The 471831-nt window shown below is 43.1% G+C and overlaps 2 protein-coding genes, 2 long non-coding RNA genes and 1 other non-coding gene across 6 annotated transcripts; 4 read left to right on the top strand and 1 right to left on the bottom strand.

Annotated features, from left to right (window-relative positions):
- Nucleotides 1-21245: 21245 nt before the first annotated feature.
- ACER2 (alkaline ceramidase 2) lies at nt 21246-46997 on the top strand. 2 transcript variants are annotated; one of them, XM_054726731.1, is made up of 6 exons: nt 21246-21511; nt 30495-30609; nt 31357-31498; nt 37974-38111; nt 40543-40680; nt 43023-46997. In XM_054726731.1, the coding sequence occupies exons 1-6, from the start codon at nt 21404-21406 to the stop codon at nt 43207-43209; spliced, it is 828 nt and encodes a 275-aa protein (XP_054582706.1). In that variant the 5' UTR covers nt 21246-21403; the 3' UTR covers nt 43210-46997. The 2 variants fall into 2 exon arrangements, with proteins under 2 accessions (XP_054582706.1, XP_054582707.1); XM_054726732.1 differs by lacking the exon at nt 21246-21511 and adding an exon at nt 21522-22731.
- LOC114232785 (U1 spliceosomal RNA) lies at nt 41963-42122 on the top strand. Its single transcript, XR_003618884.2, has one exon. It is a non-coding gene; the product is annotated as a U1 spliceosomal RNA (small nuclear RNA).
- Nucleotides 46998-84770: 37773 nt separating the features above from the next.
- SLC24A2 (solute carrier family 24 member 2) lies at nt 84771-315291 on the bottom strand. The gene is made up of 11 exons (XM_028150743.2): nt 315184-315291; nt 312183-313268; nt 237008-237121; nt 180342-180450; nt 146783-146833; nt 127115-127213; nt 124611-124729; nt 106452-106595; nt 97836-97925; nt 90797-90963; nt 84771-86656 (listed from the first exon to the last, which is right to left on the bottom strand). The coding sequence occupies exons 2-11, from the start codon at nt 313110-313112 to the stop codon at nt 86407-86409; spliced, it is 2073 nt and encodes a 690-aa protein (XP_028006544.2). The 5' UTR covers nt 313113-313268; nt 315184-315291; the 3' UTR covers nt 84771-86406.
- A 99493-nt stretch (nt 315292-414784) lies between these two features.
- LOC129151687 (uncharacterized) lies at nt 414785-432614 on the top strand. The gene is made up of 3 exons (XR_008558344.1): nt 414785-414867; nt 429596-429657; nt 432598-432614. It is a non-coding gene; the product is annotated as an uncharacterized LOC129151687 (long non-coding RNA).
- A 3-nt stretch (nt 432615-432617) lies between these two features.
- Nucleotides 432618-447760, top strand: LOC114232774 (uncharacterized). The gene is made up of 4 exons (XR_003618873.2): nt 432618-432755; nt 442444-442555; nt 444128-444216; nt 447439-447760. It is a non-coding gene; the product is annotated as an uncharacterized LOC114232774 (long non-coding RNA).
- Nucleotides 447761-471831: the final 24071 nt, after the last annotated feature.

Here is a 471831-nt window from a genome sequence, read left to right as displayed (position 1 = left end):
CTTTACTGATTTCAGAGAGGAAGGAGAGAGAGAGATAGAAACATCAATGATGAAGAGAGAATCATTGATTGGCTGCCTCCTGCATGTCCCCTCAATGGGGGATCAAGTCCAGAACCTGGGCATGTGCCCTTGACTGAAATAAAACCTGGGACCCTTCAGTCCACAGGTTGACGCTCTATCCACTGAGCCAAACCAGCTAGGGCACCATCTTAACCATTTTTAAGTATACAGTTCAGTAGTGCTAAGCATATTCACATTGTTGTGAAACAAATCTCTAGAACTTCTTTTTAACTTTTTTTTCTTTTTAACTCTTTATTGTTGAAGGTATTACATATGTCTCCTTTTCCCCCTATTGACCTCTCCCAGCCCACTCAGAACTTGTTTTTTATCTTGCAAAATTAGACCTCTAGCCATTAAACAACTCCCAGTACCTGGTAACCACCATTTTGCTTTCTCTTTCTTTGAATTTGACTACTTTAGATACTTCCTGCCCAGCCAGCATGGCTCAGTGGTTGAGCATCAACCTATGAACCAGGAGGTCACGGTTTGATTCCTGGTCAGGATGCAAGCCCGGGTTGTGGGCTCGATCCCCAGTGTGGGGCATGCAGGAGGCAGGCAATCAATGATTCTCTCTCATTATTGATGTTTCTATTTCTCTCCTCCTCTCCCTTCCTCTCTGAAATAAATAAAAACATATTTTAAAAAAATAAAAAAGCTGTGGTACATTTACACTGTGGAATACTATGCAACAGTAAAAAAGAAGGATCTCTTTGAGACAGCATGGAGAGACCTGGAGACTATTATGCTAAGTGAACTAAGCCAGTCAGAGAAAGACAAGTATCACATTTTCTCACTCATATGTGGAATCTAGTGAACAAAATAAACTGATGAACAAAACAGATCCAGAAACATAGAAACGTGGAACAGACTGACCAATCTCAGAGGGAAGGTAGGGATGGGTGGGAAGAGATTAACCAAAGAACTTATCTGCATACTAGAGGCCCAGTGCACAACATTCGTGCACTGGAGGGGGAGTCCCTCAGCTCAGCCTGTGCCCTCTCGCAGTCCGGGACCCCAGAGGGGTCCTTAGTGCTGCCGCAGAGGCAGGAGAGGCTCCCGCCACCACCACTGCGCTTGCCAGCCACGAGCCCGGCTTCTGGCTGAGCAGCACTCCCCCTGTGGGAGCGCACTGACCACCAGGGGGCAGCTCCTGCATTGAGCATCTGCCCCCTGGTGGTCAGTGTGCATCATAGAGACCGGTTGTTCCACCGTTAGGTCAATTTGCATATTAACCTTTTATTATATGGGATTATTATATGGGATATGTATAACCCATGGACACAGACAATAGTGTGGTGAACCTGGGGCAGGGTGTGGGTTAGAAGGGGTCAATCGGGGCTGGGAAGGACATCTGTAATACTTTCAACAATAAAGATAAGATTTTTAAAAAAGAAAGCTTTTCACATCTCATCTAATTAATCCTGAAATCTGTTAGGTAAGGATAAAGCATATTTTGTTTAATTTTGGAACTATATAAAATAAACTAAGCATACATAATTTAAAGGGGGGAGTGGCTGCTCTAGTGGACATATACATGATAAGAAAATGAAACAGCCTTATTGCTGATAAGGAGATTTAATGGTCTGGATAGAGGATTAAACCAGCCACAACATTCCCTCAAACCACAGCCTAATGCAGAGCAAGGCAAAACTGTAGTTTTCTGAAGCCTGAGAGAGGCGAGGAAGCTGCAGAAGAAAAGTGAAGCTAGCAGAGGTGGTTCATGAGGTTTAAAGAAAGAGCCAGCTCATAACATAAACGTGCAAGGTGAAACGGCAGGTGCTGATGTAGAAGCTGCAGCAAGCTTCCCAGAAAGTCTCGCTAAGATAATGTTCATGGCTACACTGAACAACAGATTTTCAATGCAGACAAAACAGCCTTATCCTATATAATAGAAGGATAATATACAAATTGATCAAAATGGCAGAATGACTGACCAGGAACGGCCAGTCGCTATGATGTGCACTGACCACCAGGGGGCAGATGTTCAACGCAGGAGCTTCCTGCACCACCACCCCTCCCCTGCCCCCACTCAGTGCGCTTCCACAGGGGGAGCTCTGCTCAGCCACAAGCGGGGCTGACGGCTGCGAGCGCAGTGGTGGTGGCAGGAGCCTCTCCTGCCTCCTCAGCAGTGCTAAGGATGTCCAACTGCAGCTTAGGCCTGCTTCCCATGGACATCCCCCTAGGGCTCCTGGGCTGCTGGAGGGATGTTTGACTGCCAGCTTAGGCTCGATCCCCCAGGGAGTGGGCCTAAGCCGGCAGGTGGACATCCCCTGAGGGGTCCCAGACTGCGAGAGGGAGCAGGCTGGGCTGAGGGAATGCTCCCCCCCCCCCCCCCCCACCCCAGTACATGAATTTTCATGCACTGGCCTCTAGTGTTGCAATAAGATACCATCTAGGACTCTCAAGATGGCAAGACAAATACTGGATGATCTGACTTATATGTGAAGTCTTAAAAAAAAAAATCCAAACTCATAGAAACAGAGATTAGAATAGTAGTTGCCAGAAACTGGGCGTAGGGAAAAGGGGAAGATGTTTTAGACACACTGAGTGTGAAGTGTCTGTGGGATATAAAAGTGGAGACATCCAATAGGCATGTTTGGAGGCTATTGGACACAGTAAAAGAGGTGGGTGTACAGTGGTGGGTGTACAGTAAAAGAGGTGGGTGTACAGTGGTGGGTGTACAGTAAAAGAGGTGGGTGTACAGTGGGGGGAGGGGACCTGTATTTATTTGCTAGGGCTCCCATAACAAAATGCCACAAACTGGGTAGCTAAATAGCAGCAGTTGATTTTCTCACAATTTTGGAACTAGAAGTCTGAGACCAAGATGTTGGCAGGATTGGTTTCTTCTGAGGTCTCGCTTGGCTTATAGATGGCGACCTTGTCTGTGTCCTCACATGGTCTTTCCTCTGTGTGACTCTGTCCTACTCTCCTCTTCTTCTAAGGACATCAGTCATATTGGAGTAAGGCCCATCCTATTCAGCTCATTTTAAAGATCCCATCGCCCAATACAGGCACATTCTGAAGTACTGGGGGTTAGGTTAGGACTTTAATATAAGAATTGGGGATGGGAGGGGCTAGCTGATTTGGCTCAGTGGATAGAGTGTCGGCCTGCAGACTGAAGGGCCCTGGGTTCGATTCCAGTTAAGGGCACATGCCCGAGTTGCGGGCTCAATCCCCAGTAGGGGGTGTGCAAGAGGCAGCTGATCAATGATTCTTATCATTGATGTTTCTATCTCTCTCTCCCTCTCTGGAATCAATAAAAATACATTAAAAAAAAAAAAGAATTTTGGGGGGGGGGGGGGGGGCGGGGAGTATGGGGAATAATTCATCCCATAACGGGTTCCAAAGGTAGAGTCTCTCAACTACAAGGATCTTGACTAAACAGAACACATTTTTGTATTCAATAATATTAAGTTAAAGTAATCCTAGAAGCGATCAGTAAAGGTAAAATAATCCCTAATTCACTGGTAAGTGAATTTTTCAAGTGTGTTTGAGAAAAGGGATGTTTTTCAAAGGGAGGTATAAATACAGAAAGAAAGAAAAGTAGTAAGAGAGGAAATGTGTTTGTGCATTTTAGTAAGCTGTTTCAAATTTGGCTGAAGTCAAGGAAACAAGAAAAAAGATCGTTTTAGACACACACACAAAAACTAAAATTCAAGGGCAATTTCTACTTGTAGGAAGAAACTAATTTTAAAACATGCCACACTGTGTTTGGGAAAGGAAGTTAAATTAAAAAAAAAAAAAACTAGGAAAATTCCTTGGCATTTTTTTCTGTAACTATATTCAAGAGCAAGAATTACAATGGATTTCTTACCCTGGGGGTCAGGGACTAAGGGATGTTTTGGCAGAGTTTTGAAAAATAAGCTCTGGCATACATTTTATGAAATAATTGGTGGTGGGCAGGAAGGAAAGGGGATGACAGAAGAAGTGCAAGAACAAACCTGTTTTTTTAATCAAATCAAGTCACTATTTCAAGGCAATCTTCTTTTTGTCCCATGTAGGAGTAGGAATGCCTGGTCTAAGTGTATATACATTTGTAATTGTGATGGGTAAATACTGCTAAATTGCTCTTCATAAGCAGTTGTTCCAATTTACCCTCCACTAGCAATTTATGAGAGTACCTGCTTCCTTAAGGTCTTGCCAAATGTTATCAAAATTTGGCATTTTATCAGTCTGATAGGTGAAATAAATGTTATATGTATAGCTCTACTCCTGTGGGTTAAGCATCTCTTTATATGTTTTTCTGTTTTTTTTTTATATGTATTTTTATTGATTTCAGAAAAGAAAGGAGAGGGAGAGAGAGATTGAAACATCAATGATGAGAATCATTGATCAGCTGCCTCCTGCACACCCCTACTGGGGATCGAGCCCGCAATCCAGGCATGTGCCCTTGACCAGAATTGAACCTGGGATCCTTCAGTCCCCAGGCCAATGCTCTATCCACTGAGCCAAACCAGCCAGGGCTATTTTTCTGTTTTATCTTTTACCATTTTTGTTGTTGAATTGTTAACACTATATAAAGGAAATTAGTTGTGCCCTGGATGGGAGGTTCAGTTGGTTGAAGTATTGTCTCATACACCAAAAAGGTTGTGGGTTCAATTCCTGGTCAGGGCACATACCTAGGTTTTGGGTCCGATTCCCAGTAAGGGTGCACAGGGGAGGCAACTAATTGATGTTTCTCTCTCTCTTTTTCTCTCTCCCTCCCTCACTCTAAAATCAAACATATCCTTGGGTGAAAATTAACAAAAAAATCTCAGAGTTGTGCAACAATCACACAATCTAATGTAAAAAGGTTTCCATATCCCTCCAAAGAAACCTCATATCCATTAGAAATCATTCCCCATCCCCACTCCCCCAAACTGCTGCACCACCCCAGCCCTAAACAACCACAAACTTACTTTTGTCTCTATAAATTGGTCTATTCTGGATATCCTATATAATAAAAAGCTAATATGCAAATTGACCAAATGGTGGAACAACTGGTCGCTATGACGTGCACTGACTAGGGGGGGGGGCCACTCAGCCAGAAGCTGGGCTCATGGCTGGCAAGCGCAGCGGTGGTGGTGGGAGCCTCTCCTGCCTCCCCAGCAACACTAAGGATGTGCAACAGCCCCCGAGGGCTCCCAGACTGCGAGAGGGTGCAGACCGAGCTGAGGGACCCCCCTCCCCGAGTGCACGAATTTAGTTTTATATAAATGGAATCATATAATATGTGGCTTTGGTAACTTGCTCCTTTCACTTTGTTCCCATTCTTTCTTAAGCCATAATCCATAAGTCAGGATTGTGTCCCGACTTAAACTATCCTTTTAAAAAGGTAATTAACAGCAGTCCTCTTGTTTTTCTTCTTTCCTCACAAGCTGTGCCTTCTTAACTTCCTTGCTAGTTTCTCCTCCTCATCCCTCTAGACATGGGAGTCCCCAGGACGCAGTTCTCCTCCTCTTCTCTTTTCTATCTGCACCCCCTCTCGGCCACTCATCTGGTCCCTTGGTATTGGAGAGACCACTAAAATTCTGCTCCCACAGAATTCTGCTACTAGGAATATGGAATAGACATATTTCCCCTTTTCCTCCTGCTAAGTACAACTAAAAAATTCCAGACATTATATAGAAAACAAGCATCTGAAATGTGGAAAGAAGAAGGCAGGCTGGCGAGAGACCTCAGGACCTCAGTAATGGCATGGTGGTGAGTTCCCTGGGTTTTCTTTTTGCCTCAAACCTCCCAGACTTGGAAATGAAGAAGCCAGCAACTCAAAGTGCCAACAGGCATAGACCAAAAATCTTCAACAATAGCCTGCTTTCTCCAGTCAGAGGACCAGGAAAGGGCCAGCTTAGCAAGACAGGAATTTAAGATAATAACATTTTACTCTAGCTAAACACCACAGGAAAACAAACAGGCAAAAAACTACTGTCCACCTGCACAAATAAAGGTTGAATGTAAACCTAGACTTTCAACCTTATTAGGCTGTAATAATATTTCCCAATAATCCTGCCAGGTGGTGACAGAGAAAGCCAAGTAGCGAGTTGAAGTTTCATCCCAGCTGGCCAGTAATGAGACTCTCCCCACCTTCTCTGTTGTCAGTGGAGACTACATGGAGAACCTGGACTTCCACTCCCACCATCAATAAAGAGGAGTCTCCTCTCACGTGTCAATTTGGCAATCTGGACATCGACCTCCACCTGGCAGAAATAAGGCAGTATCGCCCCCACCTTCCCTACCAAAGCAGTATCAGAGATAGCCAGCTAAAATCAGAAGGTTTCAATAAGACCCAGAGTTGCATAACATAATACTAAAAGGTCAAGGTTTCAATAGAAAATCACTCATCATACCAAGAATGAGAAAGATCTCAAACCGAATGAAAAAAAGAAATAGATGTAAACATGGAGATGACAGACATGTTAAAATTATCTGGCAATAACTAAAGCAACCATGATCAAAAGGCTTCAATGAGCAATTAATATTTACATTGAAAGTAAAAAGTAAAAATACTTAGGTAAGAAATAGAAAGCTTCAGCAAAGTACTACACCCTATAAAGAAGAACTAAATAAAAGTTTTAGAACTGAAAAGTATAACAACAAAAAAAGCTCAGTGGATGGACTCAAAACCAGAAGTTATGTATACAAAGTGTAATATCTAGAGCAACCGCTAGGGGATATATGAACCACTCAGTGAACTGACAGATAAAATAGAAATGACCTACTCTGAACAATGGAGAAAAAAGATTAAAAAAAAAAAAGATCAGAGCCTAAGGGAACTAAGAACTTAAAAAAAAAAAAAAAGACCTAATATTCATGTTATTCATATCATCGAGTCCTGGAAGAAGAATACAAAGAACAGAAGGCTGAAAAAGAGAAGTAATAATGACTGAAAACTCCCCAAATTTAGCAAAAGTTATAAATGTACAAATTCAAGAAGCTAAGCAAACTCCAAATGGGAAGACACAAAATAACTAAACTTCTGAAAACTAATGACAAAGAAAATCTTAAAAGCAGCCAGAGAAAAACAACATTTACTTAGAGAAAACAATTTGAATGACAGTGGATTTCTCATCAGAAGAACCTGGGGAAAAGAAACCAGAAAAACCAAAAGCAGGGAGAACAAACACAAAGCAAAAAATAAAAGAGCATAATTAAACCCTGACATGTCAATAATTACGGTAAATGTAACTTTATTTCAGTTACATATTAACATATTCTATATGTTGATATTTCATCTGAAATGCTTCTTATCGTGCACTGTGCTGAAAAACTTTTCCCAATTCATTGTCCTAAGGAATCACTGAGGGAAGAGCTTTCCTGGCCACTCTGATCACACACATGAAATTCAGGTTCTGATCCCCTTAGGAAAACAAAGGCTTTGTTAGCTAGAGACAGGAGAATGTCCCTTCTGGCCTGACAGGCTCAGGTAGCAATTCTGGCAACCACTGGCACTGGGGTTCTGGCAGTTTCCTGCGTGGTTGGAAGTTGAGAGTGGGATTTAATTTGGTCGAACTCATCATCCAGGAGGAAATCACAAAGACCCAAGGGGCACCCCAGGGGCACCACAAAGAGGGCTGTGGCTCAGAGCCGACCTGGATCCCACTCGCTACTTATTCCTAACTAACTGGCTGGAGAGGTGGGCACTATGTTTGTAGTTAGTTGGTATATGCAAGAGATGCCCAAGTAGTTCTCTAAAACTGTCACTACAAATCCTATCAAAAGGCTTCTTCAAAATGCTCAACATAAAATATACTGGTAGCTTTTTCATGTGAAGAGAAATCTTAAGAGCAGCCAAAAGTCTTATGGTTCTGTCCATTCACATTGTCAAATATTTTTTAGAACTAAATTTCTACAAATTTCCATACTTAAGAGGAGAGTGAAGTTTCACCTAAGTTCTGTATCATTTGTTCCCCACGCTGCACTGCTAATGAGCAATATTAAGGGTCTGTGGCTCTTCTTCGTGTCTACTCTGGAACTTTCCTGGCAACGACTGTCCCCATCTACAGAATACCCAACACGTCAGATACTTGTCTCCATGTTACAATGATTAGAACATTTAATAAAAAAGGATGATGTTCTCACTAGTCCCAATCTTTTTCACTCCAAGGTCTCTGACCTCATACATGGACCTCTCCATTTCAGTGGACAACTTTCTCTCCCACTTTGCTCAGAAGTATGAAGTGCTTTAGTCTTCCCTCATTCTAAAGATGTGTCTAGATTTCATATATACTCTCCTCCTCCCCCTCTTTCTTAGCATACAGTTCTGTTAGGACACTTGGTTTTAAGTCACAGAAACACAACTCAAACTGGCTTATGCAAAAATGTGAGTCTACTATAAAGGTCCTGGGTATCGAGGGAACATCTGCATGTGGCCAGAGGCCTGGGCATAGCTGGAACCAGGGGTTGTTCAGTGGGACTACCTCTTGTCTTTACAGCCCTCTTTGGGGCTGCTTCAATATTCTTGTGCACTGTTGACCAGATCTGCCTGCTCCTCCATCCTTCTGGTAGAACACGTCACCAGTTGTGCCCCTGTTCACATCTCTGTTCCATAAGGCAACCAGATGGAGGTGGAAGAGCTCAAATTCTGATTCCAAATTTTCACTGATGCATTCTGATTAGCCAGCTTGGATCATGGACTAATGAACTCTAGCCACAGAGGTGGGTCACAGTGTATTACTATGGCTGTTCCTATGATAGCCCTCTGAATGGAGTTGGGGGCAAGGGAAAGTGGGAGGTGGGCAGCCCCCATTGAAGAATCAGCAGAAGGTCCCAGAAAAAGGGGATGTTACAACAGACAAAACAATATCTCTACTCCACACCATTCCTTCTCTCCAGGCAAATTGTAAGATCTTGAGTTTTCCATTCCATTTCTCATCTCCTTCAGTATGTTTACCCTTTTTTTTCTTTTATATTTTTAATCTTTCCTCCACCTGAGTGCCTTTCCCTTTGGCTCAAATTTGCTCAATGCTCTCCTCTACTCAAGGAATGTCCGTAACCCTTCTTCCAGTTCCTGCCCACTCGATGTACCTTTCTTCACCAAATAAATTTCATCTGCCCCTTACTCACATTTTACCCCAATCTGACCTCCTCTCTCCTGAATCCCCTGCCTCCATTTCCCCAAGTTGTTTATTAGTCTCTGAAAGGCTGAAGATAAGGCAGAGTGAAGAAAGCATGAGGATTACAGGTCATCATGACGCAGCCCTTCCACTGGGTATGATGTCTCAAACGTACCAGGGCCAACTTCCTCACAGCACATCTCAGGAGCCACAGAGCAGCCAAAAGGGCCCCCTGGATTGTGAGGCATGGCACTGACCAGTCCCTGACCTTTCTAGCTTCCTGGTTCCACCTGAACCCCGGCTGATAGTCATCTTGTTTACCAAGGCCTCCCTTGGTGAAAGGGCATTCTCATGCAGAGCCTGGGAGGGTGCCCTCTCTCACCATTTGCCATTTGCTTCCTGGCCTGTGCCCTCTGGAATGAAGGGGACAGGTAACAAACACACGTTCGACCAGAACTGCTGCTTTAAGTGTACCCCCTCCTAAAGGCTGGGCCCTAGGCACTAGCTGAGCCAACTTACCTTCTGGTGTTCTTGGCTACATGGGTGCGTGTGGGGACACCTTGTTTAATGAAGCCCTTTGCTTCTTTAGTTTTTTTAAAAAAACTTTTAAGCACACACAAAGTAGAAAGACTAATTTAATGTGTCTACCACCCCATTTCAACAGTTATCCATTGAAGTTATTCCATCTATACCACCAAAACAACACTCTCCCTTATTATTCCAAAATAAGTCCCATATATTTTGTCTGTAAATATTTCAGTATGTATCTCTAAACAACAATGCTCCTTTTATGGATTGTTTTTTGTTTTGGTCACATTTATACTTTGCATACAATAAAATTTACCTTTTTAAGGTATACAGGTCTGAGGTTTTATAGGCTCATTAGTCACAGAACCATCAGAATCAGGACATAGAACAGTTCTGTCACTCCTCAAAGTTCTCCCTTCCCCACCTCTAAGTAACTTGACAGCAAATGGCACCAGATGTTAGACCTCGGTCCTTGAGTTTGGCTAAGAGAAGAATTCAGAGCCAAGGAGCTCAAATACAAGCAAACGTTTATGTAGAAAGTCACAGAGAGAGAAGTGAGCCAGCCAGCTAGGCTCATGGACCAAGGAAAGCAAGTTACAGAGGCAAAAGAAGGACCCTTGGAGCTCAGGAGAAAGGAAGCAAAGGGGGAAGGAAAGGAGAGAGGGAGAGGGAGAGGGGGAGGGGGAGGGGGGGAGGGAAAGGGGGAGGGAGAGGGAGGAGGGGAAGGGGGAGAGGGAGGGGGGAGGGGAAGGGGGAGAGGGAGAGGGAGGGGGAGAGAGGGGGAGAGAGAGAGAGAGAGAGAGAGAGAGAGAGAGAGAGAGAGAGAAGAAGGAGGAGGAGGAGGAGGAGGAGGAGGAGGAGGAGGAGGAGGAGGAGGAGGAAGGAGGAAGGAGGGAGGGGAGGGGAGGGGAGGGAAGTCTGAGCCCTTAATCTTAAGGGGTTTTATCAGCTTCTCTACAGGTGGGGATAATAGGGGAGATCTTGGGGGAGGATCTCAATAGAATATTCATCAGCTTTCCAAGGTGTCTCCTCAGGGTTGTGGTCTCTACTGATTGATCCTTAGTCATTACAACTGGTCGAGATGCTACCCAGGTGTCACCCCTCCTGGCCTTGCTGCTTTTCTAGACCTGGGGCTGAGGCACAACTGAGGCCTAGATGCCACCTCTTGTTTGATGAAAACTCTCTCTCTGTGGTCAGTAGACGTGAGGCTTTGTTCCTACGATTATTTGATTTGGGTGAGAACTCAATATATTGGGGGCTTAATGATTAAGGGAGTGGTAGTGCAAAGGGGTTGTATGATGCTATTCTCCAGCCCCCTTGTTCCTCCCCTAAGGGGGTCTACCACAGGACCAGTAACATGCCAGGGGAGGGTCCAAACCGCATGACCAGTGATATGAAAGGTCAGGGGATCTAAACCGCATGACCAGTGATATGCTAGGGGAGGAAAGGTCACTCTGGGAGTGAGGTCCCACCCTACAATACTTGTATTCCCAGTTTTACCTGTTGCTAGGCACCTGGGCTTTCTGCCCTGGTGAACTTCTGTACCTGGCCTATCATTCCAACTCTGCTCATGTCTGTCTAACTGACTACTGTATCATAACCACAGATCTATTTTCTATTATTTAGTTTTACCTTTCCCAGAATATCATAAAAACAGAATCATAAAGTAAGTAGCCTTTTGTAGACTCGTGTTTTTTTAAAAATATATTTTATTGATTTTTTTACAGAGAGGAAGGGAGAGGGATAGAGAGTTAGAAACATCAATGAGAGAGAAACATCGATAGCTGCCTCCTGCACACTCCCCACTGGGGATGTGCCCACAACCAAGCCTTGACCGGAATCGACCCCCCCCCCCCCCCCCCCCCCGTCCACAGGCCGAAGCTCTATCCACTGAGCCAAACAGGCTACGACTGTAGACTTGTGTTTTAAAACAATCATCACACCATCATCAGCATCTCCTCCAATCAACAAAAATTCCCCACTATCATCAAATATCCAATGTTTATATTTCCACAGTTGTCCTGAAAAGTATCTGTTGACACTTTGACTTAAGAGTTAAACAAAGCCTCCACATTGTAATTGGTTGTTATGTCTCTATGGGAAATGTGTAAGTTTCCTCCCCATCTTTTAAGAAATTGACTTGTTACAAAGAGTTTCCCTTATTCTGGATTTATTGATTGCATCTGCATGTTGTCATTTCTTCTGTTCCCTCTAGTCTTGCAACTAAAATATGGCCCTTGGACCAGCATCACCAGCATCACCAGCATCACCTGGGGGCAGTTTGTTAGGAATGCAGACTCTTGGACTCCACACAAGACCTATAGAATCAGAACCTGCATTTTAAACAAGATTCCTAGGAGATTGGCTTCTGTGAATTGGCAATGAGAGCTAAGTTTTTTATCTAGTTTAGGTGCTATGCTTTTTGGCGAGACCTCTTTGTGGGTGGTGTCACATCCCTTATTACTAGTATTTTCTATTTCTCTCTCCTCTCTGATCACTCTTGTCTGCCAGAACTGGTGCCTCCTTGTCACTTAGGTTTCTATAAATGTGGCACGCCCAAAAATCTGCCCTTCACCTGCCTTCATTCTCTTCCCTACTGTGTTTTAGTGAGCTCATTTACCCCCAGTGCCTTCAAGTATCACTTTATTGTTGTGATTCACAAATCTTTCCAATCCTGACCTTGCCTGGATGTCTGGACTTGCCTTTTCAGTTGCTGAGAGAATATATTTTCTTGGATGTTCAGCCTGCCCCTTTAACTCAACAGATCAAAGCCTATTTTCCCATCTATCTTCCCTATTGGGTTAGTAATTTAGCCATTTTCTGATCACTCAGGCTAGACTATTTGAAGTTGCCTTCCATTTTTTTCCACCCTTCCATGTCCTACCTCTAATCAGTAGTTAACCTCTATTAATTCTCCTTCTGTATTTATCAGCCTTCTTTAGGCTATGCTGCAGTAAGAAACAACCCTCCTACCCCCGCCCCCAAATCTCAGTGGTTGACAATCCAAAGTTTTTATTTTTTGCTCATGTTATAAGTTGGCTGGGGGTTGATTGCAGCTCTGCTCTGCTCTATGTGTCTTCATTCCAGGATCCAGTCCCAATTTGAGATATGGCAGAGGGTCAAGAGGAATGGCAGAACTAGGAATCAATTTCAAAGCCTCTGCTCAGTCATAGCACAAATCACCTCCATTCACAATTTCCATTGGTCACAGCCAATGACAAGGTCAAGTCCCATGTCATTGGGGTAGGAAAGTATGTTCAAACATCTGGATTCAAGAGTACAATTTATCACGACTCCTATTTTATACCTCAGTCATATATCTTATTTCAATTTCCTTTACCCCTGACTCTACCCCTCAGCTTAGAATCCACATGTTCTGGGAAGCCTTCCTAATAGCCTCAGACAAGGTCAGATCCAGCAGAAATTGTGGTTAAGTGACATGGAGGCTGCTGGAGTCCCAGGCAGTTCCTCTTAAAGAGCCAGCACATGAACTTACATGGCTTCACTCCCTTTGAGCTCGTGTTGAGCTGTGGCAGTGTTCGGCAAACTGCGGCTCCCGAACCACATGCGGCTCTTTGGCCCCTTGAATGTGGCTCTTCCACAAAATACCACGGCCTGGGCGAGTCTGTTTTGAAGAAGTGGCATTAGAAGAAGTTTAAAAAATTTGGCTCTCAAAAGAAATTTCAATCGTTGTACTGTTGATATTTGGCTCTGTTGACTAACGAGTTTGCTGACAACTGAGCTGTGGCATTGGGCAAACCAGGAAGATATGGGAGAAACTGGATTGTCTGACAATGGGGCAGGAACTCTGGGGCAGCTTTCTCCCTGACTGGGGAGCTTGCAGGAGTCATTGTTCCTGTGCTGGAACCTCCCCTATTGCAGAGTTGACTGGCAGCCATATCTGAGTTTCCATCAGCCTAGCTCACACTGTTCCCTCCACACTGATGATTCCTTGGGATCCCATCCCATCTAATATTCAGCCCCATCCAAACTATATGTAGTGGCTTTTCCATATAAATGGCCTGTCCTGGCTCAGGCTTCAGACTTTCCTAAAATCTCAAACAAGCATCAGCTTGCATCAGCATGCCCCATACCTATCAGTAAGAGGCCAGAGAATTGGCACTAGCACCAGCCTGCCTTGCTCCACAGCTTGGCCTTGCCTGGGATCTTCCAAGCCCAATATAAGTAGCAGCCATTTGCAGATCTCTCTGTAGCTCCTGGCAGGTGGCCTCAGGCAGTGGCTGACTTTGCACCTCCCTGTAGGCCCCAGAGCCAGTGCACTGGGTGGACAGCTTCAGACCATACCAGATTACAACTCTACACATCCACAAGTGACACACCCAAAGAGCAGACTCAGTGAGCAACGAAGTCCCACTGAAGTAAGTCCTGCTCCTAGGGGTATCTCCTGCTTAGCAGCTCTTCCACTGTAGTCACAGCTGGTCCTCACAGCCAACTGGCTTGGAAGCCAGCTCCTCCCAGCGATGCCAACAGCAATCAAGGCTCAACTACAACAAGACTGTGCACACAGCCCACACAGGGGTGCACCTAGAGTACCCAGCTTAGGTGGTTGTGCCCTATAGGACACCTACTACACAAGGCCACTCTACCAATTCCAGAGACAGAGCAGCTATCCTAACACATAGAAACAAACACAGGGAAGCAGCCAAAATGTGGAGACAAAGACACATGTCACAAATGAAAGAATAGAAGAAATCTCCAGGAAAAGAAATAAATGAAATGGAAGCAAGCACACTACTGGATACAGAGTTCAAAACAATGATTATAAGGTGGCTCAAGGATCTTAATGAGATCTTCAATGAGAGCTTTAAGGGACTTAGTGAGAGCTTCAAGGGTCTTAGTTAAAATTTCAAAGACATGAAAAAGGACCAGTCAGAAATTAAGCATGCACTAACTGAAATAAAGAAAAATTTATAGGATTCAACAGTAGAGTAGAGGATTCCGAGAATCAGATCAACGATTTGGAATATGAGGAAGCAAAAAACATCCAACCAGAAGAGCAAAAAGAAAAAAAGAATCCAAAAATATGAAGATAGTGTAAGGAGGCTCTGGGACAACTTCAAGTGTACCAATATTCACATTATGGGGGAGAAGAGAGAGAACAAGATATTAAAAACCTATTTGAAGAAATAATGACAGAAAACTTCCCCTACCTGGTGAAAGAAATAGACTTACAAGTCCAGAAAGCACAGAGTCCAAAACAAGAGGTACCCAAAGAGGGCCACACCAAGACACAACATAATTAAAATGCCAAGGGTTAAAGACAAAGAGAGAATCTTAAAGGCAGCAAGAGAAAAGCAGTTAGTTACCTACAAGGGAGTGCCCATACGACTGTCAGCTGATTTCTCAACAGAAACTTTGCAGACCAGAAGGGAGTGGCAAGAAATATTCAAAGTGATGAATAGCAAGGCCCTACAACCAAGATTACCCAGCAAAGCTGTCATTTAGAATTGAGGGTCAGATAAAGAGCTTCACAGATAAGAAAAAGCTAAAGGAGTTCATCACTGCCAAACCAATATTACATGAAATGTTGAAGGGTATTCTTTAAGAAGAAGAAGAGGAAGAGGAGGAAGAAGAAAAATAAAGATAAAATATGAACAATAAAATGACAATAAATATATATCTATCAACAATTGATTCTAAAAATCAAAATAAACAAGGAATCTAATGAACAAAATAAAGTGATGAATAAAATAGAACCAGAGGCATGGAAACATGGAACAGACTGACGAATCTCAGAGGGAAGGGGAGATTGAGATATGGCAGAGATTAACCAAAGAATTTATACGCATATATGCATTACCTATGGACACAGATAATAGGGTGGTGAAGGCCTGGGGCAGTGCGGGAACCAGGTGGAGGGGAGTAATAGGGGGAAACAGGGGAACATTTGTAATACTCTCAACAATAAAGATTAAAAAAAAAAAGCAGCAAAAAATCTTACCTATAGTTTCTTTTCTTTTCTTTTTTTTAAAAATAAGTGTATAATTTAATATATATATATATTTTATTGATTTTTTACAGAGAGGAAGAGAGAGGGAGTTAGAAACATCGATGAGAGAGAAACATCAATCAGCTGCCTCTTGCACACCCCCTACTGGGGATGTGCCCACAACCAAGGTACATGCCCTTGACCGGAATCAAACCTGGGACCCTTGAGTCCGCAGGCCGACGCTCTATCCACTGAGCCAAACCGGTTTCGGCATTACCTATAGTTTCTGATGTCTGTTTTATTCTCCTGCCATTGAGATTTCCTTCCTAAGGACCTACTCTTTTCATATCATCTATTTGTCTTTTAATTCAGCCTCTACTTCCGCCACTTTTGCAACTGAAACAGAGAATCTGAAGTTTCCTGAATTATTACCCTTTCTCTGACTCCCATCCTTTTGTACATGCTGTTCCTACTGCAGAATTCCCTCTCCTCAGTGCTCTGCCTGGCAAAATCCTATCCATCTGCACATCTCAGTTCTGACACTACCTCCTCTGCTGAGACGCCCTGGGCTCTCGGTGCAGACTTGGGCCCACCCCTTTGCTTCCACATTCTAAGTCTGTACCTCAATTTTAGCAATTACCATGTAGTATTCTCATGGCTGGTGTGCCTCTACTAAACTCAGGTCCATGAAGCCAAGAACAATCCTTTGTCTTTATGTGGAGCCTTGCACAAAGCAGGTGCTCAAAATTTCTTACCCCTTTGCCAGCTACAGTTCTATCAAAGGAACACCTTCTCTATCCAGAAACAGCAGTCAAAATACATGTCAATAAATTCCATGCACTTCAGGCACAGCCTCAGACTTCCAATCAGAATCAACCTACTCTTATTATACACCCAGTCCTAACACTGTTTGTGGTTTTTCCAGCGCAGATGGGAGAAAGGAGAGAGGCCCAGTGACAATAGCAGGAAGTGGCCTGGGAAGGAGCATCAGTAAACAGCCAGCAAGCAGCAAACGTGGCCGCCTTCTTGCAGTGTTGTAATTCTGTTTCCCGGCGAGGCCCTGCTTCCTCCAGCCCTCTCCCACACTTCTAAGCCTGGAGACTCTGTCTTAGGTTAAAAAACAAAAACAAAAACAACCCTTACATCTTGTGTTTCCTTCTTAGCTGATGAGGGGGCCAGTCCCTTAGCCCCTGGTTTCCTGGTGATAAGCCTGATGGAAGGTTGACTTCCTTTATGGCAGCAGCAGTCTTGACTTGGATTTTTTTTTCCCCTCAAGTAAGCAAAGTGTCCAGTCTTCAGGGAATTTCTACCCCACCACACATTGCCTAAAACAAGCTTGAGTGCGGCTCAGAAGTACCCGGGGTGGGCGGGGCAGGGAGGAGGGCTTTTTAAGCCACAGACTGTTGAACTCCAACCCCAGAATTCCTGATTTAATAGGTCTGGGCTATGGACCTCAAATTTTGCATTTTTAACAAGTTCCTAGGTGATGCGAATGCTGCTTCCCCTTGCTCAGTGATGGCGAACCTATGACACACGTGTCAGCACTGACACGCGTAGCCATTTCTGATGACATGCGGCCGCCTTAGCGGATGTTTCATGTTTCAATGAGGATGAAACATTTGCTGCTCCTGAGGATGAAACATTTGCGAAATAATGTTTTTTTCCTCAAAGTGACACACTACCCGAGTTATGCTCAGTTTTTTGGCGAAGTTTGACACACCAAGCTCAAAAGGTCGCCCATCACTGCCCTTGCTCCATTTGCACAGGTGCCTGCATTTTTTTTTCCAAAGGAAGACTTGATAATTTCCAGCGGAACCAGTGGCACTGGATATTTATCATAAGATACAGTATTTACTTAGGCCAAATAAACATTGTTATAAACTCTGTAAAAACAGAAGATGCTGGCATCCCGACTTCCCTGCAAGGTTCTCTGAAACCTGCTCTCTCTCGGATCTGTATCACTGACTCAGATTTAGACCCAAAGCCCCTCAAGCAAACCCACTGTCAGAACTGAGCAGTGCACTGTTCTCTCCTGTCGCCCACCCTCTGCCCCACTCTCCCCAAACTCTGTTTACACCAGATATCACTTAAAAAATGTTTTTAAATTGATTTCAGAAAGGAAGGGAGAGGGAGAGAGAGAAACATCAATGATGAGAATCAATGATTGGCTGCCTCCTGCACGTTCCTCCTGCACGATCGTTTGCCTCCTGCCGACGCTCTATCCACAGAGCCAAACCATCCAGGGCCAGATGCCACATTTTATATTAAAACATTAGCAGTAGTCACCAAGTATATGCATAATTCATGGGCCCAGACAATAGTGTGGTGAAGGCTTAGGGCAGGTGGTGGGGAAGTGCTAGAAGAAGTCAATGGGGGAAGAGAAGGGGCATATGTAATACTTTCAACAATGAAGACTTTAAAGAGAGAGGGAAAAAAACAACCAGTAGTCATCAAGGCATCATACTATTAATATAAATCCATTTAAAAAGTAATTACCTAATGGTAGGTCCTAAAGTTAAATAACTAAGTTTATATGCATTGAAAAAATGTTAACAGTGGAGCCAGTCAAAAGTCGCAGAAAACTTTTAACACAGTTGCCAGACCAACACACCAGTGACTTCGGAGGAATGAAACTTGTGTCCTTGATTCACCAAAGGCCTTTGGCTTGAGCACTCTCTGTGCAGCTGTAATTAGAACCCAGGGGCTCGGTTTGGATTTTTAAACAGAATTGTCATTGACAATAAGACTTCCTGTGCAGGCCCTAGCTGGTTTGGCTCAGTGGATAGAGCGTCGGCCTGCAGACAGAAGGGTCTCAGGTTCGATTCCGGTCAAGGGCACATGCCTGGGTTGCGGGCTCGGTCCCCAGTGAGGGGCGTGCAGGAGGCAGCCCATCAATGGTTCTCTCTCATCATTGATGTTTCTATCTCTCTCCCTTCCTCTCTGAATTCAATAAAAATATATTTTCTTTTAAAAAGAGTTCCTGTGCGGGAAGAAAACTCCCTATCACCCTTTTATCGGGACATGGAGAGAAGGATGAATTCTCTGCAGTGAATTCCATATTTCATTGGTGCTAAATTTCACACTGTTTTGCACTGTAACATCGCTGAAGTCCACACACATCTGACAATGAAAGGCATTTTATAATCGTGGCTGGCCAGATGGAAGTGGAGATGTGCTGTCACTGCCTGAACATGCACAAACTTAGTGGTAATTCCTGGTGGGATGACTTGGCAGCTGTAATCTCCATGTTTCTGTCAGCAAATCATATAAGAACCATCTGGAAAAGAAACAGGCTACCTCTTGTCTAAAACCTTCCATTGGCACCTTCAAGTAAGATCAAGAATGTGCCAGCATCAAAACGTGTACACTAGGGGTCAGTGTCTTGAGAGCTAACAGGGGAGTACTCTTCAGACATCTGCATCAGCGGCACCTGGCAATTAAGGACACCAATGGGCGAGTCGAAAATGATTCAGAAGAATAGAGATTCTGACTGTGAAGGAATGAGAGCAATTCCTTCATGAATTTATTTTGCTTATATTTACCTTTTTATGTTTGCACAAGATGACATGTGATAACAATGAATGTCTATATCTACAAGCTCACATTCAATACATATTTTAATGATTCTAAATGATAAAAAATTAATTACTACAAATAGTTTAATTGGGAGTGTCTTTCTTTTTAACAGAAGCTCCCAACCTTTTTGATCTGAGGACTCAATTTATTTATTGAGGATCATAAAGAACTCTTGTTTGCCCTAACCAGTTTGGCTCAATGGATAGAGCGTCAGCCTGCGGACTGAAGGGTCCCGGGTTCGATTCCGGTCAAGGGCATGTACCTTGGTTGTGGGCACATCCTCAGTGGGGAGTGTGCAGGAGGCAGCTGAGTCGGTGTTTCTCTCTCATTGGTGTTTCTAACTCTATCACTCTACCTTCCTCTCTGTAAAAAAATCAATAATAAAAAAAGAACTATTGTTTATGTGGTACTATCTATCAAAATTTTTGATATGAGAAATTTAAAGAGACTTTGAATACCGTAGAATACACAAGCACACATTCCATTCGCAGTCAGAGAGATGACACACAGTCTCTGTGAAAACTCCAATCAATGTACACAGGTGAGAGAATGAGAGCAAAAAGGGGCAGATGATGTCACAGTGTTAATAGGAAAAAAGTTTTGACCTTGTGATACCCTGCAAGGGGGGACATTATTTGGGGAGCCACTGGCATATAAAATAATGGTGTATTTTACACCATCAGAGTTAATGAATATGGTATATGTCCACCTAAAATATTAGAAGGAGTAAAATCTTGGAGAACTATTGTTGGACAGTTGGTGCAGCACTCTGAGACACTGGGACTTCTGACTTAGGAGAAGGTACCAGTCAGTGTACCTAGTGGAACTGGCTGTCGAGGAGGAGGACTAGAAAGAAGTTGGGGCAAAGATGAAAGGAGTGTGTTTGGTACCCAGCGGAGAGAGCTGGATTTCCTGGAGACTAGCAGGGGAATTCCTGCCAGTGATGGAGATTTGGGGAGACATGCAAATGGCTGTAGAAGATGGACACTGGGTACACAGGGCATTGGAGCACCAGCCAGGTTCCCACTGTACAGGCAGCTGCTGGGATTCAGGGCCCCATCCATGCAGGCTTGCACAAGGAGATCCCGGGGAAAGCCCCCAAGGATTGCCGACCAGGGCCTCTTCTGCCACTTCCCTGACCCGAAATCCTAAAACTGCCTAAGGAAGGAGGAGAGAGAGAGAGAGAGAGAGAGAGGTTGAGATTGGCTTTCCCCAGGAATTGCTGAGACCAGATTAGCTTTGATTTAGAAACTACAGAATAAGTTACAGCTGCAAAGCCAAGTCCTTATGAGCAGGCCTGAGGTCATCCTGACTTTGATTTCTAGCTCTGCCACTTTCTATCTGGAAAGGCATTGCCATAGGGTCCCGCTGGGAGCACCAAATGAGCGACACATGGAAGCTCTTCAAACAGCGCCTGGCACATAGTGAGTGTCATCGTGTCTTGTACCTTGGGTGTCCTGGAGATGCCATACCTGCCCCGCTACATCCTTGGAGGGTTGGGATGGCTGAAGGTTGACCCCCAGGTCTAATGTTAGACTAGATGAAAGCCTAACCCCGAGTCCAGGGGACCGAGGGCAGGAACATATTCGAAACTGCATCAGTGCTCCATCCGGGAGTGGGCGGCAGAGGCCGCGTGGGAGGGCCCTGCAGGCTGCCCCTCCAGCCCACCGGACCCACCGCACCAAGCCAGGCCTTACCTGCTTCGGAGGGACCCAGGGCCTTTCTCAGGTGTGAGCGCGGGGGCCCACGCGCTGAGCAGGGAAATGGGTACAAACTTCCCAAGACTCCGTAGGGGTCGGGACCCTCCACTCCTGAGGGCGGGCCTGGCGCTCTTTGCACAGTTGGGGCTGGGGGTGGGGTGGAGTCTGAGTCGGGAGGTGGGCGCGGGCGGGACCGTCGAGGCCTTTGACAACCCTGCGGGGAGTGAGAACGCCTGGAAGCTTCGGAGGCCGGGCTCCGCCTCCCTACACCCGCTCCCAGCACAGCCCGCCCCCGGAGTGGGCGTGGCCGGCTCGCTGCCCGGGGGCGCCCGCAGGGGGCGGGGCCGGGCGGGGGCGGGGTCTGCGGGCGAGGCCAGGCCCACAGGCGGGGCTGAGCGGAGCGGAGCGCGGGGAGGCCGGCCCGGGGCGCCACATCCGGCGGCTGCCCGTTGTGCATAAAACCGCCGCTGTCGCCGCCGCCGCCGCAGTCGGCGCTCGCAGCCGCTCTGGCTTCCTCTCGGCCGTGGGAGCGGCTGCTCCGATGCTCCGGGGCGGCCATGAGCGCCCCGCACTGGTGGGATCAGCTGCGGGCTGGCAGTTCGGAGGTGGACTGGTGCGAGGACAACTACACCATCGTGCCTGCCATCGCCGAGTTCTACAACACGGTGCGGGGCGCGGGCGCGGGGGCGCCGGGGGCTCGCGGGAGGGGCTGTCCCCGGCGCCGCGGCGCCTGGAACCTGGACGTGGCCGCGCGTGGGTCTGGGGCGTTCTCTCTGCAGGGCCGGAGTCCGCCGACGCCCCCTCCCCGCCCGCTCCCTCCAGGTCTCCATCGGCCCCTCTCTCTCTTCTGTCCCCACCGCGGCGGCTGGGCTCGGCTTCCTCCTCGTGTCATTCCTGCTGACTCTGTTGTGTCGTGTGGTCCCCTCCCGTCCTGGAGCCAGTGCTCCGTGTCAGCCCGTCTCCGAGGGGGGCCGGCTGCGGGCGGGGAACCTGCCGGGACAGCTCCCGTCCGCCGCTGGGATCTCTGGGGCGTGACGCACTTGGGTCGCATTGTGCGTTTTGGCTCCGAACACCTGCCCTGGGGAGTCCCCGGCACCGGGCGGCACGCCGGCAGGTCTCGGGAGCGGGGCCCGCGCCGATCATGCCCACTGGCCCCAACCCGCGTATGCATCGACAGTAGGTCGAGTTACTTTGGGCCGGAACCAAGTTCATTACGACGAGTTCTTATTTCCTTGCCTTGCTTAGCACCCAGTCCTACGCCAGCTCCCATTCAGCCCCCCCAGGCCGGTGCACTCTCTAGTTCTGAAGTCCGGGGAGGGAAAGGGAGACTTGGCAGTGATTGTGCACATGATTTCGGGACTTGCCTAGGTCTCTAGCTACGGCACCTTCCCCCCTGCAGAACCCTGTGTGCGTTTAGTCTTTGCGGGAGGAAAAGCTTTGCACCTGGGAGGGAAAGACCTCTTCTTTTCGCTGTGCCCATGGCTCAGGATTCTTGCGTGGTCATTTGAGTGGTTTATCTTTTCGCTGCTCCAGGAACTCCTAGTTTAAGGTTCATTGAGAAGTTGAGGTGGTTCTTTAGAATTTTCACCGGAGATTTGCTGGAGAGAACGTTGGCATCAGTCAGGTGCTTATTGCCTGGAGGGATCTCTGCTGAGCTGGTCCCTGCCCTCCTAGTCACCGAGGAGCAAACCGAGCTCTTGAGAAGGGAGCTGTCATGCTCTCATTTCTGGCGAGTCGGGGCCACAATTCAGAAGTCTGCGCCCTGGGTCCTCTTATTGCTGAAGCGCACGGCTGCGGCTGCCCTCTCTGCAAACACTCCTGCTGCTTTTATATGGCCAGGGTAGTTCCTCCAGAACACCTCGTCTTCTGCTGTTGGTAGGTACAGGTAGGTACAGGTAGTGGAGGAGGCCACACCTCACCTACCGGACAACCTTTTCCAGCGCATGCTATCCGTGCAGGTGGGCGCCCACACCTCTGTGGAGCAGGGCTGGGTCCTTGCAACAGCGGTGACTCAGGTTCTCCATTTGAAGGTGGAGACTGCTACTAGGGATTTCACCAGAGTTAAAGAAGAAATGACAGCTTGGGGACAGGTTCTCCTACTCTCTGCAAAGTCATTATCGGTAGAATCGGGCCAGCAGAAAGTCAGGCCTGGTTATTTGGCCAAAAAGGGTATAGTTGCACGGAGCCTGCCTTGAAAAGCCCCGGAGTGCTGGATAAAGGGGAGGATTTGTTTGGTCCTCACTTTTAATCTGGTTCCATTGGAGCAGTTATGTGGTGAGTGCCAAAATCTTTTTTAGAAATCAACTGTTGCCCTGACTGGTTTGGCTCAGTGGATAGAGCGTCGGCCTGCAGACTCAAGGGTCCCAGGTTCGATTCCGGTCAAGGGCATGTACCTTGGTTTCGGGCACATCACCAGTAGGGGGTGTGCAGGAGGCAGCTGGTCGATGTTTCTCTCTCATCGATGTTTCTAGCTCTCTATCCCTCTTCCTTCCTCTCTGTAAAAAAAAAAAAAAAAGAAAAACCAACTGTTGACCTTTAGCTGCAGCATCGTGGCTGATTAGCCCAGCTGGTCTGCCAGACAAACCTTATTCTTTGAAATACTTATAAACCACAAAATTTGCTTCAGCAAAGCCCAGAGCCTAAGGTCTCAGAGAAGTGGTTGGTCACCAAACTTTGTTGGTCCAAAGAGTTTAGCAAAAACCATAGCTTCTCTGTTCCCGTGCCCTGGTTATCAGCGGTGCTTATACGTCACTGGACAAACCTCTTACTCCTGTGCTGAGGAAGGCAGTGAGCCTTTACTTGGAGATTAACATCTGATTAAATCCTCACAGTAAGGCAGCAGGTGTAGTTACCAGTTATACAAGAAAATAATAATTATTACTAATTTGGAGAAGAAGTTTAAGGAATTGAAGATGTAAAGTCAGAAGCCTGGGAGAGGGGTCCAGAAGCTTCTTAATAAGTTTGGGGAAGCACATCGCCACTACAACTTCAGTTACGCTGGTTTCCATTAATTGTTTGCTGTGTTGCTGAAGCTCTGCTGGGCCACCCTAGGAAGTGGGTGCTATTTTCTATGCCCATTTCATAAAGGAGGAAACTAGGGCCTAGATCAAGTAAGCAACTTGCTAAGGTCCAAGAAAATGGCAGAGCCCGGCTGGTGTGGCTCAGTGGTTGAGTGTTGACCTATGAACCAGGAGGTCATGGTTTGATTCCTGGTCAAGGCACATGCCTGGGATGTGGGCTCAATTCCCACTGGGGCGAGTGCAGGAGGCAGCTGATCAATGATTCTCTCTCATCATTGATGTTTCTCTCTCCCTTTCTCTCTGAAATCAATAAAAATATACTTTTAAAAATTGGCAGAACTAGAGTTAAAATTTGGTCCATCTAACTCTGCTAAGGCACAACTTGTGAAGATACAAGTGCCATTGTAGCACCTTAGATTTATTTATGTGGCATAATACATCTATTTGTTATTCAGTTGTTCTTTAACTTAAACTCCTGCCTTGGGACCGTTTGATCTATAGGCCAGTCATGATGCTTGATATGAAAAGAAAAGTTTGTTTCAAGTAGTTTATTTTTGGGTTGTTGTTTATTATAACAGTAATACATGATATGGTAAAAAATTCAGAGTATTCATGTTATAAAATGAAAAATACCCTTTCTTCTGTATATTTGTTGTTGTTGTTAATCCTCACCCAAGGATATTTTTCCATTGGTTTTTAGACAGAGTGGAAGGGAGGCAGGAAGGGTCAGAGAGAAAGAGAGACACATTGATTGGTTGCCTCCCACACATGCCCTGACCAGGGCCAGGGATTGAACCTGCAACCCAGGTACTTGCCCTTGACCAGGAATCGAACCTGTGACCCTTTGGTGCACGGGCCGATGCTCTAACCACTGAGAAACACTGGCCAGAGCTCTTCTGTATCTTTTCAGACTTTTTCTAGGCATATAAAAAGCACTTGTAGCCCTCGCTGGTTTGGCTCAGTGTATAGAGCATCAGCCAGTGGACTCAAGGGTCCTGGGTTCGATTCCCGTCAAGGGCACATGCCTGGGTTGTGGGCTCCGTCCCCAGTAGGGGGTGTGCAGGAGGCAACCAATCAATGATTCCTTCTCATCATAGATGTTTCTATCTCTTCCTCTCCCTCCTCTCTGAAATTAATAAAAATACATTTTTAAAAGCACTTGTATTATTTGTGTAAGTCTGTGAAATATGTATGTATATTGCATACACAACCCAATCTAAGTTTTTTTCAACCCAATTGAGGTACTACTACACAAACTCTTCTGCACCTTGGTTTTTTCACTTAGTATGTCCTGGAGATAGTCCTATATTGGCTCTTATTTTTCTTTTTACAATGTCTACACAGTATTTCATTTAATGGATTAGCCATAATTTATTTAACCAGTTAATTCCTTATTGATGGACTTTTTAAGGCAGTTTCTGTTTGTTTTATTGGTTTCTGAACAGTGATGCACTGACTATCCTCAGCCATGCATCTGGATATATTTTTGCAAGGGCTAATCCTAGGTTGGGAATTGCTGTGTCAAAGGGAATATTCACTTTAAAGGCGGATAATTATTGCTAATTTTTTTTTTATTTTCAATTACAGTTGACATACATTATTATATTAGTTTGAGGTGTACACACCCCAGTTATTAGCCATTTATAACTTACTAACTGATCATCCTGATAAATCTAATCTGACACCATACATTAGAATATTACTAGAACATTATTAAATATTAGATATTGCCTATGCTGTATTTTACATCCCCATGACTATTCTGTAACAACCCATTTGAACTTCTTAATCTCTTCACCTTTTTTCACCCACCCCTCCAACCCCCAAACCTCCTCCCATCTTGCCTCAAATCTTATCCTTTTTTTCAGCCAAACACAAATATCTTCTCTAAGAACACAGCCTTTTGCTTGAGCACATTTTGTACTATTTCTTCTATATACAAGTTTTATTAAATTCAGTTTCTTTTTAAAAAAATATATTTTTATTGATTTCAGAAAGGGAGGGAAAGGGAGAGAGATAGAAACATCGATGATGAGAGAGAATTATTGATTGGTTGCCTCCTGCACGTCCCCCACTGGGGATCAAGCCTGCAACCCCACCATGTGCCCTGACTGGGAATTGAACCGTGACCTCCTGGTCCATAGGTCAACACTCAACCTTTGAGTCGCACCAGCCAGGTGAATTCAGTGTTTTGTTTTTTTGTTTGTTTTTAATGTTTTAGGTTTTAAGGCCCCAGCCACACTGAAGAGGAAGGGTCCAGACCTAGCTGCTTTGGAGAAGTGGGGAGGGTGTCTTTTAACCACTGGACTTAGCCTTTGGGGACTCTCTTGCTGGGCAGTGACTCAGGGGGACAGAAGGAAATCAACTGGTGCTGAAAAAAGTCTTGAAGCAAAACATATGCATAAAATCAACCCATGATCTGTTACCTCCCCCAATCAGATAAGGAAAGTTATAGTCCTCTTTATATGGAAAAGCCCACATCCCATTATCTGCAGGGCATAATCATCCATCCATCCATCCATCCATCCATCCATCCATTTACTAGGCAACTACTGTGTGCCTTCACAGAGACCAGACCCACAGCCATCTGGGTGGTGAAGGCCATAATAAAAGTGTGTAAGTCACCCAGGTGTTAGAGCTCTGCATGGGGTTGGTGGACTGTGGAGGGTGGAGTGGGGGGGGGTTTGCAAGAAGACTTCTGTGTAGAGTGACCAACGTGTCCTGGTTTGCCAAGGACAAAAGTGGACTTTCTTGATTTTAAAAGTGAAAGTTCCATGTCCTGAAAACCCTCCTTAGTCCCAGGCAAACCGGGACAGTTGGTCATCTCAGAGGCCGGAGGTGAGCAATGGGATGGATGGTTAGGAATGTGCATACAATGAAGACACACAGGGAATTTTCTTATTCAGGGTGTTGACCCTTATCTGCTTATGAACTTGTTGAGGAAAAACTCAGAGCCTCTTGCTTTGTCAGTGTTTACCCTCTGCTGGGGAAGTGCCCGTTCACATGCATCAGGGTGAGATTGCAGTGTGTTCATGAGATTACTTTGGTGCAAATGTTATGTGGGAATTCATAGAATGAGGAATTTTCTAAGGAAATAATACATTTAAAAAATTTTTGCTTTCCTTTCAATTAAAACAATCTGTTCTGCAGGCATTAAATAATCCAATTCTCCAAAGGATAATCCAACAATAGGCTTTAAAAAATACCTCTTGTCTGAACTATTCTTCAACTTTAGTGACCCCATATGATTTTGAGAGGAAGTTTCATTTCTCAGTAGATATGGAGCCATTGAATCTGTCTTTTAACCACAACTCATTTGCTTTTCCGTATTTCTTTGGGAGTTCCTTCCTCTTTTTGTCTTGGGGAGCGTCTCCTTCTAATTTGATCTTTTCCTTTTCATAGACTGAATTGTTTAAAAGGCCTGGTGGAGGCCAGCAGATGTTGATAGATGGGCTGTGCAGAAGTTAATAATGTGATTTCATATTATTTGGGTGTATCTGTTAAAATGGTGCTTATAAACTGAAATCTCTAATATGTGCATGAAGAAAAAGTGTTTTGAAGTATAATTTTACTGCAGCTATAATAAACGACTCATGCTTTCGTGAGTAATGTGTAAATACATTTAAAAGTGATTCGTGTGTACCTTGTTAGTGGTAATATAAATGGACAGAGCCATTTGGGGCAGCTTGGCAGCAGTTAGCTGCACTTGGCTGATGCAAGGGAGACTGAGAGGACTTGAGGCAATAAAGATATATTGGGGATAAAAAACAAATGTGTTATATTTTCCAACATTGTAGGTGGGGCTGTAAATTGGTGTCCTTCCACTGGGGAATGGCTAAAAAACCCACAGAAAATCAAAAAACCCCTGCCAACTGCAGCACTTTTCGCAAGTGAGGAGATAAATCTATATGAACTAAGATGAAAAGATTTATAAAGCATGTTGTTAAATGAGAAGAGAAAGTTGCAGCCCTGACTGGTGTGGCTCAGTTGGTTGAGCTGTTGTTCCAAGCACCAAAAGGTCGCCCGTTTGATCCCCATCAGAGTAGACCACCTAGAAAAAGGTACCCCATTCTCCAGAATGAGGCAGCCCGCTAGGGATTTCAGCCTGGATTTTAACCAAAGGCAGCAGTGCTGCCCCCATCCCGTCCCCGACAAAGGATCTGATCTGTCTTTCCTTGTGTTATTTCTCTCCCACTCTGTCTTTCTCCTCTTGCTGAAAATGGTGTCACTCCTAATCTCTCTCGTTCACAAAAGGTGATGGAGGCCTATGTTGGCCACTGATGGTGCCAATCCTTATCTGTGCTGCGCCTCGAGTTCTGGGGTTTGCTGATGCATTTTGTATAGTTGTGCACCAATGTGATTTTGTAAGTCTGGAAAAAGCCTTCTCCCTTTCCTGGCCCCTTCAGTTCAGTTCAGGCACTCACCCTCATAGTTCGTGTTTTAAAAGCCCCCATGCCCTTGGCTTTTCAGACTTCATCTGCCCCCTTCCATCTCTGAAAGCACTCTCCTTTAGTCTTTTTGTGTGTACCCCTCCCACCCCATTCCCATTGGGGTTGCTCATTTAGACTTCGCTGTTGTCTTCACCTTCTGCACACTTCCTCTGTGTACATAGTCCTATATGAGGAGCCCCTCACTCCACACTTAGAGATGAAATTTAAAAAGCTGAATATTCCTACCACTTCATACCTTCTAGGATGGCCTTCATAAGGCAAAACAACCCCCAGAAAATAAGTGCTGGTAAGGATATGGAAACATTAGGACCCTTGTACATTGCTTGTAGGAATATTAGATGGTTTAGCCACTGTTGAAAAGATTTTGGTGGTTTCTCAGTAAGTTAAACGTAAAATTACCTTATTGTCACTGGAAAGGGGCCGGGCTGAAATGGGTCTGCCCCAGCACAGTTACTCTGTCCAGTACGGTGGTCCCTGGCCACATGTGGCTACTGAGCACGTGAAGTATGGCTGGTCCTAAAGGAGATGTGTGGTCAGCGTGGAATTCACACTGGGCTTCACAGCCTGGATCTGAACGAAGAGAATGGAAAATATCTTATTAATGATGCTTAAATAGTGATTACATGTTGAAATGATAATATTTTAATATTACATTAGATAGAATATATTTTTAAAAAAGCCAAACGCTGCCCAGACAGCATAGCTCAGCAGTTGAGCATAGACCTAGGAACCAAGAGGTCACTGGTACGATTCCTGGTCAGGGGTTGTGGGCTTGGTCCCCAGTAGGGGGCGTGCAGGAGGGAGCCGATCAATGATTCTCTCTCATTGATGTTTCTTGCTCTCCCTCTCCCTTCCTCTCTGAAATCAATAAAAAAATATATATATATTTTTTTAAAAAGCCAAATGCCTTCCGGAGAGATAACAGAGAGGCTCAAATCCACACTGAAGTCTGAAAGATAAAATGGTATATCATTTTTTTGCCCAGCCGGCATGGCTCAGTGGTTGAACCAGGAGGTCACAATTCAGTTCCCGGTCAGGGCACATGCCTGGGTTTCACACTCAATCCCCATAGGGCAGTGGTTCTCAACCTTTCTGATGCCGCGACCCTTTAATACAGTTCCTCATGTTGTGGTGACCCCCAGCCATAAAACTATTTTCGTTGCTACTTCATAACTGTAATTTTGCTACTGTTAATGCATCGTAATGTAAATATCTGTGTTTTCCGATGGTCTTAGGCTCTACAGCAGCGGTTCTCAGCCTGTGGGTCGCGACAGGTTGAGAACCGCTAGCAGGGTCGCCTAAGACCATCGGAAAACACAGATATTTACATGACGATTCATAACAGTAGCAAAAGTACAGTTATGAAGTAGCAACGAAAATAATTTTATGGCTGGGGGTCACCACAACATGAGGAGCTGTATTAAAGGGTCGCGGCATCAGAAAGGTTGAGAACCACTGCCATAGGGGTGTGCAGAAGGCAGCTGATCAGTAATTCTCTCTCATCATTGATGTTTCTATCTCTCCCTCTCCCTTCCACTCTGAAATCAATAAAAATATATTTAAAAAATAAATAGATAAAATGGTATCATTTTAAAGCTGGGAAAGAACCTACGAATTTGATCTTCACCTGAAAGTAGGTCTTAGAGTGAGAAAGCGACAAGGGTGGCAGGGGAATCTAGGGAGAATCCTGCCTCCTGTGGGCCTGGGAGGAAGGGCTGGCCTTGCGGGCAGAACGTTACTGGGGGTCCAACTTGTCTAGTCCGCCTCACCTTTATTAAACTTTACTTTTACCATTATTTAGTACAGATCTCATGGTAAAAAAAAAAAAATGTATGTGCAAGTAAATTACAATGCTGCTTAGTTCGTCTGAGCGGGAAAAGAACAAGTCCCGGATTCTTTGAATCCAGGGGGAGCCTTGAGCAGCTTTCAGATGGCAGTGTTGTTATTGCTGCTGCTCTGACCAAAGCGGCGGGAAGGAGCCCACTACATGCTTATTCAAGGAGTTTTTACATTTTCCTGGTTGTGGATCTGCAGGAAGAAAAGTATAAGTGCTTAGGCAAGACGCATGGCCACATTGATCTCAGTTTGCAGAGGACGTGCTTGGAACAAGTTGCTTTGTGTTTTTTTTCCCCCCCTTTTACTTAATATTTATCTTTTCATTTTACATTTCCCCCCAGATCAGCAACGTCTTGTTTTTCATTTTACCTCCCATCTGCATGTGCTTGTTCCGCCAGTACGCAACGTGCTTCAACAGTGGCATCTACTTAATATGGACTCTTTTAGTTGTAGTGGGTAAGTGGACCCGTTTGGGAGCATGGGCTGAAAGGGAGGAAATGGAATTCCAACACTTCCTGTCTCCTGTGAACATTATGTTTTATAAACCAAAGTCACTCTGACGTCTTAGCGCACTTTTATGTTGCTTGTTTGAGGCCAAAAGCACTCTTCTGAATATGGGCTTGATAACAAGGTTGGCTGTAATTATCACTTAATTGTATTTGAGAGTTCATTTATGTCACTGCTATTGGTGTTATGCCAATGCAATTTCTGAGAACTTCTGAAGAAAGTCATGTGGAACAATTGAACTCTGATGAGACTGTGGTTTCTAATGGACTAAAGGTAAAAAAAAAAAATAAAAAAAATTCTAGTTGTTTGATCCTTCATTGTTCTGGGAAATACTTGGGTAATTTCCATTTCCTTCCACAGGCAGATTGGGAACTCTTAGTAGGGAGAGAATGTTGACTTCTTTTTACTGCCTGTTCCCATGAAGGCTAGTGGATGAAGAGAGACCATGCTCAACCGTGGAATCATTAAAGTTCTGAAGTGCTGATATTTAGGCCCTCCTTGAAATCCTCTTTCTAGACTTGAAGTCTGCATGCCTAGGTGGTGTGAGTTTCTTCCTTCGGTTTCTTTTTTCAAAGAGAGCGAGCGATCTGGCGATTGCGACAGTGGTTGGTGAAAGGGCTCTCCTTAAGCAGTGTATTGAATTTGTGAGTCTTTTCTTCTTCGGTGACACTTTTTATTGGTTGTAATTGATTCTAGGAATTGGATCCGTCTACTTCCATGCAACTCTGAGTTTCCTGGGTCAGATGCTCGATGAACTTGCAATCCTTTGGGTTCTGATGTGTGCTCTGGCCATGTGGTTCCCTAGAAGGTATCTGCCAAAGATCTTCCGGAATGACAGGTAAGCTTGTGCTAGACACCTGCTAGGTGCAATACCCAATATAATGTAATATATCAAGAAAAATAGCACACGATGAAGCCCAGCCTGCTGACGAGCTCATCATATACCTGTTTAATACCCCCTGATTGTTTAGAGTCTGACAGTATAAATGAACTGACAGATAATAGGATTCTATATGCTTGGAGAAGAATTTCTATAACATTAGGGACAGAAAGTCAAATATCTCCCTTATTTGATGTGAGAAAAAGTGGAAAGATTGGCAGTGGGGGAGAAATTTCTGAATGGCAGTTCAAAGACCCTTGATTTCCTGTTAGACTATTTCCTTTAGTCCAACCTACTCCACCATTTTATAAATTTACAGTAGAATCCACTAAGGAATTGGTTCTTGGAGCCATAATTACTGTAGTTGTCCAAGTACAGTGTTTTTGCTTCTGATGAGACACACACACACACACACACACACACACACACACACACACTCACACACTCCCCTCCAAAGTGGAAACCCAGAATTTGAGGAAAGGATGCATTTTAATATCCATTGTGTTGTGCTTATATGCTTGAGTATTCATCCAGTAAATACTTTTTGAACACTTACTATTTACTATGCATTTTTCTAGGCTTCTAGGCACTGGGATGTAGCAGTAAATTAAACAATAAAACCTCTGCCCTGGATGAGCTTACACTGAGGTTGGGGAGATTGTGAATCAACAAACAAACATAAATATATTAGGGAGAGAGAAGTCTATGATGGAAATAAAGTTGGTTAAGGGGTCGTAGTAACTTTGAGTTTGGTCAGGAATGCCTTCCTGAGGAGCTGTATAAGGGTGTTAATATCTGAGGGGACAGAAGAGAGTCATCCTCATAAAGATAAATGTTCCCAGAACATATTACCCACATGTTTGTCAAGGTATCTATGGATAAATAGTCTAAAAGATAGGGATTCAGTTAAGCTGGTATAAGGACAGGAGCTATGCAGCTATTAACTGTTGTGTATGGACTGAGATGGAGGGGTGTCCATGAAATATAATGGCTGCAAAAACACATTGTAGAACTGTGTGTGCAATATTCTAATTTTAGAATGAATGAAATAGCCTCTTGTTGAGTATATGTCTTTGTACGTGCACAAAAATGCCTGGGAGGATGAGGACAGCCACCACCACTCTTAGGAATTGGGGTGGGGAGAGAGCTTTCATTTTTACCTTTTTAAAAAAATATATATTTTTATTGATTTCAGTGAGGAAGGGAGAGGGAGAGAGAGATAGAAATATCAATGATGAAGCAGACAGAATTGGCTGCCTCCTGCAAGCCCCTCACTGGGGATCGAGCCCGCAACCCAGGCATGTGCCCTGGACTGGAATCGAACTTAGGACCCTTCAGTCTGCAGGCCGATGCTCTCTCCACTGAGCCAAACTGGCTAGGGCTCATTTTTACCTTTAATCTACACTGTTTTCCTTTTTACAAAGAGCACATGTTAATTTTTAATATGAAAATGTATTTTTAAATGAGGCAGGGAGAAAACACTTTAAATGGATTAGCTGTAGAATCTTCATCCTGGGTAGCAGGAATTGAATTAAATAGTGTTATCTCTGAGTATAATCAGGTAGAAAGAGGTCTCCTCAAGAAGGTTACTTATCAAAAAGTGAGAGAGGGAGGTGAGGAAGGAGGGAGGGTGAGAAGGAGAGACGGAGCGGGAGGGTGAGGGAGAGGAAGAGAGACAGAGAAAGAGAGAGAGACCAGCTGTTTACCAGTGGAAAGGTGTTCCCCATCTTACACGAAATAATGAAATCCGGTCTCCATGTGGCTGAGGCCTTGTCCTCAGTGGAGGAAATGCACATTAAACCGCACAGGTTGGTTTAGCTGCCTCTGGTTTCCAGTCTTGCCCCGTCTCCTTGTTCAGCTTCAGGACAATGACTGAGGGTGGTCAGAAAGCCTCGTGAGCGGGAGGGGTGGGGGAGGGACGGAGGCAGTGGCACCAGGCAGGGTCATGAGGTGAGTGTGCAGGCGGACTCTCTGACTGCCTGATACGCACACCATTTCCTCTCGGCTTTTCCTGTTGTCTCCGACGGTGCCCACCAGCCCTCCGTCTTTCCCTGAGCCTGGCGGGTGTCAGGTTGAGAGCTCTGGTACCGTTTTGCTTCTGGATCTCATCTTTCAAGTCCTGGGATCTGAGCGAGAAGTGGAAGACATGGGAACAGGGTTTTGTTTATTTGTTTGTGGCACTCTGGAGGCCTGGGTTGAAATTCCAAGTGACATGTTTTAATGTATTCATAAGAGAGACCCTCTTTCTTTGAAGGCGTGGGATAATGTTGTTATGAGCAGGAGACGAGAAAATGGGGCAATGGCTGTAGTAATTCCCGCTTACCACCTTTAATAATGAAAACATAGCAGGAGGCAGGGAAGTCTGTGACCCTTGGGCCATTTCTCTGTGGAAGCTGTGACCCCTCTCCTCAGTTTGAGCAGAGTCCTTTGGCGGCACTGACCACCATGTATGTATATATCCCTGGCCTTGGAGAGTACCTGGGTTTGAATCCTAGCTTCCCGGTTTATGAACTGTATACACTCTAACTTTCTATTTCCTCATCTATAAAATTAGGTAGTTCTAGGGTTTTTGGGAGATGACTGCAGCACTTCTTAGGTACTAAGAACAGGTGAGCGCTCAATCAGAGTTAGCTCTCATGACTGCCCCTGGCACGGAGAGATTGCTGAGATTGCTGCTGGCATCTCCGAGATATGCATACAAATGGAAGGAGAGAATGGGCATTGAGGATTTTAATGAGCAAAGCAAGAAAAGGTGCCTGTTACAGGAAGTCGCTCACTCTAAGTAAGGATGTCGATTCCACTTCTCTGTCTTCAGTTTCCAGTGATGGGGAGAGCGAGGAGAGCAAACCCCTCCGTTTGCTTCAGGGCCCCGGACAGGTGGCAGCTCCACAGGAAGTGGCAGGCCAGACCAAAGACTTCAGGTCAATACCAGGATTTCTGAAGACTAGGGATTGCGTGGGTTAGCTGCCTGAATGTACCAGATAGTTAGCATTGATCTCTCCTTTTTGTTTGTTTGTTTGTGATCTAGACTTTGCTGGACTGTTTCTAAAAACCTATTCAGAGTAGTTCCTGTGTGAGATTCCTGGAGAGGAGCGAGCATAGAGGCTAAGTGACTGGGTCAGACAGATATGGATTTGAATAACGATCTACCTTTTTTGTAAAGCTCTGATACCTCATTTTGCTCATCTGTAAAGTGGAGATAATAGCAGTATTATCTCATGGGGTTAGAAATGTATGATAAAATCTTACAAAGTGTATTAAGGAGGGAGAGAGAGAGAGAAACATCAATGATGAGACAGAATCACCGATTGGCTGCCTCCTGCATGCCCCTCACTCAGTGCTAGCAGTAATTATGAATGACTAGAACAGCAGGAATTATGTAAATAGGAATAATTGGTGGGTTTAAAAAAAGAAGGATGTTCTTTCTTCTTGCCTAGAATGTTTTTACGAATTGTCAGGACACACACTCCACTATAGATGGTTATTAATAATTTTTAGACATTTTTGTTTTGAGAAAGAAAACAACAACAAAGAAGTATTATAGACTAATTATATCCATTTCTAAAATAATTTATCCTGCTGTGATTTTGAAGAGTTTGCCTCTACAAAGTCTAGGGCTAGACCTCACTTTAGTATAATGCAGTTCATTCTTTGACTCCTGAATAGCAAGGGTGCAGGCTGGGGTCTGCGTGTCCTGCTCTCACGCTGACTAGATGACTTGGGGTCCCCATCTCCGACTCTCTGGGCCTTATCAGTTCCTCACTTACAAAATGCAGGGTGGGCCTTCCAAGACCAAATGTTGTAGTCCTGTGACTGTCAGGGGCTGGTCCTAAATAGGTTGTTTGAACCCTACAGGGTAGTTTAAAGCAGTGGACCTTAACCAGGGACATTTCTGCCTCTTAAGGGGCATCTGGGAAGTTTATAGTGGTCACAATGATGGGATGTTTTCTCATCCATAAATTGCATTTTACTTCAGAGGAGTAAAAGGGCCATTACAAATATTTGATTTTAAAAATGGGCAGAGGGTCTGACAGAGTGAAAACTACTGCTTTAAATGGTAGCTAATGATAATAGTAATAGCTTTGTTATAACCATAATATGATGGTGGTGCCGGGTGGCTAGATTTTGGCTTGGGGAGCACCAGAAGAAGGGGTGCTGAGAGTTCCCTGACCTGTGTTCAGCTGGAACCCACAGCGGGCCGGACAGTTGACAACAGGACCGGCGCCGGCAGTAGTCATCATCGCTCTGAAAAGCCCGTGGGGCCCCTGGCTCCTGGCTATTGCGAGCTCTCTTGTACCGAGGGCCTCCGGTCACTCCGGGTCGGCTGGGCTGCCATGTGATTTCTGTTGCCTTCTGCTGGTTGCAACATCATGCTTTCACAGGATGTCCTGGATGGCTAAGCGGCCTTCCGAAAGCACATTCCTCCACGCCCACCGGACTGACGTGGGAGGTGTCTGCCCTCGTTCAGAAAGCATGTTGTGTCAAGCTTGCTGCCTTTGAACTCTGGCGGTACTGTCTAGAGTCTTCGGTGATTGCAACACCAGCTCAGTCAGATTTTCCCTGGGAGTGTGCTGTTATTAACAACAATAATATTTTAAAGAGCATTTATTCTCAAGCGATGGCAGTGATTGTGGATTTTATGAGCAGACACCATGTACCAGGCACTGTATGGAGTGCTGCAATGCTTGCAGAAACACCCTTAGGCAGGTGTCTTCACTTGCCTATGGAAACCGGAAGCCTGGGGAGAGTCCCGTGATTTGCCAGAGATCCCACAGCCACTGAGTGAGGAGGCCGAGTGTGAGCGCACACGGGTCGCACTGGAACACCCGTGCTGAGCACCCCTGTGGCTCTCTCGAGCCTGTCTGAATCCTAAACCATTGGATACAGGGAGGTGATACCACGTGGGAGTTTTAACTATGTGTTTCCCCGGTCTAAAAAGGCCCAAAGCCGTGGCGTGTGTCACAAACCCTCAACCCGGGGAGAGAGCAGTTGTGGGTCCCCAAGGGTTATGCACACGTTGGGGCTGGGAGAGCAGGCAGCCTTTTACCCAGTAGCTGAAGGATGCCAGCCAAGGTCAGGAGAAAAACACGATTCTCCCGGGGATTTGCTGCCTGGATCCTTTCCCAGACATATTTTCTTCCTCTGGTCGAAGTTCAGGGCTACAATTCCTGTTCATTCCACTCAGAAAGTTGGCAGCTTGATCAATGATTTCCTGCTCCTTGAAGATAAATGGTTTTCCTCTAAGAGATAAATTTGTATTTTTAAGGTTTCAATGAACTTTGATTTTTTATGATGGAATTTCATTTAAATTAGTTTCCTAACTGTGACCTGTTCCAGGGCTCTTGGCCAAAATAAACTGTGCTCATACCAGAAACTTCAGGAATATCACGAGCTCTTACATTTCAGTCATAGATGAGGCCTTAGAGACAATCTAGTTCAGACTTTTCATTTTCTCGATAAGGAAGTGGAGTCCCGAGGAGAGAGGAAGGAGCGTGGTCAGGATCACGTCGCTGATTCTGGCTCTTTCTACTGAAAGCACCTCCACTCAAGAGTGAAAGGAGGCTATCAGTTATTTTTCTAAGTTTTGTCGTGTCAAAAACTTGTCAACACAAAATGCCAATGCATCCTAGACTGTGGATTGTCAGTAAATATAGACACTATTACAATGTTTTAAAGACTTCTACTTTTGTGTGCTAGACACAGGAGGTTTTTTCTTTTTGCGCGCGCACACAATTGATATTTAGAGAGAGGAGAGGAGAGTGAAACATTGATTGGCTGCCCCCTGCACGCCCCCTTACTGGGGATTGAGCCCGACACCTGGGCATGTGCCCTGAACGGGAAACCAACTGGCAACTTTTCCGTGCACGGACGACACCTAACCAACTGAGCCACACTGGCCAGAGTGACGTTTTCCTTTTAAACCAGGAAGATTACAGAACGGGGGTTGATAAACTCTGCTCTGTGGGCCAAATTGGTCCACTGCCTGTCCTTGCAAATCAAGTTCTGTTGGTGCACAGCCCTGCCCGTTCACGCCCTTACTATCCACAGTGGCAGAGTGAAGTAATTGTGTGACCCGCAAAAACTGAAATATTCACTGTCTGACCCTTTCCAGAACCGTTTACCAAATCCTGCTGTAAAACATGTGAAAAGACTAAGAAAACAAGTACCCATATCTCACCCTTAGGGACTGAGGTTGATTCTAATTTTGCCGTTCTCGTGGCTAAGTATTTAGAAAATGTCTGGTTACTCCCGGAGGATAAGTTCCTCGAAGTGAATTGCTGAGCCCGTGAGCGTGAATGGTTCTTAGGCTCTGGGTACGTGGTGCACAAGTTCTTCTCAGCTTCCACTCCCACCAGCAGTGCCTACACTTTGTCCGCCTTTGACAGACAAGACCTCCTTGGCTGATGGATTGGGTTTGCTTTCACCGATCCAGGGGCCGGTTCAAGGCGGTGGTCTGCGTCCTGTCTGCAGTTACAACGTGCCTGGCATTTGTCAAGCCCGCCATCAACAACATCTCGCTGATGACGCTGGGGATTCCTTGCACTGCGCTGCTCATCGCAGAGCTCAAGAGGTGGGTGCGTCCTCCCTGCCCTTGGCTATCCCTGTGACAGGGTCTCACCAGTTCCTGTTCCTTCACTCCCCCCGGTGTGGAGGAGGAGTTGGGCTTTTCGTTAGTTCCTGACTGTTGTTTGAAAGCAGGTTCGATCTCATTTTCTGAAAGAGGGAGCAGCTGTTTTGTGGGTGCAGTAGATCCTAGGGGTCCATAGCTAGCTTAGCGGAAACATCTCCAGGACCTAGTGTGCCCCTAGACCGAGGGGCCTAGAGTGCGTGAACTCTATAGAGAGGAGAATAGGTTTGTTCATATGACAAGAATAAGGGGAAGAGTCCTAAAGAGGCAGTTGCAGTCACACACAGAGGGAAAAAGAAATGAATTTCTGTGTACAAGGTAACATTGACTCCTGGTGTAATACTGTCGACGGCTACTTTCTCTGAGAGCTGGTTTCTTATTTACAAGCTACCAGGAAAGCCTTTGAACTTGGGTAAGCATTTTCCTTTGGGAAGCTGTATGCTCGGTGTTCAGGTTGATAGGGGGAAACATTTTAGCTGAGCTCTTTGTGTACACGACTGTCTTCTTCCAGCCCCCGTGCTCGTGGAAAACGCTGCTGCTTTGTGCACCCACTTTTAGAAATAAACGCATGACTCTCACTGCTGTGGACAGGGGTGTCTGGGCGGAAGTCTTCTCTCTGTCCCCCCTGGTGAACGTCGCTCTGTGGAATGTGTCAGTCGGCTCTCTCAGTCTTTGTTTTGGGAGGAGACATGTACATTTTTATCCTTTGCTCCGCCTCTGGGGGTTGCGTTGATTGTCAGCAATGCCAGGCAGGGTCGTAGGTGGCTGAAGAGGTAGGTAAGCCTGCCAGCTGGCCATGGAGGGACGCTGTCCGCCTTGTCTCATTGGCTTCTTTGAGCAGCCTTCAAGGACCAGGGAATTAAGATACCTATTTCAGAACACTAACAGATCTTTTTTTTTTTTTTTTTTTAATAATATTTTTATTGATTTCAGAGAGGAAAGGAGAGGGAGAGAGAGAGATAGAAACATCAATGATGAGAGAGAATCATTGATTGGCTGCCTCCTGCACGCCCCCCACGGGGGATCGAGCCCGCAACCCGAGCATGTGCCCTTGACCAGAATCGAACCTGGGACCCCTCTGTCCACAGGTCGATGCTCTATCCACTGAGCCAAATCAGCTAGCGCCACTAACAGATCTTGAAACTCTTTGAAAAACACACACAGTTAAATAGCTGATAAAGACATCCGAAATGGATTAGTAATAGTCACTTTTTCTCTTTCTCATTAGCCTCAATCCTAGAGCTTGTTTTTAGTCTTTGCATATTTTCATTGTCCTTTCTGAGCCTTCTCTCAGACCAGGAGGAAATAACATTTATTATGACTTGGGGTCATGATCTGACATTTGCTGAAATTTGGGTGGTGGTGTCACATTACCGAGTGACTCAGCTACATCTAAAATATTGTAAAATAGACTCTTTTTCTGATCGTAGGAGTGAGTTGATTGTTAAGGAAAACTTTGAGAATGCAACAGAGGGTCAAGAAGAGAAGCAACAGTAGACTTCTGCTCAGATTTTTCTATTCTAAACTTGGGTCCTGCTTTTGCACTTAACCTCACATTGGCACTTTGATTCAAGCCCTGCAAAGTGGGGCTATACCCAGTGGAGGTCAGGTTTGGATAAGCCCCAAGTGCAGATAAGCCCGGTGTGCGGCATCTGGCAGGGTCTGCCCTTCGCCAACTGGGGAAGGGACAGTGCGGGCTGCCCTGGACCCCGACTTTGCAGTGCTTCCCTCCCAGCATCCCAGGTGCCAGCCCCGCCCGCCCCAGGGGACTCGCCATGTGACATTCCACCTCTTTCTTGCCACTCAGCACACACACTGCGTCTCCTGCTCTCTGTGCTGGGCTGTTCCGTAAGCCAAACTTTCTGGCGTCAATTAAATTGAGTGTATACGTCTAGTACCAGACCAATTGCCTATATATTTGTTGATATTTGCTTCTGTCAGTTTTCACTTTACCTTTAAAAATGGCAAGGCTAGAAGCCTGTTTATTTTGCCTTGAAGAGTGCAAAATAAATTGTCTCTATAGTTGACTTGAGCTTCTGAAATAGAATGACATTTTCCTGGAGAAGAACAGGTTTCGGTTGGGGGAAAGGTTAGGAGTTCATTTTGGACACGTTAAATGTGGCTCTATCTGAGACATCGGTGGACATGTCTAGAAGGCAGCTGGGTTTGGAGTCTGGAGTCAGGGAGGGGCCTGGGTGAGAGGTGTGGCTCTGGGACCCATCTGTGCACATACGGATCCTAACCACGGCTGGCGGAGTGACGGTATGTGGGGTAGGAATTCCAGTGCCGAGGGGCTGGGGAGATGTGAGGAAGCAGACCAGCGGCCAGGGAGGTGGGCGGAAACCAGGACTGATGGCATCTGGGTCCCGTGCAGGTGTGACAACGTGCGTGTATTTAAGCTGGGCCTCTTCTCCGGCCTCTGGTGGACCCTGGCCCTCTTCTGCTGGATCAGTGACCGAGCCTTCTGTGAGCTGCTGTCGTCCTTCCACTTCCCCTACCTGCACTGCGTGTGGTAAGCCCTGCCAGTGGGGGGGCTGCAGGACCGTCCTTCCACTTCCCCTACCTGCACTGCGTGTGGTAAGCCCTGCCAGTGGGGGGGCTGCAGGACCGGGAGGCTCCGTTCTCCTTCCAGGTGCCCAGGTGTGCCCAGGGAACAGGGGAGCCCAAGTGCTCCCTCCCCTCAGACACTGTCAGACTTTTCAGAAGCAACAGAAACTACTGTCCAAAGCAGAATGGGCTCCAGGAAGCTGGCTCCGCCAGAACAAAAAGACCTAATTGTTTATGCTTCAAGTCTGGGTCTCTGACCTCTAGCTCCATTATTAAAGCATAATGGAGCCTGAAAGCCGAAGCTGTCACTTGAGCTCTGGCTAGATCGCTCGGGTGGGGGAGGTGGGGAAGGCTTGGGACAAACATGGGGACCAGTCCAGGGACGTCCAACCGGGAACCACAATGAGGTAAATATGACCTTTTTCAAGGTGTCGTACATTTTGGTCAACCCAAGTTCCCTTTCGGGTTTGAATGACCAGGTGAATGCTTGGGCCTCACAGGTCATCTAGGGACAGTCTCACCCATTCATTTTACAGGTGGAGACAGAGGCCCAGAGAAGTGAAGCGAATTGTTCACGACACCAGCTGGTTATATAAAACCAGCCGAGGTGTTCGATAAGAGGGACTTGGAGCACCTGTACCTGGGATGCTCCGGAGACACTGTTGGGTAAACATTGAAGCAGGTTGCGAAGTGTGCAGCATCCTTCTCTCAGAAGCTGAGGAGGACGCTGAGTGGCTTCCTAGGAACCACTTCCGCTCCAGACCCAGTCATCTTCCCCTCGCTGTCCTCCAGGACTTGTAATGCGAGCAACAACGGGGACCAAGGGAAACATGTAGGATGTCCCTTGCAAATTGAGAGCCTCCAGGAGGGAATGCCATTGAAGCTTGACTTCTGTCAGGAGATGCCTAAAAACCACATGGTTGGGAAGAATTCGCTTACATTTCCTTGAACATGTGACCTTGTATATATCCACCTTGAGACCCAATCTGCTCCCAGGTTAAGGCTTGGGGACTCCCATTATTGTGTGTTAACTCTAATTGAAAAACCAATTTAAAAAAAAAAGGCTTGGGGACTTCAGAACTCTTTGCAAAAGGCGAAATAAAATAGAACAGCTCAAATTGGGATTCCAGCCTTAGGATCCATTGCCTGATATTTCTTAGGTTCAACCTTGACTCACACTAGTGAGTTTATAAACACTTTACATATTTGTTGAGTTATAATCGACGGATAATAGAACACGCAGATTAATACTTACCTGGCAGGGAGATACTGTGATCACAGAGGTGGTTTTCCCAGGGCGAGGCTTATCCATGGTGCTCGGTGTGCTGACCCCTGTGATTTCCCCAAATGTGGGAAATCGGCTGCATGATACGTGGTAGTGGGGGACTGCCTTCCTGCTCTCCCCTAAAAACCAAAATAAAATGCACAGATGTAAGTGTATGCTTTGATGAGTTTTGATAAGTACATACACCTGTGTAAATATGACCTCATTCAAGATATAGTACATTTTTGTTGACCCAAGCAAGTTCCCTGGGCACACTAACAATGTAAGTAAAATTCGAAGATTATACTGTAATAACTTTGGTTTAAATTTTAATTTGTTTCTAAATTTGGTGTACTTTCTGCTTTGTTTGTCAAAATGGACCATCTTTTTGTCCCAGTTATAAAATGGCTTGCTTTTTAATAGCAAGTTTAAACAATATAGAGGAATATAGAAAGAGAGAAGCTCTCATAATTCCATCTACCAAAGAGAGAACAGTTGTTAATGGCTTGAGGGATATCCTTCTTGAATATATGTATGTCTCCATTATGCTTTTAAAAAACAAAAGTAGCATCATTCTATACATGATGCAAACTGGTCCTTTTTTCTTCCTCACACCACATACTAGGTCATGGACAGCTTTCCTTACCAAGGCCTGTCTGTTATCTTCATTTACTTTGTGTGTCTGATCAGTCTTCACAGTGTGCTGTATAGGTCCACCCTCTTAGCCCCGTTGTAAACCCTGGGGCTCAGTGTTCTGGGTGGGACCCCAAAGACATTTGCATGGTGGTTCCTGTTACCAAGCTGGAATATCAGAACATTCTAAAACAGGCCGTTTGCTCCAGATTTATCATTCTCCTGCTCACCGGGGATTGCTGGCCTCCTTCTCCCCTTGCTAATTAGAAGAGGCCCCGAAGGTCATTGCGCCAGGAAGGGTGGGTCAGGCCAGAAGGGGGTGGGGGTGGTGGTGGAGGGGAGGTACCCCGCAGCAGGCAGCGCAGCCTCTGCCAGGGCAGGTCTCACCTCCCGTCCTGTCTCCCTTCCAGGCACATCCTCATCTGCCTGGCCGCCTACCTGGGCTGTGTGTGCTTTGCCTACTTTGATGCCGCGTCCGAGATCCCTGAGCAAGGCCCGGTCATCAGGTTCTGGCCCAGCGAGAAGTGGGCCTTCATCGGCGTCCCCTACGTGTCCCTCCTGTGCGCCCACAAGAAATCCTCAGTCAAGACCACGTGATGGAGGGCGGGCTTCTCTGCCTCAGGCTTTTGCCAGCAAAGACCCCTGGGGGGTCTCAGAGTTGGGGGTGGGGTCTATTTTCTTAAAAAATGCTGTTCCCTTGGGCTCGTCCTGGTGTGTGTGGACCCCAGGACTCCACTGCTCCCAGAGATGGGAAGTAGGGGGCTGAGGACGCTGCGTCCCTGAGCCATTGGGGGACTCAGTGCCTCCTTCCTGCGGGTCTGCGGGCTCCAGACCCGGCCATTCCTGCTGACAGTCAGATCCTGCCACAGACAACGCCCTCCACCCCCCTCCACCCGTCTGATGGAGGACGCCAGGTTTCCATATGGGAAAACCACACACACACACACACACACACACACACACACACACACACACACACACGGCTGTGGCTAGGGAAGCTAGCTTTCTGCTTGCAGCGCCCAAACACCCGGGTTTCACATGCATTTGTGGATCCTTTCACTTCTACCTCTGCTGAGAGATGGAGACCTGACAGGTGAGGGTAAAGCTAAGGAGAAAACCCCTCTATGCCAAAACAACTCTCCATTTGAAGCCATTCTTGAAGATGACAAAGTGTTTAAATATTGACACTGTTGTCCCCCACCCCAGCCCAGTAGCCTCAGACACACAGAGGAGTCACTGGGTCCCTCCCCAGACCCCTCTTCACTGCCTGACCTCTAACATCACCAAAGGGCTGTGACAACCGTGAGGGTGGGGGTCCGGGCTCAGAACTGGGAGCAACCACGAAGTTTTGGAAATGTGTTCTCTTTGGATGCTTCCTGTATGCTGCCTGGACGTTACCTCAAGAACATCCCCCATCCTTTCTCTGACTTTTGCTGTGGCGATGATCTCCACGCTCTCACTGTGAGGGGCTTCCTGTAGATTCTCTGAGCGTTGGGTCCGTAGCCTCCAGTGCTGGCAGTAACCACGCATCGGCTGCTTGGGCGAAGCTGTTGCCTCCGAGTTTTTCTCCCCTAAAGTGACACTGGCTACAACTAAGTCTCCTCTTCACTGGGGTGGACGGGAGACTGCACACCCCGCTGAAGGTGTGGGGGAGGGATTCGCGACCTCAGGGATACTCATGCTCACTCAGGAGCTTCCTGCTTTGCAACCTTTCCCTGTGAGAGGGCAGGGCAGGCTGTCCTTGTGTGGCCAGGAATCTCGCCACTGTCCCAAGCACCTCCGAGTGGGGCAGCAGCAGTGTGGGGCCTGGCTGGAATTTGCACAGGATCTAAGGCAAAACCCCATGAAAGAACGAAATTTAGAGTTTAAAAATGAATGACTATCTTCTGTGGTTTTCAAATTATTTTAGCAGCAGAACCCTGTTTGCAGTAAGAAATCTTTATGGAACCCCAATGTGTGAAATGGGTTTTATTAGTTTAAATTTACTTTAAGGTTAAACTTATAGCAGTTCTTTAATCTATCAGGCAGTGAAAAGGCAAATTAACAATTTGGTGGTTTTCAAGGTAGGAAAATTTGGTATTGAATGAGTGTACATATTGCTATATTGTAGTGTAAAAATATACTCTAAAAACTGTATTTGAATTAAATATTTCAGGAACCTCTAACCCACCTCTATGCAGCCTAGGTGGTTCATGAAACAGAATTGGAAAACTGCTAAGTCCTTTGGGTTTCAAGTCTAGAATTTCTAAAAGGGGAATGTCAGACTGTCCTCTCTGCAGGTTGGCTTAGCAGGTGGATCCTGGTTTCGCCCATTCTGCACAATAAAAATGCCCCCAAGTGAGGGGGTTGGCGTGTTCTAAGCCCACCTGTCTTAGCGTGGAAGCGTGCATCAGGAGAAGCAGAGAGAGGAGGGTAGGACGTGTTTGTGCGTGGGTGTCTGGAGGGTTCCTTAGTGAGGGGAGCATTGTCAAGGATGGGCCATTTACCCTCATCAGATGCAGGGCTGGTTCCCTGGGGAACACTACCTTCAGCTCCCAAGGCTTCGACCTTCTGGAAGTTTCCGGGTGTCCTTTGGAAATAGGGATAAGCTGGAAGTAAGAAAGTAAGTGCCTCTAGCACAAGAAAGGACTAAGTTCAGATGTCAGGAGGAATGCTTCTGGTATGAAAACAATGCCCTGCTAGGGACTGGTTTTAATGCAATGAGGGCTGAGAAAGAAGTGGGGAGTGGGGTGAGGAGGGCAAAACATAACTCGTTTGAACAATCACTATAGCTTGCCAGCGTGGAATGGAAAATCAAGAGAGTATTTAAGTTAGGTTGATGGTATCATTCATATTTATAGTTACATACATATTTATAATGCCTTGATAGCACTACTTGCTCTTTAAAGAAAATTGGGATACTACAAAATAGTTGAAGTAATCTATTTCTATAGCTCAAGGACAACCATTAATATTTTGGTATATTTCCTTCTAGTCTTTTTTTTTTTCCCCTACTACAGTTGTATGTAGATGTCTTTTAGAGCTGATGGTTTGTCCTGTAGTTTGAATGGAATGTAAGTGTGAGTTGGGTATTTTGCACGAAGAGCAGGCTTTGATGTGCACTTGCGTTGGTGCGATCACTGGATTCTGAGCCTGACTACTGAGTCTTCCCTGCTGATGGAGCCGGGCGTGGAATCATGGACTGGATTCTGCTTCTAGATATGCTTCTGCTCTTGGACAAGTAATAGGAAATAGTTTTAAAATGTGGCTCTAAGGTTTTGATGTTTGCCAGATTAAAGTAAGTGAAGGGCTTATTTCATTAATGAATGTGCAATCAAGAATCTTTCTCTCCACCCCCCTGCCAAGGAGGGAAGTGGAGATTTCACACTTGGGAGTTAGGTCATGGCAGTTGCTCAGCATGGCTATCAGATTTCTGTTCTGGGTAGAATTTGCCCCAAATCGGTATCCAGAAGGAATGGATTTTGCATATTAAAAAGTGTTACCATGTTATTAAGTCAATGATTCTTATTGAATACTGTTTGATTGATTATTGATTTTTAGGAAAAGAAATATTTATCCCCTTGGTGAGTATATTATTATAAAACAAACACTTCAGTGAACATATTTAAGGTGCGTGGGAGCAGATATCTGAATCTCTTTGGTCACATGCTACATTTTTGGGGAACTCTGTGCCTGGCCCTCTGAAGAGTGCCTAAGCTTGAGGGCCATCAAACACAGGCTTTGTAAGACACCATCACCTGTTCTGTTTATTGGGTTTCTCAGGTGTGTAAAGCATCTCACCAGTCCATCATGCTTATATGAGCCAGTGCCGTCTTGGCGGCCCCCGGACTGGATTGGAGCCCGCCCTGGCTCTCCCTCCCTCGGGCTGACACGGGACCGCTGTGAGGGACAGGTGAGGGCTGAAGCTGGCCTAGCCCGAGCCCTGACCAGAGCTCCTTTTCTCCAAATGGACTTGGAACCTTTCATAGCCAGCTCTTTGCCTGGGTGCTGCCATCCTAGCTGGCCAAAGAGAAGTCTCGGGCCAGGTTGGGATTCCCCATGGATTTTATAACATCATTCTCCTATGGACTTTCTATTTCTTGAATGGCCCCTACTATAAGGGACTAATTGTTTGAATTGTATCTTTATATGTTAAGCCAGATTTAAGAGTATTTTATAACCACGGTTTGTAATTAGAACAGATACAGTATTTTCAGATATATTCCTTCTATAGTTTATATTTTATGCAGGGTGTGCCGTGTGAGGTGTGTGCCCACTGGCTGTGGTGGCATGCTTTGGGAGAAATGCAAGGCCTTTTGTAATGGAGCTCCTGCACTTTATGCTCCTTCTGTGAACTCTGACAGCTGTTTCATAATAAAGCTGTGATGGCATTTTCTGTGAGTAAATATGTATGTTTGTAGTTATTTCCACAATGACTTGGAAACGCCTGTGTAAAAAATGCATTAAATGGATTTATAGCAAAGCACATTTGCCCAAATTCATTCATTAAAAAAAATATTTATTTTTATTGATTTCTGAGAGGAAGGGAGAGAGAAAGATAGAAATATCAATGAGAGAGAATCATTGATTGGCTGCCTCCTGCCTGCCTCCTATTGGGGATTGAGCCTGCAACCCGGGCATGTGCCCTGACCAGGATTGCACTGTGATGGCCTGGTTCATAGGTCAACGCTCAACCACAGAGTCACAATTGCCAGGCCCAAATTCATTTGTTAATTTGGATTATCATTGTTATGAAACATACTTAAAATATTAGTGTAATTGTTAGCTTCTGCTCCGAGCTATGAAATCAATACATCTAGACATTTACAATATAAACTACCTAAAAGCAGATTACTTTGATTAAAAGTTCTATAATTATGTCAGGTGGATATAAAATCTCACATACAGGAAATAACTCATCTGTGCTGGATTCCATCCAATCACTGGGAGGAAGATCATATGACATTTCAAAATAGTAAATGACTGTAGCAGGAAAATTCCTTAACCTATTTTTCTTAAAATTTTTGTGTTTTCAATGAAATCATTCAACGGCCATCGTGTTTTAACGGGTGATATGACCACTGGAGAGGAACGACTGGATTAGCGCGACCAGTACATTACAGCGAATCTGTTTTCCTGGCGGGCAAGGGGGCCAGGAGCCTCAGACAGCCCTGTGGAAAGGGCATCTTCTCCCTAGGAAAATGCCCATGCATGTCAGATGTCCCTAGAAGCAATCCACGTTTACAAACAAACAAACCTCCTGCACCACAGGACACTGAGCCAGGATTCCAATCCTCCTGCTGAAATGGTCTGCACAGCTCAGCTTTCTGACCACCCTGAGACCAGCGCTCCCCACACTCCCTCTCTTGTAAGACTTTATATTATGAAGAGCCAATGGGGGGGGGGGGGTGCGCGGGGGCGGGGAGACAAACACGGGCCCTGAACTTACATCCTAAGTGTCCTCAACAAACTGGGAACTTCCATTTTCCACACAGCCTGTCATGGTTTATAGTTCCAGACCCACCTTCAGATGGTATCTGGGCCTGGCATAGCATCTGTGTACTTTTGCATGGCTGAAATTTTCCATAATAAACATTTGTTTGAAGAGTGGCATTTGGGTTTTCATTCTCCGCTCTCTCTGGAGCCGGGCTCGGCCTCACCAGCTTAAGGAGTTATCTTGTCTCAAGTGGGCACTTGCATCTCTGACCACTTCCAGGCCTGGCGACACCCAGCTTATCTGGGAAATATCAACCTCATGTGTGGCTTTTTGTTTGTTCATTTTTGTTTTCTCATTAAAATAAGACTTTCGATTTAAGCTGCTTTTATAATTGAGAGATCATAAACCTGTTTTTAAAATGGAACGAATAACCATAAAGTCAGTCAGTAGAGTTTATTTTTGTATTAGTACTGGTGAAGGGACAGTGGCTGAAGGTAAGGCCAGGAGCATGACTGACAGAAAGTACACATGCCATAATGACATCCGCTAGGCAGGGTGGGGAACATTTTTCTACCAAGGGCCATTTGGATATTTATAACATAATTCGAGGGCCATACAAAATTATCAACTTAAAAATTAGCTGCTATAATTGGTCAGACACTTAATTAACTCACCCCTAATGCCTTGGCAGGGTCAGACCAGACCAGATGATTTCTCCGGCCTTAAACCCCTGGCGGGCCTGACATCCCCCACCCCAGAGATAAGAAAGCAGGAGCCACTGGGTGGGCGAGACCGGCGAGATTCCTGGAATAATATTGCCATCTTGTGGCCTTTTTGAGTATTGGCACACGAGAAGCCCACCTCCATTGCTACTCATCCCAGAACTCAATATTATTGTTTTAAAACTCCCACAAATTATGCAACCTCTTTCTGGGTCCAAATATATTTCCTTAGATTTTTTTTCTTTTTTTGCTTGGATTTTTAAAGAGCATCTCTATGCCTTTATATTCCTCTCCTCTTTCCACACAACCTCATTCTTCATCCCCTATAGGCTTTTTAAAAAAAAATCTGAAAAATATCATAAAACAAATATTTTCCTGCATATAAAACCAACCTAACATAAATGTGATCCAGAGGAGTTTTTTCTTAATCCACTGGAGTTAAATTTAACTTTTGGGATTAATAGTTTCATTTACACAAGTCAAATGCCAGTACAACCCAAGTCTTTAAGATGGAATACAGTTCGAACCAACACTTAGCAAATGCCTGCTTTGTATTCGGTGTGTGCTAGCTGCTGAGGGCTCTGTGATGAGTGTGGAGAAGGAGACCTCTAGCTCTGCTGAGATCTTTGCACAGAGAGGAATGAACAGTGCTGGGAGGCAAGCAGGCGGGAGAGAGCGCGGCTTGGCCAGGCGGGGCTGGGGTTTGAGAATTCCAGCCTTTAACTGATGGACCATGAGCCATCTTATATAATAAAAGGCTAATATGCAAATTTTCCCCTCGACTGGGAGTTTGACCAGGGGCAGGGCCAGCTGGCCAACCTCCCGTGTCTAGCGGGTCAGCCGGTCATCTCCGATTGGGGCATGCTGGACCCACCCATGCACGAATTTGTACACCGGGCCTCTAGTGTTTAATAATATCCAGTTTTAGCTGGTGAAAGAATTAGTATTCTTCCTCAGATTATTGTTATTTTCTTAAAGCAAACCTTACTTGCGTGCCCATCCCATAAGTTACCGTTCACATAAATTGTCCTGTTGACTCCTCATGACTATTTTGTGAGGTGATGATTATTATGATTTGTTTTGGATGATAAAACTGAGGCTCAGAAATGTATTTTGACTTTGATATTAGGTGGAGAATCCAATACTTTCAAGTCTTAAGTTTAGGTCTCTTTTTACAAAGGATTTAATCTTATTTTTAAAATGGCAAAGGACGTCAAGGTTTTCTTATAGGTGAACACCACGCTGGGGTTATCGGATTAAAACTACCCTGTTAATACAAATGAGTTAGATATGGAGCAGCAGTTGGTATGTAGTAGGTGCTCAGTAAGTGGCAGCTAATGATCAAGATAACCTACCACCCAACAGTCCGGGACGACAGTGTTGTCTTGTGGACAGAGTGTCACTCATGAGTGTCAGCCAGATGATTCCCCGGGGATCCTGAGTCTGGGATCTCCTGGAGGTAAATGAAATGTTTCCTGAGTGGCGGAGAGACTGCCACTTGCCCACCCCAAGAGCAGGCCCTTCTTCCTTCGTTAAGGAGAAGCTCTGGCTTCTAGCTGTGAAGACGGCTGCCTGAAATACAAGCCTACTCTTTCCATCCTTTCCCCCCGTCGGTTCTGTTTGAAGAGATAGAGCTTCCAGGAAGCTTCCTGTGATGGTTAATTTTCTGTGTCACCTTGCCTGGGCTCAGGGATGAGCAGGGAGCTGGTAACAGGTTCCTTCTGGCTGTGCCTGTGAGGTGCCACCGGAATAAGTGAGCTTGAGTCCGTGGACAGAGTCAAGAAGACCATCCTGCTCAGGGTGGGTGGGCATCAGCCAATCCCGGGGGCCTGGATAGAACAGAACCGTGGAGGAAGGGCAGGTAGCTCTCTCTGCGTGAGCTCAGACACCATCTTCCTTGTGCTTGGACATTGGGCTCCTGGTTCCCAGACCTTCCATTTGGGCTTAGACTGGAACTACACAGCGGCTTCCAGTTTGTTCACACGAACCAGCCCCTCATAATAAATCACTCTACCTACCCACCTACCCACCTACCTACCTACCTACCCACCCACCTACCCACCTACCTACCCACCCACCTACCCACCTACCTACCCACCCACCTACCCACCTACCTACCTACCTACCCACCCACCTACCTACCTATCTCCTATGGTTCTGTCTCTCTAGAGAACCCTGACTAACATGCGTCCTTTAGAAACAGCTGATGCCTCCCTCTCCTCCTCTTATTTGTTCCCTTCCTCTGTGCTGCTCCTTGGGGTGTGGATGTGGGTCTGGAGCTCTGGTTGCCCTCTGGGCACACGAGGACAAGCAAGCATCACACCTTGGGGGTGGCAGGGGGATGGACTGGAAGGAGCCTGGGTTCCTGAAAGTCCTGTGGAGCTGCCATACCAACCCTGGGCCGCCTGTGTGATAGAGAAAACCTGTTATCTTGTTTGATCAACGGTTCCTTGGCTTTTCTGGCTCATGCAGGTGGACATACCACCCGATCACACCCCTCGCTAGTGCCCGGGAGCCTGGAGGGGCTCAGCACGCTGGTAAGTGACTTGAGTATTCAGTGCTGGGGTCACAGCAGACAAGCAAACCTCACAGCCTGGATGTAGAGGGTGAAGGGGGGCCAGGATGGTGGAGAGAGCACTGGGGCCAGGAGACCTGGGTCACACTGTGCTGGGCAGTTAGTCAGACATGAGCAGAGCAAGGACGATGGGCCAGGCACAGAAGGTCACCAGGGCGGAAAGCCCGGCGCCTAGAAACAATGGCAGGGTGGGACCTCGCCCCAGGTGACTTTTCCTCCCCCAGCATATGCGGTTTGGAACCCCTGACCTTTCCTCCCTAGAGATAACATCTAGGCCTCGGTTGTATTTCAGCTCCAGGCCCAGAAAAACAGCAAAACCAGACCAGCAACCCCATGGCTGACCTCAGGACCAGCTGCATTGGATAATGACCCCTGCCCTGGTGCAGGCCGATCAGTGGAGACACAACATCTGGAAAACTGCCGAATCTTCTATTGAGATCTTCCCCTGGGACCTCCCCTCAAGCCTCCACCCTTAAAACCCTCAGGAGAAGAACCCAGTGCAGGCTCCCTCCCGGGAGCAGGCCCCGCCTTTCCCTTCCTCCCCACCTCCCCCCACCCCAGGCATGTTACCATTACCTTCCTCACTCCCAAGCTCCTGGGGCCCTTCCTTTGCCTCCATAACTCACTCCCTCAGCCCACCTCTTCTATGAATGACTTCTCCCACCTCTGTGATTTTCTAAATAAATGTTCTCTTAGAGTTTGCTTCTTGGCTCTGAAATCTTTCCCGCCCAGAACTCAAGCACCGAGGTTGCTGAACCCAAGTCCAGTCTGACCCCAATCCTGCCGCCTGCAATACTTTCATCTCTTCTCTCTCAGGCTTCATTTTCTTTAATGGAGAGAGGCTGGACTAGCCTTGGACTATTTAGCAGCAGAAATTGTTTTTCTCATAGGAACCACATACAAAACAGATACAAGCAGAACTTCTGACCCATCCGGTCCTGTAGGCTCCATCCCCAGATGGCCAGGGATGAGTTCTGAGGTTTCTCAGGAGCACAGTTTGAAAGGCACAGAACCGACTCCTCCCCCAGGTTGTGTCCGGGGCAGAGGGAGGGCCTGGCCTGGGTCCCTGAGGCCTCCAGGCCTCCAGCTCCAAGGGCTGCTGCTTCCAGTGCAGGAAGCTCAGGAATTCCCAACCAGTGGCCTCAGCTATCTGCCCCCGTTTGCAGTTTTTTAAAATATATATATTTTTATTGATTTCAGAGAGGAAGGGAGCGGGAGAGAGAGATAGAAACATCAATGATGAGAGAGGATCACCAATCAGCTGCCTCCTGCACGCCCCGAGGATCAAGCCCCCAACCCAGCAAGTGCCCTGACTGGGAATTCAACCGTGACCTCCTGGTTCAGAGGTCAATGCTCAACCCCTGAGCCGTGGTGGCCGGGCGTGTGAGATTTTATTTTGCTGGAGCTGCAGATCCCTCCAGCCACCTGAGGCTCTGGGGAAGGGATTACACCACAGATCACGCAATGGGGACCAAGACCCAAGTCCATTATTTGAAAACTGTGCGGCACAGACTGTGCTGTGAAGTAGGAATGCTGAGGGCAGGTGTCTCGAGCCCGTTGTGGTCACTGTGCCCTGCGGTCACGGTGCCCTGTGACCTCGGAGCTCACCGTGTCATGTGAGGACGGATGAGGTCATCCACTCGGGGTCAGTGACCAAGACACACTGTCTCTTCTCCAAAGGTCAACGGTGGGACTTCAGTGTTTCTTTAAAAAAACGGAAGTGGGAAGGAAGCGAGCCCTGTGAACATAGTATGTACTGCTATTGCTGCTGTTATTTCACATGCAAATGCTGGAAAGCTCTCAGTGGTCATGTTTGTTCATCTTCTCCTTAAAAATTGCAAATACCCACATGTGTGCCCAGCCGCCCTTCCAAATCCTTTTCAAGCCTTAGTTGACTGAGTCCTCACAACCCGAGGTGGGTGCCCGTCTGACCATCCATGCGGGCTTCTCAGCGTGTCCCGGGGAGGGCACAGACCCACACACGCTGCTTCCCTTTGAGGAGGGAAGCATGCCAGCCACTGGAGGGGCAAGGCCTTGGGGCCAGGCGCGGGCACAGAATCTCAGCGACAGGTCAAGTGTGAGCGAGCCTTGCAGGGAATTCTCATAACCCCAGTGATGTGGTCTGAAAACTACTAATCCGGAAGCGCGATGGGGAAGAAATGCTCACGGAGCAGTTTCTGACCCCTGACTTCCACTCCCTCCGCCCGGATGCCAGGACGGCACCCCAATTCCTTTCAAAGCCCCCCTCAATGGAAACTCTCTTCTTCTCCTTTCCCCCAGGGTTATCAGCCAGCCAACCACTGGACGGGCTGCTGGCTGTGGAACAGAGGCTGGAGCTCTGCCTTCAACTCGCAGCCCTGGCCGGGCCAGGGAGCCGCTTTGTGAGTCTGGGCCGGTGACGCGGCTTTGTGAGCCACCGAGGGCCGTGTGTGAGGGCGCAGGGTGAACGTTCATGGCGCTCCTCAGAGGGTGACATCTCAAGCTGGTGACAGGTGACCTTGCTGACGTGCATACTCAGAAGTGACTTTGGCCATCGCTCAGCAGCACAGTTTAGTGACTGTCCAACAACACCCTCTGAGTCGTGGGAACACTTCTCTCCTTTCAAACTGCTCATCGCCACACGGAACAGCCTCCCTCTAGGCTCCGGCACTTCTATTCCTGTTGCCCGGCGTGTCTTTCTTCCTCTCTAGATTTTCAACACTCTGTTCACCTATCACCTCCTCCAGGAAGTTCTCCCTGATTACTCCCCTGCTGCCTTTCCAAGGCTGATTTATGTGCCCTTCCTCTGTGTAGCAAGTTCTGTTTTCCCGCATGGGGCACGTCGCACGGTATCTGTCTTTTCCACGGGAAGAGTCTGTGGCTTGTTCATTTCCTCTACCCGTAGGGCTACAGGTCCTTCCTAGCATCTAGCGCCACCGAATAGTTGAACTGGGAGGGCTCTTAACCGTCCCTCGGCAGTACACCTTCATTTCGCAGAGGGAAAAGGAGCCCAGAAAGGTTTCGTGAATATTCCGAAGGCCACTCAGCGGCCTGGTAACAGAATTGAGCCTGGAACTCAGGTCTCCGGACAACACGCACTTTTTCCTACCAGGTGCCGCCAGCCAGCCCAGGGCTGGGATGCTGGCTCCTCCCTGTGCCAGTGCTGGCCCTGAGCACCTTGCTCCACGTCCTGAGGGGGTTTGCACCTGTGGGAGTTGACAGCAACAGTACCTGAGACCCAGCATGGCTGCTGTGGAGCTCGCTGGTCTCTGGTGAGCAGAGAGCTCAGTGCTTGGGACAGGACAGGGATGGGGAGCCCTGGCCCGTGTGTCTCCATTGGTTGGAGCATCGTCCCAGGTACGGAGGGTTGTGGGTTCAATACCTGGTCAGGATGCATACCAGAGGTGATGGGCAATGTTTCTCTCTCACATTGATCTTTCCTGCTCTCCCTCTCCCTCCTCCTTTCTCTAAAATAAAGAAAAACATATCCTTGGGTGAGGATTAAAGAAAGAACAGGGATGGGGATAGGAATTCAAAACGAGGCAACTGCGATTATCGTATGTGGCTGACCTGGATCCATTATACCTACGTGGCACCATTATTTACATTGTGGGTCACCCCTTCCCCGTGGGCCCTATCGCGGAAGGTCCGTGTTGAGCTATGGCTGTATCCTGGCACATAATAAATGCTCAGTAAGTGTTGGTGGAATGAGTGAATGAACGAAGTACCAAGAGGCCCTGGATGGTTGGATCTTGGTGGCCAGTCCAGCGGGCCCTGGGTCAGGACTTCTTTTTTGCCTTGGAACCAGGTTGGTCTATGTCCGGAAAGAGCCTTCCTTCATCCCACGCCAGGGCATCCCAAGCATTTTCACCAAGCATCGTTTCCTTGTTACACACGTGGAGGAAAAGCTGTTTCTCTCGAAGAGAAAGCAGGACGGGAGAGAACGCCTCGTCTTAACCTCCAGCGACAACTGGAAGGCGAAGCACCCACGCCTACGTGGCTCATGTTCCTGGGAGAGGGACACCGTAACCGGCATCTGGGAAAAACCCAGTTCAAGCCAAATTTGTGTCAATCAACTCCTCTGTCAGTCCGTGCGCTCCTGCTAATGAAGTATCTAGCAGGAACACATTTCCGCCCAGTGTCCCGTCTTCTTCTTTCCAAAGAAAACGTGTAAAAGACACCAGTGGGAAATTCCTAGCCTGCAGACCAGCGCTTATCCATCATCATTTCTGTGAGGATGGGAACGTGTGTACTCCGTGCTGTCCCGCCTGACCACCACCAGCCACACGTGGCTGCTGAGCACTTGAAGGGTGGCTGGTACCACCGAAGAAAGGAGGCTTTCCATCTATTTTGATTAGTTTGATTTAAATAGCCACATAGGCTGGCGTGGCTCAGGGGTTGAGCGTCAACCTATGAACCAGGAGGTCATGGTTCGATTCCCGATCAGGGCACATGTCCAGGTTGCTCGATCCCCGGTGGAGGGCGGGCAGGAGGCAGACGATCAGTGATTCTCTCTCATCATTGATGTTTCTTTCTCTCCCTCTCTCTTCCTTGCTGAAATCAATAAAAATATATATATTAAAAAATAGCCACATGTGACTAGTGCCGACCAAGTGGAGTGGACAGTGGTGGACAGTGGACAGTGCAGATAGACGGAGGAGGGACAGGAGGGGGCTTAAACAGGGGTCTGACCCTGAAATTGGCCCTTTCCTGAGGTCCAGAATCAAGGAAAGGCCATGTCTTTCTGTGCTTTTCTTTTTTAAATATATTTTTATTGATTTCACCTCCCTCAAAGAGGAAGGGAGAGGGAAAGAGAGATAGAAACATCAATGGGAGAATCATTGATCGGCTGCCTCCTGCACGCCCCCCACTGGGGACAGAGCCTGCAACCTAGGCATGTGCCCTTGATGGGAATGGAACCTGGGACCCTTCAGTCCGCAGGCCGACGCTCTATCCACTGAGCCAAACCGGCTAGGGCTCTTTCTGTGCTTTTCAACATAGGTGCACCTTGATCAGCTTCAAGTAACAAGTGAAGTCACATTCTTTTTAATATGCAAACCACAAGAGCCTGAGCCCTGTCTTTCTTCTCCCTCCAGGGAAATCTCAGACTTCGGCTGCTGCAGCCGCCTTGGCCACTAGGCGTCGCCAGTGACCTCGCAGCCAACCTCCGGGCAGGAGGCAGGCGCTGGGTCGCAGGCAGACCTGGGGACAAATGTGGGGACTGGGGGTGGATAGCAAGTCGGTTTTCTGAGAGGGTGGAACTCGGACCCACGACCATACTAGAGGCACAGATCAAGGGCTGATGTACGGCAATGTGTGCGGGAAGCAGGATGGAGCGCTGAGACTTCCCTGTACCCCTAGTGTGCTAAGGGAATGGTTTCTCCCTCCGTCCTGCTGAAAGAAGAGGCTTTGGAATACCTGTTCTCTCGCCTGATAGACCTCGGCAGGCGGTCCCCCTCATAACGTTGTTTAATGTAAGTGCTCACCCGCCGTCTGAGTGCTTACTCTTCTCAGTGGTCGCCTGAGAAGCGAGAGGCTCTTGCAGCCCCACAGGTGGACAGACGGACCTGGGCCCTGGGCTGGGCACTGCGACCCAAGTTCCCTGTGAGTCAGGGCAGTGGCTCCGCCCCCCCCCCCCCCCCCCAGCACCTGCACCAGAGAGAAAACAAGACCTGCCAGGCCGTTTTGCAGCTGTTTGATCGTCTCCACTTTGTGAGCTTCGTTTCCTGACAGCACAGTTAGGGGCTCAGATTTTGCTAGCCGATTGAATGCTAGTGTGAGAGTCATTATGGAAGGTGCGGGAGACTGGGGTTTCTCTCCAGGTGAGATTCAATGATACTCAACCCCACCCCAACTTCCTGGAGTCAGAGAGACTAGGTTGGATTGCAGCCTGAACTCCAACCAGCTACTTTACTGAGTATGTCACTTAATTGTGAGCCTGTTTCCTCATATGCAACATGAGGGAATATCCGGTGCCCAGATATTTGGTCAAACATGTAGGGTATTTCTGGGAGTGTATTTAGGATGAAGCAGATAGCCCTCCATAAAGTGGGTGGCGGGACTCCTACAATCAGTTGAAGGCTCAACTAAAACAAAAGACTGGCTCTCCCTCGAGCAAGAGAGAATTCTCCAGCAGATTGCCTTTGAACTTCATCTGCAACATTGGTGCTTCCTGGTTCCAGAGCAGATGGATCTTGCAGTTGAACTGGAACATTGGCTCTCCTGGGTCTCCAGGCTGACAGTCCACCCTGCAGATCTTGGACTTGGGAGCCTCTCTAACCATGTGAGCCAATTCCTTATAATAAATTAATATATTGACACACACACACACCCCTATCTGCAGAACCCTGACTAATACAGATGGCCATGAGGATTAACTGGAATTACAATGTAAAAGTATCTGGTACAGTACTCAGTGCTTCTTAGGTACTCAAAACATGCTATTTTGTTACCTAGCCTTCCAATTTTCTTGGTCAAGCATCAACTAGACATCAAAGAGAAGAAGAACACTTAGAAATTAGGTCTAGAAATTCACCCATCAGTCTGTTAACGTTGCCCACTGGCAATAGACTGCCTGGCTTTTGTCAAATTGTTCCTGTGATGCAGATGTTTCTCAGGACACTTTCCTTCCCCACCTGGCTCCATTTTCTCCAGTCTCAGAACTAGAAGGCACGTGGCTTTCTTTGTTCTCTGTCACTAATTGCTTCTGGGTGGGTGAGAGTGGGAGGAAGGAGACAATTCACTTTCCCCCCCCACAATAGTCTCTATTCAGCCACATGTGCATTTGGAGCCTGAAAGGTGAGGGGGTGGGCTCATTATGCTTCTTCAGATACAGAAGACCTCTTTCAACTGAGAGCTTCTTGCCAACTGATAGGAATTTAAGAATTATTTTTAGCATATTTGAAAACTTTCTTTCCCTATTGCACTTTGGAAATCGAAAGTGCTTTGCTGCTGTTAACTTTTTTTTTTCCTATTTATGATTAACATTATAATAAAAAAAGGCCCACTTACACTATTGCATTCAGGTTGTTTTATTAGTATCATTCTTGCAGCTTAGAGCTTGTTCTATGTATTATTCTTCTACGGCAGCATAACACAATACCATAAACTTAGCATTCAGAACACACCTATTTATTACCTCCCAGCTCTGTAGGTCAAAATCCAGGCCTGGGAGGCTGGCTTCTCTGCTCAGGGTCTCACAAGACTGATACCAAGGTGTCAACCAGGCTACGTTCTCATCTGGGGCTCTGTGTTCCCTTCCAGGTATATTGAGGTTGTTGGTAGAATTTAATTCCTTGTGGTTGAAGGACTGTTTTCTTGCTGGCTGTTAGCTGGGGATGTTCTGAGTTCCTGAAGCCTATCCTCAGACTCTTGCCACCTGGCCCTCTCCATAGGCCCTCATGCTCTCATGCTTTGAATATCTCTATTAGGGAAGGGCTTGATATATATATTTTAAAAATATGTTTTTAAATATTTTATGTTTTAAAATATATTTTATTGATTTTTTACAGAGAGAAAGGGAAAGTTATAGAGAGTTAGAAACATTGGTGAGAGAGAAACATTGATCAGCTGCCTCCTGCACACCCCCCACTGGGGATGTGCCCGCAACCAAGATACATGCCCTTGACCGGAATCGAACCTGGGACCCTCCAGTCCGTAGGCCAACGCTCTATCCACTGAGCCAAACAAGTTAGGGCTGAAGAGTTTTTGTTTTTTTTTAAACAAAACACAAATACAGAAAACCATACCAATGTGACTTAATGAATTATTCCCAGGCAAACAGCTATTGTAACCACCACTAGGTCACCACCATCCCAGAAGCCCATCTAGGTCCCCCATTCCAACCACAGTTCCCTTCCTTTCTCCCCCAACAAGTAATCCATATCCCATTTTTATAACGTTTTTACTTTTTATCCAAATGTGCATTATAAACACTAAGTTTAGTCCTGGACATCTACAAGGCTTTGATATGTCTTTGAAGTCTCTTTCAATGTTTATCTTATAGGTTTTCCCGCCTCTCTCTCTATTTTTCTTTTACCTTGTCTGTGGGGGAACCTGCAGTGTGATTTGCTGACTGCATAGTCCTCAATAGTTCACCACGCTCCTGCAGATTGGTAGTTGGACCTAGAAACTGGCATGGACTCAGGTTCGATATCCTTGGCAAGACTTCAGGAGACACATAATGTCTGGTCGTCTCTCTTTTTATGATGTAAGTGATGTTGGCAGCCACTGATGCTTACTTAATGCCTATCCCTAGTAATTTACTGGGGCTTGCAAAATAGTGGTGTTCTAATTCTGTCATCCCTTTTTCATTTAATAGTTGGAGTGCTTTTATTTATTTATTTAAAAAATGTATTTATTTTTTTAATCCTCACCCAAGGATATTTTTCAATAGATTTTTAGAGAGAGTGGAAGAAAGAGGGAAAGACGGAGAGAAATATTAATGTGAGAGAAACACATCGATTGGTTGCCTCCTGCACAAGCCCTGACCAGGGGAGGATCCTGCAACCAAGGTACGTGCCCTTGACCAGAATTGAACCCGGTACCCTTCGGTCTGCAGGCTGATGCTCTATCCACTGAGCCAAATTGGCTAGGGCAATTGGAGTACTTTTATAAAGAGAAAATTTCCTTCATCTATTATTGGTTATTCAGTGATAAGGATCAATTAGGGGAAGCAGGATAGATTTTTGATTCCACACACCCCTTTATTTAGTGTTTAAGTTTATAAAATTGGTTCCCTGTCATCTTCCAAAAATATGTAATTATGAACTCATGAATTTCAACATATTTGATGGATTTCAAGCCCTTGCGATTATTATCGCTTGTACTCAAATTGTTCCATTTCTGGCCAGTGAGAGTCTCTTCAAGTGGGTTCTTGAATGCTTTTGACATGACCCTAGAAATTGGTAGTTTCCTTGTTATCCAGTAAGACAGGTTCCAGGGTCATCGGGTACATTTCCGACCTGGACCTGGGCTCAGCCAGTACTGGAAGAAGCCCTTCCTTCCTTCTCTCTCTGTGTAGTTATTTATTTTAGTGAGATATTGCATTTCAAGGCCTAATCTAGGGATGATCACAGCTGGTGGCTTGGTCATTGTTTCTAACCTTTTCAGTAGACGGAGCTAGTGGACAGGTTGGACAGTCACGTGAGGGGCTCAGAATGCTCCCTGTCAATGGCTCATAATACCCAAGACCCCTCAGCCCTCGCTGACCTTAAGAGTTTCCCAGAAGTGTTCTCTGAGAGAGGGTGCCAGTTTTGCCATTTGAGCCAAACTCTAGTCTCAGGGACGGTGTTCTACCCACTTAAGTTTCTCATTGCAGCTTTGGGTGAAGGCAGCACACTTCTTCACTCCCTATTCTCGGGTGCCACACAGGGGCTCACGTGGAAGCTGTATCTCCTCCCCAGGGTACAGTCATCCCTCCAAACAGCTTGTGCCCCAGGGGCTCTTTATCCTCTGGTCACATGGTACCAGCTGTGGTACCACACCCTGGTGTCCCCTGACTGACCACATCCACTATGGTGATTGGACACACTGTTTAATGCTGTCCCCGCCTATAGACACCCGGGTTCCACTGGACTGATAATACATCAGTAATATGTATCTTCCTTATCACATTAGCGCAACAAATTTGAGGAGGAAAAGTCATGAAAAACTTGTCTTTCCTACTTCCCTCCTCCCCCTCCCCCGCCTTTGAAACCAGACACTGTGGCTAAAAGAAGCCTGTCCATGCAGAATGTGTTTTCGTTCTTCTGGAGAAGACAGAGCATTATTAAGAGAGCGGCCAGCGGCTTTTTCTGGTGGGAGAATGGGAAGAGTTTGTCGGCAGTCACTCTGGTACCTACCTCAGCTGAACTGCCACCATCTCCCCCTTTATCGCTCACTTTTCCTGGTCCAGGAATGGAGGGCCATCACCCGACCCTGTGCCTCTGGCTCCGGGTAGACACAACAGCCTGGGCCGTCCTCTGTGTTAACACTGCATAAGTCTTAACCCTAAGATTTATGCCAGTCTGACAGTTGATAATCTCTACCTAGACTCATAAACAGGCCTCCCCCACCCCCCATCTCTCTCTTTCACAAATGCACAGCTCACCCAATGTTCCAACAGGGGTGTTTGCACAACAATTTTGTACAGCGGGGCTAATGACAGAGTCTATGGCCAGGGGATGTTGTGACAATTAAATGAGGTAGGGCCTTGGGTCTCAAACTTGGCTGCATATTAGAATTGCTGGAAGAGGTTCAAAAAGCCAGGTCCATCGAATCGGAATTCCTGATTGTGGAAGCCATCAATCAACATTTTAAAAACCTCCCTAGGTAAACCCAGTGTGCAGCCACATTTGAGAGCCAGTGAGATAGTACTTGCTATAAGCACTCAAGGCATGGTAGCTGCTTTTATTATTATAATTAAAAATTGAGTGAGAATCCCCCCAATTTAATAGACTGCTGAAATAGAAGGCTTCAGCAGTCGAATAAGTTGCTTAAAAGTGTAGGACCCAGGTTAATTTCCCCTTAATTTCATTCATCCAGCAATGACTGAGCATTTACTAGGCTCTGTGAGAAATTCTTCCTCCCCATTTGAAAGTAAAAGATTTCATATCATCTTCAAGATGAAATTCAAGTTCTTTAGGTCAGTCTGGCCTCTCCCGTCCCCTTCATGCCCTAGGACCTGCCAGCACCGGCGCCCACATGCTGGGAAGCCCAACCACTCCAAACTCTGCCATCCTCCCAGGCCCTCCTGTGCCTCTGTGCCCTTCTGCACACTCTTCCCTGTACTTAGGACGCCCTTCCCACACTCGCCCTCTCCTGTCCCACCTGGCTTGCCTTAGAGGATGGATTTCTGGACACGGAACCTGAGAACAGATGGGTGCCCAGCACTCGCTGGCAGCCTGCACTCATGCCCTCTGAGGAAGAAGCTGGCCAGTGTCCTATTGGTTTCTGGATTCCTCGAGCACCCTGCAGTGGGTAGTGATGAGTTTTCAAGGTCTTCTCTCCGCAGACAGGCTGGGCAACTCTCTGCTCTCCCTTAGGCCTCCCTCACCTGGCGGAAGACTGATCAGGCGCAGGCTGGCTTCTTTCCTTTGTCCTGCTTGCCCCGTTTGGTTGTGCCCCGACCCCAAGGAGCTGCTCCCCAGGGCCCCTCCCAGGGAGAGAACGTTTCCTTGGAGGATTCCAGAGGATTCCTCCCCATTGTTCCTCCGGACAGCTCAGAGCCCTCTACTTGGAATGGTGAGACCTGGAGGAAGGATTCTCTAGTCCTGTTCTCCACATATAAACACCATTGAGTTTCTTGTGTATCTTGATACAATTTTGTGTGTGCATATACACAGATGGGAGTCCAGTATGCACACTATCCCACACTTTATTCTTTTCACATAATAATATAGCTCAGAGCTTTTTCCATAGCAGCACAACCAGAAATGCTCCATTCCTTTCAATGTCTACATAGCAGTCAACCGAATAAATGTACTATGTTTTAGTCAACCACATTCCCTACCAGTGGCAACTTAGGTTGTTTCTAGTTTTTGTTATAAATAATGCTGCAGTGAACATCCTTTTTAAAAAAATTCTTTTTAATCCTCACCTAGGGATATGTTTTTATTGATGAGCAAGAGGAAAAAAGGGAGAGAGGGAGGAAGGGAGGGAGAGAGGTAGGGAGGTAGGGAGGGAGAGAGGGAGAGAGGGAGAGAGGGAGAAAGAGAGAGGGGGGAGAGAGGGGACAAAGGGAGAAAGAGAGAGAGAGAGAAAGAGAGAGAGAGAGAGAGAGAGAGAGAGAGAGAGAGAGAGAGAGAGAGACATTGATGTGAGAAACATCGATCAATTGCTTCCCGTATGTGCCCTGACTGGGAATTGAACCCGCCACCTTCGGTGTACAGGAGGACGCTCCAACCAACGGAGTCACAACTGCCAGGGCTGCAGTGAATATCCTTGAACACCCTCCTTTGTTTATGTCTAGACTAGATTCCTAGAAGTGTAATTAATAGAGTCAACATCAGGTTTGAGCCTTGATCTGTTCCTGAAGCGCATGCTCTTTGCAAAATGGGTCTCTGGTTACCAAGTGTCCCTCCAGGCTCTTCTAAGACTAGAGGCCACCGAAGGGAGCATGGCCCGTGCACATGTGGTGATGCTCAAGGCCTTGCCATACCCTTCTCTTCCCAGGCAGGCCCTCTTGAGCTGCGCATCATTAAGCTCTTCCAAGAAGATCCAGATTAGTTGTCTTTTCTGTGTCTTCATTTTTTTTTTGAGACATGTACTACTTTGTTACAGGTCAGTGATACTAGTAAAAGAATCCTATCAATAAATGCTAACATAGAAGTGAAGGGTTCCATCCAAACAAAGGTCTGACATCTAAGTGAGTGATGATTTCACAAATAGTGCAAACACAGACAAGTGGTAAAAGAATTAGGTTGAATCATCAATTAGCTAACAATAGCCTGTTGTCACATTGAGCAGTTATATTACCTGAATTCCAGCCTTGTTCATAGCAACAGTTCATGAACAGTAAGTATAGAAGCAAACATGCAGTGAAGACCTTTCTGAAGGTTATGTTTTCATTCTTTAAGATTGCTTTGGGGTTTCTTCATGGATCTTGATGCCCACATGCCACCTGCCTGGGTGCTAGCTGGAGCCTGGAATCTCAACCCTTTAAGTATGGGCTTAGCTCTATTGTAAACAGCGGGTTGGTGACCGCCAGAGTCTGGAGGTGGCATGCAGGCACACTCAGACACCTCACTCTGTTTCTCACAGCCCCCCATTATGTCCCTGAGCAGATGTAGCCAACAATTCTGCCGAAGGGAACACACCACAGGGGGCCTGCCTTTCCGGGTTATTCTGCAGATAGGTTAAAGGAGTGGATTTCCAGAGGACGCAGTTTCAAAAAGCAATTACTTAACGGTTTGAGTTCTATAGAGAATTACAGGCATGTGCCTCAGACTTGAGAGCGGGAGGTACCCAACCTCTCCTGTTACTTAGTAAGGGACTTCACTGCGGTCAGAAAGGCAGAGTGCTGAAATGTTCCTAGTTTTAGAGCTCAAGGAAGAATGATGTTTTATCCCATGGTACTTGGAACAGTGAGAAACTTAAAGGCTAATCATCGCCCAGTCACCTTCACTTGTTCATTTATTCATTTACTTATCCGACATTTCTTTATTGAGTGCCACATGGTGCCTACTGCTGTGCTGGGTGTGGGAGATATAAATGAATAAAACTCAACACAACCCCTCCTTGGATCAATCAGCTCTGGCTACATAACATCCCAACTCAGTGGCTTAAAACAAAACCTATGGACTAGTTTACAATGCTCTGGGCCAGTGGTCGGCAAACTCATTAGTCAACAGAGCCAAATATCAACAGTACAACGATTGAAATGTCTTTTGAGAGCCAGATTTTTTAAACTTAAACTTCTTCTAACGCCACTTCTTCAAAATAGACTCGCCCAGGCCGTGGTATTTTGTGGAAGAGCACACACTCAAGGGGCCAAAGAGCCACATGTGGCTCGCGAGTCGCAGTTTGCCAACCACGGCTCTGGGCCAACAGTCTGGGCTGGGTTCAGCTGGCCAGCTCTTCTGGTCTTGGCTGAACTTAGTATCTGCAGCCAGCTGTTGGGTCATTGGGCTGGCTGGTCTAGAAGGTCCTGAGCTGGGGTCGTTCATCTCTGCTCTACCTGCTCTCTAATCCTCCAGGGGGCTGGCCTGGACTTACTCATGGGGTGGCCAGGCCAATTCAAGAGAACGAATGAGGGGAAGCTGCCCAGCTTCTGGAGGAATAGGCTCTGAACTGACATAATGTCTCTTTAGTTACTTAATTGGTTAAATCAAGTCACAAAATCAGGCCAGGTTCCAGGGAGGGGTCAATACCTCTTAACAGTCATTGCTAAAGAGACCCGGAAACAAGCAGAAAAATAACAGTGGCTAATTCTTGCAAACAGACTAGCTCAGTGCCCTGTAGGAGTTCATAGTCTGGTCAAAGAGAGAGAAAAATGTAATAAGTGCTCTGAAGAAGGTATCACCCTTGTGGCTCAGTGGTTGAGCATTATCTCATGCACCAAGAGGTTGCTGGTTCGATTCCTGGTCAGGGCACATGCCTGGGTTGTGGGCTCCATCCTCAGTAGGAGCATGCAGGAGGCAGCTTATCAATGTTTTTCTCTTTCTCTCTCTCCCTCTCCCTTCCCCTTTCTAAAGAAAAAAAAAAATCAATAAAAGCATATTAAAAAAAGGTGTTACCCCCTACCTTTCTCTTTCTTCCTCCCTCTGTCTCTCTTTATTTCTTAATAACATTTATATATTTTACAGCACAAAAATCTAGGAACTCCAATTAAAATACTTCAATGAGTTGCATGTCTAGTGCAATGCTGACATTGTATATTTCTACTTTTTCATCTGTAAGGCAGTTGGAGTAATGCATAAATATCACAACCACTGAGCTGTTGGTCACATCACATAGCTGATTATTTAATCGCATGTCTGCCTTTAAAATATGTCATCAACCAGGTGGCTCAGTTGATTGGAGCATCGTCCCATACACCCAAAGGTTGCGGGTTTGATTCCTGATCAGGGCACATACCCAGGTTGCAGGTTTGATCCCAGTTCGGAGAGTGTATGGAAGGCAACTGATCTCTCTCTCTCTCTCCCTCTCTCTCCCTCTAAAATCAATAAATATATCCTATGTCATCAATGTTCAAACTGTGCCTAGGCTTTGTTGAAGCACACCGGACATCTGCACACATACACGCATTTATTTCTTCAACTGGAGGCAGAAAATCATCTAGTTAAAATGAATGACGTGAAACCAATTAAAAGTAGAACCACAGCCACGAAATAGGATCTCTTAACCGAGGGGCTTGTTTTTGACTCCATCAGAGAGTAAACCCTGTAAGAGCATGCGTGGGCAATGCCAACACCAGTTGCACCTGTTTAAGTCAGTGTCAAGTGCTTGCTGTGCAAAAACACGCTGTGTGTGATGTGTCTCCCTCCACGAGGCAGGTGAATCTCGGAGGGGAGGAGAGAGCCCTAGGTGCATGGTCCTCAGACTGCTGTCTAAGAACCACACCTGGACGGGGAGGGGAGGGTAATTCTTGTTAAAAATGAACTAATTCTCCCGGGTAATTCTCCCATAGGTGGTCAGGATCAGCCTTTGAGGATCACTGCCTGTATCTTAGAAAGAAGCTTCAGTTCTACAAACAAAGCGTTTGAAAAGGAATCGGACCTTCACCCACCATCTTTCCTTATCAGTCAGAAAGAGTCAACTCTGGCAACCTAATTGTCTCACGTGGACTACACGTACAGAGCACTTGAGATATAAAAAGCAGCAACTGAAAGAAGTAAAATAAATACAAGCAGTAACTGACTAACCAAGGACCAACACGCCTCTCAAAAAATCCAAGCTGCTGCCAGCGGGAGCCATGGCAGCTGTGACTTGTGGATGGGCACATGGTGCTATTGTCCGAGTTCCTCTAGGGTTGTAGATCCACACACATCTGGGGACAAGGAGAACTTGATATTATTTCCTTCATCCTTTTACATTGCTCACCACTGCCCTGATACCTAAAACTTTGAGAATTTCTTCCAATCCTCCCTGCAGCTTTGGGGCTCATCTCAGACCCCGCCTAGTCCCATGGTCATTATCTGCTTCTCCACCTTCCTGCTGGCTTACAGTTTTGCCTGAGGCCCTGGTTTTGCAGAGTACACCAAGAAGGCTTTTCTCCACCTCAGCTGTTGTGGATTTTCTTCTTTCCTCAGAAGGACCCAGAATCTTAGTTCAAAAGGCAAGTGATAAGATCTGGAGTAAAATCCTATAGTGGATCTTATTTGCTGATAAGAGAAGTAAAAATCTTATTCCATTGATCCCTTAATCGAGGGGTGGGGGGAGGGGGGAGGGAACAGTCTTTCATCTGTTCTGGAATCTATTAAACAGCCCCTTGGGCTGGGATTCCCATCTACGTGGGCACTAAATGGCCAAGTGACAGATGCCAGCTATGCTAACCAGGTGACATGCCCTTTAATCTTTTCTTGCATAAGGCTGGCTACTCTGACATCTTGGAAGACTGCTGTGCCCAGCACTAAGTAAAGACTATATCACTGTCATCCCTGCTAATGTCATTGCAAGGGTCAAACTCCATGGTGCAACCATTTGACTATGTCCTCTTAGCATTTGGAAGAACAGTTATTAGGAGAAACAAGACAGGGTGTCTCTGGAGTCTGTCAAGTGAAGGAAAGATTAGCTGCTGAAACGGTCCCATTTGCATTTACTGTCCTCATTCAATCCATTAGCCGGGGCACAGGGCACCTCCCAGCTGCCATCCCTGGCTCTGCTGGCTGCCAACATTTGCAGCAGGCAGGCCTCTTTAACTCTGACTAACGGAATCTGTGGATTCATTGTATTTCCTAAAGTCAGACACTGTGAAGAATCTGTCACCATTTCCATTAAGAAAAGATGAATGAGTAATTATGATTGCTGGCTGTACCAATGCTCTTGTGTGTTTTTCCCCCTGAGGATTATATTGAGTGAACACTTTCACTCTCATGGTGTCTTTGGACAAAACTGTGTGATCCTCCACTGTGCAATAGGTCAGCCACTAACCATGCACGTCTTTTACAATCCTATCTAATAAAGAGGGAATATGCTAATTGACTGCCACACCCTCAAAGATGGTGGTGCCCACAGCCAATAAGGAAGGAATATGCTAATTGACTGCTATACCCTCAAAGATGGCCACACCCACAGCCACAAGATGGCGGTGCCTAGTCCCCTCAGCCCTGCTGGGGCGCCTGCCTCTGGAGTCCCCCAGTCTCCTCAGCTGCCCAGCCGTCCAGGGCCGCCTGAGGTTCAGTAACCAGGGCTGGCCAAGGCTTGTGCTGCTGGCAGTGGCAGCAGCAGAGGTGTGACGAGGCCTCGTCTTCCCCTGATCGCTGGGTCACCTCCCACCCGTGAGGGCTCCCGGACTGTGAAAGGGGGCAGGCTGGGCTGAGGGACCCCCCCCCTCCAGTGCATGAATTTTCATGCACCGGGCCTCTAGTTTTAAATAAAGAAAAAAAAGATTTACTTCCCTGGTCACACCATCCACAATGTAAGTGCCGAAGAGCCACATGTGGCTGGTGGCTACTGATGAAGGCCACTTCCATCAACACCGACTGTTCTTTTAGACAGTGCTGACGTGGCTCAGGAGAATTTAGAGGAAGTGCCGAGTTTGTGAGCCTGGGTTTAAATCTCATTGCTCCTAAGAGCTGATGATTTTGGCGAGTTATTGGGCTTCCTGAAGGGCTCAGTTTCACATCTGTGGATGGGGTAGCGCTCCCGGCCTGACAGGGAGCTGTGAGGATGGAAAGAGGTCTTCTGAGAGTGCCTGGCATCAATGCTCACCCAGCATTATCCTCCTTTCTCCTGCTCCTTCTGCCAAAACAACCCATTTCTCTTTACCCCTAGATCAGTGGTCGGCAAACTCATTAGTCAACAGAGCCAAATATCAACAGTACAACGATTGAAATTTCTTTTGAGAGCCGAAAACCGACTTCTGCGAATGGGCCACGAAGTTTCAATTGCACTGTACGTGCGCGCCCGCACGAGGTATTTTGTGGAAGAGCCACACTCAAGGGGCCAAAGAGCCTCATGTGGCTCGCGAGCCGCGGTTTGCCGACCACTGCCCTAGATCACCTGCATTCGTGGGAACGTGGTCTGAGCTTTGAGTCTGTCAGGGGGTGAGGAGAATCATGCTTCCCTCGGTGGCCGGCTAGAGGAGCCTGTGATGGCCTGAGATTCTGCCTGCCCAGGCCGACGGAGGGGACTTCTGGGGCAGGGACCGGCTCGGGTTCTCCTGCACACACTGCCTTATGCCTCACTCCTCTATGCTTTCAGTCATGGCCTTCAACAAGTCATTGCCTTAACCATCAGCAACATTTGTTACTGAAATAAGAGACCTAAGTTTCAAGTGAACGTTTATAGAGCTCAGAGGTTCCCACATTTAATGAGCATCAGAATCACCCGGAGGGCCTGGTAAACATCGCTGCTCCTCCCTTTCCCCTCCCCCGCCCCCGAGTTCCTGAGAACTTGCACTTGAGTCCCAGGTGTTGTGCAGCCGCACTTGAGTTGTGGAGCTGGGGCACCTTCACCGGCAAAGGTCAAATCGCCTGTATCCTTGGGCCGCACTGAGGCGGCCCATGGGCGTGTTCTTGAGGGTGTGAGTGCTCCTGACGACACAGTAACAATTGTGACTTCATTCTCAAAATTGCAAAAGACGAGTAAACACACCTATTCTGGATCATCTCAAACCCAACTGCAGCATGTGATTTCAGTGCCCGCTCTGGCACTAGTATTCACAGCACATGATCACCAAACGACTGCCAGGACTGGCAACATGTCACGTGTGATGTTGTTTCTCAGCCTGGGTTTGGTGGGCGGCGTGGGACATGCATGCGGGAGTCCAGGAGGCCCTGTGTTGGAGAGCAGTGGCCTGGGCGGCGGCAGGGGCAAGCTCTCGGTGTTTTTCATGGGAGAGGAGTGGTTCTTTAATGGGCCGGACTCTCCCCCCCACTTTGAAGGGGCTTTGGCATGGCTGGGCCTTGCCCATTAAATGCCAGGTGCTGCTCCAGAGCCAGGCAGCAACCCAAACCCCCTGCACACACTTGCCTATTCCCCCGAGGGCGCCCGCACTGCTCCTTCTTAGGCGAGAACCACTGAGAACCCACAGGCCATCAGTTTGCTTTAAGGCAGCTTGGCCTCTGCCCCTGGGGCTGCCCCTGACTCTGCTTCTCCCTTTGGTTACTTCCGGGTTTCCGGAGGGAAACGGAGGCAGCCCGTCTTCCTAGCCTGTCCGTTCCCCACAGAGGACAGCAGCTCTGAGCGCTTCCTGGCCGATTGGACGTGTCCGAGGGGGCAGTCAGCCTGGCCTCGCTCCTCCCTCCCTCCCTGCCACCTTGCCCTTCTTTTTGGCAGCCACCCCTAGAAGAGATAGTCTCAAAGCGCCCCTGCTGCCCTGACAGCTGATGCCCAGGAAGGAGGCCTGGCAGCAGCAGCAGGGGTGTTGGCCGGAGCCCCGCCTGCTCCCGCAGGGAGGGGTGGGGACAGTGTCCCCCTCCGTCCCCCCAGCACAGCCTGGGCACCTGCAGGCTCAGCGAGCTCAGTGACTGCGGCGGAGGCAGCCGCTGGGAGGCCTGTGCCTGCTGCCCGCCTCGCCGGCTCCGAGCCCACATTTCTTCTCTTGCTTCCTTGTCCCCCAAATGCTTCTTCCCAGAAAGAATCGGAGTCAGTGTCTTGTCATTAAATTAGTTCCTGCCAAACTATGGCAGGTGTCAAAGCAGCTGACAGATGATAACCCCCTGCCCCCCCCCCCCCCAACAGGCAAAGAGAATAAAGGACTGGAGGGGAGAGGGTTAGATAAAGCTCAGAGAAGCCAGAGGTTTCTAGGTCGGCAGCTTGGAAACCACCCTCCCCGCGCCCACCCCCCTCGCCCCCAGGCAGAAGCAGGAAGGGGCAGCTCAGAATCACTACTCTCAGGCCTGGTGGGAGGAAGGCTCAGTCATTGAACCCTGCTGCAGAGCAAGAACACGTTCCCTTTTGAGAAAACGCTGCGGCTTGGCCTGCACGTTTCTGGAAGTCCAGTTTTTCTGAGGCGGGTTTCCCTGTCGCTTTCTCTCCTGCGCATGCTCACTCCCTAATGGTGTCTCGCACACAAGTCCTTCCATTTATCGTCTCTCTGTGAAACAGGCAGCACCTGCCAATCACCAGGGACTCCTGACCAGCTCGCTCCTGGAGCTCACAGAGGCCCAACTTCCCCCTGAGCCCCTGGAGGCCACTGCAGGGGTCCCAGGAGTCCATGCAATTTGGACCTGCTGCTGCCCACGGCCAAGGTCCTGGAGTGCACTCTTTGCCCTTGAGGCTAGGACACAAGGTTGGCACATCTTAGGCCCACACCTCAGACGGCAGCTCACCTCAGAAAACACTCATCACCCTGGAGCTAGCATGGGCGCAGGGCAGTCCTGGGGGGAGCGTGCGGGAGCGGGAGGAGGCTCTGGCGCCGCCCCCCAAACCCCCACTGCCTTTTCTCCCCTTAATTTTACTCTCCTGGCCCCCGCCCACCTCAAGCACCCTCCCCCTTCAGTCCCATCAAAACGTTCCCCTGTTCGCATGGGAGGCGCAGACCGCTGATAGGACCCAAGAGCTTTCTCCCAGACACCCTTTCAAGGTAATTGTTCACCACGAGTATGGAAGTCACAGAGAAACAGAACAGCACACAGGCGTACCTCGGAGGTATTGCGGGTTCCGGGCCTGACCACCGTGAAGCAAGTCTCGCAGCAAAGGGAGTCGGAATCCTTTGCTGACGCGGCGGCTCCTGCCCGCGGTCTGTAAAAGCGCACACCTGCGAAGCCCAGCACCTGAGGCTGATAGAACCCGAGCCATCGCCCAGCCTCCGCACCTGTCAACTCACACTGATCCGGCTCCTTCTCGACCCCACCCATCCCTGGGAAATAAATCCAAGACATATTCCTCTTCAGCAGGTGCACAGGGCTTTCGCAAGCCCCAGTGTGACCATGCCACATGCTGGCGAAGAACCTGCAGGGCCACGAGAGAATCCAGGATGCTTGGGGGTGGGGCAAGGCCCCCATCTGGTACTGCCCACCTTGACAGCTTCTCTCCGTCCACTCCCCGGCAGACCGTACCCTGCCAGCCACCCAACGCTGAGCATTGTTTTCGTGGGTCACTCCGTACAGGTGTTTCCTGTTAGACTCCGCATCCTTCAGCCCCAGCTCACGGCTGTCTTTTGTCTGAGGCTTTCCCTGAACCCTCAGACGGGGTTAGTCAGGCCTGGCTCTGGGCTCCAATGGCATGGGGACACCTATTTACAGCGAGTATTTGTCAAACGGGGGTATACTGCCGACTATACGATAGGCACTGTGGGGGGAGGGGTCCAAATCACATTAACCGACTTAACCCACATGAAGCAGCTCTCCTGCGGTTCGGGCTGGGGAAGTCAGACACGGAGAGGTTTAGGTCGCCCAGTTCCTAAGGGGGACTCAAGCCCAGGCAGCCTGGCTGCTTAACCACCCTCTAGGCTGCTTATTCCAGCTCAAGGCCTGCCTTTGTCACACGGGGGTCCTCTCAGACCACCGAGCCTTTGGGAACCGAGGCTGAGCTTGCTCTCCGTGGGCCCTGCTGATGCCTGTGTCTGGCACAGGGCAGGTCCTGAGCACCTGTCGTTGAATACATACAGGGACTCCTCCTGGTCATTTGGAGAAACGGAAAGCCACGGGCTCCTCCTAGAGCCAGTTGTAATTTTCACGGAGATCAGGGCCTTGGCTAAACAGGATTCTCAATCTTTTGTTGTTGTTTTTTGTTAATTCTCATCCAATGATATTCCCCCCCCCCCATTGATTAGAGAGAGAGAGAGAGAGAGAGAGAGATGAGAGAGAGACATCCATTGGTTGCCTCCCACACAGGGCCAGGATTTGAACCTGCAATCCAGGTATGTGCCCTTGACTGGGAATCGAACCTGAGACCCTTTGGTCAGTGGTCCAACACACTATTCACTGAGCCACACCAGCCGGAGTAGGATTCTCACTCTTTTTTCCACCTAACAACTGCTGCGGGTTACGGGCACTCCCTTGCTATTGGGCTCCCACCCGGGAGAGCACACTTCTGAGAGGTTAGAGGGCACCTAGAGGTGGGGTGGGTTTCGCACGTGTGGTTTGAAAAAGCCCTTCCGATGCAGCCTCTTGGTTGAGAATCACTGAGCTGGAGCCCTAGGTTGAAATTCCAGGCAATGGTCTGGATGAACTGGGAGTTTGGGGACACTGGAGACAGGGTCTTCCCCCTCCTTCCAGGCTCTCCTAAAAGCTCTCCCTGAATCAGGCCACTGAGAACCAACAGCATTACTTTCCTTGTGGAAAACATTTTTTCTTCTTCTTTTCCCCTATCTGGTGGATTGCTGCTGAAATTGATTGCACATTTGAGGGAACTCAGAGGGGACAGGAAAGCGCGAATGTTTACAACCTTGCCTGACCTGATTCTATTTCGAGGTCTCGGGTCATTAGCTCCTGGCAGCAGATAGTATGCCTGCCTTCCCACTGCTCGGGACCAAATTTGGGCATAACTCTACTTGTTTTTGTCCCTTAGGTGATTGTTATTATTTACTGAAAATTCTATTACTAAATCCTAGCCGCAAAGACCTCTCTTTTTTTCCCTACACCATTCTCACTAATTAGAAGCTAATTATTCACTGTCTGGTTATAATGTAACTAATGACCCAATTTAAGTCTTTTAAATGAGAAGGTTTATCGCAGTTTGCTAGCGGTAAACCCTCAACCCCGTGACCTTGCGCATCATGACCTTGTGCATCAGGGCTGGATATGCAAAACACCCATGGCAACATGGGAAAACCCCCCAGATGCATTTTGGCTATTGCAGCTAAGACTATACACAAAACAAAAACCAGACCCTAATCTCCGGTTCAACTGCTTAGTGTGACCTCAGAAAAGTAACACTGCCTAAGTATTCCTCAGTTTCCTCATTTATTAGGTTTCTCTTGCATCCCAGCGGGACTGATCAGTAGTGGCTGCCTGGAATGCGAGGCTGAAAAAGTATAGGAAAATGAATGGTGCTGTGATTGATTGTTGCTGTCTGCCATGGGTGAGGGAGCAACAGGGGAATAATTTACCAAGTGTTTGCCAGCTCTGGGTTTTGAAATGCTTTAGGTCTGTCCTAGAAATACACAGGATGTGCTTAATGTGTGAGCTAGCCCATGAGGCAAGATTGACCAAGCAAAAGTTTAATATTTCAGTATGTTATTCAAAGGTATAGATCACCAAAGCCTCCAAAAGATGTGGGAATCCTGGGCGCTTTGGTGCAGCCTAGAATTTGTTATGCTCTGGATGAGCCGGACACCTGGGCTCAAAGGGAGTCAGTCCTTTCTGGTGTGTTGTTACTAACCAGGCTGGGCTTTTAGATCCCCAGGTCACCTGGCACACTGCTGGGTAAGGGTATGTGGGGGACCACGAACAGTGGCATCCCAGGAAGATATGCCTAGTTTTCTCAAGTGTGTAGTGTTAGAATCCTGAGACCAACATTACTATTCTTTTTTTAAAAATTTTTTAAAAAATATATTTTTATTGATTTTTCACAGAGAGGAAGAGAGAGGGATAGAGAGTTAGAAACATCGATGAGAGAGAAACATCGATCAGCTGCCTCTTGCACACCCCCCACTGGGGATGTGCCCGCAACCAAGGTACATGCCCTTGACCGGAATCGAACCTGGGACCTTTCACTCCGCAGGCCGACGCTCTATCCACTGAGCCAAACCGGTTTCGGCAACATTACTATTCTTGTAATCTTTAAGCTTATAAAGTGTTCAGCTATCCCAATAAAGGACCCACTTAAGAGATTTTCTCAGTCTTAGAGAGCTTATATAACTTGTTAAGATCACATAAGGTTGGGAGTAGGGGACTGACATATACTAAAAGCCTACTATGAGCCAGGCACTCTATGGAGGTATTATTCACTTACTCTTTCCAACAACCCATGGTGGGGCAGTAATACTGCAGTATTATTTTATAGACAAGGGACTGCTAATGCACAGTCATTGAGTAACTTGCCCATAGCTGCAGAGAAGAGGTGAATAAGGTCATTCTTCCCAACAGTACTGGACTCTGATAATAGCACACTTTATATCAAGACTTCTGTATGTTTGAAACTATCAATGCATTTGTATTCCAGGATCTTGGTATTTGTGACAACTGGAGAGTGTTTTTAAAAAACCGTTAAGTATACAGATATTTGCAGGCCAATTGCTAACATAAATAGTTGTGTGAATGTTTTTCTTTTGTCGTTCATTTTTATTTTTACAAATTATACCATGATAACATGTAGTAAAAATTACTCAGGTGAAATGTTTTCCTTTAACATTTTGTAAGTCAATCATATCACAATTGATTTTTTTTTGGTTGCTGTTTCAGTAGAGACTTCTCATGATTTTAGTAACATACGACTTTAAGCTGAGACTAAAATCAGAAATAAGTTTAGAAAATGGAATTCGAAAAGATCGGGAGTAGGAAAAAATAAACAAGGCTGATGTGCTCTAGAAACCTAGGTGTTATCACTGCCATAAATCTTCACTGTGGTCAAGCTTAAAAACCAGTCCTCCAAAAAAGATGCAGGCATTTTGGAAAAATACAGCAATTCCAGGGTATTCTATGGCCTTTTCTTTAGCAATATAATATCCAAAGAGTGAAATCTGTTACAGAGCTGTGAATGAAATACTGATGAAAAATTTAAATTTTCATGGTGAAGTTTAGGTCTATAAAATTGTACCAGTCAACACTGGGCTCATTAGAAAGATTCCCAGTAACAACTGTGATTCATAAAAATTTTGATATGAATACAAAAACAAAACTTAAGTGATGAACTGAGTTCCTGTTTTAAAATTCACACAAAAAGTAATGTTTCCATGAAAATGTCAATAAAATAAAGAGAGAAAAATAATCTTCTCTATAGATAATTAATCAAGGATTTTGATCAACCTAATGAATATGGCCTGAAATAAGCATTAATATCATTCTGAGGAAAATGTCGACATTCTCAAACATTGAAAATACCATTAGGGGCAAACTCCAGAGTTTTTGTATCATTGGGTTGAATGCAGGGTCAAAATGTCTTGTACCTTTCCCCTAAATATAAAGTAGTTCATAAATCTATTTCTCTGAGAAGTGAGATTCATTTTGGAAGGGAGATGAGAGGAGTGTGGCTTTCAAACTTTTAAAAAACTTGACTATGTGTCCTCAAATTTGGTTAACAGAAAGGCTCAGGTTTAATTTAAAATTCTGACACTTACTGCATGACCTCAGGCATGTCACTTAACCACTTCGGGCCTCATATTCCTATCTATAAAATGGAAACTAAGAATGGTACTCAACCCCGTGAGTTTTTGTGAAGATTAAATGAAATGATGCATGCAAAACACTTAGCATTAAAGTGTTTGGAACTGTGGTCAGAATAGACAAGAAAACTATAAACAGGATGAAGAATACAATCAAGCACTGAAGAGATTAGTTGCATACTCTGGTGGTATAGAGCATCTGGATATAACCCAGGCGGGGCTACAGAATTCACCTACTCAAACAAGGAGACAACACTTTGAAAGAGATGTCAATAAAAAAAAAAAGTAACTGTCATGATGCCCATTGGATTGCACAAGACTCCAGCTGAAAGGCTTGGGCAGGAGATATATCTGACGTAAAGCTTGAGGGCTACGTGACTTCTTTGGCTCCAGTAGACTCATTTTGGTAGTGTGTAGGGACCACGCGCCATGTTCTGCTGTTGATTCTTTAAATGATAAATAATGATATTGCGACTTAGACTCCATCATCTTATCCTGTCAGAGATGGTAAATCTGCTCATTAGTTGAGTGACTTTTCAAAGCTGAGGAAGACATTATAGAAAGATAGAGATAATGAAGTAAATCAAATTATAGTGTGAATACTTTGATGTGGTTCAGGTATGTTTTATAATCACTGGGATATGCTGTATTTGCAGTTTAAGGTGTTTGAAATAAATCTGGCTTACTGGATAATCTAATTACAATTTGAAATTTATATTAGACTCATAATATTAGTTTTAAAGGCATAGTGACTTTTATTAAGTTTGTAAATGATACTTAAATATCATTTAAGGTAACCTGGTTTACTATATTTTATTTACCAGATTAATAGGACTTGGTTAAGTGCATAGAAAGATTTTATTTTTTGGTTTGTCTGCCAGGCTTTTGGAGTGGTTGAGAGAATTAGGTATGTTAAATGTGTAAAATGTAAGAAGTGCCTGGGAAAATTTAATTCATAATTTGGGTTATTTAGAATTTAATATTTTAAACTTATCAGTGAGTTGAATATAATCAAAGAAGTGGCTGTGAATTCTTATTTTTGCATAAAAGTATTAGATTTATAATAAGACTTCTAAAATGAACTTAAAGGCTTAGGGAACACTAGGCTTTTGAACTTACAATTTCAATATATTTAATGAATTAAAATCCAATTGTTAGAGAAGTCCTTTTAGTGCAGAAGGTTCCCTCAGACATTTAAAAGCTCAAATGACACGAGTAAGCATGCAGGGAATAAATGGTGGCTATAACTAACGGTGACCCCTGTTTGCCCTTTTGTTCCTTTAAATTCTCACAGTGAAGCGTCCATAACTGTGTGTCAATATCTTGAGTTCATGGGAGCCCTGATTAGCTGAAGGCAAGGATTATTAAAAAACATCAACAACAAACAACCCAAAACACACAACAACAACACTTTTTGGAGTCAATTTTATTACTGTTATATTTCACACGGAGGAGACTTAGTTACATAGAGTGATATTCTATGTTGATTACCAGTAGTAGAAGCACAAGAGTGTGGAAAGTGTAACATGAACACAGTGAAGAAACACCCTTTATCAGAGTGAAGACCATGTGACAGAAACACATTATCCCAAACAGCCTATGTACAAATAAATACAGTGCTCAGTCTATGTACAGACATATTCACAAGAATTAACAGACGCAGAATCTCCATACAACTCGTCGTCCCGTGAAAACGGTTCATAATAAACAAAACACACAATGACAAAAATAATTTGGAAGTACATCAAGTGGATTCCTGTAGGGATAAAGATAGGTGCTCAAATGCTTCTTGAAAATGAAGGCAAGCAAGGGAAGCATCAGATGACATCTATCCCTAAAAAGATCCTTTACAAAAATGGCATTCTGAGATTTTTAAAGTCACCTGTCCAAAAAACAGTTTACGCGATCTAGGGCAAATATCTATGTTGGGGTCAATGTTGACGTGTCTGTTTTAAAAATATGCAAAGAACAAATGTAAAGTTTAGCTTTCCTTAGGACTAGCAGCAACTTCATGATGGCAGGAAGGTAGCTTTTGCTCCTATTTTTGATGGCTCTTTGAGAACGCAGATTGCATGGAGTTGGAAGCTGTTGCTTCTAGAGTTTTTTTTTTTTTTTTTTTTATTGATTTCAGATTGAAAGGGAGAGGGAGAGAGAGAAACATCAATGATGAGAGATAATCATTGATCAGCTGCCTCCTGCACGCCCACACTGGGAAACCGTGACCTCCTGATTCATAGGTCAACACTCAACCACTGAGCCACACTCAACACTCAACCACTGAGCCACACTAAAACTCGAGCTAGAAACATCCAGGCTAGCTGCAGGGCACAAATGGACTTGTATGCAGGGTTCAGCAGGGCAGTATGCTGACAGAGGCTCCCTCTTCTAGATGGGAGAGTTTCGTTGGAGAAACCCTTCAGACCACAACACAGTCCTAACAGGAACATCACTGGCGCTGGGTCCAGACACTCTTCCTTCAGGGAGAATGGCCATTTATGCAGAAAATCAAAGGGGTCGTCCAATTTAATATACATACTTATTCTATAGCAGTAATTTAGTTACCCGGTTGTGGTGAATATTTCTAGGCTATTAATTGGCTTTTAGTCATTCTTTTCACGTTCAAATTACATACACAGTCATGGTAAAGTGAAACACCAGAGTTTTTAGTTGTGGGGACACCTTTGTGTACATGTAAGTCTATCACATTAGGCCAGAAATTGTGTATTTTAGAAGAAAGGGGAGAAAAACCTAATGCATCCTGAAGTGTGCAGTTCTCTATGCCCTCCTATGGAAGGTTTTAAAATTAAGAAATTATTGATAAGTTGTGTATCTCTCCTTGCCATTTTTATAAGGGAACTTCTTAGACCCATCCTATATTTATACAAACACGGGAACAAACTTTAAATTTCCCAGGAATATACTTGTTAATTATCCATTTCACTCTCCAGGTGGGTGAACCTTGCTTTACATAACAAATGGATTCCTGAAAAGTAGTACATCTATAATTTTAAAAAAGGAAGATTTTTAATACAGTAACAGAACTTGCTACTTAAAGGATCCGTGTAACAAGCTATTTTGAAAATGAAGAATGCTTTTGTGAAATGAATACTTTCTTTGATCTTCAGAGTTTTGTTAAAGTACACATCTAAAACTTATGTAGATTAGAGTTGTCTAGGACAATAATGTTAAGCAATAAAAAATAGGACTCCAATTTACAACAAACTATACAAAACAGGAATCACTCATGGACTGCTTATTAACTGACTATATTCAGAAGCCCTGAATATATGCATTATTGGTATTTTATGGCTTTAATTAAGACAATTGTCTCTTGTGAAGTACTATAAAGTGCAATATTAAAAAATTAAAAACCCAAAAGGCATCCCATGTCCTTCAGTTTTATCTTGATGAGGATTGAAGATGTGTTTAATTAAATGGCAAGGAATTATCTACCCTTAATTCATGCATGTAATTTCATCCTTAAAATAATTTTATTCAGGGATTCAGACTTCATTCATTCTTTTTGTGTGTATGACATGATTTTAAAAATATCATCTCTTTTGGTTAGTTGAGTTGGAACCCTGTCGGTCCCAAGGCCTTAGTTACCTACAGGTCTATTATGAAGGACTGGGCTGCCCGGTATGTGAGCATGCAGGAGCATGTGCCCATCCTGTTGGTGACTGGCGCCCATTTTCCTGGGCCAGGACCCCCATCAACAACCTTACAATTCCCACCCAACCTACCACACAAGGAAGGAAATGCGCTGCAATACTGAGTGGTAAGAGGAGGTCCAACCATTGCCCCTGTTTCCTATATAAACTGAAAATATAAATTGCTTTTGGGTAAGCCCATGCAGGTCCAGAGTTTCTGAATGATCTCCAGTGGTGCCTCCCCCATTCTGGGTTCCCTGTGAGTGTGGGATTATAACCTTAAAACGAAGCTCAGGAACTTGACCTTCCCAGGGCCTCGAGATAATGCTGCACCCATTGTTCACACTTTTCACAGGAGGATAAATGCCTGTGGGTGTGCTCAGGGCATTTCTGTGACTCTGCTGTCTTGTGACTGTGAATTCTGTTCACAGTTTGGGAGCAATTAGGAGGGATTCTCCCCCCCCCACCCCCTCTGCCAAGTAGTAGTCAGTTATGCAAAGCCTAAGTTGCTGGGGGCAGGAGTCTAGTGTTTTTGAATATTCACATTCAGGAGATGGAGAAATGCTCCTTAAACTGGCCAAGTGCGAGTAAACTGGGGCTGTTGGTGGTGAGAACTTTGAAGGGGACTAAGCACTGGGTCCAACCTGGACTTGAAAACTGGACATGGGGTTAGAATAAACAGACGGAGGTTCCATAAGGCCAAGTGGAGAGTGGCTCATAGTAGGTAAGACACCTATTCAAATGCATTGGGCCAACTGAGAAATAGAGAAAGATACAGGAGTCATAGGGAACCAAGATGAATGGGAGTGAGTAATGAAGTATGATTTCCTGAAAGGTAAGGGCCACAGATGGGTGCATAGAGAGGGAGCAGAAGGTTAGGTTCGAGGCTGTAATTCAGGCGTGGTCAGACATCATATTACGTCATGATTAGTCATAAGGTTCCATAATTTAAGAGCAACATCAAGGATTTAGAAATTAGGCTTAGTAGAGAGGAATTGTAAAAATTATGAAGAAGGTTGGGAAAAATGATGCAAAAATACTAATCTAAAGATAGTTTTGATGAAAATAAAGGGTTACATAGTGGTGACACCTAACTGTGTCAAGGGTAAGTAGAAAGAGTGCCCACCTGCCGTTCTTTTCTGCCAAAAAGAAAATCATAGGTGAAGTCACCGATTTGAAGGGCAAGGTTTCACCTGGAAGGAAACTTTTCTGATGCCGATGGCTGTTAATGTTAGTAGTTGATGGAACTGGGTCACACCAGGCACGTCTGCGCTGGGACCCCTCTCCCACAAGAGGGGATCCTTTAGATTAAGGTAGTAAGTTGGACAAACTCTCTTAACAAAAGCCTTTAGCAAACTCCACGCAAATCCCATGACCCTTTTCCAAACTTCGGTATTTATCTGTTTTCCAGTCTGTCCATCAATCATTGGCGGAAGTGTTTTGGTTCAGATCATCTGATGTTGCAGAGTCTCTCACACATTTGAACACAGTTGTCTATCCAGTCATAACTACAGGGTCATTTTTGTCTCTAAAATGGTGGATTGGTTTGTCCTGCGTAGCGCTTTCTCTCTCTTTTGAAAGACAATTGTTGCTAGTCAGAGTAAAGACGACTGTGAAATTCAGGTGGTTCTGAGCATGACTGATGCCCTGTGCGTGGAAGGGGTGTGAAATGACAGTGCACACATTGTCTGTGTGTGTGGGCAGGGTCTCGGTGGAAAGCTCGTATTACTTCCAGAGCAAACATGAGTGTGCCTGTGACTCCCACAGATGCCTACATTCTCCATCCGCCACAGCCCAGTGAAGTGAAACAAACATTGTGATGATGTAATGATAAGAAATGGGTTTAGTTGGTTGTGAGTGCCCTTTATTGCTTTTCTTGTGTACATTTCAGAGAATATGAAGAAGTGAGATTAAAAGAGAAACACAAAGATCCAGAGGCAAGAAGCTAAAGTTAAAGAGACAGCGAACCAGGGGCTTATTACCTGCCTTCCCCAAGGCCTCCTTGAGAAGGGAAACATTTTAAATCTGGGACTCTTGTAAGTGGTTTAAAAAAGCCTGATTGTTGTAATTATTTTAAACTACCTGGGGGTATATATATCAGTGTGACACCTACTTTCTTGGGAATCCAGTAAAAATAAGTTGATTTCTCCTTTCTTTATTCTTCCCTTCTTCCCCCATTAACTCCCTCTTAATGATAAGCCCTAATTGAAGACAGTATTGCTGGGGAAACTATAAGAGTTGAGGGTGTGTCTTTAAAAATATTAATCCAGTGGTTATGTGAGATCTGGCTTAGCAAGGATGAGCATTAGCTCCTATAATGAGGTTTCAGGAGATAGCTGACTTCTCTAGAAATCATCCTGAGGATATTTTCCCTTTATTTCTTTTGGAACAGGACTGCCGCTTATAATATAGCCACTTAATTAATGGAGTAGCCATCTGTCTAGGTGCAAGGAAGTATGGCATCCTCATAATTTCGTGTGTGTGTGTGTGTGTGTGTGTGTGTGTGTGTGTGTGTTGGTAGATGTAAAGAATAAAGCTTACTGGAGTTTTTTGAAATGCTTGTATGCAGATAGGTCATAGGACCCATGTCAGATATTCCAAGCCAATCATTTCAGCGAAGCACTTAACAGAAGTTCCATCTCCTCCATCTTTCTGCCTGGCCAGCAGCTCTGTCTGCTGTCATTTCCTTGGTCAGCTTTCTGTCAGAGCTCACCTCCTATCTCCCTTTACAGAAGAGTCGGTTTAAGAGCTGTGAGCAATGGTGGGGAGTTTGCCAACTCTCTCCCTGCCCAGGAATGGATGTACTTTAATATTACAAATGTCTCATCAGCGAGGCAGCTGTGTTTTGCTGAAAAGGCTCTAAACCACCTGATTCGTGTCTTCCTTAGAAAGTAAATAATAATGGCCCTTGTCATGTGACACTTGTTAAAAGCCTTACAAAGCGTTTCCCCCGAATATGAAACAGTCCCTGCCTCTTTTTAAAACCATCTGAAAAGGCTTTAGGATATTCTTCCACATCCGCCAAATTGATAAGCGACCCTCCCTCTCTTCCCTGCACAGGGCCTGTGCTTTCCGGATCTGTCATTGCTCGGCTCAGCCCACGGCATGAGCGGAACACCATCTAATCCCCAGCTTCAGTTCTTCAGGAGCTCGTCGGGCTCAGAGGGCAGCTGGACTCAGCGTGGCAATTCCCAGGTGCAATTTAGAAGGTTCTGTTTGGGCATTCTCAGTTTGAGCCAAGTTGCTCTCCTGTCCTGAGGCTGCCTAGGGCGGCGGGGAGGTGACAGCAAGACCTGTGCCCTTCACCGTGGGTAAATGGAACCATTTGGTGCAGCTCCTTTATTTTAGATTGAGCAGTAAGAAGTTGGCTCTTGAATTTTTGGTATTATTTTATACCCTGCTCCAGGGAAGCAAAGAGAGTATCTGCAGTCCAAATTATTTCCCCCCTTGTACTTTTCTGTTGTGTATTTTTGTCTCCCTATCAGCACTAGGGACATGGCTGTAAGGCTGTGAATCTATACTCTCGGGGTGGGAAAGTACATGGGTTGGGAACATATGTATATGACGAGATGTGCATGTGCACAGAACAAACCCTGGGAGGTCAGGAGGAAATGTTCCCTTGAGTTGGTGACCAGCAGGACTCTCTTTCCTTCACTTTGGCAAACTGGTGTTCCCTGCTTTTGAATCCTGAATGTGATTGGGTCAGAGGGTGAGGCTGTAAGTGGTAGTATTGTGTGTACACATATAGATCTGCTGTAAAGATATGTATTTACATATGCATATACACAGGCATGCAGAAGAGGCAGTAGAGATGACCTACTTAGGAAAGACACTTCCTTATGGGAATGACCTTTATGCTTTTAGAGATCTGCTGTATCCCATACACTTCTCTCTGGATTCACCGCAGCCCAACACTTAACCTCACAGGCACATGGTGAGGGGCCCGCAGGGGCAGGGAGATGGAGCCTGGATACCACACTGCAGTGCGCGACACGGGGGTGGGGACTGGGCCTTGAGAGAGGGTCTTCTCAAGTACAGATCCTCGTGAATGAGCACAAGGGTCCCTATGAAAAGGAGCTCCCAGGCAAGCGGAATGCTCCTTGGTTGCTCGGATGAGTCTTCACTGTGAACTGGGAGCTAATGGGAAGAAGCGAGGAGGTGGGGTGGGGGGTTGGGGGAAGTGCCAGAGGAAGAACAGGGCTGCACTGGACCTCCCTCATCCTTTCCGGTTTATAGTCTATCTGTGGTGGAGTCAGAGTCACCTATTCAAACCTTCTTTCAAATAACAAACCAGTCGATAACACACATCCATGCAGTAACCAACTCTGCGCCCCTTCGAGTCACGCACAGGGAAGACAAGCAGAGTTTTTAACTAAAAGTTCACTTATTCTCGTTCACTCTAAGGAACCAGCACAAACTCTTGCCTAAAAACAAAAGGTTGCCCTTGCGGAATGAGATGCGGGTTTCTCTCACACAACCGCAAGCCAGACTCTGCAGCGCTGGGGAGACCCGAGAGCCCGCCTCCTGGGCGGCGCCGGCTTGTTTCCCAGGGGGCCTCCGTTAGAAGTGCTTTTTGCAGGCGGGTGAGGAGCAATGATGGGCACTGGCTGTTACCGCCAGGCTCTGTGCAGGGAGCTGAGGTTTTGTGGAAGGAATACTCAGCTTGATCTGGAACTGCCAGGTCCGCTTCCTCTTTTTCTCAGCGGTGAGTTCTGTCTGCATCCTGTCTCCCTGTGTTAGGAGGTCTGTGCTCACAACTAAATCACAGCCGTGTCAGTGACACAATAGACTGGAGACGAGAACATGAGTGGTAGAGCCCCTGGATGAGGTGTGTGCCAGCTTGGGTGTAGGATGAGTATGGAATAATGAGCCACCCTCAATGGACTTTTTCAACTGATTTTTAGGAAAAGGGTAACTCGGGGAAATGAAAGACTGCGTATTTTCCATCAATTTAGTAGGCCGTATTTTTTCCCTGCTGGTTTTATTTTCTATTCACATAGATCTGAGAAATCACACACGGTGTCAAACAGAACCTGGGGGCACTGCATGAATGGAATGAAACTATCCCATGAATGCTGAGCAAAATCAGGAAATCAACACCTTGGCGGGGCTGGCTGGAGGCCAGTGTGAAGAAGCTGTCGCGTATAGCCTTCTGTGTACTCTGTAAGCTAGAGAGAGTCCCAGGTGGGTCCTGATGGCAGGAGAAACACGGATGGTGCATGAACTTTAAATCCTGGTCTTGGCACCACTCCACAGAGGACTCAGAAACATTCCTCGTGTGCAAATGCCTTCCTAAACATCTCTACGCTGCCTCAACCCAAGCAGTATTGGTCAGAGTCCACTGAGCTCTATTTAAGGAGTAATCATTTCTTCAGACACCGAAGCCCTTTATGATCACACTGGAAGATGCTTTGAAGAACTATGCTTTCCATTCCCATTAGGTGGCAATTCTCACTACGCGCCTCTACTGGATGGAATTTCTTATTGTACTAGCATATCCAGGCTCTTTGGGCAGCATTTGGATTATATGAGAGCCCTTAGCATCAAAATGTGTCTAAATGACAACTGCATCTATACTTGCCTCCCTTCTTTTGATGGCAATGGGACATGCATGGGAACAGCAGAGGTTCATTTTATATAGTCTCGCTGTCCTAGAAAGTGCTAATTTGGCTTGCAATCATAGTTTCTACTCGCATGCTGGGGCATTATATATATATTTAAAACAAACCAAAAACAACAACCCTGGTTACCGTCCCTCTGCCCCCAAACCAGTGTGGACCAAGTCCGGGTTTGACCTCCTTCTGTCCCAGGTAACCCTGTGGGGTGGGCAGAGAGTCTCCCCTGTTTGGCTTGTGGAAATGTTTGGAGGGCTCAACCCAGGACCACGACAGACCCTCTCCACCCAGCCCTCTCTCCCGAAACCTACGTCCCTGAAGCATCCACCTCACCCGGCAGGATCCCAGGAAGTCCAAGGTTAGGCAGAAGGTCACAGCAATGATTCCATTGGTGTACCTCTTGCCCTAAAGAGGTAAAGCTCACACAGAAGGTCGATGCCCCTCTTCAAATAGATATTATAAATATATTAGAGCTATCCCTGAAAAGATGCATGTGTATTTATATATACATACATATATATATATAATTTTATATATATGGTGTTTCTTTGTGTTTGTGTACAGGTGTGTATGACTCTATAGGTGTGGAAGGAGAGGAATAGTACAGGAACAGGCGGTGTGTTCATGTGCATCTATTTATACTCTGAATATCTTATAGGTGTATACGCAGCTCTGTCACTGTTTGCATCATTACCGAGAATGTACCTCCGACCAGCGAGGAGTACCCGTCCGTGGTGAGTGCAGAGAAGCCTCGGATGGACAGTTCTCTCTGCCTCTCGCATGAAGCCGTTTCAGCAGGCAAGGGTGGCAGCAGTCTGTGAAGCGGGCGGGTCCTTATGGGTCCACCCCTCCTCACGTCCACCAAGGAGGGCCACGCCACACGCCCGGGCTGGGTGCCCGCTGCCTCTTCTCCAGACATCAGAGAGTCTAGAACCCAGAGCGGGGGTCCCACCTGGGCTGTTGGTTCAAGATATGGCTTTTCCTCTAGATGGAGATGGGGCACACGAGAATCCGGTCTTCGAGGAGGACGCTGAGCACGAGGAACACGAAGTAGAGGCCGAACATGATGAAGCCCAGCACTTTGTTCATCCGCCACTTGCAGAGGGCGATGGAGAGGATGACGAAGAGCAGCATGATGAAGAGCAGGACGATGGCGCAGAAGAGGCCATTGCTGCTCACGGCCACGGGCCGGAACCTGTGGATCATGGTGTACAGGAGCCAGGGCAGCGGGAGCCTGCGGGCGGGGAGAGGACAGGGTTGGCAGGGAGCAGGCAGACAGGGTGAAGGAGGCAGGTGAGGCAACCTTAGCTTCTTGGAATCTATAGTGGGAAAGGGGTGTGTTGTTAGGCTCACTGTGACTTGGGCATGGCTGGCCTGGAAGTCACAAAGGGAGTCAGGCGAGTTTTAAAAACCGTTATCTATTTCCCCTCCGAATGAGGGAGCGGGGAGAGAATGTGTTCTCCAGTTGGATCCCATCAAAGACATGACTGCGACAGGTGATTTCTGAATTGGTTTTGAAATAATCATCCCTAGTTGAGATGAAAATGTCCCTCTCAGACCTCCAGGGGTGACCTTGAGCATTTGGGTGAGAGGAGGAGAAGACAAATGGAGAAAATATATGGAAATCAGCCGTGAACATGGAGAAGTTATTCTTTTTAAATGGAGAGAGAAATGGCAATGGCTTAGTTAACAACCTGAAAAGCTAGTGAAAATACATGCTGATGGTGGGGCCAATGCCACGTAGCTGCCTGAAGTTTATGTTGGAAAAGATGGGACATCCTTTTCACTAAAAACGACCTTTCTGAGAGATCTGAGGAAGACAGTATCTTACATTCGTGATGTGATTTTAAAAAACTTTATTATGGATTTTTATACCTGTTCTCTCCCTTTGCATTTGACTTAAAATATGACATCTTTTGTTTCCTAACCAGAATGGCGACTCTGAAGACAGCAGAGGAGCTAGCTGCCAGGCGCACCATGAGAGTGGGCCAGGCCCCTCTGGAAGGGACATGGCTGAAAACGGGGGAAAACTGAACCCTGCCACCAGGGGCTGAGCCCTCTGCACAGCCTAGGGCGAAGGGAGATTCCCTTTCGGCCTAGCGCCAGTGATGGCGAACCTATGACACGCGTGTCAGCACTGAAAGGTCCCAGGTTCAATTCTGAGGCGGCCGCATGCCGAGGATGAAACATTTGCTGCTCCTGAGGATGAAACATTTGCGAAATAATGTTTTTTCCTCAAAGTGACACACTACCCGCGTTATGCTCAGTTTTCTGGCGAAGTTTGACACACCAAGCTCAAAAGGTTGCCCATCACTGGGCTCTAGCCTCAGCTGTATGGAAGAGGCGGCACCCTTTCCAAACACAACGCTCTCCAATGGAAAAGCACGGGGCTTGAGAGAAACAATGAGCAAAGGGACCGTGAGTTTACACCCCTGTCTCCTCTGCTGGAGAGAGTGCATGTGAAGGTAGAGCCCATACGTACGTATCTTTGAACTCCCAGCGCCTGGCGCATGCGGGCCCCCATCCAGGAGCCTGTGTTAACCTGGGCCAAGCTGCAGTGATTGATAACTGCCTCGTGGTGATCCTTTACAGGCACTTTGCTCACAAGAACCTGACTGGGAGGCGCTTACTTCAGTGGAGATGTCAGGAGGGGAGGGTTCCACAGGCCACTGCAGGGAATGGGTGCAATTCCAGCTCTCGGCAGGAGGGGGCACCCAGGCACCCTGCCGTCAGCAAAGGGGAGGGGAGTGCTGGTATTGATGATACAAAACCTCTTCTGGGACTTGCCCTGGGCAATTCTGTTTACACACTTCCCATAGCTTGTAAGCCACACACACACACACACACACATACACACACTCAGAGTAGTTCTGGTAAAGAGGTGGTTAGTGGCACCACAAATAGGCAAAAACCCTTTTGGAAAAATGACATTTTTCAGACCTTTGAGATATCAGTTCTATTGTCAGGGATGGAGCATAGTGAATAATTCAAAATGCAGATGTAACTTTATCCAGAAAAATGATAATTTGTGTTATTTTGAGTAGTGAAAAATTGGGTATATCTTAATCTCTAATAATAGGGAACTTGTTAAGTAGTGATGAATTATCAGTGATTTGTATTTATGCTTTATATATATTATCTAAATCCTTTACCGTGAATATATAATAATCTTAAGTAAAAAGAAAATGAAGGTAAGACTATGAACTTTTACACTCAATATATTGCCAAAACTTTGTAAATTGGTATAAACTCTTGGGAAAGACTTTTGGAAAAATATACATCAACAGCCATTAAGATGCTCATAATATTTAACTCATCAATATTTCTTGAAAGAATTTATCCTATTTAAAATGATTAAAAGAGAAGTATTTTTTTTCTGCATAAAACTGTTCATAGAAACACTCAAAATAGCAGGAAATTAGAAAATATAGAAAGGACTTACTAAAGGATAATGGTTAAACTGAAAAGCAACAGCATGGGATATTTTAAAGCCATAAAATGTTAATTATGAGAGCTATGAAGAAGCTTAGAAAAATGGTTGACTTACTAATTTGCTAACAGATGCCTACCCCATGCCAGGCATAAATGCCTTTAAAATGGAAAAAGAAAAGCCCTCTAAGAAGATAAAACTGAATATTCCCTAAGACAACTGTGAAATATTTGGAAGAAAACACACAAAAGCTAATGTTATTCTTGGGTAGTAGGATTAGGGGTGATTTTTCTTTCAACTTTCATTTGTTACTTAATATACAATTTAAGAACTATGAACAAAAAACATTTTGCAATTTCCTAGAATATTTATTTAAAAAAAAAACCTGACAAATATGACTTAGAACACTTGTAATTTTCCCCAGTTTTTAGGATTTTCTTTTTTATACTTTTGAACATTTTGTTTTCCTTTTTACAAGAGATTGGCCAAGAAAACTACTCTAGTGTAGGCAGCGGAGCTGCGAAATATTATTTATATTAGGGATACCCTTCCTTTGAAATATATACCTTTTAAGGCACCTGTTCATCCATCCATCCATCCATCCATCCATCCATCCATCCATCCATCCTGCAAACATTTGTCCAGCTACTACTAAGCATTAGGCAATGTATTAGGCTTTGGTGAGTTTTTGCTCTCAGGGAGTTCAGTTTAGCAGGTAGACTGATGTACATGACCATGACAAGAGTACAGGCCCAAGAGAATCAGAGAAGCCCTCATTTTAGTTGACATTGGAAAGTAAGTTGGAGTTTTCCAGGCAGGGAGGGCTGTTGAGTGACAGGGGCCAGTCAAGAAAGGAAGTATGGCAGGAGAGGGCACCTTTGGAACTTAAAGGTGGTTTAGAGAGTAGCGCTCAAAGCAGGCTTTATGCACAGATAGTGCTACATGTGAAAGGACAGACTCTTCAAATCCCAGCTACCTCTTTTACTATGAACTCTGCACCCTTCAGTTTCCTTATCTGAAAAATGAGGATCATAAAATACCTTATGAATCTCTGTGTGGTTTAAATGAGTAAAAATGTATGTACAATGCACATCGTAGACACTGAATGAAAAATTACTATCATATATATTAGGTAATGGAGAGGTATAAGAGAGACAATATCCAAAAAGTTCAACGAGAGAGCAGATCCATTTAAGTGAGTTTCCAAATTCAAGTGTCCAAAGCCCAGTTCTCCTGGGAATACAGGATAACACCCCATGCTTTACTTTCTCAGGGGGCTGCCATTGAAGGTTATTTATCAGACTAACTTTACTTTTTGACTGTTAATGAAACGGCACCCCTCCCCAGTGTAAGCCACTTTAGAGCTTATTCACATTGAGAATTCCAGTCTGCTTAACTGTAAGAACAGATCTCATCTTCCAACTTTCAAAACACCTAGCACATCTTCACCAGCACAGATAAACAAACGATAATGCGAACCTGCTAGCCCTTTCCAAGGAAGAAGATGAGATATTTTTGCCGGGTCTACTGGTATGTTTGTTCCAGTCTGCTTTAGAATCCAAATCTCACCTGAGATTGGTAGGGACTTTATTTAGAATTAGAATATGAAAAAACATATAGTGAAACTACTAGATCATCTCAGATAAGCCTGACTATTGAATAATCATAACATGTAGCCCATGCAATCACAGAAGTGAAATTTTCTTAAAATACTTCCTACAACATTCACTCCGTGTTTTTGCCTGTCTAGGGATAACTTATTCCTCATTAAAGTTTTCTGAAAATGAAAAATGGAATTGGTGACACTGAATGGTACTCCCAGTCTTTACTTGCTATTGACATTGGTTAGTATTGGGCTCAGAGATCCTGGTCTGGTCATGTCTTCACAGCTTCAAAGACAGCAATGAAGCTGATGTGCATCTTTACAGAACTGTCTCTACTTACCCTACGGTGATGTCAAAAATGTTGCTTCCGACAGAGCTGGATACAGCCATGTCCCCAAGCCCCTTCCGGGCCACTATGACACTGGTGATAAGGTCAGGGATGGAGGTCCCAGCGGCCAAGATGGTCAGACCCATAATCTCTTCACTAATGCCAATTGTCTCTCCAACCTAAAAGTGATGACAGGGACAAACGTGAGAGTTTGTAGTCAAAAAACCACTCAAACCACAAACATTTCAATGCAACACCCTTTTATTTTATTTATTTATTTATTTTCTAAAGTTTTACATATGTCTTCTTTTACCCCAATTGATCCCCCCTCCCGCCATCCCCATCCCGGGCAAGCCCCCACTGCCCCAGTGTCTGTGTCCATCGGTTATGCTCATATGCATGCATACAAGTCCTTTGGAATGCAACACCCTTTTAATGAGTTCCTTCTCTGGGTTATGCTGAGCACTGAAATGATAAAGAGGAATAAGCTACAATCATTGCCATAGAGTTTATATGTTAATGATACCCGAGAGATTGGGAATGTTCACATAAGGTTTAGACAGATAATCTCAAAAAGGCTACACAGGGCAGCCTCTGTATGGTGTTTACTAAGACTGGGCAGAGGAAGCAGAAAATTAGTTTAAAACAAAAAACAACTGGTCAGTGTCTGGCAATGGCTCCAGATTCTGTGGCAGATGTCCTTGGATTTACCATTGAAGGTTAAAGAGTTACACCCAGCATCCCCGTGTTTCCTGAACAGATCCTAGTGTCCATAACCTCCTCCCAAACACTTAAAACTACCATTTTCCACAGGAGACTTGATCCGGGCTGGTTTTGCTTTGATAATACAGAACTGTAAATCAGCAAGGCAGCGATGAAGAAACCGTCGTTTAGGGAATTAGAGGACCTGGTCCAAGGGCTGGCTGTGGCATTCATTAAGCACTTGACCTATTGCTAACTGAATGCACTGTGCCATGTGTTTGACCCTCCCTTTCTTGTCTATAGAGCGGTGCTTCAAGGTGGTGGTGAGGACTAAGTGTAATTTGTGGAAAAGTAAATGGCACACGTTATTGAAAGGCCAGGGGAGCAATTATATTTTCTTTTGGTCTTGTCTTTTACAGACTGATGAGTTTGATCAGGCATCGTTCTAGCCCAAGCATGTCAAACTCACGGCCCGTGGGCTGCATGCGGCCCACAATGAATATTTTTGTGGCCTAGGCAATATAACGGTATGTAAGAAACATTTCAATAAAAATTCTGTAACTTAATTTTTACAATATCCTGTTATACATAATTATTAATAACGAACTACAACATTTGCTAATGACTGATTACTGTAATTGTGTTGCATTCATTTCCCTTACGCGCCTTATGTGCAGGCGCATCATTTCTCTCCACTAATACCAGCAGCGAATAATTTAGCAGCCGATTGCCACGTCATTAATCTTGTACTGACTTGTTTGCTGAGCGCAACAGGAAATATTTCGCTTTTGGAGAACAAGAAAAATAGGTTTATTTGCGTTACGCTTATTAATTTGTGCAGTTATTCAGTGTCTGGTAGTTAATGTTCAAAAAAATTAATTTTTATTAAAATGTTATATTACTTTATGTTAACTTACTCATTTATTTCAGCCCTTTGTATTCAGCAAATAAACCTACGTTTCTATGAAAATTGAAGCTTTTTGTTTTTTGCAGCCCACTTAAACTTAAACCTTGTTTATTTGGCTCGTGTTAGCCTTTGAGTTTGACATGCTTGGTCAAGCCTCACATGGAAGCTCCTCCATTCTCTTGAGCAACTTGTTTGTCTTTTGGGAACTTGAAAAAACTTCATATATCTTCTGAAGTTGGTAAACTGAAAACCTTTAAGATAATGCTTTCAACGTGGTTTCCAACAGCCTACCTGATGATGTCCATAAATTTTGAAAAAAACTGAAAGGGCCGAAGTAGGATGTAAGTTTAAAGGTTTTCAGGAAATAGAATAAACACATTTCTAAATCCCTCTTTTGATTTATAAGTGATAGCTTAGTTCTCACTAGCTTAAAAGCATAGTTGGGAGTTATTTTTATTTTGCTGGTCATGCCTGCTCCAGAGACCGGTGAGTTGCACTAGTCTGCCCTGTCCTCATGGTGCACGGATTCCCAGCTCCCATTAGACAGGAAGCTCCATGCACGCAGGGTTGTGGCTTGATGAATCTGTGTGACTCTAGAAACACTTTCACCGAAGGAGAATTTCTACTTACTAGTAAGCTCATTTTGAGTGAATTTCACTGAAGGGACTGCTGGCTACCCAGAAGCAAGGCGCTGGGTGCATGGATGGGACTGCATCCAGATCACTTTGGGGAGCATCAAAGAAAGTTAGAGCTAAAAAGGACACCAGGAGCCTCTGGGGTGGGGTGGGGGTGGGTGGGGTGGGGGGCGTTCCTTGATTTTTAATAAAAGCAAATGATAGAAGCACTCAGAATCCAAATCCCGTGCTGTTCCTCATCTTCTGTGATGCAGTTCCCGGCCTTGGTTTAAGAAGGATTTACAAGAACATCATACTGGCTAAACGAGACATAGGGTCCTTGTTGACTTTTAGAATTAACTTTTCATACGAGATGCAGTATAGATTTTAACCACAGGTTTTCATCACCCATGAAATCTACTAAGAAAAAGATACACGATGCAAAAACTATATAAAAAGAACAAATATAAAGGGAAATATGCATAAAGCATTTTATGTGAAGGGCACTCCTTTTGGCCAAATAGTAGTCAAATAAGTGAATCAAATAGGATGCATATTTAATTAATTAATTAATTAAATTTATTATTGGTAACACTGTGGGTACCAATATAGTTGAGCACTAAGTAGTATTCTTGCTCTTTTTATAGCTTTTAGAGTTCAAAAGTACAAACAGTAGAATTAGAGCTACACTTCTCAGAACAGAGTCTGCTATTGTGATCAGCTGTGTGGATGTTTTGAAAGAGAAACACATTTCTATGGGAGGAAAGAAAGAGAAACTTCTCATCTATTATTGGAAAGCAAGGCTTCTCTTTATATATCTGGGCCTTTCTGTAATTATTATTGTTCCAGGCATTTGTTTGTGTTTTTCTACAAGAGAATGAAAAGGAAAGAAGATTGTGGAGTAAAGATGAGCATTGAAAAGAAAATGGTGAAAGCCTGTACAATAATGTTTTCTGGGATGGCAAAGAGAAGTAGTTATAAAACAACATATTCCAGCAATTGAAAACCCCCATTTTTCATTATCAGTGCATGAAAGAATAAAAATGAGTATTAGGAAAAGCCATCATTTTAGCCTGGAAATCTGAAGGCTGAGAAGCAGCCCACCTCTGCAGTAATTTTTTGCCAGGTATTGGTAGCAAGTGTCTCTCAATGAATATGGAAAATAATGACTTTGGGGAAAAAAGAACTTCTTCAGGGGACCAGTGATTTTTTTTTTTTTTTTTTTTTTTTTTTTTTTTGTCCCCCCCCCCCCACCTGTCCTGCCCTTCCCAAGCCCCAGGGGACCAGTGATTTTGAGAAGAATAATCTGAAGTCAAATGTCATTAAAATAACTACGATAGTAATAATATAAAATTCCTTGTAGGAATAACTTTGGGTATATCAGCCAATATTTTCAGTAAATGTTGTTAGTGATTCCCTAAATTCCTTTTTTAAAAAAAAATCCTCACCTGAGGATATTTTTTCCATTGATTTTTAGAGAAAATGGAAGGGAGGGGGAGAGAAAGGGGGAGAGGGAGAGAGAGAGGAAGGCAGGGAAGGAGGGAGCGAAGGAGGGGCGGGGGAGAGAGAGAGAAACAGATGTGAGCGATCGATTGCCTCCTGCACGTGCCCCAATCAGGGCCAGGGATCAAACCTGCAACACAGGTACGTGCCCTTGATGAGGACTCGAACCCGAGACCCTTCTGTGTGTGGGCCATTGCTCTAACCACTGCTCAGGGCATAATTCCTTTTCATTCCCAAGAAGAAACTCTATACCTATTATCAGTCTCTCCCCATTTCCCTTTCTCCTTCCCCAAACCAAGGCATCCATTAACCTACTTTCTGTCTCTATAGATTTGACTATTTTTTTACATTTCATATAAATGGAGTCACATAACACATGATCTTTGGTGACTGGCTTTTCTTCACTTAGCATAAAATTTAGAGGTTCATTCACATTGTAACATGTATCAATACTTCATTCCTTTTTACTGTGGAATACTATTCCATCATATAGAAGACCACATTTTACTTATCTATTCATCAGTTGATGGACATCTGGGTTGTTTACAGTTTTGGCTATTATGAATAATACTGCTATGGATATGTGTGTACAAATTTTTGTGTCGATGTTCTCTTTTCTCTTGGGTATACATCAAGAGTGGAATCACGGGATCATATGGTAACTCTATACTTAAAAATTTTGTGGAGCTGCCAAACTGCTTTTTAAGGTGACTGCACTATTTTACATTCTTACCAGCAATATAAAAGGGTTCCAATTTCTACACAGTCTAGTGACTGTGAAGTGGTATCTCGTTGTGGTTTCGATTTGCAGTTCTCTGATGAATAATGATGTTGAGCATCTTTTCTTGTGCTTATTAGCCATTTGCATATCTTCTTTGGTGACATAGCTATTCAAATCTTTCATCCATCTTTAAAATTAGGGTGCCGTACGCTTGCCTTCTTATTATTGAGCTTCAGGGGATTTATATATATCCTGGATACAGTGCTTTATCAGGTATATAGGTTTGAAAATAGGTTCTAATCTAAATTTATTTTGCCATATGGAAATCGAGTTATTCCAGCACCATTTGTTGAGGTATCTTTCCATATATGTTCTTGGAATGTATTTCCTTATTTCAAATTGCTATGTTTTACTTATGTTTAAAAGTATAATAATGTGAAGGCTAATATAATAATGAAACAAAGGATCCAAGTGGACAGTTTGTAATTTATAAGTGAGATTAAAAGCATAAGTTCTGGAGTTTCAGAATCCTGGGTTAGAATCTCAGGTCTGCTATTTACTACCTGTATGATCCTGGGCAATTTTCTTATGAGCTCTAAGCTTAACACTTTTATCTGTAAACTGTGAATAATAATAGTTCCTCCCTCAAAGGATTTGTACTTATGGACAAATTTGTACTTATGGACAGGTCTGTCAAGGATTATTGTTAAGATTATAAGGACAAAGGGATGTGAGTTGCCAGGCACACAGTACACAATCAATAATGGTTACCACTATTTTCTCTTCTTTCGCATCTCATTCTTTCATTCATGTGTTACAACAAACACTTCCTGAGAGTTTATTATTGTGATAGGCATTATGACTGGTCTCTTTCTAAGAGCCAATGGAACTGCCTTATGACCCAGCGATTCCACTTCTGGGTCTATATCCAAAGGAACCCGAAATACTAATTCGAAAGAATATATGTACCCCTATGTTCATTGCAGCATTATTTACAATAGCCAAGATATGGAAGCAACCCAAGAGCCCATCAATAGAAGAGTGGATAAAAAGCTGTAGTACATATATACAATGGAACATTACTTGGACATAAAAAAAAAAAAAGAAATCTTACCATTTGTGACAACATGGATGGACCTAGAGGGTATTATGCTAAGTGAAATGTCAGAAAAAGACAAATACCGTATGATTTCACTTATATATGGAATCTAAAGAACAATATAAATGAGCAAACAAAACAGAAACAGACTCATAGGTACAAAGAACAGACTGATGGTTGCAAGAGGGTTTTGGAGGCCTGGTGAGAAAGGTGAAGGGATTAAGAAGTACAAGTTGGTAGTTACAAAATAGTCATGGGATGTAAAGTACAGCATGGGAATATAGCAAATAATATTGTAATAATTGTGTACAGTGCCAGGTGAGTACTAGAAATATGATGGGGAACACTTTGTGAAGTATATGACTGTCTAACCATTATACTGTATACCTGAAACTAATACAAAATGATATTGAATGTCAGCTGTAATTGAAAAAAAGAAAGGCTGGCCCTAGCCAGTTTAGCTCAGTGGATAGAGCGTTGGCCCACAGACTGAAGGGTCCTGGATTTGATTCTGGTCCAGGGCATGGCCCTGGCCCTGGTCAGGGCATGAGTGAGAGGCAACCAATCAATGTGTCTCTCTCACATCGATGGTTCACTCTCTGTCTCTCCCCCTCCCTTCTACTCTCTCTAAATATCTATGGGTGAGGATTAACAAAAAAAGAAAAAAGAAAAAAAAAAAAGAAGGCTGGTTAACTCCTGAAGAAAAAGTAAGTGCTACCGAGTCAGGCAAAACCTCGACATCCCAATGGAGTATTACACGGCCATAAGAAAGAGTGAAAAAGCGTCACTTACAACAACATGGATGGACCTTGAGAACATTATGGGAAGTGAAATAAGTCAAACAGAGAAAGCTAAGAATGATATGATTTAACTCATATGTGGGATATAAAACTGAAACTTATGTACACAAACAGCAGTGTGGTGGTTGCCAGAGGGAGGGGGGTGGGGGAAGAAAGGGGTCCTAATAAGAGGTGACAGGAGAGGATTTGACTTTGGGTGGTGGGCACATGGTCCTATATACAGATTTTGTAAATTAGTAATCCACACATGTAACCTATATGTTCATGTAGACTAATGTCACTCCAATAAAATAAAATAATAATAATAATAATAGTAATAATAATAAAATCAATGGGTGAGGATTAATAAAAAAAAAAAAAGAAAAAAAGGCAGGTTAACTCCCGAAGAGAAAGTAAGTGCTACCGAGTCAGGCAGAACCTCATCATCCCTCCCAGGCCTGAGCTGGCTTGGTTTCAGGCTGCAGAGGGCAAGCAGCAGCTAGGTTTGCCTTCCTTCCTCCACAGGCCTGAGCGGGGCTTTCTGACTTCACGCTCCAGGGAAAGGCCAGGAGATGCGGGAAAGTGAAGTGGGGTAAATTCCTTTAGTCCTGGAATATTTAACTTGTCTCGTCAGACGCCAATACTGTTGTGACAGTCTCAGAAAGCAAACACACTCATTAACAACTTAGCAACACCAGGCAGATGGTGTCACGGTCAAGGTCTTACCTGGTGTGCCCACCAGACCATTAAGTAAGAGAATATTGCGATCCAGGTGATGGCGCCGAAGAACGTGATGGGGAAAAACTTCCTTGCTGACTGAAAGAGAACCAGGGAGAGGCGAGAGCGTCAGTTCTATCAACAGTCTAAAGCTAAATCCACCGATGCAGCTGGCCGTCTTGGTAGGATTGGCAATCAAAAGGCCCTGACCACCCCCGGTCAAGCTGGGACAGTAAGAGTCTCGGGAATGTGAACTTGGTTAGAGCCAAATCATTGCAAAGCTAGTGCCTGAGATGGAACTCTCCTGAAGAGAATGTCTCCTCCTGCTGCTGGATGCTCAGATGCCCTTCCCAAGGCCTGGTTTCTCCCTCCCTCTCCTGCTCCCTTTTCTTTCTTCTGCTCAAGTTCCTCAGCATCAGTTTCTATTACTTCGACCCATGCATCATCATAATCCACATGCCACAAAACCTATGGGATTAATTACATTTTACAAGAACAGGAAGAATTCAGAAACAGAGTGGCTCATCTTACAGTCCCATGGGTGGTCAGGAAAAGCCACACAGAAAAAGCCATCACTATGGTTTCTACAGATCCCTGATGATGGCCAGTCCGGGACATTGGAACCACTCGTAGGGACAGGAACATACAGATGCCCAACCGTATGGCTCTCCTTGGGGGTGGCGGAGTGGACACTGCTGGGATGTTCTCCATCCTTAATTGTGTCCAATTCTGTCTCTACCGCTGGACTTTGTGCAATCTCAGGCTTACAGTACAAGCACTTAAAACAATGCTTTATTGTTGAAAGTATTGCACAGGTCCCCTTTTCCCCCATTGTCCTCTCCCAGTTTGCCCCTGCCCCCCAGCCTTGGCCTTCACCCCACCCCCATTGTCTGTGTCCATTGGTTATACTTATATGCATACAAATTCTTTGGTTGACCTCTTACCTCCCTCTCCCCCCGCCCACCCTCCCCTGCCTTCCCTCTGAGGTTTGACGGTCTGTTCGATGATTCTGTAAGTACGAGCACTTTTAAAATTTCCTTCAAACATCAGCCGGAATCAGACACTCAAAATGCAGTGTTTCTTACCTGACCCCACCACAGGGAAACCCAGGCTTGCACTGTCATTGGTGGTTTTCTGTGGAGGCCCTTTTTGCAAAATGTTCTAAGAGCCTATCACCTATTATTGCCAAACACTTTTTATTTCAAAGCGTTCCACGTTGAGAAACAATCTATTTTTTGCTTTGATAATGCCATCCAATTTTGTCCAGAGAAATGAATCCCGGAGTTGACTGGGATGAAAGCTATTTCAGCTGTCTGAAGGGCTGACCTTGGGCAATCACGTAGAACACTTTTTGCTATGGCTTCTGAGAAATCCATTAAAAGGAAAAGATAAACTTGTGCACAGCAATCTTTTGAATATCCATAAGATGAACACAGTCTCTATCGCTCCAAACCAGGCTTATGTTCTCTTTACTAATTTCAAGTTTTCAATATGTTTTTATTGTCATTCACATAGGTCTGTTAAATTTCACAATAATCATGTCTCTCTTTGAATGATTGTGGCTTTTTTGGGGTCATTCGTTAGCTGGGCTATCTGACAGACCAGTGGGCTTGATGAAACTGGGGAGACGCAGGCCACAGTGAGTAGCCACAATCTTATTCTCAAATATTGCCCCCCACCTCTACCATCTCTCAAATATTTTGGCCAAAGATTCAGACCCCTTTGGGGATGTGAGCAGTTTAACAGGTTATGGGAAAAAGTAATCAATTTTTCAAAGTGGAGATTGAGATATTCACTTTAAATACATTTTTTATTGTTGATAGTATTACGGATATCTCCCATTCCCTCCCTTCCCACTTATCCCTGTCCTTCTAGCTCCTACCCACCCTCCAGGTCTTCACTACTCAATTGCCCGTGTCTGTGGGCTATGCATAGAAGTATATACGTTCTTTGGTTTATCTCTTCTCCTGTCCCCAACCCCACATCGAGGTATGTCAATCTGTTCCATGCCTCCATGCTTCGGGTCTTATTTTATTGGTCAATTCATTTTGTTCATTAGATTCCACAAATAAGTAAGATCATGTGATATTTGTCTTTCTCAGATTGGCTTATTTCACTTAGTGTAGTATTTTCCAGGTCCATCCATGCTGTCCCAAAGGGTAAGAGATTCCCCCCTCTTTTTCACAGCTGCATAGTATTCCACAGTGTAAATGTCCCACAGCTTTTTTATCCACTCATCTACTGATGGGCACGTGTGCTGTTTCCAAATCTTAGCTATTGTAAATGACGCTGCTATGAACAGAGGGGTGCACAGATCCTTTCCGGTTGGTGTTTTGGGATTTTTAGGATATATTCCCAGAAGTGGGATCATTGGGGATAATTCACTTTAGAAAGCAAATTCCTTTAAAACTGGGAGTTCAGCTGGATCCTGGAGACCAGATTCCCTGAGCCGTGGGATTGCCACTGCTAAGAAATCAAGTTTTCCCTGCAAAGCATTTAGCTGATTCCAGTCCTCATCCCTTTCCTCTGGTCACGGTCACTGTTCCAGGGTCCTAAGTGCGATGAGGGTTTCATCTCCTATGGCCGCGCTCTGTCACAGGGAAGAGAAGGGCGGGGCCACACATGTGGTTGAACAGCAGTCAGTGAGCTTGATTCTGAGCATCCTGTTGAGGGGAATGGAGCATCATCTCCATACTTGATGGAATGGCACGTGTACTGGGTATGCCGGGAGAGTCCTCATTTCATAGATCGCTCCCTTTCCAGCTTAGCTCATTTACTAAGTATGTAGTTATTATTTTAATTTTTGTACCTTTGCATGTCTGTTCATTGATATAACATCACAACTCAGAATCAAATCATTTGAATATATTTCTCATCTAAGAAATATCCCTGAACCATAGAACATTCCCAGTCAAAAGGTAGAAAGTCAGGAATCAGACTAAGGATTTAAAACAATGAAGTTCAAATCAGTACTAGTGAAAACCTCTCTAATTCAAAACTTGATGCTTATGATTCTTAATCAAGAAGCCCATCAGTAATGAATGAGCACCGAGATGTACCTTGATCTAGTGTACTATTTGGGGCTCATTAAAAAAGGGTTAAAAATAACTTTTTTGGGTAACTTTTCAGGTCTTCATCATTAACTAGGGGTAGGTAAACCTGGCACCTACTCTGTACCCAGATCTTGAACGAGACATAAAATTCAAAGCTAGGTCTGTCTGACTATACAGCAGGTGTTCCTAACATCTAGGTTATACCGACGCTTTCCAAAAGAAAAACAGGGCCAGTAACACTCAGAATATACCCAGCCACAGACACATAATCATCACCATCATCATGACACTAGCCTATGCTCTGAAAGCCAGAAAGTATAAAGAGCATCAGGGAAGTGTAGACTAGCATCCCAGCTGTGTGGCCATCTGCCGCACCCAGCCTCCCTGTTGTGCCTGCTTTGGAAGCATCTCCCTTCGAGCGTGAGCAGTTTGGCTTAGCGCTTCCCAACTGTCAAACTACCTTACCATTTCCAGACTCACAGCCCAGGTTATTCCTTCTTCTTTCATTTTTTTCCTGAACGATTCCCCTCATTTGGACTCTATGGCCTCATTCCAGACATCAGTGCCCAGCAGCACCTGGGCAGTTATTTAGTTACTGTCTCCATGGCGGGAAGAAAATAGCCCTTGCAGACAAGGGCTGCCATGTCAATTTATGGTTAGTAATGGGGGCTCATCCTGACATCTGCTGGGATGGGCCTAACGCTAATTAGCAAAAAGCAAATTGTGTCCGTGTGCCGGCCATTTTGTTCCCAATGTAATGGCTTCCTTGTATAATTGACAGCTAATGTTCTCATTAGAAGCTTTTAGTACATCAGAGTGATATTTTCTTGGCTTGCAAAAACATTGCTGAACATTAGCTCATTGCACAAATTAGCCATATCCTTACTAATTTAAACTCAACAAATACTCACTGAGCATCTACTCTGTGGAAGATTCTGGGGCGTACATATTTAACAAAGTTCTCCAAAACAATCCTATTAAAGATTAAAAGTACGGTTTCTAGATTAATAGGACAGGCATTAAAATCCTTGCTGATGCCCGGCCAGTGTGGCTCAGTGGTTGAACGTCAACCCATGAACCTGGAGGTCACCATTCAATTCCCAGTCAAGGCACATGCCCGGTTTGTCAGCTTGATCCCTAGTAGGGGGCGTGCAGGATCAATGTTCTCTGATTGATGTTTCTATCTCTATATCCCTCTCCCTTCCTGTCTCTCTAAAAAAAAAACCAATAAAAAAAAATTCTTGCTCACCAATTACCAGTGATGTGTCCTGAGACAAATTATTTAATCTCTCTAAGCCTCAATTTCTTCATCTGTAAAATGGGGGAATAGCAAGATCTAGTCAGTCTGAGGATCTCATGCACATAAAGTGTCCAGCAAAGTGCCAGGCACACACTAAGTGCACAGATAACAATGGCCATTATTATTTGACAGTATTATCCTCACATTGTTTTTTGTTTTTTTTTTTGTTTTTAAGAGATTAGGAAATTGAAACTCAGGGAGGAGCAAGTGACGGTAGAGACCTGGCCTGGAGTCTTGGCTTTACCTCTTTTTTTTTTTTTTTCCAATTTTTTTTTATTAAGGTATTATATGTGTACATATCTTACCATTACCTCTCATTAGCTGGGTGTGCTTGGACACATCACTAAGCCCTCTGGGTTCAGTGGTCACTTACTCCCTGCTAGAACTGTGCTGGGCACATAGTAGACATAATAAATCTACTTGGTGAATGGATCAATGTGTGATAAAAATAGCAAAAACCTTGCTGGGTTCTCAGGAACCTTCCTAGCTCTGATGAGTCATGTTTTGATATCTCATTGGATGTGTTTCTGATTTATAAGAACACCCATCCTAGGCCATGAAAGGATCTATCTTTTTGGGTCTTTATTTCCTTTCTTATTTTCAATTTTCATCAAAGACATGTTCCTCATTAAGGTTTACATTTCAGTTTTCTTTTTTAACTTTCAAAACAAAGCCATTAATTTACGGAAACTATAAAAGTGAAGCCCAGACTAATTATCGGAGCTGGAAGCGTGTATAATACAACAAACACTGTTGCATCATTTGCATATAAATGAAGTGGAAATAAAAACAAGCAGGAGTGCCATTTACTCTGAAAGTAGATGTATACGTTTAAAAAAAAATCATGTTTTCTTTGTAATTATTGTCAAGGTTTGGATGTTCATCTCCATGGGTAATTCAAAAACTACTGAGGAGGATGGAGGGGCTAGATGGTGATGGAAAACAAAACAAAAAACAAAACAAAACAAAAAACTACACTGAGGAGGCAGAGTTGCCAGGCCCTGAGGAGTAGCAAATGTCTACTAATTAATAATTTTTGACTTGTTCTCCCCTCTTCCTGGGTAATTTTTCAGGAGGCCCTGGGGCAGTACATGAGGAAGTAGCATGCTTCCTTTCATTTGGCATTTCCTACATGTAAAGGGTAACCACGCAGTTCCTCGTCCAAACCTGTACCCACAGTCAACGAGGACTGCCCTGGGCAAACTGGGCTGTGCGGTCGCCTTACACATCGTGCTGATGGCTATCTCTCTATGCTTTCCTTAATCACAGAAGGTCACGGCTGCCCGGGAATCTGGAAGTCTTCTACCCTGTCTTTCGCAGAAGAGAAAACGTGAGGCCTAGCGGTGAGAAGTGACTTTCTCAAGGCTGCTCTGCTCAGGAGTTGCCTGGGTAAACCACCACCATCACCGTGGTAGAATGAGAATGCCATGGCGTCAGCAGACTCGGGGTTGAGTCTGGCTCCTCTGACTGACACAGCTGCGCAGCCTTGCTCTGTAGGTACATGTGGACATGCTTTGTTCCCTCTACTCAGTTTAGCGTTCCTGAAAGGTAGGAACTGTGAATTCTGTGTCTTCATATCTCTTTTAGGGCACAAGTCTGATACTTGGCATGTAATAGGGGCTCAATAAATATTGGCTGAGGAACTCTAAAATCAACCAAATGTTCTGGGGGTCTCATTTCTGCTCGGGAGAGCACGTAGTATACTCAGAAACAGGCAGGACACATCTAGTCCACCCCAGGGATGGCACTTGGGGCTGCAACGAGCCGAAGCCCCACTGGCTAACGTGGCCCAGGCTGCAGGGGAGCGCTCTCACGCTGCCTGTGCAGTGAGTGACCCGCCAATGGCCCTGCAGAGGAGAGGGATATGTACAGCTGCATTTTCTTGCTCTGCGCCCCTGGGAACTGTAGCATCAGCCAGCACAGTTGTGCTGCTCCAGGTAACTATTGCCACAGCACAGTCTTGACTGTTGTCCAGGAGTTGCTGGTTGAGAGCTGGATCTTCTCAAACAGCTTCCTTGTCCCTCCAGCTCAGATGATGCAGAGGATGAGCACCTTGTCAGCCTTTTCTCCAGGAGTCCCACCCGACCCTGAGAGCCCAGAGCCGTCAGCTATTTACATGTTTTTCCCATTCCTGCACTTTTCCCGGTTGTGTGCTGACACCCTCTTATTAGTCAATCACTCTCTCCTCTGGGTTGTTGCCACAGTTAGGCCTGCTGTGGGGATTTACAAAAACATGTCTCTCTCCCTGATTTTCCTCCCTGGGGCTGAGCAAAAGCACTGGGCTAAACGGAGCAATGGAAATACAGAGAGGACGCAAGTGAGCGAGTGGGCGCACACGTGAACACGCCCATCTCGGAAATGCCATGTGATGTGAGCCAGGGAGAAACTGCACACATCCCAGCTGCTGGCGGCGGGTTTCCAGGAGGCCAGGCCTTTGCAGAGAGCAGGTGCTCTGCTCCTGTTGCTTTAACTTTACTAGGAAACTTCTGTCGGGAGTCCTTACATCAGGGGGTCCTTTCCTGGCCTGAACTTTACAAGCCATGGCTCTCCAGCAGGCTGGATTTTTTATCGGTCAGGCTAATGGGGCAGCGTTTTTCTTTGGTCTTTTTCAAGTGAGGAAAGTGGGATCATCATAAGACTCAAGAGTTATGCTAAATTATGTTGGATGTCACCACAGTAGTCTATTCCAAATGCTTTCAGAAATAATGCTCTCAGATGTCCACCTTCTAGCATCCTGAAATATGAGGAGAAGCTCACGCTGTGTGGTCACAGGGGCCTGACAATGAATCTCAGCTCCATCCCCTGGGAAGTGACTAGGCATGAGTTAGTTAATTTCTTTGTACCTAAGTTTCTTTCTACTTATGCCAATTATTTACACACTAGAGGCCCAGTGCACAAAATTTGTGCACGGGTAGTGTCCCTAGGCCTGGCCAGCGATCAGGGCCAATCAGGGCCTTCCTTCCCCCGGCTGCTGGCTACTGGCCTGGGCCTTCCTTCCCCTGGCTGCTGGCTGCTGGCCGGGGCCTTCCTTTGTTCCACGCCACCCCCTGGTGGTCAGCGCACGTCATAGTGAGCAGTCGAACTCCCAGTCGGTCGAACTCCCGAGGGGACAATTTGCATATTAGCCTTTTATAATATAGAATATGTATTTTTCTCATACCAGTTGTTTCCTGAGATTCCACAATATGCTTTATTGAAAATACCTAGGGTAGAAGCTGATACATGATAGATACATACTTTTGTGGAATGAGTATGTGTCTATAAGGCTGTAATAACAAGTAGAGCTTTTCCTTCTTATCTTTCGTGAGTTCCTTTACCCTTTGGGGCAATGGCCGTAGAACCCAGTTTAACAACACTGGGAGGGGGGGTGTTCTTTTGGTTTCATCTACATTCAGATTGCACTTTGCTGATCATAAGATGGTATTATGTTCACAGCACCCAGTGCATTACTAACAGCAGAAAAGAATATTGATTACAGTAATGATAACAATTCAGGAAGGAGATCAGACTTGCAGACATTTGCACTACATGAGTGCATTTCTTTAAATTACTTTTTGAATCAAGTGAGTAATCCATGGACATAAATATTCAACAAAATGTGAGTCCCCTCCTGATCAGGGACAACACTGTGGTGGTGTTAAAACATGTGTGCAAATGCTTTGACACTCTTCCTATCCAGAGTGTCATACGCTCTAGGACCCTGATATGGTTTAGGTAGACCTTTTGTCTCCTCACCTTTAACCAGGACAAACTATGACTGCCTTGACCAGGAACTGAGTCTACGTGGCTTCTGAGACTAGCGCACCGGACACTGTGCAGCTCCTGCCTTGTGCCGCTGGAACACCGACTCTCAAAGCCTGATCGGTATGTAAGACACCGGCCTATCTTGAGGCCACCATGCCTGAGGAAGCCCCAGTCACACAGAAAGGACACGCCGAGGCTTTCCAGTAGACGATTCCGGCTGCGTCCAGCCTTTGAACCGTCTCCGCTCAGTTGGAGAAGCCTCCAGCCATGTCACTCTTCCTAGCTGAGGCCACGGACACGGCAGAGCGGAGGCAAGCCACCCCTAATGTGCCCTATTCAAATTCCTGGAACACATGGTGGTTGTTTCACACGACTAAGTTTTGGGGTGGTTTCTCATGTGGAACCAATAATGCAAACGGTCCAGATAAACTTCAGCTGTTTCCATTTAAGACAAATAGAAGCAGATGAGGCATCCTGTTATATTCTGTGCTTTCAAACAGGGAATCGATTCAAAAATGCTTTACTCACAGGTTTGCGGACGTCGGGCAAGGTAAGCCAGAGAGGAAACACTATGGGGAGGACAATCAGGAACGTGACCTGCTTGCGGGGGTTGGAAGGCCAGGCCAGGCTGAGAGGCTGGTCCTCCTCGTCGTCACCCGTTTCTGTGGTCTGCTGCGGAGAGAGAGAGAAACACCCCAAACTGAATGAGGATCGTGCCCACAGGCCGCAGGAGCCCGGGCACAGAGCAGGGTGGAGGCGCTGTGCGGCTTCAGGAGTTTTCCTGGCTCATGCCAGCAGCCTCCTCCATGCATTTCTTAGGTTTGTAAGAGAGCCCCACCTGCCACAGTCTGAATCCGAGGGACAGACAATACCATGCCCAGCCAGGAGGACTTCAGAGCTTTCTCTTCCCCGCCTGAACACTCTTTAGCGCCTCAGATGGAGCTGGCCATTCACCTGGAGTGGGCTACAGCTATGACCCAGGAGCTTTTCACAAGAAATCGTATCTGCAGAGCAAAAGACCGGCACCCACCTTCTCCTCCTCCTCCCTTCTCCTTGAGGACAAAGCCAAAGGATTCATCATAGAAATCCTTGGGAAGAACATTAAATGTTTTTTTTTTTTTTGTTGTTAATCCTCCTCACCCGAGGACATTTCTCATTGATTTTTAGAGAGAGTGGAAAGGAGGGGGAGAGATACCGAGAGCGAAACATTGATGTGAGAGAGACACATCAATTTGGTTGCCTCTCCATGTGCCTTGACCAGAGCCGGGGATCGAGTCTGCAACCTTAGGTACGTGCCCTTGACCAGAATAGAATCTGGGACCCTTCAGTCCTCGGGCCGACACTCTATCCACTGATCCAAACCAGCTAGGGCTATTAATTTTTTTTTAAAAAAATATTTATTTATTTATTGACAGCACTGATTTTGAGTGGGCAAATAAAAGTAACCACAGCAATAATTCAGTAACAATACTCAACTCTCTTCACTGGCCCATGGATTACTGTGAGGTTGTGAGTTTTAACCAGTTTGATCATCTCATTCAATTCTAAACCATTTTACTTCCAGCCAAAGGCTTATTATGCAAACATGTGTCCCATCCATCCTCGGACACAGGGTTGGGAAGTCAAGCAGGGCATGGAGCCTGGGACTGTCACCTGCACAGGGCCCCAGAGCTGGGAGAACGGCAGACGTTCGGACGTGGCGGCAGGCAGCCAGGGTTTGATCCATCACCTGCTGACGTCAGCAGCTCCTGAAGTCCCAGAGCCAGAACAGACAGACGGCGGATCTGGGGCCTGGCGGGATGACCATTAGCCTGTCAGATGGGCCCCCCGAGCCTCTGAAACAGCCCTGCAGACAGCATCCATCACTTCCATCCCTGCTTGTTTGAAAATGAAAGTGCGGCAGCAGGACCAAGCATCTGATCTAAAAATACCACCAGGAACTTTTCCAGGATGCTTCCTTTGGAGACCATATAAATAACCCGCACAGGCTTCACGCAGCGCCTGCCCGTGGCTCTTCCTTCTAGCGTCGCACACTATTTCCAGCAGCAGCACTGACTCCCCAGCACCCTTCTCCTGAAGAGCTGGCAAGTGGGGCAGGTGCAGGCCGGTGGGACAGGGCAGTGGTCGGCAAACTCATTAGTCAACAGAGCCAAATATCAACAGTACAACGATTGAAATTTCTTTTGAGAGCCAATTTTTTTAAACTTAAACTTCTTCTAACGCCACTTCTTCAAAATAGACTCGCCCATGCCGTGGTATTTTGTGGAAGAGCCACACTCAAGGGGCCAAAGAGCCGCATGTGGCTCGAGAGCCGCGGTTTGCCGGCCACAGGGATAGGGGATAAGGGCTCAACGAGAGGCCAGGCTGCGTGTGAGGCCCGACTCATTGCAGCGTTATGTTTACTTATAATTTAAATCTGAGTGCTGCCAAGAGGATCTGCATTGGTTTACCCAATCCCCCACACTCTCTCTCCAGGAATTAAAGTTAAAAATAATAACAATAATTAAAAAGGAATCTTAAGTCATACTAGACGGGGCTGGTATTAACAGGCTCTTTCTCGTTGGGCATATGTCCTTGGCAGTGGGTAAAATAGTTTATAAACAGCAAATAGGCTGGAATGAAGAGGATTAGGTAATAAGGAAGAATTAGGAAGTTGGCGCAGTTTAATTTGGTTGTCCAGATCCTCACTAAATATGGTCCTCAGGTTTTCCATCCCTTTGCTATGCGATATGTTGGGAGAAATGAAAGATCGAAAATGAATAATCTACGTTCCTACCTTAGGAAACCAGAATAAAAAAGAGCAAATTAAGCCCAAAGTAAGCAAAGGAAAAGATTTTAAAATATTTGAGCAGAAATCAATGAAATTGAAACCAGAAAAATCAATACACTCAACCAAACCAAAAGCTGGTTTCTTTGCTATGCAATGTGATGTGGTCCACTTACTGCTTTCTTTCCTCATCGTGAGGGCTCCCACCCATGAGGGAGGCATGGGCGTGCTGTCCCTGGTTCCCCTTCTGAGCCACCCCCATCTCCTCCCGGGAGATGCAGCAGACAGAGAGCACATCGTCCTCAGTTGAGATCCCAGCCTCTCAAGGTGTCAGCTGGCTACCTGAATAATCTCTGTTAATGAGGCCAGAGAAGATTAAGGAGACAGGTGCATTTTAACTGTTCCCTCCCACATATGATCTCTTTTCTGTTTAACCAAAATAACTGACTTGCCCTGCCCGCCCGATAGATGCCTCAAAATGGGGAGGACCATGGGAGAGGTGAGGCATTGCATCATTCCGAATAGGTCCCCGGTCTCACAGGAGATGGGTGGTTTTATTGTCAGGGGATCTCAGCGCTTCCCTGAAGACTCACCAAGCTGATCGGATGAGTTCACCAGACTCCTCCCCCTTCCAGGGTGGACACTCCGTCTGGTCTACCACTGCCGTCTGCAATCTAGCAACTTCTTCCACACTCTAAGCTAACCTTTTTGTGACAAAACAACATAAGCAACTCTTTATGACTCAGATCATTTTAGTGACACCAACAGATGGTGACATTTCATCAATAGCCCTTCTGCTCATAACCTACGGATTAGCTCCTTTCCCCATCTGCCAAAGCCACCAGGCAGGCAGTGCCACCAGCAAATGGCAGAAAATAATTGTCTGTTTAGAGGCATAAGCTCTAAACATACTACTGTCCAATGCAAACAATTAGCTATGTTGTACAGCTTCCAAAAGTTGCACTTGGGGTGGTTGTTGCTAGGGCAGAAATGGACCAGGAGAGACTGTGTCTTAGGCTGTACAAACAGTGTTCTTCGTGGGGACTTCATAGCCTCATGCAGGACCAGTCCTGCTACAGAGAAGTCCAAGAGCCCAAAACCCTGGGTGGATTCGAGAGGTGTCTAGGGAGCGAGGCTGTCAACACAGTTCAGGGGAAATGCTCCTTGTCTTTTTTCCAAGTGCAGTCTCACTCTGGCTCAATGGGCGACAGCTTGCAAAATGGTTAGAAAGTGAAAAAAAAAAAAAATACCGTTCCAAGTCTGGGGCCCATTTGCCTTTGCCCAAACTGGGGCTGCTGGCATTTCATTAGTCTTAGTCCTGGGGAGAGCCTGCTGAGGTTCAGGCACTGGTTTCCCAACTTTTCCTGGAGTTGGGGCATGCTGGCTTTGACCTTGCAACAACCTACTCTTTAAAAAAAACTATCTATTTTTATTGATTTCAGAGAGAAAGGGAGAGGGAGAGATAGAAACATCCATGATGAAAGAGAATCATTAATCAGCTACCTCTTGCATGCCCCACACTGGGGATCGAGCCTGAAACCCAGGCATGTTCCCTGACTGGGAATGGAACCGTGACCTCCTGGGTCGATGCTCAACCACTGAGCCACACCGGCCGGGTGAAACAACCTAGCCTTACCTCCTGAATTTCTGTGGTGACCACAGAAAACAAAACAATGCAAAGTGACCCAGAAAAAATTCGAACGACTTTTCATAGGAAGGTTTCAAATAGCTTGGTACTTACTGGGGTCTCTGTGGAAACCCTAGAATTGTGCCAAACCAGGGCCAGCAATTACTACGTTAGGGCTCTGCAACCTCTGACAGGGAAAATCCAAGGCTAAAACACACAGCTCTAAGTTCCCACATGGTGGCCTGCTGGCCGCCAGACCCTGAAGGAATCCGAGCAGCATGGCAGCAGGAGATGGCAGAATCCAAATCCTGGCCGCCAGTCTCTGCTTCAGCTGTGGTTCCAGCTGTAGCCACCACCACGGCAGGTAGTCACGGACCGCCTTTAGGTGCAGAGCAGTGTGCTGTGTCCTGGGACTCTTGGTTTCGAGGAGACTTGAATTTGAAAGGGGAGACAGAACAAACAGCTCCAAAAAACATACTTACCCAGTTCCAGGGCGCTGGCAGAAGGGGGAGGGGCTCGTTCTCCAATACCCATTCTGCCTGTAATGGACTGAATTGTGTCTCCCCCCAGTCCCTATGTTGCAGCCCTACTCCCCAGCACCTCAGGATGGACTGTCTTTGGAGGTAGGGCCCCTTTAAAGAGATGATGTTAAAATAAAGCCATTAGGGTGTGTCCTAAGGCAATAGGAATGGTGCCTAATAAGCAGAGGAGATTAGGACACACAGAGACACTTCAAGGATTTGCATGCAGAGAGGAAAGGCCCCGTGAGGACACAGCATGACGGCCACCTGTAAGTCAAGGAGCGAGGCCTCAGAGGAAAACAACCCTGACAGCACCTTGATTTTGGACTTCCAGCCTCCAGAACTATGAGGAAATACATTTCTGTCATTTAAGCCACCCAGGCTGAGTTATTTTCTTATAGCAGCCCTAGCAAATTAATATTCTGCCCATGGACGTTAGTGACAGGAAGCCCACTTTACTTAGGCCTGGAATAAAGACTCCACTTCAGCCTCTTTTGCAACGAGGTGTGGCCATGTGATTAGGCTCAGGTCGACTGGGACGTAATCACAGGTCTCTTGGCAGCTTCCGGGATGCATTCTAAAGGGCGGAGGTGTGTCTGTCATTGCTCCTGCCCAGTTCCTGCGGGTGGAGTGGGGGCATTTCAGTCAGAGGGTGGACAGCCATCCTGGACCAGGAAGTGGAGAAACAATATTCAAGGATCTGGGCCCCTGATGCCCAGCCAGAGCCATTCTGCCCTGGGCTGCTGACACGGCCTCCGCGGACATTCTGTTTAATCAGCCACAGTCATTTTGGGTTTTGGTTGCTCACAATGGAACCTCACCAGGGCTGATCCAGGCTCCTGTGTATGAGGAATCGAGGGAGAAACAGCCTTCGTATCTCAGCACTAGAAAAAGTCATGCTTCTTTGGAGAAACTTGGAAATGAATCTTGGAAATACTGTGAGTCAGGTCAATGACACTATTTTTCTCCTTTGCTTTGCAGTGGGGACTTCACAGCCAAATCTGTAACCCACATCCGGCAGTCACAGCAGTGGTATCCATGCTCACCTCACTCCCATCTTATGCTTGCCCTTTCTTGTACGTCCTCTGCTGAATTCTCTCAAAACGGTTCCTTTTATCCTTTTTCATCAGATGTCTCTTGGCAAGCAGCCTCTAATCTTTGTGAAACAAAGGCGGGGGGGGGGCGGGGGGGGCAGACCTACAACTAAAACGCCTCAGTAATGGAATTTTGGGGATAACTTTAGCAGGAGGCGACGTCATTCTAAGCGACAACTTGCCGGTAAGTGGACAACCACCGCTAGGATTCCCTTATTGATACTGGAGGTTGGTATCTGGAGGTCTGGCCACAGAACATCTACAGATAGGAGAGAGCAGTTCCAGGAGCCAGTCAGCATCTACTGGGAGGCCTCTGAAGCAATCAACTTATTTTAATTTTTTATTTACCTATAAATGGGAGGAGGAGCCCCCGCCTGTCTGTATCCTGCTACCATGAGCCTGTCCAGCTTTTCTGTAGGTGCACCTTCCACTGTTCCTACTGGTGCCTGGCATGGATGGTGTGACCCAGAGTAAATATATAATCTCCAGGGGAGGGGCCTGAGCTGGACTCACCAGTCCAGAGGTTACCTCTACAGCCAGAAAAACATGTCTTAGAAGCAACCCAATTACTTATTCTTGTCTGTGAAGGGCATTGTGCAAGATTTCCATGGGAAGGTGAGCTCGCTTTAATGCAATCTTTTCCATCAGAGAATGAAAATGAAAACCCAGAGGCCTCTGAAAATAGGCCATCTTCAAGTTCAGCTTTCTTCATTGGTAATAACAGCTCCTCTCCAGTCAACAAGGAGCAACCTCAGAGGAGAGCCTGGCCCTGCCTAGATCTTAGCTCAGATGGGGTTGCCCTCAGGCTGGAAGGGACGTTCTCACTTCTCTATCCCTCCACAGAAGGACCACACGCCTCAGCACTTAGGAGAGCCTCGCCTCTTCTCACGGGGGAGCCCCTTCAGTTTGGCATGATGCTGAATAAAGTAAAATGCCAGCACTTAAACAGCCCTGTAAAAATATAATTCACTTACGCTAACGCACGGGGCTATGGTCAAGCTGGGTGAAAGTGAAGGTGAAGGTTTTAAGTGATTTTTATTTCCACTTAAAGAGAATGGTCCTTAACATGTTTGTTGTTGCTATTTCTGTAATTTATATCTGCAGAAAAAAAAATCATTGTATATCTCCATGTTGTTCAAGAAAGATGCCCACACGAATGCCCAAATGCAGCAAAGCTCCCAGAGTCCTGTGCATGCTGGGAATCACCCCCAGGGCCCCAGGGGCTAAGAGTGGAATAGAGAGCCATAAACACATCCGCTGAGCAACACAAGTGAGGTTGGTTAGGTGCACCAAGAATATTAATAATGTCAACACTCCACAAAGTTTTTTAAAAGGCACCAATAAAACACGTGAAATGTCTAGACTATGTGTGAGGCATTCATCTGTATAGACTGGGGGTAGTAACTCAGGCAGTTGAAGGATGCACAGCGCCTGGTAGACACCAGGGGATCAATAAATGTTAGTTATCGTCCCGCCTGCCATTAGTCTCATCTCTCTGACTAACTGGCTGTGTGACCTTAGGCAAATCGGTGGAAATGCTGGACTAGCCGAAGAACATGTACCCCGTGTGGTGTGTAGGCATCTGGTCTTGGTGTATCTCACTGCCTTTTAGGCTCCAGGAGTCGTTAAAAACCAGGCCATGGTGAGGCAGAGCTTCTTTGTCCCTGGACTGCTTTAATGTGGGACGACCCCGGTGTCCAAGAACTTGTCATTCAATTCACTGTATGGACACCGGTAGATCAGGAAAGACAAACTGCCACCACAGACTTCTGCAGAACCTTTAGAATAGGAATTTCAGAGTTGAAGAGCCCTGATTCATTGAGGCCACCCCCTCATTTGACAGATGAGGACCCTGAGATGAAGTGACAAGCCACAGGAAGTTCACAGCGCGAGGCGGGGCCTGAGCGACCTCCCTTCACTCTCAGCCCAAGGCTCTTTCCCCGCTCTACCCTGCCTCCATTCCTCAACCCTAAAATACAGGTATAGACGTGCTTCATGACCAATCACACCAGGCCTCCCAGCTTTATTTGGTAATAAATTTGACCAATTAAACAGAAAATGCTAGCTAGAGCAAATACGAAGCAGTTAATTGACATAATTTTCTTGAGCCTAGGCTAATTCTGGTGGTTTGAGTGGTGCACATTTCATAAAAACGCGGATGGAAACATCTGGTTCTTAGTGGGCCCTTCTGCCAAGTGAGGGCACAGTGAAAATACTGCCGTTTTGAACCAGGAAGCCGGCCGTCACCTGACACGTGCTCGCGGATCTCTCTTGGGAGAAATAAACCTCTGTTGTTTATAAGCTCTGCGGTCTATGGCATTTTTGTTATAACACCCCGGGCAGCTTTGAAGGGGAAACAGAAAGCAGATTTCGGGGTGTGTGGATAGGAGGGGGCATTGTGATGTTCTCTTTCCTCCTCTTTCTCCTTGGGTGATATCTCTATGGTACAAATTAAAAAAAAAAATGAAGTGTGAGTGCTAAGATATCAACGAATGTCTTCAAATATAGAAAAAGAAGAAAGTCTTGTTCTGTAGCATCGCTGTCCAAGAAAAAAAATGCAGGAATTTAGCCCTGGCTTGATGAAGAAAGAGGTGACAGCTGAGTATACCAATGGCCAAAATGAGGAGATGTTATGTGTATTGCATTGCTTGATGTCTCTCCGGACTCCCATAACTGCGGGTAATCCTGCACCAGCTACCTCTCAGATGAACCTCAAGGGGACACTGGAGGAGATGGATCACACCCTTTTCAACAATAAACTTTCCAGAGGCTAACGTTAGCGAGGACTGGAATAGAAGGTGCGTAATTTCCAGACGCCGGCATTCAGTGTTCAAAGGCCAACAGAACCTCAGCCGAAGAAGATGCACCACAAAACAGCATCGTCTTTAAACAAGGACTCTCCGCTTCTCCTCCTACCTCTGTTCTCTTTCGTTATGGAAGCATTAAGAATACTGTTTTTGACAGAGGTGGCGTGTTTTACTTTTCCAATTAGGTTTCCTGGGGAACTGGTGAAACGGTCTATATGCTGGTCTAGCGCGTGTGTGGGAGGTTCCCAGGGAGAGAAGAAACCCTGACAGAGCCTTACCTAATGAGGGGATTGCTGGGGAAGGGATTTACAGACACACACCCACTTCTGCTCCAGATTGTTCTTTTACAACATTATCGCTCTGACAAAATTATCTGAGATAATCCGTAAAGAGCACTTAGAACACCGTTCGGCACACAGTTAACACTCAATAAAGGTTGGTTATTGTTATTAGGTTTAATAAATATTCAGAGAAATAATTTCCCATGAGAAAGTGGTTTGACTAAGTGAATTATGATACTTCCAGCAATACCATCCTATAATTCAATTATTTGATGTGAACGTGGAAACTGTAATAATTTTGTTCCTTCATCTAACCAGTCATACAACATTTACTGAGCATCCACTGACTGTAGTGATGTCAACAATCTAATTTATTTTCCTCCTAGGTCAGATGAATAAATAACATGAAAGGGAAAATTTCGCAGCCCTACCGAGAAAATGCTATTTTATTTCGGGAGGTAGGCTGTAAGTAGACTTTCTATCAGAAACAAAGCTCCCAAACAGATGGTGAGACTCAAAATATTGTGACACCTTGATTCTGTATTTGTGCAGAGTGAAAAGCAACGGCAGAGCGGGAACTCTCAAAGGTAAAATCACCAGAAATGCACAGTCACACTTTGATAGAGTGAGAGGCTCTGAAATGGACAACTATTTGGCAAGTGGAAAGTGCCTCCCAAGACACGTTCCAGAGTGCTTTCCACTTTGTAACCTTAAGCGACACCAGTGCTTTCATACAAAGGAAATCAGCTAAAAAGACAAAAATCCATATGGTCAGTGTATTCATCTGCTTGGGCTACCATAACAAAATACCGTATTTATCTCTTTTAAAGATCTCATTTTTGAATAAACTTTTTGACTTTGAAATAAATCATTGGATTTTTCTTGCTGGAATTTATTTTTAAATGCCTTTCAACCCACTCATTCTTTATTGAGTCTTAAGAAAAATCTCTTCGTTTGTTTTCTTAGTTTCTCAACGTCTTTGCATTTGTATTTTTTACTAATATCCCTCATTCTCTGCACTCTATTCTTATCTCCTATGTTTCTGTCACTTACGTTTTTCTAAGAGATAAGTACAAAATGCATCTCTTTTTGGAAGGGAGCACCATCCGAGACATTTGTCTTGCCTTCCGTGTGGACAAGCTAAACCAACAGGGCTAACATTTAAGCAGCAAACAGAATTAAAAAAAAAAAAGTGATACATTTCTGCTCGCCTCGTCGTAAGAAATAATTCACTCCTCTTCTGTTACTGTCCTATGGTTCGTTTTACATACAGATGGAAAAAAAATCTAACATCAAGAATTTAGCATATTAAACACAAAATGATAAGGTTTCACTAAGTATTGGAAACCTGAAAAAACTTAATTTGCTTCTACGTGACTTTGAATGGAAATCAAGGTCTTGAAATATTCTGCTGTGAGTGATGAAGCTGTCTGGACTTCAGTTTTCCCAGAAGCCCCAAAACCATTTATTATAATGTAAACTGGCATTTGGAGAGTCTGGTGAAATGCAATTGCTTTCCTTCACTTTGCATTTTTCCCAAATAATTCTGAGGTGCAACCTACTGACAAGATAGATTTCTTTCTGTATTGCTGTTGTAAATTGGTTTTCTCATAGTTTTCATGGGCTTCGTAAATCCTGCTGATACAAATCATAAATGATCAGCCAACATAAAAGCAACGGGAGGACCATAAAAAATAATTCAAAAATCATTCTCATCATTTTATTATCCATTGGATTAGAATTACTCACAGGAACAGTAGTATTAATGTCAGTATTTTTCTCAGGGTGGTAATGGAGGTTTTTTCCCCCCCTTTTTATTAATAGTCAGTCAGCCCTTAATGTATCTTAGATGAATGATTAATAGACGTTTTTCAAACGTTCAGAAAGCACAATGACAAATGGTATAATTAACAGTAAGATTCTTAGTGAAGATATAATTCTTTGTCAATATTCAAATTTAGGCAGAAACTCGCGTCGGACCATAGCTATTTATTTTTAAATATGTTCACAAGGCCTTTGAGTGTTATCTCCCCCCAAAATGGAATGCGTGTGCTATGGTTTGGCAGGAATCTCTGTTTTTGTTTATTTTATAGTTAGTGTTGGGTTTTCTCTGATACTAATGAGTTTCTTTTCAAAGGCAATAATAGATCTAACATGGCCTCGACCTTGGGAAATTAAGAGGGATAGAGAGTCTTTGGATATTCTTTTCTTTCACTGTTAGGCCTGGCCTCTCCCCCAACACTGCCCCTGGGCCCTGGTAGTGTCAGATACACAGACACAGCCCCACTTCCCACCAGAGCCTCCATCCCTTAGGGGCCAGAATCTCTTATGTTTCAAGAGATTGGGATATGTGGTCCTTGGCTGTTTTTAAACTTTCAAAATGGTGGACCTGGTTATTACACATTGATCAGTTAGAACAGATACTTGCTCTTTGAATAATAGGAGGGTTTGAGGTTCACAGTCTCTCTGTTAAACCTCACCTCTGGTAGTATCGCAAACATTTCCTAACAAAGAGTGCTATTTTAGAAAGAAAGAATCATATGGATTGTAGGTACCACCTGCTTAGACAATCAGAAATCCCCATCAGAGCTGACGGTTTTGACCAATGCTGATTATGAAGTCTGTAACTTTAAACAACAATCCAGTCCTTGCTAAGGATGCTTTTTTACTACCCCCAGTGATCCAAATTGAACAGAAGAGAGGTATCTTTACTCATTTTTTAGAGAAATCTAAAATCACAATCTCTCCCATCGTCTTTCCCTGCTCATCCTTTACTCAGTCACTAGCGTTCCATCCACCATTTGACCAGCGCTCTGAGCCTTCATGGCAAACACTCCATGGAGGTCGCATGAAGACCAATGCTGGACTGAGGAGAAATAAGCCAGGGATGCGTTCCCGACAGGACACAGGAAGCGCTGAACATGGTAAGGTACTATTTAAGTTGTAAAGTAAGGAAATAAGAAACAGCCTGCATTTTACACATATCTCTGTATCTATCTATTCACCTATCTATCATCTATCATCTATCTATCTATCTATCTATCTATCTATCTATCTATCTATCTATGTTTGTATACATGCACATATCTACTTTTCTCTTTTTCCTAGGAATATGCTTTTCTTGTATAAATCCGTTTGCCCACTGGTGCATTTGAGCAACTCTAAGCAAAGTCAGGACAACTCTGATCTCCCTGAGGACAGGGAGACATTTTAGAGACTAGATGAAATAAAAGCTGCAACATATAAAAAGCCACCTCACAACACAGGAAAATGTAGGACACAATAAAAAAACAAGTTAGATTTTCAGATTTCAGAATCTACGAAATTTGCAAGGCATTTCCCCTTCTACCCTCTCCCTGTGAGTGTGTGCTCAAAGGGCTGGAGGGGGCGGCATCGAGGACCGTGATGCTGCATGGAGGACCGTGACTCGGCATGAAGGACAGTGACACGGCACCGGGGCCGAGACCCAGCAGGGCAGGCAGCCTCATGCAGCAAGCCAGCCACGGGCCATCACCTGGCTCCTGGCTAGACGGGCAGAATTGAAACGTAAGAAAATGCTGGGTTCTTGGGTGGGAGAGAGTATTTCTTTGAACTGCCTTTCAAACCTGGATAAACTCTCAACACTGAAAATTTGAAGGTTGGTCAGTTCTCAGTAGCAGCTCAAATCAGCTCCCTCTACGTTAGAATCAATAATACTGAGCCAGCAGTCAATGGGAATAGATAATGAGCAATAGCCATTTAAGAAATCGCATTATTTTCTTGATTCCACAGAAGATACAGATGAAGCAAAAACCTCCTGCAAAGGGGCTTCCCTGGGAGAGGATATTTTAAAATGCTCTTCGCTGCCGGCAGAAAGTCTGTACGGAAGAAAGCTCTCAGGGATGGGATGAGGTGTCGATGTAAAATTAGTTCACTTGTAAATAGGGTTTTTAAAACAGCACGTTAATTACATGGAACTAGACTCTCAGGAGAATCCCAGCGATGAGCACATCACACCCATTAATAAAGTCGAGGTACACCTCATTATTCATGCATTTTGATAAAAACACAGCTGGGAAAGAAAGAAAACTACACAACAGGAATGCCCTGAGTCATTTCTGGGAAACTGTGGCCTGAGCACTCCAACATCACAGGCTTTTTCTAACCCTGGAGTCGTAGCCCTAATTTACCCTGTCACCCACTCTTCCAGCTCAGGAACCTCAGCATCATCTACAACCTCCTTTTCTTGTTCATGCTCTATGACCGATTTATTATCAAATCTTCTCAGTCCGGCCTCAGAAACAGACCTAAATCTAGCCACTGCCATCCATGCCATAGCCATTGTCACATGGGCCTCCGTAGCCATTTAAAAAACGTTTTCCTAAGTGCTTCTAATAATAGCCAATGCCTATCCAACGCTTACTGTGTGCCAAGAACTGTTAAGAGCATTTCATTCTCACAACGATGATATGAAGTAGGTGCTGTTTTTCATTCCTGTTTCACAGAAAGGAGACGTGGAGAACAGAGAGGTTCAGTAACGTCTCCAGAGTCACACAGCTGGTAAGTAGCAGATCTGGACTTTGAATTCATGTCGTCTGCCCCCAGAGTCTCTGCTCTTAAACCACTAAAGCCTATTGCTCTTTTAATTTAGCCCACTGTTGTTTCTGTTGTCACATTTTTGGGGAATAGGTAATACAGGTAAGTGGTTCAAAACTCAAAAGCTACAGAGGCTGCATACTGAACAGACTCCCTCCCACACCAGTCCCTCATCACCAGGCCCCTGTTGTGGAGGTGGTCAGCATGCCCAGTTTCGTTAGCAGCATCCCAAGCAAGTGCTTATGTCATCTCCCTCTCACACAAATAGAGTATGCTGGATGCAATCTGGCATGTTGCCTTTTTCACTTAACAGCCTATATTGAAGATAATTCCATCAGTACATGAAGAGCATCTTCAGCCTTTTTTTCCTTTTAAAGACTGCAGATGGTCTAAACTAGGGGTGGGCAAACTTTTTCTGTAAAGGTCCAGATAGTAAATATTTTAGGCCTTGTAATCCATATGGTCTCTGTCATATATGCTGCTGCTTTTTTTTTTCTTTTAAAGAAAAACATTTAAAGATGTAAAAACATTCTTATCTCATGGCTTGTATAGGCCACATTTGGCCACGGACCATAGTTTGCTGATCCTTAAACCCACAGGCTTTTACCTGGCTGCCCTGTATCTAGCCTTCTCCCACGCTGGCCTCCTAACCATTCTGAAAGAGCTAGCTTCCCACCCTACAAACCTCATGCTTCCACTGCCCACCTCTCCCAACAGGGGGAGTTCAGACTGCCTGGTGGTGCCTACAGGGCCTTCCCAATCCACGCACTTCTTTTTAAAAAAAAATATATTTTATTGATTTTTTACAGAGAGGAAGGGAGAGTGACAGAGAGTTAGAAACATCGATGAGAGAGAAACATCGATCAGCTGCCTCCTGCACACTCCCCACTGGGGATGTGCCCGCAATCAAGGTACATGCCCTTGACCGGAATCGAACCTGGGACCCTTGAGTCCGCAGGCCGACGCTCTATCCAGTGAGCCAAACCGGTTAGGGCTCCATGCACTTCTTACCACGTCTACTGCACTGGTCTGCGCCATCATCAGCTCAACTCCTGCAGCGCTTTCTTTGCTCTACTCTTGTTACAAAACCTCTTGCCCCCAAATCCAATCCCACTCCACAGCCCCAGGGGTCTTTTCCCACACAGATCACATCTGGGAACCTCCAATGGCTTGTTGCTGCCCTAGAAGGAAGTGACCTTCCTTATCATCGTCTACAAGGTGGGCCAGTTCCGCTTGGCCCTCTTGTCCAAGCTCATTGCCACGCGCCTCACTCCCTCCGCCTGTATATAGCAGCCACGCTGACTTTTCTGTTCCGCAAACAAGCAAGCTCATTTCTGCCTCTGTGGGTGCTGTTCGCTTGGCTGGCTCCTTGGAGTGCAGCCCCGGTTCAAACACCACCTCCTTGGTGTGGCCTTCCCTCATCTCCCAACCTAGGATCTCTCCTCACTCTTCACCTTATAGTTCTGTTGACCTTCTCACCAATCGCTAACCATGAATTACCCTCTTAAAGTTTTACACCTTTGCACATATTGTCCTCTTGGTCACCTCCTCCTTCTCTGAGAGACAAACTCCTACTCACCCATCAATACCCAGCTCAAATGTTACCTCTTCTAGGAAGCTTTTATACTTTCCTCCCAGAGCATTTTGTACAGACACTGGGCCATAATGATTCATCTACCACAAATGTTTACTTATTACACCCTGACTACCCCAAGCATTTTATACATATATTAGTGACCTGGTGCACAGATTTGTGCACAATGAAAGGAAATTAATTAGAAGGTGGCTGGCAGGGTGGGGCTGGACAAGATGGGCCAGACATGCCCTGGAGCCAACCTCCCACGGTCCTTCCCCTGGGGTGGTGCGTGGCTCAAAGGGGGTCTGTGGAGTGAGCAGGGTCCCTTGGCCTGGCCTGCGGGGATGGGGCCAAAACTGGCTCTCCGACATTCCCTGAGGGGTCCCGGAGTGCGAGAGGGCACTCTAAAAATTTGATGTTGTACAGGGTGTGGGACACAAACGCAAGTGTGCAGTAAACCAGATTCGGGGCTGACAGTGCCCCAGTAACAACATAACCCACGGCGGAAGGTGGAATCTCGCAGCCCCGCGAGGAATCGGGCTCCCTCCTCTCTGGTTTTGGGGTGCATCACCTGAGAACCACTGCTGCCAAGTCATTGCAGCTCGGCAGCTCCTGTGTTAGAGTGCCTGCCCCCTGATGGTTAGTGCGCATCATAGCGACCGGTTGGATGAACACTTAGCATATTAGCCTTTTTTATAAATAGATTTATATGGTAAGTATGAACATATAATATAAATAGAAGCACTTAGCTCTGTAACTCTCCTAATAACCCTAACGAGGCAGGTACTAGTATTATCTGTACTTTGCAGATGAGGACTAACGTAAGGTTAGGTAACTTGTCCTGGTGGATCTGGAATTCACTACCAGGTCACTCGGCAGCTAGTTGGCAGTGGCTCTTTGTCCCTGAGCTCTCAGCATGTCAGGGGAAACAGATCTGTCTTATTTCCTTGTGTGAGACCTGGGGACCGTAGCTTTGCTCAGAGAGGGATCAGCTGGGACTCTCTCACTTCCCTGTTGCAAGGTGCTCCCTTGTGGGGGGCACAGATGTCCCTCTGCCAGCCAGATGGAGAGGCACAGCGATCAGGCTGCCCTCCACACACCTGTGACTGTGCCGTCACCAAGGGCAACCAGATGTCCTTGGGGCCTTGCTCCTGCTGCCACATGCTGCTTATCCATGTGGACATAAGCCGCTCTGCCAGCTCACCCCTGAGCTAATGCGGAGGGACCACAGGGCTCTGGGCAGGAGGGTGAGAGCCCAGAGGCAGAGGGAGACAAGGGCAGAAAGAGCTGCTGCTTCCTTATCCTTTCCTTTAGCTATTGATTTTCCCAGCTTCATGAGGCATCACCGACAAATAAATTCTATATATGTAACATGTACGACGTGAAGATTTAAGTATATATGGTGACACGCAGAGCGAAGGAAACAATTATCCAAATGAAAAGGCAACCTATGGAATGGGAGAAAATGTTTGCAAGACGTATATTTTTAAGGGGTGAATATCCAAAATATATAAGGTACCCTTACAACTCAGTAGAAAAAATTAAAAATAAATCCTGGTTAAAAAATAGACAAAGGACTTGAATAGGTATCTTAAATGGAAGACATACAAATGACCAATAGGTATATGACATATGCTCCACATCTTTATACTCTCCTTTATGCAAAGAGACCTTCCTTGCATTAGCATGTTTCCTAAGTGCAGGCCCCCCTCTACCGCAGTGTATCCTGGGATGCAGGGGAAGAGCGTGCTGGGCTGCATCACCACAGCCGGGCTCCTCCGAGGGAAAGGTAAACGTTTCAGCTCAGTGGGAAAGTTCTGTCTAGAGAAGTGGGTCTCAGACGTTAGGGTAGTGCTACTCACAGTGTGGTCCTTGGGCGGGGAGCTCCTTAGAACTGCAGATTTGAATTTTAACACCATCCCCCAGGAAATGCATAAGCATATTAAAGTTTGAGAAACACCCACCTAGGTGCCTGATTAAAATGCGAGCTTGGGACTCCATGTCTTAGAAATTCCGATTCACTTGATCAGGATGAGATCCAGAGATCTAACAGGTACCACCTACTTTTTCTTTCTGCCTGTTTTTTTTTTTTTTTTTTTTTTTTGAGCCACTGCGGTACAGAGGCAGAGCTGCGTGGTGGAAGCAGTGCAGGTGCTATATCTGGACAGTCCTGAGATCAGATCTCGGCTCTGCCACCTATAAGCTAGGTAATCCTGGGTAACTACTTCATCCTGCGGAGCTTCAGCTTTCTCAAATACATCTAACATGGAGACGCTAAATGACTTTAGCTTCGGCTGTGGGCTTTTATTTTTATTTTTTAAAATATATTTTTACTGATTTCAGAGAGGAAGGGAGAGAGAGATAGAAACATCAATGATGAGAGAGAATCACGGATTGGCTGCCTCCTGAACGCCCCCCACTGGGGATCAAGCCCGCAACCTGGGCATGTGCCCTTGACCAGATTTGAGCCTGGGACCTTTCAGTCCACAGGCCGACGCTCTATCCATTGAGCCAAACTAGGGCTAGGGTTCGGCTGTGGGCTTTAAAGGTGAGAACACATATAAAGTGCCCAGCACCAAATCTGTGGCACAGGGTCTACCCACAAGGCCAAACAGCTGTCCCCTGGCTGAACCGCCGGATGGTAGATCGGGGCACACCATACTGATTACTTTCAGCTGCAGGAGCCCAAACAGGGCTCACTGAGGGGTGGTACCTGTGGTTTCTCTGTTACGTAATCCTGACCTTACAGACAGAGAAAGGATCAGACCACAGCAGCTGTCAAGCTTTATCATGCATTATGAATCACCTGGGAAGCAAGTTCAAAAATGCTGCTTCCCAGGGGTCCTGTTTCATCAGGTACAGGGACCTCCATGTTGTTGTTGTTGTTCTTAATCCTCACCTGAGGATATTTTTTCCCATGGATTTTTAGAGAGAGTTTTTGGAAGGGAGGGAGAGAGGGGAAGAGAGAGAGAGAGAGAGAGAGAGAGAGAGAGAGAGAGAGAGAGAGGAACATCAATGTGAGAGACACGCATCGATTGCCTCCCACACATACCCCAAGCGGGGCTGGGGATTGAACCTGCAACCCAGGTACATGCCATGGACCGAGAATCCATCCCGCGACCCTTTGGCGCATGGGCTGAAGCTCTAACCACTGGACACCCCGGAAGGGGCAGGATCTATATTTTTATGATTTGATGCATGAGTCCTCCAAGCTCACCCCGAGAAACCCTGGTTTAGAGAATATGTGTATTTATTCAGTACCTGGACAGGGTCCTGGGCTGGTGCTGGGAAGCACACACAGGAACAAATAGGACCTGGCCTGGGTCCGCCCCGCTGGGAGCTGGGCTCCAGGGAGAATGCGGGCTCCGTGCTGCTCGACTAGGACACCACAAACAAAACAAACCCCAGCGGCCCAGCAAGGCCACAACAAGAAGCCTACCTGGGCCTCCGCAGCTTCAATGCCGTGGGAGAGGTTGCCGTTTTGCACGGGCTCTGAAGCATCCCTGGATGTCGTCATTTCAACCTCCGTGCTGGTGCTGTTGGGGAGCTCGATTTTTTCTGTGACATGATTGGGACACACACAAAGAAAGCAAATGGCGTCAATGGGGTAAGGACCTTACCGGAAAGAACACCTAAAACACTGGCCCAGGGAGACGACTGAGGGTGGTTTCTGGGGGGAGATAAGGCTGGGGTTGCACCGCGCGGCGAAGGTTTGTACCATTCCTCCCCGGGCTTCCTAGCAGACCCAGCCCCCCTGCGCCAGGCCAGCAGTGCAGGCACCAGCCAGGTCCGCCTGCCTTCAGTGGGAGGAGGTTAAAAGCTTCCCAGACCCTCTGGCCGTGCTGGGCAGAGTCTTGGACTTTGGGAGCCCACGGAGCTGTGTGGTTCAGTGTCAGGGTCGCCGGGAGAACCACAATACCCATCAGTATCAGACACGAGAGTGGCAGGCTGCTCACAGAGGATCAAATGCTTGTTTTTCTGGCAACTTCAGAAGAACCAACCATTTCTCTCACTGGTAAAACAGCACACAAAGTAATTTGAGAGTTACACAAAAAATTGTTGGATTTGAAGTGGCCAAATTTTGGAAATCATAGGGAAATGTTTGTTCATTTATGTATTTACTTGTGAAATATAGAGGCATAAATATTTATATACGGAAAGCCACAGAAATTCAAATTTATTTTATCTTCCCATGTTTTTGGTAGTGACAGTGACATGCATGGGACGATCTGCTGGGCGTGGCTACGCCAGTTTATCCCAGAAGCTTGGCCCAGTTATTTACTAGTAAACTAAAAAATACTAAGCATGGCGGAATAGAAAAACTCTGCTTTGGAGTCTATTGGCTGAAGTAATACAACTTTAGGATAGGCCTCCGATGGTCAAACTTGACCCTAGCAACGCAGGGTGCTGGGTACCAAAGTGGAGTTAAGATGCCCAAGGAAAGACATGAACAGATGAGAAGAAACAACCTCTCAGGCACGATACCTAACCCAGTGCGTCTTAGCTGACGCCGTGCTTTTACATGGCAGGCTGGGGTCTCAGCACCAAAGGACGTGTGAAAAAAACTTGGACTCACTTCGAAAAAATTTTGGACATACACTTTGTAACTATTTTTTTTTTTTTTAGTTACAAAGTTGTTCAGAGACCCAGTCTGCACAGGAAGCATCCTTGGAGTTATGTGTCCTACCTTCTCATGAAGGGTTAAACCCAAGTCTAAGGTCAGCCAGTCATTAGGAGAAGGACTGGGACTGAACGCAGGCATCTAAGTCTTGTACTGCAAGCTGCCTCATTCCACAAAAATCAACAAGTGGTGCAGGAAAATAGCTTGTGTAATCGAACTTACATATCAGAAGCAAAACTCAGCCTGTGCAATTAGACTTTTGTGCTGTGGCTTTGCATTTTTAGGCTATAAAAGCAAGATAGGTTAATTCCAAACAATTAGTCCAAGTTCACAGAAGCATAAACAAGCAGAGGGAGAAAAAAAAAGATATAATTCATAATCCCAACCCCAAGAAGTAGCTATCATTCATATTTTAGTGTATGTCCTTCCAGCTTTTTTTTTTTTCTTCTTCATACCCAATAGCATCTTGACTGTTTCTTGGCCAAAGATTTCCCCTGAGCTGTAAGTCAGGTAACAGGAGAGACAGAAATTCTTCTAAGGAGTCACATTATTTTGAATGCAACACTGTTGAATTTTGTCTGCAGATAATTTTAGTATCTTGGGCAATGGCATCATTTATTGCAGAGATCCAGATTAGGTTAAATTTAGTTTGAATTTAGAAATTGGAGAGCTCTATTACAGTTACAGACAGGAGAGGAGGAACATGTTCCAAGTTAAGATAAGATGCCTGAATGTCCTGATCTAGCCACACAGGAGCTCAGAAAAAGTCAGCAGAAAAGACCTGGGCTAGTGGTATTGCTGAATTCCCGAGAAAGGAGTGGCCGAGGCACCTGGCAGGGACCCTGCCACTCGGTTAGGAGTCACCAAGTAAACCAGCTGGCAATCCAGCGGGTGTGCTGTATGCGATGTCATACGTATAAAATTTGGTTACCAGGCTAGAATTTCAGAAGAGGTGCTCTCTCACTTTTTGTTAAATAGCCAATGATGTGTGTGTGTGTGTGTGTGTGTGTCCTCTGTTTGTGGCATCCCTAAAGTGAAGTGATTTTCTAGTCTTCAAGAGAGATGCCTGGTTTAGGAGCTGGCTTTATTTCAGGTTCCTCATAGAATCCTTTTCTTCTTCTTGGAGTTCCCCTAGGGCAGGAGACAGAGTGTCTACCCATGGCCTGTACCCACCAGGGGCCCTGGACTCCGCCCGACACTCAGGACAGGGCTGAGCTGCAGGCGCCTGTGTCAGTGCGGAGTCAGGGGCGCACTGGGTCCTGCTCTCCGCTCCCCTCCACGCACTCCGGGAAGGGCACTGGACCAAGTCTCCCTGCACTCACCCACGTGATTGGCAGCCCCATTCTGCCTCTCGTTCTCATCCACCTGGCACTTCTTCTTGGCAATCTTGTGGAGAATGGAAGCCTTTTCTCTGAACCTCCCTGAAGCAAGAGAAAGTGGTGGGAAGGAAAGAGGATGAGGAGGAAAATGAAGAGAGGCCAGTGGCAGATGGCGAAGCAGTGGCAAAGCAGGCCCGCGGCTTCTTCAGGTACTCCGCATTGTAGCAGCGCCCTCGCCTTCCTGTCCAACCCCAATGCCCGTGGCCTGCGGGAAGGGCTCTTTCTTACCTGTGTGGATGCTTCAGCTCACTTCTCTATTTGAGAATCTCAAGCTGCCAGACCACAGACGAAAGGTTTCACTTGGATCTCTTCTCTCCCTCCCAATTGCTTCCAAAGCACCGATCCTCCCCAAACTCCCCCCCCCCCCCTGCCCCCCGCTGTGAGATCCAAAACAACTCCAAAGACACAGAGTGGCTCTGGGGGCACAGCCACATCTCTGGGATTAAATGCTCATCCCAGAAATGGCGTTGACAATGGGAAGTCATGCCCAGGGATCCTTGGATTTGAATTTGGTTTTCAGATATGTATCATAATGAACACGGCAGGATCTGAACAAGTCAGGAGCAAGCATCGGAGCTTTCCAAATTAGCTGAGTCAGCTGCAGTTAAAGCATCAGGGAGGCAACTGATTCCATTTGGGGGGGGTTTGGGGCGAGGAATGACCAACTGAGCACAGCAAGTGATGTCTGCTGGTGATGAGATGCATAGAGAAAGGTGCTGGAAAACATACCAGTCTCAAAGTAATCATTTTAAACAGCTGTACCACAAGCACAATGCTTCATTTCTTTTCCATTACTGACATAATTAATGGGTAAGTGCATGCAACAAGCAGAGAAAAAAAAAGCATGCAAAAGTGTAGAGATTAGTGAACCATAATACATTTTTCTTTCTTCTCTAAACCTTGATTTCCCTCTGCTGTCCTCCCCCCTCTCCCCCTGAACATTCAAGGTACAAAGGAACCTTATTTTAAACTGATTATTGCTCTCTGGTTTGGTGGTTGGGTTCTTTAGCAGCGTATTAACAGGCGACCTCATTCTACTTTTCCAGTTATACCAACATCTAACCAAACCCAACCGAAGTGTTTCTCTTCGAGAGTCTCCCAGGATGGGGCATGGCAGGTTGGCATCCACCCCTCCCCCCACCGTGGGCAGAAATCATGGGGTGTGGTCGTAGTGGTGACTTGTGTGATTGGTTGGGAGTGACCGGCGCTGTAAAGGAGAGTGAGATCGCTTGCTTCCAGTGATGAAAGTGACACGGGACAGAGCCCTTTCTGCTCACACGCTCCACTAGTCACAACCCTAGAGGCCTTGCTACCACAGAGGCAGCCTCTAGGGTGGAAGCACCTGAGGCTCGGCAGTGAATGTGCTCCAGAGGAGCACTCACAGGAAGCAGGAGGGACAACACTGCGTGGAGAAGAGGCCCGCCCGTGGCTGGGGCTTCGTGAGGCATGAGGAGGATGGATTTGGTGATGGGCATGATGTTGGAGGCTGAAGGTTGGCATTCGGTTCACCATGCTGAAAAGTTTTCTGAACTTAGTTGTTTCTATTTCATCTCCAAGGGAAAACTCTGGGAAGAAAAAATGGAAACCAAAGAAAGCCTGAGGACTAGGCAAAGGGGGAGGTAAAAAGGGAACAAGAAAGGAAAGAAAAAGGAGAGAAAGATAAAGAATTCAAAGAAGGAGGAGGTGGGCTGGGGGCTGTGCTGGAGGTTGCCCAGGAAGCATGGATGCAGGACCCTTTCCTGACTTCAGTCTAAACAGGGGATTTCTTGTAGAAGAAACTCCCAAGGAGTCCTCAGGCCATCTACCGAAAAGTCGGGAAGACAGAGCATCATCAGATGCTCAAACCTCAGAGGGAAGGTAGGAGAGGGAGGGGGGAAGGGGGAGAGATCAACCAAAGGACTTGTATGCATGCACATAAGCCTAACCAATGGACACAGACACCAGGGGGTGAGGGCATGAGTGGGGGTGGGGGAGTCAATGGGGGGATAAGGACACATATGTAATACCTTAATCAATTAAAAAAAGAAAAAAAAAAAGAAAAGAAAAAGAAAAGCTCGGAAGAGAAAAAGGAAGTTCTGAAACATTATAGGAGACGATGCTTCTACTAATAAAACCATTCTGTGGTCTCAGGGTCCTTCTTTGAACTTGGAACAGTCAGCAGCGTTATGACATAAAGATGATCAATAATTGCTATTTAAAACTTATATATATAAAATAATAACAAAGCAAGAAAAGCTTTCAAAAGAGGAAACAAATAAGGCTGTGGAAATAAAACCTGAAATTACCCAATCCAAGTAATGCCCCAAAGTCATGAATCCTGGCAGAGAGGCTGTTGACAGAAACCAGCTATTTGCCATATTGCTTGTGGTTACCGGAACCTTCTCAGCGAGAAATGATTATAAGAGACACCCAAAGCATGGAAGGGGTTGGCCACTCTTTGTGCCAGAAAATGTCACAGCGATTGGCGATGGTCACCATCACGCATGGGATGGTTTCCCCAAATTTTCTAAAGGAGGTTTGGGAGAATAGGGTAGGAAATGATTGCAGAATTGGGATTTCGTAGGTTCTCAAACATTTTCACAGGTCATCTGGGGTTTTCTAGAGTGTCACCACTTTTCCCACGCACTCGATGCTACTGAAAGGTGGAAGGGACGTGCCTGAGGCAAAGCTGCAGAGGCTGCCGGGAGAGCTGGCTTCTCCACCCGCTTCTTCAGCTGCTTAATTCAACCTTTGTCTCCCTGAGCCTCACTGATCACCTTGCTGCATTCTGAGTGCTGACAGTGGCTGCTCCACAGCCGAGCAGGACTGAGCCTAAAAGACCAGTTTCTAAATCAGCAGCAGTTGCAGGTCCAGCTTCAGAATGTAGCATGCAGGGGTGCTCCCTGAGGGTGGTGGGGCAGCGCCTGACAAAGCAAGGTGTGCTCATTCCGGACCAGCAGGCACCCCTGGGGTCACCACAGGGCACCTCTGGAGAGATGTTGTGAGGAAGAGGCTGATAGGACAAGAGTGAGCAGGGGCAGAAGCCATCACAGGACCTGTGATTCTCAAAGGGACCCTTGGGGTCAGAAGGCACACACACCTTTAGGACCTGCTCAGCCTGAAGCCACAAGCTGGGGAGAACATCAAGCAGTGTGTGTGCGTGTGTGTGTGCGTGTGTGCGTGTGCGTGTGTGTGTGTGTGTGTGATGGGGACAGCACAATATTGTGATTGAGTGAATGTGACTTAAAAGCAGGTAGATCTGAGTTTAAGCTTCGCCTCTCTTCCTTGCTCTGCTGGCTAAGTTTTGGTGAGTTCCTGAATATTTCTAAGTTTCAGTTTTCCTATTAAATAGGGCTTCCGATGGCATTGGCTCATGAGTCAAATGCACGGTTTAAGTGAGAACCTGTGTAAGGGGCTTCTCACATGCCTGGCATGGAAAGAAACCTGTAAGTAAAAGGAAGAAGAAAAATGAACTAACACAAAGCTCAGGGGCAAGGGTGACATGGCCTTGAGTTGCTCTAGGAGAATCCTTGGCATCTTCCCTCTCTCAGGCCACACTTGCAGGATTAGGGAATAAGCCACATCCTGACCTGGCAGTGTAAGCATCCTGGGGACCGTGTCGGATTGGGGTTCAGGTTTCAGTGTGTCCTCCAAAGTCAGTTCCAAAACTGATTAGGAAAAGGATCCCTTTATATCTTCCTGAAACTGAGAAGGTCAAGGTGATGGAGCTGGCCTTTGGTGTTTTAAACACTGACACTTTGCAATCTTACAAAGGAAAGATGCGATCAGCTTTTCCCCATCCCCTGTGCAGGCAGAGAACAGGCAAGAAACCACTGCGGCCGCACAATGGATTCGGGTAGGCTCCAAAGAACTTACTGATTTTTACCTTCCAGAGTTTTAACTCCTCTGCGTCTCAGGCTCTGACTTTTAAAGTGGGGATCATAAGCACACCCATCTCAGACAGTTGTTGGAAGGCTCTAAAGCGTTAATACACATCATGGGTTTAGATGGCTGCTGACACAGTAAGTGATCAGGACCTTACTCAGAAAGCGTTATTATTGTGGAAGTGAGTGACAGGACATTCTTCCCATAAGTTACTGAAAATAAAAAGATTGACATTCAAAACTGAATTGACGCTAAGCAGCCTCAGGGGCAGGACACCTAGGTGATAAGGGATTGCTTCAATAAACTATTTTAGGCCCGGATTCCACGTTGGCATAAAGGTTGATGCCCACACAGAGGCAGAGAGGAGAGAGCTAAGGGGCAAGTTAGTTTTGTGCCTGAGGATAAAGAATCCAGACCTTTTTGAGTACTTTCCAAAGTGAGTGAAGGAGTGATTTTAAAAACACGTTTTAAGGCAACCTTAAAAAATATACTTTGTTTCAGTGTAAACCCCGAAAGTGTTGTATTGTTAATGAGCAACAGATATTTGTACACTTAAATTCTCAAAACAGCAAGTTTTGTTTAAATGGTGAGGCACTGCCGTCAAAACCTAGTGGCAATTAAAAAAATTTTAAAATTGATTTCAGAAATGAAGGAAGAGAGAGAGAGAAATATCAATGATGAGAGAGAATCATTGATTGGGTGCCCCCCGCCCCCCCCCCGGGGATGGAGCCTGCAACCTGGGCAGGTGCCCTGACCGGGAACTGGTTCACAGGTCGATGCTCAACCACTGAGCCATGCCACCAGGGCCCTAGTGGCAATTTGAACACAGTTCACTTTGGTCTGCAATTTGCAAAAGAATCCCAGCTGCGTGTGCCCCGGAGAGCAGTGCTCAAGGGGTGGTAGGAAAGTGCCGAGGAAAGGATCCAAACATAAGGGCCTAATGTGAATAAGAACAAATTCTGAGAAACAACCGGAATTGAAATCTTTGACTCAATCACTCTGATGGAAAACAGAAGCCCCAAGCTGCCTCATAAAATAAACGCAGGAGGGCCTGTTCACTCAGAGGAGATGGATTTTGCTTCTGTTCTGCCGATAATTAATTAAACGGGCCCCTGGAAGTTCCTGACGTCGTCCCCACCACGCCTGGGATGGGCAGTGTAACAAAGGCGGCCTCCTCCGGGCTGGCGACCAGATTAGCTCCTGCTGACGCAGAAGCACCCCGGCACCAGCCACACCGGGAGATGGGCCGACAGGGATCTACAGCAGCAAAGGGGGCACCCACAGGCACCGTGATGAGCAGACCTCCGTTTGGGAGAAGAAAAGAAAACAATGAAACAGAAGGGGAAACTGAGCATAGCGTATTTGCATCTATTTTTGTGTTTTCAGTTCTGCCTTTCCTGTCTCTGTCTTTGTAGCTTGAAGAGCAAAAGTGCACCTGAACTTTCCTTCTGTTTGTTCCTGGCCTTTTTTCTTTTTCTTTCTGGAGGCACAGAGGCTAGTCAGGCAAACCTCCCATCATCAACCCGGGAAGCCAGGCAACAGAACTGATGTGGCAACAGCAAACTCGGACCTTGGGGTCATCCTGGGCTCCTCCTCCACACCCCATATGCAATCCATTAGCAAGTCTGTCTCTATTTTAAAATATTTCTGAAGCTGCCCCCTCCCCGCCCCCGCCCCTGCCCAGCATCAGGTCTGGCAGGGATAATTCTGCTAGTCTCCTAGCTCATCTCCCCTCCCCACTTCACCTCTCCATCCCCGGGCTGACCTCATCCCGGCATCCTTAGTAATCAGTCAATCAGATCATGCCACTCATTTCTCTGTGCAAAATCCGGCAGTGGCTCCCCAGGTCAGAGTGAAGGCCAAAGTCTTCACAATGACGTGGAAGATCTACCCAGGGAGACGCATCGAGACCACCCTGCCTCCCTCTCCCCCTCGCCGAGCTCCCCTGCTGTGCTATTTCTGGGAAACGCTGTGCACTGCAGGGCCCTGGCATTTGCTGGTCCCTCTACCTGGAATGTTCTTCCTCCAGAGATCCACTGGGCTCCCTCTCAACTCCTACAAGTCTTTGTTCAAACGTCACCCTCTCCTCGAGGCTTCTCCGAGCAGCCCATTTACACTCGCAGCTTCCCTCTCAGCATTTCCTATCCACATATATCATCATCTAATGGACTGTATCTTTATCACTCTTCATTATTTGTTGCTTCCCGTCAGTAGCCACGCCCCAGGACAGCAGGGTTTCTGTCAGTTTTGTTTACCATCCTATCCCCAGCACCCAGTAGGGCTCAATAAATCCTGTTTGTGGTTTCCAGGCAAACAGATGAGGTGGTAACTCTTTAACATGCTTCTTGTTGGCTAATGACCCAAAGTAAATCCTTTCAGGTCGACCCAAGTCCATGAGTCCAGCGGGGCTGAGAGTCCACAGGACCCCAGGCACTTGCTGGAGGTAAACAGGAGAAAATGGGGTGGACTAGACATTCACATTCCAGAGGCGGTAGTCAGGGGCGCACCATCGTCCCCGTCTGCACATGGCCAGGGCCTCCAAGGTGAGGGCCGAAAGGAGCCTCAGTGTTAGAGGAGGAGGCGCGGTGAGCAGGGCAGGGAGCGGAGCAGGAAGCTGGGCTTGGCTCCTCCTCCTTTAGCAATACGCTCCTCATTGTCAAGGCCTAACTAAGGCCCAACCTGCAGCTTTCTCCACCGATTCCCACACCCCTCCTTCCCAAGTGGAAACCCTTCGTTCTCATGGCACGTTGACTGTACCCCTGGCACAGCCCTTATCTCAGTTTACTGCCCATAGGTCCGAGTTCCCATCCAGAGGGCAGGCTTCTCTGGGGAAGGGACCTTCTCTCTGCCCTCTTTGAGTCCCTAAAGGAGTGTCTTAGAATAATGACTGGCCCAATCACATGCACTCACTGAACTGCAGTGAAGCTCCCTAGGGCAGTGGTCGGCAAACTGCGGCTCGCGAGCCACATGCGGCTCTTTGGCCCCTTGAGTGTGGCTCTTCCACAAAATACCATGGCCTGGGCAAGTCTATTTTGAAGAAGTGGCGTTAGAAGAAGTTTAAGTTTAAAAAATTTGGCTCTCAAAAGAAATTTCAATCGTTGTACTGTTGATATTTGGCTCTGTTGACTAATGAGATTGCCGACCACTGCCCTAGGGAGTCCGAGCTTTCCTTTAAAGTCAGTACAAATGACGAACAAGCTGCCACTCTGCAAATATTAACCAAGCCTGTGCTATGCACCAGGCAGCGTGTGGTGAGTAAGGTGGATCCAGGGGGTGCCCTTGTAGAGTTAACAGCCTAGAGCCAGAGACGGACAGGAGACAAGGACTTAAGATTCATGCTCTGATGGTGGGGCCCTCCCACAGGGAGAACAGTGAAATCAAGACGCTACCTTGCAGCTTGAAGGAATAAACTCCTTTTCCATCCTATAAACTGTCCACATAGGGCAGCAGATTCACCTAATGGAATCTGGTCTGATTTTTATTCTAACGAGCTAAACATTAAAAATAATAATTTCATCCTAAACAATAAACTCCAAGAACACAGAGTTCATTTATTCTTACATCTATTTTTGAAGTGCAACCTCTAAATTATTTTTTCTAATTTTTGTGAAGCATCATGGAAAACCATTTATTATAAGACTACAGCAATATTAATGGAAATGAAACTAGTGCTGGCATGAAGCATTTTATAAACTGTCCTCAGTAAATGGTTTGTGAATGTGCCACCTAATAAAAATGATTAACATAATTTAATTGCAGTTATATTTATAGACATAATCAAAGGACTAGTCCCTGTAATTAATGAGAATATATACATAACTGTATCTCAAGTGGTGCCCAAACACATCATATAATGAAATGAAGCAGCCACATTTCCCTACTAATGATTTTAAAAATAATTTTCCATAATGGCCTTCGGAATCCCGTGTAAAGAACAGATCTGTGGACACGTGAATTGGTTCTAAGGTCTCTCTCAGCAGTCACTTTATCATTGGAAACAGAGTTTTTTCATAAATATTTTGGAAGATTTCCAAAGCTTTTCAAAAGCTGACATCTTAAAGATCAGTATTTTGTCCTTCCTTCCCATTTCTTTCCTCTCCAGGGCCTTTGCCTAATCCATCTTCTATCTTCACTCCTTCCCTTTCCCCTCCGCATAGACTCATGGTCAAGTCTCTCTCAACTTTCTCTTGTCTGCAGATTTCCTGCTGATGCTGCCCTCTCACTGTCCATTCACAGTCAGGCTCTGTCCTATGGTTCATTTTTTTCGCTACTAATCTCTACATCTGGCATTTGTCAGCACAACTCCCCTAAACCTTCCCTCGGCCACCTCTGCGTCCATGTGATTGGAAGTCTCAGTGGCATCTGATATTCCTCACCCCTCTGTTTGAAATCCTCTGTGATTTTCAAGGTCACCCGAGAATGCGCCTTCCATGTCACTATTCCTCCAGGCACCCTCCTTGCTCTCCCTTCCTCATTCCTCACATTCCCTCAAAGCACCTAGTGGACCACTACCTGCACACCGATGATCCCCAAATTCAGATCTCTGGCCCAGGTCCTCTTAGCCAATGAACTTCTGAACATCTATACTGGGAAGTCCCTCTGATGATTGAACTCAACAGGCCTCAAATCCTACCTGTCATCTTTCTTCCTAGGAACTGGCTCTGCTGTTGGGATTTTTATTTTTCAGCCAACACTCACCCGCATCCAATAGTTACCATGTCCCTTTTGACTCTACCTCTGGACACTTTAGATCCAACCTTTCGAGCCTGGATGTGGGTTATAGCCTCTCAGTTGGTCTCCCAGTTTTTAACTGCACTGCAGACATTCCTCCAATGTATCCTTCACAGGCTTGGCATGCCCCACACTTCTTATTTGCTTGTCTTACTCCTTTTAGACTCTGCTTTAGGCATCTTATCTTTCAGGAAGCTTTCCCTCAGTCCCATTTCTGGGCTAGGAGAGCACCCGGGCCTGTTTCTTACAGCGCCCTTATCCCTCGCCTATCATAGAGCCTCAGAGGCATTTTACTGGCCGTCTCCCCAGCTAGTCTGTGGGCCCCTCATGGACAGGGATGCTGTTTTTCATCCATCCATCCATCCATCCATCCATCCATCCATCCATCCATCCTTCCATCCATCCCAGTGCTTCCTTCTTAGGCTGGCCCGTAGAAAGTGTTTATGAACATAACAACATAAACACACAGCAAAGAAGAAAGTGTGTGTGTGTGTGTGTGTGTGTGTGTGTGTGTGTGTGTGTGTGTGTGTGGTGCCTGGAGTGCCTGTTGCGTGAAAAGCTATTCAGTTTACTTTCCCTTCAGGGGCAGAGGGAGAAGGAAGGGCCAGAAGCACGCTGCAGGAGACTCACCAGATCCCCTGCTCGGTTAATGCTGTGACTCAGTTTCCAAAGTCTAACAGTGTCTACAGTTAATGTTTGTCTTTTTTGAGACCCTGATTTTTTTAAAAAAATAGGTAACTTAATCAAGATCAGGCAAAACTGGAATTTTACGAACCAAAAATCCTCCCAGCAGGTGTCAGATGTAGCATACACTGCTTCAGCAACAGGGCCAATTCACTGACCTTACCTGAGGCTGGCACTGCTGGAGAGCTAGTGCTCTTTATCATTTTAGGTCACCTGCTTTGCTATTTTGGGAACTTAATTTTCTGAACAATTCTATCTCATATACACAGATACAAATGGCTCTCACACAGAAATTCTCAAAGGGGTTCGTTTGATCTCAGCTTAGGAGCTCGGAGCCAGGCAGGGGCTGCCAGATAAAAGGTTTGAATGGACGTCTTCCCCTTGTTCCCGTCCCCTGCACCCTGAGGGAAACGAATAAAGACTCACTTCACTAAGGCAGGTCTCAGATCCCAAGATTTGCCAACATCGAGCTCCCATACCACCTACTGGGTGTAAAGATCTCTTCTGAGTCAGTTTGTCCAAGCCCATTTCTTGGGCATGTCTCTGAAAATGCGCTGTGATATTAATCTACTCATTTGGGCAGAGTTTTGATTTGTTCACAGCACCTGGCAAATAGTAGGTGCTCAGTAAATATGTGTTGAATGGTTACGTTGGCTTATATGTAAGAAAAGAAACTTAAAAAAAAACAGCTTTCTTATGATGAGTCTATCTATTACCCAATTGTTTATCGTGATACAAAGTGGAAGGTTTTAGATTTGGCTAACAGTTATTCAGTAGCAGCCATACTTCATGTACATGCATCATCTCCTGTCACCTGGATGTCACATGTCTGAAAATTGTCAGTTAATCTGACTTTCTATATTCCAATTTTTGAATCCTCAACTTTACATTGCAAACAGATGACTGTATATCTCACTTGAAATGTGGGCTTGCGACAGAATTGTGAACACGTGCTGAGAGTTCTTAACTAAATGACTGAAGGCTTAGGCCCCTGACTAAAATGAGATGATTCGGTTCAGTTCAGATTTAATCAGAAGAGAAACTTACCATGCTTAATGGAACATGCCAGCCTCCTGGTAAAACATATCCCCACTTTTTTTAAAAAAGAGAAAGCTTCATGGGGGCGGCAGGGGGGGAGTTATATTATTCTATACTAGTGGCCCATTGCAGGAAGATTCCTGCAATAGGGCTTCCTGCTGCGCTCTCCCCTGCCCCACCTGCTTCCCTTCCTTCTCCCCGCCCTCCCTGCTTCCCTTCCTTCTCCCCGCCCCGCCTGCTTCCCTTCCTTCTCCCCGCCCTGCCTGCTTCCCTTCCTTCTCCCCCGCCCTGCCTGCTTCCCTTCCTTCTCGCCCTGCCTGCTTCCCTTCCTTCTCGCCCTGCCTGCTTCCCTTCCTTCTCCCCCACCCCGCCTGCTTCCCTTCCTTCTCCCTGCCCTGCCTGCTTCCCTTCCTTCTCCCCCGCCCTCCCTGCTTCCCTTCCTTCTCCCCTGCCCCGCCTGCTTCCCTTCCTTCTCCCCGCCCTCCCTGCTTCCCTTCCTTCTCGCCCTGCCTGCTTCCCTTCCTTCTCTCCCGCCCCACCTGCTTCCCTTCCTTCTCCCCGCCCTGCCTGCTTCCCTTCCTTCTCCGCCACCCTGCTTGCTTGCTTGCAGCTTCGCTCCCTTCTGCAGCACTTGGCTTCTTTCTACGCTGTCTTGATATGCAAATTAACCACCATCTTGGTTGGGTTAATTTGCATACTCGCCCTGATTGGCTGGTGGGCATGGCGTGGGCAAAGCGAAAGTGTGGTCAATTTTCATATTACTCTCTTATTAGGTAGGATAATAAAGAGCTAATATGCTAATTAGACCAAACAGCAGAATGACCTTCCGGACCAAGCCGGGGCTGTGAGGGCCGAGCTCCTTGCACTAATTTCGTGCATTGGGCCTCTAGTCAATATATTATAACAGTATTCAAGTATGACTGATGAAGGCAAATTAACATTTTCAGCTCTAGGGGTGTCAGAAATAGACAAAAAGAAGCATCCACAATGTGCCTTCTGCTGCCACTTAACACCTTTTACATATGCAATGTGGCCAACACTGCCTTTATCTGCCAGGTCCAATCTTTCTGCTTTTACTGCTGCCAGTTTAGATCATGAGAATAAGATGCAATGAGTCTGAAAAGCTGGATGTATTCTAAGAAGGAGACTTCCTTGGTCCTGGTTTTCAGGAAGACCGTGGATTTATCCACACAGCTGGTTTGTTCTTTCTGACAGATTTGATGCTGGTTACTAGCTGGTTAGTCTGATTATGCACATTTGACAGGTTGCTGTCTTCCTAAGACCCAGCTCCAGGGAGATACTTTTAAGAATACATCTCTAAAAAAGTAATGTGGTCAATAGCTGGTGAGTTAAATACATACATATATATATATTTATTTTTATAAGGCCCAGCCTTACAAAGAGTATCTGTTCCCAAGAGCCCAGAAAAATGCTCTGGTTATGGAAAGCTGGACTGAATGAGAGAAACCATAAGCCTGGAGTGAATGAAACACGACATGGCGTTGGAAATGGTGTCTGTGCACAACGGGGCTCCGCGCTGGTAATTGGAAGGTGGCAGGTTAACTTGCAGTGCACCGCTCAGACTTTCTGCGGGGAGTGGTCTGGAGGGTAGGAGCGCTCACGCTGTGGTGGGAATTGGATATTCTGTGAAGGAGGAATCGCCTTGTCATCCAATTTAGAGAGGACAAAGACTTCCACCCTAGCTGCACCCTGGCTTTAAATTAACTCTGGTAAAAAGTCAGGTTTCTAAAACAAGTAAATTAGAAGGTAGTTCCATTACAAAGGCTTATCTGCTTTGTAATAAAGCCACTTTGAATCTCTGTTCAAAAGGCTTATTTAAATTTGTTTGAGGGAAGTGTAAGTTGGTACAATACTTTGGAGGGCACTTTGGCAATATCTTTCAAAATTTGAAATGTGTATATCTATTGGTCTGGTATTTCCTCCCCCCGCCCCTTTCCCTCAATACACTGGTGTGTCTAGGAATTTGTTATATATATCATCTACTCAGTAGAGTTTACTATGTGGGTAAAGAAGATGCTCATGTAACATTGTTGTATTAACTAGATAAATAAACAAAAATGGAAACACCCTAAATGTTCATCAACAGGGTATGGATGGAACCTACCATGGCAGAGCCATGCAGCGGAATACTATGCAGCTGCTAAAAGGAATGAGGAGATTCTAAAAGTGCTCATATAGAACACCTCCAAGATATACTGATAAACTATTTGATCCAGTTCATAAACAAACCCTTTATTAATATAGTCATTTTAACAACTAATCCATTAGATAGTTCTTGTGAAATAGACCTTTTAAAAAAAAAAGCTATCTTCCTTTTAGTTACAGCTTCCTGTTTCTCCAAATGCCCGCATCCTATCCCTTCCTCAGTACATCTAGGCCAGTGGTCGGCAAACTCATTAGTCAACAGAGCCAAATATCAACAGTACAACGATTGAAATTTCTTTTGAGAGCCAAATTTTTTAAACTTAAACTTCTTCTAACGCCACTTCTTCAAAATAGACTCGCCCAGGCCGTGGTATTTTGTGGAAGAGCCACACTCAAGGGGCCAAAGAGCCGCATGTGGCTCGCGAGCCGCAGTTTGCCGACCACAGATCTAGGCCATTTTCCTCCCTCCTTTCAAGTACAAGCCAATCACCTCTACCACCTCTGCTCCAGCTGACTTCCTCGTCACTCTTCCTATGTTCCTGAGGCTATGGGAACCCAGTTCACTATTTTCCTTTCCACCATGACTCCTGTCACCATCCTTGGTAATTTTACACGGGTGGGCCCTGCAGCGCTTGGTTCCTCACTGTCCTAAGCTACTCGTTTCCAGCTACCCTTTCCTCCAGCTTACCTTATCCACCCACTCCTGCAGCCAGGCCCCGGACCTCTTCATTAGCAACAAATGCACCACCACCCCAAACTCCTGATGGGAAGCATCTCGCTTTCTGTCCATCACTTTTTATCTGTCTACTACAACAATTCTTCAACCTCACTGGTCAATTAATTGATGCCATCACCTGTTCCCTGCCCTCTTTTGGAACAGTTCTTCTCTTGGCTTCTGGGATGCCCTTTTCTCCTGGATTTCTGCCCACCCCAGTCTCCTTTGCTGGGACTCCTACTTCTTCCCAAACTCTAAATTTTGGAGTATCTAGGGTCAATACTTGGACTCCCCTGCCCTATTCATTAGCTAGGTATTCTTACCCAGTTCTGTAGCATTAAGTAAAACCTATGTTGTGTGACTCACAAATTTATATCCATAGCCCTGACCTCTCTCCCAAGCTCCAGACTCTAGATCCACTTCTTTTCCCACATCTCCATTTGGGTATCTCATAGGTATCTCAAACTTAACACTAGCTCTCAATATCACTCACAGAGCTTGCTCTGTTCTAAGTCTTCCCCATCAACATATAGTTATACAAAAGTGGTATTTCTTTTGTGGAGACATTGCATGCTGCTTATCTATTATATATTCCCTTTTCATTTCCTAATGACATAATACTTAAGTTATTAAGGACAGCAAATAATCCACTGTAACAAACTATATTTTCAAGTTTCCTTGAAATTAGGTGTAGTGGTGGAACTGAGTTTTGGTCAATTTTACTGGGAGGATATAAAAGGAGGGCTCCTTAAAAATAAGTCAAACCAGCTGGGGAAAATCACTTTGGCTCGTCCTCCTTCCAGGAATGCAAATGTGATGGCTGGAGCTATTCCAGCAGCCATCTGGGACCATGAGGTGACCTTGAGGTTGAAAGTCAAATACAAGGATGGTGAAGCAGAAGGATGGAAGGAGCCTGGGTCTTGGGTTATTGTGGAGCTTCTACCTCTGCCATGTATAGCTTGCCTCTGGACCTCTTTTACTTGAGAGAGAAATAAACTTCTATTTGACTTAGCCACTTTTAATCTCTATTTTCTGCTATATATAGTTGAACCTATCCTACCTCATAGATCAGTATATATAACAAAATCTCATCCATTCAAGCACAGATCAAAACATGTGAAAGCCACAGATAACTGTTTTAGGACTACATTTTCAGAGAAAATGTCTTGAGCAATAAAAGCACTATTAAGTGGTATTCCAAACTTCAATTTTTCTTTGAAAAAGTACTGGACTATTTCACTGCAATTAAGAATATCAAATGACTGGCTAGACTAGGTGACTTGAATATGCTTTTGCTTCTTTGAGACAATGGGGGTTTTCAAAACTCAGTCTAATTTAGGACCCCGTGATTCATTTGTGTAAGACTATTAGTTTCTTGGCTTGGTAAAGGGGCTATTAGTGTCCATGAAACAGAAGTGTTAATTTCATTAAGGGAGAGATAATTATAACTTTTGCCTCTGATATTACAACTTTTTATATCTTTTTTTCCTTTTACAAATGAACAAAAATGAACTTTTTAAAATAGTGGAGAAATTATTTTTCTGGAATGGCTTCTGTTAAGTGTCAATAAGTTTAGGATAATGCATTGCAAGCAGCTTTCCCCATACATCACTTCTTTGCAAGATATTAGTCAGGATTTCTGTTTATCTACCTACCTGTATGTTTTTATGAACATTTATCTCTAAAGAACAAACATTAATGGTTCTTTATAATGCCATTGGTGAAAAGATCTTTTCTCCTTTTAATTTATCTTGTTCCAGTGCATAAAAGTTTGTTGTCTTTTCAACTAGCTTTTTATATTTCTATCTAGAGTAATTTTAGTAAGGGAGACAAGTTCAATGTATTGAGAATTGTCCAGAGTGACAATGGTATGACATTTGTGTATCTGCAGATGAGAAGTAAACTATGGGTTATTAACTTTAGGTAAAATTGGAGATTGTTCTTCTAAGAATAGGGAGTATCACCCCATGAGGAGATAGAAGGATGGCTGCTCAATTAGATGGATCTGAGATCAACAAAAGACTATTTCTAGAGTAATTGGTTTGCATCTTTGGAAACATCTTGCTGCAGAAGAAAAATATAGTCATTGGGAAGCGTGACGCTCACTAACCCAGCAAGTCTAATGTCTCATACAGAGCATGTGCTCAGTTACTATTAAGTGAGCACATTAGTATCAGGTGGCTGGTGAGGTAGCTGTCATCTTGGGAAGCAGGACTGAGGCAGTGGAGATGCCTTCTGCTGGGCTTCCCCAGCACCTCGGGTCTGTGCATCTCACTACTCACCTCTCTGCCTGTGTCCCCCATTAGGGTGCGAGTTCTTCAGGGGAAGGGCTGCCTTTAATCTCCACAGGCCCTGCACCCAGTCTAGTGCCTGGGACATACTGTGTTGCCGGACACGGCACTAACCGTGCATTAGGGAATGAATGAATGCGTGGATACAATTCTGATTGGCTTGGGGTGGGAGAGGCGGTTGGGTGTGGCCCAGCGAGCTGCTCCAGTTTAGGTTCTAGAAATGGAGGCAAAGTGCCCTAAAGGGCAAGAACAAATTTTGCAAAAATGTCATGATTTTGTTCAGTGCCTAAGAGTGAGTATACTGTTTTTATTAAAGTGAACTTTTTATGGTGAAGTGTTCAAGTAGGGGTTTATGTTTTATTCAATAGCTCGCTGTTGTCCATTCCATGATGCCCTTAGTTTGTGGTTCAAACCTTTCCCTTCATGTGGTCGAGCTTCAAGCCTTTTTTCCCCACTCCCTATACTACAGCCAATCTAACCTGTCCTCACTCCATCTTGTACAGCTAACCACAGAGGGGCCGGGAGGGCAGGACTGGGTCAACCCAGTCCTGAGTTCAGGTCAGACATCATGACTTACCACCTCTGAGTTCCAGAGCAAATTATACTTTGCTTCTCTGAGTTTTAGTTTCCTTATCTTAATAAACTACTTCTTTGAGCTTTGGTTTTCTCATTTTCAATGAAATCTACCTTGTGGGATCATGATAAGGATTAAATGACATAAAGCCCACAGCACTGCTCCTGGCACGTGGGAGGCACCCAGTAAGGGTGGTTGTGCCCCCATCCTTTTATCCCTCTCTCTGCCTGGAAGGTCAGAACTTACCACTCGTCCTTCCCCAATGAACTCAGATCTACTGATCGTTTGAGGCCCAGTTCAAAGATCACTTTCTCCACGAAATCTTCTCCCCAGCTGAAAGCAATCTTTCCTCCTCCCATAGTGTGCCATCTTCTTCTGAATATCTATGGTATTTACCTATGTAACACTTCCTTCCTGGTGGCTAAGTGACTGCTGTGTTTTAGCTCTTCGCCTGTCTACAAGTCCCATGAAGGCCACCTGTCTACCTTTTAATCTTGTGTTTCCCCAAAGCACCCAGCAGAGTAACTTGCATACAGTAGGTGCTAAAATAATGACCTGCATATGTGCAGAACAGTTTTCTATATTTAGGACCTCATCACTCAATTTCCCTTAGGGTGGGTGGCATATATAATCCTATATAATCCATCTTTCCATTTTATCCACTTTAGTGGGAAAAAACCCTCAGGCCTGATTGCAAGTAGCTGACATCACCCAACATCCAGAGAATTCCCTGAAAATAATTACAAATAATGACTAGTCCCATGGGCATTTACGGTAAAGCTCTGCTCAAGTGGTAGTCACATTCTAAGATTGTGAAAAGAAATGCTTAAACGGGGGGGTATTTCCTGAAGGCTAGCTAGTCCACTGATACCCCAAACATCTTCATCTTTGTTATACTTCCTTCCATTGTACAACATGGAAGTGACATCAATCCCAGTGATTATTATTTGTACTGGCCCAGAGAGGCCCCGGGAGCCTGCAGGAATCCTGCATGGCAGTTGCCAGGTCTGAGGTTACTGAGCTAGTTCGGAGAATGTTAGATGGAATCAGGTGTAAGCCTGGCTTGCCACGGAGGCAGCTGCCAGAGGGTGTGGTTTGAAGTGTTTAGAATCTAGATGGAGACCTCCTGTTCCAAACATCCTTTCTAGGCCTGCCTGAGGGGGACTGCGGTGAGTTCAGAAGACTCATCTTTCAGAGGTTCCCATCCCAGGGGAAAGATAACACCTTCACCGGCATTTCCACAGCAGCCTCACAACAGGCTTCATGGAAGAAGGGGCTCTATAGCCAACGAAGTCTGCGAAATGCTGCAAACTCGGTTCCTTTTGACAACGCATTCTGTGCTGCAGTGCACGGTACCTCCGAGGCTCCGACTCCCCTGGTGAAGAACCTGTTTAACTTAGAAGCTCTCCCACTTACTTAACTATGAAATCAATCTTGCTTTCTTGTTTTTATTCTGGGTTGTTACAAGATTCCTATTGACATCACATGAAAATAGTATTTCATAGAGCACACTTTAAAAATGCTGCCTTCATTACGATCAGTTATCTCTGTGATGGGAATAAATGCTGCCTTCATTACGATCAGTTATCTCTCCCTTCACAGGACACAAAGGGACATGCGTGAAGGGAGAGGAAAGTCAAGAGAAGAATAGGAAGTGTTTAAGGTGACCATTGAGGCCCCGAACACAATGTCACAGTCGTGCCAGGGCCCAGGCCAGGGCCAGTCGTGGCCATCACTGCAGACATTACTTTGACTTGGTTTTCCTGCCTAGAAAGCCCAGCCATTAGCAAGGGCAGTGATCGGACTGGAAGTAGCAGTTTTGCATCTTCATGTGATCTGGGGTAGAGAGGAAGAGAAAGGGGCGTTTGGGCAGCAACCCTTGTTCAAATGGATGTGGAAAGAGGAAAGAAACCAGGTAGGAGAGAAATGGGGCAACTGAGGCAACAGGGAGGCAGAAGCTCTGGCCATGGGAACCTAAGGGTGGAAGGCAAAGGACAGGGGGGAGTAGAAAGTGAAGGGTCGTGACAGGTCAGGTAGGAACTACCAAACCTACCTGCTACCTGAGCCATGAAACCAAGGCTTTGGGCTGGGGAGACGCGGGAGAGCGATCAAATGATAAGGTCCGTGAGTCCCAGCTCTGGCTTCTCAAGCCAATCCCACTAAGAGCCAAAGTGGGCTGAAGACATGGAGTAGAAAGAGCTGGGACAGGTGCCCGCTTTTAAGGTTTTGGGTTGTCTTTCTTGCCTCCCACAGGTAGTTTCTGCTGTTGGGGCCCTCACTGCCCCAAGGGGCTGCATTTCCCCAAGTTGTGGGGAGAGCCCTGGGGTGACTACAAGTGGGCCCAGGCTGAGACTCTAACCCTGCTGCTTTAGGAAACATCACAGTGGTTCTGAAAGCACAGGGGTAGCAGGAAAGGACCGTGGGTAGTGCAGAAGCCAGAGCAGGGAGGGGCTGTGAGGGGGCTTCCGCTTGCTGTCAGATGTTCTGCTTCTGGCATGCAGAGCCACTGGGAAATCTTTGGCAAGCCAAGGCAACTTCGCAATGCTAGAGGCTGAAAACAAGATATGCAACCCATTGGGGAGTATCTCTCACAATGAAGTATAAAAATAGCTGATTCCCCTTCTGGGGGTACCTTCAGATAGCTTGTCAATATCAGTGTAAAAGTCATGTAAAAACCGCAAATGTTTTCATAACTTACACATATTGTTTATTATTGAGTGAGATGAGGGAGAGGGCAATAGGACAACTCCCTTTATAAGAATGCGAACTTTCCAAATTGCTGTTCCATGGTGAACTAAGCCCAGAACAATGACCAACTGGGGCAAAGTTGTGCCCCGGGATAGTGCCTGGAATTCATTAGTAAATGCATTTAAAAATAAATCGCTGTCAGACTGCGTTTGCCCCGGGGAAATGGTTAAAATGATATGCCCGGGCTTGCAGGGGGTGAATCTCAATATGTCCAAGTTTACTGGCTGGAATGGTGACCCTGGTCTCTCAGAGTCATGACTTTGCTGAGTCAGCAGGAACTGTGGGAGCTGAGGACCTGAGCCGACAGCAACCCCGAATCAGAAACAGGTCTGTAGCTGGTTTGGGGTCCAGGAGTGGCTTTAGGTCGCTTATTCCTTTGCATAAATCAGAATATCACCCGAACATAGACCTCTCTCTGAAATGAAGGGCACACAGTCAGAGGAGTGTTGGCTGGGTGTGTTTCTCTACGTTGTCGTGAGCATGTGGAGGAACCAATGCTGACACAAGGGGTGTGTGCCTGTGTTCACGCTGCCGACACCATTTCTCTGAGTGGGTTACACAAGCACAATGGTTTGGATCTTGTGAATGGAACAACATGATTACCCCATGGTATTGCACGTCTCCAATTCCAAATGAGCACGATGGCAAAAACTATACGAAAACGCAGAAAGAATAATAACTCACACAATGTCACGGAAGTCATGCAAAGTGGAAGAAAATGACTTTAAAAAAAAATGGGCAAGCAACAGACACTATAAATAAAAGAAAGCCAATGCATACAATTCTAAAATCATTCTTACCTTCTTCAGTCATTGTGTCATAATATTTTAGTTTTCCATATGATCCAAGTTCTACAACATCACAGTAAAAGACACAAAGATAAGGAACGAGCTGTAATGCAAGAACTTTGTTTTTACACATTCTTAGTTAATCAGATTCAGAGTTACTGTCAAACTCCTCAATCGTAACTATACAGAGATGTGCAAACACGGGTCATGTGGCAGACAGTTCTCACGCCCATCTTCAGAAATCACTGAAAACATACTATTCCACTGCGGGTAGCATGTCTGCATTACAGAACAGGGCACAGTGATTTTCACATCTGATGAAACAAAATACTCGGCAAAGATAACCCCGCACCAGGTCGACCCTAGCCCTATAATTTTTATAGAGGTGTAAAAGTCAGTGAGTCCCAGCTCTGGCTTCTCAAGCCAATCCCACTAAGCGCCAAAGTGGGCTGACACTCCAAGAGAGAGGCTGAATGAGAACAAGGTCCGGGCCCCCTGAGGCCTTGCCGTGGAGCAGCAAGTCCCAGACGTTGATGTCACAGTCCTGCTGCAACAGAACGACTTCCCAGAGATTGAGGAAGGCTAGCCGGGAAAACCAAAAGTGAAAAACCAGGTTCTAAACTTCCCTTTACACTCTCACCTAGCATTTTAGACAGAAAACACTGAATACGAATGGTGCAGCGTACTGGGAGGAGCTGTGAGAAGTGCAGCGTGCTCTGGGAGGAAGAGAGAAGCAAGCGTATTTCCAGGGAAGACCACCTGGCTCAGGCAGGTGACAGAGCCGCCACAGCTCCCAGACCAAGGCATCGCCTGCTGCTGGTGGACTGCAGGCGGCAGGCGATGACCAGCAGCCTCTGTGTGCAGATCCCCAAAGGCCTGGCTGTGATGGAAACCACTGGCAGAAAGCCAGCTGTTCCGCGTCAGCTGGTGGGAGTGGCAGCTTGGGTGGGGGAAGAGATGGGAATGTATCCTTTCTTTTTTCTTTCTTTTTTTTTTTTTTACTTGTTCTAAAGTAGAAACTTTATCTGAAAATTCCAGATTTTTAAAGCAACATTTGTAAGCAGGTTAAAAAAATAAAATTTTTCTTGTTGTGACAACACTCTCCCAATACACTTCAAGCAATTAATTAGACTCAAGAGACATCCCTGTGGTTCTGCAGAAAGCTTCCATGGCTCATTAACTTGGGCAGCCATGGAAAACCCACATATGAATCATCTAATAATGGATGGGTTTTGTGTTTGAGATGAAAGCTCCAGCTTAAAACACAATAATATTCTTCTAGTTTATATTTATATTAGACATTCTTTATATATCCTTTTGCCACATGTCTCAAATTTTACCTAATGCTGTTTTAACACACCAATACGAAATAATGCTTTGGGAAGAAAAATCACCTCATCTTTATGTTTCTACAAAAAGCAGCCTATTCTGGATTTTGTAAGATGCATGATAAAGGATGCAAATGCTTCAATAAAAAATTGAATTTTGTGAAAATAACAAGAAAGTCTTTTAATGATTCTGGGGATTGCCTTCAGTGAAATGTATAATTTTTTGGATTTTAAGAACAGAAGTCTGTTACATGCATGACATTCCACAAGTTTAGAATTGGTAAATGATCTAAATAGCTTCATAAATATTAAACATGCTCATAATGGCTTTACACATTGTGTGTGTGTGTGTGTGTGTGTGTGTGTGTGTGTGTGTGTGTGTGTGGTCTTGCAATAGTGGATGGATTATATCAGCCAACTAATTTTTTAACCTCTACTCCTTCCCTGAGGTAAAACAGCAGAATAAGCAGCTGGCATAATCTATTATTTGTTCAGGAAGCAGAATATGGGCAGCTCTGTGTTTGCAAAATCGGGCATAAAGCATATCCTACAGTGAAGACGCACTGTTGCATTTTATGAACCTTTTTCGATGCAACCTCTCTGTACTCACACACCTGTTTCCAAACTGTCACACATCCACTTGTGGCAGAAATGATTATGCTTTACCTTGTCTCTTGTGGAACCAGGTATAAATAAATACAATTGTATTCTTTAATTATTTTACTTTTATGTCGTCGAAAGTGGAACTGTTTGTGCCTGGCATAGCTCACACATTCTCACTGCTGTGACAATGTCTAGATTGTTTCTGAGTTGCTTCCTTGGATGGTGAATGGGGCAGGGACAAGAACTGAACAGAACATATTAAAATGGGCTAAAAATGGTGGAAGAGAAGGAATAAGAGTAGTGAAAAGCTGAATAACAATAGGCGACATAGCAACGCAAAGCACAGTGAGGAAGGAGGGCAAGGGGACAATACCTGCCCAAGTGAAGGGAGCTGTGTTTGCTGCCCACTGAGGAGAAGGCAGAGAAGAGTGTGAAGAGAACCAGCCTGCTAGAACGGGGGCGGGGGGGGGGGAGGTTCACACCGACAGCAATGGGATGGTGAGACAGTGAACTCATCGCTCCGTGTTTTCAAGGGGACAGGGCAGTATCTCCAAGAGCCCAGACGCTCTCCCCTGAACCAGGGCTTCAGGGGGTGCAGGAAGAGAGGTGTGATAGGCGACTAGGATGAACACAACATGCACATATCTGTCAGAGCACACGGTGCACCTACGGCCCATGGACACCTCATGGAAAGTGGTCTCAGCCACTGTGACCTCCAGTCAGCACACTCCCTGTGGAGAACAACCGAGGCACCTGTAGCATCACTGGATCAGGGTTCAAACTGGTCCTAATCCAAGCTGAGTTTCTTTGGGATAGGAGGAGAGAAGTGAGGGAGTTCAAGAGAGTGCCGTTGAATACTACCTAGCAACGTCTATTGTATCAACTAAGAGGCAGCCAGGATCAGAAGAGGGATGAATCACCAGGCAGTTTCATCCTGGGTACCACATGGTGCCCCTTCTCTATAACATTTCTCTAAGAAGCCCACACAGCCTAAGAAAGCATTCCAGAACCCAGTGGGGTTTGGGATGGGCTGTAAGCTGATCATGAATGCTGCCTATCATGGTGACCACACTTGGCTTCCATGCCATGTGGACAGCCCGGGGCCACAGGCATCCAAGCTCCCAGCTCCCTAGGAAGGGTGGAACCTGTGTCATTCCTCAGTCCACTTCCTTCCAGGTATTGTCAGCAACATCACTACCAGGCTTTAAGATTCTCTGAGTTCTTGTCCATACTTCATAGTTGATGAGTCAAGGGAAGGGTCTTGTCTTTAGTCTCAAAGAATCTGTGAGTAAGAACTAGTTTTTGTGGCTCCTAATTTTCCTTTCTGAATGAGAGCCTGGGCACAGATTCCTCCTTCCAACACTGACTTTCTCAGCTCCACTTCTGAGGTCTATTGCATTCTCAACCTCTTTTCAGCAAATCTCCCAGATAGGAGTAGCAGAAAAATAACTTTTCACATTTCAGGCCTCAAAATTCTGACCAAAAAAACAAAACAAAACAAAAACCCACAGAAAGTCAATAGAAGCATCTATGCTTTCCATTTAAGTAGAATGGAAAGTAGGTGTAGAGAAATCAATGAGAATTAAGTATTTCTTACTTAAGTGGCTGATGGAAAAATATGTAAGTTTTTTAAAAAAAATAAAAGAATTGCTTCATTTTTCATTGGTTTGAACTGAACGTGAATACCTAAAAATTAAGGCTTTCTCAATGCAGACAGTAGTTGCTTGGTAATGACTAATAACTACCAAAGAAGTTTGTATAGCTACTAGATTGTATCACACCCATGGAAGGATTATTTTCAATAGTGAGTGGAAGTTGAAAATATGGACTTTGAAGCCAAGGTGTACTTTTGAACCCCAAGTCTGCTACTTATTAGCTGTGTGACTTTGAGCAAATTGGTTTGACCTTTCTGAGCCTTCAGGTCCTCAGCTATAAAGGGACATAATTGTATGACCCCCAAAAAGTCGTGGTGGAGAGTAGATGAGATAACGACACCCACCAAACAATCAATAAAAGGCAGCTTTTTATTGTAAGCGCCACAAAGAAGAGTAAGGGAGAACCCATGGGCCATGGAGCAGAGCATTTAGACCACTTGGTATGTTACACAGGTTTGATAAAACAAATTCTATACTACTTATAGAGGGTTTTTAAAAATATATTTTATTGATTTTTTCTTTAACAGAGAGGAAGGGAGAGGGATAGAGAGTTAGAAACATCGATGAGAGAGAAACATCGATCAGCTGCCTCTTGCACACCCCCTACTGGGGATGTGCCCGCAACCAAGGTACATGCCCTTGACCGGAATCGAACCTGGGACCCTTGAGTCCGCAGGCCGACGCTCTATCCACTGAGCCAAACCGGTTTTGGCTGAACCTGGGACTCTTGAGTCCGCAGGCCAACGCTCTATCCACTGAGCCAAACGGGTTAGGGCTTCTTATAGAGGTTTTAAGTAGATCACTGTTGTTCAGCAACAAAATATATCTGCCATGTCGGGAAAGATGCTTAAAGGAAATTTCTCCATCAGTCCTGCTCTTCTACTCTCAGATCTATGGGGAATATTAAACCAAGAGCACAACCATGGGAGCAGGATGTGACAAGTGGACTCTTCATGCATCTGACCACCACTTATCCAGCGCTGGACCTTCTCATATTTACACACAAGCCTGTCTCTTGAACCGCATTGTCCATATTTTGGCGGCAGAGACCCTATTCCTCCCTAGGTCCCTCCCAACAGAGCCTAGGACAGTGCTCTCCTCACATTAGGTGCTCCCCTATACTTTTAATGAAGTATACAAATGCACAGTCTCAAATGACAGTGAGGTTTAGGGTGCTTTGGTTTGCTGAACTTCCCTGGACTTAGTCAGGAACACAGACACAGAGTCTGAAGCTTCTTGACTGTTGACACCACATCATCACTATCAAGGTTAAGAGTGCTCCTGAGTGAGACAGACAAGACAGTCAATCCACAGCGTGGCTCCACTGCTGACAAGTTGGGCGGTCCTCTCTGAGCCTCAGTTCTTTCTTTTGTCAAATGGGGACAAGAGCAATACATACCTATTCTTAGGGCATTTTTTTTTTGATGATCAGGTGAGAGCATGTCTATTAAGCACTTTGCATTGGGGTGCCAAAGACATCTTTAATAATTGGTATCCCTCTTCATTTCCTGCCACAGGCCCAACATGAACATCTAACTCAGTCCAGTGTAGTTAAATCCTATCCAAACTCTAATTATTTCCGTGTGTGGGTACTGATGTCAATGTCTATTCTTGACATGTGCAAGTCAACAAACCCCCCTAGACTTCTTCTCTTAAATGCAAGGAAGACTATCAAAAGGAGAACTTCTGATTTAGTGAAAGGCTGCCTGGCTCCTCTAGAACCATGTTTCGCAGTATTTACATTTTAGCCTTAAGGTGATATTTAAATTTGTGTTTCTTTTTATTATCGGGTGAAAGTGTTTGTTTTAATGTTTTGTGAATGGGTAGTATGAGAGTTGAGTACTTGTAATTTCCCATCCCACTTCCTACAAACACGGCATTTATATTTGTAGATCTATACCCTATTTAAGTTTCTTACAGGCTATCTGTATTAAACATTTTTCACTTGTTTCCTCATGTGAAAAATTTTCACCAAATTAAACATGAATTATGAGTTCAATATTTTCTAATGCAGCCCCATTTTCAACTTTTTGTTTGATTTCATGTCAAAAAATGCATGGGCCACCAAAATTAATTGCTTTCCATTAAAAGGCTTTTTTTGTTCATTATCCTTTTATATCAAATGTTCATGCCAAGGCAACTAATTTTTTTTTTTAACTAATAAGAAACATTAAGAGATTGAGGCTAAGTGAGGGAACAACCACAAATCCTCACTTCTTACTCAAGTCAGAAGGAAAGGAATATATTAACCTTCAAATTCAAAAATTTCACTCAAAAAAAGCTTTGAAAGTACTGACTCATTGCAACAGCTCTGCTTAACATTCTGTGGGGGATTGATGTTCATATGTTAAACTTCCCTAAGAGGCTCCTAACTGTGTACACATTTGCCCAGGGACAGCTGTACTCAACATGTGGTAACACATGTATGTCACACTCAAGGTGTCAACAGAGATGATTCTGCCCTACGGAGTTCTTTTCACATCCAGCTCTTCCAAATCTATGCTAATGAGTACTTCTGTTTCTTCTGTGAGATTCAAATCTCTCACTTGGGCTTTTGGAAGCAAGGCGAGAACTTTGCAAAATGAAAATGAAGGGCTGAACTTGTGGTTAATCATGTATCTATCAGCTACTAAGTTTCAAGCAGGATTTATGAACATATACACACAGCTATCTCTTAGAAATTTACCACCTCATTTCCATGCCTTCCAAATCTAGCCCCTTCATGAAACAAGTTTCCTGCAAACCCAGACACAGTGGTTTGTTATTGTCTCCTCCACTCCCCACATGCATTTCCTTGTTTATTTCCATCTGCTGATATCATTCAAGGCCCCAGCCCCAAGGAAATATTGATGCAACATCAGTGGTCAAATCAGGAGTCAGCGTGATCATTAGCATCTGGCCCAGTGCCTAGAACACAGTAGGCATTCTGACAAAGCAGCAATGATCCACAGGGAACAGGTATGCAGAAGAGCAAAGTGGGCTGGGACAACATTAGAGAAGGGTGGTGATTTTGGAAAATTGGACGGTACTGCCTAAAAAAGGAGCCGCAGTCACACAGCTCTACCTTCATGAGCGAATGCAGACACAGTATTGATAGATCTTCTGTAATTATTCAAGGGAAGCCAGATATTTGGATTTTTATGTAAAAAAATCCTTATTTTTAAATGTTGGCAACTAATTCCAAATTAAAAAAACACACACACATGTTGGGTCATATTTGGCTCATCAATTTGTAACCTTTGGTTTAAAACCAGGTTAATTAATCCAATTTTCTTGTAAATATTAACTGAATGAATGAATGAATGAATGAACAAGTGAGACCAGCTAGGCTGTTGGAACTGGGAGGGGTCCTTGCTAGGTAACCTTTCTCCAAGAAGGTCAAGGACTCTGGCTCACCTTCTTGTCACGTTCAAAGCTTATCTGGTGTAGGTACACAATCTGCTCACCTCTGGCTCTGGAAAGGGCTGAGCCTCATCACCTCAGACTCCATGAAGGTGGAGCCCATGTCGGGCTGATGGAGCTGCTATGATCCCATGACTAACTTCCTCCTTAATGCATGTCCTTGCCCAGGTAGTTGTGCCATCAGACAAGTAATTAGAGTGATGTTTGTTTGTTTGTCCTAAATCTTATTTTGGGGAGTAATGAAAGTTGCCTAGTAGGTGTAACTGTTCCCAATTATCTTGAAGGGAAATATCTGGATTATGGAAAATACAGTGGAAGGTTCTGTAAAGTCGGTTAGGATCACAGAGGGAGGTACCATATAATTATATGGGAATTATCATCCTCGAACAGTGAACAATAATGTCTGGTCATTACTGTGGATCATCCAGATGGCTCATAATGAAATGCCCAAGTGAGTCCCCAGATACTCTGACTCTTAGAAACTTGTCACCTAATTTGCAGCCTTGCTCCTCTGTGGCGTTGCTTAGCAATATCAATGGTTACTGATTTCTGTCCTGTGAGGAGCTGACTCAGGCCATATTTCACTGCAATTTACATGCTCTGGATGATCAAGCAAGAAAAATGGAACCTGGGTGTGCTGTTCTGCTGCCTTCCGTTTGAGGTGGGTTGGGGTAGGGGTGGGGGAGAGTCCAGGATAGAGCAAGCAGGTTTCTGTAAAGGACTTTTTAAAGAAAACAAGGAGCAACTAAGCAAGAGAATCAACCCCAAACTGTGGCTAAAAAAAAAAAAAAAAAAAAAAAAATTCCTGGCTTTTATGAGTATCCTTTTAATTATGCGATTACAAACCTCAGTAACAACCTTAAGGTAATTTTAACACTCATGCTTTGTCACAATGTTTTTCCCCCCGAAAGGGGATGGAAGAAGGCAAATGACAGAATAGCATGACAGTACCATCATCTATAGTTTGGAGCCTTACAGACCTTCACTTGACAACTGGACTGCCACTGAGACCATGGGCCAAGTTACTCAGCTTCTTGACACACAGTGCCCACACATATGTAACATGGAAACAATAGTAGTTGCCTTGTAGGGTTGTGGTGAGAATTACAGGTACTTACATAATTGGCACATAATATGCATTGAACATATGGTAGGTATTATTAATGGCTTTAAGGCATCTATTGGTTTTCCTTCAAATAAATCACGGTGTGTCCATAGATAGTGTTCTTCTAATCGTCACAAAACTGGAGTGAACCTGGGTTTAGGAGACCTTATCACCATGACGCTGAATAAGGAGATCTTATAGCACAGCATAAGTTTGGGGGCCAAGAGATGCGAGTTATAATCCAGATTTTACTTACGAGCTGTGTGACTTTGTAGTAAGCTACTCAGCCTTAGTTTCCTCATCTGTAAAATGGGGTTAATTATAGTATTTCCTTACTGTGTTGTTGTAAGGGGCTTTATACAACGCCTGGAACACTGGAAGTCCTCAATATATGTCAGCCATCATTCTATGACTGGGCCATAGCCCAGTGAGTAATGAGTATCCAGGCTAACATAAGTCACAACAAGTAACCACCAGAATTAGAACCTTGTTCTAGCATTCTTTTCATGCGTTTATTGTAGGAGAAACAGGTTAAAGAAGAATGACAAAATAATGACTCATTATGTTATGCCAAAGGAAATCTATGAATGTCATAGTCCAGTGATGGGCAACCTTTTGAGCTTGGTGTGTCAAACTTCGCCAAAAAAACTGAGCATAACTCGGGTAGTGTGTCACTTTGAGGAAAAAACATTATTTCGCAAATGTTTCATCCTCAGGAGCAGCAAATGTTTCATCCTCGGCATGCGGCCGCCTCAGCGGCCGCGTGTCATCAGAAATGGCTACGCGTGTCAGTGCTGACACGCGTGTCATAGGTTCGCCATCACTGTCATAGTCTATTGTATTATCTGATTTCAGGCACACAAAGACTATTGGCATTATTTAAAAGACAGTACAAAACAGGGAAAAAGGTAATATGAAGATCTTTAAGTTTTTATTTTCAAAAGGAAAGCTCAAAGGGGATCCTGTTTGGAAAAGTGATGATGTCTACTGGTTAAGAGAGTGAGTGCTGGGGTCCAACAAATCTGGATTTGAACCTGCTGGACTCCATCTTACTTCCCTTGTGTCCTTGGGAAAATTATCTAACTACTCTAACTTTCAGTGTCCCTGTCTGTAAAATGGTATCATAGAAGAGGTTATAATATAATCAGGTTATAATATGATATAATCATGGGAAAACTGAATGAGTTACTCTATACTGAGTAACCAGATTATTATGATCTCTGAACACATAATAATCTGGCCACTCAGTGTATTTGTATCTCAAATGGGTACCAAAAGTATTCTAGACTTTTGCTGGAGATCAACCACCTATTTGCCCTGAGCTTTCTATCAGCCAGTGCAAAGGGGAAAACTGATCAGGTGCACGATTTATAATACCTTTGATATCAAATAAAGGACGTACTCCAGAGAAGTACACTGAGTGGCCAGATTATTATGCGTTCAGAGATCATAATAATCTGGCCAATCAGTGTATATGAAATGCTCATCACAGTGTCTGGCACAGAGAAGTATTCAATCAATGGTAGTTACTCCAGTTGTCATTATCATTTCCTCCATGGCCATGAACTCAGAGTCCTAGATGAATATACAATAGTTTTTCTGGTATCCTCTTTTTCAGCTGGAGTTTCAAGTGAGAAAATGATATTGAACATGGTGAAAGAATATTGTTTGAATGGCAAAGAACATAGATAGATACCATTCATGTAACATTTGGAATTTATTTCTTATTTCAGAAAATCTGTTCGAGTTCTTCTAATAGCAAGTTTCTAAAACATATTACTAATAATTGTGTGTGTGTGTGTGTGTGTGTGTGTGTGTGTGTGTGTAAGGGTTTAGAAAGTTAACATTTTCACTAAAGGACATCTAACATCTTGGGTCAATTTTCGCATTTCTCTAAGTTGAAAGATTATGTTTACAAAATCAAGCAGAAAATACTTTTTGAGTAAGTCTTATCAAATCTGGGTTGGGGAACACAGCATATTTATTGCTAAGTCTTAAAAATGGCAAAATATTTTATTCTCTTCCCCTGCCCCTTTTAAAAAAAGAACTTAGGAGGTGGTGCATACAGATAGGCCCAAGATCTTTCATAGAAATGTGAGTTTGGTTATAGTACACGTGACTAAGATACACAGGGCTGGGCCTAAAGTAATACTCATCCTAATATATAAAAACCCTGGGTCCGTCATCCACAACGACTGGAGGCTCGGCCAACCATAAGTCAGTCCTGCAGTCAGCCCTGGGTTGCCGTGGCGACCCAGCACTGACTGCCAGGCTGTGGGCGCCTCAGCCGAGGCAACCCATCACTGACTGCCAAGGGGGCTGCGATCAGGCCCGGACAGAGGCCGGGAGAGAAAAGCAGGGTCTGATCACAGCCCCTGTAGCAGTCAGTGCTGGGTCAGTATGGCGGAAGTCAGTCCTGCAGTCAATGAACATAGGGTCAATTAACATTAAGTGAACATAGGGTCAATTAATATCTCTTTGAGAGGAGTTGAGAATATAAAGTACCGTGTAGAGCAATTACTTATATTATTTCACATAAAACTCTTTTCAACTAAGATATTTTCCTTTATTTAAAATGTATCTTTATTGTTGAAAGTATTACAGATGTTCCTTTGTTTCAGTTTTTCCCCCCCCATTGATCTCCTCCACCCTGCACCCGCCCCTTCCAGGCCTTCGCCAGACTATTGTCTGTGTCCATGGGCTATTCCTATCTAATACATAAAAATCTAGAAAGATTTAGAGAAAATAAAAGATATGCCAGGTAAATATTGAACAGAAGAGCTGAAGTTGCTGCATGAATACTGGATACAGGCTTGAAGCCAAAACACAACTCATGAGATAAAGTTAGTCATTGTAACATAACAAAAGGTTCCTTTCACTAAAGAGATAAGATGGTTCCCAATACTTACACACATAATAGAACAGTGTGGGGGTTCAGAATGAGCCTCACCAAGATGTGTCTCAGTGGTATGCAGATTTTTGAGCTAAGGGCAATTTTAGTTTCAGGCCCAAGTGAAAATTCTGCCCCTCCCTTTAACTACCTAAAAAAAATTGAATTAGAGGCCTTGCCCATAATAACACATTATCCTATATAATAAAAGGCTAATATGCAAATGACTGAACAGTAGAACGACTGGTTGCTATGACACGCACTGACCACCAGGGGGCAGATGCTCAATGCAGGAGCTGTCCCCTGGTGGTCAATGTGCTCCCACAGGGGGAATGCTGCTCAGCCAGAAGCTGGGCTCATGGCTGGCTAGCGCAGCAGCAGTGGTGGGAGCCTCTCCCGCCTCCACGGCAGTGCTAAGGATGTCTGGAGCAGGCCTAAGCCATCTGTTGGACATCCCCTGAGGGCTCCCAGACTGCGAGAGGGTGCAGTCCGGGCTGAGGGACCCGCCCCTCCCCCCGAGTGCACAAATTTCATGCACCAGGCCTCTAGTGTTTCTATAAGCCTCACCCACAACCCAACTTGTCAAAAAGCCCTATCAATTCTGCCCCCAAATAGCCTCAATTCTGTCTTTTCTGTAGCATTCCCACTTCCCCACCTTACTCAGAGGCATTGCCGAGGCTTCTGAAATAGTCTCATTTGAACTCGTTTCCTCATCTTTCTTACCACCTACTGTCTCCCAGCACTTGTCACCAAACTTTCACATTGTTACAAGGGTAAGCCTTTCAAAATGCAAACTGAAAATACAGCTCAAAATCCCACGTATACTGTCTTTATGTGTAAGGGATTTTATTAGGTCTGCTACTTGGAAGCCAGTTTTGAGGTTCCCTCCTGCGCACAGCATTCTGGAATGGCCCGGTCCCTGGTGTAAGTCACTTCCTCCGGTTGTGGGTTGTGTGCTCATCAAGTACCTCCACCTGTTTGCTCTCTGCCCTTTCAGGCAAGGGATCAAGAACTCATTTTGTTAATGCGGGCACCCAGCAGAGTTCCTGGCACAGGCAGGTGATTAAGTGCTGCTGGACTGAATTAAAATCTGTATTTAATAGTGCTGTGCTAATCTCTTCAGCTTAGTTGCCTTCCGTACTGAGGCCTATGCTTCCTCCCATTTTAGGGTTCTCATGCTGCAGTCTCGAATATTCTGCCTTCAGTATCCCTGTGGGGAGGGAGCCTGTGAAGGGAACATGGATGCGGCCTCAACTCCTGACATCACCTTCAGTGCTTCTGTGAAGCAGGAGAACTGACATCACCCCAGCGCCACCAGCAGTGATAGCATGGCAGGGCGGTCCGGTCCTAGAACCAGAGGCAGGAACACTGGTGCACAGAACGGATGCCGCTTGCTGGCCAGAGAACTTGGATGTTCTCCCGAATCCCTTCCTGCGGCCTGGCGGGATTTAGTGGCTTCTGCCTGACACAGGGAACCAGTACTAAATTATACCCAGCTGTGGGGTGAGCACAGCTGAGCCTCACCGTCTGCTGCACCGGGCACTTAACAATATCAGAAAGGCATACAGGAAAAGTGTCCTAAGGGGAGGAGGAAAAAGCAATAAAGTGAAAAAAAGAAAAAAAGAAGACCAACAAAAAAACAACCCCAACCTTCCAACCGGGGAAAAAGGGCAAGGGGTGAAGAGAGAAGAATGAGAAAGCAAGAGAATTTGAGAACAGAATGAAACGGAGGGAAAAAAGACTGGAAGACAGAAAGGAAATTAATGCCACTGATGTGGAAGTGATTCAAATGAAAAGCTATCCTCACACTATGTATTATTCTACACTGGAGTGTTGTCCAGGATGTCACTTTATTGAATACATGGGTCCCTACCACAATGGGAACAATCACCCAAACTCACAAAGAACTTAAAGGAGCAAATCGAAAGTAGAGTGAATGTTCACGCAATCCTCTAAATTTCATGGGTTTGAAGTGTAAGTCCATCTACCAGTATTCCCACTTAAATACCATATTGTATAAAGTGGGACTATACAAGTGAGTTTAAAAATCCAGGATGCAAAGATAGGGCAGAAGATTAAGGTATGTTTCACAGAAAGTCCAGAGTGCACCTCAGATTAAATAGCAAATGTCTGCCAGTGAACCAGAGACCTGATGATGTAGGAGGATGCAGGGCCTCATAACCCGCATGTGTACAAATGTTTTGGCAGGATGGAAAAAATTAGTACAGTAACTGCTTTTCTAGATTTTTATCAATATGTTGGGAATAATTTTTTTTTTTTTTTAGTCTGCCCAACTATGGATCCAGATGAAGTTGAGACTTTGGGGAAGGAAATGAGTTGAGTACCATGTCACCTTGATTTCCTTCCTTTGCACAAAGGACGCGAATACTTTTTAAATACAGGAACTATAAGAATACGGCTTCAGGTTAACTTTTGCTCAACTGAAATCCAGATTGCCAAAAAGACAGGTTTAGCAGGATTTAAAAAACTTGGGCACATTGTGAATAGGCCTCTTTTAAAGGAAAAATACAGAAAAGATAATTCACTGATTTACTACTGAACCACTGTAAACTGCCTAAAAATGTAATGGTTTTAAAACCAAAAAACTTGATTTATTTGGCAAACACCTACATAGCACTAATGAGGTGCCAGGACCGGTCCACACTCCACTGATAACTGATGTATCAGCGGGCCCTGGGAAAATGAAAGTGCTTTTTCAGCTTCAATGATCGCCTCCATCCTTTGGTACCTGTGACAGCTGCTTTCTATCTCTGGGAACTCCGAGTCCTCCCTCTGAAGCAGTTCTAACTGCATCTTTGAGCATGTGATAAGTTCAAGACGGAGCTGCAAATTTATGGATGCTCCTTTGTCCTTTTCCATCTTTGTCTATGTTTATACTCAAATGCCATCAAAATCAATTTTTCAGTCACATGTCTTTGTGTCCTTTACTTGAAAACAAACTGGAGGGAGGGAAGGAGAAAGGGAGGAAGGGAGAAAGAGAGAACCCATTCCCACATTCAGAAACATTTATTTTAGTAAAGCCGTTCACATTCTCTTCATGCCCCAAGTGAAATTTATTTACAATGTGTACAACACACAAGACAGATTCAATTTCAACCATCTCTGACGTTCAAATCTGAGCGTAATGCTTTACTATTCCCCAAAGAGAGGAGCTCTTTAACTTGTCCCTGCGTTTGCTCTATGAGAGGCATTAATAGCCTTCTTTCCTCTACCCAGGCATTTAAGCTACTGTCATCTTATTAAAAACACGGCCAGTAGATCGGATTTTCTTCTTCTCCAAGAGAAGATTTTCACTCCTGTTGCCTATTTGCTTACCAGCTGAGGCTGCATGCAACATCTTTCTTGCTAATTTAAACTGATCTATGATTTGGGGTAGAAAGAAAAGGCACAACACTGTCTGTCAGGGACAACTTCTCCATATTTTGAATAAAATAGGCATGAAAATGACTTTCCTCTGGGATCAAATGGCAATTTAAGAAAGCTCATATCGAAGCTGTTTTTAAAAATAGAAGCATCTGAAAGAAATAAAAAGCCTGTGAAGTGGAAAAGAAATGCAGATGATCTCACAAAAATACCTCCACATAGACGGGCAAGGGCTGGATATTTACACGGACAATGAAGCCTTCGGGAGACACAGGAGAAGGAGGCCCATGCCCTACGGGCTCCTGGTGGAAAGTTTTGCCAGGAAAATAGCAGGGATCTTTTTCATAGTCATGGCTTCCTTCCAGGCAAATAACAAGCAGGGTTCTGATCATGCCTAATATAGCATACTATGAAACAAAACTACATTACATGGGAAAAAAAAGAAGCTGGGGAAATAAGTTCTGCTGTTTGGTGAGAAGAAAAGAAACGCCAGCAAGCAAGTGAAAGTTTGATCCTGGTGTCAGCATCAGGTTTACACTCAGTGTACACTGAGTGGCCAGATTATTATGATCTCTGAACGTATAATAATCTGGCCATTCAGTGTATATCCTATATAATAAAAGGCTAATATGCAAATTGTCCCCTTGACCAGGAGTTAGACCAGCAGGCAGGCTGGCCAACTGCCCATGTCCCCTCCCCCTGGCCAGGCTGGCTGGACCCCACCCATGCACGAATTCATGCACTGGGCCTCTAATACACACACACACACACACACACACACACACACACACACACACACACACACTGAGTGGCCATATTATTATGCATTCAGAGATCATAATAATCTGGCCACTCAGTGTATATGCTAAAGAACTGGGAAGATTTAAAAAAAATGGAGACATGTATGGCTCTGTGCAGAGAGGATGGGCGAGTGTGGCTATGGTGAGAGTCCTGTGTGGGCGACTGTGGGTAGATAACATTCAGGCTCCGAAGGCAAACTGAGGGGCTGGTGACTGGGTAAGTAATGTCACTCTCTGAACCCCAGTTTCCTCCGAGGTAAAACAGAGCAATTCCCACAGCCACTGCTGAGAGAGAATTATGAGATGATGATCAGAATTTTATATCAACCATTATTTAGATAGTCTTCTATGTTCTCCAGAAATGATTATTTATTGTTTTGCCATAACATTCTTAAACATTTCCTTTGGGCAAATCCTTGGTACTTCATGGTTTTGTCACATTTGTGAGTGGGGTATTTATTTCTTTTATGTTATTGCTGGTCTAGAGAAAGGTGATTGAACCCGGCACACCGATAAAGGATCTGACATGAGTGAACTCTTTTAAAAAAATTAAATTTATTGGTGAGTGAACTCTTAATAGTTCTAACAGTTAAAAAAGAACGATTTACTCTTCCCTGTGGGAGTTCCTTTATCAGTGGGGTTCTGCTGTTAATAAAAATGTTTTTTTGAAAACCCATGGTCTAGGGTAAGGAAGGATGGTAAAAAATAGATATTTACTACTCATTTGTGAGGCTTTTCCCTTCAAAATGTCCTGAAATTCAGGTCACCGAAGTTGCTTGTTCATATCCCACGGCCTGAGCCAGATTGATAAAGGACCGGCAGAGATAGTATCAGGATGCCAAGTAGCCGCTGAAGAGGGAAATGAGCGAGCAACACTGTCCTTCAGAAAGGCCGGAGCCATGCTCTCAGGACACCCCTGACTGATCTGGATGTAGCAGGAATGTGTTGGATATAAAGTGAAAATAGCAGAGACCAGCTGATAACATGACGTGAATTTACCATGGGAAAATTTCCTCATCTTTATAATAGCAAATAAGACAGTGAGTATGATGTCATTTTCAGACATCTCATTACAGAATTCTGATGTTGTGTCATGAAAAAACAGCCTCGCCCTAGCTGGTTTGGCTCAGTGGATAGAGTGTCGACCTGCGGACTGAAGGGTCCCAGGTTCAATTTCAGTGAAGGGCTTGTACCTTGGTTGAAGGCACATCCCCAGCAGGGGGAATGCAGGAGGGAGCTGATTGATGTTTCTCTCTCATCGATGTTTCTAACTCTCTATCCCTCTCCCTTCCTCTCTGTAAAATAATCAATAAAATATATTTTTAAAAAAATTAAAAAAGAAAAAGAAAAAACAGCCTCAAAGGAATTACAGAACAGGCATGGGGACCTGCTGTTCCAAACCATCTCAAGCCCCGAGTTAAATAATCCTTCAATTACAGGCCCACGAAGCAACTATTATTCCTACTCTTGTGTTTCTTAAGGTATCAGGTTCACTTATTTGTTAAATTTTGCTATTATTAATAAAATTGTTGTTATAATGGAAAAAAATGTAAATCAAAATTTGAAAATCTAAAAGGAAAGAGAAATTACTAGAATTGTAGAGAGAATGCAAGAATCCATAGAAACTGAATGAAGAGCTTCTTTTGCAGTTTCCTTCTTAAACACAGCTTAATGCCAAATTATGTGGTAGGTGCTATTTTACAGGTGTTTGAATTTGTAAAATAAAGAAATGGTTAAAACAACGAACTTCTTAGAATCTTGTAATTTTTTGAATATATAAAATTAGGTCCATGGGATACAACAACAAAAAAATCCAACAGTATATCAAAGGGAAGAAAAGGAAAGGAAAGAAAAGAAGAACAAAAAGTTGGAAAGGAAAGAGTAAGAAGTGAACAGGAGAACTCAAGAAGATGAGAGGCACAGAGCAAACATTTCTCACTGCAGCAGCAGTTTCAGAACTAGAGGGAGATTTATCCAATCATCTAGCAAATATTGGCTGGGCATCTACTTAATTAATGTCAGTGCCTTCCCAGAGGCTGGGGATACTACGGTGGCCACAGCAGACACGATTGTTATTTACCACTATATAGACAACCATCACGGGAATGGGACTTTGTTGGTCACAACCAAAGAGCCTTTGACAGGACATGGGTTAAGACAATCTACATGGCTAGAGACATTCAGTTCTCCAGCAGAAAAAATTATAAAAGCAAGCACTCAATTAATCTATTCCACAAATACTTATTTGGGCCCATATGTTCTGGGCCCTGGAGATAGGTTAGAGCCTGCCCCATGTCGTGCCATGCTGGAGATATAAGGGTGGAGACAGGCAGCAAAAAACAACTAAACCCATTCATGATGATAAGTGTTATGGAGAAATACAGAGCAGGGCAAGGGAAACCCAGAAACGTGTTTTATTATCACTATTTTGGTGTTGCTATTTTCCAAAGGTTGATTGAGTAAGGTCTCTTTGATCAGGTGGCGTTTGAAGGCTGAGTTGAAGGAAGGGAGGGTAGAAGCCATTTGGTTGTCTGGGGGGAGAAGGAACATATGCAAAGACCCTGGGGCAGGAGTGTGTTTGTAGTTTGTGAGAAGGGGCAGCCAGAGAAGTGAAGCAAAGGGAAAGACACAGGAGAGGAGAGTAGGGCTGAGAGAGAGGAGGAAAGGAGGGGGGGAGGGCAGAGTAAAGCAGAGAAGAAGGGAAGAGGGGAGAGGCACAGAGAGGAAGGTGGAGAGGCAGGTCATAGGAGGCCTGAGGGCCAATGTAAATACTAGGCCTTTTCCTGTTGGTGAGATGGTTTTGAGCAGAGATGGGCCATAATTCACTTGTGTTTGGGATTCTCAGATGACAGGTTTTAGTGCACGTCTTTTCTGGGGAGGATTCAGGGGCACTGTGTAAAAGTTGGATCCATGGGCCAGTAGAGAGCCCTTTAAAAGAGAAGAAGAAGGGGCACATCACATCTCTTCTCTGTAAATCAGGAGTCGGAAGAGTCAGGAGGAAGGTTCCTAGGGATGGGAAGATGAAGGGGGACACATCTGACCTGCACTGGCTCTACCATGGAGTTCCACGTTTGCGGAGGCAGAGCGCCCAGTGCTGGCTCCTTTGGAAGTCAGGGGGGTTACTTAGCCCCACTTTGGCCCATGTGATAGAGGCAAAGTCTGCCTCTGGGGACACTAAGCTTTTCCTGATAAAAAAGACCGCTGCACTGTCTTCTCCTTCCAGAATACAGATATGGAAGCGGGAGCAGCTGCCATCCTATGAGGATGAGAATGAGAATGAGAACGAGAAAAACACTCTCTGGATGAAAGAATGAAGAAACAGGAGGCTGGTCCCTAATGACAACTGTTCACTATTGGGCTTCCTGTTAAATAAGAAAAATAATACCCTAAAAAGTGACTGAGGCCAATTTAAAAAGGCCTTCTACTGTATGATTCCAAATATATGACATTCTAGAAAAGGCCAAACTATGGAGATAGTAAAATGATTAGTGGTTTGGAAGGTTGTGGGGGAGAGATGAATAGGCAGAGCACAGAGAATTTTTAGGGCAGAGAAAATGCTCTGTATAACATTACAATGATGGATATAGGATAATTATGCATTTTTCCAAACCCATGGAATGTACGACACCAAGAATGAACCCTAAAATAAACTATGGTCGTTGAGTGATTATGATGTGTCAATGTAGGGTCATCCTTGTTTAAAAATGTACTGTTCTGGTGTGTGATGTACATGGGAGGATATGCATGTGTTGGGGCAGATAGTACATGAGAAATCTCTATACCTTCCTCTCACTGTTGTAAACCTAAAAGTGCTCTAAAAACAAAGTCTTAAAAAATTTATTAAGTTGAACCACTACAATTAAGTTTTATTGCATGAACTGAATGCAATTTTAACTGAAAAATCATTGCCAATAGTCACTGAGAAGTAATTATATACTTTTGGGGTATTATTGTATTGAATACTCACCACAAGCTTCTGATAGTAGAACTATCATTATTCCCTTTTACAGATGAAGAAACTAAGGCTCTAAAAGGCTGAGTAATAGTAATCATGAACTTACACTGGTGGTGCTATCAATCCCATTTTACAAGTGGAAAAACTGAGGCCCAATGAGGTTGAGAAACTTGCTCAAGGTCTCATAGCAAGCGGCTGAGCAAGGCAGTCTGACTCTTGAACCACATGCTGACCACACAGGCTACATGGCCAAACTCTAATGCTATTCTATCTGTCCTGTTCCCATATCAATGTCTCCACTGTCATCACCCAGTCACTGGGCTCTGCCAGAGTTGCAGAGTTGCCTATGGGATTCCTTTTCCTGTGTAGGTTAGTACCCATGACATCCAGGCCAGGTAGGTCAACAGTAATTGCATGTGCTTGAGCAAAGGCCAAGTGATGAGAGCAAGGTGCACGGGGGACTCATGAGCGGGGGTTGCAGTGCTGGGTGCGGGGGAATTGAGGGGAGAGCTAAGGCTACCACAGGTTTTGCTGCAAAGGCTTATGTATGGGAAATTCACATGTTACAGACGGAATGAATGACTGGTTTAGGGATAGGTCCAGGCTCCTGGTATTTATGCTGGTACCTACACCAGGAGAAAAAGGAACACTGAGTTGGACGTGAGGTTACACAAGGCACCAGAGTAACATGAGAACTATAAACCCAGACCTTGAATCAGAAAGATACAGGTTCACATTCTTGGCTCTGCCATTTACTTCTTGTAAATGGGAGGATATGCATGTGTGTGAGGCAAGACACATCCTCTTTATACATCAACATCCTTCTCTGAAAAATGGAGTAGTAGGGCAGAGGAAGAAAAATGGCGACGGAATAGAGTCGGGTTTGGAGTCTGTTCCTGGGGCGGAGTGTAGGAGCAGCAGAGGCTCGCAGAGGGAGTGTATGTGGGCAAGCCAAGGGACAGCTAAACTCCAGGAGAAGGCGGGGGAGTGCTGGGCAGTGTTCCTCTGACCGCGCAGCACCCACAGGGGCTGGGTCCCCTCCTGGAGCTGCGGGCTCGCCGGGCGCCTCGCCATCTTGCAAGGAAAGGAGGATTTTAGGGGAAACCTGACTTTCCGCGACAACTGCAAACACTGAACTGCTGGGAGCACCAGACCACCGGTCCCCTATCAGCACAAACATTTGGATTCAAAGAAACTCTTCACTGCACCACGGAAAGGTCAGATTTTGTCTGAAATAAGCTGCGGTTTCTGATCCCCGCGGTGGGTGAGGGAGGCGCTGGGTGAGGGAAGCGCGGCAGCCGCAGGACCGGCAGGAGCCGGGAGGTCTGTGCCTAGAAAAATCAGCGGCAGTTGGAACTGCCGTGACCCGTGAATGAGGAGGGGGGTCTTCTGAGCTGCTAACAGAAGTGACCTCTTGAAAGCAACTCATTTTAATCTGACGAGGAGGGTCAGACTAAGAATTTTCAAAGGAGTGCAGGCTCCTTAGTCTGGGGCACAGACCCACGGTCCGCACACCTGGGCTCTTTCCGACTCTGATTGCTAAGCCCAATACAGAGGTAAACCCAGGTGGAAACCCTGAAAGACTGCAGGGGGAAGGTGTTTTTTCGGAACCTGGGGCCAGAGCTGCGTGTGACCATCAGAGAGGCAGCTCTGAGGCGCACATCTCCACAAACCTGTAGTGAGTGCCATAGAAGGGGGAAAAAAAAAAAAAAAGAAAAAAGAGCTAGAGAGGCCCAGAAGTCAATTCAGAAACACTGCCACCCAGGGGCTGAAACGCTAATTGTCTCTGGTGTAATCAAAAATAAATACGAGAAATTAAGACAGGGCTGGCTTAAAAAGCAGGACTGGCTTCCAACACTGAGGAGCCCTGGAATGAAGCTGAACTGAAATACCGCCCAGACTGGGAAAAAGGCGTACCAAACAGAATAATAGAGGAAGTGAATGACAGCCGCTACTGCACATTTTAGTCTTCCTATTTTTTAATTTTCAATTCTTTTTTCAATTTTTTAAATTTTTTATTCTCATATTTTTTTATTTTCATTTTTTGCATCTTTTACTTAAGAAACTAATATTTTTTTCTTTTTCCTCACTTGATTTTCACCTTTTTAATTATTACATTTTTATTTTCAATCAGCACTATTATTACTATTATTTTACTTTTTTTTTTTTTTTTTTAATGTCATTTGATTTTCTCTTTCTTTTATTTTTGGATTAGTGTCCTACATTCGATTTGCATCTTTCCCTTACAATCGCTTTACCCTATCTCAAAGCTAACATTATGCCATCACTCTCCTAACCTTTCCCCTTTTGGTCCCAGTTTATCTTAACCCTTTCTGGCTTTAGATTTTCCCTACTTTTTCAGTTTACTCCCTGCTAAAACTTCACCCTACTTATATATCTAATTCCCAACCCCCTGCTCCAAATCCATACAAACCTCTCTCTACGCTACCTTTAAAAAATTATTTTTCTCTCGGGCCTTTTGTTGTTGTTTGCTTGAATGTTGATTAGATTGAATTTTTATGCTTTTTTATGAGATTGTTTAGATTATTCTTTTTGTTGGTTTGGTTGGTTCTTTTCTTTGCTTTGTTTTTGTTTGTTTTTAACTTTTGTTTTCCCTTGCCTCACTTGATATTAGCTGCTGTTGCAGTTTGTATTAATCTCCAGGCTCGTGTTGCTGGAATTTGCTGGGAATAGTGGTTGTTCTAGTGGAGTTTACTCCCCATATATATAGTTTGTTCCCCTTTTCTCTCTTAGTATCATTCTTGTCTCTCTTACTTTTTATTTCTTTTCTTTTTCTTTTCTGTTATTTCTTTTCTTTCTTTCTGCTCTTTTCCCAAGTTCAGATTCACACTCTTTGTTGTTGTTTTTTTCTTCGTTGTTGTTCTTTCTTTTTACTCTCCCTCTTCCACTCCTATTCCCTAATTTGTCTTTCTCTGGTGGTTACCTTTATTGGAGGTTATTAATATCGTGAATACAATTCTGTTCAGTGCCTTGTCAGTTGTGCCTGGTTGTGTTGTATTTTATACCTTTAAATCAACGCCAGAGAGAGAAATCTATATAACCAGGCATCCGGAGAAGAGAGACCATGGGGAGACAAAGAAACAGCCCCCACAGGAAAGAGAAGCAGGCATCACCAGAAAAGGAAGTAAACGATTTAGAGGCAAACAACCTATCAGAGAAAGAATTCAGAGAAATGGTCATAAAGTGGCTGAAAAGGATGGAAGACAAATTCGACAATATGAGTAAGAACCAAGAAGAAATGAAGAAGAACCAAGAAGAAATGAAAAGTGACATCGCTGCTGTAAAGAACTCAATAGAAAGCATCAAGAGTAGACTAGATGAAGCGGAGGACCGCATAAGTGAGCTAGAAGACAAGATGGAAAAAAATACCCAATTACAACAGCTTCTAGAAACAAAAATTAGAAAGATTGAGGAGAGCGTAAGGGAACTTCGGGACAATACAAAACAAAACAACATCAGGATAATAGGGGTGCCAGAAGGAAAGGAAACTGAGCAAGGAATAGAAAACCTGTTTGAAGAAATAATAACAGAAAACTTCCCTGATATAGGGAAGAAAAAACCCACACAAATCCAAGAAGCTCACAGAGTTCCAAGCAAAATGAACCCCAAAAGACCGACGCCAAGGCACATTATAGTTAAGTTGGCAAACACCAACGACAAAGTAAGAATCTTACAAGCGGCCAGAGAGAGACAGACAGTTACATACAAAGGAACCCCCATCAGACTAGCAACTGATTTCTCAACAGAAACTCATCAGGCCAGAAGGGAATGGAATGAAATATACCAAGTCATGCAAAGGAAGGGTCTAAATCCAAGAATACTGTACCCAGCAAGGCTATCAATCAAAATTGAAGGTGAAATCAGGAGCTTCAGAGACAAAAAAGGACTAAGGGAGTTTATCACCACCAAACCAGCAATGAAAGAAATGCTAAAGGGTCTGCTGTAAAAAAAAGAAAGAAATAGGAAGCAAAGAAGGTACACAGGGGTATAGAATAAAAATGGCGTCAAATAAGTACCTATCAATAATAACTTTAAATGTAAATGGATTGAATGCCCCAATCAAAAGACACAGGGTAACAGACTGGATAAGAAAGCAAAACCCAGATATCTGCTGTCTACAGGAAACCCACCTCAAAAAAAAGGATGCATACAGACTGAGAGTAAAGGGATGGAAAAAGGTTTTCCAGGCAAATGGAAATGAAAAAAAAGCTGGGGTTGCAATACTTATATCTGACAAATTAGATCTCAAAGTGAAGGACATAACAAGAGATAATGAAGGCCACTTCATAATACTAAAGGGAGAAATCCAACAAGAAGAAATAACTCTGGTAAACATATATGCACCCAATACAGGAGCACCAAGATACATTAAAAAACTCCTGGAAGATATCAAAGGAGAGATTGACAGTAATACAATCATAGTAGGAGACTTCAATACCCCACTATCACCATTGGACAAATCCTCTAAACAAAAAATCAGCAAAGAAACATCAATCCTAAATGACTCACTAGAACAGATGGAATTAATCGACATCTTCAGAACATTTCACCCCAAAGCCACAGAATATACATTCTTCTCAAGTGCACATGGGTCATTTTCAAAGATAGACCATATGTTAGGACATAGGCAAAGTCTCTCCAAATTCAAGAAGATAGAAATCATATCAAGTATCTTCTCAGATCACAGTGGCATAAAACTGGAAATCAACTACAATAAAAACAACCCAAAGAAATCAAACACTTGGAGACTAAACAGCATGTTATTAAACCATGACTGGGTTACCAAAGACATCAAGGAAGAAATAAAAAACATCATGGCAACAAACGACAATGAAAACACAACAATCCAAAATCTATGGGACACAATGAAAGCAGTCCTGAGAGGGAAGTTCATAGCTCTACAAGCCTACTTCAAAAAACAAGAAACAATGGTAATAAATTACCTAACCCAACAACTCAAAGAGTTAGAGAGAGAGCAACAAGATAAGCCCAGTGTAAGCAGAAGGAAAGAAATAATAAAGATCAGAGCGGAGATAAACGACATAGAGACCAAAGAAACAATACAAAAGATCAACAAAACCAAGAGCTGGTTCTTTGAAAGGATAAACAAGATTGATGGACCTCTAGCCAGGCTCACCAAGAAGCAAAGAGAGAGGACCCAAATAAACAAAATCAGAAATGAAAGAGGTGAAATAACAACAGACCCCGACGAAATACAAAGGATTGTTACAAAATACTACGAACAACTCTATTCCAACAAACTGGACAACCTAGAGGAAATTGACATATTCCTAGAAAAATACAACCTTCCAAAACTCAATCAGGAAGATTCTAAACAGCTCAACATGCCAGTAACTATGGAAGAAATTGAAGCAGTCATCAAAAAGCTTCCGGCAAACAAAAGCCCGGGGCCAGATGGCTTCACAGGAGAGTTTTATCAAACTTTCAAGGAAGAACTAAAACCTATCCTCTTCAGACTATTCCAAAAAATTCAAGAGGAAGGAACACTTCCAAGCTCCTTCTATGAAGCCAGCATCACCCTAATACCAAAACCAGATAAAGACAACTCAATGAAAGAGAATTACAGGCCAATATCCCTCATGAACATTGATGCCAAAATCCTCAACAAAATTCTAGCAAATCGGCTCCAGCAGTACATCAGAAAGATCATACACCATGACCAAGTAGGATTTATTCCAGGAATGCAAGGATGGTACAATATCCGCAAATCAATAAACGTGATACATCACATAAACAAATTGAGAGATAAAAATCACATAGTCATATCAATAGATGCAGAAAAAGCATTTGACAAAATCCAACACCCTTTCTTGATAAAAACTCTCAACAAGGTGGGAATAGAAGGCTCATACCTCAACATAATAAAAGCTATTTATGATAAACCCACAGCAAACATCATACTCAATGGGCAAAAACTAAAACCATTTCCCCTAAGAACAGGAACAAGACAGGGATGCCCACTCTCACCACTTCTATTTGACATAGTACTGGAAGTATTAGCTATCGCAATTAGGCAAGAAGAAGAAATAAGAGGCATCCAAATTGGAAAAGAAGAAGTGAAGCTGTCCTTATTTGCAGATGACATGATATTGTACATAAAAAACCCAAAAGATTCCATCAAAAAACTAACAGACTTAATAAATGAATTCGGCAATGTAGCGGGATACAAAATTAACGCCAAGAAATCTATGGCTTTTCTATACACCAATAATGAACTTACAGAAAGAGAGACTAAAAAAGCAATCCCATTTACCATCGCACCAAAAAAATTAAGATACCTAGGAATAAACTTAACTAAGGAGGTAAAAGACCTATACGCAGAAAACTACAGGACACTGAAAAAAGAGATAGAGGAAGACGTAAACAGATGGAAGAACATACCATGTTCATGGATTGGTAGAATCAACATCATTAAAATGTCCATACTACCCAAAGCAATCTACAGATTCAATGCACTCCCCATCAAAATACCAACAGCATATTTCACAGACCTAGAAAGAACTCTCCAAAAATTCATCTGGAATAAAAAAAGACCCCGACTAGCCTCAGCAATCCTCAGAAAGAAGAATAAAGTAGGTGGGATCTCAATACCAGATTTCAGGCTGTATTACAAAGCCACTGTTCTCAAAACAGCCTGGTACTGGCACAAGAACAGACATATTGATCAATGGAACAGAATAGAGAACCCAGATATCGACCCAAACCACTATGCTCAATTAATATTTGACAAAGGAGGCATGAACATACAATGGAGTCAAGACAGTCTCTTCAATAAATGGTGTTGGGAAAACTGGACAGATACATGCAAAAAAATGAAACTAGATCACCAACTTACACCATACACAAAAATAAACTCAAAATGGATACAGGACTTAAACATAAGACGGGAAACCATAAAAATACTAGAGGAATCCACAGGCAACAAAATCTCAGACATATGCCACAAGAACTTCTTCACTGACACTGCCCCTAGGGCAATGGAAGCTAAAGAGAAAATTAACAAATGGGACTACATCAAAATAAAAAGCTTTTTTACAGCAAAAGAAACCATCAACAAAACAACAAGAAAGCCCACTGCATGGGAAAACATATTTGCAAATGCTATCACTGATAAAGGTTTAATCTCCAACATCTACAGGCAGCTTATGCAACTCAATAAGAGGAAGATAAATGATCCAATAAAAAAATGGGCAACAGACCTAAACAGAATATTTTCAAAAGAAGACAGAAGGAAGGCCAAGAGACACATGAAAACATGTTCAAAGTCACTTATTATCCGAGAGATGCAAATCAAAACAACAATGAGGTACCATCTCACACCTGTCAGAATGGCTATCATCAACAAATCAACAAACAACAAGTGTTGGCGAGGATGCGGAGAAAAAGGAACCCTCGTGCACTGCTGGTGGGAATGCAGACTGGTGCAGCCACTGTGGAGAACAGTATGGAGTTTCCTCAAAAAACTGAAAATGGAACTCCCATTTGACCCAGTAATCCCACTCCTGGGAATATATCCGAAGAAACTAGAAAAACCAATCAGAAAGGATATATGCACCCCTATGTTCATAGCAGCACAATTTACAATAGCTAAGATTTGGAAACAGCCTAGGTGCCCGTCAGCAGATGAGTGGATCGGAAAACTGTGGTACATCTACACAATGGAATACTATGCTGCCATAAAGAAGAAGGAATTCTCATCATTTGCAGCAACCTGGATGGAATTGGAGAACATTATGCTAAGTGAAATAAGCCAGTCAATGAAGGAAAAATACCACATGATCTCACTCATTTAGGGATAGTAAAGAACATTATAAAGTGGTGAACAAAAAGATAGATACAGAGACAGTAAAGCATCAAACAGACTTTCAAAGTACAGGGGGAAAGTTTGGGAAAGGTGGGGGAGTTATGAAATCAAACGAAGGACTTGTATGCATGCATATAAGCATAAACAATGGACGCAAAACTCTGGGGGGGGAGGGCATGTGTGGGTGTGGGGTGGGGGGGGGTAATAGTAAGATATGTACACATATAATACCTCAATAAAAATATTAAAAAAAAAAAAAAAAAAAAAAGAAAAATGGAGTAGTAGGGCTAGTGTAAGGATTAAATGAGAAGGTTTACGCAGAGCACTCAGCACAGTGCCTGGGCTATAAGCTTCTGCAAATGTTACTTGGTGCTATTGTTATGAGACAAATTGATGGTAGAAGCTACTTCTCACGCCCAAAGTGCTACATCCAGTGTCCTTGTTTTAGGTTCATAAAGATGTACACCTGGGTGAATATGATGGCTTGTTTAGAGAAAATGTTAAAATCAATATGGGGCAGTAAATTTATTAGAAAGATCAGTTCTAGATAGCCATGCTGTGATCTCAAAGACTGATGATTCTAGTTCTCCAGGGCTTTCTTATAAAAAGAACAAAATCTTTATTCCAACCATTTACATGAATCTTCAGCAGATTCCTCCTTTTCATGAACAATGTCCTGTTCAGAATCTTGTAGCCCCAGAAAGCCACTGCTCAGCCTTGTTTAGACTAAACCTTCACCTGAGGCAGGGTGACCGTGGCTTTGTCCCTTCCACACAACGTGGTCTGTCCAGAGCACACCAATGAGTATGAGCAGGTGAACCAACCAGCGGTGTGTGTCCCTGAGACAGACTGGGTTATAGTAAAGGTGATTTCAAATTCTATGGTATCTTCCCATGGAGAGGTGGAGTCTCCTCTCCTTCAGTCTGGGTTGGCCTTCATGACTGACGAATGCACTGAAGAGCCATTCTGGGACTTCCCAGGCTAGGTCATTGTAAGCCTTGCAGCTCCCCCTGAGCTCGGAGGGTTTGCTCTTGGAACCCTTAGCTGCCATGTAAGAAGTCCAACCATGTGGAAAGACCCGAGACAACCTGGAGAGTCAGAAGGGAGCAGCTGAGCCCAGCCTTCTAGCTGTGCCTACGAAGGTGCCAGACACATCAGTGAGGCCCTTTGGGACCGTCTAACCTGCCCATCTACTAGCTGATCACACCAAAGGACCTTGATTGATACCACATGGAACAGAAGAATCACCACGCTGATCCCTGCCCAAACTTCTGACCCATGAAATCACGAGCAGTGAACAGTATGGTGGTGGTTTTAAGCCACCAAGTGTTGGGTGCTTTGTTACTTATCAATAGCGAACCGAAACACAAACGCTGCTAGGTCTTGTGACTCAGGCTCAGAGGCCCAAACTACCACCAATTAAAGCTTCTGGCAAGGGCTCAACACTGGGGTAGAGAAGACAAAAACCCCCTGAGGGGCACAGATGAGACTGAGCGAAGTGTCTTTCTCTAGTCCAGGGGTGGGGAACCTTTTTTTCTGCCAAGGGCCATTTGAATATTTATAACATCATTCGTTTAATACAATATAAATTTATGTTGCTATGAAAAAAGCTCCTAGATTTATTGAATTTCGAGTCCTGCCTACGTTGCCTTGGCAGGGCCAGACCGAATGACTTCTTGGGCCTTATGCAGCTCTCAGGCCGGATGTTCCTCACCCCTGCTCTAGTCCATTTGTCCCAGACGATGTTTTCAAATGAAGTTGCAAACTTCCCTCTGAAGAGCACTGACTGTACGCCCCGCGGTGCCAACGCACTACTCAGGTGGGTGGACGCCAGGAACACCGGCGAACTGTCCCTATTGCCACAGGGGAGCTACTGCAGTGCTTATGCCGTCAACGTGGTGATGTAATCAGCAGCCTCTACACTGTTAAAGGAGAGTGACAGTTTGGCACAAGGACATGTGAATTCAAATGATCAGATGCAAACTAAAAGAGAGATGACGATTTCTGAGAGCTGTGGGTTAATTTTTCGGCGGTTCTTGAAATGGAAAATGATTGTGAATTTGGGGGATAAATACCAGAGCAATCTGTTTCCTTGGCTGCGTGCTGTGGAGCAATTTTAAAGCACTGAAGTGCTTTCCATATTTTCTAATCACTCAAGTCCAGAACTGATTACGGCTCTCAGCATCCTCTCGGATTCGCACCATCGGAGCACTCCCCGTCCTTCAGGGAGTGGGTTCACCTTGAAAGTGGGCGCCTGCATCCAGAGGCACATGTGGATAGAGCAGGAGGAAATATTTAACTGCAGCGCGACCCACCACGGCCAGGTGTTTCTTTTTTTTTTTTTTTGTGTTGGCTGTTGTCATTTTTTCTTTTTTTTTTTTTTTTAATTTCTTTATTGATTAAGGTGTCACATATTTGTCCTCATCCCCCCATTCCCATACCACCCCTCTCCCCACGCATGCCCCAATCCCCTGTTGAACTTAACTGTTGGATAGGCTTATATGCATGCATACAGGTCCTTTGGTTGAACTCTCCCCCTCCCCCCACCCTCCCCTACCCTCCCCTATCCTCCCTCTGAGGCCCGATAGTCCGATCGATGCCTCCTTGCTTCTGGTTCTGTTCTTGTTCCTCAGTCTATGTTCATCATTTCCTCTAGATGAACGAGATCATATGTCACTAGATATATACTAATAAGAACTGAATGTGAGACGAGCAATAATATTTATGCTGACAGGCAAATGAATCAATCTGTAGCGAGCTCCCCCCTGGACCAACAGTCAGGTGTTTCAGAAGTCACTGATGGCCCAGCTCCGAGACAACCCGGATTGATTCACTTTCTCGTTTCTCACAGGAACAAAACAACCTCCCTCAGAAGAAAGCAAAACAAAAAAAGGCCCTACCAGAAACTGCACTCCCTCAAACAACAACAAAAACAAAAAAACCCAGAGAAATTTAGATTGTTGAGACCTGTGGGCAAGGTGTCTCTCTCTCACACATACACACACACACACACACACACACACACACACACACACACACACACACGAGTTTTATATGCATAGAACAGTGGTCGGCAAACCGCAGCTCGTGAGCCACATGCGGCTCTTTGGCCCCTTGAGTGTTCTAACGCCACTTCTTCAAAATAGACTCGCCCAGGCCGAAAACCGACTTCTGCGCAGGGGCCATGAAGTTTCAATCGCACTGGACGTGCGCGCTCGCACGTGGTATTTTGTGGAAGAGCCACACTCAAGGGGCCAAAGAGCCACATGTGGCTCGCAAGCCGCGGTTTGCCGACCACTGGCACAGAACATCTCTGGAAAGAATCCCAAGAAACTGGTAGCTGTAGTTTTTTCTGGGGAGTACTGAAGGGCTGAAGAAAACTGGGAGGTTAATGAACGAAAAAGACTTTTTTTTTTTTTTTACCATAGCCTTTTGAATATTTTGATTTTTAAAAAAATCATATGCTGTATTACTTTTCAAAATAATGAAACAGAGTAATTTTAAACCTGTATGTGGTACTTATGGCCTGCTAGGCACTGTGTTCAATGCTTTATGTATATTCACTCCTTTAATACTTATAATAACCTTGTAATTAGACATGACTCTGTATCATACTGATTTTACAGATGAGGAAACTGAAGTACAGAGAAGGTAAGTAACTTGTTCAAGGTCACACAGCTAGTAAATGCAGAGCTGGGATCTGGACCCAAGAGGCTAGCTCTGGAGTCTGTCCTCTTAATTACAACATAAAACTGGCTTGCCAAAAATAAATATTTTCAGTTGCCTGCTTGTAAGAGAGTTGAATTAGATAAAATAGTTCTTTACTTTTCTCATGTGGCCCTCCACAAAGATGGGGTGAAGAAGATAGTGGCTGAAAATAACCAAGATACAATCTTAAACCTGTGGGGGTTTAGAGGGCTTTGAAATTGTGTGATTATAGGTTAAAAGCATGAATTTGCCAAGTTGCTTAATCCTTCTGAGCCTCAGCAGCTATTCTATGCCAGGCGCTCTGCTAAATCTCGGGGACAAGTAGTGAATAAAATAGAGTTCCTGCTCTTGAGAAACTTACTGTATCCTGGCGGGGGGGAGGGGGGGGAGGAGAATAGGCAGTAAACCAATAATCACACAACCATAATGTGAGCAATAAAGAGAAATTAAAGGGTGCATGGAGAGATGAGGATTGGGGGTCCATTTATCCTAGGTGGTCAGGAAGTGTCATTTAGACAGAGTGCTGTAGAATGGGCAGGGGTAAAGTAGGAAAACAGAGGAGGTGGGCGGGGCGGGGTTTAGGGAGGAAAGCATTCTGGGTGCAAAGGCCCTGTGGCTGGAAAGAAGTACGGTACTTTTCTGCGTATAAAAGACGACTTTTTAATGCAGGAAAATCTTCTCAAAAGTCGGGGGTCTTATACGCCAGAAAATACGGTAGGTTAGAAAAATCTCTGACAATGTATATCAGATTGCTTAAAACCCAAATACCATATTTTCCAGCGTATAAGACCCCCGACTTTTGAGAAGATTTTCCTGGGTTAAAAAGTAGTCTTATACACCAGAAAATACGGTACCTGTTTCAGGACAGAAAGGCCTTCCTGCTAAAGCCAGGTGAGTCAAACTGAGTTTGGAGAAAGAGGCAGATCATGTGGACCATGGTAAGTATTTCACAATTTTCCTAAGAGCCATGGAAAGCCACTACAGGTTATAAGGTGGGATGGACATAATTGCATTCACTTCTTTGTTGTTGTTAATTCTCACCCAGGGATATTTTTCCATTGATTTTTTTTTTAGAGGGAACGGAAGGGAGAGGGAGAGACAGAGAGAAAAACATCGATGTGAGAAAGACACATCAATTGGTTGCCTCCCGCACGGGCCACGACCAGGCCTGCAACTGAGGTATGTGCCCTTGACCGGAATCGAACACTTTTTAAGATTACTTGGGCCGCCGTGTGGAAAATATACAAAGAAGAAGGCAATGGAGAAAGAAGAAGACCAGCTAGGAAGCTACTGTAAGAATCCAGGAAAGCAATGGAGATGGCTTGGAATAAAGTGCTGGCAGAGAGAGCAGTAGATAAATTTGAGATGTTTTAATGGTATGATATTTTGTAAAATTAGAATAATAATGTTAGCTATGAACTGTTATTATAAAGCATAATGTAGGTGTGAAAATGCTTTGTCAACTATGAAATGCTAAACAGAGGTCACTGACTTTTACTATAGATGAAGAAACCAAGTACATGCTGGTGGGACTCTAACCTGCCCAAAGCCACACAAGGGCTTAGTGGCTGGGAGGAAGTTGACCTGTGATCCCTTCACTCCCTTCTCTGGGGTGTGCCCAGGAGAAGGAGACGAAGGCTAGTGACCAGGTCTAATTTCCTTGTCAAATGGGCCTCAGGGTAAACAGAGTAATAATATTTAGGATGTGTCTGGCTAGTATATAGAACTCAGGGTCTATGAAGCAGGGCTCCTTGGAGAATATCATGTTAGCTCTACAACTCTCTGGGGTACAAAATGAAAAATTTTTCATCATTGAAAAACTCCACAGTGAATGGTGACCCCTTGGTCCTCCCCTATTATTCTGGAGGAGTGGTATGTGTCAGTGAGGGGAGCTAGGACCTGGGGAGCTGCTCCTGAGGTCCGAGTTTTCTTTACTTCATCTGAATCTCCGATTGCCTGTACCCTGGACATTACTTAGCAAAGCTTCATATTGGGTCCGAGCTCTGATTTATGCGACATTATTTGTCAATCTCATCCCACATGTTTATTCAGTGGCAGAGACCGTTTCCCCAGGTTAGTAGTCCCTGTGTAATAGCAGGCCCAATTATAAAGTCCATGGGCGAAGGGAGAACAGACTTGGTTATATGTGACCCCCTCGCTAGTGGCCTAACTAGGATCTTTATTTGACACATAAGATAGCCACCTACCTGAAAAATTATTTTTTTAGGACAGTTATGCAATTTAAGAAACTTGATGTATCTGCCTTCATTGCGAATGAGTAAAACTGAAAGAACTCAATAGTGGAGTCTTTGGGATGGCTCATATGATTTCCCAATGCGGTGAATCAGGCCTTTTGGGGCTCCAGTGACTAATCCTAAGCACTTACTTTAAAGAGGGCTCCCACCCTCCAATTGCCAAAGAATCATTACAGTATCGACGTGCAGCAGTGAACATGGTTCCCCAAACTACTCTTGGCCCTCCTAAGTCATGAGTTCTCTTCTCACTCTTCTTTTTAAAAGAGGCACAATTTATCTTAGCATACGACTTCATTATGGCACTTAGGAAGGATGAGAAAGGGAACTGTCACTCTAGCAGGAAGGGAGAAAAACCTCTTTGTCTTCTCTGTCTCAGAACAAAGTGTATTTATGCTGGAGGAATCAAAAGACAGAATCAAAAGGCACATGGATGTCCATTTCTACTCCTGGTACAAACATCTCCGATTATGAACGGAGCTGTTGCAGATAAAGCACACTAGAGGACCAGGGCTTCCTCTGGAAGATGCTAAGCATGAGGACACTGGCAGGCTTATGTGACGGAAGCGTCAACATGTTTTATGAAGAGAAGTACGTCCTCTTTCCCCCCAAACAAGCTTCCAAACTAAAGCCGGGTGTTTACCTTCAGCGAGTGGGTCGAGGGTGTGTATCATGAGCTGGAAGATGCTATTCCTCATGAGACTGTTGTGGAGGGAGGCAGAGCTTCCACCTCGCTGGAGACGTGGCTTGGCCTGAACAGAGAAACCAGACAAAGATGCTGTTAGTTCTCAGAAACCAAAGGCAAGTGCATAACAGATAAGATCCTGGTGGTCACTTGTTTCTGTCACATGATCACACACTGTTGACCAAACATTCCCAAGGTACATTTCAAATCCCCCAAAGGAATGGCTTTCTCACAGCCTTTTCTACTAAACAAATTAATTTGCTACAATTTTTAGAGCTTAGTAAATGCTAGTCAATGTGCTATATCCTTCATTCACAAAATGAACTAAATGAACTAGATGCTGTTATTATTCCCTTTAAAATATTTTTAAATTGATTTGAGAGAGAAAGAGAGAGGAGGAGGAGGAGGAGAAGGAGAAGGTGGAGGAGGAGGAGAAGAGAGAGAGAGAGAGAGAGAGAGAGAGAGAGAGAGAGAGAGAGAGAAACATCAATTGATGAAAGAGAATCATTGATCAGCTGCTTTCTGCACACCCCCTACTGGAAATCGAGCCTGCAATCCAGGCATGTGTCTTGACCAGGAATCAAATGGTGACCTCCTGGTTCATAGGTCGATGTTCAACCACTGAGCCACACCAGTCGGGCTATTATTTCCTTTAGACAGATGAGGAAACTTATAGAGAAGTGAAATGAAGTGTCCAATTCACACAGACAGGAAATGGAGGGTAGAGGAATGAATCTCAAGTTTGCTTCACTCAGAATTTGTTACCTGAACCAGTGGGTGATCTCTACAATGTTTGGATTGTGCATCCTATCAGTAAAATGTTTGAGTATGTATATGTATGTGTATGCATCCATTTGTATCTGTATCTATCTATATCCATACCTATATTAAAAAATGAGCATATCTTACCTAATAATAGACAAACATGTAAATTGACTGTACCTCCGCTATGCCCACAGCCAATCCGAGTGAGTATGCAAATTAACCCAACAAAGATGGAGGTTAATTTGCATACGTGGGTGCCCAGCGGCCTCTGTCCAGGAACATCCTCGGCACCCAGGTCACTCCAAGGTAGGCCCCGCATGGGCCCTGAGCAGCCTGGGAAGGGCCTGAGCCAGGGGGCTCCTGGGCAGGGCCGAGCCTGCAATTGGAGCTGAGGGAGCCCCTGCCCAGGCCTAAAGCCTCAGCCAGAGGCAGTGGCTTACAGGGAGCTTAGCCAATGAGCAGTCAGAAAAGGTGTTTCCTATAGTTCACACCAATCGCAGGCTCTGCCCCTGCCCAGGCCTAAGAATATTACCAGTGGCTTACAGGGAGCCCCTGCCCAGGCCTAAAGCCTCAGGCCGAGGCTTTAGGCCTGGGCAGGGGCGGAGCCAGCGATCGGAGGGAGCTGGGGGGCCCAAGCCCCAGGCCCCGAGGCCAGCGATCAGAGGGAGCTAGCGATTGGAGGGAGAGGGAGCCAGTGATCGGAGGGAGAGGGAGCCAGCCATCAGAGGGAGCTGGGGGGCCCCTGCCCAGGCCCCGAGGCTTTAGGCCTGGGCAGGGGCAGAGCCTGCGATTGGTGTGAACTATAGGAAACACCTTTTCTGACTGCTCATTGGCTAAGCTCCCTGTAAGCCACTGGTAATATTCTTAGTAACGTGGGTAATAAGAATCTAAAAAGGTGATCTAGGGTTTTTCCACCACACTCATGGAGGAAAAAACGAAGGTCCGCTGCTGGAGGGCTAAGAAATGTCATATCTTGCCCTAGCCGGTTTGGCTCAGTGGATAATGCCTCGGCCTGCTAACCGCAGGGTCTGGGTCCAATTCTGATCAAGGGCATGTACCTAGGTTGCAGGCTCCTCCCTGGCCGGGGCCCGGGTCAGGGCTCATGCAGGAGGCAACCAATCAAAGTGTTCCACTCACTTTGATGTTTCTCTCTGTCTCTCCCTTTCTCTTCCATATTCTCTAAAAATCAATGGAAACATATCCTCAGGTGAGGATAAAAAAAAAAGAAAGAAAGAAATGTCATATCCTATGAAAGACACATCTTGAAAATGCCTAAAGAAAGTTGTCATTTTTTCATGGTGAAGGGACTGGAGTCCGTGTTGATGAAAACACCTTGGTGGTTGCGGTGACTGGCAGTGGCTGCAGCAGCAGGGTAATGGGGCTGGTGCCTTCCCCTGATCAGCCTGGTCACCTTCCACAAAGGGAGAGGGCCTAAGCCATCAGTAGGACATCCCCTGAGGGCTCCCAGTATGTGAGAGGGGGCAGGCTGGGCTGAGGGACCCTCCCCCACCAGTGCACGAATTTCGTGCACCAGGCCACTAGTATATTATAAAACACTTGAAAAAGTGGAAATTATGAAGAATAATATAGAAAGTAAATGATAGAGGTGTTAATATTTCCCCCTCCTCCCCAAAAGAACATCTCCCACATCTCCTAGGGTTCCTCTTCTATGCCCTGGATCACAGCTTTAGTCCATGAAACCCAATGGTCTGTGTTAAGTGAGATTTAAAGAGAGAGAACCACTTATGAATCTACAGAAAAGCTTCCTAACTTCAAAGGGAGGATTTCTTTTGTATAAACTCCTGCTAGAGTGAACCTTTGGGCAAATAAATGAAACTGGCAGGTAAGAGAGGAACAATGAACCTCTAGAGGTGAGATTACCAACAAACTCTTTTTGAAAATCTCCAAAAACAAACAATCTAAAAAAATATCCAAACAGTGGATTGCAACTGGCTTTTATCCTGATTAGGAACTGTCCTCTCCTTCTTGGATTGATTTTGTGTTGGTTAACACAGGGGACGATGCTCCAGAGGCCTCGCTTCACAGACAGAGATTTAAGAGAGGGCAACACAATGTGCAGAAATGAATTTCTTATTGAACTTTTGATCCAAATTCTTGACATGAGGTTTTTCTGGGGTCTGGTTAAAATAAAGTATGCCTTCCCAATCCTCTATAATGCAGGGTTTTCCAAAATCTTCCATCGTACTCCGGATCCACACAGTGCTTCCAAAGAAAAGTCCCATAAGAGACTCCATGGTCAAATACTTCGGGAAGTGCTATACCCCTAGACCAAAGCACCTTTCGAGTTTTAAGATACACATTAGACCACTAAGTTTTTTTTTTTTTAAAAAAATCAGGTTAACTTGGTAAACTTAGACAGTTTCTGAACTATTGCCCACGGAGCCTTACTCTGAAGAATAATTATTAACAATCACAGTCTGTATGTTTGGAGACAAACATTAAACCTATAGTAAGCTTGAAGTATGGGTAAAATGTCAGTATGCAGTACATAGAAATGTCTGGATTTCTTAGTCTGATTTTATTATAAATGATATTCTACTAGAAATCATGTTCCCAGATCTACAGTGTTTGGAGAAGAATCAGAGGGGATTACTGGTGTCTCAGTGATGAGCCAGATCATGGGCTCCTCAAGGGAAGAGACTGGGTCTATACCGGTAGCCCAACACTGGATCTGGCATATACTGTGGGCTCTCAGTGAGTGTCATACTTGGCGTTGAGCATTAGAGGAGGAAGGATGGAGCGGTATGTATCTTCATTCCTATGCCCTTCTGCCTTAAAAAATCTGAAACATTTTTTAATGCATTGTGTTATTTGATTCAGATGGTTAAGGTTCAAAATATTTTAGAGGCAAGGTTAAGAGATTTGAATAGATTTGAAATGTAATCACTGTTTAATGGCTGAAGACAAAAACTCTGAAGGTCATTTCCTTGTCATGCTTCACACACAAGATGTGATGTGCTAATTGGACAGGAACTGAAACATGTGCTTGTTGTTAATAATCGGTCATGAACACTATGACTACCGTTCTTATTCTGAGAAACTGGCAGAACTCTGCTGTGAAGATCTTCATTAGCAAAGGATTATAGCTATAAAAGAACTGGAAGCATTCTCTTGGGCATTATGCACACACTGGATATATAGATCTCATGCAGTATTTCTTTTTATGGAACCAAAAGAAATTTCCAACCAAAAATTAGGTGCATGCAGATATATAAAGAAAACAGATATCAAGCATTAGATGCCTCCCCGCAATGTCCCCAAATATCAGCTCAACATCCCTTGGAATGTAATGTGGGACTATCTCACTCTTTCAACTCCTATAAAAAAGTTCATGCCAAATGAAAGAGAGAACTCAGACTTTTTGAAACAGTCCCAGACATAATTGGTCAATGAATGTCAGAATTCAGTTGACACTAATTGTAGGCCAGAGCACACACACACACAGCAGCAGATCAAACCACTCAGTATTCCAAGGGAGAGGGTGATTTGTTGAGCACATGAGCCCCTTCTTCACACCCCCACCCCCTTCCACAGGCACATACAGACAGGGCCACTGCTTCCTACCGGGAGAGTCGGTTCATCCTTGTCCCTGACTGTAGATGACTGTGCAAGAGAAAAAGACAAAAACAGAGACAAGTAAACGAACGATGAAGCACATACAGGTTTCACACTTAACAACAATCATCAGTATAGGGAAATATTTGTGGGTTTTTTTTTTCTGCTCCTTTGGGAAGGATTATGCCAACACAAGGGGCTAAGAGTGTATATTTCTAGCGAATATAATGGTTTGTTTAGGCATATGGTGCATGCTCCTGAAAGATCAAAATTGAATGGGCAACCTAACTGCCCAGCAATAGAAGGCAGTGAAGTCAATTAGGGCCCAGCCACAAAGCGGAATACCATGGTCATTAAAACAAATGGAGTGAGTATACATGTATTGACATGAAAAAAAAAGAAAAAGAAATCTAAGCTATATTAAGTAAAAAAAAGTAAAGCTTACTTCTATCTCATTTTGAAAACAAATAATGATACTTTAGTATATGTAAAGAAAAAAAAAAACTCTGCAAGGATTATTCCAAAGTGTTATTGCTGGGAATAAGATTACAAGGAAGTGTCATTTTCCATGTCTCTTGGAGGGAGCCATTCACTGCCCCACGTGTGGTCAACAAGAATAAATAATGCCTGAAGAAGTAAGGTCACTGAATTAGACTAGGCTCATCACACATGGAATTCAGATAATCCATCTTCTTTCCTACCCCTACTACTTAAAGTTGTTCACGCTAAAAGTGGGAATATCTGTCAGGTTGAGGAAAGGTGACTAAAACACAGTAGAATGTGAGGACCTATGCATTTGTTGGGAGAGAAGACAATTCAGATAAGGTGACAATGGAGTTCTACCAACATGCCCCAACTTCATATGAACACTCCTTCTTCAAAAAAACTGGGCACCTTCCTGTGATCTTTCCAGTGATGTGGAGGCAGGTGTCTTGTGAGTTTCCTCATGCTCAGACCACTACTGTGGTCGCTCCACCTCAACTGTGAATGCACACAGCAAGAAAAACCTGGAGCCTTTCCCCCTGCCCTCCCTGACGGTCCTCCCCACTCCAGTCTTTGCTGATCTGCATCTTCAAGAATAATCACACACCTGGAGACCAGCAGACAGGTGCAGAGCTGTTCTAAAAGGCTCTCGGCTCTCTTTTTCAGTCCTACCACACACGTCATACAAAGAACATTAAGTGGCCCCCACATTCCATCTAAAATATACATTTTTGTGTAAAAAAAAATGAAAGGGATTTTTATGCTTTTGCATTTCAAATTATTGGCTACGTGCAATTCATTGAATTTGTGATTGGCATGCTCAAAACCTTGAAAAGTAAGAAAGATGAATTCACAGCTTGTTTTCCCATGTCATTTTTAAGAAGACTAAGTTTAATACTTAAGTTGATAATGAGCATTTTGTAGACATGCAATTAAACATTTAATTACCTTCTAGATACTTTTTTTGGAGTTTATAGTCAATATCAATGTATATTTTTTCTTCTAGCTCCAAGCATTTTTGTAGACCCTTGAAGAATTAGTAACTCCCAGGCACCTACAGAAGTATTCTGACTTGGTGGTAATTTCCGAGCACAGCCCATGAGCATTACTAAATTTGCCATTGCCTCCTGGTTTGGGGCTTTCTCTTGGTGACTTTTCTAACAGCACTCATATAAAAAAAATCCCGATTCTCTAGTTCCCAGGCACATGCTTGGGGAACTGGAGTGGACCTGAAATTGCCCTTTGATTTCCCTCTTTGCTCTCAAAGGCACTGTATGAGCCTGCTTCTGTCTGGCAGGCCCTTTCATTTTTCTCTTCTTCCACATCAGACAGCTCAACAAATGGCCCCACATCACACAGAACCATCCCCCAGGGAAATTATCCAGTGCGGCCAGCTCAGCCTTTAGACACATGTTGAGGTGAACTGTTAGAGCACGCCTTTTCAGTTAGCAAATTTACACCTTGCGGCTAAATGGGAGACAAATAATTATGAGCTGGGAGTGATACCACGGAACACGAAGAAACAGGATGAAAAGGGTGGTGGTCTTTATAAGAGCAAACTATCACCAGCTAAGAGTTTCGTTTCAAAAACATATTTAAAGAAAATATTAGAAAGAAAGAAAAAAAAAATCCAAGCCTGCCTTTTGGTTTGAAAGGACGAAAAAATATCTACCCCATTGACTTCCTTTTTCTCTCACAAGCAAGGAGGGTCATGAGGTACAATAAATGAAAAGAAATGCCTTGTACATAGACGCTACCAAGAAAAATCTGAGTGCAGAGAAAAGTCTGAAAACCTTGACAAAATCTCCCACTGTTTAATGTCAGCAGAAGTTGACATGGTTATTTTTCTTTCATGTGTAATTTGCAGACATGAATACGCATCGGGTTACAACATACATTTAGGTACACAAATGGCAGCTGAGGCCATTAAAACACCCCTCCACTTGCCTTTCATGTAGCCCTGTTGTAAGAGATGAGAAATGTGACATATGCTGGCTCATTTTCAGGGGCTTACCCACATCTACTGATAATTCCTGACCCTCACCTGACTTAGCCTCACTAATTACACGTTGAAGCAGCCCCACAGTCCTGCCAATGGGCTGCTATTATGTTAGGAATTCAATTTTAATGGGGTTTAATTACATTGGAATATAAACTAGTGAAGGTGACAAAGAAACAATTCAACTGTCTGTAGCCTGTACAGTTTCTAACCACTAGATTATTTAGCTAATTATCTGGGTTTGGGTTGGCCTTGGTGCTATGAATTTATTTTCAGGGCCATTGAACATCTGGCAAGTTTAATCTAACCCCTCGGGAGTTACTGAAGACAAGTCTCTTAAAAAACACCAATGTGACTTTAAGGCTTGATCTTGGCATTCTTATTATGCATTTTGCTTTGTAGCCCCCTTAATTTTAAACACACAAACCCAACACATCATACATTTGGAAACCCAATTCACGGTGGTCAGTTCAAAACTGTGCTAGCCATAGGAAAGATCTGTTAAGACTAAAAGGAATATTTAATATATTTTTATTGATTTTTTACAGAGAGGAAGGGAGAGGGATAGAGAGTTAGAAACATTGATGAGGGAGAAACATCCATCAGCTGCCTCCTGAACATTTCCTACTGGGGATGTGCCCGCAACCAAGGTACATGCCCTTGACCGGAATCGAACCTGGGACCTTTCAGTCCTCAGGCTGACGCTCTATCCACTGAGCCAAACCGGTTAGGGCAGGAATATTTAAAAGAATTAATAAAATGCATCCTGAAGGGTCTCAAGTGGGGGCTCTGGTGTGCAACACAGACCTCCTCTTCATCATGAAAGCAGGACATTCACCAGGCCAGGGCATAAGAGAGAGATGTTTTTGCATAAAAAAAAAGAATTGTGTAATTCAGCTCTTTATATAATTTAAACTGTTCTTCTATAATAATGTCCTTCCATAATTACTGCAAATCATTGATTAATTGATCAATAATTATTAACTGATGTTGCCATAAATATCTGTTGTTCTCCCTGGTGGAAACCCCAATTCTATATGTGAATTTTGCTATCTATTTGCTATGTTTTGAAAATGCCTCACCTCTCATGTAATAAAACATACAGCCCATTTAGACAGCATTTTTAATGCCATAAATCATTCACAAATTATTAAATCGTCTCACTTCCTTTGACCCTCGAAAGCCACTGATTGAGAAATAATTTCCTTGACTACTAAGTATAGCTTTGATGTGAATTAGTACAGAGCCTTACCCCTCATACAGGCTTCCTCTCTCACTTCTCACACATACTAGTAAACCATTGAGCAAATACCGCACCATCTAGCTGCATCATAGCCACATGGCCCCTGGTTTACTCTGGCTGGTAATGGTCCACCTGCAAATCACATAATCAAACGGGTCACTGGGAAGATTTCATAGGCCGATACCAGTGTATAAAGTAAGGGGTGGCTTTTCTGGCCAGTGGCTTGGCAGCAGATAGAAACAGACAAGTAGTTTGGCTCAACAGTCAAGTAACAACCATAACCGTCCACTACCATAGCCGCTCACTAAGTCCTGTGAGATGTGTCTAAATTCACTGTGCCAAGGACCCAGGAGCATATAAGGCCTGTAAAAAACAAATTTAAAAGTATAACTATTTTGTCATAATTGTGATCCAAAACATAGATGCCAGTGATTAGAAATATTAATCCATTATTTAATTGACATTCATGTTAATGTCTTAGAATTTAGAAAGGGTGGGTGAGGAATGATTTGAGTCACGGACTTCTATTTCAAAAATTAGCAAGGAAGTATGAAATAATGTCTCCTTTTTCTTTCAATACATTTACCTGTAATAAGCAAAATCATTCGACATCACTCTCCTGGTTAAAGATCAATAGACTTTAAAGCCTATGGGAAGACGAGATAAAAGGCTGAAATCTGGAATCTAAAAGGGAAGAAACTCTAGGACCTCTTAACCAGACACAAAACTCATCTCCCTCTCCTTCTCTTTACTGTGTCTTAACATAATCCATGAAATATTAAGGGGGGTGGGATTAAATAAATTCCTCAAGAAAAACAATACTGAGATTTAAATTCAAATTACATTTACCTTTACCACTGGTTGCTGGGTAATTACCCCAATATCACTGTCCTGGAGGAAAGTAAGGAGCTCAGACATTCATGAGGTGCTGAAGCTGGCAGCCCAGAATGGCTTAAATAGACACATTAGCATGCTTACATCGATACCTAGGCATTTTATTGTTATATTTTGTGGCAACTGTAAATGGGATTGTTTTCTTAGTTTTCCTTTCTGATAGTTCATTATTGATGTATAAAAATGCAACTGATTTCTGGATATTAATTAGTATTTTGTACTAGAGGGGTCCCTTGGCCTGGCCTGTGGGATCAGGCTGAAACCAGCTCTCCGACATTCCCCAAGGGGTCCCCGATTGTGAGAGGGCACAGGCCAGGCCGAGGGACCCCACCAGTGCATGATTGGGGCTGGGGAGGGATGCAGGAGATTGGCCAGCTGGGGAGGGACCGCAGGAGGGCTCCAGGGTGTGTCCAGCCCATCTCGCTAAGTCCCAATTGGCCGGACCCCAGCAGCAAGCTAACCTATTGGTTGGAGTGTCTGCCCCCTGGTGGCCAGTGCACGTCATAGTGACTGGTCGGCCAGTCGACTGTCTGCCCCCTGATGGTCAGTGCACATCATAGCGAGTGGTTGAGCGGCCTTAGTATATCATTAGCATATTATACTTTGATTGATTGAACAGATGACCAGACGACTGGTCACTTAGCATATTAGGCTTTTATTATATAGGATTCTGATACATTACTGAATTCATTTATCTGTTCTAGTAGTTTTTTGGTGGAATTTTAGGATTCTCTATATACAGTATCGTGTCATCTGCAAATAATGACAGTTTTACTTCCCCCTTTCCAATTTGGATGCCTTTTATTTCTTCTTCTTGTCTGACTGCTGTGGCTAGAACTTCCAGTATTATGCAGAATAACAGTGGTGAAAGTGGACATACCTGTCTTGTTCCTCATCTTAAGGGAAACACTATTAGTTTTCCCCCTTTGATCATGATGTTAGCTATGGGTTTGTCATATATGGCCTTTATTACGTTGAGGTATGTTCCCTCTATTCCCACTTTGCTGAGAGTTTTTATCATATATGAATGCTGGATTTTGTCAAATGCTTTTTAAGTAAAAAGTGTGGTAATGGAAGCTCACATTTTGGAAGCAATGCATTTTGATGATTTATTTGAATAATTCCAAGGACCTTGAAATGTAGAAAGAAATTTCAGAATAATAGATATGCCCCTCAATGGAGGGAATGACAGTGGAATTACCTAGAGACAGTTAATAAACAGCATTTTGCCTTCTAAATAGTTTTACAAGAGAAAAAGTAATGTAGGATGAGAAGTGATGCCATATAGTTATTAAGAACATAAAATTCAGGCCCAGACTCCTTGGGTTCATTTTCTTATTTTTGTCACTTATTAGCTATGTGACTTTTCTGACAAGTTACTTAATCTCTCCATGCTTTATTTTTTCTCATGTGTAAAATGGTGATGATAATTGTAACTAATTCAGAGTGTTGTTGTAAAGATCAAAAAAGTTAATACATATAAAGTGCTTAGATGAATGTTTCATACTTAGTAAGCATATGTATTAACTCTATTATCATTACTTTTACTATTAGGAATCACAAGGGAGAATAATGTCAAATTATATGACAAAAGTAGGTTCAAGGTTATGAGCTGGACTAAAGAGAGCACACTGATTTGAATGGGAAGTAGGAACATTCCACTGATTAGGATGGGGAATGGTGATTTGTATAGAACACTAGAGGACAGTCCTAGGTTGGCCACTGAGGGAGGAGGGGATATACAACAGATTACATTTCTTGCCTTGGCTTCTGACGCTGTCCTTGTCCCATGAATCAGCATTGTCAGCATATAGGATTAGAAATGCTAGGTCAGCATTTCATATCTCATATCCCTCAGTGGGCCTGGTTTTGATCAGGAAGCTCTGGAGGCTGGGAGACTCAGAGAAGCTAGAACCTATACCTGAACCCAAAGGATCTCACCCCCCATGGAATTCTGGAGGTTTCTGGTCAACACTTTTCACTTGGTAGGATGTTGCTTGTGAGCAGAAAAAGATCAGGATCAGAAAAGGCCACAGGCTTGGTCTCAAGTTCAGCTTCTGCTAGCTGGCATTGTGGGCTAGGAGTTCTCTGACTCCAGGAAGCCAGGCTGTGCAGGGTGGTTTGTGAATTGTCCAGTGTGAGCACCTGGGTGTGTTGGGTAATTGTTGAAAGTCATGATCTGGATAAATAGTAAAGTATGGTCCGCTCAAAAGTTGGAAAAAAGTTGATCCCATAAGAGGGCAGCTACTCTAACAGATGAGATGAGGCATCTGATGTGATCCCCTCTAAAATTGTTAGGAAATATGATGTGGGAATACTCAGTAAGGCAAGAGGCCAGGGTGACTTCCAGATGCAGAACTGGACTATGACTGATGAGTTTCCATCTATCCAACTACATATAATTAGTGTCTCCAAACTTGATTGATCACATGCCATTATCAAAAACATTCTGAACAAGAAACATATCCATAATAATAAAAGCGTAATATGCTAATTAGACCAGACAGCCAAACGACCTTCTGGATGTCATTCCGGACGAAGCTGTGTTGGCTGAGGCAGAGGCGGTTAGGGGCGATCAGGCAGGCAGGTGAGTGGTTAGGGGCGATCAGGCATGCAGGCAGGCCAGCAGTTAGGAGCCAGCAGTCCTGGATTGTGAGAGGGATGTCTGACTGCCGGTTTAGGATGGGGCCTAAACCGGCAGTCAGACATCCCCTGAGGGGTCCCAGATTGTGAGAGGGTGTAGGCCAGGCTGAGGAATCCCCCCACCATGCATGAATTTCGTGTACCAGGCCTCTAGTGTATATTTAATGCGAAGGTCTATCACCTATCGATCTCTTATTTATCTATCTATCTATCTAGTTTATGTGCTACTCTCAACCATTAAATAAACATGGGCTAATTTCTTCTTTAAAAATAAAAATACATAAAGAATACTAGTATTTTTCCCCCTTATATCTTAAATGATTTCCTAGTACACACCACTGGAGCATCAGCACAGACCTTTAAAAAGTTTTACAGAACGCTGTTTACCAGGGGTCCTCACCCAAAAAGGAAATGGTAATTATGTATGACATGATGAAGGTGTTAGCTAACCCTATGGTGGTAACCATTTTGCAATACAGAAATGTATCAAACCAACACATTGTATAACTCCAACTTACAGGATGCTATATGTAAATTACATCAATAAAGATGGAAAAAAGAAAAAGGAGTTTTAAATGTTTCTCACAGAGTTGGTAAGCTGTATTGGGTGTATACCGCACCCAGTTCTGTTCTCCCAGCTAGCCTCTCAAATAGTGGAAGAGCCTCGAGAACAGCATCCAGCTCGTGCCTCTATGGTCCCTAATGTGGCCACTTAAAATGCAACCAGGTGGCATGGAAGAGAGGCCACTCAGACAGAATGGCGATAGCGCGTTCCTGTGCCAGTAACCAAAGCTCTTTTGATGCTTGCTCCACTGGCTGAATTGACAGTCATGATGATTATTTAGACCCACCCCCTGAGAACCCGTATTTTAATCTTTCTTATGAAATAGGTACACAGAAGACAGGAATCCCCACTTTATAAATGGAGGGAGAGAAGGCAGGAAGTGCCTCCGGCTGTTTCCGTACTCAGGATACTAAGCACCTGGTTAAGTCACTTAATTTAGGAATTAACAACTCAACTTCCACTGGCATCTCTCACCGCCGGAATAGTCCAGATGTTGCTAATATACTTTGTGGTACGGGTTGAGCAATTCTCACAATTGCCAATGAACCATTTTGATATGCCAATCCAATACAATCTGTTAGTGGTGTTCTGGTGTCAGCCACCCAAATTCCCTGTGACCAGTAAAGAACCCCAGATGCATTCACATATTAATTCTGGATTGCCTTACTTTTTTTATTTTTTTAAGAAAAGTGTCTAAGCCTGGCTGGCATAGCTCAGTGGTTGAGCGTTGACTTATGAACCAGGAGATCATGGTTTGATTCCCGGTCAGGGCACATGCCCGGGTTGCAGGCTCAATCCCCAGTGTGGGGCATGCAAGAGGCAGTCAATCAATGATTCTCTCTCATCATTGATGTTTCTATCTCTCCCTTTCTCTACCTCTCTGAAATCAATAAAAATATATTAAATAAAGAAAAATGTCTAAGATGATCTGAAATTTTTTTTAAAAAGTCCAACAAATGTTGGATAAATATTATCAAATAAATATTGTTAAGTGAAGAATGAATTGCCTTTATTCAAATATCTAGTGCCCTTTGCTATATGTTGCTTATAATTCTGTGGTCTGTGGACACACCACAGAATCATTTGCCACAAATAAAGTAGGTTCCAGTAATAATGGATAATATTTATTAAAAGTTCAGTACCTGGTATGTACCAAGTGTTTCACATATAATATTTTATTGAGTTCTCTCAACAGTAGGTATTATAACCATCTCGACCTCCTTTAATACATGAGGACCCTGAGGCTGACGGAGGTTGGACAATTTGTCCAAGGCCTCATAGCCAGTAAGTGGCCGAGCTGGGATAGAAACTCAGACAGCTGGGCCCCAGAGCCTGTTTCATAGGTGGGGAAGCAAGGACGTGGAATTGCCTTGCAGTGGACTGCGTGAAAGAGACTGAAGATGTTAGAACTGCAAACACAGTAAAAACAGTTTGTGTATATTAAGAACTATTTATGAGTTCTGACTTTCATTCGAGGCCACATAATAGTTGCCAAACGAGTGCTGTGAATGAAGAATGACAGATTTCATTTGTGTTCATATGGTACAAAAAGTTGGTCTGGGAATAGAGAAAGCATAGTTATTTTCTTGTCTTTTGTCTCTTCTAGGATTACTATTTAGACTCATCTACAATTGTCACGAATTTTCATTATTATTTTTGTCTCTTGAAGGTCAAGGAGGCACTTTTTATGATCTTCACAATGGCATAGGTTCAAGTAACCCTGCAAACTAGTTTATTCATATAACAAATTGACTTATATTAAGGAGTTTATAGCTCAGCAGTAGTTCGGAAGAGTGGGGCCCTCTGGTGGTCCCATTTATCATGGTGTCATGTGATCCTGGTCTATATTTAGTTTATTGGAAGCACATGTGCACAGTCTTCAATTTATTTCTGTCACTTGAAGGACTAAGGCTGTTTCTTTGTTTCAGGGAGAGAACAACTCAAAACATGAAATAATCACATTTATTGTGTCTGAAGCATCAATAGGAAGGCTGAATAGCAAGTTTTGAATAAAGTCAATTCATCCAGTCACTTAATATTTATTTTATAATATTTACTGGACTCTTTACTATATACCAGGTATTATTTAGGTTCTAGGGATAAATATGTGACCCAAATGGACAAAAATATCTATATTTATAGAGTAACATTCCAGAATGTTATTATCATAAAATGAACTAGACAGAATAGGTAGTATTTAGATCACTTAATATTAAGTACTAATATTAAGAGATTAACCAAAGAATTTATATGCCTATGTGCATAGCCCATGGACAGACAATAGTGGGGGGAAGGCTTGGGGAGGGGGTGAGAGTGGGAGGAGGGAGCGAGAGTGGGGTGGAAGGGGTTAATGGGGGGGAAGGGACATCTATAATACTTTCAACAATAAAGATAAATTAAAAATATTAAGTGATATTAATATTGATATATTAATATTTTTAAGTGATATTAAGATATATTTAGGGATACACTTAAGTGAATTAACTATGGCCTAACCATCAATTTTGTAATTAAGCCTTATGATTAATTTATTAATGCTGGATTTAGTATGCATTCTGGTTTGGGCAGAAGCTAGCAAAGACTATAAAGAACATAACTTCTATAAAGTTATAAATACATATAGGAAAGGGCACTAGATATTTAAAGTACATCTTAAAACTGATAAAATTAAAGATGCAATTTAATATTTGACAATCTTATTGGCAACAAAGTTTCTTGCCAATGTTTCTTTAAAAAAATTTTACAGATTTAAGATTAAGGACAAAAAGAAGTCCTGAACTCCGAGGAGAACAAAAGCCTACAATTTAAATGTAATGTAATATAATGTAACTTTGTGGTTTTGATACATGTATTTTTTTACTTTTATGTTCTAGATAATATTCAACCTCATTAGCAAATCATATTAATTTTCCACCACATTTTAACATGTGATCCTAAACATTTCATTGGCACCATGCCAGCACCTAATTCCTAAAGAACTCTGACACAATTTCCACGCATGCAGAAAAATAGGGATGCCAGACTTGCTGAACTTAAGTTTTGGAACTCTCAGGAAGCAGATGAATATCATGTAAACCCAATTTAAATATTTAATAATTTAAATGAAAATGTAATTAAACTTTCGGAAAATAACACATGTACTGATATATCAAATACATGCATCGAATAATATATCAAATGTACCGAGATTGAGAATCAGTTCCATTCCTTGATCTGCTCTCCTGTTCCCAAGAGAGGCCAGGAGGAAGCCAAGATTGCTCATGCCATGGAGATGGGTTTTAAAAAGGGGACAGAGACCTTTATTTCTAATACTGCCTGGCTACTTCCATATTCCATTTGCACTGTATGTACCCCCATCTGCTCCCCAATTCGTTCTTTTGTATTACTTGTCTCATCTCTTTCCCATTACTGAGCACCCTTTAGAGGACAGAGACCATGCTTTTTTTCATTTTGTATTATTCCATAGTACCTAGCAGAGTGGTGTTAGATGCCCAATAAATGCATGTTTAATAATAAATAAGTGAAATCAGATACAATTCCGTTGTCAGATATATGGTTTGCAAATATTTTCTCCCTAACTGTAATTTGCCCTTTCATCCTCTTAATGGTCTCCTAATGGTCTTTCACGGAGCAAAAGTTTTTAATTTGTAAATTTTTCCTTTGATGCATTGGTTTTTAATAGTACATCTAAGAATTCTTTGCCAATCCTAGGTCCTGAAGATTTTATCCTACGCTTTTTCTAGAAATTTTTAGTTATATGGTTTATACTTAAGCCCATAATCCATTTTGAGTTAATTTTTGTATAATATGTGAGATTTGGTTATGATCTCTTTTTTTTTTTTACAGTGGATGTCCAATTGCTACTATATCCATTTTATTTATTTTAAAAAATATATTTTTATTGATTTCAGGGAGGAAGGGAGAGAGACAGAAACATCAATGATGAGAGAGAATCATTGATCAGTTGCCTCCTGCACGCCCCACACTGGGGAACGAGCCCGCAACCCGGACATGTGCCCTGACTGGGAATTAAACCGTGACCTCCTGGTTCATAGGTTGACACTCAATCACTGAGCCATGCTGGCTGGGCCTCTACTATATCCATTTAAAGTTCAGGAGTGGTAGGTCTACTGAGGTTAACTGACTTGCCCCAAACCATACAGGTAGTAAGTGGAGGCAGTGGGACTGAAATACCACATTCCTCATGACTAGACTTCCCTGGGTCCAATGCACCACTCTCCCTGCATTCCCCAAGTAAACAAAAACACTCTGAATTCACCTTCATGAAGGGCAGAGGAAATTTATTCATATAACTATTTAAGGAAATCATCAGCCTCACTTTGAACAAAATGGACATGACTTTATTTTTAAAATAAACTATATAATTTCCAATGTCTTGCATTCTTATAGTCGTAAAAGACAAAGCGTAAAACAGAAAACTAGAGATGAAGTCGAGATCTGCCATTAAGTGAGGACAGTGCTCTATTTTTGCTGATGAAGGAGTAATGAACTGATGACGTTGGAAGTTTTGGATCTTAAAATAACATTTCTGGTTCCAGACAGTGGCTGTGGTCTCCCAGGGCATATCTTGTCTGTTATCTGTCAATAGCATAACGGAAATTGTGTACTGCTAAAAACAGATGTAGCCTTGCAGTAACAGAAATGAAAGAGATATGCTCTGGGAATCCTAACTGCATCATTGTCAAACGGAGCCAGGAGGTACAATGTGATAGTCGGCACCATGTTCTTGGCTAAATAGTCAACACGATTTTCAGTGTTGGAATTAAAAATCTGCTGCAGAATTAGGAGACAATGACATGCAGAATATCCTGTAAAAAAAGCTTTCTTCCTGGTTACTGCTGGCTCTGAAGCCTTGGCTTAGCCATTTGAGAACTTCTGAAGATGGTTTCTAGACCCATCGTTTTGTCATGGGTCCTACCACACAAGCTTATTGCCCAGAAAGCATCACAGATGCTGATAATAATCATGTAATGTTACATAATGTCATCACTGAAACTTTACTACTTACTAAATTATAGTAGCATTGGACATCTTTGGGCAGGATTCTAATACAATGAAAAATACACTGAACCAATGGGAAAATGATGCTTGCCAATTGGTTGAAGAAATCCAGTCTAAGAGTGAAAGATTGTGCTTAGGTTAAAATTTTCCTCAAAATAATGTGTGTATGCTCATTCTCTAAAATTTTATAATGAAAAATTTTAAACACAGACATTTAAAGAGTAGTACAATGGGTAGTCATATTCCCACCACTTAGATTCAGTAACTGTTAACATTTTCTATATTTGCTTTATCAATATATGTATATATTTATAATTTTTCTAAATCACTTTAATGTAAGATGCAGATATTATGCTATCTTCACCCCTAAACATTCACATGTTATCGTCTAGGGATATGGGCACTCCGCTATCCTATGTAATAAAAGGCTAATATGCAAATTGGCCCTATGGACGGGAGTTCAACAGACCAGGAGTTAGATATGCAATGACCACCAGGGGGCGACACGGAACATGGTGGGTGTTGGTGACACAGCGCTGGCAGCAAGTGGCAGTGGAGGCGCTGCCGGCCCTGATGGGCCCCGATGAGAGCAGGACTGCAGCAGGATGGTGGAGCAGGTAAGTGGGCAGTGCCAGGCCAAGGCAGGTGCGAAGGGAGATCCTGGCCAGGGTAAGGGAGGCCCCAGCTGGAAGCCGGCAGCTGGAAGCCATTAGGGACCCTACCTGTGCACGAGTTTCGTGCACTGGGTTTCTAGAATAATCATAATACTGTGTGTTTATATTTCATATGTAATAGGTGACATGTTGCCTTAACAGATTAATACCTCCCAATGGTGTTTTTAAAAATATGATCAATTATGTTTGTATTTATAATTTTGTCCCCAGGCTGGTTATTAATATGTGCAAAACAAAGTACCTGTTTTATTTGCTAACACCTCCTCTGTTCCCTACCTATCCCATCAACTCATGAGGGCAGAGCAATACAAATCATTTGTTTCATTAAAAAAAAGTTGCTTTAGATGGAAGTACACATTTCCTGACTGCTTTTTGGTATCAGCTTATTGGTAGACAATAGGGACCACACATTTATAAATACTATTTAGTGCTGGAATTTGGGGCCCACATTCTGGATTGGGGAAGGAGCTTGTGAAATATCTGAAATGATGCGTACAATTGCATAAGTATATGAATTTTCAGGAGGAAGAGTACCCATAATTTTCATCAGATTCCCGAAGGTACTATGACCCTAAAAAGGTTAAGAATCACTGATTTAATGCCTTCAAAATGCCTTTTGGAAGCTGAAAGATGTTATTACAAAGGACACAAATGATCAACTATTAACTGACAGAAAGGAGGAATTCCTAAAGGACCATCTCGTCTACCCATCAAAAGCCTGATGCCACCGAAGTGGGTGCAGGCAGAGGCCAGCTGGAGCAGAAGGCGGCACAAAGCATGTTACACACTCTGACACATTCCCAATTAGTTCCAACTCTTCGGGAAAAAGATCTGACTGTCACTGCAGATGGTCCAATTCTACTCAGTGGGCAGAGTGCCAAAGGGCCACTCTGGAGACAGGCTCTCATCACACCCGACTGTCCGTTCCAAGGCTTTGGGAGTCCTTCGGGTGGTCTACACCTGTGTTTGTGCTCACCTTGAAGAAACACAGGACAGGGAAGCAAAAAACAAACAAAAAAAACCCAAAATAAATGAGTGCGAAAAAGGAGAAAAGTCTCCCTTTCACCTGCCATGACCTTTTGGAAATGGGTGCATGTCCTTGTAAATGCCAAAGGGAATAAAACAAGGGGGTGAAGAAGTGCCAGGCACTGTGCTGGGTGTTCTCACATGGCTGTCTCGTGGCGTTAGCAGAAGCATGAGTATCGCCTTTGTTTTGCAGCTGGAAGTGAAGCTCAAAGGGATGAAGCAAGTGGATGGGGTAAGGACAGCTAGTCCTCAGCAGGCAGGGGCTGGGGTTAGAACTTGTCTGCTGAATGCCGTTTCCCATCACTTCTCATTTTATAAATACTCCGTGTGGGAGGATAGGTGTGGAATACACAAATGTAAAAGAACAAAAAATGACGGTGAAGTGAAGTTAGCTGTGTACATTGTGGGGTCTTGCTTGCTGTGCTCTGCTTTGTGCTAGCTTCTGTGGACAAATGCAGGTGAGAGACAAATCAATATCACTTAGCATTTGCACAACTTGATTTAAATGCATTATCTAATTTATTATTTATAGCTCCACAAGCATCATCAATCCCATTTTACTGCTGGAAAAAGTGAGGCTCTGCTGAGGCTCAGAAAATAGCCCAAGGCCACAGATGCAGTACTGGAGAAAGTTGGGGTTCATGCTCAGGACTGTCTGAACCTGTTCCTCTCTGCAGGCTTGAGGTTACAGACCAGGGGGAGCCATAAGTGTGTTAAAACCTGGGACGGCATAGACTCTCAGGGCACTAGACAGCACATAGTTGAAGGAGAAAAGGTGTTTTTTTCTCCTAATCAGACCCCCTTTTCATCTAATACATGCATTCTTTTTAAAAAAAATATATTTTTATTGATTTCAGAGAGGAAGGGAGAGGGATAGAGAGATACCAGTAGAAACATCAATGATGAGAGAGAATCATCGATTGGCTGCCTCCTGCATGGCCCCCTACTGGGGATCAAACCCGCAACCTGGGCATGTGCCCTTGACCGGAATCAAACCCAGAACCTTTCAGTCCGCAGGCCAACGCTCTATCCACCAAACCAAACCAGCTAGGGCAATACATGCATTCTTAAGAAGTTTTGTAGGAAATCAAGTTTTAGTAAATGGAATTTATCTTTATTGCCAATGGATATTCATTAGGCAGATGATTCTAATACATTCTTTTTACCTGTGCCCTCTATCAAATTAGAGATTCACAAGTAAGCATTTTAAACATCCTAAGATATCTAAGGGAATCCCTATTTTGCTTGTTTTGGTAAAGACTTAATTATATTCCAATGAGTTAGATCTTGACATTTATTCCTAACATTAAGTATTAAAAACAAACAGGGTATGAATCAGGAGGCTACAGCCTGGAGTGACACTGCAGAACCGGGTGTTTCAAAGCGCCCTGGCTCTGCCAATGACAAGTACTGTGGCCTCCAGCTAGTTGGAGGCCTCCCTAAGCCTCAATTCCTACACATGTAACATGTAGATGACAGCCATCTCAGAGGGCTGTTTGGTTATCAGATTAAATACGATGGCATATGCAAAATTCCTGGATCCCTAATAAACCATATATGAGAATAAAAAATCTATAACTAGAACAGTTAGATACCTAAACTCAGACGTGGCAGATAGTCAGGTTGAAATTCCTACCCCTGAACAAACATAGTCTCTTTCAGAATCTCTGGCCAAGAACTTAAACTTCATATAACAATGGAGAACTGGGCACGTCAGTCATTAGTCATCCCAGATGAGAATGTAACCTTCAGTTTTTCTAGTTTCTCATCAAACAGTGGCCATTTTTGCATTTGCAAGTGGTTTTACCAACACAAAGATTCTCTTTCATAGTTCATCCCCTCCCCCATATAATCTTATTAAAAACTCACCAGGTAAAGCTACTATGTTATAGGTAATTGAATGGGTTTTCCCACTTTATTAATTGAGGTAGTTTGTTTGCAAATGGCTTCTCCTCCCCCTATCCATGTATCTTTGCAACAGTGACTTTGTAGGGCTCCCCACCCCCACACCTTCCCCTTCATCGGGAGGCAGATGTTATTTCCCTTCCCCTTGATCTGGGCTCATCTTGTGACTTGCTTTGGCCAACAGAATGTGGTAGAAGTCCCCAGCCTAGGCCTCAAGGGGACTTGCATTGCATCTAGTTGTTCCCTCAGAATTCTGCCCAGCCACCATGACAAGGGACAGCATACTACCTACAAGTCATGCCAACCATCGTTTAGTCAGATGCTAGAAGTTACTAGTGCAACTGAGAGCGAGGCAAATGCTTTGGAGACATTTATGCGCATGGAACACACCCAGGTCTTTCTCACCAACGATCCTGTTTGGACTTCCAGTTGTACTGATGACAGCATGGTGCATTAGGGAATTCTTAAACCTCAAATATGGAAACTGAGATAGACACATTTCCTGTAACATAAGAGCTTAACTAAGATGAGAGTCAATAGCTTTTAGGCCCTGCTGAATCCATTTACCCAGTTATTCACAGAGGAAGCAGGCCAACCTTGAAAACATAAGGCACAGAGATGAGAGAAAAGGAGAGAAGCTAAGAGAAAGGAGGTATTTGGAAAGCCTACAAATACTTATTCCGTGAATCAAACCTCAAACCATATGCACTCTTAAAAATGTTTGTTAACAGATTTCTGAGGTCCTTCGTGCTTCAGTATAATATAGATTTATTAGATGAATAAGAAAATTAAAGCTGCCTGGTTCTTTTGGTCGGTAGCCTGGTAAACAAGAAAACCCTTTTCTCTGTGTTTAAGATGTCACAAAATTATTTTCATAGGATATTTCAGTATTAAAAAAGCATCAGGGCATATACAATGTGAACCTGCCTGGGACCTTTCCATAAAAGCTTCATCAGTTTTATCTAAAACGACTCTCCTGCTGTCATTTACCCATGTGCCTCGCTGGGCACTCGCTGCATGAGATCAGATCGATTTGGAAAATAAGTTGAATCTTCACCTTTGGAGATGTTAAAGGTGGGTGCCATTCTCTCTGTACTGCTGGGCAAAACATCTTCGTGAGCTTGGGATTTATTTTAGGTTGCTTTAAACATTTTTAAAGACTTAAACTTGTATTTGTAAGTTTATGTTTTGACCATGAAAACAACACATGGTCACTGAAAACAAACAGGGTATGAGTCAGGAGGAGGAAGCCCTGGAGTGACCCTGCAGAACGGGGTGTTGCAAAGAGCCCTGGTTCTGCCAATGACTAATATTGTGGCCTCCAGCTAGTTGTTGGGGGGGGCTCCCTAAGCCTCAGTTCCTACTCAGTAATATAAGTGATATAAATGCAATATTTCAAAAATCAACATTAACAAAAATTCCATAATTGAGCCCAAAGTTCAAGATTCTAAATAAAGATTTTAAACATTTTGACCCAGCACTCCCATGACCCTTTTTCACACACATCACCCTAATCTCGGCCCTGGTTGCAATAAAACTTTATAAAAACAAGGGGCTGGCCCCTTGCCTGTAGTTTGTCTATTTGATTTTTTTAAAAAAGCTCTTGCATTTAAATATTATTTATCTTGATTATTGAGATTTCGGGTGGCCTCTTAAATTTTGTACCTCACTCACCTCACCCTATGTCTAGCCCTGGGAGTTTGGATTTTATTCTAAGTCCAAATGGTAAGTAAGCCAATGAAGGTTTTCAAGCAAGTGGCTGATGAGATTTGTCTTAAAATGATGGCTTTCAAGCCCTGGCCGGTGTGGCTCAGTGGGTTGGAGGGTCAATCTGTGCACCAAAAGGTTGCTGGTCAGATTCCCGGTTAGGGCAGGTTTCTGGGTTGTGGGTTTGATTCCCCAGTGTGGGTGCATGTGAAAGGCAGCTGATCAATGTTTCTCTCATACATTGATGTTTCTGTATCTCTCTTCCTTCCCCTCTCTCTCTCTCTCAAAAAAAAAAAAATTAAATAAATAATATAAAAAAAGATGACTTTTGTTGCTATGTAAATAGGAGCTCAAATATGGAATGTGGGAGACTAGTCAGGAGGCTGATGCACTCGTCTAGTGATACTATTCTTGTCCAAGTCACCAAGGACCACTATGACACAAAGACAGCGACTACTTCCCTGTCCCCACATCTCACTGGCCATCTCAGCATCTGTCTTACTCCTCTCATTCTCTCAGGGTTTCCTTCTACCTCGCTGACTTCCCTTCAGTCTCAAGGACTCTGTCCTCTTCTGTTCTCCAACAATCCCTTAGCCTTAAATACCACTATCAGACACCTCTAAACCCTCACATCCACCTGGCAATTTGCCATCTCCATTCGATGTCTAGCGGACATGATAGATTTCAAAGGCCGAAGTGCACTTTCATAGATGTTAAGGTGCGGGCGCGTGTGAAAGGCAGCCGAACAATGTTTCCCTCATACATCGATGTTTCTCTCTCTCTCTCTCCCTTCCCCTTTCTCTCTCTCTAAAAAAAATTAAATAAATTATATAACAAATAAAAAGATGGCTTTTGTTGCGATATAGATGGGAGGGGGGTCAAATATGGAATCTAGAAGACTAGTAGGTGCCTTTCTCTCTGTGCTGCTGGGATCAGTCCAATCACAAATTTAGATGTTACAAAACATCTTCATATTTCTTTGGTTTATTTTAGGTTGTTTAAACATTTTTTAACACTTAACATAACACGTATATGTTTGGACTATAAAAGCAACACATGTTCACTGGAAATATTTATTTCTACTTCACGAACCTGTTAATCTTCCATGCACCCTTTAATAGAGGATGGCACTACCATCTACCTTACTGATCAAGCCCCAAAATTAGGAGTCCAGCTTCATTTTTCTCCTCCTCCTCTCTCCTACATCCAATCCACCAGCAAATCCCGTCAATTCTAAAGCAAAAATGTGTCTCCATTTTTTTTCAGTAAAATTAGCACCAACCTCAGTAGGCCTAGAGAGGACATAGCTCCCACATAATCTAGAGTGGAATCTGCCTCAGAGGGAAGGAGCTGGGGGGGAAGGGGGAGAGGACAGAGTCCTTGAGACTGAAGAGTTCCCAGGACAGGTTGCTGGGAGGGAGACTGGCTTGGCTTTTGGGGAGGGGAAGATGCAGGTGGAAGGAAAGGTTCCTCATGCACCTCAACAGAGGCTAGAAGGTGTCCCCGCCTTTGGCCTACCACTCTCTCTCACATCCTGCGCTGGGTCCACACATCAGGATCTGGGACCAGCGGGAGGAACCCTCCAGTGGGCTGAGGTCGATCTTGGAGGGAGCAGGGTGACCTTAGTGACAATGTGTCTAGTCATCACCTGGGAGGTGGCCTGGACAGAGTGGGTTGGTGACAATGCTTAGGGGAGTTCAATATGTACGGCTCAGAAGCCATGGCTGGCATAGTGTTGACACCAGGTGGCAGTGTACTGAGACCACAAGGTCAGTCTTCTAAGCTAAGTGTACACTCGGAGGCAAGCTCGCTAATGCAGAGGCCACCTAACATATAGCTATGCCCAGGAGTCCTGCTCACACAGATCACATGGAATCTGCTGGCTTTGGTGTGCAGTTTGGCTTTGAGGGAGGTATGTGCTTGTGCTGCTATGACTTTTCATGTTTCATGATCATGAGATCCTGGTCTAGAGATGCTATTAATTTTTTTTACAGGTCTGAATGAATTCATAAATCCTCTGGCCACTTACAAAAACTCAGCAGATTTAATTTAGTAATTGCTGATTTTGAATGCTCTTTGCATATCAAATGTAAGCTGTCCTGACCCTGTTAAGATAAAGAACTTGTATCTTAATTCTAAATATTTAACAATTATAAACACTTGCTTTACTTAGGCCTGCATTTTACAAAATTCAATGGACTCTAGAGTATAAAAATACTAGATTTAATATTTCTTTCCTACTGAATTGTCTGTTTGTAGAAATCAAAGGAGCCATTATTCAGGCCAGATGTTACGTTTTTCGTTAATCTTGTTTGTAGGAAGAATCGCCAGCTTATTCTTTGATATGCCCCAGCTACTTCACAATTTGCTATCATTATTAAATTTGAATAACTGGCGGAAATGTCCTTAAAATGGCAGCAAATGGAGCATAGAACCTTTGGGATATATTTCTGTGTATTTGGAGTGTTTGCTACTGATGTGCCAGTAAGTGGGTCTAATCCAGATATGCTCCAGAGGATGGATGAGAGAGCCTTATTGCCATGGATACTGTGCCCCAGAACAACTGCCCCAAACACTCTTCCGTCCTTTGGAAGGGGCAGACTTGTCATGTCTGAGTCTTCTCTCTGTAACATGTATTTGCCAAGAATAACTATGAACATCTGTGTATGCCTTTCCAGTTTGCAAAGCACTTGCAATGCATCACTATCAACGTGTTGCTTAGGACAGCACTTCTCAACTTGTTTTTTTTCTGAAACCCATGAAGGTGACACGTGCGATACTTGCACAGCTGTGGACCAGTGATCTGCTTAGTGCATAGAGTGTAGGATTCACCAGACTGTTACATCTTTGCCTCCTCCCTATTTGTGGAAGCTTATGGGAACTCAATTATTGAGGAGGAAGTAATTGAGATAACCTGAAACTACTCTCATTGGTAAAAGCAAATTTATGAACTTGGGTACGTTCATCATTGTGAATAATAATAAAACTGCCTATGACACACACTGCCTCACACCAGAAGCCACACTAGTCCATCTCAACACTGCAGTTGTGAACTTGGAGGATAGTGAGGAATGGCATCTCCCATCTGGAGCAAAGGTTTATGTAAAGTGAGAAGAAGGTGCAGAGTTGGAAATGCTGATGGCAGAAGTATTGGTATTATGGGTGGTGGGGAGAGGTGGTGCTTAGAATTGTTGATTTCTGCTCTTCTGGAAATAAATAAATAAATAAATAAATAAATAAATAAATAAATGTATGAGGACATTCAGATTCAAATGAATATAGGCGGGAGATTGGATTCTCAAGTAAAAGAGCATTCAGACTAAACTGATATGTTTATAAATGTTTAAGGTGACCGTGACTGCTTATGAGGCCAGGAAAGGTCTATGCACTTAACATAGATTCACGCACTGAATCCTTATAACAGCTTATAAGTTCTATTCCCATCCCCATGTTACAGACTGGAGAAGCTGAGAAAACCGAGGAAGCAGAAAATAAATCACTTGTCCAAAGTGCATTATAATTAGTAAAGGAGTTGAGTTCCAAACCCAGGTATTCTAGGCCCAAGGTCTGTGCTGTTAGTCATCAATTCTGGCTTAAAAAATTTTAAACTGCAATCCTGCTTCCCTCTCTTGCCTGTAGCTCATGCATATTTTTCTATTTTTTTTACATAAGAAATATGCTTGAAACATAAAATGCTCATGTTGATTGTATATTTTTAAAAAAACTAACCATGCCATTTTTCATACTTTGATTAATGAATACTTATAAATATCTGAAAATAGCATTCTTCATCAGGAATATTTGTCACCATTAAGGTTACTTGTCTGCTCTGAAAGTTTTGAAGGTGAATGACTCTATTAGTGTTCTCACTCTCTGATCTCTAAGTCGATAGGTACATTTACCCAAATGGAGTCTTTTTCATGAATTAACCATGAAAATTTCAGAACAAAATTTGAACAGGCATGAAACTAAACAAGGAGAATAAGACACATACAATACATAAAGGTGAGAAAATAACATCCTATGTTATTACATTCTATTTTGTTTAGCTTCTTCAGATCTCCTCACCCCAACCAATGAAAGAAATAATCTTAATATTCAAGCTATATCGGCAAAGACATAGACCAAGGACATAAAAAAACACCTTGCCTGCTTCTCATTACATCAGCTACTGTATTAATATAATTTCTATTCATATTCACTTGTAAAGACCAATATTTCTGGAATTTCTACCATCTTAGGAATATTGGTGGTTAACTGTAAATGGACACTTTTTAAACTTAAATTTTTTCTTCTCCCAATGAGTATGCTGCATTGTTACAATAGATTTTTTCAGACTATTATTTAGCACACTAGAGGCCCAGTGCACGAAGATTTGTGCTACAATGGGCTTTCCTTTCCCTGGCTGCCGGCACCGCCTTTCCACTCCGGCCCAGCCCCTTTCCGCTCAGGCCCCGGAGCTGCCTCTTTCCGCTCTGGCCTCGCCTTCCCACGCTGCCCAGAGGCCCTGAGAAACTGGGGGTGGGGCAGCACACCTATGTCGTCGCCTTGATGACACAAGCGTCCCACCCCCGTCACTCGTCACCTGTGTATGCAAATCAACTGCCATCTTTGTTGGGTTAATTTGCATATCACTCCTGATTGGCTGTTGGCGTAGCGGAGGTATGGTCAATTTACATGTTTGTCTATTATTAGGTAAGATTTTAGTTTGTGAGTTTATGGCTGTAAGAGAAAAATAAGGACATATTTTGTACTTCAGAGTGAATTCTCCACATATAACAATAAACACAGTAACAAAAGAATAAATCTGTTTTTAAAACCTATGGGCAGACAATAGTGTCGTGAAGGAAGGCCTGGGGAGGGGCAGGAGCATGGTGGAGGGGGTCAATGGGGAAAAAAGGGAGACATCTGTAATACTTTCAACAATAAAGATAAGTTAAAAAACAGAACAAAAACATGATGCAAAGAAGGGTGTGGAAGAGGTGGGGCTCAGCACAGAAGGGGGAAAGGATGGGCGTTTTCTGGGTGGGTCCCAATGACACTGGGTCTGGGCTCAAGAGCAGCACAGGATCAGGTGAGGAGGGGCATCTCTAGTGGCCCTGGCATCCAGGCCTCTGGCCAACTCCACACCTCCATGTTGGGTTCCCCACATTAGTTCTGCAGGAAAGAAGACTTTGCTCTAATTGTTCACTATGAAGCACAAATATGAACTTTTCAGTTTGTAAAGGATCTCGGAGGAACTGTCCTTGTCCAGTCAGTGTGGAATCTAATGAACAAAAGAAACTGACGAACAAAATAGAACCAGAGGCGTGGATACATGGAATAGACGGAGAGCTGTCAGAGGGAAAGCGGGAGGGACTGGATGGAAGGTGAGGAGATTAGCCGAAGCACACGGACAGCAGTGTGGTGATGGCTGGAGGGAAGAGGGTTTGGGGGCTGGGAGGAGATGGGCAAAGGAGGAGAAAATAGGAACATCAGTAACAGTGTCAACAGTAAAAATAAAGTAAAATAAATAAACAAATAAAGGCACTGACCCCCTAGAGAAGCAGCTGCGCTTGAAATGCAAAGGGCACTGGACCTGGGTCAGAGGACCCCTTTGGAGTCTCCTTCCCAATCTTCCCACCTGAGTGATCTTGGGAAAGCTCTCAGCCTCTCTGGCCACACCCTCCTCAGCTATAACACTATGAGAATTCTTTCTGGGAATGTGAGGAAGAGGAAATGGGATGATGTAAGTGAAATCACCTTGGAAATGATGTAAAACAATACAATCATTGATAGGCTCAACAGTTCAGCAGGATCTGAGCTTTAGCCAGAAGGCAAGGAATTCTAGCTATTTTGTACAACTAAGAGTCAAACAGATAAGTTCTGGTGCATATACATCTTCTTCTTCTTCTTCTTTTTTTTTTTTTTTAAAATATATTTTATTGATTTTTTACAGAGAGGAAGAGAGAGGGATAGAGAGTTAGAAACATCGATGAGAGAGAAACATCGATCAGCTGCCTCCTGCACACCCCCTACTGGGGATGTGCCCGCAACCAAGGTACATGCCCCTGCCGGAATCGAACCCGGGACCCTTGAGTCCGCAGGCCGACGCTCTATCCACTGAGCCAAACCAGCCTCGGCCATATATATCTTCTTATATGTTTCTTTTCTCACAAAGTAAAACAGAAACCATTTGAATTTCTTGCTTGTTCTCAGACTCCCCTTGAAGATTGGAAGAGAAATTGTGCTTTCACCCAATAGATCGTTTCTCTTCTTTGAAATTGCCCTTGCCACTGATTATCACAAAACACACACCATATCCTTCTCAGCAGCAAGCGAGGGGCTGGGGGCGGGGGATGTCACTCTAGGGCTGACACACTTTCTTTCCTTCAGAAAGGATTCTAACGTGCTGAGTGCTGAATCAAAAACATCAATGATGTCAGGACAGGTTTGCCTTTAAAAGAAAGGTCGCTGCTGGGAGGAATGGATCAGCGTGCGGGGCCTCAAATTGGGTGGGATAAGATGGACAGACACGCAGTTCCACCAGGAAGGTTTTGATAGATAATGACAAGCTCTCCTTTTCAAGGATGTGCTCATCAGACAGGAACAAGATGTAAACACTGTTTCCCGATTTTCTCCCTCTCTCTCTCCCTGATATTTTCTCTTTGAGCATGTCTGCAGTGAACCTAAATTTCTGTGGCTTTTATAGCCTTAAAAATACGGCTGCAAACAATCTTTGCAGACATGCATTTCGCACAATTTCTTCCCCCATCCTCAGACACATATGTGTATACACACATCTGCACACAAAGGTGCATGCATACACACACATACTGAGCAAAAGAAGCTGCTAGTTGTTTAGTTGTATCACTTGTCTAGAATTTTATCTTTGGCCAATTCCTCTGTAGATGACTGTTGAACTTCCTTCCATCCTTTAACTCTCACCTCTTCCATGAAGCCTTCCAAGATAAAATTAATTTCCTTTTCCTTCTTATCATGGGGATTCCTCTATTATAGCAGTATTCACAGTCTTCCTTGATTTAGCAGTTTATTTTTATTTATTTTTCCTCTAATATTGTGAACTCTTCCTCCACAAAAAAATAAGTCACAGTCATCTATATCTCTCTCATAGGACCTAGGGACTTAGTAAAGGTATTTACAGGAGCACTTAGCTGTCAAAACTCTTTCAAGTCATCCTTTTTATCTGAGGGAACTTACAGATGGTCTGTGTTGGCATTTCCTAAATATCTTTTATTGAAAATTTGGCTAAAGAAAACAAGACACAAATAGGTCTCTAAAATGAGAAAAGTAAGGAGCATGTGGGGAGGATAAAAAAGATGTGGATGTTCATGGCTGTGTTTTCATGTGACTATATCCCTGAGATGAGGTGGGGCAAGCACTGCTCAGAACAGCACCTTGATCAAGGATCACCATGGGAGAAACAGGGAAATGGGGCATTAGAGGTACTTTCAAAGTAGGACAATGTAAACATAAACAGAAGAAGAACATTTCTGGATTAAGATGAGAGGAGGAAATAAACAAGATTTATTAGCAGCAGGAAAGAGTGCTTAGGAAATTAATCAGCTGGGTATCATTTATATCTCTATTATTAAACCCACTCCTTTAAGTGAATATAGGTTCTTCCCTCTTTATAAGAATCACTAGAGGCCCGGTGCACGAAATTTGTGCACTGTGTGTGTGTGTGTGTGTGTGTGTGTGTGTGTGTGTGTATGGGGGGGTCCCTCAGCCAGGCCTGTGCCCTCTTACAGTCCAGGAGCCCTTGGGGGATGTGCGACTGAGGGCTTAGGCCTGCTCCTGGAGTGAGCCATCAGTCAGACATCCTTAGCACTGCTGCGGAGGTGGGAGAGGCTCCCACCACCGCCGCTGCGCTCGCCAGCTGTGAGCCCAGCTTCTGGCTGAGAGGCGCTCCCCCTATGGAGCACACTGACCACCAGGGGGAAGCTCCTGCATTGAATGTCTGCCCCTGGTGGTCAGTATGCATCATAGCAACCGATCTGTCTGCTGTTCGGTCAATTTGCATATTAGCCTTTTATTACATAGGATTATAGTTCCTATCAATGGTTGATTTCACAATCAGCATAAAGAAAATGCTTGTGATAAACAAGGTTACTGGGTGTCCCACTTGAATTAAACAACAGCTCTTTACATTCATATAAGCATTGTGAACCCTGAGTTTGAACCTCCTTCCTCCTCTTATTGGTGGTAGAGGCAAGGAGTATTTGTGCAAAGCAAGAAAGAAAGATAAAAGATGAAAAGCCATTTTCCAAGACAGCACTATTACCTAGTTCTCAAAAATAAAAATGGTGCTAACATTAACTGAAGTGTCATAAACTGTACTAGGCAGCAGGCAGTCATTAGTTCATATAAGAGAGACATCAACCCTGTACAGTAGACTCATTATCTTCCTCCTCCAGATGGGCAGCAAGGCTAAACAACTTGCTTTAAGGCCATCCAATTAATAAGTGGTATTGCCACACCTGTCTGATTCTAATAAAGAAGGAAAATCTGCCAAACAAGGATAACACATTTCACAATGTTAGATTTAAAGAATTCAGAGAAGTAGCAGAAGATGAGGTGGGGAAATTGAGAAACAAACAAAAAACAACAACAAAAAAAACCCCAAAGTGTTGGATGCCGCTTATGGAAAGAATTTCAGAACAGAGAAAGAGAAAAAGTGAAGATAAGAAAAATAATCAAATTGGCTAAGACTAGAACCTGCACCAATATAACAGAATGCTACAAAACTAGGAAATTAAACCACTTAAGAAGTGAAAAAAGTTCACCTGGAGGAAGAAAGCCCCAACGAGGAGACAATTTGTAAGAGCATTATTTGGATCAGGGAAAGCATTATCAATTCTGTTGGGCCAAGGAGTACTGGGTAGATACTGATTCAATGGTAAGGAGGGGCATCTAATAAAAAGGGACACTTTTACGATTAAAGGGCTAGGGTTGGTTATTGGCTTTTATATAAAACAATCTATGAAACCGGTTTTACTCAGACTGCCTAGGCCTGCTGATATTCATTCCAAAATAAGAGGGTTTAGTAAATATGACCATTGTCAATTAAAAACAAACTGCCCCCCTCCACACCACCCACCTCCACATCACCCCAGCAATTGTTCAGAAGAAGTGGATGATGGGAAATGGTGAACTCATCTAGGAAAGTTCAAGATCAGGGATCAGTCCGACCCATTTAAATGCTAGAAATGAATCAGTGACAAATATTACCCAACTTGTAAACACTGTAAATATTTAGAGATCTGAAGCTATAGCTAAGTAGTTTTGAGAATCAAGGTACATAAAACTTTGTTTCTTGAAGTTAGGGCTGTAGACATTTTGTATTTGCTTTTATGATAAGCATTGAGATGTATTAAGTTATCTTTGCTTTTGAAGAAGGTAATACTTGTTTGGCTCAGTGGATAGAGCGGCAGCCTGCGGACCGAAGGCTTCTGGGTTCAATTCTGGTCAAGGGCATGTACCTCAGTTGCAGGCTCCTTCCCAGCCCGGACCCTGGTCAGGGCTTGTACAGGAGCCAACCAATCAATGTCTTTCTCACACATCGATATTTCTCTCTGTCTTTCCCTCTTGCTTCTACTCTCTCTAAAAATCAATGGGAAAATATCCTTGGGATATTAAAAAAAAAAAAGAAGGGAAAACTTGTTAATCAGCATCTTGAATTGTGTTGGCTATTTCAAAATCTATAGGAAGATCTGAAATACTAGTGCATTTAAAAAAAAGCACTGATGTTATACCATTCCACTTCTTAAGCCACTAGAACCATATCTTCATTTATGGGCTGGGAAGTTGGTAAGAACAACTGTGTTTGAAATTCAATGTGGGGTTTCTTTTAGCATTTGAAAATCACTTCCAAAAATAGCGTCTAGTACATACTGACATTTGGAGTGAGTACATCTGGATCAAAGACTTCCTCAAATATAGGTTTTCTTTGGTCACAAGAACCAGCATGTTCAAACATCTCCGTACAGTGAAGTATTTCTGAGGTCCAGGCAATCGCCTACTTACCCCCAGTGGCATGTGATTCAGCTAAGAATGTGGACATTGCATAGGAATAAGATTCAATTGCTGGCACAGGAAGAGCTTGTCCAATTAGCACAGTTTGCCAGGTGGCCGTCTTGGATATAGTTCCAAAAAAAGGGTGACACAATATAATGGCATCCACCCAAATTAGGTACCAATTCAGAGCAGTGTGAATCTGCAGTAATCACCTAGTTGCTAATTATTCTGCCCAGAGTGTCAGGTCTGTAGGGAAGTGTCATGGCACAGTGGCTAAAGGGTGCAGGATCTAGAAGCAACTGAAGGAATTTAATTCCTGACTGAGTGTACTGCTCTCAACCTCAGTGCTCATTGGACAAAAGGAAAATCAGGTTCTACCTCATAGGCTACTTTGAGGATTAAAGGAGATAACTCATGTAGAAGGTCTTGACACAGGGTAAGTGCTCAATAAATGTTAGCTGTTATTAGCAGGCTTTTTTTTTTTTTTTGGTAACAAACCCTACAGCTGAAAATTTAAGAAACCAAAGATGTAATGCCTCCAGAAGACAAAAAAATAGTGGTACTAATTGGGTCCCAGGAGACTACTCTGGCGGTAATGAGGATGGATGCTGAAATGATCTAGTCTACCGGTTAAGAGGAACAGAGCCCAAAATAGATTTCTGTAGGGAAAAGTATGAAGTGGTGATCACATAAAAACAAAGAAGAACAACCTGATGAGTGATTATAGCTAACATTTCCAGAGGACTCTCGTACCATAAGCTTGACCAGTGGTTGTGGAGCAGCCCTGGTGATCTGCCTTTCCCCTCATTCTCCCATCCCATGGGACACAGGCTTGGATGTGATAACGAGGGAGCAGCCTTTAGCTATGTAAGGGAGCAGAGAGCAAAGCTAACTGGCCAAATGGGAACTGAAACTGTGACCTTGGCCTCATTAAAATAGTCAGCTATGTCCTTGAGTAGACCAGTTTGTTTTTTTTACAGACAGCCAAGCCATCTGCAGACAAAACAAAACATGGCATGTGTACACACACAAATAAAAATACAAAAACAAGAAACAAAGATTTACAACTAAAATAGAATTTAATTCACAGTGTTTGTTCTTTCTTTTTTTAAACAAAATTGTCTTCTATTTTTTTCTGGTGCCAGTATTAATAGCCAATTCAAGTTGCAAGACTGAAATGGAGAACTCTATACTGTAGCTTACATTTGAAGAGAAATCTTAGCTAAGTGGTCAACTTGCATTGATAGGATGTCTACATGACTCAAAGATAAATTATGTGCTGTTTTTTAAAAATTGAAAACTAAAAAATAAGCACCTTTATAGAATCAAGCTCAGATCTGGACCAACAGTACAGCACAGATCTGAAGCCTTGATTATCTCATTTGCTTTTACAATACGGTATGAAATAAACTTTCTTAGTAATGCTACAACACTCCAACTAGTAGCGATGTCAGCACTAATAGCATCTAATAATAATGATGCCAATATTTACAATAGTACTTACTAGGTGGTACTGTTTTAAGTACCTTACATATAGTGCCTGGTTTAATTCTTGCAACAACCCAGTGGCAAAGGTGCTATTATTATTCCTATTTTATAGACAAAAATATATAGCAGAGAGAAACGAGGGCACTTGTCCAAGGTCATATGGTGAGTAGAGTCTAACCTAGAAGCCATGATCTTAGCACCACTACCCACTGAAAGCAATGAGTGCTGCTGGGAAGAATAAGAGATGACATCAAGGCACTAAGGAACTTACAAGTTTGCCAATGGGAAATCCTCCCTCCTCTCTTGGGCTTCGCTCTCCTTTCCCCTTCTCCTCCCTTCTCCTCCCCTCATTCTCCCTACTCCAGCCTTACCCAGAGTGTTTTGTTATGAGTGCAAGTAAACTATCACTATTTTGTAAATTAGATTTTAAAAAATCTGGAGTTTCTTATCTAACCAGCACCTTTATTTTGCAAATGAGAAGAGGGAGGCATCAAGCTAATGAGCCCTAAAAAATTACTGAGATCACTGAACTGATGACAGTGTGTGTTGGGACATGCCTGCCTTTTCCTAATTCTTACAGGTGTTCCTATGAAGCAATCCAGAGCCCTCAGCTTATTCTTATAACTTAGTTTTCATCTCTGGCCATAGTTATTTCTCAAAGAGTAATCAGGTTTCCTCTCCTTGTAAGTCTTTGTTGCCTTCTCCCATTTGGGCAGTCCTTTGTGAGCAGATGCCAGTGAATCCTTCCTCAAGTAAACTGCTTGATTGCAAGAGATACCCACATTACTTTGTTCCCCCCCTTTTTTTTTCAGTTGCAAAGAACTATTTTTTAAAATTAATTTTCAAAGTCAATTCATGAAGTTATATGTTCTGTATAGGTTAACATAAAAATGCCCCTTAACCCATTGTGGCATAATAGTACTTTGTTCCTTAAGATTACTCTCAAAATATCCTTGTGCCTACAGAGGAATTCCAGATCTTTTGAATCTCTAAATCTAAAGCTAATGAATAGTACCTTATATTTAATATGCATATGATTAGAGGTCATTGATTATTATATTCTCACTTTTATTTGTTTTGATGATAGGGTACTTCCTCTAGTTTCTGGCTTTTTGTTTGGTGAAAGAAAAAAAAGTTGGAATTTGACATTACCATGGTAGGTTGAATAACATCCCCAAGATGTCCATGATCTTTCCAACCTCAGCAATCTATTACCTTATATGGCAAAAGGAATTTTGTGAATGTAATTAAATTAAAAATCTTGACACATGAAGATTATCATGATTATCTGTCAGGTCCAATGTAATCACAAGGGTCCTAATAAGAGGAAGGTAATAGAATTAGCTTAATAACAACAAAAAAAAGGTGTGAATACAGAACCAGAGGTTAGAGTGATGAGTTTTGAAGATGGGCAAAGGGGCCACAGCTAAAAAATGTAGTTCAGCCCCTAGAAACTTAAAAAAGCAAAGAAATGAAGTCTCCTCTAAAGCCTCCAGAAAGAACACACTCCTGCCAACATCCTGATTTTAGACTTCTGACCTTCAGAATTTTAATGTAATAAACATGTGTTGTTTTAAGTCATAAAATTTATGATAATTTGTTACAGCATTTATAGGAATCTAATACAATCACCCTTGTTCAAATCCTTATGCCTGTTCAAAACTAGTGTCCTTGACTTCAGTCTTTCCTCTTTATTACTTATAACACCAGTTTCAATGATTCATTCATCCATTCAAGTCTTTAACTAATATTTACTGAGCCTCTACTATGCAAAAGGCACAGTGAGCAAGATGACCTGCCATGGCCTACTCTTTTCTGCTTTTGTTCATGCCATTATTTCCATCTTTTTTGCCCTGTACCAATATCTGACCAGTAAAATGCAACTAGCACTATGGGGCAGCTCACCTGGCTTTAGTTCAGCTTTGGTTGAAATAATGATTGAAAATTTCTTTAGCTTGGTGAAGGAAAAAGATACACAAGTTCAGGAAGCACAGAGAGTCCCAAATAAGATGAAGCGAAGAGGCCCACACCAAGATATATCATATTAAAATGGCAAAGGTTAAAAACAAAGATAATTTTAAAAGCAGCAAGAGAAATACATTTAGTTACCTACAAGGGAGCTCCCAGTTAAGACTGTCAGTTGATTTATAACAGAAATATTTCAAGCCAGAAGGAATTGGCATGAAATATTCAAAGTGATGAAAAGCAGGACTTACAACTAAGACTATTTACCCAGCAAGGCTATGATTTAAAATTGAAGGAGAAATAAAGAGCTTCCCAGATAAGAAAAAGCTAAACTTCTTTTACCTGGTGAAAGACGTAGACTTGAAAGTCCAGGAAGTGCAGAGAGTCCCAAACAAGAGGAACCCAAAGAGGCCCACACCAAGACACATCATAATTAAAATGCCATGGGTTAAAGACAAAGAGATAATCTTAAAAGTAGCAAGAGAAAAGCAGTTAATTACCTACAGGGAGTACCCATATTACTGTCAGTTGATTTCTCAACAGAAACTTTGCAGGTCAGAAGGGAGTGGCAAGAAATATTCAAAGTGATGAATAATAGCAAGGACCTACAACTAAGATTACTCTACCCAGCAATGCTATCATTTAGAATTAAAGGTCAGATAAAGAGCTTTACAGACAAGAAAAAGCTAAAGGAGTCCATCACTACCAAACCAGTATTGCATGAAATGTTGAAGGGTATTCTTTTAGAAGAGGAAGAAGAAGAAGAAGAAGAAAAAGATTAAAAATATGAACAATAAAAAGGCAATAAATGCAAATCTATCAACAATTGATTCTAAAAATCAACATAAATGAACAAGAAATCTAATGAACAAAATATACCAATGAATAAAATAGAACCAGAGGCTTGGAAACACGGAACAGACTGATGAATCTCAGAGGGAAGAGGGGAGGAGGGGAGGAAGAGATTAACCAAAGAATTTATACTAGTATGCATATATACATTCCCTATGGCCACAGACAATAGGATGGTGAAGGCCTGGGGCAGGGCGGGAACCAGGTGGAAGGGGGCAATGGGTGGAAAAAGGGGGACATCTATAATACTCTCAAGACTAAAATAAATTTATAAATAAATAAATTCCCAACAAACCAAAGTTCTGGACCAGATGGTTTCACAGATGATTTTTACCAAACATTGAAAGAAAAACTAACACCTATCCTTCTTAAACTATTCCAAAAACTCCAAGAAGAGGAAAGACTCCCAAACACATTTTATGAGGCCTGCATTACCAGAATTCCAAAACCTGACAGACATACTGCAAAGAATGAAAACTATAGGCCAATATCCCTGAGGAACATAAATGCTAAAATCCTCAACAGCATATTAGCAAACCGGATACAACAATACATTAAAAAGATCTTACACCATGATCAAGGGGGATTTATTTTGGGGAAGCAAGGTCAGTATAATATTTGCAAATCAATTAATGTGATACACCACATAAACAAAATGAAGGCTAAAAAGCACATGATCGTATCGATAGAAGCAGAAAAAGCATTTGATAAAATATAGCAACCATTTATGATGAAAATTCTCAGCAAAGTGTAAATATAGGTAACATACTTCAATGTAATAAAGGCCATATATGACAAACCCATCGCCAACATCATACTCAATGGACAAAAACTACAAGTGTTTCCCTTAAGACCAGGAATAAGACAGGGATGTCTGCTTTCACCGCTGTTATTCAACACAGTCCTGGAAGTTCTACCCATAGCAATCGGACAAGAAGGAGAAATAAAAGGTATCTAAATTGGAAAGGAGGAAGTAAAACTGTCATTATCTGCAGATGACATGATACTGTATATAGAGAACCCTTAGATTCCACCAAAAAACTACTAAAACAGATAAATGAATTCAGTAAAGTATCAGTAATAAAAAAAAATACTAGGAATAAGTTTAACCAAGGATGTAAAATACCTGTAGTTGGAAAATTATAAGACAGTGAAGAAATTTAAAAATATACAAATAAGTGAAAGCATATACCATGTTCATGGATAAGAAGAATAAAATCATTAAAATGCTCATACTACCCAAAGCAATTTATAGATTCAACACAATTCCTATCAAGACCAATGCTGTATTTAACAGAAAAAATAGTCCAAAAATTTATATAGAACCACGAAAGATTGCAACCACCAGAAGCTGACCTAGGGGGCATTCTACAGATATAAAAGTTAATAGGAAGAGAGGAAGATGTCTTCTGAGACACCTGTAGAAGTGGACAAAATATTTTAAAATATGTTCAAAAAATGGAAAGGTTAAATGGTATCTAATGTGCTCTGCTTCCCAAGCCAGGGAGTGTGTAATGAGTGTTCCTTAGAAAGATTTCCATCAGAAACGGCACTTGAAGTGAACAGGTTTCAGTTATCTGGAAAACACAGTTGTTCATAACTCTTGTTCAGTGATGTGGCTGGATGAAGTCGAGGGCGTCACACATCTGTAACATGACCTCAAGTTACTGCATCAATTAGTGAAGGATTTTCTTCACTACAGATTTACAGAGTTTCCCAGTGATACTAATTCCAGTCATACAAACTTCTTCTAAGAAGCACAGTAAAGACTCTCCAAAGGCTGTTGGCAAGTGGGTCTCAACTCCTTCGGCGATTACAGTTGGGGTGGAAGTGACCTGGAGTGCTGTGCTGAGAACAATTTGAGCTCCTTCACACCTGGCTGGGCTCATTGGGAGAGGCTGGGCTCACTGAGACTGTCCAGTGATGTCTTCTGTGGACATGGGAGGGGGACACAGTGGCTTGAAAACCACATGTTTAACAGTGAATCTGAAGGAGCTATAGTTGATTATGAAAAAAGATCACGGTGGCCACAAGTTCTATCTGCACCTGCAGAGCCTGAATCACTTTCTCCCGCTGGATTTCGGAAGCTGGGTCTGTAATTATGAAAAGTGGGCTCTTTCAGAACGGTTTGTGCAAGGCCTCAGATTGTCAGCTTCAATGCTGTGAACTGGATTGTATTTCTCTCTGAAACTGGGGAATGGATCATTTCCATAGAGAGGGTTTCCATTTAAGTCAAATTGCTATGTAAGATACCATAATGAACAGAATACAGAGTCTTTGCGGTTACCAAGACTACAACCAATATAAAAAAGGAAAATAGAAAAAGTAAAAACTTATACCTGGGAAGTCTATATTGCTTTGTGTGGTTAGTTCTGTTGACCTTACACTGGTCTAATTTTATCCCCTATTTGCTCCTACCACAACCTGTCCAATGTATTTTGGCCTTCAGATCCCTAGGATGATCTTCTCTTGTTTTTGGTCAGTCTAAAAATCTATATTGTGGAGCCTCACTTTCTATCTCAAGTCTCTCTTTTTTTCCCCATTCAACTCTTTTCTTACCACTTGATTCCAAATACCCTCTCTAAAATGCTTTTCCTATCTTCCATCCTCATGTATTGATATGCCTTCAGTCTTTTCCCAGATTCTCGCTTTTTCTGTTTGGAAGATTCCCATATTTTCTTCCCACCTTCAGAGCCCTCAGAGCAGAGTCACAAAGCTCCTATGTTCCTTCTTTTTATCACTGCATTTTCTTTCCACCTCCTTTGCCTCTTCAAATCCCATGTGTAGTTGGGGTCTCTTTGCACTTCCCACCCTCTTCTCCTCCCACTTCTTTGCAACTGTGGTAGTTGAAATGCCTCGGTTTCTCTTTGTTCACCTGCTCCCTCCCCTCAACTTCTTTGGGTGTACTCCATTAGAACTTGTCACCCACCTGGTGAAGCCGAGTCCCTTCCCTGGTGTCCACCATCCGTCCTCTCCCGCCTCCTCAGGGATTGGCATCTCCCCAACACTGATTTATGGGGCCTCTCTGTTTCTGGGGCTACCTTCCACCAGGGTGACTCTCTCTCTCTGGTGCTCCTGTCACTCCTGGACACCTGTCTTTTGTGTGCAAACAGTTTGTTGGCTGGTGGCACTGGGTTTCCTCCCTTTGCAGTGGTTGGAGCCACTGCTGGCTTCAAAGAGTTGCCTCTCTTCTCCAGGATGTAGTCTCAGGTCAATTTCAGAAGGATCTTGAAACAACTACCTATTAAATAGGGCTGTCCTGAGGAGGGAAGAGAGTCAGTGGACAGTCAGAACATGAGGGAAGGACTGCTATGACCTAGAGAGCCGTAATGTCTGTCACGTATTTAGTGCTATGCTCTCGGTGGAAACTCAGCCGGGCAGTCTAGATTCTTTACTATCGTTACTGTTTTCAATCCCGTATCCCCTATAATCCTCTTTGATGTCTTGTATCTTTCCATCCACACTCCCATGTAGGCCACCAGATCTATTCATGTTCTATGTAGACTCTGTGCAGTCCCATTTCTTTGACTTGGCTTAGTCTGTTACTTCCCCTGCTCCCCAGTCTCCAGGTGCCCAAATCCTACTTTTTTCAAGGTTAAGCCCAAATATTAACCCTTCCACAAAATCCTCTCAGATGTCCTACTGCAGAACTATCAGTTTTCTTATCAGTCTTAAATCCTCATTGATTTCTACTTGCAGTGAGAGTTACCTGTGTCTTGCTAGACTGTGAGCTCCTAAAGGTACCAGTCATAGCTCTACCAAAACATTGTACATCAGGCACTCTATTGGCCATACCTCCATTATGGAAATTATCCCAACCTTTGTCCAAGCTGCCTTCTGGCCAATACTGGTCCCAGGTGTTGAACAACATTCATCTGGGTTTATGACTCAAAAAAATCATAGAACATTGTGGGGAAAAAGACTTGTGTGAATATTTGTGTCCATTATACACATGACCCCTATACTGCTCATATTTATCAGGCTCATAAGGTAGTTGCATGGAAGTTGGGTCATTTGAATATAACCAGAACTCATAAAATAATAATTGCTAACATTTGTGATTACTATGTACTGGACACCAAGCTAGCAAGCCTGTGAGGTAGGCACTATTATCCCTAATTTACAGAGAGGTAAACTGAGGCTTGGAGAAGTTAACAGGCTATGCTAATTGCCCCTCCAGTATCCAGTCTTCACCTTGGTCACACAGCTGCATGCTATAGGAGGCCAACCTTTAGGGAATGCATCAATGGGCTTCTGCCCTTGGGCTTCCTCTTGAACTCAATCAACGTGAGGTACCAACAGCAGATCCAGGAGATCAGAGGTTGAGATGAGACAGACAGAGGTCAGAATGTTTATTTCCCCTGCTCCCTCCCTGTCTGGCTGTCCATTGCCAGTGGCTGCAATTCTCTCCCTAAGGCCACAACTATCAGGTAGTCCTTTTCTACAGCCACGGTATCAGAGAGTTCCAGGGACCCTCTGTCCCTTGTACCTTAAGGCAAGAGATGGACCCAGGTGCTTCTTTGAATCTGACTGTTTCCTTGAATCTTAATTGTGTTCCTCCCCAAAAGATATGTTGCAATTCTAACCCCCAGGACCTCTGAATGTGATTTTATTTGGAAGCAGGGTTATTGCGAGTGTCATTCGTTAAGGAGTAGGGTGGTCCCTAATCTAATATGACTGGTGTTCTTATAAGGAGGAGGCCATGTTAAGACAGAGAGGCAGGGAGAATGAAGGCACAGATTAGATTTACACAGCTGCAAGCAAAAGGACACCAGAGATTGCTGGCCACCACCAGAAGCTAGGAAGAGGCAAGGAAGAATTCCTTAGGTTTCATAGGGAACATAGCCTGCTGACACCTTGATTTCAGACTTTCAGGCTCCCAAACTATAGGACAATAGGTTTCTGTTGTTTTAAGCCATTCAGTTTGTGGTACTATATTCTGGCATCCCTAGGAAACCATGATACCTATCTAATACTTTGGAAACAGACACTTCATTAAATTCTCAATTACTTATTTTGGGTGTAAAGCATGTTTTCTGCTGGGACCCTGACTTTCCTAAGGTAAAATACAATGCCTATATTATCTCCCTTTATGCCATTTGGTCTGAACACAGTATTGCGGACTGCTTTCAGTGTTGATGGCATGGCTGATTTTTTGCTATTAGACTAGCTGGGTCTGTGTTAAGTGGCTGAGCTATGATGAAGAGTAAACTGATTTCCTGAAGAGGCACAAATATACCCAGGATGGGACAAGTGGAAGCCAGTTTCCGTAGGGGTTCAGGATTTTCAAATATGCTTATTACTTCTCATGAACACCATCAGAGGACAGCCAGGCAGAGGCTCAGGTCCTGGCCTTCATTACTATCAAAGCCTAAAGCTACAGGACACTATCTCCATTTTTAAGGTGAACAGGCAGGGACTTGTGAGGGGACCAAGTCCCTTTTAAATGCAAATAGGCTGGCTACTCTGCAAGCTGCAATTCTTCCAGATAAAAAAAGAAATAAAAATATCAAACAGATGAAAGGTATAGGTCTGAAAATTTTCCTTTGTCACAGAAGATCTCTCCGACTGTTCTACCCTCCGAACCATCTCAGAGCCTCTGTCTTCATGCATCCTAGTTCCAGCCCCAGGGAAGCAGGTGGAGGAAGCTGCTGTCTGAGTAATTACTGCTCTGCCATTTCTTAAGGATGTCTCTATTTTTAGTAGAAGTGACTCATTCATATAAGCAGGTACACTGGGGGTGGGGGTGGGGGTGGGAGGAGAATGTTCTTAGTGATGACTTTACCCTTACATCTCGGTGTGTTTATATTTATCCTCATGCTTGCATTAATCCTTCTCTTGATGATCAATGCAAGTGAATTTTGCTTTGGGGAACCAATGAAAACACATCAATTCTCCCTTGAAATAATTTAAAATGTTCTCCACCAGAAGTGAGAGAGTCCTAAAAAAATCTCTCCAGCCAGGAGGGGAAGCAAGAAAGGGGAAGCGGCTCCAAGTCTTCCTGAGAAGCTCAGGTGAGGGAGTTACAAAGAAAGGCGAAAGGCATTCTCTTTCAGAATGAGTCATGCTTTACGATGGAGCAGCAGCAAAACCACTTGTTAGGAACTGGAATATTTGGAAACCTTGGGTTCAAAGTACTTCATCTGAAAAAAACTCTTCCTGATTCTTCTTATACAAGGAAAGCTTATACTAGAACCCCCTGCACAGCCAACACCACCATCAAGATAACAAGCTCTGGGCACTTTACACAGAGGGCTCATGAAGTCCTCATGACACTCTTGTGAGACAGGTTTTGTTACTACCCCATTTTATAGGTAAAGGAGTTAAGGCTTAGAGAGGTTTTGTATTTCCTTAAAGGGGAACATACTGAGAAATGGCGACCCCGGGTGTGGGACTCAGGTCTAAGCAGAGACATGCAGTAATTCTGGCCCCCTGGGATGTGGCTAGTACACGAGAGCCCATCAGCTAATGATCCTGCCCAAGAACATTTTGGCAGAACTTTCCATATGGGATTAATTGCCTTCCTCTGCCATGAGAAACTCCATCTATGTGATGCTATGGGTTTGCTAGGCAAGAGAGACAGGGTAAAAATCTTGCCATTATGAGCACTTTGGTTTAAACAACCTCTCTTGTAATTTCTCCTCATTTAATACAACAAAGTAACTTATCCTTGACATATACTTTCATATCCATGTATTTATTATTCAACTGACATTCCCCCTAATGACCAGTCCTACCACATTGCCTCTTATAGTGTATGGATCCCTAAATACCATAGAGATTCCTGTATAAACTACAGATAAAGTACTCAACACAGTATCAAGGCAGGATCTTGTTTTATCATCCTTCGGATGATTAAGGAAAAGTCAGCAATTGTCAAATCATCATGTCCAGGGATATAGTTTTTCTAAGTAGTTTAAACACAAGAATAAAAAAATACCACGTTGGATCAATTCAGCTGAATATTTCTTGTCACAGAGGGCCCTCTCTAGTTGTCTCACAGGATACCATCAGGAGAGATTAGAGCATTTCTTAATTATCCTAAGAGCCTCATGTAGGGATCTGTCACCTGTGCCTTCACCCATATCTTCCTTGAACACATTTCTATTTATAGCGCCAAGAAGTCATTAGGCTGAGAAAGTTCAAATAAAAGGCATGACAAGAATAATCAACTTTTTCACTTTTTTTCCAACATTGTAATGATGAGATAGCATTTTAATGTTCTCTAGGGCAATCCTGGACTACAAAACCATCCAAAATGGAAAATCACGGAACCTCTTTTTGTAATTTTCCATTATTACTGACAGTGATGGACACTTCTTCCTGTTTATTATCCATACTAGAGGCCCAGTGCATGAAAATTCATGCACTGGGGGGATCCCTCAGCCCGGCCTGTGCCCTCTCGCAGTCCAGGACCATTTGGGGTATGTCCCACTGAAGGTGTAGGCCCAATTCCCCAGGGCAGTGGGCTTAAGCCATTAGTTGGGACAACCTTAGCACTGCCGTGGAGGTGGGAGAGGCTCCCACCACCACCGCTGCCCTGGCCAGCCATGAGCCGGCTGAGTGGTGCTCCCCCTGTGGAAGCGCACTGACCATCAGGGAGCAGCTCCTGCATTGAGCATCTGCCCCCTGGTGGTCAGTGCGTGTCATAGCGACTGGTCCCAAGTCATTCTGCTATTAGGGTAAATTTGCATATTACCCTTTTATTATATAAGATGAAGCCTACCAACACATCAGAGTTAGACAACATGTCATTTTATTAAAATACCATTGTCTTTCACCTGCTCCATCCAGACAGTCTATTCATTATTCCCTAAATGCACCTTGCACATTGCACCTTGGTGCCTGCACACCCATCGTTCTCCTGGAAAATCCTTCTCTTTCCTTATGTGCACCTGAGCCCTGCTCATTCCCCACAGCAGGGTTATAGCTCCATGTCCTTTCTGCCGCCCCACACCAAGACCTTCTAATCTCAAGACCAACAGAAATATAATGTGAGCCACACATGTAATTGCAAATTTTCTAGTCGCCACATTAACAAAGTAACAAGAACAGGCATGATGACTTACTTAATCCTGTATCAAACACCAGAAATATGCCAAGAGAGTAGATTTCAGGTGCACTCATCGCACTAGAAAAAGGTTAACTATGAGATATGTTAATTAGCTGATTGTAGCAATCATTTCACGATGCATACATATATAAAATCATCAAGTTGTATGTATTCAATATGTATAATTTTTATCAGAAGATATATAAATAAAATATCAGAAAAACAAAGTAACAAGAAACAGGTAAAATAAGTTTTTTTATTTTATTTTTTATTTATTTATTTTTTATTTTTATTTTTTTTTCAATTTTTTTTTATTAAGGTATTATATGTGTACATATCTTACCATTGCCACCCCCCCCCCCCCTCCCATATATGCCCTCACCCCCCAGAGTTTTGCATCCGTTGGTTATGCTTATATGCATGCATACAAGTGGTAAAATAAGTTTTAATCATATATTTTACCTAACCCAATAAATCCACATTAGTATTATCTGAACATATAATTGATATAAAATTAGTAATGAGATATGAGCAATTGACATTTTTTTTTGTATCAAGGCTTCAAAAACTAGAGTATATTTTATACTTACAGCAGCACATCTCCCTTGGACTAGCCACATTTCCAGGGCTCAGGGCAGCACTAGGCTGTGTGATTCTTGAGGACAAGCTTAGGGACTGGCTTGAGGTAGGAATCAAAGGCTTGTTGTTGAAGTCCTCTCTCCTTGAGTCACACACTCATGTCTGTTCTGTTCGGTTTGAATGGTCACTAGAATCGGTGTTAGTAACCTCTCCTCCACAAGCCCCTCAGCTAATCACAAGCACTCAGCAAAGACCAATGGCTACACTTTGACTCTCCCACAGAGCACACTGAGCCACTGGCAGTCCCTAAGCCTGGAATTCCATTCCACATCTCGTCCTGATACATGCTTACTTCTGCCGGAATGTTCCTTCCACTTCTCCTTTAAAAAGTAACACCTGTTCTCAAAAAGCACCCGTCCCCTGCCACTTCTCAATTAAATTTAATGCCTACTTTCTGAACACTTTTTATCAGGATTTATGTTGCACTCTCACAATTCATTTGCTCATGGTCTCAGTCACTGCTCTATGAATTATTGTGTGTGTGTGTGTGTGTGTGTGTGTGTGTGTGTGTGTGTGTGTGTGTATTACATCTTACTGGTTTTACCCAGACCTAGAAAATCAATGCAGGAACAGTACATAATATCCTATATAATAAAAAGCTAATATGCAAATAGACTGAATGGTAGAATAACTGGAGCCGAACAACCGGTTGCTATGACATGCGCTGACCACCAGGGGGCATGTGTGGAACATGGCGGGCGTTGGCTGTGGCGGGATGGTGGAGCAGGTGAGGGGGGGCACCAGACCAAGGTGGGGCATCAGTCGCTATCATCAGGGTAAGCCTCTGATGGTTACTGAAAATTCTTTGCTCCTGTATGCCACGGTCCCACCTGCCGCTCACACCCGCTGCTGGTGCTGGAGCCACTGCTCACACCCACTGCCAGCGCTGGCCCGCTCGCACCTGATGCTGGCACCGGCCCCAATCACTCCACACCATCAGCGTGTGGGAGCAGCAGAGGATGGGCTGAGACCCGCCTCTGTGCCTACCACAGCCTCTTGGCCCACAGTTCCTTTCAAGGTTCATGAATTCGTGCACTGGGCCCCTAGTGTGTTAAATAAAATGTCAATTTATCTTTATAATTTTGAAAGAAAACAGGCTTCTGACTTAAGATATACTCGGAATTTATCACCTGCAAAGCGATCAATGGCTAAGTGTTCAATATATTGGCCCATACCCTGGGAAGGGGAAGGGGAATGGGAAAGATGGAATCCAACATTCACTGAGCACTTTTTACTTCCTTATGCCATCGCATTTAACCCTCATGACAACCCTGTAAGGGAAATATCATTACCTTCATTTCACAGAGAAATTAACAAGAGGCTCAAAGAGGTCAAGAGACTTGTTCAAGGCCACACAGCTAGTGAGGGCCCGGGGAGAGATGTGAGTCCAGATCCGTCCCCAAAGCTGATATTTGTGCTGGTGCTGCACTCACAACAAAGGTCTAGAGTAAGAGCCTTCTGATGGCTTCACAAAAGGCCTAGCTCAGCTGTGCTCTTTTTACAGATGGTGGAGGAAAGCACAACACACAGCCAGGCATCTCTTCTCTCTCCCTTCCCCCACCAGGATAATCTGCCTCCTCCCTACCTTGTCAAACATAAAGGGTAGTAACAGGAGATGCGTCCTGACCCAGCAACAGAATAGGCTCCCGGGGACACAGGGCTGGCTCAGAACTGCAGGGAAGGCCCCGGGTCTACATTGCACAGGCAGCCAGGCTGTCAGAGGCCAGGGGTCAACGCCAGCTTTTGAGTGCAAAACACAGCTTTCCTATGCACCTCCTGCTTTTCCATTGAGGCTCTTGTCTTCTCTCTTATTAAGCATTTCTGCAGCCCTCTGTCCTGGAGTCTGCCTGGACTTCACCCAGTTGCACATACTAGTAACATGTCTGCCAGGCTGGTCGGTGCTGTCATGGGGAATCCCAGGGCTGCGGAGACCAGCCTCAAGACACTAAAGCTGCTGGCAACACACCTGGCAGTGGGCAGAGCGCTGGGGTGTGGATGTGGATTTGCAAACAGGGGCAGATTTCCCCTCCAACCTCTTGTCTCTCCTTCTAATAAGCAGCTGGACAGATAAAAGCAACAGACTGTCAGGGCTGCTCTCAGAAGCATCTGCCATCCTGAGCACTGTGGCCCCTCCCCTTGAAGGCTTGTGACTGGTAGGGAGGTTGGATGGGTTTCCTCGTTCGGTTTCTCTGCAAGCTTAGCCTCCCCAGGTAAACCAACCTTTTGAGTTTGCAATTTGTATTGTTGTATGAAAGCCCAAGTTTCCTAGCATAAGGAGATTTAACATACAGAAGTCAGAATAAAAACATAAATTAGGGACACTCATTTGCTTTGTTTTACAAGGGATCTGATGCGGGGGTTCTTTAAATGGCATGTTTCCTTGGTACCCTTAGAGATTAGCTTACAGGTAATTTTTAAAGGAAGAAGTCTGGAATAAATATAGCTGCCACTTACTGAGTGGTCTCTCTGAGACAGGTACTGTGATTAAGTACTTTGCATGTGTTGTCTCTATGATTGTTCACACTAACCCCCCAAATTAGATATTGGTATTCCCGTTGTATAAGTGAGAAATCCAAAGTTCAAAGAAGTGCAAAGTCACGGGGGAAACCTGCTATGGTGGACTGAATTGTGTCCCCACAAAAGATACGCTGAAGTCCTAATCCCTGGTACCTGTGAAACGTAACCTTATTTGGAATAGAGACTTTGCAGATGTCACTAGGTGATGATGAGGTCATCCTGGATTAGGGTGGGCCCTAAATCCAGAGACTGGATTCTTATAAGGAGAGAGAGAGATTGTGATGCAGAGGACACACACACAGAAGGCCAGATGGAGACAAAGGCAGGGGTTGGAGTGATGCAGCTGTAAGCCAAGGAATCCAAGGGCTGCTGACATCCATCAGGAGGTAGGAAGAGGCAAGGAAGGATTCTTCCCCAGAGCCTACGGAGGGAGCATGGTCCTGTTGACACCTTGATTTCAGACCTCTAGGCTCCAGAATGTGAGAGAATCAATTCTGTGGTTTTAGGCCACCCAGTTGTGGTACTGTTATGGCAGCCCTAGGAAACCAACACACCTGGGACTCAACCACCAAGTTCTCCGATTTAAAGATACACCATCCTCCTCCCAGAACATGGGGGCTGCCTGGTGTGTGGCTTTTGACACTGCAGGCTCTCGCTCTTGCTGGTATCTGACCCGCCTGCGCTTGAGGAAAGCCAGGGCGAGGCACTGGCAGGGGAATGACATAATCTATCAAAACGTGGGTAACGGGGATTGGAGAGGCACAAGAACAGATGCAGGGATTTTTGTTTAGAAGTGCTGCTATTGTCCAGGATGAAGTGAGGTGGCTCGGACTCATGTGGAGGCTGTGGGGATGAGAAGAAATCAATGACTGCCAACCCACTGGATTTGGGATTAGCACGAGGGGCTGTCATCTGTGAAGCCAGGCTTCTGGCCTGGGTGGTGTCGGTGTCATTGTGAGCAGGAAACGGTCTGCTGTGAGCTATGTAGCCTTGACAGACTCAAACTGCAATGAACTGGCTGCAGAGTTCTCTAAGGTCCTCAGGCAAAAGCAGGCATGAGCCTGATACGGAAACACACCAGCTATGAGATGCTGGGCAAACCATTTAACCTCACAGGCTTGTTTCCTCACCTGTAAAATGTGAGGATAATGGATATGACTTATATGCAAACAACGGTAAGCAAGTGATAAATGGTTAGTTTTTATAAAATATTTTATAATTACTAGAATGCTTTCTCCCCGCAACCCTTCAATGGCACATCTTATGAAGTCCCATTATTTCCAAATCAGGTAGAGGGAACCTTGTTTTGTTTCCTCAATTAAATGTAAAAACAAACAAACAAACAAACAAAACAAAAAACCATGAGGAAACTGCGGTCTACAGTGGTTAAGGACCAGCGTAGGTCCAAGTCTCAAAACAAATGGTTTTTTTAGCTGCATTCATGCAACAATAGAGGATACATCATTTTTAGTGCAGAGATTTAAAATTTTTGATTAAAAAGGGAATGTAAATGAATTAAAGCCCAGCAGTGCAGAGAGTATATATTTATTTCCAGCAATTCATGGGAACAGCATGTACCAGTAATAAAATAAGCACTTGCTCTTCCCTAACAGATTTTTTTTTCCCTTCTAAAGGGCAAAGGAACCCATTCAGTTTTGTTCAATGCAGGACACCTCGTCCTCTCCCCCCGAGGTTACATCACGTGGGCCCTTTCATGGTTTCAGACAGTGAACGGCTCCTAAGTGGGGCTCTGTTCTTTGCCCAGGACACTTTATCTATTAGGGAGTACAGTGTGTCCACCACGACAGGTGCTATTTATGTGCACATTCTCAGAGCTACTCAAACAATAACTTCATTCTTTTCTTAGAATATATAAAATAAAACACTTCGTACAAATTAATAAAGATCAGGTGCTTTTACACTTGTAGAATTGGGATCTGTTCTTTCAGCTGAGATACTAATAAATCTAGATGCCTTTACTAGTGAGAAGTAACTCAACTTCCCTGCTATTTAAAAACAACCTAAATGAGTTATTATATAAAAAGAGAAACTAAAATCTTTTTTTAAAAAAATGTATTTTTATTGATTTCAGAGCGGAAGGGAGAGGGGGAGAGAGAGAGAGAGACGGAAACATCAGTGATGAGAATCATTGATTGGCTGCCTCCTGCTCACCCCCTACTGGGGATCGAGCCTGCAACCCTGGGAATGTGCCCTTGACCCTTTGGTCTGCAGGCTGATGCTGTAACCATTGAGCCAAACCAGCTAGGGCAAGAAACTAAAATCTTAAGAATCATAATGAAGGGAAGAAACTGCTAAGAACAAAAATAAGGACATAGATCTTGCAAAAGCCATTCCTTATCCAACCTGTTTTCTACCCTCTGTATTTTCCTCAAGTGTCTCAAAAGTATTAAAAACTGAAACGCACTGTGATTTATCCTTTCTACTCCTCCACCCAGACCCATTCTTTCCCCCACATTTCCTTTTTTGGTTAATTATTCCAGCATCCAGCAGAGGCCTGGAGTCATGCTGAGAGCCTCATGCTCACTGCCCAGGTCTGAAGAGGCACTGAATTCTGGCGATTCCATCTCCCAGATCATTGTTTCACCTGTTTCCTTTTCCCCATCCCCAAGTTTACCTCTTGGACCAAGTGTTTTTGAACTTCCATAACAGCCTTATCTATAAAATAGAAATAAAAATGCCTTCCTCATAGGGTTGCTGGAAGCCTGAGATATGTTTGCAAGGTGCCTAGCCCATTGGGGACATGGCATCTATACTAATAAGAGAGAAATATGGCAATTGACCATCACTCCATGATGCCCACAGCCAATCAGGAGGGAATATGCAAATTAGCAGGACAAAGATGGCAGCAGCCACAGTGGGTGGGAGGCTTGGGTTGCCCCCGGCGACGGAGGAAGCCAAGCTTCACGGCCGCCTGGGCCGGCCGCTGAAGGAGGGGCCTGTGGGTGGCAGCCACGAAGCCAGCCTAAGTGCACAGGAGGCTTGGGTTGCCCGGGCCTGCCACTGAGGGAGGGGCCTGCAAACGGCCCTCAGCTCCTCACCCAGGCTGGCCATACCACCATCAGGGTGAGGGTCCCTGCTGGGGGGCATAGCCAGCCTGCAAATGTCCCTCAGCCCTTACCCAGGCTGGCCATTCCCCCATGGGGTGAGGGTCCGTGCTAGGGGGCGTGGCCAGCCTGAAAACAGCCCTCAGCCCCTCATGCAGGCTGGCCATACCCCCCCAGCAGGGACCCTCACCCCATGGAGGTGTGGCTGGCCTGCAAACTGCCCCAGCTCCTCGCCCAGGCTGGCACCGTACCCAGTGGGGACTCCCACCCCAATGGGGGCATGGCCGGACTGCAAAGCACCACAGGCCCTTCGCCCAGGCCACCCCACCCCCCAAGGGAACACCCACCCTGATCCGGGACACCCTTCAGGGAAAACCAGCCGGCCCCCACCAGTGCACCAGGCTTCTATCCTATCTAATAAAAGAGTAATATGCAAATTGACCATCACTCCAACACACAGGATGGGTGCCCCCATGTGGTCAAAGATGGCTGCCCCCATGTGGACACAAGATGGCCGCCAGAAGATGGCCAGCAGGGGAGGGCAGTTGGGAGGGATCAGGCCAGCAGGGGAGGGCAGTTGGGAGGGACCAGGCCTTCAGGGAGGGCAGTTGGGGGTGATCAAGCCTGCAGGGGAGGGCAGTTAGGGGTGACCAGGCCGGCAGAGGATGGAAGTTGGGGGTGACCGGGCCTGCAGGGAAGGGCAGTTGGGGGGGACCAGGCCTGAAGGGGAGGGCAGTTAGGGGCCATCAGACTGGCAGGGGAGCAGTTAGGCATCAATCAAGCTAGCAGGGGAGTGGTTAGGGGGTGATCAGGCTGGCAGGCAGGAGCAGTTAGGGGCAATCAGGAAGGCAGGCAGGCAAGCAATTGGGAGCCAGCAGTCCTGGATTGTGAGAGGGATCCAAGATTGGAGAGGGTACAGGCTGGGCTCAGGGACACCCCCCCCCCATGCACGAATTTCATGCACTGTGCCTCTAGTCTATATTAATAAAAGGGTAATATGCTAATTAGATTGGGAGACCTTCCAAGAGACCTTCCGGATGTTCTTCTGAACAAAGCCATGGTGGCGGGGCCGAGGTAGAGGTGGTTAGGGGCCAAGAGGGGATGGCAGTTGTGGGTGATCAGGCTGGTGGGGGGGAGGCCGTTGGGGGTGATCAGGCTGGCAGGGGGGCAGTTGGGGGCAAGCAGGATGGCAGGGGGGGCAGTTGGGAGTGATCAGGCTGGCGGGGGTGGGCAGTTGGGGGTGATCAGGCCGGTGGGGGGGGCAGTTGGGGGCGAATAGGCCAGCAGGCAGAGTGGTTAGGGGCAATCAGGCAGGCAGGCAGGTGATCAGGGGCAATCAGGAGCCAGCAGTCCCAGATTGCGAGAGGGATGTCCGAGGGGTCCCAGATTGGAGAGGGTGCAGGCCGGGCTGAGGGACACCACCCCCCTCTCCCGTGCACGAATTTTGTGCACTGGGCCACTAGTGTCATAATAAATGGTGTCATTCTTATTACCACAGGTTCCTGCAAATGTGAGACACTCCAGATCTATAAGGGCCATCTACCCCCCACCTTTCCTTTCTGACCTCATCTGTCCTTTCTCATGTTTCTTCCACTACACTTCAGGGTCTTGACCCTGATCTTCCTCTCTAGAATGCTTTTTACCCCACATAGCCAATGGATCTCAGCACCTGTTCTGTGCTGAGATACTGTGCACCTATAGCCATCTCACCTGCTAGCATACTATCTAATTTACTCATTTTATATTGTTTACTTTCTGAGCTCCTCCTCTAGAAGGTAATCTCAAGAGGGCAGCAATTATTATTGTTTGACCCAGGTGGAGTCTGGGACACAGTGCAGAAAACCATCCGTGGTCCAGAGGAGAAACTGGTTCTCACTGGGATTTTGGTGTCTCCATTTTTCCTTTGTCCCTGGTTCATATTGCTTAGCTAATGAAAGTTTTGGAGGCAAGACACTCTCTATGTAGCACAACCATTAAAAAAAGGGGGTGGGCAATAATTGAGCCCCTAATATAACAATAGCATGTTTGGCTAGTATCTTTGTTCTCAGCACAAACATCACAAACACATATTGATGATCTACAGATTATTGAGTGGGGAGATTACTTAGTTGTATTCTCCAGAGACTCATTCAGTCAACCTTCTACTGGGAAATAGTACATTATGCTTGCAGAATATTTCAGAGGGAATGACAAATATTAGTTTGCCAAAACAACTCCTTCACGCAACAGAAATAGGCCCTGATTGATGGGTTCTGCTAGGGTGATTTATCATCATTTCTCCTGCCCAATCCGCCAGCTTTATTTTACTGTTGACATTTCTCATGCAGTTCTCTCTGGCACACACTAATTGGAACTGGGACCTTAGATAGGGCCTCTAAAGCTCATTATCCTGCATCATGGATGTGCTTTATGTGAGGTGAGATTCTAATTTTAACAATGCTGACTTGCAGTGATAAATATTTATCCCGAAATGTTTGCTGGGCCCAGAGTAAGCTTCTCAGTGTCTAAAGCAGCACTCATGAAGTGTCATTCAGCGTTCTTCTCCGTACTGGTAGCAGACAGCTGCACACAAAATTTAGGTAGCCCAGTGCAAACACCTGGGCCATTCTGTAAACCCAAACGGGACAGAATGGATTAAATTAAATTGCGAATGAATACTAGAAGGAAGAAAGATACCAGTTTCCTCTAATAGCAACCCTCTCTTTATAGCTGCTATCCTTCCTATAAGTTTTCACTAAAATGCCAAAGGGAAACACACTTTAATATCACACCCCACAAGTGGAACAGCTTCCCCTGTAGACAGGCCTACTTCCATGTCACACCGGCATATTATCTGGTGTGACACGGCCCCAGTGCAGGGAGCAGGACACACACAGCAGAAGTACACACAAATGCACCGTAAGAATGAGCCTGGCATCTTAATTGAGATCAAAGAGATTCATTTAGTTGATCTTAAAATATGTAACTGTTTAAACGAATTTGTACTTATTCTAAGCAAGTGGTGGAAGATACGAAAGGTTTTTGAAAATAGGGCCAAAAGAGAAACCCCAGAAAAAGTAATGGCTTACATCCATTTTCCATTCTTTCTACTTTACACTGAGTGGCCAGATTATTATGCGTTCAGAGATCATAATAATCTGGCCACTCAGTGTATATCCTATATAATAAAAGGCTAATATACAAATTGTCCCCTCGTCCAAAAGTTCTACCAGTAGGCAGGCCGGCCAACCACCCATGTCCCCTGCCCCTAGCAAGGCTGGCTGGACCCCACCCATGAACGAATTCATGCACTGGGCCTCTAATATATATACACTGAGTGGCCAGATTATTATGCGTTCAGAGATCATAATAATCTGGCCACTCAGTGTATATCCGTATTGATTGGCTGTACTGTCTTGGAGTGAAATGGATTAAAAAACAAAACCGAACCAAACCAAAAACAGCTGTTTCTAAAAAAAAAAAAAAATGCAGATGAGCTAAGGTTGCAGTAAAGCAAGGAGCCCACAATGAATATTCAGCTTCACAACCCTCTTTTTTAGTGTAAGGCTGATATAAAATTCTAGTGCAGGGCATTTGCCACAGGGTGGAGAGCAAACCACTTTAAAGAACAATAAATTAACTACTGAGTGTCTACTGTATGCCAGACACCATAGTAAGCACTGCGGTGAAAAACACCGAGAGAAAAGAGTTTACAGGTTAGTGGGAAAGATGGATGGACATGAACCATTACAAAACCGGAGAGTGAGAAACACAGGTGTCCATTCATAGATTGTGACTGGAGCAAAGGGCAAAGTGTGATTGCCTCGGCTCCTGAAATTGAGAGGGTTCCAGGGAGATGGCATGGATGTTGAGCTGTATTTTGAAGGGTGCAGAGGAGCTGAGCTCACTGTTTTTTTGGAAATGGAAGGGTGATGGCCATTTGGTCTGGCCACATACAGCCACTCTGATCAAGTTACCTGCATTACACATTCAGCAGCCAGGGTCCTGCCTGTAAATTGTGCTCTGGATGTTTTGCTAAATCTGCAAGAAATGCTCTTTATTTTTTCATGAAAGATGTGGCCAACCAAAGTTCATTAATTAAAGAATGCTTAATTCATTTTCCCACTTTTATTAATTGGAGGCTTCCAATTAGAGCCTCTGAGTAGCAAGGACCACAACACAGGGAGATGGAAATGTAGCTGAGAGCAAGCAGAACTGGAATTTATATAGACAGGGAAGCTGTCCTGAGGTTAAATGGGGGGCATTTAGGGACATTTTGGGGAAGCACACTTAAGAAAGCTGTTTATAATCTGATGCCTAAGACACCAGGGCAATATGGGCTCCTCACACCTATGTGTTCTCTCCTATTTCCTGGCAGTTCCTTCCTGTGTCTGACTACTCACCATCTCCCCTTGGAGGGTAGTCCTTAGGATTCTATGATTACAAAGAAAAGAAACTTTCTGGCTAATGTGAAGATGGGAATTGATTGGAAAGAAATGGGGGAACTCACTGGATTAAGAGAAAATCAAGACTCATGTTTAGAAACAATAGGCATTGGTTCTTTTGGGGTTCTGGGAAGCAGAAACTGATGGGCAGTCACCCTGCGGGGCCAAATCAGATTCAAGGATTTTTCCTTCAGTTTCTGTGTCATTTACTCAAGTTTCCAAAGCTGAGGAGAGAGACTGAATCAACTGGGTGGTTTGTACTAAAAGAAACGGAGATCTGCCCCAGGGAAATCAGGATGCTGCACCCAAGGGTAGAGGAACCCCTTCCCAGTGGGGTCTCCCTCTGGAACCAGGGTGACATCCTTCGAGCAAACCTCCATTCGGGAAGTCCTGATGATGCCTTTTGGCCAAGATGATCAAAACCAGTTTCTGTGATGATCAGGGAGAGATGGTCCACCTTTCCTCACACAGTGAGTGCAAGTGGCTGGGGGAAGCAGCACTTTACAGACCCATACCGTTACTGAGCACGTCAGCACTAAAAAACCAAGGAAGGTGAAACCCTGGGTCAATCTGACAGGTGGAGGCAACCATACACATTTGGGCTCCAGGGTGCTGACTTGTTGAACATGGGTCCTCCCATTAGGGAAGCCAAATGGTTAGGGGAGCAGGCAATAAGAAACCTGGAAAAAATCCATCCCTGAAGACAACAAGAGGACAGCACTGCAGAGCTGAGTTCTACCCTGGTTCCACATGGACTCTGTCTTGGTAGTCTGGGTGGTTTAACCAGCTCACTGTGCTTTGAGTGTGGGATGAGTAAAATGCGATGGTACTTGCCATCTGTACATAGATTTTACTTAGATTTTATAAGCCATTAGGAAACTGTAGGGATTCATGTGGAAGGTGAAATCCATTAGGGTAGCCATATCAGGCAATGGCTTCTGACTTCCTCACACTGATCACACATTCTTCATTCTGAAACAACTGGTCCAACGTGGCCCAGGCCATGTTTCTCAACTTACCTTGGAGCTTCCAAGGTTTTCATCCCCTGGCTCACTTCCTATTTGGGGTTCCCTTGACCTTTTCACGTGACTTGAAGACTTACCGTATTCTCTGGCTTCGACTGTTGCTCTCTTCTTTGAGTCTGACTCAGGTCCCCACCAGTTGCTACTTTCAGCTGTCTTGCTGAACACCCCAGTTCCAGGACAGTTTTGGAGCCCTGTAATTTGAGTGACAAACGCTCTAGTCAGGAGCCCTGGCCTTGAGAGGACCCGAAAAATGATGAAAAAAGCCCGAGCTACTTAAATGTTAGCCCCGGCAGTGCAGTGGGGAGTCGTCTCTAGGCCCCCACGTATGTCTTCCTGTGTTTATGCATAAACACTCAGTAGTTTCCAATCATTCTTTCTCTTTTTTTTCTATTTCATTAAACTGCCATGCAATATTTGTGTGCATTTTTAAAAAGCTCTGTAAAGACGGTTTTCAGTGATGGGTGAAATGATGCCTATAAATAACTTGCAAATCAATTTGTTCAGCTTGTAGAAATCTTAATGAAGAAAGGTGCTGTTTAATGTGCAAAATAAAAAATTCCATTTTAGTCTAGAGTATGGAACTAATACTCTATGAAAACAGCCTTGAATTTAGAGTGGGGAAAACCCAGGTGTGATCACCCTTGCTTTCTGGTTTACCACCTATGTGGCTTCAGGCACTGTCATATAACTGCTCTGGGACCTCAGTCTCTTTTACTGCATAACAAGGGAATCATGTCCACCTTTTGTTGTATTGTGGCAGAACCAAAATGAGGGAACATACAAAAATGTTGCTGATAAGATGCTGGGTCCCTAAGGCAGGCCGATGCATTTCTGTTAAATCTGAACTTGAAAGATAATCTAAAAGTGATTGCAAATAGAATGGGAGGGAGGGAGAGAAAAAGGGAGGAGAGTTAAGGAAAGAAGGAAGGAAGGAGGAGAGGAAGGGAGGGAAGGAGGAAGAGAGGGAGGGAGGGAAAAGAAAGAGTGCCTTAGAAATCATATTTTTAAAACTCAAATTCTTCCTTTTCCTAACACTGTTTTCTGTATATGAGAAGCATCTGAAAAACAAAACTGACTTTTTAGGAGGAACAGAAAAGACAACTTTAGTGCTTATCAGTCTCTCAATGTACTGTTCTATTTTTGGCCTCTAAATGTACTTCATTGAGAGAACACCATGTTTTTAAACCTCTTCATATTGTAGATATAAAAAAGGTAAGAGTTAAGGTATTTAAAGGCAATGCTTTCATCTATTGATTACTTGTCCTTGGTTTTGGATAGGGCCACCAATGACCAGAAAGGAAATAATCACATTTGTAGTAAAATTGATTAATAAAAAATAAATAAGCTAGTAAATAGTTATGGTTCACTTACTATGGGTCAGATCCTGTGCCACAGGGTTTAATTCAAACATAGACAGATGCATGGATAGATACACAGATGCTTACAATGAGAGATCAACACTTTCATGAATGTCACCTCATTTACTTTCATAAATGCCCTAAGAGTTGATGGTATCTCCATTTTATACACAGAGACATACACTGTAAGAGCGTATGTGGTTAAGTGACCAGGCTAAAAGTCAAATGGCTGACAAGTATGTATTTTTCAGATCTGATAACTGATGGGGAGAGCTTGAAAAATGAGAGGATTTGGTAATTGTCAAGTTTAGTCACTAATCAACCTTCATTCATTTAACAATGTTTTACTGAGCACCTTCTATGTGCTGGGCATTGTGCTAGGAACTTGGGAGACTACATGAAGAATACAAAGTTCTACTTCATACAGCTTATAGCCTAGTGGAGGCAAGAGACAATAAATATAGCAAGTATGATAGTGACATACAATGGCAAGTGCTAAGAAGAAAAATAAAGCAGGTTGAGCCAATAGAATAATTAGAAGGACGAGAAGCAATTACTCCACTGAAGTCACAAAATCCATAAAGCATCTTTTTCCTTACAATTCAGAAAGGAAACTATGTCTTATCTTTTACTACTGGCATATTTTAACTATAGAAAAACTAAACCATGTAATTAAGAGAATAAAAAAGAAGCCCTCACCAGTGTGGCTCGGTTGGACTACCTATATTATTACTAACCTAATATTTTTTAAAAGTAGATTCACTTTTCCTTCACTTAAATACCTCATTGATGGTTCTAGGTAATAAATTTAGAGAAATCATGGGTTTAGTATACGAGTTATATACTTTTAATAGTATATGTCTGCCGGAAGCCAATTCCAGCATGTCCTAATTACAAGAGTTTCATCAAAAGGTTGATGAAACTTGGGACTCAACAAGGGCTGAGTCACATATGTAATCACCTGTTGGAATGGCTGAAAGGCACTTCCCCCAAATATGAATAGGATCATTGTTTGCTGCCAGACAGCTCAGGGTATCTCAGTCTACATGTTATTGCCTCCTGTTGGCCAAACACCTGAACAGCCGTAGGCTATTCCCCAATCTGACAATGCTTGTGTACCCTACCCTTTGAAGTGTATTATCTCTACCTTGCCTTAGGACAAATTGTGTTATAAAAAGCAAGGGTCCTGAGAGAACTTAGAACTTTAGCTCCTTTAGCTGAAGCTCCTCTGACCCCCAATGCCTTTCAAAATTATCTTATGTCTCTGGACTCTTATTTAATCTATGCACAGCCTTTCTCCAGATTGCTGAACCCTTCTTAATGCTGGAACAAGAACCCCGGCATATGTCAAAGTCAGCATATAATCATTAAAAATGTTTGTTGTACCACCTAAAATCTTTTCAAGTGCCACGGTGGTATTTATGCCACTCACTGCAAAATATCAGGATACAGAACAACTACTGGACGTCAAGTCAAAAACCCCACATGTAAGGATAAAAGTTCCTCCCCTGAGAATTACCCAGGGAGCCCGCGCTTAGGGCTGTTTCCACGCCCCCTCCTGTGCCCCTCCCCTCTGCTCAGACCAAAGTCTTAGCTTGACAATCCGAGGGACAGTGGGTTTGCAGGCAACTACTGGAATTAGGAAGCTGAGTAAAACAGTCAACTGTGGGCCTGTTGCAAGAGGTACATGCACTATTATTACCTCCTGGCCCCAGAAAGGAATGAAAAATGACCAAGGAGTTCATTGCATTTTCCCATCTCTAAAAGCAGTGGCTACCTGAGGACAAACTTAGGTCATAAATGAATGGTAATTATGTATACACAATTAAAAGTATAATTTTAAAATTCTTTCCAGGCTTCATGGAAAATTCTATTAATCAGAAACAAGTCACTTATCTCTAAAAAGCCATAGAAGAGTTGAAACCTGAACCTTGAAAATAGACTTTCAAAGGCAGATTTCAAGAATGTGTTTTTTTTTTTCCCATCTGAACTTGACAGACACTAACAATGGCCTGACTAGATTTTCTTTGAGTCATGCTTGAAAAAGTCGGACTGTAATTTAGATGCTATTTGATGGTAAGCTGCAATACTGCCTGAGGAAACTGAAGCCACCATATTGGCTTTTCTTTTTTATTCTTAATCCTCACCAAGGATATGTTTTGATTGCTTTTTAGAGAGAGGAAGGGAGAGGGAGAGAGAAATATCAATGTGAGAGAAACATCAATCAGTTGCCCCCCATTCCCTCCCCGAGCCAGGGATAAAACCTGAAACATCAAAACTTTTATAACAGGTCCCAATAAATGATATGCCATGTCCAGCTATTTTATACTAAATGCTATGTAGGCTACATATTGGGGACAACTATGAATTGCTAAGATGAGAAAATGAGCATATTTTGGGCATTTTGCAGTTGTAGTCCAAAATAGAAATGCTAAGAAATTTAAAAACACGTTTATCAATGTTTTAAGGTCTCATCAGTGAATTAAGTCTCTCAGATAAGTGGCTGTATCAAAGGCTTTTAAAATTGTAATAACTTCTGCAATTATATATGCCATATTTCTTTGGCACTAATTTCTCCTAACTAGACAAATCAGTTGGAAATTGAGAAAAGCATGAGAAGTATGTCATTTTAATTGCATAAGTAAATGATACACGAAAAGTTATGAGTGGATTCGTTTAATTTCCTTAAATTTTAGAAATACTGTATATTTAGAAATGTTGTATACCAAGTAGTGAAACTTTAAAAATATGCATATATAGCAGGTTGAAATAAACATGTTCATTTTTTTAGGGGAAAAAAGGTCTTCAAAGAATACAATTTATGCTTTCCAGTTTTCATTGGCTTCATAAGTACTCACTACATTGTAAGGTATAAAAATATCAAATCACTATATTGTATACCTGAAACTAATATAACTAATAAAATACTGAACACCAACTATACTTAAATTTAAAATTAAAAAATAAATTAGCTTTGGAAGTGGAAACAATAACTCCATTCTTTTGATATGGTTACAAAGTTCATCTGAAAAATAAATTTGTAATCTAATCACAATTTCATACTTGGTGTACTTCTAAAAGTGAAAACTATATCCTTCTTGATTAATAAATACGAAGGCCATGACCAGTAATACAACAAAGCAAAGCATAGAGGAATAAAAATGTTTTAATATGGAAAATTTTTATCAAATTAAATTTACCTGGCTAGTTGTTTAAATTTATTCTAGCAAGTGCATCTAAGGTGAGGATGCTAACACAGATATGTTTGCAAAAATAAAGCAGTAACCAAGAAGAGGACCTCTCAGGTGATCTCCTCCAGCTCTAATTTTCCATTCACCCATCCCTTGATCATTAATGATTTCCTTCCTTCCTTCATTCCTCATAGATAGTTCCTATGGGCCATCCACTCTGCTATACTCTGAGAATAGGCAGAGGACCAAAATGAAATGGACTCAAACCACAGTCCATCAGCACGAAAAGTGGGAGGCAACTATACGCCCGAGTCTCTAATACACATGGAATCGGCCAGCTTCTGTGGAGCAGTAAAGGAGTCCGCCTGGGTGACATGCACTCACGCACATAGAGACCTTTTGTATGGAAGCTGCAGCCTTTCTCTAGCACTTAGTTCACTCAGCATGTGACAACACGTTTCCATTCATTTATAGTTGAAGACATGGAGGCACAGAGAGGTGACCTAACTTGTTGAAAGTCACAGAGCAAGTTAGACATCTTAAAATGGAACCTGTTCTATTGCAATGGTTTAAGCTAATGCACTGAGAATCTGCCAGGCATTTGGCTCAGAGCCTGGAACTGGGAATAAGAAAGATGAATAACACTCCATTCCTGTCTGGAGGTGCTGACACTCTCATGCTGGCAATGGCTTGAGGTAGGAGTTTGGGGAATTATTTTAATATTTGATCATCTTTTACCTCCTGCCGGGTCTCTGAGGACTGTGGCAGAACAGAAACAAACCTGGTACTGTGTGTGGATCAGAACATCTGATCAAGTACACAGGGGGAAGCAAGTTCAACTTGGCTGCCATCTGTAAAACGCAAACTAAAAGACATTTTTTGCAGCTATCAATCTTGCAAAAGTTTTAAAATAACAACACTCCAGGTGGAGAAATTGGCCCTTTCATGTACTGCTTTTGGATATGTAAATTTTATGTTTAGATTCCCAAATTGCAGCATGATGTGTAATAGTTTACAACCAGGAATGATATCTATGTTCAACAGTAAGTGAATGTATAACTAAATTAAGGTTATGTTCATGCAATATTAGGTTATATAAGGCAGTTTTTAAAGATTACTTAATGACCTGGGGAACTATTCACCATCAAATGCTAATGAGAAAATAGAATATTAAGCTATAACCAGCATGAGCCTACTTTTCTAAAAATAAAATATACATATATATCTCTATTACATGCATCAAAATAATACCTGTCATTATTTTGGGGGTGGTGATATTACAGGTGATTTTTATTTTCTTCTTTTCTGTGTTGTCCAAATGTTCATTAAGCTGATTCCATTACTTTAATAATTAAGGGAAAACACAATGTCTTAATTTTTTTCTGATGAGATTGAGTCTCTGAAACTAATTGCCTGCTACCAACTGGTTTCAGGCCCCATGACTCAGCCTCTTCTGGTCTGGACACAACAGACTAGAAAGGCCACGAGACCAGAGCCTCATGATTCAGACCTGCTTCACTGCTTACTGGCTAAATCTCTTTAAGACAAACAGGTCTGAGCCTTCGCAATTTTACCCATAAAATATGCCTCACAGATGAAGTTTAGAGAGGGTAGAAGAAAAATGCTTTGAAAAGTACTATATAAATGTAAGTTATGTCTTACATAGATAAATAAGATAGAATACAGATGCTAGAATCAGACTGAGGCTCAAATCCCAAATGAACACTTCTGAATTTTATCATACCAATCAAATTATGTAACCTCTTTGAACCCTAGCCTCATCGATTACAAAGTGCAGATACTAACACCTTCTTCAGAGCATCAATGGGAACCAAGCACCTGCGCAGTGCTCAGTGTAGGTTAGTTTCCTTCCTTTCTTAGCTCTGCCCTGCCCTTACTATGAAACAAGGATAAAAATACTCCAGCAGCAGCACTTCCTGTTCTCAGTTAAAAGCCTATTTATTTTTGATATGTTTAAGATGTATAAACTCTTTTTTTTGCATTTCTCTACCCTTTATGGTTTGGACCCATAGCTAGCACAAAGTCAGCCTAACTTGGGAACATCAGTGTGAGGATTGTGGACAAATTTTAAGGGAATCATTGGATCCCACAGTCTGCCATACAAAAACTCCGAAGCTTTCGCACTTCCCACTAGGGCAGGCGGAGCAGGCTTTGGTGCACTGAAGTTATTTCCGCTATTAGATCTCCTGAGATTCTGGGTTCATCTAAATATATGTGTGACATTCCGCAAATGTGCAGAACTCAGAGTTTCTCAGGCTCCTGTCAATTGACAATCTCACATCTTAAATGTTTCCTTTAATTAACCTTCTCCATTTTCAAATCAATTTTCTCACTTCCTCGTGGTGTTGCTGCTATTCTAAGAAATGCAGACCTCAGGGATCTATATTTCAAGGATCCAAAGATTCACATGCCAAGCCTGGAACTCTGTAAACAAATAGATACCTAAGCACATCTACTATCCCTCCTGCAGGCCCACATTTAAAAGTTTAAGGATCAAGATTAAAGTATCAGGGGATCCAGCCTCAAGTTTTATTATTTGACCTCTGGGTTCCCTTTTGTAAAGGTCTTTCCTTATGGAAGCATTGGAGATGTTTGAGAAAGGGAGCAACTCACTTCAGGCTCCCCCTGTTCTGGGAAGATTACTCTGTAAGGTGCCGGGAGGTTGATTGGCAGGGTTTGTCCAAAGGGGAGGTGACAGTGGAGGCAGATCAGACAGGAAGAGCAGATGAAGGGCACATTGTGGCAGGTTCTGTTGGTGCCCTGTCCATTTCCCTGAAGTCTTAGTTCTGGCTGACTTCTGACTGCTAGCATCTACCTCCCTCCATCTGACAGCTGAAGAACTGACAGCCCACACCCAGCAGCCCTCAGCCAATGACTCATAGGAGTCAATACATAAACACCCCAGCTCGCTTGCCCTTTGGGTGGAGGAACTCTGAGGTGTGCTTTATTCATTCCCTAATGCTGCTATAAAAAAAGCTTAAAGGCTTAAAGCACATAAATTTATCTAACAGTTCCGGAAGTCAGGACTCCAAAATGGATATTATCGAGGTGTTATTAGAGCCATGTTATTTCTGGAGATTCTAGGAGAGAATCTATTTCCTTGCCTTTCCATCTTCTCGATGCTCCTCCCATTCTTGGCTCTTGGTTCCTTCCTCCATCTTCAAAGTCAGCAGTTTAGCACCTTCAGATCTCTCTCTGACTCTGACCCTGCTGCCTCCCTCTGGAGAGGGTTTACTTTGGGTCCCTTGGATAATCCAGGATGTCTTCCCAACTCAAGACCCTTAATGTAGTCATATCTGTAAAGCTACCACATTTACCAACACATTCACAGGTTCTGTGGATTAGGACATGGCTATTTTGGGGGGAGGGGTTGCCATTATTCAGGCTACCACATGTGTGTTTTACACCATCTCCTAGAGGTCTAAGGAATGAGGCCACTAGGGGAGGATGACAGCCATGGAGAGTCAGAAGGGGATCTGAGTTTGAGGAGGTGATACTGAGTTCTGTTTTAGTAGAGGTGACATTAGGACAACAAAGTGACAATGTTAGTAAAGGAGTAGAATGTCTCCTATGAGTCAAAAGCTTTGAGACAACATGGAAAAGGTTGTGCATAGAACTTTTTTGATAATAACAATCTGTCAATGAAAGAAACAAGAGATCCAAAGGGCATTTGCTATCATTTGAGGTAAGAGAATAACTTCCACTCCAGAGGAGGACTGTAAATCCCAGAAGGGCCTGAAATGTCTAAACATGAGCTCACACTTTCCCTTTCAGAAATGTTTTTCACCTTGTAGTCCTTCTGTACCACAGGCAGGCACTATTCTAAACACATTCTTTAAAAACAAACGCATGAAATTCTTGTTATAAGTATACTAGAGGCCTGGTGCATGAAATTCATGCACTGGGGGAGGGGAGTAAGGGTGTCCCTCAGCCCAGCCTGCACCCTTTCCAATCTGGGACCCCTCGGGGGATGTCTGTCTGCCGGTTTAGGCCTTATCCTACAGTCGGACATCCCTCTCACAATCCGGGACTGCTGGCTCCCAACTGCTAGCCTGCCTGCCAGCCTGATCACCCCCTAACTACTCCCCTGCCAGCCTGATTGATGCCTAACTGCTCCCCTGCCAGCCCGATTACCCCCAACTGCCCTCCCTGACAGCCTGATCGCCCCTAACTGCCCTCCCCTGCTGGCCCGGTTGCCCCTAACTGCCCTCCCCTGCCGACCTGGTCACTCCCAACTGCCCTCCCCTGCCGGCCTGGTCACCTCCAACTTTCCTCCCCTGCCGGCTTGGTTGCCCCTAACTGCCCTCCTCTGCAGGCCTGGTCCCCCCCAACTTCCCTTCCCTGACGGCTTGGTCACCCCTAACTGCCCTCCCATGCAGGTCTGGTCGCCCCCAACTGCCCTCCCCTGCCGGCCTGGTCACCCCCAACTTTCCTCCCCTGCTGGCTTGGTTGCCCCTAACTGCCCTCCCCTGCAGGCCTGGTCCCCCCCCAACTTCCCTCCCCTGCCGGCTTGGTCACCCCTAACTGCCCTCCTGTGCAGGCCTGGTAACCCCCAACTGCCCTCCCTTGCTGGCCTGGTCACCCCTAACTGCCCTCCCCTGTAGGCCTGGTCCCCCCAACTGCCCTCCCCTGCCAGCCTGGTCATCCCCAACTGCCCTCCCCTGCTGGCCTAGTCACCCCTAACTGCCCTCCCCTGTAGGCCTGGTCCCCCCCAACTGCCCTCCCCTGCCAGCCTGGTCGCCCCCAACTGCCCTCCCCTGCTGGCCTAGTCACCCCTAACTGCCCTCCCCTGCTGGCCTGATCGCCCACAATTGCCCACCCCTGCCGGCCATCTTGTGGCGGCCATCTTGTGACCACATGGGGTGTCCATCTTATGTGAGGGTGTGATGGTCAATTTGCATATTACCTATTTATTATATAGTATAAGGCCTGTTATTCTTCCCATTTTATAACTGGACCAAAGATCAGAGACATTAAATAACTACCCAAGATCCTATGGATAATGGTAGAATCAGGATTTGGAACTAAACTGGTTCAATTCCAGGGCCTTAGATTTTAATCACCTCATTCTCCTGCTTTGGTTTTGATTATAAAGAGAAGAGGAATTCAAGAAGTGGTTTACAGAGGAGTGAGTACCCAGCAGCTAGCAACAGCAGCAAGCCACCACCTGAAGAGTAAAGGGAGAAATGATGTTACAAGAGCCTAATAGGAGCTGTAGCCATGCAAGAGGGGCTGCTCACCAGGAGCTGCAGTGATGCCCAACCTCTCTCCTCCCATCTGCCTGCCTTCTGTCATGGGCCCAATTCAACTGGAAGCCAGAAGGCAAAGAGCCCCGATCACTTACTCTACAAGGTTCAACATCCTCAGGGACAGAGAAGAGCAGAAAGTGTACTGAGTGTAGGGGAGAGATGCAAATGGAGAATAAAAAAATACTTTAAAAGAGTGTATTCCATTCATTTTTATCAGGCTTTTAGTCCATAAGCAATTGTAATAGTAATATTTAACAGGACTCAAATATGTAAATATGTTATGGCTTAAAAGGAGCCACTAAGATATTCTGTTCATTAAAAATTGAAATTCTTAAAAAAAAAAAAAAGAGAGAAGTGAATTGGTCAGCATCCTTCTAATCAAAGACTCATTCCTCTTTGCTCTCTTGAAACCAAACACATCAGGCCTCATCTTAATATCATCTAACTTAATTAAATGCCACTATTTAATTTAATCTCACCTAATTTAAAGCAGCTATTGCACAATCCAAGTCTAGAACCGCTGAGTCAAACCATTTAATACCCAGACCAACAAGATGTAGTGTCCCAGAAGCCTGTCCTGGATGGGTATCAATGACAAAATTACAAGACGTCTACAGAGGGAGCACCTTTTGTTTTTCATTTTGGCAATAAATAACCCTATGATCTTAGTCGAATCATTAAGTTCTCTGTGACTGATTGTAAGTCTTTATCTACAGCAGAGGTGGGGAAACCTATTCTCTGCCAAGGGCCATTTGGATATTTATAACATCATTCACGGGCCATACAAAACTATCAACTTAAAAATTAGCCTGCTATATTTGGTCAAGCATTTAATTAACTCACCCCTAATGCCTTGGCAGGGCCAGACCCAATGATTTTGCAGGCCTTATATGGACCATGGGCCAGACATCCCCAGCCCTGATAGAGGTAGAATTAATAATACCTGCCCCCTCTTTGAGAGATGTCATAGCAGTTAATTGAAAAATTTGATGTGACTTTTTTTGTGTGAGTTCTAATACAATAGTAGTAATTATGTTAATTCAGAACATAGTCAACCTTTTGTTTTTCCACAAATGCAGAATTTTGTCAAATCTTTCCAAGCAAAGTATCCTCTGTACAATTGCTACTCCTCAAATACTGTGGGTTTTGTTTTGTTTTCTCAAATACTGTTTTGATAATAAAGGTCTTGTTGCCAAGTAACATACTGTCTATTTGCACCCAGGTGTAACTGGTGTATGTTGAGCCATCCCAGTTACTTTGATCAATTCCCTTACTACCATTATATCTAACTTCTTATAAGAAACAAACTCTCTTCTTTGTGCCCTTTGGATGTGTAAGCTGAAACAATGGGTAGTTGTTTGTCAGGTAAACAGAACGTTGACTTTTTGGTCAGTTTTAAATCACAGTTGTGTGATGTCTCCTAAGAATCTATTACGTCTAGGGCTCTGTTGAAGAACAACCCACACAATAGCTAACATAACAACAGCTCTCCATATATTGCTCTGCAGTTGGAAGGGGGCTTTCCATAGGTAGAAATTGCCCAACCTTCAGTCATTTTTATAACATTAGCATGATATTTTGCCATATTTTCATGACTTATGCTCTATTATTCACCAACCATTTGACTTTAAATTCACTTGCCTTTTTTTTTTTAAACTTAAACATTACTTAAAAGGTGAGCTTGATATTACTCCTATAACTAGAGAACCAACATTGCTGGACATAAATAGAATAAATGCGATAAGAACAAACTAACACTGTTTAATTCCTGTCAGATGCTACTGTCCGGTAAAGGTCCTTGAGCTCCAGGTATGCTCTTTTTTTCTTTTTTGAATGTTAAAATATTTTTGTTGATTTCAGAGAGGAAGGGAGAGGGAAAGAGAGATAGAAACATCAATGATGAGAGATAATCATCGATTGGTTGCCTCTTGCACACCCCCTACTGGGGATCGAGCCTGAAACCTGGGCTGTATCCTGATGAGGAATCGCACTGTGACCTCCAGGTTCATAGGTCCATGCTCAACCACTGAGCCATGTTGGCCAGGCAGATATGCTCTTTCTTGTGAGGGGTAGGTTGCGTGAAAGAATGTGACTTGCATTGATGAGACAGAGTTTAGAGAGACAGATAATCCCTAAATTGAAACTCTTTAGTGAATTACTTAGATGTTGGGGGAGAAATTATGGTTTATAATTTTAATTTGCACAACAACCTTGTTAAGTGATTTGGTAGGTAAGCACCATAGGTATTATTCCCATTTTACAGATGACAAAACTAGGGCTCAGAGAGGTTACATGGCTCGCTCTTTGATTACACAGATGGTAAATGACAGAGCTGGGCCTCAAACACAGGCCTTCTCATTGCAAGTCACGTGTTCCTTCCACCACACCAAATCCCTCTCTGGTGTAAACGGCCATGAGAAGTGCTGCAGAGGACCCGGACGCAGTGCACTGAAGATCCATTCCCTCGAGCAGTGCCAAGTGATACATTTAAATGGCATCAAGAGAAAGTAAATAAGTATGCTTGGAGATATTTGGCCCAGAGGATAACGGTGAAAATATTGAGCAAATAAGCCCACTTTAAGTTGGACAGTTAGGGGAGACTTTTTGGAGTGACTTTAGAACTGCATATTAAGGGTGGGCAAAATGACAGGAAGAGAAGATAGAGGGAAGGCATTTCAAATAATAAGAACAGTGTGATCACAATTACCAAAGCTATCAAAGAAAGCTGTGTCCTGGTTCACTGCCGACAGGGAAATGCAGACGACAGGAGGTGCCACGCCTACATTTTAGTCTTATGTTTCCTGAGGTGGAATTCATTACTGTTTTGGATTCTTTAAAAAGAAATGATTTTCCTTAAAAGGATGTATGCTCCAGCAAAGTACTTACAGGGTATTTTTTCCTAAGGAAGTAATGATGGATGTGTGCTAATATTTATTCAGATGTGCCTCATACTTACAGGAAATTGGAAATAACACTGATGTTTGACAACATGGGGCTTAATTACATAAACTTCGGTGCATTGACCCTGGGGACACGGCAGTCTTCAGAAAGTATGTCAACCTCTGCAACTGAGATATGGTCCATCACCTTCACCTGAGACTTGTTAAAATGCGGTATCTGATTCAGTAGCTCTGGAGCCAGGTCTGAGATTCGGCATTTCTAACAAGTTCCCCAGTGATTCACAGGCGGTAAAGCTGAGAGGCACCCAGGTGGGTGATGAGCGAGCGGCATGGGAAGGTATTTGTAGGCGCACTCTCCCTCTGGCAAGGAGCCCCCACCATTCCCTTTCCCCTCTTCTTCCCCCACTCCTTCCCCCACACAAAAAAGAAGATATTTGCAATTAAATGGCAATTAAACAGGCTGATTTCACAAGCATTTTTTTTTCTGTATGATATTACATTGGTAAAGATTTAAAAATATGTATAAATTCATACATATGAGAGAATGAGAGAGGCAGATATAGAGAGAAAGAGAGAGACAAGACAGTAAGACAGATAACATTATATACCAAAATCCCAAACCGTGGTGGAGTTAAAGGAGATTAACTTTTTCTGTGTTTGCTTACCTGTATTTTCTGCTGTAACCATGACTCTTAAAAAAAAAATAAAAGCAATAAAACTATATTCTTCATTCCTTTTATGCTTTCACTGAGTTCTTTCCAGAAAAATAAACATGAGCCAACAGGCTGAATTGGAAGAAAACAACCCACAGGAATTGAATCAGTGTAATAAGGTTTCAGATGGTGGGAACATCACATTTAAAGAGCATGCATATTCAGGTGATTGGAAACGAAAATAGTTAGGATATGAATTTGGGGTGGAGGGTGGGGGCAGTGGAAAGAACGGAAGTGACACTGGCGAGGTCAGCAGAGCCCAGTCATGAATGGGCCCTGAAAGCCTTGTGTAGAGGAAGCCTAACTTACCCAAAGGGCAATGTGAATTGTCAGGCTCGGTATGGGCTGCTTGGAGTTTTAGGGAGAATGCTCTGGCCACAGCGTGGAGGAAGGCGTGGAAGCAAGACAGGAGGCCTGGAGACCAACTAGAGGCTGCTGCATTAACGCAGGAGAGAGGTAATCCCAGCTGAACTAGGCCAATGTCCGTGCAAACGGATGATTGCAAATGGAGTGAGATTGGTGATAAGCTGAAAGTGGGGGATGATGGGAGAGACACTGAGAATATACGTAATAAATGCTTATTTCCTTCTTGTCCTCTGCACGGAGATCTAAGGTCAGTCACTTCAGGCCACGATTAACTAAGTGGCAGTGAAAAAAGTATTTCTGGACACAAAATACCTGGCTCTCCTTGCAAAGCAACTGTTTCAAATGTGTATAAGAGGCTAGCAGTCCTCAAAGTGAAGTCTAGGGATCCTTGAGGGTCAGTGCATTTCCGTGCAGGGTGTTGTGAGCTCAACACTGTTTTCACAATAATACAAAGACAGTATTTGCCTTTTCTGCTCTCATTCCTTCAAAGCATATTCTGGCATTTTCCAGAGACTACATGTTGATAATGATGCAATTGCTCTGAGGGCTAATGTCATATGCACACGGATTTTTCTTGTGTTTTTTTCCCTCACTTTTAATTTCAAATATGGTAAACAGGGGAAAATATAACTCACATAAACAAAAGCTCTTTAGGGTTCTCAATAATTTCTAAGTGTGTAAAGGCGACCTGACACCACAGAATTTGAAAGCTACTGCCATAAGCACTTAGAGAAGATTTTAAAGGCACCCACTACCAAGATCTCAGCAAAATTGAGTAAGGGTAAACTCTACTGACTGAGGAGCCTAATTGCGATTTGGGTTTTCATCCTTTAAACTGGAGCTATGTTGCTTGTACATCTAACTAAGACATTAAGCGTGGCATCTAACTAAAGAAACCAAAGCACATAACATACAGTGTACTAAGAAGAAATATGAAATCTACATCTGCGATTTGGTAGAGACTTTGTCCTTTAAACTTGTTTTTAAAGTTAGAAAACAGAGTCGCTGAGTAATACTCAGAACTTAGAACAAGATCTCGGGTGTGTGGGCAGGAAAGCAAAGCAGAAGCTGCAGTGTGGGCAGGTGGAAAATTGCACAGTGAGGAGGAAAGATGCGAACTGGACTCAGAACCGGAGCTCCAAAATCATGTTTCCACCCTTGAAAGGACTTTGGGACCATTCTTTGAAATAACTGAGGAAAATGGGCTGGTTAATTAAGCATAAATCTGGCAGTCACCTGCTCATAATCTGAAGAGTCCCTTCATTTCGAAATTAAGCTTGTTCTTTAGATGGTCATTGTTTGGGGGGCTACCATTTGTATCAATGGTTAAAAATATTTTCTCAAAATTCTTCTTATATATTTTATAAAATGAAGTTTGTTTTTTGATTATTTACTTAAAAGGATCTGTCATTTTCCTGGGTAGGATAATATAGGAGAATGAGTTGAATACTAATTGAATATACACCATTTGCCAGAATCCGAGGTTCTTGTCTTGTTTTGAAAATTTATAAATGGCCTGGAAAGCAAACACATAAGTTTTAATGAAATAGGACTCGGAAGACAGCAGAGAAAGAGGACAGGAAAAGCTCTGAGAAATTTAAAGTAGTAACACAACTAGACATAACAGACTTGAGTTTGAGGTCCGATTTTCAACTTCTTAGCTATGGGATGATAGCACATTTAAAAATGGTCACAATTCTTTGCAGCTCCTCCCAGCAAGAGTCCATTTTTCTACCCTGTGAATCAGGACTTGTGTTATGACTTCCCTTCACCAATGCAATGAATTAGAAATGATGTGGGTGTCCCAAACCTGGACTTTGGCTCTTGTTCTGAGATCCTTGCCACCACTACCGTCTGAACTAACCCCGAGCAATCTCCTAGAGATGACAGACATGAAGAGTAGATAATGAGCCACCATGGCGGAGGCTACTCTAGGCCAACCACTCCCAACTAACTCAGCAGTTGACCTGGCAGTCACATGTGTTAAGCCAGCTGAAACCAGAAGAACTGCCATGGTGAGTCCAGCCCAAATTGATGACCCACAGAACTGTAATCTAAATAAATGATTTCTGTTTTGAGCTACTAAGTTTTGGGGTGTTTTCTTATGGGACAAAACCTGATACAGTTACCTGGGCATCTCAGGTGATCTTTCTTGGTTCTAGTTTCCTTATCTCTCACAAATGGAAATAATAAGTGCTCAATTCAAAGGTTCCTTATATCATTAACTAGTGGCCTGGTGCACGAAAATCGTGCACGAAGGAGGGGGGGTTCCTTCAGCCCAGCCTGTACACTCTCCAATCGGGGACCCCTTGGGGTATGTCTGGCTGCTGGTTTAGGTGGGATTGGGCCTAAACCGGAAGTCAGACATCCCTCTCACAATCTGGGACTGCTGGCTCCTAACCGCTCTCCTGCCTGCCTGCCTAATTGCTCCTAACTGCCTCTGCCTGCCTGCCCGATTGCCCCTAACCTCTCTGCCTGCTTGCCTGCCTGCCTGATAGCCTCTAACTGACCTCCCCAGCTGGCCTGATCTTGCCCCAACTGCCCTCCCCTGCTGGCCTGATCTCGCCTCCAATGGCTCTCCCCTGCTGGCCTGATCTCGCCCCCAATGGCCCTCCCCTGCTGGCCTGGTTGCCCCCAACTGCCCTCCCCTGCCAGCCTGATCTTGTCCCAACTGCTCTCTCCTACCAGCCTGATCACCCCTAACTGCTTCTGCCTGCCTGATCACCCCTAACTGCCCTCCCTTGCCAGCCTGATCTCACCCCCAACTTCCCTCCCCTGCTGGCCAATTTGGTTCTGATTGGTCAGTTTCTATGCCAGTCAGTGTCAAAAACTCTGCCTCCTAGGCAGCCATTGGCTCCTTACAGTTCACCCAGATTTGGTTCTGATTTGTCGGTTTCTATGCCAGTCAGCATCTCTGGGCCTATCTCCGGGTCTGATCAGAGAGGTGGGGCTGATCAGCAACCCCCATGGAGGCCCAGAGAGAAACAGAGTCGTGGCTGCTGGCGAAGCTTGGATAGAAAGAGAGAGGCAACGGCTGATCAACAGCTGCCACGGAGGCTGTGGATCAGACCCTGACTCTCTCTTTGGGCCTCTCTCCAGGCCTGATCCGCAGCCCCCTTGGCAGTCAGTGCTGGGTCACCATGCCTGCACCGGCAGCAGTCAGTGCTGCGTCGCCATGGCAACCCAGCACTGACTGTAGGACTGACTTCTGGTGTTCGGTCAAGCCTTTGGTCGGGCGTTACGGACCCTGGGTTTTTATATATTAGGATTACTTGACCACAGTATTTCCCAATAAAACAATGAGGAAAATGCTCTATATCTAAGCTGTCCCAAATGCCAGCCATGTGGCCATTGAGCACTTAAAATGTTGTTAGTACATCTAAAGAACTGACTTTTAAATTTTATTTCATTTTCACTAATTTAAATTCAAATAGTTACATGAGACTAGTAACTACCATTTTGGAGAGCTCCATTCTAAGACTTCAGTGAACTGATGTCAATCATTGGAAAGCCAATGCTAAGATCTCCCAATCACTGTGCAAGATGGGTGTGGAGCACTTACTCTTCAGCTAAACAAGTATGTGAAATCCTTTTCTCCTACAAAGACCCAGAGTCACTTCCCTGGACATCTCCTAGGGCAGTGGTCGGCAAACTCATTAGTCAACAGAGTGGCAAACCGCGGCTCGTGAGCTGCATGTGGCTCGCGAGCCTCAGTTTGCCGACCACTGTCCTAGGGGATTTGTGGAATAGGAGCTTAGCAGAGTGGGAGGCAGCAGTGAAGAATGGAGAAGTAGAGTTCCTGACCATTATCCCACACGACCTGGTCCTAGGCTATCCTTTGAATTATTTTCCTGGGTAAGTACCCCTGTCACTGTGCTCCAGTCACAAGGCCTTCCTCCAATGTGTCAAACATGTTCCCATCTCAGAGCCTCTTGTGTTTTTAGTTCCTTCTTGGCCCGAATGCTATTTCCCTCGATCAGGGTTCCTTAACCTCAGCACCATTAATACTTAGGGCTGGGGAATTCTTTGTTACAGGGGGCTGCCCTATGCATTCTAGGATGTTTAGCAGCATTTCTGGCCTCTACCCACTACAGGCAAATAGCAACTCTCCCACCCCCTGCTCCCACGCTGACCAGGTTGTGACAACCAAAAAGTCCCTCGAGAGGCAAAATCACCCCCAGTTAAGAAGCACTGTCCTAGATATTGGTATGATTCGCTCCCTTACTTAATTTAGGTCTGTACTCAAAAGTCATCTCTAGGGAACCTTTTTCAAAACCAAGTCTAAAACAGATACCTGTCTTGCTCTGTCACCTTTCCCTGTCTTATTTTTTCCTCACAGTATTTACCACTGATTAATATTATATCAGATAGTTCTTTTTTTCTTTCTTCACCTGTTTTGTTCATTGCTGTAACCCTGGCACCTAGTATCTAGACAATTGGTAGATGATTTATAAATATTTGCTGAATAGATGAAGGAAGGAAGTAGGTACCACTGGAAAGCTGGAAGAAGACAGAATGTTCTCATTTGGGGGCAATGGAGACATGTCACCAGAAGAAAGGCTTCAAACCTATTGGCTATTAAAATCTGTATTGGTTGTTATATACAACAATGACAGCCACACTTTTGCTCACCATGTCTAAAAGGATGCTTTAAATGCAGAAATAAAACATTTTAAATGTATTTGTCAGCCACATTTATGAATAGTATGTACTTTTGAGACAAAAACATTAGTCATTTCATATAATCAAGAAACAATGTTCTCACCCATTGTAAACAATGATATCAGCTTGCCATTGAACAAAAAGCATTCTCATAATTAGAAAAGCGCTTGATTAAAGACCTATATTTGTCCTTCAAAACCAAATGTGTTCCTAAGAGGCTTTTATTAGCATTGCTCGTTAGGCCTATCAATTCAGGGCATATTACCCTGACTCCAACCCTAGTAAATTGAGTCATGTTCTGAAGTCCTTATTTAGCATTAAGATTGAATGTTTTTTTCCACCTAAAACTTGTTATATTCTTCCCCAATTCCTTAAGACCTATTAGAATAACTTCTAAGAAAACTTCCAGTTTTCTTCTGGAATGAATTGTGAGCATTGAAGAGAAATTACAAGTGCTAAGAAAACAGCACATTTTTGGAGAAGGGGTACAGATATCTCCTACTTGGAGAACTCTCATTAAAACCTGAATCTAGCCACCTATTAAATGAAGTTCCACACCTGAGCTCCCAGGAATCTCCAGGGAATAACTTGTGAATATATGAAGGAGAACTTTAAAAAATTAAGTAATTTTACTCTCCCATTTTTCAAGTTTTCACTGATTAAAATCTTCCAAAACACACAATTCTTCCCTCTTTTATAACAAAATATCTGTAATACTGAGTGTGTGTGTGCACACATGCGTGTGTGTGTGTGTGTGTGTGTGTGTGTGTGTGTGTTAATGACCTATGGTCATCCTTATGCACAGGGGTCCTTTTGTGAGGCTGTGCATAAACACAAGCAGGAATAGTCTCAGAATTTCAGGATTAGAACCTCTGGTTACTATTGTTATTTTTATCTGCTCCAAGTCCAGACCCTCCCCCCCCAAAAAAAAAAATCCTTTAAAACATACATGTATATGTTCTCAACACTTCCCCTCTCACCCATTAAACCTGGCTTTGTGCTATTCCAGATGTTTGAAGTTGTTTGTAATCTGACATCTGAGTTCTGGATAATGGATGAACTACTGCAGCTCACTTTGCCAAAGACTGTGAGAGTTCCTCCTGAAACGCCAAGTACAGTCACATCACTTGACAAAATACAGAGGCGGAATCAGAAGGTAAGAGCTAATGAATAGCAGCCTGGAGAATGGGCCAAAGGGCTCTAAGCTCTGCAGGATATTTCCTGCAACATTGAACATGCTGTGCTGACTCATTGGTTCTCAAGTTTTCAGAAAAGAAAAGAGGAATGTTAGACCAGAAAGAGACCCACACTAAGGTTCTATGGGAGAAAGGTGCCTCATAAACAGCCCAGTACACTCCAGTTTATCTGAAACTGGTAGAATGAAATGGTTAGGTCAATTTAAGATTTTGATTAAACAGGAATTGGCATATGCAATATATATGAATTCCTAATATTCAAAGGATGAGGATAAAATGCATTTATCAATTAAAAAGATACTGCTAAAATATTTGCTTCATAGGTCATTAAGAACATTGTAACAACAACAACAAAGCCTATTTATTTGATTTATTTTTAGAATTTTAGAAAAATTGAAGTCTATACAAAGTCATCTAAATTTAAAAGTTAAACTAATGAACAATAAAGTCATATAATACCAGTTTACCTGATCTGGGCCCAATATAATGCTTGATATTCTAATTTTTTTAACCTGGTTTTAAAAGTATTTTCTTAGTTGTTCTCTACAGATTTTCTTCTTTTCTTTGACTAATGTTATCTGCAGCCTCTTGCAGTTATTATACTGGATAAGGTTTTCTTTAAAAGGGTCAAAAAATTCATTTTTCAATGACTCAACCACATGAAAATTTTACTCAAAACTTTAGTTACAAAAAGACAATGCATGCATGTGTTAAGATCTAATTGGGTTGGGATTCATGACGACAACGATGACAACTGGATGACGATGCTGTGATAGCATCACCATGTTACTGAGACTGGCATCTGAGTCTCTTACTGCCAGCCAGGCTTAAGGGGACATGTGTCAGGAACACTGAATGCCAAGGACTGAGATGAATCTCATGCATGTTCAAACAGTTGGATCATCAGTTCCCACTGTGGCAATGCCTTCCTATTAGTTCATTAAAAGATGACCCACTTTCACTCCTCTTTAACTTCTGGAGCTTTAAAGTGTGGTGTCAACTTATTTCCCTCATGACTCTCTCTGAATTTATGCCGGTGCCTTGCCTTTTGAAATGTTAGAGCTGGTCGGAGGAAAGTGGGACACGTTTCCCCTGACATGTTTCAAGCTGTATGAGGAAGAAGAACCCATCTGCAACAAGCTGTCAAATGGCATATTGGCAGAAAGCAATCAAGCCTCCCACAAAGGGAGTTCCACCAGTTCCTTTCCACCTGCACTTCATATGTGATCCACATTTCCCTTCTGGGCATGGACTGCTAGGATTTTATTGTTTAAGGAGTTTTCTGAGGCAGTTTGTTATCTTGGTGCTCAGAGTTGCAAGACATTCTTTTCCTTGGTTACCAGCACTGAGCTTCAGGTCAGAAGAGTCTGACTATCCCTCACAATACTCTTGTCATCAAATTATTGGGAGAGGAAGTACATCTGAAAAACCTGTAGATGATTCATTACTCAGTACTAATTTCTTTGGCACTGTTATTCTGTTTCACCTCTAACCTACATTACTTCACACTGTTTTTTGTTTAAATATTTAAAAATATATATTGTTGTTTTTTTTAAAAAAATTGACTTTAGAGAAAGAGGAAGGGAGAGGGAAAGGGAGAGAGAGAGAAACATTGATGTGAGAGAAGAACATCAATCAGTTGCCTCCCGTATGAACCCCAACCTAGGATCAAACCCCAAACCTGGGTATGTGTCCTGACTGGGAATCGAACCAGTGACCTTTTGATGTATGGGACAACGCTCCAACCAAGTGAGCCACACCAGCCAGGGCCATAATTTTTTGTTTAATCTGAGTTCTTTGCAATGATCTCAGATGATGCTCAGTGCTCTCAAGATGCCTTTACATCTTGGTTCCTAGACCTTTTTGTAAAGGGTAAGAGCTGAGGCTGACAACTGGGAGGAATTGGACTTCTTGTGGATTTGCACCTAACCCCCGACCAATGGCAGAAGAGAAAGAATCCAGAAGGTAAGAAACAGAGCAGAGAAAGACAGGAACCAGTCTGGATGGAGTTTAGGGATTTACATAAAGTTTCATTTCTGATTAAGATAAAATCTTGAGTACTTACAAGAACATCAGCAAGTTCACTGATTAAGCAAAATGCATTTCCAACCTAAGCAAACTTCATATAACCACTTCAATGACTCAGAATGTTTTGTCTCATGTTATTATCCTCCTTTCTGAATTATGTTTTTTTGGGTTTTGGTTAGTGCACATAATAGTTGATCATACCTAGAAACCATGTTTAGCAACACAGGCAAGCCACATCATCTTTCAGGGTCTTAGTCTTTATTTGAGATAACTCTAATGTCCCTCCAGATTTTATTGGAGCTCTATGATAAGTTTCACACAAATTCCTATGGTGGCCAGGGAGGTAACAAAAATGGGTAAAGCTGGCTTGAGATAAACCTGCTGAAGCTGTGTTACTAATATCATAATGAACCAATACAAGCAATTTCTGCCTTGCTATATTGTATCTTAAGAACCTCTGAGTGTGCCAACCAAAACTGAGTGAGGCTGATTTAGGGCTTTTGGATCATTAATATGATTCTCTCGGAGAACCTATAATAATAAATGCATAATATGCTAATTAGACCAGACATCCTTCCAGACGAAGCTGGGGCTGCGAGGGAAGCCCGGGTCCTGGGTGCCAGAGGGAAGCAAGTGCCGGCAGCCGGGGGAAGGAAGGCCTACTCTTGCATGAATTTTGTGCATCGGGCCTCTAGTCTACAATAATATACTAGATGCTGCAAAAGGACTTGCATAAGATGGTGCACACAATGAAGGGGGAAGGGCCCCTTTGAAGATGAAAGTGCTCATCTGAGACAGCTTTGTGAGAAAATGCAGGGTAGAATTTCACAGTGAACATGTGAACCATATGAGCCCTGAATTTGTTCTTAACTGGTTCCAAATGCTGCTCAGCTACAAAAGGGCAGAAAGAAAATGGCAGCTGTCCATGGTGCTTAAGAATTCTCCATAAAGCTGACGCTTCTGAGAGTGTGTAGTATGGGGATACTTTAATCTGAAAGTATTTTAAAAAATCATTTGGTATAGCCCAAGAGCACATAATGTATTCTTTTTTCCTTTTTAAATTGAATTTATTGGGGTGACATTGGTTAATAAAATTATACTGAATAGGTCCAAGTATATAATTCTACAATATATCATCTGTATATTGTATTGTGTGTTTCACCCCCAAGTCGTCTCCTTTCATCACCATTTATCCCCCTTTACCCTCTTCCTTCTGACAATCACCACAGTGTTGTCTGTGACCATGAGTCTTTCTTTTTTTCTTTGCTTAATCCCTTCACCCTCCTTACCCAGCCCCTAGCCCCCTCCCCTCTGACAGCTGTCAGTCTGTTCTCTGTATCTACGAGTTGGTTCCTATTTTGTTTGTTAGTTTATTTTGTTCATTAGATTCCACATATAAGTGAAATCACATAGTATTTGCCCTTCTATGACACTTAAATAGAAACTCATGCCCTCAATTTCCTTTCTGTAGTTCTGAAATAATTTGTGTGTGTAGGGTGGTGTGTGTGTGTGTGTGTGTGTGTGTGTGTGTGTGTTATAGTTTTTAAAGGTTCTGCTAGTATCACATATTGCCCTGATGTTAACATTATCCTGACTTGCTTCTCTAGGTTTCCAAAGTACAGTGCTTGATACAAGAGACTATTTAAGACCCAGTAATTTTGCTCTGGAGTGTGTAGTTCTGAACTATAAGAATGCCAATTTTTCTATAAGTTTCAGTTCATAGTAACTATTTTCGTTTACAGATTTAAGAAAAATCACTGCTGTCCCAATGAGATGGGAATTTAAATTCTTCACAACACACACACACACACACACACACACACACACAACACACACACACACAAACACAGAGTAAACTGGAAAACAGCATCTAAATAATCTAATCCAGAATATTTTCCATTCTGAAATCCGACTTTTAAAATACAATTCACCTGGTTTATTTTGAAATCAAAACATCTATTCTTTTATTCATAAAGACACAGATCAAAATGATCTCAGCTAAATTTCAGTTATAGTCAGCCTTTTCCATTATAAATATTCTAAAATGTCTACCCTCTGTTGAGCCTGGCCAGACGGTTTTTGTGCAAATCTGGAATTACTTTTTATTTTGGAGCTAGTGATTTTTATTGATTGGAGTGACAACAATAAAAAGGAGAAAAACATAGAGAAAAAGGGACAAAACTATCTGTTCTTATGAAATAATAAAACATTAAAGTCTTCTTTCTTTCAGAATAAAGGTTTAAAAAGCTTTAATCACAAGATGATGATAAATTTGATGGAATCATGGAAGTTAATAAAGAAATTAAATAATAAATGGAAAGAAATCTTAAAAACCATTAAAATAGGAGGCTCTTTAAGATGTCATTTAGTCTCCATCATTTCAGACACTTATGTATCTTCCACCTTCTTATGACTTTCTAATGAGATAATTCCACAGTCCTCCTAAATAAATCACTCTAACACACAATCGTCTTCATTTGGGAGATATTTCTATCCTATCTAGCCTTAATCTTTGCCACCTAATTCTTATTTCCTTTTGAAAAAAGTCTTACTCACTGCATATTCATGGAGAAAACACTGGCCGTTATTCTTCATATACCTGAAAATAGTCACTGAATTAATAAGGTTTGTTGCTCTTTTTCAGATAAATAGACTTCACTTCTTCAACTTCACTTTGTTCACCTTTCCTCTTAATTTTCTAATATAAGGTTATTTTCCATGATAATTTACCAAATTACTCACATCCCATTGGTTATACAATCCCTTCTAGAGGACAAAGCATTCCAGAAACTACCTGCCAACTGCTATTCTATTTTTTGTACATGCTATTTCCATGACCTTGTTTACATTTCAATGGAAATGACAGAGAACAGTGTTTAAGTAGTTTCATGTATAGTGGGAGGTCGGTGTAAATAGTTTATTTAGGTGAAAAAATTGGATTAAGGCATCCTAAAGCAGGTGAAATAAGACACCATCTTCAAGAATGTTACCTGGGAAAGTTTATGAGATTAGGAATTCTATTGAAGAAATTAAAAACATGACCCCTTACAGAAGTTACTTGGGCTGAGCTGAGAATGCTAGGTTGGACACATATTTTAGTATCACTTTAAAATAAAAAATATTATGACTTGTTACACAGTAACATTCTTAAAAGCCTTGTCTCCTTTGATGCTATTATATCTTCAACAGGAAAGTTGAAAATAGTTGATTAAAATATTCACTTTGTAGTTCTTATGAAATGGTCAAACATTCATCATAAATCCAGACAGTCTTTAAAGAGGTATTTCATCAGAAAGGACCAGTTAATAATATTACCAGATACCCATTAAGTACAAGATATGACTTAGACTCTGCAAAGTTACAAAGGAATAGGCTATTCAAGATACTCTCATCTTAAAGAGCAGAGGAACCAAAAACACAAGTAGCAGAATCAAACAAACAAAGACTAACAAACAACCATACGCACATCTTACTGACTCTGGTTGGGAAGGACACGGTGAAGGAGAAATGTCAAAGAAAGAGTTTCTAGATTATTTGGAGGGGCTAGAACAAAGTGAAGCCAGTATGAGAAGATAGGTTTTGAGTGACGGTATTAAAGGCTATTTTTCGTGTCCTAATAGAATCGAGAAGGTCACCTCTGAAAGTAATGAAATCGTCTCTGCACCGCAGTAAGATTGTTCAATTTTTAATTCAAGGAAAATCCCAAAGCAAATGGCACATAAAAACTGGAGCTTGGTGATAAAATTATCATCAAAATTTAAAAACCTGTCAATCTAAGCAGTGCACATGTATCCATTTTTAGATAAATTATATTGTTTTTAAATGAAAGATGCTGCTTTTATCATGAACATTCCTACAATTTAATTCATATAAATCTCCAAATAGTGTATGGCAATTATTTTAGGTGCTGCTGTCATTTTCTCCCTTTTTCTATTTTAGTTGCGTGAATGAGATGTTTTAATTTATTTCATATTTTTGGTAACAACAAAGAAAAATGAGATGCACCAGAAAAGAACAACCCAACAGAACATCTGTTACTCCTTCCCCATTTAAAAAAATCATATTTAATACAAGTGCTTTACATTCCAAACATTCTATCACCTTCCATTTCACTTACGGTCAAAGTTGTCTCCCCTTAAACTCCGTCTAAGGTCATAAACTGAATCTTTCATCTTCTTATATTGATTTTAATAAATACTCTCTGAAATAAGTGATTTTTTTGCCGTATGACATTAGGATTGATTATAGAACTGGAAGGGACCCTAAAAAATATTAGGGCTATTAACTTTCCTTCCAATATAGCTGAGCCAGATCGAGACAGATCATTTACTGTCCTATTCATGAAATTCTCCTTGAAACTAATTTTAAGAGAATTTCTGTTAATGATTAATAAAAAGAAGTGCAGGGCCAGAGTCAAATTGAGAACAAACTATTAAAGCAAAACTCACAGTTTATAAAGTCTTCTATATATATCATACTTTAATACAGAGATTATCATAAAGAGCTTAATTCAACAACATTTATTGAGAACTTATCAGGTACTGGGTTCTACACAAGGTAAATTTCTCTGATGAAGTATTTTGCCATATTGAGTAACTGCAATTCATAATTTTATATTGGTTAAATGCCTTTAATTTATATGCCTTTAATTTATGAAGTAATCTAACTTATGGTATAATACGATTTGTAGCACATCTATATAAGATTAATATCCAAACATAACTTCTACTTCTGCCACAATCTTATAATTTAATTTGCTATGCAGTGATATTGATACCAAGACAATTACTGTAACTGGGAGAGAACGGTAATTCATTTGAAGAAGAATTTAAGAGCAAGTTTGCCCAGAAGACTTCTTTTTTTGGATAACCCGGAGCCACAAGGTTGGGTGAATCTCATATATGCGGTTAAGTGCGTGGCTGATTGTTGCTCAGTCGGTCTTAGTGAGGAATGCAAGGAGGAAGGGAATGACACTGATGCAGCAGCACTGATCAGATCTGTTTCTCAAGCATGACACGATTTGAACAAGTCATTTCCTGTGAAAAAGGTGATGCCTCCAAAGTTAAACCTACGTTGAAGATTCCACAAATATTTTGCAAAAACACTGCATAATTCGGATCTGAAAAAAGATGAGTTGGGAACAGAATAAAATTTCTAAATGCACTTTGCTTTTTTTGGAGAGGGTAGTTTAGGAGGAGGCCCTGCCAGAAGGTAATATTATTAATACAAGGTCTGATATATTGCTTCCATTTCAGTAAAAACAATGCCAAGTGGCTTCTCAGTAGCATTTATAAATGGAGAACAGCGAGTTTATGCCCAATCTAATTACCTCCATATGCTCTGATTCCAAAAGAGCCGCATTATTAAGTGCAGAAAGGATTCAGTCTTAGTTTAAAAATGGAAATGCAACGTCTGGAGACACATTTGGTTGTCTCAACGGGAGGGTCAGGGGCCCCTAGATCAGACACCAGGGATGGTGCTAAACATCCTACAGTGCCCAGGGCAGTGCCTCCCAACAGAGGAAGGATCCAGCCCCAAATGTCAACAGCACCCGGGAGTACACTAGTTCCTTGCACAATATCCGTCTGAGAAGTGGTTAGGTTCAGATTGTACACTGTAATCACATGTAATCACATACAATTCAATCAGCTGTTTCTTTAGTATTTAAAGAGCTAATGCCAATCCAAACATGCCTCTTCCAGAGTAAATGAATAATTTAGGTAAGGGAATTTGGCTCAACATTTTATTTTTACTCTTTCGGCTTAGGATGGAATGTGTGTAAACTCCGATGAATGTTTTGATAAAATCTCTCAGATTTGGAGGTAAACTGTGTACCAGAGAAGCTATCGTTCCAGGGCTTCATTTTTGTTTTTGATGTGTTTTATGTAAGGCGCACATTTGTTTTTGCCATCTTAAAGGAAATATACACAAGAATATGGTGAGATGGTGTATGAGTAAGGATTGCAGCTTTAAAAAGATACATGAAGGCTACTGTTAGTGTGGTATTTCAGGAGTTAGAGCTTGGGGGCAGTAGCTTCTTGTACTCCTTTTCCGTGTTCGTAGACACAGCACTGGATGGCTGTGGGTCCACAGGTCCGCATTAGATGTCGCACATCTTAGGGCAGCTCTCCCCTTACTCCCGGGATACACAACCACCACCAAAATTCTCTGGGTTAGAGGAATGTCAGGTTTGAAACAAGAGTCCAATTCATGCTACGTCCTGGCCCTTTTATACTCAAACTCACACAGTATTGGGAGAAATAACCTTATTTTCTTAGTGTATGGGCTTCTGCGTAATAAGGAATATTTACAAACACTGTGATCACTTGATTCTTGAAGCCAATCCAGCTCTGGGGAATCCACAGGCTCACTGAGGGGAGGAAGCAGCGTCCAGGCCTGTGTGCGCAGATCAAGGTTTCTTCCTTAGCTTTACAACACCCCCCAAACCGGTCTCCCCAGAGTCACTTCTTGGCAAGACCTTTCATTATTCTGACAGGCATTCCACACTAACCATGGCAAAGGATTATACTTTCTCTCAACAGGCTCCTTGCTGCAATAACAACCTTCTACTCTACAGATGACAATAGAACTTCAAGAGTACCTTACTTCAATACTTTAAACAATAAAGAATTAAAAAAAAAAAAAGAATATCTTACTTCAACCACCAAAGGTAAAAGGAGACGGCAAAATCAGGTTCCATAAACAACAGGGCAATCATTGGTGTATTAGTATGAGCCCGTATTATTCTATCCTGTTTGTTCGTTTTGTTTTGTTTTAGTGTGAAAGCAAATAAAATCGAAAGGTGCCTATTGTTTCCAACCAGAAGGCCCAGCACTGCCACTGCCCTTACAATAGGAAGAGACAGGTACGAAGGCTGTGATTGGAGCGGGGAGACCTCGGCCACCTTCTCCAGATTGAACAGAGTGTGAACTGGGCTTGTGCTCTCTTCGCGATCACCAAATTCCCGTTGGCAAACAGACCATTTGGCACAAAAGATCCTCTAGCTGTCAGGCAGCTGACTCACTTAAAATCATTACAGGACAGAGTGATCCACACATGGTTCACTTAGTTCAATTCATCTGCGGTTCATCAACTGTTCTATAGAATATTTTTGCACCCCGTGGAATTGATCTGTTTACAGACAACCTTTCTTTTAAAGCAAGAACAGGGCGTGTTTTTTTCTGGTTAGCTTTCAAGTTACACAGAGTGCTCTGGATACATCTCGGGCGTTTTCCTCATGTCAGAAAGAGCATATGATGGCAGTACACGGCAGGTCAGCGTTCTGCCAGATGCCTCTGTGAGGTCAACCCTAGACTTCTTACTTGTTCCCATTTCATTCAGGCACCTGAGTAATTTGGGATAAAACTCTTTCACCATCCAGAAAGCAGGGATTGTGTCACCTTATGGATACGGAAAGTAAAAACAGCAATTCTGTGTCTGCAGGAGCTATTGCTCCTGACTTGTTCATATCAGGTAAGTGTGCTTTGATTTAATGCTGTACAGTTCTAACTTAAGTTGATAAAAATAACACGTTTTTAGGTGGATAGAAGCAAAGAAGAGGGAGATCTTTATACAGTGATATTTCTGCCATTCCCCCAGGAAACAAAAAAAGAATGCTTCAATCCAGACTTTGAAAGGTGGCCTTAAATAACTCGCTTTACATGTTTAGCTCATAACCAGCACTTCTTTTTGGCATTAGAATGGGGGGGGGGGGAACATCCAGCCCGCGGACTGTATGAGGCCTGTGAACTCATTGGGTCTGGCCTTGCCAAGGCATTAGGGTGAGTTAATGAAATGTTTGACTAAATAGAGCAGGCTACTTTTTAAGCTGGTATGGCCCACAAATGATGTTATAAGTATCCAAATGGCCTTTGGCAGAATAAAGGTTCCCCACCCTGCGTTAGAGTTTGACTTTATAATTTACCAACCTTTCTTCCTAATTTTTTCTTTTGTTTACAGCACTCTGCATCATCCCAACACTGTATCATCTACTCATTCTGTACCCTATGGGGAGGTAAGCTCCAAGAGGGCAGGGGTTTGGGCCAGTTTTGGTCCTGCAGAAACCTAAGCATGTATAACATGGGCTAGCATGTAGCAGACACTTGTACCTATCTGTCAGAAGAATGAACACCACATATTTCACTCTTTCTTCAACAATTGTTTTAGGTTTTCAGGTAATTTTGACTTTTTCCAGGAGAAATCATTTTTAATCCTTATTGAGGATATTTTTATTGATTTTAGAGAAAGAGGTAGAGAGAGAGTGAGGGAGAGAGAGAGGAAGGGAGGGAGAGGGAGAGAGAGAGAGAGCGAGAGAGAGAGAGAGAGGAAGAGAAACATCAGTATGAGAGAGAAACATTGGTAAGTTACCACCCGTATGTGCCCCAACCAGGGATTGAACCCCGCAACCTTTTGGAGTAAAAGATGGCTACTCCAACCAACTGAGCCATCTGGCCAGAGCTAGAAGAAATCATTTTTGAAAATTAATTTATCCTAAATATTTAAAGGAAGACTATCTGAAAAACAACCCTATTATACTACATCCCTCTGAACAAAGACCTGATCAGTTTTACCTTCATTTGAAAACATGGTCATTTATTATTAAAAGTCAGAAATCATGAACCAAGATCATTCCCCGTTCTTTGTCACTGGGTAAAGGGGCTGCTTCCGGTCTTCCCAGCACACCTCTGGAAGTTCACAAAAGGGAGAGAAAGTGGGTTAAACCTAAGGGCCTGACCAGCCACGAGAGCTCCGTGTCATTAGCCCTTTCCCCAGGAAATAGCAGCAGCTCAGGTAGGTTCAACTGGTCCTCAGGCAAAAATGTGGGGAGCTGGAGCGGGGCCAGGTGGCCTGAGCGTGGAGGCTGGGCCCTCCTCAGTGTGTCAGTCCCAGCTCAGGTCCAAAGAGCACACCCCTCGAGCTCGGGGCATTGAAGGTTTTGGACAGGAGATGGTCTCCCTTGAGTTGTGTTGTGCCACTGGCATTTTTAGTGAATTTGTGACAGAAAAAAGTTTTTGACTCACTCCCAGCTGGATAACGTTTTTTTAAATGCCAAACCGAAAAGAATGATATCTCATAAATTCAGGCAAATGGCCCTTAAGGGGGCTAAGCTGGCTGTCCTTTTAATACACGGAGTATTAGCATTTTCCAGGGCTCCAGGGTGGGCATGCAGTTTTAGCCCAGAAGACTGTTCCTTTCATTAAAGCTCTCTTATTCACTCTGCTTTGTTACAATGAAAAAGCCTTACTCTGTCACATGTAATGATTACAGAAGGTTCTCAGTTCTGGGGCGAGAAAGACAGAGAAGGCAGGCACACTTTCCAAAGGCCACACACTGCTCACCTCAAAGCCAAACCAAACCAAAACAACTGCAACCAACATTTTACATCAAAAATAAATTTAACGGCACAGACTGCTGATTTAGGAAACTCCATGTTTGCACAGAGGCCCAAAGAACTCGAAGCTAGCTGATTTCTTGCACTAACAGGATAAAAGGTGTCTCTGTCTGTTTGGGCTGCTATAACCAAATAACATAGACTGGTTGGCTTATCAACAACAGAAATGCATTTCTCACAGTTCTGGAGGCTGGGAGACTGAGAGTGGGGTGCCAGCCTTGAATCCTCACATGACAGAAGAGACTAAAGGGCTCTGTGGAGTCTCTTTCGTGACAGCACTATTCCCATTCCTGGAGAATCCACCCTCATGACCTAAGCACAGTTTTCAACATAGGAGTTTTAGGGGGACGCAAACATTTAAGTCATAGCAAAGGGCATATTCAATAGCAAAACATTTGTTGCTTTTATTCATCTGAGTTGAGGTTTGGATTCAAAACAAAGCAGTACACAAAAATGAATGAATTTTACTGTATGTAAATGAATAACAATAAAATAATGGATAAAAGCAAAGCACATGAGTTTAGAGTTGGCCATATTTGTCTTACTCACCTCTGCCAACAATCCTAGTGCCTACCACCTTGCCTTCCACACAGTAGACACTCAATAAGTGTTTGCTGCATGAACTGGAAAAGTGAGGATAAAGACTACCATTCCAGCCCTAGCAGGTTTGGCTCAGTGGATAGAGCATCGGCCTGCGGACTAAAGGGTCCCAGGTTCGATTCTGGCCAAGGGCACATGCCCGGGTTGCAGGCTCGATCTCCCCTCAGTAGGGGATGTGCAGGAGGCAGCCAATCAATGATTCTCTCTCATCATTGATGTTTCTATCTCTCTCCCTTCCTCTCTGAAATATATATATACACTAGAGCAGGGGTCCTCAAACTTTTTAAACAGGGGGCCAGTTCACTGTCCCTCAGACCGTTGGAGGGCCGGACTATAGTTTAAAAAAAACTATGAACAAATTCCTATGCACACTGCACATATCTTATTTTGAAGTAAAAAAACAAAACGGCAAAAACACCCGCATGTGGCCCAGGGGCCGTAGTTTGAGGACGCTTGCACTAGAGGCCTGGTGCCTGAAATTCGTGCACAGGGGTGTGTGTTCCTCAGCCCAGCCTGTACCCTCTCCAATCTGGAATCCCTCTCACAATCCAGGAACTGCTGGCTCCCAACTGCTCACCTGCCTGCCTTCCTGATTGCCCCATAACCACTCCCCTGACAGCCTGATTGATGCCTAACTGCTCCCCTGCCAGCCTGTTTGCCCCTAACTGCCCTCCCCTGCAGGCCTGGTCACCCCTAACTGCCCTCCCCTGCAGGCCTGGTCCCTCACAACTGCTCTCCCCTGCAGGCCTGGGTCCCCCCCAACTATCCTTCCCTGTAGGCCCGGACACCCCCAACTTCCCTCCTCTGCTGGCCTGGTCACCCCTAACTGCCCTCCCCTGCAGGCTTGATCGCCCCCAACTGCCCTCCCTTGCAGGCCTGGTCCCTCCCAACTACCCTCCCCTGCTGCCATCTTGTGGCAGCCATCTTGTGTCCACATGGGGGCAGCCATCTTGTGTGTTGGAGTGATGGTCAATTTGCATATTACTCTTTTATTAGATAGGAGATATATATGAAACTACCATTCCAGTCAATGTATGTCCGTTCACCTCACACAAGTCCACAGGTAAGCTTGGTTGATGTTCAGACGGTGTTTTTGCTGGCATATACCATAGTGGCATAGCTATCTCACTTCCTTCGAACCTCTGATCAAAAGTCACCAAAAGGAAAGCTATGCAATACATGGAAAACAATGACAATGTTTCTTTCATTCTACTTGACTGAGAATGAATCTTTGGAAAATTTACCTTGAAGACAATTTGGCAATGTTTATCAACATCTTTACTGTGCATGCTTTTGATGTAGTAATTGCATTTATTCTACAGGTAAATTACATAATTTATCTATCTGCCCAGGTGTATAAAGATAGAAGTGCTAAAATGTTCAATGCTACATATTTGTGATTGTAGAAAACAACCTAAATGTCCAATAATAGGGGAATATTTTTAATAAATGATGTTGCAACCTTACTATGGAATGCTAGGCCATTGTTACATAGAATAAGGTAAATTTATATGTAACAATGTGAAAATATATCCAATTTAAATATTATTATATGAAAAGAGCAAGTTATACAATGTGAGGTCTAGTGTGAGTCATTTTTGTTTAAAACATACACAAGTATATTTATGTGGGTTTTTATACATTTCCTATTGCTTGAATTGCTTAAAATATGGATATATTACTTTTGCATTAAGTTTTACACACATTTAAAATATTATTTGATGCATATCTTCTCTAAGCATACATGAGTGCATTTAAATTCACCTTTAATAGTGTTTCAAACCATTACGCCTACTCCTTTCTACACTTAAAACCCATAACTCTTGGGTTATTTTTTACCAGTGGTAATAAAAGTTTCTGGAATGTGAAAAAAGATACTCATCTTTCAAGCACGCGAACATAATGAAAACTGCCACACTGTTCAGTTCATTTTGCTTTATAATCTATTTGTTTAAATGCTAAATAATACTGACTTGTCTTGAAGTACATCTTTTAAAACAAGGCAGCACCAAACAAACCTGCATACTACACAAGGCAACTGATAAGTCAAGTTTAGCTACTCTTCCTACTTATATGTTGTCTGAATACTGAGCAACTGAATAAAGTGTAGGAAGTGGTCTAGCTGGTGTAAAAGGTATGGATTTTAGAATCAGATCTCAGTGTGAATACTGTCTCTGCCATGAGCTGCCACTATGATTTATTTTCTTTGTGCCTCAGTTTCTCCATCTGTAAAATGTGTTTCTTGTGAGGATTATACACATAGTGTTATGGACTAAATGTTTGTGTCCCCTACCTCCCCAATACATATGTTGAAGCCCGAATTCCCAATGTGGCTGTACAGTAAGTCCTCACTTAACATCACTCATAGGTTCTGCAACTTGTAAGTGAAACAACATATAAAGAAACCAATTTTACCATGGGCTAATTGATATCAATAAAAGTTCTTTTTTTTTTTTTTTTTTTTTTTTAAGATTTAAGTTCTTACAGCATCTCATCAATGTTATAACGAAATCAAACCAAATGAAACGATGTTATTCAAGGACCTGCTATATTTGGAGATAGGGCCTATAAGGAAGTTACTAAGGTTAAAGGAGACACCAAAGACCTCACTTTCTCTCTCTTCCTGCCATGTGAGGACACAGTAAAAAGGCTGCAGCCTGCATGCCAGGGAAGAGCCCTCACTAGAAACTGAATGGACCGAAACCTCGATCTTGGACGTCTAGTCTCCAGAACTCTAAGAAAATAAATGTTTGTTGTTTAAGCCCCCCAGTCTGTGGTATGTTGTTATAGCAGCTAGAGCTGACTAATATCCACAACATGGGTAATACGTCAAATACAGTACCAGGTGCAGAGCCTACACTGAATAAATAATGCCGACAGGTGGTTCTCACTTGCACAGAAACCTGTTAGGGAACGCTTGTGCATATTGGAATTGTGTTCTCACTTTGCATGGCAGCTGCACTAGAAACGTGAAGAGTAGGGACTGCCTGTATGCTTATAATTAATACTAGGGGCTCAGTGCACGAATTCGTGCACCTTGAAAGGACCTGTGGGCCGAGAGGCTGTGGTGGGCACAGGGGCGGGTCTCTGCCCATCATCTCTGTGCCCCCGCCCAGCCCCTCCCGCTACGGCCCCTGGTCCCCTGTCTGCCGGCAGCCCTGCTCCTGCCACCACTCCCACGTGCTGATGACGCCAGCCCCACTCGCACCCACTGATGGCGCGGAGTGACTGGGGCCGGCGCCAGCAGCAGGTGCGAGCGGGGCCGGCACCGTCAGTGGGTGAGAGTGGCCCTCAGGAGCAGGGGGAGGTGGAGAAGCCCTCAGGGGCAATCGGGGCCAGGAGCTGCCACTCACACCCGCTGATGGCGCTGAGTGATCAGGACTGGTGCTGGGCACCGGCAGCGGGTGCGACTGATGGCTCTGGCACCAGCTGTGGGTGCGAGCGGGGCCAGTGCTGGCAGTGGGTGCAAGCAGTGGCTCCGGCTCTGGCTGTGGGTGCGACTGGGGGCGTCACTGGCAGCGGGTGCAAGAGGTGGCTGCCGGACCTGATCGCCCCTCAGGAGCAGGGGAAGGTGGAGAAGCCCAGAGGGGCGATCAGGGCCTGCAGACGCTGCTTGCAACAGCTGATGGCACCGGGCACTGGCAGCGGGTGCGAGCGGGGCTGGCGCCAGCAGCAGGTGCAAGTACCGGCCAGGATAGTGGTGTGTGGGAGCAAAGAATTTTCTGTAACCACCAGAGGCTCGCCCCAATGACAGCGACCGACGCCCCACCTTGGTCTGGTGCCCCCCGCTCACCTGTTCCACATCCCGCTGCAGCTGACGCCTGCCATGTTCTGCGTGTGCCCCCTGGTGGTCAGTGCATGTCATAGCAACAGGTTGTTTGGTTGTTCCACTGTTTGGTCTATTTGCATATTAACCTTTTATTATATAGAACTAGAGGCCCAGTGCATGAAATTTGTGCATGGGGAGGTCCCTCAGCCCAGCCTGCACCCTCTCTAATCCGGGACCCCTTGGGGGATGTCCGACTGGCAGTCGGACATCCCTCTCACAACCTAGGACCGCTGGCTCCTAACTGCTCGCCTGCCTACCTGCCTGCCTGATCTCCCCTAACCCCTCTGCCTGCCTGATTGCTCCTAACCACCTCTGCCTGTCTGCCTGATCACCCCTAACTGTTCCCCTGCCAGCCTGATTGTCCCTAACTGCTCCCCTGCCAGCCTGATTACCCTTAACTGTTCCCTGCCAGCCTGATTGCCCCTAACTGCTCCCCTGCCGGCCTGATCACCCTTAACTGTTCCCTGCCAGCCTGATCGCCCCTAACTGCTCCCCTGCCAGCCTGATCACCCCTAACCACCTATACCTCAGCCCCTGCACCCAGAACCCAGGCTTTCTCCCACTGGCTGGCCGCAGGCACCTGGGACCTGGGCCGGCTTCACCCAGGCCGGATGCAGCCACAGGCACCTGGGACCACGGGTGGCTTCGCCTGGGTCTGGCTTTGTCAGGAAGGACATCCAGAAGATTGTCCGGAAGACGTTGGGTCTAATTAGCAATTACCCTTTTTTTTTTTAGTATAGATATTTATTACAATGATCATTTATTACAATTACATATATGTGTATTTAACATATACTTATAGGAGGATATACAATTGGTAGTAACAAAATTGTTATCAAATGATGATGATGATAAGTCATAAAAAAAGATACAGATTGTTGTCATCACTCCATTCAAATGAAAATTTGATGTAAATGAATACCATAATCACTGGCCACTATGCATATTCAAAGGGAAGAATTCAAGAATTGAAAATTCACCCCTTAGCTGAATTATCTTAGCATTTTATATTTCTTGCCTGAAGAGAAGAAGAATGTTATAGAGAAGGAAACTGACTGCACCTCAACATTGCTTGAGTGATACTTACAAAAAGGATAAACTTGTGCCGGGGGTGTGACCCCTTTACAGAGGTTGCAACCTAAGCTGGACTAGAGAGATGGAAGCCCTGATCTGAGAAATGGGGATAACAGTATCTACTCTGCAGGGTTGTGAGCATTTGAGAACACGGAGGAAAGCATTGAGATAATGTTGGCACACTGCTGGTGCTCAAAAATGATACCGATTTCCATGTTTTCTGTGGATGCCCACTATAAAACTTTAACCTTTTGCACTCGGATGTCGAGTGTGACTCGACACGGTTAGCATCGGTAGCAGCTCGTATGTCGAGCCACACTTGACACGTAGTTTCACCGCGGGGGGAAGGGGGATTTTTGTCTATTTTTCCAGTATCTTTTCTTGTTTTCATTAGCATGAAAGGACAAGTAAAATTTAAATGCCGTCTCAACTGATGCCAAAAAAGAAAAAATGAAAAACCGATAACGCATGTGAAATTTATTAGGAAACTAGTACATGATCTTGTTGGAGAATTCAGAGACGGTACACTAAATTCCAGGGGTAGATTATTATCCACTAACTTAGAGCAACGTTTAGATGGAAAGCTCCATATAATCACACCTCGCCCTAACAAAAAACACAAAGATTGTGTTGTTTGTTCTAACAGAAAAATCAAAGGAGGAAGAAGAGAGACGATTTATATTTGCGAAACATGTGAAGGTAAACCAGGTCTTCATGTGGGTGAATGTTTCAAAAAAAATCACACCATGAAAAATTATAGAGATTAAAATTACTCTTTGAATGTATCAATAATTTGAAATATAAAAAAATCCAAATAAATAAGTTTGTATGAAAAGAAACTCCAGTTTTTTATTCTACTGCTGCGCTTTGTAAAATCTGGGGTATTTAAAAAATTAAATCCCGAGTAGAATAAAGGAATCGAGAAAAAAACAAGCGAGTGCAAAGGGTTAAAGGGTTGCTTGCTGGGTTAAAAAGAAATGTTCTCATCCTGATGAATGTTTGGACATATCCAAAAAAGGACAGGTGCAGATACCTGCCTATTATATTCAGCCCAGTGCCTCACCCCCAGTGACCACCCAGTTATGTCTGCTGCCCCAACAAACATTCCAAGTGGCTTAGCCCCACTGGCTGGCCTTGAAGAGGCAGAGGTGTGGGGTCCGTCTCCACAGTCCAACTAGCTTTCAGAAAACACTCTGAACAGTAGCTTGAACTGAGAGGGCACCTTGAGACCAGCACTTGCGGACACACTGGAAATATTGGCTGTTAAAAAGCCTGGGCACATCGGTCCCTGCAACTGCTTCCGGGCTGGCAGTCTCTGAAGGAGGCCCCAGCAATGCTGGGCGTGCGTCAGGATGGCATCCTAAGGTCACAGCCCGAGGTCGAGCTCTTCCCCACACACGGTGGCCTCTTCCCATGCAATTACTTTGCTTGCAAATGCCAATCGCTTTTCACACACAGAACCTGGTCTCTTCTATTTCAGGGCTGACCACGATGCCGAGGGACGGGCTGCTCGGGGCACTTTTTATTGCAGGCCCAGCTGCCCTCCCATCTGCCTGTCAGGCTGGAGAAAAGGCCAAGAGCTGAAACTGTGAAAATAATACGGCTCTAACTATAAAGAAAAACCCTGACTTTTTCCCAGCTGCCATTCTGTGAGTAAAACCTAGGAATTAACCTGTGACCTTTTTGTTTTTTTGAATTTCAGAAATGGGCAAAAGGCAGAGGGAAGTATCCCTTACACCATCAGGCCCAACTGCTATGAGGGAAGAAAAACAGTGACTGTAAGGTTACATAAGGATGGGACATTTATTTTATTTTTAAAAATTTATCTTTATTGTTGAAAGTATTAGAGATGTCCCGCTCCCCCCGCCCCCCCCCTCTCCCCGCCCCCCGCCCCGCATGACACTCTCCACATCACCACACTATTGTTTTAAAGTCTTAAGATTTGACTGGTGCTTCAAAAATAAGCATACAAAAGGCTGATATGGCTGCTCTCCAGGTGATACCCTCGTCCAAGTCTCCAGGTCTGATGGCCTTTGGTCCCTGAGTCTCAACAATGAGGGAAATAGGGCACCATCAATCCAGGGGCTCTGGATTTAGAATTTTCTTGGACCAGTTCTCAGCATCTTTATGTGTGAATGCCCTTTTGCATCACATCTTTTTTTAAAAAAAATATTTTTTTATTGATTTTAGAGAGGAAGGGAGAGGGAGAGAAATAGAAACATCAATGATGAGAGAGGATGATTGATCGGCTGCCTCCAGCACACACCCCACTGAGGATTGAGCCCACAACCCAGGCATGTGCCCCTGACTGGAATTGAATTGGGGACCCTTCAGTCCACAGGCTGACGCTCTAGCCACTGAGCCAAACCGGTTAAGGGCAAAATCACATCTTAACATTGCTGACCTAAGGGTACCAGTTTCAAAGCTCGATTCCTTTCAGCCCAGGAATGCCTCAGCAGCAGAACAATCACCATTCCTTTTTGTTAAACATTCTCTTCAGCCACCTGGTCCATTACTCCCTTTCATCTTTAGGTGGGTCTTGTTTCCAATGATGATCTATGAAAGAATGGTAGGGAGGATGCTGCTTATCGCACACAGCACGGAGGCTAGCCCAGTACTCAGCACCCAGTACCCAGCACCTAACACTTAGAACAGGTGTTCAGGAAATGTTGAATGAACGAAAAACATGAAGAGAGGAAATCTGCCCACTTAGCCATTTCTGGAGTGGTCCTAGTGTCCCTCCCACGTTTTCTTCATATAAAATCCTCTGCCTTGTGGTTTGCAACCGCTCTCCAGTGCTATATGGGCCCCTGCATTCCTGATTTTTGAGAGTTAGTGCCTATGGTCCCTATTGAGCAACTATGACCAAATATTTATTGGGCCAAGTCCTGATGAGAAGTACCTGCATTCATAAAGATAGCCCTGCCTTTATGAAGCTTACATTCTAATGAAAGAGACAGGAAAAAGACGTATCTTATTTCAGGTTATAAGTCCTTGAAGAAAAAACAAAAGAAAATAAGGAATAGAGAAGAAACGGGTGGGGTGAGGTTATTTTCTTTCTGTTTTAAAATTATTTTGATATGTTTTTACTGATTTCATACAGAGGAAGGGAGAGGGAGAGAGAGATGGGAGAGAGAGATGGAAACATCAATGATGAGAGAGAATCATTGATCGGCTGCCTCCTGCATGCCCTCTACTGGGGATCGAGCCCGCAACCAGGCATGTGCCCTGACTGAGAATTGAACCATGATCTCCTGGTTCATGGGTGGATGCTCAACAACTGAGCCACAGCGACTGGGCTATTATTTTTTTTTAATCTTCACCCGAAGATATATTCTTATTGATTTTAGAGAGAGAAGAAAGGAGAGGGAGAAAGGGAGAGAATGAGAGAAGGAAAGGGGGGGGGGGAGGAGGGGGAGAGAGGGAGAGAGAGAGAGAGAGAGAGAGAGAGAGAGAGAGAGAGAGAGAGAGAGAAAGAAAGATGATGTGAAAGAGAAATACCAATTGGTTGCCTCCCATATGCACCCCGACCATGGATCAAATTTGCAACCTAGGTATGTGCCCTGACCGGGAATGGAACCTGGAGCCGTTTTGGTATATGGGAAGATGCTCCAACCAACTGAGCTACTAAGCCCAGGTGGTGAAGTTATTTTAATTATGATGATACAGGCAAAGCTCTCTGAGGAAGTGAGCAGAGACTGGACAAAATAGATCGAGCTATGCAAACATATCTTTAGAATGAAAATAGTAACACAAAAATGGGAGGAGGTTATGTGCAATTAAAATATTCTAAGTTTCTTACTACACGATATCCAGAAAGTGATAAAAAATACTCATTTATATTGGGTTTCAGTAAGATAAGCATGCGTGATGTAGTTGCTACATTTTTAATAGAATAATAAAATAGATGAAGGAAACAAAATGTAATAACAACTTTAATATGGCTACAACAGCCGTCTTTTGTTTAATTTTTGTGTGGAATTTTCTAACTTTTACTTTGAAGAGTAATATAAATTGTATCTGATTGTAAAATTCCTTAGCTGGGTTATACCACTACTGCACAAAAATGTTGCTAATTTATGCCTAACTTCCTGATCCCCAGAACTACAAAGAAGAACACAAAGAGAAGTAAACAATACTTCTTTATCCAGGAATCTATGCATTCACGCTATCTCAGAGAATAGGTTTGTCAAGTTAGTTAAGCTGCCTTTTTCTCTAAGTGCTTCTGCCACTCCAACCTCCCTCCACTGCCAAGCAGTGTTTGTCTTTAGCACCAACGTGAGCACGGAATCTAGATGCCATCACCTGTGCTTCACAGATAATGCAAGAGATGCGGAGAATACGTTTTCTAGGGGCTTGATCAGTGGTTCCCAGCCTTTTTCTGGCCATGCCCCACCTAAGCATCTCTAAAATCCTGATGTCCCCCCTTATGACATATAGTTCTTATTATTCAAAAAGTGAACTCCTATTCACGTGGAGGAAGCCTAAAAGGCCGTTAATTTGGTCTAAACAAGGTTCCAAAGAACATGGCTTCCATGAAAGAGGACAAGAAAAGAACGAAAAGACAGTTGAAGTACTGAGGAAGAAATCACTAAGAAACTGTTTTTAAAAAATAATAACGATATGAAGTGATATGAAAAAATAGCAAATGAAGTTTCAAAACATATAATAGAGAACTGAAATGCATAAATATGTCATAATATATGTTTATGTACTGTATGCGAGGCCCCTAGAATCATAATAAATGCAAAAAATTCACTGTTAATAACTCAATTCTCAAATTGCCCCCCTTAAAAATCAAATTGCGCTCCCCTGGGAACCGCTAAGCTAGATGGTGTTAGAGTAATAGTGAACCGTCAAGGGTAACAGATTCCAACTGAGAGAGGAGTCCATGCATTTTAAAATAAATTTACTGTGTTTGTGATATGCTGGTGTAAAAGTAGTATTGGTCTTAACCAGTGCAATAAAGCAAGGAAAAAAGAAAAGTATAGCCCTGGCTGGTCTGGCTTAGTGGATAGAGCAACGGCCTGTGGACTGAAGGGTCCCAGGTTCTATTCCCGTCAAGGGCACATGCCCGGGTTGCAGGCCCAGTGTGGGGCATGCAGGAGGCAGCCGATCAAAGATTCTCATCATTGATGTTTCTATCTCTCTCTCCCTCTCCCTTCCTCTCTGAAATCACTAAAAAAATATTTTTTAAGAAAGGTATAAAGATTGGAAAGGAAGAAATAAAGCTGTCCTCATTTCATGAAGGCACTCTAAAGAGCATTAGAACATTTCTTCTTTTAAGAACAATCTGGATGGAATTGGAGAACATCATGCTAAGTGAAATAAGCCAGTCAATGAAAGAAAAATACCACATGATCTCACTCATTTATGGATAATAAAGAAAATTATAAACTGTTGAACAAAAAGATAGATACAGAGACAGTAAAGCATCAAACAGACTGTCAAATTACAGTGGGAAGGTTAGGGAGAGGTGGGGGAGATAAGAGATCAACCGAAGGACTTGTATGCATGCATATAAGCATAACCAATGGACGCAAAACACTGGGGGGTGAGGGCATGTATGGGAGTAGGGGGGGCAATGGTAAGATATGTACACATATAATACCTTAATAAAAAAATGGGGGAAAAAAGAACAAGGCAAACTAAAAAGTGACCTGTGAAAGGAATCAATGAACTTCACCCTCCACCCCCTCTAACACACGTGCCTGTCCTCAGGAAAGCCTCACAGGACGTTGAGTCCGTTGGTTTCTATGGGCCACAAATGCATTTCTAATGGTGAGAAAGCAGCACTGCCTTTGGAATGGATGACAGCTTCCCGGACTATCTCGCTGCATTTCGAGTGGAACAACGAGGACCTTTATCAACAGACAGAAATCCCAACGGGACATGGGTCTTTCCAACGAAAACCAAAGAACTCCTTTGTGTTTCAATGAAAGACAAAAATTTAAATGTCTCCGAATTTTTTCATAAGTCTGAGCAAAACTTGTTATTTTAAAAACAGAGAAAATCTGTGTTTAGTTTCTCTCACAAAACAACAGCACATAAAAAGATCAAAAAGTCAAAATCAGTATTGGGCTAAGAAAGCAGTTAGAGCTAAATTTGATAATTTCACCTCAGGTTATGTCATAGGGTTGTACCGTCCATCACTTCATGGGAAGTTGACCACACATTCATTTGTAATTCACCTTATTAATAAATAATACAACATTTTAATCAGTTGCTTTTTACAGAAACAGTATTTGAAATACAGGCGACACTGATTTTCTACATTTTAAAAACAATGATAACTTCCTATGCTACTCTAAGTTGAACTTTGAAGACTCAAGTGTTTTCCTTTGGCGGTATTTCTCAGACTTTACCATTGTCCCAGAGCAGAACACAGAATGGGTGCGGGTGGGAGCTGTATGTAGCCCAAAGCAGTTGCTATGAAGACATTTTTTGGGAAATTTGTGTTATATCCCACAAAGATAGAGGGACTTTGCAATCCCTAATCTATTCTTGCTGGCATCAGATAAAATGTTCTAAGTAAATGAGTTAACCGCATATGCCTCAGGTAAGGGCAAGAGTCATGGCTTGGCTCCAGCCAACTGCTGTCATGTGGGAATGCTGACCTCAATTTGCCACATATCATTTTTTTAAAAGAGGCAGAAATCTGGATTTCCATCTGAAGTCTGATAACTTTTCAATATTGGCCACTAATTTAAAACACTGCACAACACTGTGAGTTGGTCACCCAAATACTTCATGGGCCCCAACCATAAGTCTCATCTCTTCTTTAAATATTCATTTGACTCTGCTTCCAATTCAAATGCTATGTCACTCTCAAAATTTCCCAAACATCTAGTTTCTAAGAGTTGACTTCTTTTCCACACCCGTGACTCTTTCCTCAGCCAACTTGAATACAATTTCACTCTGAAGGTCACCAGGAAGTATACTCCTGAAGGTCACCAGGAAGCTTCTAGTCACTGAACAATCTGGAATGTTTGTGTGCATGTATATACCTTTATATATTCTAAAACAGTGGTTCTCAAGGTGATCCCAGTAGAAACTATCAGAATCATCCGGGAACCTTCAAGAAATGCAGAATCTCAAGCCCCTCCCAAGACCTGTTAAATCAGAAGCTCTGGGGCTGGATCCAGCACCTATAGGTCAATGAGCCCTTCAGGTGAAGTTTGAGAACCACTGCCCTAAAATATACCTGCCTGTGAGTCCATGAGGGGAAGAAATTCTGCTGGAAGGGAGTTAATTTACCTCATTGTATCTCACCTTACAACTTCAATTTCTCTTCTACATGCTGGGAAAGCCCTTGCATTAACGTAGCACTTTTTATTAAAGGGTTTTCACATCCTATCTAATAAAGAGGGAATATGCAAATTGACCGTCACACTATAACAAAGATGGCTATGCCCACAGTGGAGGCAGGGATTCTGTAACACAAGATGGCTGCACCCACAGTGGAGGCCAAGTTTCCGTAATGATCCTTAATGAGCAATCAGCAGGGACCTGAGGCTGTGTGGCGCTGGGCCGGGGCCGAAGACCTGAGGCTGTGCCCCAAGCCTGGTGGGGCTTGACAGGGGACCTCAGGCCGCGCCTCCTGCCCTGGCACCAGGCTGGGGGACCTCGGGCTGTGCCCCACACCCCGGCTCAGGGCCATGGGACCTCAGGCCGTGCCTCCTGCCTGTTGGGGTTTGACAGGAGACCTCAGGCCACGTCCCCCACCCAGCAGAGCTTGATGGGGGACCTCAGGCCGCCACCCCGCCCTAGCACTGGGCCAGGGGACCTGAGGCCATGCCCCACACCCCGGCTCAGGGCCATGGGACCTCAGGCTGTGCCTCCCGCCTGGTGGGGTTTGACAGGGGACCTCAGGCCGTGCCCCCTGCCCAGCGGGGCTTGACAGAGGACCTCAGGCCTGGGGCACGGGGCTTGATGGAGGTGGGGCCGGCCGGGTCTGGATCTAGCCCAATGGGGGTGGGGCCGGCCATGTCTGGGTCTCACGTGATTTTGAGGTGCACATGGGTAGGCGGGGACTTGACTCTGGTTCCTGTGGTGCGCCCCAGACTCTGACAGGAGGAAGATTTTCATATATATTTTACCAATTTTCTTTAATCTCTGACACTTCTATTATAGAGAAAGGGCAAATAGCAATATTAAAATATTTCCTCTAATTCCCTTTTAATGTGCACGAATTTCATGCACTGGGTCACTAGTATCATATAATTTTGTGATTTGCCTACATGTTAGGCAAAGCAAGCCAAATAAGCATATTATCCCCATTTAGCCATCTCATAAATGTGAAAACTAGCAATAAAAAGTTTTAACCTTCTTAAACTGTAGTTATAAAGTGTCAGAGTTAAGAATATTAGCCTGGTTTCCTAACATAAATCCCAGCCTTTTCTTTTCTTTTTTTTTCAATTTTGTAGAGAAATTTTTATCCATATTAAAAGTATTGGAAGGAAATACACACAAAATATTAAAAATTCCAGCCTTTTCTTTCTTTCTGTGTTTTAGAAATAGCATTTCCTTCTACTTGTAAGAGTCAAGTGTATCAGTTGCAGAAAAGATGGAAAGTACGGAAAAGACTACAGAAAAGTAAAAACATCACCCAAAGTCCCACCATCCATTATAGTGCATTGTCATTTTTATTTTACTTATTAAATTTTTTTCAATATGTTTTTGTTGATTTTTAGAGAGAGAGAAAGGGAGAGGGAGAGAGAGAGAAACATCCATCAGTTGCCTCCCACAAACATCCCTACCGGGGATGGTGCCTGCAACCTGGGTAAGTGCCCTGACCAGAAACCAAATCGGAGACCTGCTGGTGGACAGGACAATGCTCAACCACCTGAGCCACACTTACATGAACTCGCGCATGCCTGTGCAGTGCAATCCCCCCTTCCAATCCCCCCTTCCATTCCGTGTTTTCAGAGCCTGTGGCAACTTTCCAGTGGGACCATCAATGAAAAATTGAAATATTTTATTTATCTTTTGTTCACCAAAGTTATAATTGAACTTCTGTGGAGTCACAGCTGAGCAGTGAGGATTTGGCTGGTTGAACGAAAACGATGATCTTCGTAATTTTTATTGTAAATTTATTTCTCTCACAGTGTTGTGTGAGACACTAGTTTTATTATGTACCCATAGGGTAAGTAGCTCTGAAAGTGGATGCAAAACCTAAACGAAAAAAAATCCGCATTGCTGATTCTTCGAGTAGCCATAACAGACGGGAAATTGCTAATCCTGGTATGAAAATATTCAATACCTTTGTGCTTCTAGGGGTGCCTGAGGCAACTCCAACTGCAGATGATGTGTGTGGGTTCACTCTAACTGTAATGGAATTTAATAATAAAAACACTACTATAACAGAGTAGTGCATCAATAAAATTGATACTGCTTCTGCAATATGCCAAAAATTATAAAATGTACCCAAGGGTATGCAATGGGAAGTTTTTAAGTTTTTATTGACTAAGAAAATAAAGTTTCAAAAAAAAGAAAAAGAAAAAGAAAAGAAAGTTTCCCTGATTCTGGTATGACTCTAAATCCAGTATTCCCTTCCTCACTTCTTTAATTCACATATTTAAAAAGTGAAGGTCAAAAGCCTACAGCAGATTCATGGGGAGGCAGGCTAAGTGCTATTTCTGATAGAGAACATTTTTTTAATACACTTGTAGATGCTTATTTTTAGTCACACTTATACTAGTATTTTTAGTCACACTTGTCTATCTTGCTGGTTTATGTGACCGCTAGCAAGAACATTTGCAAAAGGTGTTCTGAGTTCCTTTTGGGGATTCTTGTCAGAGCTCCAAACCTGCTGGATTTTCGCTTCAGAGTGTAATCCCAACAATAGAATCAATAGTTTTTATTTCATATCAGTGTGTATAGGGGCCAACAGCCTGCTGTCAAGAAAAACCCCATTTGTTGACGGTCTGCTGTGGGCCAGTGCTGTGCTGGCACTCTCCAGATCACTATGATAGAACCTCTTCCTACAAATAAGAATGTTTTAAACATTCGAACAGGCATAGAGAATATACTAGTCACTTCTGAACCCACTGCTTGGCATTCAGGTTTGAATATTTTGCCACATGGACACTTGTTTGAAAGAAAATATAAAGTCGAAGCCTCTCTGTACTCCTCCCCCCTCCCATTCTCCTCTCCCCCTTTCCTCACTCCCAGATTTGCTATTTATCATCCCCATACACATTTTATACCTTTCCTTTCTATCTCTTCCATTATAAGCATGTGTAGATCTCTAAAACACTTCTATAAAAGACCTATAGATCTATAAACACTTCTGCAACTTGCTTTTTCTGGCCTTACGTTGTATTATACAAGTAGGTACAAAAATACTTAACCTCTTTAAGTCTCAGTTTCTCATCTGCCGAACAGGGATAATAACCCTACCTACGCGAGGACTAAGTGATGCTGGGAAAGTGTTTAGCACAGTGTCCAACATGCATTAGGCATTTGATAGAAGGTAATTATAAAAATTATTATTATTTCTGACATGCCACACTGGCTTTCATGAGATTAGCCAAATTCTTCATGCCTTAGCTGAAAATTAACTTTTACTATGAATATCTTTGATAAACTCATGGATTCCTACCTGCTTCAGGTAGAAATGGCCCAAGTACAGATCAAATGAGCATAGCATCATTGACTGCTAGAACACACTCATGGTGGCACACACACATACATATGCACATACCACACGCAGGAAGGCTGCGTGCTAGGAACTGACACAGCTGCTCTGTATGAATCCATTTCACCCACATGACTCTCTGCATTTCACAGGGGAGGAAACTGAGGCACAAGAGGGTGATAAATTGCCAGATATCCCAAAGCTGGTGAGTGGTACCACCGCAGGACGAGAAGTGCAAACCGAAGGGCAAACAGTCTTGCTCCTGAGCCTGTGCCCGGGGCTGACGCTCGGCTGCTTCTCGACCTCTCAGCCTATACAGATTTCTCTAGTTTCTGGTTTTACAAAAGCCACACATGCACAAAAGAGATATGCATTAGTGAACATCATGAGTACATCCCAGGGTATTTACTGAATTATTTACTGAAAAAAAATAATAACCCAAAGTCATTAGCATTTGACAGCAGCTCACACTCAGCTCAGCAGAGGCAGCTGTAAACATGGGATGTAGGAAAGCGGATCCGAGGTTTCGGTTCCCTGGCTCCCACCAGGCTCACAAACAGCAGACAGACTTTCCTGTTTACCCTGAGACACTGGTTTCTTTATGCCCAACAAAGTAACAAAACATTATTCTCTTCCCTTGGAAATTACATCGATAGATGACAAGGTTTTGTTTTTTTTAGCAAGGATTTTCCATTGATGCAGTGGGGTAAGTGGTAGAAAAAATTGTTGAGGTGTCTTTGTGAGAATGTTTAATTGAACCTCTGTGGAGTCACAGCTGAGCAGTGAGGATTTGGCTGGTTGAACGAAAACGATGATCTTCGTAATTTTTATTGTAAATTTATTTCTCTCACAGTGTTGTGTGAGACACTAGTTTTATTATGTACCCATAGGATGAATACTCATAGGGAGTATGATCTTTGTAATTTAACCTTAAGTTTTCAGCAAGATTCGTCGGTCTTTTATCTAGGCAGGCGAGGTCCAATTGTACTTTGCTGTTGTTTTTTTAACAACACAGTCAGAAAACATATTCTCAGCTTCCTGATGGCACTGACCTCACCGGAAGGGAAAAAGCACCTCCAGGTGCAGAAGGAAGAAATCACAAGATTAAGTCCAATCGCAGGGAGAATGCCAAGCGCCTCTCCTCATTTCAGATGGAGAGAGTGCAAGAGGAAGTGGGTTTATGTTAAACGAGGAACAAGAAGAACCTCCTCCTCTCTCGAGCAGGTTGCTGCACCAGATTGTGCAGTCTCCCTCTTCCTGGAGACCTTCCGGTGCAGGAAGAGGCACATCTGATCGGCACAGTGGCATTCCAGAGTTATTCCCAGATGCCACCGATGAGCCTCCAAGAGCATGGTGAACCAGCGAGACCAGTGTGTGCATTTCAGATACTGACCCAAGTCACCTCTCTGCCTTGCCCTCAGTTCAGGTTACTTAGTGGAGATAGGTTAAAATCAATAACAAAAAGGCACACAATTCAGACCCACAGGATTCTCAGCAAAACACAGATATTCACTATCTCTGTTTAACGGAGACAGAGAAACAGCATATAGTTTATTTCCTTTGGCTTGTGTTCCTGTTTGAATTCCATAAAACCAATCATAATATCTTTTGGCTCTATTTTCACATCTTTTTTTTAGATGTATGTGTTCATAGGCTAAAACAAAGATCACTAGAGATTCAAAAACAAACAACAAAAAAGAAACAAAGATGATTATTGGGTGTGAAATGAGGGAGAACCAGAGCTAGGTCACTCAATAATCGAGTTCAGCTGGTCTCTCTGTGCTAAAGGCAAAGGGGGCCATTTACTTCTTATTTGAAGATATTCTTGCATTATAAGAAATGTCCAAAGAAGACTGGGTTTAGGATAGCCAGATTTAGCAAATAAAAACCCAAGGTGCCCAGTTAAATTTGTATTGCAGATAAATAAGGCATCATTTTTAGTTTAAGTTTATCCCAGGCAATATGTGGGACATACTTACACTAAGAAATGATTCACTGGCTCCCTAAAATTCAAACTTAACTAGCTGTCCTATATTTAATCTAGCAATCCCCATTAGGTGAGACTGGGGGGCGCAGGGTCCTGCAGCAGCGGTTAGTTCGCACGCCCACCTCACTTGGACTTAAGAACCTTTTTCTTTAACAGTGTGAAGTCCATGTTGAACTGCAGTGCACCAGGACCCAAATTCTTCCATCTGGGATCACGCTTTGTGATCCAGCCCAGTGTAACATGCCAAGCTGGGGGACGGTGCATGCGGCTGCTAGACCCTGTAGGAACTCAAGCCAAGAGGAATCGTGGTCACCAGGGCCTCCGGACCAGGAGGATCCATCATTGGATGCTGCTGGTGTTGGGAAGGCGGATCAAGGAAAGGGAGCCTTTGAAGATGACTCTGATTTCTACTTTTCGAAGCTGGTTGGAGGATAATGTTTTCACAGAGGTCCAGAATGCAGGAAGATTGACTGGGAAGATGGAAAAGGCCCAAGGGGCAAAACAACCCCTCTCTTCCTCCTCAGCAGTCTGAAGAACACCTCCACCTAAACATCCTTCCCTGAATACCCGAAGGTCTCACACGCAACATGCTCAACACTTAATTCATCCCCTTTTCCTAAGGCCTGTCCTCCATTAAGTCCTGCCTCAATTACAGACCACAGACGCCAACAGCCCAGGCTGGCAGCCTCCAGCATCCCCAAACCACCATTCCCTCCATCAGTCATATGCCACAGCCTGCTGAGGCTGCCCCTTAGGTCCCATCCCCTGCCTCTTCCTTAGTTCAAGTTGTCATCATGAGCCATTCCCTCCCCGCATCCAACCAGCTAGTTCCTTTTTATTTCCTCTTCTCGTTGTTATAGGAGACAGGTTTCTGAAATGCAATTATTTTTTAAAATATACTTTTATTGATTTCAGAGAGGAAGGGAAGGGAGAGAGATAGAAACACCCATGATGAGAGAGAATCATTGATTGGCTGCCTCCTGCATGCCCCACACTGGGGATCGAGCCCGCAACCCAGGCATGAGCCCTGACGGGCAATCGAACTGTGACCTCCTGGTTCACAGGTTGATGCTCAACCACTGAGCCAAGCCGGCCGGGCTAAAATGCAATTTTGAGGGCACGTCTCCAGTTCTTAAAACCCTAAGCAGCTTTCCAAGCCTAGAGGATAAAATCCACATGGCCTCTGGGCAGGCACACAGGTCCTTCAAGGTTTGGGGCACTGGTCATTGTCTCCAGCCTCTCGACCGACAGTCACTTTCCCCAGCGACAGATGGCGCCACACTACTTACTGGCTGGTTATCTGCCATCTGATGCTCTCTTCCCCATCAAGATGACTTTGCACAGACTGTTCCTTTACCTGGAATGTCCTGTCTACCCTGCTTTTATCTGGCAAGTTTGTCCTTCTAGACCAGTGGTCGGCAAACTCATTAGTCATCAGAGCCAAATATCAACAGTACAACGATTGGAATTTCTTTTGAGAGCCAAATTTTTTAAACTTAAACTTCTTCTAATGCCACTTCTTCAAAATAGACTTGCCCAGGCCGTGGTATTTTGTGGAAGAGCCACACTCAAGGGGCCAAAGAGCCGCATGTGGCCCGCGAGCCGCAGTTTGCCGACCACGGTTCTAGACCATTTTTAGTATAAGTTTTTAGTGGGGACTCTTTTTTTCTGCCAAGGGCCATTTGGATATTTATACCATCATTCACAGGCCATACAAAATTATCAACTTAAAAAGTAGCCTGCTATATTTGGTCAAAGCCCTAATGACTTGGCAGGGCCAGACCAAATGATTTCTTGGGCTTTATAGGGCGGGCCGGACATTCCCCAGCCCTGCTCTAGACCCTGCTCAAGTGGTGGGCCTGCTTCCCGTAAACTGCCTGCTTCTCCTTTGCCCAGAGCACGTTGTACCTGCCTTCACTGTGGGGCTTGCCACTTTGTCCTGCGTGTGGCAGTGACCTGTTTGTCTCCTTCAGAGGATGATGAGTGTGGGCGCAGGGACTTGCTTTAGTCACCTGTGAATCCCTGAGACTTTGCACAAGCACTGACTAGAATAATTAGAACAGCAATAATTATTATGGCGAATGCTGGCCAAGAGTTCATGTGCTAGGAAACTTCCTAAACCCTTTATCTACTCTAGTTCTAATCGGGACAGCAACCCCATGAAACGAGTCTTATTATCTCCATTTGACAGAAGAGGAAACTGAGGCAAAGATATGAAGGGCTGGCCAAAGCACCATGGCTAGTAAACTGGTGGTTTCAAGTCACCTGCAAAGTAGACATACCTGAGAAACCTTCTAAAAATACCGATGCTCACACCCACTCAAGAACCACTGCTTCAGACTCTTCGGTGGGCTGGAGCCTGAAGGATCTCATTAAAACTTCCCAGATGATTCAAATGTGCAGCCAGCTTTGGGAATCACTGATCTACTTGCTTCAGCCTACGAAACTTCAACCAATGTTGGGGGGAAGGGAGACAAGCCAGAGAATTTGGGGAGAAATAAAGGGACTCAGACTCCGGCAGCTGAGAGTTCTGCAACCCTACAGCTACGCCCCTGAGTTTCCCATCAAGTATTAGACTCATGCAGATGAGCCGAGTGCCAGGCCTACCTTCCCGAGCATTGAGGATAGGCCCAGGGTTGTTTCCTTCTCATGTCTATGGCTTGAGATCAGAAGAAGGGTGGTGCCAACCTGGGAATGCACTCCGCTAGGCACTAAGAGGGGGGCCCTGGCGGGATTAGACAGTTCTAAGCACATGCACTATGATTCCACCTAATCTCCAAAGGCAGAACCGGTCCTGTTCCTCTCTGTGCACCAGCTGCTTCTCTGCAAAGGAGCCATCCTTGGCCAAAATTAGAGTGTGCAGTGCAGTAACCACTTTCTCTGTAGGTAAAAAGTTGTCAGAGGCAGAATTCGACCTTAAAAATGTTCATTTGATGAGTGCCTGACAAGCATTCGGTTATGTGACATCAGTGCTAGCCGCTTGCCAGGAAAGAAATAAGAAAGAACAGAAACCAGAAAAATTAGGTGCAGAAAGAGTGAGGACTTGATCCAACATAGGAATAAGAAGGCAGGGTGTTTTTCTCGGCAGATATACAAACCTGGAAAGGTGAGTTACTGTGTATTAGCAGAAATCAAATGTGGGGCAATGATGGGGGTTCATAAAGTGAAGGAGAGATCAAGTCTGACCCAGAAAATGAGGGGTCACCACTGGATCCCAATGAGAAGAGACAAGAATTCCCTATGGCTGAATAAAAACCATGCTTGTTTCTTTAGGGGTTAAGTCTGTCAAGGTGGTCATCACGGTGAATGAAGATGCCATTTAATACAGGCTGTGTGGTCATGAGATCCTGGCTCAGCCCCTTAGGAGCCCTGTCAACTTGGGCAGACTCAGACTCACTGAGCTTCCATTTCCTCGGATGTAAAATAGTCTTAATAACTATAGTTTCCTCATATGGTTGTGAGAAAGAAGAAATAAGGAACTCAAATTAACATAAATAATAGCAAACACTTATAGAAGATGTGTGTGTGTGTGTGTGGGGGGGCATAATCTATTAATTTAATTCTCACAACAATCCTTGTAAGTAGGGACTATTATCATGTCCATTTTATAGGTGAGAAAACTGAAGAGCAGAGAAATTAAGTGACTTCTTTAAGGTGATACAGGTAATAAGCTGTCAAGTCATATTTTGAACCAAGGCAATCTGGCACCAGTCTAAGCTCCCAACCACTGTTCTATGCTCAAAATTCTCTATATGGATTATCAGACAAAATGAGGACAAATGTCAGTTGCAAGATAAATGGAAATTGCAGAATCCCGAAGTTACACCTTTCAAAGGAGGGGTCCCCTGATCCATCAGGTGGCAGAAGTGGGATTTGACTTATACTCACTTTTTATCACATCCTCTCCTTTTCTGTGCACACTCTGGCTAGATGGAGAAGACAGACACAGAAAACCCATTTTGATGTCTCTAGACCACCAGTGTTCCCCTGACTCAGCAGGCAGAGAGGACAGGAACACACAGCGGTATCATTTCTCATCTAACCATGTCTCTACTCAACTGGGGCTTCCCAAGGGCAACTCACCTGATTTCTCAGATTCCCAAGCCCCAGCAGTTTTGAAACCCTGAATTTTATCTGGGTTGACAATCAATAAAGCTTTTAAGAATAGAGAATAGCTCTTATTCTGGAGAGTTCTAAGTGCTGGTGAGCAGAGCTGAAACATGGGGGGAAATTAATATCTTTTAACTACTAACATCTCCCAGAGTTTGTCCATTTCATATGCAATTGGGTGCTTCAGCCAGAGTGGCACAAGACCAGCCTTTGTTTTTAAACTGCCATCTTCCTACAATGTTCTCTTCACCCCTATTTTTAAGGAATGAATTAAATTACATTATTGTGAACCATGATATCTGAACCTTCTCATTTCAAGTATCCTTTTATACGTCTTTGCTTTAATAGTTCCTCATTGTTTTCCACCAGGCCCAGTATTTGCCTATTCAGTTACCTCTTTAAGGAATAAAATATTCCTTCAAATCTACTGTCCCAACAAAGGTATGTACTAGTGAGAAAACCACACTGAGGACCGCATGGGCATCCTATGGCATCTGAAAGGAGATTAGATGGGGAGAGTGAGTCAGTCTCCCCAGATGTCTCTCTGTCACTGAAGGGGCAGGAGATGCTCCCTAGGATCCTGTTTTGACTCCAATAATCAGCGTCTGCCAGTATCTCCCATCTACATCAACCACTAAGCTTCTTTGAGAGAACCAGTAGTCTTTCTAGCAGCAAAGGTGTGGAAATGATTGATTAAATCATATATTTAAACATGCATGCGAGAAAGATACACTTTAAAAAACTAAAAAAAGGGAAAAGCTGGACCCTAACCTTTTCCATGACATTAATAATTTAAACTACATCATAGAGGTGAGAAATCTATTACATAGATTTCATCAAGGTCAGCCACTAATTGATTCCTCAGAGATCCTGAAAAAGGAGCCACACTCTCAGTGGCAGAGTAAAAGAAAGGATCCACCTGCCATCACAGGCCCTGACCCACTCCCTGCTTTCCCATGACCACAGAGCACTCCTTCAAGATCCAGTTTCTTCACGAAGATGTTCTTGTAAACACTCCTTCCCCAACTAGGCTGAGTTAGGGAATGGTAGGTGATGGTGAGGACCATGACCACAAAGCTTAGAGTGTGACAAATTCATTAGAGCCTGCCCAGCCTATCTCACATTGTGTGACCTTAGGCACATTGTGTAACCTCAGCCTGGACTCCTCCCCAGGGACATGGGAACTGGTGCTTAGCATCTGTTCCACCTTCCGTCTAGCCAGCCTTCCTGAACTACTGGGGTTGGAAATTCTAACAATGACATTTTCCTGCCTCCCTTGCAGCTATGGTATAAGGCATCATTTACGTATAGCTAATCAGAGACTCTCAAATTAGATTTAGTGGGTCAAAGTGGAGGCTATGCTTCTGATTTTTCTGCCTTTTCTCCTAGCAATCACTGAAGGATTAAAAAAAAAAAAAGAACCTATAGTATTTAGTGACTAGGATCATAATGTTGAGAGGCAGGGCACTGGGTGCTTATCCCAGAATGCAACAGTTCCAGTGGCAGCTTCTTGATTCCCCACCTTCTTGATTGAGACAGGTCAGTCTTACTGTGTAGCCTGGGAGTCTTTTCTGGAGACCCAGCATGTTCCTCCAGCTCTCGCAATGACTTTGTAAGCACCCAGTTCCTACATTAAAACCCGCTCTCTCTTTTAAATAATAGAATGGTTTCTATTTTCTGCAGTTGAGCTCAGACTGATATACCTCTCCATCTTTCAGAGTGGGTGTGAGGACTAAATGATGAAGGGAAGGCAGCTGAGCACAGCAGTTAAGAACATAAGCCTTGGGCTTAAACACTGGTCCTGCCTCTTACTCACTTTGTGATAATGGAAAATTCCTTAATCTCCAGTTCCTACATGATGGGGTTATTATGGATTATATGAGTAATTCGTGTAGAATGCTTTCCATAGTCCCTCGTCCCTAGTAGAAATCCAATAAGTATTAGTTTCTTTTTGCCCCAAGTTCCATTAGGACCCTCTGTACACTTCTATTTCAGCACTTATCATATTGTATTGATTAGCCCTCTGTGAACACAAACCTAGGGAACGGTCTGTAATGTGGGAATAAAGAGTATAAGAATATCCCAAATATCAATCAAGGTGACTCGGGAGTAACCTTAAAGAAGGAGAACTTAAAAGTGACTGTAATTAAGTGGAAACATTGTACTCTGATATAGAGATGCAGTGTGAACAGGTGGTCAGGTGTGAAGTAAAGCAAAGAGCAGAAGTTCGCCAGGCCTGTCCATGGGCTCTCAAGGGGAGGAAAATCTTGGCTGAGCAAGTGTAAGGTCATCCCTGCTTCGGTGAGAGTCTATCAAGCATGTAGGCAAAGCAACACTTCTGAAGTCCATCCTGATGCCATAATCTGGTTTCTCATTTTGTTATCTATACAGATCCAATGTGCTGGTCAGACCAGTCAACTTGACAGTTTAATTCCTCATCGTAAATTAATAGATTGTCACCCTGATTATTATAATTTTGTTTTCCATGTACTTGCCTACTGGAGGATAATAAGGCACTGATTTGCTGATTTGAGCTTTCCATTTGGTTTTAGAGATGTAGCCCTCATTGTATTTTCATGGGCTCTAATTGGGTTTGTATTAATAGACAGGAGTCATAATGAGCTCGGGCAATTCAAGTCCACCTCTGGGAGACAATCCCTTTGCAATGGGCCATCACAATCCAGTTTATGAGTCCGCTGGGCTGAGAGCCAAGCTCCTGATCATGGCAAATTCACCAAGCTAAATGCTAACTGCTTCCAGTGCCCTGTGTAACCAGCTATAACGTTCAAACTTGAGCATCGAAACTGTATGAAATAATCTGCTTTCATGTCTGTGAACTCCTGGTGTGCAATGGCCAGGCCTTAGTCAGATTTTACCTCCAAATGCCCAGCTGAATGCCAGGCACATACATACCACTTGATAAGTAATTGATAAATACTTGATAAGTAATAAATATTTGATTATAAATCCATAAACAAATAGATGTGTCCTTCTGTAGAGGAGTTTTTTAAAAAAACTATATAAACACAGAGAAAAAGAAAACAATTCCACAGAAACTCCAAGAAGAGGAGAATCATGGGATGAAATATTCTATGGTGATTCTTCGAAAATACTCAAAGCTTAGCTATTGATATTCCAACATTTCTGGATAGTGTTTTATATAATGTTCATATCATGGGTGCTCATATTACTTTTCTATTGCTGTCTAACAAATTAGCACAGACGTTGAGGTTTAAAACAGCAACCATCTATTATCTTGCACTTTACATAGGTCAGAAGTCTTGCGGGGGTGGGGGTGAGGCTCAGTTGGGTTCTTTGCTTGGGCAAACACGTCCTTATGTCACAAATAATTCGCTTTCGGGAGACACTGAAGATTATACTAGAGACCCAGATGATTATGGAACTAGAACATCAGATTTTGTATGGTTCTATTTCACACTAGGTTCTTTGAAAGGGGTCTGGCGTCTGCTCACTCAAAAAAAGAACATGTTTCTATAGTCCTTCTAGCAAATACCAAAGTTTCAGGGAGATTTGGGGGACAGTAGGTGAGGGTACCAGTAATGGATAAATCTAAGGCTTGGAATCCATGCTCCAGGCTTCCACGGAAGCCCCTTAAAAACAGAAATGCTTACCTCAAAACTCTAGGGTCAACCTACTCAATTTGCCAACTCACAACGGAAACAACTGGCCAAATGGTGATAGATTATAAATTCCTTGAAGGCGAGGCTGTCTCATTTATCTCTTTACCCACAGGGCCAGACATGGAGTCTGTCCTACATTTAGCACACTGTATGCTTGATAAGTTGAGAGTTTTTTAAAAAGATTAACATAGTAACAAAATACATGGCTGCATAAAAGATGACAAATACTTAGAAAATTTCACTGATTCATAAATTTAGTTGCAAAGAAGATGGAAAAAATTCTAATGCAACTTCTTTTCCTCCTGCACTTCCTCCTCTTCTTTTTGCTTTAAAATAATGCTCACCTAAAATCCTAGAAGATTATTTTTTTTCTTGGTTAGCAAATAGATGCAAAACTGAAATACCTCTTTGAGAGCTAAAAAATAGCTTGAGGAAAAAGCGAATCTCAGGATTTAAATAAAGAAACATCCCAAATACCCCAACTAGCCAATGGGATTTCCTAGTGTTTTGTGTGTTGTTGTTTTTCCTAGTCTTTTAAAATAACATACAATCTAGTAAAGATTTTGACAAAGATCTAGACATACCAACAGGGAAACTTAAGAGATTTCATGCTGAGTCTATGGTAGGGTAATTTCAATGTCATAGGAAGAACTAGCTTACAGAGCATGAAGGAAAATAATCTATGACCTGCCAATAGACGTAAGTCCAGCTTTTGGCCTGAACTAAATTGTTAAAGAAGTTAGACACAGGAAGGGCCCAACAGCCCCAGTTTCCATTACCATTTGCTGGTCCACATGAGTACAACCCAAGCCCTCCTCTGAAGGAGGAGGGAAGGGATAAATGATAAATAACCTGTTGGCAGGTTCATGAACTTGTACTGTACTTTGCAAGTGGGACTATTTCATATGAAACTCTCACCTTCCCTTTCTGTGCCTTTGATTAAAAACAAACAGGCCTAAGAGTTAGAGAATGTAACATTATTTGGAAAATAAATTCTCTGTGTTTAAAAGGAACAAGAGAGCATGGTTTCTTCTGTTGGTCCATGGAACTAGAAAGTCCCATGGGAATAGTGTTCATCGGAAAGTTCTTTCCATTGGACTGTGCACATGAGGGGGCCCAAGAAGAAGGGAGACCCTTGTCATGTTTGGTTTGTTCTTAATAAGAATGACGATTCCTCTAAAGGTACCACAATCCAATGCCTCAAGAAAGTTCTTTTACTTCCTACTAATCATTAGTATCTGTCAATAATTCCTGCTAACCAGGCCAGTTGGAGCTAAAATACATCTTCTCTCTCTACTAAGGTAAAATGATCTGTTCTCCTTGACTCAATAGCTTACCCCACACTGCAGCACACCTTTCCGCTGGGGCTTCTGGGAGAGACTGCTTGCACAGCTCTTTTGTGTCAAGACTGCACAGCAATCAGTATGTACCTATTGATTTATGCAAAGACACTCATCTTGCCGAGCAAAGGGGAAGAAAGAACAATTAGCTTATTTTGAGATCCTACTGTTTACAAAGAAGATCAAAGACAACTACAAGCAGGCACCTAGACTTGTAAAACAAAGCATGATGCTTCTCTTTCGCTTCTGATTCTTACTATGCCTGCCATATGGTAGCAAGTTGGCATAACTTAAATACCAAAGGCCTTGTTTTGAAGTTTCGCCATATCTGGTTTCTCAGTGTAGGTGTCCAACTCACCAACAGATGGTACCCGGCATTTTACCCATTAAACTTTATGATCTCCATAACCACTTAATAATGAGATTGGACCAGATAAGATCAGGGAGCAGATTTTCATTCTGCCAGCTTTTCAACTGCAAAGTGAATTTATGGATGAAAAGACTCTGAAATTATCCCATAATTGTAGAGCCATAAGCAATATTCTTCAGTCAGTTTCGAAGCATAAAGCGTTCGGAGGAAAGTAGCTGTATGGACATTGTCAGTTGAAATTGAGAATGCAGAAACACACCACTTAAAATTATTGATAACCATCCTTTCAAGTGAAAAATACTCCTGTTACCCTAGGTTTGGCATCAATCATTCATTCAATAATTGTTTACGGAGCCCCTATTATCTGCCAAGCACTTTTCTAGGCATGAGGAATTCATGTGTGCACAAAATAAATTCCTGCCCTAATGAAGCTTATATTTCTCTGACTTCTATGTTTCTACCGTAAACCATAACTGCATAACTGGGTTCCTACAGGAGTGAGAAAGCCACCGGTTAGGCCCAATGAACTCAGATAAATAAATACCCTCTTACATCCTGTTATCAAAAAAATAATGTGGTCTTTTACAATGAGATGGGTTGATGTTTATCACTCTATTTTTGGCTTCCCAAGCAATACAGATTTTTGGAATTCAATCTGAGCCACAAAACTCTATTTTGTTGAATGTCGGTGTGATCAACAGATGAATATATTACTCATCAAAGCATTTTTCAATAAAATTTTGGAAATCTATTTTATTGAGAAAACAGAAACCAAAAGAGAACTGCCACAAGTCCCTCCAACAATTCACCCATTACCCGCAGGGCTGCATTCACCCCTTACTAAGTAGCACTTTTCCAAGACAAGTCTTTCATTTGTGCCAGGATCTTCCTCCCCCTCCCACCTGTTCAAGGACATCGTCCGGCAATTCTCCCCTAGTATCATCAACGAATCTTCCCACTTTGCTGTGTCATTCGCATTACTGCACCAACGTGCTATAATCCCCCCCCACACACACACTTAATAAAGGTCTGTTGACCCCACATTTTCTGCTGACTTGCACACATTTGTTTGCTCCCCTTTACATATATCTCTAATTCCCATCTTCCCATTTCTTTACCCATTTTACCCAGGTTTCCACCCCATCCACTCCACCACTACAGGTCTTGTCATCAATGACCTTCTCATTGCTTCATTCATTCATTCACTCATTCAATTAAATATATTGGGATAACATTGGTTAATAAAATTATACAGGTTTCTACAACACATCATCTGTATATTGTATTGTGGGTTCATCACCCCAAGTCAAATCTCCTTCCGTCACCATTTATTCCCCCTTTACCTTCTTCTACCTCGCCCCACACTCCCATTCCTTTGGTAATACTGTTGTCTGTGTCCGAGTGTTTTTTCTTAATACCTTTACCTTTTTCATTCAGCCCCCAACCCCCTCCCCTCTGACAGCTGTCAGTCTGTTCTCTGTATCTATGAGTTGGTTCCTATTTTGTTTGTTAGTTTATTTTGTTCATTAGATTCCACATATACGTGAAATCCTATGGTACTTGTCTTTTGATCACTGGCTTTCTTCACTTAACAAAATATTCTCTAGGTCCATCCATGCTATCACAAAAGGAACGATTACATTCTTTTTATGGCTGAGTAGTATTCCATTATATAAATGTACCACTCACCTACTGATAGGTATATAGGCTGCTTTCGAACCTTAAACTTAAACCCAAAATTGAACTTCCCCTTGAAAACTTCTCCTTTTGATGTCTTCTCCATCTCAATTAATGGCAATTCCACTCTTTCAGTTATTCAGGCCAAAAATCTTGGTATCGTTCTTGATTTCTCTCTCTTTTTTCTCACCCTGAATCTAATGTATAAGCCAATGGTGTTAATGCTCTACTTTCAAGATCTGTCCAGAATTTAATCCTTTCTCACTGCTTCCTGGCCAGGCCACCATCATCACTCACCTGAATCTTGGCACCAGTGACGTGAACATGTAGGTCACTCCTCTCCCACCCTACATTCTAACACATCGGTTCCATTAGCTCAAGCACAAGGCACAGTGGACATGATTCAGACTTTCTCAACATTTCTATGGATATTATCATCATTAATTACTCTACCACTTTCATGCTCATGGGTGCCAGGAGAAGGCAAAGTACTCTGTTTGGAACCTACAGTTACCCCAGACAGATATATTTACAGGTGGTTTTATAGTTCTGGTTCTCATTGCCTTTGGTTGTCTTATTGATGTAATCTGCCGGGCAGCAACGTATGCCTTGCATGTCTGCACTGTCCAGAGGTGTAAGACTGCGGGTGTTCCACGCCACGCTGTGACTCCTGGAGGCACTCTGCTTGCTTACCCAGAGGAGATGGCACCTTTCTCTTTGCACAAATAGGTCTTCTGCTCATTGTGTTTTGCACGAATTGGGTTCTCTACACTGGGAAGGTGTGTGCCTCTTCTAACTGATCTGCTCAAACCAGGAAGCCTTTCAAAAGCTGCCTAGACAGTGAGGAGGCCACGAGCGGGCCTGGCTGTAAGTGTGCACACAGGAACCCGCCCTGAGGTAGGAGTTTACCATCCTCCTCCCCCTAACACCATGTGGGCTGCTTCTAGTTTCTTTGTGAGCTTAGAAACCAGGCAACCTAACTTATTTGAATTTTGTACATGGTAAAAGTAAATAGAGTTTCATAAAGACTCTCAAATGCTGTTGTAGGATTAAATGCCTGCGATTTAGAACATTAATCTTCTAGTATCTATTCGGCTGCTCCAAAGTCCTTGTGGCTTTGGATCTTGGTTCTGTTCTGGACATCTCTGGGTACAGTACTTCCAGACAAATGTAAGTTGGTGCGATTACAATCATATACAAGTACAGATTGCCAGAAAGTGCTCTATTAATCTCTTACGATGACTACATGAATATTTTTTCAGGATATTTACATTAGAGCAATGCTTTCTGTAAAGACAATTTACTTAAACCCTACGATAAAAATGTGTTTGAAATCATTCTAATCCTATTTCCTAATATTCTCATTCAGCCTTTGCCACTGTCTCTTAGTGTCTGCAGTTTCATTCTAACGTGGGCTCAGATAGTGATCCATTCCTATCACCTCATTAATTATCACACTATCCCACGAGATGAGGGAAAAGCCATCTGCTCCCATTTCTTGATGTAGGAAATTGGGGACAGATAAACACATATATAACTCATGAGATACTGGAGCATTTAATGAGGCAGTAGGAACATAAAAACGTTTTTAAATAGGTGTATAGAAACTAAAATGTAACAATGACCATTCAGTAAATCCATAAGATTCTTGGACAAGCAATTCCCCACCCCTCTCTGGACTAGTTAGGTTTAGGTTAGAAGGAGAAGAAAGCAACTCACAGCACATCACAAAATACTTAATATTATTTTTTAAAGATGGTTAAAAATCTCTTTAAACCTCTATAACCCAACTCTAGAACTCTAAACATTTTAATGGGAAGCCCCATGCTGATAATATTTTTAAAACAACATATTCAACTACAGAAGGTTTGTCCTGTGATCCACATTTGCAAGAAACTGAACTGAAATGGTGGTATGGTGCTCTAAGCACTGTTTCACTAAGAATAATGAACTGCAAGGATGTATTGGGGCTGCTGAGAAGAAGGAAGCATCGCTCAGTGGTGGCGTGCAGCGGAGATGCCGATCCAAGGTGACTATGTACTGAACGTCACTGGCAATACCACGTTCCCAGGGCCACAGCGAAGTGAGATAGAGCTGGATTAATTTTTAGCACAGTTCATGATTACCCACCAGTGAAGCATGTGGAGATATTTCCAGGACATCCACATTTTCCCTCCTGAAGCACAGCACTATCTTGTCCTGTTCTATTTATTTTCCGTAAGTGTGTGTGACTTGCAGAGCACTAATGTGCCAAAACATATGTTTCCTAAGCCTGTTATCACATCTCACCTTCACTTAGGACTTTCAAGGTCAGCGCTATTTGTGGCTACCCACTTAATTGGTCTTAAAATAAAAGGCCCCAGAAAACAGCCGATTTGTCATGGCCCTTCAAAGGAAGCATCAAAAGAGCAGCCTGGCACATCTGAACCATTTTAAATAAATCAGCCTCTTGTCCAGGGCCACAGCGCTGCCTCCGCCATGCCACCAGTGTCTGCGCAGCTGAAGCAAGCTAGAAGCGCGGGAGAGGATATTTCCTGAGTGCCCTGGAAACCACTGGAGCTTGAATCAATTGTGCATTTTTTGTACAAAGCATGATTGCTTGAAAAAGTTCTCTTTACCCCGGGAGTGTGCTCATTAATCAGGGGTGCGCAATGACTGTTCACGCTAGACAATGACGAAGTAGATCATTACCGGTATTATTATTTACTGTATGTAGCTCCACTTACGAAGCTTTGTTCAAGACGGATGCAAATGTTCTCAGGGCCTGGCGTGGGAGCAGCTACACTGAGGGAGAGAGGTGGGTGGGCAGGAGTGGCCCACAACCAAGATGTGTAAAGCTAAGTGCCAAGGTCCAGGCAGCAAAATGGGCAAAGTTCACATCTGGAAGGGATCTGGCTTCTATTATGGAGAGCCCTTAGCTGTCCTGACCCCCATACTTGCAACCTGAGAGGATTAGGGAATTTCTAATGACTCCTATTTCTTAAATCAGAAATGTGTTGCCTGCCATTTGACTCGAATACATAAGCCATACATGTTATGATTGATTCAGGCCCAGACTTTTTATTTTGAACACTCATTACCACCATTATCAACATCTTTTTTTAAAAAAAATTGATTTTAGAGAGGGGAGGAAGAAAGGAGAATGGGAGGGAAAAGGAGAGGGAGAGAGAAAAGCGGGGAGAAGGGGGAGAGAGAGACAGACAGACATCGATGTGGACAGATAGACAGACATTGATGTGAAAGAGATACATCAACTGGTTGCCTCGTACGCACCCCGACCAGGGATTGAACCCACAACATAGGTATGTGCTCTGACTGAGAATCGAACTCCCCACCTTCTAGTGCACAGGACAATGCTCCAACCAACTGAGCCACACAGGCTAGGGCCATTATCAACATCTTGAAGTCCCTTTGCCCTTTTACCCATGAACCAAGCACCAAACACTGCAAATGGGACTGGTTAGTCCCTGAGTCAAGGGTATGACTGAACCCAAGGCAGGAAACACAGAAGCTTGCAAACCAACGTTAAGGCACAACCACGAGTGAATGGAGGCATGACAAACTAAGATTAAATATTGACGATGTATGTAAGAAAAGAGTAAGTACGTTTATAGGGCAGTGACAGGGGGCCCCAGAGAATTTCATGGTTGAGTGAGGTTCAGTTTCATAGATAGGGAAATTGCTTCTCTCTTAATCCTGTATAAGGACAGCAGAAAGCAGGTTCAAGTCCGAACTCTGAGGATTAGTCTGTTAGTTAGGGATTAGTGGGGAAACTGTACCTTCCTATGGCTGTATGGGAGGCAAAGACAGGCAGCGAGGCAGGAGAAACACAAGCCAGAGGAGACACAGGACCAGGGAGAGTGGGCTAGTGGCACAGGCAAGGGACTCCGAGGACAAGCGACCAGGACTAGAGCAACTTTGGGTGGATGGCTGGGCTCATCCTCTGTTAAGCACTTGTCTTGAGCAATCTCATTAAAATTCACAGCCTCTCTATGAGGGAAATCCTATTATTTTTCTTAAATTATAAACAAGCAAACATAAGCCCAGAGAGGTTAAGTAACTTGCCCAAGATCACATAGCGAGGAGGGTCTCACTGTAGCCCAGGCTTAAATAACAATTCCATTGTGTTACATCTGAGCCATCAGACTCCTCCTCAGAAAGTTAAATCACAGGTTCTTGGAACGTACCAGTGCTCAGAGCCTATCGACATATTTGATTGCTATCAGGTAGCAGGTAAAATGAAGTGGACTCAGCCTACACGAGTGGTTAGGGCAACAGATGACAGGTTAAGTGGGAGGAATAGAGCTGCTTGGGGTGAAACCTGTATTTCTACCTGCTTGCCCAGCTCGGTGTCCATCAAGCAGTAAAAGAGAAAGCAGGTTACAGAGCACCAGAAACTCACTTGGCCCTTTCCAAGAAGGTCCTACAGATGGGTAAGAAGCCCTCAGAGCCCCTCCAAAGAAACTATCCCCTTTAACTGGAAAAGAACTCTGAAGGAGGCAAGTTCCGGGCTTTATGACCTGACCACCTCTTTTATTGCCTAGTCCAGTGGTCGGCAAACTCATTAGTCAACAGTACAACGATTGAAATTTCTTTTGAGAGCCAAATTTTTTAAACTTAAACTTCTTCTAACGCCACTTCTTCAAAACAGACTCGCCCAGGCCGTGGTATTTTGTGGAAGAGCCACACTCAAGGGGCCAAAGAGCCGCATGTGGCTCGCGAGCTGCAGTTTGCTGACCATGGGCCTAGTCCATAATTACAGACACACACTTGTTTCCTTCCCATTAACAGAGAAGCACAGAGTTATTGGAGCTGGAGGGGGGATATCCTGAAGCTAAACTAGCCCCTTCATTTATAAAGGGAGGACACTTTGGGCAAAGTGTTTGGACCAGGCTGAGACAGCCAGTGTGGGGGATGAAAGGGACTCATCTCCTCAGGCCTGGTTCCTGCAGTGCAGGGCTCCAAGGGCATCCTTTAGAGCTGTAGACATGGCATTCCCGTGGCTGGTGCCCAGACCCTCTCCAAACATACCATCTTTTCTAGCACAAGAACCGTGTGTGTATCCCTTGGTTTACATATCCAATCCGTCATAAAAAGGAAACCAACGTAATTGAAATGCAGCTACAGTCTTCTCGCCAAGGTTCTGCTTCTCTCTGATTTCATACCTCCCTGTTTCATCTACATTTCTTTTCCACCTGATGACAAGCTTATCAGGAGCCAAGGATGAGGTTCAGGGAGCATATCATGCTTCGATCTGCACCTTCCTTACCCTGCAATCAATCTGTGTCACAGCCAGAGAGCAAGACACGGCTTGGAAGGTGTTGGCATCTGAGGACTCTGCAGAAATACACACTGGCCGCTTACCTAACTGGTCTTAGATGTAGTGAGCTCTTGGGGAGGAAGTCTAAATAGTCTGGTATAAAAGGGAGAAGTGGAGGGTAAGAAGAAGGCCACCACCAGCCCAAAGGGCACCTCTGTTGAATGAAGAAGAGGCATCCCTTCCCCTGGGCAGCCACAGTCCCCCCCAAACCACACAGCTTGTCCAGCAGAGTAATGCCTGCATTTCTGACCCTATTCATCCCTTGATCAGACAACTAGTAAACTAGCACAGGCTTACAGGACAGCTCTGGTAAGAGGAAGAAGAGAAAAAAGAAATCTCAACATGATATTAAAAAATGTATCTCAGGTCACAATTCATTGGTGGGTCAAGAAATTACTTCAGAGGGTTGAAACTAGTATTCTTTTTTTAATCCTCACCCAGCAACATGCTTTTATTTCTTCTTAGAGAGAGAGGAAGGGAAAGAGAGAGAGAGAAACATCTATCAGTTGCCTCCCGTACATGCCTAAACTGGGGATCCAACCTTCAACCTAAGTATATGCCATGAGCAGGAATCAAACCCTGAACCTTTTAGATTACGGGATGACACTCCAACCAACTGAGCCACCTGACCAGGGTGAAACTAGTTTTCTTAATAGAATAGAAAATATAAGATATAAGAATTAGACTTTATTCTTATACATATATGTAAACATGTGCATATCTGTGTGCATGCATGTGCATGTATATACTGGGTTGGGATGTAAAATATATTTCTTAGTGGGGGTCATGGTAAAAACATATTTGAGAGCCACTGACTTAACAGAGCTCAACATGAAATGTCAATCTAATTCGTAGGTTTGTGTTGTCTTTGTGTTGTCCCCATTGTCCAGTGAGAAGCACTGAGGGAACAAGCATGCATTTAGGAGTCAGACCGACCCAAGTTCAAATGGAGTGTAACATGACTAAATTTGGACCGTAGGCAATCACTTGTTTCCTTATGCTCAGATTCCTGGTGTGACATATAATTCAGAGTGTGGTGTGGAAGGACCTGGTGTTAAGCACATGCATGGTTTGCAGATCCCTTTCTTCTCGCAGCCCGCAGCCCGCAGCCCGGGGAAGAACCTACAGCTGCCAAGTGGGGTTTTCACTGCCCGAAGCCACAGATGCTGAGGGGGCCCCGTGGCCTGCAGTAAACTTTAAGTGGCTTTCTCCCATGCAAGTTGTTCTGTCTGTCTGGAAGAGCTACTCCCACAGCATGCTTAAGCCAGAATGATTGCTTGGCCAAGCCAGTAAATGATTTGCATGAAAACATTCCATGTAAGCCAATTTAGAAAAAGAGTTCAGTGATAGGAGTATGGTTAGAATCTGGCCTTTTGTTTTAGGTGAATATATTAGGTTATTACTTTGACATAGTAAGGATTAGAACTTCTCAGGACAGAAATGACAAGCTGAAAGCAATCTTTCAGGTCATCCAGGTCAAATCTCCCATTTTTCAGATGAGAAAACAGAGGCCTAGTAGGTACAGGATCCTCCAAGGTCACATGCTGTGGGACACAACCAGTCCCTTGAACCTCGTTTCCCAACTACTGCGTCACAAGTCCTCCTCCTTCAGAATAATTCATCCTTTAAAACATAAACTGCAGCCGAAACCGGTTTGGCTCGGTGGATAGAGCGTCGGCCTGCGGACTCAAGGGTCCCAGGTTCGATTTCGGTCATAGGCATGTACCTTGGTTGCAGGCACATGCCCAGAAGGGGGTGTGCAAGAGGCAGCTGATCGATGTTTCTCTCTCATCGATGTTTCTAACTCTCTATCCCTCTCTCTTCCTCTCTGTAAAAACAAACAAACAACAAACAAAAAAACCAAAAAACCAAACAAACAAACAAAAACATAAACTGCAAAAACTCCTGGCTTTAGTTAGACATGGAAATGTGGGGAGGGTGACAGCTAAGCTTAGTGACTCTCAGTACATATTTGTAAGAGATCTGAGCCATCACGGCAAACTTTTAAGTTGACACAAAGGAAACATGGGAAATTGACAATCTACATAAGATAAATTTGAATCTCCATACTTAATTTCCCAATTAATCAAAGAAATCCAAGTTAAAACAATGAAATGCTATTTCACCTATAAAATGTTGCAATGTAGCACAAACTTAAAAAAACTCATAAACTGATTCAGAATTTCTGCTTCTCTAAAATCATCAATTCATGTGTAAGGCTAATAGTTGTAGCATTTTTATAGTACTTATATGTCACAGTAATTTATAACATGAAAATGACTTTCTAGCTTATGATAACGCTAAACAGTGAATAACATTTTAGAACATTTAACGACATGAGGAAATGCTCATAATAAGCTGAGTTAAAAACACTTAAAATGTTATTATCCATAAGTTTAAAGTTTTGGATTTCCAATATCATTTCAATTTATTTAAATATACAGGGATATATGGAAATGCGTGCGTGTGTGTGTGTGTGTGTGTGTGAGTGTGTGTAAGAAAAAGCAAAATCTGGAAGACTACATGCAAAAATGTGCAGGGTTACTTTTGGATGGTACAATGGAGAGATTATATATTATTTTAAATGTTCTTTTTATATTTTATACTGGTGTATTTTTATAATCTTGTACAATAGATATATTAGTATTTGGTAAAAAATGTTATTTAAAAGGCAAATTTAAAGTGGACCCGTGTAACTTACTATTAGAATTGCCTATTAGACTTTATTTGACTCAAAATTTGTTGTTGGCAGGAGCTATATTATTATGGTCAGGTGATGTTAAACATTCTGAAAGAATACAATTAAAATTCCCTATCAGTTTCCTTGTTATATGCATTATCTTTTCATAAATCTAGTCTAAAACATACATTTCTGGAAATATGAGGGATTAAATATTCAGGGAAACCTTTATATCTAAACATGCTGGACATTATATTTTATATATGTTGTTAAATTAACATAATATGTTAATGAGGAATGAGGAATTTCTTAGAATAGAACCCTGTTCACCAAGTAAACACAAGCACTGCTTTGCCTTCAAGGTGTTTGCCATTCCACAGTTGCCTGTGATCTAGGTTTTAGAAGCTATAAACATAAGGCCCAAACAGCCACATTCCTTCCTAATTAGCTGGAAGTCCTGAAGGGATGACACTTTTTGAGGTGAACAAAGAAAAATAATGCCTACCAAAGGAAGATAGCAAGATGTGCCTAGTTTGGTGTTGGTTTTGAGTGGCACTGAAAAAAAGTCTCCTTTAAGAATTTCTAATGTGTGTGTGTGTGTGTGAGAGAGAGAGAGAGAGAGAGAGAGAGAGAGAGAGAGAGAGAGAGAGAGAGACTCAATTCACACTACCTGGATAGAAAAAAGTAATACATTTAAGTTAGAATGTTTCCAGGTTTGTTGTATTCCAAGATGCTTGAGGAAAGAAAAATACAGTCCTCTCGGGAGGAATACACTTAAAACTCAGGCCTCAACGACTTCTCACAGGTAAAGTTCCAAGGAGGATGCATTCAAAATTTCATAAAAGAATCACTAAATAAGAACGCAGCCTTACAAATTGAGAATCAGTAAATAACAAAACTAGACCTGCAATGATATTGACATTAGAAATATAATTGACGAAACAGAAATATATTTAACATGGGTAGACAAATAAAAGAAGGCATGAAAGAAGAAGAAACAATGAAAATCAACCAGACTGATTGAAAAAGAGCTATAAAAACTTCTAGAAATGAGAAATATAATAATTAATCATAGAAACTAAACAATGAGCTTTAGAACAGATTAGACAAAATTGAAGAGAAAATTATAAACTAGAAGGCAGTTATGAAGAAATGACCACAGTGAGGAACACAGATTTAAAAGAAAAAGATGAGTAGTTAAAAAACATCGGTAGAGATGGTATATCTAATCAGAATTCTAGATTATAAGAAGAGGCAGAGGCAAAATTGGTGAAAGATACTAATCCTCAAATTCGGCAAGTCTAATGAACCACAAAAGGGATAAATAAGAGAAAAAACACAACTGTCCTGGCATAAGGAAAATTATGAACCCCGAAAACAAAGAAGAAATCTTAAAAGCAGTCAAAGAGAAAAGACAGATTTCTTACACCAACAGCAGTCTTTTGAACAGCAAAATTGGAAATCAGTGATATATTATTTTCAAAATGGGCTGAAAAAATAATTTTCTACCCATCAAAACTATCTTTCAAGAACAAAAATAAAATACATCTCTAAGCAATAAAAATCAGGAGCATTCACCTTAACAGATTCGTGCTAAAGGAATTTATAAAGGATGTAAGTTGGTAGAGGAAAAAAACTCATAGGAGAATAGTCTGACATGAGAAAAGGAATGAGGAGGGGAAAGCTAGTAAAAATGTGGGTCAGTCTAAAAACATTGATGGCATAAAGACAATGTCTAATTTGTAAATTTAAAAGTGAAGATTATACCTCAATAAAACTACTATAAAATATCAAGATAGAACTTAAATCATGCAAGTGATTATATAATGGGGAGAGGTGATTGGATTAAAATGTTCTAAGATCTTAGGCTGTTTAGCAGGAATATAAAGATCTTTACATTACATTATATTGAACTAAATATACATGTTAAAACTCAGGGTAAACACTAAAAAAATAGAAATAGGGTATATAAATTCCAAACTATTAATGGGAAAAAAAGATATAGAAAAAAGTCAATCCAAAACAAAAGACAAGGAAAAATTACAAAATAAAACAGAAAGATCAGAACAAATACAAAGTATAAAATACCATGTAGAAAATAATCTAAATGTAAAAGTAATCACAGTAATGTAAATAAACTAAACTTTCCAGTTAAAAGATAAGGATTATGAAACTGAATTAAACAAAATGCCAGTATATTCTGTTCAGTAGGGACTTACCTAAAACAAAAGAAGGTTGATAGAAAAAGAATGAAAAACAAAACCAATCAAATCCACACTGTAGATGTACTTGCCTCCTCAATAGCCAGAGAGCAGCTTAACATAACAACCTTGTTAAAGTTAAAATACAAATTATCTGATTGTATCAAAAAAAAAAAAAAGGAAAGTAAAGAAAGGGAGGTTAAAGAGGAGATGGGAGATAAAGGGACAAAGGAGAGAGGAAGAAGAGGAAGGGAGAAAGGGAGGTTAGGGGGTAATATCTCCTCTGAACATTGTCAGGAAGATTCACAAAGTTGAGGTAGTCTCTTGCTGAAGAAACCAGAGTAGCAAGGGTAACACCAGAGTAGCAAGGGGGGGGGGCAGTGTATTAAAGACCACTGGGCTTTGTGGGTCCCTCAAAATGCCTTGTTCATTCTTTGAATCACATACAGTAACTGAAGGGCTTACTTTTGATATAAGTAGGGGAAAACAACACAAGGAGAATGATGCCACTCTGACCCCTAGATAAGCAGTACATTCATAGGCATCTAGTCGGTTAGAATTTTAATGCCCACATTTTCTTTTGAGAAGGACAGTTTCCAAGTTTGTGAAGTAATACTATCTTTTTACCTATTATAAGGACGATCTTCCCTTCCCTTCCTTGGAATCTGTACAATTATTTTACTAATTTGTTTACTAGGCTTGGAGGGGATGCAAAGGTTGAGTTTTATAATATATTCTGTGCAATAAGCAAACTCGGGACTATATATTTGTATTCATAATATTATTTATGGTTTATAAGAAATACTTCACTGTATGAGAAATATGTATAACATTTCATTTCTGATTTTCCCATGAACATTAGTAACAATTTGAATTGCAAAAATTCTGCTTACAAACAACTTTTCAGGAACACACAATCTGAATAAAGCAAGGCACACCTAAATTGCTAAGTAGCCTGTTCCTCAACCATCAGCTTTAAGCACCTTTATTTAGACCATTCCCTTCATTACAACTGGGCTGACTTGCTGTCAGATTACAGTGCCAAGTCTAAGAAGAAGTTAAATACCATGGACAGCTGCTTTCTAGGCCAATGACAGCCTAGCACCAGAGCAGATCAACAGACCTCAGCAGCCCGCCAGGCGCAGCAAACTGCTTCTAAAACCCTGGAACTCCACTGCGCCGCATCCTTCAGGACTCAGACTTACTCCTAACCAGCTGTAGAGAGTTTTTTAGATGAGAGTCTCAATCATTTATAAATAAAAATGCCCTTAAAACAAAAATCTCTGCTTAGCATAGATCTTTCTAAACCCCAGCTAATGGCCTACTTATTTCAAGCAAAATTCTACACAATAAAATTTTAGGATAACAAAGGCATTTGGAGGTCTCCTTGGAGTTTATGATAATATGTGGTCTGCATATATATATTCACTGTATGTGAACTAGGGCTTATAAATATTATAATACGACAAACAGTATTTGCCTCAAAACAATGGCCTGCTTAACTCAGTGATTCACTGGGGTGAATTCCAACCTTCAAGAAATGTTTCAGAATTCTCAAATTTGAAATAATTTGTTCTGATTCTCTTTCCATTTAAGAACGAAAGATCAAAGGAAGAGAACGAACATTTACTGAACAACACACATTTGCCAAGGACTATGGTAGCTGCTTAACATTCTTCATTTATTAATTTTCCAAACTTTATCAAGTAGGTACTATTATTTTCATTAGGAGGCTCAGTAAGTTTACGTGACTTCTCTGAGATCACAGGGCTTATTACATGCATGGGGTTAAACCCCCCCCCCCCCTTTTTTTCCAGGAAGTCAAAGCCTGGGGTACCTTTACCATGTTGTGACACTACACAACTTTTAAAAAAGGATAATATTATCACTAAAATAAATAATTACAAATAAAAACCACACAGGGTAGAGCAATTGAAATGATAAACTATTACTTTAACTATGAAAAATATGGCAGTTCACATTTTCCCATGCTTCACAGTTGCCCCATGACATACATCACCAATAATGGAACCAAATTAAGACTTTCAACTTGTCTATGAAGCAAGTCATTCCAAAGATATTTCACTGACTAGAGTCCAGCAGAACTGATGATTTTTAAGCCAGAACCTTTAATGATTTGTACAAGAATATATAAAACGTTTCCTCTACTTCCCCAAATTCCTATGCCCATAATTGTGCAATAAGATAATACAGCGGCGTTGCATGAAGGCATGCTTAGTATTTTGCTTCCTAAGTTTACATACAGCTCATTCCTCTGTATGAAGACTCCAATGAGGGCCGGGTTTTGGCTTAAGATCTTCCTTTTGAGTGTTCTGATGATGCTAGAAGCACTGGCTTCTGTAGGAATGGTGGGGTGCACAGTCAGAAATCAACTTTGCCCATCAGAGGATTGTATGGCCACACCCAAGGACTCGTCTGCCTTTGGGACACCTTATGTTTAGGCCTCGGGAGCAAAATCTCCATAAGATTCTGAAATCAGGTGCTTGATAAAGACTCACTGCTGAGAACAAAATTTTTCAGCAATCATTCACTCAAAAGTGAAATTGACAAGGCAAAATTTCCTGAAGGAAATCACACACCATTATGCACCATTTCACCTAAAAATGTATAACTGTGTTCTAGCATTTTTGATTCACCAAACAAACATTTTGCTTACCGAACAAGGCATAACTATGTTAAAAATTATGTTTCCATTATATTTATAGTTCGACTTAGTTTTTGAATACCAAAAGAAATAACACTAATTAAAAGGAATAAATTAAAGGTATTTGGTGCTAAAAGGAAAATAACACATGAACATACTTATCAGAAACAGGAGTAATAGTCATAAATGTAATAATCTTCTTCCTATTTTAATTAGATAAATCTGCAATCTCCAAATTAAAATATGCGCACTATTAAGCATAGCGCAAAATTATGGAATTGAGTAACAACCATTAAGGAATGTGAGCCTAAGTTTCTGACTTTTAAATGACCATAAAAATGACATGACAGTCATCTAATATAGAAGGTAAAAATCCTGCTAGAGCTACTTTAATGACTGATTAAACACTGTCTATAAACGGTATTTTAATTAAACACTGTCTATAAACGGCTTCTGACTGATTAAACACTGTCTATAAACGGTATTTTAAAAGTTATTCCCAAATGCATGAGACCAGCATCCTGCCCCCATCAGAATACAAAACCCCCTGCAATCTTCAATACACTACTACATTGCCCTACAAATTCCTTTTTCATGAATGTCGCCAACATAACCTTTAGCCAAGTTTGTATTTAAATTAATGAAGTTCCATTATGGGGTAACAGGAAAAAAAATGGTGAGTTCTCAAAAAGACATTTTACCCTTGATGTGCCAAGGATATTTATAAGACACCAAATCATTGCCTTGCCTCTAATATATATGCTTTTCCTTCAGTGCTCTAGTTGCCATAAACACGTAAGACTATTAACGCAAAACGCTCAAACTAGCAATCAGAGTCAAAGAGAGGGCTTGAGGGGTCATCCCTTTGGCTATAAAATTAGAGCAGGGAAAGGGGCTTCAGTAATGACCCTGTCCTACGCCCACAAGGATATATACTCATGTATCACATCTGAATGCTTATGTGCATGTATAGTGTGAAGTGATTATTTTTACTGCAGTTTCTAACAAACAACCATACACTGAGTGAAATATTAAAAAAAATATAGTTCTCTTTTGCATATAACAAATAGAAATATTACTGGTATGTTTTTCTGCACTCTGCTCCCATTTCATGACTGCTACCAAAAAAAAAAAAAAAAAAAAAGGATAGGTCACAAACTTGACCATAAAGGAGTTATACTAAATTGATATAATTTTTTTTCTTTTCATGCTGAACAAAATATCTCACCCTCTACTCAACATCTGTTTTTTGCACATATGAGAATTTTCCCAGATGCTAGTATGAAGTCTGCATATGTATTTTGGTTTTCTGTTTAAAATCACATTCAGAGACAACATTCCAATAAGAGGATTTTCATTTTTGCAGATCAATTTCTTCTAAGCTCTTTACCAATTTGCTCACCAGCTAAGTGGTAGGATGGCCACTATTGTCATTAGAAACCCCTCAAAGTTTACTATGAAAATATTTGGGGGCCTGTTTATCACGGTGTGCCAAATGTGCCATCGAGCTACAGAGGCAGACAGCAGGGCCTGCCGGTGACTCTCTGTAATGGATCCCAATCAGTCCCTGACCAAGTGATCTGGAGCATTACTGTGTGATCAAGAATAGACATGACCCACTCTGATGACCAGTCCCGCTAGTTGCTAGGCTGTTGACTTAAAGAGATAGCTTTGGTGACACAAATTTTCTTTCTTAATTATCATGAACTTCCCCATGAAAATTAAATTGTTCACAGAACCATTATTCCTACTTGCAGGAAATAAGAGACACATTATTTTGTTTGCTGAGTCTGCTCTGGGGTACTTATGTAACCTATATTTATAAGTGTTTTACTCTGAAGCAAACAGCTTGAGAACTTAGTAAAGAGTCACAAGAACATTTCCCCATAATTTTTCTCACTGCCATGTTAGTCTGGCTAGCAGAGAACTGTAGAAAGCAACCTATTATCCACTGCAGCCCCAAACACCATCACATTAAAAAAAATGGCAGATCTCAAAAACATAATAATTCTGAACATTCAATAAACAAGCTATCACCACCAACCTTTGCTTGGGCCTCTGGTGCTGCCACCTTGACGACTTTATTGCAGCTAACCATTTGCTTCACCCATCTTTCTACCTGGACGTTGAACTTCATGAAGATCACATAGACAAAGTAAGCTGTTAAGAGAAGCAAGCTTTCCCACCACATGATGATGTTGTCCAGGAAAAATATGATCAGCATGATCAAGTCAATGATGTAGAAGGACACATCCCGGAAGAGTGGCCACCATGTCAGGTTCAAGATTTCTCTGGAAAACAGAGCACACATGCCAATAACAAAGAGGATATTGAACACCGCCGAGCCCACAATCGTGCCTATGCCCACGTTGCTGTGAGCAATAAACACCCCTATGAGAGACGTGAAAAGTTCCGGGGCTGAGCCCCCAGCAGCCATAAAGGTGGCTCCAGCAACATCATCAGAGATGGCCAGTTTTTCCGTGATGACCGTCAAAGAAGGAACAAAGAACTCATCGCAGACAATGGCTAAGGCTATGAACATGTAGATCATGCCGATGACGTGGAGAAGGATGGCGCCTTTTCTTCGCTCCTCGAGGGAAAAGATGTCTCTTGGGTAGTTCCCTTGGTCCTCATCTGTACCATTCTCAGATGTGCCTTCCTCAGAAAGAGGTGGCTGTGACGTGTAGTCCGGAATCTTGTCATTTAAATCTAAGAGGGTTCTCTGCCGGTAACCGTGTGCCACCCCAGGGCCCTTTGCACCACTGGCCTCTCCCGTGCTCTGTGTCTCTGTCTCAGAAAAGACGCCGATTGAAAATGGGACCGCGCTGATGGCGACCAGGCCCATGAAAAGGCCTAAGATTCGAATGAACTTCAGTTTTTTCCTGACAGCATAGTGTTTCCTGCAGCCAGAAGGTGACGTCTCCGGACGCCGCTTCTCAGGGAAGGTGAGGGTGGTGCTCGGGTGCAGATCCATCCCGGGTCTCCTGGTGGGCGCGGTGGTGTTCCAGTCGTAACCTCAACCAGACGGCTCTTGCATGCTTTGCCTCACTTTACAGTCAACGGTTGCTTGTGCGGCACTTCCACGGTCAGGGGTTCTTATGCTTCACAGGAAATACTTCCGACATTTATGCTTTAAAAAATAAAAAAAAAACAAGGGTAAGTATATCACAACTATGTCTTTTTTTACAAAACGAACGTTGTAGATTTAAGACCGTCCTATCCCATAGCTGTGTGAGTTACTTAACTCCTCTGTGCCTCAGTTACCCCATTTCAAAAGCTAGGACAATGACAGCGCCTACCACCAAGGACTGCTTTGAGGATGAGTTAAAAGCACATGAAGCACCAAGAACAGGATGTGGCACATAGTAGGCACTTACAATAATGTACATACAAACACAAGCATTTTGGTAAATCCAATATTAGGTAATAGACTACGTAGATGTGTGTTAAGCATAAAAATTTTCTAGATGAAAATCTGTCCCACCCTAAATCACGTAACAACCTCCCAGTGCTACAAAGATACCACTTCTTTTAGAACTACCTATGTCCTGGACAGCCAACAACTGCTCCCTGTTTTCCGTTAGCCCGGTTATGTAATCCCAGATGCAGGCACACCTTTCTGACCTAACCTGCCATTGGGAAAGGGTTTCGTGTTGGCGGAGGTAGCAATCTTTTCCTGAACACATAAAGACCTCAGGATTTGATTCTTCATGAAAAGCTTCTCCTCTATCAGATGCAGAAAGCTAGACCTTGAAAAATTTAAGTTTACAAAAGAAATGTTCTAGCCACACGAACAAATTGTCTTCCCTCCACATCTAGACATTGTTGTCAGCTAAAGCTCACTTTAAAAGCCACTCTGGAGTCGTATTTGAAATAGACAACTTAGTAAATCAGACAACTCTTAACAAGAAGGCTATTTCAAGAGACCAAATGTGTAGTTCGTAAACAATATGCAAGTTGCAGCAAAACCTCCATCCACAAAAGCTGCCCAAAATAGCCCCAGCACCGACTCATCTAGTCAGTTAGACATCCAAGCAGCTCTCCCGCTCTGGCCCACAGAGGAGCTGGGTAAAATAGCCAGACGCCTCCGCTGATATTCTGAAGGTTCCTCTCTCTAACTTTCTTTAAAAACAGTCTCCCCTTTCCCCCCTCTCCCTCCCGCGTCCCCCACATCAAAGATTTCACTTTAGGGACATTCTCAGAGATCATCTCAGGGGTAAAATAAGCTAATTAAACGCACGCCAGTTAAACACTGAGATTAGCTGGAGCTCAGGTCTGCAGAGCAAGAGCACAAGTCAAACCAGGCGGAGATGCTGCTGCTTTCTGAGATAAACCAAGCCCGTCACAGCTCCCCGGCGGCTGGCGGATGCCTCGTCTATACTCTTAGCAGGAACGATAGAGGGACTCACAGCTCTCCGGGGACTGTCGCAGACGGCGCTGAGCCCGGCGACCGGCAGAGACCAACCCCACTCCCAGGGTGCACTGTCGGCCCCAGCTAGAGTCGGGCTCCACCTGCAAACCCACAGCCCCGCTCCAGGAGAGCGGCCTCCGCCGCCGGCGAAGTGTGCCCCGAGCCACGCCCCAACTTTGCCTCGTGTGGTCCCCAACTTTCCCTGGTGGGTTAACAGGAGAATAAAACTAAAGGACAGGCTGTCCCATTAGCGAGCCAGGAGCTGAGCTGCATGCAGCTTGGGGAGGCGCCTGGCCCACATCTCCCCGATTCGTTAGTGGTGGTGGGAGAGGGGGGTGGTGGTGGTGGTGGGGGGGGGTGGTGGGGGGGGAACACCCCTCGGTGCGCTCCCCACCCCAAGCCGGAAGCAAGGGAGGGAGGTGGGAGCCTTGGAGGCTCGGAAACCGCGCCCGGAGCGGAGAGAGTTGGCTAACTCCTGGCGGGGCCTGGGGCAGCCACGTCCACCGCGGAGCCACCTGTGAGCCTGCGGCGGCGCAGCAGCGGGGTGCGCACCACCGGGACTGGGAACCGCGACCAATGACCGAGGCGGCCACCAAGCCTGGCGGCTGGCAGAGGCTCGGTCACGGGCACTCACCGGAATCGCCGGGGAGACGCGCACACGGCGGGGGTCCAGGCGCGGTCTGCGCTCCAGCCCACCGCTTCTCCAGCCCTTCCCCGGCCCTCCACCTCTCTGCTCCGAGGCCCTGGCTCCGGCTCCGGCTCGCACTCGCCGCCGCTCCCGCCGGCCGGGCTGCGTTCGGAAGGAGACTGAGCGCAGCGAGCCCCGCGCGCCGCCTCCGGTGCGGCCCGGCCCCTCCGGCCCCTCCCTCCCGGCTCTGCGCGGGGAGCGTGGCCGCGGCGCGCTCGGCTCCCGCGCGCTGGGCTCCACGCCTCCTGGGAGCAGAGGCGACGCCGGCAGCCGTCTCTCCGGAGATTTCTCCGCAGTGGGAGCCGGGGGTCAGGATTTGCGGGCGAGCAAGGACAGAGGGGAGAAATCATCCAGGTCGGGTCGCACCGGATTCCCAAAGCCTGAGCGTGCTGCCAACTTTGGTGTCATCTCTGTCGGCACCTCCTCCCCAGTTGTTTGCAAAAAGTGACAACAGTTACTATTTCTTTGGGAGGTGATGTAATGTGGAAAGGTGGAAAGGGTGTTTGGGGGAAAGGCATGAAGGCCTACAGGGCCGTCTGCTCCTGGAGTCCCAGCTTCGCTTGGTGGGAACAAGGAAGGGTCATTTCATGGGTGATGAAGCTGAGATCTAAAATAGCGGCATCTTGAGTTACAGACAGGGCTCATACGCCGGCACCTGGGCTCCCAGCTCAGTGCTCCTTCCTGCCCTGTCTGGAAAGCAAGAGCCTCTTGACCACGAGAAAATGAGTCAGGCTTGTCGGAGATTAGAGGGAAGAAATGGGCCCAAGAGTGGGAGCACCTGAAACAAGCCAGTTCATGAGGGACCCCCTTTTTACCCACCTGTGACCACCACCAAAACTGCCAAGAGGTACCCACGAGAAACCCGTGGGACTTTTCCCCACTCTCCTTACCCTTCACCCTCCTATTGTTTTCCACTTAGAGGTGTTTTGTTTTGTGGGGTTTTTTTTGTTGTTGTTTGTTGTTTAAAGGGCTGGAAGGTGCCCCTGGTCTGGAACCACCCTGGCAAGCAAGAGTGGTTGGCAAGCGAAGATTTGACAGGAAGAAGGAACAGCTGAGCTAAGCCAGCCCAGGCTTTTTATTTTATTTTTATTTTTTATTGCCTTCCTGGGACTGGGGGGAATGTGGGTCATATCCGGATAGCTCACTGCTTATGAATTTGAATACAGTTCAATACTCAGACCTCTATCTACACTTACTCTTGATACATCAAGAAAAGCCCTAGAAATCTCTTTCTACCATCAAAGTCAGGCATTGTCTTGCTTAGGACTTTGAGGTCCTCTTAGAAGTCATAAGCTAAAGATTTTTTTTTTATCTTCAGTTTTTATTTTGGAAAATTTCAGACATATACAAATGTAAGAGAATAGTATAATGAACCTCCATGGGGCCACCACCCAGCCTGAACAGTTATCAGCTCATGGCCAATTGTTTCATCTTTTACTCATGCCATCATTTTAAAGCAAATCCCAGACATCAGGTCATTTTAATTTAAAATAATTACAGAAAGCAAGGAAAGTATCAACCACTAGGATTGTGTCAAAAAGACTAAGAACCAATTCAAATAGGCACCCACTAGGCAAGGATGGGTCAATTTGAGCACGAAAATTTGGTAATTGCAATTGTTGCAAACACATCAAATAGGATTATATCTACAAGTTCAAAATTATTCTAAAGCAACTCAATTGATTGGTTACTGTCATGGGTAAGGGGACGAACTCATTATTTAGAAACTGTTTTTTAAAAAAGAAACAATCATGCATTTATTCTGCCTTTTCTATACAAACTCGACTTCAAGGTGATCAATTAGGCTTTACCTTACCTTGCCTTTGCCTTTGCTTTCCTGGACTAACAATTCTAATCTTCTCTCCTGCAATGGGTGTCCCTGGCTACATAGGGGTAGGGTAGGGAGGAGAGAAGCTATGTATACAGGGTTCTGCTTAAAATAAAAAGATTGTAATAGATTTTAAAAATATCTACACTAACAAAAGAGAAACATGCAAATTAACCGTCACTCTGCTATGCCCACAAGCCATGCCCACCAGCCAATCAGGAGCGAGTATGCAAATTAACCCAACCAAGATGGCGGCCGGCCATGGAGCTGGAGCAAGCAGGAGGCTTGGGTTGCCCCGGCAATGGAGGAAGCCAAGCTTCCCGCCTGCCCTGGCCAGCCCTGGCCTCTGCTCAAGGCTACAAAGTTTCAATTATAGAAGATAAATTGGTTAGTGCTTGGCTGTGTATAATAGAAACTCATCTGTAGGTTTTCAACCAAATAAGAGTTTGTCCCATGTAAAAAGAAGTCTGAATGCAGACTTTCTAGGATTTGTATGATAGATCAATGATGCCATCACAAAGCCCAAATCTTTTGATTGGTCTTCCTTAACGTATGGTTTTTATCCTCACAGGTGTAGCTCAGCGGTTGAGCATCGATCCAGGAACCAAGAGGTCACTGGTTCCATTCCTGGTCAGGGCATATGCCCAGGTTGCGGGCTCAATCCCCAGTGGAGGGTATGCAGGAGGCAGCCAATCAATGATTCTCATCATTGATCATCATTGATATTTCTATCTCTCTTCTCCCTCTCCCTTCCTTTCTGAAATCAATAAAAATATATTAAAAACAAACAAACAAAAAAACCGAGGGACCAGAGACAGGTAAGAGCTGCCTTGGGGAGATACTGGCTCTGGGCAGAAGCAGAGGGAGAGAGTGGAAATGGGGCTCTCCACCTGGAGCAAGGCCCACAGTGAGTGCAGAAAAAGCACCTGGAAGGAAAAAAAATGGAAGGGAGGGAGGAAGAGAGGGAGAAAAGTAATATGGGAGGGTTAGAGGTAGGGAAGGAGAGAAGAAGGGAGGAAAAAAGAAAGAAGGGGGAGGAGCCTCGAGTTTTTAAAAAACATAGTGCTCATTGGCTAGAGCAAGGCCAAGGGAGAGCGCAAAGCTTTTACTTTGTCAGTTTAACCATCTTTTTTTTTTTTTTCTTTTCATTCTCCCTCCACATTACTACCCTTGTATTATAATCTCTAGCTTCTATGTGACCAATTTCTGCAGGCAGTCAGGACATAGATGAAGGATTTGATATATGTCCCAACCTTGACCCTTGTTAGTCATTAGAATCAACAGGAGATATTTTTTAAAAAGATTTCCGAGAATGACCCTCTTTTTCCCCCCTTACCATGGGCTCTTTGAGGGCAAGAATCAGAATCATGCATTTCCCAGCATGTAGCACAGTGCTCATTCAACACATATCTGTGGAATGAATTAATGAGTTACTGGCAAATGCAGTTATTTAAAGGTTGGTGAGTTAATAGGAAGGTGCAGGTTATGCTGCAGTAACAAAGAGCTCAAAAATCACAGTGGCATAAAACAACAAAAGTTTTTGTTTCTCACTCACAATACCCATCCTTTGTGAATTTTGCTGTGTCATCCTCACTCCTGATCCCGAGCTGGTCACTATGTGCAACATTGCCAGTTGCTTTCTAGAGAGAAAAAAATGCATGGCAAATCTTATACTTGCTTTTAAAGCTGCTCAAGTTTCATTTGCTAAAGCAAATCACACAACCATATTTATCTTCAAGGAGGAAGAAAGTACAGTTGTATGCTTGGGAGAAGAATGAAAAGATTAGGGGGTGGGGGTGGGGAAAGGGAAACTAACATGTTAAGTACCTACCATGAACTAGAAGTTTTAACTTATCTCTTCAATCTCACTATTATTATTCCCATATTACAAATGAAAAAACTGAGGCTCAGTTAGGTCAAGGGGCTTGCCTAATATTAAGCAGCTCTCATTTGTGCCCAATACTGGCTCCAAAGGCCAAGTTCTTTCTATTAATCCTCATTGTATATGACTGAAGTTTTTAGTTGCTGCCTAATCAAGTTAGTTGCATTTTTCTCCTGTTGGGATTACAAATTTAGGTGATTCCTGTGGATTTTTTTTCTACCACCAGCTGCTTTACAATCTAGGATAATTATCTACTTCCTAAGAGGATCCATTTTGCTTATTTAAAAATCACAGGTGTAAATATCAAAATAAAATCCTTAGGTTCTCTAAAAAAATGTCCTCCTCAGGCCCCCAACCTTGGGTTGACTCTGTTTTCCTTTGTTTGAATTTGGCTCTTATTTATTTATTTATTTTTATGAACTCCCATTCCAGTTCAGTGAGAATCATAAAAGCAGAAAGAAATTTCTGTGGGATTCAGGGACAAAAGTACAAGCTACTTTGCTGTTGACAGTGGTTTCAGCAGCAGCATTTAAGCAACACACCCAAATTATTGCTCTTTCTTCTTCTCGCTCCCTCCGCCCCCCTCCCCCCCCATCTATTAAGGAGATGAGAAATGATGAATGCCTGTGGTTTCTACATTAGGGACAGGAATTTTTTCAGGCTTAAATGCTCAGGAAGTAGAAAAATTGAGTTTCTCTTTGTAATATCAGCTCCGCTCAGGGCTCCTGGATACCAAGATGGAAGCAGTGCTGAGGCAGGCCTGGAAGGAGGGCGGGAGGGAGGAGTCTATTGATTTCATCAAGGGACTTGGAGTCTAAAACCTTGTCTGTCTTCCTGATTCCAGCGAAGACATCCTGAGTGACCTCTAGGTGCTTCCTCTGTCTCTCAGAGCCACGTCAGCAAGGATATAGGGATAAGGGGACAGACAGGCTGCGAAAGAGGCCCAGCATCAGGACAGCCCGTTCAGAGGGCAAGCGCTTCTAAGAGCTCAAAAAAGTGGTGCCCTGCTGGCTTCCTTCTCCTGCTGCATTCTCTCTTTATCTATCTCTGGCTCAGAATTTCACTATAAAATATAGTTAAAATATTGGCAAAGAAGTGATATTTGACTTGAGCTTCAACTGTGGGATGAGGAATGTACTGCTGTACATTTGAATGCTGAAATAAATTACTTAGTTTTATTCAATTCATAAAAGTGAAGTAAAAGGAATATTATGTATTACTTTTTTGGAATTCTCCCTTAATTTGTCCAAATATCATTATATTTCTCTCTTAATTTGTCCAAATATCATTATGGAAATCTTTATCATTGGTAGTTTGGGACAGAGCCATATCCTGGCTTCATTGTAGATGGAATTCCCTTGACTATCTGATTTTGTTTTGTTATTTTTTATTGACTTTATTGGGGTGACATTGGTTAATAAAATTATATAGGTTTCAGGTGTACAATTTTATAATACATCACCTGTATATTTTATTGTGTGTTCACCACCCAAAGTCAAGTCTCCTTCCATCATCATTTATCCCCCCCTTAACCCTATTCTATCTCCCCAACCCCATTTCCTCTGGTAATTACTATACTGTTGTCTGTGCCTATTGTTGTCTTAGAGAGATTTCAGTGAAGCAAATGTGCATTTGTACTACTACCTTTTTGAAAGACTACTTTTTTAAAAAAAGGCTACAGAATATTTTAAAAAATATATTTGTATTGATTTCAGAGAGGAAGGAAGAGGGAAAGAGAGATAGAAACATCAATGAAGAGAGAGAATCATTGATTGGCTGCCTCCTGCACTCCTCCTACTGGAGATCCAGCCCACAACCTGAGCACATGCCCTTGACCAGAATTGAACCTGAGACCCTTTAGTCCATAGGCAGACGCTCTATCCACTGGGCCAAATGGACTAGGGCCAGATATTTTATTATAGGTAGATCATAATCTATTTGAACAATTCCTCCATTACTCTTCTGTTGAGTCCCAATTATAAATAACTGCAATGGACATCATTATACCTGTGACTCAGAGTGAAAGGACCCTCTTATTTATCTTGAACTCTATTTCTTGCTGTTGGAAACTCTGAGAATTCATGTGTATCTTTCTCTCACGAGTTGGATGGGGAGGATGAGTCTTCTCTCCATGGATGTCTTCACTTCCCCCATAACCAGTGGTGATTCTGCCTCGTGATTAATCCACAGGGAGGACCAATGGGCCTCCAGCCTTGTCTTGGTGAAAGTTCTTAGCAAAAGTAATGGGGAAGAGTCACTATTTTTCCTTAAATACTTCCTGTCTTATCAGTCTCCTGTCCCAGGCACACATCAGACTATAATGGAGATAGTCCCTTTTTTTAAGGGTAATTCTCTTGTTCCCTATATGGAGAGGCCCATGCAGACTCAAGACAGGGCAGATAGTTAATGCCAGACTGGTTGTTAAAATACGGAAATACTTCTATACTACTTGATAAATTTTATTTCAGTAACAGTGATACGCAGTAAAGTGAATTTTATAACATAAACAATAATATTATTAATAATAAATTCACAAATCCTAGGGAATATTGTAGAATATCTCAATAACTCTGATAAATGGCCACCTTTCATAACAACATCTGAGAAATAGTTGTAACTCTGCAGCCAGCTGGCCAATGTCCAGTAAGCAGTGCAGATAGATTGTGTATTCTTCATAAAACGTTCTGTGCTTTGGGAGGCTCACCAGTTTATTTTCATCCTGGAATTATAGTTGTGATTGCCATCCAAAATGGTTTGTTTTTCATTTGTCTTTTATAGTTACTGTGTTGCAATTCTTATTTAAATGTACATCTAAATGTTTTCAAATATAAGGATTTATAACAAAAGGTTGAATACAAATACCTAGAATGAAGGACAACAAAATTTGTATGTTTCTCAAAATTTCTGTTAAGTATAATTTATAGGAATAATTTAGATCAGTGGGAGTATAAAAAGAAATGAAATAAAAATTATCTCTATATATAAAAGACTAAGCGACCCAACAACCTAATGATTGATTGACTGTTCGCTATGACGTGCACTGACCACTAGAGGGCAGACGCTTAATGCAGGAGCTGACCCCTGGTGGTCAGTGAGCTCCCACAGTGGGTACGCCGCTCAGCTGACCAACGGGCACCAGACTCCAGGCTCATGGTTGGTGAGCGCAGCTGGGGTGGCACAAACCTTTCCCGCCTCCACAGCAGCGCTACCAAGCAGCGGTGGTGGCAGGCACAGTGGGGCCGGGATGAGCAGAAGTGGCACGCCTGCCACTTTGCGCACTACTACATCCCTCAGGGGATGTCGGACTGCCAGTTTCGGCTGGATCCCCGCTGGTCCCAGATTGCGAGAGGGCACAGGCCAGGCTGAGGGACTCCACCGGCACATGAATCTGTGCACCCGGCTTCTAGTATTATTATATTTTTAATCCTCACCCGAGGATATGTTCATTGATTTTTACAGAGAGGAAGGGAGAAAGAGAGAGGGAAAGAGAAACATTGATCAGTTGCCTCTCTTATATGCCCCAACTGGGGGTTGAACCCTAAACCCAGGTATGTGCCCTGACAGGGACTCAAACCCATGACCTTTCAGTGTATGGGAATATGTTCCAACCAACTGAGCCACCCAGCCAGGGCTAAAAATTATATTATTAAAAGGTAAAAATATTAAACACAAATATTTTATTAGATTAGGAATCATATTAAACCTCGTAATTTAAACATTTATAATCATCATTAAGAAAAAAATTTTTCGTCATCAAATTCTTGAAAAAGTAAATAAAGTGACTTGAAAATCCTTAGAAATAATGGACAATTTAGGCCTGAATACAATTATTTTTTTATATTATCTTATATCCTGAAACCTTGCTTAACTTGTTTATCAATTCTAATAGTTTTTTAAGTGGATTCCTTCGGATATCCTGTATACAAGATCATGTCATTTCTAAGTAGAGAGTTTTACTAATTTTGTTGCCTTTTATTTATTTTCCCCCCAATTTCCCTGTTTGAACCTCCAGTACAGTATTTATGTTGAAAAGAAGTGGCAAGAACTGTCTTGTTCTGATCTCAAGGGAAAGACATTCAATCTTTCATCATTGAGTATGATGCTGGCTTTGGGTTTTTTATAGATGGCCTCCATCAGGTTGAGGAGGTTCCTATGTATTCCTAATTTATTGAGTATTTTATCATGAAGGGGTGTTGGATTTTGTCAAATGCTTTTTCTGCATATATTAAATGATCACATCATTTTTGTACTTTATTCTGTTGATATGTTATATTACATGAATGATTTTCAGATGTTTGGAGATTTGTGTGTGTGGGTTTGTTAATCCTTACCTGAGGATATTTTTCCCATTGATTTTTAGAGAATGGGAGGAAGCGGGGGGAAGAGAGAGAGACATCACTGTGAGAGAGACACATCGATTGGTTGCCTTCAACACATGCTCCTGACAGAGGCCAGGGATTGACCCTGCAACCCAGGAATGTGCCCTTGACAGAATTGAACTCAGGACCCTTTGGTGCATGGGCTGACACTCTAACCACTGAGAAACACTGGCCAGGGCTGGCTGGAAATTTGGTTTTAATAAATGGGACTTGAACACAGATGTCAGTACTTTAACTTCACAAAAAAAGAAATGCTTCAATTACTAAAGCTGACATATTAATTTGAAAAACTATCACAGTGATTGAACACATACTAACATATTACTCTTGACACCTGTCAACACAACAGACAAACGGGTATAGTGTTGTTAATAATGGAACAGCCTTTCATGAAAGCCCACCTACGTTTTATGGAAAATATTGACAAGTCTTCACTTTGTCATTCATTGTATTGACTTACCATCTTCAGCTATACATTTAATAAGGATGCTTGTGGTTTACCTTCAGGTTGTTAGTAAAATAAATGAACAAGACAATGCCAGAGACTGACATTCCCCATGCCATTCTTCTAGAGAATACTGTCCAAGGTTACATAAATCCATTAATTAATACTTTAATGCTCAGCCATTCCCTTAACAAGAAATCCACCCAAGAAAAGCACATTACTTTATCTTATTCAAAAATACCACTTAGGATATGTACTATAAATGAAGATGTATATAGTGAATTCCACTGTACTATGCTCTGTGAGGACCAGGTATGGTGTCACTGTGTTATTCCCAAACCCCAGAACTGCGCCTGACACATAGGATGCTCTTAATAAACATTTATTACATGACTGGCTGAATTTAATCCCTTGGTGTACTAACCTAGCACTCAACCAAAAAAGAATAAGAAACTGGTTGTTGTTTTTGGGTTAATCGATGCCTTCAGGTGTATCCAAATTATGAGCTCAACATTTTTTTTTCCTTTTTAGGTCCAGGATTTGTGTGGCCTGAAGTTCAAACACTTTCATGGACCCATCACAAAGCAAACTTAGTTATAGGTAGGGCCTTGGAAGGGGCCTGGCAAGTTGGATCCCTGAGGCTTCAGCTTTATTAGCTTCCCAATAAAGTGCCTTTTCTAAAAATGTCACTATGAATTAATGCTAGTATAATGAATGAACAAATCAAGATTTTTTTCCTCCTAAATATTAAGTCAAACTTTTTCATTTCCTCATTTTGAGACAGGCCAGTCAGCCAGGACAAGTGGAGCAGGGGAACTGAAACAGATAGCTGAACAAACTAGCAGAGCAATTTACAGCAGATACAGAAGGTCACTTCCCTAGAGATAACATCTAGGCCTCGGTTGTATTTCAGCTCCAGACTCAGAAAAGCAGCAAAACCAGGTGGGCCACACCAGGACCAGCTATGATGACGGATGACTCCCTGCCCTGACACTGACCAATCAGTGAAGACCATGAAGGAGCACAGATAGAAAACGGATGAATAATCTGTTGAAACCCTCCCCTGAGACTTCCCCTAAGATTCCTGCCTGTGAGAAAGAAATAAAAGCCTCAAGACAAAGGATCCAGCTCGCACTTTCCCTCTGGGGAGCACCCAGACGGCCAACCCTCCCCTCCCCAGCCATTCCCTTTCTCCTCTTCTTCCCCTATTTCTTCCCCCACAGACACGCATATTCCAAACTCTAAGGGATCCCATGAGATTTGCAACCCATGAGCAATGGGCAGCCGCAGAGCATCGCAGGCTAGTCCCTTGAACCTGTCCCCAAGACCCGCTTTTCTCTGACTTCCCAGAGAACTATGGCAGCCCAGCTAGGTTCTCCTATTGCTTCTTTTATACCGAGCCCTTTCTTGTACCATCCCCAGCTTTAATAAATGTTCCCTCATAGTCATCTGGACTCACGTGTGAAATTTTTCCTGCATGAAGTCAAGAAGCCACACACTACCTACGGGCTGGCGCTAGGCAGACCTGCCAAGGGCCAGGTCTCCTTTCCGGTAACAATTTCACTCTGGCTTTGGATGCTGAACCACATGAAATTAGAAAGGGCACGCATGCTATCTATTAAGGATCAGGATAATTCAGACTAAAGAATATTGTTTGATTTTATTCTTTAAATTTAATTATCTGAAAAAACCATAGCAAAAATGAAAATCCTGAAATCCAAAATCCTTTGGCACCAGCATGGTGTGAAGACTAGACATACCACGGAAATAACAGACAGATCAAGAATCAGGGGGCTTGAGTTGAGCCATTAGCTAGATGTGTGACCTTGAGTAGGTTTCTCATTTCTTTGCAGCCTCAGTTTCTCACCTGCAAAATAAAGACTCCGGACTAGAAAAGTCTGAGGTCTATTTCTGCTGTGAAATTTGATGCCTGTCTCTAAATAGAACAGATCCGAAAACCCATTTCTGTAATCACAAAATCAGCTGTCAAAACAGATCCTAAAAGAGAAAATACCGGGGGAAATGCTAATTTTCATAATGCCTTATCTCTCATTTGAGATTTTCCTTTATAAATAAGGAGAAAGAAAAAAACAAAAAAAACAAAACAAAAAACCCCTTTAAAGTCTGTTCAGCATTTGGATTCTGTCCTCTTTAGGAAACAATCTCGCTGGCCTGATTCTCAAATCTTATAACCGAAATGGGACCATTTATAATTCCAGGAATTTAAGTCAGTAAAATGGTGTACCTTTATGGTAACAAGGAACAAAAGGAAGACAATAGGTTTGAAATTTGTGTAAGAACTTGACACCTGCCATATATCTGAATGTAGCAACATCGGCTACCTTTTCCTATTAATTCAGGAAACCCTTTCCTAACTTGGTAATTCGTATGATATCTTATTTAGATTTCCTAACATCCTTCAGGGAGCATCAATATGTTAGATTCTAACAGAAGAAAGAAGGTGCAACAGTAGATTCTGTTAGATCAAAGGGAAAAAAAAACTGGTAGGTTTGGGAAGGAGAATACAATGAATGGCTCAAGTAGACTTGTAGCTGCAACCAAATTTACATGTAAAAGGGTTACTATGACTACAAAGGTGGTATCTTTGAATAGCGATGGTTATGAAAATCCTTTCAATGCTAATTGCAATTGGAGGAAGTCTGCCATTTCAAACTGCAGACAGGCCCCCACCTCCTCTTGTACTTTGTGGTTTCTGGACGGAATATCCTTTAAACAAAACTATTGCCCTGTAATACTGCTAAGTACTTTGAGTTCCCTTGTGTAAGGGCTTCTTTACAGCAGTTGCAACATTGCGACTGATTCATTTGTTGAGTCAGAGCCTGGGGACCCTTTTTCCGTGATAAAGAGCATGAGGATCTCCCTGAAAAATCTTTAAGGGATAAGTTGTCAATGGTCATGACTTTCAGTCAATTCAGAGAACATTTATAGAGCAAATACTAAATGCTAGGAAACTCAGGTAGATAAAGTTGGGTTCTGGTCCCCGAGGACTCCCTGTATATGGGGAGTTATACTGAGTAATCTTTTGGCATTCTTTCCAGCTCTTGTTTCAGGATCCCAAAAGAAATAGCCACCATTTCTTGTAGTTAAATATAGATAATGCTGGAAGGTGCCTGAAATAAAACCACCGTGACAGTGTCAATATTACCAGACTACACAGATGCTCTTTCATATTTCTGCTAAGTTTAAGGGACATAAATGTATTCTGTTTTTAAAAGGCATGTGAGTAATGATATTGGAACTCTCTTTATATCCCAGGAAAGAAATGGATGACATTTACTTAAAGAGTATTTGACCTGAAGGGAACCAAAGTTTTGCCTGTCTTCAGAAAAATGATTAACAAGTCTAAGAACAAGGTTTTTTTTTTTTTTGTTTTGTTTTTTAATACAATGTTGGAAATGAGTATTTCAAGATTATTTAGTAAGGCTTTTCCATCCAGACCCCAAGAGCTTACTGAGGAGAAGCCCCAACTGCAGCATCTGAGTGTTACTTCTGGTCCAGTCCTAGCTACTAGTTATATATTTGCAAATAAATGAGTGAATGAATATACCCTTCATCTTTTCTTCTATTATTTACTTTCTAATTAGTACACACTAGAGGCCCAGTGCACGACATTCGTGCACTGGGGTGGAGGGTGTCCCTCAGCCCGGCCTGTACCCTTTCACAGTCTGGGAGCCGAGCCATTGGACATCCTTAGTGCTGCCATGGAGGCAGGCCTCTGCACTCGCCAGCCATCAGCCCGGCTTGTGGCTGAGCGGCACTCCCAGCGTGGGAGCGCACTGACCACCAGGGGGCAGCTCCTGCATTGAGCGTTTGCCCCCTGGTGGTCAGTGAGCATCATAGGGACTGGTCGTTCTGCCGTTTGGTCGATTTACGTTACCCCTTTATTATATACTAGCGTTCCCGTTGCAGGAAAATCCTGCAATAGGATTTCCTGCTGCACTCTACCCCGCCTCCGCTCCTCCCTTGTCGCCCGCCCCGCCTTCTCCGCCAGCCCGCCTGCTTTTCCCTTCGCCCCCGGCCCTGCCTTCACTCCTCCCTTCTCCTCTCCCCAGCTTGCTTGCTTCTCCGAAGCTTTACTCCCTTCAGCAGCTCTTGGCTTCTTTCGACGCTGTCTTGATATGCAAATTAGCCGCCATCTTTGTTGGGATAATTTGCATAGGCGGCCTGATTGGTTGGTGGGCGTGGCTTGGCTGGTGGGCGTGGCTTGGGTGTAGCAAAGGTGCGGTCAATTTGCATATTTGTCTATTATTAGATAGGAGGATATTACTCTAATATTTAAAAATGTCCATATGAGTTATCTGGAGCTTAGAATGGTAGGCTAGTTTTTGGTTTCTGTCTTTATAGATATACTAGAGGCCCATGCACTCGGAGGGGGAAGGGTCCCTCAGCCTGGATTGTGAGAGGGCACAGGCCAGGCTGAGAGACCCCATCGGTGTATGATTGAGGCCAGGGAGGGACATGAGAGGTTGGCCAGCTGGGGAGGGACCATGGAGGGCTCCAGGGTGTGTCCGGCCCATCTCGCTCAGTCCCAATCAGCCGGACCCCAGCAGCAAGCTAACCTACTAGTCAGAGCATCTGCCCTCTGGTGGTCAGTGCACGTCATAGCAAGCAGTTGAGTGCCTTAGCATATCATTAGCATATTACGCTTTGATTGGTTGAATGACCAACCGGACGACCAAACACTTAGCATATTAGGCTTTTATTATATAGGATATGTTTTATAAAAATCTATCAACAATCAATTAAAAACAACAACAACAAACCCTATTGAATTTTCCTATATCATATAGGAACAGATGAAATACTCTGAGATGTATCAGAATGAAAAGAAACAAAAACTTTAGAATTTTAAAGGTTTTGAAAACTTATGCACCTGGCAGATGATTGTCTCCAGGGTGTTTCACAGCTTGGGAAACTCTGTTCTAAAGATTGCTGGTTGGAACCATAGGAAGCAGCAAGGAGGAATTTAGCCCTGAGTGAGTAATGCATCCTAATAAAGGCCTGAATGGGGAGAGATTGTTCCGGGTATGAGGCGAGGTTGTCTTGGACACCCCAGCCCAGCATTGTCCCACCTCCTTTAGGACCCTGTGGCCAGGCAAGTCACAGTGTCAGGAGAGCAAGTAGCAACTACAGGGAGCTGGGTTATCCAGGCAGAGGGAGCTCAGTGCCTGGGCGTGAGCACCTGGTGGATGAAGTTCATATATGTAGACAGTTTATTTAATCTATTAATACAGTATCTGTTTACAAAGATGATTTAAAAAAAAATCTGTGTAAATAGAAAAGAACACAAGAGACTAAGATTAAGTCAAGCAGTCATAGAAAAAATGGGAACCGTGTCAAGAACATGAAGAACTGATCCGCTCTAATGGTCACAGGTGGAATAGGTTCCAACAGTTCATCAGCACCACACACATTCATAACCAAGTGGAATGAGGGATGCACACCATGCCCAAGAGGATAAAGCATCCTATCAGAAAGTGCTAATTCAGTTGATGAGGCGAGTGAAGTAGCTGGTTATAAGAAAAACCAGGGCAAAATTCATATCTCTGTTGTATACAAGCAGTGACTTCTTAGAAAACAAAACAAACAATGGAATCTTATCACAGTAATAATTTTAAAAAACCATATAATAATCTTAACAAGAAATGTGTGAGGTCTGTAGGAATAAATGGATAAAACTTTTAGAATTGACTAGATAAATAGGTGTATAAAATACTGTATCACCTTTCTCTTCTGTTAAGTTCAAAAGTGAAATATGCTTATTGGGAACGTTTCCAATAACCAATTTTGGAAAATAAATATTTTACCTTGTCTCCTCCCAAACACTTCCCTCCCAAGAGGTATTAGGTTACCAGTTTGCTGTGTATCTTTCCACATATTTGAGATATTCACTTCATTTTCATTTTGCACTTAAATTTGCAATGGGTTCATTGCAAATTTATGATTACTATTATATTTGGTTTGGAATATCTATTTTCTTTCTTTTTTTTTTTTTTAGTTCTGTTGGATGAATCAAACCATTTTTTTAATCATCCCATTCCCGCTCCCCCCTCTATTAACTTATTTTTTTACATTCTCTCACTATTTTTTCCAGAGGTCATCATAGAGATTTCAGCCTGTAGTCTGTGTAGTTTCGGAATTTGGTGAGTGGTTTGTTCCCCCACCATGCTCTGTCTTGGCCCATGATGTTTGAAATTTTAACTCTCTGGCCCCAGGAAACCACCACAATCTCTACTGGCTCCTCTGCCAGCCCCCAGCAGCCCTCTGGGTGTGCAAAGCTTGGGTTCTCAGCCACTTGTCCTTGCTCAGAATGGGCAAGTGCCCTCAGAGAAAAAGCTGTTGCAAATGATCAACTCACCTCTCGGTTGTTTTCCCCTTTCCAAGATCTTGGCCCCTCTAATTCTGGTTGCTATAGCAGCCCTTTAATTGCTTTACACATGAATCATGTTTGCTTATTCTGTCATTTTATTTGACTTTGCTAATAGTTCTCAGTGGGAATGTTGGTCTGCTGTAAGCCATTTCATCACATCCCATGCAGTGAAAGGTAATTTTAAAAATTCTAAGTGACAATATGCCCAACTAAAAATCAGGGTTGTTTTCCTAGGAAAGATGGGAAGAATGGGTGTTGGGATACACAACTAGCACTCTGTGGGTGGTGGAAGCTAGTTATAGTTCCAGGGTGAGATGAGGAATGTCCTCCCATATATTGGGGCTACCGGTTGCCAGAACATACCTGTGACTTTAGGTGAGCTTATAAAGCAACTATATCTTGATCATTCGGCTCCCTATGTTTGGATCCATGATCACCAAACAACCTCAAGGTAGTGATTTGGCTTTTCCTTAGAGACTTGAAGAGAATGTGCTAATCAGCAAGTATGATTCTGCCAATTAGCTTGGCAGTTGTACTTCTCAAGGTAAATAATAAAAAACAATGTCATCATCTGCATGATGAACCATCAGTCTTCTTGAGCTCATTTTGCCTTGGATAAAATGACAAAAGACAGTTTTTTGACCTACCAGAATTTGATTAAGTACTGTCAACATTTAGACATTAGGCATCACCTTCTAAATTTAGCAGTAGGTTCCTGAGTGTGGAATAAAAGGTGAATCTTCTGTTTAGAATGATCTTGCAAATGATATCTAAGTTTTCAATAAAGAGATGAAACATAACAGTGGAAAGGTCACATCTGAAAACTATTTTCTGCTTATGTCAAATACGTGGCTGGAAAATGTGATCCTGAAATTTGGTGAAAAGAATATCACAGAGAATTCTAAGAGATTATCCCTCAGATTGATTGGTCTGCAATTTGAGGATTATAAAAAATGTTTGTTCTTTTCCAAGGTAGAGCAGACTGTAGATATTGGCTACTGTGAAAGAACTTCCCTAATAAGTTAATCGCTGCCAAACATCAGGCTGTAATACACAGAAGAGCCCTAAATTTTGAGGCAAAGAGCTCTCTTGGCACCCATTTCAATTTTATGGAAATAATCAGATGATTAAGAGAAAAAAATAGTAAATGGAGAGATCTTTGGGATTCTCCTACAGATTCTGAAAAAGGCACTTAATTTTTCTAACTCTAATTTCTTCCTTTTCCAATCTGTTATGGAAGATAAAATCTGGCCTCTGAGGACATATTGATCAGACTAATGAAACAATAACGGGAAGGATCCTGACTTCATTGGATGGGCTCTGGGCTGATTCCTCTTACCTAATTACTAGTTCTATTAAAATTCATCATTTTATGAACGGTGGTTTTTAAAAAAATCATTTGGAATGTTTGGTTCTCTTTTTCCTCCCCTTTTAAATATTTCTAGACACGAATCTATTTAATCCTTAGTCTCATAAAATCAGATTTTTGCTGTGGTATCTACCCCTAGAAAAATGTATCTATGCACAAACCACAGACTTTTGCCTGTAGTTTCAGAAGATTCATAGACTTCCCAGAGCCCATACAAAAACTAATTTTATATCTTCTAAACTAAGGAGATAAAACATTTAAATTTTTTCTAATGCATATTTATAAGATTTTGAACATTTTGTAAACAATCAGGCTCCTTTGTATTCCTACTTTTCAACATTTTACTTTATGACATCTTTTCAAGTTCATAAGATCATCCTATATAATAAAAGGGTAATATGCAAATTGACTGAACGGCAGAACGACTGGTTGCTATGATGTGCACTGACCATCAGGGGGCAGACGCTCAATGCAGGAGCTGCCCCCTGGTGGTTAGTGTGCTCCCACAGGTGGAGCACCACTCAGCTAGAAGCTGGGCTAATGGCTGGCGAGCGCAGCGGCGGTGGTTGGAGCCTCTCCTGCCTCCATGGCAGTGTTAAGAAGCAGCCAGAAGCCAGGCCGGCTCGAGCACATAGTGGCAGGAGCCTGTCCCACCTTCGCGACAGCACTAAGCGGTAAGCGGGCCTAAGCCGGCAAGCAGACATCCCCTGAGGGTTCCCAGACTTCTAGAGGGCACAGGCAGGGCTGAGGGCTGCACCGCGCTGCCCCCCCTCGCACCGGGCCTCTAGTACTGAATAAAAACGTAAAGAAATATACAAAACAATGGTAGCCAATGAAATCAAAGACTTACATATTGCGACAGATATTACTTATCCATTTAGCTTTTGCCCTATTTTTTGCCTTAATTAGAATTGCTTGTTTTCTGATGGCTCTGATGGTGTGTATGGTTTGTGGCAACCAGTTGCTGAAATTCACAGAAACATGGTGGTCTCTTTTCTGTAGTGGAAGGAACCACTGAGCTAAAGCCAGCCCAATGGTGGTCTCTTTTAATCCCTCCCATGTGTACTTTCCTAGTAGGAGCATCCTATATGTGCATTGTCTTCTGCCTTTCTTTCCCTCTTTGCATAGTTAAATCCTCCTTATTCTCACCTGGTTGGTGAGTGGCTTCCCTCCACATGGCTATTCAGAGACCCAGGTTTTTTCCATGTTGTGGCTCCCCAGTCCTCTAGGATCTCAGAGTCCTCTGCTTCCAGTAGGGGAAAGAGAGGATACAGAAAATACCCTCTTATAATCAATTACTTGACCTAGAAGTGACATACATAATTTGCAAACATATTCTGATGTCAAGAACTACTCACATGGTGACACCTAAGGTATAAGGGGTTTGGGACGTGGAATTCCTGGTTGGGCAGCCACTTCCTAGGTACACCTCAACACGGAGAGGGAGCATGAAATTTTGATGGCTTCTACTCATTTTTGCCACACCATAGTGTACACTGGCATCTAGCACAATGGCAAACCCTTGTAGGCACTTATAAATATTTGTAGAACAAATGCAGTTGTTTGAAGTAGTTTATGATGAGCAGCAATATAACAATTTCATATCTGATGTACAGAGTTTGGAGAAGCAGCAGCTTCAGTATGATGCAAATGTGGGCACATTTTAGACCCCAGGCTCATGTTTGCACAAAGATGTCTCTACTGAATAATTAAACTTTTTCCCCCTCAGATGTTATATTTCTAGAAAAGTACTTTTAGTTATTTTAAATCCTTAAACGCTCTCTGAATAGCTTTGGCTTATTTTGGAAAAAAAATTTCGGTACTGGATGGTTTCTGGATGATTGCAACATCGAAGAGCTTTACATACACGTGTGAAAAAGACCAATTTAACTGTCCACACTTCTGTATCCCTTCTAGTGCTGCCAATTTATGCTGCACTGTGAGGATTCATGAACAGGTGGGACAGACTGGTACTAAATCAGATTGGATCCCCAAGATGAAATCGGCTCACATAGAATTCATAATCTAGATTTTGCTTCTAGAATACACAAATAAATGCACAATTCCTTCAGTTTGTTTCATTAATTAACATACTGATATTCCATATTGCTATTTTTCTTATAGGTTGTAAAAGTATCTTACAAATACTTTTTGCCTTTAAAAGGTGGATTTGCAAGTCTCTAAAATAATCTATTGAGGATGTGAGATCACTTTTAAAGAAGGCCTGGCCCAAGGACACTGGGAGATTTTATATAATGTTCAATATATTTAATAGTACAGGGAATTGTTTCCATAGCACAGGTTCCCAATATCTATATATATAAAACCCCAATATGCAAATAGACTGAATGGCAGAAAAACCAAACAACCGAACAACCAAACAACCAGTTGCTATGATGTTCACTACCAGGGGGCACGAGCGGAACATGGTGGGCACTGGCCGTGGCGGGATGGTGGAGCAGGTCAGCAGGGGTGCCAGACTAAGTCAGGGTGCCAGCCACTGTCATCGGGGTGAGCCACTAGTGGTTACTGAAAATTCTTTGCTCCCGTGTGCCGCAGTCCCGCCCAGTGCTCACACCTGCTACTGGCACCTGGTGCCGGTCCCGATCACCCCTGAGGGCTTCTCCACCTCCCCACTGCTCCTGAGGGGCAATCGGGGCAGCAGCCACCGCTCACACCTGCTGACAGTGCCGGTCCCACTTGCACCCGCTGCTGGCGCTGGCCCCAATCATTACGCGCCATCAGCAGGTGCGAGCAGGACATGTGGGAGTGGTGATGGTGGGAGCGAGGCTGCCAGCAGACAGGAGACTGGGGACTGTGGTGGGAGGAGTCGGTTAGGGATGTGGAGGATGGGCCGAGACCCCCCTGTGCCCACTGCAGCCTTACAGCCCACAGTTTCTTTCAAGGTGCATGAATTTGTGCACTGGGCCCCTAGTCTATGATAATAAAAGCATAATATGCTAATTAGACTGAACAACCTTCTGGATGACCTTCCGGATGACCAGCCAAGACCACGCTATGACACCCACTGGCACCAGGCCAGCCAATGTAGGTGTGATGCAATTGGTCAGGGGCTCGGGCATAGCCCCATGATCACCTCAAAGAGGGAAGCCCAGGCCTCTGACCAGCGGGCTGTGGCAGGTGGGTGGTGTGCCGCAGTCCCGCCCAGCGCTTGCACCTGCTACTGGAACCCGGGTCCCAGGTGCCAGAGGGAAGCTGGTGTCGGCAGCTGGGGGAAGGAAGGCCTACTCTTGCATGAATTTTGTTCATCGGGCATCTAGTTTTTGTATATAAGGCTCCTTTTGAAACTCAGAGAAACATCACAAGCTGTTGCATGCTGGAAGCTGTACTTTTAGTGTCAATGGATTGAGAAATAACCTAATGATATTACCAGTTCTTGAGCTTAGCCATGCTTTTAAGATATACTCTCATGTTATTAATCATCACAACATTAGTATGTTTTGCTAAAAAAATAAGACCTGTGTTTGACGGGCATGTTATTTATGCCTTTGTATGAACTTGTAGTCCTTTCAAGGGCTACAAAAGGCCAGACCAGAAAATACTGGTTTAGAATAAAATATAGAATTGATGATGGACATCTTTTTAAGTTTTTATGAAAATTTATTCTTGACCAAGGCCTGAAAGCATTAAATAAAATAATTTCTTTTAGGGTCCATGCCTGATGCTGGTCCTATTTCCCCCATGATGCCTGATCTTTTCCTGATGTTGGGTGTGACCTCTGGTAATGATGTGTGGATCTAAAGCCTTATCATTGCTGGAATGATTCTCTTCTCCATGACGTTGTGGTTAGAGATTGATGTTGTGTAGCACCAAGGACTTGGCTCGGAAAGATATCATTAATTAGGTAGTCTGCTGAACTACAGCTCACTTTGCATTATCTCTGAAATGATGTAATTGTATATGCTTATGGAAAATAAGAGCACAAACTCAGAATTTAAAAATAACCCTGCAATTTACAAGAACTACATTGCAGGATTGGAGGGAATATTTCCCAGCCAGAGGAAAGGTACTGTCCCATTCTACTTTCTTAACACATTAAAATCATAAGCTTACTTTGGTTCATGCAAAAACCTCAGAACCCTAATCCAAGAATGGGAGAAAAAGAGGGCCTTGGGACCCTTACATGGGGTCAGCCTCTCTCCTCCCTTTCCTTCCAGGAGTGAGACCTGTCTGAAGCTCACCCTTCCCACTCCTGTTTATTTTTCCTTTACCTTTGATGAGGGTTTCTTCCAGTAAAATTTCTTCCATGTTTAATATCCTTTTGACATTTGCTTCTTGGAGGACCTGAACTAACATACCACTTATTAGCTGGGATTAACCCTTATAAACATGGGCTTTCTCAGCACCAACAGGGGTAAAATAATAGTATTTAAGTCCTTTGTGTTCTATGAGAATTAATTTTGAAAATGGATGAAAAAATTCCAAGCATAGAGCTTGGCACATGGCAAGTTGTCAATGAATAATAATTGGCATTATTATTATTACCACCCTTCAGTGCTTCTGGAATTCTCTGCTTAGGAGGAAGTTGAGAAAGCTAAGGTTACCTTTACTTGGAGAAGTCTTGGATTCCCAAAAATAGTTGGGAAAGAAACCTCACATAAGCCCAGGGCGATCATAATCTAAGTTTGTTGTAGCTGCCTGTGGTAGGGTTTTCCTTGCTGTTGGGTTTTTGTGCCCTTTGTACTTGGCCAAGAGTTGTTGAAAAATCTCTGTTATCTACTGAGGTTATGGAAAGGATGGGCAGGGGACTTCAGAAATTCTTGGCCAGTCCAAAAGAGCCTCCTCTCCACACACCAGTTTTTTCTTTTTACATAACTTTAGACTTACATAAAAGTTGCAAGAATAGTACCAAGAATTTCTGAATATCTTCACACAGATTCCACAAATATTCATGCACACACACATTTTTTTTCTGAATTATTTAAGAGAAAATTGCAGGCATGATGTTTCTTTACCCTAAAATACTTCAGCGTGTTTTCTCTAAAAATAAAGAATTTTCTTACATAGTTTTTTCTTACATGTAATTTCTTACACAGTTTTCAGTCAGAGAATTAACAATTATTCAATTCTATTACATAACAGGAATCCTATTATCTAACAGATCTTTCTCATTGTCTCTGTAATATCTTTTAGAATAATAGAAAATCATAAGTCAGCCTTTAGAGCCTTCCCTTTTACTTTGCCTGAGATGTAATTGTTTGAATAACTATTAAGTGCCTACTTATTAGGCAGGCACTGATAAGACTCAGGTGGGGAAGAAGGCCTGTCTAAGGAGCTCATATCTACTCCAGGAAGTACACACTAGTAACTAGTGTTGGAGTGAGGCTTGCAGTGTGGTGTGTGGGGAGAGTCAGTGAGAACTCATCTATGATGGGGTATAGGGTCTAAATTCTGCATGGATGGTAAAAATTTCCCAGTTGCCATTTCACATCTTGCCCTATAATAAATCCAGAGCAGCTAGATTTTGTCTTCTTCACTGGAACAGATCATTTCTTTGATTAGACAGGAGATGAAGTAGTTATTTTGCTTATGGGGACCATATTGTCCCAAAAAACTTATCTTGCTAAGAGGCTCACCATGAGAGGCACATGGGAAAATAGAAACCCTCTGAGGGTGGTTCTGGGGCACTTGCTGTCTCAAGCTCTCTCTGGGCATGTGCCCTTTGAAGTCTGCATTACCACCATTATTTAAATTATTTCTCTCATTCTTTTTATTGAACTAGTTTCTGTCAAATACTCACATAATGTAACTGAATGACTGTTCTGTATATTCAGAGGGTGGAAGATTATCTCTGCCCTGAATGAACTTATACCAAGAAAAATAGGACAAGGACACAAATGATCCTAACGTAAAATATGAGAGAAGTGATTTAAGAAGATAGATTACAAGGAGTTATGCTCAAGAAAGATTTCATGGAAAAGGTAGCATTTAAGATGGTCTGTAAAAGAGAGAAGTAAAGAAGTTTTCTGGGCATAGTTGGAGACTTACTTTCTATGTGAGTCTATCAACATAGTTAAGGCATAGAGACTGGAAAGCACTAGAGTAAATGGGGTACTCAAGTGTACCCAAGAGTGGGGAGCCCAACTTGGCAAGATCTCCTGGGACTCGATGCACTTGTGGTAGAATAGCGAGCAGGAGGGTAGAGAGAGAATTTGGGGCAGTTTGTGGGGCAACTTGGAGTATGGTCCCCATTAATCTTCTAGTTCCATGAGTGAGTCCTGGGAACAATTTGTTTCCCCTCCTCTCTCTCTCTTAACATTCCCTCTTCCCCATATGCTCCCACTTCTAGCTCTTTTCTCTTGGCATCAAGAGACATGTTCTGCCCTAACGGGTTTGGCTCAGTGGATAGAGCGTCGGCCTGTGGACTGTAAGGTCCCAGGTTTGATTTCGGTCAAGGGCATGTACCTTGGTTGCAGGCACATCCCCAGTAGGAGGTGTGCAGGAGGCAGCTGATCAATGTTTCTCTCTCATCAATGTTTCTAACTCTCTATTCCTTTCTGTAAAAAACCAATATATATAGTACCATATATATATATATAACATGTTCTATGACTAGGCTTCCCTCCACTCTTGTTCCCACACCCTACTTTGTTGAAGCACAGGGACTAACTTTTTCATATTTCTAAGTTGTCATCAAATCGCCACGATAAGGGATGCTCATGTACCACTATAGTAAACGAATGCTGTGGGTCATCTGAAGAACGGTCCTCTACCTACTCCCAACAATGCACCTTGGCTAGATTGGTATATGAGGCTCTAATCAGGTTCAGTATTTTAGTCAATTTAGCTTCTTTGCCTCCACTTCCCAATGTATCACTGTTCTAGACCCAGGATAACTTGGATGAACATGGTAGAATCTCTGAGTTCATAGGAGTGCTTTCTTCCTGAGAATGCCAAACTAAGGCTACTCTGAAAAGCTATGCTAATAGTTTTTTTTTTTTTATTCAGGGCATTCAAATGACCACAGAGGAAGAGAAATACCTACCAATACTATTTTTAAAAAGGCATTATTAACTTTATTACCATGGTTCCTTGACCCCAAGATGCACATCTTCATGTATTTTGACATTTCTGAAATGGGAATGTGACTCACATTCAATATGCATGTTTACTAGGGTATCTCTTTGTTTTCCTATTCCTCTACTTACCCCCATTTTCCCCCCAAATAATAATAATAATAATAATAAGCCAAAAGCTCTTATTAAATGGCTGTCTACAATCAAGGGAATAGGATGATATTTTCTATTCCTCATGCCTGTCTCTTATTAGCTAGGAAAAGTCATCTCCTTAAAATTTCCTATTGAGGATTAAGCATCCTTCCCAGAGGATTCTGTGAACTCTGGAATCACCCATGTATAAGACATGTCTAGACTATTTCTGTCAGCCGATGCCCTTTCCTCTGCAAACCAAGTCTCATCAGTACATTTCCCACGTGTGCATGTCCTTTTGCCGTCTAATTGTCCTCAGTGCCCTTCACGACAGAGAGCAGCAAAGGATTAATTTTTAAAAACATGACTGCTTTTTATGATGGTTATTATGTTTTATGTACAAATGGGCCTATGATGATACAATTACAAGTAGAGGCACTTTGGTGGATGGCTTTATTTATCCCCTACAATGCAGAATATGAATGAAATATTTTAAAAAATAGGAAATGAGGCAGTTTTCCTAGCATTCTGACTGCAAATTCATGAACGAGAGGGGCTCATATCTAGATTCACATGGGGGCTGGGCAAATGATATCATATCCTTGCCTTCAGTTTTTCTCATGAGTTTTAAAAACGGAATAAAGTTTAGTTGAAGTGTACAGATTAGACAGATGAAAAAGTGAACTGGTGTCATAAAAGGACATATGGCCTGAGGGGCTGGGTATGTGGAGGGGAGGGGATGCTGGGGGTTAACCTAGTGCCAGCTGCTTCAATGAAGTGGGGGAGCAGGGAGGGAATGAAAAAGACAGGTGAGCCTGGCCAGTGTGGCTCACTGGTTGAATGTCTACCTATGAACGAATAGGTCATGGTTCGATTCCAGGTCAGGGCACATGCCTGGGTTGGGGGCTTGATCCTCAGTAGGGGTGTGCAGGAGGCAGCCAATCAATGATTCTCTCTCATCATTGATCTTTTTATCTCTCCCTGTTCTTTCCTCTCTGAAATTAATAAAAATAAATTTTTTTTTAAAAAAAGAAAACGACAGGTGGGTCTGCTGCTCAGGACCAGAGAAGGCCTGGTTCTACACCAACATTCTATTTGCTATCCTGGTGGGGTGATTTTAACAAATTCAGCAATTATCCTCTGAATCGCTAATGGACCTCCCGCAGGTCTTTCCTCTAGGCCCAGCTCATCCCCACACTGCCTGCTCTCCTCTCCCCCCACTCTTTTACATACCTTTTCTTTTCATCTTTAACTCCTTTCTCACTTTTTTTGGGTCTCTACACAAAAACTGAAATCTGACATTCCCTATAAAACTCTCATTGTAGAGACCACACTTTCTTCGTGTACCTGAAACTCCTAGGATATGAGGGTTTGCAGGGTTCTTGTTCCTCTATGCCACTTCCTTTCTGGCTCTACCCTCTCTCTCCAGACTCTCCTTCTGGACAGCCCACAGGGTCACTTCCATGACCCACTTGAAGGCGGAAAGAGAGTGCAGTTTGGAGCACAAATGTGTTTGACACTGGCCTCCACCACTATAAGCCTGTTCTGGTGGTTGTGAAGACGAAACGATTCACTGTTGAAAAGCATCTAGCAGAGAGCCTGCCATGTTGCAAGCACTCAGTATTTTTCTTCAGTTCCCTTTCTCTCTTACCCTCCCGCCTCTATTCTTGATTCTGCCATCTGCACAATTCCCAGAAAATCTTTTAATTTCTGGGAACTAGATTATTTTAATCTGGTTTATGAATTGGTAAAGTATTTCAACATCCAAGTTGATGGCCCTCCCAATTCCTTGGCTCCACAATTCTTTATTATCCCCTATTTTAATTACCTTCATTTTGAACAGCTTCAACACCTACAAGACCTTGAACTCCGACTCTTTCTTTGACGATTTCCATGTGAACTTCACCCACCTTTCCACAACCCTAGTTTTATAGAGTTATATTTGTGATGTTGTCTTTTGCTTTTCATGAAGACGTATACCAGGAAAAATAGGACAAGGACATAGCTAAGAGTTGGGATCCTGAATCATCCATTTGAAACTTTAATTCCCAACTATGTTAGGACCTCTCAGGATGGAATGAAGTGACTGACCTTACAGTAGTTTACTGTTCTGGGGGCCAGTGAGGCCTTGAAAGTTTCATCTGAGCAGCTCTGCAATGTGATGGCCATCCAGACCCAGTGGACTCCAGACTCCTAACAGGATATTGAGGGGACTCTGGAGATATTGACCCATGAGCCAAAGAGTCAAGCAGAGGACATTGAATGGTTGACATATGCTTAATGTATGAATTCTCATCACCAGTTATCTCAAGTACCTTTATATATTTTAGTCCCGGGGAGAGGACTATTCAAGATCTCCTTGTCATATCTCTCACCTAGAAGTCTGAGTGAAAAAATCAAGTCCATTCTTTTATGCCTCTTTTAACATTCCTCCACCACTCTCACTCTCTCACTGTCCCTCCCATCTGAAATACCTCCTCTCTGCTAGACCATTAAAATAAAGCCACTTCTAAGCTATGTTGAAACTTGATTTCATTTAAGCATGCATTTTTAAAGCATGTTCCTAAGTAAATTTGAAATCAAATAAATTTGAACAAGTACAGTGCTACCAATGTCATCAGATTCTCAATTACATTCATAGGCTTTTATTTCCCCAACTGAATTCTAAAAATGATTTTTAATTAAGAAAATATAATATTGTCTTAAAATTTGTTCCGTGGTTCATAAAATAAAGAAGAAAAAAGGGACAAAGACTTCTGGCAGTGAAAAAACAATCTCAAACCGTCAACTTGCCAAATATTTATTTTCCTTCTGAAACAAAAGTTATTGATTTTTAAATAAGGAAACCACTTCGGGCCAATCTATGCCATTCAAATTATAGTTGCTCTTTCTTGCTAAACTTAGAAGAATGTATGCATTAAAAGCATTAGCAATTCTAGAAGCAAACCTTTTGCCCATGATATCCATCAAATTAAAAATATTCCAGAATAATGGAAAAGACAGGATTGCCAATTCAGTATCAGTTGCATATTTGACCTTTCTAAAAATATGTTTTCATTGCTTTTTTAAAGACAGAGGGAGAGGTATAGACAAATAGAAGCATCAATGAGAGAGAGACATGGATCGGCTGCCTCCTGCACGCGCCCCACTGGGGATCCAGCCCACAATCCAGGCATGTGCCCTGACTGGGAATCAAACTGGAGACCTTTTGGTTCATAGGTTGATGCTCAACCACTGAGCACACTGGCCAGGCTGACTTTTTTTTTTTTTTTAAGTGGTGGCATAGATTTAGGTCATACCGATGCCTGTCTGCACTGTCTTATCCAGTCATTCCCACAATTCATTGATTAAATGCCAAAGCAGGGTCAGGGATACTGGCTTCAGAAGAGGCAGAATCTAGTTGGTGCAGAGAGAGAGGAAATCCCAAATTTTGGTCTCCTGAGCAAAATATTCCAGCCATAACTCCAAACATCTATACCACTTAGAAGTTCAACAGGGAGCCCACACTGTCTAGATCTTTGGAATCATTTGGATTACGTTAAACTACTACCTATTCCAATTTATATCAGAGGAAGGTAATCATTCAATACACAAACCTACTTAAAGCATGTTGTAGGTTAGCTGTGAATTAAAGAAGTGCTTAGTAACTAATTCTATCAAAATGATTAACCAAGTCATGTTTTGTAGACTAGAAATTTCCAATGTGAGTTCAGTGCAGCACCAGTTCATTAGAATATTAAAAGATGATACTTAAAAAAAAATTCCATGGTGACCTTGCTGGTTTGGCTTGGTGGATAGAGCGTCGGCCTGCAGAGTGAAGGGTCCTGGGTTTGATTTTAGTCAAGGGCACATGCCTGGGTTGCAGGCTCTATCCCCAGTGGGAGGCATGCAGGAGACAGCCGATCAATGATTCTCTCTCATCATTGATGTTTCTATCTCTCTCTTTCCCTCTTCTTTCCTCTCTTAAATCAATAAAAAAATATATATATTAAAAAAATTCCATGGCCCTCTAAGCTTGAGAAATACAGTATTAAATGCAGGTAAACAGGGTTTTTAGTGTAAGATGTTTACACTGGTATACATATACACTAAATGATTACCAAGCCTATAACTAATTAATCTTTTATTCATGTTTGAAAGAAGGGTTTATGGATGCCTATATTCAGATACCATCATTGATTTATGCCAAAAAGGTGGTGCAAGCAGGTACAGATTTCTTACTGATTTTAAAAAGCCTGACCTGTTTGCTTTATCACCAGTTACCTGAGGGCCATATTAATTTTCCAGTTCCTTTTTTGCTATTTCTGTGTTGTTGTTTTTTTAGCAACATGCTCAGAGACAGAGATGATTTCTAGTAGGTATAATGGCAAAGTGCTTTCTTTATTCTTACTCTGTCCAGTAATGCCAGGAGGCCAATGTAGTCTGGATTCTCTTTTTCTCTTTGTTTTTATTTGTGGAACTACTGGACAAATTCTGTGTAGTGGAGTGCTCACGCACTTCAAGAGAGGAACAGTGAGTCCCAGCTGTTTAAAGAATGGGTCAAAGTCTGGGTGGTGGATACTAATGGAGAAAGTCAAGGCAACTTAGGAACTTAACTACAATTGGTGAACGTTTTTGCATCAGGCCCTATAAAGCACAGCTTATTCTAGCAGTAATTTCAAGAAATTAGAGTATATTATTTTCAAAATGGCAAAATAGAATTAAAAACAATTAAGTGATAAAATCATAGGAACTTAAAGGAAAACTGAATGTGCACAGAGAGACTAACTGTGGTCATCCAGATTTGTGTATCAGTAGTTGCCCATGCAGCATTTTTTTTTTTTTTCAGTAATGGAGGGCCCTACTGGAGTGGCTCAGTTGGTTGAGCACCATCCTGTGCACCAAAAGGTTGCTGGTTCGATTCATGGTCAGGGCACATACCTGGGTTGCGGGTTTGATCCCTAGTTGGGGAGCATTCAGAAGGCAACCAATCGATGTTTCTCTCCTATATTTATATTTCTCTCTCCCTTAACTCTCTCTAAGCATGTCCTTGGGTGAGGATTAAAAAAATAAGGAAAGTAAAGGTACTGGAGGGAGCCCTGGTCAGGCGGCTCAGTTGTTTGGAGCATTGTCCATACACCAAAGGGTTGTGGGTTTGATCCCTAGTCGGGGCGAGTGTGGGAGGTGACCGATTGATGTTTCTCTCTCATGTCCATGTCTCTCTCTTGATCTCTCTATCCCTCTTCCTCTCTTTCTAAAATCAATAAACATATCCTCAGGTGAGGATAAGACAAAGTAATGAAGGGAAACTTTATCATTCTCCTAGGTCACCACTTTCGATAGTTTACAATCTTTATCAGTGTGACTTTTTCAAAAATTAAACCAGTAACCAGCCTTGACTAGCAGTAGCTATCATGAGAAGTAACAGGACTGGAAGAACCACACTGGAAAAGGAAAGGCGATTTGGGGAAATTTAATTAGATTTCCTATGACCCTGTTCAGCTACAGATGAGTTTAACCTGGTCCCTCAGCCACTTTCTTTTGTGTCTTGACTTCTGGAGAATGAACTCAAATCTTGCCTTCCATAAAGACAAAACTTATGTTTTTGCTTTAGTCTTGGTGATGAATGAGAAAGTCATGAGTGTTTGTCCAGTTTATTTAACAGATTATCATCAAATTGGGATTACAAATTGTTTTTGTGACTGTATTTTAAATTGAAATTATAACTGAATTTTTTGTTGAGGTAAAATTTAATAGGATGAAATGTATTAATTTTAAGTGTGTTTGATGAGTTTTGATAAGCACATACTTCTGTGTAATCTTCACCCCAAATGAGATATAGAACATTACTATACCCCAGAAAGCACCCTTGTATTCCTTCCTCTTCTCCCTAGGCAAATACTATTCTTATTTCTGTTATCATAGATTAGTCTTACAGTTAGGGAAATTCACATAAATGGAAGCATATAGTATGTACGTTTGGCAATTGGCTTCTTTTGCTCAATATGTTTTTGAGAATTATCCATGTTGCTGTGTGTCTCAGTAGTTAATTCATTGTTATTGATGAGTAACATTCCATTATAAGAATATACGTAATTTCTCTTGTCGATAGACAGGTAGTTTACAGTTTTTTTTTCTATTGTAAATAAAGCAGTAAACATTCTTACTTAAGTTTATGCATGAATGAGTGATTTAATTTTTTAAACTATATATATTTTAATTATTCTTGACTTAAATGCACATAAATAACTGAGTATTTAAAAGGCCATTTATTAAACAAATATTTGTCATGTACCTACTCTGAGGCAGGCCCTGTTCTGAGTGCTGAGCATGCAACAGTGAACAAACAGACAGAATCTCTATTCTTATGAAAGTCATGTTCTAGAGAGGAGACTAAAAAAAAGCAAGATAAATAAGTGAAAAAATTGTGTGTGTTGTGGTATATGTCAGTAAGCGCTCCGGAGTAAAACAAGGCAGAGGAGGGGAATATGGGTGTTAGGGAGCCAGGGACACCGTCACGGAGAGGATGGCATTTGAGCAAAGACCTGAAAAGAGGTGTGGGGCAAGCATTCCAGGTGAGAGGGCAGGCAAAGCCCTCAAGGCAGGAGTGCACCTGGACCGTTCACCGTGCATCGGTGACGTGAGCCTTGCAGGGAACAGTCAGAGATGAGGGATTTGGAAGAGAGTTGATAAGTTGGATCATATGTCAGTTACCGATTTATTGCCTCTTAGCTCGGAATTCACCCTTTTTGGCCGGCTTTGTGAACTCAGGTCTGGGTCCTTTAAGTATTTTCTTTTTACTGGACAGCTCACATTGAAGCTTTGTCAATAGAGAGCACTGGAATGTTGGTGACAGGAAGTCTGGGGAAGAGGTTTGTGGTTGCTGTTAGCAGTCTGCTGCAAAAAGGAATAAAATAAGAATCATGTAGCCAGGTTTTTAAAAAGCTCAGATATTTGTCCTAGCTGGTTTGGCTCAGTGGATAGAGTGTCGGTCCTCTGAAGGGTCATGGGCACATACCTCAGTTGAAGGCTTGATCCCCAGCCCTGGTTGGTCAGGGCGCATGCGGGAGGCAACCAATCAACGTGTCTCTCTCACATGGATGTTTCTCTCTCTCTGTCTCTCCCTCTCCCTTTCAATTTCTCTAAAAAGCAATGGAAAAATATCCTTGGGTAAGGACTAACAAAATAGATAGATAGATAGATAGATAGATAGATAGATAGATAGATAGATAGATAGATAATAAAAAGATCATATATTCAAGTTAGGGAACTTCTTTATTTTGAAGTTATGCCCTTCATACTTTCTTTGTGTCACTATGTTCCTTTTTCTTTGAAATTGCAGTAATAATAGATGGTAGGGTTTTTTGAAACTTTTCTTTGATAAAATTTTAAAAATCAGAAGGTTTATGTCTCTCTCCCCTAAATGTGAGGGACTATTATTCTCCATAAATCCAAAGTCTAAAATAGTGCAATGGTTTGGGAGAATTATGGTGAAGATGTGCTTATTCCTTTGGGACTTCACTAATCACCGACGCTTGCCCTAGAGGAGTTGTTAGCATCCTAAATTCTTCTTGTTCAGAAATTTCCACTTGTATTGAATGCTGGAATAGAAATGCAAATCTGACTTGGGTTCTCTTCATTTGATTTTGAGATCATTCTGTAGAAGGAGAAATAGCTTTCTTAATTATTTGACATTATACAGTTGTTATTTTGGATTATTTGGGAAGGGGCTAATGCTACACAGTTGCAAATGAATATGCGAGAAAATGAGAATGATTCAGACAGTCAAGAAATAGTATACATTTCTGCATCTTTTACAAAACTGCCATCCAACTGTTAATTTAATATCGTCCATTACTTATATATCCTTGGGAGAAGTTTCTCTTAGAACTTAATGTTAGGAAAAATTGTGTGTTCCAAAGAATAAACTCCATTCTTTTATCAGATAATGTGAAGTACATAATTTATAATGTTTCTCTTTTAGCCTTGGCTGCCAAGGAGTTCAGCACTCAATGTAACTCTCAATTGCATTAAGCTATCTTCTCAGGGCTTGCTGATAGAAATCTCTCCCTTCTCTGTCTGGTTCTTAGTCTTTCTTTCAGATATTTAAAGACTGACCTTACATATATGTGCTCTTAAGGTAACTCGTCTCAATTACTTGTAGAGAGTAGGGAAGGTAAAATAATAAATACACCACTAATAAGTAGAACTATCCACATCGGTCAGAAAACTCGGCGCTTACACAGAAAGCAAGCACAGCACATATTTTGCTAGTCCATGTCAGCATTTGCACACCATCATAATCCCCATGAGTTTATTTTGAGTAATTCCTTTTGTTCTTCACACCAGTGAACAAGTGGCCTAATTTGCTCAGAACAAATAGATGGTGAGTTCACAGGGTCTCTACTAATTATTTGGTCATTTTATGTTTGGATGGAAGAAGCTCGAAGCTTGGATGGGCGATAGAGTTTGATCTCCGTTTTGAATCTGATTGTCAAAGGACTTTTCTTTTGCAATGGGAAGCTGCAGTTCAAATTTGACAACTATCAGCAACTCCCTTGTGACAGCAATTCTTATGTGGATCAGACTGTGTGATTATCCATTGCATTGTTATTTAAATTATTCAGAACAAATGGATATTTCTGAATTTAGGTGTAAGTTAACTTGATAGCGTTCAACTTTCCATGTGTACAGAGGAATTTAATCTGTAGATTTGCTGAAATTTTTATGCTAAAACTCAGAGGAAAAAACAAGTGGGTTAAAGTTTTGGCTCTATCTTGCTCTATGTTAAATGACTTGCGCAAGTTATTTAACTTTCCCATGTTTCTCTTCCCTCATCTATAAATGGGGAAAATGGGAGTATTTGTGTAGAGAATAAATGACATACAGTAGTGTAGGTAAATATATGATATAAATTATATATATAATAGCTCCCCTCCCCCATCTGTGGTTTGGCTTTCCACAGTTTGTTACCTGTGGTCAACAGCATTCTGAAACTATTAAGTGGTAAATTCCAGAAATAAACAATTTATACGTTTTTAATTGCCTATCTTTCCATTCTGAGTAGGGGAATGAAATCTCTCGCCATACTGCCCCATCCTTTCTGGGATGTGAACCATCTCTTTGCTCAGGCTATTTATGCTGTATATGCTACCCGCCCATTAGTCACTTAGTAGCTGTTCTGATGATCAGATCGGTTATCAGAGAGAGAGAGAGAGAGCACATTCACATAACTTTTATTATAGTATATTGTTATAATTGTTCTATTTTATTATTAGTTATTGTTTTTAATCTCTTACTGTGCCTAATTTATAAATTAAACTTTATCATCAGTGTATATGTATGGAAAAGAACATTTTATATACACTGAGTGGCCAGATTATTATGATCTCTGAATGCATAATAATATGGCCACTCAGTGTGTATATATATATATATATATATTAGAGGCCCGGTGCATGAATTCGTGCATGGGTGGGGTCTGGCCAGTCTGGCCAGGGTGGGGTGACATGGGCGGTTGGCCGGCCTGCCTGCTGGTCTAACTCCTGGTCGAGGGGACAATTTGCATATTAGCCTTTTATTATATAGGATATACACTGAGTAGCCAGATTATTATGTATTCAAAGATCATAATAATCTGGCCACTCAGTGTATATCTATATATATCTCTATCTCTATCTATCTACGTGTGTATATATCTATCTATCATCTATCATCTAGGGTTTGGTACTATCTGTAATTTCAGGCATCCACTGGGCATCTTGAAATGTATCCCCTATTGATAAGGGGAGACTACTGTATAAACAATATATATACACACATATAAAATGTGTGTATATATATATATATATATATATATACATATATATATATTATGTATAGTAACATATGTAAAGAAAGTACTGTGTGTAAATGATATATAGTATTGTATATAAAGTATTTATTATGGTTCCAGGCAAGAGTTAGCTTTTATTAATATTTTAGAACTATAGATGCAGAATCATGTATAATAAGCATTATAAAATGCTATTTAAAAAATTACTTTCTAAATATGTCACATACAATTTTACTTAAAGGGCAGTAGGTATGATAAAAAAATGTAAAGATCTTATAAACACAAAATATTATTTTTAATTATTTAAATTGTGACACACTTTGAGTTCCTTGCAGTCAATAGAAGTGGATCCACTCATTCTTTCATTTCCCACTTGACCTGAGCATTTATTGAACATTAGATGTTCAATAAATCATGACCTGAAATAATCTGAATTCTGACTCTCGGCTATTCAAAGCTTAAATTTACTGAGAGCTAAGGATGCCCGAGGCACTGGGAATGCAAAGATAAATAAAACATGGATTCTGCATGAAAAGGAAGCACACTCTAGTCAGCGAGGCAGACACCTTGAGACACAGCTCCATCCCCAGGGAGGTTGCATGTGTGAGTAATGTCCAGGGGTCTGGGGGACACAGAGAGGGCAGAGACCCCTGGGGGAGGGGTGTCAGAGGAGTTTTCCTGGTAGTGTGACCTTGCATCTTCACCTTTCCTTTGCTCTGTGTTTGGGGTTTAGGTACTAAAGTCAGTGAGTAAGGCAAAAAAAGACCAAGTAGGTATAGGGCCCAATTATCCTTGAAAAATCTCCAAATGCCCATTAGTAAGTATATATAGAATAAATCCTGTACAAATACACATCTGCACACATGTGAAATGTCTCTGGTAATGTAAAGTATAGAATAGTAAGTGCACAAGTGATATTTGGCAGTATTTTCATTTCTGCAATTATTATTTTTGCTGAGGCTGTATCATTCAATTCAGTTAAGTGTGCATATGAAGAGACTCTGCTGATATTAACTTTGAAGACATTGTACTATCATGACATTCAGGACCCTAGTTTGAGAATGTTTCAATCAATAAAACAATCCTGGGGAAAATATATTTTATTCTTAAAAATAGAATGCATTGCCATAAAATAGTGGTGAATATGAGTGAAGATAAAATTTACTCACCAATGTGTAGGCTATCACATAGAAATATATTTTTATGTGATAGATTTTCTGTCAAGTCGCCAAAAAAACAACTTTATCCTTCTATGTCTGGGATGTTATGACTCTAAGAAGACACACTATAGCAGGCACCGATCTAAACTGTGAGCAACACACTGAGATGATATTTCATCAACAATAAAGGAAATTTCAAATGAATGTTTCTATAGTGGATTTTTATAGAAAGTTCTTAAAGGGTTAATATGAAGAAAATGAAAGGATCTGATATATGTGAACAAATTAAAAAAGTTAACACATCCCAGCAGGTTATTTTCCCAGAGAGGAGGCCTACAGTCTAACTCATAAGAATAAAACCTCCTTTATTTTTCTTCTTTTCTTTTCTTTTTTTATTTTATTTTAAAAATAGGATCAATGTTATAAAATAGGGCTATGTTTCTGAGTAAGGGCCTGGTTCTCAATCCTTCATAAGAATGTTCTCCCGAGATTACATAAATGCCTGGGCAAATCAGTAATTTTTAGCCATTTATAAAGTGGGGCAGCTATCACCAAAACCCAGTTTTAGAACCTATCTGTTATCCCCCCAAATTCCCTTCAGCCATTTCCAGTGTATTCCAGGGTCTTTGAATTTCTACAAAATTTTAGGATCAGCTTGCCAGTTTCTAAAAATAAATAAAAATAAAATAAAAATCATGATGGGATTTTGTTGAATCTAGAAATAAGTTAGGGAATTGCCATCTTAACAAACGTATTATTTTCCCATTGCTCTGGTAACAAATCGCCACAAACTTAGTGGTTTAAAATAGCCCGAACTTACTACCTTATCGTTCTCAGGTTGAGAAGTCCTAAGCCAGTCTTATTGGGCTGATGCTAGGTGGTGGCCCATGTGGTTCCCTGGGAGTCAGGCCCAGTTGTGGAACCTGGAGATTGGGCTGGAAGGTATGGTCACAGAGGACACTAGAGCGTCTCATTATTTGGTAAGAGGAAGACAAATCATAGCCCTGGGGGATATGGGAGCAGAAACTCAGCCTTGGAGACACCTGGGATCCCACTCCAAAGATTACAGTTCAGGGAGAAGATCCCGCTGATGAGTAACTCAGAGGTTTGAAAGGAGTCAGAGCTTCAAGTGATAAGCAAATCATTAAAAACCAAGTTGTTTGAAAACAGAAAGCCTCAAGAAGTATAATGGTCTCAGTAGGAAAGGCTTAGGTGGTGGAATCAGATGGCTGTGGGCTTATATATGAAGAAGTGTGCACCAATGAAATAACACACATGCAGTTCTCAGCACCGAGTAAGCCATCTAAGTCATCCTTTTGATTCTCCCACTTGCACCAGCAGGCTTACCTAGCACCTGGGTGCTGTGCACAGTGAACGTGCATTTACAATAGAAAACTCAACCTTTCCCTGAATTTCACTTTCCTTCCTTTGAACTGGGCCACAGTTTTACATCCCAGTGTTAAAAGTTTCCAAGTGTTAACTTTCAATGTGGACAAACTCAACATGCCACAGAGAGCTGACTTTTTCCTAATGCCACAAAAGTTCCTAAATTTTCCGTTTTAGTCTCCTTGATATGAGAGAGACTTACCCTTTTTAAAAAAATGGAAAGTCCTGCCCTAGCCAGTTTGGCTGAGTAGATAGAGTGTTTGGCCTGTGGACTGAAGGGTCCCAGGTTCGATTCCGGTCAAGGGCACATGTCCAGGTTGCAGGCTTGATCCCCAGTAGGTGGCGTGCAGGAGGCAGCCAATCAATGACTCATCGTTGATGTTTCTATCTTTCTCTTCCTTCCTCTCTGAAATCAATAAAAATACATTTTTTTAAAAAAATGAAAATCTTAGAAAATGTTCCCAGATGAAATTATTGTATTCTGTGACATGGAACTATAGGGCTTCAACTATCCATTTGTCTTGGCAATACAGCTAACCCAAATTACATTCAGAAGAAAATCCTCACTTGATAGGAGAAGAGATGGGCTTCTATTAGGTACACATTCTTAGAGGCAACTCAGTTCTATTATGAGGATTTTAATTCTAAATGCACTCAAACTGCGAGATGGTCTGACTGGACTCCTTGTACTTTCCTGCTAACCCAAATCACCACCTCCCAATAGCCATTAAAGTCCCAGCTCACAGACAGTATTTATTGCCTGCTTTAGTGATCACTAGTGCAACTGTTTCTCTAAGTCAGCAATTCTAAAACTTGTTGGAGTCATGGACTTCTTTGAACTGTTTCCAAAAGCTACATGTTTCAACTCCAGGCAAAAACTCTGTAAACCTGTATATACAACATTTTTCAATCAATATTATTTATTGCACTGGAAATTAACTTCCTTCACATAGATAAAATAGAAAAATGTTGCCCATAAAATTATATCTTTCATTCTCATGTTTATATAAATGTAATTGACTACTTGCTATAAAACTTCAAAAAAATGCAAACAAAATTAAAAGTAGAATTTAATTCTGAAGGTTTATGTCAGGATCAAGGAGGTTGTTATTGGCCTGTAAAAAAAGCTGGAAAAGGTGGAATGGCCTTGAATAGTATGACTTTGACCCAAAAGCTTTCCAACTTTTCATGCTGGAAAAATGAAACATTTTAGAAATGCACATGTATCAATATCTTCCTTTTTGAGACAAGGACAGATTTATTTCTGGGCATGTGAATTCCTTTAAGTTTCTTCCAGTTGAACTCACATTGCATCATTTTCTTTGTCTTGAGTATCAGCTTTGTCTTTGTCTGCATTATTGATGCTAGCTCACCAAGGAAAAGATTTCTTCTGACTCTTTGTTTCAGAATTTTAAGCTACCAATCTGAGCAGAGTATTTTTTCTGCAATGTTCATGTCTTCAGATTTGTTCATGTTTTCTGCAATGTTCATGTCTTCAGATTTCTGCCTTTAGCAAATTCTCTAAAGCATTATCTATCCTCTCTCCCTTGCATACAGAAGTACTTCCTCTAGTTTTCAAAAGTTAGCTTTGCCTTCCAGTGTGGCTCCATGATTGAGAGTTGAATTATGAACCAGGAGGTCACCATTCAATTCCTGTCAGGGCACATACCTGGGTTGCAGGCTCAATCTCCAGTACGGGGAGTGAAGGAGGCAGCCAATCAATGATTCTGTCTCAGCATTAATGTTTTTCTCTCTCTTCCTTCCTCTCTGAAATCAATGAAAATACATTAAAAAAAACACAAAAAACAAACCTCAGCTTAGTTTTCTATGTCAAATTTTATCTTCCAGAAGGTAGAAAAATAGCTTGTTTCATTTGCTTGATTTTACCAGCATCCATATGCTGACTGGGAAGTATTGAATAGAAAGATTTTACTCTCACCTGTGGCCAAATCATGAATGAACACCATCTTGTTGGGTTATACTTTTCTCTCTCAAAAAGCTGAAATTTCTCTCCGTTGCTTCAATCAATCCTTCCAAGACTTGTCCTCAAGAAAACCAGTAAACTTTCATTTAGTAAAAAACACTTCACTTTTGCTCTCATTTCTTAATAATATCATTTTGAAAATGAGGTGAACCAAGGCCCTGGGTCTGATGAAATTGAGGACTTATTTTAAGTAGATGATGACAAAACTTCTTTCAAGTCCGTTGGCAGAGTCTCTGAGCAAAATGCATGCTGATGAGGATGGCAATGAGTCATGATGACATATGGACTGTCTTTGTTCATCAAAGCAGCAAACCAGATGTGTTACCAAGTCCTGCAAGGGCTCCATCTGTGCCCAGAATATCAAGGATATCAAGATTATCTCCATGGGAAAATTTTCTTGGCAAAGAAACTTGTCACTATTTTGACAACAGCGAAGACCTTTGAAGTTGCAAAACAGGGCTCAGGAGAGAAGAATTCCTCTTTGAAGTGGAGGTTGCACCAGAGGCTGGAGCTGAGCTGGGAATGCGGTGAGAAAGGCAATGGTTTCATCCAGCTGCATGTTGAAAGGAAAGAATGAGTGGTGTCCAATTCTTGTAGGACGTGCTTAAAAACACGAGAAGAATTTGGAGGTAGATGATGTCACTGGAGTAAGATGCTGTTTCAGATTTCTTTCTCTGTTTCAAGTCACACACTAGCAAGACTATTTCCAAGGCACATTGATTAACCAAGACGTCTTCAGTTGTGCTTGGTAATGTCATAAGCAACCTTATGACATTAAGGTTGTTTTAAAACAAGGTTTTATGTTTGGGAAAATCTCAAAATTTATTAGAATCCCAAGATTTTTTATTGAAGAAAAACAAACAAAAAAAGCTCACTATCTGGCTAGCAAAGGTTTCCTTTAACATTTTTAGCTCCAGCAAATTTGGTTATGAATGCCAACTCAGAGGACACTCTAGTGTTATTATACTTTCTTTTCTTGAATATTTTCCAATTTAATCCAGAGCTCACAGAAACATAGAAAGAATGTCCATAACTATAACCATGAATGTGAGAGCATGTGCAAGAGGAAATCATGAGACCTCATTACATGCTCTAAGATCCAGAGCATAGAAAATATCCCATGACAACCCAGACTTATTTAGAATTAAACAGTATCTCAAGCTATAAATTTCACCATTGTGAAATAGTAACAAATTGAAGTAAAAAAATGGTGTGTGTGTGTGTGTGTGTACCAGTTCATTGGACTCTTAGAAGCTATACATAAAGGGCTGTGAACTTTGGGTCAATAACGTTTGGCTGAATTTTTTAAAATCCACTTCTGGATTAAGTGAGATCGACAGCAAGTGATGTTCTTAACTCACTTTAAATTGGCCCTCTATAAAATTGCTTCTACTGAATGACAACACCTCCAAGTGAGAGTGAGGCTCACTGTAAAAACTAGCCTCATAAAGCTTTTGTTGCTATGTTAACTATATGAGCATTGTGAAAGATATTTCCATCACATTGCACAGTTATCTCTCTCTCTCTCTCTCTCTCTCTCTCTCTCTCTCTCTCTCTGATAGCCACAGATAAAGTTTATTTTTATCCTATCTTTGTGTTTCAAAGTGAATCATGTTTCCCTAAACAGAGGTTTCTAGAAGATTTAGAACCATATTTGTGGCCCACCAAAAATATTGAGTCAATATTTTTGAAATCTTGATGGCTCTAAGTCAGACTGAGCTGCTATTTTAGAGCTGCCAGCTGTTTTCTGATTCACTTGGGAGAAGGGCTATTTTCTATGGTAGGAAAAATATTTTCATTTATCTTTTGCAAAGGTAAAGCCAACATTTTATTTCAGAGTGGAGAATTTAGGCAATTTGGGAGATAAATTTCTCTGACTACTAAAGTGCAATGGCCTTTCTTTAGGGTTTTCACATCTGGCCAGATTACTATGCTATTTTCTAGAAGGGCCTGAGACTAAGGATGAGGAAGAAGTGATTTAATGCCCCTCTTATTAGACCTTAGTGAAGGCTGGGGTCCTGGACTTCTGAAGGGAAATTAGTGTAAAAATTCCTTCCTGGGAAGTAGGCTGCAGCTTGCCACTAGGCCGATTCTGGATAAAAGGAGAGGTAGTTGGCAAGGGAGGAACTGTATTGGTTTTGGCCTATGGATTCCAGAGGCAGTGATCATTTTAATATCCAATTGAAATTTCCCTTTTCTGTAGAGAAGTTACTTTGTGATATTTCCTTTACTTTAATAAAGTCATATATTCTAGAAGTTGGCCTCAGGTGTGGAATCACCCAATGTTTGGAATAAAGGAAGATGCCAAAAATAGCAGAGGTCAGGATGAGGCTGGTTCTGAGATGTTTGCTTGGAGGATTCAAGTATTTGTATAAAAGAATGAGTGAATTTTTAAAATGATAGTAGTGAATAAACAATTAGGTAATTTTATAATTACCTTGATTTCCTCCGTTTTGAATATGAAAATGCCCTCGCCACAGTCTCTCTTACACCTGGTTCTTAAAATTTCCCCCTTGATTATTAAAACAAGATATCATCTGCAAAGGAGAGTCAAAAACCAAAAACCAAACCAAAACAGAATAAAAACCCATGTGAGGAGTGCCTTAAGTCAAATACTAATTAGGTTTTGACTTATTTTCTTGTGCATTTTACCACGCACATTTTTCTGTTTTAAATGGTAAGCAAGCACTATAGTAGGATTACTTTTTTAAAGGCGTATTTATGGCAAGTGAGCAATGGAATGGAGGTAGAGTGAGATATTTTATTCTTAGCCTATAAACAGGGACCCATTGCATCTAAGACTAGACTTCTATAACAGGCCCCAGAGGACCAGGGAGGTAACTCAGCACTGCTTGGCATACAAGTTTATATTATATCCCCAAAGTTACCAGCTGATTAAGGTGATCTACCACCACATTTGGAGTATCCTTACTGACTAAAGAGGTTTAACTTTTCTTAATGTCGACTTATACTGAGTTACCATTGGTTGTGACACTGATCCTTGGATCACTATGTCATGGCCTGTGGGGCTGATTTTTCTCAGCACATAGTATAATCTCAACTTCTGTAGAATTTAGATTAGAAAGTTGATGCGAGAGCGCAGGCGAGGGAAGCTGATGTGTTGTAGGGTGGTAGCTATAGAAAAGGTGAAAAAAGCAGCCAGGTTCTTGATTTATTTAGAAGGCAGAATCAATATTATTTACTTATGAAATGAATGTGGGAAATGAAAGAAAGAGAGAAGTCAAGGGTGACTCAAGCAACTGGAGTAGTAGGGGTACCATTTACTCAAAGGGGAACCTATGGGGGAAGAGATTTGGGGGAAATAAGAATTTAAATTTGGATATATTAAATTTGAAATTAATCTTAAACCAAAATGTGAAGAATGCCACCTTTAAACCAAGGATGTCAAATGTACAAAACTTGGATTTTAGGGGAAAGGTGGCAGGTAGAGGTATAACTTGGGAATCATAGACAAGGTGGTATGGTGTAGAGGAGTATAGTTCTTAAGAGCAGACATACTGAAGCTGGGATGCCTGGGTTCAAGTCTGGCACCACTCCCTGCTAGCTGTAACTCTGTGCAAATTATTTAATTTTTCGGTGCCTCAGTGTTTCTTCTAAGATGGGAACAATAATAGGAACTATCTCCTAGTGCTATTGTGAGAGTTGATTAGTATATATAATATACTTAGAATGGGGCACAAAGTAAGAGTATAAGCCATTAGTCCTATTATTATCATGTGAGTACAGTTGATATTTAAAGCCATGGTACCCAATGAGAGTACCTGGTTATAGCTAGAGAAGAGGCTAAAATATTGAGATCTGAGATACCCAATCTTTAGATTAAAGGAAGGGAGAAGAAAAGGAACCAATAGAAGAGACTATAAAGTGAATAAGAGGAGAAGGAAGAGAGAATAGTGTTTCCTGATGTCCAGTGAAAGTTTTCTAAAAGGAAGCAGGGATAAATGCATCTAGTGCTATTGACAAGAGTAATTAGATGAAGCCTGAAATCACCCACTGAGTTTTAGAGATCTTAGGGGATGTTTACAAGAGCTATCCCGATGGGAAGTGTAGCACAATAAACAGTCCATATGCAAAGGCTAATGTTATAGAATTGTATCTTTATAGATACACTAGAATTTCACTCATTTTGGTAAGATGCCCCCACAATAACAGCTCCTTCGAGATTGAAACTGACCAACGGAACAGCAAATTCACAATTCCCATCTAATGCGCACTTAGGAGCAAATATTTATTGAGTGGAAAGGCAGGTAACACTGCTAGCACTGTTTTAGAAGATATTTTCCTCATATTATTTCTGATGATGCCACAGAGTTAAATTTGCACAAGTCAAATGAGGTGACACCATTACCTTATCACAAGCTAAGGTAAGATTAGGCGTAACTGCCCAGGCTCGTTTCCTCAAAATGGAGTGTGGAGAGTGGCAGGTACTTTCAGCCTCATGGACTCTTCTTTTTTTTTTTTTAATTTTTTAAATTTCTTTATTGATTAAGGTGTCACATATTTGTCCTCATCCCCCCATTCCCATCCCCCACCCCTCCCCATGGATGCCCCCACCCCCCTGTTGTCCCCAACCATTGGTTAGGCTTGTATGCATGCACACAAGTCCTTTGGTTGATCTCTCCCCCCCTACCCCCACCCTCCCAGCCTCATGGACTCTTCTGCAGTACATTTGTCTTGTGCCTGTATTTCTCCAAGGTGTTAAATCATGAGCATTTCTCCACGTTATTAAATTTTTCAGAAACATCATGTTTAATAACTATTTAATAATTCAACCTATGACTGTTCCATAATTCATTTAGCTATTCTTTTGCACATTGATAGTGTTTATACTTCTTTATTGTTGCAAACAACATCAAAGTAATCTGTCATACATTAATCTTTGCCATTATCTCTATTTTCTTTGGGATGGGGTTGTCTCGGAAGTGATATAAAGTATGAATATTTTAAAGACTCTTGATATGTGCTGCTAAATAGCTTCCCAGAAATATTAAACTAACATAAGATATGACAACAGAGATAGAGTGTCCACCTCACCATGCTCTGGTCAGTGTTGAACATACATGTATAAGGTGTTGCTGTTTCTATCAGTGAAAAAAGGTATCTCACTGCTGTTTTAATTTTTAGTCCAAAGACCAGTATTTTTGTTTGTCTATTAAGCATTGTATTTTTTCTTCTGACACTTTTATGTTCCTGTTCTTTTATACCTTTTTGTTTTTTGGTATCCATGGCTATATGTTGTCTAGATATAAGTATGACATCTCTTCCTTGTGACCAATAGCTTTTAAGACTAGTACCACACCAACCCCCACACTTTCCTCAGTCCTCTTAAAAGCAATGGAGAAAAATTTGGCACAAGAAAGCATATAGAAATTACAGTTCTAAATATATATATATATGTATATATATAATAATAAAAAAGGTAATATGCTAATTAGACCAGATGTCCTTCCAGACGTCATTCCAGACATCCTTCTGGACAAAAACTGGGGCTAAAGGGAAGCCAGCCTGGGTCCCGGGTGCCTGTGGGCGGCCAGAGGAGGGAAGCCCAGGTCCCGGGTGCTGGAGGGAAGCCAGTGCTGGCAGCCAGGGGAAGGAAGGCCTACTCTTGCATGAATTTTCATGCATTGGGCCTCTAGTATCTATACTAATAAAAGAGTAATATGCTAATTAGAGCGGACAGCCGAACAACCTTCTGGATGTCCTTCCAGACGACCTTCTGGATGAAGTTGCGGCTGGGAGGGCTGAGGCAAGCCACTGCGGCTGCGAGGGCCAGGCCCCTTGCATGAATTTCCTGCATTGGGCCTCTAGTGTTATATATAACATATCAATACTGACCATCAGCTATAACTCACTGGAGATTTGATCTCTCCACAGTGACTTTCTGAGAGTTTACAGGGATGGGGGAATAAGAGGTGGCAAAAAATTGAGAAACAGCTTTCACCCAGAAATACATTCTAAAGATATACAAAAGCTGACCCATGGGTTGGAGAATTAAGTCCAGTAATTCAAATAAAAGCAAAAGGCAAAGTGAAAATTTGAAGAATGGCACCCTTTAAACTTTCCTAGTCTGAGCTGTGTTCCCCTGACCGAAAGGCTAGTTCACGGAGGTGGCTGACATGATTTCTGTCGGGGCTCTAGCATTTCCATTAGGTATGCAGAAAGATTGATGAAAATAATTGTGCTCTCAGAGGAACTGGTCAAACATTTGTGACTTAGAATATGAATTGATTAAAAAGTACCTAATACAAGAATTACAGCAATCAGGATTTCATCTATTGCTTTAAGAACTCCCAGAACATTTATCAAGAATATTCTTTTCACTAGGCAAATGTTTCTACTTCTTCAAGAAATTGGGATTTGGCTGTTGAAACCATTTTATCTATCCCAACACTGATTCATTGAAAAGACTCCGAACTTCTAATAGTGTAAGTAGTGTGTCCAAATTGGTTTTATATACAGCTGCAATAAATACTTTCCTGACTTGTGTGCAAATCAAAGCATTACAAATTCCATAGAGTTTTTTTGTAACATGGTCACAGGTTACGAAATTTATATTGTAATCATCAATTAAAATGAAAAATATAGTATATTATTTTGTAAAGCAAGGAGTTATTTTATTTTATTATTTTTATAGAGTTATTTATATTGATGGATTGATTGATTGATTGACTGTTGTTGTTAATCCTCACCCGAGGATATTTTTCCATTGATCTTTTAGAGAGCGTGGAAGACAGAGGGAAAGACAGAGGGAAACATCGATGTGAGAGAAACACATCGGTTGGTTGCTTCCTGCACGCCCCCACCAAGGTACATGCCCTTGACTGGAATCGAACCTGGGACCCTTTGGTCCGCAGGCCAATGCTCTATCCACTGAGCCAAACTGGCCAGGGGGCCAAAGAGTTATTTTATAAGCAAAGAATCTTGACCTAATTTATCTGTAAACTACATGAACTTGTTCAAGTTGCTTCACCTTTGGGGGTCTCAGTTCCCTCATCCCATAAAATGACATATCTTTACCTCATTTTAGATGTTATCTCTAAGGCTACTCCCACTGTAGATCTTCATAAGACGTGGTACTATAGACAGTAATTACCCTTGGTAAAGCTCTACCCTGTAAAGGGCACTACTTATTCTGAAAAAAGACAGGTAGGGTCAATGCACCCAGGCTAGAAATTCATCTATAATGGTCTTTTTACTTAGGACTTTTCAAGGCTCCACCTCCTGAGACACATTGGAGATTAGGATTTTGATATATGATTTGGGGGCGGGGGAACATAAACATTCAATGTACAGCACTCCTGCTTGAAACCATTGACCAGAATTTAACCTCAGAGTCTTACCCAGCTGCAAGAGACTGGAAAACAGACTTACTCTGGGGGACCATGTGCCCAGCTAAATTGAGAGTTTGCATTTTTGAGGAAGAAGAGGAAATGGGTATTAGAGAACAATCAGTGTTCAGCCACAATAGGGATGTAAGTCTAGGGCAGTGTGGTTGTGAAGATCATAACCTTTCTGTCATCCCATACTCTGCCACCTGAGCACCGTAGCAGCCGAGGCTTCCAGACAGCTGTGCCTTGTGTCCTGGGGTGGCCTGTGCGCCTCTGAAACTCAGCCTCTGACACAAGCCACAAGCTGGCTTTCCTCAGTTTTCTGCTCACTCAGCCTCTGACACATGTCACAAGCTGTTATTTCCTCACATCTTTGCTCCCTCAGCATTATGGTTATTTTTATATACTCATACCATATGTTTTAATTATTTGTTTTCCATTTTTACGAATCGAACTGTGGCTAGTTTGTAATGTTTATTATATAAAGGACTGAATTAATGAATAACCCAGGATTGTTTGTTTATGTATTTCTAGCATATTGTCTGGCATTTTTACAGATGTTCAACAAATATATGTTTATTGAATAGATGGACGGCTGGCTGGCTGGCTGGAAAGTCAACAGCTTTTCTATTTCAACTTTTTTTTCCTGATTTTGGATAAGCACAGCCTACATTCTCAGCTAATCTCTTTGCCTTCAGGATTTAGAGAAGAGAAAGAAAAGAGAAAAAAATAACATACAAATTAAAAAAAATACACAGGAAAAGAAAAACGAAGAAAGGAAATAGGTATATTTATGCAAGTTATTTCATCCTTTACTTCCTTCTCTCTCTCTCTTTAAAAAATTTATCTTTATTGTTGAAAGTATTACAGATGTTCCCTTTCTTCCCCCACTGACGCCCTGCCCCCCAACCGCATCCCCCTCCCAGGCCTTCACCACACTATTGTCTGTGTCCATGAGTTATGCATATAAGCATAACTTCGTTGGTTAATCTCTTCCCACCCTACTCCCTTCCCTCTGAGATTCGTCAGTCTGTTCCAGGCTTCCATGTCTCTGGATCTATTTCCTTAGTTTATTTTGTTCATTAGATTCCACATGTAAGTGAGATCATGTGACACTTGTCTTTCTCTGACTGGCTTATTTTGCTTAGCATAATACTCTCCAGTTTCCTCCATGCTGTCTCAAAGGGTAAGAGATCCCTCTTTTTACAACTGCATGGTATTCCACCGTGTAAATGTACCATAGAATTGATGCCCCAATCATGAATTTTTCTATCCAAATGGACTTCCATAAGACTTGCCTAGGAAATGTCCTGAGTATGCCGCAGCCAAGACTGATGACCAATGTATTAATGTTTCAGAATTTAGGAGTATTTGAGGAAGTTGCAACTAATTTTATTCAGTCAAAGTTTACGTATTTTTTTTCTTTGTGATATTTTCTTTACTAAAAATCTGAACATAATTTTTATTTCAAAGCCTTAAAGATGAAATAAAAATTTAAGAATCCCTTGCAAAGTAGTATGGGTAAATGCACAGTTATTTCAACTCCATAAGAAAGTAAGCGTCATCACATCCCACATGAAACACTCCAGCAGAGCCGTTGGCATGATTTGACTAGAACCACCCAGCAACTAAATGACTTTATCAAGCTACCATCCCTGCGCTCAGTGATTTAGAGGAAATCAGCAGCTTAACCAAGGCCTTTTCTTTTTTTTTTTTTTCTGAGCAATCGGGTGCCAAAAATAAAACACTATTACATCAAACTGCAGACTAACAAAAATTTAAATACATTCGTTATCTTCTCTGGGCATTTCTGTACTTAATGAGAACAGCTGAGCTCAAAGACATCGAGATGTTTGTGCTATAAGGCAAGGATTACCACTAATTCCTGATGGGCATCCTCAGTTCTGCTGGGTAAAGTAGTGGAAAGGTCAGAAGAGGATGCCATTGTTTTCTAATTGACGACAGAGAGGCCTGATGCATTCCTCTGATCTTTTGGAATGCAGGGGCAATTCATTAACTGCATCAATTAGCATGCCGAAAAGTTCCTTCTGGATTGCCAGGTGCAATGAGTGATGGGAAACAGGTTTCTAAATATGATGTACAGCCGTCTGTCAGAAAGAGCCAACTTTTTGGACTTTGTCTCTGAGTACGTATACTGTGTGAAACAGCTTAGTTATGTAGCATCGGTCTTTCTAATCCGTGAAAAGGTTAACATTTGTCTAAGAATGCTGGTGCATGGTGCTTGGACTGTTAACGGCCAGTCTGCTTAGGAGACTGAGCATTGTTAAAAAGAAACAATTTGGGAGGTAATATAAATCATTAACATCTCCAACATAGCTACCACATATTGAACACTAAACAAATTATTTCATTTACTCTTCACAGAAATCTTTGAAGATAAGTACAACTGCTACTTCACCATTTGACAGATAACAAAAAATGGAGGGTTAGAGGGTTTAAGTAATTTAGCCCCAAATCACAAAAATAGCCCCCAAACCACAATGTGACTCCCAGAGCCAATATCCTTCATTACACTTTGGTACTCCCTTAGCCTTTGCCCTTCTTAACTGGCTGCCATTGTGAGAGCTATATGGCTTTTCTCTGTGCTCGTCTGAAAAACGGGAACAAAAATAATTTTGCATCATTGGGACTCTAAAGATTGAATTATATAATGATATAAAACATTCAGTGAAATGTCTTATTATACACACAGTGCTGTTATTATTCTTTTAAATTATCACATTCAAAGGTTGGGAAGACTAATTATCACCCACCTTTTTCAGTTGGTGAGTATGCTGTTTATTCCCAACACATTCCTGGTCCTAGACTCATAAAACCTGGAAGACTCCACATCAAGCTTTCTTTGTAGTAATCGATGAGGAAACTGAGACCCAAAATGCCGAGTCATCCTTGGGTCTTACACTGAGAAAACCATTCACTTGGCAGGGCTGTTTTCAAAGCTACTGATGAGCCTTTCCATGTGAGTTCAATGAACTCTACTCTTCTGCTTTCATCTTATTGCTTGGATGTGCAATTATGTAAATACTTAGTTAGCAGCAAAGATATGTTATGTTCATGTTTTAATATTTATAAAGGTGAAAAATGAGATTTTTATTTTCTCAAAATTCAAAAATCCGTAGCCTATGAAAACTTACACTTCTTTTAGGAGTTTAAAAGAAGCATAGCACAGAATACTTTTAAAAACCAATTCAAGAGAGCAAATCCAGAGCAATCACAGTTTTATGTAGATCCGTATTACTTAAAATTATGTATTTTAAAGGAATTCACTTTTAACATGAAAAGTCCTATAAATAAGTATTAAAAATGAGAACTCTTAGTTAAAACATATGTTCTTATTATATTGATTTCTAAACATTGATCATAGAATGGAAAGGGCCTGAGATTCGAGCCTGCTGTGTTCTCACCAAGCCCATGAGGTAAGTATTAAGCCCATGTAACAATGAGACAACTGGGGCTCAGAGACGTTGAGTGGTTAATTTACTTGTGGGCAGAAAAGGGGCCACATATTAAACCTGACAAACTCTGGAGGCCTGCATGGTGGGCCCCACAAACTCCAGAGACTGAAAGTAACCACATAGGATGGTCTGAACATAAAAATTCCTAACTAAAAGCTAGTCATGGCAGGTAGACATGTCCTGGGCCTGTAGCTTCCTTGATAAAGATCAGTCTTTACGTCAAGTGAGCTTGCCTATTGTCTTTTTGTATCTAAGATAACTTACCTTTGGCATGTCAGAGTAATCTGACATTTCCCAGGCCCTTCAGGGCACACGCATCACCAGAGCAGGAGACTACAGAATCCCTCCTTGTAATCTTGTTTCCCTCATACTATCTCTATGTGCTGTAAATGTTCATAACTATCCACACCAAATGTACCCACCAATGTAAAAGAAGGATCTCTCTCTTCATTTTGCTATTTATCCAGTCTCCGAAATTTCCCCATTTTACTTTCTTCCACCTCCCTAATTTACCACCAATGAATTTCACATAACCCCCCCTTACATCTCCTCCTTTGATTCTAATGCACAATAAAAGCTGCAAAACTGCCATTCTCTGGAGCATTTTCTCAGTCCAATGGGATTTTGTTTCACCCGAATTGTTGTCTGTTTAGCTCAAATAAACCCGTAAAAATTCGCTACAGGTTTGGATGTTTCTTATGCCGACATACTGAACATCAAAGCTGAGATTAGAGACGAATCCCCTGTGATTCCTGAGGCCCTAGTTTCTTCCATTGTCCTAGGGCCATGGTCGGCAAACTGCGGCTCGTGAGCCACATGCGGCTCTTTGGCCCCTTGAGTGTGGCTCTTCCACAAAATACCACGGCCTGGGCGAGTCTATTTTGAAGAAGTGGCGTTAGAAGAAGTTTAAGTTTAAAAAATTTGGCTCTCAAAAGAAATTTCAATCGTTGTACTGTTAATATTTGGCTCTGTTGACTAATGAGTTTGCCGACCACTGTCCCAAACCACTTTGAACAGAATTGTGTACTTCAGATTTATTCTTACTTCACGTTATTGCCTACCCCACTTGTTATTTTACTGATTGTATCAGTCTCAGGTCAGTCAGGGGAAAGCTATGTATTTTGAAAATCACAAATTCAGAGTGGGAATTGGAGCTTGCATGACTGTGGGGAGTTTTGTGAAGGCATGGAGGAAAGAATCAGGTCAGAGAACAATCTCTAGCCACTTCCTCTGAAGCATTGAGATACGAGGTAAGTCAGGGATACAAAGGAGAAGCTTGTGGGAAGGTCTGTGGGAGCTGGTGCCTCATGGCAACTGCTCCCACCAGGTCATGGTGTACATTCCACCTACAATGCGGGGTGTGTATAGCATGCTTATGGGAGAAGCCCAAACCCAACAGCTGACAAACGAGAGCCCTTGCGATCTCTTTTCTGTCTATCTTGTCAGCTTCATCCCATGCTATTGCCTTACCACATTTTCTTGCAAATCGTATTTGTCTTGTTGGTTTTGTGCGAGAATTCAGTGAGACAAGTGGGACGATGCCTAGGACAAAACAGATGATCAATGATCACTCTACTTCTAAGTGGCAAACAACAGAAGCTACTTCAGCTGGCTGGAAGAGAGGAGAGTTTATTCCAGGTTATTAGGTAGCTTAGAGAATTCCCAGGAGGGCCAGATCAGCTTGGAGGGCACATGGACAGAACAGAAACAACATCAAACTGCAGCATGTCCCAGAAACAGGCCCCTAGGTGGCGGCCTCCTCTAGGCACTGACGCCATAACAGGCACTGCTGGTGCCGGGCCCTGGACCCCAGAGTCACCATAACTGCTGTTCTCAGAAACCAGGGCCTCTGTTATCAGCCTCTCCAGGAAATGGATCTCATGCTCCCGTATTCTCACCCTACTCTCATCTAAATCAAAATCTCACATGTGTATGTCTGATTAGCAGAGCCTAATTCCCACGTCTCTGACCTTGCCGCAAAGGAGGCTGGGAAAGCAAGGGAGAGAAGGGGCGAAATCTGTTCTGCAGAATGCCTTCTAGAAAACGAGTTGCTCCCCTGCAAACTTAATGGACATTGGTGATAACCTGTTGCTTAAGGCAGTCAATTCTGCTCAACTATGTAGCTTAGAGCCTAGCACTCTGATCATATCAGAGGAAGGGCTAGTACTTCTTCAGTCTTGAATGCTGCTTGCTTGCTGGGGTTCAAGCCCATAGCTAACTGTATCATGCAGCTCCAAGAGCAAGCCTTGATGCCCAGCTGCCACATTATACCAGAGGAAGGCCTGATAGTCCCCAAAGCCATGAAAGACAAGGGTAGGGCTGGAGCCAATGTTCTACCATGCCATGTTACTCTGGTACTCCCATTTCTGCTTCCCAAATCATGTAGCTCAGAAGCCCCATGGCCCAAGATTGGAATTTCTCTCTGAGTCCACTGTCTGGCCTTGTTGAGCTCAGTGCACCACCTTACAGTATATGGATAAGAGGGTCCTGCATCCATCTCTGTGAGCTCCATTCATTGATTTATTCAGTTAGTCCTGGTGTGTGTGTGTGTTTGTTTTTTTTAAAAAATATGTTTTTATTGATTTCAGAGAAGAAGGGTGAGGGAGAGAGAAATAGAAATATCAATGATGAGAGAGAACCATCTATCAGCTGCTTCCTGCACGCCCCCTACTAGGGATCAAGACCGCAACCCAGGCATGTGCCCTTGACCGGAATCAAACCCAGGAACCTTCATTCCTCAGGCTGCCGCTCTATCCACTGAGCCAAACCAGCGAGGGCCTGATGTGTGTGTTGAGTGGCATTTTCCATTTTCGTGCAAGAGAAAATGTCTGGTTTTCACCTTTGGGAGGCAGGACTCTTAATCTGGAAAATTATCTAAATAGAGGAAAGGTGTTCAAAAATGCTGGATGGCCACAAAGCTTGACAGATATCTATCACCCCCAATAAATATTAATTCATAATTAGCTCCCCTTTCCTCTTCCCTGCTGGTCTATTCGTGGTGAGCTCCATTATCTTAAGAGAGTAGATTTTAGCATCAGGCGTGCCTGGGAAGGCTTGAGTCCCAGTTCTGCAACTGCTAACACCAGGTGGCCTTGGGCAATTAGCCTTGTTCCATGTCATTTTATATAAGAAACTTGAGCATCCATGGATTTTTATATCTGAAGAAGTTCTGGAACCAATCCCCCACAGATACTGAGGGATGACTGTAGTTAAATGTTGGGGGTGTCAAAAGTTATACGTGAATTTTCAACTGCATGGGGTCAGTGGCCCTAACTCCAGAGTTGTTCAGGGGTATATACCTTTCAATCTCTCTCCTTCCATCTCCCTTCCTCTCTCCCCCCTCTCTCCCTCCTTCCTATCTTTATTTTTCCTACGTGTAAGGAAAACTGTCATTCAGGGTGTTTCTCCCCACCAAATCTCTAATCTGTGTTCCTTCTTTAAAAAAAAAAAAAGAAAGCTCAGGTATAACCATTTCTTTGGGTCTTCATTTCCTAAGAAGGCTCACATGTCACATAAAACGTAAATAAATTTGTAGGCTTTTCTTTTGTTAATCTGTCTTCTCTCAGTACAATTTATAAGCCTCCAGCTGGAGAACCCAGGAGAGTAGTAGGAAAATAAATTTTTCCTCCTCTACAATGGATGCCTACATGGAGCTAGAGGAAATTTATAAGCCTGAAGAAGTCTGATATGTGACCTCTTTAATGTGGCACAGGAGATGGCGCAAAGGTGGTGGAAGGGAGCTTGATAGGTGAGGGTGAGGTTGTGCCTTGTGCTCCCATGCCTTGTATGGCATACAGGGAACCGAGACATTCCTCCACATCCTAGTGAGTGAATGCACATGCTCTGAGAGGGGGCCAGAGCTATGCAGAGTCAAAGAAAACCTCTGTGTGCAGAGACTTTGTAATGGAAGGAAGGTGGCTAAGACTATGGACGTCAGTTGTGAGAGCCAGCGCGTCACCTCAAAAGGTCTGATGGGACAAGTCATACCTCAGTGGCCACCAGCCTAGAAGCTGAGCTGCCCAGACGCGTTGCAGCAGAGACCTGCAAGAATCTAGACCTCACTAGTTAAAGTGCATCCAAAGACCAGCAGCATCAGTATCACCTGGGATCTTGTTAGAGATGCAGAATCTTGGGTTGACACCCAGATCTAGTGGACCAGAATCTGTGCTGTAACAAGGTACACAGAAAATTCATGTCACATTTCAAGTTTCAGGTGCACTGATTAAGAAGACCTTGTGTGAACGTAAGGGCTCTTTCTGTCCCTTATAACCCACCAAGAGATCACATGCCATAACTACACTCTATAGCCATATGCTCTCTTAGGAGCAAAAGAAGGGCGAGAAAATGCAAAAGACTATTAGCTGAAAGAGACTCAGTTACCTAAGGAGACTGCCTGACAAACAAACAAAAACTCATAGACACAGACAACAGTCTAGTGGTTACCAGAGGGAAAGGGAGGTAGTGGGGAGATAAAAGGGGGATCAAACATATGGTGATGAAAGGAGATTTCACTTTGGGTGGTAAACTCACATCCAATATCCAGATGATGTATTATAGAATTGTACACTTGAAACCTATATAAATTTATTAAGCAATGTCACCCCAATAAATTCAATTAAAAAATATAAAAAGACTGCCTAAATTCTTGAATTGGACCAAGGTTACTGGATTGGACCAAAACTGGCCCTCTAAAATGAAATCAGTGGTAGAAAACATTAAGACCACATTTACCTTGATCAATGCACTTTGAGGGGTGATTAAAGATTATTTTCATGTTTGTCAATTTTTTTTTTTTTGTTAGTCATGATTCTTTCTCAGTCAGACAAGATGAATATGGCATCCATTGTGGCTTCTCATTTGTTGTTTCACATTGCTCACCTCTTTTTATAGTCTTTTGTACATTTAACGTTTTCTACTCACCTCTTAATGAGAGAATCCTTAGGTCTATGACATGAACTACCCTTATACATTTGCATAGCAGGGGACCCAGCTTACACCTGGCTTTTTATTCTGCCCTGGGACTTAGTCACATCTGGACAAGTCTGCACAGCTCATAGAGAAGGCTGGCAGGGCTCTGTTTACTCAACAGAGTGAAGTTCCTCACGATAAAGAATTCGCCTTAAGAGAAGAGCGTAAAGGTGAAGAAGAAAGGATTGTTGAGTCTCAAAGAATATAGCAAGTCTTGAATTAGGCTTTCCTTCTTTCTTTGTAAAATAGTTTCTAAACTTCTTTAACTCTCCTTCAACAGATAAAGGGCCAGTCCTCATTGGCCTCAATTATGCTTAGGGAGGCCTAACTCGGGATCTGTCAGATAGGAAATGGAAAGCCCAGTCCTCTGGCTCTGTTGGTTCAGGGAGTAATGCAGGGTCAGAGGGATGGTTTCATTCAGACGGCCTCTTACTTTATCAAAGGAAGTGACAGCCCATCAGGCATCACCTCTTTCAACTTCCCAGTACTTTCCTTGTAAGCACCTGTATTCATACCCATCCTTGGCAACATTTCTCTTGTCTTGGAAGATGTGATGTTTCACTTTTTGTGAAATACCTGTGCCCTTGACCCTATCCTTTCCCACCTCTTTAGGGACCTTACTATTGTCAGGGAGGAAAAGCTTTTCTCCTACCCTCTTAGGTTCAGTATCTGGGGCCCCAGATAAATGAACAAAGGATAGATTAGCAGGAGAAAAGACACACGTTTTTTATTAATATTTACATGCACAAGAGCTCACAGAAAAGAAGTGAAACTCAAGAAAGCTATTAGACGCATTTTAACAAAGGGAAGAGGATTGGGGCTTTAAGGTGTGATAAAAAGTGAAGAAGTGACTACAAATATACGGGGGAACTAATGGAAGATAAAGGTTATTTTAATAAGACCTGTTTGTGTAAACTCATCTTGATGTTGACTTTCCATCTCTTGTTTAAGAATTGCTCTTTTCTTCTTGGTGGTGCTGGGGGCACCTCATGAAGGGAAATTTATGTCCTGCTTTTATCAGATGAGAGGAGGGAAGAGAACTCTTCCTGTATCGGTTGATTCTCAATTGCCTTCAGCTCAACATATTCTTTATATCAAAGTGGCATATTTGGGGTGGCATATTCTAATCCCCTTCTTTATATCAAGCACACCCTCCATTTGTTATAGTTTAGGTTGCTTCTTCCTCATTTCTTGCAAATATGCTCAAATCTTTCTCCTCTCAGCGATCCTGCCAATGGGCCTTTCCACATTAATTCAAAATAATATTTATTGAAGGCTTACCAAGAGTAGGCATTGATCTAAGTGCTGAGGATATCGGAGGCAAATAGTACAGACATATTGTCTCTGTCTTCCTGAAATGCATAGTCTGTCATCTCCACCACCTTTAGCTACCCTCCAATATCATTTCCTTTTCATCCAAACCTCAGAGGAATCTACTCCACTTACTCATTCTCATATAGTCTCTCCTTAAATTAGTGCCATCCTATCAACCAGGCCAGAAACCTAGGAGCTCATCTCAGTTTCCTCTTGCTCCTCACCCCACACATCACCAAATGCAGGTGCTATTACCTAATGTTTTTTAAAATACCCCCATCCTCTCCATCCCTACCACCTTGTTTCTGGACTGGCCTTGAGCATCCCTTACTCATCAGTGGTCATTGTAACTGGTCTTCCTGCCTCTGGTTTCAGCTCCCTGAAACCCCTCCTCCAGGTGGGATTTATAGAGGTCAGTCCCAGGCCTTCAACATCTCGAAGTCTCTCCACTTCCCACCGGAGAAAGTCTGAGCTCCTCCTCAGTGGCACCTCTCATTTTTGTTACTGCCTTCATCTCCGACCTCACCTCTGGTAGTTCCCTGATTTGCTTTTTGTCCTTGAAGGTCTTCACACAGAGCATGCTCAGTTTGTGTGGGTGCTTAAGCTCATCACTACCAGGAACACTCTTTCCTGGTCTCCTCTTGCCCACTGACACCCAGCTGTGTTTACCTGCAGAGATTCCTAGCTTTATTCTTCAAGCCTCAGCTTTTTATTACCTACTCTAAAAAGCCTTACCAGATAGTCCCCCTTCTTGGAGGGAGGAATAGGTGTCCTATACGCTTCCATAATGGCTGTGTGTGCGTATCCATTACTATCTATAATAATAAAAGTGTAATGTGCTAATTAGACTGGACGTCCTTCCAGACGTCCTTCCTTCCGGACAAAGCCACAGCAGGTGGGGGCAGAGGCAGAGGCCCCCTGCCACAGCTCCCCCCCCCCCCCCCACGGTGGTAGCAGCAGCGGGTGGGGCCTGGGGCCAAGGCCCTTGCATGAATTTCATGCTGCTAGTGCTCTTATATTTTTTTATTATATTATTTTCTATATATCTGTCTGTCTTTCTCATTAGGCTGTGAGCATCTTTAGAAAAGTATTTGGCTCAGGGTAGGAACTTAATAAATGTTTGTGGGATGAAGCCCAGGTGAGCTGTGATCTGAGCTTTTCCACAACTACTGACAGTTTCATTGGATGGCCAGTGTCTCCTCCAAGAGATGTTAATGGCTCTACTTTAGCCTTCCACTCACTGCTCCATTAAGTCTGTTTTGTGGCAGGAAATCAGCTTGACCTGTGGCTATGAGAGAAACACCCATAATGCACAGCCATTATCACTTGTTTTTAATTCCTGCTTAGATCTTATCCTGGCACTCCGGCTTCTCTTTCCATTAAGAATAAAATCAGATGTTTAAGGATGCACTTGGAGTTAAGCAAACAGATATGGATACATTTGAGAAAGAAACCATCTGTGTAACCTGCCATTGAACCTTCAAGTGTCCGAGACCTAAGGTTTTATTTGTCCAATCACTCAATTAATTTTATATAAACGTGTGTTTACATCTTAAGCATCCCTTTAAGGTCACCACATTGCTTCACTATGATCGCAGAATGAGGATTCCTGACTATGCGGTGTCAGTGTCATGAAGGTATTGAAATATCCAGTGTGGGGACCAAGGCCAGCAGTTAGATGTTAGGCAACCCTTTGCAGAGGCACATTTTCTCCTTCCAGAAGCACAGGCACAAATGTTAGAGCTGGAAAGGACCCTAGGGATCATCTTGGTGAACTCTAATTTTACACGTTCAGAAATGAATTCTATGAGAGCTTTTAGGTCAGTGTTCCCAGATGTTAGCTCAGAGACGGTGCCAGGAAACATTCGCATGTCCTGGAAAAATAGTTACAAACAAGAATTCCCTATTCCACCCCCCCATCCGCCCCCCCCCCCCCATCAGCAGGGATTTAACTCAGGTGCAGGTTGGAAATCATCAGTTTTGGTGAGTTGCCAAGTTCTCCCATCAGCCAGAATTAGAACATCAGTTCTCTGCTCTCTGCTTTACAACATGCAGCCTCCCTTCATTTATCCAACAATAAACAATTCCCACTCTTTTCCACTGAACTCATGTGGAACCCCCTCTGTCACATAAAGTTCTTGCTATTCCCCTCACCCAAGCCTTATTCTATTCACAAATTGGATAAATAAGTCATCCTTGTTTCTATCTATGTAGTTTATAAAATGTTCACAAAGACAGGATGATGTGAGAACCTTTTAGCTCACATTAGAGCTTCCAATGGTGGATCCATCTCATTTACCTGTATCCCTTTGATTCTTCGTTTGCCTGATGGATAATCCTCCCATCTGAGTTTCATCCAGTCTTTATTTTTCTATCTTGTCCCTAAAGGATGTCATGAGAGATGTTGTCAAATGCCTGGCTGACATCGATAACACCATATCTAACTTTTTCCTCAGCTTGAAGGCTTGTGAAGCTATCAATAAAAGTTTAAAAAAATTAACATGGAACTGTTCTCTCCTTCTTTAAAGTCTATTCTCCAGCTCTCTTGGTTTTCTTCATATCTCCCTGACAATTATTTCTCTCATTCATTGGCTCTTCCCCTCTGTTTCTTGCAGCCCAGTTTCCATCACTTCCACATCTCACATCACTCTCCCCACTCTCCCCAGGTTGTCTCCTCTAAACCAATGACTTCAACCACCATCTGTTTGCTAATGACCCCAAGGTCTCCAGCCACCCTGTGTAAAATGTAGGTCCCATAGTCTTATCTCCACTTGAGGTTTGGCTGCAGCCTCATATCAGAGAGGCAGTCACTTTTTGTCTGTCAACACTCTCTTCGTAGAGAATGTGCCTTCTCACAGCCCATAAATAGTAGCCATGTAGATTCCCATGTGACCTCATCCCTCAGCCAGGGCTGGGGAACCTTTTTTCTGCCAAGGGCCATTTGGTTGTTTATAACATCATTCACGGACCATACAACACTATCAACTTAAAAATTAGCCTGCTATATTTGGTCAGACATTTAATAGACACACCCCTAATGCCTTGGCAGGGCCAGACCAAATGATTTCTTGCGTCTTATATAGCCCACAGGCTGGGCATTCCCCACTCCTGCTTGAGGTCATAGCTGATTTGACCAGAGAGGCCACCTGATCTAAGCCAGGCCAGAATAATCCCCTGCCATTGGTCACTGCAACTGTATGGTGATCTAGTGATACTATTTTATTTTTTATGGGCTTACAATTTATATCTGGTAGGGCTGGTGCTCATTGATAATTCTTCCTTTTTGTGGTCTACTTGGCATTTCATGTGCATTTTTGCCTATAGATGAATTTTATTATCACACTGCCAAATATTTTTAGATCCCATTGAGATTTGGGTTTGGATTGCATTTAGAATAATGAATTATTTTGACATTTTTATAATATTCATTTTTCCATTCAGGAACATCATATCTCTCTCTGCTTTTATGTCCCACAACTTGGTTTGGTGATTTTTTTTTCCCCCATATGGGTCAAGCACATAAGCTTATCCCTGGGTTTTTGTGTGTCTTATTAAAATAGTGAATAGAAACTTTCTGTTGTATTTCTATTTTAAATATATTCTCACTGATATTCAATAAATACTTCAATTTCAGTAGATGCTTTAGAGTTTTGAGGTTATATGATGTGACACTATTTGCATCATGTTATGTTTTCTCTTCACTTCCAATAGCTATATCTATTTTCTTTTTCAAATCTGAATGCCCTGTTGAATATGGTATTACATAATAGTGGGAACAGTAGAAATCTTTATCTTATTCCTGGGGATGACTCTAGTGCTTGCTTTGCTGTTAAGAAAATGGCTGGCTCATGTTTTAAATTAAATATTCTTCCTCATGTTAAGGAAGCATTCTTCTATTCCTGGCTTGCTAAAATATTTAATAAAATAAGGAATCTGTCTGGATAAATTTTATTCCTATCCTGTTATTATCCTTTGAAATAATCACTTATTCCAATAACTGACATGACACGTGTATATCTAAATTCCTACTACTAAGCCAGTAAACTATTCTGGGGAATATTTTACTTGGTTGTGGTATATCATTTAATTTACTGCTGAATTATATTTGTTAGTATTTAGAAGTTTTTGTATCTAGATCAGGAGTGTTTCGTGTGGTTGGTGGTGGTATTTGGGCCATGTTTGGATATTAGTTTTTTTCTGGCTTTTAAAGACAAAGGGAAACATTGTCCTTTCTGTGCTCTGGAATGGTTTGTGGGTTTTAGATTCATTCACTGCTGTTCCCTCTCTCTCGCTTCTCTGTCACTTTCCCCTCTCGATTCCTGCACCTCTGGTTTTCACTCTCTTCTCACCCATGTTGCCATCTGGGGTCACGAGGAGTCCAAGCTGCAGGCTGATGCTGCCCGCTGCGAAGGGGCAGCCATGCACGTGTTTCCAACGAGTCTAATTGTGGATGCCGTCAGAGTCCCCAGTGCCAGCCATAATAAAGGCAGCCGCCAAGAGTACCATAGGAATCAAGGGGCAAAGAGAGCCAGCCACAGGAGGTCCAAGAGAAGCCCAAAGCCTGCGGGCAGTCCACGTGCCAGCCAGACGTGGCATCGTCCGCCGCAGGAAAATGCCCTGATAGATGCCCAACAGGAAGAACCCCAAGGAAACTGCCAAAGTCTGGTGCAGAGACCAGCCGCTGTGCAAGAGCCACACTGCCCCACTGCTGGGGTACAGTGGCCCAGGCAAGTGAGCTATGGAAGCCCTAAGCTTCCCTTCTTCCTCACCCAGGACCTGAACCTTGAGCAGAATGAGAAGTCCCCTGTGCCTCTCTCTGCCTGACCCAGGCCATTACTGGGGGTGGGGAGATTAAATTTAAGTGAAGGTTGGCGTTTTGATATTACCCTGGATGAGATGTTAATGATTTAACAGTTGCAGAACTTTTATTACCAGAAAGTACCCAGAAAGCTATGCAACCTCCCCAAGCTTGTAGCAAGGGGAATGCGTTCACAGAGCAGAGTGGGGGGCAGCTGTGTGAAAGACTAGCGCTGCCTCTGCTCATCCCCCTGAGCTCAGCTCAGTTGGCAAGCAGGTCCCAAGAGAGGCACTCAGAGAGCGGTTGCTGAGAGGGATTCCTGGCCGTCTCTTCTACAGTTGCTTTTAGAATGCTCCACTCTGTTGTGCTGTGGGAGGTGCTGGCAATACACTGCATAATCTTAGACACTGTAATTTGTGTATATATATATATATATATATATATATATATATATATATATATATTTCAGAGAGGAAAGGAGAGGGAGAGAGAGATAGAAACATCAATGATGAGAGAGACTCATTGATCAGCTGCCTCCTGCAAGCCCCCACACTGGGGAATGAGCCTGCAACCCAGGCATGTGCCCTGACTGGGAATTGAACTGTGACCTCCTGGTTCACAGGTCTATGCTCAATCCTTGAGCCACACTGGCTGGGCTGTAATTTGCTTTTCATTGATATAGTCGCTCATTAAAAATAAAATGGGAGGAAAGGGAAGAGCTTAAAAAGATCAGTGAAAGAGGCTCACATGGGATTTTGGCGAAATAAATCTAATAGCAACATGTGAGGCAAATTAAAAATATGATTAAGTATTGCAACCTATAGTTTGTAGAAAAAAATAACACCAGAGTATTCTAAAATATATTGGAAGAATTATAATGGGATATGTCATTTCTTACTTTGACCTGGGTATTTTCAATATTCTATTTGTGTTCTTACCTTTTAGGTCAGAGCCTAAAAATAATTTGGGGTCTCTGGGTATAGTCATGCAATGTTTGTTATAGTTCCTTTTTTTAAGAGTTACATTAAAGGCAAGTTTATGTTAAGAAAAAATTTGCCATATACATTAAGTACAGCAGCTTAGAAAGAAATTATCTACCAAGAATGTTTAAGATCATCTGGCAAAATTTTGACATTTCTTTCAGATTGATCCTTCTGGGGTGGGGAATAAATTCATCATGATACAAAGAAGTAGAGTTGTTTTAGGACCATTTCTCATACTTGCCAATGACTAATTTAGCATTTATGGTTTTTCAAACGACAAAGCCCACGTTCTCCAGATCTAGACTCTGAGACAAGGACTTCAGTACAAGATGTTTACTTGGGGGGTGGGGAAGAGTGTAGGGCGGGGGGGGGGGGGGGGGCGGGGTCTCGGAAAGGGAAGTGAGACAGGGAAGTAAGGAAGCAGAACAGGGTACATTAAAGACAAGATGACCGTGTGGGCTCAGTGCTCCCGGAGCCTGTGGGAGACCCAAGAGGGCATGCCTCCAACTGGTGCTCATTCCCCCTCTCCTGCTGGGCACTATTGAGAGCTGCTGGGGATGGGTGGGTGTCAACTCTCCAGCACTTCCCACAGGCCCATGTGTGACCAGAGTCTGTGACCAGAGAGCCCTTCCCACAGTAGAGAACTGTTTGCCTCTATGAGGACCTTGAGTTCTGAGGGGATATGGAGAGCACAGCTACATCCTGGAGCTGGATTTGAGAGGCAGAAGATTGTAGGGGTAAGACGATGGAGTCTGAGACCAAACTGGATTCAAACGTGAAATGCCCCTCTGTTACCTTGGACAAATGATTTAATCTCTCTGTGCCTCTGTTTCCCCTTCTGTGAAAAGGAGATAATAACAGGACCTAACCTCATAGGGTTGTTTTGAGGCTTAAGTGATTCAATATAAGTAACAAGCTTAGGGTATTGTGGACACATTGCATGAACTGTTTATTCTTATTTATTTATTTATTTATTATTTATTAGAGGCCTGGTGCACGAGATTTGTGCAGTGAGGGGGTGTGTTTGTCCCTCAGCCCTGCCTGCACCCTCTCGCAGTCCAGGGCTCTCACAGTCTGGGACTCCTTGCTCCTTACCACCCGCCTGCAGAAGAGGTGGGAGAGGCTCTTGCCACAGCCGCTGCGCTTGCCAGCCAGGCTTCTGGCTGAATGGTGCTCCCCCTGTGGGAATGCATTGAGCATCTGCCCCCTGGTGGTCAGTGCATGTCATAGCGACCGGTCGTTTCACCATTCAATATTAGGCTTTTATTATATAGGATTTGGGGTGGGGGGGTCCCAAGAGTGTGCTGTGGTAAACAGTTACCATTCACTTGTATTTCCTTCACTTTCCCTAATGACACGAGGCACCTTTTGATAGTTTTAATAGCTTCACTAAGAACTTAGAACTTACCATGCCACATGCAATATTGAACAACTCACCTCATTTGGAAAATAAAGTTTGTTTTTCATTCATACACATAAACACATATTCATAATTTGGGGAAGCATTTAAACCTCCCACCTGAGCGTATTTTGAAAAAGTTTAGTTGATTCTTATTTTCTCTGCCAGGAGATAGCACAATGCTTAGGCACACATCTCCACAGAGAACCACATGGCACAAGGCTGCTTCCCGCCCCTGCCTTGTTCCTTGAGCCTCCACCATTGTTACCTCGCAGGCAAGAGGCCCCGAGCCTGGCAATTCACATTACGGAAAGTGCATCTATTATTCACGTGGAATTTGAATTTAACCTGATAGGAGCAAATCATTTTCCAAAGTGGCCAAGAGGGAAGAAAAGGGTTAAGAAGCCACCATAGATGTCAGAATCAAATTAAAAGCAGATACATAACACATGACCTCCTGTTCTTAGGGCCTGGGAGTGGGTTTTTAAGCCCTGGAAATGCCCCATGCTTTACCTGCCTCTATTCACACACAGTTGCACGAACTTCCCAAGCAGCTAGAGAAAATACAGTTGAATGATTTAGATCATTTTCATTGTTTCACAAGCAACCATCTAGACTTGGCTAAGAATTCTGAAAGTGGAAAATTTAGTGTTTCATTCAAAAATTTTATAAGCCATCTCCCTAAATATGAGATTGCCTCGGGGAGCTGTATTTTTTCTGCTAGTTTCTCCCTAAGTGTTTTAGTCTGTTATTTTCAAGGGAGCCAAGAGATCTTTTAACAAATTGCCGGGACTTCCTTTGAAGAAAAAAAAAAAAAAGAAGAATGAATGAATGAAAGAAAGAAAGGAGAGAAAGGAAGAATGAAATGAAGAAAGAAAGAAAGTGGCCATCTACTGTTCTTCCTTGATTGGAGAAGTTCAATAAAATCTTTTTATGCACCCTATCTATTTTCCTAGACATTTAAATTTTTCATGCGGGCCTGGCATGCTCAATAATTCAAGTATAGCTTAAAATGGCCACGTTTTACTTTCCATGGATTATCCTCGGGGACTGAGGTTTTAAAGGAATGACAGCCATGAAGAATCCCAGGCCTGCCTCCAGCCGCGCACACTGAATACTATCTCCACCAAGCAGTAACCTCTGCCTGCTCCACAGGAGGCAGCAGACACATTGTAAATCAGAGGACTTCGCCAGGCTAACTTTGGAGCAATGGGGCCATCTAGGCTCCAAACAGGGAAGTGATGAAGGGGGGAAAAATCCCTTCTGGGATTCTTTTCTACAGGATTCCTGAGATTAGGTCTCGAGAGAGGGAAAAGGGAAACTTGGACATGTCGGAGCCTCTTTAGTAAGACAACTGGGTTGCCCCAGGACTTTCCTCCCTAAAGGACACAACATATATTAATATATAATACATATATAAATATATAAATATATTAATATATAAATATATATAAATATATAATACATATATAAATATTTCAATATCTTAAATATTAAAATTTACATTTTATCAGTGTGCTGGTGAAAAATAAGTATATTCCTATTTTACATTACAAATTTTATTCCATCTAAAAGTTAATTTTTTTCTTTAGATGTTTAGACATTAAAATATGTTTGTGGGACACTAGCGATATTGTGGGCTCTCAGCGCTGTGCTCTGTGGATGTCAGCCCTGTTTGCACACACAAGAGAAGCTGGGCTTATTGATTCCAGAAACGCTGCCTCCCCTGTACTTTCCGAATGTGCAGAAAGGGGTCCAGTGATGCAAAGGTGTTCAAAGATGCTAAAGGACTTACCACATTTCTTTGCCTTTTGTGCACTTCTTTCATATTTTCATGTTTCTTATGCTGCATCAGACACTGGATGACACAGTTACCGTGGCAGTGGCGGTCCTTCTGTTCCTTAAATGCCCTCACTGAGTTGATGATACTTTTAAAAAATCCTCACCTGAGGACATGTTTCTATTGATTTTTAGAGAGAAGGAGAAGGAGAAGGAGAAGGAGAAGGAGAAGGAGAAGAAGGAGAAGGGGAAGGGAAGGGGAAGGGGAAAAAGGAGAAGGAGAAGGAGAAGGAGAAGGAGAAGGAGAAGAAGAAGAAGAAGAAGAAGAAGAAGAAGAAGAAGAAGAAGAAGAAGAAGAAGAAGAAGAAGAAGAAGAAGGAGAGGAGGAGAAGAAGAAGAAAGGAGAAGAAGGAAGGAGAAGGAGAAGAAGGAAGAGGAGGATGAAGATGAAGAAGAGGAGGGGGAGAAAGAGGATGGAGAGGAGAAGAAGGAGAAGAAGAAGGGAGAGAAACAGCTTCTTGTATGCGTCCAACCAGGGATCAAACCCGCAACCTTTGGTGTACAGGACAACGATACAACCAACTGAGACACTTGGCCAGAGCAAGTTGATAATACTTCTTACACATGCAACAACTTAAGTTGGAAAGGATATGGCACCCTAGGCCTGATGAGAAAAAAGCGGTCATTCCTCTCAGAACTGCCTCTAACCTGGCTCTCCACCCTCCCTCCCTCCCCAGCCACACATCAAGAGGTGAGTCCTTTGTCATTTGTACCACACATGGAAGCCACAAGGCAGCAATCCTGCTGTGCTCTTGGTGAAAGCAGTCACAGGCCACCCACGTCATGGGAGAACGGCAGGGTCACATTGCAGAAGAGCACGTGGGACAGGAGGTATCGGTGGGCACCTTTGGAGAAGGCAATCTGCCAAACATCCCAAAGGGTCACATTCATAGAGGGTTAGGGTCACGTCTAGAGGGAAGTGGGTGGCAAGGGCCAGGAACAAGAAGCGACATTTTGCTCATGTGGTTGTGCCACAGTTATCCCTGGTCCTTTAAGGAGCAGGGACACACACCCAGTGTGCTCAGGTGATGGGGACTGTTGTCAAGATGTTTGCCAAGGAGCCCGTGAGACAGAAATGACCGAGTGTGGCTAGTATGTCCTTCTCAGCCAGCTGAGCAGAGATGTGAAGGTCATTTAGGGAGGTTGTGCTATTGTGTCATTTAAAGCTTCCGACATCAGCTGTTCCCTTCCCGAGAGTCTGCCATTATGGCTGCTTTGGGGAGACTCTGCCACCCCACTTCCCTTGCCATCACCAGTTGTCTTGCTCCCCTCTTCTCCCCTCTCCATGGCTTATACCCGCTGTGTCTTCTAGAACAATATCGTCTTGGTCAAGTCTCCATCACTGCTCTAGTAAGCTGTGTCCATGGGTGGTGGGAAGCTCACTGCTTCCAGACATCTTCCCAGCAGAAGCTGCTGAGGATGCCCTCCTCCGGGTAACTTTGATTTCATCAGTGATCCTGGGGCACCTGGGAAGAGGGAGGGAGAGGGACTGACTCCAGCCTATGCTTAATTCCAGGGTCATGCCATAGGACCGTGGTCGGCAAACTGCGGCTTGCGAGCCATGTGCGGCTCTTTGGCCCCTTGAGTGTGGCTCTTCCACAAAATACCACGGCCTGGGCGAGTCTATTTTGAAGAAGTGGCATTAGAAGAAGTTTAAGTTTAAAAAATTTGGCTCTCAAAAGAAATTTCAATCGTTGTACTGTTGATATTTGGCTCTGTTGACTAATGAGTTTGCCGACCACTGCCATAGGAGGTTCTATTAGCATTCAGTTTGGGACTGAAATTTTAGAAGACGGGTTTGCAAGAGTTAAAATCAAGTGCTACTGCGAATCAAATCTCTGTCACAGGCATTGCTTCCGAAAGTTCCCAAATGAATCCTACCCAAGAGCCCAGAGAGATCCCTCGTCACTTGGCTCAAGATAAATACTTTTTCTTGCCTGCAGAAGTTAATTTCCCCAGGTTGGGCCCAGGGTGAATGCATGGGGAGAAAAAAAGAGACTAAATCTCTGAGGGTAAAACACAAAGTGAAATAACTACTTCACCGAAGCAACTGCCAACCTCCTCAGCCTCTTCCTCCTTCCCTGTCTCCCTGAGAGTCTATTGTCTGCTCTGTAATTGCTGTCCTTGAGCTCATTTGGCTCTCCAAGCAGAGAATCAGGCCTGTGAATGCAGTGCGGACAGAGCCAAGCCAGGGCCTCTGGCGGTGCCACTCAGTGCTCTTGGAGGTCAGGCTGCAAGTGGAGTCAATCACCACGGGTCTTCGGCCCCAGAGGATGCCAATGCATCAAACTGGAAATTCCTATAGCATCCTTACACCCTCGGTCTCCAGGATCACAGTAAGGCACAGCTGGCCTCATCTAAAGGAGCATACATTGTCATCCAGAACGGCCAGTGACCTCAGGGACTTGCACAGATGTGCTGTGGGACAAACACCTGGCCTCTAGGCCGCACCTCTATCTGTCAGGCAGCCAAACACACACACACATTTACAGTGATCGGGAAAGAACACGGAGGAACCTAGAGAGAGCAGACAGATGGTTAGAGCGACAATTTTTGTTCACCTTGTAGATACAGGCACAGAGAGATGGAATTTTAAGGGGCTGTACTTCCTGGTCATAATTTCTTAGAATCTAACACACACGAGAATTTTTGACACGGACAGATATCAAAGTCTGTGGTAAGCAGAATCATTAAGGGTATACATATTTGTTTCTAGAAATGTAACTCTTTACATACATATGCATTTTATTCCTAGTATCTTAGTTTTGCTGCTAAAAAGCTCTACATTTTACAACACGACTTCATCTATGAACACTAGTAATCAAGATCTGACCAGCGGGAACCACAAAGATTTCATATGTGAGAATGGGGAGAATCTTGCAGAGGAAAGACAGGGCCGGAATCTGCATTTTTCAAAGGAAAGATACTTAGTACATAAGGGTAAAACTTGGGGTTCCCCCACTAGGGAGTGGATTCTGGCCAGTGAATCCATGTAACGTCACTGCTGGTCTCTCCTTTGCAAAACTTAATAATGTTTGGCTTCTGGATAGTGTCAGAAAACGGAAGTGACAGATCGTCTTTATTAATAAAGAACCGGCTCTTCCCCGAGGGAGATTTTAATCAAGTGCTATACCTGTGGTCCTTTTAAAGAAATTGCTAAGGGCTGGGGAATTTCCAATCCCAACCTCCCTTAACCTGCAGATTGAGCAAGACACACATCTGTGCTTTAATTGCACAGTATTTCCAATCAAAACAAACAAGTCCTCCCACGGAAAAGGGTCTGCTCTCCGGGCGAGGATTTTGGCTCAAGTTACCCTTTGTGTTGTTGGGTGTGTCTTCTCTTCTGACCAGAAGGTAGACAGACATCTCTGGCACCTCCGGTGTCAAGATCTCCCGCAGCAGTCCTTGCTGCAGTTCCCAATTGCGACCACTAGATGGCGGGAGGGGACTGAGTTGGGACCTCGGTGGCGGCTCCGTTCACCCTGCACGGGGAGGAACACTTTTGTTTCTCTGCTTTTCTTCCTGCCCCTTTGTTCCACTTCACCATTTTCCGGCTCGCTTTCTCTGCGCTGTAGTTACTCGGCTTTCTTTTCAGCACCTCAGTTCAAGGAAAGCCGGCCCGGTCTTGTCTGGGCCAGCGCGGGCTGGGAGCACACAGGGACCCTGGCTCTCGGCCCCCCGCAGCGCCCCTGCCCACCGCAAGCATTCGCTCCCAGATCTTCGCACAATTCTTTTCAAATGCCACCCAGCCGTGGTCAGGGTGTTCATGCCTCATAATGGGCCCACTCTCTGCTCTGCATAACTTAGGGGTAGTGCTATTTATGCAGGTTTTATTTTTTTTTAAAGAGGCAGCTGTAGACTATGTGTATCAGAATATTATAAATTTGTATTCTGTTTAGGGAATGCAGACCAAATAGGTTCCAGATCTGCCATGTCTCATTGTACTGGGATTGGCCTTTCACCGAGGAAGGAACTCAGAGGAGACTGGAGAAAGCAGACTGCTGCCTGGCTTTTTCTTTCTTTCTTCTTCTTCTTCTTCTTCTTTTTTTTTTTTTTTAAAGATATTCTAAAGAGCACATGAGTTTTATTTTGTAACTGACTTAATAATCCGAGAAACCGTACCAAATGCTGCACACCAGCCTGCAGAGACTGGGGGGAGAGCGGCGGCCAGGCTTTGGCACCCCAGTGGAGAGCAGCAGGACATGAACCCTAGAACTGGGGTGGCCGCGGGGTGGGGTGTCCCAGGCCTCTTTTCACAACAATAGAAATCTGTGTCCCCCTTGAGGCAGAGGGTACTCCCACTAATGCTAATGGAATTTATGCTCATGAAGAACAAGACTGGGGAGACCAGGGGCTGAATCCCCAATGCGGGGGGTGGGGGGAGGGAGGCTTCCAGGCTGGCAGAAGAGAGACAGCGCTTGCCCTCCTCCTGCTGGGCACCTCCAGCCTTCACCCTGTGGCCCCCCTGCCCCCTGCTAAGCTTCCAGCCGAGTCCAGTCCCTCCTCTACAAGGTGGGGAGAGCGATGGCACCTACTTGATGGGGTTCAAATGGCATGATGGAAGTCAGGTGCTCTGGGCACTATTTGGCCCACGGGAAGGGCAGCTACGTGGTTATTCCTCGTTTGGCCCTGTATTCGTACCAGACAGAATCTGGTTTTCAGGAAGCACACCTCAGTGCCACGATGGAAACACTTCACAATGAAAACCCAAGCAGGTGTGTGAGGAAAATCCCGCCCTTCCCAACATGCCCTGCCTGCCCCCCCCACTCCCCCGTCACACACATTCACGGGGTGAATTAGGCCAGGATGGGCCCAGTTTCTCATCTGGCCTCCTGTCCCTCGGTGGCGGCAGTGTGATTTATGGCCCTGAGGGGAGAGCCCACCACACGCAGTTGTTTCAGCTGCCCTTCCCTGTGAGCTTTCAGGGTGAAGGGAAACCCGATGGGGTGTGAACTGAAACTCAAGAATATCCCTGCAAGCCCCGGGCACTGAGCTCAGCCAGGGGTCCAACCAAAGGAAACCGCACCGTCCTGCCTCTTGCCCCCGGGCGCTCGCAGCCAGCATGCCACTCTGCGCCCACGGGGAGGGTCACCGTGCGCCAGGACCCCTGCCCGCCCCAGGAGCCGGCCCTGCACCAGCAGCGCCCTCGGAGGCGGGCAGGCTTTTGTCCTGGGGCCTCCCGCGAGCTGGTCACACGGAGGAGGCGGGCTTTGCTGGAAGGCTCCCAGAGGCCGAGCCAGGCTTCCCTCCCACGGCGGGAAGCAGCTTCTGGCTCTTCGCAAACCACCGCTAGCTTCTACGTGGAAGAGCTGCTGCACACAGTCTGGGCCAGGGCATGGGGATGCCAGAAGCTTCTCTTTCCAAGGGGAGGGTTTGTGTCTGAAAAGCCAGTGTGGTCTCTAGGAGATTCTGGAATGATGTTCTTGACACAGACCTAGAGTCTGAGAGGTTGGAGGGAGAGGTTGCTGGTCAGGGTCCGGGGTGAAGAGCACGAGCTTTGGAGCTGGACAGACCCGAGCTCGAGTCCTGGTCATAGTCTTCATGGCTGCGTGACCCCCCGAACGTCGCCGGATCCCTCTGAGGCTCCACATGCCCCGTTTCTCTGTCAGCTCTTCCGCTGACCCTGCCTCCCAACATGCTCTGTACGTCCTGTGCAGTGAAGACGGGAATTTACATAATTATAGCCATCAACATGGATTGGGCATAGTGCTCAACGTTTACAGCCATTCCATTTAATCCTCAGAACGCTTCTCCAAGGTGGGTCTGATGGACACTTGACCAGTGAGGAAACAGGGATTTAAGGAGGTTGCCAAAGACTTAGAATGACCTTTCTAAATTACAAGCCTGATTATGTTAGTCCTTGGCTTAAAATCCTACCACAGATTCATGTGCAGGCTAAAAGACAATTGTTTAACATGGCACAGACAATCCTTCCTGCTGCAGCCTTCATAGGAGGCCTTTAACCAGTGTCATCTTCCTAATACCCTGACTTACAGCTCATCCTCTGCCTGGTTCTCACACCCCGGAGCCTCTTTTTCCTTCTTCTCCTTCCCAGCCTGGCAAATCCTGACTATCCTTCAAGATGTGGCTCAGGTAACCCCTCATCTCGAGAGTAACCCCAAGCCCCTCAAAGCAAGGATAAATGCCCTCGATGGTCTGTCTATATAATTTCTATATGACAACAATGAATTCATGGAATAAAGAAATAGAAAGCTGTCTGTTTCACATTGCAGACCAAACTGGTTAGTTTTCAAGTTTGAGATTAAGCTTTTTTTCCTTATATAGAAAAAGAATCACTTTGTTAATTTATGTATCAGCCATAATGGGCAGCAGCTGAAATTTCTCATTCACGGCCCCATTAAGCATAAGAGTATAGAAACAAACAGATATTCAGAATACGTTCATTTGGAGAAACTCTAAAAAATATTACTGGAGGAGGAGGAACCAAGATGGCGGCATAGTTAAACAACTAATCTGCTGCCTCACACAACAATTTCAAAAATACAACTAAAAGACAAAACGTCTACCACCCAGAACCACGGGAAAGCTGGCTGAGTGGAAGATTTACAACTAAGAAGAGAAAGGAGCACAAACGCTGAAAAGCTGAGGTACGGAGGCACACGAATCGGGCTGGCGGCGGGCGGCTGGGTGTGAGGCTTTTCTTCAACCCGCAGGGAGACAAGCTCCCGATCACTCTGAAATCCAGTTTCTGGGGACACTCGGGGGACCCAGACACCTACGGGGAGAAGCTGGACTCTCGGCCATCGGGTCAGAAAGTGAGAGTGACTTTTTTGCAGAGGTGCGCCCAGCAATCATTGTTTACTGCGCTGGAGCGCGGGGCGCAGGGACTTGGAAAAGTGGAAAAACAGAGACGGCTGACGGCAGCCATCGCCGTTGGCCACGCCCCAGCCTAGTGACGCCCTGAGACCCCGCCCAGCCCTGAGACCCAACCCCGCACATTCTACAAACCCGCCCAGGCTCCACACAGCGGCTTTTGCATATAAATGGCCTGTTCTGTGGCAGCTCAACCAAATTAACTGCAACTCCAGTCAGACTGCTCCAAATCTGCCCAAGCAAAGGAGGAGAAAACTAGCCCTTGCTGTAGCTCCTGCTGGGGGACACACAGTACACAAGGGTACACCAAGAGTGTCCACCTCAAGTAACTGGGAGGCTGACCCGTTGAACCAATAGGACACCTACTACACAAAGCTACCCTACCAACTCAGGGAAGCAGCAAAAATGAGGAGGCAAGGAAACAGATCACAAACCAAAGAAATGGAGGAGAACAAGCGACTGGACATAGAGTTCAAAACCACGGTTATAAGGTTTTTCAAGAATTTCATGGAAAAGGCCGATAAATTCAATGAGACCCTTGAGGATATGAAAAAGGACCAACTAGAAATTAAACATACACTGACTGAGATAAAAAATATTATACAGAGACCCAAAAGCAGACTAGAGGATTGCAAGAATCAACTCAAAGATTTGGAATACAAAGAGGCCAAGGACACTCCTCCAGAGAAGCATGAAGAGAAGAGAATTCAGAAAGTTGAAGATAGTGTAAGAAGCCTCTGGGACAACTTCAAGCGAACCAACATCAGAATTATGGGGGTACCAGAAGAAGAGAGAGAGCAAGATGCTGAAAACCTATTTGAAGAAATAATGAACGAAAACTTCCCCCACCTGATGAAAGAAATAGACTTACAAGTCCAGGAAGTGCACAGAACCCCAAACAAAAGGAATCCAAAGAGGACCACACCAAGACACATCATAATTAAAATGCCAAGAGCAAAAGACAAAGAGAGAATCTTACAAGCAGCAAGAGAAAAACAGTTAGTTACCTACAAGGGAGCTCCCATACGATTATCAGCTAATTTCTCAACAGAAACCATGCAGGCCAGACGGGAGTGGCAAGAAATATTCAAAGTGATGAATAGCAGGAACCTACAACCAAGACTACTCTACCCAGCAAAGTTATCATTCAGAATTGAAGGGCAGATAAAGAGCTTCACAGATAAGAAAAAGCTAAAGGAGTTCATCACCACCAAACCAGCATTATATGAAATGCTGAAAGGTATTCTTTAAAAAGAGGAAAAAGAAGAAGAAAGATAAAAATTATGAACAACAAATACATATCAACAAGTGAATCTAAAAGTCAAGTGAATTAAAAATCTGAGGAACAGAATAAACTGGTGAACTTAATAGAATCAGAGGCATAGAATGGGAGTGGATTGATAATTCTCAGGGGGAAAGGGGTGTCTGTGTGGGGAGTATGGGAAGAGACTGGACAAAAATCATACACCTATGGATAAGGACAGCGGGGGGGAGATAAGGGCAGAGGGGGGTTGGAACTGGGTGGTGGGGAGATATGTGGGGAAAAAGAAGAAACAATTGTAATCTGAACAATAAAGATTCATTAAAAAAAAAAACTCAGAAAAAAAATATTACTGGACAATAAGAGAAAAGAGAAACCACTTAGACTGTCAAAGCTCTCGGGAAAACGTTTGTTTTGAAATGATGAAGGTTGCTTTGTCTTAGAGGAGAGGGTGCTGCCTGGAGATGAAAGCTTGGGAAGAAATGTTGGAACTCCTGGTTATGTATATTTTAACTGCCACCATTTCACTTCTGAATAACTTTGGACAAGTTATGTAATCCAATTTTTATGACATGGGCCTTCTGGAACATTGTAGTGACATTTGGAGCTTGTAGCTGTTATGAGCCCAAATTAATAATTATATGGGTCTGCTAATGAAGGGGCTGTAGATGAAAAAGGGGAGGAGGAAATAGGTATTATAGTAATGCCCTGTATTCCTTCATGATTTATGGCAACATTTCGTGTGTGTTATGATTATTTCCACTTCATTGTATGGGGGACGATGATCAAGAGAAGTTCCCAAGTTCATCCAGCTTGTTATGTGGAGGAAGAAGGGTTGAAACTCAAAACGTTTGACTTCTATTCTGGTGTCCCCTTCAGTTTTCAATCTTTCCATCGTGGGTCAGACATCGGAGGCCTTGGAGAATCGAATGACAGCTGTATACCCTGTCCTTGAAAAATATCCGTGTGCACGGTTCCTCCTTAACACACACAGGCCTGGGACAAGGGCACAGATGGAAAGGGAGGCCACGTGCCGTGTGCCACCAGGTGTCTTCTTATCCCACCCAGTCCCTCTCTGCCCATAATGTCATTGATGCTATCACCCTGGGAAGTTAGGTTTGAATTTAAAACCTTGGACTTCTTTCAGTTTCTCACTGGAAAGCAGTGGCTGGGGGTGGAGCTGGTCCTCACCCCTCAGCTGCTAGTCTTCAGCCCACGGCTGGTCCTCCCTGCTTCTCTTCCCTTCGCTGGCTCCCTCCCTCCCTGTGTGGGGCCCCTCAGCCCCTGTGTGACACAGTTCTACCCTGTGGATTCCACTTCTGGCTGTGCTTCTGTCTACAGCCATCCTTTGCTTTGACCAGAGTGGCACAGATTGCCCTCAGGGGGGCTGACCTGGGGAAGGGCGTGGGCGCTTTAGGCAGGGAATCCAAGGGTTTTAGGAGGACAGCGCTCTGCAAAGGAGGGGGCAGGCTTATGGTGGGCACATTCCCTAGGCCTCTCGGACACCCTGTCCTGTGGAGAGGGCACAGCCAGAGCAGGGCACTCTAAGGCACTCTTCTTGCCCGATCCAGAGGCAACACTACAGGTGCACCTACTCAAATAATTCTACATACAATTTCTGAGGATTCACCACCCCTAGATTCCAGATAAGGAACTTCTTCCTGATACTACTAATTAGTAACAGTTAATCCCATTTGTATTGTTCTTCATAGTTTAAACACCAAAGCCCATAATCTCACTTATTTGATTCTTAATTTCATTCATTCATTCACTCATTTAATTCATTCATCCACTTGTCAAAGAAGGTGACGGGGCTGGGTTATCAACTGGAAACTGCAGATGCTTTCAAAGGGTTCAATGCAGAATGACCGTATGATCCAGTAAGTCCACTCCTAGGTAAACTCAAGGGAAATGAAAACATGTTTTTTTTTTTTTTAAAGTTTATATATGAAACTTCATGTACATTATAATAGCCAAGAAGAGGAAACACCCAAAGTGTTCAACTGATGAATGGATAAACAAAATGTATATCCATACAATGGAATATTATTCCACAATAAAAAGGAATGAAGCATTGACACCTGCTACAATACTACGCTGAGTGAAAGAAGCCAGATGCAAAAGCCATATACACTATGATTCCATTCATATGAAATGCCCAGAATAGGCAAATTTATAGATGGAGAAAGTAGATTAGTGGTTTGGGGGAGGAAAGATTGGGAAGTAACTGATATGGGTGGAGGGATTTCTTTTTACTTAAAAAATTTTAATCATTTTAATCTTTCAATTACAGCTGACATTCAATATTTTATATTAGCTTCAGATATACAGCATAGAGGTCAGAATGTAATATACAAAGTGATCCCTCTGATAAGTCTACCCACCTGGCACCATACATAATTATTACAATATTATTGACTGTATTCCTTATGCTGTACTTTATACTCCATGACTGTTTTGTAACTACCAGTTTGTACTTCTTAATCTTAGAAGGGTTTCTTTTTGGGGTGATGAAAATATTCTGAAATTAGAGTGGTGATGGTAACTCAACTTCCTGAATACACTGGAAACCACTGAATGATATAGTCTAAAGGGTGAATTTTATGGTATTTGAATTGTATCTTTGAAAAAGGTGGGGAGGAAGAAAACAAAACAGATCTTACTCTTGCTCTTAAGGATCCTACAGCCTCGCTTTATGGAGGACTCTGCATGTACCAGGGCAGGTTTCCAGACGGGGTAACTGGGCCCCAAAGCAGGTCCCTCATTTTCTCCGTCCCCCACCTGACAGGCCAGTGGAAGACGTGGCAGAAGAGGAGTAGATGGCTTCATTGCCCCAAGTTGATTTTCCCCAATGACCTACTCAGGCCTGTCTCTCTCCACCCTCAATCCCACCCACTTGTGCCGGCACCTGACAAGAATGCACCCACCCTCACCAGGCCCCTGAGCCCCACAGGCGACTCTCCCTTCCTGGGCCAGCAACCTGGGCCCCTTGCTGGGCTGCTGGGCTCTGTAGCTGCCTGCCCTGCCTGCTGGGCTGCATAAGAGCTGAGGCCAAACAAGCAGCCTGCACATCCTGCCTAATCTAAGTGGTAATTTCCTTTGGGGGTTTTCACTCAAGTGCAGCCCTGGGAAAATTGTGGCAAAGAGCTTTCAGAGAGGAAATGTTACCCTGGACTTCCCGGAGAGTTTTATAGACAGGGAACTTTCTCTTTTGCTTGATTCTCATCAAGCCTCTTAAGAGTGGTTAATTAACCAAGGCTGGGGAGGAGCGGCTCCTCTGGGGGCGTGGCGTGTGGCCTGCTGACCCCAGAAGGAATATACCTGCCAAGAAGGACTTCTTGTGGTTAAATGGGCTCAAATTCATAACTGGGGTCCAGCAGCCATTGCTGGCAGAGGTCTCTCTTGCACTCTGCACTTCAGGGAAAAGCCACAGGCTAAGCTACCAGCTACCAGCACTAGGGTTCTGCCCTCTGAAATGACCCTTAGAAAGGACTTCCTGTTATTATGTATTTTGACAAATAGGCTGAGAGCTGTTCCCTCCAATTGGAGCAGTGCTGCGGCATCATTATTTGCATGTTTACTGACCAATCAGAGGTGCTCCATAACTACCAATCAGAATGCACAATTCGAACCAATCAGGACAGTGCTATTTGAGTCAATCACACTGTGCAAAATTAGATTCCTCCTTTATATAAAAATGGACCAATCAGAGACCAGGGCAGGCACTTTTCTCAGAGGAGTGCACTTCCGGTTTGTTTATCTGATTAAAGTCTCTCCTTTTTCCATACCACGGATTGGCGACCCTGTTGTCATTGGATTGGTGGCAGCAATATTCTGTTGACACGAAGACAGAGTGGTGTGTCTACTAGTATGACTAGATTCTCCTTCTCTAGGAGAAGAGGAGAAGCGGGTGAGGGAAGAGAAGACTTTACAGGTGGAGGTTTGGGGTGGAGGAAAGAACGCTGGCAGGGATCTCAGAGAGGTGAGTCTAGTCATCCTGGTGGCCCTGGAATTTTGTTCTTCTGGTGGTAAATGTTGTTGGTTCCGCTTTTTGCCAGGGAGGCGGGGTGGGGACAGGGTCAGGGGAAAAATATTTCTCCATTTGGGCCAGTGACCACTTGCATCTGCAGCACTTGAGTTGTTTGTAAAAAGTCGGTTCCTCAGCCTCCACCCTGACCTCTAGGGTACTGGAAATCAAGGAGGGCGAGATGGGGGTTCTGACACCATTGTAATTAACCTAGCTATTAATAACAGAACAGGAGCAAAGGGAAGGCCACATATCACAGGCATGCCATTTAGGCAGCTTCTCCAGGAAGCTAAAGCTTTACACTCCCAGGGAGCCACCGGTCCATTCCCAGCAGGTCCCTGGGGAAGCAACCAGATGGGGGGAGATAAACGCATGCGCGGAAAAGCTGGGGTGATATAGGGAAGGTGCTTACTGTCAGTCACACCTGAGAACAGAGATCATTGCCCGAATAGGCTTGGCCACTGCAAGCGTGGGAAGATTTAATATGTTTAATCCCCTAAACAAAGGAGTTTGAACTCTTGGCTCTCGGTTCCTCCTGGTGCTCCTGGCTCTTGGTCATTCTTGGTTCTCTTGGGACTCTTGTTGCAGGAGGAGCAAGTGCTTTCTTGGCTCCCTGCATTTGCCCACATGGCTCACGGCCCTGTGGGCCCCACACACAATGGACTAATGGACTGTAAGTAGCCTGGTGCTGAGCAGGACCTGGCTGCAACATGGAATGGAAGCTCTGGACGCTGGCTTTGCTTCTAGCTCCACTGAAGCCCCAGCTACACTTCCTCTGTGACTGGAATGGGACTTTGGAAACCCAGGGATGTAATTCTACGCAAATGAAAATCATCCATCCTCGAGTCTCAGAGAATTTTTTTCTTGAGATACCGTAAGGACACCACCCCCAGCACTCAGTGGGGGAAGGGGTACCCCACTTCCACCGATAACAGTTCTAGCATAAGAATGTGCATTTTCCATTTTGCTGTATGGTTAGTAAGCAAACTGAAGTTTAGTGGGCCTCTGGTGGGCACCAAATCCTTCCTGCTGAAGATGTTAGTTCTGGGTAGGCTGGGGGTTGCTCAAGAGAGTCTGAAGGAACTAAAAGCAGAAACAAATAAATACCCCCCCCCCCAAAACAACAACAACAACAACACACAACACACACACACACACACACACACACACAACCCCAGCACTTATGAGCAGTAGTGTTGAGAGGGACTGGGTAGAAAATACAAACTAATGACTCATTCTATTAAAGGAAATTAGAAAGCAAAGCAAAACTGCCACCAGACATGCCCCCTGGCCCCACCTCCCATTCTGTCACTACCACACTCATTCACTTGCTCTGGGCACAAGTTCAGACCAGGTGCAAGGTTAATACCTTTCTCTAGCAATGTTGTGATATTTAAAATGGTGCGTTATAAACTTTAAGAGCAGGCAAATATAATAAATTGTGGCAGATTTGAATCAAAGGATTTATTTGGGTATTCCAAATTAAGTACACAGATCCTCGAAAGCAGTGCTTCTCAACCTTTTGTAACTTCTGATTTTTCACTCAAGAAATGTCTGAGCAAGGTATTATTATACTACTTTTTAAAATGTTTCTCATACATAAAATAACGTTAAAACATTAAACACAATTTTTCAAATCCATGCATATCCCCATTAAGAATTCCTGCCATCTTTGCATGCTTCCTTTGACCCTCCCACCCCCACCCTCTACTTTGGGACCCTACTATACCACCTGGGCAATTCTAATAGCCTCGCTGCTCCCTGACTCTCCTCCCTTGCTGCTTCCCTGCTGCCTCTCAACTTTGCCTACCACACCTACTCATCACGAGACAGGGTGCAGGGTTAATTTTTGTCTGGTTGGCAGCCCTTGTACTTGAAGTCAGGACCTGGCATATTGACTGTCTAGGGGCATGGCTGTGCTGAATGGCATGGGAGGCTACACCCAGCTTGTTGCCCTTGCTGTCTTGGCCAGAGCGACCCCAACTGCTCTTCTGCAAGGTCCCTGTGTCCGATGTGTGTCCCAGGGTGAGGAGCCCATAAGAGGGGTGCCACCACGTTAAACCATGGCGAGGAGGTTAAGGAGCTAGACCCCACCCCACTGGTGGAAGTCAACATAACCCATCACCTGAGCTCTTAAAGCAACATCTGGATGGGGGGGGGGGCAACAAGAGACTAGGAGGAGAACAAGCATTTCTATTGGAAAGAAGGAATGTTTAACAAGTGTTTTACAATTTTCAGAAAGACAAACTTTGAAACCTAAGGCTTCAAGTAAACATAAAATATTTTTCTTTTTATTATAATCCTTGCCGGAGAATATGTTTATTGGTGTTAGAGAGAAAGGAAGAGAGGGAAAGAGATAGATAGAGAGCGAGAGAGAGGAAGAAATACTGATGCGAATGAGTAACATCGATTGGTTACCTCCTACATGTGCCCTGACTAGGGATTGAACCCCCAAACTGGGTGTGTGCCCTGACCAGGAATCGAAACCACAACCTTTTGGGACAATGCTCCAACCAACTGAGCCCCCCACTTGGCTGGGGCCACAAAATGGGGGGTAATGGGGGAATAAGGACACATATGTAACACCTTAATCAATAAAAAAAAATTTTAAAAAAAAGGAGTTCCCCGAGTATCAGGGTAAATGTTTACAATGCATTGTTCAAACTTCAGTTTAAGCTCTGATGTTAAGTTTAGCAGTAAATGAGGCTGATACCATGATAAAAGTAAGAGCGACTGCAATGTTCGAGACGAAGCTAGCCCGTATTACCATTCTTCCTATTTTCTAAGCCTCCTTAATTATTTAGCTTTGCATTCATCATGAAGACTTTCGGGCCGTACTGTTTTGGCATGTGTTGTTAGTTTTCTTTTTAAAATTAGGCAGCTCACAATAGCACAGACGATCAAAAAGCTGGGAGTGGGGTCGGGGGTCTCTGATGAAAAGTTTTGTATATTATTGAAAGTTCCAAAGATAAGAATGGTAAAATGGAAAAGGGTAATACGAATATAAAACACTTGGAAGAAGGGGAGGTTGAGAATAAATGAGCTAAATCCTCCCTTTTCGTATTAAGGTGTCCAGCAATACTATCTCAAGCTGATGAATGGAGAAGAAGAGGTTAAGCCTCTTATCTGGATTTATGGAGGTAACTGCTAAGGGGACTAAAAGCAAACAGCTAAATGAGGTTGAATCTGGGTAGTGGGCTGGGGGTGGAGGCAGAGTGCAGAGAGGCAGGAAGCTGCTGTTTTTCACCTTAAGTTCTTCTATTCTTGTTGGCTGGCTCCCCGAACACAAATTATTTTAGTGATTTTTTAAAAGCAAAACACAAAGGTAGGAGAGAGAAAGGAAAACATGATGGGAACACAAAATTAAGTGAAGAATTCGTTTTAAACACACACACCACGTTGGTTCTCACATTTGTCACAGCGGGGCCACACATTTGTCTCGGAGCTGTGTAAGAGCAATCAAAAAAGGGACCCCTGGTCAGTCGCTTCCTAATGTCCACAAGGTGGAAACGAGCCAGTGATTTGGGGAAGTTTTGCCTACTCTGCAGTGGGAACGTCAGAATAAACATTTTCCCTGAGGTCTTGCTAAAAAAGACATGGAGATGTGGTTAGCATCCTTAACCATGTCTGACAGGCATCATTTTGTTTTCCTGCAGAGTGATGCTCAACCCCCATAGCAGGTGTCACACTTAAGTGCAGCCACATAACTCGGTCCATGGGAACACCTGTTGGATCTAGGCATAGACAGAATGTTTGGAAAAGTAGATTTAGTTTTGCAATAACAGAATCGTTATTTTAATTTAAAAAAATTAAACACTGAATTTCTTTCAACTGAGCTACTAAAAATTATTAGGTTGACAAGGAGCTTTGAAGCTATGATTTCCAATGAACACCTAGATTACAACTAATCGATGTTTGTTGGAATTTATCCATGGGCCCTAACAGTAAATCAAGCTAAGAGAGATATATTTTGTAGATGACATTCGTGTCTGTGCAAAGATAAAGTACTATTATAAGCACAATCACATATATGTATGCATATTTCCTGTTCCTCTCTCTGGACGTGGAAGCTGTGTTCTAATGGGATCTTCAGGATACATGTGGTGGGACAGCCTTGGGTGAAATGGTTACATTTCCAGTGCTTCAGCAATTAATAACATCGCACAGGAACGCAAATTTAACTTTTACACTAACAATTGTGGTTTGGTTATTGCAAAAGCAATATGTTTATTAAAAATGCAAATTTAGCCCCGCTGGTATGGTTCAGTGGTTAAGCGTCGACCTATGAGCCAGGAGGTCACAGTTTGATTCCCAGTCAGGGCACATGCCCGGGTTGCTGGCTCGATCCCTTGTAGGGGGTGTGCAGGAGGCAGCCGATCCATGGTTCTCTCTCATCATGGATGTTTCTATCTCTCTCTCTCCCTCTCCCTTTCTCTCTGAAAAAAAAAAATTAAAAAAGCAAATATATGAAAAGGAGAACATAAACCAGCTGATATTAGCATTAATACTATTGGCCACTTGGTGAGATTTTTCTATGTATATAGACTAAAAATGAAATGATATTGTAATTATTTAATTAATTAATATTTCAAAATTAATGAAATTATATTGTAGGTACACTCTTATAGACTTTTTCCCTTAACAGAGTGTCCATCTTTCCATGTCACTAGACATTCTTACAAAAAAATTTTAAAAAATTCTGCATCACCCATCATTTTGTTATATATTCAGGTTTTCAGTCAGTTCCCTACTATTGGACATCTAATTTTAAAAATATGATATAAAAACTCAATTTTTAGGATTGAATTGATAAGCTCTTTAATATGCTTTTCTCCAAAAGAAAAATTCACAAAAACTAAATGAGATTCTAAACAGGATAAAAATATTCTAAGGTCCCAATTGATTTATATGGTCATAGTTTTAAGGCTACTATTAATGTCCTAGTACTTTGACACTCTGTTACTACTTTGAGAGAGAAATTTCATGGTCATAAATAGAAGTATGGCTTGTTAAAATGTCTTAGTTTAAAGAATTATTAGCTACAGAACCTGAAAGAGGTTCTTTTTGCTTTACGTTTTTTATTATTATTGGTTAAGGCAAGACACTGAAACCTCATCTGGACCTACAAGTCTCCAGTTCTCTTTCTCTTAATTTGATGCTTTAGACTGGATCTGGAAGGATGACTTACCCTGGTTTGTTCACACTCTAGTGAGTGGTTCTTAAATTGTTACGTAAGCCGAGCTGAGATGTTTTAACGCAAAGATTCAATAATGCCAGTTTTCTCCAAATTTCTGGAGAAGAAAGTTGCCAGATAGAATTTTCTAACTTCAGAGTTTTCTCTCTACAGATTTTACTTAAAACTCTGGCATCTGCTGCAGCTTGTCTCCTCGGGTCTGCATATAAAATTTACAAACAAACCATCATTAAATGGTGATGGAAATGGGAAAACTCATAAAGCTCTTGCTGTGGCTACTCCCATTAACTTTTATTTTCATGGATATAGATGACTGCTTATGGCAGATCATAAATATAGATAGGTAGATGGGGTATGTCTTCTGCTAGTAATCTTGTTTCTGGACTCTAGTTTCTGTGACAGAACTGAGCATATTCACATATCCTGATGTTCTGCAATGAGGAGGGCGCCCCCTAGGTGGTCTGCCCTCTAAACCTAGGTAGCTAGAACATAAGGCGCCAGCCCTGAGTGAATTACAGCGAGGCTAAAAATTATGACTTCTGCGAAAGTCCTTCTCCAGAAAGTCCTGAGACACCCAGATGAAATGCCCCAGCTCAGGCCGAGTGCCTTGCAGCAGCCCAGGGCTCGGACAGAGTTTTTCTCAACCCCAGGCTGTAACAATAGTGCTCGAATGGACCGAGCACGTGTTCCAGCCGTCTCACTCCTCACCGCACCCCTGAGAGGGTGGCGCTCCCATACCCGCTGTATCACGGGAAGTGAAGGGCGCGAGGTAAAACTTGTCCAAGGCTGCAAAGCTGTCTGTGAGCGCCACGTGCTTGCCCTGTTTTCCTTCGCAGGTTTCCTCGGGCTGCTCCCAGCTTCTGTCTGACGGTGACAGTGAGAGGCATCTGGGATCGCGTGCTCAGGGCAGCTGAGGATACCTGAGAACAGGATTTCGGAACTAATGCCAGAACAGGGAACGGACGAGGCTTTTGCTGAAAGCCTTGCTACTTGACGGTACTTTGTGTCTTTATTTTGTGGAGAATTCATAGGGAGTGCTTTGAAGGACAAGGTCAGACATCCGTGGTGGGCTCTGTTTCTAGCACCTGCTTGCCTTGGGTAAGTTGTCTCTTGTCGCCGGGCCTCCACTTCCTCCTTTGTCAATTTAGGAGCTGGAACCAGACGAGTGCTCATGGCTCTCCCAGCTCCTGGCTTCTGTGCCACATTGCTCCCTTCCCCAAGGGGCCTGGGGGCCCAGCTGCTCTTCTCCGTCATCTCTGGGGGCTTACGATGTCAGTGACTCAGAGATTTGGTTCCGAGGCGTCGCCGACACAGGGCTGTTCACTCCACCCACACTCAAGGTGAGCACTCACACAACGGTGGTTTCAGTTGGGACAGGCCTTCTGGCCCACGATGCCCTCCCAATGCACTGTTCAGAGTGCTGCCTAGCACACATGCCCATCCCAATGTGATATTTTTGTAAAGCCAAATGCCATGGACAAATTAAAAAAAAAAAAAAAAAGGAAAAGAAAGAAAAAAGCAAAAACACGGGAAAGCCTCTCTCATTTTTATTGTGTTCCTGGCTATTCCAAGCGTCATTTCCTTTCCTTTCAGGGAGATAAAGAGACATATATTATGTGGGCAGAAGATGCTGTGTTCTGGTCAATAACGCAGGCCACAGAGGTCAATGGCTTTAAGCCAAGCCTGGCTGAAAGCTGCCATAAATTCTCAAAGGTGGGGGCGGGAGATTGAGAGGCTGATGGATGCTGGCTAAGAGGAGGACAGACACTGGGCATAACTGTCCCTCTAAAAGGAACAGAGCATCAGTCCCATAAAACCCTACAGCAGTCTATGCAGGGTCCCTGGAATGGGGAGAATTTTGCCCACCCACGTTTTACTATGCAGCAGAGACAAATAAAACAAGATCTGAAAATAAATCTCTGAGGCCAACCTGTCCCGGAAGACTGAAACTTGAAGCCTTCGCAGATATTCTGATTCATCAACATCGTTCGTGTCGATGCACTGACTCCAAGCTCGATGGCTCAGCCCCATAAAGCCTCCCCTTCATCTGATCTTAGCTTGTTTCACTGCCTTTCTCAAGGACTACTTTAGGGTTCACGTTAGTACGGAATCATCATCTACTCAAGTACCCAGACCCCTCCCCGGCAAAACCCCCACAACAACTGCATTAGAAAGCCACCAGGTTTATTTACCAGATTTTGTAGGAGTTGGGGAGCTGATTTACCAGGTTTTGTAGAGAAGCGTGTGTGTGTGTGTGTGTGTGTGTGTGTGTGTGTGTGTGTGTGTGAAAGAGAGAGTTGTATTGTGGAGAGGAAGGATGGCTTCACCTTTTCTAAACACATCTGGGCTAAAATGCGCATCACATGGCCTTTATAACTCCATACGTAACTCTAAGCACATGATAAATAATTTTGTGTTAATAAAGTTTAACAAAGATATTGTGTACAACAAAAGATTGCATGAATATACCTGCCACAAAAGGTCCGTTTCTAGTCCATAAAACACGCGATAAACACAAGAAAGTGCTAACAAGGAATCATGACCAGAAGTTTAATCCCACGCTGAATAGATTGAGGGCGTGTGCATGTATACACGCACAGAGGTGCATTAATGTATACAATAAGTATTTCTCTTAGAAGATAAAATACGAAAATGTAGGGATTTAAAACAAAGAATAATTACTTTAGCAGCTTAAGAAAATCTTATTTTACATTTTATTTACTACTCTAATTCTTTACTTTGGTCAGCATTTCACAAGCCTTCACATAGCCTTGAGTAGTTTTCCAATCCTTACACATATTTTATCTCATCCTGTCAACACTGTGAGAACCTTAAAATTCCGTAAGAATAAATATCTTGTTTGATGATGTTTTTAGCAGCAGAGCTGGGGGAAAACAATAGTAAACTGTGAAGTTGCCTCTATACGTGGCTGACTCCATGCCGAGCACATTACAAATACTAACGCATGATCTTCCCAGCAAGTTTCAACGACACAGATAATGTTATCACCACCATTTTGCAGATGAGCAGACAGAGGTGCAGAGGGGTTCAATAACTTGCCCAAGGTCACACGGAGAGTCAGTGGCCAATACAGGTTTTATAGGCAGGTGATATCCAGGCCGTATTCCTCTAGAACAGTGGTCGGCAAACTGCGGCTCGCGAGCCACATGCGGCTCTTTGGCCCCTTGAGTGTGGCTCTTCCACAAAATACCACAGCCTGGGCGAGTCTATTTTGAAGAAGTGGCGTTAGAAGAAGTTTAAGTTTTAAAAAATTTGGTTCTCAAAAGAAATGTCAATAGTACTGTTGATATTTGGCTCTGTTGACTAATGAGTTTGCCGACCACTGCTCTAGAATGAATTTGAGAGAAAACTGCATCTCAAGCCACAATCCAGGCTATAGGCACATTGATACCAACTGCAAAAGACGATGAGGATTTCTTAGGGGAAAGAAAAGGACAGCTTAACATGCTTAAACAGCATATTGCGTGTTTTATCTAACCTAGCAAACACCATCACCTTATCAGCAGAATGTTGAGGGGTAAGAGGATATTTAGAGCCAGATTGCCCAGAGTGTCCTAAGCCCACCCTTTTTGTCCATATGGCACTGGGCCCAGGGAGATGTCATCTGTGTCACAAAATCCCTATTTACTCCAGAGAAGAATTCAGACATAAGGGACGGTGAGGCCTATTGTGTTCCTGTAACTGGGGCACTTTGTCCTGGGGTTATGGTGCAGCCTCCAGGCACGGAGGAACCAACAGAAATGCGAAGTTGTAAACAAATTCACTGTCTCGTCCACTGGTCGGATCCAAAGAATGGCCCCAAATGTGCTTTCTAGAGATATCTAGAAATTGATATCTGTGAGTGAATTAGAACTAGAAATTGGTCTTTTCAGAAACTTAAGAAAATAGGGGTCATTTTCATGAGGTGAGGGTCTTGGAATACTGAAACATAAAAAAATGCTTACGTGGGGTATCAACAATTGTGGTGTATTTTAAGTGATGACATTTGCTTGATTAATGCTTTTAACACATACCCCTAAGTACAAGACACAACAAATGCGCTACTCACAAAATAATTACAGGATATGTAAAAATATTAATTCATAGTATTCTGTTGGGGGAAGGCTCCATTAAAGGCTTCATTTGAAGTTGCATGATGAATGCCTTCTTTCACTGTATTAAAAAGAACAATTAAACCCGGCTTTCATATACTCACCCCTAATTACTTTCTACCCTGGAAGAATTTTATTCCAGAGTCTACTACTCCTGCTAGTTTTTATAACCTGCTCCCTGGAGGGAACTTGGAAGAGGAACTATTTATTTTCATTATATCTCTGATGTCCCTTTTCATTAGTTCTCTTTCTTACTACAATTCAAGTCATTTCTTTATTGTTTGAGAATATACCCAGGGCTTCTGAGCCCTGCAACTGCCCAAACACACTATTAGTTGCCAGCAAGACTCTTACTGAAAGAAACCTCGAGAGTGCACTTGTGGGTCTTCTCTGAAATTAAGTCAAACATTTTGCAGATAATTCTCTGCTGAATATATATATATATATATATATATATATATATATATGCTAACCCAAGACACAAAATGATATTAGCAACACTTGACAGTTTTATCAGTAACTCAATTAAGAAAGACATGGCTCCTTTTTACTTAAAAAAATTTAAGAAGTTATTTAAACTATTTTATTCACTGATATTTGAAAGGTAACACAGCTTAGCCCTTCATTTATTTATAATTATGTTGAGGTGCTACTTGGTGTGAGACACTGAGCTAGAAGTTGAGAATACAAAAATGGTTTTAAAAGTCCCTGCTCAAGGAGCTGAATTCTAATGCCACATTTTCCTATGAATTTAAACAATAGATTATTTAAAGAAGGGTGAAGAAATTGAAGAAAAGGAATGAATTTGAGCTATCAGAAGAGGTACAACTTAGGCATAAAGCTTGATTTCCGTCTGAAAGAACGGTTAGTTTGTAATATGGCTCCTCTCCGTAACAGAATGTATTTCAAGATAAAAATGCAATTTTCCATCAGTCTTATTCCTCTGCAACATCCCATATGGGACAGTGCCTTTTGATATTTCCGTGTCCCTTTGTTTTCATTGGCCCTGGAGACATCATGTTCATTCCAGTATAACACACATGTAGATGTCCAGGGGCTGAAGGGGAGCTGGAAGTCAGAGCCTTTTTTCATTTGTTTGTCCTCATTAATTTGCTCAAAGGGTGTGTGTGTGTTTGTGTGTGTGTGTGTGTGTGTGTATGTGTGTGTGTGCGTGCATGTGAGTGTGTGTGTGTGTGTGTGTGTGTGTGTGTGTGATAGTTATGGGGGGTTGGGACTGCAGGGAAAGAGGAAGACCATTCCTAATTGCTGGACTTAAAGAGTCAGATTTCCATTTGGAGTAAAAGGTTGTCCAACTTCTGTTTAATCCACCCAACCTATTCCCTCAGTAATCACTCCATGGATGCACTTGGTCTTTCTCCACACATATCCCCTTTGCGCATCCGGAGTGGCCCTGACCAGTTAAGCCAGACACATTTAACTCAGCTGCTTTTCTTTGAATTCAAGAATCAGGACATTCAAATCAGAAGCCTAGCATGCTCGACATAGCACTGAGTTGTCACAAACAAGCTTAAAGACATTAAATTGCAGGCTCAGCTATGACAATTTTATTTGCAATTTCTCTTAATCAGGGACAAAGATGCTTTGGCTTTATAAGAAAATGCTAATAGGACTAAGTTCTTCTAGTACTAAAGTAGGGGGAGGGATATGGGGGCAGAGGGGAATGGAGGGGAGAGAGAGAGGAGGGAAGAGAGCAGGAGGGAGAGTAAAGGAGGAGGAGGAGGAGGCGGAGGAGGAGGAGGAGGAGGAGGAGGAGGAGGAGGAGGAGGAGGAGGAGGAGGAGAAAGAGAAAAGGATAGAAAGCAAAGCAAGATTGTGAGATTGGACCCCCTTCATGTAAGAACGGTTCCTCAGTCCCTGCAGCTCATCAGACTAAATTCCCTAAACATTTTACATCTCTTCTTTTTTGTTTTCTAGGTTCATTGCTTCATATCAGGGGTCCTCAAACTTTTAAACAGGGGACCAGTTCACTGTCCCTCAGACTGTTGGAGGGCCGGACTATAGTTTAAAAAGAACTATGAACAAATTCCTATGCACACTGCACATATCTTATTTTGAACTAAAAAAAACAAAACGGCAAAAACACCCGCATGTAGCCCGCGGGCCGTGGTTTGAGGACGCCTGCTTTATACAGTGCAACAAGAAGTGGAAAGGAGCAATCTCGCCTTGTTGTAGAGGGCAGACCACAGCAATCACCTTTGTTTAAGGAATGCTTAGTAAATGGCAAGCACTAACCAAGCACCTTACCTGGACCTCTGCATGCAATCCCCACACCACCTCTTTGCGTCAGGTTATTATTCCTCTTATTTTGCAGATGAAGAAATGGAGGCCCAAAGAGGTTATGATGCAGGCTCAACTATCTCACAGGGAGGCAGGGCCAACATTTTCCCAAAGCCCACACCCTGCGTTCCTAGCGCTTAACTAATTGCAGATAATTGAAATGGAAGTGCCTTTCCATTACTGTGTGAGCAGAGCGGTTTCTCCATGTGTCCCTCAGGGACTTGAGCACTAAGGAAAGCCCATCTTTTTCCAAAGGAGACTGCCAAGTTCCCATTCTACACCGGCTGTGGCTTTGAAAGGAGCCAGGCATTTTAGGGATTGTCCATACTCTGTGAATGGCCTCCAAATAGAGTGGAGACGATTGTCACTCGGAGGTCTCAATCAGTTTCAAAAGTAAAACTGTAAGGACTTTGGAGGTTCAGGCTTATTGTGGTTAGTGACAAACATTGGTTCAAATGGTCTGCTAGCTAACCGCTGTCTCCTCCTAGCCCTCACTTAGTGGTTCATAATTGGCCATGAGCAAAGGTGGCCATCCCCATCCCTGAGTCTCTCCCTCCTCCCCCCACTTGGGTATTGCTGGTAAGTAAAACTACTCAATAGTTTAAGTGGAGTCCTAATTAATGAGTCTGATTCCTGCCTGACACAGGCTCATTTTTAACCTGGTAAACTCATTAAACCTCTGCTCTTCATTTAGCCATGGGTGACCAGAGTATCATAATTTCAATTAAGTGTGCTCAGTGATTTAATGGGCCTTGAGTTTTCTGCATTCCCACCGTGTCCCATCCAAGGAGCTCAATCAGTATCGTTAGAAGTTTATTTAGTGCAATGAGAGACCTCTCTGATTTATCCTCAATGCAACGGAAGGCTTTAAAGACAAATGAAAGTGAACCGCTGGCTCCACAATTTCAAACAACTCATCTTGCTTTAGCAGTAAATCAGTCAAGGGGTCTGAGATGCAGACAGTTTGCAGACGGATCAGGTCATCTCCTGAGTTAATGAGACACCTGGCGCTAAGGAACAGTCCCCCTCTCTACCAGCAGGTGCCAGCACTTCCTCTTCTTGGATGAGAAAGGGCCCCAGGGTTTGGTCTCCACTCCACACATTCTGAGATTTAAAAAAGAAAGACAGATTAAAAGCACCTCTCTCTCTCTCTCTCTCTCTCTCTCTCTCTCTCTCTCTCTCTCTCTCTCTCGTTGTTCTCTATCTGCTTTCATTCCCAGTTAATCACATCTAAGGGAATTCTCAGAAGGAGCTACCTGTTTTGTCATTGTTGTTACTGCTGTGCTTGTGTGAATGTGTAGGTACATAATAAACCACTTCCCTCTCCCCATTTCAAAGAATTGTCAAAGCTCAAACAGGCCAGGGAGAGTTGGTTTCCAATTTTAATGGGTTCTCATAAAGGCCCTGTGGATAGTAAGGGCCCAGTAAGTGTTTTAGAACAGTGACCGCTTTGCAAATACTGTAACATATGTAACTTGGACTGGGTCAATACATGCAGGGAAATTAGATTGTGAGATGGCCGAGCCATTCACTTGGCTGTCTTTATAATCAATCTGCCAGGCCAATGGAGCCTGCAGTGATACTCGCCGATTATTGAGGAAGCTAAAACAAATGGATTGGCCATGCTGTCTGCCAAGGCCCAATTCAATAGCTACAACCTCTGTCAACATAAAGACAGGTGTCATCTTTTGGAAACTGGTTATTAGAAATAATTCCCAGGTTCATGTACAAATGATGCTACATTTTGGCTCCTAAAACAGGGGGTTAGGATGGAAGGAGACTTGACTCGGGGTGGTAAACATACAATACAATGTACAGACGACGTATTGTAGAATCGTATACCTGAAACCTATATAATTTTATTAACCAATGTCACCCCAATAAATTCAATAAGAGGATTAGTTCAACTTATTTCAATATATTCTTTTGTGGAGTAGATTTTGCAGACTTGTTTCAGAAACTTCAAGTTTATAGACTTTGGTGCCAGGCCACAACAATAATGATTTCTGCCTCACCCCAACTTGTTTCTCCTTTTCTTATTTGGGTATTTTTTACTATTGTGCTTAATTCAAGAGCTGTAAGCAGAGTAATAGTCTCAAATATATTTCCTAACTGCGAAGATAAAAATCCTTTTAAAAAGATCCAGGTTCCAGAGTGATATGCAGGACTCCTAAGCCCTTTCTTATAACCTGCACAAGTGACTGGCTGTATTAAGCTACCACAGATCCTCACTGCATTCTTTACTTCCAGCCAACTCATCCGTGACTGCTGGCAGGATATGCGCATTGTGTGAGTTGCCTAATCCAAACGTCTCTGAGTTGCTAGGTTTAGGCTAAGACATTCCAATAAAAAAGGAGGCAGCCTCCCAGTCTTTGCCTAAACTTGATTCAAATCACATCTACTTAGAATGAATTTTGCCTTCACAATATTTTCTTCAGGGCCTTCTCTGGTTATAATAGTGATAAGAAACCAAGAAGCTGCTTATCAACATTTCCAGTTAGAGGAAAAGAAGAAAAATGAATCAAAATAAATCAATTCAAGGACACTACTTCCAATTTAATTGAGTTTCCTTAAGGAAAGTAGATGGGACACTAAAGAAATAAGTCTAAAGAAAGATGGGGGAACTTGGGTGTTTATTACTTACTCATCCTAAGCTACTATCTTTAGAGTATGCAAGAATGGACCCTGCCTTTTTATTAAATCAGAGCTTTGGAGGACTCAAATTAAGGGAGATGACAGAGGTAAAATGTTTTTTTCTAGACAAAAAGGAATTTGTGTGCAAGTCAGCAGAAGATGGGGGGGAATGGAAGATCCTGTATTGGATCACATTGAAAAGAAAGAGATAACAAGTGTAATGAAATAAACAAAGACTTTTCAATCTACTGTGGCAGAAACTGTTGGTTGTCTCACCAAATGTATTTAAATTTATTTTTAAATTTTTATTTTAGTGATAGAATAGAATTTGACCCTGAGTTTTAGCTGAGGGTCTGTACTGTTGGATACGACACTTTCCCGCCTCCCTTGCAGCGTAGGCATGACCCGGTGACTAGGTCTGGCTAATGAGCAGTGTGCAGAGTGATGAGTAACTTCTGGCCATGCCCTTAAAACAAAGCTGCTTGCTGTCTGCTTTCTCTTTCTCTTTTTCCAAAGGCTGGAAGGTGGATGGGATATGGTGGTTCATGTTTGATCATGGATCTCTAGACCATCTCATGGAGTGGAACTACCTTACACCTCTGGACTGCCTGCTAGCTGGGGTGTTTACAAGAGAGGTGGTTTAGTGTAGGGCCTTGCTAATCAAAGTGTGGTCCTCAGACTAGCAGCAGCAGCACCTGGGAATTTATTACAAATGCAGAATCTCAGGCTCCACCTCAGGCCTTCTGAATCATAATCACATTTAAAAAACATTTCTCAACAAATTTGTATACACATTATAAGCTGAGAAGCATGTGTCTTGTGGTTAAAAGCATAGATTCTGGAGCCTGATCATGAGTTCAAACCCAAATCTAATCAGTTGTGTCACTTTGGGCAAATTATTAAAATTCTCTGTGATTCAATTTTCTCATCTGTAACATGGGAATATTAATAGTACCTCCCTCTTAGGGTTATTGTAAGGATTATATCTATTAATACAGGTAAGCAGGTTGGCATAGAGCTATATAAAGACTTGCTATTATTATTATTACAAAAAGTTAACTTCTATCTTGTTTAAGCCGTTTGTCCCTGATAATGCTGTAAAAATAACATCTTAACAAATTTATCCACTGTTAAATTTGGCTCTTTCAAGGTGATCTTACAATAAAATTTATTTACATTCATAAATATTTATTAAGCACCTACTCTGTGTCAGGCATTTTTCTAGGTGCTGGGTATGTATCAATGAAGAGACCTGACAACAGTTTTCCCCTCCTAATGCCTATATTCTAGTTGCCACTGCATGGAGATGGGGATTATCTAACAACATTGAGTCTCATTTCAGATTGTGATTCAGAATATGTTTTCTGATTACTAGTTTGGAAAATTCAAATGGCATAAAAAGAGGAAGTGAGAAAGAGATTGAAACCTCCTGGGACCTATGAGGTTGTGGTTATTACAAAATCTGTCCATGGCCAGCAAGGATTTTTGCATAATGGACCTCAGGAAATCTATATTCTGAAGCAAAGTCAGAAGACTACTAAGTGTTGAGCTGAGATGGTCAGGCTCCAGTTAAGGTCCCTGGTCAGGCTCACCCTTTGTTGAAGAGCAGGCAAAGGGCTTCTGCATGAGGCCTTTGGTGAGGATCACCATGAAGTATCACTTCCTCCTGGAGAAGCTTGCCACAATGAGATCTCATTTATATAACCTGTTGAGAAGTGCCCAAATCTGCTCCTTTCTTTAAAGTTATGTTGTTTTTCTTTTAAGTTGTCAGTGTTTATTATATACCCTGAATTTTTCTTTCCAAATTTGTGACTTGAAATTTTTCATTTTCTTAACAGTGTCTTTTGACAGGGAAATGTTTTTTACGTTTAATAAGTCCAACTTACCACTTTTTACTGTTGTGGCTTTGTCATTCTGTGCTCTTTCTAATAAAGCTTAACCCAATGTCATTAAGGACTCCCCCCCTAGAAATTTTATATTAGGTCTATGACTTGGTTTGAATTAATTGATTTGTGTAATGTGTAAGGTAAGGTTAATTTTTCCTCCATGCAGATATTCAATGTCAACACAATTTGTAAAATGGCCTCTCCTTTTCAATTGACTATTAATGAAGGGTTTATTTCCAGATTATTGATTTATATATTTATCCGTATACCAATATCACATCATCTTGAATACTGAAGCTTTATAACAAATCTGGACATTTATGAATTCTCCTTTGTAAGTCCTCCAACCTTGCTCTTTTAAAAAATTGTCCTGACTATTCTAAGTCTTTTTCCATTTGATATAAATGTTAGTAAGACAGGTGTACACATGGGCAATCCCAGGCAAACAGCCATGTATGTTCCCCCAAGAAGGATTGGAAATCACTGAATTTGCAATTTCAACAGGACTGCACATGGGTTAGCCAATAAAATGGCATTTTCCACCAGACTTCCTCACTCTCACTTTGGGATTCTAGAAAGTCTGGACTTTCCAACCCTTTCTCTGGAGGAAGCAATGCAACCGGGTCTTATTTTGCAAGGAATGTCCATTCGGTCAGGAAACCTCCCTTACTTCCTTCTGTGACATGCAGAGTGGTTGCCTCTTTATTGGGGGAAGTTCTCTTCTTTTAGCCAACATCTGTGTGAAGCAGAATCTAGAAACAGTATCATTCAATGGCCCCATGCGCTAACTATTACATTTTGTTAAATCAGCAAATTGGAGCATAGCTAGCTTACACAAATCATGCACATGGATGGCACCTCCGGGGTTGGTCCCCTTGGACGGTAGGCTCCAGAAGGGCAGGGGCTGTACCTGTTTACTCAGTGTACCAGCCCCAGGTGCCAGCACAGAATGGGTACATCTTTGTTGAATGGATGGAAAAATGATTGGTCCCAGTTGAGCCGATGAATTGCACATAACAAGTGCCATTGTTTTTACATGGGCTGTTATTTCGAACATTGAAAGAGAAGGCGCTAGTCCCCCCCGCCGGCGCCCCCCTTCATCTTGCAGCTGTGCCTTCTGAGGCCCAGCAGTCTTCACCTTTCCAGGAAAAGGAGAGGGTGCTGCCATCTCTTCTTGCAAGTCCGTTAACCATCCTAAGCATGTCCACATTCCTAATTCTCAGAAATTATTTCATTTCTCTGCAATGTCAGTTATCCCCTTTCATCAATTCCAAGACACGTGTATTTTCACATTCTGCTATCTCTGAGATCAGGAGTGTGTCACGATTGATGATGGATCATAGCCTAATTGGCTGCCTGTTTTCTGGAGTAGCACATAAAATAATGGTTAATGGTGTCTCAGATTTAAGGAGATAAAGTTGTTCATCTGTAATATGGAGTTAATATTTATGTTGGAGGGATGTGAAATTTCAATAATGACTTTTGTTTGCTGGTAGGAAATGTGGTGAGTAAAAAACTAGGATAGGAGTGGTCAGTCTCAGGTTTTTTTGTTCTGTTTTTATTTTTGAGAAAGTAGTAAGGAAACAAATAAGAGATACAAGCATAACAGAAAATCCAAATAGAGTAATTGCTCTGATAATTTGAGACTCCAGGGTCTCTCTATGGAAAGGTTACTTGCTTACTTGCCTTTGAGACAATGTTTAAGACAATGATTAAACATGTACACGGTGAGGCGAAATGAAACAGGCAGGTTCCCCGGTTCCTTTCCTCAGTAAGGCATGCATGAGCATAAAGGTATGAGGCTCAGTTGGGGGGAAATGCCCTTATATTGAAAAAATGTTCATTTCCTCCATCCTCCAGAAAAAAATAAAAATGTTTCCATCCCTGGGCTGAGCAAGGAAACCAAAATAGAGGGACACTAGTCTCATATGAACCTCTAGAGTATAATCTAACTGTAGTTACTATTTTCTTTACTGAAAAAAGTTTAGCCTCCTTTTGCCTATGCTAAACCAGTACACTGAATTTTCTCCTTACAGAGTTTCAACCAAATCAGCATTGAATTAATCTCACCGTAAAGAAAGGACCTGTGGGACTGGTGCTGCTGTGTGACACAGAAGAGAAGCATCCTTCTGCCAGCGCTGGCCCAAGAGCTCCTGCAGGACCAGCGGCCAGTCACATCTCCCGAAGAGCAGGGAGTCCCGTTTCAGCAAAGAAATCCCTGCCGTGTCTGATTTTGAATTATATCCAAATCTCAACCAGATCTCTCTGATGGCCCTGCTTGACAATGCCAGAGCCTGCAGTACCAGTACAGCGTCGAAAGGGCCAAAGTTGTCTAAACCAGTCAGTGGACACCTCTACTCCATGATTTGCCGGTGCTATTTAGGGGCATTGACAGTGTTAAAGAAATCAGGAAGCCTGGGTTTTGGAACAAGGCAAATGCTATTTAACTAATAAACAGTGATAAAAATTCTTGTGTAGGGTAAATTATATAAAAACTAGCATTCCCGTTGCAGGAAAAATCCTGCAATAGGGTTTCCTGCTGCACTCTTCCCCGGCCCCGCCTCCGCTCCTCCCTTCTCCTCCCCCCGGCTTGCTTGCTTTTCCACAGCTTTGCTCCCTTCTGCAGCTCTTGGCTTCTTTCTACGCTGTCTTGATATGCAAATTAGCTGCCATCTTTGTTGGGGTAATTTGCATACTCGTCCTGATTGGTTGGTGGGCGTGGCTTGGGTGTAGCGAAGATGCAGTCAACTTGCATATTTGTCTATTATTAGGTAGGATAGGTAGTGAGGTTCCCTCCCACATCATTGCTAAGATTATGTAGTCTGACTTTAACTTAAAAGCAGTACAAAACGGCTTTTTCTATACCAGTGGTCGGCAAACTGCGGCTCGCGAGCCACATGCGGCTTGTGAGCCGCGGTCTGCCGCTCTGTTGACTAATGAGTTTGCCAACCACTGTTCTATACAGTAAGGACAAGCTTCACACTAATGTTTCTGAAAAGCCAATGATGTGTCTAGCTCTAGTTTTAGTTTGACAAGTTTTTTGTTTTTTTTTTAAACACACCTTTCCTATATCAGAGCCCAGGTAAAAGGGAACAAAACACCCTCTATCCAGAGTCCCTGGAATAGAAAGAGCTGTAGAACCTAGGAGGCAGGAGCCCATTCAAGTTTGGGATTATGGGCCTCTGCACTTGAGTCTTCCCTTCTGTCGCTGTCATGTCCATCTCGAGTGGCTTGAACGTTGTTGGATGCTCAGCCATTCAGGTGACCTGTGTTTGGATCAGTTCCACTCAGGGGGGTGACTTGAATCAGACTTCTGGAGGGGTGCTGGTTCAAATAGCTCCATTTATCTGATGAGTTGCTGGCCTTGTACCCACTTTTAGAATTCATGGTACTGGGATTGGGCCAAGTACAGCTGGGGAAGAACCTTTACAGAGGCTGCTTGGAGTGCACTGGGCCAATGCATGCTGCCTCTCTTTCTTCTTTTGTTATCGTTCCACCAGGTAGCTTCCGAGTGTGGCATACTTCTGCCACTCAAAGCTATGTACGTGATCTCCTCAGTGGGAGGGACCTTGTGGGTGTGCCCTAGCACCTCTCAGCCCTGCTCTTTTGCTTAGAACATGGAATGCTCCTCTGGATCTGCATTGTGATCAGAAAATTCATGATGACACAGGGAGCTCCAGGCTTCACCACTGGGACCTGGTTCACCTTCTTCACACTGTCAGTCCCATAGGGTAGGGCATGGCAGTCCACCTCGGCAAGGCCGTGGTACTTGTGCTCTGGATGCTGCCCATGTCACTGGGATGCTGCCATGACTGAAGAGGAGTCATGGGTGGAGTCCTTGAGGGTATCGTCATGGCTGACCGCCTGGCAGTATATCCCGATGGAGAAGGACAGCTTGTCTAGAGGCCAACTAGGCTTAAGAGCAGGCCCTTTGGGGTCTCTCAAAGCCATTGGAAGGCTGGAATCTGGGTGCCTTAATTATGTAGAATTCTGGAGCTAAGTCCCTGCCACCTCAGTGAAATCATGTGACAATCATGGTGACAAACATTAACATGGATCACTGCCCAGCTGCTGCAAATTAGCCCAGCTTCCCTGGAAGAGTCGACCCAGAAGTTCCATTTCACTGTCATTATGGGGCCGCCTGTGGCTCCAGTACTAATAGGCTCTGTCTGAAGGCTCGTGTCTGCTGGGTGTGGTGCAGTTGGATAAACACTGGTGTGCTGCGCACTGAGCATGTCCGGGCCTCAGCCACTGGTTGGCAAGTGCTGGCTACCACAAGTCTCAGACTCTAACGTTAACTTTGCTCTAAGTGACATTGGGCAAGACACAATGCCCTTGAGCCTCAGTTTCCTTGTCTGAAAAAATAACGATAGAGGACCTGCTCTATCTACTTCTCAAGGCTACTGTAACATCAAACAATCATTGTTCTCATTGGTTTTATGAAGCAGTGGAGGCATAAGATAAGGGTGTGAAATAAAAGAAAACGCATGTGAAAATATTTTTGTAAAATATAAAGGGGTACACAAATGTGAAAATTATTGTTTGTGACTTTTTGATAGGAAATATCATCATTTTGATTCTTGCTAATTCACCTCTCATAGGAAGAAAACTTGTTGGTCACATAGTTCAGGGCTAGAGATCACTGGCAGAATGCAGGAGGTGTATCAGTGACGGAGGGAGAGGGTGGGAGAGAAAAAGAGGGACCTGGGCATCGGAGAGAAGAAAAAGCAATGTACAAGGAAAATCAATCCTCACAATTTTGACATGTAGAGAGAAGGCACCAAGCTGTAAAGATGAAAAGGAGGGACCTCAGATTCAGTCAATGGAATGTCAGGCTTTTTAACAAATGAGGCTATTATCACTGATGTTCATTTGACAGATCCTACATGTAGGAGTCAAGTGTTGATCACTCTTGTCCACAGTCAAAAATAAGGGCCCGGGCTGATTTATCACTCTGCTCTTCTAATATGCCCCTAGTGTAAGAAGCATTTATAAACTTGGCTTCATTTTAAAGAACTTTTACTATGTTATTGTAGATTGACCCAGTCTCTGACACACAGTGGGCATTCATAAGTGTTTGATGAATAATGAACTGAAAGAATGCAGACCTACTTTGTTAATTTATGTTTCCATGGGGTTGAAGAGTTCAAGGCTGGAAAAGAATCAGTTTTCCTCCTCACCCTTTTATTTCCTTAAGCATGAGACTCTTAGGTAAGACTCCTCCAGTCTATGTACATAGCTTAGTCATCGCTGGCGCTTACTTGATGACAGCTGTGTCAGTCACTGCTCCAAGAAGTTCAAATAATGTCAGTGAATCCTTGCAACTTAAGTGAGCACATAAATACCCCACCTTAAATACGGGGAAAGTAGAATTCAGGCTGCCCTTAGAAAGGTTTAGGAACTTGCCAAAGATCACACAACTAGTGAATTGTGATCAGGTTAACCAGTTGCATATGGTTTTCTTTAATAATTTGATTTTAGAAGCAAGAGCACTAGGAAGTGGATCAAGAGTTATAACCATCCTTTACTAAGTGGTTAAGGCCAGAAGAAAGTGTGCACAATGAGGGTAAACTATTGTTAAAACTGCTACCTGTTGGCAGTGACCTTAAGAACAGATGGAATGGCAAGGGCCAGAGGCTTTCAAATGCTTTTGATGGCAACCAAAGCAAGAAATGCGTGTTACATCCTAGTGCATACCCATACACTCACACATACATATGTACATACAAGTAACTGAAATAAAACTTTCATTAAGCCATGCTTATTGTCACCATGTATATGCATACTAATATATCCCATTCCCTTTTCTTCTCTTTCTTTCCTTCTCCTTCCTTTCTGTTCTGTTCTATTCTAGTATTTTAAATGCTGATTGGAATAGACTTAATTGACTTCATGAAAAGGTTCTGATCTACAGTTTGAGAACCACTGAGCTAGAAGACAATAGAGGTGGTAGGAGCTGGACTTTTTGATTTAGACACTTGTGGGGCTTGAATCTTGGGCTGCTGTTATATTAACTGTGTGGGCTAAGCAAGTTCCATCTTTTTGGAACTTTTAAGTTTCTCATCCATAAATGGGGATAACAATACCTCAATGGGTGCATGAGCAGAGTGGGCAAATAATACAGGTGCCTACTCCAGCACCTGGTGTGTCTCACAGAAGTATAATGCCAGCAGTGTAATGAAGCAGTTAGGAATGGAGAGTGTAGACCCTGGCACAGGTAGCTATGGGAGCTTAGGAACGAAACCTCTCTAAGCTTCTCATTCAGTCATGTGATCTCTCTAAGCGTCAGTTTCCTCATCTCTAAAAAACGGGAGAAATAGTAATGCCCACCTCATAGTGTCATTTGAGAATTGGTGTGATAATGTGTGTAAAACCATTAGCATGGTTCTTGGTGCTTAGTAAGTGCTCAATAAATTATTGGCTATATTGGTTATTCCAAAAATATATCTATTGTTATTATCCAAGCACTAAGGGCTGGTTTAGAACTCCCTAAATGAGGTGGCAATACCTATTTGATGAGACAAACTCAGTGTGTGTGTATGCATGTATGAAATAAAAATTGTTTACTTTGCTCATAAGTATTTTGTAGAGGCCAAATCAGACTTGGCTGCAGCAAAGGAAATTATTTTAGTAAAGAAAGGTGAGATCCAAATTGGATCCCTCTCTCCATTCCTCTTGGAAGTATTTCCACAAAAATCCAATCTTTGCTTACAGTAGAGGCCTATTTTCAGTGAGAAGACAAAAAAAGTTACAGAAAAAGCAAGAACTCTATACACTAAGTAGTGGGAAGTGAGTTTAATCCTTTTGAGCTCAGCTAAAGACCTCTATGGGAGGGCCTTCTGCCTAAAGCCTTTTTCCTCCCCGCCCATGTGAGGCAGCCTCTAAGATGGCCCCTAATGATCAAAGCCTCCTGGTATCCATGCTCTGTGAATCCCCTCCTCCTGTTGAGTGTGGGCTGGACTTAATTATGCACTTCTTGTTTTTAAAATTTTGTTTTTAATTCATTTTTCAGAGAGAGGAAGGTAGAGGGAGAGAGAAGGGGAAAGAGAGAGAGAGAGAGAGAGAGAGAGAGAGAGAGAGAGAGAGAGAGAGAGAGAGAGAGAAACATCAATGTGAGAGAGAAACATCAATCAGCTGCCTTCTGTATGCACCCTGACTGGAGATTGGACCCAAAACAGGGGTATGTGCCCTGATCAGAATTGAACCTGCCACTTCTAGTTCACAGGACAATGCTCAATCAACTGAGCCATACCAGCCAGGCAATGGCACGTCTAACAACAGAATAAGGTGGAATTCACAGTGTATGACTCAGAGAGTAGGTCATAAAAGCAGTGTGGGCCCGCCTCTCTCTCATCTGGATCCCTTGCTCTGGGAGAAGCCAGCTGCCACATTGTGAGCAGCCCCGAGGAGAAGCCCAAGTGACGAGGAGGTGAAGTCCTGCCAACAGCCCGGTAAGTGAGATTGGAAACTGAGCCTCTTGCCCATTCAAATGACTACTGCCCCAGCCAATTGTCTTTGACTTCAACAGAGACCCTGAGCCTGAACTACCCAGCTAATCTGCTCTCAGAAACTGGGAGATTTCTGTTGCTTCAAGTGGCTAAGTTTTGAGGAAGATTTGTTACATAGTACTATAGAGTGAGTACACCACCCTGGACTCTTGCTTCCCACAAGTCGGTTCATTCATTAATTCCCTCATTCATTCCATAAACTTTTATGAACTACTTCCTATGTGTCAGATAGTGAACTACCTTCAGAGCCCAACTTTAGGAAGCATTCAGTCTAGTGGCAGAAATTCAATGCGCAGACTTACAATTAATAGAGGGTTTTGGGGATTTGGAGGAGGGAATGAGAAATTCCAGCCTGACTACATGAAAGAGGGATACAGGGAGGAGATGGGACTTAATACCAAAGTGTGATGGCTTGGTAATATGGCAACTTGGCTAGGCTGCACTGCATCCCCCAGGATGCCCTTCTTCCTTGTTTCTGTCTATAGTGGGCCACAAGGGACATTCTTGCTGAAGGGAGAGGGGAGCAGCAGCCACTTTGCACACGTGTTGCTAAATCACCTTGTTGGCGTGCAGCAGCAGCACCTGGGCCTATGATTGCTCTACCTTCCCATGAACCCCCTTTCGCTTTTCTGACTTCTGGGCCAGGTGTGCGTGTTTAGCTCTGTGATAAAGGACTTTGTCTTCTGAAGGATATACTCATCATTAAGGTGAGAGGCAAGAGAAACAAGGGTTCAATCTGTTCTTGTGCTTGGGGTGCCGGCCTTCCTGACTGCCTGCCCCATGGGCCTCAAGCTCCCGCCTCAGATGTAGAGACAACAGCCTTACAGAGACTGCTTCGGCAACCCCACAATTCTGTAAGCCAGTGAGTGTCCTGTGACAGACACAAGATAAAGGTGACAGGTGAAGTGAAAAAGAGCACTCAGGCAGAGGGAATAGCATGAACAAAAACATAGAAGGAAAAGGCAGCAGTAATATAATACTTAACCACTGGCACACCATTGGCACTTACTATTCAGAATAAAGCTGGTCCCAGTATTGACCAATCAGAATGAATGGTGGTAACAATGTTGACCAATCAGAATGAATGCTGGCCATAGTGCTGAAGTAGGATCATGGTTTGTCCTCTTTAATTATTGGACTCTGGAGACTTCCTGAGGAGAAGTCTGGGTGGCTCTTGTGGTTAAGGACATTTGGGGGTGGGGGTTAGGGGAGGGGAGCATCAGAGATGTGACTATTTACCAACTAGAACAGAAATGTTTTAATATTTTAACAACTTTTACTATCATACTGATGCATTCCAACTAAATGTCAGGTGTGAGAAAAAATATGTGAGGAGTGTGTGATGAGCAAGTTGTTTAATGTGACTGGGACACTGACTGGCTCGGTGTTTGGCTGTAGTTTTAAACCCTAGTTACTTAAGTCAATAAAATTGATGAAACTGATTTAACTTGTTGTATCTTATGTAGCTATAGTCAAAATAGCTATTAGAGCTGTTCTATAGAGAAATGCAATTTAATCCAATTATACCTTCACTGGGGAGAGATCAGAAAACAGGATTTCTAGCCTCTGTTCTGTTTTTGAGGCACTGTGACCTGAGCAAGTCTCGTTCCATGACCTGACCTGAAGCTGGAAAGCAGTGGCTTTACCTGGACTTTCCAGTCTGTAATTTTCTGGAGGTCCGGAAAGCTTTTCCATTCCTCAAAATTACACTGATTACGCCTTCAGCTCTGGGGTCAAGATGCATCTTACCTATGACGCTTGCTCTGTACCTCCTTACCAAAATTTTAGTCTGGTAATTACTTGATCGGAGTTGATATATTATTGCTCTACTCTCTCTAGATAGTATCACAATTGTGGAGCTTATCCCTCCTTTTGATTTCCTTGATCTCTTAGCAAATGATTTATTGGGTATTCCATTTATATTCTGTAATATCCCATGGTACTTAGAACTCTGTATAGAACAGGTGCCTAATAAATAAATATTTATATATATCATTTTCATACATTTTCCAGTTTCAAGTGTAAGTCAAGCAAGACATCCTAAACTAAAGTATTTAAGGTTTTTGGATAGTGTATAGATCTGTACTTTCTCAGTCTCTCTTCCAATAGCATGAATATTATATGGAGTTGGATTCCTGTGAGTGCATGTCCATAATAGTATTTGTGCACACATGACAATGGTGTATACATTTACTCATGTTGCTTCCAATGAAAAGGCAATCTTGTTCAACGATGAATAAGGATGAATACAAAGAGCATTTCAGGCCCGACCAGTGGTTGAGCATTGACATCTGAACCAGAAGATCACAGTTCAATTTCTGGTCAGGGCACATGCCCTGGCTGTGAGCTTGATCCCCAGTAGGGGGCGTGGAGGAGGCAGCCGATCAATGATTCTCTCTCATCATTGATGTTTCTATCTCTCCCTCTCCCTTCCTCTCTGAAATCAATAAAAATAGATATTAAAAAGAGCATTTCAGCATCTTTAGAGCCACTGATATCTCTTATATAGGCTCAAACTACCACAAATAAGTATCTGTCATTACAAAGAAATCCAAATAATAAACAAAAAAACAAATGCAGTCAAATACGCTGGGTGGGCAAACATAGATTTACAGTTATGAATACAAGAAACACAGAGTTCATTCTTGCATTATTATTTATTGTGTTATTTTCCATACTCATATCTGTAAACCTACTTTTGCCTTACCCTGTACTCTAAATATTCTTATTGGAGAGTTAGAGCAGTTGGATTTAATTTGCCAACATTTGAAGGCCATTCTCACTAATACACGTGTCACTATGGAACTCACTGTCCTTTTGGAAAATGAGAAATAAAGACTGAACAGTATAAGGACAAAAAACACAAGAAAATATTGGACTATGGTTTAAAACAAACATCTAAATCCAAACAAAGAATGGATATGCTGACTAACAAAATGGTAGTCTGAATATGATTGCTAAGAATTTAGAATTTGGAATACAAACAATAGAATTAGTAGAAGAAATTACCAAGGAAAAGCTGAAAAGAGATGTCTACAAACAAATAAAAATCTTAAGGCTTTTGAAATTACTATGAGGCAAATTTTCCTTCTTAAGACTGGAAAATTTTCCAAAAAATGATGAGGTGGATTTTTGATCCTTTCTGCTTACTTATCAAATATATGTATTTCATTGAATTTGAATATGCTTATTGCAAACATGGGCCGAAAAATTAACATATACATTTAGTATGACCTTGTGAAGTATACAAAGCAGAACAGAGTAAGAAGAATTTTCCCTCGGCATTCTATTTCCCTGGAATAAATCACAAGTTGTTCCACTGTTATTAAACTATTTTTCAATAGTTCAACTACTGTGCGTTAGCATGAATAAATTTCTCTTTTCGGTATAGAAAGCAATTCACCACTTTCTTATCTTTCTGAACCACATCCAATTCTTCAACAAGTTCACTTTTTCACTTAGCATATGTTCAGGTGTATACAGTTTTTAATTCTTAGCTAACTTCTCACTCCCCGATAGAAAAAAAAAAAGTCTCATAATCTAGCCAGTACTCTTTAGTCAGAATTGGTCTTCTGAGTCCCAGTTTTGCCTCCTGTCACTTTCCTTTCATAAAGAGCATCACAGAAGCCTTATCATCAGCATTCTGGCAGTCCCCTAACGTGGGGGTAGCTCTAAAGCAGTTTATATATAGTTGTTCCCATGCTTCCACTTCTTCCCATCAAGTCCTCCTACTGGCTCTGCAGATAAGTCAGCCAATTGGAAAAGGTTTTCAACCTTTGATGAATTTCATCAGAAAACATACCAAAATGCTAGAATCCGTATGCATCTTCATTAAGAATCTCCACCACCTGCTTGCCGAAGCCACAGCACAGCTCCACTCATCATCACCAGGCAGCGGGCAGCATGACTTGATGTCATTAGACAAGCGTTGAGCTCTTCTTTTGCATGTTCGTTAGCACCAGGTGGGAAGAATCTGCTAGATACAGGCGTGGAACTTTTTGGGATGACTCAGGCTTATGAGTCCTTTAATCAGTCCACTTTCTGACCATCTTTGAAGAATCAAAAAGGCTAGAATAGAAGTAATTTTCTGTGCTTTTCTCCTGCATTATTTGTGCCCAGATACTGCAGGAACAGTGTCAGTTTCCAATTTCACTAACTAGAGGGTGATTTTTACTAGCTGTGTGGCACTGGGCAAACCACTTAACCTCTCTGTGTCTCAGATCCCTCATCTATAAAACAGGGGTGATAATTTTACCTCCAGGCTGATAGAGGATTGAATGCATTAGTATAGATAGAGCACCTTGAACGGAGCCTGGTGAGCTGCTCTTTGTGAACTCTGCTTTATATCGTTCCTCTAAACACACGGGGAGCCCACAGTGCCCCCAATGGAATCACAGAGAGTGATTTGACTCCAAAGCACAGCAGCTTATTTCGTCCTTTTTTTTTTTTTACTTACATTCTTGGAGCACTTCCTAAGTGCCAGTCACTATGTTAGGCTCTCTGCAAACATTTTCTCATGGAAACCTCACAACAAGCCTAACAGGATAGACACTATTATAATCTTACTTCATAGGGGAGGAAATTGGAGTTTGGAGAAGGTGATCTGCTTATAGAATTAAGATCAACAGGCTCTAAGAAGTGGATGGACTTACTATATCAACTTTGTTTTAGGTGTTATATTCACTGCAGAACTAATTTCAATCAGTTTTAGAGCTGAAAGAGCCTTTACTTTGTTTTAGGTGTTTTATTCACTTCAAGACAAATGATGATAAAAGTTTTTTAGAGCCAAAAGGACCTTTACACACCATGTAACTCATATAAAGAATTTGAGGCTCAAAGAATTTAATGACTTTACTCAAGGTCACACAACCAATTGTGACCGGCCCTGGCCAGAACATTTGTAGGCATTCCTACCCTTACAATGCACTGTTATTTATCTTAATATTATTGCACATAATTAATATATATCTTCAATTGTGAAAAATATTTTAACTATGTATTCCTCTCAGGGCATAAGTTTCTTAAGCAAGGAAATCATATACTTAAATGGAAAATTAATTGATGGGAGAAAAGAAATACTTGGTATATGTTTTTTATTTAATTTCAAATTAAACACAATTGCTTTTAGTGAGTGACATTTTAAAAGATGGCATTAAAGCTATGCCTCAGAACCCACAAATATGACAATAAGAGGTTTCTAGTGCCTGTTTTACCAGACATTCTTCAATCCCATTTTCTTTCCAGTATTTATAACTAGCACGGAACTGAGGGAATTAAGAACAGTCTTCTTTCAGCTTCTCTAAGACTTCTTCTGTTTTAAACCTGAATTCCTTAAGGCAGGGAAGAAAAGGGAATTCCCTGTTCTTATATCCACCCCCATTACACACACACACACACACACACACACACACACACACACACACACACACACGTATTCCTCCCAGAATGAAATCTACTCTTTTCTCATCTATTCTCTCCCACAACCTGCACTCCCTCCCCTGCAACCTAAACTTCAGAAATTGGCTCAGTGACATTCCCTCAAGATCAAAGTCAAATGATAATTTCCATAAAAATAAAAGTAATTTCAGTCTCCCCCTCTCAGGGAAAGCCTGGGTCTCATGCCAGGGCAACACTAAAAATTCCACACTTCCCCATCTTCTTAGGATGAAACCCCACACCCCCCCTTCCTTTCTTCTGGTTTCTCTTTAAACACATTGCTGCTTTTCTTCAGCCATGTTTATAGAAGCATTCGGCTTCAAATTCAAGATTTAACCTCCCTCTCTCTCTCTCTCTCTCTCCCTCTCTCTCTCCCTCCCTCCCTCCCTCCCTCCCTCCCTCCCTCCCTCTCTCTCTCAATGTCTGTGAGGCTTGAGACTAAGATGATAAAAAAGGACCAAGGAGGGGGTGGAGAAGAAAGTTGGAAGGAAATTTATTATTTCTGTATGTCACATATTGTAGGTGTAAGAAACATCTTCTCGTTTGACATATGAATAGCCTCAAGTTTATAGAAATTGTTTAAAAATTCCAAGGTTACACAGCTTGTAAATGGCCTAGCTAAAATACTAACCCAAGACTGTCTAACCCGAGTCCCAACTTTTATGCAAGGATGTGAGGTCAGTGTCATAAATATAGGGAAGAGTGGGAGGGACTCTTTGCAACACCATGATTCCACCATCACACACTTCTGTTGGGGTGACATACAAGTAATGGGGCCACTAGCCATGGCAAGGACCTGTGCTCTCTCATTGCCCCACCCTCCCTCCATGCACAGTCACACATATGGCCGAGTAGCTCCTTTACTGGGAGGGCCTGAGGGGACTCTGGTTTTGCCCTTTCTACAATCACTCCTGCTCTCCAGGGTCCCTCCCACAAAGTCTGTGACGGGAGAGTTAATCGACACAGGGGCACTTCCGGTTTCCCTTTGGCCACTATGCCACCTGGGAAGTTTCATGCAAAGGAAAATATTTTTGACCCTCAAGAAATGAAAGCACCGTAGTAATTCTCCACTTAGGAAACATCTCCAGAAAGGAAAAATACAGTATCATTAATTTTTATTTGAGAGGAAAATATCAAATTCCTAACATAGGGAATCTCCCTAGAGTCTGCTTCCAGTGGGAAAGCTCATTTTATATTTTGCAAGTTTTATGAGAAAAGCATTCAACTCCAATAAGTAGCTGTTTGAATATTATTCCTTGAGTGTTAAATTCACTTGTGAGACTAGCATAATTCCGCGGGATAAAGGTTAGTCCCAGTAGGCGTTATAAGCCATCCTTGAGATTATGACATGAAATGTTCAGATATTCATTATTAAAAATGAATCTGTTTTCTTTTGCTACTTTTCTGCCTAATGGAGAAAAAGAAAGAAAGAAAAAAAGTACCCTACGATTCTATTCAAACCAACCAACCAAACAAATCCTAGAGTATATGTTCAAGAAAATCTTGGCTTGATACAGGGCCCTGACTAGGTAATATGAATCAGCAATAAGTTTTCCTGATCTGATTGGACAGGAAGATAAAGAAGTGGAAGGCAGAAGTAACATTGAATGAGCACACCACCCAGGCTGGTTTCCATGTTACCCTGTAGCATTATTCCACCTCGATTCTGAGCTCAGCCTTGTGACCTCATTTTGGTCAATGGGATATTAACAAATGTGATGCCAGCAGCGACCTGGAAAGTGCTTGAGCATCTACCTGTTCTTGTACACTGCCACAGCCACGAGAATATTTCCTTTAGCCTGCTGGAGGACCGGAGACACTCAAAACAGAGCTAACTCACCCCAGTCATCCCAACTGAGACCATCCTAGATCAGTCAACAACCAGCCAATCCCCACACTTAATAAGCAAGTCCAACCAAGACTAGAAGAATTGTTTAGCTAAGCCAAGGTCAGCAAAGCTTCTGAGCACACCGCCCAATGCACGAGTAATAAATGTTATTGTTGTGTGGTGGCTTGTTATGCAGTATTATTATGGCACTAGACAATTGATACAAATCCTACAGTGAGGAAATGGTTTCTGGATATCAAAACAGAGTGTAAGGTGTGTTGCATGTTATATAAAAATGACAATAGGGATATCTGTTATGATAGGTAATAGTCCCACATGCGTAAGTCACATTCAAAGAAGTAGGGGGATGATTCTCACTTAAAAGGTGAGATCATTCCTGCACCAATCACTCAGGGAAAAGGAGTAGCTGTCTAAGTGGAAAGCACATCTCAGATGAGATCAGTCAGGAAGGTGATATGATAGACAGGAGCTTTTGTCTAGGAGGGTGTTCTCTAGGGTGCCTTCAGAATGACTTCTGCTGTGCGGAGACTGACCTGGATCTGAGAAGTGAAGGCCCAGGAGTGTCCAGGTGATGCTGCTGCTGATGGCAATGATGATGACAGCTGAGAAGATTGATTATTATGTCCCAGGTGCCACACTCAGCTCTTGATGTATTTTAGATCAGTGGTCGGCAAACTCATTAGTCAACAGAGCCAAATATCAACAGCACAACGATTGAAATTTCTTTTGAGAGCCAAATTTTTAAAACTTCAACTTCTTCTAACGCCACTTCTTCAAAATAGACTTGCCCAGGCCGTGGTATTTTGTGGAAGAGCCACACTCAAGGGGCCGAAGAGCCGCATGTGGCTCGCAGCCGCAGTTTGCCGACCACGGTTTTAGATCATTTAATCTTCATAACAACTCCATAAAGTGCTACGTTTTCTCCATTTTATATGTAAGAAAATGAAGCCCAAGAGCTATTGCCAAAGACCAATGGATGTTTAAGAACAGAGGTGGGTGGTGACCAATCTGACTCAAGGACAAATATGCCAAAGGGCTTTGGAGCAAAGAGCAGACAAGTTGGGTTGGGACCAGAACTTTACACTTTGTAAGCTGGGCTGTTGATGTAGCTTATACACTGTTTCTGACTCTGCATGGGAAGGAATTCTATCCCACCACGAAGCCAATGTCATAGTGGTATAGGAATGGACTAGACAGAGAGAGAGAGAGCCAGAGTGGGAATGAGAGAAAAAGAGAGCAAAGAAAACCCCGATCAGAAGGTAAAGTTGGGAGACAAAGTCAAGTGCCCTTAGTCAGGAGCTTGACCTCACTCACTTTCTCCTGGACATTCTCTACCTCAGTGATCGGCAAACTCAGTCAACAGAGCGGCAAACCACGGCTCGCGAGCCGCATGTGGCTCGCGAGCCTCAGTTTGCCGACCACTGCTCTACCTGGTGCTATTTCCTTAGAGGTTCTGGGTTCCGCTTTATTGAAGAGAGTAGAATTTCCCTATGGTTTGTATGTGTCAGACATTTTCTAAGCATTTCTCATGCATTATGCATTGATTTCTAACAACAACACTTCAGTGATTAAAGATATTTTTATCCTTAGCTTTAAAGATCAGTGGTATTCAAAATGCAGTTTTTGGACTGGCGGCAGGCTGTGTAGTGCTTTCATTCCACAGCCACGGGAGAGATTGAGAGTAGGTGTTTACTCTAAAAAATGGAGAGTATGTGTTATAAATTTATGTTTTCTATTTCATTCTCCTGGTAATTCATTTTCATGCATCTTACAAAAGTATTTTTCCTCGAATGGATTGGAAATTTAAGAAATATAGTTTGGGAAACCATTCTAGATAACAGAATTGAAGCTCAGAGAAATTAAGTAACTTGCCAATGCGTTAGTCATTAAGTGGCAAGCAGGATTCAAACTCATGTTAATCTGATGCCCATCAAATCACTTTATTTTTATTAAAATTAATGTCCAAGTTGATTAATACGATCCTGCTACCTGCCTATTCCAACAAAAATGCTAAGCTTGATGTTGGGGGGCTGGGAGGAGAGTGGTAGGTATTGGGCCTTTCCATTGATCAGAGGAGGCATTACAGAGCACAGAAATAGGACTTCTGAGCTGGACTTGAAAAATCAGAATGAGCCCAGCTGGTGTGGCTCAGTGGTTGTGATCCAGGAGATCTCGGTTGGATTCCTGGTCAGGGCACAAGCTAGGGTTGTGGGCTCCATCCCCAGTAGGGGGCATGTAGGATGCAGCCAATCAAGGATTCTCACTCATCATTGATGTTTCTATCTCTCCCTCTCCTCTCTGAAACCAATAAAAATTTTATTTTAAAAAAATCAGAATGATGCTACCAGTGTGCTCATGTAATAGACACACCCATGGCACAATCATGAAAATAGCAGAACAGCTTTCTCCTTTGCTTCTACTGCAATTCCCTAAATGAGAAAAATAGGAAGTACATAAAATTCTCCATTAAGAAAAATTATCTAGTAGGCCCCACGTTCAGTGAAGCAGTTCACTTTGTGGTTTAAAATTCAAAGGACTTTCTTCATATCATCTGTTAAAATGAAACCATGCAGTGATCACAGTAAGAAGTAGTAGATAGACATGGGCTTTGGAGCAAGATCAACTTAGACTTGGGTCCTGCCTTTGCAATTTTCCCTTGCGCTGAAACCTTGGCATTATGCTAACATTTCTGAACTTTTTTCCCCCCTCATTTGTAAAATGTGAATAATTCATACCTCATAGGATTTTTGGGATAATTTAATCAGGCAACTCCTATAAACTGCTCTCATCAAGTATGAAGTAGGAGGATAATTATACCAGATGCCCCCAAACCAAATATATTTAACCAGCTTGTTTGAGATCCTTTCAAATGTGCAATCTCAAAATAATTAACTAAAAGGGGTTTTTTAAATTTAGTTATTCAGAAAGTAGGGTGTTTTTTTTTTTTTCCAGCAAGAAATAAAATAAGGTCATTTGACTCACTTTTAAAAATTGAATTAACTGAATGGTTTGCATGTTTTGTTTCCGGATAGAGAGAGTGTAACGATTCAGAATATTCTGGTACGTTGTCCACTGAAAACTGGTTTCATTAAATTTGTGATGTAGTCACTTTTATAGATTATTGATAACCTTATCTCATAAGGATGTTGGGAGAGTCAAATTAGGTCAGGTAAATAGTTTCTGGTACCTGATAAGCACTGATTAAATAGAACTCCCTTATATTCTACTTTATTCACACGTGCTATTGTTTTAAGGTCAATGTCACCTTACAGCATTTGATTATATAGAATGATTAGTACTTTGTTGACTCTTTCACTTAAGACTTAACAGAATAGAATTTTTTGTACTTGGAAGGTAGAAATATGGGCACCCATGATTTAAAGCTGCTATGAATTTGCTTTGAAACGCTATGTTGAAATTTCTCCAAATGAATGATAATAAAATCTCTATGATAAATGATTCTCCAGGTCTGCACTCCAGCTAGTTTCTGCGGCCGTATTAAGCCTTTGGCATTTCCTCAGTAATTGGCCTCTAAATCGTGTCAACAAGTGCTTGTGCAGTCTTTATAGTTTTGCCTGACTGTTTTTGGCCTGTAACCATTCCAATATTCTGTTCTGTTCTAAAACACAAACCTGTGCTTTAGACCATTAATTGATTTTCTTTGAAACATCCTGGGGGTCTAAAGTCCAAAGCCTCTTTCAGGAGCTCATTTTAGGCAACATTGGAAACTATTTCAGAACACCATAAAAGCTTAGTTAGAAAACCACCTGGAAACATTGGGTAACTTTATTTTCATCATTCACTGTCACTACAGATTTTATATCCTTCCAGAGCACATATAATAACCAGATCACAGCATTATTTAAGCATTAAATGAGATTAAGTATATAAAAGCACTTTCTAAACTATCAACCAATATATGAAGGATGTACAAAGGTCAGACATTGCTATTTCATAGGATGCTTTTACTTTCCCATGGTTCCTTCCTGGTTACAAGTTGACTGCCACACACTTGTATACCAATGTCCCAAGCAGGAAGGTAGGGGATAGGAGGCTTCTGAAAAATTTATTCCTTTTTACCAGGCAGGAAAACCTTTCCCTAAAGCCCCCACTCCAGCAGATAGATCGCCCGTAAGCTTTCCTTAGCCAAAACTAGGTCACATCTTCATCCCTAAAAGGAAGATCACAAAATTATGCATCTCAGGCAAGAGGAAGCAGGATTACCATGCTTGGTTTAGGCCAGAGGGACACCAATGGTCAGATTCAAAGGCCTTTGATATCTAACTTCTAGTCTCAAAAGCCTAGCTAGCACAGCTCTTCTGTGCTCCCTAACTTCTTGGCTTCTAGCCTGCTTCCATATGAATGCTTCTCTCATCATGACACTTCTTGGATATCTTGACTATATATTCTGATTTTCCCTCTTAAAATATACTTATCATTTCCATAAAGGAAGCCTGGCAATCTCAAAAAAGTCCTCTAAGTGTGCCTGAACCGTGCAACATGAATTCTTCCATGTATGACTTCTTCTGTGCACCTCTTATCCATCTAGGGCAATATGGAATTGGAGGAAAATGATGAGCTTTGGAATCAGATGGATCAGAGTCGGAATCATTGGCTCCATCACATCTTCGTTAAGTACTGAACCTCCCAATAACTTCTGTAAAAGGAAGATGAAAATATCTGCCTCATAGGATTTAGTACAAGGATAGAAAGTACCTGGCCCTAATAGGCAACCAAAAGAAGTGATCCACTTCTTGTTATTTTTATTGTCAAGCCACACATCTGTTCCTGTGACTGCTCTCTTTCTAAGACTGTTTCAACTCTTCCCTGGGCTCACTTTTTTTTTATGACTTATTCTGGCTTTAATGTTATACTCCTTTAAGACATGCTCATTGCTAACAATATTCTGCTCTTTCTTAATTCTGACACAACTCTGAATGAAAGGTGTTTGGACCCCTGTGCTCCAGTCTGAAAGACACAACAATGCTTGTGAAAATGGAAAAATGAAATGAATTTAATGAACATATAAGAAAGTGCAATAAGGCTCAGCAAAGCCCAGTTGAAGTCAGAACAAAGGTTAGACAGGTGGCTTATTGCAATGGGTAACCTAGGCTCTGACATGAAAAGCAACAAGGACACTAAAACTTCAAAGGGCAATATTATCCAGTATAACAAAAGATAGCAACAGAAATAGAGAGATCTGGCCCTAACTGGTTGGGCTCAGTGGATAGAGCATCGGCCTTTGGACTGAAGGGTCCCAGGTTCGATTCCAATCAAGGGCATGTACCTTGGTTGTGGGCACATCCCCAGTAGGGGGTGTGCAGGAGGCAGCTGATCGATGTTTCTCTCTCATTGATGTTTCTGACTCTCTATCCCTCTCCCTTACTCTCTCTATAAAAATCAATAAAATGTCTTAAAAAAAGAAATAGATCTGGAGAAGACAATGGATCAAAAGAGAAGGGGACTTGGGCATGACCCAAGCCATTTCAATAAATGAAATGTGGAAAAAAGACAGGAAGCCCAAAAGATATACACATTCCTGTAGGTTTCCTTTAAAACATAATGAAACACAATTAGCTGTATTTGTTTAATTTAGTTACATAGTCAATTTATGTTATGATCTTTTTCATGGCGTATGTATTGTTACACCAAGTATTTATTTATTTTTATTTCATTTTTGGATATGTAGATCCTCAAAAGAAGCCAAGTAACATCTAATGCAGTTTAATCTGGCTCTTTACATTGATTATTCCTGGTTGGGCTCACCTGCACTCTCGCCCACACAGAGCTAGGGTGATGTGAAATATCTCACAAGTACTTCCCCTTTTTTCACCTTGCATTCAGTACTTAACCTAGGAGCAGAAGCACAAAACAGGTTGGCCATTGTCATCGAGTCTTTTAGTTGATGTTCTAGACCAGTGGTTGGCAAACGGCGGCTCGCGAGCCGGGGTTTGCCGCTCTGTTGATTGATGAGTTTGCCGACCACTGCGTAAGGCATTACCCTTACCCAGAAGTTTTGACCTCAGGTTAAAGACATTAGTACATTATTAAAATGTTTTTTAAGTGTTTTTCCCTAAGGCAGTGGTCGGCAAACTCATTAGTCAACAGAGCCGCAGTTTGCCGACCACGGTTTTAGATTGTTTACCTGGATTCTGCATACTAGTCATTCTTTCCCTCACAAGTTGTTGAGAATTTGCTGCACACCTGGCCTTGGCTAATCAATATTGTTTTTTTGACCTGGGCGAATCTTGATTACTGGTTTCTTAGCCTTCTGCTTTGTCCTGACCTTATGTTTTTGAAAAACAACTTTTGTTTTGATTGCCAACCAGGATCTTCTATCTCTCACCTTATCATTTTTGGAGAGATCTGCATCTTTAGGTTTTAAGTGGCAACATTTCTTCGGATTTCAATGACCAGTATACAGCCCTCTTTCCAATAGTCACTAGACTTCTTGACCCTGCTCCCCTCACTGGTTTGTCTTCTTCCCAACTGAACCCATCATTTGTGGATCCCTGCCCTGAGTCCCAGTCTACCTCTAGGTCTCATTCCCAGTTGCAAACTCAGAATTTGACCTGCATCTCAGTTCCACTGGCTCCCCAGATTCTGAGCTGTGTTTTGGTACAGCCTCCTTTTAGCAAGAATGAGAAAACATAGCAGAAGAGAACAGGCATTTCACCAGCACTCTCCCACTTTCTTGGGATCCATCATCATTATAGACAGGGCCTAAAAATGAGATGGTGAAGACAAAGCTATGCACCAAGTATTTGCTAAGAAAATACTTCCATTTTTTGTCATTAGTATTTTCATCGCTCCCTAACTTTTAAAACAAATATAACCATAAGATCTGACTGTAATTTCACTTCCATGGAATTCCAAGAGAAATAGATTTAATTTAATCAAGTCTAAATAATAATAATAATAATAATAATAATGATAGCAAGCTTTCATTGAACATTTAGCTGTGTTAATATACTCTTCACTCCAACCTTCTGAGGTATCATTATTGCCATCCTTTTATAAATAAAGAAACTGGAAAACAGAGAGGTAAAGTGACTTTTCTGAAGTCACGCAGCAAATAATTATCAGACATTACTCAAGCTTGTACATTCTGCAGAGTCTGAGCTCTTAAGCATTATGCCACATGCTTGCAGATCTCTGATAGTACTTGGTATAAATAATTAAACAAATCACAGGGGCTATAATAATTATGGGTTTTGGCAGGAACTTTTAAAAAAGTTTTATAAAGATTTTTCATGTGAAAATAAGTAATTTATACATTACTCAAAAGAAAGATGCATGAAGATGTGTGATAGTGCTCTGAGAAAGCATGTAGTCATGTATATAGCCTGAAGTATAAAGTCATTTATATGACCTAAATATTTACAGGTATATGGGTGCTTTGATGGCCTTCAAACTGAAGGAAAAAGCTGGAGGGAATGTATAGAAAGGTAAGCCTGTGATACTTTTTTCAATGCCAGCTTTCTTCAGCAATGCTTCTTTCTGTAATTATGATGATTAATAGCAGTCATGACTTCTCATACATCTATAGTGCTTTATGGTTTATAACACATATTTACATGATTTATTTCCATTTTGTCCTCCCAATATTCATTTGGAAAATAACAGGTTAAACAGCTCATTTTATTAAATGAGTAAAGCATGGAACAAAAATATTAAGTGACTTGTCCATAGTACATCAATAGTGGGTGACTGTAGCAAGATGTTTCCTAGCCTCAAACCATTAGTCTAGGCCCTATTACTAGACCAGGCATGTCCCAAATACATGAATTTAATATCTGGAAAATAGCATAGGATAAGGTAAATAATCTTTGGAATGAAATGCCTAATAACTAACAAACATGATGACAGAGCTTTTCATGCCTCCAGGGGTGTTCCACATCACTGATGTTAAGCTTACCCTTTATGCTATAAGTATATGGTCCTCTCTTTGTTTAGTAGGGGACATAGCATTCTGAGGTAAACAAATGGAGATGAATAGTTTCAATGCAAAACAAAGGAAGCATCTAGACTGTACAAGGAATGAAAAATACAAGGCACTCCATAGGAAAATATGGAAAACTTAAATTGCTAGTATACTCTATACTCCCAGATAGCATCAGATTCCTTAGGTTAAGAAGTCATCTACAAACCCTAACCAGTTTGGCTCAATGGATAGAGCATCCGGCCACCGACTAAAGGGTCCTGGGTTCAATTCCAGTCAAGGGCATGCACCTTGGTTGTGGGCTCAATTGATCCCCAGTAGGGCGCGTGCAGGAGGCAGCTGATCAATGTTTCTCATTGATGTTTCTAACTCTCTATCCCTTCCCCTTCCTCTTCATAAAAAATCAATTAAAAAAAAAGTAATCTACAAGACTGCCCCCCACCAAACCCCATTTCAGTTGACAACTGTGCTTTTGACCAATTTGCTATATATTAGCGATTCCCACCCTCCTCGAGTTGGATTAATTTGCTAGAGTGGCTCACAGAACTTAGAACTCAGATAGAGAGGAGTGTGGAAACTATTCTGAGATAGTACTTTGGATTTGACTTACTGAATCTTTCCTTTTGCCCTGTGTTTCAGGCAAGTAGCCAGATCCTTGATAGTTTTTTGCTTTTGGGGATTTTTGCAGGGCAAAAAGCAGCAGCTATTTGAAGACAGTTATACCCCCTGTCTCTTGTAAAAGCCTAAACCCAATGAGATTTAGCTGAGGAGAGCATTTAAAGGTATTTAGAGAGAAAAGGGAGACATTTCACCTAAAATAAAAAGAAGCTGGAAGTCAGAGAAGGCGCAATCTAGAGCAGGTGGGCTCCAGACTCAGTTCTCTCAACACCACCAAATAGTCATATGTCCTAATATGACCAGAAATGCCCATGTGCCTGTGCCTGGGATAATGAGATAGGGTGGACAGATAGCAATGGCCAGAATTATCTCCCTGATTATGTTCTATTGTGTAAGACCTCTATTGTGCACAATCCTCGGGAGAGCTTTATTAATAACAAATTTCCTGCCAGGATGGATTGATGGGTGCTTAGCAGTAGATTTAACTTAATTACAGAATAAGAGAGTAAGTACCCTGTATATTATATGACCACCTGCATCATATGATTGTTTGACACCATCTTTAGCAAAAGAATATAGGAATCACTTTTATCAGTTCCTTAAGAGCTTTAGAAAGAAATGAGTTTCGTTGCACTGTTGCTCAGAAACAGCCCCTAGTTGTTATCTTTAGCTTGCTCCAAATGCCATTTTTTAAGTTGAAAAATGTGTATTTCAGTAGAGAGAGAAAATGTGACCCCAGTATAATTTCTGCAGTCTTAGAAAAGGTTTAGGGGAGATGGTAGGTGTATGACAATAGATGAAGAAAGGAGATAGTGTCAATACATCCAACCAAAGTTATGATCTCCAAGACAAATTCAAGGAAAGAAAGGGCATATTTTTTTCTCCAAAGTATTTAACAATTTTAGAAATATCTATTGTGCCGAGCCGGCACAGCCATGGGTGAACCTGAGAGGGGGCGGTGAAGGATGGAGAAGACAGACAAAAGAATAAAGCTAGGGCTCGGTGGGACACTGCTTCTCTGATGGAGAGACAGCGCCACAGCCTGCAAGCCGTGTCTTTATTTTATAGCCAGATTCCCCGAGGCAAAGTAAGGGCGTGGTCAAGATGTTACAATGTCCTCACAGGTTTTGAATCTACTCAATTACCTGCACCTGATCAAGCTTTGTTTACTTGCTGCACTTCCCGCAGCTCATATCACTCAGCTATGTGGGACCACAAGTTCGGACCATAAGGTCAAGCTTACAACTATAGCCTTTGGCTATAATTGTGCTGGGACTTGCACGTGGCTTTTCCATGAGAGGATCATGCCCTCTCATTAGTCCCAGGCTTGAACCTGTCCAAACACTGTAGCCACTCTCCACAATCAATTGTTCCCTAACTCTCTCTAAACAAAACAGATAGAAAGCCACATCTCCTTCTTGGTGGGCAGACATAGAGAAAATGAATGATTCTATGAATTGAATCCGGAGGCGAGTGAAAAGTTATCTTCTTGGTAAAGAGTGGCTGTGGAGGAAGGGTAACGGACAGCCAGGAGAGGGGAGAGAGAGGAAGAAAGGGGCAGGTGAGTGTATCTATTGAATGAAAGAAGCAAGTTTCTCTGCATGTTGAGGAAAAATGACCACATCCTGGCAGAGGGAGACTTTAGGACAAACCGGATGAAAAAGTATCAACAAAGGCTCAAGTATGTGCTGCGTGCTTGTGCTGACACGTGTCCTCTCCCTTTTTAAATGGTAAATTAGGCCTTTGTCTACAGGTGCGTGAAGAGCAGAGGCGTGAGATAATGATCCCAGTGTAATGCGAGTAACCGAAACGTCTGTCTTTCTGGCAGCTCTTCAGCATCTCCAGGACAGCCTGGCCTGGCACACCCTGGATGATTTATAATAGTGCTTCTCGAACTTGAATCACCTGGAGGCTGATTAAAAATGTGGACTCTGGTTCAGTGTGTCTGAAGTGCTCCTGAGTGCCTGCATTTCCACCAATTCCCAGGTAATGCCAATGCTGCTGATCCTCAGACCACACTTTGAGGAGCAAGGGCTTGGACAACACAGTCTCACATACACACAGATATTCAAAGTTGTGCACTATGCATATACACATATGGACACACACAGGTACAAAGGAAGACATTCACTCATTCATTTAGAAAAATGTTGAGTGTACTTTTTTTTAGGGCAGTCACTGTACACATATAGATCATACACATGGAGAACATGTTTTAGGATTGAGCTTTGCAAATAGCCCTTAAAAAATCACAAAATATTTCCCAAGCCATGCCATCATTCTCCAGCACCGTGGCCGGCAAACCGCGGCTCTCGAGCCACATGCGGCTCTTTGGCCCCTTGAGTGTGGCTCTTCCACAAAATACCATGGCCTGGGCGAGTCTATTCTGAAGAAGTGGCGTTAGAAGAAGTTTAAGTTTAAAAAATTTGGCTCTCAAAAGAAATTTCAATTGTTGTACTGTTGATATTTGGCTCTGTTGACTAATGAGTTTGCCGACCACTGCACCAATCTCTTTGAATTGCCTGTTTTCCTTACTCTTAGTGGTCAAGATGAGGAACAGGCAGCTGCCTACATGCAGAAATTGATTCCAATATTTTAAGGTATTTCTCTTTGCTGTCTAAAATTCTTAAAATGGCTATGTGGCAGAGAGGTGAGAATATGGGTATTGAAATGAGGAATTTTGGGCTCAAATCTCAACTCCACCACGTGTAACACAATTTTAGTCTCCTCGAGCTCCAGTTTATGCATTTGCATATGGTGACAATAATGTCTTCTTCATGCAGATGTCTCTACACCTAATTCAACAAACATTTATTGTACGTCTATTGCCTGCAATGAACATAGAAATGAAGTTGATTCAATTTATTGATTCATGGAACTCACAGCTTAGTAGAGAAAACAGACACAGTAGAAGTATGTGAAGGAAATAGCATAGGAAGTGAGGTAGGTAAAGTCTTCCCAAAGGAGCTGATAGGGTCAGCTGGATTTTGAAGGATAGAAAGAGTTATCTAGCAGCAAAGGAGAGAATAGAACCATGTTTCTCAAATGGAATCTACATCCAAATCACTGGAATTGAGGTACTTGACTTAGTACCTGGGACAGGACATGTAATTCTGCATTTTCTCACAAGCTCTAAGTAACATTGCTGTTGCTGGTCACACACCTGGAGAAGCGAGGGAGCAGGGCATTTCAGATTAAGGAAATACCAGCACAGATGTGACATTAAGAAGCAGTACGGTGGGTTTGGAGAATAGTCAGCTTGGAATGATTGGCCCATCAATTTCAGTGAAGGGAGTCATGGGAGATGTTGCTGGAAAGTGGGCAGAGTCTGGTGAAGGGAGAATTAAATAAAAAGACATAGGGACTCTTCCTGGCACTTAGTGGGCACTTCAGCAACATTGAAGTATATCAGATCAAGACACAGGATAAGTCATATTTTTGTATACCAGCAATGCACAATATTAAAAGAAAATTAAGAAAACAATTCCATTTATAATTGCATCCAAAAGAATATCACACCTAGAAATGAATCTAACGAAGTAGATGAAAGACTGAAAATTGCAAAACATTCCTGAAAGTAATTAAAAAAGAACTACACAAGTGGAAAGACATACCATCTTCACGAATTGGAAGACTTAATAATGTTAAGATGGAAATACTACCCAAAGCAATCTATCAATTCAATGCAAACCCTATAAAGATTTTAATAGCCCTTGAAATGGAAAAGCTGATAATCAAATATAGCCAAAACAATATTGAAAAAAGAACAAAGTTGGAAGACTCACACTTCCTGATTTCAAAACTTACTACAAAGCTACAGTAATCAAAATAGCATTGCCCTATCATAAGGACAGACATATAGCCAGTGGAATAGAACTGAAAGTCCACAATAAACCCATATATATATGGCTAATTGATCTTTAACATGGGTTCCAAGACCATTCAATTGGAAAAGAATTTTTTTCAATAAATGGTATTGGTACCACTGGATATCCACATGCAAAATTAATGAGGTTGGACCCCTACCTCATATCATATGCAAAATTTAAGGGTTGGGGAAAGAAACACATGGGAACTCTCTTTACTTTCTGTGAAATTTTCCTATAAGTCTAAAACTGCTCTAAAATAAGTTTAAGTTTTTAAAAACTCTCCTATGAGACAGCAATACACATTACAAGAATAGCTATAATAAAAAAAGACTGATAATAACAAGTGTTGTTGAGGATGTTGAGCATCTGAAATTCTCATACATTGCTGATGGGAACTGAAAATCATATACTACTTGCTTTGAAAAACAGTTTGGCAATTTTTAAAAATGAAATTAAACATAAACTTACCTATGACTCAGCACTCCCTGTCCTGGGGATTATCCAAGAGGAATAAAAAACACATGTTCATAAAAAGACTTGTTATGAAATGTGCTTAGCAGTTTTATTCATAATAGCCAAATGCTGGAAAAAAAGTCTATCAAATGGTGATTGAATATACAAATTTTAGTATAAATATACAATGAGAATACTACTCAGAAATAAAAAGTAATGAATTACTGATATACACAACAACTTGGGTGAATCTCAAAAAGTATTATTATAAGTGAAATAGACAGAACAAACACTACATGATTGCATTTACATGAAATTCTAGAAAAGGCAAAACTATTTACATCAAGCAAATTAACGTTTGCCAGGGGCCAGGGTCAGAGAGGGTAGTGACTATCAAAGGAAGCAAGAGGCAATGCAAATGTTCAAATCATGGCTTTCACGGTGGTTCCTAATTGTCAAAACTCACCAAGTTGTGGACTAACAATCAATGCATGTTTTCATATAGATTATACTTTAATAAGGATGATTTTTAAATCACTGAAAAATGAACTCAAAATTTATCAATTACTTAAGTACAAGAGCTTAAACTATAAAATCCTTCGATAGAAACATAGGAGTAAATCTTCATGACCTAGGATTTGGCAATAGATTCTTAGATAATGACATCAAAAACATTAGCAAGAAGAGGGAAAAAAAAAGGTACATCGAACTATATAAAAATGTAAAATTTTTGTGCATCAAAGGACGTTATCAAGACAATGAAAATCTAACATACAGAATGGGCAAATATTTATAAATCACATATCTGATAATAATCTAGTATCCAGAATATAAAAAGAACGACTGAACTTAATAACAAGAGAGACCAACAATCCAATTAAAAAATGGGCAAAGGACTTGCACAAAAATATTTATCTAAAAAAAAAAGATATACAAATGGCCAAAAAGAACATGAAAAGATGTTCACTATTATTAGCCATCAGGTAAATACAAGTCAATACCATGACACACACACTAGGATAAGGTATAAGATAAACTGGAAAATAGCAAGGGTTTGCGATGATATGGAAAAATTGGAACCCTTGTCAATGCTGGTGGGAATGTAAAAAGTTGAGCTGTTGTAGAAAGCAGTTTGGCAGTTCCTCAAAAAGTTAAACACAGAATTATCACGTGTCCAAGCAATTCCACTCCTAGGTATATACTCAAAAGAATTACACAAAGCAAATGCAAGTACATTAATGTTCACAACAGCACTATTCATAATAGCCCAAAAGTGCAAACAACCCAAATGTTCATCAACAGACAAATGGGTAAACAAATTGTGGTGTTAATATACGATGTAATATTATTCAGCCACAAAAAGGAACGAGGTGCGGATTTATGCTACAGCGTGGAGGAACACAGAAAACATTATGCTAAGGGAAAGAAGCCAGACACAAATGATTACGTATTGCGTGATTTCATTTATACAAAATATCCGGACTAGGTAAAGCTAGAGAGACAGAAAGCAGACTGTTGCCAGGGACTAGGGGTGGGAGGGAACTGCTTAGTGGGTAGAGATTTCCATTTGGGGTGATGAAAATATTCTGAAACGAGGTAAGGGTGGTGATTGCACAATATTGGGGTTGTACCAAACTGTTCACTTTATATGGCGAATCATGTTGTACACTTTATATTTATATGATTTTGTCAGTTATATCTCGACAAAGCTGGGAAAACATGACAAAACACAGACAACAACACGAAGTAAATAAATAGAATGGCTAATAGTCTGTTCTATGAATTTCAACTCAACTATAAAAACAAACAAACACAGGATGCTGTTGGCCCTGATGAAAGATGACAATCTGAATTCAAGCAGAGGCAGTAACCGACAAAGGAGGACAGGAAGCGAACCATGGAGGTGGTACTGGACAGCGGAGAATGGGAGAGAGGAAGGAGGGATACTGGAACTGCTTACCTGGGAGGGCTGCTGCGTGTGGCTGTGAATGGGAATGTGGGAGGAGGTGGAGGTCTGAAGTGTGGAGAATGAGTTGAGGTGGGTCAGGGGGGCTGGAGGTGCTTGTGGAAGTGCAGGGGGAGCACTCTCACAGTCGATTGGACCACGGCTCCTGGGAAATAATGGAGAAGAAGAGTTATAGGATACCCTGGCGAGACCTTATGCAAGAAACTCCTTTCTGAAACAGAATATTGGTCATGCACAAGAAATCACCCACTTCCTACCTTCCTACTGCTGTGACACAAGATCCTTTCAGTAGATTCATTTTTGCCATTTAACTGATTAGTGAAGAATGAGGATTAGATAATATTAAAGGATTCATCCAGGGACACATAGCAAACCTGTCCCAGAGCCAGAATTTGCCCAGCTCTAAGCTCTCACCACTCTTGCTTCAATATCACACTCGCCAGGAACCGTTTCATGGCTGACAGCAGTGCCGATTTTAATCCCAGATTAAAGGACCAGGAATTGCATCGATCCCCAGGCTGGTTGGCTGCATGGGAAAGTGTATCTATTTTCCTAAAAGTCTTTCCAATTCCAGAAAATTAGCTGGAGCAGGTTTTATTGCTCTGAGCACACTCAGCTTTAGCATCCTTCTGCATCACACATCTGTATTCTCAATTTCTTCCAGCCACGTTTGCGCCTCTGTCTTCTCCCAGTTACACTCCTACCCCAAAGAAAAGTGAAGCCCTGAATCCCCAAGTAGAGGAAAAACTTTCTTTGCTGTAGGGGCACTGAAGCAGAAACACCATCTCTCTAAATTCTTACCGACCCCCATCCTGTGTTCAGGCCCCCTTTCACCCTAAATTTGGAATCCATTGGAAATATCTATCTCATGGAAAACAAAAACACTTTTGTAAAGCTATGCTAAAGAGGCGTTCAAGAATTGAAGAAGAAATTGTGAGTACTGTAGAAATAGTTCTTTATTCACATTTGGAAAACATTTGGTAGGGGCATAGGCGGGACAGAGGAACTACAGGTAAGTATAGGAATTTAAGTGTGTTTCTCCTTTTCTTGAACCCCTTATTTCTACAAAGTCTTTGGCTGCTCCTTAGTCTTCCCAGACAAGCCACCTTGGGAGCCTGCCCTTGCAAAGTTACCCTGTCCCAACTGAATTCTGTTTTCCTCCTTTGTAGTTGATTTTGAGCCACACAGCCCCAGATGGCCAGTCTGAGAACAGACCCAGGCTTTTTCAAAGGGACAATATTGATTCCCTCTAGACCCACAATGACCTCTTTCTTCTACCTCTTCTTACTCCAGTTCACAAGGCTTTTAATCCCCACTGAACATAGAGCTTCAATATGGGTCAGAGAATGGGCCACAACTCAAAATCAACTGTTCCGACCCAGGAAGCTTCGACGGGGCACAAGCAGCGTTCTATTAAGCGGAGTCTGGTGCCATTGTTTTTACGAGGCTCTCACCAGCTGGCCTTGCTATGCTTGGCTAAGAATTAGACAAGGGAGGGAGGATCTGGCTTGAATAGGAAGAGAGACAAGAGCTGGCTTTAAAGGGTGACACCCTAAGGACAAGCTCAAATGGACAGGGAATAGGCGATGTCCCCCCAGGGGTGGTTCTGCTTTTGCAGAAGAATCAAGAAGGCAGGAGAGAAACAAGTTTACACACACTTCTCTGACTCTGAAACAAGCCCGGGTTCAGAAGTACGCGGGCTCCACTCACTCCAGCTCATACACACTCCCAGGACGCCCTGCTCGAAGGAAAACCTCCAAGGAGGAAATAAAACATAACATTTTGGTTAGGACTTTAATTTTCACATTGTGAAGCACAAAGATGCTCACAGCCATTAGATGCCTTTGGGAAAGCTAACTTTCTTAGTCTCTGTTTGAAGTGTCATTTATCCACCAGCAGAGAAACAGAAGACATCCTAGTTATTACTTTTGCAACTAGATAACACACCCGAATTTTTGAATGTAAACCTGCTACATAAAAAAAAAAAGTTAAGAAAATACATTTTAATCCTAAGCATTATGGATAAGAAATATTATGTGTTGATATTATTTCATGCCTAGTTAAGCAGTTTATCAAACTCCACATGAAAAGAATATTATAAACAGCTGGGATCACTAGCTCTAATATAATAGAACTCGGTCACTCACTCACTGAGTACCTAGGAAGAGTCTCTTAATTTCTCTAAGCCTTTCTTTTTTTTCATTTGTAAAATGGAAGGTGATAATACTACCTGTAATGAAAGTAACATAAAAAATACTTAGCATAATGTTGGCATATCATAAGAACTTACTAAACGACATGAACGCATTATTATTGTTATTACTAATTTGTGAGGAGTTTGGAGTCTTCATAATGATGGCAGTTGTTGCACCTGGCCCAGTCAGTCCTTTACGTGAGTGCTAAAGTGGATGTTAATACTGAAATGTCCTTCTAGGCTATGCTTTATGCTAAGTGGCTGTCACTGCTCGGGATCCTCCTTGTGGTTTAGCTTTTGCTTCTTGGCATATTGCAATCCTTCCCTTTGCTGCTTTTAATCTGATCTCCCTTTAAACTAAGAACATTCTGCTTCCACTCGCTGGGGAAATCATATTACACGTTAAATTAGTAGGTTTAAATTTCCACCCAATCCTAAATAAGCAGACTAAGGCTTCAAGACTTAGAGTGAAATACCTGGGCTTTATGACATTTATTTCCTTCAACCTGCAAAAAGGTCTCTTGAGTGAGGACATTTCCATTGGAGGAGGGGAAGACAGGACTGTGTGAAGAGGGAAGAAATGGTGAAAAATCATGGAGACAGGCAAGGGCCTACGGAAGGGTTAGATTTTTGCAGTGCCTGAAGCACAGGTGACTGTGGGGAAAAGAGGGTAGGCTGTAAAATGATGAAGTTGGAGAGTTAGGATTCAGTTAGAGTATTATATTATGTTAATCAAAATGGTTAAAGTTATAAGCATTTTCAATATTTTAAGTGCTATGTTAAGCATTGTAGATGTATTATTTCATTTAAACCGTACAACAGTCCTATTAAATCTGACCTGTAATTATATTCATTCAATATGTGACAAAACTGAGGGGTGAGAGGACTAAATAAATAAATCACCCAAGGTCCATCCAGGATGCTTTGATTTCAAACTCTGTGCTTGTAGCTACCATGTTGTACTCTGCCATAGAATTCGTGTGTATGATAATAATTTTGGCTTGCTTGTGTGGGCCAGAGGAGGTCTTCAGGGAAAAAGTAATATGATAAGATTTATTTTTAGGAAAATAACTAAAGAATGGATTATAGAGGAGAGTTGCTGAGGACAAGAAAAACAGCCTGGACATCAAAATAGACCTGGACAGGACGTAACCTGGGACTGTGGCAGCAGGGACGAAGAGGTGGGGAGGGATTCTAGAAACATCTCCAAGCAGAAGGACTCGGAGAGTGGCTGGATGAGGGAAAGGAGAAGCAGAGTAACTCGCCCAGGTTTTAGATGGCTACCAGCTATGTTAGGGCAACATTTCTTATTCTGTCTTTAGGGAACAGATATATTAAGGTTGGGTTAAATAGGATTGTTCGATGCAGGACTTCTCAACGTGGCTAAACACTACCGTGCCTTGAGAATTGTCAAGAGAACAACGCCTTATGCATTAGGGGGTGTCTAGGAGCCTTGGCAATATGGGGCTGGTGCTCCAGAGAGCTGGCCTGGCGATAGAGATTTGAGAATTATTTTCTTCAGCACATCTTTGGTGATAGTATTTCTGTTTGTCACGTGCCTGCTCACTTGAAAAGAGTTGCTAAATAAAGATATTTTTAAAATTCCCAAACCAGCGTGTATACACCATGAGTTAGAAATGCAATATAGGTGAATACTAAAATATATCTACCTGTGGGTGGAACCAGTTAATTTCATATACAAACTGTGTATCATCCAATTCAAATGGGCAAGCTTTTGGAATTGTCAGAAAAAAACATGTTTATCAACTGAATAAAAAACCAGGGACAAGATTTGTCTAATTGTTTTGCATGCCACTGGGAGAATCAGGGGAGGCCAGGACTCCATTGGAGCAGGCTCAAGGGGTCAGAGTGAATTCAGTTGACTGGGGACTTCTTTGCCCCATCGGAAAAACCACCCATACCATTGTTTGTAGAATGACATTAGCTTTTCGTTCATTGGCAGAAATATGCTCCCAGCTGCTCAAGTCTGTGGCTTCTCTGGTCATACAGTAAAAGGACTTGTGACCTTAAATAACCCACAAGGGTTTGAATGACAGAGCTGGGAATCCCTTCCTGGCAACCGCAGTGCAATCTGTTGCCTATCATTTTGCATCAGTGTGGGGCAGCTTAACTCTTATTCTCAAAGACCTACTAGAACATCTAGTGCCACCACGGCTCACTTAGTCAGTGACAGCCCCCTAACCAGTATGATCCTCTTGGCGTTTTTGTGTTACTCTAATTGAACTCTTACCACGTTTCAGGCAGTTATAGATATTATAGATATTAACCTCCAACTCAATAAGATAGCATCATAACTATCCCTATTTAATAAACGAGGAAAATGAGGCACAGAGAGGTGAAAGCATCACACAGCCTTACACAGCAGAGAGGAGATGATTTTAATTCGTGTATTTGCATCCATGGGCTATGCAGAGATGAATCATACTATGTCCAGCGGAGTGGCCCAAATTTCAGTCACTCACCTACCACATGCTACTGATGTTGACATAGCCACATATTACCTTTAATAGAATTTATTTAATGTAGAATATAGACTATGTATACTCACACAATTGAGGTGTTAGTTAAATTTTTTCTAATTCACATAAAAATAAATTCATAACGCTTTAGCAATGTCGTCCTTGTCTTTCCTAAAGCTTGTTCTCTGACCATCCACGGGCACTCACTTTTCCTCTGAACAGCTTACATTGTAAACTAGAAAGTTCTAGACATTACATATAGTGATTCAACACAGTTGGCAGCTATAGAGTACCTGCTACTATGTTCAGGGCAGTGTGCCACCTGAATTCCTCATTCCTTATCACCTTGTCCCTGAGGCCAAGCTTGAGAACCACGGCCCACACAGATGTTGTTCGCACTCTGGGCCAAGAGTGTACACTAGGTAACTGAGCATCTTACAGAGGACTGTCCTACTCTCTAATTATGTCTTCTCTCCCCAAGATGTTAAGCCCCTCCAGAAAATAACCATTATATCCTCCGTAACCACTAATAAAGAGCCTTGAACTTACTTCGTAGTTAGTGATTGATAGAGCACCAATCTCTAACGCCCATGGTGAGAGTGATCAGCTCTAAACACAGGAAGAGAAGAAGAAAGACACAGTAATTGAGCTCCCACTACATGCCAAGAACCCTTCTGTCATTATCTTATTCATCTGTAATTAATCTCCACAGCAGCTCCGTGTGGTAGGAAATGGAGGTGAAGAGAGGCCAGAGAGACCGCAGAAGTTTATGCAGCTGGCAGGTGGCAGAGTTGGGAGCAAAATCAAGATCTGGCTGATTTCAGGTGAGTTGTCTTTTCTACTTTAGCAGCCCGTCTTCTCGGTGCTTCTAGTAGAAAAAGGCACTTTAGGAGAAGGAGCGAAGACAGCCTTCCCCACCAGGGGAAGACACTGTAATTTCTCAGGATCTGAAAACACGAGTCCTCTGCTGCTCAGTGCTAAATTCATAGTCAATAACAAACTGTGATCATTGGCAAAGGACTCTGGGAAGAAAGCCTGAGCATGAATGACCAGGGTAATGAACCGTCAACACAATAAATTCCGTGGGCAAGAGTCTTGACCAGGCTCCCCTTCTCCATTCTGAGTCATACACATTCCCAGCTAGAGCATGGCCAATTGGTTTATGTCTGAGTGGACTGGGCACCTGTGGGTGCAGCAGCTGCAAGGTTTTTCATCTTGGCTTATTCAAAGTGGATTAGCAAGTCATGCCTGGGAGGGAGAGATGGCCAGTCCCTTGACTCTGTTCAAAGCCTTACTTGACACTCTCCGATTGAACATCAGGCGGAGCTGGCAAGCTATAAAGGAATGCCCAAGCGGGAGCAGAGCAGCTTCTCAGGGGCCTCCGAGGACCTCAGCCTGTGTGAGGACAGGGCCCTGGCTGCCATCTGCTGACCTGCAGACAGTGTGGTCCTGTGCACCCAGAGCTCCTTCCTTTAGTCTGTCCTGGAACCAGCCTGTGCCGGTTCTCTCGCAAAGAGAAACACACGTAACTATAAAGGTCTCTTCCAATATGCAAAAAGAGGGGTGAGACCTGAGGGGTGAGTTTCCCAGGGAATGCAGATTTATTTCATTAATTAAAAACAAATATTAAAACACCCTTTGCCTTAAAAAATCAAGGATATTGAATTTCAGTAGGAGGAAGTGCCATTATTTTTTGGTTTGGGAAATGGTGAAAAGATTTAACCTTTGTGTGAGCTAGTATCTCAGAGCTTTTCTTGTTTGTTTGCTTGCTTTCCCTCCATATAAGCATAGCTACTCCTTCACTTAGGATTATTATGGCGGTGAGGATTGAAGACTGGCACATGAACTTGCAACAAATATCAGCTCCCTTCTTTTTCTTTCTTCTTCCATGAAAATACTTAGACTTAAAAATAATAAACTTGGTATGTGAATTATATCCCAGTTAAAAAAATCCTAATCTTAATCAGTCCAACATAAAATGTTTCCCTCATGACCTCTACCTTAGGTAGAAATTTGTTCTCTCTCTCTCTCTCTCTTTCTCTCTCTTTTCTTCCTTTCTTCCTTCCTTTCTTTCTTTCTTTCTTTCTTTCTTTCTTTCTTTCTTTCTTCTTTCTTTTCTCTCTCTCTCTCTCTCTCTCTTCCTCCCTCCCTCCCTCCCTCCCTCCCTTTCTTTCTTTCTTTCTTTCTTTCTTTCTTTCTTTCTTTCTTTCTTTCTTTCTTTCTTTCTTTCTTTCTTTCTTTCTTTCTTTCTTTCTTTCTTTCTTTCTTTCTTTCTTTCTTTTCTTCCTACCACACATGCCCCAGAAGAAATGGGAGAGTAGAGGTTGTGTGAGACATCAGAATGCCCTGGTCCTCTGCAAGGAAAAAATATTTAAAAAGCTGAATTTATTTTCCAGAATACACTTGTATTGTGATCACACACACAGGACCCAGGCTGTGAGGAGGCCATGTGAGAACGCCAGGAGGCCAGGATCTTTTCCACCAGGTATTTTGTGCAAACTCTCTCCCAGTAGAAGGAGTGCTTATGACAATAATAGCTAATGTTCAGTTGAGTGCCAGACAGTCTCTGAAGCACTTAACATATTTGAACTCTTTGCCCTTCATTACCAAATTATTATCCTGCTATAATCTTCATTTCACAGATGAACAATTTTAAGCACAACATGTCAAACTAACTAGTCTAAGAGCATCCATTTGATAAGTGGAGTAGCCTATATGCAAACCTAGGCAGAGTAACCCAGCATTCAACCCTCAATCACTAGCTGTTTCCTAATGTTCAGAGATGGGGTACTATATTGTTAGTCAAGGCAGCCTGGCCTGTGTGCCTCTCCCCACTTTAGAGATCAACAGGCACATGCTCACGGCTGGACTAACCTCTCAGATCCCACTGTCTGGAGGCAGTTGGACTGGGCTCTTTGGTGAGAAGAAGGGAAGGTTGGAAGAAAACATCACCCTCCAACTTTTAAATAAGACAGCTGTCTAAAGACAGGAATTTCAGACACAGCCAAAAGAGTGGAATTAGTAAAGACACTTCTAACTGACACTAGAGGCCCGGTGCACGAAAATTTGTGCACTGGGGGCGGGGGTCCTTCAGCCCAGCCTGCGCCCTCTCACAGTCCAGAAGTCCTCAGGGGATGTCCTACTGACGGCTTAAGCCACAGTCTGGCCTCTCTTTGTGGGAGGCAACCGGGCCGGCCGATCAGGGAATGGCACCACCCCCATCACCCCATCTGGCCTCCCTCTGCAGGTGACGAGAACAGGGGATCAGGGGACGGCACTGCCCCCATTGCCCTTCCGCCACTGCTGGTCACCACCCCTCTCCCCCATCGCTGCTCCCTCCCTCTGCCCTCTGGCATGTGCCTTGGCTGGCCTGGAGCTGCCTGCTTGCCAGCCCTGGTCCCTGCGGACTGGTCATTCCACTGTTCGGTCAATTTGTACATTACGCTTTTATTATATAGGATAGTGCATGAGTTGCAAGAAACATGGAGTATTGGAAAGAGTGGGGATGAGGAATAGACATGAGACTGGGAAGAAAAGGCCGGCTCCACACCTCGGAGAGCTTTGCATCAAGGCTTTAGAGTTTTTCCTTCAGGTCAGTGATTCACCAAGTTTCCCACCCGAAAGTCTTAGGTGAGAGATTGCATATTTCCACAAGTCCTGGGTCAGGAACCAGGCACTTCAAATGTGAAATTCGGCTAGAATCCTATGTTTCATCTTTAACACGTAGGAATATTATGTGCTCTACTCCACACTATATCCATGTTTGTTAATCTATATAATAAAAGCCTAAGCGACAGTTATGGCGGAATGACTGGAATGACTAGTCGCTATGATGCACACTGACCACCAGGGGGCAGATGCTCAATGCAGGAGCTGCCCCCTGGTGGTCAGTACACTCCCACAGTGGGAGCGCTGCTCAGCCAGAAGCCGGGCTCATGGCTGGCGAGCATAGCTGCCACAGCGGGAGCCTCTCTTGATTCTGTGGCAGCTCTACTGGGCGGCAGCAGCAGGCGCAGCAGGCTGGGATGAGTGTGAGCAGCACAGTGTTTGGCCCTGATTCGGGCTTCTCCCTGGCTGCCTGCCACTTGGCCACTGCTATATCCCCTGAGGGGTCTTGGACTGTGAGAGGGTGCAGGCCGGGCTGAGGGACCCCGCCCCCCAGTGCACAAATTTTGTGCACCAGGCCTCTAGTATAAAAATAATGTTTTTCCTTTATCACCAATGACTTGGCAGAAGATCTGTCATATTTATCCTATGCCCTTGCATATCCCATGATGCTCTCTACCCCAAGAAGCACTCATTTCCTGGTTTGAGAATCATACCTTAGATATGAGGAATCATTGAAAGGTATTAAACTAGGCAGTGACATCACTGGATTTGAATTTTAGAAAGTACTCTGTGGTAAGAGCATGAATGGAGCGGAGGGGAGCAAGGCAAGGGAGAGGGAAACAACTGGTCAGGAGACTTGGCCAGTATTATAGGCAAAAGATGGTATAAAAGCCAGAAAGCAAGCAGTATTCAGAGCCCTTCCACTGGGTGTGATTCTTGAGAATAAGGAGCAGAGAGAGGCATTTCCTAAAGGCTGGAAGAAATGTCTAGAATTTAGTCTAGAAGAGAGCTTTGAATTTCTTCTTAATCATTTTTGTAACCTGATCTTGGTGCTGGATTCTCAGTGGTCAGATTTAGGCATGAGATTAGGGCACCAGCAAAGCAGGGGAATGGGGGTGGGGTGTGGAAGAGAAATTAGAACTAAAATACTATAATGCCATCAAGCTTTTTAGCTGAATGCCACTTTAAAAGATGAGTTTATTTAACAATTTGTTACTATTTTCATTTTTATTTTTATATGGGAGTGGAGGGTACTGTAATATTTCAGGGCATGATGTCCCTTAAGCTCTCTCTTTTAAAAAAAATATATTTTATTGATTTTTTTACAGAGAGGAAGAGAGAGGGATAGAGAGTTAGAAACATTGATGAGAGAGAAATATCGATCAGCTGCTCCTGCACAATCGCCACTGGGGATGTGCCCGCAACCAAAGTACATGCCCTTGACCGGAATCAAACCTGGGACCCTTCAGTCCACAGGCCGACACTCTATCCACTGAGCCAAACCGGTTAGGGCTCCCTTAAGCTCTTAATATGATCCTTAGGGGGAGGTGGCTGAGTTCCCCCATTGGTGAGCCTGAACAGACCAGAGAAAGGGGTCAGAGTCAGTGTGCACACTCAGTCCAAGGCTAAGACTCACTCAAAGACAGAGGGTTTCCCCAGTCACCAATGCACTGTTACCAATGGAGAAAGGCACAGAAAGAGGACTTACTGAGTGGTTAGCGATGGTTGTGATAGGGGGAACTTATAACCTGATAGAGCACCTGTATTAATATGGAAAGTACTCATATTATTTTATTTTATTTTTATTTTTTAAATATATTTTATTGATTTTTTTACAGAGAGGAAGAGAGAGGGATAGAGAGTTAGAAACATCGATGAGAGAGAAACATCGATCAGCTGCCTCTTGCACACCCCCTACTGGGGATGTGCCCACAACCAAGGTACATGCCCTTGACCGGAACCCTTGAGTCCACAGGCCGACGCTCTATCCACTGAGCCAAACCAGTCTCGGCTTATTTTAAATCTTAGAACACATATACTTATGTGAATAAAGGGTTAAGTTTCTTATATGTGAATAGGGGTTAAGTTTTTCTTAAAGTTTCCTTTTCAAGGTCTGTGTGAAGCGATTGAAGAGGTGACTCAACTGTGAATCCAGCAAGCAGAACCAATAAGCATGGTCAGGCCGACCCACCAGGAGTCAAAACATCGTCTCATCAACATCTTCTCATTGCCTGATGACTAATTACAATAGCTGAGGTCTGTGGATTCCCAGGCCTGCACGTGGCTGCATTCCTCATGCTAGCCCCGTCCCCTTTATAATCCTGTCCCCTACACCTTGCAGGAAGGCAGGATTTGATGCGTGTAAGCGCCATGTCTTCTGGGTTGGCTAGCCTTCTCAATAAATGCCTAATATGATTCAACCCTGCCTTCTTTATTGGACACAGCACCAGGCAGCCCGAGCCCCAACCAGGGTTTCCCGGTAACAGTTGCACTGATGAAAGAACTGACATTCAACAGCAGCCGGGGCCTGGCAGACAAACTTCTGGGCTTCACGGTTCCTCACAGTTCAGCTCTACTTAGATCCCACATGATGACATGGGTGGATTCAAGCAATACACTTTACCTGCCAATGGAAATACTATTGAATAAATAGTTATTTTTTTTAACGTATATTTTTATTGATTTCAGAGAGGAAGGGAGAGGGAGAGAGAGATAGAAACATCAACGATGAGAGAGAATCATTGATCAGCTGCCTCCTGCATGCCTCCTACTGGGAATCGAGCCTACAACCTGGGCATGTGCCCTTGACTGGAATCAAACCTGGAACCCTTCAATCTGCAGGCCGATACTCTATCCACTGAGCCAAAGCAGCTAGGGCTAAATAGTTGATTTTTAAGGGAGAGGCTCTTATTTCCCTTCCCAACTTAAGCCAGATTTGAACTCTAATTTTATCAATAGAAGATGCATCATTAATTTTTCTCTGACTCTTTCCAACAGGCCCTCCTAGTCGCTAGCTTTTAATTCATACCTGGCATCCTTATTTATTTATTTGGCCAAACAAACCAATAATATTGGGGATAAGCCATAACAATAATAAAAGTTATATTAAAAATAAGGTATCTCTCTTTCATTTAGCACTTATTCTGTGCCAGAGTCTATGCTAAGCGATTTACATTTATCATTTCAAATGATCTTCACAACACATCAACACAATGCGTAGTCATCATTACCTCCATTTTACAGATGAGGAGACCGAGGCTGAGAGATGGCAGAGCTGGGATGCAAACCCTGTGGGTGGATTCTGAGCCTGTCTGTCTCCACCTGGGAGCCGTATTGACTGCTCTGCCGCCAAGAAGCTTGGGTCTTCCATCGCCAGTAACTCAGCCAGAACTGGGCCACACATACCTGCTTGTTTGAGCTCAACTTCCTCCCACTTCCTGAAACCTTTCAGGGATTCATTTCCGGGTCACCTTTAACCTTGAGAGGCACTTAAATGCCAGGGCCCCGTTTGCTCTTTCCAGCGACACCACCTCTTTTCCTGAGGACACGCTATTTTCATTAGGATTATAATGGCCTTCAGCAATAAATATTAAAAACCAGCCCAGTGAAAAGAGCAGCCTCCTCAGAGGCTTATGAGGATTAGAATTTTTAAGCAGGTCGCCCTTCTTCGCCACCCCTTTGTGTGCTCCCGGGCTGTGCTTTCAGCATCAATCAGATTTGGTGTTTTGCTCAAATCTGTTCATACTAATTGTCTGCCCATATTGCTGTGTGCTCCGGATAGAATGGCCAGTGGGGAACAGCACCCCACTCCCTCCTCCTCCCACCCCTGGGGGATTCAGATTTCATGTGCTTGATCTTTGTTGGTGGCAGGATGAACATGCTTGCTCTACATCACAGCCTTCCTCCTTCATGTTCAACGGCTGCCCCGCTGATGGGGAGCCTTCCTATTTGTTAGAGAGCCACCCACGGAAGGCTCAGACCAGCAGAAGCCAGGAATCAGCTAGTTGGGGCTGGGAGCCGCTCTGTGTGTGGTGATTCAGCAGAGAGACTTGGGAAAGTTAATTATTTTCTCTATCAGCTGTGGTTCCACGGCTTTGTGGCATGAGATGCTGATCCCTAGTTTGCTCGTCTGTAAAATGAAGATGATAATACCCACCCGTTGGGGCTGCTGGGAGAATTAAAGGAGTCATATGAAGTGTTTAGCACAAGGCTTAGAGCAGGGAGGTGCTGTCTGAATGTCAGTGTCTTCCCCTCCCTCTCTGGCCGCAAGCCTGGATAGTAGGTGAAGCATTTATTATCCATGTTTCTAAGCATCCCCAAAGACTTGTGGTTCCTGCACTAAAAACCACATTGACGGTTCCAGGCTAATTGGGTGTCCTTGGGACTGGGTTTCTCCATGCAAATGTATGAGCTTGGGATTTTTAAAAAGTACACAGTAATTATATTCTTGGACAAATGGTACATTTTTTAGAAAAGCACAGAGAGCTCTTTCAGCACCCGGAGCTGGGTAGGAATTGCTTGATATATGGGTAGCAACTCACAGTAACTAATGATTTACAATAAATACTTCAGCAAAGAAAGTCTGGGTAAACTCTATATTTCATTCTTCTGGCAATGAGCTACAAAAGGTTTGCATCTTAAATCAACTGGTGGTTGTGTACCAGAAGGATGTGGTCTGAATAGATTTGTACGACGGGGCAATTACTCATCACCGAAAGGATCCCAGCTGTCATCGTGGCTTCTCCCTAAGCAGTCAGTGAGCGAGCAGTGATGGAATTACAGAGCTGACCTCTGGTCCACTGCCCCAAAGCTTCCCGAGCTGGAGTCCTACAGGATGTTCATCATGAGGCCCGGGAGGCACGGGGAGCAGTCAGCACCCGCAGCTGGGAATGTGACATCTAGAAGGGGCTGTTTTCTCCCTCCTTATTCTGGTCACTGGTGGCAATTTTGGCAGGAGTCTCCCCCAGTTCAGGATCCTCGAGGCCTGAGGGCTGGGGACTGTGTGGAGAGGTGCAGAGACTTCAGTCTTGGGGGCTGGAATCCCAGCTTTGCTAATCACTGACTGGGAGAAGAAAACCATAGTTCTCTGATTTGCTGTTTTACTGGATACAAAATGGGGGTGACATTCCTACTTCAAAAGACTTTTGTAAACTAGTGTGCATGGAAGTGGCTGGCACTTAGTGAGTGCTATTTTTCCTTTTTATAAAATGACTAGGGGCCCAGTGCACAAATTCGTGCACCTTGAAAGGAACTGTGGGCTGTGAGGCTGTGGTGGGCACAGGGGCGGGTCTTGGCCATCATCTTTGCCCCCACCCGGTCCCTCCTCTGGCAGCCCCGGTCCCCTGTCTGCCAGCAGCCCTGCTCCCACTGCCGCTGCTCCCACATGCTAACAGCACGGAGCGATTGGGGCCGGCGCCAGCAGTGGGTGGAGCAGTGGCTGCTGCCCTGATTGCCCCTCAGGTGTAGGGGGAGGTGGAGAAGCCCTCAGAGGCAATCGGGGCTGGCAGCTGCCGCTCATACCTGCTGATGGCGTCAAGCAATCAGGGCTGGCGCAGGGAGCAAAGTATCTTCAGTAACCACCAGAAGCTCACCCCTATGACAGCAACTGGTGCCCCACTTTGGTCTGGCGCCCCCGCTCACCTGCTCTACCATCCTGCTGCAGCTGATGCCCGCCATGTTCCACACTCTGCTACCTGCTGCCAACGCCTGCCATGTCCCACGCGTGCCCCCCTGGTGGTCAGTGCACATCATAGCGACCGGTTGTTCGGTTGTTCCACTGTTTGATCTATTTGCATATTAGGGTTTTATATATATAGATAGCTAATATTTATGAAGTGTTGCTATATGCCAAGAGCTGTGCTAAGCACATTACATGGGTTTTGCTCACAGCAACTTCCCAGTTTATAGATAAAGAAATGGAGGCACCGAGGGCTTCACTGACTAGCTAAGATGGAGTGAGTAAATAGCAGAGACAGGCTTTGGCCCAGGCGGGTCGGATCCACACTGCCCTATAGTTGTAACAGGGAACATTCTGCACTAGAGCCTAGAGAGCACTTTCTGTGCTAGGTCTCCCTGCACAACACGTAGGATCGCTGTCCTCAGAGACTTTGTCCAGTCTCGTCCTAGAGCAAGATTGAAGTATCAGAAGTCGAACGGCACGCATATGGAAACCCACCATAACTGCCCCGGGAGCTAAGGGGAAGATGGGAAGAGACACAGGTCCCTTCTCCCTCGGTTGCCATTTCTGTCACCTTTTTGCTTTTGGGTTTCTTTTTTTTAAAATATATATTTTATTGATTTCTTACAGAGAGGAAGAGAGAGGGATAGAGAGTCAGAAACATCGATCAGCTGCCTCTTGCACACCCCCTACTGGGGATGTGCCCGCAACCAAGGTACATGCCCTTGACTGGAATCGAACCTGGGACCCTTGAGTCCGCAGGCTGACGCTCTATCCACTGAGCCAAACCGGTTTCGGCCTTTTGGGTTTCTTAAGTGTCAGGGTTTTATAATTTTAAGGCTCCCATCTTGAACTAAAGGATGAAGCCTGATTTTGGCTTAAGCAACAAGAAAGGAAATAGACCATAGAGACAGAGTTAATAGCAATTAAATGGGAGACTCTTCCCTCCACATACAGAGAAATGTTTCATGGGAAAACCAGAACCACCGTCGAAAGTTACGTGTAAGAGGGGGTGGGGAGGGAGGTGGGGAGCACAGGTTGCCATTTCAATGTTTTTAAGTTCAGAAGGATCACCTGACCCCAAGAGGTAGTACAATGAACGTTATCTTGTAATCCAGAAGCAGAGAGGCCCAGCCATGGCTCTAAGGGCCCCATCCTCACTTTTAAAACAAGTAACCACAGGGAAGGGTGGTACTTGCATCTCATAGGTCACCAAGGAGCAAGTAGAAGGCTTCAGCCCCTTGTTTCCAGTGGTGGAGTAACCTCGTCCCTGGTAGGCAAGATGTCCTGGCCTCTTAGATCCTGGCCCTGCACGAGTGGGGCTGGGGACCAATGGAGTATGCACCCCCTTCCCGAGAAGCTGCATATTCACAGGGGAGAGCACCCACTGACCTCCTGCATCCTGCTCCCCTCTGCTGGCTGCACTTGATGGGCTGTGTCAGGACTCAGCCACCAGGAGATGCAGCCTGAGTTCATCCCCAGGTGAGGAGAGAGGAACTGCCTTGAGCAAGGAACCCTGGACAGGGGTTGGTCAAGGGAAGGGAGCAGTGTAGCCACTTAGTGGCCCTGTGCTGCATGACTCATTCTCCCCAGCCTGCTCTACTGAGAATAAGCACAACTGTCCATGGGATGGAGAAGCCCTGCCTTCTTTTCAGTAACCACACAAGAATCAGAAATGGACCCGCTGTGCAACTCTAAAGGCACTTTGGTCCACCGTCGTATGGGAATGGCTGGCTTTGGGGGATACTTGAGATCTGCTTGCCTCACCACAAAGGGAATGGCTAAGTATTTTCAAGTATTGGTAAGTATTTTCCTACGGAGTCTCCAAGACTGCTCGATACCTGGGTTTGGGAATTATGTAGTTGTGTCTCTTGTTCATGGGGTCACCAGCTATAAGTAACCTGCTCCAAAGAAAGGAGGTTTCACAAAGTAACACCTCCTTGGATCCAGCGCTAAAATATTCAGTAGAGCGCTCTTTCTCAAAACGTGTTTCTTGAAACATTTGTCCCGTGATATAATCTCTGACAAATGTCCATCATGGAAAGCGTATAATACAGCCCCTCACACATTGGCACATCAAAAATGGGAATACTGTCTGTATGAGTTTGACACAGCATTTCGCAAATCTATTTGTTCCTTTAGTTCTTTTGTTTTCAACATCTAGAGGTGACTCTCAGCCCTGGTGTAGGGGAACATACTTCATAAACGCTGACACAATCTGGGAGGATTGCTTCTGGCATGATCTCTAGTGCAGGCATTCTGCTTTTCACAAAGACTTACACACTGCAGGACTATAGTACTACCAATAACCTGTCACTTTATCTTCACATCAACATTGTGTCTACCTGGAGGACAGGCCAGCACTGCCTGCCTCACCAGTGGTTGGAAGCTGCCTCTGAGCAACACACGCTGTTCTGTGTTAGAAAAACAATTAGTATTTTCTTCTGCAAAAGCCTTACTGCAATATTTCAACTTTCTGTGTTTTGTCCGTAAAAATAATCAGTTTGGGCCCTAGCCAGTGTGACTCAGTGGATAGAGTGTCAGCCCATGAACTGAAGGGTGATGGGTTCAATTTCCAGTCAAGAGCATGTACTAGTACTTGGGTTGCACATTTGATCCCCATGGGGATGCACGCAGGAGGCCAACAATCGATGTTTCTCTCTCTATCTCTGTCTCTCTGTCTCTCTTTCTCTCACTCTCTGCCCCTCCCCTCCTCTTTCTCTAAAAATCAATGAAAAAACATCCTTGGGTGAGGATTAACAAAACAAAACAAAAAAAAAATCAGTTTGGTATCCCTTTGAAAAGATAATATATAACACCAGGAGAATCTATGAATGACCCAAGGGCATGGTCAGGCATGAAGGCAGAACCATGACTTCACTCGCCATTAAAAGAAATCCTACTAAGAAGACACTGTTATTAGACCCATTGTACGGATGAGGAAACTGAAGGCAACTTCTCCAGGATCTCACAGGAAGTCACAGTTGGGACTTGAACTCAGGCAGTTAGATTCAAGATCCCCTGCTCTTAACTACAGAGGGATAAGTAGTTTGTCAACCCAGGGCACCACCATTCAAATAACGATGATAAAGACTGTATTAACATAGGATAGTTAATGAAAAACAGCAGGATAGGAAACTCTGTATCTTTAATGATTCCAACGACACATTTGTGTATATGCATGAGTTTACATATATTTAAAAACCCGGAAAGAAAACATACATATATGCAAGTAGTTGTTGGGCTGCAGAACTAGGATTATAGGGTGATTTACTTTGCTCTGAGAGCGATTTTTTCTCAGACTTGATACTCTTTCATATGTTTAATGCTGAATATGTATAAAATAAACATAAATTCAGGTCCCTCATTGCTGGGTCTCTCTACCAAACAGCCAAAGGATGGTGAGAAATTATGAACTGTGCCCTTTCAATGTGCATTTGCATAATAGCCTTTGTTCTCTGGATCTTTAGTCCCTACCTCCGGAGGTTTCCCTCAGATTAGCCTAAAATCAGAGAGGAGGACATTTTTGCTGACCTTCACTCAGCTGGGCCTGTGGCCACCCTGGTGGTTGGCCTTTTCCGGGGAAGCTGGGCCTACCATTGAGCACCCAAGAATCTGCAGTGGGGAGCACAGGGAAGAGAAGTGACATTCTTTAAGGAGGAAAAGGAACAATGCTGACTCTATCTCACCATGAACCCTTCCAGTTAATAACTGAACATAAGCTATCGTGAATTTGCGTTACGAGACCACCTGCTGGCAAGACCCCCTTGTTGTGTGTTGTTTTATTGAACTATGGGGTGGTCTCCATTAGTGGATTTCACTGTACAGATTTAGTCAAAGTCATTATTATATTTAAATTTGTGAAGCTGGAGTTTTATAAAGGATTTATCCCCAAAGGAAATCGACTTAACTTTGTGTATATGTTCATTTCAAAATACAGTATCTTGTCTCATTAAATCCCAAAGAATGAGGGATTATAACAAAACAAAGCAGGCACTGCTTTTAGTAAGCAGGCCCAACACTGCACGGTGAAGACAATGAGTTTTCTTTTCTTCCTTTGGGATTGCATAATTGAACCTGGGCTGATGTAAAGAAAAAGATTTCTGAATGAGGCAAACTTGAAAACAGTATCATTTTTTTCGAAAGAATTTTTTTTCTCTTTTTTTGAAAGTTCTGATATTAAATAAGAGATTTTCTTTCTAGTGCTCCAGTCTGCTATTACAATGAAATGATTTCCCAAACGACATCTCTTGTTGTTGGTTGTCATGGAAATAGCTGTGCTCCACCCAAAATTGAGCATTAAAATGTCACAATAAAATTCACAGAGAGAAGAGTACCTGGAGAAGTCTCTTTAATTTTAATCTGTGTGCATCTGGTATTCACCACAAAGATAAATGGTTACCATTCCCTTTATCTACAACTGACCTCAGAGTTGGGCAAATCAGAAGGCCCTCTTCTCTTTTGTACAAATTGTTGGGCCCAGAAAATGATCTCATTTAAATAACTGAGACAAAGACAGTCAATCTCTGGACGATGCTGAAAGTAAATGGGTTTAGGAAATAATAATTAAGGAAACACATTTTGAGGGCTGGTTTTGTGCCAAACACTGTGTTAAGGCTTTTGCATATGTTAGCTCATTTCATCTTCACAGTAGCCCAAGGAGTGGACACTGATATTGTACCCATTTACAGAAGAGGAAATACAATAATAAGTCCAGCATCTTGCTTAAAGTCACAAAGCTATTAGGTTGTTGAGCAAAGACTTGAAATTGGGTCTCTGAGATACTCTGGCATTTCTTTAGTATTTCAAAGGAGGATTCTCCCAGAAAGAAGTTCTATTGGGTAAGGGTAGAGGAAAATGATTTTACATTGTTTGCAGAATGTAAAATGATTATATAAAACCCAGGATTGGTGATTTAATCAGGTACTACAGGTGGAGTAGAGATGGAAAAAACATAAAGTCAGAAATCAGGAACTCCAGAATCTCGCTCCCTAATTTTTAAAAAACACTAAAAAAGTTAGGGATTTTTTTATATGAAAACTAGGGGCCCGGTGCACGGGGGGTGGGTCCCTTAGCCCGACCTGTACCCTCTCCAATCTAGGAGCCCTCAGGGGAGCCCTCTCCAATCCAGGAGTTTCTGTCTGTCTTTGCAATCATATGAGCGAATTGTCTGAGACCCCAACCCAGTTTGGTTTGTTGCTCACAGAATAATAGAGGCATTTTTTTTCTTTGCTTCATTGGTGGAGATTTCCTGGAAGTTTTAGGATATCTTCCCTTTAATTTTTCCTAGACACTCTGATTTTACTTATGTCTCTCACCTTTGCTTTCTCTCCATCCCCTACCACAACAGTAACTTGCTCCAGGCTCACTTTGCTCTAGTGTCTAGGAGATCCGTCTACCACCAGAACTATGATTCCCAGCACTCCTGGTGCTCCCTGCACTCTAGGCTTCCTGCTCTGTCTCGTCCCACCACCTCCTGCTCTGCCAAGTCCTCCAAGCCACCAGCTCTCCCTCTCTGCTCTCCGTCTGGCGGCTTGGGGAGCCAAGTTCCCCAAGCCACTCCACTCTCTGCCTGTTCTCTCGCTCTGCTCTCTGCCCAGTGCCTGTATATGCAAATTAACCCACCATATTTGATGGGTTAATTTGCATACGCACTCCTGATTGGCTGGTGATCGTAGTGGAGGTACAGTCAATTTACATGTTTCTCTTTTATTATATAGGATGACCTGAAAGTTGGTGGTGAAGGCATAGGATCAGCTGGTATTTAGCATTTCAATAGCTTCTCTTAAGACATTTACTAGAGGCCTGGTACATGAAATTTGTGCACTCGGGCCAGGGGAGAGGGGGTTTCCTCAGCCCTGCCTGCACCCTCTCGCAGTCCGGGAGCCCTTGGGAGATGTCTGACTGACGGCTCAGACCCACACCCCATGGGTCTAAGGGGCATCCTTAGTCCCTAGTGCTGCTACAGAGGTGGGAGAGGCTCCCACCATTGCTGCTGCGCTTGTCAGCCATGAGCCCGGCTCAGGGCTTCTGGCTGAATGGCGCTCCCCCTGTGGGAGCACACTGACCATCAGGAGGCAGCTCCTGCATTGAGTATCTGCCTCCTGGTGGTCAGTGTGTGTCATAGCGACCGGTAGTTCCGCCGTTTGGTCTATTTGCATATTAGCCTTTATTATATAGGATTGTCACATTACATACCTGAGCTTATACACACATAAATGCAATTTATCTGGCTTAATAGTGGGCTACCTGATATACTATATATAGTGAAATACAATATATACACATAATAGACTTTTAAAATAATATTTTAAAGCATTTCAATTAAAAAATTAAAAATATATTTCACATTTACCTACCATCCTTATTTACAGAACATATTAATTTAATATTTCCTTAATGACTCCGGTAATCATCAGAAACATTATGTATTACCCTATTTAAAAATTCATGCCTTGCCCTAACCGGTTTGGCTCAGTGGATAGAGCGTCGGCCTGCGGACTGAAACATGTACCTTGGTTGCGGGCACATCCCCAGTAGGGGTGTGCAGGAGGCAGCTGATCGATGTTTCTCTCTCATCGATGTTTCTAACTCTCTGTCCCGCTCCCTTCCTCTCTGTAAAAAATCCATAAAATATATTTTTTAAAAAATTCATGCCTTTAGGTCCCATTGATCCAGGGGACTCTCTGCTCCTACATTGTACACGAGGAGGAGACTGTGCTCTTAGAAACTTTATAATTTTACAGGAGGGGTTGGGGTTGGAGCTGGAGCTTTAATTGACTCCCAACTGCGTGTTCTTGTTTAAGTCACTTAAGTTCTGTGAGCCTCAGGTTTTCTCATCTATAAAATGGGAATAAATGGTAATATTTACCTTAGAGCGTTGTTGTAAGGATAAAAGAAAATGTGGATAAAGGGCCTGGAACAAAGTTAAAAATACTTAGCGAATGGAAATTATTTTTATTATGTCACCTTCTTTTTTTTTTTTTTGTCGGTATCCTGGCTTCCTACTGTTAGTGCTGTTTACTCCAGTAAAATCCCAACTCTTAATTAGCTTACTCTTTCATGCTGTGGAGTGATAAATCAGATGGCAGCTGATAAAGCTTACTGGAATTAAGCGCACAGTAAGAATAAATAGGCTGTGAGCAAATAAAAGGCATAGTTTTCATGACTGCTCAAAACCAGACTCCCTGCTCCCAGTCAGTGTTCTAGAATCTGGGACAGGGATGATAAACAGTTTCATCTTGGATGCCAACTCTGATCTCTCGGAAGTGGCTGCCTGGAATGTTGGGTTGGAAGGATTCTGTGCCTGATTCCTGGGTCAGCGTGAAAGAGGGCAGTGGCAGATGCGTAATGTCAGCCTTGGGCAAGGGATGGGGTGAGGTGAGTGGCACATGTGCACATATTTGCTAAACCTCATGTAGGTTCTCAAGCTTTCCAATTCAGTTACTTCCATGTAAATGAGGGGGATATTCATGTGTGAATACATGTGCATATAAATCCATATACATATGTGTTCATAAAAGTATCCACTTTACTGAAAAATCTGAATACAATGGGAATTCTAACATGAAATGGTTTTATTTTTCACTAATCACTGCTCTCAACTGTTATGTCAGAGGTCTCTTCGGGCATACTCCATTGCTCCTTGTTAAAACTTAGTTACTTAAAAAAAAAGAATTAGTTCTGCTCAGTTTGAAAGTTTAATCCCAAAACTATTACAAATCTCCTCTTCTTTTATCTGCAGCACAGGTTTGATCTGTATTTCAAAAGACTTGCAGAAGTCACCGCAAGCAGGCTTCTCCTTGAACTTCTCTCTTTCTTTCCTCTCCTAGGTCAGACTCTGGGATGCCATCTCTTCCCCAGCCACATCCACTTCTGGGTCTCTGGATCCTCTTGGAAGGGGAATGGGGACAAGACCAGGGCCCTGGCTGCCTGTCTACATTGGGAGGCATCTCTGGTCTCAGTGTGGCTTGGCCTGGTTCTGTCTGCCACTGGTGGCCTGTGCGATGGATACTCTCCACATGGTTTTAGCAGGTGATGTTCACCTCTACTCTCCATTGCTCAAGGGTAGCTGTGTTTAACTTTGTAGATACAGTTTTACATCTCCAGCCCCATCTCCAGGTGGGGCAACCTTCCTTGGTAGCCACCTGGGAAGCCTCATGGCTTCTGCCTCCTGAACTAGAGCCCTAAGGAAGTCCTCCATGTACTCTCAAAGGTAAGGTGGTAGGATTTTGCTGCCATCTTCTTCTCAAGCACACTAAGCACAGTTGTTGGCCAGCCATGATCCGAGGAGGTCTGTCATTATCAGAGACCTCCAGGAAAGAGACAGGCTCCGTGTTCACTCATGCCCCAAACTCCAGAGGACGCATCAAGTTCTCCCATTGACTCCCTCTCTTCCCTTTGCTCCCCGACAGAGGCAGGAGCAAGGATGGTCTTCAGGTTCCCAGCTCAAAAGAGCATGCAGTCAGGATGGGGAAATGCTGGTCTTCCCTTCATTAGGGAATCCTCAATCTCTACGTCATTCTCTTGAATGTCCCTTCTTTCTGTTTATATGGTTTACCTACAGCTGTGGTTTCTGCAGCTGGTGGTGGGCCTAACATCAGCAGACCAGGCAGTCAGAAGGGAAAGATGGATATATGGGCAAAAACAGGGATAAGCTGCAACCCACCAGGATGGACTGGAACCTGTGTCAGTCTCTCACTGCCTCAAGTCTCCAGCATCTTGTAGAAGCTGGCACCTTTGTCACAGAGATAAACACACATCTGACCCAGGAGTTGAGCTGAAGGAGGAAAGCTAATGAGAAACTGAAGGGCTCTGGGTGGGGCTGCTGCCTTATGCCTGTAATAAGCTAGCAGGTTCCCAAGGATATGCTTGAGTTGCCAGAGTGTCTGGCCTTTGGAGAGTCAAGGTAGCTGCTGCTTCACTTGTGCCTTTGTGTTCTCATGAGAAGTTTGCTTGTGGCCAACCTGAGCCCAGACCATACCGAGAAGGGAATTCTGGGAAACACAGTTCCAACTTATCTAGGTTGACATAGTCCCAAATATCCTAAGGCCTACAACTTCTAACTCCAGGGGTTCTTTCATTCACACCCACTTCTCGTCTTCTCACATAAACTCAGATGGTGATCAGAATTGGGGTGGATAGTGACAGCAGAGCCAATCTCTTAGTAGTCCTGAATGGGAACCTAGCCCCAGTTGTTTGAATGTGGGGGTCCCTCATTCCTCCTGTTCTTAGCTTCAGGCCCTCATCACCATTTCCAAGGCAATAGGAAATGTCCCACTGCACAAGATCATATTTACATAAAATTGTATTTTATTAGATTATATGAGATTCTATTTTACAATCCCATTACATAAGATTACATTTTAAATGAACCATCTGAGAGGGAAGGGATCGGAACTGGACCATGCTTGTGTAGTGTTAGCTGTCCAGACATTTCTTTCTGTCATCGCCTGAATATGTTCTCAACAGTAATGAGGAATATGAGAGGAGTGTACAAATGATACCACGTAGACCTGTGTTTATCTTAATTATATAATCCATCCCTTTCTTAGAAATAGCATGTTTCTCTGGGACTAAAATGTTATTCTTAGCTTGATTTTATTGTATTATTAAAGAACTCAGAATCCTTTCACTATTCTTATCAGAAAAAACATGAAAATGTAACGTATACTCTATTGATTGATACATACAATATCTAATTCTAAGGCTTGGATTAGAAAGGCATCTACTCAGGACATAAACGTAGATGTATAATAGAGAAACTTATGAAATAGTTTATAAGGTTAAATGAACTGTATTCTACATTGACTCGAAAGTGATTTCCTGAATGTGTTTTGCTTATAATTTATGCTGCATTTACCCATATCCATCCACTACCAAAAGGCTCTGAGGTGACTGATTTTCTAGATTTAACCTAATCCTATGCATAATTCAAGATAAATAAACTATGAACTATGTATGATTTATTTTACTCTTCAACTAAAGCTGTATAAATATTTTCTCTAAGTACTAAATATTTCTAAATCATAGAGGATATATTTAAATTCAGTGACTGATTTGCAGGAAAAAAAAGTAATAAAAACCTCCAACTACACAGGCACCCATGCGCGCACGCACACACACACGCACACACACACACACACACACACGTGTAGAAAAATGTGTGGGAGGATGTACTCCCAAATATGAGCAGAAGTTCATTCTGTAGCAAAGGAGACTGCAGATGGAGGAGGAAGGGGGATAATCTGGTATTAGGTGAGATAAAAGAGGGCTTTACTTGCAATTTTTATAATAAGTGTGTGTTTATGTACTACTTGTATATTTAAGGAAACAAACACTATTTTAATTAAAAGATGATAGATTTTAATTTAAAAAGGCATATAGATTGGGATAAAAATAAAATTAATCAAAACATTTATAATACTGTGTGCATATTAATAGTTATAACTATAATGAGCTTTTCTATTTTGGGCCATGAAAAGATCTTGACCATACATTTTTAAGTGAAAAAAAGAATTGAAAGCATGCTTTGGGTGATTGCAGTTTTACAAGTCTATCAACTCTCTATCTACCTAGAAAGTGTGTCTATGCTTGTGTTTTGCATGCATGTGTAGAGGAAATGGCATAAAGATAGTCCTTGCACTGAAACATTAAAGTCATCATCTCTATGTGGAGATTGCAGCTGGTCTTTCTCCTCTTCTTATGCTGCTTTTATCTTTAAAGTTTAGGAAGTTCAAATGAGACACTGAAATCAAAGACTCTGTTAAAATCAACATCATTTAAATAAGAATATATTGAAAGAATATCATGCATGGCTCTTTCCCACTAGTCTTTATTTTTTACTATAGGCCCAATGCACGAAATTCATGCACGAGTAGGGTCCCTAGGTCTGGCTGGCAATCAGGGCCCATCAGGTTCCCCTCCTCCCCTCCTCCCCCTCCCCTCCTTCCCTGGCTCCCTCAGCACCCAGCCATAGCCCCTGGTCGCCAGCCATGTTCCGCGCCGCCCCCTGGTGGTCAGCGCACATCATAGCAAGCGATCGAACTCCAATTCTGGGTGAACTCTCGAGGAGACACTTTGCATATTAGTCTTTTATATATATAGATTTGTCCTCTTGGAGTTCAGGAGTTTACCCATCTCATGTACACTAATATGCTTTTGAGATCACATACTGTATGCACAGACATAATATATAAATATACATATTTATATGCTATATGTATATATGTATACACACATCCAAATACAGGAGTAGTAGCCTAAAAAATAAATATCTTTACATTAAAATAAGTAACCCATTCTTACACAAATAACTGAATAATTTTCATTTTTTTAGAGTTACATAAACTGGAAAAGAAGTGTGTATGTGCATTATATTTGTAATTAAAGTATTTAATAGATTGTGAAGATTTCCCCCCTTATTTATTTTTAAAGCTTTTATGAGGGACTGTGGTAAGCCTATATATAGCACCAAAGCCGCAGCACGAGGAGAATGAGCTCTGGGTTTCCTTGTCCTGGAGTGTTTTCCATGGTGCAAAGGCCATCAGGTAAAACGGATGAAGCGATGAGGCAACATGGGTTAACACAGAAGTTTCTAGCACACGGTAGGTTCAGTACAATCTCCTGTATGGACAATTCCCTTGTGCTATCTTCCGTCTACTTTCCAACCCTCTCCCTAACTCCAGCTCAGATTGTCCTCCAGTGTGTTGGGCTACTCCTAATAGCCACTTACTTGTTTTGCACCTGTTATATCTCATTCCATTGTTATTAGTGTGAGGAGCCACTGGTCCCCAATGCATCAGCATCACCTCCCACCATGTCTGGCAGGAGCGGGGACAGAACAGTCCATGCCCAACCCCCCAGTCTTAGAAGACTGCCTCAGTTGGCCAAACTCCTACCATGACTCAAATTCACCTCACTCTAGAGATCCCCAGATGAAAACAGTCTATATTCATGGCCTGCCAGTTCCTCCCAATGTCTCCCCTAAAAGACCGCATTTAATTTATTCTATATATACCAGCTAAACCTGATACATCTCCCTCTTCTTCAGCATTACTACATTTAAAGTATTTTTTTCTGGCCAATACCTCCCAATACTTTCTCCAAAAATTGCTTATGTTTTCTAACATGTCCTTCCTCTCTGCCTCTAAAAGGAAGCATATCTCTGTTTTTTTCCTTACATTCTTTTCTTCTCGGTATCACCTATCAAATTTCTTTCCACTATTTACCACAGAGATGAGGGCAATTTTAAAAGATAATAATATAACAAATGTACGCAATCCTTAGCATACAATAGATGTTTTATGTGCATATTAACTTATTTAATCGGTATTTAGAAACCCTCATGGTAAGTACATGATTAGCCACAGTTTATAGATGAGGGACTGAGGCACAGAACTATTAGACAATTTGCCCAAGTTTTCACAGCTTGTAAGTGGCAAAGGTGGGATTTGAGCCAAGTCAGTCTAGGACCAGAGGCCAAGTGCTCAATGACTGCACATCTCTCCCCCTCACAGTCGCTATTATTGAAGTCCATGGAAGTGAGGTCCCTAATCCACATGCTCACTTTCACACACAAGGGGATTGTGATGGCTAAGTTATATTCCTAAAGAAGAGGTTTCTGCTGCTTCTCTGTTACCAATTCCTTCCTGAGATCTTAGTCCAAGAACTTGGTGGTAAGAAATACGATTGACTGTTACTAAAAACAAAAAGTCAAATCAACTAACCAACCAACCTGGTCCATTACTATTATCCAGCCTTGACATTCCCTTGAACAACCATCTATTTGCTAGTAAGAGGATCACATTACAGATCTGCAAGGGATAAAAGCATGCACTGAAATACCTACTATGTAGCAGTCATTATTCTAGGCATGTTGACCTGAATTAACTGGTTTGATTCAAGAAGATGATCAGGTACAGGTATGACTGTGGAAAGAGTAGAGATCTGCAGTCAACAGCAGGAATAATAGAGAAAAAATAATATTAAGTAAAATTTAAATGGGGATAAATGCTTTAGTTACTAACCTAAGAGAAAATGAAATGACAGGGTGGATCTATTGCCATTTAGACACTGAGTCTGAAAAACCAGTCCACTCAGTTATAAAAGCTACAACGAACTTACTATTAAATCACACCCAGTATATATTTTCACAATAGATTTGAGTGAAGACCTGGAAATAAAATGCATGGTTCAAAGGTTTGAAATCATCCATTTAACCTGATATCAAGCTGGTACAACAGAATATAGTTAATAAGATCAACACACTAAGGAAGGATTTCCCAAGCCTGCTTTTAAAGAATATGTCATGTAAACCACTCTCAATTACCATGGAAACACAAAGGGAATTCTATACTGAGGTGAGCAGGAGGTAGTAGAGAAAGGGGGCAGAATTAGCAGCCTTGGTTACTGTTAATAATTACCTGTGTAGCAATGACCGCTTTTGGAAATTGTACACTCTTTGTAGCTGTCACTCATTCGTGACCTCAGATTTCACTTGGACTGGAAACAAGGGGTTTAGCTTATTTGCTTTGCTTTCAGAAAATCCAACACCTCCCACCACCAATCCAAGATATGTTTCAGTACCTTTTCTCTGATCTTGCTTAGAAAGAACACTCATCTGTTGGAGAAAACACACAATCTGTTTAGCCTTAAGGTACCTACTTTCCATTTACCTAGCGCTTGGCTCCTAGTGATTTTGTTCAGATTAGAGAAGAGTTCGCCAAATGTCCAGGGAGGCAGCTGTTCCTCAAAAAACAAGCTGAAAAGGAAAACAATCGCCCCTCCTGCCCCTCAACTGGGAAAGGCAAATGGCTGGAGGACAGGTTCAAAATGATGACTTTTAGGAGTGCCTACCGCTCTATTTGAGAAAATATTTCCCAATGAGTTAATATGGCCATCCTAGAGTTGGGAACTTCTGTACTGTAAAGGAATATGGTGCTCAGACATAAGAAAGAGCCAAAGAAGACTGAGCTGGTCACTCTAGCCTTTAATTAGCTGCATCTCCACGGAAACGCTTTCCCATTTTCCCAGTTGTCTCTGTAAATCAATTTAGAGCCGCTCTGCTCGGGCTCCAGGCAGACAGAGTGGAATCGCAGCCCTTCCCAGAGGTGTGAGTTTCTCCCATTTATCATCCCAGGGTGCGTGCTTCAAAGCCAGGTTGGAGGACTCCTTAAAGGAAAACAATTCTAAACAAGACAGAACTGTGCTGTCTGGATTTGGTTGAAAATCTTGAGCATGTGTGGCAGGAAATTCCAAACATAGACCTGGAAAGCGATTTGCAAGAGGCTGAACAAAGGGCTTAGAAAAAATAAACAATCGATGAACACACACACACACACACAGAGATACACACGTGCACACACACAAGTGATGAGACTGGAATAGAAATATAAACTTGGTTGGAACCCACATTTGGCACAGGGATTGGTCTTCCTGGCTTTGGTCTTCAGCAAGAAGGTTACTACTGAATTATTGACAATGCTGCCAAGCTTGACAGCCTTTTTACATTTACTGGTTCCCACTCAACCCTGTAAATATTTAAGCTATCTGTGATAGTGGGAATGGGATTACGTGATTAAATTGGTGGGTTCTCTAATAAGAAAGCCTTGGAGCTTACACATTTTTTAAAATTATAAAAATGATGCGTGTGTGTGTGTGTGTGTGTGTGTGTGTGTGTGTGTGTAGCTAATTTCAGGCACTATCAAAGGGGAGGGCGAAGGCTTTAAGGCCAGAAAATAGTTCTAGTCCCAAAGCATAAAGCATCTGAGATTTGGACTAGTGTTTTCAAGTGTTTTTCAATCTGTGGATGTCTGTTGATTTACTGAGAAACACCTGAGGGGCAAAGGAAACCCTTGTAATGCAGCCATCTGGTCATCTTCTTATTCAAGCATCTGTTCTTCTGCACCCTCCTCTCTGGACCATCAGACCAGTGGCTTTCAGTGCTGTTTGATCTGTCAGCCTATTGTAAGAAATGCTCTTTACAATGCCACTCAGGATATTCATAATGCATTCATAGATGTTATGGAAATAAATTCATAATATAATACCTGAAGTTCAGTTTAGTACTTTCTATTCTATTCTCTTTTATTTTCTTTAATTCTTGTCATGATTCACTAAATTAATCTTATGTCTCACTACTGAATTGTGTCCTGCTATTTGAAAACACGGCGTGAGAATGTATTAACCTTAAGTGCTGAAATTCTAATCTCTCTGTATCCCAGCTCCTAATACTGGACATTTCAATAAGTATTTGTTGACTAAATAAGTGGTGAATAAATCAATGAATACACTGAAGCTAATATTCTATATTCAATATGTAAAACAGAAATATTGGCCAACCTGGGAAATTATTTCATTTACAAATTAATTGGAAAAGATACTCATAAAATAAAAGGTAAATGTCACTCTCAAGTGGTAGTTTTAGGTATTTGGGTGAATGTTATTATCTGTTAGTTAGTTCCTTGATAGTAATAGCAATAATAATAATAACAATAACAATAGTGATAGCCCACACTTGTTGACCAGCTGCCATGTACCAGTTTCTGGGCCAGGAGATGGAGTTATGAAGGTGGATGCCACTAGTTTCTGTCCTTTGTTCAAAAAAATATTTTTATTGATTTCAGAGAGAAGCTGGGGGAGAGAGAGAGAGAGAGAGAGAGAGAAAGAGAGAGAGAAAGAGAGAGAGAAGAGAGAGGAAGAGAAACATCAATGATGAAAGGGAATCATTATTGGCTGCCTTCCACATGCCCCCTACTGGGGATCAAGCCTACAACCTGGGCATGTGCCCTGACTTGGAATCAAACCATGACCTCTTGGTTCATAGGTCAATGCTCAATCACTGTCATGCCGGCCAGGCCTAGTTTCTGTTCTTCAAAAGCTTCTTCTATGGCACTCTTCTCAAGCATCTCCCAATCCAGAAACCAAATGCCCTAGAACCCTACTCACAGGTGAGATGAGAGAGAGCCTTTGGCTAGTGTGGAAAAATGGAAATGATACTTATAAGTGAGGCAAAGACAGGAGGGATATCACCCACATGCTAATAGTTTTTAATAGACAGCTGCTCAGTGAACAGAGAAACGGAAAGATGAATGTTTCAGGACAACTTTTCTTGTTCCTAAAGAAACACACTATACCATCCTATGGAAACCCACCATGGTAATAAGGAAATATAGAACATTGGTTATGAGCTTGCTCTCTGGTAAGAAGAATTTTTTTCAAATCCTAGCCCACTCACCAACAGGGTGGCATTGATCAAGTTGCATATTTTATTTTTGTCTCAGCAATAAAATGGGGGTCATATATGATCAATGTCATCAGGCTGTTTTAAAGCAGAGGTCACCAATACAACAGCCTATAAGGGCCTGGTTATAATATAAATGAATCAGGGGATTAAAATTAGGGAGTGGTGTGCATGCAGAAAATCAAAGAGCACAGAGACAATTTCAAGACATTCAAATTTACAGTTAGAAAAGAGAGTTTCAGGAACACTTTCAACCTCTTTTTATGAGGACAGCATTATCCTAAATCCAAAACCAGATAAAGACACCACAAAGAAAGAGAATTACAGGCCAATATCCCTGATAAGCATAGATGTATAAAATTCTCAGCAAAATATTAGCAAATGAGATCTAGCAATAGAGCAAAAAGATCATATACCATAACCAAGTGGGATTTATTCCAGGATGCGGGGCTGGTACAATATTTGAAAATGAATAAATGTTTTACATCACATAAACAAATTGAAAGACAAAAATCACATGATCATATCAATAGATGCAGAAAAGCATTAGACAAAATCCAACACCCATTTTTGATAAAAACTCTCAGCAAAGTGGGAATAGAGGGATCATACCTCAACATAATAAAGACAATATATGATAAACCTACAGCCAACATCATACTCAATGGGCAAAAATTAAAACCATTTTCCCTAAGGACGAGAACAAGACAAGGATATCCGCTTTCACAACTCTTATTTAACACTAGAGGCCCAGTGCACAAATATGGGCCAGGCTGGCTGGAGGGAGGGGCCAAGGGCAGTTGGCTGGCCCCACCCCCTGGTTGAATTCCTGGTGTAACTCCCAAACTCCTGGTTGAGGGGACAATTTGCATATTAGCCTTTTATTATATAGGATAGTACTGGATGTGCTAGCCACAGAGATCAAACAAGAAGAAAACATAAAAGGCATCCAAATAGAAAAGTAGGAAGTAAAACTCTCATTATTCACAGATGACACAGAAAACCCTAAAGACTCCACCAAAAAACTACTAGATTTAATAAATGAATTCAGCAATGTAGCAGGATACAAAATTAACACTCACAAATTGATAGCATTTTTATACACCAATAATGAATTATCAGAAAGAGAAACTAAAACAATCCCATTTATCATTGCAACAAAAAATTAAAATACTTAGGAATAAACTTAACCAAGGAGGTAAAAGACTTGTACTCAGAAAAGCACAGAATGTTGAAAAAAGACAGAGGAAGATATAAACAAGTGTTCATGGATTGGTAGAATTAATATCATTAAAATGTCCATACTACCCAAGGCAATCTATAGATTCAATGCAATCCCTATTAAAATACCAATAGCATATTTCACAGGTCCAGAACAAAGACTCCAAAAAATTATATGGAACCAAAAAAAGACCCTGAATAGCCATAGCAACCTTGAGAAAGAAGAACAAAATGGGGGGAGGAGGGAAATCACAGTATCAGATATAAAGTTATACTACAAAGCAACTGTAATCAAAACAGCTTAGTACTGGCACAAGAACAGACACATAGATCAATGGAACAGAATAGAGACCTCCCAGAAATTGGCCCAAGCCAATATGCTCAATTAATATTTGACAAAGGAGGCAAGAGCATACAATGGAGTCAAGACAGTCTCTTCAATAAATGGTGTTGGGAAAAATTGGACAGCGACATGCAAAAAACTAGACCACCAACTTACACCATACACAAGAATAAACTCAAAATGGATAAAGGACTTAAATGTAATACATGAAACCATAAAAACCCTAGAAGAAACCATGGCAGCAAAATCTCAGACATCTCTCAAAGCAATGTGTTCACGGATACATCTCTTAGGGCAAAGGAAACTAAGGAGAAAATAAACAAATGGAACTACATAAAAATAAAAAGCTTCTGCACAGCAAAAAAACCATGAACAAAACGAAAAGGGAGTTCTCTGTGTGAGAAAACATATTTGCCAATGATATATCTGATAAAGGTTTAACATCCAAAATATATACGGAACTCATACAACTTAACAAAATGAAGACATACAATCCAATTAAAAATTGGGCAAAAGACTTAATTAGACACTTCTCCAAAGCGGACATACAGATGGCCAAGAGACATATGAAAAAATGCTCAAAGTCACTGATCATCAGAGAAATGCAAATTAAAACATCCATGAGATATCACCTCACACCTGTCAGAATGGCTACCATCAGCAAATCAACAAATGACAAGTGCTAGAAAAGATATGAAGAAAAGGGAGCCCTAGCATTACACTGCTGGTGGGAATGCAGACTGGTGCAGCCACTATGGAAAACAGTATGGAGTTCCCTCAAAAATTAAATATGAACTGCCATTTGACCCAGTGATCCCACTTCTAGGAATATAACCTAAGAAACACCAATCAGGAAGACTGTATGCACCCCTATGTTCACAGAAGGTCACTTTACAATAGCTAAGAATTGGAAACAGCCCAAGTGCCCATCAGCAGATGAGTGGATAAAAAAGCTGTGGTACATTTACATCATGGAATACCATGCAGCAGTAAAAAAAGGATCTCTTACCCTTTGACAGCATGGAGGGACCTGGAGAGTATTATGCTAAGCAAAATAAGTCAGTCAGAGAAAGACAAGTATCACATGATCTCACTCATATGTGGAATCTAATGGACAAAATAAACTGTTGAACAAAATAGATCCGGAGACATAGAAGCATAGAACAGACTGAGGGATCTCAGAGGGAAGGCAGGGGAGTGTGGATGGGTGGGTAGGAGGAGATCAACCAAAGAACTTTTATGCATAATGAATAACCCATGGACACAGAGGATAGGGTGGGGAAGCCTTGGGGGAGAAGGTGAAGGTGGGCTAGAAGGAGTTAATGGAGGAGGAAAGGGGACATATGTAATACAACACTAACGATTAAAAAAAAAAAGATTTCAACCTATAGTCTAGATTTTCCTGCATGCCACCAGTTTGCAATTAATGACAGTGATCATAAAACACTTCTCACAGTGCCTAGCACATAGTAAGCACTCCGTAAACTGGAGCTATTATTAGCTAGTATTTTATCACATTTTAAAAATCCCTGGAACCATTTGCAGATTCTCTTTAAAAGAGAAAATAAATGGCCTCAGAATTACTTCTTTGCATGCCTCAATTAATGGCGTCATTAAAAATAAGTGGGCTTTAGGCCGATGCAGGGATAGAAGAGTCTGCAGTCGATGGTTTGCAGGTGAGAGGATGTGAATAGACTCGTGCTTAGTGTGCCAGAATCAACCCTTGGGTGCAGGAAAATCAAGAGGAGACTCTTGGGCCCACACTTTGAGTAGCCCTCTACCATTGCAACAAGCAACAGCAAGGCCGTCACTTAAAAAATCAGAGAGGAGCGAATTCCTGCCAGCTGGTATTAAATTCCAGCCCATCCCTTCCAAGGCCAAGAATTAGAAGGCCTTGGAGTCAGGTGGACTTGGATACAATCTTTATTTCCACCTCTTGCAACATACAAGATGGATGAACCAGTCTGTAGTTCAGGCATCTCCTCTGTTCTGTTAAGGGTGGTAATGGGTTAGCATTAATTGTCCAGCAGGCACTCAGCAGCATAAGAGGAACTCAATACTTTCAACCTTCCTTCCTCTCCATTTCCTGTGAATGGTTTTAAATTGTTAAAGGTTATTTTGTGCTCAAACATCTCGATTTCCATCTGCCTAAATATGAGGGCAGGACGGTGCCCAAAGTCTTATTTGTCCTGCAGTCCTCACCCCTGATTAACGCCCCTGGGCCCCAAATGACCCAAATGGCTCTCCCCTCCCCTCTGCTGTCATTCACAGAAATGAGCTCACGTTTCCACCCTCACCCAACAGGGTCCATGGGGCTTACTAGAAAGTTTCCCAAAGGGCAATAAAAAGTTTATGTCAATCTCAGGCCCACCTGCAGCACCTCTAGTACACATCCTCCTGTCCATCCTCCTCCTTTGATTCCGGGCTTTGTAAATCTTTTACCACATGTTGTCAAAAGCCTGGCAGATCTCCAAATCCTTCCCCGATAACACTCATTCTCTTTAAACAACCTGGCAGCACTTCTAAGTGAGAAAAAGCCCTAAAATAAAATGCACCGTGTTTAGTCTCTAAGGTCATTTCCTGGCTTTGTCCTGCAGTTTCTGTTTCCTCTAACTAATCACCAAGCGACAGTCCTGGATTTATTGTGGAGGCTACTTGAAAGTTTGGGTGAGCCTCTCAGCCAGACTATACATACCCTCCACCATTCTCTCTCCCCAGCAGTTTATCACTTGCTGTGATTTAGTGTGGGGGCTCTAGGTGCAAATGCAGCAGGAGCCAGATCTTTGTCACCAAAGCTTTTCAGGAGGCAAAGGGGCCAAACCAGCATGACCTGCACAGCTGAGCACTGTGGTCACAGTGGAGCCCGTGGGTCACTGCCTGGTCAGGGGGGCAGCGCCTCTATGTCTCAAGCAGTCAATGACAGGGGGAGCTGTGTATCCACCGTGGCATGCTCATCATTCATCTCCAACTTTATAATGATACCTAACCTTTACTAAGTAATTGAAAG

Source organism: Eptesicus fuscus, chromosome 15 (genome assembly GCF_027574615.1).
Source record: "Eptesicus fuscus isolate TK198812 chromosome 15, DD_ASM_mEF_20220401, whole genome shotgun sequence".
NCBI lineage: Eukaryota > Metazoa > Chordata > Mammalia > Chiroptera > Vespertilionidae > Eptesicus > Eptesicus fuscus.
This window is presented reverse-complemented; position numbering and strand designations above follow the sequence as displayed.

What these genes read in the sequence shown, in the direction of transcription:
- ACER2 (XM_054726731.1), top strand. Translation starts at nt 21,404, where the DNA reads ATGAGCGCCCCGCACTGGTGGGATCAGCTGCGGGCTGGCAGTTCGGAG. An exon ending in TCGCCGAGTTCTACAACACG is followed by an intron (nt 21,512 to 30,494) that starts GTGCGGGGCGCG and finishes ATTTCCCCCCAG; the next exon opens with ATCAGCAACGTCTTGTTTTT. An exon ending in AAGATCTTCCGGAATGACAG is followed by an intron (nt 31,499 to 37,973) that starts GTAAGCTTGTGC and finishes TCACCGATCCAG; the next exon opens with GGGCCGGTTCAAGGCGGTGG.
- SLC24A2 (XM_028150743.2), bottom strand. Translation starts at nt 313,112, where the DNA reads ATGGATCTGCACCCGAGCACCACCCTCACCTTCCCTGAGAAGCGGCGT. An exon ending in TGACACAATGACTGAAGAAG is followed by an intron (nt 127,214 to 146,782) that starts GTAAGAATGATT and finishes CTCTTGCTTCAG; the next exon opens with GGAGGTTCAGAGAAAAGGCT. An exon ending in TGCCCGACGTCCGCAAACCT is followed by an intron (nt 97,926 to 106,451) that starts GTGAGTAAAGCA and finishes GTTCTCTTTCAG; the next exon opens with TCAGCAAGGAAGTTTTTCCC.